Below are 492328 nucleotides of genomic sequence, written 5' to 3' on the forward strand. Positions count from 1 at the left end.
TGCATTTACAACAAAGTTAATAAATAAACAGTTATAATGGCATGTTAAAGATAGAACAGCCTGACCAAGTGAGTGTCTAGACCTTTCCTACACCCAAGATTTCAAAGGCCATTTGTTATTGCCTTGTTAGTTCAGAGCCACAAGACTGAATCTTCGAACGACAAGCTGGTCTAATTTTCCTTGCACTGCTGCCAGTTTTGTTTCATCTAATCTGGGAATCTTAATCAGAGAAGCAGATGCTAACACTAACGGGTAGAATGTCTTGTAAGAAAACATTGATTGCCTGATTGAACCCAAGATGGAAAATATTTGCTTCACTTTTGGTTTTTTAATTTTCCCCTTCCTTTTAAGTTGAACAATAGCGCCCCCTAGTGCTGGCCTGACTGCAGGAACCCCAGTCGGTACTAAAACAAAGGTCTTTTCACCAAGTTTGATAGATAGATAGATAGATAGATAGATACTTTATTCATCCCCATGGGGAAATTCAACTTTTTTCCAATGTCCCATACACTTGTTGTAGCAAAACTAATTACATACAATACTTAACTCAGTAAAAAATATGATATGCATCTAAATCACTATCTCAAAAAGCATTAATAATAGCTTTTAAAAAGTTCTTAAGTCCTGGCGGTTGAATTGTAAAGCCTAATGGCATTGGGGAGTATTGACCTCTTCATCCTGTCTGAGGAGCATTGCATCGATAGTAACCTGTCACTGAAACTGCTTCTCTGTCTCTGGATGGTGCTATGTAGAGGATGTTCAGAGTTATCCATAATTGACCGTAGCCTACTCAGCGCCCTTCGCTCAGCTACCGATGTTAAACTCTCCAGTACTTTGCCCACGACAGAGCCCGCCTTCCTTACCAGCTTATTAAGACGTGAGGCGTCCCTCTTCTTAATGCTTCCTCCCCAACACGCCACCACAAAGAAGAGGGCGCTCTCCACAACTGACCTATAGAACATCTTCAGCATCTCACTACAGACATTGAATGACGCCAACCTTCTTAGGAAGTACAGTCGACTCTGTGCCTTCCTGCACAAGGCATCTGTGTTGGCAGTCCAGTCTAGCTTCTCGTCTAACTGTACTCCCAGATACTTGTAGGTCTTAACCTGCTCCACACATTCTCCATTAATGATCACTGGCTCCATATGAGGCCTAGATCTCCTAAAGTCCACCACCATCTCCTTGGTCTTGGTGATATTGAGACGCAGGTAGTTTGAGTTGCACCATATCACAAAGTCCTGTATCAGTTTCCTATACTCCTCCTCCTGTCCATTCCTGACACACCCCACTATGGCCGTGTCATCAGCGAACTTCTGCACATGGCAGGACTCCGAGTTATATTGGAAGTCTGATGTGTACAGGGTGAACAGGACCGGAGAGAGTACGGTTCCCTGCGGCGCCCCTGTGCTGCTGACCACCGTTTCAGACCTACAGTCTCCCAACCGCACATACTGAGGTCTACCTGTCAAGTAGTCCACCATCCAATCCACCATGTGAGAGTCTACTCCCATCTCCGTTAGTTTGTGCCTTAAGATCTTGGGCTGGATGGTGTTAAAGGCACTAGAGAAGTCAAGGAATGTAATCCTCACTGGATACAATGGCCTCTTGCAAACCGGTGTCATGCCAGTGAAAATGCTGTTGACATGATGATTTGTAAAATTGGAGTGGTTACCCCTTTTTGCTTCCTTAATGAGGTACACAAAATTATGAGGGGTATAGCGTGAATGGAAGCAGGCTTTTTCCCCTCAGGATGTGTGTGACTAGAACTCGAGGTCCCAGGCTTAGGGTGAAAGGTGAAATAATGAGAACCTGAGGAGGAGCTTTTTCACTCAGAGAGTGGTGCAAGTGTGGAACAATCTGGGACAGTGCAAGAGGTAAATTTCGACTCAGTTGTAACTTCTAAGAGGATTTCGATAGGTGCGTGGAAAAGGGAAGTTTGGTGAGCTATGGTCCAGGTGAAGGTGGATGAGACCAGGCAGAAAAACAGGTTAGTACGGGCTGAAAGGACTGTTTCTACAATGTAGTGCTCCATGACTCTCTGACTCCTTTATTCTAATCAGATTGTAAAGCAGAGGAGATTTTAATCTCCTGTCCAATTTGAACAAAAAGAGAAAGGAGTAGATCATGTGGTCTCTCGAGCCAGTTCCATTTTCCAACAAGTTTGTGATTCATCCTGGTCCTCTAACCTACTTTCCTGCTTAATCCTATAGGCCGTAATCCTCAGTGTGCAGAAACATAATGGTATTTTCTATCTTGTCAGGCTATAACTTAATTGGATTTATAGAATATTTTGAATAGTTTTACTTCACATAAATGTTGCATCATGGATATGGGAAAAATGAAAACAATTTTGTTAACAATATCAAATTGCAGTGGATTTCTGATTAATTGGGCCACCAGTTAACCAGTGTATCCACTTCTTTGGGAGAATGCTTAAAGAACAAAAATCTTAAGGAGAAAATAGCCAGGATTCCCTTTGTTTACTGGGCACTACGCTGCCTAAATGGGACAGGAGAATGTTGCTGAAAGTTTCTAACTAGCATCTTGTGTGGCCATTAGACATTACACTGTGCTTAGAGCAGACAGTTTTTAAATAGTGTTAGTTGGGTGTGTTTGTGTTCAAAAGCAGTGATTTATGTCACTGATAGTTGGTGAGTAAGTAATTCAGAACTGTTCAGCTCGCTGTGGTTTCAAGCATTCAGGCTTGGAGGTGCCTGAAATGTCACTACTTCAGCAAGTTAGGAACTACAAAAAATTTGAAGGTGTCGACAATTATCTTGAATGTTTCAATAAAAGTGAAGGTTTGAAAGACGCAGTCGTTGAAAACATTGCATGAAGACAGTCCATTATCTGCACTAGGTGTCTGTGCTGATTTTGTTCATTTGTAATCAATCAAAAGAACCCGGCAGAGTATACCAGTTGAATTCCTCTGTTGATGACTATTAGGAAAGAATACAATCTTATAGTACTAATTTGTTCTAATGGTTATGTTTAGTATTTCATTTAAATATATAATTTGTTACTCGGATAAAATCAGTTTGTCTTTTTTGTACTTTTTCAACTATTTCCATGAAACTTCGGCTAATTGGGCCAAAATGTGGTGGTCTTGCTGTGTTCCAATAACCTAAGTCCACTATATCTTAGAAACACAAATGACCAACTATACTGTGACACTTCAGTGACAACATTAGAATAGATTCATCATCATACATCATTTCAGAATCTTTGATGAACATCTCTTTATGGGTATATCTCTATATGGACACATAATCAGGTTATTATTGTCACAGTGAAAAACTTAGTTATGCACGCCATCCATACAGATCATATCATAAGTACATCAAAGTGGTACAGGGGAAGAGCTTAGCAGAATGCAGGATACTGCTACAGAGAAAGTGCAATGCAGGCAGACGATACGGTGCAAGGCCATGACTACGTAGTCTGTGAGCTCAAGAGGTCTATACATTAGTTTTATAACAGTGGAATGGAAGTCGTCTTTCATGCATGTGCCTATCTAAGAGTTGCTCAAATTTCTCAAATATATCTGCATCTACCAGCAGTACTTTCCCCAGTGTAGTTCAACCTTTGTAGGTGTTTTGGTTGTGACTTACTTTTCATGATCCTCTCTCAGGCCTAGCTGCACAAATGCCTATGATGAATCAAGTTTGTAAAAGACTTGGATTCCGCTAACAATGCACACAGCAAGGAACAGTCTGATCTTGCAGTCTTTTCACAGATCTTACTGTTTTATCCGCCACTTCAAATGCCACTAATGTTCTCTAATCATCATGAGTTACTTTACTTAAAACTCCATTTCTTTCCAACCTTTCAAGCTGTTGGGTCTTCAAGGAATAAGGAACTGCTATGGGCTACAATAAAATGGTTCAACAGCAGGTTTAATTTGTTTTTTTGTCCAGTATTTCCCTTACAGGTGCCTTAGAAGATGTTGTCCAACAGTGTCCCCAACTGTAACTTTTGGTGAATATATATCAAAGCTGAATATGTCCTTCCCAAAGGATTTCAATTCTGTAAGCCAAGCCATTTGAGATAATCTACCACAATCATTGGTGACTCCACTCACTAGCTACTCTATGGAACCATACACTGCATCTCACCAAAATCTTGAAATATTTTTGAAAAATTCCTAAGACAGACCTGCTCCTTAATATCTGAATGACTTATTAGGGGTAGGTATCCTCTCCAAAATGGAATATTCTACAGCTGTCTCATTTTACATCCCTCGTCACTGGTGTCAACCCTGACAGCTGAACTTCACTCAGTGCTGCTGCCTCATTCCATGTTTGTTTGAAGCATTGATCGGCAGCAGTCATAAATAATTAACAGATCCTCTCTGCTTGACTCCAGGCAGGCTGTTCTATCTGTGCCAACGTTGCATTAGAAACAGTGTGTTTATCTGCAGCCTTGTGTTTAAATTTACAGATTCTTTCTTTTTGCTTGCACAGTCCTTGAATATATCTTCCATATACGTGTAAAAAACAAACTACGCAAGTTGTCTTTTGACTGCAGGTTACCATTACGTTGCAGTTGGTGAAGCACAGAATTCTTCGGCAAATTATAGCGGCAGCCCCCTTGAAATTACAACCCTATAGGTTGCCTCGGAGAAGTTTAAAAATACCAAAGGTGCATTGCCTTGACAGGTCTTTCAATGTAACAATATAGTCACTCACAGTTTCTCCGTCTCTGATATGTGTGTGCTCATTTTATAGCTCTCAAGTGCCTGTGAGTTGAAAAATTCACTTTAGCAGACAACTTTGGCTTTCTCGTCATTGAACAACATGTTTTCGAGACAATTCGGTGGAACATCTTCCTTTCCCTGCCTCACTGAAGCATTCAGCGCCTGTCTTCTCAGTACTTCCTGGTTGTATGCACTTGGGCTGCCAACGAAGCCCGCCCGTGCTTGAGCCGCCAACGAAGCCCGCCCGGGCTTGAGCCATCCTTTTCCTTCCTTTCCCATTCGTAGTTCTCAAGCCTCCTGTGTCTCCACATGGCCCACTATGAGACCGACCAACGTGTATTGTTCCGCTTTGAAATCAACAAGTGGATTTTTCAGACACTCCTGCTGAATGAAGGGTAATTGAACACCTCTTTCTCTGGTGGCAAGGTCATCGGCAACTTTCTGTGGGCTGCAGAAAACTGTTCCAAAATTCCTCTTAAACAGACCTCTTTGAAATTACCTTTGCTGCAATCCGCAGCATGCAACTTTCCTCTAAACAGTGAACATTTAAATCACCTCAACGATCTTCAGCTCTTACGATCGACTGAAGAACTCATCTGCCCCATCATTGAAATGTTTCCCACAACCAATGATCTCATCTCAAGAACTCTTTATCTCTTTATCTCATGTTCATATTATTTGTTGCTGTTTATTTACATTTGCAAAGTTTGTTGTCTTCTGCACTGTTGTCGATCTTTCATTGATCCTGTTATAGTTACTATTATGAGTATGCCCACAGGAAAAAGAATCACAGGATTGTATATAGTGATCTCTCTCTCTCTCTCTCTCTCTCTCTCTCTCTCTCTCTCTATATATATATATATATGTCTGTCTGTCTGTGTGTGTGTGTGTGTGTGTGTGTGTGAGTGTCTGTGTGTGTGTGTGTCTGTGTGTGTGTCTGTGTGTGTGTGTGTGTGTGTCTGTGTCTGTGTCTGTGTCTGTGTCTGTGTCTGTGTCTGTGTGTGTGTGTGTGTGTGTGTGTGTGTGTGTGTGTGTGTGTGTGTGTGTGTGTGTGTGTGTGTGTGTGTGTGTGTGTGTGTATATATCTAGGAGGTGCAATTTTCCCAAAGCTGCTGATACTTATCAGAGGTGGATGCTTCCCTTGTTGTGAACTGTTCATGCATTTTGGAGTTGACTGTGGATTATTCTGCATTGCACCACAGTCCTAGTTGCAGACTTGAAACTGATTAAACTCAAAACCCTCCTTTTTTAAAAGAATAATGAATTTCATCGAAGTCTAAAATATAGTTTGCATATTCTCTTTACAACACTTCATAAGTAAATTCTTAGAGCGTGCATTTTTTGGGTTACTTTAACAGAAATTGAAACAGCAAACTGCCATTAATTTGTATTTGTTTGATGGTCATGACCAGCATCACTGACTGCACTGCCAACTCCTACACAAACTACACTGCAATGCTGTGGTCAAATCAACACGTACAGACAAGCTGGACGAACTCTGCAGCATCCGCGGAAACGTCCTGACGAAGGGTCTCGGCCTGAAACGTTGACTGCTCGTTTCAACGGATGCTGCCCAACCTGCTGAGTTCATCCGGCTTGTCTGTATGTGTTGATCTTACACAGTGTTATTGCATGCTTCTGTAGCAAAGCAACTACAGAATTGAATTTGACATTTTCATGAAATAGAAAGGTACTTTGGGAAGGCGGGGGTGGTACTGTAGTGACCACTCAAGCTCAAGCACCAGCGGCTCACAACGTGCAGTATTTCAATGGTTTGAATGAGGGAATGAAACATAACATTTCTAAGTTTACCAGTGTGGTGCAACCTGTGGTGTGTAAGTTTATTGTCCTTCAACCACACATATGTATGCAGCTAAAGGAAACGTGGTTTCTCTGGGGCCAAGGTGCAAAACGCAGTATGCATGATCACACACAACACGTAGAGTACGATCCAGCACGTAGAGTCACAAAATAACATTAGCACGAGTCCCTGCGCGGCACGGCCTGCAGATTGACGCGTTGACGTAGAGTGTGAGGTGCATGTTTATGTTAATGTATAATGTCACAGACACCAAGATGAAAAGTGACCAGTACAGGATGAGAGTGTGACTGTCTGTGAGTTGGGGTGTTGGGTAGGTGGCAGAGTGGCACCGGGGTGTAAAGAGGTCTAACAGCCTGGGGATGAAGCTGTTACCCAGCCCAACTGTTCTGGTCCTTATGCTACGGTACCTACTGCCTGATGGCAGGTCAAAGAGTTTGTGAGAAGAATTTTGGGAGGGGTCTTTGACAATTCTAGAGGCACTGCATATGAAGCACTTTTGATTTATGTCCTGAATGGGGGGGTGGAAGGGGAGAGAGATCCCAGTGATGCTTTTGGCAGTCCTCATTATCCATTGCAGGGACGTGCATTGGAATTCCCACGCCAGACATTGATAGAATATGGTGAAACGGGGGTAGGGGTGGGGTTGCCATGCTCCTCAGGAAACGGAGGCGCTGCTGTGCTGAAGAGGTGGAGTTGAGGGGCCAGGTGACACCGTCAGTAAGATGCACAGCCCAAAACCTGGCACTCCTGTCTCCCCGTGGAGAATCGATCAGCCTGCGCCTTCCTGAAGTCCGCGATCATCGTGTCCACGTTGAGACTCGGGGCGTTGTGCTTACACAAATCCGCAAGCTGCTCCATCTCCTCCCTGTATGTGGGTTCATCATTCCTTCTGATGAGGCCAACCCCTGGTGAGTCGCCAGTGAACTTAATGATGTGAGCAGGACTCAGAGACTTCACGTTGATTTAAACAAATTAAGGGAGTTGCAAATACATGGCAGATGCAGATAAACGAGGGGTAATTCTTGTTCGTTTCTTACAAAATGGAAAGGTAGAACATTATTTATATAGTGATACACTCAGCGGCCACTTCATTGGGTGAAGCTATACACCTGCTCATTAACGCGAATATCTAACCACGTGGCCATAACTCAATGAATGAAGACCTGCAGGCATGGTCAAGAGGTTGAGTTGCAAACATCTGAATGGGGAAGAAGTGTGAACAAAGTGACTTTGAAGGTGGAATAATTGTTGGTGCCAGATGGGGTGGTTTGAGTATCTCAGAACGTGCTGATCTCCTGGCATTTTCACACAGAACAGTCTCGAGAGCTTACAGAAATTGGTGCGAGAAACAAAAAAGAACACCCACTGAGTGGCAGTTAATGAGAGAGATCAGAGGAGGACGGCCAGACTGGTTCAAGCTGCCAGGAAGGTGACTGTATCTCGGGTAACCACGTTACAACAGTGGTATGCTGAAGAGCATCTCTGAATGCACAACACATGGAAGAGGATGGTCAGAAAACCGTGAACGGGCACTTATTGGTACAGGAGGTATCTAGTAAAGTGGTCCCTGGGTGTTGATTGTGTTGTGTTGCTGATCAATGTAATAAGGATGTCATTGTACACCAGTCTCTGAAAGCAATCATTCAGCTGCTGTAAGCACTTAAAACACAACGATACGTTGGTCTTCATTGACAAAATGCTAAAAAAGGTTTTGTCTACAGGAGCAAGGATATTGCCTGTTATAGAAGGCCTTGGTGAGACCACATTGTTGCAGCTTGGGCCTGTTACCTGAGGAAAATAATATGCTTGCCCTAAAGGGAGTATTGTAAAGGTTTGCCAAGTTGACTGCTGGGATGGGAGGAAAGCCATTTTATTCTCCCAGAACTAGGGAGTCAAATTCAAGAGGGCGCAGGTTTAAAATGAACCAGACCTGAGGTAACATTTTTACACTGAGGATGGTGAATGAGCTGCCAGAGAAGGCTAACACTGTTGCACATTTCAAAGCCATTTGGATCAGTGCTTACATAAGAAAGGAGTGTCTAGTTCCTTCTATCTACTTATTGAATGGAATAGGCTCTTCCAGCCCTTCGAGGCGTGCCTCCCAGCAACCCCCCAACTTAACCCTCAACTACTCACGGGACGATTTGCAATGACCTAACCTACTAACCAGTAAGTCTTTGGATTGTGGGAGAAAATCAGAGAACATGGGGAAATCCCAAACACTTCATGGGGAGGACGTACAGATGACTTCAGAACTAAATATAGGAATAACGTAAACAAATGGGATTTGTGTAGACAGGCAACGCCTTCAGCATGGACAAGGTGGGCAGTAAGGGCAAATTCTGTGCTGTACCTTTCTATGCTTCTATGATCATTTCATAATTTATGGAGCTGAGTAATATGTTACTGGTCACATTAGCGCGAGCGAAGTGTACTGCAATTAAAATTTTCAAAGCCGAATACTTAAATTATTTGCAAGCTAAATGTTATTCTTTGATTGGAGCGTTTCAATGCTTTCCACAGAGTCTGAAAGTAAGATACACATGACTTGTTGACAACTGTTTATTTATTGCTAATTACAAACGCTCATGATGAAGCTTGGTTTTTAGTCGTGGTAAACTGTGAAAAAAATATAAACAAACCCAGAACCGACATTCTGGGTTGAGCACATCTGGTTCTGCATTCACTTCATTTTCTTGCATAACCTGGTTAACTCTTTGGATTCAAACATTCACGTCTTTTCCCCTTTCTATGTTCCAATTCATACAAACAGGTTCATGGTGAAAAAAACAACCATTGGTCTGCAAGGCACTGGGATAACGACATCATTTCAATTACTATCTCGAGGTCTGGGGTATCAATATCAAAAGAATATCTCCATAACTTGCCTTTGAAAATGAAAGGGACAACGCCAAAGGATTCTGGAGATGTGCTTCTATTATTTTAACACTGCTGATGCCTGGACTCCACTCACGCTCCTTTAAGGAAACCTGGAACCACGATGGTACTGCCAAATACATCACAGTGATGGGCTTATGACTGGCGGCTTGTATGGGCATTGATTAATACTACTGGAGATGTAACTACACCAGTGTAACAAGCCTGTCCTACTTTCCTGCATACTTCTCTCTCTCTCTTTCCGACTAGCTCCGTTTCTGCATTCGTCTTTGGCATGACAATGCCTCGAATATTATACTCTATTTTTTTTAAATAGCAGCTCCCTGAAAATTGGTCCTCTTTGGTCAGTTTCGCTTTCAGCAATCTTAACACCTATACGATGAACACAGACACTCTCTTCTCCCTCCATGTTAGTAACAGATGTAGCTCTGAGTTAATCTCATCTATTACCAAGCAAATCTCCTTGCATAGCATCACCAAATAGTTACAAGAAGCAATCAAATTTAATATTAAAAATATATATATATAAAGGAATTTTACACTGGTACAGAAGTTCAAAAACACTCAACCTTGATGCCTTAATTTTCTGTTTCCTGATTTATAGGCAACATCTTTGTGTTCCATAAGAAATGTCAAATGTGCTTAACATTTTCTCTTGACCTCATTATTTCAAAAAGAACAACAGTGTTACTCCATAAATTCCCTGAAGCCAGAAAGACTAAAGCTTCCAGCACTCCACAGACCACAGAACGATTCTATGTGTATGAAGGATGCAGGACAATTTGCATCTTTACGCAATCCAAACAAATTTTACAAGTTCTACCATTTAACAGAAATCAATGATATAGCAATAAAAAATCTAATGAATGTGCATCATTTGATTACAAGTTATGATTCTGAACTGAGAATGCTTTCCATTTGATATGTTTATAGATGCAAAACATCAACATTGCTAAATAAAAGTCACACAGTTATAGGAACATAACAATTATCAGCTATAATCTTAAATACAAAATTGAGATTTAAAGAGTATATTGGGCAATTATGTAAATTTAAACTTCCTAACTCCTGTTAAATATCTTCTGTTTGACTAGGAACTGATAGAGGGAAACAGTTTCTCGGTGACATAAAAAAAGATTAATGCCTTCTCATCAGAAAGTGCAGTGTAATTTGCAGATTAGTTTTAATGACAGGCCTTCAATCCTGTGCTTATTTACAATTACTGGCCATGGTTCAAGCTCCTGATAAGCAGTGAAGTGATTATCAGGAGCTATAATGTAATTTAATTTCTCTTATAGACAACTCCATGCGGGATGACAACAGATCCAAGTGTTTACTTAGGGAAATGGCGCAGCAAAGATAGCCAACGGTCAGAACCTCCATACCAAAGGATCTACTGTGGTATAATTTCATTATGAAATCAAGAACATCAGCAACCAAAGTTTAATCAGAGACTGAAACTTCAGAACTGATAAATGAGTGGGAGAACTTATCAAAATGCCCTTTAAAACAGCTTATTTGAGTCATGTGTCAGCACCAAGCACAAGGTGAAGGAGGGAAGTACTTCATGGGCAGGTTGCCGTCATGCAGCAGGGGCCCTGCAGGCTTTCCCAGTCTCCACAATGGATTCACAGAGCCCAGATATTCCTGCTAGAACCCTTAGGTTCTAATATCCATATTGACAAGCTGAGCTGTTGGTGTGTGGCAGGACTGGAACGTGGACTAGGAAGTCCTGATTTTAGTGGCCGAGCTCCAGCAGTAACTTCAGCTAAGGGTATAAGAGATTCCTTTGCCGCCACATTGTGGGCTCTGTTCTCAGCACATTAATCTGAATAGAGACTGTGAAACTACTGAGAAGAAAGTCAAGAATAAAACAAGTTATATTTTCTATTAAATTATTTTGTAGTTTAAATAGTGTTTAATGATTCAGAAGTGTTAAACTGTTCTTATTTGTTCTTTCTATTATACTTTCTTTAAACTATGAACTTTACTCTCCACTGCATACATCCAGCGGAAGTTCATGGCTGGAGTTTGTTCTGACTCATATACGTGACCAGATACATCACCTCGGGTTCCAACACAAAGCTGGGCCTTGCAGGTTAGCTTCAGCTCTATCTGGGCCAACGAGTTCGAAAACCTTGAGGTTCACCTCTTTACAGGCAGCCATAAAACAAAGAAACCCAATAGAACCTATTCAAAAAGGAAAACCATCAAACCCCTTTGATGCTAAAGAAAAACCATTCGAACTGTTAAAAAAATGAGCAAATAACATTCAGAACTAAACTTCACGTAAGTGAGCTCACAGCCACAAAGCTAGTCACAGCCAAACCAGGAGTCCATTAGTTGCAGGCCGCAGCCTCAGCTCAGTGCAGAAATGAGTAAACCTTGGCGAGCAGAGAGCTGAACACTTGCCTGTCCGTCACCTCTGACCCCAAAACCCTGCTCTTTTCAATCTGGCCCGGCGCTTACATCGGCCAGACCTCAACTCGTTCCTCTCTCTCAGACCCGGGTCCTGCCACTTCGATTTGCTCTCGGGCCTGGACCCCACTGCCTTGATTCTGCCTTTACCCAACCTTTCCAATCTGGGCTGACACTTAAATCAGTCAAACGTCAGCTTGTCCCTCACTTTCAGGCCTGAGCCCCACCCCTTTGACTCTGCTGTGTCAAATCAGCTCCACGTCCGCTCCAGCACTGGCCATTCACACGCGCGTTCCTCGCTCTCGGGACCGGGCCGCACTGCCTCGATTCGGCCCATACACACCCACGCCGCAACAGTCCTGCACCTTCCAGGCTTCAGTTCACACTACAAAACCGTCAAAAGCTCAACTCCAAAAGGGAAGTGACAGGCTATTGATTGCAATGATTGTTTTCCAGAAAAAGTGTGATTATAAAATAGATGGTAGTTTTGTTGTTGCCAGTAGGTTGTCACCTACGCCATCTTAAACCATTCTCAGGGCAGATGGCACAGTTGGGTAAATCAAAGCCAATTTCTAAAACTGCAGCTAAATGTTGATGCTAAGTATTGGATGGGGGAGGAAGAAAGCAATACTGATGTAAGCAAGGACATCTCCAATGGGTTGCTTTAGTTGGTGTTCACACAATTATAATGTAACTGCAACTCATGTAGATTGAGTATTTTATGTTGCTTCCAAGAAGTCTTGGAGCCTCAGAAGCTGCCTTCTTGCTCAAAGAAAGAAGATTTCCTGAGGACGGCCAACATTTTGCATGAATCACTATTTATAGAAGATGACGACAGTTCATTGTTTGAACAGATTTGAATTAACTTCTGCTGCCATCCCTCCATTCATATCTACACAAACAGAAGGTACACTGCTGGTCATTTAGTTGCCTTGTAACTGTACCTACAGCACCAAATGTCATTGGAAGTTTTGACTTATCTGGGAAAATATCAACAATTTCAGAGAATAATATTCATTGCAAAGCCTGAACACTTGAAAGTTTTACCTATTGGAGTTCAGTAAGCTATCCAAAATGGCTGACTTACGTTTTACAGTATGGTCGTTAAAAATGATTGGATAGCGGAATATCTGTAATGCATATCAGCCAGTACTGTGAGGGCACAAGAGGCAAACAACACATGCATTTCTTAATATTTATTTACTATATCATTGCCTTATTTGAGGTTTATGGCCCAAAACTGCTGACCTGCAGCAATAAAATGGCGTGCATATACTTCATGTACAAATAGAAAATCTTATCTTTTTGGTATATCTGCCCTAGGAAATGGAAGTGCACACATTCCCAGACGTTTGAAGACGATGTCAATATGCTGATCTCTGAAGCACTATCATCAGTTCCTCTTTGACTGGTCTTCCAAATATGCTAACAAGTATCTTCTTGCTCTTCTTCCAAACCCGAGGTAAGAAAATCCAACAATTTTCCTTGCAGTACTTTCAAATTTGGAATCTGTAGATAAAATGATAAAGAACTCATGATGCAAAGTCAATTTTAGATGTGGAAATTGCTGATTTGAATCCCAGCTTTAAAGTACTAATTTTCTAAACAATTGATAATTTGAATTAATTTATATTCGCTATAAATTAATTCAGGTGAAATTGACCTGACGTTAGCAGTCTTAAGTAAAATTGCCATGAAACAATTTCTTTTAATATTACAACATTTCATCGGCAGTGAATGGCTTATGCCTGTGTGGAGATTTTATATAAAAGATTTATTATTAAACCTTATCGTTAATAAGTTTAGATATCAGCTGAACTGTATATGCAGTATCAAAGAACAGGTAAACTTGATCATGAAGCACACTTCCACATTTTAGCTTTCTACCTCCTATGTCTGGTTATAAAAACAAAATATAAAAAATTAATGGCAACATGATCTATTGATCAAGTGTAGCGGGGAGGTTCGTTAAACCTTTTGAGTTCGTGCATCACCTTTTGTAGCAAATAATATAAGTGACAAGGAAAGAGATGATTGTATTGACACTTTCTCGACTCAATTAGAATGGCAACAATACACCTTTAATTAGTTATATGCTGCTTTAACCATACTCGTTACCAAGGCAACTTTCTTCTTTGTGAATTCACTTGCCACTGTTTTAAGTCCTAATTCTCATTACCACTTCAATTTTCTTTCTCAGTTGATGTTCCAGTTAATCTCCACTTCCTTCCTGTTGCAACTCAACATCAGTGGTAAACCTTCACCTCATTATTGCCAACCTACCTACTTATGACCAATGCGCAGTGCTTATGGAGACGGTATCGTGCCAAGGGCACCTTGCGTCATGTTTCATGATGTCGCAGCCACTCCCATTGCAGGTGAGTAAGAACAGACCGGGCACTTCAGAACTGAGCGTCCGTGAGCTGCTGTGGAGCGGCAGGTGAGATATCACCAAACATAGCAAGCTCCTGGGCTGCTGTATCTCTCATCCAACCATTATCATCAAACCCTGGTTCAATGGAGAGCGCTGGAGGAGATGCCAAGAACACTCTCCAGAAATACCAAAGGGTGAGGGGGAGACTACCTGGTGAGGCCGTAACTTAGGACCCCGAGTCTGCTTAGATGCGATGAAACTGTGCCACAAGCACTGGATCACATCAATGCCCTACATATCTGCCATGACTACGCATCTAGAGTGATGGACAAACCAGCAGCAAGTCGGTCTCCATCATTGCTTCTCGCGACTGTAGGGCTCCGAATGAGGTAAACACAAGGCTAGAGAGTTCACAGCAGTGTTTAGTCAGAAGTGTTGAGTGAATGACCCGACTCTGCTTCCTCCTGAGACCCCCGATCAACAGAGACCAGTCTTCAACCAACTCAATCCACCCCTTATGAAAAGTGGAATCAGCTGAGAGAATGGTAAAGGGTGCTGCACTATGCAAAAGTATAGATCTAATACAAAACCAGACACCCTTTTAGCCAAACACGAGGAAATCTGCAGATGCTGGAAATTCAAGCAACACACACAAAATGCTGGTGGAACACAGCAGGCCAGGCAGCATCTATAGGGAGAAGCGCTGGGCATCAGGATGAAGGACGAAGGGTCTCGGCCCGAAACGTTGACAGCGCTTCTCCCTATAGATGCTGCCTGGCCTATTGTGTTCCACCAGCATTTTGTGTGTGTTGCTACCCTTTTAGCCAACCCATTCTAGTACAATAGTAAAATTGTGCCTACCATACGTGGTGAAAAATTGCCTGGGTATGTCGTGTTCTCAAAAAATCAAGGCAAACTTTATCCGGTGAATTACTACCCAGTCAGTGTATTCCCAAACACCGGAAAAGGAATGGAAAGTGCTGGTGGTGATGATGCCAAGTAAGCTTTACATTTACTCTTCATCAATGACCACTTCATTGCAGAGCTTGTCAAAGACTAACCAGAGTGGCTGTCCTTGATGTCAAGGCAGTAGGTGATCAACTGCGGAACTAAGGAACACCGCAAAACCTGAAGTCAATGGACATCAAGAGGAATGATTCCAATGGCCGGAATCACACCGTGCACAAAGGAAGATAGTCGGGGTTGCTGAAAGTCAATCATCTCAGTCCCACAACATTACTGCAGCAGCTTTTCATGACACTGTCCTTGCTCAACCATTTTCAGCTGCCTTACTAATCTCCTTACCTCCATCATAACATCAGACGTGGGGATATTTGGGAAGCTGCAATGTTACAATTCTAGAGCAAATTAAACTGTTCATGCTACACGCAGAAAGGCCTCAGCAACATTCAGGCATAAGATGATAAGTGTCACATGACAGTGCCAGGAAACGGCCTTCTTCAACTAAAGGGTCATGTCCCAGAAATCTCTCAAATGGACAAGCCACGTAAATAGTAACACACACAATATCCTGGAGGAACTCAGCAGGTCAGACAACACCTATGGAAAAGAGTAAACAGTCGATGAATCAGGCCGAGACCCTTCTTCAGCCACATAAATACCTCGGCTACAAGAAGGGGCGAGTGCCTGAGTATCCAAAGACAAGGGACTCACATTCTGAAGGGCCAAAACTTTTCCACTACCTACAAATCATATCGGAGACACGTTAAAGTTCACATTTGCCAAATGACCACAGCTCCACAACACTACAGAAACTCCACACCATCAAGCAAAGTATTTGGTTTGCATATCACTCACCAGTTAAACATTCATTTCACCCATGACTGGGCATTACGGCTACAGCTTGCACCATCCACAAAATGCGTAATGGTTTCCTATGTTACTCAGACGGTTTCTCCCATATACTCAAATCTCTGTCACTAGAAAGGACAAACCTTTCAAATACGTGGGAGTATCACCATCTACAGGTTCCCCTCCAAGTTATACATCATATAGACTTGGTAAATCTGTCACTTTCCCTGCTCAGCAATGCATTGGGATTGCCTTCAACAGAAAGGCTGCAACGATGGACAATAATGCTGGCCTTGCCAATTGTGCTCTCTTTTCAAACAATCAATAGACACAAATTCACCCGCCCTTGACAATCACCTGTCATGAACTCCAGGCAACACAAACTCAATATTCCCCCCAAATATATTTCAAGATCTTTGTCTTCTTACTTACCTCTCAAAGTGTTCAAACAAAAGAACTCTGCACACACCTTCAAACAGCTGAACCTCTGATTCCTCTGTCCCACCGCTATTACTTAATTATTCATTCACCATCATGTTATTGTGCTTTCTTTTTTTTAAAAAAACTCAAAATTCTGTGATCGTGCTGTAAAACTCCCACTCAAACTTCTTCTTAACCATCTACGGCCATCACCTTTCTAAAAGCCTTGAAGTAACCACTGGTGATTCATTTTGTCTCACCCAGTATTTCTGACACATCACATAGTTTTGATTGAACAAACAATAATCTAAACCCTGCAAAACTCCTGCTCCTATAAATGCGTTGCTTAATATTAGGCACTGAAGTTTGCCCTAAAACAATACAATCTTCAGCCAACTTTTGCAGAGTAGGTTTAGCAGGCAAAAGTAAAAGCTTGAAGACTTGGGGTCAGCCAACAGTGTAAAATTAGTTTTAATCATCACTTTGCTTTCTCGTAAACTCTTACCTTCCTTACAGTGATAAAGCAGGAAAGCCAACCCAGCTGCAACACTAAAGCAAGCCAGAAAAAAAGCAGGACCTGAAAGAAAATGAACACAGTTCATTCTGGATTCTAAAAGCCAATCGTAAAGTAAGCTCAAGAGAGCAACTACGAATTCTGAAGTCCAAAGCTCACATTAAGTTCATGCAGGATGAGCAATAAACTCAACTTGACAGTGACACCTGCGTCCTGTGAATGGATGACAAAAACAAACACCCTTCCTTTATATTAAAAAGTTGCAGTTAGCCGAACCAAATCAAGTTTTTCACATACTTAAAGAATATATTTAGGTTCAAGAGCAATCGTTCTCTCCCACCTAGGACTAGTAAGGACTGGACAAGCGGGATTCGCCTGACTTTTGTGCAAAGTTTACTTAATTGGAAAGAGGCAAATGTGTCAAAGGATTTAAACTCTTAAAAAAAAAACTAGATTGTGACCCTAACAACAAATATACAGCTGTTGTTAATTAATATTCTGCTTCAAAAATTCACAGGGGCCCTTTCATTCTTTCCATTTCATAATAGAATACCGGTTAGAGTGAACTTTTGTAAAGAATTTTAAGTGAATCAAATCAAACATATTACAAGTCATTATCTAAAGAATATATCAACAACCATCAAACCACGCATAAAGCATTAACTATTTACAGCAGAGCGAAATCTCAATATAACACTGAAATGAGGGGACATAAATAACATTGGTGATGTTATCCACCCAAGTTATGGAAAATTACCAGTTACGTATTATCTATGCTGGGGACCAGATAATACCTGTAACATACCTAAACTAACGAGGCACATTACTATTGAAATTGTACTTAACCTGCAATGTTTTAATACAATTCTCATTGCTAAATATAATTCAAGTAAAGATTTTAAAGATTAGCATTATTTGTCCCATGTACATCAAAATATACAGTGAAATGTGTAGCTTTGCATCAAATCAAATCAGCAGGGATTGTAGCCACACACAAAATGCTGGTGGAACGCAGCAGGCCAGGCAGCATCTATAGGGAGAAGTACAGTCGACGTTTTGGGCCGAGACCCTTCGTCAGGACTAACTGAAAGAAAAGATAATAAGAGATTTGAAAGTAGTGGTGGGAGGGGGAAATCCAAAATGATAGGAAAAGACAGGAGGGGGAGGGGTGAAGCTAAGAGCTGGAAAGTTGATTGGCAAAAGGGATACACAGCTGGAGAAGGGAAAGGATCATGGAACAGGAGGTCGGGAGAAAGAAAGGGGGAGGGGAGCACCAGAGGGAGATGGAGAACAGGCAGAGTGATGGGCAGAGAGAGAATAAAAAAGGAGGGGGGAAGGGGGAAAGAAATAAATAAGGAATGGGGTAAGAAGGGGAGGAGGGGCATTAACAGAAGTTAGAGAAATCAATGTTCATGCCATCAGGTTGGAGGCTACCCAGCTGGTATATAAGGTGTTGTTCCTCCAACCTGAGTGTGGATTCATCTTGACAGTAGAGGAGGCCATGGATAGACATATCAGAATGGGAATGGGGCGTGGAATTGAAATGCATGGCCACTGGGAGATCCTGCTTTCTCTAGCGGACCGAGCGTAGGTGTTCAGGGAAACGGTCTCCCAGTCTGTGTCGGGTTTCACCAATATATAAAAGGCCACACCGGGAGCACCGGACGCAGTATACCACACCAGCCGACTCACAGGTGAAGTGTCGCCTCACCTGGAAGGACTGTCTGGGGCCCTGAATGGTGGTGAGGGAGGAAGTGTAAGGGCAGGTGTAGCACTTGTTCCGCTTACAAGGATAAGGGCCAGGAGGGAGATCGGTGGGAAGGGACGGAGGGGACGAATGGACAAGGGAGTCGCGTAGGGAGCGATCCCTGCGGAAAGCAGGAAAGGGGGGGGAGGGAAAGATGTGCTTGGTGGTGGGATCCCGTTGGAGGGGATTGTGCTGGGCAGCCTGCATGTGTCACCATGCTTCTGGCACTAACATAGCATGTCCACAACTCACTGACCTAACCATACGTCTGTGGAATGGGGGAGGAAATTGGAGCACACAGACGAAACCCATGTGATCGCTGGGAGAGGCTACAACTGCCTTACAGGCAGCAGCGGAATTGAACCCCTGACTGTTGATCACCGGCTGGCACCGTAAAACAATGCGCTAACTGCTACAGCACTGCGCCTCACAAGGAGTCGTCAAAATGCAATGAGATGGCTGAGTTTTTTCTATGCTTGAAGGATGTGGACGTGACTGGCCAGGTCAGCATTTATTGTCAATTTCTCGCCATCTCTTCCCCCACCCTCACTGATCAACCAATCCGTTTCAAAAGCCGTGGAGGTAGCCATGTTGATGTGTCTGAGTCACTTCTAGATGAGTTTGGGGAAGGACAGCAAATACTCTTTCTTTATGGATAGGGTTTAACATGTCGTGATAACCTTAACCAACACTAGGTTTTTATTCCAGATTTAATCCATTATTTAAATATAAACTTCCCAGGTGTCAGAATGGTAAAACTCTTGTCTCCAGATCAATAGCTCTGACCTCAGGTTATCAGCCCTATAACTTAACCCGTTATGTACATACCCAATGCCAAGAGAAAAACTGACAAATTCTGTCAAAATTCTGAAGCTTTGTTGGTGGTATCTTTTCCTTCAGCAATGGCTATCATAAATTGGTGTTAAATTGTTTATTAAGTAGACCATGGTTCAATGAGAATTAGTACCACATAATTTCACTTGGCATCTAATCAACTGACAGCTCAGAAAGAAAACAGAACTTCAATTGTTGCACCAATGTTAATACTAACATAATAGCAGAGTAAAATCAAATTTCAAAAGGTAAAGGAATAAACTTAATGAATTTATATTGCTTTAAATTGTTAAGTTCATAAATAATGGCTTGCGAACTTCTCCTGTTGCATTTCTGCTTATAATTTGACAATTACATACAATAAACAAGTTCACAACATATTCTGATCTAAATAAACTGCTCAATTAAGTTAGAAGAAATTGTATTCTGAAAGTACATTACCCCTGTCATTGAGTATGTACTTCTCTCTGTGGTAGATATCAATGTCCATTCCCACTGAATCTGTCATTTCTGTGAAAGTAATGCAGTTAGTGGTTAGTTTCATAATTCTGCATTGTATAAACCAGCACAACAATCCTGTCAGAGCAGGTTAAGGCCTTACTTCTATTAACGGCTGTTCCAAAACCCATTATGGTCAGGCCCTGAAAGACTTCAAAGGGCATGGTCATCGTAACGAAATTATTTGCCAAACTTGTCTTGCGAAGGGGAGAAACTGGCTGAGTGTTATTTCAACAATGGTGAAGTTGTGCATATGTGGAATGAGAATAAGGCCAATTTTCCACTTATCGTTTGGATTGTCACCTGGCCAAGTAATTGTGTACTCTTTATGGAGTTTGACAATTTTTTTCCATTGCATTTTCCAATGCCTTCCCCAATATTCAGAGAAAATCACTGGGGGTGGCATTGCAGAGTGATTAAGCCAAAATGAATCTTGTCCAAGTTAAGTTTATCACATAAAGTTTACACAAGTGGTGAGTTACCAGAAAATCATTGTAGCTTTTTTTAAATCAGTATCAACTTTGATGTGGCACATTTTGTTTCCGTTCATATAAATATTGACTTATACAGTTAACTCATGGTAACTATTAGAATTTGCATGAAGTCCAGTATTATAAGTAAAAAGACAGTTTACTTAATAATTTTAATAAAATTGAAACTTACTGCTTAGATATTTGCTTGGAAGCTTTTTGTAAATCTGAGGATCATTTATCTCCAATGCATTGTAAAATTCCTTACAGGCTTTGTTACTCTTGCTCTGCAGATGAACGAGGAGTTCGGATATTCGAATGCATGCGGGAGTATTTAGACTCCTGAACTTTTGGAACAAAATGCAAGATTCAGTATGAGGATCACTGGAGGAGAAAACAAAACAGTAGCAGTTTCGGTTCTCACTTTAGCAAAAGGATTGCTGCCTAAAGAAAACACCTTCAGCCCAAAATTTACGCCTGCACTCAATATTGTAGCGAAGTAGTGATGTGCATTCGTAGCAGCAAGCATTGTCTTTTGGATGTGCCAAAAAACAGCTTTCCTGCTCATATGGAAATAGTTCACAAACTAACTCCCTGTGCTTTAAGTTGTGCATTCCCTCAGTGGACAGCATGCCCCAGGCTTAAACAGTGAGCCAGACATGTTGGGACTTTCTGCAGAGGATGAGATCATTTAGGTGAATATGTATTTGGCAAGTAAGCCAGGAAAAAAAACGGGCCAGTCAGCCTAACAATAATAGACCAGTGAGCCAAGCTTTTTCAAGTATGTAAAAAAATAAAAGAGAGATGAGAGTGGATATAGGACCGCTAGAAAATGAGGCCGGAGAAATAATAACAGGGAACGAGGAGATGGCAGATGGACTAAATGAGTATTTTGCATCAGTCTTCACTGTAGAAGACTCTAGCAGTGTGCCAGATGTTGAAGGGTGTGAGAGGAAAAGCGAGTGCAGTTACTATTACAAGGGAGAAGGTGCTCAAAAAGCTGAAAGACCTAAAGGTACATAAGTCACCTAGATCAGAAGAATGGTACCCTAGGGTTCTGAAAGAGGTAGCGGTAGAGATTGTAGAGGCATTAGTAATGATCTTTCAAAAATCATTAGACTCTAGCATGGTGCCAGAGGACTGGACAATTGAAAATGTCACTCCACTCTTTAAGAAAGGAGGAAGGCAGCAGAAAGGAAATTTAGCATGACCTCAGTGGCTGGGAAGATGTTGAAGTCAATTGTCAAGGCAGTACAAAGACAGCATGGTTTTCTTTTTTTTTAATTCAATTTTTAGATAATTACATAGAGTGAATAGAATGATAGAATATGATATCAGCCCTCCCCCTCCCCTTAACCCTTCCCCCCCTTAACATCCCTATCTAAAAAAAAGAATAAAAAAGAAAGAAAGAAAGACTGCCTGGATATCGGAAGATCCCCACATGCTCCGTGGAATTCAAAATAGCTTTAATATATGTATTTATTTCTTTCCCCAGATGACCAATAACTTTAACTTTGGAGCACCTATATATTTAATCCTATCTTTTGTAAGGACGCCAAATTCTCAGAAATATGTCATATTTATTTCTTAAATTATAAGTAATTTTTTCCAAGTGGAATGCAGCTAAAATTTTCATTATTCCAAAGATACATACTTAAATATGAATCCGATTTCCAAATAACTGCAATAGCATTTTTGGCTACTGCCAATGCGATTTTTATAAATTCTTTCTGATATTTGTTCAATTTAGGTTTCGGTTTTACCCCTTCAATATCACCTAGTAAAAATAATATTGGGTTATGTGGAAGTTGCGTTCCAATAAAGCTCTTAAATTTATCCAAAAAGGTTGAATTTTAAAACAAGACCAAGTAGAATGTAAAAAAGTACCAATTTCTTGATTACATCGAAAACATTGATCAGATAAATTTGGGTTTAATCTATTTATTTTTTGTGGTGTAATATATAGTTGATGTAAAAATTGTATTGTACTAATCTAAGTCGAACATTTATTGTATTTGTCATACTGTCAAGACATAGTCTTGACCAACTTGTTTCATCAATTTTAATATTCAAATCAGTTTCCCATTTTTGTCTTGACTTATAAATTCCTTGTTTAAGTGTCTGTTTTTGAATCAAATTATACAGACAAGAAGTAAATTTTTTAATTTTTCCTTTTTGAATTAAATTTTCTATTTCATTAGGTTTTGGCATTAACATTGTTTGACCCAGTTTATCTCTTAAATAAGCCCTTAATTGAAAGTAACAGAAGAGAGTGTTATTTGATATTTTATATTTATTCTTTAATTGATCAAATGACATCAATATACCTCCTTCCAAACAATCTCCCAGCATAGTTTCCTTAAGGGAAAATCTTGCCTGATCAACCTGTTGGAATTCTTTGAGGAGTTTAGATGAAGGGGATGCAGTGGATGTTGTATATTTGAGCTTTCAAAAGGTCTTTGACAAGGTGCCACACATGAGGCTGCTTACCAAGTTAACAGCCCATGGTATTATAGGAAAGTTACAGGCATCACTTAGAGATTTGGCTGTTTGGTAGGAGACAGCGTGTGGGAATAAACGTATCCTATTCTGGTTGGCTGCCAGTGACTAGTGGTGTTCCGCAGGGGTCAATGTTGGGACTACTTCTTTTTATGCTGTATAACAATGACTTAGATGATGGAATAGATGGCTTTGTTGCCAAGTTTGCAGACGATACAAAGACTGGTGGAGGGGCAGGTAGTGTTGAGGAAACAGGAGACAGATTAGGAGAATGGGCAAGAGAGTGGCAAATGAAGTACAATGTTGGAAAATGCACTGTCATGCACTTTGGTAGTAGAAATAAGTGTTCAGATTATTTTCTAAATGGAGAGAAAATCCAAAAATCTGAGATGCAAAGGGATTTAGGAGTCCTTGTGCAGAACACCCTGAAGGTTAACTTGCAGGTTGAGTAGGTGGTGAGGAAGGCAAATGAAATGTTAGCATTCATTTCAAAAGGTCTAGAATACAAGAGCAGGGATGTGATGCTGGGGCTTCATAAAGCACAACACCTTGACTGATGTGAACAGTTCTGGGCTCCTCATCAAAGAAGAAATGATCTGGCATTGGATAGGATTCAGAGGAGATTCACAAGGATGATCCTCGGAATTAAAGGGTTATCACAGGAGGAATGTTTGATGGCTCTGGGTCTGTACTCACTGGAATTTAGAAGGTTGAGGGGAGATCTCATTGAAACCTTTCAAATGCTGAAAGGCCTGGACAGAGTAGAAGTGGAAAGGATGTTTCCCTTGGTGGGAGAGCCTAGGACAAGAGGGCACAGCCTCAGGATAGAGGGGCGTCCATTTAAAACGGATGTAGAGAAATTTCTTTAGCAAGAGGGTGGTGAATTTGTTACCTCAGGCAGCTGTGGAGGCCAGGTTGTTGGGTGTAGTTAAGGCAGAGGTCGATAGGTTCTTGATTGAACACAGAATCGAGGGTATGGGGAGAAGGCCAGGGAGTGGGGCTGAGTGGGGGGGAAAAATCAGGCATGATTGAATGGCACAGCAGATTCAATGGGTCAAGTGGTCTAATTGTGCTCCTATGTCTTCCGGTCTTATGGGCATCAGTAGTAAATAAATTATTGGGAGATAGTCTAAGGGGCAGAAAGTATAAGTATTTGGATAGACGGGGCCTGATTATGGATGGACAACAAAGCTTTGTGCATGGTAAGTCATGCCTAACCAACCTTATCGAGTTTTTCAAGGAGTCAAGTTGGTGAAGGAAAAGTAGTGGACTTTGTCAGGCCTTTAATAAAGTTCAGCATAGGAGGCTGTTCCAGAAGGTTTAGTTACTTGGCATTCAGAATAAAGTAATGAATTAGATTCAACATTGGCTTAGTGGGAGAAGCCAGTGAATAGTAGTAGATCATTGCCCCTCTGGAGACCTGTGACTGGTGATGTGCCGCAGGTGCTGGTGCTGGGCCTGGGCCTGTTGATCTTTTCATCTATATTACGGTAAACTGAATCAGCAAATTTGTGGATTGAGGGTGTGGTGGACAGCAAGGAAGGAAGGCTATCAAAGCTTGCAGAGGAGTCTGGACCGCCTGGAAAAATCAGCTGAACATGGCAGACAGTGATGAGGTATCGCACTTTGGGAGGACAAACCAAAGTAGGACTTACATGCCGAATGATAGGGTACTTAGGACTGTGGTAGAACAAGGGAAATCTGGGAAGATAGATCTTGAATTCCTCAAAAGTGGTGTCACAGGTCGATAGGTTAAAAGGAGACCTTTTGGTACATTGGCCTTCATGTATCAGAGGACTGGCTACAGGAGGTGGGATGTCATGTTGAAATCATATAAGATGTTCCTGAGGCCAAATTTGCAGTATTGTGTGCAGTTCTGATCACTTACTACAGGAAAGATAGCAATAAGATTGAAAGAGTACAGAGAAAATGTACGATAATGTTGCTCGGTCTTGAGGACCTGACTTAAAGGGAAAGGTCAAGTATGTTAGGATTATATTCCCCGGAATGTAGGAAAATGAAGGGGAGATTTGTTAGAGGTATACAAAATTATGAAGGATATAGTTAGGGTAAATGCAAGCAGTCTTTTTTCCACTAATGTTGGGTAAGACGAGAACTAACGGTCATAAGTTAAAGGTGAAAGATGAAAGGGGAATCTGAGGGGGAATTTCCTCACTCAGCGGGTGGTGTGAGAGTAGAACAAGCTGCCAGTTGAAGTGGTTGATGCGGGTTTGATTGCAATTCTCAAGAGAAGGTTGGATAAGCATATGGAGGGCAGAATAGAAAATCGGTACAGACTAGATGGGCCGAAGGACTTGTATCTGCGCTGTAGTGCACTATGACTATGACCACAGGAAATGACCAGCTCTATACTTACGTCTGAACAAGACCACTGTTGGAACCTGCCTGAAATATCATACAAGGAACTTCAGGGCAAAAATGAAAAGTTAATTCTAGCCATGAAAGATTAAATATAAATGCAACTCTTTCATTTCAAATATTAGCATTGGCCTATTATTTAGATGAGTAAATTGAAACTGAAGTCTTGTTCACATTCTTGTGACTGTCATTGATGATCACAGTGTCACCCCAGAGGAAACCAGAAAGTGATCACCTGTCACTCTCCAATTAATTTCTTGGCCAGATGTTTACTGAGGGATTTTCAAGAACAAGGCTGACATTTAAAAACAAACATAATGAATTAAGTAATCAGAAATAAACTCTACATGGGGGATCATAGAGATCAAAAGCTTTCAAAGCAAAAAATTGTATTCACAGGAATTTTATCAAACAAAATATGATAACATACCATATTACAGCTTTTAGGAGAATTTTATAAGAGAAAATAGTAGTTGGAGAGGTTGAAAGTCTTGGGAGGAAGTTCTTGAATTATATGGCCTATATAAAGTTCAAAATTCAAAGTTCATTTATTATCAAAGTATGTATACATTGTACAACCTTGAGATCCGTCTTCAAATGAGCAGATAAGAAACAAAGAAACCCAAAAGAACCCATTTTTAAAAAGACAGTTGAACACCCAATGTGCAGAGAGAGAAAAAAGCAAACCATGCAAACAATAAACGCAAATAGCGTTCTGAACTGACGTTCACAAAGAGAGCCCGAGAAAAGTGGAAAAGTGAAAAAGTGGAGGCTAAAATTAGAGGAATGCAGAGATGTGAGGCACGTATTGGGGCAGGTTACAGAAAGAGAGAGAAAGGAGAAACTAAAATATAAGGAATTTTTTAAGCAAGATATCGTTTAGTTGAAGCTACAGTAGATCAGCAAGTACACATAGATGGTTGAAATAAGGCAGATTAAAACACCGACAGAGAATTTACAATGACACTGTTCATAGAAAATAAAAAGACCAAGGCAGGAGTGTTGGAACAGTGAAGAAGCGTTAGAGCAATGGATGAGGGCTTCGAAGGTAACATGACGGTAAAGTCAATAGACAGTTTAAGCAATGGTGCCAAAGCTTTACTCAACAGGGTTTGAATCAGGCTTCAGACAGATATCAGAAAGAGGGAGTCACCTTGTATGGACAGACATTGCGCAGCACGTCAGCAAGATGTGTGTGTGTTTATTTCTTTACCTTGTTATTGTTTGCACGATTTGTTCTTTCATTTTTATACATTGGGTGTTTGACAGTCTTTGCAGTGCGGGTTTTTTTTTTAAATGGGTTCTATTGTGTTTCTTTGGTTTGTGACTGTTACGAACGTGCCGCAACTCTGAGGGGCCGAAGGGTACAAAGTCGGCCCCCTCCTTTTTGAGAGTCGCAAGATCGCTATTAATTCGGGTCTGGGACCCAGGAAATGAGAGAGAATCCACAAGGTTTGGAATGTGTCCTGGCCTCAGCGAAACAAAGCCACTGATAACGGCCATTGTCTCTTGGAGACGGAATTGTGTATTGAGTACTGTACTATTCATTGAAGCCCCTCAGGGGACGACCAGAGTGGGCTGGTTGAGGGATTGCATCATCCCAACCTGATTGACATCTGAGACCCCGTGAGTAAGGATAAAAGAGGGTCTGGGGAACAACCCCTTCAGACGCACCAGGAGAAACGCTAGAAATCCCATGACAGCGTTTAATAGCGACAGCCGGTGGGGGCTCGTGTGCGTCCTTCCCTTGCCTGGGATGGGTGGGCTTACAACAGAAGAACGGCTTAGCTAAAGGAAAGGCCACAAGTGAACGGCCACACCAACGAGACTCCGACGGATCGAAATCATAAAAGGAAAAGCAGGCAAGTTTTTCTCCAAATCGCTCTCTCTCTCTCCAACCATTGCAAACCCAGTGGTCCCCAAAGGCTGCAGCCTGCATGAACTGAGTGAACTTTATATTTCCATCGGACAATACATTATCCCCTAGACAACGATAGAGCTTATTTCTTATTGATTATTATTATACCTGCACTTTTAGATTTAGTATTGACGACGTATATTATCTGTATATTTGCATTGATAGTATTTGTGTGTATTTTTACTAATAAATACTGTTAAAAATAGTACCATCAGACTTCAACGGACCTCTCTATCTTTGCTGGTAAGTGACCCAGTTACGGGGTTCGTAACAGTGACTGCCTGCGAGGAGATGAATCTCAAGCTTGTATAAAGTAGATACTTTGACGATAAATATTCTTTGAACTTTGAAGATACCTGAGGAAACTGGTGCTGTGTTAGAGAATGACTCTGAACTAAGCAGGATGTAAATGGAAAACAGGAAGAAATTGAAAATACTTCCTGTGGGACCCCCTGAGGCAATAATGCAGTAAAGGGAAGAAAAATCATTAGAGATGATTCTTTGGCTATGAATGATTGCAACATATTTTATAAATCATGAATAATGCTTTTAATGACTACGAATCAGTACCAAGTGGATACGGTCTCAATGATAACCCTGAGGAATAAAAGGGACAGTTGAACTCTATAATTCCTCCACTTAAGCTTATTAGAATGAGTATTATTTTTAAAATTTCACTGCTAGGAGTTAATGATACATAAACTAACAACAATTAAAAGAGAATTAGGTACAAAGCTAAGATTTGCACAGTAGCATAGTGTGATAGCATGGTAGTGTAGTGCTTTACAGTACCAGCAACACAGAATCAACTCCTGGCGCTGCCTGTGAGGAGTCTGTACATTCTCCCTGTGACCCTATGTCCACGTGGGTTTCCTCTGGGAGCTCTGGTTTCCTGCCATGGTCCAAACATGTACCAGTTCGTATGTTAAATTGTCATTGTAAAGTGTCCCACGATTAGACTAGGGATTGAAAAATTGAATAAAAAATTGGCTTAAAGGAAGAAAGCAGAGGGTAGTTATGGAGGTCGGTGACTAGTGGAGTGCCACAGGGATCTGTCCTGGGACCCCTGCTATTTGTGATTGTTATAAATGACCTGGATGTAGAGGCAGAAGGACGGGTGAGTAAGTTTGCCGATGACACGAAGACTGGAGGAGTTGTGGACAGAGCTGTAGGTTGTTGAAGGTTACAAGAGGATATAGACAAGATGCAGAGTTGGGCAGAAAAATGGAAGATGGAGTTCAATCCGGACAAGTGTGAGGTGATGCATTTTGGAAGGACAAACCAGAAGACAGAGTACAGGATTAATGGTCAGTTACCTAAGAGTGTGGATGAACAAAGGGACCTTGGGGTTCAAATCCATACATCCCTCAAAGTTGCTGCACAGGTTGATAGGGTAGTTAAGAAGGCCTATGGGATGTTAGGCTTCATTAACAGGGGGATTGAGTTCAAGAGTAGCGAGGTCATGTTGCAACTCTACAAATCTCTGGTGAGACCGCACTTAAGAGTATTGTGTTCAATTCTGGTCACCTCATTATAGGAAGGATGTGGAAGCTATGGAGAGGGTGCAGAGGAGATTTACCAGGATGTTGCCTGGTTTGGAGAACAAGTCATATGAAGCAAGGTTAGCAGAGCTGGGACTTTTCTCTTTGGAACGTAGAAGAATGAGAGGGGACTTGATAGAGGTCTACAAGATTATGAGAGGCATAGATAGGGTGGATAGTCAGTACCTGTTTCCCAGGGCACCAATAGCAAACACCAGAGGGCATATGTACAAAATTAAGGGAGGGAAGTTTAGGGGAGACATCAGGGGTAAGTTTTTTTACACAGAGGGTTGTGAGTGCCTGGAATGACTTGCCAGGGATGGTGATGGAGGCTAAAACATTAGGGGTATTTAAGAGCCTCTTGGACAGGCACATGGATGAAAGAAAAATGGAGGGTTATGGGGTAGTGTGGGTTGAGTACTTTTTTTAAGGATTATATGGGTCAGCACAACATGGAGGGCTGAAGGGCCTGTACTGTGCTGTAGTGTTCTATGGTTCTATGAATTGGGGGATTGCTGGGCAGTGCAACATGAAGGGCCAGAAGGGCCTATTCCTCACTGTATCTCAATCAATCAATCAATCAATAAAATTCTGGTGGACATACAGAGTAGCCAATGTAAGTATATCTTGCAGGTGATATTAGCTAGAGTGTAACACTCTGTGCTACCATTGCTGATGCTTCCCCCTTCATATGCCATCACCCTCACCTCTGTGCTGTTTTAAAGATACTGAAAGACATGAAAACAGACTGATTCACCATAACTCTTTCCTCCTTGTATTGCTGTCCCAAACACATGAGAATCATGGAAAAGTAAGGACTGAACATCTTTGCAAACCTGTGCATACCTGCCATGCCTACAATTGCACTGTCAAAGAAAATTACCAAAATCACAGTAGGCAGTTATTCATAAGACAACAAAATCGTTCATAAATCTGGAAGTTCTAGCACATGGTGAGTTTAAAGGGCAGTTTTCTTACCATTTCAGCCTCAGTATTATTCAGAATTTGTGGATAGATTCTGAACAGGTGAAGAACAATTCTGTCCAGCAGCTTCTCGCTCAGCGTACCCTCACTTGTTAGAAACTCTTTATCTTTGTCCAACCGGCTACAGTAGTCTATAAAATACCACAACCTCGGCATTTAGCTGCACAACATCAGTGAACAAATAGAGTCAAGTTTATCACGTTGTCGATAAATAGTTCAGAGTTTAGATACCGGCAGTTGGAAGGCAAGAGCAGGATGTTTAGTGGCAAATGTGACATAACTTCAGTGTTCTGCATACCAGTGTGACCTGTGGTAGATCACTATCTAAACTGTCACCATCTCAGTGTTAACCCTTTAGTCCAGATGGACAAAATGAATGGAAACAACTCAGGATAACCTAGTTTACAATAAAACAGGAGCTTCTAGAAAGTGAAAACCAACCTGTATCACATTTAAAGCCAAGTATAGAAGAGAAAAAAAAACAAAAACAGGGGCAAACATGTATTGACATTTGACTATATTAAAACTACAACTTCTAGTGATTTTGAAATCATCCCAAGTTATCATCCCAGTCCCAATGAAGGGTCTCAGCTCGAAATGTCGACTGTTTACTCTTCTCTATAGATGCTGCCTGGCCTGCTGAGTTCCTCCGGCATTTTGTGTGTGTTGCTTTGGATTTTCTCATGTTCCAGGCTGTCTTTGCCCACCGGTCCATGTACACTCATTTCCGGAAGGTTGTATAGTTTTTAGGTACATTGACCAACAAGCACAGTTAGAATCCCCGGATGCTGCCTGACCTGCTGAGTTCCTGCGGCATTTTCGTGTGTGGCAAAACCAATGGCTGAATGTTGACTGATGAGGAAAGCCGCTACATTCTTCGTGATTTACTTGGTTGGCACCGACAGCTGATGTCTGAAGGTGGTTGAAACACAGAAGCAAGACAGCAGTGATCTAGGTTTCATTTCGAGGGCTTCAGGGAGCTTCACTCGGCTGGTTGCTCATCTAACCTCAGGTGGTTTTCAGTTATCCACCATACCCTGAGTGAGAATTCCTGTCGTACCATTTAACAGAGTGAAACCTCAAAACAAGTAGAGGTGCATTTTGTATCCACACTGTCTTCCAAAGGATTTGCTTTCACAGTTTCATTTAACTGATCCCTTAGGTCCAAATATAAATGGTATTCATTTCACCATTCTGAACTCAAGTGTTCTTTCTACAGACAAATAAATTTATCCCAGGACCCATGCGGAATTACAGCAAGGTGACCTCAGAAAAACTAAATGCAAATAACTCACTCTGAATTGCAGAACTGCAAAGACGATTTATATATTAAAAAAAAACAACCTAAGAAAGAGGAGCAGGAGTATGCATCTAGCCCCTTAAGGTCATTCTGCCTTTCATCAAGATCACAGCTAATTTACTACTTCAAATACCATTTTCCCACCCTATTCCTAAATCGCACAGTTCTTTTAATGTCTGAAAAGTATTGATCTCTGCTCTGAATGCATTAATGAGCCTTCAATCTCTCATGCAGAGAGAACTGTACAGATTTATTAGGCTTTGAGTGAAGAAATTCATTTGCTCCTTCAATGTCCTACCCTTTCTTTTAGGCAGTGACCCCACCCTCCTTAGTCATTGAACTTCCTCCTCATGTCTACTCTTTTCCCTCATTAGAAAGATGCAGGAATTGTCCTGCAAGCTAGATCAATTGTATTTAGCTAATACACAGAGGTCCAAAATGCTCTTTAATCGGTGAAAGATAATGCCCGCTATCTGTAGCTAGGCAATATCTGCTATGCTTGTGAAAGCCCATGTGGAAATGGCTGTGTCTGCAGAAGGTAGGCTTGTCTAGCTGCATTAGGCAACATTGTAAGTAGAGAGTAGCACATTCCACTGTTATTCAGATCTCTTTTTTTTAATTAATTTTTCAATATTCAGTTCCTGCTGGCCAGCGTTCATTACTCATCCTTAATAACTCCTGAGAAGATGATGGAGACTGTTTCTCTGAGCAGCTGCAGCTTTGCTTGTGTTGATGGGTAAGATTTTAGACCCACTGACCATTACTAGCCAGGGAATAGAGAGTTCGTGGGAAGGATGAATAACAGAAAGACATGGCTAAGCCCCATTTCCTCCAGGAGTTCCACAACTTTGCCCTAGGGTCTAGAGGCTGGCGTGCCTCAATGACCCTGAGAGCTATGTTGGCTGGAATCGGGGCCTTGTGCTTCCACTCTTGGTAGGGCCACCCTTGCCAAGCAGGTCAAAGGGTAGAGGTCAGTGATCCACCAGTCTTCCAGGTTCGGGGATTCAGCTCAGGGCTAACAACCCTGACCGGTCAGAAAAAAAAACAGTTGTGGAAACAGCAATGAAAAATCTTATGTCTGCGTGCGACAGTATTCCTGAGCCTCCACCTGTGATTTGCATGACCGACAGTAGTGAAAACCGAGAAGCCCTGAACACTGCCAAATGGCCAAAGGCAGCAATGGAGGACCGTCACTGCTACCCTAAATGCCAGCAGCGTTTCAGGCAGTGACTAACTCTGGCTAAGCTCACCTTCTGCCGACACAGACACTTTCACAAGAACACTGATTAGCTGGAGATGGTGGGCACTATCCATACTCTTTCATGCCTTAAAGACCCTATATGACCACTGTGTCTTAGCTAAACACAATTGATCTAGTTTCCGGAACAATTCCTGCATTTCTCTGATAAGTTTTTTTTGGAAAATATCACAATTTTCCATAAAAAGGGTCACGAGTTAAAAATCAAATGCAGCTATAAGTTGCATAAAGTTCAGTTGTTCTCTTACTTGCTCAGAAATTTAAGCAGTCTATGCTTACCTGTACTACAACCACCACAATGCTCAGGTGTGGACTATTAAGGGGTAGGTTACATTCATGCCACACAAACCCTACGCATTGACCAACTCTGACAAGAGAGAAACCAACTATCTACCCATACCATTAAAGGCGTCACCGAGACCCCACCATTAACATCCTGGTCATCACCACCGACCAGAAACTCAGCTGGATCTGTCAGGTAAATATTGTTGCAACAAAGACCGGGGCGGGGGGGGGGGGGGGGGGGAGGCAGAGTAGCCTACAGCGATTTGCTCACCTCCTGACAGCCCAAAACCTTGCCACGTGTAATAAAAATAAAGTTAGCATCATGTGTTACACTCCACCTGCCTGGACCTCCACAATACTTAGAAAACTAGATGGCATCCTGACCAACATCCCAGCCACCATTTTATACATTAATTCCATCTCTGGTGCAACGTGTATCATCTACTCAAAGTCCTGCAGTTAGTCACAAGGGCTACTCCAACACCACCTCCCAACCCATGAAGCCCACCACCGAAAGGAATATGGAAGAAGGTGCACGCCAACACTGACACCTGTAGGTGCCCCTCCGAGTCTCCGGCCATTCTAACCTGGAAATACATCACTTTTCCCTCACTGCAAGAGGGCCTAATTCCGACAAGCAAGACTGCAGCGGTTCAGGGCAACAGTCTTCTCAGGGGCAATCAGGGATAAGTATTGAATGCTAAAAAGTTAATGTAAAAAAAGAGATCTGAATAACAACAAATCTCATACTAGAACAACTTACTTGCTACTAAGAGTGGAAAGTGTTACTCTCTACTTAGTAGTAGGCAGCCATCGATACCTGGGCATCATGGGTTTGCGCCTCTGGTGGACTGTGTCCTCTCCAAGGCACAAGGCTGGGCGGAAAGATTTGAAGAACCGGCTGTTGCCCACGCAGCGGGTTCCCCCTGATGTAGTCCCAGGGAAAGGCAAGCGCCGATACAGCTATACAGCTTGGCACCAGTGTCGTCACAGAGGTTGCCAGAGTGAAGTTGTAAACAACATCAAACTGCCTTAGGGACCCCGGCTCCAGATTTCTTCCTCGGGGTTTACTCCCGAAGCCTTTCCCATGGGTGGGTATGGTTGCAAGGCAGCGGAGGTTTAAAATCAGCGTTTTCCTTCTCCGAGGCGGGCTGCCGTCCAAGGCTGATGAGCCCCACCTGCCCGAAGCAACTGGTTTTGAGGCACCAGTGGTCTGCCTTTGCCCCTTGTTGGCAGGAACAGTTCCGCCGGGCCTAGTAGCTAAGCCACACGTTGAGGCCACAAGTTGGACTTGGTTGTCAGAGGCTGTTCAAGATGCATACTATTTGGAGTACTTTATAGGTAGTGGGGGCTTATCCTCTCTACTTACGGTGTTGTTTAATACAGTGAGCAGCAAAATTGTAAAAAAAAAATCACATTAGACAACCCTGGGCAAAATAAATTTAAATCAACAAGGCAGGGCTGGAGGAATGTATTCATTGAAAGCAATGCTTTGGAGTTAGAGGATGTACGGGCTCAGCTTTCCTCTCCTGACTGGAACTGTGTCGTGTCCAGGAAGCTAAGGTCTGAACTGGAATCTGTTTTTACGCCCAAAATATACGGCCAAAGGAAATCCATGTCTTATGCTCACCCATGACAAACGGCTGTTTGTGCAGAAGTTTCTCACTAAAGGTAAAATCAGGTACACTCCTCCAAACACTGCTCTCATAAAAGAACCTGGAATCATGGAGCTATAATAAATGGTGTATTGTGGCTCACTGCTGTACACAGATTACCTTTTTTTTGTTGATCAATTTAAAATCCAGTGGAATAGTTTTCAGCCAATTTGTAAATTTGTACTTCGGATCAAACAATCAGGTTGAAAGCTACTCCAAAAATGGATAGGACTGCAGCAAAGAATGGTGAGTTCCAATTAAAGTAAATACAACAGATTAAATTGCAAGCTCTCAATTTAGCTCCTATAAATCCCCATTTATTTATATATCATTAGTGTTGGCCAGAAGCTTGCAACTTAATTGCAAAATCTGTACAGGGGGAAAAGTACATGTATGTAGGATCCATTTTAAATAATCCTCAATACTCAAAGATAACTGCAGCCTGTTCTCATTGCACCTGTGTGTTACCTAGCTTGTTTATAAAATGCACAAAAACATTTTAAAAACAGACCAATAAGGTCATTTGTTTTATCCGTTGCATTGGCAACAGGCAGACAAGTGCTATCACACCTACACAGCTCTGATTCCAAGATGCCTACCAAGCTGAGGGACATGGGCATCGAGTTAGTATTCCAACAGAGGAAAAAGTGGCCAAAAAGATTTACTGCTATGGTGATATATCGCTGATTCTGCAAGCCCTTCCTATGTCTTTCTTAGTGTTTTCTCCCAACACTCTCTCCCCTTATCTCTACATTTCTCAATATATCCCTTCCTTGGCCTCTCCCTCAATGAGGAGCAGTTTGAGTATCAGGTTTAAGTTATATTTAGAACACGAGCTTAACAAGGTATCAAAGTGTATGTTTCGGATATTCTTCAACTGGGTGAGACTCAATTAAAAACCCAATACATTTAATTTCTCTTTACACTTCCTCCCCTACTTAACTTCCCCGGCTACCTTCCACTTTACATGTCAAACTGTAGCTGAGCATATTCAGCAAGGGTTTGCAGTTCAGCTCATGATCTTCAACAGACCCCAGGCCCCTGCTATTGGTCAATTGACACAGTTCTCATTCCCATGTTAAATGCTTCAGCCTTCTGTAATCTCTTAAGGACCCTTCTTCCATGCAACTTTGACTGCCCCATTGCTCCCATGCAGTGCCGCATGAATGTGCAGGATGATTCAGCTATGGACATCACATATTTCCTGAGCAACAAGGCCATTGGAAAGCTGGCAGTGTGAGAGATAATGTTCTCAGATTTATGCTCTGTGGAGCAGCAGACATCCTCTGGAAGCATGCTTCAGTAATTCTGGTAGTGTGTTGGGAGGACAGATCACTGTACTGTTGTGAGACCCCTGATGTCCGTTTGTACACTGTAATCCTCAGCCATCACATCAAAAGTCCAAACTTCCACTGCAATACCCAAGAGATCAGCTGGTTGCTCTCTGTGCTCAAGGATATGATCAGTACTTTAAATCTGCCAGAGTTTTGAGTGACATGCAAGCATTGATTACCTCTCCAAATTGTTGGAAAAGGGAACCCAGCTTGGTCGTTCCGTTTCCCGCATCTCTTTGACCATCAAGCACTGCTCGAGTCCGTAATGACATTAAGGGACACTTCCATCAATGGCATGATGACATTAAGGGGCACTTCCATCAATGGCATGATGACGTTAAGGGACACTTCCATCAATGGTATGATGACGTTAAGGGACACTTCCATCAATGGCATGATGACGTTAAGGGACACTTCCATCAATGGCATGATGACGTTAAGGGAAGACCACTAGTTACTGGCAGCCAACCATTAACTTCCATGCATCTTCAGAGGTCTATTCCAACAAATGGCATTGTAACATTTTTGGAATTGGAAAAAGTGGCAATAAGGAATGCCTCACATAGTCTGGTTCAGCAGATTCCACTATCATTTCTCTCAGGTGTTTTTTAATCTGTTAATTTGAACTCAGACTGCTCCCTACTTCCATTTACCATCCAACGTGTAACAGGTTCTACTTGATCTGGGTACCCTCCAATCTGCTAGTATGAATATCGATTTCTCCATCCAGTGCACAAATCTCCCCCTCTCTATTCCACACTCTGACCTTTTACTTCTCTCCTGCCTAATATTTCCCCCGGGTCCCCTCCTCCTCCTCCTCTTCCTCCTGCAGTCCACTCCCCTCTCTGGTTCTTTCTTGTCCAGCACTTGATCTTTCTGATCCACGTGACTTCACCTATCACCTTCAAACCTCTTCAACCCCCCCTACACCTTTTTATTCTGGCATCTCTCCCCCCCCCTTCCTACTCAGTTCAGAAGAAGGGTCTTTTCCATAGACGCTGCCTGACCTGCTGAGTCTCTCCAGCATTTTGTGTGTGTTGCTTTGCTTTTCCAGCCTGTGCAGACTTTCTAGTGTTTGTAAAAGATTTTATATGCAGTTTAAATTATTGCTTCCTCCCTTTCCACAGATGCTACCTGAGTGTTTTTTTTTGCATCTTCTGTTATTATTTCAAATTATTGCTAAATGGGTTGAAACCAATTTCTGGTGAAAAACTGATTGGTACTCCTAGCCCAATGTGTGGAAATGGCAACGCTGCAGGAGCATAAATTACTCTCTTTACAAGTTCTCCACACTAGTTTACAACCGCAATGCTTTCCTCCTTGCCTTTGTACACATTACTGAAACTACCAATTAGTTGTCTAAGGAATGAATTAATTTTACGTGGAGGGTCAGCAATCTCCAGCTGCTTTTGTCTCCGTTCACATGCCCACTCACGTTACACGATTGTTCGGAAATGTTCCTTAACGTCATTATGCGGTTGGGATGTCTACACGATTCGGCTCTCCGCCAGTTGCCGTTTGTTTGCCGGTGTGGCTTGAGAGCGTGTGTGGAACTGGGTGGGGCGGACTATTAGCCTTTGCAGTACGCCAGAAGTTTAGTCTGAAGCCCGAGCCAGCTGCTCTGAGGTTTAACGCAAAGGAAACAGTAGACTAGTGTTGCAACTCGAGCGGTAATGACGGGGCTGTCCGGTGTCAAGGTTAAACGGGACGCTGGGGGCGAAAGCGCGGAAGAGTCAGCGACGGGCGGGGTTGGAATTGGGAAGTAAGGATGGGGAACGAGCAGTAGTGTTGAAGGTGGTGGGGTCGAGCCACCTCAACCACCCTCCTCCTCGCCTCCCTCATGTCCTTGCCCTTCCTTCGCCCCTCTCCCGGCAGTCCGCGAGAAAGAAGCGAGGCGCAGCGGGGGGAAGAGTCGCTCGCTGTTCGTGACTGTAACGTGTGAGACGGTCACTCGAGGGGAGGGCAAGCTCCAGCCTTCACCGGAGACCGGGAGACCGGGTGCCCGGGGCCAGCACTGACCTGCCATGGCGCTGCTTGCTCGGCCGCTCCCGACTTCCGCGTTTCCTTTGCTCTTGGCGAGGAGCAGCCCCGCCTCACGGTGTCGGCTTACAGCCTCGGCAAGCAAACACGACCCTGCCCGACGGCCATGGATCGCAGCGGGCAGACTCCCGTGTGCGAGTGGGGAGATCAGATTTCCAAAAAAAACACAAAAACTTGTTTAAAAACTGGTGGATGAGTGTGTCACAGGGAAGAGAGAATGTGCGTTGTATTTGAAGTACTGAACCACTAGAGGCCGACCTGGTGGAAAAACGTTTTCTATGCGGGCCTCCAACAGTTATTCTCTGATCCCAGGGATCAGGCCACTTAGACCACAAACCAAGCCGTGCAAAAGGACAAAAACAAGGGCGATGTCATATCATTTCTTCCACTTGCTTGGTCCTATAGCGCGTACCTTGCAACTAGTACACGATATAAATTCTTAAGGTGTATGTCAGCCAGATGTTTTGGAAGCTTTCTGATCTTAATGTCGTTAGGCGGGCCTCTGAAAGGGGCTACTTTACAATAAAAGTTGTTTTGTTATAATAAGCGGAATAAAGTCACAAAAAATGTTTAATTCACGAGTTTTCTGCAGTCTTTGTTTACTCCCCAGGACAATAGGAAAAGAACCAAAGTTCAGTTTCCTTAATTTGAAACCACTCTCTATTTGTCCCCAAGTAGTGAACATAAAGCTCTTTTTATATGTTGCCCCTTAAAAAAGTAAATTGTACCTTCACACTTCAGCAGTGGTTAGTGATTTAGACTTTGGAGTCATTCTGTTGGTTTCTGGGTTAAAATCCAACTCCAGCTGTTGCAGGTTTATTGGTCCTACAAGATCTAATTGTTCATTGTTTTCAGATGTTTTAAATGTCTCTTTGGATTATCTTTACCCGCACTGATGAAATAAAACTAATCTGTAACTAAGCTGTTAACAATTCTTAGAATTCAAAATAAACTTCTTCATTCTTCTCAAGTTTTGACAAAGATTTACCTCGGGCTTTGTTTTTGAAGAAATGGGCAGCTGGCCTGCCTGTCATGTTGGAGAGGGAATGGTTATACATCATGATTTTCTGCTGCAACTGAGGTATGTCAGATGTAGGAGGATGTATTACACTGAAGGCAGTGAGGCTTTCTTAAATTTGATTTCATGATGTTCAATGTCTAAAGATATGATCCACATCAATGCTGAAGTGTGGCAGAAAAAGATCACAGTATCTCAAAGGTGCTGATGCATTTAACGTGAATATTCCTTTACGGACTTTGTAAATTGCAGAGTTCTCTTTTGGGCACCCCAGAAGCTCAGCTACAAGAACAATGTCATTATTAGCTTCGTTGCTCTAACAAATTCATTAGAACCAAATAGCCATCTGTTGTAGTGCTTTAAGGTTAACACAGAGTTCATGGAATTCATTCCTCAGTGCTGCAGTAAAATCAACTTACAACTTCTGGTAATCTCTCCCTGCTCCCTCTTCTCCTTTTCTATTCCCCATTCTGGTTACCCTCTTACCTGCCCATGACGTCCCTCTGGTTCCTCTCTTCCTTCCCTTTCTTCCAAGGTCCACTCTCCTCCCCATCAGATTTGTTCTTCATCCCTTCATCCTCCTATCCCACCTTAGCTTCATTCCCCCCACTTCCCTGCACACCCGTTTCTCCCCTCATCTGGTCTGACCTATCACTTGCCAGCTTGCACTCCTTCCCTCACTTCCTCCTTATTTTGGCTTCTGCCCCCTTCCTTTTCAGACAGCCCAAAAAGTCAATTGTTTATTGCCCTCCACAGATGCTGCCTGATTTGTTGAGCTCACCCAGTATTTTGTGTCTATTGTTGAGTAAAATTAATTCTTATGTCCAATTTTGTTTTCCTTTAGTTAGGTTCACTACTTCCTTTAAAGCCCCAAAAGAATTAGCCAAGGTGGGTAATAGAGCCAGGTGTCTATCATTTGGTATCAAGACTTTGGTGCAGACACCTCTGATTCAGTAACTTGGCAGGATCAGCGTTCCTTGCACATCATTAAGAATGGGCTTTAGCCAAATTATGTACAGGTGGTTCCTCTCATCACTATGTGAAGAGTGTAGCACGTCTGCCGTGTAGCAATCCTTGCTGAACCTAAAAAGGAGTTTCATCCTGAGCCTTAAATATCTTGAATACTGCCAACTCATTTGAAAGCCAAACTTCTTTAATGGTTCAAGGTTGTTTGGAATGATTTCTGACATTTGCACACGTTCTTCTCTGTGCATCATTGATGTAGAACCGTACTTGTTGACTTGTGGACAAACGCAAGTGAAGAGAATAGCATACACAGCACAACAGAACCACATATGGTGACTCACACAATTCCTTCAATGCCTTGACAGTCCATTGCTTCTTCTAGTCATTACTGATGCATGACCTGTCCCTGCGCGCAGCAAATGCTGAAGCTTCATTCCTGATTTTTCAAGAATGGCGATAAGAGCTTTTTTGCCTGCCTCTAGCATAGGCAGATTCTGTTTTTGTGAGGTCAAGGAAAGTCAGAATCAGGTTCATTATCACTGACTTACATGTTGTGAAAATTGTTTTGGGGCAGCTGTGTAGTGCAAAGATATAAAATTACTGTAAATTACAAATATAAATAAAGTGTGTAAATGTAGGTATAGTAAGGTAGTGTTCATGGGTTTCACAAACCATTCAGGAATGTAATGATGGAGGGGAAGAAGCTGTTTCTGAACCAATGAGTGTGAGTCTCTGGATCCTGAACCTCCTCCCTGATGCTGGTAGTGAGAAGAGGGCATGCTAGTAGCGATGCATCCCAGCTTCTTGAGACATGGCCCACTGAAGGGGTCTTTGGTGGTGGGGAGGGCTGCGTATGTAAAAGTTGGCTGAGTTTATAATCCTCTGAAGCCTCTGCAATCCGGTGCATTGGTGCCTCCATACGACCAGGCTGTGATGCAACCAGCCGTGCATTTTTAGGAATGTGTAGGAATCTTCAGTGACATGCTGAATCTGTTCAAACTCCTAAAGAAGAGGAGATGCTGGCACGCTGCCTTAATGCTTGCACCAAAGTGTTGGGTCCAGGAGTCATCCTTCAAGATTTTGCTGCCCACTCTTTCCACTGCTGACCCTTAATGAGGACTGGTGTATGCTCTCCCGATTTTCTCCTCTGGAAGTCCACAACCTTTCCCTACTCTTGCTAACAATGAGTGCAATATTGTTGCGTCATCTCTCAAACAGCTGATCTATCTCACTCCTGTAAGCCTCCTTCTCACCATCTCAGATTCTACCAACAAGAGTGGAGTTATCGGTAAATTTATAGATGGCATTTGAGCCACACAGACATAAATGTAGATAAGAGTAGAACAATGGGCTAAGCACACACTCTTAAGGTGCAGCTGTGTTGGTAGGCAGTGAAGAGGAGATGCTAATACCATTTGTGGTCTCCCAGTAAAGAAGTCAAGGTTTCATTTGTGGAGGCAGATACACTGGTCAGGTTTTGAAACCTGGTGGTTAGTACTGAGGGGGTGATTGTGCTGAATGCAGAACTGTAATCAATTAACTCTGCCATGGATGGTCCCAAGTATGGCTACATAAGGAAGGGGTTTGGGCTTGGGGCTGGCAAACCCATCCGGTAAAAACCCAGAGCTGCAGACAACAAAAGCTCTAAAGTCTCCATCCCTGGGAGAGGAGACATCTTCGAAGATGGGCGACATCTGGGTACACTTGAAGGACTGGCCCAGGACAGGGGACTTTGGTAGGCAACTGCTGGCAGCCTATGCCCCAGTAAAAAAAAAAAAATAAGGTTATGGGGTAAGAAATAGATATATGTTCTCTAAAGCAAACATGCCTGTATAGACCTGTTGTAGCAGCAGGCAAACTGCTTCAGGAACAAGATGATATGATGCTCGGGCAGGAATTAATTCTAGCCAAAACACTTCAATATAATATGTTTGGGTGCTACTGGGTGATAGTCATTGAGGCAGCTCATTGGTTTATTATTACACTGTTACATATACAGTGAAAAACATGTCTTGCATACTGTTCATACTGATCAAATCATTACAGGTCATATTGAGCTACAATAACAATGCAGATTAAAGTGTCAACATTGCCAAAAATGCAGTGCATGTAAACAATAAAGTGCTGGAGAAAATTCTTAGGGATAGGATATATGATCATCTGGAAACCTGTACCCTAATTAGTGAGAGACAGCATGGCTTTGTGCGTGGCAGGTCATGTCTTACCAACTGGATTCAGTTTTTTGACAAAGTGACGAGAGAGAATGATGAGGGTAGGGCAGTGGAAATTTTAGTTAGGTGTTTGACAATGTTCCTCATGGGAGCTTAATCCAGAAGATTAAGATGTATGGGGTCCGCGGCGAATTTGCTCTTGGTTCGGAACTGGCTTGCACGTAGAAAACGGGGAATAGTGGCTGAAGGGACTTATTCAAGCTGGAGGTCTGGGGTGTTCTACAGGGATCTCTGCTGGGACTGCTGTTGTTTGAGGTTTATATAAATGATCTGGATGAAAATAGGTGGGTTAATAAGTTTGTGGATGATACAAATATTGGTAGAGTTGTGGAGAATGCAGGGGACTGGAAGACTGGCTGAGCGACAAGACCTGCATCGCGTGGTGAAGGCAGCCCAGTGAATTGTCAGGATGGAGATCCCAGGACTGGACACCATCTACTCCAGTAGACTCAGGAGGAAAGCAATCAGCATAACCAGAGACACCACACACCCCGGCCACTCCATTTGACACGCTTCCATTCAGCAAAAAATTCAGGACAATAAAAACAGGAACAAATAGACTGAGGAACAGCTTCTACCCCAGAGCTGTGGCCTCCATCACACCACTCCCACAGAACAATGACTGAAACTGTGAGCACACACAAGGACTCAAATACTTGCACTAATGGCACTTTGTGCATTACTGTGACATTCTGGTGCTGCTGTAACTTATTTTATGCTACTTATCTATTTAATACCATTTTTCTATTACTGTCTTGTTTTTATCTACCGCTTTGTTTGATTGCCTGAGAGGAAGCCAAACAGAGTTTCATTGTACCTATGTACAATGACAATAAAGATCATTCCATTCCATTCCATTCAATTCAATACAGCACAATATAGATCAGTTGCAAATACGGGCAGAGAAATGGCAGATGGAGGTTAACCCAGGTGTTGCACCTCGGTAGAGCAAATGAATGAAGACAGAACACTACTAAGGGCAAGATCCTTATAAGTGTTGCTGAACAGAGAGATCTTGGGATCCATGTTCATAGCTTCTTGATAGTGGCTTCACAGGTCGATAGGGTCATTAAGAAGGCTTATGGAATGAATGCTTTAATTTTTCGAGGCATGGAGTTCAAAAGTTGAGAGTTTATGCTGCAACTCTATAAAATTCTGGTTAGGCCACATCTGGAGTATTGTATACAATCCTATTTGCCCCACTATAGGAGGAATGTTGAGGCTTTGGAGAGGGTGCAGAAGTGGTTTACCAGGACGCTGCCTGGTTTAGAGGGCGTGTGCTATCATGAGAGGCTGGATAAATGGGTTGGTTTCTTTGTGGAGGCTGAGGGGAGATCTGATAGAGATTTACAAGATTATGAGAGGCATAGATAGAGTAAACAAGGAGTATCTTTTCCTCAGGGTAGGTTTAAAGGGGATGTGAAGGGTAAGGTTTTTACTCAGAGAGCGGTTGGTGCCTGGCATGGTGGTAGAGGCAAATACATTAGAGGCTTTTAAGAAACGTTTAGATAGTCACATGAATGTGAGGAAGATAGAGAGATATGAATTGGTTTTTATGGGGGGGGGGGGGTTGATTTACTTTCTAGCTGGTTCAGCATAACATTGCAGGCCAAAGGACCTGTTGCTGTGCTGTACTGTTCTATGTTAAGATCTTAACAAGGTAGATTGTAAGAGGCGATGGCAACATACCAAATTTCTTTAGCCTGCTGAGGAAGTTGAAGGCAGAACTGTAGCCAATAAACAATCATCTGACAATGCTGTCATTACTATCCAAATGCTCCATTGATGACCATAGGACCAGGGAGATGGTGGCTTCCATTGACCCGTTTCAGCAGTAGGCGAATGGTAGTGGGTCGAGGTTGCCTAGAAAGGTAGAGTTGAAGCATGCCTTGATCACCATCTTAAAGCACTTCATGATGGTAGATATTAGAGCCACTGGACGGTAGTCATTAAGGCCCATTATCTTGTTTTTCTTGGGTACTGGGATGATATTGGTCTTTTTAAAGCAGGATAGAACCACATCCAGCACCAGGGAGAGGTTAGAAATGTCTGCACACACACCTGTCAGCTGATCATTACCTTTTTGAACCTCAGATTGCAGCAGAGAATTTGAAGATATCCTAGAACACTTCAGCAAGTTCATTCAAGGTCCCGGGCAGGTACACTATCGGGGCCTGCTGCCGTGAAAGGATTCACCTTCTTGAAGGAGGATCTGACATCATCAATCAAGCTCTTCCGTTTGTTGAAGAAACAATAAGCAAGTTGTTTTAACATAGTTTTATCGATATGGATTCATCAAGAAGCAAACTTTTTAGTTAAGTTGGTACACAGATTTTGAAGGGAGCAACGGGCAACACACCAGTTATGATCTCAGGGCACTTTATGAGACTTAATTTGAACCTCATGCGACTTTACACAGACTTCACCCAGCTGGTTAGTAGTGAAAGGGGCAGATTTCCACTATAAGTTTGTCATTGTAGAAATCTTTGGACATGTATTTTGATGCCACTGTACTTTTATAAATCACTAGATTTGTGGCTATTTATGCCTCACTTTAATATTCCTGATTTTTCCCAATACCATTGCAATGTAGGCAACGTAGGAAAGCGGCCAGTGAGTGAGTGGGCCAGTGAAGGAGTGGAGATTTGAGGCTTTGACTCGAGAGATTCTGGCAGTTTTGGCAGTTGGACTGTGCAATCAAGTCAATCAAGATTTGAATAGCTCAGACTCAGCAGAACGCAGCTGATTGGGCAATCAAGGTCAGGTGACCAAGCAGTTTGAAAAGCTCAAACAAATAAATAGAGGATTACCTCAAGCAGAGCAGCCTGTGGAAAGCGGCCAGTGAGTGAGTGGACCAGTGAAGGAGTGGAGATTTGAGGCTTTGACTCGAGAGGCTTCGACAAGAAGAGGCTGAGGACGAGCTTCACTCCAAGTGAGGTGAGGCCGGGTAAGTTCCTTTCAAAGGAGAAAGTTTCAAAAGTTGAACAAATGTATTGGGTAGGTCATGGCAGCTGAGATCGGCCCTGTGGTTTGTTCATCCTGCAGCATGTGGGAAATCGAGGATACTTCCAGTGTCCCTGATGACTATGTGTGCAGGAAGTGTGTCCAACTGCAGCTTCTGGCAGACTGCATTGAGCGTCTGGAGCTGCGATTGGATTCATACTGGAGCATCCGCGATGCTAAGAAAGTCATGAATAGCACGTTCAGTGAGTTGGCCGCACCGCAGGTAAAGGCTGCACAGGCAGAAAGGGAAGGGGTGGCCACTAGACAGTGTATCAGTAGGCAGGTAGTGCAGGAGTCCCCTGAGGTTATCTCCCTCCTAAACAGATATACTGTTTTGGATACTGTTGGGGGAGATGTCTCATCAGGGGAAGGCAGCAGCAGCCGAGTTCATTGCACCATGGGTGGCTCTGCGGCACAGGAGGGAAGGAAAAGGAGTAGGAGAGCTATAGTGATAGGGGATTCGATTGTAAGGGGAATAGATAGGCGTTTCTGCGGCTGCAAACGAGACTCCAGGATGGTATGTTGCCTCCCTGGTGCAAGGGTCAAGGATGTCTCTGAGCGGCCGCAGGACATTCTGGAATGGGAGGGTGAACAGCCAGTGGTCGTGGTGGACATAGGTACCAACGATATAGGTAAAAAACGGGATGAGGTCCTACAAGGTGAATTTAGGGAGTTAGGAGATAAACTAAAAAGTAGGACCACAAAAGTAATAATCTCTGGATTACTACCAGTGCCACGTGCTAGTCAGAGTAGAAATAGGATATTTCAGTTGAATACGTGGCTTGAAAAATAGTGCAAGGGGGAGGGATTCAAATTTCTGGGGCATTGGAACCAGTTCTGGGGGAGGTGGGACTGGTATAAACAGGACAGACTGCACCTGGGCTGGACTGGAACCAATGTCCTAGGGGGAGCGTTTGCTACTGCTGTTCAGGAGGCTTTAAACTAATGTGGCAGGGGGATGGGAACAAGTGCAGAGAGACAGAGGGGTGTAAAATGAGGGTAGAAGCAAAAAGTAGTAAGGTGAAAAGTAAAAGTGGCAGGCAGGCAAATCCAGGGCAAAAAGCAAAAAGAGCCACTTTTCAACATAATTGTATAAGGGCTAAGAGTGTTGTAAAAGCAAGCCTGAAGGCTTTGTGTGTCAATGCGAGGAGCATTCGTAACAAGTTGGATGAATTGAATGTGCAGATAGTTATTAATGAATATGATATAGTTGGGACCACAGAGACATGGCTCCAGGGTGACCAAGGATGGGAGCTCAACATCCAGGGATATTCAATATTCAGGAGGGATAGACGGGAAAGAAAGGGAGGTGGGGTAGCATTGCTGGTTAGAGAGGAGATTAACACAATAGAAAGGAAGGACATTAGCCTGGAGGATGTGGAATCGATATGAGTAGAGCAGCATAACACTAAGGGGCAGAAAACGCTGGTGGGAGTTGTGTACAGGCCACCTAACAGTAGTAGTGAGGTTGGGGATGGCATTAAACAGGAAATTAGAAATGCGTGCAATAAAGGAACAGTAGTTATAATGGGTGACTTCAATCTACATATAGATTGGGTGAACCAAATTGGTAAGGGTGCTGAGGAATTTCTTGGAATGTATGCGGGATGGTTTTCTGAACCAATATGTCGAGGAACCAACTAGAGAGCAGGCCATTCTAGATTGGGTATTGAGCAATGAGGAAGGGTTAGTTAGCAATCTTGTCGTGCGAGGCCCCTTGGGTAAGAGTGACCATAATATGGTGGAATTCTTCATTAAGATGGAGAGTGACATAGTTAATTCAGAAACAAAGGTTCTGAACTTAAAGAAGGGTAACTTTGAAGGTATGAGATGTGAATTAGCTAAGATAGACTGGCAAATGATACTTAAAGGGTTGACAGTGGATATGCAATGGCAAGCATTTAAAGATCGCGTGGATGAACTACAACAATTGTTCATCCCATTTTGGCAAAAGAATAAACCAGGGAAGGTAGTGCACCCGTGGCTGACAAGGGAAATTAGGGATAGTATCAAGTCCAAAGAAGAAACATATAAATTAGCAAAAAAAAGCGGCACACCTGAGGACTGGGAGAAATTCAGAGACCAGCAGAGGAGGACAAAGGGCTTAATTAGGAAAAGGAAAAAAGATTATGAGAGAAAGCTGGCAGGGAACATAAAAACTGACTGTAAAAGCTTTTATAGATACGTGAAAAGAAAAAGATTGGTCAAGACAAATGTAGGTCCTTTACAGTCAGAAACAGGTGAATTGATCATAGGGAACAAACATATGGCAGACCAATTGAATAACTACTTTGGTTCTGTCTTCACTAAGGAGGACATAAATAATCTTCCTGAAATAGTAAGGGACCGAGGGTCTAGTGAGATGGAGGAACTGAGGGAAATACATGTTAGTAGGGAAGTGGTGTTAGGTAAATTGAAGGGATTAAAGGCAGATAAATCCCCAGGGCCAGATGGTCTGCATCCCAGAGTGCTTAAGGAAGTAGCCCAAGAAATAGTGGTTGCATTAGTGATAATTTTTCAAAACTCCTTAGATTCTGGATTAGTTCCTGAGGATTGGAGGGTGGCTAATGTAACCCCACTTTTTAAAAAAGGAGGGAGAGAGAAACCAGGGAATTATAGACCGGTTAGTCTGACATCGGTGTTGGGGAAAATGCTAGAGTCGGTTATCAAAGATGTGATAACAGCACATTTGGAAAGAGGTGGAATCATCGGACAAAGTCAGCATGGATTTGTGAAAGGAAAATCATGTCTGACGAATCTTATAGAATTTTTTGAAGATGTAACTAGTAGAGTGGATAGGGGAGAGCCAGTGGATGTGGTATATTTAGATTTTTTTCAAAAGGCTTTTGACAAGGTCCCACACAGGAGATTAGTGTGCAAACTTAAAGCACACGGCATTGGGGTATGGTATTGATGTGGATAGAGAATTGGTTGGCAGACAGGAAGCAAAGAGTGGGAGTAAACGAGACCTTTTCAGAATGGCAGGCAGTGACTAGTGGGGTACCGCAAGGCTCAGTGCTGGGACCCCAGTTGTTTACAAAATATATTAATGATTTAGACGAGGGAATTAAATGCAGCATCTCCAAGTTTGCGGATGACACAAAGCTGGGCGGCAGTGTTAGCTGTGAGGAGGATGCTAAGAGGATGCAGGGCGACTTGGTTAGGTGAGTGGGCAAATTCATGGCAGATGCAATTTAATGTGGATAAATGTGAGGTTATCCACTTTGGTTGCAAGAACAGGAAAACAGATTATTATCTGAACGGTGGCCGATTAGGAAAAGGGGAGATGCAACGAGACCTGGGTGTCATTGTACACCAGTCATTGAAGGTGGGCATGCAGGTACAGCAGGCGGTGAAAAAGGCAAATGGTATGTTGGCATTCATAGCAAAAGGATTTGAGTACAGGAGCAGGGAGGTTCTACTGCAGTTGTACAAGGCCTTGGTGAGACCGCACCCAGTATATTGTGTGCAGTTTTGGTCCCCTAATCTGAGGAAAGACATTCTTGCCATAGAGGGAGTACAGAGAAGGTTCACCAGATTGATTCCTGGGATGGCAGGACTTTCATATGAAGAAAGACTGGATCGACTAGGCTTATACTCACTGGAATTTAGAAGATTGAGGGGGGATCTTATTGAAACGTATAAAATTATAAAGGTATTGGACAGGCTAGATGCAGGAAGATTGTTTCCGATGTTGGGGAAGTCCAGAATGAGGGGTCACAGTTTAAGGATAAAGGGGAAGCCTTTTAGGACTGAGATGAGGAGAAACTTCTTCACACAGAGAATGGTGAATCTGTAGAATTCTCTGCCACAGGAAACAGTTGAGGCCGGTTCATTGGCTATATTTAAGAGGAAGTTAGATATGGCCCTTGTGGCTAAAGGGATCAGGGGGTATGGAGAGAAAGCAGGTACAGGGTTCTGAGTTGGATGATCAGCCATGATCATACTGAATGGTGGTGCAGGCTCGAAGGACCGAATGGCCTACTCCTGCACCTATTTTCTACATCATTAAACTCAAATTTATCTGATCAATGTTTTCGATGTAATCAAGAAATTGGTACTTTTTTACACTCTACTTGGTCTTGTTTTAAAATTCAACCTTTTTGGACAAATTGACAAGAGAATTCCTGCAGAATGCAGAGAGTAGGGGGTGGGGTAAAGATGTTTCTGGTGATAGGATCCCATTGTAGATGGTGAAAGTTGTGGAGAATGATGTATTGGATGCAGAGGGTCATGGGGTGGCAGGTAAGGACAAGAGGAACTCTATCCATGTTAAGATGGTGGGAAGTTGGGTGACTGTGGATGACCAGGAAATGGGAGAGACGTGGGTGAGGGCAGCGTCAAAGTTGGAGGAAGGAGACCCTGTCCTTTGAAGGAGGGAACGTCCTCGCAGCATTTTGTGTGTCTTGCTTTGGATTTTCATCATCTGGAGCTTCTTTTGTGTTAGTGGTGTTTCTAAATTGTTGACTGTTGGTCTTCAGGCTCCGATACCTCCTGCCCATTGACCATAAGGAGAAGAGGAAATGAGGCCTCAATTTTCAATTTGCACTGTGTAAACTCTCGTAAAAAGCGAAGTGATTATGATGAGACAATCTGTTTATTGGTGCAATTGTCTGAAGATAAATAATAGTCAGTGCATCAGGAATAACTCTTCTGCTGTTCTCCAAAATAATGCCTTGGGAACGCCATGTCACAGCTGTACAAACCTGGTCAGACTGCTCTACGCAGTCCTGTTGCCACACTACAGGAAAGATGTGATTAAATGTAGAGGGGGTGTGGAAAAGATTCATACGTTAAGAAGGCTTGGTTAGTATGAGGCTGAAACAAAGATGGCTGAGAGATGGCCTTATGGAGGTTTATAAAATCATGTGGGGTATAGATAATGTAGGTAGTCTTTTTTTTTCACACCAGAACGGTTTAAAACTAGAGGGTGAAGGTTTAAGGTGAGAAAAGAGATTTAAAGTGAATCTGAGTGGCACATCTTTCACACAGCCAGAAGGCATGATGGGGGAAGTACTTAACAATGTTCAAAAGACAGCTGGACAGCTGCATGGAAAGAAAATGATTAGAGGAATATGTGCCAAACACAAGCAAATAGGGTTAGCAGAGACAGATATCTAGGACAGCATGGAAAAGACGGGCTGACAGGCCAGCCTCCTTAACCAATGAATCTTTAATGTCTTACTGAGAGAGAGACAAGGATTTGATTTAACATCCCATCTGAAAGCACACAGTACTGTGAAGGCATGTCAGCAGGGATTACAAACTCAAGACTCTAGACAGGATTATAATGATGAACTCATAGGAACAGCCCAGGAGTCTCTAGCTGAACATTATCTGTGGTTAACTAAATCCAGCTGTTAACAGTATGTCTTCATCTGAGGTTCTGATGCTATTTAACTTCTTGGTAGGATTTTGTCGCGTAAGCAAAAATTTTAAGGGATCCAGTGATATTTTTTTTCCATATTTTTGAGCTTAGTTCAATACACTGACTGTTGGTTTATATCCTAATATCAATTCATGTACTGTAGTTTCAATTAAGTCAGTGTTCATTGGCAAGAATTCCCCTTTCAGCATGAGGCCCTTGCTGTCACTGAAAATTGGGGGCAGCTATAATGACATACTGTTGGTCATAGGATTGCAATGTCAGCTTTTAGAATGACACAGAGCATAAACATGTGACATTAATCCACAGGAACAATCAATGGTTCAGTGGCTCCATTTAATATCAGAGTATGTATACAGTATACAAGCTGAAATTCTTACTCTCCACAGACATCCTCAAAACAGAAGAAAATAGCCAAAGAATGAATGGCAGAAAAAAATGTAAGGACACCAAAGCCCCTGCCCCCAACCACACACAAGCAGCATCAACCCTCTCCCATTTATTCTGATCCAGACCACTTGCAGGCAGCCCAGTCCTTGTGTTTTTGTGTGTCGGTAAGTCTCTTAACTTTGTTTCCACTTTGGGGGAATGGTTTCTTGGCAGCAACTCGTCCATGAAGACTACCTCTGACAAGACTTTAAAGGACTGTAGAGGGTTGTACTTGGGTTCCAGTGGTTTAAGTGAGTTCAGAGCTAATAGCAGTGCTGGACTTCTTCCAATTCAGAACGGATGTCAGTTTGATGTACTGTATCTCTCATCTGCTGTACTCGGTTTCCAAGGCTGACCTCTGTGATTCTGGTCTTCGACCTTACCTGTTTCTTTGTGTGCCTTCGGAAGAGCTTGAACAGCACATCTCTTGTTTGCCACGAAATTTCTGCTTGGTGGAGACCTTGCTGTTGCAGGGTAACCATCTGGTGTCTTGTCACTCTTGCCATGATGTAAGAATTGATGATTTGAAAGTTAAGATGTCACATCTCCCACACCCTTACCTTTTAGTTTAGTTCTCCTTTGCCCTGTCTCATTCCTTTCACACCCTTTTCTGTTTCAGTTAATCAATTTAGTTCATTCAACTCACTATGTTATCGATCATTGACATCTTGTTTGTTACTTCGTTTAATCATGCACTGGGCTATATACCTACAGAACAATGAAATCATGTTTTTATATGAAAAGTGGTCTGGTACTTAATATGTTACTTTCCTTAATGAAATACAAAAAAAAAGTTCTCTGGAAAAATAACTATTTTTGGAAAATGAACTTTCGGAAATCTAAAATTTGCTTTTGTCTACTAACAACTGCAAAAGATAAAAATAAACATCTAAAAGAAAATTTATATAAAAATATCTAGGGTGACTAAGAATTTTGTACATACATAGGTGGAATGAAATAAGCATGCTAAAAACTAACTTTGATCAGTTATGTGGAAAATAGGTGCTGCATGATCTAATTTCTATGCCAGTGTCCTTAAAGTATGAAGCTGTGATTTTCAAAGTAAAACAAGATAAATGTGCAATAAAATAAGGGAAGTTGAATGTCAGGAATTGTTGATCATATCTATTATATTTTTACAGGAAATAGGCCAATAAATCCCCCAAAAGTTCTATGTCAAATAATATACACCTATGATTTCGATCCTTCTCTTAATGATTTTGAAGAATCCTGCATGGTCACAGAGGAAGAGTGAAATGAAATTAAAGCATCAGGGGAAGAAGGAGATAAGCAGAAAGTTAGAGCATAAATTTCAGAGACACAAGTTCGTTAAAGCATCTAGTATAATCACAACTGACATATTGCATTCCATTATCTATGTCATATTTTAGCAAGGCTCATGGGAGATATTATTCGGACAATTAAAGATTATTAAGGGAATAGATAATTTGAACACCAATGCAATGTATAATATCAGCAGGGCCTGGAGTTAAGAATTCAAACTAGGTCATAGGAGCTGTACTCACTGGTTTAGATTTAACCGAAATAGATAGTATATGAAAGCGATTATAATCATTTAAAGGTTATAAGAGAATTAGATCAGTTTTGAGGAAGTGGCCAGTTGGAGTTTATTAACTCCCTTTCAAAATAATCTTTTGTGGTTTCCTTTGCTTACCCAACACGAAGAATTTACAGACGTTGGTTAAATGGCCACTGTCAACTAGTTTCACGATGAAGCATGGTTTTGCCAGAAGTGAGGTCAGCTCACTCCAGCAGCTGGGGGGTGAGGGGTGGGGGTCGACCTGCCAGGTAGAGGAATAACATCCTCAGCAGGAATTCAGGAAGGAGAGAAGCAAAACAGGAAGTGAAAGTCAGAAAAAAAATAGGCAGAGGAAACACTGGCAAAGATCAGTAGTGGTCATAATGTAAGGAAGTGTTTAAAGGATTAAAAAGTGCAGACGTTAAAGGTAATTAAATGCACATAGCAACAAGGTAAATGATTTATTAGGACAAATGATCTGGAAAACAGATATGAACTAATTGCCATTTCAGAAAATGTGTGCATGGTGACCAAACCTGGGAGCTGTATGTTCAAGGGTATTCTACATTTAAGAGGAAGGCAAAAAGGAAAAGGGGAAGGGATGGAGTAGCACTATTAGTAACGGATGAAATCATCATAAGTCAGCAATGATTTGCCACAGCACATCTCACTGTCATGGCTTGCATCCATAGAAAGGTAGGGGTGGCCTCCATGGTCATCCGTGACTAATGGTGGGCCTCAATCCATAATGCACACTTAGAGTCAGTTTGGGGGAAGCTAATAAAAACAAACAGTGGAAGACATTTGTGGAATTTTTTTACTGGCCACCAGATAGTGGCTATAATATTGGGCATTGCATTAACCAGGAAATTATTTCATTCAACAAAATTCATACAGTGGTCATGGGGAATTTAAACTATTAAATATTGGACAGATTAAATTAGCTGTATTTATGTTGATTTTAAATTTGTGGAATATATACAAGACGGTTTTCTGGTTCAATATGTTGCAGAAATATCTAAGGAAAATGTTGGTCAATAAGAAAGAGTTCATTAAAATGTTTGTTGTAAAGGGACTTTTAGGAGTGTTCAAACATTGTACACTAGAATCTTACATTAAGATTGGAAGTGAAACAACTGGAAACAAAAGTCTTAAAAGTTAAACAAAGGAAACTGCTGAGACATAAAGGATAAGTTGGCTGTAGATCATGGTGAAACAATTTGAAGAGGTTTGATGAAAATACAAGAGACTGGTATTGATAGAAGGCTGGAAAGAGTTAGGAGTCCAGATGAAGGATCTCGACCCAGAACATTGACAGTCCATGTCCCTCTATAGATGCTGTCTGACCTGGTGACTTCCTCCTGCCTATAGTTCTTTATACTTAAAAGGTGTGATGCTTGACAATCAATGGTGAGCATTTCATGAAATAATATATAATTTCTTAAAAAGATAGACCCCTTTAATGCACAAAACCTGACAGTGAAAGTAATTTGTCAGTGGCTGAAAGGACAAAGTGAAGGAAGAGGTTTATGTAGCTGACAGAAATAGCTGTAGGATTTTTTCCATAGATGCTGCCTGGCCTGCTGAGTTCCTCCAGTATTTTGTATGCGTTGCATTAAAAGGTCTTTCTCAAGTTTGTAGGCAATGATGGGAGAGATAGCAAAGGAAATGGTACTTAGCCTCAGCATTTCACAATACAAGTCAACATATTTCTAAGTTTGCTGAAGATACAAAATTAGGTGGGATTGTGCACAGAGAAGATGTAAAAGCTTCAAGAGGACATATGCATAAAAAATGTAGGTCATCCAGTGCACAGAGCAGAAAACCAGAGTATTTTGTAAAAACTCAATGTTCCAAGAGATCTAGGTGTTCACATACTGTACCTGCCACAGAAAACTTAAACATGAGGGCAATAAATATTTAATTAGGTGGATCATATTTTGACCTTTATTTTGAAAACAATTCAGGAGCAAAGTTGTGTTGTTGAGAATGTTCCTGAATTTTTTGAATTACAATCAGGTTTATAATCACTGACATAAGTCATGAAATATCAAACCAGAGAAAATCTGCAGATGCTGGAGACTAAAGCGACACACAGAATGCTGGAGAAACTCAGCAGGCCAGGTAGCATCTGTGGAAAAGAGTAAACAGTCGATGTTTCAGCCTGCTGAATTCCTCCAGCATTTTGTGTTTGTTGTCATGAAATAAGTTGATATGTGGTAACAGTACCGTGCAAGATATAACTGGGTTTTTATGACAATCCAGTAGTTTCATGGTTACTGCCAGTGGAAACCTAATTTCAAAATTAATGATTTGACTTCAAATTCTTTATCTCCCATTGTTGGCTTCAAAATCCTATCCATCGGCCTATAATCCTGAACTATTTCTAGACCAAAAATAACTACCAAACTATCATATACTGTAGCTCTAATGTTCTTCCTAGAAGTGCTTCGCAATATTTTTTCCAAGACTTCAAGTTTATCTCGGAAAAGATAATCTGACAGGTTCTCCCCTCTGCTCCAGTATAGTCATATTTTCCTAGCTGTGAGTTATTTCCTGTCTTTGGGCAGCTTTGAAAATATCATATTTGACAGCAGTGGAGCTGGAGCAGTGAGGGTTCCTACAGAGAATCTACAAAATTACTTGTGGGAAGAAAGCGCGGTATCTATTGGCAACCCTGCATCAGCCAAGATTTCGGATTAGGTTATAGTGGGATATACAGTATGATTCACAGGCAACAGAAAAGTCAATTCCTCAGAATAGAACGTGTTTAAAAAGTAATGGTAGAAGAAGCAATAGCAATGTCTTACAATAAAATACGGGCAGTAATTCTAGAAATACGAACTAGGTAAAAATGTTGCAGATAAATTCACACACAAGTTATACACGGTCATTTATAGCAATGTGGTTACCAAGGTTGACGAGTGTGGAAATTACCCAATCACATCCAATCTAATTGGCTGTAACACCGTTGAAGCTAAATAAATTGACAATTCTAATAAGCCACCACAAATACATTGAATTTCTGCATCTTCCCTTTTTTTAAAATATGCAAAGAAACAGACTTGAGACTAAAATAGCATATCTGTCAACAACGGGGGGGGGCGGGGAATGGAGGCATGGTAGCATAATGGTTAGCACGACGCTTTACAGTACCAGCAACCCAGGTTCAATTCCCGCCACTGCCTGTAAGGAGTTTGTACATTCTCCCCATGACCACAGGGGCTTCCTCCAGATGCTCAGGTTTCCTCCCACAGACCAAAGAATTACCAGTTGGTAGGTTAATTGGTCATTGTAAATTGTCCCGTGATTAGGCTAGGACTAAATGGGGGTTGCTGGATGATGTGGTTCAAAGGACCGGAAGGGCCTATCCCACACTGTATCTCAATAAATAAGTAAATAAGTACTTACTTTAAACATTAATTCCCAATTTTTTTTGAAGGTGTGTATATTAAAACTCATTATTAGATGTTTTACATTAATATTCATCTGAAACAAGATAGTCACTCAGTAATTTTTCTTACAGAGACACGAAACACTTATTTTCCTGGTTCAGGGTAACTGTTCTCAGCTTTAGTCAAAGTCACAGAATTCACTACATTTCTATTCTGCTCACTTTGCAAGTATGTCAGACATTCTACAACAAGGTGTGTTTGCACTTTCCCAAATGGTGAATCGCTCTGTTCCATTACATCATTCACTGCAGGATCTAGCAAATTCAAAAATAAATCCTTTGGAGTAAACCTTCAGTGCTGCTAACTCTTCTCTCATAGATTCAGTGGGGATATTTTATCCTCTTTATCATTTTACAGAGAAAAATAACACGCACTGTCAGAGAATTGATCCATTATTAATGGTGAAATTCACTTCTGATTAGGGATGCTATTGGACAACGCAAAATGGCCAAGATCTATCTAGCTATTCATAATATTGGAGGATCTGCTCATTATGAAAAGGGGTATATTATTTTAGAACTTTTATTTTTGACAAGAACAGGCTATTCGCACCAACAAAGCTTGCCCAGTTCTTATTCATATGGTGTGTTGAAATAACTATCGGGTTTACTCTAAAAGGCAAAAGACGAGAGATTGAATTAATTTCATGAATCACAGAAGATCTGCTTTTACTCGGTATTCCCGTTCCTTCTCACATTCCAATCGTGTGTGGTGAGAGTTTGTGAGCTGTGGCACTGGAAGTGAGGCAACACTCGCAGACCGCCCAGCATGATCAAATTTGATTAGATCTGGTTCGACACAGATGACACATTTCACTGCATGTTTTGATGTTTCGATGTACCTGTGGCAAATAACACTAATCTTTTCGCCCTAGGAAGCCACAAGAGTGGCAACAGTACTATCAGTTTGAGAAAGTATGTTAACATTACTGACTACATTGTCCAGGAATGGAACTGCCTTGCATAGTGTATTCTTTTATATATAATTTTTAAATCATGAATAAAGTTTATTTTGTTAAAAAACCTATCAATGTCTACTAATAGGAGTGCTTTCTCAGTAATTTCCAGGGTTAGCTAAGTAAGGCAGTAGCTGCTAAACCAGACTCATCTCTGCCTCATAAAGTTCAAAGTTCAAGATACATTCTTTATCAAAGTACAATAATCAGCCTTGAGACTGTGGTGAACTAGATATACCTGTCTGACTGCTCCTGTGGCTCCTCCCACAGACCCCTGCTGACTGCTCCTGTGGCTCCTCCCACAGACCCCTGCTGACTGCTCCTGTGGCTCCTCCCACAGACCCCCACTGACTGCTCCTGTGGCTCCTCCCACAGACCCCTGTATAAAGGCGACTGTGGTCTGCTGCTCTCCCTCATTTTCCCAGGATGTAGTGTTGTTCTTCAGTCAATAAAAGCCGATATCTCACTTCCTAAGTCTCAGCGTGAGTTATTGATGGTGCATCAGAGACTTATCTTCTTTCATGCAGCCACAAGGCAAAGAAACACAACAGAACACATTTTTAAAAACACGCTCACTGCAAAGGGCATCAAACACCCAGTGTGTGAATAAAAAGACCAAATTAGCCCAACAATGAAAAAGTCAACAAATAACACTCAGAAAATGAACCACAGCCATACCTGCATTCTCGAGAGTCTAGTTCGCTGAATCTCCCTGGATACCACAAAAACACCAGGTCGTACAGACAGTTCAAAAGCACAACTCCCAATGGAATATTCCAGGGTCATGATTGGCCCTGGACGAGGAAAAATTGGAACAGTGCCCGTATGTTCACAATCAGTTATAGCAAAAACAAAATCAAATAATATAAAAATCAAAAGCCATAACACATTAGCAGCATTCCTCTTTTACTACCTTATCTGGAGGATAATGTCACTATGTCATCTGTGTGCCTACAGTCCGACTGCTGGAAGGCTGCTCCCTGAGTCCATACCTTTGACCTTAACAGACCAGTAAAATGTCCTCCTCCAGGTGGGTCAGGGTAAGATTGCCAATCATGGCCGAAAGGAAGGGGAATTCTGGGACAGCTGGCTGTGAAGTGTGTGGGATCAGAGACTGAGCTGTTCCACCGTCATACCCTGCATCATTTACCTCTGGTAAAAGTTAATGACATTGTCACTCATTTTGTTTTGCTGTTAAAATATTATACTCCAGATTCATATTGTGAAACATTCAGCTTCAACAGTGGTATTAAAATGATAAACTCAGACTCCATTTTACATCTTATTAATTGTCACTTTATGTCATAACTACGGACTCTGCTGCAGAGTCTTTGCACCCGTGTAGACAGGCTGCGCCACAGATTCAACAATCATGCTCATGTGTATACACGTTCCAGCTAATGATGGTTCTGTTATGGTTGTACTTAACTTTTTTCTTTTCATTCTTGTCTTGTCGAGACTTGACCAAAAGCACAGCAACATTTATGCTCCCTGCTTACCCTCATCCTTGTCTGGGAAAGAAGACCACCATTTTGATTAACGTTGCCAAGGAGTAGTGTTTATTTAGTATTAGTTATTGCTTCCAGCTGCGGTGTTGATGTTAACTTTCCGTTTGAGAGTTTTAGTCAATGGCCCTGTTGGTCTAGCGTTTATTGTTCTTTTTCTTTTAAGTTCTGCAACAGTTCTGATTAAATTCTGTGAATTGTTGACTCGTTTCAGTGCCTCTCTCTCCGCACTTGGACCTTATCCGAACATTTTTACACTTTTGTCAAAAGTTACGCAGGTAAAACAGTCAGTCTGTTTTACACCCATGTTAAAGATGAAGGATTCCCCAAATATCTTATGTGTGAACATGGCAAACAAAACCTATTTAGACTTTAGACTGATTGATTGTTAGCATTGATCAGTTGTGTGTAGTCGGAGATCTAGAACATGAAGAATGGGTGTAAGTGGAGTTACAAATCTCATTTAAAGACAAGATTCCTTGTGGCTCTCTCTGTTTGCATTCATTCTTTAAGATAGTCAAACACAGATTAAAGCTTGATCTGGTGAGAATAACCTTTTCCACTTGGAAAATTGTGGTCCAGCTCATACGTTCTCTAGTCAAACCACAATCACTTTTTGGTTTCAAAATTCATTTGTGGCCTTTAAACTAAAGTTTCCCTTAACAACTAATCTCTTGCCTTTTGCATTTGTCTTCATAAATTTTGCTACCCCGATGAAAGGTTAGCTCTTATGTCCAGCTCTTACTTGGATCCCAAATTGCAACAGCCTTTGATATGTAAGTCCCATGATAAATAAAAGTTTCATATTGCTGTTTGCAACTTGGATCTTCTTTATATCTGCATAATATATCAACTAATCAAATTGACTGAAATAGTTCAATTGACATTGGCTCACTCGAATTAGAGCCAGTGTACATAATTATATGTCAGTCATAATTTATGGTTTGATAATCACAAACCAATCTAATTACACGTCTGTGCTCGAAGTTCCATTTAGAAAATTCCTTGCTCTTTATTTTTACTCATTGGTAGTGTGTGTAAGCTGCTGACAAGGTGAGAATTTATTGTCCCCTCGAGAAGGGGATGGTGAATTGCCTTCTTGAGCCATTGCAGTCCATCTGGTGAAGGTACTCCCACAGATAGAGTGTTCTAGGATTTAGACCCAGGAAAATTGAAAGAGTCACAGTTTATTTCTGAATCAGGATTTTGTGTGATTAGGCCCTTCTACTTACGAGGGAGTTCACTGAAATTGTGATTATTACTGTTTACATCCCACCGCCGCCCCTATCCTAATGCTGGGGAAACACTGCAGGAGCTCTACAGTGCCATCTGCAACCTCGAAGCCTCTCACCCCGATATTGTCTTCATTACTGCTGGTGACTTCAATCTCGCTAACTTAACAACAGTCCTGCCAAAGTTCTACCAGCATGGCAACTTCACAACCAGAGGAAATAATTATATTAGACCTGGTTTATATTGAAGTTCATGGAGCCTACACCTTGAGGACTCAGACCACATATCAATTTTGCCGATCCCTGCATACGAGTTGAACCAGTTTACAAAGAGATCAGGATCTGGTTTGAAGGTACCACCTCAGTGCTGTGGGACTGTTCTGAAAGCACGGACTGGGGCATATTCAGGGAGGCAGCTACCTCCAATCATCACATCAACAATGATGAATATGCAGGACCAGTGACTGGCTACATAGGAAAATGCATTGAGGACGTTACCATGATTAAACACCACACTGCCAGGGTAAACTAGAAAGCATGGCTGACTATAAAGGTTCATGCACTATTTAGAGATCAGACACTGTCCTCAGATGGTGGGACGGGACATCTCCACGTTCAGCAAGATCCATGCTCTCCCGTGCCATCCGGAAGACAAAATGTGAGTTCGCACAGGAGATCCACAGCCACCTTTGTGGTGTGGTGGACACATGGCACGCGCAGCAGGGAACACAAACCATAACCAATTACAAGTCCACCCTACACACCAGTGACAGTGATGCCTCTCTAACTGACAGGCTGAGTGCTTTGCATGCACGTTTTAACCAGTTGAAGGATGTGACACCGAGGAAGGCCCCCTCTCTTCAGAGGGTAGGGCACCGTCACTGGCTACAGCCGAGGAGAGGAGGACCCCAGGCAGAGTAAGTTCACGCAAAGCTGGGACAACATACCCGGTCAGGTACTAAGCGACAGTGTGGCCCAGCCAACAGAGGTCTTCCTGGACATCTTTAATACCTCTCTGAAACACCCCTCTCTGTAACCGGACCTTGGACTTCTTGACGGAAAGACCTCAATCAGTCGGAGTTGGCAGCAACATCTCAAGCGCCGTCACGCTGAGGACTGGGCTGTGTGCTCAGCCTGCTTCCGTCCACACTGCTGGCTCAGGGCTGCAGTCCCAGATCCAGCTCAAACCACATCATCGTTCACTCATGATACAACAGTAATTGGCCTCATCGGCAACCAGGATGAATCGGCATACGGAGAGGAGGTGGAGAGGCTTGTCAAATGGTGGGAGAATACATGATGGACAAGACAAAAGGGATGATTGTGGACTTCAGGAAGGCACAGGTTGACCACTCTCCATTGCTCGTCAACAGCCCTGCCATGGAGAGGGTGAAGAGTACAAAGTTCCTTGGAGAGCACATACACAATCTATAGGACCCACAACACCTCCTCCCTACTCAGGCACAGAAGTGTCTACACTTTCTGAGGAGATTGAGGTATGCAAAGCTCCCTGCCCCCATTCTAACAGGAGCACCATCCTGTCCGGCCGCATCATTGTGAGGTATGGAAACCGCTCGGCATTGAACCACAATTCCCCTCAGAGGACAGTAAAAGCTGCTTAAAGGGTCATCGAGGTCTCCCTCCTTCCTATTTGTGATATTTACTGGGGGAGTTGCAGTTGAAGACCGTGATATATTGCTGAGGATTCCTATCACCCATCCCACAGTCTCTTTGACCCACCGCCATCAGGAAGAAGGTAGAGGAGCATCAGGACTAGGACTGTCAGACTGAGTAACAGCTTCTTCCCTCAGGCTGGAGACTAATAAACACCCTGCCACCACCAAGGTCTCGTTGCTAGGATAGAGAGCTCTTCACTGCTCCCACTGTTTACCTGTGCTGCGCTTTACCTCATGCATTTTGAATTATATTTTATGAACTTATGCACAGCATAATAATTTGGTTTATGTGCTGTGTGTGATACGTGTTGTGTGGGTTGCCCACGGTCAGGAGGAACGTTGTTTCATTTGCTTGTCAGATGACAATAAGCTTGAACTTGACTATATTCTTTCTTTCTAACTACAATGACAAAAGCAAGGATGAAGGCATAAAATAATTTGCAACCTCGGATGAGAAATTTAGATTCGAGATGCTCATAGATTGGGAGTCAATATAGATCATAGACCCCAGGGTGATGGGTGAATGTGATTTTCTGCGAGCTGAGATGCAGTCAGAGAAGTCTTGACTGAATTCAGTTTTATGGGGGCTGCAGTAGGTGACTCAGAAACAGTGAAGTAGTTACATCCAAGTGCACTAAAGGTACTGATGAGGCTTTCAGCAGTAGGTAAGTTGATACATGGCTGGAGGTGAAAGTAGGCAGCTTGTGATTAAGCAGATATGGGCGTGGGTCGTTCAGCCCAGTGCCAGAAGTAGGATGGCTGGGGAAGAGAGAGTTATTACGCCCATGACTTGAGCAGACAGCAAGTGTCTGAGGAAGCAATTGTGGTGGGAAAGTGGGTGGAAGAGTTGGTGAAAAATGAGCTAGAGGCATGATTGTAACGCAGTGGGGACTGGTTCTAAATTGAAGGCCAAGACTGGAAATCGGGGGGCAAGAGTATCTGGGAAACAGTGTTGCCTGATCTGCTGAATCCATCCAGCATGTTGCTCAAGATTTCCAGCATCTCTAGTATCACAGAGACATAGGCACAGATGCCAGGTTGAAAACTACTGTAATTACAGAAGCTTTTGACAAACCTTATTGAATTTTTTGAAGTAGTTACGAGGAATGTTGACGAGGGTAAGGCAGTGGATGTAGTCTATATGGACTTCAGCAAGGCCTTTGACAAAGTTCCACATGGAAGGTTAGTTAAGAAGGTTCAGTCGTTAGGTATTAATGCTGGAGTAATAAAATGGATTCAACAGTGGCTAGATGGGAGATGCCAGAGAGTAGTGGTGGATAATTGTTTATCGGGATGGAGGCCGGTGACTAGCGGGGTGCCTCAGGGATCTGTTTTGGGCCCAATGTTGTTTGTAATATACATAAATGATCTGGATGATGGGGTGGTAAATTGGATTAGTAAGTATGCTGATGATACTAAGGTAGGAGGTGTTGTGGATAATGAGGTGGGTTTTCAAAGCTTGCAGGGAGATTTATGCCGGTTAGAAGAATGGGCTGAACGTTGGCAGATGGAGTTTAATGCTGAGAAGTGTGAGGTTCTACATTTTGGCAGGAATAATCCAAATAGAACATACAGGGTAAATGGTAGGGCATTGAGGAATGCAGTGGAACAGAGAGATCTAGGAATAACAGTGCATAGTTCCCTGAAGGTGGAGTCTCATGTAGATAGGGTGGTGAAGAAGGCTTTTGGAACGCTGGCCTTTATAAATCAGAGCATTGAGTACAGAAGTTGGGATGTAATGTTAAAATTGTACAAGGCATTGGTAAGGCCAAATTTGGAATATTGTGTACAGTTCTGGTCACCGAATTATAGGAAAGATATCAATAAATTAGAGAGAGTGCAGAGACGATTTACTAGGATGTTACCTGGGTTTCAGCACTTAAGTTACAGAGAAAGGTTGAACAAGTTAGGTCTCTATTCATTGGAGCGTAGAAGGTTGAGGGGGGATTTGATCGAGGTATTTAAAATGTTGAGAGGGATAGATAGAGTTGACGTGAATAGGCTGTTTCCATTGAGAGTAGGGGAGATTCAAACGAGAGGACATGATTTGAGAGTTAGGGGGCAAAAGTTTAAGGGAAACACGAGGGGGTATTTCTTTACTCAGAGAGTGATAGCTGTGTGGAATGAGCTTCCTGTAGAAGTAGTAGAGGCCAGTTCAGTTGTGTCATTTAAGGTAAAATTGGATAGGTATATGGATAGGAAAGGAGTGGAGGGTTATGGGCTGAGTGCGGGTAGGTGGGACTAGGTGAGATTAAGAGTTCGGCACGGACTAGGAGGGCCGGAATGGCCTGTTTCCGTGCTGTGATTGTTATATGGTTATATGGTTATATGGTTTTCAATTCAGGCAGTCCACGCCTTATTACTCATTTCCTTAAATCTCCACAGAAAAATGTTACAACTGTGTTTATAAAATTTATGTAAATTCTGGTTTTATTTACAGTGTTATTGTTTAAGGCAAGGGACAAGATCATTAGCACAAATTGTCTTCGTTCTCTCAATCATCAGTCTTACAGCTTTATGTTGTTGTTAGCAATTAATCAGAACATCTATATTCTAAGACTTGCTGTATGTAAGAAATTGCAGTTTGTAGATGACAGGATACGCTTTAAAGAAATTTATTTGCTTGAAGCAGATTAAGGAACCTTATTTCGCATTTCACCACTCACAGGATTCCTTACCAACGCTCTTAACGAGAAATCACTTAATTAAGTCACAACAGCTCAAGAACTTCACAAAATGAAATCAAGTTCTTATGTGTGGAGCCTACACTCTACAACAGGACCATTTTGCAAGTATGTCCAAATGTTTCTTTACTGCTATTTGGTTGGTTTTTTAGCATCACCAGAATCAAAGAATCGATTCTTGGGATATTAAGTTAATAAGGACTCTTTCAGTGATTGTGTTAGACTATGGATTTTCTAGTTCAAGTAAAGCAGGACTCTGTTTTTCCCCAAACATGAGGAAATCTGCAGATGCTGGAAATTCAAGCAACACACACAAAATGCTGGTGGGACACAGCAAGCCAGGCAGCATCTATAGGAAGAAGCACTGTCGGCGTTTCAGGCCGAGACCCTTCGTCAGGACCCTTCATCGACAGTGCTTCTCCCTATAGATGCTGCCTGGCCTGCTGCGTTCCACCAGCATTTTGTGTGTGTTGCTCTGTTTTTCCCAGTGTAGAATGCCCTCTGGTTTCAAAACATCCACCATTGTTCCTGTACCTAAAAAGACTAAAGTGACATGTTTGAACAACCGGCGTCCTGACACACTCACCTCAATAATAAGCAAATGCTCTGAGAGGCTGGTCAAGGACTACATCTGCAGCTTGCTACCACCCACATTGGACCCCTACAATTCACCTACCGACACAACCGATTGACAGATGATGCAATAGCCACAGTTCTTCTCATCGTCCTTGTACACCTGGAGAAGAGGGATGCTTATATGAGAATGCTGTTCTTGGACTACAGTTCAACACCATAATTCCCTCTGGGCTCGACAAGAAGCTCAGAGACCTCACCCTTCACCCTGCCTTGTGCAGCTAGATCCTGGAACTTTCTACAGGGGCACAATTGAGGGCATCCTGACTGGCTGCACCACTGCCTGGTATGGGAACTGTACCTCCCTCAATCGTAGGACTCTGCAGAGAGTGGTACAGCCCAGCGCATCTGTAGATGTGAACTTCCCACTATTCAGGACATTTACAAAGGTAGGTGTGTAAAAAGGGCCCGTAGGATCATTGAGGATCCGAGTCACCCCAACCACAAACCGTTCCAGCTGTTACCATCCAGGCAATGGTATCGCAGCCAGGACCAACAGGCTCTGGGACAGCTTCTTCCACCAGGCCATTAGACTGATTAATTCACATCAGTACAATTGTATTTTTATATTATATTGACTGTATAAAGGTTCAAAGGTTGAAGTTAATGTCAGAGAAATGTATATAATATACATCCTGAAATGCTTTTTCTTCGCAAACATCCACAAAAACAGGTAAGTGCCCCAAGAATCAATGACAGTTAAACGTGAGAACCCCAAAGTCTCCACAGTTCCCCGCCCCATGCATAAGTGGCAGCAAGCAGTGATCCCCCGTCTCCCACCAGCAAAAAAAACCGCATTGGTACGATCACCGAGCCCAAGCGTGTGCTAAGCAATAGTAAAGACACAGACCAAAGTTACCCCAAAGGCTTCGCATTTCCTCCAACATTCAACAAACCACAGGTTCTCTCTCTCCCTGGCAATGGAGAGGGAAGTGTCCCCCATTTTCACAGCGAGTGGGAGACATAAACCCGCTGGTTTACAAAGTTAAAAGTCCGTTCTGTCACTTTTTTCAAGCTCTGTGTCCGAAGATCGCGAAGACCTTGGGTCTTCGGGCCCACAGTGAAAGACTTTCCAGCCTCCCTGATGACACACAAATCTCCTGCCGTGATACCAACCCTCGATCCACCTGTCTCCAGAGCCCTGAGATCTCAGGCTTCTGAACACGATCGAGGCTCTCCAAACCCTTGACATGTCGAATAGCGGCCAGTCGCGGAACCCCGAAGACGGGTCCCATTCCCGCAAAGAACTGAAGCCTGCATGTAACTCCAGGTCAGGGTCTTCAAAAGAACCCTGAAAGGGAAAAATAAAGATATTAAAGGTAGAAATAGAGCTGTCTCCAAAGATGCAAGCAAAAGAGAGGCACCATTATCCCTGCTAAGTTCCTGTCCTGTTGTCATACTATTTATTATAGTCTGTCCCGAGCCTTATAGGCTCATCAGGCCTGTGCTTATGCTGGTTTCTGGGGTGTGAAGCGACTGAGAGTACGAGGCTCCCCCCCCCCCCACCCCCGGATAGGACACCAGTCTATCGTGAGGTTAACCCCCAGCATTTTGCTGGTACCCATTTTCAGCTGGGTGGACTGGAGCAATGTGTGCTTAAGTGCCTTGCTCAAGGACAAACACGCTGCCTCAGCTGGGGCTCGAACTCACAACCTTCAGATCACTAATCCAACGCCTTAACCACTTGGCCACGCACCACACTATTTATTATAAATTACTATAAATTGCATATTGCACATTTAGATGGAGATGTAATGTAAAGATTTTTACTCCTCATTTATATGAAGGATGTAAGAAATAAAGTCAATTCAATTCAATTCAATTCTTGGTATGGCACTGTTGAGCAAGATGACCAACTCCAAGTAATAACTTCACGAACACACCACTCAGGCGACCACTACTCCAGGTTGGTAATGATACGCAGACTGTTCTAATCTTGAAATGCTATGGTTAAATCCAGACCAGATCATGTGCGAACATTGAGTTTTAGGAGTTCAGAATGCTTTCTTTCATTCTGACAAATTACCTAGTGATATCCAACTAATATTTAGTTCTCCCTAAATATTATACGACGTAACTTTCTATTTTAAGATTGTGCTCTTTAAATCTATGGAGTGTCAGAATTAGAATCAGGTTAATTATCACTCGCATATGTTGTAAAATTTGTTGTTTTATATAGTGCAATACTTAAAATATGCTATAAGTTATATTAAAAATTAAATTAGTACAAAAGAGAGCAAAAAAATAGTGAAGTGGTTTCATAGTTTATCCATTCAGAAATCTGATGGCAGAGGGGAGAAAGTTATTCCTTAAACATTGAGTGAGTGTCTTCAGGCTCCTGTACCTCCTCTCTCTGATAGGAATAAAGAGAAGAGGGCATGTTCTGGGAGGTGGAGGTCCTTAATGATGGATGCCACCTTTTTGGGGCATTGCTGTTTGAATGTGTCTTCAGTCGTGGGGAGGCTGGTGTCCATGATGAAGCTGTCTGAGTTTACAACTTCCTGCAGCTTTTCCTAATCCTGTGCAGTGGCCCCTCCAGACCAGATAGCAAGGCAACCAGTTCGAATGCTCTCCACAGCACATCTGTGGAAATTTGATAGAGTCTTTGGTGACATTCATTGTCAATTCTGGTTCAGATTATTTGAATTAGAAGCAACGTTCTCTCTAATTACTTCTACAGCTGCTTGGGCCAACCATTGCTCTGAGCAGGAAATATTTTACACAGACTGGAAAACTGCACAGCACTTTAAATTAACATCATATGAAAGAACCTTCCAGCTGCACGGGAGCAACTCAGTTACTGTGTGGCGTGCACCCACGCAGCTTGGAGGGAACAGCGATTAGAAACTTGTGGCCGAGTGTCACACTTAAAGCAAAAAAAAACCCAATGTAGCCAGTGTAATGTTATATTCAGGGAGTTCTGCACTGTTGAAGGGGCAAACTTTCAGATGAGATGTCAAACAAAAAGCATCTCTGCTCCCTTAGATATACAAAAGATTCAATGACATTATTCTGAAGGAAAATAATCCAATCCATCTGCTTTGTAAGTCAGCCGTACCGAGATATCATCATCATTACGTGCCATGTCTATGACGTGGGTGATCATGGTCCTTGACCATAATCGTTCTTGGCATTTTTTTCTACAGAAGTGGTTTGTCATTGCTGCCTTCTGGGCAGTGTCTTTACAAGATGGTCATTATCAATACTCTTCAGAGATAGTCTTCCTGGTGTTAGCGGTGGCATAACCAGGACTAGTGACATGCACCGCCTATTCCCATGGCTTTACATGACACTGATCAGAGGCAGAAGCAGCTGCTACACCTTGCCCAAGGACGATCTGCAGGCTAGCAGGGGGAAGGAGCACCTTACACCTCCTTTGGTAGAGACGTATCTGCACCCCACCACTCAACAGAGAGATAGTGTGATGAAAAATACAAAAAAAACAGGAGCTTTCCTATGTCTGGGTGTGCCTCCCTCAACATTACTGAAACTGATGGTCTTAGTGTTGTCCACAGGAGTTTGACACACAAAGATCAGTTCCTGACTATAAAATCATTCGAGCAAGTGGAATAATAATACCAGGTTGAAACAGAAGCATTCTGAGTTGATCATTACACTATCCTGGTAAAGAATAGTGTTCATTCAGTTTCCTCGTAAACCACTTGAAAACTCGTCCTAATTATTCTTGTAAAAACAATGAGCAATCACAATTTAATCCAAATTAGGTTTCAGCTATTAGTGGGCAAATAGCCTGCTCAGTGTTGTACTGCTTGAATTTATTAAAATCGCAGAAATGAAAATGGAAATAACATTAATCACTTCTGCGAAAGTACAAAATAGTGCTCACGGGAACTGACTTTTCAAATAAATAGTAACTGTAAATTTGCTCCCACAGTGCAAGGCCATTTTCTTGACCAGGACCCAATTATCAAAGTATGGTCTGTTTCTGGGGAAAGCTGTAGAATTGACTCATTATAAAAGAATCACTCACGTTTGCAACTGTACCATTTGAATCAAGCCAATGCTTCCTTGCTCCTCCTTCCTGTCACTAATTTATGCCAATTTTCTATTATACGGGACATCGTATTAACCATTGGCTGCTTGTTCATTTTACTTGTTTCCTCTCTAATATTTCTAGATCATTAAAATATATTTATTATTTATTGAGATGCAACGAAGAATAGAGCCTTCCCTGCACTGTCCCCCAATTCCCCCGATTTAACCCTGGCCTAATCATGGGACAATTTACAATGACCAATTCACCTACTAGATGGAAACAAAAGAAAATCTGCAGATGCTGGAAATCCAAGCAACACACACAAAATGCAGGAGGAACTCAGCAGGCCAGGCAGCATCTATGAAAAAGGACACAGTCAATATTTCGGGCAGAGACCTACAAACTGGTACACTTTTAGACTGCAGGATAGGACTGGAGCGCCCAGAGAAAACTTATGCGATCACAGGGAGAACATACAAACTCTTTACAGGAAGCGGTGGGAATTGAACCCAGGTCTCCTGTACCGTAAAGCATTGTGCTAACCTCTACACTATCACACCACCCTATGTTTGGTAGTGTTGAAGAGTCGGGTGAATCCACCTATGATTTTAATTGAACGGGAAAGAAGCAAGTGAGCGTGGTCAATCAAAAATGGCAACTTGCCTTGCCTCAGTTTTTTTTTAAATTGTGCACATGGAATATCCCAAAATTAAAAAAACATTTCTTGTTTTTTGCTCCCAGCCACCTACAAATCAATGTCTTTAGACAAGAAATGATCCATCCTGCAAGTTTGTGTCAATCATGGCCCAGAACCCCTTGGATTTCATATGGCAATTTGGCATTTGAGCAGAGCCCTCGGTACTCATGGCCAGTTCAAGTTCAAAGTAAATTTATTACCATTACCACAGTACATATATACCACACTCTGCAATGGCTGCAAAAGGAGGAGGGCTGGGCATGGGCCTAGCAACCCCACCTGTAAAAACCCAGAACTAGGGAAACATCAACAGAAGCCCCAAAGACTGTTTTGGGAGAGGAATGATTTTCGATGGCCTTGAAAGACTGAAAGATCGGCCCAGAACAGAAACTCCGGCGAGCTGCCTATGCCCCAGTAGCGGTGATGGGCTGAAGGCGGCAGCATATATGTCACCATATACAACCCTGAGGTTCATTTTCTTTCAGGCATTCACAGTAAATACAAAGAAACACAATAAAATCAATGAAAGGCCGCACCCGACAAGACAGAGAAACAGCCAATGTGCAAAAGTAGACAAACAGTGCAAGTACAAAAAAAAAATTAATAAATGAATAAGCAATAAATATAGAGAACATGAGAAGAAAAATCCTTGAAAATAAGTCCATCGATGATGGGAACACTTCAGTAATGCAGTGCGTGACATTTAGTGACGGTAGCCCCTCTGGTTGCCAAACAATTGGTTCAGGACCTAGTGGTGTGGGTCCTGAGGCTCCTGTACCTTATTGTCCTGGGTGGTGATGATGTACACTGTTTTCCTGTGACAGAGCTCTATATCGACGTGTTCAATGGTAGGGAGGGCTTTACCCGTGAAGGACTGGGCTGTATCCACTACTTTTTGTAGGATTTTCCATTCAAGAGCATTAGGACTTCCATATCAGGCTGTGATGCAGCCAGTCAATATATCTTCTTCAGCACACATCCATAGAAGTTCGCCAAAGTATCCAATGTTACGCCGAATCTTCACACACTTCTAAGGAAGTAGAGGCGCTACCATGCTTTCTTTATAATTGTATTTACTAGCTGGACCCAGTAGAGATCCTCTGAAGTTTCTGACCCTCTCCACCTCTGATCCCCTGATGAGGACTGACTCATGGACCTGCAGCTCCGCCTCCTGTAGTCAATAACTAGCTTGTTGCTCTTACTGACATTGAGCGAGAGGTTGTTGTTGTGGCACCACTCAGTCAGATCTTCAATCCCTCTCCTACGTGCTGATTTGTCACCGCATTTGAACCGGCCAGTGACAGTGGTGTCATCAGCAAGCCTGAATATCGCATTGGAGCTGTGCTTAGCCACAGTGCAAAGCGAGTAGAGCAGGAGGCTAAGCACACGGCCTTGAGGTGAACCTGCGCTGGTGGTGACAGTGGAGGAAACGATGTCGCCAATCGAAAATGACTTGCTTAGGCAAGTGAGGAAGTCAAGTTGCACAAGGAGGTTTTCAGGCCTACGTCTGAAACCTATTCATTAGTTTTGGGGGCTATGATAATATTGAATGTCAAGTTGTAGTCAATGAAGAACATCCTGCTGTACGCATGTTCACTCTCCATATGTTGCAGGGTTGAGTGAAAAGGCATCTGCTATGGACCTGTTGTGACAGTAGGCAAACTGAAGTGGATCCAAGTGGTTCCTCAGGCAGGAGCTGATATGTTTCATCACCAATCTCCCAAGACATTTCCTCACAGTGGATGTGAGTGCCACTGGATGATAGTCGTTGAGCTAGGTTAACACGTTCTTCTTGGGCACCAGTATAATTGAAGCCTCCTTGAAGTAGCTGGTGACAACAACATGTGTGCACTGAATAATTTCTTCAATAAAAACAGTATAAATAAGCCAGTTCTAAAATCTGCGGACAAATCGTCACAAACTCCACGTTGGCTCACACTGTCTGCATCGTCCTTAGGTCGCATCTGGAATTTCCAGTTGGCGGACCATTTCCCTCCATGCCGCTCTGTCCTGACACTTGTCCACAGCATCCCTAGTCTTGTCCCGCTTGGTCCAATCCTTGATGTTATCCAGCCATGTTGTTCTTTGCCTTCCTCTTCCTTCCTTTCCCTCCACCTTTGCACATAGCAAGTCCGACAAGATGTTATCTCTTCACGTAACGTGTTCACAAGAAGCAACTTTTAACTTCATGATCTTCTCCAGCAGTATCCGTGGTCTAGCAACTTCAGACAAAACCCTCTCATTTGAAACTTTCTCTACGCAGCTGATCTTCAACATTTGTCGATAGCACCACATTTCAAAAGCATTAACTCATTTCAGGTCATCCTTCTTCAGGGTCCATGTTTCTGATCCGTACCTCAGCACTGACCGTACGTAGCACTCGAGGAAGCGGGTTCTACTTTGGATGTCTACCTTCTGATTGCATAGTAGATCTTTTAGCTTCATGAACTGGGGCTTAGCCATACCTTTTCTCCTTCTGATCTGCATCAGCAAACGGAAAAAGAAGTGTGATTGTGTACAATCGTGAAATATACTTAACGTGCCAATGAGGTAGAGGGTTACAATCTTTTGTGCACAGTTTAAATTCCTTTGTGTGCTAGTAGCAAAAGATGTTCTTTAGGGGGAACATTGGACACAACATCCTGGACCAAAGTGCCTCTCCTGTGATCTAATAATCTTTGCATTATGTCCTATGTTAACAGCAATTTGACGTTTAAGTTTGAATGTCAGGTTTGATATGCTCAACAGTTTTTAAGCTTGATTCCAGTTCACACACAGATCTTCCACATTAGTCAGCAACTCTTGCAGGTTAAGTTCTTTAATAAAACAATGCACTCAGCAGCAGCCTCACCTTTTTCTGCTTCCTTGCTTCAAACTAATAGATTTCAGTTCTTCCAGTAGCATCAGCTCAAAGTGTTCCTCCAATCTTGCACATCACTTTAAGCAAGGCATCCTTTCTCTTGCATGGTACAAAAATATCTTTCAGCATACTAGGAAATATAAGATTCAAGATAGTTTAATGTCATTCCCAGCACACCAAGTGTAAAGGAGAAGGAAATAATTGTTATTCCAGATCCAACAAAAAAAATGCACAATAAGATAAAAAAAAACACAATAAATATTAATATTTCAGGGAGCTTATATCTCTAGATTCATCATATGTCCATAAAGTGACACTATTCTGACAGGAAATGATAGAATAGTAGTGGAGCAACACACACAAAATGCTAGAGGAACTCAGCAGGCCAGGCAGCATCTACGGACATCATCTACAGTCGACGTTTCAGGCCAAAACCCTTCGGCAGGACTGCATTTTGCGTGTGTTGCTTGGATTTCCAGCATCTGCAGATTTTCTCTTGTAAGTAGTAGTGGATGGGGTGCTTTAGTGGGTGGAGGTGCTTATCAATCTTACTGCTCGGTGAAAGTAATGGCTTTTGAGTCTGGTGGTCCTGGCATGGATGTTACGTAGCTTCCTCTCTAACAGGAGTGGGGACAAACAGTCATCGAGTAGGATCCCTTTATAATGTTACTGGCTCTTTTCTGTCACCTTTCTGTAGGTACGTTCTTGATGGTGGGTAGGCTAGTGCCAGTGACGCATCGGATAGTTTTGAAGCCTGTCTTAGAGACTTCCTGTCTGCCACAATGCAGCTTCTGTACCGTGCAGTCATGTGTTTTTTGAAGGATGCTGTCTACCGCGCATCTGGTAGAATGATGCAAGTATAAATGAACGTAGTCCAGATCTCTTCAGCCTCCTCAGAAAGTAGAGGTGTTTCTGAGCTTTCCTGACTGTGTACAATGTGTGAGAGATTGTGTGTGATGTGCACTCCCAGGAGTTAACAACTGCTCGCATTTTCCACTGCTGTGTTGCTGATGTAAAGATGGGTGTGAATTCTTCTGAAGTTGATAACCATCTCCTTTATCTTGTTGACATTGAAAAAGAAGAAAGCCTTTAACTCCAAGTGGAGTAATCGGGACACTGTCATGATGGTGCTTTTTCTTATTTTTACAAGGCCAAGTTGCTAGCTCGACACTCAACCCGGCACGAATGGAAAGCGTGCAAGGGGGCCGGCTGGATTCGAACTCAGGACCTTCGCTCCGAAGTCCGGCACCAATGCCACTGCGCCACCAGCCGGCTTGTTGACATTGAGGAAGAGGTTGTTTGCCTGGCACTGGCCCTCGAGCTCCTGCACCTCCTCTCTGTAGGCAGCCGTGTTGTTGTTTGAGATGAGCCCCACTCCTGACTCTGCGGATGCTAGAAATCTAGAGCAACACGCAATACGCTGGAGGAACTCAGCGGGTCTTCAGCAACTATGAAGGAAAATGAACAGACAACATTTCATACTGAGACCCTTCATCAGGACAGAGGTCATCCTACTCTGCTGGTTATAGTTGTCAGCAACTTTGCTTTTTAATGCTCATCTAATCACATTTTCTGGGCACTCACAGTAAATTTACTGTTCAGTTACAGTAAATATCCATTCATTCCAACTTAATAATAAACATATTGGCTCCTCCTGGCGAGCTACAGCAGTTGTATTGTTCCAGCCTATTCAACAATGATACAGCTAAGTTAGTTCCAGAGGTAGTTCAGTAATGAGTTAACACAGCTGCCCATGTCACTCTCCTGCTGTGTTATACAGGCTCATCCGTACGTGAAAAAAAAATTGAAAAGTCAGTTCTTGTTCTATGAATTTACCATATTATTGTCAACAAAAATGTCAAGAGAGACTAGCATCTTTGTTGGCAATGTGTAATGACTTCAAAAATGCACTCAGGCACCTATGGGGCTTAGACACAAGACCTTCAGCCCAATGAGATTGCCCCAACCACTGAGCACCTGTTTACACCAATGCTATCCTGATTCATTTAATTCTCCCCACATTCCCATCAACACTCTCCAGATTGAACCACTTATCTAAACACTGGGGGTAGGGGGGTGGTTCTTTTTTTTTAAACAAACTCTGTGTGGAGTTTGCATATTTTCCCTGTGGCAACAGGAAATTGTTAAATTGGCTTATTATTGTCACATGCACCAAGGTACAGTGAAAACCTTCATTTTGAATGACTTCCATATGTCCTCATATCAGTACGAAGCAGCACAAAGGGAAGAGTAACAGAATGCAGAATAAAGTGTTACAGTTACAGAGGAAGTGCAGTGCAGGGAGGCAATTAGGTGCAAGGCAAGAGAAGGTAGATTGTGATGTGAAGAGTCCAACTTATCGAGCAAGAGATCTGTTCAATAGTGGTATAACAGAAGCTGTCCTAGAGCCTGGTGGTATGTGCTTTCAAGCTTTTAATAAATCATTGTGATCTATTACTGGATCACTACCCAAACCATTTACTTTCTAAGGCACTAAGCCATGCGTCTCAGCTATGTGTTTCGCATGAGACACGGCTAGAATGGTCGTGTAGTGGGTAGTGCTCGTCGCTCTCACTTTCAGCTTCGACCGCTAGCTAGCAATCTCATGATTAGAAGAACTGAATGTGCAAGTCTCTCCTTCCAGCACACAGCCTCTCCAACGGCAAACCTCATGTCGTGCCTCCTCACTGGCGACACTCAGAAACTGAACTCCCTTCCGACTCGGGCTGAACTACAGAGGACGGGGAGGAGGGCGGGTCCCTGCACACGCAGCACGCAGGCCCATCGGTGTGTGGACACGCCCTGGTGCTCGTGAACTAGACCCCCACTATGGGTAAATAGCCCCACTGCCTTGTGGGCAGCCTCAGGAGTGACAAAGGCTACAGTGCCAAAAAATACACATTGTCCTTTGAAACGGACGGATGGCATCATCATCAAGGCATGGGGGGAGGGAAACAGACTAACACGGCAGATTGAACTTTGAGGCAGCATGAGCAATCAAGTGTTAGGTTTACCTAATACATTATATTGACAAAAGTTTAGCTGCCTACTGAAGTTAAAGTCAAGCTAGTGCCAAACCAAACAGCTGCATTTGACGAGAGAGAATACCACCACTGTAAAATCCACTCAGCTTCACTGAACAATAGCAATAAATTAGAAAGCTGGCTCGCGTTTTAAGACTCGACGTCTCTACAGCAATATACTGGCAGCGACGGAGAGGAGACCAGCTGGCTATAATAAGACACAATGGGTCCACTCAAGGACATCTCCAACTGCACCCAAGGCCTGAGCAGTGGGCAGAAGTGTCAGCCGTTTCTGTAGTGAAAGTAACAGAAACATGGAATAATAGTGAGACGTGCCCACTGGATCACTGGATGCAGGGGAGGGTCTGACATGGGGCAGCTGTGAAGCACCAATCACGTGCTTCAGTGCTCTTGGGTCGGCTTAGAGACGATAAATAAAACGTTGCAGGTGGGTGAGATTACCTCAAAGGAATGTACAAAAATGGATGCCTTCGATGCCACCGTTGAAAGAGGCCTCAGCTGGGGCTGTGTAGAAGCTCTTCTCTCCAGCGTACTTGGTAAGTAAAACATATTGCTGGGACCTTGTCAGTCAGTGTTGCATCTAATCACTTCAATCTGCACAACAGTTGTTCTCACAGAGTGACTGACTGTGAGGCTGTCACGTTGTTAAAAAGCAGATGATCCTGAGCCACACAATTCTGCCCGGCAATCAGGATGAAAACATGAACTCTCACACTGACACACAGAGACCAGCATGCCCCACATTTAGAGATGCTTTCCATTCAGGAAGTCAGGGCAATCCTCGCAGTTTCCCCCCCAAGCAGGATCTTTAGCATCTCCAGAGCCAAGCAACTAGAATTGGAATTGGATTATGATAGTCACATGACCGAGGTACAGTGACAGGCTTGTCTTGTATACTTTCATAGGTGGAGACCAAATCATTGCACAGTTAATCGGGGTAGGTAGAGCAAGGTAAATCAGGAGGTCAGGAGAAAGCAACACACACACAGAGTGCTGGAGGAACTCAGCAGGTCAGGCAGCATCTATGGAGGGGAATAAACAGTCAATGTTTCAGCCCAAGACCGTTCCTCGGGCCTGGAAAGGAAGCTGTCAGAAGCAAGAATAAGTGAGTGGGGTGGGGGAGGAAGAGAACAGACCAGCAGGTGATAGGTGAGACCAGATGAAGGAGAAACTTGTGGATGAGGAAGGAGGGTTGGGTACGAAGTGTAAGCTGCGGACTCTACAATTCCTATTCAAGAACATACCGATCCTTTGTTCCAGACTGTTCAACTTCTTTTCCCAATCCATCTTATTTCATGCTGTTTTACCCCTGGGCTGGGCCATCATTGCTGCACTGTGAATTGAATTGACTTCATTTCTTACATCGCTCACACACATGAGGAGTAAAAATCTTTATATTACGTCTCTGTCTAAATGTGCAATGTGCAATTTATAGTAATTTGTAATAAATAGTCTGTACAACAGGACAGTCAATATAACAGAAATACAGTTGTATCAGAGTGAATCAATCAGTCTGATGGCCTGGTGGAAGAAGCTGTCCCAGAGCCTGTTGATCCTGGCTTTTATGCTGTGATACCATTTCCCGGATGGTAGCAGCTGGAACAGTTTGTGGTTGGGGTGACTCAGATCCCCAGTGATCTTACAGGCCCTTTTTACACACCTGTCTCTGTAAATGGCCTGAATAGTGGGAAGTTCACATCTACAGATGTGCTGGGCTGTCCGCACCACTCTGTTGAGTCCTGTAGTTGTGGGGAATTATGTTCCCATACCAGGCAGTGATGCAGCCAGTCAGGATGCTCTCAATTGTGCCCCTGTAGAAAGTTATTAAGAGCTGGGGGCCTATGCCAAACATTTTCCAACCGTCTGAGGGGAAAGAGGCGCTGTTGTGCCTTTTTACCGTACAGACCTCATGAGATCCTCGGTAATGTTTATGCCGAGGAATCTAAAGCTGTTCACCCTCTCAACCCCAGATCCATTGATGTCAATAGGGGTTAGCCTGTTCCATTCCTCCTGCAGTCCACAACCAGCTGCTTTGTTTTTGCGACATTGAGGGAGAGGTTGTTCTCTTGACACCACTGTGTCAGGGTGATGACTTCCATTCTGTAAGCTGTCTCATTATTATTTGAAATAAGGCCAGTCAATGTAGTATCCTCTGCAAATGCAATTAGCAGATTGAATCTGTGGGTGGTGACAAGGTCATGGGTGTACAGAGAGTAAATGAGGGGGCTTAGGATACAGCCCTGAGGGGTTCCTGTGTCGAGGGGCAGAGGTGAGGGAGTTCACTCTTACCACCTGCCGGCAATCTGACAGGAAGTCCAGGATCCCGCTACACAAGACAGGGTCAAGGCCAAGGTCAAAGCTTCTTGTCAAGCCTGGAGGGAATTATGGTGTTGAATGCTGAACTGTAGTCCAAAAACAGTATTCTCACTTAAGCATCATATTGTCTTACTTGCTATTGTCTTCCTTGTGTTCACCTTAACCTTGAGTAGCCTCTCTCTTCCAGGAATCCATCCACCTTCTATACGATCAAGAGGTTTTCAAACATGGTCACTTTTTGAATTTCATCACATCATTCCGGAGCTAATGTCCAGGGCAACCATCAGTGTGAGAAATAGCTCCGGAATGATGTGATGAAATTCATGATGCTTAAGTGAGAATACTGTTTTTGGACTACATTTTGACTTAGAGACATTAGAGGAGAATTAGGCCATTCGGTCCATTGAGTCTGGTGCCATGGCAGTGTAGTGGTAAGCGCTACACAGTTACAGCTCGGGATGCCAGAGTTCAATCCTGGCACCCTCTGTAAGTGGATTTTCTTTAGGTCCTTCAGTTTCCTCCCATAGTCCGACGACATACTGGGTAGGTTAATTGGGTCATTGTAAAGTTGTCCCATGATGAGGTTAGGGTTAAATCAGGGGTTACTGGGCAGCGCAGCTCGAAGGACCAGAAGGTCGTACGCCGTATCTCCAAAGAAATAAACATAAATAAATGTTCTGCCAGTCCATCGTGACCGATCCATCATCTCTGGTAACATGACTGCAGCAATTATGATACACTGGGGATTGTTCAGCACCCAAATTAGAAGCTAACCACTGGTTAAGGAATGAAAAAGTCTTCTCCATAATTTTCCAGTGGGGCCTTATATGTCGAAAACCAGCGATACAAAGTTGCGCACAATTCAGCATTAAATTTCCAATCGTTATCCAGAAAGTTAACAAATTACATTGGTGTGAAAAGTGAGGGGGAAAAATAAAGTCAAATACATTTCTAAATTGAGATTAAGGTGTATTAAGAGAGCAGAATACAATGTTATGTGAAGAAATGTAGCAAGTCCCTATTAATTTTACTTCTAAACAAACAGTGTCAATTTGCAAGGGTACAAACTTATCCTTTTCCAAGCTCTTAATGCATTGTTAGTCTCTGACTGTATGACAGATCACAAGGGGATATATTTCCATAACCACATAATATATTGCAGGCATGTTTAAACAGTTCCCTTATTATTTACAAATTAGTTAGGTTTATGCATATACTTAACATTTTATATAATCAATTGATTTAGTTCATGATTGCAATTGTCTGATTAGATTATCAAAACAGCAAACAATAAGTCATCAATGAAAATGAGTCATTTCTGCATATGCCGGTCCCTTATAAATATTCAAGATATTGAAATTTGGTGGAATGTTATGCTCCAGCATTCACTTAACCCAAGGTCACTGAATGTTAATCTGTGTATGTCAGTGCTGTTTGAATCATGCAGCTTCCAATGTTTTTCAGTGCACTTCCACTTCTGTTTTCAACCAGACCTTCAACGGAAAGTTCTCTACAATTCTAAACCCACTGTTAATCATGACTTCTTGACATGGTAATGTCAAGTTGTATCTGCACTTGAAAGTTACAGAGGCCTAAATATTTAATAACCGCTGAATATGGGCACAATGTTGCAAGATCACAAAAACTTCTTCCACTTTCCTTCACCCAGAGCAGCAGGTGGGTGGGTGGGGGGGGGGGGGTGGAATAGTTATTTGCTTGCATGTCCTTACGGAAACCTCCCTGTGAAAATCCTGCCCGGAGCACTGGGCTGCAGCCCAGGAGAGTCCCTATAGCTGATTCTGGAAAAACACTCTTCTTTATGGGCCTTTTCCTCAAATCCTGTAGATAGAGAGCCATGCTAGAGAAATTCCAGGCAGTTTCTACAGTAGGGTACAAGGCTTTCATATGACTTTCATATAAAGAAAGACTGGATCAACAAGGCTTATACTCACTGGAATTTAGAAGATTGAGGGGTATCTTATTGAAACGTATAAAATTCTAAAGGGATTGGACAGGCTAGATGCAGGAAGATTGTTTCCAATGTTGGGGAAGTCCAGAATGAGGGGTCACAGTTTAAGGATAAAGGGGAAGCCTTTTAGGACCGAGATGAGGAAAAACTTCTTCACACAGAGAGTGGTGAATCTGTGGAATTCTCTGCCACAGGAAACAGTTGAGGCCAGTTCAGTGGCTATATTTAAGAGGAAGTTAGATATGGCCCTTGCTAAGGGGATCGGGGGTATGGAGAGAAAGCAGGTACAGGGTTCTGAGTTGGATGATCAGCCATGATCATACTGAATGGTGGTGCAGGCTCAAAGGGCCGAATGGCCTACTCCTGCACCTATTTTCTCTGTTTCTAAGGTCAGCACAATATTGTGGGCTAAAGGACCTGTAATGTGCTGTGGATTTCCATGACTTTGGACGAAGGCAGTTAAGTGCCAGAACTCACAATAGAGACGGCCGTGCTGAAGTGGACTGCAGCCAAAACTGCTTCCGTCCCTCAATATGTCGCTGATGTGCTGCCGTATCACGCAGTTATGATTCTTTCATTCTCCAATCATCCACATTTTCTGCATTTGATGTATTCAAAAAAAAGTTCCATCACAGTCAGTGAACTCAGTGATGGCCACTCCAGTGGGATATCCGTGCAGAAGAAAATTGCACAGTGACATCTGATGCCTTGACGTTGGAGTGCATTCCTGACAGCCTTGAGCACCATGCATAAGAAGTGCCCGCTACAATTTTGGCCTGAGGTCTTTAAACCAGAAAATAGCCTTTCATGTTCGATCAATTGGATGTCCCATCCTTCCTGTAATACAACAATTTCAACCAATCCTGAATTAGAACCAAATCACCATGGTAACATTTCCAATGATTCACTCATTATGCCATCCAGAATGATTCAAGTATCAAGCATTTACTTTACAGAAAAGGGGTTTGGGGATTTGTTTAAAGTTTGTTGAATGTGGAAGATTAGGTCAAGATTTAGATTTAGGTCAAAGGTTAGATTTACTAGAATGTCACCTGGGTTTCAGCACCCAAGTTACAGAGAAAGGTTGAACAAGTTAGGTCTTTATTCTTTGGAGCGTAGAAGGTTGAGGGGGGACTTGATAGAGGTATTTAAAATTATGAGGGAGATAGATAGAGTTGATGTGGATAGGCTTTTTCCATTGAGAGTAGGGGAGATTCAAACAAGAGGACATGAGTTGAGAGTTAAGGGGCAAAAGTTTAGGGGTAACCTGAGGGGGAACTTCTTTACTCAGAGAGTGGTAGCTGTGTGGAACGAGCTTCCAGTAGAAGTGGTAGAGGCAGGTTCGATTTTGTTATTTTTTTTAAAAAATTGGATAGGTATATAGACAGGAAAGGAATGGAGTGTTATGGGCTGAGTGCAGGTCGGTGGGATTAGGTGAGAGTAGGCATTTGGCACAGACTAGAAAGGCCGAGATGGCCTGTTCCCGTGCTGGAATTGTTTATATAAGAAAGTTTTTATAACCATATGATTCTGGACTTTTTAAAAACAGGGGTACAATGCACAAGAACACTGAAATCATAAGGAAACATAATAAAACCGTTTCATTCCCACATGTACAATTCTGGGTGTCAGACTTTGGGAGAGATATGAAGGCTTTGGAGAGGATGCAGACCAGATTTATCTACATTAATCTAGGCACACGTGATGGTTGGACTGTGAAAACTCAGACCGTTCTCTTTCAAATAGAGCAGGTTGCAGGAGACAAAGAGACACAAAGTAAACAAAAGTGACCATGGGCAATAAATGAAACTGCTGGAGGACCTCGGTGAAGTTGTGGGTGTTGAGATCCTGCATCAGGACTGAGAGAGTCGAGGGAAGATAGCTAGCGTAAAGTGGGAGAGGGAATAGTGGGACGGGTGATAGGGTAAATGATTTTTTTATTTAATCAATCGGGATACAGCACAGAATAGGCCCTTCCGACTTAACCCTAGCCTAATCATGGGCTAATTAACTTACCAACAGTAGGTCTTTGGAATGTAGAAACCGGAGCACCTGGAGGAAACACAAGTGGTCATGTGGAAAACGTACAAACTTCTTACAGGCAGCGACAGGAATTGAACCCAGGTCTCCAGTACTGTAAAGCGATGTGCTAACCACTACACTACCAAGCCGCCCTGTAGATGAGGAGGAGGATGCTGGGCAGATGGAGACTGGGGTGAAGGGGGGGAAAAGGGGGTACAGATGAAACAGAGGCAGAATGACAAGTGAAAATGCACAAGGGGTTTTTTTTTAAACTGGCAAATTGGAGCAAGTGGTGGGGGGGGTGGGGAGTAGAGTTGAGGGGTAAGAGGCTGCACAGTGATAAAAAGAACCAGATAAGGGAGGGATGATGGGCAGAGGGAGCCAGGGTGAGGGAGAGGGAAAGGGATAGTTAAGACACTGATGCAAGAGGATAATAGATGAAAGCATACAAGGATAACTTTAAATGGGCAGTTCAGGTCAAGTGGGAGTATAGAGTGGAAAGGTAAGATAGAGACAAAGACAGCAAGATGATCAGAGGAACCAGATGATGGACAGATAGAACCATTGGGGGAGGGGTTATAAGGATGGTAGGCCAAGGGAGAAGAAACACAGCTGTTTACATGTGTGGCTAATGGGCAAACGTAATGGGAAAGGTGAGTAAACGGAGAGGAAAGCCAGCTGGGCCAGGAGTTGGGAAGGAACTCTGGGATAAAGGTGAGCTGAAACTGGAAAATTCACCACCCATACCATTGGAATGTGGGTCACGTAAGTGAAATATGAGGTGCTACTCTAACTTCTGTTTGACATCACTATGATAGTGAAGAACTGTGTGGGAAGAAGGGGAAATGAACTGACATTCAACCAGAAGCTGAAGATAACAATAGTCTGGAAGGTATTTCCTGAGACAGGTACAGCGGTTCAATTGTATTACTTAAAAATAGGTGGATAGCTATCTGTAAGAATCTGCAGCTCCAGCAAGGACAGGCACTGAGAGTAGCTGGATTGCTCTTACATAGATGGACAATCCATTCCTATAATCATCCTGTAATTCTATTTCCTCTCAAATTACACAGAGCCCAAATATCAGAATAGTGGACTCCCTTTGAATAAGCTGATGTTCAGTACATCAACTCTTATAATTGTTGCAGGACCCTGTTTTACATAAGGTTAATGTATTTCATCGCAAGCTAAGTACCTGAAGATTTTCAGAGAGTTGCGACTCTGCTGAATTTATTTAACCATTGTATATTAAATTGTGCTTTTGCACCAGTTTAACCTTTCCAGTCATACTCATCACTTACCAAAACTATTGTCAATGTGCTTTGAAAAAATGAAGTTTAGTCTCAGAGGCTGTTAGTATACATTGTATGTTTAAATAATTCTATTGTACTTATTTGGAAGAAATAACATGTTTATATGTTTTCAACAATACCCTTTGGCAAAAAAAAGTTTTCAAATTCTGATGATATTATTGCAAGAACTAGAGCACAGGAGGTGGTCTAATTTAATTAATTTAAGGGACGACAGAATCAGTAGGAGGAAATTTATCTAAAACTGTCTGTATAAACAAATGCCTGAATCACCATAATAATTGACAAATCCAAACAGACCTCTGTGGGTTAGTTATTATTAGTTAATTTCAGCCTGCTATAATTATTAATATGGGACCTTTCCCCTCACAATGTATTAGCATAATCAATGAAAAATTTAGCCTGGTCCAGATAAGATTTTTGCAATCTGCCTAATTTTAGGGTCAACTTATATTCTTACATACCTCTAACCAAACATTCTGATGGTTGTTGGTCTGACAGTGCCCACAAAAAAAACAGAACAAATCCAAGCAAATCTATTTTTAATCATTAGAAATACAATGGAAAGTACCACCACTATTAAACAGCATTTAATCGTCTTATTGATGGTGAGATTGATTATTGGACCATTTGATTCTGGACTTCATCACAGCATCTGTTCAAGACCGGACCAGAGACCTGTATTCCAGGGATGAGGTGAGTGATTACCCTTGGTATTAGGGAGTTAGTCAGTGGATATCATAGTCCATCAGCTGAAATCAAACATCAAAGAAAGCTTGTGGTTGTTGGAATTCAATCATCCCAGTCACAGAACACTGCTGCAGGATTTGCCAAGGGCTGTATTCCAGGGATAACTATACACAACAGTGTCATCAGTGTCCATTCATCCACCTCAAAGTCTGAAATGGGAATAGTGCACTGTGGTCAATTCCAAATGCAGCTCCTCAGTAAAGCAGTCCATGCCCACAACCATCTGGCAGTGACAAGGGCAAGACATGAATCACCTTTCCTTTTCTATGACCTAATCCCCCATTCTGAATGGTCATGATGTTGACAGCGGGGAAACTGGTGAAGTTAAAGCAGCAGCAAAAAAAAAAAAAACACAGGTAAGATGTAGGAAGTGAGATGAAATACTCTCCACTTGTCTAGATGACTGCATCTCCAACAACAGCCAAATTTGACACCATCCATTACTTTTTATTAGCACAGCTATTATCGCACCCCACACTGGAGAAGTACATCTCCAGAAGGACTATGTCAGTTTGAGGGACTACATTTACTCAAACAACCACTTGCTTGGGGGCAAATTGAAATGGGCAATAAATGCTGGCGGTCGATCGCGTCATCCCAGAGAAAAAAACAAGGACAGAAGAAGAAAAAAAACAACTTCATATCTGAGCTCAGTTGAAATTAAAAGCATTGTTTTATATCGTTTGAAAAGATCAATAGATGTTTCCCAACTTAAAACTGGATGCCTTGCTTTAGTCCTTCTCATTCCTCAGGATTACACTGAGACAAGCTGTACATTACACTGGCGCAGCTTGCAAAGGAATAATAAATTACCTCATTATTCATTCTCAAAATATTTACAGAATTTTAATCTTGTGCATCTGTAAATTGAGTATATTAATGGAAGGCTTAGGTGCAATTTCATTATTCACATTTTATGTATTTTGCAATTGATATTCAGGAAGTGATGTGAAACAAGTTGGTGCAATCTAGCCAAACATCTTATTTATAACACCCCAGCATTTTAAATCTTTTTGCTCTACTGAATTGAGGCAACTTTGAAAATACAAGAAAATCCTCTCCCCTATTAGATACTCCTCTGTCACTTAAAAATAATGAACCCCTGGTTAGATGTTGTTACAGCTCCTCGCAGTTTATTCATTCACAGCCAGCCCTGGCTTGTTTATTTGAACACATGAAAGATTAAAATTATTCATCATTTGCAAAATATCTGAACAGATTTTTAAAAATATAGCTATGCCTTGAAAGATATTACAGCGTTGCTATCTTACTTGGAGGACACTGAAGTGATTTAAAAGGATCCTGTCTCACATTAATTTCAAACAGGTGACCCTTATGGATATTTTGTATTCTGTTCAGCAACAATGTGCTGGACAGCTGCAAGGTGACGGACATTAATCAATCTATGATCATTTACCTTTGAGTGTGAAAATCAGTGGTGCAAATGTGAAGTCAATACGGGTATTAGGGAAAGTGTGCAACCTCCACCAAAATAGCTCTGCTACCCACGACAAAACTAAATTTGGTTCAAGGTGTCGGTCTAATTGGAGATGTTTTGCACACTTACCCTACAGAATGTCATTGGAGTGTACAGAGATTGATTTTCCATCAGACTTGCTATCTTTTATTTCTATGTCCAATGTGATGTGAGGCATTAATAAATAAATCCATCCTGACATCTATAATAGAATCTAATCTTTGTATGTTACTACATTTACTTGTGCATTTTGGCCTGTGGGTTTGGTCATTCGTAAGAAGATTATTCACCTGAAGAAAGCACTGGGAATCGGCACAGGTAGGCAAGAAGAAGATTAACACTCACTGCAGCTCTCCCTTGGGACCCCTGGCAGAGTCTCTCCAAGACTTTCTGCAATTTCTAACAATATCTTTATCCCCATGTTTTTTTTTCCTGTATTTTCAATGCTATCTGGAGAAGACGAATGTCAGAGTTGTCAAAGCATGCATGTGCAATACAAAAAAAAAAATGAACCTTTGAATAAAATCCTGTCTAAACAGTTTAAGGAAAATGGAGGTTAACAATCAATAAAACTAGCGTCAGGGAAAAAGTTAATATTAAAATGGATAGTCCATTGATACAAGACTCAAAAGAAGAAATTACGGTTCAGAGACTAATAATATTTTGATATGCAATCCAGAGAGTATTAAAAAGTGAAACTGAAGCTGCCTAATGAACAGGAACAAACATTCATCCTCAAAATCAAGGCATAATCTAAATACTTCTACTTTTGACAGATTCAATCAGATTGCTTTTACACACAAAATTAGGCTTTCTAAAGCAAGGATCTTTCTTTGTTCACAGATATAAAGAGTAGGCGACTTGGCAATAAAGTGTAGGACTACTGCCTACACAAGGATTATTTTTGGTGATGGAACATATAAATGGAACGAGTGACAGAAGATGAAGAAGTGATCTAGCTGTCTTTGAAATACAAACAACATAGGTCAGAAGCTCATATGAAGGTCAAGTAAATTGGCCGGGCACCAAACCACAAGGCAAACATCAGGAGATGCAAGGTAGAATTAGTAACAAGAGAACAGTGATGGGCAAGATTGGTCTCATTAATGTTAATCTGGAGGAACTTGAAGATCATCCAAGACCAACAGATGGGAGAGAAAATTACCTCACGTCTGTGGATGTTGTCACCAAGAGGAACGTGCAGATTGGAGACAAAGCAGACGAGGTCAAAGGCACATCTTTGCAACACTCCTAAAGAACACAACTGGTACTGAATATTGTTTCAATAAAGTTTAATCAGGCTTCAGGCAGGTTCAACAATCCAGCCTAGCAATCAAGCTTCCACAAAGTCTGTACAGATCATTCCAGAAGTTATTGAAATCCCGTGGGCAAAGTGAAAAGTCATTCTGATACCTTGACAGGTGCTGAACATGTACAAGTTTGATCCCGTAGAGCTCCTTTCAAATTGCGACTTGTAGGTAACCTTGTACACTAGTTTATTGCCCACAGTTAACCCAGTGAGAATTGAACTATATCACCAAACTGCATCCATCAATAGGATTAAATTACCTGCTTTCACTTCAATATTTATCTCAACTATAGAGTGGCTGGCTCAATAAATCTTGAGGTGAAAAGCAGTGATATATGTGACTCTAGGAATAGGTACATCTTGAAATTGCCACCATAATAATGGCTGGAAATATTATTTCAGATACCTGCTTCTGCAAAAATGGCAACAAAAGTGAAAAGTTATCATTCTGCTTTTAAATTTGACGTGCAGCCTTTAGGGCAGGCACACCTGCTTTTCAGCCGCAGTGGGATATACTGCAACTTAGGTGCTTCACATACTGCACTCAAACAACTGAATAATTAATGCCAGAGCAATGTTTTGTCCTTTTTCATTGATTAAATCATTGAAATGGAAGGTTACCAAGAGTAAACACTTGCTTTAATATAAACGCTTTGTCAGTAAAACTTTTAATAAAACCCACAAGTCTTCAGTCCTGCAAATTGTAAGGCACATGTCATTCCCAAGCTGCTTATTTCCTGCAGTGATTTTGCTAAGTCAAGTACTATTCCAGCAGATGCAATGGCTCCAGTGTCAAGTGTGATGTGTCGGGATATAGTGTTCGGATTTGTCTCGAGATTGATGATACTCAGGTGTTTGGACAATGTGCTCATCAGTCACAGAATCTAATAAAATCCGAGAATCGGCAGATCTGGAAACCTCTACGTTCCATGGATGAAAAATTACTTGTGTTGCACTTTCACTGCAATTCAGTATGACTTCCAAATCCTTTGTCAGCTTCTTCTGGCACCTGCATTCAAGAAAACTGAAATTAGTCATGCTCAGAGCAATCGCAATTATCAAACTATCCAAGAAGTGGAATTATAATCGCTTGTGGAGAGCTGAAGCTGAAAGAGCATAGTGTGGAATTCCACCGTTCCACCGTGGGAGACCAGAACAGCCCAAACCAACTTATCTTCGCCCCTCAAACACACAAATGTGCTTTCCTTCAGGTCCCAGAAGACACTGATCAGGAATCCTGCCAGATATTTGTCATTTTTAGTCCAGTGGCACTTAAAAACATTTGCAGGGTCACAAATATTCTCTGTCTAAAGGAATCTAACCAGGAGCACAGATCGAAGTGCGAGTTATACAGTCCAGTTTTGTGGCACTTATTACCTGGTTGCTATTAAACAAGACTTTCTAGGCTCACTCAGATAAAATGTTTACAATTCAAAACATTAACATTATTATTCTCCAGACTACTTCACTATTTCTTCACCATCTGTTGGAATTTGTTTAAGTTTAATGACAGATTTTTCACTCTCATAGTTTTTTTGCAATTTAATTTAGACAGGACTTTGCGACGCTGTCAGGGTGAGAGAACACACAGTTACCATTAGCACTTATGGCTCCTTCACAGATTCAGATTTATCATCTTAATAGTAGGCAGGAAGTCTTTAATTGGAATCACCTGTCCAATATCTGAGCTAAGGGATGATGCAGAAACAGGTGTAGATTATTGTAGAAAGTTACATCCAGTATCAAATCATTTATGTTAAAATGATTTGATAATGAACAGTAAAAAATATTCAGTACAAATGCACCTACAAGGGAAAAATGCTATCTTAGATCATGCCCTGTGCAATGAGATGGGTAATATTAATGGTCTTGGATCATTGTGGGAAGAGTGATGATAGTATGACTACATTTCTTATTCAAATGGTGGGTGCACTGGTTTGATCGAAAAACCAATGTATTATGCCTAAGGAAGGGAGGCAACAACGGGATGAGGGAGGAGCTGGCTAGCATAGACTGGGAACACAAACTATATTATTGGACAGTTGAGTAACAGTGGAAGACTTTCAAAGATTCTGCATGGTGCTCTACAACAGTATGGTCCAGTTAAAAGCAAGGACAATAAGCTTGGATAACTTAAGGAAATAAAAGTCATCAAATTTAAAAGTTCATGCATACAAAGCCACTAAGAATAGTGGGAAATTGGGAGATTGGGAAAACTTTAAAAAGCAAAGAACCATTAAGCAAGGAATAAGGGAAAATAGATTATGAAAATAAACCAGCACAAAATATAAAAACAAATAAAGGTTTTGATGATTATATAAAGCAGAAAAGGGTGACTAACATGAATCTAAGTCCCTTGGCAGATGAGAAGGAAGAATTAATATTGAGTAAAGTGGAAACAGCTGAGGCCTTGAACAACTATTTTATGTTTTTCTTTGCTATGGTGGACATGTCTAACGTGCAAGGGAAATGCTATGGGAGGTGAGGACCTTGATACAATCGCTCAAAGAGGTAACAATGAGAAACTAGTTGCCTAAAAGACAAGTCCTCTGGTCCTGATGGAATGTATCCCAGGGTACTGAAAGAAGTACCAGAAGTTAAAGCAGATGCCTTTGTGATAATTTACCAAAATTCTCTGGACTCCACGCAGGTTTGGGCAGATTGGAAGGCAGTGACTGTCACGTTACTGTTTGCAAAAGGGTGTAGGCAAAAGGTGGGTAAATATAAGCCAATTACCTTAACACCCAGAGTCAGAAAACAAAGAGGCTATCATTAGGGAAAAAATAATAAGACATCTAGATAGAAGGAATTCCATCAGGCAGACACACCATGGATTCGTAAAGGGCAGGTCCTGTTGAACAGACTTCAAAGTTCTTTATGGGTATAATAAGCAGAGTGGAGAATGGGGAACTGGTGGATGTTGTAGACTTGGATTTCCAGAAGGCATTAATGGGGTGCCACATAAAGGATTTATCCATGAGGATGCATGGAATTGGGAGTACTATATTAGCATGGATACAAGATTGGTTGACCAATAGAAGGCAGAGTTGGGATAAATGGCTGTCTCTTTGGCTGGCAATCAATGGCTAGCAGAATACTGCAGGAGTTGGCATTAGGTTGTAATTGTCATAATACATGTGTCACTAATCTGTTAAATTGAATGGGAAAGCAAGTTACACAGAGGATTGTACAATAGGTTAAGTGAGTCGGCAAGTTTCTTGCAGATGGAGTACAAAGTTGGCCACTTTTAAAGGAAAAATAGAAGACCAGATTATTATTTATTTATGTGAAAGATTGCAGAATGTTGCTATGCTGAGGGAGTTGGAAGTGCTCATGAATGAATCACAAAGATTGGTTTGCAAGTGCAACAGGTTATAAAGAAGGCAAATGCAATGTTGGCCCTCATTGTTAGAGGATTTGAATTTACGAGCAGAGAGGTCATGCTACAACTGTACAGGGTACTGCTGAGGTCACATCTGGAGTACTACATGCATGTCTGTGTGCAGTTCTGGTCTCCCCACTTGAGGAAAGACATACTGGCCCTGGAGGCGATGCAGAGGAGGTTCACCGAGTAGATTCCTGAAATGAAGGGGTTAGCCCATGAGGAAAGGTTGAGTCAACTGAGACTATAGTCACTGGAATTCAGAAATGAGAGTGAGAGGGGATCATGTAGAAAGAAATAAAATTATGAAAGGGATAGAGGCAGGAAAGTTGTTGTTATTGGTAGTGAGACTAGAACTGAGGGACACTGCCTCATGATTTGGGGGAATAAATTTAGGACAGATGAGGAGAAACTGCTTTTCCCCCAGACAGCAGTGGATCTGTGGAATTCTCTGCCCATGGAATCAGTTGAGGCTACCTCATTAAATATATTTAAGATACAGATGCAGATATTTGCACAGCAGGGAAATTAAGGTTTTATGTAGAAAAGGCAGGTATGTGAAGCTGAGATCATTGCCATTTCAGCCATGATCTTATTGAATGTCAGAGCAAGCTTGACGGGCCAGTTGGCCTACCACTAGTTCCATTTCATATCACCTTATGTACTTAATACTTTAAGAACCTCAAAGTCAAGGCCAAGAGGTTTCCTCTCCTCTGACCAAAAGTATTAATGTGTCTAAGGAAATAGATATCCTGTGGTTCTTACTTGGCTAAGTGTCATTATCATCACTGCCCTATCTGTTAGTGTTACCGGATTTAAATACATAACAGATATTATCAACCAAATAAGAATTCTGGGGTTTTATATTTTTTTTTAAAAACAGAATGAAAGGAAGCAAAATCTATTTTTCTAAAGTATATGGTCATTCATTCATTCATTGGATTCAGTTGATTTAGTCCTGAAAAAAATGCTGATTGTTTCCTATCCAAGGACAATGGCAAACAGAAGCCCAAGTAGAAGACCTTCAGCAAGCACATTCTCTACATCTGTTAGAAATAGCCTGCTGAGAGCAATTTTAAACCTAATTATGCTTCCATCAAGTGGGAATCCATTAAATGATTCAGAAAAGACAAAATTGCTTAATTTTCCTCAGAGTATTTCTTGTAAATATCACATTTTCACAAAATATTCTGTTTAACAGCTGATAAGACCAGCCAAGTCAAACAAGCTACCATACTCAGACAGCATACTTCACACTTTAATATTGCTTAATCTTCTTTTAGCCCTGATAAGCCAAAAGAAATCTAAGAAATCATTAAACATTGGAGGTATACATCTTTTTTATCCAATGTACTTATCTGTTTGAAGCACTATAAATGACATTGCAGTGGAAATTTAGTTTCAAAGTGTCTCAAGCTTTTCTGTATCATTTTCAAAAGGAATAGTTCAAAACCTGTCAAAAATTCTGACAAGGTTTGAATTATTCCCGTTGACGTTGTTGGGCGATATGGTAGTGAAGCAGTTGGCATAACACTTATAATGCCAGTGAACTGGGTTCAATTCCCACCGCAGTTTGTAGGTCCTTCCTGTGATTGAATGGGTTACCTCCCATGTTCCAAGGATAGAGTGCTAGTTGTTCACATGGGTGGAAGTGGGTTGTATGCGCTCGTTGGACCAGAAGGGCCTGATACCACTGGGGTATCTCTAAACAGGGGAGGGACAGGCTCAGTGGAATTGCTGTGACTGAGGAGGCATTTTTAAAACTTTTAATACAAGAGCCTGCTAAGGAATTTAGCAGCATATCATCTAAAGCAGGAGTTCCCAACCTGGGGTCCACCTCTGCTTAATGGTATTGGTCCACGGCATAAAAAAAAGACTGGGAACCCCTAATCTAAAGGATATTGAGGAGGTACAATTTTAATGATGGAGGAGGGGGGAGATCCAACCTTCAGTGACACAGGATGCTAAATTACACAAGGAAGCCACCTCTAGATGAAAATCGTGTCACTCAGTATACACAACTAACCTGAATGAGGTGCTGCCACCTTTACTGCTCTTAAATACAAAACACTGGGCATCTGAAGGCTCACTCCAGGTTTTCCAGGAGAAATCTGGGTGTTCTGGGCTAGGCCACAGCTTCAGTTTGCACAGCTGGTAAGACTGGTGGGTTGGGGGGGGGGGGGAGAAACAGGAAAGCAACGAAGGGCAGCAGACAGTGGATCTTCAAGAGAGTTATCAGAAGACATCCAGAGAGTGAGAAGAGACCAAGGTGGAGGCAGAGGCTAACAGAATTAAGAGGAGTGGAGGTGAGTGTTGGGGGTGGGAAGGGAGGCAGTTGGAGCACAGGGGAGCTTCAAGAAGATCGGTGTGGTTGACAGAAGGAATTTTCAGGATGTGAATGTGAATAAAATCATGGATCCATGTGTCCCAAGTGTGTACAGAAAAGCCTGATCTTCAATTTGAACCACTGTCATGGACAAAAAGATGGCTGTGCTGTCAATCTGATAGCTCATGTTCATGAGAAGAACTTGTGCTGAGGTATCCTCCACTACTAGGAAATGGGCTGCAGCAAGTCCACACAAAGGGACTTGTAATACCATTTCCCCCAACATACTCACCAGAAGAGCCTAACACAGACTGCTGACAGTGCACTTTGTTGTCACATGTCACAACCAGAAAGGTCACTGAAAAGGAGCAAAAATTGATTCACTTTCCCTTCCCACTAGATCAATTATCTCAGCACAAACATGGGATTTTCAAACTGTTTTCACACTGGACAATGTCTTAACTTTGAGGAATGGACCCATTCCCTGCTTTTATTGAAATATAAAGAAAAGGTTTATAATCCTTAATGCACTGCAACCATTAAGAGTTGCTTAATTATAGTAAATTCAGAATATTTTACCTGTAGAATCCTTTGTTCTCTCCAATTTCTTCAATTAATATGTTGTTCTGGAGTTTATTGTTGTTATTGTTTCTGCCTTTATACCCATGGTAAAAGATTCTTGGATCTTCCATTGCATTACATTCAATTTGATACCATGTTTGTGGTTCTCTGGGGAAAGTATATAGCATTTATAAGAAATATAACAGGACATGTAGGTCATAAGACAATCAAGCAGAGTCAACAGTCTTATGTAAAGGAAATGTTACGTTGCAACTTTATAAAACTAGTTAGACCACATATGAAGTATTACATACATTTCTGGTTGCCTCACTCTAGGAAGGATGTTGAGGCTTTGGAAAGGGTGCAGAAGAGGTTTACCAGGATGCTGCCTGGTTTAGAGGGCATGTGCCATCATGAGAGGCTGGACCAACTTGGTTGCTTCCTTTGGAGTGGTGGAGGCTGATGAGAGATCTGACAGAGGCTTATAAAATTATGAGAGGCGTGGATAGAGTAGACAGGGAATATCTCTTCTCCCCCCAGAGTAGAAGTGTCTACTACCACACAGCATGCATTGAGGATGAGAGGGGGTAGGTTCAAAGGGGATGTAAAGGACAAGTTCTTTTTACTCAGAGGGGTGGTAGAGGCAAATACATGAGAGGCTTTTAAGAGAGTTTCGATAGGCACATTGATGTGAGGAAGATGGAGGGATACGGACATTGTGTAGGTAGGAGAGAACAAGTTTTTGGGGGCAATCATTTTCTTTTTAGCTGGTTCAGCACAACATTGTGGGCTGAAGGAACTGTTCCTGTGCTATACTGTTAGGTTCTAAATAGTGTTTGATAAATTTGATGGATCTGAGGATATATCAAAATGGGGGTGAATAAAAGGAACAAATATATGTGACATATTTGGATTTCCAGAAGGCAGTTGATAAGGTTCTACACATGTTAAAAAATATACTGCATGAGTGGTCAATATATTTATAGATAACTAACAGAAAAAAAAGAAATAAATTGGAGATCAATTGGGTCATTTCAGTTCCGGCAATCAGTAACTACTGCTGTTCCACAGGATCATTTCTGGGCCCTCCATAATAAATCTATACTAATTATGTGGATGAAGAGATTGAATATACTGTAACCAAATTTATTAATAATACAAAAATATGTAGATTATCAAGTTGCATGGAGACTCAAAACAGCCTGCAAGGGGATGGATATATAGTTTAACTGAATGTGCAAGAAATTGGAGATAAAGCACAATGTGGGAAAATGTGAGGTTATGCACTTAGATGGGAAAAAAAATTAATTATTTAATCAGAGTGCAAGTACTAGGGTTGTGGTACAGAGGAATCATGAAGTCCTAGCACATAAAACAAAAATATTAGCATCCAGGTACACCAGATAATTAGGAAGTTTGATGCGTGTTGGATTTTAATGTAAAAGTGTGTGTAAAAAAAAGGAAAATCTTAATGCAACTTTACAATCAAAAATATTAGTTCCCTGTAACTTAAAGGAAAAAAGGTAACCATTAATACATTTTACCCATTTATGAACAAGAGTGCATCAAAAGTTAATCCCAGACCGAGTCCCAAGAGGCAAGGCATGACATAGTAAAGAAGGTTATGCTGGTTACAAGCCACCATGGGTTATTATTAAAGGGAATGTTTCAGTGGTTGTCGTTTAAGACAGAGAAATTATTCCTTCTCTCAGAGAGTAACTGAGTTCATTCAAGGCAGTGACTGACAAACATTTAAACCGTAAGGGAGTTAAGGCTTATGGGAAAGGAGTGGGAAAATGTTGTTGAGGCGAAGACTAGATCAGACATGATCCCCTGGACAATGGACCAGACTTGAGAGGGTGACAGGTCTTAGTAAGCCATAGTAAATTTAGTCACATGATTTCCAAAAAGCAAAAATCATACCTTCAAAGCAACACACACAAAATGCATACCTTCATCCTATTTAGCATAAAAGTTTTGACCTTCCCCATTTGACTCCTAGTAGACAGGGATCATTAATATATAGGACAGGGAAAATTGAGCCTTTGGTACTTTCCTGTTTGTCATTTTTGTAGATAAATATTTTCCCCCAACTTTAGAAAGCTTTTCTCCTCCACCAACACACAATTTCCTGTGATAGAGAACTCAGGAAGTCAATGTCTACTGATGTGCAACCACACACTATAAAGTTTGCAAGCAGCTTCCGGCCCCATGCATTTTTCACTCCCTCCATATTTTCCTGCAAGACACCATCTGAAGCTTTTACGGAGACACACGAGACTGCAAATGCTGTAATCTGAGAGGAAAACTCGTTGGAGGATGTGAAGTTCTATCTCTTCCTAACACACTTCAGGGCATTCACTCTGCAGAAGTTGTCAATATGAGCACAAGTCAGTGTACTGTGCCATTTGATTCTAAGTAAGGATAGGCTTAATTTTAAAAAAAAAATCCAAAACCAAGAACAGTTTAATAAGCACGGCATTAGAAGACGCAGCGATGTTGTAAGTACATGCGAGGGTGGGGCAGGGATGTGATGGCAACAGTCTTAATTAGAAGGATAAATTTGGGGAAAGGTCCTGCTGGCTCGAACAAGATATTGAACCTTGACTAATATACCAACATTTGAACAGAATCATACTTGGCTACAAGACCTCCAACTGTAGACAGGCCCATTAATTAAATGTGCCCACTTATTCACTAGCTAGGAGAAAGAAAATAATTTAAAAACATCCTTGGAACACCATTGCTCAAGGTCTCCCTTACCTCTGTCGCTTCCTTCGTTCCTTCTTCTTCACACATTTAATAAGGCAATTGGTTAAAAAAGCCATGCTCATCAATAGAATCACAGCTGTGCTGATAATGGAAGCTATCACAGCCACTTTAAACCCAAGGTCTCCAAATCTTGAATCAACTGAAATAAAACAGCAACATTTCTGCAATTACAATTCAACAATTTGCTTTTTAAAAACATAGGAACTGATGCATTGTTTAATAATAATATATAGAATATAAATTCTGTGTTCAATATTCTGGAGGAAAAATGATTGGAATATGAAAATTCTAGCATTATATAGACAGAGAGGAAGAGTGGCAGGCAATTATATAGAAATTCAGTGAGTTAATAATTGTAGCAAACAGGTTTAAACCATGGAGATGCTGGGAACCATTTTAGCCAGAGGGTGATGAATTTGTGGAATTTATTATCACAGGCAGCTGTGGAGGCCAGGTTATTGGGTGTGTTTAAGGCAGAGATCGATAGGTTCTTGATTGGACATGGCATCAGAGGTTACAGGGAGAAGGCTGGAGAATGGAGCTGTTGTGGGGGGGTGGGTTGGGAAGGGGAGTCAGCCATGTTTGAATGATGGAGTCAACTCAATGGGCAGAATGGCCTAAATTTCCTATGTCTTATGATCCTGTGCTGATAAACCAATGAGACATTCACAAAGCAGTCTTGTAGTCAAATTCCCATGTCAAAGTGCATAAACATTTCAGAAGTGAAATCCCAACCCAAACCCAATTTTAAAAATATTTCATGGAGATGGAATAACAAAACTGTAAATTAAAGTGTATTTTGAAAAGAGTTAAATTAAATACTGCAAAAAAAGGGGGGAAAAATGAAAAGGACATTACAATGGCACTTTATTCTCCAGTGTTTCAATATCAAGCAATTTCTATCTTGTTTTTTCTCCCCCCACAGCAAGGAAGCTGTATTTATCACAAGTTAAATACAAGATTACAGTACAAAACATCCTAAAACTGGCGCTCTGACATTTGCATCCATCTAATTCATATCATGTCCAAATGATTTACATAACTTTTCCACCCAATGTGTTGTCCATTGCACAGTTAATTACAATAAAATCAAATCTACAATGTTTGCTCGAACAGAAGGATTTAACCGATTGCCCTTGGTAATTAATTTTGATGAAAAATACAGAACTAAGAAGCCCTTTCAAACTAATACTTGAAAGTAGGTACGCCTGCCTCCTCTATAATAAAGCTGTTGCTGAATCGACCAGAGCAAGAGACAACGTAGCATGCATAATCCATTATTTTCAGCAACACAGAAAACAAGAGGGCTATTGAAGTAACGGCATGCTGCGAGCTCTTCAGAAACAAGTGCCTGGTGATTTTTTTTTTTAAAAGCAACAGAGATAGAAAGACAGCTCAGGACAATCAGATTGCACAGACAGAGAGCTCAGGCAAGATGGAAAGTGCTGATGGAATTGAGTTATAAAGGATCTAGTGCTTGCCCAGCGTATCTGAAAAATAAACTTTTCCTTGGGCTTCCAGCCGGGTACAGATGTCAATTTTAACCGATGCTTCGATGACAAACTCCATCACCTTCATCAGGGATCCCAGCTGGAAGCCCAAGAAGAGTTTGTTCAGAACTGATGTTAAATGAGAAACCAGGATAAAACAGTTGAGCTGAATGGCATCTCACTTGCTCAGTAAATTCTATGTAAAATATCTCTGGCTGGTATTACCAAGTGACATCTTAAGTTACAACATTGTATTAAGAAAGAAACAGAAGTTATGCTGTCAACCTCTGAGAACAAAGTATTCTGATTGTAAAAACCAACTGCATTTGAATTGTACTAAACACTGGTAAGGAAATAGAGAGACTTGGGGACGATAGGAAAATGGAACCAAGCTAGAAATCACACAATTTTATTGAATGTCACAGCAGGCTCAAAAGATGGTGCAACCTACTCCCGTTTCTTATAAGGGAGTGTGACCTGGCTTTTTACAACTTCAGACTCTGAGTTTTCACTCTTATATCAAAGCATGAAGTGAAATTTGTCATTTGCATTAACAACACCCAATTATATGCTGGGGCCAGCCTGCAAGTGTGGCCACACACGCTGAAACCAATATAGCAAGCCCACTGTGTTCCGCAGAACAACACTAGCAGCAACAAAACAAGTCCCTTTCACCACACCCAGACAGGCACTGATGCACCAGCAATAACTCACTCTGAGACGTAAGAAGCGAGGTATCGGCTTTTATTGACTGGAAGAATGAACAACACTACATCCTGGAGAATGAGGCCGGGCATCAGGCCTCAATCGCCTTTATACAGGGGTCTGTGGGAGGAGCCACAGGAGCAGTCCAGACAGGTATATGTAGTTCACCCCAGGCCTCTAACCGCAGGATAGGCTCACTCCGGGGCTTCAGCTTTTGTGCCCAGATTCTCAGACACACATCAGGCATCCAACTTTGGATTTCACCCCAGGATGCCGATGAAGCTATGAAAAGTTTAGCACAGAAAAGAGTCCTTCAGCCATCACATCAATTCAACCTTGTTGCTCTTCCACACTAATCCATTTGTTCACATTTGGTCTGAACCATTCTGTGCTTTGCCTATCCATGTGCCTTTCTTAATATTGTGGAGACTGTGCTGACTACTGCTGGTAGGGAGTCGAGATCCACTCACTGATAAAGTGAGGAAAATAAATGTTTTCCAATGATGCCATAGGTCTACCAGCAGAATCACACAACGTACACTTTAACAGTACTAAGTTAGTTTCAAAACACCAATAAGGGCTGGATTTAGACATCAGACACACCATGATCATACTGGCATTTGACTACAATTTATTCTTATGGAGTGTTTGGGATTATCCAACTTTGATTAAGGTAGAACCAAGGTATTTTTCATTTGGAACTTTTTCCTTCCGTCAGTATTTCCAATCAAGATTCCAGACATCTTTCCCTCATGTTGCTTAGTGGGGGAAACACTGCACCAGACACCACCCTTGATATACAGGCGTCAGTAGAAATGCTTACAAATCGCAAATATCTACGTACTAAAGCTATCAGAACATAAACTGCAATTACATTTCAGAAGCTCAGTTAGACAATTATGTTTAATCACCTGCACCATTGCATTCAGTGATGATGAAATGATGTACTCATGCAGTCAGAGCTGAATAGGACAAAAATGCATCCATCCAACCATTTTTCCCTTCCACACAAATCCCATTGCTCACATTAGGGTCTTTGCCTATTCAAGTGCCTGTCCAAAGCTTCCAGAATACAGTGATCATTTTCAATTCTACCACCACTTCTGGCAAGTTCCCAACATCAACCACTCACTGTGTAAAAAAAAAAAAAAAAATTTAAAACTCCCTTCAAATCCCCATTAAAATTCCTTCCTCTCACCTTAACCTTGTGCCATTTTATCCTTGAAAACACTGCCAGGGCAAAATAAAAGGTTCCATCTGCCCTTTCTTGCTTCTTATACTCACTAGCCTGCCCACCAGGGAAGACAAGCAGATTCCCCATTACTGAACTCATCCAATCGAGGCAATATCCTAGTGAACGTCCAGTGACCAGAGTTCCCAACCCTTTTTTTTAAAAAAAACGCCATGGACCAATACCGTGAAGCAAGGGGTCCACGGACCCCAGGTTGGGAACCGCTGGTCTACATGCTCCAGCTCAACCACATGGTGGCCAGAACTGCATACAATTCCACAAGTATGCTCCAATCAGTGTTGCGTTAAGTTGCAACATAACAGCCCAACTTTTAGATTATGTGCCCAACCCAGGCATACGTCTTCACTACCCTGTTCAGTGTGCTGCCTGCCACCCTCAGTGAGCAATGGTGAACCACAAGGTCTCTCTGTTCAACATTCCTACCATTAACTGTATATGCCCTACCCTTTGACCTCCCAAAATGCATCAACTTGCACTTGTCAAAAATAAATTCCATCTCCCAATGCTCCAATTTTCTATCTGATCTATATTACATAGCTCCTTCACTGTCAACAACACTGCCCATTTTTGTCTCATCCACAAGTTTTCTAATCATTCCTCCTACATTCATATCAATATCGTTAATGTACATCACAAACAAGGATTATAGCACCAAATGCTGTGGTACACCTTTGATCACAGACTCCAATGAGAAAAGCAACTTCTACTACCACCAAGCCAATTTTGGATCCAATTAACCAGCTCACCTACAGATCCCACGTGCTTTAGACCAGCCTACCACATGGATTCCTGTTAAATGTCTTACAGGAGTCTACATAGATGGCATCTACTACCCTTTCTCCATCAATCCACTTAATTACTTCCTCATAAAATTAAATAAAATCAGTGATGCATCTTTCAAACTTGATTACGGACCGAATACATTCTAATTCTATGGAGACTAGCACACAAATGTTCCAGTGATGGTAACAGCCCAGGCTGTTCATAAACTGCAATGAACCCCCAACCCTATGAAAAGAAGATATAATCACTTTAATTAGCAATAAATAGAACTGCAATTCTTAACATTCGCAATCTTGGTTCCATCCATTCTGGTTTACACTTTCTTTGAGAATTGCATACCATGTCTCTTTGACAGGTAATTTTTGGAGAAAGCTTGAAACCTGTATGCTCTCTATACAAACACAGATTCCTTGCTTGAGCACCAAGTATGCCAGAGTGACGTAACAGCAAAGCATCACGTTTGTGACTCAGAGAGATTGGAGTAAACAAAGTAATGTCGCAAAAGAGCTGATAATAAAAAAAATTACATAAATAGCTAACAAAAATATTTTGGGAAATCAGAAGTTGTTCCAAAGAATTATTGTCCATGGTCTAAGGCACGACAGGGTTTTGTGGAGAGACACTCCACTGACAATACCATGGTTCTCTGTAGATTGTACAATAGATATTTGTTTAACACCCCATTCTACTGAAGGAGATTTGTATGGTACTAACAAAAGTATTTTCACTGCCTTTTAGGATTGTTTGAATTAAAACCTAGAAAGTGATCTTGCAAGCTTTGTAAACTGAATCAATTCAGTAATTTTTCCGCTGTTTTGCTCATGCTAAGTGCGCAGGGACCAGCAAGTGGGGAGGCTTTGGCTCGTCAGCCTTTGGTGAGAAGAGGCTTGAGCAAGGTCCATTCCTGGTAAGTTCCTTCCTCATTCTACATCTGTAGTTAGAGCAGTAGGACTGTGTTGTGTTCCTTTGTGTGAGACGAGGGAATTCTGGGAGACATCCAGCCTCCTGGGTAACCACATCTGCAGCTCCTTGGAGAACGCATTAAGGAACTGAAGCTGCAGCTCAATGACTTTCAGCTGATATGGGGAACTGAGATGAGAGATAGGAGGTACAGGGAGGTGGTTGCCAGAGGCGGGTAAATGGGGGACTGTCATGAGAGGGAAGAGAAATAGGCTGCCAGTACAGAGTACATCTATGATCATTCCCCCCAATAATAAATACACTGTTTTGGATACTGTTGAGGGGGATGACCTACCGGGGGGGGGGGGGGCGGTCAGCCACAACTACCGAGTCTCTGGGACTGAGTCCGGTGCAGTGACTCAGAAGTTGTGGGGTGGAGGGGGGGAGGGGGGAGAGGAGGAGAGGACTGCAGTAGTGATAGGAGATTCCATAGTTAGAGGAGTAAACACGAGATTCTAAGATTTTATGGACACAATAGAGCAGGGGTTCCCATCCTTGAGTCCAAGGACCCCTCGGTTAATGACAAGGGTCCATGGCTTTAAAAAAGGATGGGAACCCTTGCGATTAGAGACACCCAGATGATATGTTGCCTCACAGGTGCCAGAGTCAGGAACGGTTCTAATCAGGTCTATGATATTCTAAAGGAGAAGGGTGAGCACCTGGAAGTCTTGGAACATATTGGCACCAATGAAATAGGTAGGAAAAGCAAGGAGGTCCTGAAACTGTGAATTTAGGGAGTCGGGTAGAAAGCTGAAAAGCAGGACCTCCAGGGTAGCAATCCCTGGATTGCTGACTGTGCTATTTGACAGTGAGGGCAAGGATAGGATGATTTGGCCGATGAATGCAAGGCCCAGAAGCTGCTGCATGGGACAGGGTTTCAGATTTATGGATCATAGGGAACTCTTCTGGGGAAGTGATCCCAAGGAACAGCCTGTACAAAAGGGATCAGTTACACCTGAACCTGACAGGGAGCAATATCCTTGTGGGCAGAATTGCTGAAGTTGTTGGGGAGGTTTGAAACTAATTTGGCAGGTGGATGGAAACCGGATAGGGCTGTTGGTTTACTATTGAGGCAGTGTGTAGTGAGATTGTGAGAAAGGACACGCAGCTCACAGGGCGAAACTGCAGTCAGTGGGATGAGTCGCAGTGTAAAAGGGGGGACAAAAATCAAAAAGGGTGTTGGATACAGGACTGAAGGTGTTATATTTGAATGCGCACAGTAAATGGAATTGGGTAGATGATCTTGTGGTGAAGTTAGAGATCGGTAGGTATGGCATCGTGGGAGTCAGAGTCGTGGCTGAAAGAAGATTACAATTGGGAGATTAACATCCAAGAATACATCTTGTATCAGAAGAATAGGTAGGTGGGCATTCCGTTGGAATGAAATGAAATCAAATTCTTAGAAGGAGGTGACATAGGATCAGAAGATGTAGAATTCATATGGGTAGTTAAGAAACAACAAAGGTGAAAATGTCCTGATGGGACTTTATGTACAGGCCTCCAAACAGTAGCTTGGATTTGGGCTGCAAACTACGATGGGAGTCAGAAAACAAATGTCAAAGGGGCAATGTTTCGATGGTCATGGGGGATTTCAATTATGCAGGTAGATTGGGAAAATCTGGATGGTGCTAGAGGCAAAGAGTGGGAATAAAGGGGGGGGCTTTTCTGATTGGCTACTGGTGAGAAGTGGTGTTCCGCAAGGGTCAGTGTTGATGCCATTTCTTTTTATGTTGTATGTCAATGACTTGAATGATGGAATTGATAGCTTTCTGGCCAAGTCTGCTGACGATATGAAGATAGGTGGAGGGGCAGGTAGTGTTGAGGAAGTAGGGAGGCTGCGGGACTTGGACAAATTTGGAGAAAGAGCAAAGTGGTAAATAGAGTACAGTCTTGGAAAGTGTATGGTCACGCACTTTGGTGGAAGGATTAAAGGAGCAAGCTACTTTCTAAATACAGAGAAAATTCAAAACTCTGAGGTGCAAAGTGAGTTGGGAATCCTCATGCAGGTTTCCCTTAAGGTTAATTTGCAGGCTGTGTCAGTGGTGTGGAAGATAAATGCGATATTAGCATACATTTCAAGAGGACTGCGATATAAATGGAAGGATGTGATGCTGAGGCTTTATAAAGCACTGGTGAAGCCTGCCTTGGAGTATCAAGAGTAGTTTTGGGCCACTTGTTTAAGAAAGGATGTGCTGACATTGGAGAGAGAGTTAAGAGGAGATTCATGAGAATGATTTCAGGAATGAAAATGCTTATTGTATGAAGAGCAATTAATGGCTCTGGCTCCTTACTTGCTGAAATTTAGAACAACGGGGGGGGGGGGGGGGGAATCTCATTGAACCCTATCAAATGTTGAAAAGACTAGATAAAGTACATGCTTCCTATGGGGGAGTTGGGGATTTTAAGACCAGAGGACACAGCTTCAGAATAGAGGAATATCTATTTAGAATGGAGACAAAGAGGAATTTCTTTAGCCAGAGGGTGGTGAATCTGTGGAATTCATTGCCACAGACGGCTGTGCAGGACAAGTCATTTGGTGTATTTAAGGGAGAGGTTGAAAAGTTCCTATTTAGACAGAGTGAAAGTTTATGGAGAGAAGACAGGAGAATGGGGTTAAGAGGGAAATGGATCAGTCATGATGAAATGGTGGAGTAAATTCAATGGGCTGAATGGTCTAAATTCCACTCCTACGTCTTATATCCTTTATACCGTGTTATTTTTCCTTGTGACTCGATTATCTCTGGTCCTTTCCTATTACTCTGCAAGGGGCCTGAAGGATCATTCGTTTTTAGTTCCGTTACACCAACATGCAAAGACATTAACCTTTGTAATTCTACTAATTTTTAGTTCTTATTTTAGATGTGTACTTATACCACTTTGTAGATATGGTCAATGATAGCAAGGGCTTTACCTGTGATGGACTGGTGTGTTTCCACCACCCATTCCTGGGCATTGACGTTTCCATACCAGGAAGGCAGCCAGTCGGGGTACTGTGCATCTATAGAAGTCCGTCAAGGTCTGAATGGGGAAGTGTTCTGTGGCCAGCACTTCTTCATAATCTTTATGAGGAAGTGCTTTTTTTTTTTCTAAATTTCTTCTTTCATCAGTAAGAGGACACATGCCCTTTGCTCCAGCTCCTCTCTCTCCTCAACCACCCCAGCAAAAGAGCAAGTTCAACACCACATCCTAGAGATACGAGAATCGGGTACATTATCAGTGACATGCTTTGAAAATTGTTGCATTGTGCGGAGATCCAAACCAGTCAGGATGCTTTCCACCACACATCTGTAGGTGATTGCTTGCGTTTAGTGACATAGCAAAAATGTCCTCAAACCCCTAAAGAAATACAGCTGCGGGCAAGCTTTCTTAATGATTGCATCAGTATGTTGGGCCCCAAATAGATCCTCGGAGATGTTGACGCATAGAAACTTGCAGCTACTCACCCTTTCACTGCCGAGTCCTTGTTGAGGACTGCAGTGTGCTCCCCTTCCTGAAGTTCATCATCAATTCCTTGGTCTTACTGACACTGAGTGCAAGCTATGTACCAACTTGCATTTTCAAGTCTTCTTATGACTATTCTGATTTTACATAACAAGCACAGCAGAATCAGATTTACTATCAGTGACACATTGTGAAATTTGTTTTTGTGCAGGCAGTAGAGTACAAGATATAAATAAATCACTGTAAGTTACAATAACAAATAAATAGAGTAAAATAGGACATCTCCATGATTTCTTGGGATGGAGAAACAAAGAATGGGACTGGAAATTGATTTATCTAGTTTTCCTTCCCTGGTGAAAGTGTAATTTATGCATAGCAACCCCTCTTTCATAGTCTGGCTAAGAGTAGACACAAGTCAACCTTCATACAATAAAGTGGAGCACAACCCTGAACCCTTTGGCTGCAACTAATAACTGTATCCTTAAACTTTCTGTATTCCTTATTCCTAAAATTTCCTCTCCTTGACACCATTACCCCACTCACACCAAGGACGCAAGACCTCCTTTCTCCCTCTAAAAGATCTCCTACCCTCATTATCAACCTCTATACTCTAACCCAATCCTTATCAACTTATCTTGCTTTCTCCAACTTCAAAGCAAATTGTGTTTTTTTTTAAAATATATGCTCCATTCTTCATTTTCCAATCTCATCACAAACCCTACAATTCTACCCCTGTTGCACACTTTCCATTTATCCTAGGAGGGCCATCATCCTGAAGATACCTCTCATCTGAGCGCATTATCTCTAAGATTTTGAATCATACATGGCAATTGGGTACAGGGTGGAGATACATCTCTACCAAAGGAGGTGTAAGGAACTTCTTCCTTCCACTAGCCTGCAGATCACCTTTGGGCAAGGTGTAGCCACTGCTACACCCCCCAATCAGGGTGGCGTGAAACCATGGGAGCAGGTGGCGGATGGACGAATGAGCAGCCAGTGCATATCGCAAGTCCTGGTTATGCGTCCACTGACGCCAGGCAGACAGTCTCTGAAGAGTATTGATAATGGTTGGGGTCACCCATCTTGTAAAGACACTGCCCAGAAAAAGGCATCGGCAAACCACTTCAGCAGAAAAATTTGCCAAAGGACAATCAGGGTCAAGACCATGATCGCCTATGTCATACAACATGGCTCATAATGAATACATGAAGACTTGCAAATCAGATTTAAAACAAATGCCACTTGATTCATAGTACAGCAATAGTTTGTAGATGTTCCTGAGTCATAAACACCCTGTAGATTCTGACCTGGTTCCCTTCCTAAACACAGATGGCCACCGTCACCCAAATCAAGGAGCATCAATACAAACAATGCTTGAAAACCAAATACAGGAAATAATAATAGGCCAAAATTCTGCTTGGCCTATTGCATCAAAATCCTCAAGAGACAGCCGTCTCACAGACTGCCCCAAAGAGAACATGCAGTCGATGAATCTGTACAAATTGAAATACTTGATTCATGAACCTGCCTGTCCACTTTTGTTTGCAAGGATCATCAGACATATTCCATGTGTCCACAAGACAGAGGGACAGAATTAGGCTATTTGTCCCAGTGAGTCTGCTCCGCCATTTGGCCATGGCTGATTTACTTTCTCGCTCAACTCCGTTCTCCTGCCTTCTTTGGCACCGTTACTAGTAACTAAGGCCCCACAGGGGATTGTACTGGCTCCCTTCCTGTTTACCCTGTATATCTCGGACTTTACATACAACACTAAATAATGTCATCTGCAGAAACTCTCTGATGACTCAGCAATAGTTGGGTGTATAAAGGGAGGACAGGAGGATGAATACAGGGCCCTGGTGGAGGACTTGTCAAATGGTGCAAGCCGAATCATCTGCAGCTCAACATCAGTGAGACAAAGGAGATGGTGATAGACTTTAGGAAGACTAAACCTGCACTGCTCCCTGTTAGTACTGATGGTGAGGACATGGATGTGGAGAGGACCTACAAGTACTGGGGGCTGCACTTGGATGACAGGCTTGAGTGGAGCACCAACAGAGGCTATGTACAAGAAGGGCCAGAGTTGCCTCTACTTACTAAGGAGACTGAGGTCCTTTAGAGACTCCTTCACATGTTCTACCAGTCTGTTGTTGCCAGTACAATCTTCTATGAGTTGTGCTGAAGCAAAGACATCAACATGGGTGAGCCCAACAGGTTCAATAAACTGATTAGAAAGGCTGGCTCTGTTATAGGAGACAAACCGGACACACTGGAAGCTGTGGTAGAACCATAGGACCCTACAGAAAATTCTGGACAATGTTCTCACCCTCTGTATGCCACCTTGGCTGAACAGAGGAGCACTTTTAGTAATAGACTAAGACAACTGTGCTGCTCCAAAGAGCGCTAAATGAGGTCATTCTTACCCTCGGCCATCAGGCTCTATAATGAGTCAACCTATAGCCGGGGAAGTGATGAACCTCTCCTGTTAGACTGTTTGAAGTAACTTTTTTTTTATTCTTTCTTACTTCTCTTCCAATATTTTATATCTGTACACTTGTAATGCTAATGTGACACTGTAATTTCCTTTGGGATCAATAAAGTATCTATCCATCTATCTAACCTCTGATTTAAATATACCCAGTGACTAGGGCTCCACAAGCATCTGTGACAATGATTTCCAGATTCACCACCTTCTGGTGAAAGAAATTCCTTCTCATCCCTGTACTAAACGCACAAATGCCCTTGTCTACTGAAGCTGTACTCTCTGGTCCCAACTCTCCCACACTATTGGAAACACCTTCTCCATCTCCGCTCTACCTAGACCTTTCAATTTTCGAAAGGTTTCAGTGAGATCCCCAACTCACTTTTCTAAACTCCAGCAAGTAGAGACCCAGAGGCATCAATCGCTGTTCATATGTTAACCATTTCATTCCCAGGACCACCCAAATCTTCTCCAGCACAAGCTTTCTTAGATATGAGATCTAAAACTGTTCACAATACTCCAAATGCAGTTTAACCAATGCCTTATAAAATCTCATCATTACATCCTTGTTTTTATGTTCTGGCCCTCTTGAAATGAATGCCATCATTCCATTTGCTTTCCTCGTCACCAAATCAACCTGCAGTGTGACAGTATATATAATCCACTAGAGCCACATGTTATCTGGGACAGCCAAGTGATCAAATCATTCTAGAAGACAATTCAAGCCTAAGACTATGGATGTAGCCTGCACAATCTCCATCCAACCAGAAACAGCCCTTAAATGAAGGAATTCAGTGAATTTGGGTTCACTGTGCAAGATGGCAATATCTATTATTTTGGGGGAAAAGTTTGCCTTCTAACTTGTAACCTCGATGTGGCATCTCCTTGTCCTTCCTAATTTATTATCATGAGTTGTCAATTGAAATACAAACATTTCTTCCTAAATCTGTCTCTCCAATGTGTAGAGCCCCAAATCTCTTAGAAAGGGGAGCCAGCACCTATTCTTGAGAAGCAGCAATGTGAAATCTGATCTTAACTTAGAATCAAATATAATCATGACATCCTACAGATATCCATGTTGAATTAAATGGATTAAATTCTATTAATAGTGAAGACTTCAATTTTATGAAATGTACCCATGTAATCATTGAAACATGTTTAGTTTCATTTCAGCTTTGATTATGCATTCAGCTTTCATCAACTATATGCCTTTTGATCATTCTGATCATCATGTTCTCAGATTTTGGAAGGATTGTTTGAGAGATCATACTGAAGCAAACTAACAAAGCTATAATATTTGAATATAATGATTTCTAACTTTTGCCCTTCAGATGAGTTCATAGGTTCCATATAACCCACCTTGTTGTGCAACTGGATCCTCGGTTTCCTCAGTTACAGACCCCAATCAGTTCAGATCGGCAACTACATCTCTTTCACAACCTCCATCAGTGCTGGTGCACCTCAAACCTGTGTGCTTAGTCCCCTGCTCTGCTCGCTTTACACTGTGACTACGTGGCCAAGCACAGCTCCAATTTGCTAAACACACCACCGTAGGAGGCAGAATCCTGTATGAGGAATCAGCATACAGGAGGGAGACTGAAAATCTGGTTGAGTGGTGCCACAACAACAACCTCTTACTCAAACAGGAAAATCTGTGGATATTGGAAATCCAAGGCAACACACTAAAATAATGCTAGAGGAACTCAGCAAGTCAGGCAGCATCTGTGGAAAGGAATAAAGAGTCAACGTTTTGGGCTGAGACCCTTCATCAAGCGTGATAAAATATCTTGGCATGAAACAGCGACTGGTTATTTCTTTCCATAGGTGCTGCCTGACCTGCTGAATTCCTCCAGCATTGTGTGTGTAACCTCTTACTCAATGTCAGCAAGACCAAGGAGGTGATTACTGACTTCAGGGGGACACACCAGAGGTCCATGATCTAGTCTCATCGGGGGATCAGAGATGGAAAGAATCAGCAACTTTAAATTCTTCGGTCTTATTATTTCAGAGGACCTGTCCTGGATCCAGCATGCAAGTGCAATTACGAAGAAAGCACGGCCGTGCCTCTACTTCCTTAGGAGTTTGCAAAGATTCAGCATGACATCTAAAACATTAACAAACTTTTATAGATGTGTATAGATGTCTGGTATGGAAACACCAATGCCCTTGAACGGAAAACCTTACAAAAACAAGTGGATATGACCCAGTCCATCATGGGTAAAACCCTCCCCACCATTGAGCACAAATACATGAAAGGCTGTCACAGGAAACAGCATACATTATCACGGACCCACAGATCCCAGGACATGTTTTCGGCACAGCCATCAGGAAGGTGATACTTGAGCCTCAGAACTGACACCACCAGGTTCAGGAACAGTTATTACCCTTCAGTCATCAACCTCTTGAACCAAACGGGATAACTGCACTCAACTTCACTTACCCCATCAATGAAATGTTCCCACTACCAATGGACTCACTGTCAAGAACTCTTCATCTCATGTTCTCAATATTTGTTGCTTATTTATTTATTATGATTTCATTCTTTTTGTATTTGTAGAGTTGGTTGTCTTCTGCATTCTGGTTGAAGCCCCAAGTTGGGCGGTCTGTCATTGATTCTTCTTTTGTTATTATTCTATAGATTTATTGAGTATGCCTACAAGAAAACCTCAGTGTTGGTTATGGTGACATTTACTTTGAACTTTGAGGGGTTTTCTAGCTGTGCTTTAAGTGGCCTTGATTTAATAAGAAATGGCACACCACAAAATGTGTACTACTCAGTCAGATTGCCAGAATTTCCATAATGTTTCAGGAAACCAATAAGACCACTAGGAGCAGAATTCAGCCGTTTGGCCCACCAAGTCTGCTCTGCAATTTTTATCACTGCTGATCCATTTCCCGCTCACATCGTTCTCCTGTCTTGTCCACGTGACCTACTGGAGCATTTCTGTAAAATCGGGTCTCTGATACAGAACACCAACACAGGATAAATTCAGCACTTGCGAAGCAGGAGTCACCGCAAATCCACGACAGAACTGTAGAATTAGTTCCAAGATCCACTAGCCCCTAAAGACCCATGTTTCTCTCAACATCTCAATTGCTCTGTTAATTTTCTGGGGATATGCTTTTAACATTTACCTCAGTCTCTTTACAAAACATCTGCCCTGCTCCAAAAGGCATTCACAATATAGTCTGCAACCAAATAGAACCAAGAGGCATTAAACAGTTAAGGGATGAAAACAATTATCACAGAAACATGCGCCATCAAGGCTACAGGCAAGAAGTTGTTCGGACAACAAGACACACTGTAACTCCCTATCTGACAACCAAATGCTAGTTTTTTGATGTGCGAAATATCACAGTTGAGGGGAGTGTGAATTGTCACTCCGTAGGCCAGAATTTTACAGTTAATTGGAGTTAATCGCACATCCATATCAATCTACCGACAATTCGATTTATTAACACGACAGGAAGAGTCATTCATGTCAACTCACCTGAGTACTGACACCAGTATGAAAGGCAGACTTACGGCAGTGTTAAGAGTACCAAAAGAAAATGAAAATCACTCACTACAGCGATTTGTCACTAAAACTTACACCAGTGACCAAAGAGTAAGCACTTACTCATCTATACTTTATTAACATCAATTCAGGAACATTGCCAACACCAATGAACACAAGCCAAAATATTGGCTCCACATGTCGATAAAGGTTGAACTATATAGGACCCTTCCAACTAATTAATCTCTCCATGTTCTATCAATCTCAATGTTTAATGGGATAATCAGCCAATTAGCTGAAGCAACTAACTCCAAGTGTTGAGATAATGCCAATATTATCAATATTTTTGTTATACCACCCTTGAATCCCTGAACATGTTGTTCATTAGTTCTTCCTTTCAAACTTATAAACACCAAGTAGAATTGTTACTAGAATACCATGCTTTCTTATGGGGGTCAACAACTAATTTAATCAGAAACCACTTGATTACCATCACACAGAACAACAGTATCAAGTAATCCTTTTATCTAATATTCTCAATAACTGTATTCTCTTTGCAGAAATGGTTGGCAGAGCTCTCTGCGAATACATAATTGCAAAAGTGATTCCCATTGACATCAAATAAAGACAAAAAAAACCCAGCAACACTTTAGGGCATTTTCTATTTTTCCTAAATGTTTTAACGAAGACTTCTGAAACCTATTCTGGAATTAAAACAAGTTTGAGAGAAATTAGGAAAGGCAATTGGATTTTTGAAATTTGAATTATCTTTGACTGTTCCAAAGGGGTCATACAAAATTAACCAAATGATGTTTTGCTTCATTATGAATGATTCCATTAAAGAATACCAAAATGGAAAATAGCAATTCTGCCAGAACATATCTATCTGAAACATCAATCTTAAACTAACGTTTCATAGCAAATACCAAGTTGCAGAAACTGCAAGATCAGTATTTTTCCTGCTCAATACCCTAAACTGATATGAATTATAAACATTTACAATAACAAGTTCTACATCCTCTTTCTTTGATTATGGAGTTATTTAGCCCCTTAAAAGCAAGATTGATTTACACAAGGGAACCACCTGTTTGGCAAAAAAAATGCAAGAAGTACTGCAAGAAAAAGTAGTGAAGATATTGGCAAAACTTGCAAAATTGTAGCATGAAACAAACAAAACATGAACCACAGTACGAATAAATTCATATACTATCGTGAAATAACTGAAAAAAGTTCTTAAGCGAAAATATAACTGGTACAATTAATTCTTGCGATTACGACTCTAAAGAGGAACTAGGCATTTATCCAGCTTGTACCAAGACCCGCAAGTTTCGGTCCTGTCGGGAGGGGGCGCTCCGGTGGCCTCTGGCCGATTCGTAGAACTGGGCGAGAAACTGATGGTTGAATATATATCCACCGAATCATCTATTAACTGGTGCTCACCAGTACCAGGGATCACCCGTCTGTTGTTAAAATCAATTCAAATACACCAAACAACAGTGGATCTATTGTCCTTTAATTCACGCACAACGCTTTTTAATAACTTCTCCCCATAAATTAACATTTTTCCAAAGTTACACTTGCAGATTTAACTCAATGCATGCATTCTTCTACGGTCAAACATGACCTTAAAAATTCTCTTAAACGGAAAATGTTTAAGTGGAGTAAAGATTGGTCCACCGCCCTTGGACCAGAGCTGCGTGGCTTGAATCGTTTCAGTTGAGGACAAGGGGTATTATCTCTGCGTTGGCTGTGCACTGGAATGTTTAAGTAAACGAGTTTTTGTCCCGGATCACACTGTGCAGATGCACCGGCTGTAAGTATTTGCAATGGCGTCCAGGAAGAGGACATGCCTTTAAAACTGCAGTACCATCAGCAAATGTTACTGTGCGCCTGCATTCAAACAATTCAGAAACGCAAACTACCTCCCCCGCTCACCTTTGTGATTCTGCACGATGTTCTCATCTTCAGAGAATACACTAATCCCCGAATTATTAACGAGCGATTCAGTCGTCGTTTGCATTTCCAGGGTTTGGAAAAAGATAATTGCCTCAGGTAGCCCTGGCTTTAGTTGCAGGACCACTTTTCTCGGCGGAGAGCCGTATCGGTTCTCTCCCAAAGTCGGGTTTCTCTCGGCGCTTCGCCCGCACGGTGTTGTGGAGGAAATAAGAAGTCCCGCCGCGCTCACTCTGCCCGGTATCACAGGGAGATGTTCGGCCCCAAGCAATCCATTTAAGCCTTTCCCCCCAAATCCGAGACGACCGAAGCCTTACATCTGTTATGAGCAATCCAGAAAGTTGCGTGCCTGCCGTTATACCAGAAACATTTGTGGCGAGTATCACTTCCTTCCTCGTCGGTCTCGCTCGCCAGTTCTCGGCCTATGACAACTATGGTTTCAGTATGAAGCTGTACTTTCACGGATATCTCAGTCTCGGTTAGGATTTATAAAAATATCGTTCAGCAACGGGGATAAAGGATGCTTCCCATTCAGCCCTTAAGTTATACCAGCGCAGCCTAAAACCGGACCGTGACGAGCCGTGCGAGTACTGCCTTTACAAATATTAAGGTGTCGGGGGGGGGGGCGGGGTTAGGATTTTCAGGCTTTCCGACTTTTGAAGTCAATCTGGGAGTTTTCAGAAACAAGAGAGAATCTGCGGATGTTGGAAGTCCAAGGAACACGCACACAGAATGCTGGAGGAGCTCGGAGTTTTCACGCATCCGCCCGTAACGCGGCGGAGTAAAATAGCCGGCACGCAGGTGAGATCCTGTGAGCGGGAGCCGCTGGGTGATCTTTCACGATAGTCATTTACGTGTGGGACTCTTCTTACTTTAAGGAGAAACTGAGTAAAATTGAAGTCCTGCCGAGGTTACTGCAGTAGTACACGTGGTACACATGAAAGTGGATTTCATTCACCCCTCTCTCCTAGTACACAGGTTGCGTGACGACTGTATTGACCTTTTTTCGGACACATTATATTTGGACCGAAAATTTACCAATTTTTTGTGCCCTTTCCTGCAAGTTGTTCTCAGCTGTGAAGCAGTGACGTTCCTTTACCAGATACGTGTTTGCTTCGGTTATGATGGTTTAACTTGGCGCCTGTCTCGCAATACAGACAACACGAGTAACTTTTCCTTGGAAACGTGTATGGGAGTATGGAGTTAATGTGGATGTTTTAACACTGGTCAACCGATTAGTACATAGAACAGGCCAATCTGCCTATGATATTTCACTGATATTGATGCCAATTTATACTAAATGTCCACCTCCATATTTATGTCTAAAAGCCTCTTAAACTCCACCAAACTGTTTAGTTTCACTACTCCCTGGGTAACCCAATTCTGGTACCTACCATGTAACTCGAAATAAGCATAAATACTCCAAAGACAGCACAAATAACTCTATTTTTGTATTCTCATGAGTGCATGTGTGATAATCATGTGGATAGTGGGTTGTCCAGTGGGAGCAACATCCTTCATCAGAGATCCCCACTGCTAATCCTTGCTGCCATCAGGTACCTCCAGGTTCAAGAACAGTTGCAGTACTACCCCTCAGCCACCAGACTCTTGAATGAAGGCAACTCAACTTGCCTTCCCGATTATTGATATGTCCCCACAGCCAAGGATCTCACTTTCAAAGGACTCTCGTTATCTCATTTTTTATATCGCTATTTATTTATATTTGCATTTGCACAGTTTGTTGTCTTCTGCACTCTGGTTGATCTTTCAGTGATCCTGTTATAGTTACTATTGTACAGATTTACTACAGGAAAATGAGTCTCAGGGTTGTATGTGGTGACATGTATGTGCTTTGATAATAAAACTAACTTTGAACAAGTGACAGTTGCCTCTACAGCTCGACACAGCCAGAAAACAGATATAGAGCAGCGTTTAGCTTTCCATCAGCATACAGTGGTATTGGCAGCACACAATGTTAGCACGGGGCAATGGAGAGCTTTTGTTAACTGCAAAAGGTATCATTAAATCAACACCAGCCCAGAAGAATTGTGCAGTCCGGCAACAGGTCCCCGGGCAGCTGTCATCTGCAGAAGATGGACATCCTCCTTCCATTCTACATTGGCAGGGGATGACAAGGGCTTCTCTCTGCTACCTTCCGGTCAAAGCCCAATGACAGCTGAACAGCCATGAGGAAAGTAATCAAACTTCTAAATAAAGCAAAGATGTTGATGTACCTAGGGTTGCCCTGCAATGTACAGTGTATCAGAGTCTCCCAAATAATTGCTCCGTCTTCCACAGAGAGGAAAGTCACTCTGGTTGTCTCAAGCATTTTACTTAAGGGTCCCCAAACTCGCCATGACTCTGAACCTTTCCAGTGCCTATCATTTCCAGTGCTTCCTGTCCCACCAGTGTAAGAGCTGTAATGAGCTTGGTAACACGTACAAGGCAGAACCCTTAATCTGGGGAATTTCCAAAATTTGCAACTTTTGAAAGTTGGAGAATGCAACTTCCTTTTAAAAACTGTACACAACCCTCACAGCAAAAGGAGGGAGATTGGAAATCATGCTGAGCATGACCACAACGGCAACCTCTCACTCAATGTCAGCAAGACAAGGGGGCTGATTATTGACTTCGGGATGAGGAAACTGGAAGTCCATGAGCCAGTCCTCATCAGCTGATCAAAGCTGCAGAGGGTTTCAGCAACATTAAATTCATTGGCATTATAATTTCAGAGGATTTGTCCTGGGCTCAGCACATAAATGCATTTGTTGAATGCCTACAGCAGCTTGTGCTTGAGCCTACTAGGGGAAAGGAAATCTTAGATTGGGTGTTGTGTAATGACCCAACTCTTATTAGAGAGCTTAACGTAAAGGAACCCTTAGGAGGCAGCGATCATTATATGATTGAACTCACTGCAGTTTGAGAGGGAGAAGCTGAAGTATTACAGTGGAATAAAAGGAATTACAGAGGCATGAGAGAGGAGCTTGCCCAGGTGGATTGGAGGAGGATATTGGCAGAGATGACGGTAGAACAAAAGTGGCTGAAGTTTCTGGGAATAGTTCACAAGGTTCAGGATAAATATGTCCCACAAAAGAAGTTCTCCAACCGCAGGGGTAGGCAACTGTGGCTGAGAAGTGAAAGGAAGTTAAGGACTGCATAAAAGCCAAAGAAAAGGGATATAATGTAGCCAAAGTGAGTGGGAAGTCGGATGATTGGGAAGCTTTTAAAATCCGACAAAAGGCATCTAAAAAAAAGTTATAAGAAGGGAAAAGATGAAATATGAGGGCAAACTAGCCAATAATATAAAGCAGGATACTAAAAGTATTTTTTTCAGTTATCTAAAGAATAAAAGGGAGGAGAGAGTTGATTTTGGACCACTGGAAAATGATGCCGTTGTGGTAGTAATGGGGGACAAAGAAATAGCAGATGAACTTAATAAGTACCTTGCTTCAGTCTTTACTGTGGAAGACACTAGCTGTAGCTGTATGCCAGAGATTCGTGAGTGTCAGAGAGCAGGAGTGAGTGCCATTGCTATTACAAAGGAAAAAAGTGCTAGGTAAACTGAAAGGTCTTAATGTGGATAGATCACCTGGACCAGATGGACTACATCCCAGAGTCATGAGAGAGGTTGCTGAAGACATAACGGATGCATTAGTCGTGACTTTTCAAGAATCAGTTGATTCAGGCATGATTTTGGAGGACTGGAAAATTGCAAATGACACTCCACTCTTTAAGAAGTGAGGAAGGCAAAAGAGGAAGTTATAGGCCAGTTAGCCTAACCTCGGTGACTGGGAAAGTGTTCGAGTCCATTGTGAATGTTGAGGTTTCAGGGTACTTGGAGACCACTGATAAAATATGGCAAAGTCAGCATGGTTTCTGTAAAGAGAAATCTTGCCTGACAAATCTGTTGGAATTCTTTGAAGAAGTTACAAGCATGGTGGACAAAGGAGAGGTAGTGAATGTCATTTACTTAGATTTTCAGAAGGCCTTTGATAAGGTGCCTCATATGCGGCTGCTTAACAAGATAAAATCTTATGTTCTTACAGGAAATATACTGGCATAGATAGAGGAATGGCTGACAGGCAGGAGGCAGCGAGTGGGAATAAAGGAAGCCTTTTCTGGTAGGCTGCCAGTGACTAGTGAGGTTCCTCAGGGGTTAGTATTGGGACCACTACTTTTCACATTGTCAATAATTTAGATAGTGGAATTGATGGCTTTGTGGCAAACTTTACAGATGATAAGAAGATAGGTGATTGCCACAGGACTTAGACAAATTGGAAGAATGGACAAAAAGTGGCAGATGGAATACTGTACAGTGATGGGAAATGTATGATAATGCATCTTGGTAAAAGGAACAGTAGTGTAGACTATTATCTAAAGGGGAGAAAATTCAAACATCGGAAGTACAAAGGGACTTTCGAGTCTTCGCGCAAGACTCCCAGAGAGTTAATTCACAGGCTGAGTCTGTGGTAAAGAAGGCAAATGCAATGTTCGCATTTATTTTAAGGGGAATAGATTATAAAAACAATGAGATAATGCACTAGTCTTTATAGATAGATAGATAGATACTTTATTCATCCCCATGGGGAAATTCAACTTTTTTTCCAATGTCCCATACACTTGTTGTAGCAAAACTAATTACATACAATACTTAACTCAGTAAAAAAAAATATGATATGCATCTGATGCTAGTCAGATCGCACTTGGAGTATCGTCGACAGTTTTGGGCCCCTTATCTCAGAAAGGATGTATTATTATTATTGAAGAGAGTCTAGAGGAGGATCACGAGGGAAATTCAGGGAATGAAGTGGTTAACATATGAGGAGCGTTTGGCATCTCTGGGTCTGTACTCACTGGAATTTAGAAGAGTGCATGGGGATCTCATTGAAACCTCCCAAATGTTGAAAGGACTAGATACGGATGTGTGACGATCTTTCCTCCAGTTGGGGGGCAGGAGGGGATGGTGGTATCCAGAAGTCGAGGGCACAGCTTCAATATTGAGGAGCAACCTTTTAGAACAGAAGTAAGGAGGAACTTTTTTAGCCGAAGATTGGTTAATCTGTGGAATGTTCTGCCACAGATTGCGGTAGAGGCCAAGTCCATGTGTATATTTAAAATGGAGGTTGAAAGATTCCTGATTGGTCAGGGCATCAAGGCATATGGTGAGATGGCAGGTGTATGGGGTTGAATGGGTTTCCAGATCAGCCATGATGAAATGGCGGAATGGACTCGATGGGCTGAATAGCCTAATTCTGCTCCAATGTCGTCTTCTCTCATGGTCTTTTGTACACTGTCTGCTTTGTTGGTACGGTCTATCACTGAGTCTATTATAGTTCTTAGATTTTCTAAATGTCAAGTCAAGTCAAGACACTTTTTATTGTCACTTCGACCATAACTGCTGGTACAGTACACAGTAAAAGCAAGGTGTTTTTCAGAACCATGGTGCTACATGAAACAATACAAAAACTACACTGAACTACGTAAAACAACACAAAAACTACACTAGACTGCAGACCTACCCAGGACTGCATAAAGTGCACAAAACAGTGCAGGCATTACAATAAATAATAAACAAGACAATAGGCACAGTAGAGGGCAGTAAGTTGCTGTCAGTCCAGACTCTGGGTATTGAGGAGTCTGATAGCCTGGGGGAAGAAACCGTTAGAAAGTCTGGTCGTGAGAGTCCGAATGCTTCGGTGCCTTTTCCCAGACAGCAGGAGGGAGAAGAGATTGTATGAGGGGTGCATGGGGTCCTTCATAATGCTGTTTGCTTTGCGGATGCAGCATGTGGTGTAAATGTCTATAATAGCAGGAAGAGAGACCCCGATGATCTTCTCAGCTGACCTCACTATCCACTGCAGGGTCTTGCGATCCGAGATGGTGCCATTTCCGAACCAGGCAGTGATGCAGCTGCTCAGGATGCTCTCAATACAACTTCAAGAAAACTCATCTCAGGGTTGTATATGGTGACATATACGTACTTTGATAATAAGTTTTCTTTGATCTGTGAGCAATTTGAGGGGTGCTTCTGATGTGGTTTGCTGGCTGATGTATTAATTATAGAGGTTCTGTCATTAAGTGAGTCTGGTCCCCCTGTAGATTATAGCATTCAAATCCCCTTTTCACCTCAGACCTCACATGTTTCCACTTCCCTTAAAGAAATCATCTCCTTATCTTGCCAGACTATTCCCTTTTCTAATCAGCGCTCTTGCTTTTGTGTTAACGACCACCAACTGCTCTCCCCACCTGTTCAATTTATGCCTCATTTAAGGTACCACTTTCAAGGCATTCGCACACACTTAACTCATTTACACAATCAATACTTGTATCTGGCAATGCCATTCATTTACTTAGCAAGTGAACACACAGATTGAGAAAGGCATTTTGACCTTTTCTCAGGAATTCCATTCCTTTGTGTCATTTAATTCTCAACTCTCCCAATCCAAAAGTAGGTCATTAAATTCTACAATATGTTTCTCATTCATTTCCATGATATATTTTTAATTCCATGATTATATTCTCTCTTATAATAAACTCTGCATAGATCAAGTTGTTTGTTAATATCTGCTCGATGGAAGTCATGTTTGCTGAAGAGATAAGAGGAACAGCTGGAGAGGATATTCATAATACCAGGGAGAATATTCCTTCTCTGCCTTCGACCTACTGGTTTATTCTCAGTCCACACCTTACCCACCATCCCATGTGCTTATCAAAACCTTTCTTACATTCCACCCACACTACATTCATCACTTTGTGAGAGACTGGAGAAAGAATTGTGCAGAAGATTTTGCTTCGTTGTCAGCGACTGGAAGGTGGCTTCATTGTTGTTTAAGAAAGGTGACGAGCTGAGAAACTACAGACGAGTCCGCCTGACATCGGCAGGAAAGAAGTTACTGGAGGGAATTCTGAGTGACAGGATCTATCAGCATCTGGAGACACGAAATCTGATTGGGAGTCAGCGTGGCTTTGTGCATGGAACGTCGCGTTGATGAGCCAATGTTTCTTTTCAGCTTTAATACCACCGGCATATATTGTGGAATTTGCTATGCAGCTGCAGAGCATTGCAATACCTAATACTAAAAACTGTAAATTACAGTAAGAAGTGTAGATATATTTAAAGTTGAAGTAACTAAGTTGTGCATGAAAGGGGAAAAAAGAAAATGTAGTGAGCTAGTGTTCATGAGTGGTGTTTTTTTTTGAAGAGGTCGCCTGAAGGGTATATAAGGGTAGGGTAGTTGATGTTGTCTACTTGGACTTTAACAAAGCCTTCGATAAAATTGCACGTGATAAGATGGTCCAGGAGGATAGGTCCCATTAAATCCAGGGAGAACTGCTTGGTGGATTCAAAATTGCTCTGAGGTAGGACGCAGAGGGCGGTGGCTGAATGTAATTTCTCAGAATGGAGTCCCTGACTAGAGGCGTGCTGCAGGGGTCAATTCTGGCTCCCTGTTTATTCAACATTTATGTCAATGACACAAAGCATAATCAGTAAATTTGCAGATGACAAAAAAAACTTGGAGGAATCAGAACCAGGTTTAATATATCACTGGTTTATGATGTGAAATCTGTTGTTATGCAGTAACATTACATTTCAAATCATAATAATAAAATGTAAGTTACAGTAAATATATATATAATTAAATAAGTAGTGCAAGAAAGAGTTGTTGATAGTTAAGAAGGTTATCACTGATTACAAGCGAATCTTGTTCGGTTAGGGGAGTGGGCTGAGGGGTAAATGGATTTCAATGAGGTTAAGTGTAAGGTGATGCATTTTGGAAAGTGAAGCCACCGTGGGACTTGTGCTATGAATGCTAGGGCACTGGAGATTGTTCTGGCACAGAGGGGGCTAGGAATACAAGTACATTGCTCAGTCAAAGTGGGGTCACAGGTAGACAAGGTGGTAAGGAGTGCGCTTACCACCTGGCCTTCATCAGCCAGGGCATTGAGAATCAGAGTGAGACATTATGTTGCAGTTCCACACGTTGTTGGTGAGGCCGCTCTGGGAGTAATGAGTGCAGTTTTTGTCGCCCTGTTGTAGAAAAGATAAGGTTAAACTGAAAAGAGTGCAGTAAGGGTTTACGAGGATCTTGCCAAGACTATAGGGCTTGAATTATTGTGGCCTCACTAACCTGATTGAGATTTTCACTGAAGTGACAAGACAAGCTGATAAAGTTAGAGTGATGGATGTGGTGTCAAGGACTTTATAAGCCGTTTGACAAGGTTCTCTGTGGAAAGCTTGTCCAGAAAGTCATAGGGCATAGGATCCATGGAAACAATTAGCTTTTGTTGTACTGCAGATCATGGTCTTTCTTGGACCATTTCTTGGACTATCACCTCCTCAAATCTAATCAACAAGTTCAAAGACCTAGGCTTCAATACCTCCTCATGCAGCTGGATCTTCGATTTCCTCACTTGCAGACCTCAGTCAGTTGGGATTGGCAATAACATCTCCTCCTCAATCACCAACTGCACAGGTGCACCACAAGACTGTGTGCTTAGCCCCCAGTTCTACTCGCTTTATACTTATGACTGTGAGGCTAAGCGCAGCTCCAATGCCATATTTAAGATTTTGAACCTTGATGATCAATACTGAGTGAGAGGTGTTTGAGACCCCCATGACAAAGAAGCTGGGAGTATTACACAATTGAGTGAAAATGCTTGTAGGGAAAATTGACCCGTCAGTATTCCCTGTCCTATTGACAGGCATCCTCTTTACTGGGCCCGTGGGACATGATGCCCAGAAGTGCCCTGGAGTGCCACAATAAAATGATAACATCTTCTCCTGCCCCAAACTTGTTGCTCCTGAGGTAGGTGCATGTGTCACACCTGTATAGGCTCTCCTGTGGGCTGCATCCTAGGTGATGAGGATGAAGACAAATGGTGATCTAAAGAGAAGCAGTGGTGAGGGATCTCTCACTCCACATCGTCTCAGTTGCAAGCGTGCAAAACATTACTGCATAGTCCTCATTGTCCCTTTCTTGGCACAGGTCCAGGAGTTGTTGGGCTGCCTCCTGATCAAACACTCTCTTGAACTCAACCATGAATTGTGCTGCAGGGGAACCTTGTCCTTGTAGAGCGTTGAACAGGCTGAATGGGGGTCCATCTAGGAGTTTCACTATGTTAGCCAGTTTACACACATCATCAACGAACTGATCTCACTGGGCTTGGAAAGTTAGGTCACGCTGGGCAATAAAGTACCTGCAGCCATTGGGGTCACTAGAGTATCTGCTGGGTGGACGAATACTTGATTCTGATCCGGAAACTGCCAGGGGAATCGGGGCATTAGAGGCTAAGACTGATGAGAGCATTAAGGGGGAGGATGTGGGAGAAACTGGTATTCGTACTGTCCTGGCTGAAGGCTGCTGAACCATGGCAGTGAGAGCAGTAATTGCTGCCACTCGATTCTAGCTGTCTGCTGTCAGTTATTGAACCATCACTTCCAGTGCTGACACCTGTTCTCCCTGCTTGGACTGAGTTTCTCACTCTAAAAGCAATTGTCACACTGATCGAGCCATTTCTTCCAACCTAGATTCCACTGACTTCAACTTCTCCATCTGACCAATGAACTTCGGTTTGGACTGGGCTTGCCACTCTGTGAGTAGTTGTCGCACTGCATGGGCCACTTCTGCCAGCCCAGCCTCCATTGACTTTAGCTTCTCTCCTACCTGACCAATGAAATTCAGGGCTGAAGTCAGCTGTTCTCTCTCCGCTGAGTCCATTTTAGTAGTCGAGTCGTGCTGACGTGTTCAGTGATGGCCCAAGTGCAGGGAGAGTAACACAACAGCAGAATGAGCAGTTCACTGTGTGTTAATAAGAATGTCACAGAACAAAAGGAAAAATAATAACCACTAGGCCAACAGGGCCACAGATTAAACTCTCAAGCTAAAATCTAACACTGTCACTGTGGCTCAGAAGCAGTAACTTAATACAAAACTAATACTGCTGCTTTGCAGTGTCAATCTAAATTGTAATCTTCTTTCCCGGAACGTGGACTAAGGAAAGCAGGGAGCATTGCCATCACTGTGCTTTGGTCAAGACTTGACAAGACAAACAAAAGGAAGGGAGTTAAATACAACCACAATGAAACACTAGTTGGCTGGAATGTGCATACTCGTGAGTGTCATTGCCAACCCCGTTTAGCTGCCCCCCTGTGAGAGTGTCCGTGGTTGTGACACTGAGGGGGTAATGGTTTTGAATGCCAAGGTGTGACGTATGTTTTGCTGTGGTCTAGTTTCTCCAAAGCAGAGTGGAAAGCCAGTGAAATTGCCTTCGCTATAGATCTGTTACACTTGTGTACTATGACCCAGCTGATGAAGGCAAGTACCCAGTTTGCCTTCTTATATTACCTTATAGGGCAGTACTGCTGCCTTTAGGGTAAGTACTGTTTCTCGGTACTTTCTTGTGTTCATCCATTGTTTACATCCTAGCTTTAATAATCCTTCCAAAATGCATACCTTTTAAGATTAAGTTCTGTATATCATTGACCTTTTGCCTCCTATTACAAAGCCAATTTCAGAATCAATTTAGCAATTTGCCCTGCATTCCACCTTTCAGACCATGTGGGACCTTGTCAAAGATCCAATCCATGTGGACAACATGTGTCACGATGTGCACAGGCAATATCGGAACCCAGGTGCGGAGCAAAGACGGACTCCGATGAGAATTTATTCATAATAAATCCAAAAGAACAGCGGTGGCTCATGGGAAACGATGTTCCCAAAACTAGGACCCCGCAATTAGCACTTATTGGGCACTCGCTTAAATAATACAAATAATACATGGAATCCCTGAGCCTGTTAAAATAAACTTAAACGAAAAGCAGCAGGAGGCCACATCACAAAGAGCAAGTCCATTGAGAAAAACACAAGGAACACTGAACGATTAAATACTCTGATTAAACAACAATTAACCAATTCAGGTGCTCTTGGAACCCAATTCTCTCTGACACCCCGAACAGGCCCGAAGAGCTCATTACAACCTGACCCACAAAAACCCTCATTAACAGACTTAGTTCCCTTTTTAAAAAAAAATCAGTCACACCTGAATTTGTTCAGATTTCGCATTAGGAAAGCTCAATCAAGTTTACGCAGGATCTCTCTACTGGACAGGGCTTACCCTTCTGTAGCAACCATTCCTCACTAACGTACATCTCATCCGGGCCCTATCCCACTGCTATATTAGTTTAACCTTTTCTCAACATGACTAGCAACCCACATCCTCCACCTGCAATATACCAGGACCTCTATTAATTCAGGTGTAATCCATACTATTTGTATAAATCGCACCGCTTTGAAAAATGGTCTCGGTGATCCAGAAATCTCTCCACCATCTCTTCATTTATCTGACCTATTCCCATGCTCACTAGCACATGGCACGGGTAATAATCCAGACAGTACAAATTTATAGCTACTACTTTTTAAAATGTGATATACTGTATGTTCCTCATTTCAATTTGCAGGACCTCATCCCCTTGTTTACCTAAGTCGTTGTATCAATACCAATCAACACCTCTACCTTTCCCATTTGGAATGTAACGCTAACATACCATCATGGAGTTACATCTATGACTAGTGAAGCACCTGTCTGTTTCCTCCAGTGTCAAACATCCCTGGTGAAAAGCTATTAACGTAGATGCAATCCTAATACGTGAACTGCGCATTGACAGGGTAGTAAAATAAGTTCAAGATCAGCTGTAAGATATATCATTCACAGATAGCCAGTAGTAACATCTTTAATCTCTTTGTCCTTCTCCTCAAGGAATACCAAGGAAATATGTCCCGTTGTCTCTAACACTGAGTCTGCCTCTGTGATGCAGAAGGGACGAGGGGAGAAGAACCAAGCTGTAGTGAAAGTGGATTTGTTATTTAGGGAAATGGCAAGGAGGCTTTGGGGCAAGAACGAGATTCCCAGATGGTATGTTGCCTCCTGGGTTCCAGGCTCCAGGACATCTCAGATGGAGTCCTCAGCAATCTTAAGTAGGAAGGTGCACAGCCAGAGGTCATAGTCCATGTAGGTACCAGTGACATGGGTAGGACGAGTGATGAGGTTCTGCAGAGGGAGTTCAAGGAGTTAGATGCTAAATTAAAAGGCAGGAGGACCTCTAGGGTTGTGATCTCAGGACTGCTGCCCATGTCCTGTGCTAGTGAGGCCAGAAATGGGAAGATTATACAGTTTAACACGTTGCTAAGGAGTTGGTGTAGGAGGGAGGGCATCAGATCTTTGGATTATTGGGCTCTCTTCCAGAGAAGGTGGGACCTGTACAGGAGAGATGGTTTGCACCTGACCCGGAGGGGACTAATACCCTAGCGGGAAGGTTTGCTTGTGCTGCATGGGGGGGTGCAGGGTGATGGTTAAACTAGAGTTGTAGAGGGACTGGAACTAGAGTGCCAGAGCAGATAATGGAGAGGTTGTGGAGACAGATGTGTTAAGACCTCAGACTAAGTCAGGAATCAAAAGGTTCAACATGGTGTGACTGATGTCCTGAACTGCATATATTTCAATGCAAGAGGTATCACTAGATAGCTTGATCTGCTATTAGCCAATGAGACAGGGCAGGTGACAGAGTTTGTGGAAGGGAACACTTCGCATATTGTGATCACAGTGCCATTAGTTTCAAAGAAAATATGGAAAAAGATAGGTCTGATCTGTGAGTCGAGATTCTAAATTGGAGAAAGGCCAGTTTTGATGGTATCAGAGAGGATCTGGTAAGTGTGGAATGGGACAGGCTGTTTTCTGGCAAAGGTGTACTTGGAAAGTGGGAGGCCTTCAGAAGTGAAATTTTGAGAATAAAAGGTAATGATAACAGGTTTAGGGAACCTTGGTTTTCAGGAGATATTGAGGCACTGGTTAAGAAAGGCAGGTATAGGCAAGTGGGAACAAATGAGGCGCTTATGGAGTAAAGAAATGCAAGAAAACTTGAGGAAGAAATCAGGAGGGCTAAAAGAAGGCATGAAGTTGCTCCAGCAGACAAGGAGAAGGGAAGTCCTGAGGGATTCTGCAGATATGTTAAGAGCAAAAGGATTGCAAGGGACAAAATCGATCCTCTATAAGATCAGAATGGTTATCTATGCGTGGAGCCAAAAGAGATGGGGGAGATCTTAAATGAATTTTTTTTTTTGCATCTGTATTTCCTCAGGAGTCAGACACAGAGTCTATAGAAGTGAGGCAAAGCAGCAGCGAGATCACAGACCCTATACAGATTCCAGAGGAGGAGGCAAATTAGGGTGGATAAATCTCAGGCCTGACAAGATGTTCCCTCAGACCTTGTGGGAGGCAAATGCAGAAATTGCAGGGGCATTAGCAGAAATATTTAAATCATTCTTCACGGAAGGTGAGGTACTGGAGGATTGGAGGATAGCTAATGTTGTTCCGTCGTTTAGGAAAGTCTCTAAAAACCAAACTAGGAACCAGTGAGCCTGACATCGGTAGTGGAAGAATACTGTAAGGGACTGGATATACTGTGTAAGTATTTGGGCTGATTAAGGATAGTCAGTGTGGTTGGTAGGTCATGTATAACCAATCTTATAGAGCTTTTGGAGGAAGTGACCAGGAGAGAGTTGATGAAGGCAAGGCAGTGGGTGTTGTCTGTGTGGACTTTAGCAAAGCACTTGACAAGGTCTCACATGGAAGCTTGGTCAAGAAGGTTCAGTCGCTCAGCACTCAAGATGAGGTAGTAAATTGGATTTAGACTAGGGAGTGGTAGTAGAGCAATCCAGTCACAAACAAGAGAAAATCTGCAAGTGATGGAAATCCGAGCGACACACACAAAATGCTAGAGGAACTCAGCGACCCGGACAGCATCTAGGAGAAGAGTACGGTCAACGTTTCAGTCCAAAACCCTTCGGCAGGACTGGTGAAAAAAGCTAGGGGAGTAGATAGAAAAGGTGGGGGAGGGGAGAGAGAAACACAAGATGGCAGGTGAAACCTGGAAGGGGAAGTAAAGAGCCGAGAATTTGTTTGGTGAAAGAGACAGAAGGCCATGGAAGAAAGAAAAAAGGGGAGGAGCACCAGAGGGAGGTGATCGGCGGGCAAGGAGATGAGATGAGAGAGGGAAAAGAGGGGGGTTGGGAGCATTACTAGAACTTCAAGAAATCAATGTTCATGTTGTCAGGTTGAAGGCTACCTAAATGGCGTATAAGGTGCTGTTCCTCCAACCTCAGTCTGGCCTCATCACAACAGAGGAGGAGGCCATGGATGGGCATATCAGAATGGGAATAGGAAGTGGAATTAAAATGGGTGGCCTCTGGGAGATCCCGCTTGTTCTGGCAGACAGAACGTAGGTGCTCGACGAAGCGGTCTCCCAATCTACGTCAGGTCTCCTGTATGATATACGGGAGGCCATGCCAGGAGCACCAAACACAGTAGATGACCCCAACAGATTCGCAGGTGAAGTGTCGCCTCACCTCGAAGGACTGTCTAGGACCCTGAGTGGTAGTGAGGGGGGAGGTGTAGGGGCAGGTGTAGCACTTGTTCTGCTAGTAGTAGTACCTCTAGTGGTAGGAGAGGTTGCCTTTCTGACCGGAGGCCTGTGACTAGTGAAGTGCCACAGGGATCGGTGCTGGTCCATCGTCGTTTGTCATCTATATCAATTATCTGGATGATAACGTGGTCAACTGGATCAACAAATTAGTTCATGGCACTGAGACTGGAGTGTAGCAGGCAGTGAGGAAGACTATCAGAGCTTGCAATGTGATCTGGACCAGCTGGAAAAATTGGCTGAAAAATGGCAGACAGAATTTAGTGCAGACAAGTGCGAGGTGTTCCACTTTGGGAGGACAAACCACAATAGGATTTACACGGTGAGTGGCAGGGCATTGAGGACTGTTGTAGAACAAAGGAATACAGATCTATAACTCATTGAAAGTGATGTCACAAGAAGACAGGGTTGTAAAGAAAGCTTTTGGCACATTGGCGTTTAAAAATGAGTCCAGGAGATGGGATGAGATGTTGAAGTTGTATAGGATGTTGGCGAGGCCTAATTGGAAGTATTATGTACAGGTTTTGGTCACCTGCCTACAGGAAAGATGTAAATAAGGTTGAAAGAGTACGAAGAAAATTTACAAAAGTGTTGCCGTGTCTGGAGGACCTGAGTTATAAGGAAAGATTGAATAGGTTGGGACTTTAGTCCTTGGAACGTGGAAGACTGAGAAGAGATTTGAGAGAGATATACAAAATTACGAGGGGTATAAATAAGGTATATGCAAGCAGGCTTTTTCCACTGAGGTTGGGTGGGACTACATTTGGTGATCATGGGTTAGGGTGAAAGGTGAAAAATGTAAGGTAAACGTGAGAGGAAACTTCTTCACTCAGAGAGTTGTGAGGGTGTGGAACAAGATGCCAGCACAAGTGATGCATGCAAGCTCAACGTTTGGATAGGTGCATGGATGGTAGCGGAATGGAAGGCAGGTCGATGGGAGTAGGCTCTTTAAATACTTTGGCAAAGACTAGATGGGCCAAAGGACCAGTTTCTGGCCTGTGCTTTCCTATGACTCTAAGTGCTGTGTATATATTGAAGGCATATAGGCAACAAATATATTGAATAATATACTTGTTGTAATTTGATGTAAAATCCAAGAGCAATACTCAAAACCCTAACAACCTAAAACAATATAAGTAATTGAATTAAAGTTATGGAAAAAAATTTTAAAAGTTAAATTCTTGAAAGGCATTGTTCCAGATAGTCTACTTTGGGTTCTTAAAGCTAAAGGAAGCCTGTTATCTCAGTTGATTGTGACTGTCAAAAAGGAATCCCAAATGTATGTCCATCTTCACAATGCATCAAGAAATGGTTGCACATTGCCTTTAACGTTCGTAGAACTCATTTTCCCAGCATTTTTTATTGCCTGGAATTCTATTCCTTAGACATTAATTTCAAATAATGATTGAATACTTAAAACCAATAAAGAAGCTCTTAACTGCTGGTAACTAACAGAATGATCACAGGGACAGAATAAATGATTTACTGAACTAATAGCTCCATGAAAATGGAGAAAAGAATTTTTAGACCTTTGTCATACATATTAATTGCCCATAGTATCTTTTCAGAGTCCAAGCTATTAATCATGTCATAAAATTGAACAATTTCTGTTCATTACTGGTTTAAAAGAGTCCCTATTACTCCTGTACTATTTTGATGACTGAGTGAATATTTACAAGAGAAAAAAATGTGCACACTTTGCAAAATAAATATAAGGGGTGACTTAAGGCAATTTAAAGGCAGAGTATTCAACTGAACTATATAGTCACCTGTGGGAAACTCGTTCCTAACTGATTTTTTTTAGCACTTGCTAATTTTATTCTGAATCCTCAGGACAATTAGGCAACTAACATTATTTTTTTCATGTTTTTCCTCAAAAATTATTTTCTTAAAATGTTATGTTCTCAAAACATTCATACAATTTTCTTTGAATGCTCTCCAGACCATTAAAGTCTTCTTGACAACAAGATGCTCAAAATCTCATACAGCATCCCAAATATAGACTGACCAATGACTTTCCCATGTTAGATAATGTTTTAACTTTTGGTTAATTCCCTCAGCATCTATTCTACTGCACTAATTAATTAACCTCATAGGCAGCAACTTCAGACAAATTGAATTCTTGATCCAAAAAAAGTACGTACATTAGCAATTTTCTCTTTGTGTATTTTAAGCCACTATGGTGTTATATGCTCTATACTTCTCTTCCATTTTATTCTTCAAAAAAATAGCTACAACAAGAAACTACATTACATGAAACTGTGCTGCCTTAAATTTACTTTAATTTTTGGGAAAATAAACTGTAACAAGAAATGACAGTTACATAGAACATAGAACATAGAATAGTACAGCACATTACAGGCTCTTCGGCCCACAAGGTTGTGCCAACCCTCAATCCCTGCCTCCCATATAACCCCCCACCTTAAATTCCTCCATATACCTGTCTAGTAGTCTCTTAAATTTCACTAGTGTATCTGCTTCCACCACTGACTCAAGCAGTGCATTCCATGCACCAACCACACTCTGAGTGAAAAACCTTCCTCTAATATCCCCCTTGAACTTCCCTCCCCTTACCTTAAAGCCATGTCCTCTTGTACTGAGCAGTGGTGCCCTGGGGAAGAGGCGCTGGCTGTCCACTCTGTCTATTCCTCTTAATATCTTGTACACCTCTATCATGCCACCTGCCACCTATCGATAGTAGGTGGACCAACTGGCGCTCTGGTGCAGTCGGAACAATCTGGAGCTGAACACGCTCAAGACAAAAGAGATGATAGTGGATTTCAGGAGACATCCCCCCGTTATGTCTCCCCTCACAGTCCTCAGCAGCCCTGTGTCCACCGTGGAGAACTTCAGGTTCCTGGGAACCACCATCTCTCAGGATCCGAAGTGGGAGCAGAACATCAGCTCCATCCTGAAGAAGGCCCAGCAGCGGATGTATTTCCTGTGGCTCTTGAGGAAATACGGTCTGCCTCAGGAATTGCTGCTGCAGTTCTACACTGCAGTCATTGAGTCTGTCCTGTGTACCTCCATCATTGTGTGGTTTGGAGCCGCCACCAAGCAGGATAGAACCAGACTACAGCGCACAGTGAGGACTGCGGAGCGCATCATTGGAGCCTCCCTGCCCTCTATTGTGGACCTGTACTCTTCCAGGTTGAAGAAGAGGGCGGGGAACATCATAAAGGACTCCTCCCATCCTGCGCACGGACTGTTTGATCTGCTTCCGTCTGGTAGGTGCTTCAGATCCCTCCAGACTAAGACTAATAGGCACTGGAGAAGTTTTTTCCCTACTGCGGTCACTTTGCTGAACAGTTAACTGCCGGTTAACTGTCGGCTAACTATTATTTGGATTGCACTACCTGCATGTATAATCTATATTTTCATTTATATTTATCATTATTATTGTTATGAGCAGAGAGACAACATCTGCTGGAAGTAAATTCCTTGTATGTGCATAGGTACTTGGCGATTAAAGTCTGATTCTGATTCTGATGTCTCCTCTCATCCTCCTTCTCTCCAAAGAGTAAAGCCCCAGCTCCCTTAATCTCTGATCATAATGCATACTCTCTAAACCAGGCAGCATCCTGGTAAATCTCCTCTGTACCCTTTCCAATGCTTCCACATCCTTCCTATAGTGAGGTGACCAGAACTGGACACAGTACTCCAAGTGTGGCCTAACTAGAGTTTTATAGAGCTGCATCATTACATCGCGTCTCTTAAACTCTATCCCTCGACTTATGAAAGCTACACCCCATAAGCTTTCTTAACTACCCTATCTACCTGTGAGGCAACTTTCAGGGATCTGTGGACATGTACCCCCAGATCTCTCTGCTCCTCCACACTACCAAGTATCCTGCCATTTACTTTGTACTCTGCCTTGGAGTTTGTCCTTCCAAAGTGTACCACCTCACACTTCTCTGGGTTGAACTCCATCTGCCACTTCTCAGTCCACTTTTGCATCCTATCAATGTCTCTCTGCAATCTTTGACAATCCTCTACACCATCTACAGCATCACCGACCTTTGTGCGTCTGCAAACTTGCCAACCCACCCTTCTACCCCCACATCTAGGTTGTTAATAAAAATCACAAAAAGTAGAGGTCCCAGAACCGATCCTTGTGGGACACCACTAGTCACAACCCTCCAATCCGAATGTACTCCCTCCACCACGATCCTCTGCCTTCTTCAGGCAAGCCAATTCTGAATCCACCTGGCCAAACTTCCCTGGATCCCATGCCTTCTGACTTTCTGAATAAGCCTACCGTGTGGAACCTTGTCAAATGCCTTACTAAAATCCATGTAGATCACATCCACTGCACTACCCTTATCTATATGCCTGGTCACCTTCTCAAAGAACTCTTATCAGGCTTGTTAGACACGATCTGCCCTTCACAAAGCCATGCTGACTGTCCCTGATCAGACCATGATTCTCTAAATGCCCATAGATCCTATCTCTAAGAATCTTTTCCAACAGCTTTCCCACCACAGACGTAAGGCTTATTGGTCTGTAATTACCTGGACTATCCCTACTACCTTTTTTGAACAAGGGGACAACATTCGCCTCCCTTCAATCCTCCGGTACCATTCACGTGGACAACGAGGACATGAAGATCCTAGCCAGAGGATTACATTGCTCAATATGAATTTATGTTCATAATCAATGGCTTGTAGTGATAATTATTGCTAAAAATCGTATAATAAACAGCACTTGGTATATTGCCTAAATAAATAAATGCAAACCTGTTTACATTCGCAAAGTATTGATGACCTTTGTATTACAGCTACATTGAATTGTCAAAGTGGTAACAAGCACAGCAAATCAGTGGACAAATGATGATCAAAAGAAGAAAAGGTATTCACAAGTCAGCAATCTCTCTTCCACAGTGCAAGTTATGGCTTCTTAAGTCAAATTCCACAGAACCATTTGCGAGGTTGAAGCAACGCCATCATTTTCTGATAGAGGAAACATTCATCAGAGGGTGTGACCCAACTAGGAAATTTATAATTAAATTTTAAGTCACATATCACTTGGGATCTTCTTCGTGTACTCTGACGCAAATTGAAAGTATTCTGTTTTGTGTTGTAGCAGTGCAAACAGAGGCCAGTAAAGAAATCTGTCGGCAAAGTGCCCACTGAAGCCATACCTATGGAAACAATCAATCTTTCAAAGATGTTGTTCAATATTTATGTAATTATTCAGCTTGTTTCTACTCTGTTCACAGTAGCTGCTTCTGCTGAGTTGCAACACAGTGCTTCAAGTTAATGTTGCTGCCGGAAGCTGCCAATCTCAAGCAGAATGTCTTATGATGTCTCTGTCACCTCGATAGGTGTAGTTCTTCCCACTCTGTTGGTTCCGAAAAACAAGTATTTCCCTCAGAAGCAAAAAAAATATGTTATTGCTACAAAATTAAACTTGTTGAATGATCCTGATCCAATTCAATACAATTGCTTTACCAAAAAATAATTTCTTTCCTAGAACCTGTAACAACTAAAGTAATTTAAATTTCATTTGACTTTCTTTTTACTCTGTGAGGGACTAACAGAATAAATGAGTGAAGCCTGGCAAAAGGCTAACAGAACAATATCTTTTGTTAGTGTTTGTCTCTGTGTTGAATGGAGCCTTCTGAGAATGAAACCTTGGAATGTGAAGTTGCTGAGCGGCTGTGCCAGGATTTGTTGAACGAGAAACCCAGCTTCAAAGCTTTAATTCCTATGTAACACAACAGGCTTGGTCTTATACCCAATATCTAACATCTAAGATGTGACACTTCGAGTGTAGATCATGCTTTCTACTTCCAAGAAAAAAAAGTTAAAAATAGTTGTTCCTATATTCAAATCAGATAAGTGGAAGTAAGAAGCATTTTATTATTTCAATTAAGGCAGATGAGATTCAGAAAAAAATGAAACATCTAACATAGAACAGCGTGCACAGGAACAGACCTCTCATCTCAGAATGTCTGTGCTAACCATGATGCCATTTATCTGCATAAGGTCCATGCCACTCTAGTCCCTAGCTGTTCCTATATTCACAGAAATATTTCTTAAATATTGTTTTTGTATCTGCTTCCATCAGCTCTCTTGGCAGCATGTCGCAGGCGCTTGCCACTCTCCTTTTAACTTTTTCTCTCTTACTTCATTGCAAGGTATACAAAAATTTTTGTTTCTGGCACACCATTAGCATACCTGGCATCTCACGAAGCTCCTTCATTTTCACAGTTGGTATTAAACACACCCAGTGCAGATATTTGGGGCTATCAGGTGTCCACGATCTTAGTAACTGTTACTCAGTCTTCTGGGACCACAAATTGACTATAACAAGAGAAGTCTCAAACTCTTAATGTTCTGAATATTTTTAAGAAGATACTAAAAATGTCACATGTTACCTGATCAAAGCCATGATTTTTTTTCCCACTTTTTCTCTTTCAGCACCAGATTAGAAAATATAATTCACTGTCCAGATTCTCTTCTTTATCGATCCTTCCTGTTTTTCTAGCATATTCATGTCTCGGGAAATAAATCATGCGCCCTGTTCCCCAATCCTCTCTTCCTGTCACTGGACTATTATCAGCTTGGGTTTCTAACAGATCTGTGAGAGAACATACTTTTGAGCTAACTAATAACAAACACAGTTTCAAAGACTTCGCTGTCACAAAATCTGGACCGGTAATTTTGTTTTAAAATCATGAAAAATAAATAAAATCGAATAGTTCTATTATCAGCTGAGGGACACAGTACAGACATATAAAAAGCTAAAGATTATGGAACCGACATTCTGCTGTCGAAAGGCCCATATTTAAAACCTCAATGAGATCTTTCTGCAGGTGTTGACTGATTTACTGAAAAATTCTAGCATTTAAGGTTTTTGTTTCCAATTTCCTGTATTTGTTAGGGTTTGCTTCTTTTCCTGCAGATATCTGTTCTGGATTTCCTGTTGTTCATGTTTTGGAATGATAAGGAAAACATTTTCCGTGATGTTATTTGATCTATCATTGGGAGCGGACCATGATATCGAGTAATAACAGGATTCTGTCAAAATTCTGAGTGACGGGTAAATATTGAGAAGGTACTCTCAATGGTGATAGACAAGCACACAAATATAACAACAATATCTATTTATACAGTGCCTTACATGGAAAAATGTGTTTCAAAAGAGACTTACAAGAAGTGTTAGTAGTGAAATAGCTTCCCAAAGGTGGAAAGAGATACAAAACCAGGGAGATTTCCACACCCTAAGGCTATGGCAAACGAAACAACAGCTGCAGATACAAGAATTTGTTTGTTCAAGATAAAGCAACAAAATGAGAGGTTGATGCACCATCAATAACTCACGCTGAGACGTAGGAAGCGAGGTATCGGCTTTTATTGACTGGAAGAATGAACAACACTACATCCTGGGGAATGAGGCAGGGCAACAGGCCACAGTCGCCTTTATACAGGGGTCTGTGGGAGGAGCCACAGGAGCAGCCCAGACAGGTATATCTAGTTCACCACAGAGGTATACAGCTAAATTAGAGGATTGCAGAGACAGAGGAGATCCCAGAGCTGGGCAGAATTGAGGGAATTTATTGAAGAATCAGAAGTTTAAAGTCGAAGCATTACTTCACCTGGAGCCGAGTTAATTGGTAAGGAGAGTGACAAAGAAATCTAGCAATTCATTATATAGAGCATCAACAAGATTACCTTGAACGTTTCATCTGATGTTTATGGGCATCCATTTCTCAGAAGTGTATTGAAGCTATCAAAGAAAGTTAGCAAGGAATTTTGCTTTGCAGAGCAGGAAACCAAGACCATCACTATACGCGCTAACGGGAAACCATGGATGACCGCGGAGGTGCGTGTGCTGCTGAGGACACATGACTCAGCCTTCAGAGCAAGTGACAAGGCAGCGGGGGCCAAACTTTCTTGGGCCATCAGAGAGGCAAAGCGTGCACACGCCCAGCGAATCCACAGCCACTTCCAGGACAGTGGCGACACGCAGCGCATGTGGAAGGGCATACAGGAAATCACCAACTACAGGACAATATCACCTGCCTGTGCTGGTGATGCCTCCCTCCCAGATGCGTTGAACAACTTCTATGCTCGTTTTGAGGTGGAAAATGACGTGGTGGCGAGGAAGACCACTCCTCCTCCCAATGACCAGGTGCTGTGTCTCACCGTGGCTGATGTGAGGAAAACTCTATGCAAGGTCAACCCATGGAAGGCTGCTGGACCAGACAATACTCCTGGCAGAGTGCTCAGAGGGTGTGCAGACCAGCTGGCAGATGTTCTTACTGACATCTTCAACATCTCCCTGAGCTGCGCCGTCATTCCAATGTGCTTCAAGGCCGCCACCATCGTCCCCGTGCCGAAGAAGTCATCGGTGTCCTGCCTCAACAACTACAGTCCTGTTACACTCACATCCATCATCATGAAGTGTTTCAAGAGGCTCGTCATGAGGCATATCAAGACCCTGCTGCCCCCTTCACTGGACCCCCTGCAGTTTGCGTACCGTCCCAACCACTCAACAGACGACGCCATTGCCACCACCCTCCACCTGGCCCTCACCCACCTGAACAAAAAAAGACACGTACATTCGAATGCTGTTCATAGACTTCAGCATAGCATTCAACACAATCATCCCTCAGATACTGATTGGAAAGCTGAAACTGCTTGGCCTGAACACCTCCCTTTGCAAATGGATCCTAGACTTCCTGACTGGGAGACTTCAGTCAGTCCGGATCAGGAGCAGCATCTCCAACACCATCACACTGAGCATGGGGGCCCCCCAGGGCAGTGTGCTCAGTCCACTGCTGTTCACTCTGCTGACCCACGACTGTGCTGCAACACACAGCTCGAATCATATCATCAAGTTCGCCGATGACACGACCATGGTGGGTCTCATCAGCAAGAACGACGAGTCAGCATACAGAGAGGAGGTGCAGTGGCTAACGGACTGGTGCAGAGCCAACAACCTGTATCTGAATGTGAACAAAACAAAAGAGATGGTTGTTGACTTCAGGAGAGCATGGAGTGACCACTCTCCGCTGAACATTGATGGCTCCTCCATTGAGATCATTAAGAGGACCAAATTTCTTGGTGTTCACTTGGCGGAGAATCTCGCCTGGTCCCTCGACACCAGCTCCATAGCCAAGAAAGCCCAGCAGCATCTCTACTTTCTGCGAAGGTTGAGAAAAGTCCATCTCCCACCCCCCCCCCCAATCCTCATCACATTCTACAGGGGTTGTACTGAGAGCATCCTGAGCAGCTGCATCACCGCCTGGTTCGGAAATTGCACCATCTCAGACCACAAGACCCTGCAGCGGATAGTGAGGTTAGCTGAGAAGGTCACTGGGGTCTCTCTTCCCGCCATTACAGACATTTACACCACACGCTGCATCCACAAATCGAACAGCATTATGAAGGACCCCACACACCCCTCACACAAACTCTTCTCCCCCCTGCCGTCTGGCAAAAGGTACCTAAGCATTCAGGCTCTCATGACCAGACTGTGTAACAGTTTCTTCCCCAAAACCATCAGACTCCTCAATACCCAGAGTCTAGACTGACATCTACATCATTTATTATTTTATTGAAATTTGTCCTCTACTGTGCCTATTATCTTGTTTATTATTTATTTTTGTACTGCCCTGCACTGTTTTGTGCAGTTTATGTAGTCCTGTGTAGGTCTGTAATCTAGTGTAGTTTTTGTTCTGTTTTTTTTTCCTGTTTTTGTGTTGTTTTACTTAGTCTAGTGTAGTTTTGTGTTGTTTCATGTAGCACCATGATCCTGGAGGAACGTCGTTTCATTTTTACTGTGTACTGTACCAGCAGTTTATGGTTGAAATGACAATAAAAAGCAACTTGACTTGACTTGACCTGCAGTGATAAGTTGTTAGATAGATTCCTTAAATGAGCTGATAAAACTGCACAATTTTTTTCAAAAGGTTGCTTCCTCAGAATTTTTTTTTGTTTATGATAGACTGCTTGAAGATGAACACAAATATAATTTCAGAATACTTGTATCATGTAGGAATTTGGAGTAACAACAAATTAACTTGTATTGTTTAATTGCAAATGGTGCTGATGCTTTGCAATAGTTCAACTAAGTTAAAAATATTTTGTTAATGATTTTCATTTGTACTCAGTGTCTGAGGCTTCTCGCTGAAGTGTCCAACAATAATTCACCAGCATTGATGGATTCCAGTTGCCCTGGTATCTTTTCTCCATGACTGCAATGTCCTGGTGAAACCTTTCACCGTGCTCGTCACTAACCGCACCAAGATTTGCAGGGAAGAAGTCTAACTGGGAATGCAGAAAATGAATCTTTAGTGACATTCTGCATTTCATGGTATTATATGCCTGAAGCATGCTTTCGACCAGCTGCATGTAGTTTGGTGCACTGTAGATGCCGAGAAAAATTCCAACAACTTCCTTGACTGCCTTCCATGTGATTTTCTCCGGTCCCACTAGAGATTCTTCAAATTGCCTGTCATTGATGACCTGTTTGATTTGTGGACCAACAAAAATGCTTTCCTTAATCTTGGCATCAGTTATTCTGGGAAATATCTGTCTCAAATATCAAAATCCTTCATAGAAATTTTTGTGCCTGGTGATAGCAAGTTCCATCCGTACAGTCCTGAACCCAATAATTATTACTAAAACCTGTCCTGCTATGCAGCAGCCGCACTGCCTAAGCACGCCCAAGCATGCCTGGACAAGATAGGAAACTTTCCAGCTTGCAATGCAGGCAACATTTAATTGACTTGAATTATGAATTGAAATAATAAACATAAGTTTATTAAAAAAATGATGTGTGATAGGGAAATTTCATGGTGATTTTCATGATCAGTAGCCCAAAATTCATAAGATACACCTAACGGTACTCAGGAAGCAAAATTGGTGTTATATGAAGCCTGTGGCCATTTAATTTTCCACGTTGTTACTGTTAATGGAATTCAATCACCAGTATGATTTACAAGCTACTGTGAGTAAAATATAGTCCTTTATATGTTATGAAAAGTTATGTTCATAATTCGCATTTATTCTAATGACTTAATCCTGTGTAAATCATGAATAAAGAGACAATACAGGAAAGTGGTGACAATATGATATTTACAATATCTCTCCTTTGAAGAGGGCACCATTTTTAAAAAATTCTCATAGGAACAGAACCAGAATCAGGTTTATTATCATTTGTCTTGCATGACATGAATTTGTTGTTTTGTGGCAGCAGTACAAGATAAAGACAAAAAATGACTATAAATTACAAAATAAGTATGTTGTTCCCACAAAAAATTGAATAATGAGGTGGTATTCCTGTGTTCATAGAGCATTTGGAAAACTAATGGCAGAAGAGGAGAAGCTGTGTCTGAGTGAGGGCCTTCGTCCTCCTGTACTATGTCCCTGATGGTAGTAATGTGACGAGGCATGGCCCAGATGGTAGTAATGTGATGAGGCATGGCCCAGATGGTAAGGGTCCTTAATGATGGGTGCTGCCTTCCTGAGGCATCGCGTCTTGAAGATGTCTTCAATGGAGGGAGGATGGTGCGTGCGGTGGAACTGGCAGAGTCTACAATCCTTTGCCGCCTCTTGCAACCCTGAGCAGTGGGGGAACAATACCAGGCTACAATGCAACAGTCAGAATACTCTCTACTGTATATCCTTCCAAGTTTGCAAGAGTCTTTGGCAACATGCCCTGTCTCCCCAAACTCTTAATGAAATATAGCCACTGGCGTGCCTTCTTCATGATCGCTTCAACGTGTAGAGCCCAGGATCGATCCTCTGAGATGTTGATGCCCGAGAACTTGAAGCTGCTTCCTCTGTCCACTGCTGACCCATCTGCGAGAACTAGACTATGTTCTCTCACCCATCCCTTCCTGAAGTCCACAATCAGTTACTTGGTCTTGCGACACTGCTCAACAGCCAGTCTATCTCACTTCTGCATGCCTCCTTGTTGCCATCTGAGATTTTCCCATCAACAGTGGTGTCCTTCGCAAATTTAGAGATGGCTGAGTTGCGCTTAGCCACACTGCTATGAGGGTAGGGAGAATGGTACAGTGAGGTAAGCTCACATCCTTGAGGTGCACCCCTGTTGGTTATCAGTGAGGAGGTGAAGTATTACCAAACTGGCTGTGGTCTTGTGATGAGGAAGTTGAGGATCCAGTTGCAGAGGGAGGTACAGAGGCCCGGGTTTAGTACTGAGGGGAAGATGGCTTTCAATGCTGAGCTGCAATCAATAAATAACAGTCTAATAAATGTTTTGTCTTTGGTTAAGAGTTCCAAAACAGAGTGGAAAGTCAATGAGACTCTAGAATTATTGTGGTGGTAAGTGAATTGCAATGGGTTCAGGTCCTTGCTCAGGCAGGAGTTAATTTTAGCCATGACCAATATCTGGAATTATTTCATCACAATAGATGTGAGTGCCACTGGGCTATAGTCGTTGAGGCAGCTCTCCCTGCTCTTCTTGGGCACTGGTATGATTGCTGCCCTCTGGAAGCAGGTAGGAACTTCCGACTGCAGCAGTGAGAGATTGAAGATGTCCTTGAACACTCCAGCCAGTTGGTTGGCACAGGTTTTCAGTGCCCGGCCAGGTACACCTTCAGGGCCTGACACCCTCCAGGGGTTCACCCTCTTGGAGGATGTTCTGAGATCGGCCTCCGAGACAGAGGTCACATGGTCACTGGATTCTGTGGAGATTCACATAGGCGTCGTGTTGTGCTTCTTTTCAAATTGTGCATGAAAGGCTTTCAGCTCATCAGAAACTGAAGCATCACCGTCTTTTGTACTGGAATGCAATGCAATACAATGCCATGCAGTGGAATAGTTTGGACAAATGGAAAATCAATATCATCAAAATCTCCTTACCTCCAAAAATAGGCCATAGTCATTTTAACTGTGCACATAGCTAAATGACCTACTGTATGTATTCGTCAAATCAGGTAGATTTGTTCTTTAACTACATTCAGCTTAGAAGCCTTATGCCATGTGGGACCCAGCAGGATGTCGACAGGAGAGGAAACAAGAACAGCACTGGTACATCCTTTTCAACAGACTGGCTGACGTGAGTGGATTTGGATCTAAGACACCACTCCACGGCAATCTCATGCCACTTTGATCCATGTGTCATTGCAGGACAGCTCGCTGCCCTGTTCCCTTCTCCCTTTTCCTCCCAGGTGCAGTTTACCAGGAATGCAGTTTGTCTTCACTCCTTTAGACAGAGAAACCGGAACAATGCCTGCTCTCCGCCACGACCAGAATGAGAGGTGCTCGTGAGTGATCGCACCCAGCCTGCAAGCAGGACCACTCTACTGGGTATGTTGTGTGACGAACGGACGCAGAGGCTGCGCTTCATCAGGCAAACGTCTGTTGATGCTCTCAGCTGGTTGCATCAAGAGCTGAGTCGTGGGGCATCACCTTCTCTTTTAAATTCAAAGTACGTTCATTATCAAAGTATGCATAAATTATACAACCTTGAGATTTGTCTGCTTACAGGCAGCCGCAAAGCATAAAACCCGAAAGAACCCAATTAAAAAAGAGATCCAAACCCAATGCCCAAAGAAAGAAGGCAAAAAACACAAATCATGCAAACAATAAAAGCAAGCAACAGCATTCTGAACCAAGCTGAGTCCATAGACCCGAATCCTGGAGCAGGCTGACTAGGTGTGGTGAACTACATATACCTGTCTGGACACGCCCCCTGCTGACTGCTCCTGTGGCCCCTCCCACTGACCGTGGCTCCTCCCACAGACCCCGGTATAAAGGCGATTGAGGCCTGAGCCCGGCCCTCAGTCTCCAGGATGTAGTATGGTGGTCAACTACTGCTTGTTCTTTCTTCCAGTCAACAAAAGCCGATATCTCGCCTTCACGTCTCAGAGAGAGTTATTGATGGTGCATCACTAGGTTAGCCTCGGTCTCAGTCAAATCACCAAGAAGCTCACAGGCATGAAGCACAAAGCAGCCAGAGCCTCAGTACAGAGGAGAGGGGAGTAAAATGTGGTGGAGCAGAGCCAACTCGAACCTCACCTCCGATCCTGACACTGCTTTGGGCCTGGCGTTTAAATAGTTCAAGCTGCAGCTCATTCCCCGCACCCAGACCCGGGCCCCACCGCAGCAGTACGATTGGGCTGCTTCCGGCCTGTACTCCACCTTTCCAAATCGGCATGGCACTTAGGTGGATCAAACCTCGCTCCCGGTTTAGGGGGCCGGGCTCCTGAACAACTCCGCTCCAACTTTCCTCCACTCCGCTCACCCCAACTTCGACTCCAAAGTTCCATCTTCTCCACTTCTCTCCAACTCCTCCTGGAACAAGGCTTCACCTTGCTGTGACTCTGCCTCGCTCCTGCACGCCTCGACCCTCGGATCAGCTTTGGCTTTGCTCGCCCCTTCATTGTTTGCAGTGGTTGTTCACCACAATTTTCCATGCAGAAAGTATGAATAATTTAGTCAAATTTCTTGCTTTGAAAACCACCAGTAAGCCGTCGCCCATGTTCAGTAGCACCACCTTAGGTGGCCCCTCAAGAGTGACAACAACTGGGTTCCACTCCAGTTTGGTAGGATCAGAAATATTTGATGAAGCAACTGTGGGACCGGCAGATTCTGCCACAGTTACTTGATGTGACAGATTGGTGGGTCACAGCAATCTGCTGCTTACAGCATTGACAGTAACTGTGCCAAGTACCTCCCTGAATGCTTGTTCTCCATTTTTATGCGGTCGTGCACCAGTTATTTCTATGAATTGGTCAGTCTGTTGCAAACTTTTAGAAACGTTTGAGGAAGTCCTTGAAATGTTTCTTCTGCAGGAACAGAGCTCAGATTAGAGCCTGCCATCGGATATTTTGTCAGTATGTCCCGCTGGTGCTGCTTTAGCAATGAACAGACTCACTGCTAGGTACGCTGGCCTGCGAGGACTGACATTAGTTTGCCTACTGATGGAGGCGTTTTGCAGAAGCATCATTTGCAGTACTTCTCTAGTTCTTGACAAGTCTGCTGTAGGTTATCCATGTCTATGAATCAAAAGGGCGGAGGACAGCAGGCCAGCTCTCTGAACCATGAGATTGCTGCCGAGGCACCGTTCGGCTAAAGACAATATTGCAGGTGAAGGTGCATTTTCCAGCAATGAACTGCCCTGCCTGAGAAGCAGCTCCTGAGATAATGGACATTGATTCTACGTTGAAGAACATCAAGGAAGAGTTGAAGCAAGCAAATTCTGCTGAGGGTCCTTCCTGTTTTCTGGGTCAGGGTTTGCAGAGCTTCTAGAACAGTAGCTTTTGGACTCTAAACAGCAGTGCTGCTGCCTGAAGTGATTATTTGCCACGGACAGCAAATTAAATGGTACTTCAGGAATTTGACAGCAAATTCTGAACTATTTAACATCACATCCTTGAGCAGGAAGGAGATGAATTTAACCACATTCTGTAGATAATAGGGTGGATCAAAGCAAACTTGTTTTTAAATCAGCAAATAAGCTTGCAATATTTTAACATTGGACTCACATTATGATATTGAGAACAACGTTTTTTCATCCAGCTGGGTGATAGAATGGGAACCTGTGCACTTTCAGCGTTCGAAATGCAGCAGAGGCCTATTGGAAGTGGGAGTCAACGAGGGTATACTCCTTCTTAGTTGATTTTACTGACAAGGGAGGCAGAGGAGGAAACTGCTATCATGGAAGGAACCACATTGGAGCTTTGTACATATAGTGCCTATTAAAAGTATTCACCCCCCCCCCCCCCCCCAAGAAGGTTTCATGTTTTACAACATTGAATCAGAGTGTATCTAATTTGGCTTTTTTTTTTATGCTGATCAACAGGAAAAGACTCTTCTTGAGTCAAAGTGAAAACGGATCTCTACAAAGTGATCTAAATTAATTATAAATATAAAACACAAAATAATTGATGGCATAAGTATTCACTCCCTTTAAGTCAGTATTTAGCAGATGCACCTTTGGCAGCAATTACAGCCTTGAGTCTGTGTGGATACGTCTCAATCGGCTTTTCACAACAGGACACTGCAATTTTTCTCCCCATTCTTCTTTACAAAACTGAGCAAGCTCTGTCAGATTGTATGGGGATCATGACTGAACAGCCCTCTTCAAGTCTGGCCACACATTCTCAATTCAATTGAGGTCTGGACTCCGACTTAGTTACTCCAAGACATTAAGTTTGCGTTGTTTTTAAGCTATTCCTGTGTAGCTTTGGCCTCATGCTTGAGGTCATCGTCTTACTGAGAAAAAAAAGTCTTCCCAAGTCACAGTTCTCTTGCAGACTGCATCAGGTTTTCCTCCAGGAATTCCCTGTATCTTACTGCATTCATTTTCCCTTTACAAGCCTTCCATATTCTTTCAATTTCTTGATGATTAACTTAACTGTACTCCAAGGGATATTCAAAGACTTGGAAGTTTTCTTGTATCCATCTCCTGGCTTGTGCTTTTCAATAACTTTTTCGTAAAGTTACTTAGAGTCTTCTTTAATCTTTGTGGTGTAGTTTTTACCGGGATACACCATAATTCCCTCCAAGCTCGACAAGAAGCTCAGAGACCTTGGCCTTCACCCTGCCTTGTGTAGCTGGATCCTTACCAGCAGGTGGTAAGAGTGCAAAAGTAACATTCTTAAGCAAAAGTCAGGCATGCGTATATCAATAGGATGCCTAAGACTTATGCACAGTACTGTGGTAATGTTATGCATCTCACTAATACTGCTGCCACAAAAACGAAACAAATCTCATGACGTATGTGAGTGATTCTGATCTGAGTTTCCATTGAAGACTGAGAGTGGGAAGCGGGCAGAGGGAGGGAAATCGTTGGTGGGAAGAGGGGGAGGGAGAGAGTGGGAAGCACCAGAGAGATATTCTGTAATGAAAAATAAACCTGTTGTTTGGAATTAAATGACCTTGCCTGGCGCCTCAGGGCTGGGTGTGTCTGCCCCCGGGCTACCGCCTGCCCCTGGCACTTCTTCTCTGCCACCTGTCCCACACTCCTCCCGTGGCATCTCATTCTCACTATTCCCAAAACCCTTTGCTCCTGCCAGATTTGTAAATTTACTCTCTGCTCCGTGTTGGCAAATACAGTACTATGCAAAAGTCTTAGGCACCCTAGTTACATATATGAAGTGTAAGATGTAAAGAGAACTTGAGGGACAAGTTTTACAAATAAAGGGTTGTGGGTATTTGGAGCAAGCTGCTAGAAGTATTTACAGATATGATACAATTACCATGCTCAGAAATCATTTGAACAGGTTCATAGACAGGAACGGTATAGAGTAATACGGGTCAAGAACAGGCAGATGGGATTAGTTCCGGAAGGCACTTTGGCCAGCACAGCCGAGTTGGACTGTCGGGCCTGTTTCAATGTGTAAAACTCTGTCTGTATAGAACAGTGATACACATTCAAAGGATCAACTGGCCAACTCCTGTTCTAATTGTTCAGTTTCTGTGAGCTATATGGACCTGTTTTTGTGGTCAGGATTAGTGATACATTTTGAAGACTAGAAAAACTTGACCCAATTTAAGGGAATTTCTTTGGTGATTAATTTGTTTTACAGTCCTTTCTATAATACTTCAGTATAACCCCCAGCCCTCCAAATCATTTACTGTATAATGACATGATTTTATATAAAAATCTTTTTTTTAACCTTGTTCTTGCTTTTCACAAAGGAAGTAAGATTTTACAACATTGTAATGGAGACAATACTTCAAAGAATCTCCATAGTTTGCAGTGTCTTGAGGTGCGAACAATACTAGTAAATATGAGGCATTAAAGCCTTTACATCTTTTGGTGAAAGCACAGAGTGAGATTAATTTTTTAAAAAAATTTAGGAGTGTTTACCGTATAAGTAGACAGTAAGAGAGTCTCTTACCACTTATAGCCAAATTGTGGAAAAGTGTGCATATCAGCACAAAAAACAAACGAGGATTTTTAAAAAATATAAGTTAAATGAATTTCCTTGTATGAATAGAATGATATACATATATAATTATATTATAAAAATCAATGTGGCTGGCTGCTTTACTCCTCCAATTTGAGGTAAAAGACTGCAACTTAAACACACATGCAAACACACCTCATAATGTCAAATATCTTTTCATAATAATAAAAAAACGACTTAGGTTTAGTTAAATCCTGACTTGTAACCTGAGACTAAGTAAATGGAACCATGCGAGTGAATACAATTGACTTTGAAAATTCATTTCCAAGCTTGGATTAAATTGATGGTTCACACATTCCCTTCTTTATTGATTTTCCTGGAGAGGATTGCTGGTGTTTGCTTATGTGTTTGAATGTTTCCTTCTGATGAAATTCAAATGAGGTTACTATTCTACCTGCTAGCACAGTGGTTTCATATGCCACCTGTGGTGAGCAATATGATCATAGGAAGTTCTAGCTGCTGATAATTAGTTATTGCACTGGTGGAATTATATGCTTAGATGCTGTATCCTTGGTATCAGGAATTGGGGACTATAATTAAAAAAATACCCTCCAGCCAGCTGATATCTGCCAGAAAATGTACTTCAGTTCAAGTTGCAAGATCGTTTATTTTCATTCTTCAGTTCGTTTCTTCGCTCATTCATTTGTTATGTGTGGTGTTGTATGACATAGGAGATTGTGGTGAACTAGATATACCGGTACTTGTCTGGGCTGCTCCTGTGGCTCCTCCCACTGACCCCTGTATAAAGGCGACTGTGACCTGTTGTCCTGCCTCATTCTCCAGGATGTAGTGTTGTTCATTCTTCCAGTCAATAAAAGCCGATACCTCGCTTCCTACGTCTCAGCGTGAGTTATTGATGGTGCATCAGAGATCATGGCCTTTCCATACTCATGATTGCTCTAGGCAAATTTTTTTTACAGAGCTGGTTTGCCATTGCTGCCTTCTGGGCCGTGTCTTTACAAGACGGGCGACCCCAGCCATTATCGATACTCTTCAGAGATTGTCTGCCCGGCGTCAGTGGTCGCATAAGCCGGGCTTGTGATGTGCACCAGTTGCTCATGACTTCATGTGACCCTGATTGAGGGGCTAAGTAGGTGCTACACCTTGCCCAAGAGTGAGCCATAGGCTAGTGGAGGGAAGGAGCACCTTACACCTCCTTTGGTAGAGACGCATCTGCGCCCCGCCGCCCCTTCAGTACGCGAGCGTAAAAGAAAATGAAATGATTGTGACTCTGGATTTAGATGCAGTGTTTAAAAAAAACACAATAAGCATAAAGAACACAAAAAATGCACAATAAACATAAATATATAAGCAATCTTATAAAACACAGTGTACAAGTAGCTATTATTTATATAGACTGATTGTATGTGCATAAAGGGACGCGAGGGGACATGTTTGTAGTGGTGGTGGGGTGGGAGGGTGTGTGATGGGTGGAGCTGTTGATCAGTTGCTGCTTAGGAGAAGTAACCGGTTTTTGGGTCTAGTGGTCCTGGTCTGGATGTTGTGAAGCCTCTTCCTTGATAGAAGTGGGACAACTTTTTGATTAAACAAAATAAACTTTATTCATAATAAAAAAGAATATTTTCAGGAATAAGCTGTCCAAAGCCTTTTCACTCTTTACATTCATAGTCAACGCTTTCCGTACTGTTCTACACACACCAATAGCACTGCTGCTGTACGTGTGGCACTCTGTGGTGTACACTGTTACACTAATAATTGAGGGGCTTCCTTCCTCAACCGAAAGCCTCCATCTCCAGTAGCATAGGAACCCTAGGCTGTGGTCCTTCCCCACCGAGCCCTTGCGGTGGCTGCACCAAGTTTCAGTTTGTTCCTCAGCACGTACTCCTGAAGCTGGAACGTCCCAGTGGACAGCATTCCTCCACGGATGTCTCGATGTGCTGCAGGCCAACAAGCCTCGGGCAGACTAAAGAACACCTTTCACCAAGTTGATGATCTGCCGGCAGCACTTGAAGTCCATCTCCGTGTGTGTGCCCCCGGGAACAGCCTGTGGATCAGAGAGACCACTGTCACGCAGCTGCTCGGGATGAGCCGGGACACAGGCCCCTTCATCTTTCTCTACACCCTCCTTTCTCGACAACAGTCCGCAAAGAGGTGAGCTGCTGTCTCTTTCCCACTACAGCCATCATGTCGGCAGTAGGTTGTGCAGATGATGCTCCAAGCGTGCGGGAAGGAACTGACTCGGAGGGTGCCTTGCTTCGACAGCCAAGCAAGGCCTTGGTGCCTGTTGATGAGGCCTGGCAGTGAGGCATTCTGCCAGATGGCCTGGGCCCTCTGCTCAGAAACCCACCCCACTGTGTCTATCAAGTCCTTCTCCTGCAATGTTCCAATGTGGAATATGGTCAAAGGTGTTGGACCAGAAGAACTTTACAACAAAGAACAGTACCGTGGCCATGTACAGCAGACTGGGACATTATATGGCAGTGGGGCCAGACCCATCCTTCGCAACACCGGAGACAGATAGAAACTCGGCACCTAGCGGTAATCGGTGCCCACATATTTAGATTCCACACACAGGCCGATGCAGCCACACACAAAGGTGGTCATCAGGGTGAGGGCAACATTGGGTATGTTTTTGCCCCTGTTGTCCAGGGACTCGTGCATTGTGACCTATCTTTCATACTCCATCTTGGATCTCCACATGTACCTGAAGACTACACGTGTGATTCTCAAGCTGGAGGAGTTGGGCCACTCTTGCGCCCAGTACAGCAGCCCTGAGAGCACCTCATAACTGATGACCAGGTTCTTCCCAGTTATTGATAGGGAGCTCCCACCCCACAGTCCCAGTTTCTGTTTCACCTTCCCAATGCACATCAGCCAATTCTTGTTGCTCGCCCTGGCCCCTCAGAACCAGATCCCCAGCTCCTTCACGTAATCAGACCTTATGGAGACTGGATCGGTCGGGCCGGTTTCTGAAGAGCAAGGCCTCGCTCTTCGTGCAGTTAACCCTGGTTAACTGGTCCTAGGTGCTGATCAATCTGCAAACTGACCTCATATCCGAGCAGAAGACAGTGACGTTGTCCATGTACAGAGAGGTTTTCATTAGGGTCCCTCCGCTGCCTGGCAGTGTGAACCCTTTTACGCTCTTGTTATTCCTGATGGCTCTATACAGCATTCAAACAGCACGGGGAGAGTGGGCAACCCTGCCTGACTCCAGGCTTGGCATTTCCCACCCATTCAGTTGGACCTCACAAGAGATGTCTGTGCAGTGCAGATGGATCCAATCTCTGATTTCCACTCCAAAGCCCATTTTGGAGAAAATGTCCATCACATACAAGCATGTTATCCTGTCAAAGGCTTTCTCCTGATCCAATTGACCAAGCAGGCATCGACCAACTCTTTCCTCCTGTCAAACAGTCTGTAAGCAGGGAGGATGGGGTCCTTCATGACTTTGTTGGCCTTTCTCTGCCACCTTTCTGTATATATGTCCTCGATGGTGTGTAGGCTGGTGCAAGTCATGCGCTGGGCAGTTGTAGGGCCCTCCTATCTGTCACATGTTAAATGAGAGATTAACTTCCCTTTGGAATCTAACAAATAAAATCTGCTGATAGAAAATTCAAACTTCATTGGCTGCCAAAAATCTAAAACTCTGCCAGGAAGCACCTGTGGAGAAAGAAACAAGATGTTAGCGTTTCAGGTCAGTGTCCTTAGTTCAGAATTGGGAAAGATTCGGGCTTCTGAAAGCATAGAAGCAGGGGAAAGGGGGAAGAAGGAATGAAAGGTAAAGGTTTCTTATAGGAAGGATGCAAGACCAATATGGGAAATATCAAGATAAAGAAAGAAATTAGGAACAACACTGGGGAACTGAAAATGGTGAGATCAGAATAGACCATAAAAGCTGCTGTCTGAACAAGTAGGGTTGCTAAACATTGCATCAAAAGGACAGGCAGAGGGTGTGGTAAAAGTGAAATCAAATCCTTCGAAAGAGGTGACATCAGATCAGAAGGTGTAGAACCGATGTGGGTAGAGCTAAGCAACTGCAAGGGTAAAAAGACCTTGATGGGAGTTATATACAGACCTCTGAATAGGAGCCAAGATGTAGACTGTTGTTAAGTTTGAAAGGTTGTAAACTGCACAGCCAAAAGGTTTAGTGCTGTTGCCCCTGCTTCCACTGAGCTATGCTGCTGTAGAGTTTGCTAATACTCACCCAATAACTGGATAAGAATTGAACCCCAGACCTGTTGGATTTTTAAAAATGTATCCGTTCATGAGATGTGGACGTTGCCAGCAATGCCCACATTTATTGTTCCTCCTTAATTTCCCCTGAGATGGCAATTAAGAGCCAACCACAGCAATGTGTCTGGAACCACTTTTGGGCTAGACCAGGAAGCATGGTAGATACCCTGTGTTCAAGACACTAGTGAATCAAGTGGGTTTTTACAATGATCTGGTCACTTCTTGATAATCACTACCAAGGAAATTTTAAAAATTCAGTTACTTAATTACATGAATTTTAACTTCATGTAATAGGCGTTGAGCCTATAGTAGAGCTCAGACGGTTTCTGCATCAGTCGTCAAGAATTCTCAACGCTTGTCCAGTAACTTAATAGTTACTCAATCATATTCCAAATAATTCCACAAAACTTCCTTCAAGGTATCCAGTTCTGTCTGTTGCTTTGCTGCTGTTTGTAAATTAAAGGCATTTTTGACAAACTGTGACAGAATATATTAAGTAAATTACATTACCGTGGCGACAGATACTGCTATAATTGTCAGATCCATCCAAAATTTCAAGAATTTTGCACCAGATTTTCAAATTCAAAACAGACCTACGAGGGGTGATTGATAAGTTCGTGGCCTAAGGTAGAAGGAGTCTGTTCTAGAAAACCTAGCACGTTTATTTTTCAACATAATTCCCTCCTACATTTACACACTTAGTCCAGCGGTCGTGGAGCATATGAATCTTGGACCTCCAGAAAGAGGGGTGATTGAGAAGTTTGTGACTTAAAGTAGAAGGAGATGAGTTATACAGCTCTCGTTACATACACATGCAGGTCAACTCCTTGAGTGATTATGCAGAAAGTTTGAAGTTAATAACTCAGCTCCTTCTACCTTAGGCTATGAACTTATCAATCACCCCTCGTAAAAACATCCCATAGATTTCAGGTTATCTCTGCTGTGTATTTAATATTTCAGTAATATTGTAAATCTATTGTTTGATTAAGCATTATTGTTCATTTAAATAATTCATTATGGGTTATATGTAAAAGTAAGTGAATTCCATACATCATCATGTCACCATGTCATATATGCATGCCTAACTTAAAGTAAAAACAAGTGATTCCCGGTTCTGTTTTTTTTATTTCAATTAGTTTTACATTTTGGAGTTACAAGACATAACAGTGGCAACAAGGTATTTTTTAAAACAAACCCATGACAACTACCTACCTGTTGAAACACAGCGAGACATTCAAGTTAAAAATGTGTCCCTTCGGAAGGGAGAGAGAGAAACAGTCGTTAAAAAAGGCAGAAAAGGGACAAATTCATGGGTTCATAAACCATGAGTACCTGATGATAATGATCATAAATACAAAAAAAAAGAAATGGCTGACTACACTGGAAAGATGGATGTGTTTGATAGCACAAGAGATAACTGGAATACATATACTGAGTGTATTGAGCAGCATTTTAAAGCTAATGAGAAACAGGTGTCAGTTTTGCTGAATGCATCAGGTTTAAAAGCATACAGCTTGCTTAAATGTTTCACTGCTCTAACCAAACTAGCTAAAATTAGTTTTGCTGATAATGTGAGCAACACTTAGAACCAAAACTATTGGTGATTCAAACAAGAAGCCACAACGGGCTTGTATGTGGTAACAACAGGAGGGCCAGCAATATAGCGGCTGTAAGTGGCTGAGACATCTACAACTTAATTGGAGATCCATCCGCCATTTGAATGCCACATCCCCTGCAATAGAGTCAACTGGAAGTGAATTAAGAAAGGTACTGCATTATACCACACCAGTGGTCAAGGGTGGCATTGGAAAACTCAAAATCAGAATCGGAATCAGGTTTATTATTACTGGCATGTGACGTGAAATTTGTTAACTTAGCAACAGCAGTTCAATGCAATACCTAATATAGAAGAGACAAAAATAAATAAAATTAAAATAATAATAATAAATAAACAACAAAGCTAATTACAGTATACGTATATTGAATAGATTTTAAAATATGCAAAAAACAGAAATACTGTATATTTAAAAAAGTGAGGTAGTGTTCAAGGATTCAATGTCCATTTAGGAATCGGATGGCAGAGGGGAAGAAGCTGTTCCTGAATCGCTGAGTGTGTGCCTTCAGTCTTATGTACCTGACGTTACCTGATGTACCTAATGGTAACAGTGAGAGAAGGGCATGCCCTGGGTGCTGGAGGTTCTTAATACTGGACGCTGCCTTTCTGAGTCTCCGCTCCCTGAAGATGTCCTGGGTACTTTGTAGGCTAGTACCCAAGATGGAGCTGACTAGATTTACAACCTTCTGCAACTTCTTTCAGTCCTGTCCAGTAGCCCCCCGCCCCATACCAGACAGTGATGCAGCCTCTCAGAATGCCCTTCACGGTACAACTATAGAAGTTTTTGAGTGTATTTGTTGACATGCCAAATCCCTTCAAACTCCTAATGAAGTATAGCCGCGCTCTTACCTTCTTTATAACTACATCAATATGTTGGGACCAGGTTAGATCCTCAGAGATTTTGACACCCAGAACTTGAAACTGCTCACTCTCTCCACTTAGTGATCTTGTAGTTAGGGATCCTCTTGGAAAGAGTGATCATAGTATGATTGAACTTCTCATACAAATGGAGGGTGAAATAGTTCAATCTAAAACCAGTGTATTATGCCTAAACAATGAAGACTACAATGGGATGAGGGAGGATTTGGCTAGTGCAGATGCAGAACACAGGTTATATGGTGGGACAGTTGAGGAACAGTGGAAGACTTTTGAAGAGATTTTTCACAGTGCTCAACAGAAGTATATTCCAGTTAAAAGCAAGGACAGTAAGGGTGGGGAGAGCCAGCCTTGGATAACCAAGGAAATTAAGAAGAAGGCATCAAACTGAATGCAATGCTCGTACATACAAAGTCACCAAGAGTAGTGGAAACTGGAAGACTGAGAAAACTTTAAAAAGCAACAAAGAACCACTAAGTGAGCAATAAAGAAAGGGAAGATAGATTATGAAAATAAACTAGTCCAAAATATAATAAAAGTTTTAATAATTATACAAAGCAGAAAAGTGTGGCTAAGGTGAATGTACGTCCCTTGGAGGTCAAGAAGGGGGAAATGATATTGGGTAATGAGGAAATGGCCAAGGATTTGAAAGACTATTTTGTGTCGGGCTTCATGGTGGAGGACATGTCTAAAATGCAAAAGTGAGTTATTATGGATGTGATGGGAACTGAGGACCTCAATTCAATAGCTATCACTAAAGTGGTAGTGCTGAGAAAACGTGTGGGCCTGAAGATAGCTAAGAGTCCTGGTCCTGATGGAATGCATCCCAGGGTACTGAAAGAAATGACAGAAGTTATAGTAGAGGCTTTGGTGATGATCTACCAAAATTCCCTGGACTCTGGGCAGATTGGAAGACGGCGAATATCACACCACTGTTCAAAAAAGGATGCAGGCAAAAGGCAGGTAACTATAGGCCAGTTAGTTCAACATCTGTAGTTGGGAAAATGCTTGAAGCTATCATTAACGAAGAAATAGCAAGGCATCTGGAAAGAAATGGTTCCACCAGGCAGAAGCAGCATGGATTCAGGAAAGGCTGGTCCTGTTTGACAAGCTTACTGCAGCTCTTTGAGGATATAACAAGCGCAGTGGAGAGAGGGGAACAGATGGACGCTATTTATTTGGATTTCCAGAAGGTGTTTAATAAGTTGCCACATAAAAGACTTATCCATAAGGATGCATAGAGTTGGGGGTGATGTATTAGCATGGATAGAGGATTGGTTAACTAATAGAAAGCAGAGAGTTGGGATACACGGGTGTTTCTCTGGTTGGCAATCAGTGGTGAGTGGTGTGCCGCAGGGGTTGGTGCTGGGCCCACACCTGTACAAGATAAACAGTAATGATCTGGAAGAGGGGACTGAGTGTAGTGTATCTAAGTTTTCTGATGACACTAAATTGAGTGGAGATACAGAGAGTTTGCAGAGAGGTATAATTCATTAAATATTTATCTCTTTTCAACCATTCTTGAGGTATATATCCAAAATATAGGGTCTTACTTTCTAAGAGTATTTCACATTTAAAGATGTCTTGTAGGGCATTGTGTATCCCACTCCAATAGTCTTTGATAACGGGGCATTCCCAGAAAATACGATAATGGTTTGCATTTTGATTTCCACAATTTTTCCAGCAAACAGGGAGGTTACTATCATAATGGGATTTCTGAGAGGGTGTAATAATCTTATCAAGTTTTTCCATCTGAACTCCCTCCATTTCTGTGAACTGGTACACTTCCATTGATACCTCCATATTATTGTCCATTCTTCCTCAGATGTAATTATCCCTCTTTCCTTCTCCCATTTTGTTTTAATGTATGAAGTCAAACGTGTTTTAAGATTTGACAAACCCTTACACACGGTTGAAATAATTCTACTACCGTTATCAGAATGATATGCTTTTCTAAATAGCTCTATCAAACATGTACTTGCCTTGGTTACATGTTTAACCATCTTATTAACATACTGTCGCATCTGTAAGTTCCAATAAAAGTCTTGTTTTTCTAATAAATGTTTCTCTTTAAGCATTTCAAAACTGAACAGTGTTCCTTCTTTCATTATATTGCAAAGAACTGTTATTCCTTTAGCTGTCTGGTCCTTAAATCTAGCATCCAGTTTATTTGGCATAAAATCCGAGTCATATGCACACCATTTAAGAATTGCAATATCTCCCTCTATTTTATATTCTTTTATAATAGTTTTCCATATTTTAAGAGTCAATTTCACCCATGGGTTATCCATAGTATTTATGTACCTTTGTAGGTTGTTATCAGCCAAAATTGCCTGTATGGGGATGGGAAGTACCCACTCCTCAATGTTTTTCCATTGAGCGTCATATGATGGGTTGCACCAACATATCACAGCTCTCAACTGTGCTGCAAAATAATAATCTCTAAGAGAAGGTAGGCCCCATCCCCCTTTTCCTTGGCTAACTGCAAAGTTTAGAGACGAACTCTAGGCCTTTTACCTTGCCATATATATCTTGATAACATTTTGTTCCATTCATTGAATTGATTTTGATTAATCTCTATTGGTTGGGCCTGAAAGAGATATAATAGTCTGGGCAATATTTTCATTTTAATAGATTCAATCCTTGAACTGAGACTGAAAAAGGAATTAGATCCCATCTTGTTATATCTTCCTTAATTTTTTTATATATAGGCTCATAATTGTATTCTGATAATTTTGCCAAATCTTTTGGCATAATAATGCCCAAATATCTGAAAGACTCTGAGTACCATGCCCAGGGGTATCTACTTTAAATTTCTCTTGGTGGGCTATAGTTATATGAAAGTAATTGGGTTTTATCTATGTTGATCTTGTATCCTGATAATTGACCATATTGTTCAAAGAATTGCATCAATTTAGGTATGTTGGTTGCCCTAGATAGATTAAAATGTCATCCGTGTAACAGGCCAATTTATGCTCTGTCCCTTTAATAGTAATTCCCCTGATATCTTCATTTTGTCTGATGTATTGAGGATAGTGATTAGGCTCCACTATATCTTGCCTTTTTGCTTGTAATGACATGCAAAGACAAATAACAGAGGGAAGCACCACACACAAAATGCTGGTGGAACGCAGCAGGCCAGGCAGTATCTATAGGAATAAGTACAGTCGACGTTTCGGGCCGAGACCCTTCGTCAGGACTGACTGAAAGAAGAGATAGTAAGAGATTTGAAAATGGGGGGGAGGGGAGGATCCGAAATGATAGGAGAAGACAAGAGGGGGAGGGAAGAAGCTAAGAGCTGGAAAGTTGATTGACAAAAGGGATACAGAGCTGGAGAAGGGAGAGGATCATGGGACGGGAGGCCTAGGGAGAAAGAAGGGGGAGGGGAGCACCAGAGAGAGATGGAGAACAGGCAAGGAGTGATTGTGAGAGGGACAGAGAAAGAAAAAAAATGAGAAAAAGAAAAAAGGGGATAATAAATAAATAAATAAGGGATGGGGTAAGAAGGGGAGGAGGCATTAACAGAAGTTAGAGAAATCAATGTTCATGCCTTCAGGTTGGAGGCTACCCAGACAGAATATAAGGTGTTGTTCCGCCAACCTGAGTTTGGATTCATTTTGACAGTAGAGGAGGCCATGGATAGACATATCAGAATGGGAATGGGACGTGGAATTAAAATGTGTGGCCACTGGGAGATCCTGCTTTTTCTGGCGGACCGAGCGTAGGTGTTCAGCGAAACGGTCTCCCAGTCTGCGTCGGGTCTCACCGATATATAAAAGGCCACACCGGGAGCACCAGACGCAGTATACCACACCAGCCGACTCACAGGTGAAGTGTCGCCTCACCTGGAAGGACTGTCTGGGGCCCTGAATGGTGGTGAGGGAGGAAGTGTAAGGGCAGGTGTAGCACTTGTTCCACTTACAAGGATAAATGCCGAGGAGGGAGAACAGTGGGAAGGGAGGGAAGGGATGGGAGGGATGAATGGACAAGGGAGTCACGTAGAGAGCGATCCCTGCGGAAAGCAGAAAAGGGGAGGTAGGGAACGATGTGCTTGGTGGTGGGATCCTGTTGGAGGTGGCGGAAGTTACGGAGAATTATATGTTGGACCTGGAGGCTGGTGGGGTGGTAGGTGAGGACAAGGGGAACCCTATCCCGAGTGGGGTGGCGGGAGGATGGGGTGAGAGCAGATGTGCGTGAAATGGAAGAGATGCGTTTGAGAGCAGAGTTGATGGTGGAAGAAGGGAAGCCCCATTGTTTAAAAAAGGAAAACATCTCCTTCGTCCTGGAATGAAAAGCCTCATCCTCTGAGCAGATGCAGCGGAGATGGAGGAATTGCAAGAAGGGGATGGCATTTTTGCAAGAGACAGGGTGGGAAGAGGAATAGTCCAGGTAGCTGTAAGAGTCCATAGGCTTATAGTAGACATTAGTAGATAAGCCGTCTCCAAAGATAGAGACAGAAAGATCAGGAAAGGGGAGGGAGGTGTTGGAAATGGATCAGGTAAGTTTGAGGGCAGGGTGGAAGTTGGAGGCAAAGTTAATGAAGTCAACGAGCTCAGCATGCGTGCAGGAAGCAGCGCCAATGCAGTTGTCGTTGTAGCGAAGGAAAAGTGGGGTTGGATACTTGTATAGGCTTGGAACATGGGGTGTTCCACATAGCCAACAAAAAGGCCCATGGCTACACCTTTAGTTTGGAGGAAGTGGGAGGAGCCAAAGGAGAAATTATTAAGAGTAAGGACTAATTCCGCTAGACGGAGGAGAGTGGTGGTAAAGGGGAACTAGTTAGGTCTAGAATCCAAAAAGAAGCAGAGAGCTTTGAGACCTTTCGGTGGGGGATGGAGGTATATAGGGACTGAACATCCATGGTGAAAATAAGGTGGTGGGGGCCAGGGAACTTAAAATCATTGAAAAAATTCAAAGCGTGGGAAGTGTCACGAACATAGGTGGGAAGAGATTGAACAAGGGGGGATAAGACAGTGTCGAGGTATGCAGAAATGAGTTCGGTGGAGCAAGAGCAAGCAGAGACAATGGGTCTACCTGGACAGGCAGGTTTGTGGATCTTGGGTAGGAGGTAGAAACGTGAAGTGCGGGGTGTGAGAACTAAAGGGTTGATGGCAGTAGATGGGAGATCCCCAGAGCTGATAAGGTTGGTGATGGTGTGGGAGACAATGGCCTGGTGCTCCTTAGTAGGGTCATGATCTAGGGGTAAATAAGAAGAGGTATCAGCGAGTTGTCACTGTGCCTCGGCAAGGTAGAGGTCAGTACGCCAGACTACACCAGCTCCCCCCTTATCAGCGGGTTCTATAGTGAGGTTGGGATTGGTGCGGAGGGATTGAGGTTGGAATTGGAACAAGGTGTGGTGAAGTCGAGACGGTTGATGTCCCATCGGCAATTAGCAATAAAGAGATCCAGAGCAGGCAGAAGACCAGATCGGGGTGTCCATGAAGAGGAGGAGGGTTGAAGCCGGGAGAAGGGGTCATCGGTGGGGGTAGGAGAGTCCTTGTCAAAGAAGTAAGCTCGGGGACGGAGCCGGCGGAAGAAAAGTTCAGCGTCATGGCGCACGCAGAACTCGCTGAGGTGTGGGCGAAGGGAAACAAAGGTAAGGGCCTACTGAGAACAGAGCACTCTGCCTCAGAGAGTTGAAGGTCGGAGGGGATGGTAAAGAACCGGCACGGATGAGAGATGGGATCAGAGGGGGGAGGGAGGCTGGTAGTGTCAGTGGAGAGGGAAGGGTTGGGGTGAGAGGAAGATGGAGCCTCTGTGGGCCCAGGAGCTGACGGTGGGATCTGAGGGAGAGGGGATTGCAGAGTGGTGATGGGGAAAGGGGAGACGGGAGTCACAATAGCAGCACGTGAAGACCCACCCTAGAGTTCAAGGCTGGAGTCGCAGTTGGAGGCTGTGCAATTGCTTTGAAGGTGTAATTTAGCAACAGGAACTGAAGGCAGTGGCTGATGCAACAGGGTAGAAAATCTTACCACACAAAGGTCTTAGTGAGACACATCATTGCCATCCCTTTAAGGAAAAGAAGTAATAATCCCATGTAATCATCAAACATCAAACAAGAGAAAATCTTCAGTTGCTGGAAATCTGAGCAACACACGCAAAATACAGGAGGAACTCAGCAGGCCAGGCAGCATCTATAGAAAAAGTACAGTTGACGTGTCGGCCCAAAACATCAACTGTACTTTTTTCCATAGATGCTGCCTGGCCTACTGAGTTCCTCCAGCATTTTATGTGTGTTAATCACCAAACGTGACATTTTGCAATTAACTATTTACATTTTTGAGGCTTCTTCAACCAGGATCGCATGAGTTGAATTCAAAGGTGAAGTATCTAGCCACTGAACTAATTCATATCAACCAAACTGAAAGTCGAGCCAGCATAGGCCTGTATCTTGGCCTCAATCTTTGGCAAACCATTTCCTGTTAGTGGTTATATGCAAAGAATTCTTTGTCTTTCATCTACATTTAAATCCTCTGCCAGGCAGTTTACGGCAATCAACACTATTCTAGTATATTCACATTTGACATCATCATTTGTCATGACCCAGGGGTTAGAGTTGTCAAAACTTGAAGGTCTCCAGCAAAGTTTCAGCAGCAAACTTCATGGTAACAATAGTTAATTTTAATAAAAACAGACATTTTCTGAAGCATACTCCTGTTGTCAGCACATGACTTCATTCAATCTGTAACAACAGTAGCTGTGGACTTGAACTTATCTGGTCTGATGAGAATGGATTTCAGTCATAGAATCTTTGTTCACCAAGAACAAGCCAGTTATTCATTGATTTTTTTTCTGCTTTCGTGGATACAACTGGATTTTTGGAAATAAAATGGACATAATTTATAAAGAATCGGTTGCTAAACATCATTGTTAATAATACAGTGCTCGATAAATGGAACTCTATGTCTAACTATGACAAAGTCTGCTTATTACTTGGAATATTGCCTTCAGTTAAACTTTAACCAATGGAGAAGATTAAAGGAGAAGAAAACTGTAATAGAAAGGGAAGCAAAGAGGCACTTGTCTCACTGTACATGAAGAAACTGAGTTTATAATGATCTGTGAGCTCCTTTCTGTGTGCCACATATTGTCCTTACAAGAGTTCTATCTGCCATTTGGAATCAAGGCAGTATTTTGATTGAGGTTCAGTATTCAATATTCGAATGAACAGTTTTTTGATTATATGAGTAATATTTTTATAAACCACTTTAAAAGTATAAACAATAGGCAGTATAAAGTTTAATGCTGAATTTATAAATAAGACCACAATTTATCTTTAATAACTTCTGATAGCATTGTTTTGTCAAATGTGAGTGGGTGTGATTAATTTTCCATTGCCTAAAGCCTGCACAACTAATCTTCTGCAGTGTTGCAGTGTAGTTTCACACTCTTCACCACAATAATTCGATGTCTCACTTCAGTCTTACCCGTCACAGTTTTTGTTCAGTTTGCATTTAAAATTATGTAAATATTGATGATAATCAAATAGATAATATTATGCATAAAGTGATAAGTACATGTAATGTATCTGCATTTTAATCTGTTGGTAATAAGTGATAAATGATTTTTTAAAAACAAGGAACTATTTTAAATTCAAAACATCATTCTCATCTGTCTTTCTACAGAGATAACATCAGTTTAAGAAATGATATGTATTTTAATGTTATTAGTATTCACAGACTATAATGTACACATATTGAAAAACTATGTAACTATAAATAAAGTTTTGTCACGTAATGAAAGTACTAACTTCTGTAAGGTGTCTGAATGACTTTCTTTTTGTTTATTCTCTCTGCTGTTCATTTTCTTTAGGCTCACTTTGTCTAAACGAATGACTGTCCACAGATTGTGCCCTTCAAAGATGAGTTTTCTCATCAGCCCAGCAAGTTGAACAAATGGTAGGAAGAAGCACACTAAACAGTTAACAAAATGGCAAAGATACTAAACTTGGTAATTTATAAAAAATAATTGACTTAGTTTTAGAGACCTCTTTATTATGGGTTGGCCCATGATGCAGCAGCTAATGTCAGTCATGAGGTATTGTAAATGTCACAATCCCAATCAATTATTGTGGGTGAGAAAATTGGTTCCTAAATGCGCTCAATCTGCAGAAGTCATGTTATTATCACTTCTGATACCAGACTCCCAAGTTTGGCCAGACTCAAGCTGACTGAGGAAAAAGTTCAAAGATGTGATTATGTGCATGCAACATCCCTCATGATTGCAGGGGATCCCTCAAAGCGCAGAAGGAACACTCAGGATGGCGTTGAGGACATCAATTCCATACATCATAAGCACTTAAAGGGTCATTATAAATAGAGAAGGAGTGGATCTCCTCACAAGTTACCCATCTGCCTTCCTCCTCTCACATGGTATGGTGAGGAACTTTTGGCAGAGAACAGTGGTGGTGAATGGTGGTGATCCTGGTGGACAACAGTGGTAGTCTTACTGGTGAACAGTGGTGGTTCTGGAGGAGATAAGTTATGGTTGGTGGTGAATGGTGGTGGTCCTAGTGGACAACAGTGGTGGTCTTAGTGGTGAATGGTGGTGGTCCTGGTGGAGAATGGTGGTGGTCCTGGTGGACAACAGTGGTGGTCTTGGTGGAGAATGGTGGTGGTCCTGGTGGACAACAGTGGTGGTCTTGGTGGAGAATGGTGGTGGTCCTGGTGGACAACAGTGGTGGTCTTAGTGGTGAACGGTGGTGGTCCTGGTGGAGAACAGTGGTGGTCCTGGTGGAGAATGGTGGTGGTCCTGGTGGAGAACAGTGGTGGTCTTGGTGGAGAATGGTGGTGGTCCTGGTGGACAACAGTGGTGGTCTTAGTGGTGAACGGTGGTGGTCCTGGTGGAGAACAGTGGTGGTCTTAGTGGTGAACGGTGGTGGTCCTGGTGGAGAACAGTGGTGGTCTTAGTGGTGAACGGTGGTGGTCCTGGTGGAGAATGGTGGTGGTCCTGGTGGTGAACAGTGGTTTCCGAGGTGGTGAACAGTGGTGGTTCTGGTGGTGATGAATGATGGTGGTCCTTTTTCTTCGGCCCTCTGCCTCTTCCACCTATCACCTCCTAGCTTCTCACATCATTCATGCCCCTCCCCACTATCCACCTATCTTCCTGTCTCACTTGGACTCACCTATTTTCTGTCATCATGCACTCCCCCTCCCCCTGGCAGAGGAGACACGACACGGGAGAATTGCGGAAGCTACCTGAGAAACCACTAGTGGAGTTTAAGACCACCATGAGGGTGGAGGCCACGGACCGATTAATTTTGATCCGTGATTACCAGTGCGGGTAAGAGCTTGCCTGTGGGGTCTGCTGGTGGTGAACCCGTGCCGTGGGTTAGTAGACCATTCCCTAGAAGGGGCTCTGTCCGTCTGTGTCTGTGTGGGGTTCACACAAAGTGACTCTAAAGACTTCGGAAGCAAGAATAACTAAAGCTGCCAACGTAAACATCAACTCAATTAACTCTCTCTCTCTCTCCATCAATTCAACTCAACGCAACACAAAGTGAACTGAACTGCTTAAACTTGTGGAGTGGAGTGGAGTGGAGTGGAGTGGAGTGGAGAGGAGTGGAGAGGAGAGAAGAGGAGTGGAGTGGAGAGGAGTGGAGTGGAGTGGAGAGGAGTGGAGTGGAGTGGAGAGGAGAGGAGAGAAGAGTGTTGTCACAGAATGTTTTAAATGAGATATGAAGTCTCAAAAAAACCTAATGGAACAATTTTGAAGAAAGAACAATAGAGTTCTCTGGCATCCTGTCCAATACGTATAAACAACATAATTAGAAGCAGCTCTGTGGTGACTATTTCATTACTGTTTGAGGGAATGGACTTTCTGCCATAACGTCTTCCATATATCAGTGAGTACACTTCAAAACAATCTTGACTGGGTGCACATCTTAGTCATCAAGGCCTTGGGCACTGTATACTCCAGATCTGTTCCTTCCCTGTTTGTTTTCCAGGAAAGTTTTAAAGATGCATGAACATACTATACTAAATTTAGCTTTGAGATTTACTTCTTAATGTTCATGGGTCTGAAAAACACTTCAGGAAACATTAAATATTCTTTTATGTTCACACAGCTACATTAACCGTGTTATTAAGTAAAATACAGAGTATAATCAAATCAATTTACACCTTTCAGAAAACAATATATTTAGCTCAACAACATACCATTTGTGACTGATTATTGGAGTACTCTCTGCTTAGTTCATACATACCAATATCCATTTCAATTGTTTGACAGGGTGAGCGATTTCCTCCTGGCAATGATAGCTACGATCAGAAGGTGACTTCAGTTATTTCTGATGACAATAATGTAAATGTGCGCCTACATCCTATCACCTAATTGCAAGTAACTGGAGAAGCAGCATACTATAACAAGCCAGCCACTCTGTAAGTGCCTGAGCTGTCAACTCATGATTATTATGTCCACCGAGAGTATAATCAGTGTTTTATTTTAACTAGAGGTCATTTTGTCAAGGAAGCGTATTTATAAACTCACCGGCCGAAGGTACATTGAGATCATGACCACTGACATAATAATGAACAACCACAGCAATTCCAAAGTGAAAAGTTATTTTCCACGGATAAGTGGATTCTGTAAATCAAAAACAGGCTAAATCTAGAATTACCAACTGAAAACATAAAAGGAGAATTGAAGTACTTCTGCCCTGATTCGAATCAGTCATGATATGTATGAGGGAATTTGACAAGTACACAATGCAGACGAGAAGTATTTTAAAATAGTGGGCGAAAGCAGGACAGGTAATTGAGTGGAGAAGTCAAAGAAACATCTGGCACAGGGACAGACAGGGGCATTAGAGGCTAAATGATCTTCTTCTGTGCAGTGATCTGCAATCTGTCATTTCACAACATGATGGGTAAACTTCCTGACTTTACTGCTCCAAAGCAGCAATTGACCAGCACAGCTACTCGATTATCTTGCAACTTGTGTGAGGTCATATTAGGCGCTTCTCCCAGGAAGGGTCTGGGTTAGACTGACATATATTTTGTGTTACCAGGGGTGAATCAAAATAACCACAGAAGGTTCGTATTTATAAAACTGCAAAGTTTAAGTACTTTCAAGAAGAGGATGGAATTATAATCATAGTTATAGATTGGTTTAACACAGGCAGTGATCATTTGGACTGTTGTGGTTGTGCCAGCTTTTGAAAAGAGCAATTCAATTAGTTGCACCCTGTGTTCTCTCTATAGAGTTGTGCAAACTTCCCCTCTTCAATTATTTATCCATTTTCCCACTTAAAAGTTATATCAAATCTCCTTCCACATTTTCCAATGTGAAACTTTTCTCTGCTTTGGCTCCTTTACCATTTGGTTCAGGAATTTACGTATCCCTTCAAAGCAAGCAGTTTCTGCTTTAATTTTATCAAAGTACTTCATAACTCTGAGCACTTCAGTAACACCTCCTTTAATCTTCAATGCTGGAAGAAGAACAGTCACCTCTTCTATAGTCTTTCCATGTATTCATTCCTTGTCCGTCTCCATTAATCTCCTCCCCACTTTCTCCGAAGCCCGACAGTATCAAGAATTGACTGCAGTGCTCAAGTTGGAGCCCGATTAACATTTTACAGGGATGGGGCATAACTAACTTTCTTGAGAAATTTACATCAGGGGGTCCCAACTTGGGATCCCCAGACCCCTTGGTTAATAGTAGTGATCCATGGCATAAACTTTGAGGTTATCTCCTTTACCCAAGTCCAGGACATTAATATTTGAAGTTACTTGCAAGTGAAACATGGTCAAGCTGCTGTTGCGTAATACTAAGTTCATTCTTCTGTTGTGTCAGGAAGGATGCCAACGACACGGTGATTCTCAAGTTTCATGCAAACTGATAACTTGTGCACATTGCTGGACCTACACTTTCCTGATAGATTTTCCTACTTGCAATCAAAGTCAAAAAAATTGCAAGCATCAGCTGCAGGGCTTCTCTATAAATAAACTAGAGATGCACTGATAATGTTCATGTCCTAGTTTTATCCTACCTCATATACTCTTTTACAAGTCTCTGGTGATTCCTTGTTTTTAGTTTGAAAGTGACAGAACATTAATGCACCTTTCAAGCAGACTAAATTTCTCTGACTAAACTAGATAATTGTCTGGTTAAAATCAGCGTAATTCAGTTCTTTACATAATGCAGCATACAAGAGGCCACATGTCCATCATTGAAGTGATATAAGACCATTTGTCTGTGAGATCTTGCCTAATCCTGAGTTCAATTTTCCTGCCTGATCTCCACATTTCTTGTTTCCTTAGCCTTGAATATAATTAACAAGCCCAAAGAATTCCATAAATACCAACCCTTTAATTTAAGTAATTTCCATTCTAATTGATCGATGCATAATCAGGAGACTATAACCTCTTATTTTAGACTTCCTAGCCTTGTGGATCCATATATTTCATTCACAAGGCTGGAGAGTCAAACAAGAGCGCTATACAAGGAGTTTATAACAAGGGGTTATTGTCTCATTGACCAGATTTGAACTGGAAGACATCAAAGATCCTTTGTTAAACCTCTGATGAATAGTTTCACAACTGAAAAGTTAATTCTGCTTCTCTTTCCACAGATGCTGCCTGACCTGCCAAATGTTTCCAGCATTATTGTTTTATCTGAGGTTTCCAGCATTCATAATTTTTAAAAGAAAATTGATTCCCTTGAGCCTTCTCTTTATCAAACATCATAACCACAAGAGATTCTACAGATGCTTGAAACCCATAAAATATGGGAGGAACCCCACAGTTCAGGTAGCATCCATGGAGAGGTATGAACAGTTGACATTTCAAGATAAGATCCTTCTCCAGGACTTTATCAAATATCTTTTGAAATTCAAAATATTTATTTTAGCTGTTTACGATTATGTACCCTGCTAGGTGTTCTGCAAGTGCCACTTCAATTAGTCAAATAAAGTTCTGGCATTAATAGATTCCAGGATATTTAAATCTAACGGGGTGGAAATCATTATTTGATTTTCCCCTGCTTTTCATATCCACAGAGCATTCCAGAATGTATGGAATTTTGGAGGATCTATGTTATCACTGTTGCTACCTCCCTCCTAATCTGTAAACTCTGTGGGACTTGCATGCTTTCAGCTCTGTTAAATAAATTAAGTAATTCTTAAACACTACAGGAGATTTTCCAGAAAAGAATCTGCACAAATCTCAATTTCTTGGAAAGGCTTGACCAATCAAAGGAAATGTTTTTAGTTTACTTAACTTTTTTAATATATTTTTATTTGATTTTTTTAAGATAATTACATAGAGTGAATAGTATAATAGAATAGTAGAGTATAATTATCAGCCATCCCCCCTCCCCTTAACCCTTCCCCCCTTAATATCTGGAAAAAAAAAGAAAAAGAAAGAAGAAAGAAAGAAAGATTGCCTGGATAAGTTTACTAAACTTTTAACTTATTTGTTTACTTTACAGTAACAGGCCAAACGAGCCTGCGCCACCCAATTACACCCATGTAACCTGCTAACCCGCACATCTTTGGAAAGTGGGAGGAAAGCTTCACAGCCATGAGGAGAAAATACAAAGTCCTTACACAGAACGTTGGGTATTGAATCCCGGTTGCTGGTGCCATAAAGTGATGCACTAAATGTTTCGCTACCATACCTACCCCACCCCACCTAACGCCGGCCTGTGCCACTGACACAAGTGAATGGAAGTTGGTGGGATTCCATGGTGGTAAAATGAAGAGGTTGACTGCTCTGTACATTAACATTCGTGTCTCGGACAGGGAAGGAAGTGATCACAAGAGACTGCAGTTGCTGGAACCTGGAGGAACAATCAATCTGCTGGAAGAACTCGGTAGCTGAGCAGCATCTGTGAGGAGATGGGAATTCTCAACACTTTGGATTGAAACCCTGCACTAAAATTAAAAGTGGAGAGGTGGGGGGGGGGGATAGTCAGTATAAAGAAGTGACGAGGTTTGGAGGTGTGGAGAGACCGAGGAGTGGCAGAAGTGATTAGTGAGCTGAGGTTTAGTGGACTAGTGAAGAATGATAGGCAGATTGTGCCAGTTAGGGGAGGGTAAGAGGTGAATTTGGGAGGTAGAGACATCTAGATGGATGGAGGTAGCAAATTAAAGAGGCAGGAGCCAGGTGGGGGAGGGGAGAGTGAGGGTGGTGCCATCTGATGCAGACTGGCAAGTGGGGGCTGGAGTCTACTAAGTGAGAAATGTTGTCATGGAAACCAGGAGAGAGGTAAAGGACAGATGGAACTGGCACAGGTGGAGAGGGCTGGGGTGTGGATAGTAAGTTGATGGAACCAGAAGGGGCAGAGAGATGAAAAAGGGTGACCTATCCCTTACTCCTCCCATCACCCACTTTCATCTCCTGCTCTGATGAAGGAAGGAGCTGGAGAGAAATTCTAGCTTAACAACCCTTCTTCCTATCAATTTAACCATAGTTCAACAGATTTCAGTCAATAATTCAGCCAACACTGTATAAATGACAGAGGTAAGGTTACTGGATTGGTTAATTGTATGCTTCCCTTCCTAGACCACAAGCTAGGTTCAAATGCAAACAACAATAGTTCCTTCCTTTAGCTTTTGGGCCCTTCTGCATTTAGCGTTCCTCATTTTTTTCAGCTGTTGCCATGGTTCCACTAAGGCACCTGTGTAAATGGTCTGGGGAGAACAATGATCAGCTTCCTCTTGTGGGCAATAGAAACCAAGATAATTAGAGATACCCAAATAACCCCAAACAAAGTTAAATCCAAATTAACAAACGCACAATTCTGGAGGAATTTAGCAGGTCAGGCAGCATCTATGAAAAAGAGTAAACAGTCGACCCTTCTTCAGGGTCTCAACCCTTCATCAGGACGGGTTGAAGAAGTTGCTGGTTGCTGAATAGTGTCATTTTCAAACAGGGATTAAAGAAAGAGGTAATTAATTCAAGGACCTTTCCCCTCTGTGCGTTTTCTGCTAGCAAATAGAAACAAATTTTATTTATCAGGTTCTTTATCAGAGGAAGTAACAGAAAGCAGCTATTGTGCTTATTTGAAACCAGTCACGGTAAGAGGAAAACAAATTATCTTGAATCTCAATTGACATTTCACTATCTTGAAATCATGGTCTCTAGCAGTGTTATGAGATGCCTCCAACATGAACGTATAATTCAGAGAGAACCAGACCTGACTGAAATTGCTGTTTCATGATGTTGTGGGGAAGTATACGCCAACTTTGAAAATTTCAAACAGGCTCTAAACTGAAAAGAAATAATAAAGAATATATTTACGCAATGGGACCTCCTGCGTCTGCCGCTGTGATAGCATCACCAAATTTAAACATAGGGGATAATTAAAAAGGCTCAGGTGTGGCTGTGTCTCTCCTCATCAAGTATTTGCAATTGAAAACACTGGTGGTGGGGGGGGGGGGGGTTAATACCTCATTAACAATCTGTTACAATGTTAGCGAACAATGAAGTTTCCTCCATCTTTGTTGTGCCCAGACATCAAAAAATACCACCGTTGGGTTTGCAGGAAGATGGTGCTATCAGAAGTGTGATTTTTGGATTATAAAGCAGTTTCAGGGTAGATCTGGGCAAACCCTAGGCTGAACTGTACTACATTCTGTGAGTTTACCAGGGTAAATTCTGTCCAAGATCATCTAGAGTTAAACAGTGAGTAATAATTGAGAAGTAATCAAGTTGCTTGCGAGGGAGTTGTAGACGGATTACTCAGCAAGCCAGGCAGCATTTATAGAAAAGAGTAAACAGTCACCATTTTGGGTCCAGACCCTTCATCAGGACTGAAATATCCTGGCCCGAAATGTCAAGGGTTTACTCTTTTCTATAAATGCTGCCTGGCTTGCTGAGTTCCTCCAGCATTTTGTGTGTGTTCCCTGGATTTCTAGCATCTGCAAATATTCTGTAGAATACTTTAGTCATTATAATATGCAGCAGTTAACGCATATCTTCTATCATTTCATATAATATTTTATTTGTAGTGTTTGTATGGTGTTTGATAAATACAATTTTTGGCAGAAAGTTGAGTATTGTTCTTGTCTAATCGGCTTGATTAGTTATAGCTCCATCCATAAGGGCTGAAGTTGGATTCAGGGGATAAATTTCGGAAAGTACTCCCGAGAGTTTTGTGGTGCAAGCCAAAAACATTGCTAGTTTCTTTTCAGCTACGTCGTTACAAAATTACTTCATGCATTTTAACATTCAAGGGCTTGATAAAACTAGTCCTTTATTTTGAACAGTAAGTAAATGTTTCCAAGTAGTATGTTTGAGATTTTTAAAAGTAGCAGAGCAATGGGATTATCCACTATATAAATCATGTTAACAAGAATCAGAATGGTGTAGTGAAGCTGTTCCTCCAGCCCCAGCAAAGACCTGGACGCATTGCAGTTTGCCGATCGCCACAATAGGTCAATGGTGGATGCAATCTCAATGGCTCTTCACATGGCTTTAGAACACCTGGACAACATAAACACCTATGGCAGGATGCTGTTCATTGACTATAGCTCAGCATTTAATACCATCATTCCCACAATCCTGATGATGAAGTTTTACAGAACCTGGACCTCTGTATCTCCCTCTGCACCTAACCGGAAGCCCACAATCTGTGCGGATTGGTGATAATGTTTCCTCCTCGCTGACAATCAACACTGGTGCACCTCAGGGGTGTGTGCTTAGCCCACTGCTCTACTCTCTCTATACCCATGACTGTGTGGCTAGGCATAGCTCAAATACCATCTATAAATTTGCTGATGATACAACCATTGTTGGTAGACTCTCAGATAGAGATGAGAGGGTGTACAGGAGTGAGATATGCCAACAAGTGGAGTGGTGTCGCAGCAACAACCTTCCACTGAACGTTAGTAAGACGAAAGAGCTGATTGTGGACTTCAGGAAAGGAAAGACGAAGGAATGCATACCAATCCTCATAGAGGGATCAGAAGTGGAGAGAGTGAGCAGTTTCAAGTTCCTGGGTGTCAAGATCTCTGAGGATCTAACCTGGTCCCAGCATATCGATGCAGTTATAAAGAAGACAAGACAGTGACTATACTTCATTAGGAGTTTGAAGAGATTTGGTATGTCAACAAATACACTCAAAAACTTCTAGATGTACCGTGGAGAGCATTCTGACAGGCTGGATCACTGTCTGGTAGGGAGGGGCTCCTGCACAGGACCAAAAGAAGCTGCAGAGGGTTGTAAATCTAGTCAGCTCCATCTTGGGTACTAGCCTACAAAGTACCCAGGACATCTTCAGGGAGCGGTGTCTCAGAAAGGCAGCGTCCATTATTAAAAACCTCCATCACCCAGGGTATGCCCTTTTCTCACTGTTACCCATCAGGTAGGAGATACAGAAGCCTGAAGGCACACACTCAGCGATTCAGGAACAGCTTCTTCCCCTATGATATCCGATTCCTAAATGGACATTGAACCCATGAACACTACCTCATTTTTTTAACATATATTTCTGTTTTTTGCACAATATTTAATCTATTCAATATACATATACAGTAAGTGATTTACTTATTATTATTATTTCTTCTTCTTCTTCATTACGTATTGTATTGAACTAACGTTAAATTAAAAAATTTCACAACACATGCTGGTGATAATAAACCTGATGCTGGTTCTGATTCAGATTTTGATTCTTGATAGAGAATGAGAATCAGGTTTAATATCACTGGTATATGTTGTGAAATTTGTTCTTTTGTGGCAGCAGTACATTGCAATACATAATAGTAGAAAAACTGTAAATAAAACTATAAATTAAAATAAGAAACATATATTTTTAATTAAATAGGTAATGCAAAAAGACAGCAAAAAATACTAAGGTGTAAGTGAACAACCCTCCTGATGAAGGGTTTTGGCCTGAAACGTCGTTATTACCTCCTCCCATAGATGCTGTCTGGCCTGCTGAGTTCTGCCAGCATTTTGTGTTTTTTCTAAGGTGGAAGTGTTGCTTCAAAACCTTGTCTCGTGGCCTAGGGTAGATCGATAGGCCAAAGTACAGCTTTCGTAGCACGTTGTAGAGTGAAAGCTACTGTCAAAAGGATCGAAAGTGACTTAATTATTTTTTTATTTAAACGCATCAAGGAATTAGGGTCTGTGGTGCACTGTAGGGATAGGAGTGAGAGACACTTCCAGATGTAGTGGTACATAGAGAAGCTAGATCAATATCAGAAATGTAAGAACTTGCAGGATAAAAAGACAGAGTTGATGGCTCTGTGGCCAGGTTTGTGGACCGTACGAAGATGAGGGGAGTGGTAGGTGGTGTGAGGAAGCAGGGAGCCAACAGAAGGGTTTAAAACAGATTAGGAGAAAGGGCAAAGAAGTGGCAGATTGAATACAGTGCGGGGAAGTGTATGGTCATGCACTTTGGTAGAAGGAATAAAGGCGTGGACTATTTTCTAGACTATGGGAGATTCAGTGGGTGGGACTAGGTTGATTGATCTCATGTGGATTCAATTTATCAAACGGCTTCTGTCCCGCTGAAATCATTCTGCCATCCTTTGAAATTAAGTATATAATTAAGCTAAATATCAATGAGGGTTTCCCCTTTTGCACATTATAAATATTGATTAATAAAAATTGAGGTGACTGGTACACAAAACAGCTGTTGCCCCATATTTTGACAAGCTTATTATCATAATTTTAGACTTAACTTGTTGTAAACATTACTATTGTTCAAAGGTGCAGCTAAAGCACGTAAGAATTCTGATATCTGTTGTTTTCCTTTTTACGGTGTTTTGCTACCATAAAACAACAACACTCACAGGGTGATAACAACAATAATTCTGATTCTGAATTGTTTAAATGATTAAAGGAAGCAGCGAGAAATTTCCGAGCATTTGTTGATTTATTAATTTTTGACTGAGGCATCGCTGGCAATGGTGGTATTTATTGGCCATCTCAAATAGTTGCTGAGAAAACAGAGGTGAGCTATCTTCTTGAAACACCACTGTCCTTTTGCTAGGGCTTGGGTCAATACGTACAGTACTCAGCAAGCTCATGAGACTTTTGCACGGTACTGTATTTGACAACATGGAGCAGAGGGCATGTTTGTAGCTCTTGGGGAAACAAAGGGTGTTGGGAATGGCGGAGGTGGAGTACAGTGTGGGACAGGTGGCAGAGAAGGGAGTGCCAGGGCTGGGGGTTGGCATGGGTGCAAACACACCCAGCCAAGACACACCAGGCAAGGTAACTTTTATTTCAAATAATTTGGTTCATTGATCATTACAGAATGTCTCTCTGGTGCTTTCCACTCCCTCCCTTCCCCCTTTCCCTACCATGATTCCCCCGACACCCCCCCCACCCCCACCCCGCTCTCTGTCCGCAACAGAAACCCATATCAGGATCAGGTTTATCATCTTTCACATCTGTCATGATTGTTTTTGCGGCAGCAGTATAGTACATAAAATTACTATGGTCCTGTGTAAAAATTTTCATTTCAACTATTATTGGAAACTTGAGTCTAGATTTTATGCAGCTACAAGCTTCTTGGTTATAAAAATATTTCAAGTTGTACTTGAATTTAATTTTCTCTAAATTTGTTTCTTTTACTTTAGGAAAACATAATTTGATTGGACTTCCCAAAAGGTCACACAGAATCCTGCAACCCTGCATTATAGGTGGAGGCCTTTTGGCCCTTACAGCTATGCTAGCTCTTTGAAAGACCTATCAAATTGTTGCACAAGTTGCTTTTTCTCAAGCAAATGCAATTTTCTTCCAATAACTGTTCATCAGAGATAGAATACTCCAAGCAGAATGACTTTCAAAGACTAAAATGCACATAGACTGATTTGATTTTAATAAAAGGCATCTTAAAAATTATTTTCTGATACAATTGACTTTTTTCATGTACCATAAACAAAAGTAGCAAAACTTCTTAAATTTCAGCTCACTTTGATGTAGAAACTATTAGTAAATGTCATGATATTACACACAACTGGACTGCTAGTACTTAATAGATATCAGAATACATAAGTGTTCTGACATTATATACAATATAAATCAAAAATCACTAATAATTAATCAGATTGTTTACCACATCTGTTTGATGTGCCAAGCAGTTCAGTTTTGTCATATTTATAATGTATAATAGGGAAAGATTAACAAACCACCTCATACCCAGACAGTATAATTTTAAATGTTTATTTCCATATTCAGTGATGCAGTCCACAAGCTTTTTTTTTCCAAAACTTATAATTTGCAGGAAAGTAATGAGACTAGAGGAAATAACAGTGTGAGTACGTTAAACAACCATAAAACTAAGTTTAAATCATAAATAAGAGCAAAATTAGGCCATTTGGACCATTGAGTCTGTTCCAACATTCAATCATGGTTGATTTATTTTCCCTCTCAAAATCATTCTCTTCATAACCTTTGACACCCTCACCAATCAAGACCTGCTTTTAAATCTCTGCTTTAAGTATTGTTTGTGTCTTGACTTTTTAACCTCTAAATTGAAGTAAACAAAACTTCACGTTAGTGACAGCATTGATACTTTATTCAGAACTAGCAAGACATAACACTTTACAATTTTCAGCCAAGGTTAAGGTCTTTAGGTTAGAATACGATAGGGTCCTGGACAGGTATATGGAGCTCAGAAAAATAGAGGGCTATGGGTAACCCTAGGTAATTTCTATAGTAAGGACATGTTCGGCACAGCTTTGTGGGCCGAAGGGCCTGTATTGGGCTATAGGTTTTCTATGTCTATGTTAAATGTGCACAATGTGCATTTAATTATTCATTATGCCCTAGGTAGATGAAACATTCTCTATAGTCCTGCCCCAGCAGCATCACATTGATCTATCTGTCATGCCTGCTCCCTCTGAAAATTCTTCCCTTTCTCTGGCAATATCTGCCTAGTTACAGAGTATCCACAGGCCTGAGAGAGAACTTATTTAAAATTTGACTGAGAAAGTTTATCTCTCATCTTTGTCCCCTGCTAGAGATTTTATTTTTAACAGGGGAGATTATTGGTGAAGCAAAGGAAATAGGGGGTGGTGGAGGAAACTGCGTTACCGTGTACCATAGTAGTTGAAGGTAAACCTAAAGAGCCAGTCGATATTTCATGAGCTGCCAACATTTACTTGAGCTTATGGAACAATGGTTGGCCCAAACCAAACCCCTCAAATTTGCATAGTCCAATTTTAGTGAAGTCAGTGACCCCAGCAGGCCATACACATGACCTTGATTCTCACCACTGATCATTGTCAGGTCACATTCTGTACAAGATTCACCATAGTCCTGAGAGAGGTGCTTGAGATTGAAATTACTCGCTGGAATTCCATGAAGCTGGGTCCCATGACAGCTGCTGCTGTAACTCCATTTAAGCTTCTGATTAAAACAGGCCCAATTCTAAACCCGGTAGCCTCACTACACAGGCAGGTCTATTGAGATGGGGAGCATAATCATTGTTCAAAAGTTACAGGCTCATCCATAGAAAAATGCCTCTATTAATTAAAAATAAACTAGAGCGAATAAAATGTGAATTTGGAGACATCCCAGGCATCTCAAAGATGCCTGATCGTATTTCTCAACAAAAAAAAAATTGACTGAAGGGACAAAGTGTCAGCACATATAGCACAGTAGAGTACCAGATCACAGCCCAGTGGAACGCACTGGATGTCTACATTCTTTCCATTTTGATTTATTTTTTATTTATTGAGATACAATGCCTGGTAATCCCTCCTGGCCCTTTGAGCTACACTCGGCAACCCCCAATTTAATCCAAGCCTGATCACGGGACAATTTACCCAACTGGTATGTCTTTGGACTGTTGGACACGGTCACAGTGAGAAAGCACAAACGTACAGACAACAGTGGGAATTGAACCCAGGTTGCTGGTGCCGTAAAGCACTGTGTTAACCACCATGCCACTGGGCCAGCCCACACGTTCTACTACGGGTTCCAACTGATCACCTTCAGCAATCGGTGAGGCCTTCCTAAAGATCTTATATGAGTTTATTTTTCATCTTCGTCTCCTGTTGGGGATTCTATTTTGTGATTGGGGAGATAGATGTTGAAGCAAAGGAAATGGGGGAGGGGTAGAGGAAGAAACTATGTTAGTGTGTACCATTGCAGTGTAAGATAAACCTTTCTTCAATGCAATAAATATGGCAGTGATCTGCCAACATTCAGTTGATCTGCAGACAGTGACTCGGCACGATGAATGCATGGAGATTAATCCAAGTTGTTGAAGACCATCCTTGTGCAGTCGCAGGTTTTCAGTTTCATCCAAAGTTCACCATTTGCTGAGATGGCACAGCTGTAGCACTCCAGAGGCAATCTGTTCGACCCTGAGATGTCTCCTGATCACAGGATGAACAGCAACAAAACCCTGAACCAGTTTGGGAAAGGCTCTTCCCCCTGTGATAATTATCATCGACCTGGACAAATGTCAATTTGTCATTTGAACATCTGTAAATCCCCATCCAAGTACCACACTGTTCTTATTAGGATACACGTTGAATCCCTCTCCCCTACACCCCCCCCCCCGCCCCAAACAACGTGAAGGGAATGTTCCGAGCAGAGGAGCTACATTAGTTCACAAAAGGCCCCTTGCTAGTTTTTTGGAACACTCTAGCATCTTGGAAAGAATAATGAATGCAGCATATTGACACTACTCTCGAGGCAGAGAATAATTCAATACAAGTTTCACACATTACCTTTCTGGGGCAAATAAGATTCATACAGGAATTCAAACTAACTGCAGAATCCTATCAGATTTCTTTGATAATAGTCATGACCACAGGAATGAAAGAACAAATAGAATATTGGTACTCTTAAGTGAAGCTCGAATATGAGGAAATCTTAGTACCTTCCAGTCTGGAGCGTCACTTAAACCATTCACAGGCTGAGTCACACTGGCTTTGGTGTTGCAAATGGAACTGCTGGCATTAAGCCATTTGGATGATCTTATGCAGATACAGCCTTGCTGGGAATCCTCAGTGCAGGCTCAGAGACTCCAAACGTTTCAACGGCAATTCACAGCTACAAAATGCAACTTCAAATTATTTTTCTTTGCTTTCAAGTTCCCAATGTGTACTTCAGTTTCTAGTTTTTAGATGTCTCTGAATGAGAGACATTCAAAATTTATTAAAGGATTTTCAGCTTTAACAGACACAGACTTCCCCCCCCCCCCCCCCCCAACACCAGATGAAACTTCTGTTAACAACATTCTAGGAGCAGGGACTCTGCTGTCTGTCACATGAAGCCTATGTGCGGTCTTCTCCTTGATCTTATTTTATCTTTTTAGCATTACAGTGCTGCCCTTCCAGCCCTGCTGCCCCAGCAATCCCTAACAAACCTGATTAACCCGAATCTAATTACAGTGACCAATTAACTTACCCAGTACATCTCTGGACTGTGGGAGGAAACTGGAGCACACGGAGAAAACCCATGCAATTCCTCAGGGAGGACTTAGAGAGACTCCTTACGGGACGGCACCAGAACTGAACTCCAAACTCTGGAATGCCCCGAGCTGTAGCGGCACACTAACCACTGCGCTATCATGTTGCCTGACTCTGGGGTGGCGAGGGCCGATGAGTATAACCCTCCACATCTGGACCAAGTGAATGCACACAAAAAGTGAAACTTAAAATGCGGACTCCAACGTAATAGTCAGTAAGTGCATATTAGTGGTTCTGCTGTTGTAACCCGTCCACTTCAAGGTTTGACATGTTGTGTGTTCAGAGATGCTCTTCTGCACACCGCTATTGTGATACATGATTATTTGAGTTACTGTTGCCTTCTTATCAGCTTGAATCGGTCTAGTCATTCTCCTCTGTTCTTTCTCGTTTGCCGTATGTTTTTGCTCACAGAACTGCCACTAACTGGATGCTTTTTCTTCTTTGCACCATTCTCTGTAAACTCTAGAAGACTGTTGTATGTGGAAATCCCAGATCAGTAGTTTCTGTGATACTCAAGCCACCCCGTCTGGCACCAACAATCATTCCATGGTCAAAGTCACTTAGATCACGTTTCTCCCCTCCTCTGATATTTGGTCTGAGGAACAACTGAATCTCTTGACCATGCTGGTGTGCTTTTATGCATTGAGTTGCTGCCACTTGATTGGCTGATTAGATATTTGCATTAATGAGCAGGTATACCTAATAAAGTGGCCACTGAATATGGAAGTGAAAGTCAGTTACTTTTCCACGTGTGAGAAAGAATTTTATGGTTTTTATATTTAGTTTTGGGGAATATCTTTGAAACTGCAGATAGTTACTGGTTGACTTAAAAATGGGATGATTTTTCTCACTTCCGTTACATTGATTTCTTTAACTTCCATTAATGCCCCCTCCCCTTCTTACCCCATCCCTTATTTATTTCCCCTTTTTTTTCTCTCTGTCCCTCTCACAATCACTCCTTGCCTGCTCTCCATCTTCCTCTGGTTCTCCCCTCCTCCTTTCTTTCTCCCCAGGCCTCCCGTCCCATGATCCTTTCCTTTCTCCAGCTCCCTATCCCTTTTGCCAATTAACTTTTGAGCTCTTGGCTTCATCCCTTCCCCTCCTGCCTTCTCCTATCATTTCGGGTCTCCCCGTCCCCCTTTCAAATCTCTTACTACCTCTTCTTTCAGTTAGTCCTGACGAAGGGTCTCGGCCCGAAACGTCAACTGTACTTCTTCCTATAGATGCTGCCTGGCCTGCTGCGTTCCACCAGCATTTTGTGTGTGTTGCACTATCCAAATGCCTATTCTGAATTAGTACTCCTGTTTTCAAGATATTCACTGAAACAGCTGGGTAATAATTATTCCTCTTCAAACTGGTCTTGGGATAGCATAAACTGAAACATTAGTATTTATAAAATCATAGAAGTAATGCAGAATTATGTGTTCATCACAGATAATGATAAGGGGTTTTGAGGAACTAACCTAGGTAAAGGTACACATTTGACTGCATGCTATTCATCATGGTTTGGAGGCTTGTGTGCCTCAATGGCCCAGAGAGTTACTTTGGCTGCAGTCAAGGCATTATGCTTTGGCTTTTGGGTAGGGTCACCCATACCAAACAGGTCAAAGAGTAGAGGCCAGATTAAGTGTTGTCTACCATCCCCCAGGCTCGGGGCTAGCAACCCTGAACGGCAGAACAAAATTGTCACAGAAACCACAATAAAAAATCCTTCTACAGCTGAGTGCAACGGTATTCCTGAATCTCCACCTGGAACTTGCAGGAGGCATCTACTGATGCAGGAAGCCCTGAACACCACTGGAAATGGAGGACCTTCATGCTGCCCTAAACGTCAGCCTGTAACGGGCAGTAACACAACCACCAAGCACCATTTTTAAAATTAATCTTACCCTCTACCATTATATCCTCCCCAAATTCCCTTCCACACACTACCTCTGATCAACACACAGTGATGGGAGGGAATCAAAAGAGGCAATTTAAAGAAACTACCATTACTCACATTTTATGGTGGAGATGTATGTGCAGGAATAAAGAATTGTGCATGCATCACAGAAAATGATAAGGAATTTCATGGAACAAATTTAGGCAAGTGTAGCACTGTAAGTAAGCAGGTTTTCCCATTAGATATCCTCACAAACAAGTACAAAATAATGCTGCCACATTTGATATTGTAAGCAGTTTTTAAATAGTTACTCCTGCATTATTAATAACATGTCAGTGACATTTCCTGAGAAGCAGGGATAAAAACAAAAATCTGCTGCATTACATTTGACAGAAAAGAGTTGACTGCTCTGTCAGTTTTGTTATCATCAGAAATTTAATTAGCCAAGACTAGAAAGCAGAATTCCATAGGTGTTTGAGTATCTGTGTGCCTCTGTGCAGAGGCAGCACTAATGAGATCAGTAGCTTTATTATCATGTTCACCTGCCAGAGTCTCTTACGCTGAATCACTTGGTGCAGAACTAATCAACCTTTAGTTTTCAGATTCAAGGGACAGGAGTTTGGGGGATGGCCCTTTTAAGCTGATATCTGATCAATCATGAAATCAGCCAATCAAATTCTTGAACTGATTAGATTGTAAGACACTAGATATATGAATTACTCTGTTTGGGCTCTCATTGTTCAAATTTATCTGCATACTTTTTTCACTAAGCCTCAAACCATTCAAACAGAATAATTTTCTTTATTAATGTACTGATTTGGCAAATTCACTCAATTCAGAAACTTGCATGAAGTAGACAGGATAAACATGGGGCAAACAAAGATGCAGAAGGGACTTTATGAAAATGTCATCAGTGTGATTTTTCTGAACAGCACAAAAATAGTCATAGAGTCATAAAGTACAGCACTGAAACAGGCCATTCAGCCCATCTAGTCCCTGCTGGAACCATTTAAACTCCCCCACTTCAAACAACCATAGCCCTCCGTATCCATGTACCGATCCAAACTTCTCTCAAACGTTGAAATTGAGCTTTCAAGAACCACTTGAGCAGGCAGTTTATTCCACACACTCACAACACTCTGAAGAAGTTTTCCCTCATGTTCCCCTTAAACTTCTCACCTTTCACCTTTAACCCAGGACCTCTCATTGCAGTCCCACCCAACCTCAGTGGAAAAAGCCTGCTTGCATTTATCCTATCTACACCCCTCATAATTTTCTATACCTCTATCAAGTATCTTCTCTGTTATAAAGAACACACAGTCCTAATCTATTCAATCTTTCCAAATAACTCAGGTCCTCCAGATCCAGAAACATCCTTGTAAATTTTCTCTGTCCTCTTTCAACCTTCTTTACATCTTTCCTGTAGGTAGGTGACCAAAACTGCACACAATACTTCAAATTAGACCTCACAAACAACTTCAACATAACATCCCATCCACTGCACTCAATACATTGATTTATTAAGGCCAATGTGCCAAAAGCTTTTTTTTATGAACCTATCTACCTGTGACACCACTTTCAACGAATAATAGACCTGTATTCCCAGATCCCTTTGTTCCACCACACTTCTCAGTGCCCTACTGTTCACAAAATAAGACCTACCCTGATTGGTCCTACCAAAGTGCAAAATCTCACACTTGTCTGCATTAAATTCCACCTGCCCCTTTTCAGCCCATTTATCCAGCTGATGCAGATCCCTCTGCAAGCCATGATAGCCTTCCTCGTTGTCGTCTACACCCCCAATCTTGGTGTCATCCGCAAATTTGCTGATTCATTAAGCAACATTATCATCCAGATGTTTGACATAGATGACAAACAACAAAGGACTCAGCACTGATCCCTGCGTCACACTAGTTACAGGCCTCCAGTCAGAGTTGCAACCACAAATTACACGGCAGATTCTGTGGTCAAATCAACATGTACTAACAAGCTGGATGAACTCAGCAGGTCGGGCATCCGTTGAAACGAGCAGTCAACGTTTCGAGCCGAGACCCTTCATCAGGACTGAAGAAAGAGGGGGCAAGGGCCCTATAAAGAAGGTAGGGGGGAGACTACCCAGATGGTATATGAGGTGTTGCTCCTCCAGCCTGAGTTTGGCCTCATCTTGGCAGTAGAGGAGGCCATGTATGGACATATCCAAATGGGAATGTGAAGCAGAGTTGAAGAGGGTGGCAACCAGGAGATCCTGACTGTTGTGGCAGACGGAGCGGAGGTGCTCGATAAAGCGGTCCCCCAATCTGCATCGGGTCTCGCCGATGTAGAAGAGGCCGCACTGGGAGCACCGGATGCAATAGATTACCCCAACAGACTCACAAGTGAAGTGTTGCCTCACCTGGAAGGACTGTTTGGGGCCCTGAATGGTGGTAAGAGAGGAGGTGTAGGGACAGGTGTAGCACTTACGCTTGCAGGGATAAGTACCAGGTGGGAGATCTGTGGGGAGGGACATGTGGACCAGGCAGTTGCGGAGGGAACGATCTCTGCGAAAAGCAGAGAGGGGTAGAGAAGGAAAGATGTGCTTAGTGGTGGGGTCCTGTTGAAATTGCGGAGGATAATATGCTGGATCCGGAGGCTGGTGGGGTGGTAGGTGAGGACAAGGGGAACACAGTCCCTGTTGTGGTGACGGGGAGATGGGGTGAGGGCCGAAGTGTGGGAAATGGAGGAGATGCGGGTGAGAGCATCACTGATGATGGCAGAAGGGAAACCATGATTCTTAAAGAAAGAGGACATTTGAGATGTCCTGGAACAGAAAGCCAACTCTCTATCACCACGTTCTGGCTTCTCCCACAAAGCTGATGTCTAATCCAATTAACTAGCTCATCCTGAATGCTGAGTGACTTGACCAGCCTCCCATGCGGGACCTTGTCAAATATCTTACAGAAGTCCATGCAGACAACGTAATGGCAGACATTATGATATATAGTTCGAAATCCTCTAAAAAAATATATGGTATAGCTTCACTGCATTTATCTTATCAAGTTCCCCAGAAACTCTATACACTTGAACTTCTTTAAATTAGCCATTGCTTGAACAGAGACTACATGTGGACTTTGGATAATTTTCACTTAATGCTGAAATACTGTAGTCCAACATCTGTACACTGGCAATCAAATTTAGCTTGCCCAACCGTGCAATAAATGGTGAAAATCCAGAACGTTTATTTAAAAGCACATCACATAAATAAGTGAAACAGACATACAGATTATAGGTTAAGGTTCCTTCAGCATAGGAGATATATGAAACAAATTTGCAAGTTGTACAGCATTTTCTTGGAGATTTTGTTAACAGTACGGAACATGAGAAATAAATCACTTAGCATTTTTACCTAAGAAAAAATAATTACATCACCAAATGCCAAAAGGGACAGAGCACTGTATTTAAAGAATTGAGTACAAACAGTTGATAGACCATGAGTGGCCAGCCACAGGCATTCACATTTTAATTTAACATACATTTAACTAATGAATTACTATACATCTTGCACAAGGGGCACGGCAAGTACTGGTGTTCAAGCACATTTACACAGAAACCGTACTGCACTGGACTGGAATGGCATCAATAAAGTAATTAATTTGTAAATTATTACATGTTTTCCAGGATGTGTTTAGGCTTTTCAGTAGCATAATTGTCATAGATGTCAAAGACCAAAAACACTAATAACATTGAAATCTGATACAGATGTATGTAGATTGATCTGAACTTTTAAGTATCAATTTCAAATGAAAGTGCCCTCATTGCTTATTTAATGTACGGCATTTAGAGGTCACACCACAGAAAGTTACCAAATACAATCTTGGTTTCATCTGCTGCTAACCTTGCTGCCAGTTTTTTTATTCTACTAAGTTGCTTGAATCTTCTTCAACTTCACCCTTGGCAGCTTTTGAGATGATGTCAATCCATTTTTTCTGAATTTCTTCATCATCTGCACTAAAATAAAAGATCTGCTGGGATTGCCTGAGCTTGAAAGCATGCCTCTTATCAATCATATCAGCAGGATTTGGCTGTTCGATTTCATAGCCTGGCAGTGGAATGGTGCGCGCATGTTTTCCATCCTATAAAGCAAACACCCCAGTGTTAGTATAGAATATAAAGAAACCAACATCTTTACAATTAAGCATCATATTGCATTGTTGCAGTCCATCAGATCTGAAGTTTGGGAATGGGAGTGATAGGGCTAAGGATGGGGTAATTGGGATACAACCATGTAGTGAGATTGTGAAGAAGGACAAGCAGATGATTGGGCCAAATTGCAGTCAATGGGATGAGTTTAAGTGTAACATGGGGCAAAGTCAAAAAGGGTGACGCATACAGGACTGAAGGTGTTATATTTGAATGCATGCAGTATATGGAGTAAGGTAGATAATTTTGTAGCACAGTTAGAGATTGGCAGGTATGACATTGTGGCTGAAAGAAGATCATAGTTGGGAGCTTAACGTCCAAGGATACACCTTGTATCAAAAGAACAGGCAGGTAGCTAGGCAGAGAGGGTGGGTGGCTCTGTTGGTAAAAGTGAAATTATATCCTTAGAGAGGAAACACAGGATTGGAAGATGTATAATCCTTTTGGGTAGAGTTAAGAATATACAAAGGTAAAAAGACCCTGATGGGAGTTACATACATGCCTCTGAACAGTAGCCAGGACATGGATTATAAATTACAATGGGACATAGAAAAGGCACACAATAAGGGCAATGTTGCAATAGTCATGGGGAATTTAAAAATGCAGATAGATTGGGAAAATCAGGTTGGTGCTGGACCACAAGAGAGGGAATTTCTAGAATACCTATGAGATTGCTTTTTAGAGCAGCTTGTAGTTGAGCCACTGGGGAAAAGAAATTCTGGATTTGGGTATTGTGTAATGAATCAATCAGATCTAACTAGGGAGCTTAAGGTAAAGGAACCCTTTGGAAGCAGTGATCAACATATGATAGAATTCAGTTTGAGTGGGAGAAACTAAAGTTAGATATATCAGTATTATAGTGGAGTAAAAGAAATTACAGAGGCATGAGAGATGAGCTAGCCAAAGTTGATTGGAATTTGGAGTTTCTGGTGGCAATTCGGATGTCACAGGATAAATAGATGCATCCCAGAGATGAAGAAGTATTCTAAAGGGAGGTTGAGGGCAACCTTGGCTGACAAAGGAAGTCAAAGAAGACATAAAAGCAAAAGAGAGGGCATATAATAGAGCAAAAATTAGTAGGAAGCTAGAGTATCGGGAAACTTTTAAAAAACCATCAGAAGGCAACTAAAAAAAAGTAAAGAGAGAAAAGTGAGAGTGGATACTGGACCGCTGGAAAATGGCACTGGAGAGAGGTAGTAATGGGAAACAAAGAAATGGCCAACGAACTTAAGAAGGATTTTGTATCAGTTTTCATTGTGGAAGACATTAGCAGAATCCCAGAAATCTGACAGAGTCAGGGGGAAAAAGTGAGTGTAGTTGCTATTACTCAGGAGAAGGTGCCTGGGGAGCTGTAAGGTCTAAAGATAGATAAGTCACCTGCACCAGCTGGACTATGCCCCAGAGTTCTGAGAGTGGTACCTGAAGAGATTGTTCAGGCATCAGTAATTACCTTTCAAGAATCACTCAATTCTTGAATAGTTCTGGAAGACTAGAAAATTGCAAAAGTCACTCTGCTCTAAGAAGGGAGGGAGGCAGAAGAAAGGAAATTATAGGCCAATTATTCTAACTTCAGTGGATGGGAAGATGTTGGAGTACATTATTAAGGATGAGGTTTCAGGATACTTGGAGGCATATCATAAAGCAGGCCAAAGTCAGTATGGCTTCCTTAAGGGGATATCTTGCCTGACTAATCTGTTAGAATTCCTTGATGAAATAATAGGCAGGATAGACCAAGGAGAGTCAGAGGATGTTGTTTATTTTGATTTTCAGAAGGCCTTTGACAATGTGCCACACTTGAGGAGGCTTAACAAAATAAGAGCCCATTGTACTAGCAAGTATAGGAGATTGGCTGGCTGGCAGGAGGCAAAGAGTGTGAATAAAGAGAATCTTTTCAGGTTGGTTGCTGGTGACTAGTGGGGTTCCACAGGGTTTGGTATTGGGACCACTCCTTTTTACATTATATGTCAACAATTTGGATGACGGAATTGATAGCTTTGTGCCCAAGTTTGCAGATGATACAATGATAGGTAGAATGGCAGGTAGTGTTGAGGAAGCAGGAGGTCTGCAGAAGGATTTGAGAGATTGGGAGAATGGGCAAACAAGTGGCAGATGGAACAAAATGTAGGGAAGCGTATGGTCACGCATTTTGATAGAAGGAATAAAGGCGTAGACCATTTTCTAAATGGGGAGAAAAATTCAAAAACCAGAGGTGTAATGGGACTTGGGAATTCTTGTGCAAGATTCCCTAAAGGTTAACTTGCAGGTTGAGCCAGTGGTAAGGAAGGCTAATACAATGTTAGTGTTCATTTTGAGAGAACTAGAATATAAAAGCATGGATGTGACTCTGAGGCTTTATAAGGCATTGGTCAGACCGCACCTGGTGTTGTGAGTGGTTTTGGGCCCCTTATCTAACAAATGATGTTCTGACATTGGAAAGGGTCCAGAGGCACACAAGAATTATTGAAAGGCCTGGATATGGTGGGTGAGTCTAGGACCAGAGGCACAGCCTCAGAATAGAGGGATGTACATTTAGAATGGAGATGAAGAGGAATTTCTTCAGCCAGTGGGTAGTGAATCCAGAGATATCATTGCCACAGATGGCTGTGCAGGTAATGCCAATGGGCATATTTAAAAGTGGCGGTTGATAGGTCCTTGATTAGTCAGGGCATCAAAAGTTACAGCAAGAAGGCTATGAATGGCATTGAGAGGGAGAATAAATCAGCCATGAAGGAATGGCAGAGCAAACTCAATGAGCCAAATAGCCTAATTCTGTTCCTTTGTCTTAAGTTTGTTTCAGTCTTTCAGCCAGAAAAAAATCAAATTGGATGTGTAAATAATCAAAGCCTCTCATGTATAAGACATACATTTAATTTAACATCTAGGCATGTAATGCTAAAACTATTTTCTGAATTTAAATTCTCAACTATAGTCAGAAATAGAAATTTTCCAATAAAGCTGAGTCATTTATTTCAAAGATTAGTGATTCACTTGAACAATTTAAAATCACTAAATCAGTAGAATTACTGAAAATGGCAGAATTCTACTTCAATTCAACTGAAAAATATTTTAATATTTTGCAGGAAACAATGGAGTTTTTGGTCATCTTCATTTGCTTATGATTGGTCAAGCTGTTTCACCAGAGGTTTCAAATGTGATTGAATACAGCAACTTTGAGATCTGCCCAACATTTATTGCTCAAAAACTTAAATGTCCAATATATAATACAACTGATTTCACATGTAAGTAAACTTGACAGATATAATATTTTTTCAAGTCTGTACAAACCTCAAGTTTATTGTAATTTCAATCATACACATGTATACAGCCAAATGAAAGAACGTTGTAGTGGATTAAGATGCACAACACAGTACATATAACTCACACACAACACACAAAGTAATATTACCACAAATAAATTAACAAATAATAATGTGCATTTACAGCACAAGTTATAAAGTAAACAGTATTACACTAAATTCATTGATGGTGAGATGTAGGCGATGGCAGGGTGTTCAGTAGTCTCATGGCCTGGGAGAAGAGGCTGTTTCCCATCCTAACAGTCTTTGCCATAATGCTACGGTACATTGTGCCTGATGGTTGGGGTCAAAGAGATTTTTGGATGGATGGGAGGGATCACTGACAATGTTAAATGCTTTGTGTACGCACTGCTCCTTGGTAATTCTGATTGGTGGATGATAGACCGCAATGTTCCCACGACAGTCCTTGTAATTCTTCATGCCAAGTTTAGGTTTTACATAAACAAGTATTGAAATTTGCAATCTGAAAATGAGGGGCTATGTACTCTAATTTGTAATGACTAGTGTGCCCAGAGACTACAACATGTAGAAGAAGAAACCCCTTAACTCTGAGTGGAGTTATCGGGACACCGTCGTGACGACTTTTTTTTTTTAGCAGGCTTTCTTATTTATACGAGGCCGAGTTGCTAGCTCGACGCTCAACCCGGCACGGATGGAGAGCGTGCAAGGGGGCCGGCTGGATTCGAACTCGGGAGCCCTCGCTCCGAAGACCGGCACTGATGCCACTGCGCCACCAGCCGGCAACTACAACATGTACGCACTGAATAATTTCTTCAATAAAAACAGTATGATTAAAGCCAGTTCTAAAATCTGCAGACAAAACATCATAAATTCCGTCCGCATCAGACATTGGAAAAGGAAATATGATTGCGTACGATCGTGATAAATACTCAATATTCCAACGAGGTAGAGGGCAACAACCTTTTGTGCGCAGTTTAAGTTCCTTTGTGCGTTAGTAGCAAAAGATGAGTGCGTGCACACCTTAGAGGGAACACTGATGAAGAGACATTTCATTCCATTCCATTCCAGCAATGAATGCTCAAGTCTGCTTCTTTAGGCACTGTGGGCATCATCTTCCTCACTTTGTTAATAATTATATGAATTGCTGCAACTTCTGTCACAAGAAGCATTGGGGAAAACCTAGACTAGATGCAGCTAATCACTCTATGCAATGCTCCAAGGTTATTACACCAGTAACTTTTAAACCACTTCACACAGGATCCAGTTTTCTGCTTCATACACGCTGAAGTTGGCATTTTGATGCATTCTGCTATATTCAATGGGCAACATTGTAATTTACCATTATAGTTAAAGTTACCTCTGTATAATTATAGCTCTTGTATCTATGAGAAATTGATTTTTTTTTTGCTAAATATACCATTTTATTTTCAGTACCAATCATGGAAACAGCGATATAACTAAAGATTCAATTCTTGATACCATTGCCTTAAAAACACATTAGTGGGAGGAATTAAAGTATACCATGGCATTCATTGAGGGGTTTTGCCAACATTCAATTCTCAGCCATCACCAATAGAACTGATCTGTCACTTATCTTGTCCGCTCTCTATGGGACCCTGGTATGTTTAAATTGGGTAGCACATAGGGCATTCGAGCACAGTACAGGCCACAATGTTCTACCAACCTTTGACCTACCCTAAGGTCAATCTAACCATCCCCTCCTACATAACCCTCCATTTTTCTTTCATCCATATTCCCATCTAAGAGCTTCTTTTTTTTTATTTTTTTTTATTAGTTTTTCAAAACATTTTACAAAATTTAAAAACCCCAAATCCCAATGAGGAGCATTAATACAGTGCAAGATTAAGCATACAATAACAATATGCTACAAAGGAAGAGAATTTAACAAAAAAGCACCTAAAATTAAAGACAAGTGAGCTTAGTGTCCTCCCCAAGCCCCACAACACAAGAAAAAAACAACAAACACTCCAGACCAACCACCACACAGTATAAAGAGTATAAGTCCGGACAGTCAAACTCCCAGACTGTGAATACACTTAGCAACAGAGGATAATAATGCCTACTACCAGAAAAAAAAAAGGGAGCTGAAAGCAAGGGACCGAAAAGAAGAAGAAAAAAAGAAAAAAAAAAACCCTAGTCAAGAGGATAAGAGCTTCTTAAATGTGCCCATTGTATTTGCCTCTATTACTACCCCTGGCAGAGTGTTCCTAAATATTAGGGTAACGTTTTTGTCTACAGGAAGCGACTGCAAGTTTAGAAATAATTGGTGTACATTCTGATGACATGAAAAGTGCTATTGCAAAATATAAATTATTAAACATGGTTTCTGCATACAGTCCAGCTTTATTCCCTTTACTTGGTACATTTAGAAATGAGACCATGAACTTCAACTATTTATATTGGCAAATGTTTATTCCTAATTTCTATTCATCTGGTTATGCACGCAAGCTTTCCAGTTATTTTTTCCAGAGCCAATACACTCAACCCAAAAGAATTTGGTCACCAGCATTTATTTTTATATAAACTCCAATCCAATTCTACAGACTACAAAAATGAATCATAATTTCAGAATTAAAAGAAAACTCTCTATCAGTAAGCTCAGGGAGAAAACAAGCACATTTAGACTATAGGGGAGAGTACTTTAAATGAATTCTGCTCCTTCAGCAAATGGGTTTTCATAATTTTCAAAATCATTTTGGCTTTAGACGTAATATGGACCAAAATAACATAGTACCCCTATTTTTAATTTCTGATTCCAGCATCACCATATGATAGATTACTGACATTATAAAAATAAACTTCCCCAATACGTTGCAATAGTTTTACAGAATCTACTGAGAACATCAGTGAATATTTTTGATACACTTGATCACCAGGCATTATTGTGTGAATGCAGCAAACCTGCACCAGAATCCTGGAGGCTTAAGTGTATCGTTGCAAGCCGAACATCTAATGCCAAACAAAGTCAGCACTAAATATGTTAAGACCTCCAAAGTCAAGAAAGGATTTTACATCCATGTACTGAATGCGGATTGACCCTCCAACGGTAAATGCAGCCTATTAGATCAACTATTAAGCTGTGGTCCATCAGTTGGGACTGGTCTTTCTGAAGCATTATAATTATTCCCTATTGGTCAGAAGGGGATTGCTGGAAACGACCTACAATTCTACAGTGGGAGAGAAATTGGCAGAATTGGATTAGCCACTTGATACAGACCACACATTTATTTCAAAAGAAAAAAGTCTCCCTTGGGTCATACAGCCACAGGTAAAGCATTGCTCTGAGTTTTCCAACATGCTCATATCCCAATCATTATTCAAAAAAGGCAGAAAATTCTTCTATTGCCCCCATGTCCTTCCCTCTTTATCATGTTTCTAGTGTGCAATTGTCCGACTACTGATGGTCCTTCCGGTGTTTGCTCAGTGCTGAACCTTGGATGCCTGGGGCAGAGACCCAGAGACTGAAGTGACTGACCAGCGTATTGAGGCTCCAGACTGAAGTTTGAAAATTTTGTATCACAACATCACTCAGAGTCAGAGCATGAAAAAATACACTAGTGAAGTTTAAGAGACTACTAGACAGGTATATGGAGGAAATTAAGGTGGGGGTTTATATGGGAGGCAGGGTTTGAGGGTCGGCACAACATTGTGGGCCGAAGGGCCTGTAATGTGCTGTACTATTCTATTCTATTCTAAAAGTCCCTTTGGCTTATTGAGCCCCCATCAGCACCAGAACACCCACTTACACTATCTCTATTCCTCCGATATTCCCATCTTGCTTCCCCCAGATTCCACAACTTTTTATGCATCAGGGGCAGCTTTGCTGACCAATTAACCTACCAACCCAGATGCCTTTGGGATACGGATGGGAGCCAGAACACACAGAAGAAATTCCCCAAAGACAGTAGCAGAGGTCAGGCTCGACCCCAGGCCATAGGAGCTGTAGTAGCCCCTAATTCACACTTGCCTATGATGATTGCTCAGCAAGAATTTGCCATGCAAAGGCAGGGAGGAAAGGTTAAACAAACACTGACAGACTTCAAAACTGTGACTCATAACCAGACATGTCACAGAAATAACATTGGAAAAGGCTAAATACTCATCAATAGGTCACTGATGCGAAATATTAACTGTTTCTTTTCTCACAGATACTGCCTGACCAGCAGAGTACTTCCATCTTATTTATTTTTCAGTTTTCCATCTTCAATAGACTTTTTTTTTGTGAATACTCAATCTTTCTCACAAAGTGCATCAGCCTTGTCAACCAGAAATTTTAAAACAGATCAGAATAAGTGAGGGGCAATGAAGTCAAATAAAATATAGCAGAAGATGAAAGAACAAAATATAAGACAGGAATGTGTGAAGATGTCTGGCAGCTGTTAATCTGAAACACTCAACTGAAATGTAGTGCGTCTTCCGCAGGCAAAGTCGTCTTTATGGGCCAGTGCACTCCTGACTTCTGTACCTGCACACTGTGGTGCAGGAGTCACAGGTACCAGCTCATCAGGAGGGCAGGTACCAGCTCATCAGGAGGGCAGGTACCAGCTCATCAGGAGGGCAGGAACCAGCTCATCAGGTCTCCTGCTTTGCTCTGGGTCCAGTGGTTGAGTACATTCCTATTGAGCTGAGGGGCTGGGTTTCTTCATGATTCCTTGACACTAGTCATGCACGGCAATCTTTAATTTGAACTGGAATTTGGTTGGAAGGTTAACTGGATTGCTATTTTAATTCACTTCAATATTTCAATTAATTTCTCAGATAAGTACATTTCAAATAAATTCTTAATTGTTTTCAAATTTGGAATCTAAAAATTAAATAAGAAATACGTGTTTTTAAATGTCCCTGATCACTGGTTGCATTTGGAAACTGCTGGAAAAGCCACTGGGTGCCTGGTGACACGGCCTCAGCCTTTGCCTGAGGTCGAGATGCACTGTACAAGATGGCTGCCAAAGTAAAGCCCCCTTGCCCTGGACCTGTGGGACTGAAAAACGTTCTTGTGGACATGGGGTTCATGCATGGGTATCTGATGGACAGACTGGTGCCCATACATATTATCTTTAAGCACAGTCTAGTCCGCTAATTACGTTTCTCTCTCCACATGTGCATAGAAACGTAGAAAGCCTACAGCACAATACAGGCCCTTCGGCCCACAAAAGTTGTGCCGAGCATGTCCCTACCCTAGAAATTACTAGGCTTATCCATAGCCCTCTATTTTTCTAAGCTCCACGTACCTATCCAGGAGTCTCTTAAAAGAACCTATCATATCCACCTCCACCACCGTTGCCAGCAGCCCATTCCACGCACTCACCACTCTCTGAGTAAAAAAATTTACCCCCGACATCTCCTCTGTACCTACTCCCCAACACCTTAAACATGTGTCCGCTTCTGGCAACCATTTCAGCCCTGGGAAAAAGCCTTTGACTATCCACATGATCAATGCCTCTCATCATCTTATACACCTCTAACTTTGATTTTTTTAAATTATTTAGTAAAGGGCGTAACACCCCAGGTTTTTTTTTTAACCCAAATGGAACACACCCAATTAATTCGTAAAAAAAAAACAGGAAACTAACCAATTCTTTTAAAAAAAAACTGGCTTGACTACAAGCTAACAACTGTAGAACAGAAGTCGCTGTAACCTTAGAGAATTAGCAGGGAAGGGGAAATGACTGAGGATGGGATGGGCTGTTTGTGCATAAAGGAAGCAAAATGAAGATAAAAATGTCTTTTCCATCTCAAGCCAGCTTGCTTGCTTCAGTCAGAGTCTCTTTTATGAGGTAGCTGCGGAGCTTGATTAAATTCTGCATTCAGTTTGAAGCTTATGAAAAACTGTAGTGGATGAACATGTGAAACCCATTCTTACCTGATTGCCAATGTACAAATATAATACCATGGGATCGCTTCTGGGGATAGCTACCCACGCCTTGTGCCAGGGTTTTCCCTTTTCCATGAAACTCAAGTTGCTACAGAAAAGACTATTGTCACTTGTCAGGGAGCTCGGTCTCTGGTGGAAGAAGATTAAATGTGTAAATGATCATGCCATACACAAAACGAAAAGAGTCCTCATTCATTATCTTTCCAAGGGTAACACTGGGCCACACATGAGGTGCAAAGTAGCAAAAATGTAACAGTCACGTATCCAAGTGGCAGTGAGTCTAAGCAAGCTTTCCTTTCCTCCCACAGATACTGCTCGACCCAATGTGCTCCTCCTGTACATTGTTCATTGCTCCAGATTCCAGTATCTGCAAGTGCTTATGAACCCCTAAGCTGGTTCTCACTGGTGCAAGCTTGGAACCAACCATTTCCTATCTCAAATCGCCTTGCTTGCTGCAGTTAAGGTCAGAGTCACTTTCATGAGGCAGCTGAGCTTGACCCAATTTTGTTTTCAATTTACCGAAGCTAAAACTGCTATAGATGAATAGTTGAAACACATTTTCATCCTCTGTGCAAATACAATAATGTGGGACTGCTTTGAGGAATGTCTACCCACACCTAGTAGAGGGGTTGGGAAGCTTCCCCATCTCCCGCTCTCACCTACTATCTTGTACTTCTTTTTCTCCTTCCCCCAACTTCTTACGCTGACTTCTCATTTTCCTTTCCAGTCCTGATGAAGGGTCTCGGCCCAAAACGTCAACTGTTTACCCTTTTCCATAGATGCTGCCTGGCCTGCTGAGTTCCTCCAGCATTTTGTGTGTGGTGCTCGGATTGCCAGTGCCTGCAGATTTTCTCGTGTTTAGGAAGAGTCAATGGCAGCTGTCAGGTCATGAGGCACTGGCACATGATCAGCACAGAAACCATGCCAGATAAAATAAGAAACCATTAGGTTTAGTCTCAGCATGCAACATTGCTGGAAGTAGTGCTGTAAAACGGTTTTTATTTCAGATGGGATCCCTTTCAGACATATCAGTCAAATTCTCCATGACAAAGAAAAGCTGACAGATAAGATACAAGTCTCTCAGTGAAATAATTCTCACTCTTATACAAAAACTTCTGCTCTTCGGTAGCATTTTATAATGAACCCGAGTTTAAATGCAAATGTACCCATTAAACTTTTCTCTGTTTATACCAGGCCAGCAATTTATTTTGGGTACAAAGCACAAATAATATAGAACCAATGTAAGAAAATAATGCATATCTACAGTATCTGGGATTCAAACATTTGCCTGGGATTGCAGTGTACAATTATATTCCCCAGTGTCATTTGATTGAAAGTTACTGTGCTCCATAGTAAAATGTGATAACAATTTTTGTATCGTCTCACTTAAGAAATCTGCGATAACCAGAATTACCAACATCTCATCCCCACCACACCCCATTGCTAGAATCCGATGGGTATCGTCTACCCACTGCTGCCCCTCATTTCCGCCCTCCTGACTTACCCCAATAGGGCTTAGATCTAATGTAGGCTCCTGCTATAGCATTGACCCAACTTGGCTTGTGACCTCCAGCTATCACAACCCTCCTTACCCCCACCCAACAGAGTTCTGGCCTGCACTGTTTCAAACTTGAGCAGATCCTCCCAGGTTTCGATAATCAACCCAACTTTTGGATGAACTAGAATCATTGTGCACTACGTAATTTCATTCTGAGGAAATAATCAATCATGGATTATACATTTGAAAAATAATAACACATATCTAATCCCAGCAGAGCCATTGCATCCGGAAATATTATGGATGCTACACATCACCAGGAAAGCAATTGACTTAACAGCCAATAAATAATAAGCCAATAATAAATAATAATAAGCCAATAAATTTAACCAACATCTAAAATCAGAAATAGTTATTATGCCCTGCTGAGTAGTCAGGTATCACTAGTGGCTTAGTTGTAACATGCTCAGTTCTGACTCCGTGAGTTTCAGGTTGCATTCCAGAGACTCATTTACAGACACCTAGACTGACATTTAAGTATTTGTCACCTAAAGCACTCGAAAACTTCTACAGTAGTTATAAAGAAGGCAAGACAGCGGCTATATTAGGAATTTGAAGAGATTTGTCATTTCAACAAATACACTATGAAACTTCTATAGTTGTACCGTGGAGAGCATTCTGACAGGCTGCATCACTGTCTGGTATGGGAGGGGGGTGGGGGGGCGCTACTGCACAGGACTGAAAGAAGCTGCAGAAGGTTGTAAATCTAGTCAGCTCCATCTTGGGCACTAGCCTACAAAGTACCCAGGACATCTTCAGGGAGCGGAGTCTCAGAAAGGCAGCGTCCATTATTAAGGACCTCCGGCACCCAGGGCATGCCCTTTTCTCACTGTTACCCTCAGATAGGAGATATGGAAGCCTGAAGGAACACACTCAGCGATTCAGGAACAGCTTTTTCCCCTCTGCCATCCGATTCCTAAATAGACATTGAATCCTTGGACACTACCTCACTTTCTTTAAAAATATACAGTATTTCTGTTTTTGTATGTTTTTAAAAAATCTATTCAATATACATAATTTACTTGTTTATTTATGATCATTATTTTTATTATTTTTTTCTCTGCTAGATTATGTATTGCATTGAACTGCTGCTGCTAAGTTAACAAATTCTACGTCATATGCCGGTGATAATAAACCTGATTCTGATTCTGAGATGATCCGTGGAGAGCACTCTGACAGGCTGTCTAGAAATAAGGGATGGGGGCTACTGCACAGGATTGTAAAAAGCTACTGAAAGTTGTTAAGTCAGCTCCATCATGGATACTAGCCTCCACAGTAACCTAGACATCTTCAGGGAGGGGTGCCTCAGAAAGGTGGAATCCATCATTAGGACCCCCCTCACCCAGACATGCCCCCTTCTCATTGTTACTGTCAGGAAGGAGGTACAGAAGCCTGAAGGCACACACTCAACGATTCAGCAACAACTTCTTCCCCTCTGCCATTCAGTTCCTAAATGGACATTGAACCCACTTTTTTATTATTTCTGTTTTTGCACTATTTTAAATTTAACTATATAATATACATATATACTTAGTGTAATTAATTTATTTTCCCATATTTATCATGTGTTGCATTGTACTGCTGCTGCTAAGTTAAACAAATTTCACGACATAGCTGGTGAAATTAAACTTGATTCTAATTCTGATTCTGATGTGCAGCACTGAATAGGTGTTGTACATTTGGAGGTGCTGTCAAGTGGATATTAAGCAGTGGTCCTGACGAATCCAATGATACTACTTTGAGGAACTGGCCAATTTTTATCCCTCAGCCGCCAGTACTCAGTAAGTTATCAAGGTCAATCTCACCTTGATGGATACAAGACATCTCCCAATGGTGCCGAAACACAATAAGAGAACTTAATTCACTGTAAAGTCCATTAGGACATTACAAAGATTTATGATGGGCTCTGTGTAAAAGCCAGTCTTTCCTTTGTAGTTACTTCAGCTCTGTGTAAAAGCCAGTCTTTCCTTTGTAGTTACTTCAGCTCTGTGTAAAAGCCAGTCTTTCCTTTGTAGTTTCTTTGTAATTGTTATGAAATGCAAATCGCCATACAAGAGAACTCGCAAATACTGAGGAACTATTTTTGGAATTTTTTTCCTTAATTTCAACACTCCATCTCAGAATTAGCCTGCCAGAAATAGATTCTGGATTTACAGTTGTTAGCCGATGCTTTTGATGTTGAGTTCAGACCTCCACCTGAACTGAATAGCAATTTGTGTTCAGTTTCACTCACCTCCATGGTTACTTTTTTCTTCTGATCTGTTACATTCTCAGGTGCCGGGTTTGGAGAAAGTGTCGCGGATGGCACAGCAAAGCATTCCTTACACACACGGTTGTGCCGACTATTGTCTGCAAGTGGCTTGAATTCTGAACATTTACCACAGATAATCTAAACAAAAGATGCATCATTGAAATAGATCACTAACACAAAAAAACTCTCCTTATTACACAGAACAGAACAGTAAGGAGCATGCCTTTCAGCCCACAATGTATTGCTGAACTAATTAGGCTAGCAATGAAAAACTTCACGAAACGAGTCCCTTCTGTCTACACCAGGGGTTCCCAATCTGAGGACTGGTCTGTACAAATCTATATCACTTCATTCTTGGCACATTCACATGCCTATATGGGAGTCACTATTGTATTTGCCTCCACTACCACCCCAACCCCGCATTCTAGTCATCCATCACTGTGAGTACAAAACACTTGCCTGCACATCTTTGAACTTTGTCTTTCTCTTCTTAACTGCATGACATTTTTACCCTTGGGAAAAGATACTAGCTGTCTATGCATCTCACTCACATTTCCCCTCAGCCATCAATGCTCCAGACAGAACACACCAGGTTTAACCAACCTTTCCTTACCCTCTAATCCAGGCAGCATTCCGATAAACCCAAAATACACCATCTCACTTGTCAGGATTAAATGTCATCTGCCATTTCTCCACCCATGTTTTCCTACTGATTACCTATCCCTTGACAACGTTCCTCAGTGGCCATAACTCACCGACTTCTGTGAAATCTGCAAACTTAACAGTCCACCTACATTTTCATCTAAATATTTAACAATTATCACAAAAAAAGGTCCCAGTCTGGGTCCTTGTGGAACACCACTATTCACAGATCAACTGTCAGAAAAACAGACCTTTACTTCTACCTGTGACTTCTATGGCTCAATTTTGGATCCAACCCACTAACTCACTCTGGTTCCTGTTTGACTTCCCCAACACACAAAGCCATGCTGACTGTCTCTAATATGTTCATGCTTTTCCAAACGTTTGTAATTTCTGTCCCCATATTTTAAGAAAAAGTCAACATGTTCTGTAAGTTACCATAACAACAGTTAAGCAAAAAAGATGTGGTAAGGGACTAAAGTGTTACATGCACACAAGATGCTGAAGGAACTCAGCAGGTCAGGCAGCATCTATGGAGAGGAATAACGATTCGATGTACGGGGCCAAGACCTTCATCAGAACTCTCCAAAGCTGCTGCCTGATCTGCTGAGTTCCTTCAGCACTTCGTGTGTGTTTCTCTGGATTTCGAGCACCTGCAGAATCTCTAATGTTTATGACTAAACTGACATGTCAAGTCAATTCAAAAGGAGTGTTTACAAATCTTAAAAACAAAATTACCGGAATGGGTCTTTGGTCAATTTAATCTCTGAATTTCTCCCTTTAGTACTTACTGCATTGCATTGTTTACAGTGATGACGGCGTTTAGTAATCGAATTAAATGTTTCACTACAGCTTTTGCAGGATTGCTTTTCCTTGTCACGTTTTGTTTTTGAAGCTCTTTTGAAGTTTGCATCCACCTGGTAGGAGAGAATTGGTTGAGATGCATTATGCACAATTAATACAACTATCATAAGGGAGCTACATAACACTGTGAACAAATGCTCTTTGGCTCTTCAGTATTGGATTTATTGGCTTGATACTGCCCCCATTTTGGAATAGCATTTTAAGCATTATGCTATATAATAAAACAATCTGGATTTCTCATATTTAAACTTAAATGTTGTCAAATGAAGTATCCAATGACACAGGCCATTCCAGAGTACATTTAGAAGATCATTCCTTCAAACATATCAAGGCGGATCGATCGGGCATTGTCCTTCCTTTTTGATTCTATGTTGACACTTGTTCATAATTGCACTTGTACAATCAATTCAGTTATTGTAACTGGTTTTTAAGTAGGACCAAAATGACTAGTATTTTTTCCAGCTGCGTAGCGATATTATCTGAGTTGACGTGACAATTTTTATATACCCACCACATGCTCCTCTTTCACTTAACCTCGCAAAATGCAGTATTTTACTTGACAGGATGAAGTGCCACCTGCCATTTCTCCACCCAAATTACCTACAGATCTATAGTATATCTTGTTGTATCCCAGGCCAACCTTCCTCATTATCCACAACTGCATTAATTTTTGTGTTAACTGCAAACTTAGACCATCATTGAGGGCACCTTCAAAAGGCAATGCCTCAAGAAGGTGGCATCCATGATGAAGAACCCCCATCTTCTGGGACATACCCTCTTTTCATTACTACCATCAGCAAGGAGGTACAAGAGCCTGGAGGTGCACATTCAACATTTTAGAACAGCTTTTCCCTTTCTCCGTCAGGTTTATGACCAGTCCATGAACCCATGAACACTACTTGACTATTCTTCTTTTGCACTATTTATTTATTCTATTTTTTACTGTAACCTATGTAACCAGGTGACTGTCGAATCTTACTCAGTATCTTTAAAGGGTACTTAGACTTTCATCCAGGTAATGCTAGAATAGTTGTCTGTGCCTTTAAGTGGAGGTGGTGACGTCATTACACATGTGCAGGATAGCGGGGAGACCATTTTGCTTCCAGCTGCCAAAGCTGGTTGGAATCAAGTTCCCCCAGAGGTACTGGGCTGGGTGAGGAAAGGTGAGCACTAATTTACAATATCCATGTGAATTTGTTTATGCTTGTTGGCGACTCGAGAATATCGATAATTTGACATGTTTTACACGTGGATGCTTTAGATTTTCACGAGTAAAGAACTTGACACTGCATAGCGTGGCTTGCAAAGTTCCTCACCGGCCAAGTAGGTCAGTCTTCCTGTAATTTAACTACCAGGCAGTATCTTGTAAAAGTTGTGCCGAAGTGTATCTTTTGTCTAACTTTATTGTATCATGACTGATTGTGCATGTAACCGCTTAACGTGAATGTTCAGTCTCCGTTCGGGGGTTCAGCATGTGTGTACTAAAAAGTAGTAGACATCTTAGATGAGATGTATTTGCTTACATTTTTCGCTGCTATATATAAGGTACAGGGTTGGAGGGATTCTAATGTTGTTTGTATTGTGTTCCTTCAGAATTGCCACTACCGTATTAGTTTTGTGCGGTTTTCTTTGTATTTTTATACTGCATATGCAATTGGTCGAGACACAAGTGTGTGGATCGAAGGTTAAATGGAGATTGCAACAGCAGAACCTGATTGTAAAGTCGTTCGTTTTGTTTTAAGACCCTCTTTCTGGCACTTAAACATCTAAAACAGATAAAGGAATTAAAACCCGAAAAAGTAGTTGTTGTCCTGAGTGTGAACTGTTCCCCAGGCTACAACACTTACAGTAATTTTTTATGTCTTGTAATGTACAGCTGCTACAAAGCAACACATTTCATGACATATGTCAGTGATGATAAACCAGATTCTGATTCAATACCAGATTACTCTTATTGTTCATTTTCCACTCCACCTATACGATGACTGTTTAAACTTCAGAATTATCCTCACAATGCCAATCGGAGAACAAGATAAATACTCTTTGAATATAATTGGCTTATTAAATAATGAACAATTTTAAAATTTAATATACAAGTCTGAATAGTTCCAAATACATCAACATTGACTCTGTTTAAAAGTAAATAAGATCCTTTTAAATCTAAGGTCAGAAGTTGAATTTTAAAGTAAGTCATATTTCAATGTTTTAAAATCATAAGTTTGTTTATTCAAGCGCTTATTTGAGGAAATTCTAATGTACGCAGAATGCTAGGTAAAAGACTATTTCTAAACATTTGCACATTTTTCTTAGATGGGTGCACTATATCAGAATCACCATCAGAAGCATCTGACAGAAGATCACCGGGTTTTCCTGATGGTTATCGCCCTACATGAGATTGTCTAGAAATGTAGTCAGCATCCAAGGGTCCTGCATACATTGGAACTTCCCCAAATAACAATTCATGCTTTTATAATTTGACTGACTTTTTTCTCAAGCATCAACATCTGACCTTGACTTTAAAGAACATTTATATACTGTACATTTTAAACAACTTCAGAGATGTATATGGATACATGCTTTGATAATAAATTTATAAATTTATAATTTATAATAAACTTCTGAACCAAAACTTCAATTTGATTTCAATTGAAAATACTTACATTGAACAGGCATATCAGTGCACTGCAGAAAAAGCAAACAACTAAATTTTCCTTCACCAATTTCAAAAACAACCCCATTAGAGTGGACACAACTTCTAGCTTCTATTTATACAGTACATTTCTGGCTTTGCAACATTCTAAAATATTCACCAAGTGCCTTGATAAAATCACAAAATATCTGCATCCAACCATGTTAACATAAATATTTCAACAGCATTTTACATAATTAATATAAAAGCACTTATACATTCAAGCTAAAAGGAGGAAATCTATTTTAGTCTTGAAACTAAGCAGCAGTCCTCTCTTTTACATTAGCCTGTCTGATATTTTCCAATGTGTAGTTATTTTACTTGATGTAAAATCCAAGGCAGTCCTTAGACATTGGTTTGGCCCAGAAGTCATCACAGTTTAGTCCAGTGCTTCTTCACTCAATTTTTTTTTGTTTCCAACCCAAAGAGGAAAGAACAAATAATAAATCTATGTTCTAGAGTATTATATTTATTTACAGGATATATTTAATGTGGTCTATAAAATCCATCTGCAGTAAATGTTACATCAGCCAAACTGGGAGAAAACTATCCACAAGGTTCCATGAGCATCAACTGGCTGAAAAGTGACATGACCAACTTTCCCTAGGCTCTACCCATGAAGATCGAGAGGGGCACAAATTTGACTGGGCATAAGTAAAAGCCATGGCTCAAGCAAACACACTTCATGCAAGAGAATTCCTAGAAGCATGGTTTTCGTGAACAGTTCTGTAAACAGACATGTAGGTAGACCTCAATCTTATTTATGAGCCGATGGGGGCAAAATTCCAGTCCACAATGCACAAAGTTCACCAGGCAACCAATCAGCGACAGGATTTACTCCCCACATTCTCTCCCAAGATTTTCTCCCCACTTTACAATTGTGATGAGCATTATGATGGTCAGTATGGCCATTATGATGACCAGTCAGCTGATTGCTAAGTATATAAAGGCCAAGCATTCAGAGGACACACAATTAACAGTGCACTGATGATGTCTGCTCATATGGTGATGATACATTTACCAAGATCAGAGAACAATTCAACCCAACCTAAATTTGATTATATACTAATTATTTTTCATTTGATTAATAACACCAAGTGGAATGGTAATTAGCCAGATAGATCAACTAAATGCTCAAACAAGTCTCCAAAAACTGAGTGAGATGCCAGCATTCGTCATGTTGACACAACTATTGGTTAGAATTTTTAAAGCATGTTCTCACAGAATGGTGGATTCCACGTTAACTGTATTCTTCTACAGGAAAATGGACAAACGCTTGAAGGAGAAAGATATTCAGAGATTTGAGAAAGAGCAGGTAAGTTGTACTAATTTAGAAGGAGGCAGCACTTTATGGACTAAATAATTTACTTTCCACTACTCGATGATCTCCAAAAACAACAATCAATGTTTTAGTTATTCCAGACTGAATTAATCCTATTTTCACCCTGGCCAAGCACTGTGGTAAACTATGTATACCTGTCTGGACATGCCCCTCTGCTGACTGCTCCTGTGGCTCCTCGCAGAAAAATAGGATGGTCGTGGACTATAGCCAGACCATCAATGGGTTCACGCAGCTTGACGCGTACCCCCTACCCTACATCGCGAATATGGTCAATCAGATAGCTCAGTACAAGGTGTACTCGACCATAGACCTAAAATCCGCTTACCATCAGCTCCCCATCCAGCCAGAGGACCGCCCCTACACCGCCTTCGAGGCTGGCGGCAGGCTTTATCACTTCCTGCGTGTCCCCTTCTGTGTCACAAATGGTGTCTCTGTCTTCCAGAGGGAAATGGACCGGATGGTGGACCAGTGCCAACTGAAGGCCACATTTACATATCTGGATAACATCACCATCTGCAGTCACAACTGGCAGGATCACGACACCAACCTCCAACAATTTTTCCAAGCGGCCAAAGCTCTTAACCTTACCTATAACAGGGACAAGTGTGTATTCGGAACCACCTGACTTGCTATTCTTGGGTATGTCGTGGAGAACGGAGTCATTGGCCCTGACCCCGACCGTATGCACCCCTGTTGGAACTCCCTCTTCCCAACACCCTCAGAGCCCTCAAACGGTGCCTGGGCTTCTTTTCCTATTACGCCCAATGGGTCCCTCACTACGCAGACAAGGCCCGCCCCCTGGTCAAGTCCACCGCATTTCCCCTCTCAGCCGAGGCCCGCGTGGCCTTCAGCCGCATTAAAGGGAACATTGCCAAAGCAGCAATGCATGCGGTGGATGAGACCATTCCCTTCCAAGTAGAGAGTGACGCCTCCAACTTTGCGCTGGCTGCTACCCTCGATCAGGCAGGAAGGCCAGTAGCATTCTTCTCTCGTACCCTTCAAGGCCCTGAAATTCAGCACTCTGCGGTGGAGAAAGAAGCCCAGGCCACAGTGGAAGCTATTAGGCACTGGAGGCACTATCTCGCCGGCAAAAGATTCACCTTGCTGACCGACCAGCGCTCAGTTGTGTTCATGTTCAGCAACCAACAGAGGGGCAAAATCAAAAATGATAAAATTTTGAGGTGGAGAATCAAACTCTTCACCTACAACTATGATATCCTGTATGGGCCTGGAAGGCTCAATGAACCCCCTGATGCCCTATCCCGGGGAACATGTGCCAGCACGCAGATCGACCGGCTATACGCTCTCCATGCAGATCTTTGCCACCTGGGGGTCACCCGACTTTACCATTTTGTGAAAGCCCTGAACCTGCCTTACTCCCTTGAGGAAATCAGGACGATGACCAGGGACTGTCAAGTCTGCGCTGAGTGCAAACCACACTTCTACTGTCCTGAAAAGGCACAACTTATCAAGGCCACCCGCCACTTTGAGCAACTGAGTGTCGACTTTAAGGGCCCCCTTCCCTCCACCGACCGCAATGTGTACTTTCTTAACATAATCGATGAGTACTCGCAGTTCCCCTTTGCCATCCCCTGCCCCAACACCACTGCCATATCCGTCATAAAAGCCCTGCGCCAGCTCTTCACTCTGTTCGGATATCCCTGCTATATCCACAGTGACAGAGGGTCCTCGTTTATGAGTGACGAGCTGCGCCAGTACCTGCTGGCTAGGGGTATTGCTACTAGTAGGACCACGAGCTATAATCCCCGGGGGAAATGGACAGGTGGAGAGGGAGAATGCCACAGTGTGGAAGGCCACACTCTTAGCCCTTAGATCAAAGGGACTGTCGGTCTCTCGATGGCAGGAGGTCCTCCCCAAGGCACTCCACTCTATCCGCTCTCTGTTATGTACGTCCACCAATGCCACCCCTCATGAGCGCCTATTTTCTTTTCCTAGGAAGTCTGCCACTGGGACCACCCTACCAGCTTGGCTGACATCCCCAGGGCCAGTGCTTCTCCGGAAACATGTGAGGAGTAATAAATACTCCCCGATGGTCGAGAGGGTTCACCTACTTCATGCGAACCCCCAGTATGCCTACGTGGTCTTACCTGATGGGCGAGAGGACACGGTCTCCATCCGTGACCTGGCGCCCGCAGGAGCACCAGACCCCTACCCTGAACACTCCATGGTGACTATAAACCTCGTACCCACCAATGTATATATCCACGAGACACTGCACACACCAAGCCCTACACAGACTCCTCACGACACTCCCATACCGGGCACCACGCACACGCATGAGGGGTTACTGACGCCTAACGGGCTGGCACCTCAAGTCAGGCCGGAGCCAGCACAACCACCGTCACCGGTGCAATCACCACCGGTGCTATGTAGACCACAGTGACAGATTCGACCGCCTGATAGTATTAACCTGTAAATGTCAGAAACTTTGCCCTGTGGGGACTCTCTTTTAAAACAAAGGAGGGGTGAATGTGGTAAACTATGTATACCTGTCTGGACACACCCCTCTGCTGACTGCTCCTGTGGCTCCTCCCACAGACCCCTGTATATAGGTGATTGGGGCACTGCTCCTCCTTCAGTCTTCAACATGGTCGTGTTCCCTTTTACCCTGTTAATAAAAGCCTATCGTTCACTTCCAGTCTCCGAGAGTAATTGATGGTGCATCAAGCACCCAACTTCCAACCTTCATGAACTTGGTCCCTCTCCACTACCGTGCACCAGCAACTCCAATATAAAGTCCTCATCTTTATATTCAAAGCCCTTCATGAGCTTACTCACATCATTTCTGCAGACCTGCAGCTCCTAGACTTCCGTGATCTTCCCATGTATCCCTGAATTCCTTTGTGTTCACCATTTGAGAGGCATGGCTTGAATCATTCAATTCTTAAATCCCTCATAAGGTTTCCATCTTTCCACCTCTTTAAGACTGTTCTGTAAGTATATCCCCTAGAACAAGCATTTAGTTACCTGGCTTTATATTCCCACTTTCATTAAACTTTTATTATTGAACTCCTGTGAAGTACATAGCTTTCCTTCATTCGTGGCACTGTATGAAAGTTTTGGTATTATGGATTCTGTGTGCTAGGATGAATTGTGGCACTATTGAATGAAGATCAGCATAGAAGTTCCAAATTAACTTAGGAACCAGGTGCTTATTGAATACGAAGCAAAGGAAGGTTACTGCCACGCAGCTTGAATTTGAGATCAGGGATGGTGGGAAGTTGAGTTGCAATGGGGGCTGATGAGAAAGTTAAGCACACCTGGCCATTTACATTCAGCCAGACTTTCAGCTGGGTAAAAGAGGGATCTGCAGCTCATACTGTTGGCTGAAGTTCACATTCTGCTGCTCATTCTACAATTAGTTCTGCAATACAACCACACCCTGAACTGTGCATACACTGCTGTTTCCTGTTCTATGTTTCAAGTTGATTTATAACATTAACAACTTCTGGCATGAATTTAAGTGAACTGATTTTTCAAAATGATAACAAAATGTTTGTGTTATGATCGACAAGCCAGCCATTCATCCAAACCTCTAATCTATTTCAACAACTTCTCACAAATAAGATTTGTAAATCTGATAATTTTAAGTAGAAATAATGTTCTGCACTGATTGGATCGATTTGGAAATTTCATTGGCCTTATCTTTTGCTGAAATACAGCTACTGTTACTGTAATATAGTTTCTTCCTGCATCAAATTCAGAATGTTGCACCTTGGCAATATTGTAATTTGGTGCTATATAAGGGATTCCACAAGAATTTAGTGGTTATTAAAGAAAATATAAAAATGTAGAGCAAACTATTAGCTGGTGCTCACATTCCATAGAAAGTTAACATCAGAAAGTGGAAAATGAGATGACTGTGAACATATATACACATGCTCCAACATTCAGCAAGGAGCTGTAAAATTTCTTTCATCCTCTCTGAACATATGCCCTTCCTTTAATGTACACTAGGGAAATGCACAAGAAATATAGATGTATCTTTCTGCGTTCAATAGGCTGATGGGTGAAAACAGAAGTTGAACAGAAGAAGAGATAAGTAAGAATCAAATGAACACCACCAGCTTTGAAGTATCAAACAAAAGAACAAGCAGCATCTATCATAACAGGAAACAACGACAGCACATGAATGCATGGAGACATTTATTTATAGATCATGTGAACTCACAGGGCTTTGAGGTTGTTGGATTTGAGCACTGTACATCTGAACAAAAATATAGAATTCAATGTGAGAATTTAACTGATTCTGATGAAATTTAAACTTATACATTCTAAACATTCTTCACCATTTTAAACTTATCCTGAAGTTGGATACAGATCAGAACATACCTACATCAGAATGAGAAGCAGTTGGAGGCAACATGGCAACATAACACTTTAAAGTACTCCAGAATTCAATAAAATTATGACCCAAATGTCACCTCAACTCTGCATTCATGCCTACACCCAGTGGCCTTTCACCCTTTTGCTTCTATCTATCTTTGAATCCAAGTGAATATCTATCTTTGAATCCAAATGCCTTATAAATATTCAAGAACTCTGTTTCTTTAGCTCTGTATATCTGGGCTCCAAAGACTCCTCAGAGAAAGAATTTATCTGTATTATAGAAGTTACCTCCTTACTCTTAAAACAGTGTCTCAAAGTTCTAGATTTTCCAGTAAGAGGAAACATCATCTCATATCCACCTGGTTAACACTCCTTAGATCTTAACATAGAAACATAGAAAATAGGTGCAGGAGTAGGCCATTCAGCCCTTTGAGCCTGCACCGCCATTCAGTATGATCATGGCTGATCATCCAACTCAGAACCCTGTACCTGCTTTCTCTCCATACCCCCTGATCCCTTTAGCCACAAGGGCCATATTTAACTTCCTCTTAAATATAGCCAATGAACCGGCCTCAACTGTTTCCTGTGGCAAAGAATTCCACAGATTCACCACTCTCTGTGTGAAGAAATTTTTCCTCATCTCGGTCCTAAAAGGCTTCCCCTTTGTCCTTAAACTGTGACCCCTCATTCTGGACTTCCCCAACATCGGAAACAATCTTCCTGCATCTAGCCTGTCCAATCTCTTTAGAATTTTATACATTTCAATAAGATCCCCCCTCAGTCTTCTAAATTCCAGTGAGTATAAGCCTAGTCGATCCAGTCTTTCTTCATATGAAAGTCCTGCCATCCCAGGAATCAATCTGGTGAACCTTCTCTGTACTCCTTCTATAGCAAGAATGCTTTTCCTCAGATTAGGGGACCAAAACTGTACACAATATTCTAGGTGTGGTCTCACCAATGCCTTGTACAACTGCAGTACTCCCTGCTCCTGTACTCAAATCCTTTTGCTATGAATGCCAACATACCATTTGCCTTCTTTACCGCCTGCTGTACCTGCATGCCCGCCTTCAATGACTGGTGTACAATGACACCCAGGTCTCGTTGCATCTCCCCTTTTCCTAATCGGCCACCGTTCAGATAATAATCTGTTTTCCTGTTCTTGCAACCAAAGTGGATAACCTCACATTTATCCACATTAAATTGCATCTGCCATGAATTTGCCCACTCACCAAACCTATCCAAGTCACCCTGCATCCTCTTAGCATCCTCCTCACAGCTAACACCGCCGCCCAGCTTTGTGTCATCCGCAAACTTGGGGATGCTGCATTTAATTCCCTCGTCTAAATCATTAATATATATTGTAAACAACTGGGGTCCCAGCACTGAGCCTTGCGGTACCCCACTAGTCACCGCCTGCCATTCTGAAAAGGTCCCGCTTACTCCCACTCTTTGCTTCCTGTCTGCCAACCAATTCTCTGTCCACATCAATACCATACCCCCAATACCGTGTGCTTTAAGTTTGCACACTAATCTCCTGTGTGAGACCTTGTCAAAAGCCTTCTGAAAATCTAAATATACCACATCCACTGGCTCTCCCCATCCACTATACTAGTTACATCTTCAAAAAATTCTATAAGATTCGTCAGACATGATTTTCCTTTCACAAATCCATGCTGACTTTGTCTGATGATTTCACCTCTTTCCAAATGTGCTGTTATCACATCTTTGATAACCGACTCTAGCATTTTCCCCACCACCGATGTCAGACTAACCAGTCTATAATTCCCCGGATTCTCTCTCCCTCCTTTTTTAAAAAGTGGGGTTACATTAGCCACCCTCCAATCCTCAGGAACTAATCCAGAATCTAAGGAGTTTTGAAAAATTATCACTAATGTATCCACTATTTCTTGGGCTACTTCCTTAAGCACTCTGGGATGCAGGCCATCTGGCCCTGGGGATTTATCTGCCTTTAATCCCTTCAATTTACCTAACACCACTTCCCTACTAACATGTATTTCCCTCAGTTCCTCCATCTCACTAGACCCTCGGTCCCTTACTATTTCTGGAAGATTATTTATGTCCTCCTTAGTGAAGACAGAACCAAAGTAGTTATTCAATTGGTCTGCCATGTCTTTGTTCCCTATGATCAATTCACCTGTTTCTGACTGTAAAGGACCTACATTTGTCTTGACCAATCTTTTTCTTTTCATGTATCTATAAAAGCTTTTACAGTCAGTTTTTATGTTCCCTGCCAGCTTTCTCTCATAATCTTTTTTCCCTTTCCTAATTAAGCCCTTTGTCCTCCTCTGCTGGTCTCTGAATTTCTCCCAGTCCTCAGGTGTGCCGCTTTTTTTTGCTAATTTATATGTTTCTTCTTTGGACTTGATACTATCCCTAATTTCCCTTGTCAGCCACGGGTGCACTACCTTCCCTGGTTTATTCTTTTGCCAAACTGGGATGAACAATTGTTGTAGTTCATCCATGCAATCTTTAAATGCTTGCCATTGCATATCCACCGTCAACCCTTTAAGTATCATTTGCCAGTCTATCTTAGCTAATTCACGTCTCATACCTTCAAAGTTACCCTTCTTTAAGTTCAGAACCTTTGTTTCCAAATTAACTATGTCACTCTCCATCTTAATGAAGAATTCCACCATATTATGGTCACTCTTACCCAAGGGGCCTCGCATGACAAGATTGCTAACTAACCCTTCCTCATTGCTCAATACCCAATCTAGAATGGCCTGCTCTCTAGTTGGTTCCTCGACATGTTGGTTCAGAAAACCATCCCGCATACATTCCAAGAAATTCTCTTACTCAGCACCCTTACCAATTTGGTTCACCCAATCTATATGTAGATTGAAGTCACCCATTATAACTACTGTTCCTTTATTGCACTCATTTCTAATTTCCTGTTTAATGCCATCCCCAACCTCACTACTACTGTTAGGTGGCCTGTACACAACTCCCACCAGCGTTTTCTGCCCCTTAGTGTTATGCAGTTCTACCCATATCGATTCCACATCCTCCAGGCTAATGTCCTTCCTTCCTATTGCGTTAATCTCCTCTCTAACCAGCAGTGCTACCCCACCTCCCTTTCTTTCCTGTCTATCCCTCCTGAATATTGAATATCCCTGGATGTTGAGCTCCCATCCTTGGTCACCCTGGAGCCATGTCTCTGTGATCCCAACTATATCATATTCATTAATAACTATCTGCACATTCAATTCATCCACCTTGTTATGAATGCTCCTCGCATTTACACACAAAGCCTTCAGGCTTGTTTTTACAACACTCTTAGCCCTTATACAATTGTTGAAAAGTGGCTCTTTTTGCTTTTTGCCCTGGATTTGCCTGCCTGTCACTTTTACTTTTCACCTTACTACTTTTTGCTTCTTCCCTCATTTTACACCCCTCTGTCTCTCTGCACTTGTCCCCATCCCCCTGCCACATTAGTTTAAAGCCTCCTGAACAACAGTAGCAAACGCTCCCCCTAGGACATTGGTTCCATTCCAGCCCAGGTGCAGACCGTCCTGTTTATACCGGTCCCGCCTCCCCCAGAACTGGTTCCAATGCCCCAGAAATTTGAATCCCTCCCCCTTGCACCATTTTTCAAGCCACGTATTCATCTGAAATATCCTCCTATTTCTACTCTGACTAGCACGTGGCACTGGTAGTAATCCAGAGATTATTACCTTTGTGGTCCTACTTTTTAGTTTATCTCCTAACACCCTAAATTCACCTTGTAGGACCTCATCCTGTTTTTTACCTATATCGTTGGTACCTATGTGCACTACGACCACTGGCTGTTCACCCTCCCATTCCAGAATGTCCTGCAGCCGCTCAGAGACATCCTTGACCCTTGCACCAGGGAGGCAACATACCATCCTGGAGTCTCTTTTGCGGCCGCAGAAACGCCTATCTATTCCCCTTACAATCAAATCCCCTAACACTATAGCTCTCCCACTCCTTTTCCTTCCCTCCTGTGCTGCAGAGCCACCCATGGTGCAATGAACTCGGCTGCTGCTGCCTTCCCCTGATGAGACATCTCCCCCAACAGTATCCAAAACAGTATATCTGTTTAGGAGGGAGATGACCTCAGGCGACTCCTGCACTACCTGCCTATTGCTACGCTGTCTAGTGGCCACCCCTTCCCTTTCTGCCTGTGTAGCCTTTACCTGCGGTGTGGCCAACTCACTGAACGTGCTATTCATGACTTTCTTAGCATTGCGAATGCTCCAGTATGAATCCAATCGCAGCTCCAGATGCTCAATGCGGTCTGCCAGAAGCTGCAGTTGGACACACTTCCTGCACACATAGTCGTCAGGGACACTGGAAGTATCCCTGATTTCCCACATGCTGCAAGATGAACAAACCACGGGGCCGATCTCAGCTGCCATGACCTACCCAATACTTGCCTCAACTTTTGAAACTTTCTCCTTTGAAAGGAACTTACCCGGCCTCACCTCACTTGGAGTGAAGCTCGTCCTCAGCCTCTTCTCGTCAAAGCCTCAAATCTCCACTCCTTTACTGGCCGCTTTCCACAGGCCGCTCCACTTGAGCTATCCCTCTGTTTATTTGTTTAAAGTTTTAATCTTCTAAGTTTTAATCAAATCCTCTCCCACTAAAACTCCTGTAGATAAAAGCCTTGCATGTCTAACCTCCAGTTAGCCTGGTAAACCTCTCTGAACTTGTGCATTAAAATTCTCCCTTAATTAAAGAGACACAAGCCACTCCAGATTGGATTTCACAATTACTTTATGGCACAACCTTCCAACTTTTAAATTTCCAAGAACTGAAAGAATAATGTTGCTAGATTTCCTAAACACCTGTTGTTTCTGCTTGGTTGCTTCCTTTTAGAATCACACACTAGAATGCCCAGATCACTTTGCATGCCAGGGATTTGTTATTCACTCTCCATTTAGATAACAGTCTGCTTTTTATCACAAAAATTATTCCAGGGTTGAACAGCTTGTCATATGAAGAGCATTTGATCCCTCTGGGCCTGTATTCACTGGAATTCAAAAGAATAAGGGTTGACCTAATTGAAACCTATTGAATGGTGAAAGGCCTCGATAGAGTGAATGTGGAGAGGATGTTTCCTATGGTGGGAGAGTCCAGGACTAGAGGACACAGCCTCAGAATAAAGGGGTGTCCTTTTAGAACTGAGATGAGGAATTTCTTTAGCCAGAGCGTTGAATCTGTGGAATTCATTGCCACAGGCAGCTCTGGAGGCCACGTCTTTACGCATATTGAAGGCAAAGGTTGACAGATTCTTGATTGGTCTGGGGATGACGGGATACAGGAAGAAGGCAGGAGATTGGGTCCGAGAGGAAATGGATCCGCCGTGATGAAATAGAGGAGCAGACTCAATGGGCCAAATGGCCTCATTCTGCTCCTATATTTTATTTGTTAATTGTCAATTTTGGCAGGGAAAATCCCACATTTTTCCACGTTATACTCCATGTGCCAGATCTTTACCCTGTCACTTTGAGGGCCTCCGTAGCCTTCATGCCTTACTTTCCAGCCTACCTTTAGCTCACCACAAAATTTATCAATCGTAACTATGGTGCTTTCATCTAAATCATTTATATAGACATTGTCAACAGCTCAGCAGCACCAGACCCTGTGCTACAACAATAGTTACATTATGTCAACCAGAATTAGACCTACTTCTGCCTACTCCTGCTTGTTAGCCAGCTAGCTTTGGATCAAATCTAATAAATTACTAAATGCAGCATGAGATCTTACTGGGCATAACAATCTGTGATGCAGCATCATATCAAATGCCTTCTGGAGAGTTAAGTACGGTGCATACATTGGAACCACTTTCATACACAGTGCTTGTTACTTCCTCAAAGAATTTCAAAGTATTGGTCAAACATCATGGCTTTCACAGGAGCATCACTGTAGTGTAGTGGTTAGTACACCGTTTTACAGCGCTAACCGCTGTCGGTAATGAGTTTGCACATTTTCCCCATGTGTGTTTCCTCTGGTTGCTCTGGTTTCCTCCCGCATCCCAAAGACATACTGATTGGTAGGTTAATTGGTCATTGTAGATTGCCCCATGATTAGGCTAGGGTTAAATCGGGGGGCGGGGGGGTTGCTGGTCAGCGCGGCTGGAGGGGCTGCAAGGGCCTAATCTCGGATGTATCACAATTAATCAATCAATCAATAAATAAATAAATAAATAAATAATCACAATGACTTTGGACTTTACAAAGTGCCCTGTTATAACGAGCTAATAACATTTTACTTATAAAAGAAGTTAAACTGACCGGACTGTAATTTTCATCTTTCTGTCATCCTTGCTTTTTAAAACAAAGTTTGCTATTTTGCAATTGAATGAAATCTTCCTCATATCTAGGGAACTTTGGAAAATTTACGAAATAATATCAGCAATCTCACTAAGATGAATATTATAAGGATCTGGGGACAATTCAGCCCATTGTTGCAATAATTTGCTTATTATTACTTCCCTGGTGATCACCCTTCTCTCCCCCTTCCAATTCCCAATTTTTAATTATTGCTAAGATGTTTACATTCTCTCCAGCGAAACCCAATGCAAAATACCAATGTACCAACTCCTTGGTTTTCTATTTTAATTCCTAAATTCACTTTCCATGAGCCAATGTGCACTTTGTGAACTCTTTATTACTTTGATTGTATTTCAATTTCACAAGCAATATAATTCATTCAAACTGCTGTTATCAATTGAAGTGCAAATAATTATCATCTTAAATTTACCATGCTATACGCAAAATGAAATAGTGTCACACACTAAATTTAGAATTTTGAGAATTTATTTATCTATGGGATGTGGGCATCGCCAGCTAAACCAGCATTTATTGCCCATCTCTAGTTGCCCTTGAGAAGGTGGTGATGAGCTGCCTTCTTGAACCGCTGCAGTCCCTGAGGTGTAGGTACACCCACAGTGCTGTTAGGGAGGGAGTTCCATGATTTTGACCCAGTGACAATAAAGGAACGGCGATATGTTTCCAAGTCACTGCAGTGAGTGACTTGGAGGGGGATCTCCAATTGGTGGCATTCTCACGTATCTGCTGTTCCCGTCCTTCTAGATGGTAGTGGTCGTGGGTCTGGAAGGTGCTGCCTTAGGAACTTCGGTGTGTTGTTGCAGTGCATCTTGTAGATAGTACACACTGCTGCAACTGTTCTTCAATTGTGGAGGGATTGGATGCTTGTGGAAAGTGTACCAGTCAAGTGGGCTGCCTTGTACTGGATGGTGTCAAACTTCTTCAGTGTTGATGGAGCTGCACTCATCCAGGCGAGTGGCAAATATTCCATTACACTCCTGACCTGAGCCATGTAGATGGTGGGCAGGCTTTGGGGAGTCAGGGGGTGAATTACATGCCGCAGGATTCCTAGCCTTTGACCTGCTCTGGTAGACACGGTGTTTATATGGGTAGACCAGTTCAGTTTCCTGTCAATGGTTGATAGTAGGGGATTCAGTGATGGTGATGCCACTGAATGTCAAGGGACGATGGTTACAGCCTCTCTTGGAGATGGTCATTGCCTGGCACTTGTGGGCTTGAATGCTACTTCTCAGCCTAAGCCTGGATATTGTCCAGGTCCTGCTGCATTTGGGTATGAACTGCTTCACTGCCTGAAGAGTCATGAATGGACCAGAACATTGTGCAGTCATCTGAAAATGACAGAAGGAAGGTCATTGATGAAGCAGCTGAAGATGGTTGGTCCCAGGACACTTCCCTGAGGAACTCCTGTAGTGATATCCTGAGGATGAGATGATTGGCATCCAGCCACCACAACCATCTTCCTTTGTGCCTGTCTGATTCCAACCAGTGGAAGGGTTTCCCCCTAATTCCTATTGACTCCATTTTAGCTAGGGCACCTTGATGCCACACTTGGTCAAATGCTGTCTTTTGTAGTAATTTTGTAGATTTGTAAACAACTGTTGCCACTGAGAAACTGAGTTTCAGAGAAAGATTGAATAGGATAGGACTTTATTCCCTGGAGCATAGAAGAATGAGGAGATTTGGTAGAGGTGTATAAAATTATGATGGGTATAGATAGAGTGAATGCAAGCAGTCTTTTTCCACTGAGGCTAGGGGAGAAAAAAACCAGAAGACATGGGTTAAGGGTGAAGGGGGAAAAGTTTAAAGGAAACATGGGGGGGGGGGTTTCTTCACACAGAGAGTGGTGGGAGTGTGGAATGAGCTGCCAGATGAAGTTGTAAATGCGAGCTCACTTTTAACATTTAAGAAAAACTTGGGCAGGTACATGGATGAGAGGTGTTTGGACGGATATGGTCCAGGTGCAGGTCAGTGGGACTAGGCAGAAAAATGGTTCGGCACAGCCAAGAAGGGCCAAAAGGCCTGTTTCTGTGCTGTAATGTTCTATGGTTCTAAGTTAAACCTGCAGAAGATGGTTTCTGGGTACAGAACTTTCACCTTTACATTTTCAGATGGTCTAGAGAATACTGCGCTTATTGCAAAATAACACAACTATATCAATCCCAGACTGTTTAAAAATGCTTTAAAAGTCTGTTTGTAATTTAGGTAACAGATATGTAATTCTCTGGCCATAAACCGAATGGCCCAGACATCAGTCCTTGACAAAGAACTGGCCTTAATCATTCACTTCACTTAGAATGCCCTCAGAGTTTTAAGTGAGTAGTTGAGTAGATTTTCCTGTCTGTCTGAATTCCAAACTGAATCTGCGAGCAGGTAACCAATGATGTTCAACCAATCCAACTGAAGACCGACAGCAAAGTTAAAATATAGTAAATTTATATTGTTATTTAAATCACTAAACCCGGAGTCAAATAAGGTTGAATAACAACAGGACATTAAAGGAAAGAGGAAAAAAAGGAAAAATGCAAACAGTTATACCTCATTGGGAGCACAGTGGTGTTGTAGCATTATAACAATATGAGTAAATAGGTTGCTAATTGGTAAAAGTTGTAAAGACATTTTAAAAAAAAACACTTCCTTTTACATGCTGCCACAAACTAAGCTACAATCGATATGTGCCTGTCATTTATTTAATATATCAAGGTACACGTCAAATTATTTACAAAGGATAGCAGTAGAACACAGATGTAGACTTAAAAATGGGCTTTGTAGCTGAGCTGAGCAAAATGGTTTATTTTCAATTAAAACCATAACCATTGTAAGAAGAGAACTAAACAGGAAACCCTCTTGCTCTATCTTACTGCTTGTTGCCAGAATTGAAACTTACCATTACGCTTCCATCTGTCTGCCCAAATAACTGGCCTAAAATCAGCCACAGGTTGTATACGTGCTGTACAAAACTCACGTGACTGAGTATTGCTATCATTACGGTAACTGCTGTTTCTTTGTGCACCAACCATCTATACTATTCTGCAGCTGTTGAAGTCTTCAGAGGTGGGATGAAGTAACAGAACTTGTGCACTTTTTATTGGTGAATGACCTTATACACATTTATTCACTGATGCCCTGCAAAGAAGAGGTCTTAAAAACCAACTGCACAGATTTTGGCATTAAAATGCATCTGCAATCTACAAACCCCATTTCCAGAAAAGTTGGGATATTTTCCAAAATGCAATAAAAACAAAAATCTGTGATATGTTAATTCACGTGAACCTTTATTTAAATGACAAAAGTACAAAGAAAAGATTTTCAATAGTTTTACTGACCAACTTAATTGTATTTTGTAAATATACACAAATTTAGAATTTGATGGCTGCAACACACTCAACAAAAGTTGGGACAGAGTTAAAATAAGATTGAAAAGTGCACAGAATATTCAAGTAACACCGGTTTGGAAGACTCCACATTAAGCAGGCTAATTGGTAGCAGGTGAGGTATCATGACTGGGTATAAAAGTAGTGTCCATCAAAGGCTCAGTCTTTGCAAGCAAGGATGGGTCGTGGCTCACCCCTTTGTGCCAAAATTTGTGAGAGAATTGTTAGTCAGTTCAAAAGGAACACTTCCCAATGCAAGATTGCAGAGAATTTAGGTCTTTCAACATCTACAGTACATAATATTGTGAAAAGATTCAGAGAATTCAGAGACATCTCAGTGCGTAAAGGGCAAGGTCGGAAACCACTGTTGAATGCGCGTGATCTTCAAGCCCACAGGCGGCACTGCCTAAGAAACTGTCATGCTACTGTGACAACTATAGCCACCTGGGCTCGGGAGTACTTTGGAAAACCATTGTCAGTTAACACAGTCCGTCGCTGCATCCAGGAATGCAACTTGAAACTGTATTACGCAAGGAGGAAGCCATATATCAACTCTATGCAGAAACGCCGGCGAGTTCTCTGGGCCTGAGCTCATCTCAGATGGACCGAAAGACTGTGGAACCGTGTGCTATGGTCAGATGAGTCCACATTTCAGCTAGTTTTTGGAAAAAACAGGTGTCGAGTTCTCCGTGCCAAAGATAAAAACAACCATCCTGATTGTTATGAGCGAAAGGTGCAAAAGCCAGCATCTGTGATGGTATGGGGGTGCATCAGTGCCCACGACATGGGTGAGTTGCATGTATGTGAAGGTACCATTGACTCTGAGGCATGTATTAGGATTTCAGAGAGACATATGTTGCCATCAAGGTGACGTCTCTTCCTGGGACGTCCATGCTTATTTCAGCAGGACAATGCCAGACCACATTCTGCACGGGCTACAACAGCGTGGCTTTGTAGACACAGAGTGCGTGTGCTTGACTGGCCTGCTGCCAGTCCAGATCTATCTCCTATTGAAAATGTATGGCGCATCATGAAGAGGAGAATCAGACAACGGAGACCACGGACTGTTGAGCAGCTGAAATCTTATATCAAGCAAGAATGGCCAAAATTTCCAATTGCAAATCTACTACAATTAGTATCCTCAGTTCCAAAATGATTAAAAAGTGTTATTAAAAGGAAAGGTGATGTAACACAATGGTAAACATGCCTCTGTCCCAACTTTTGTTGAGTGTATTGCAGCCATCAAATTCTAAATTTGTGTATATTTACAAAATACAATTAAGTTGGTCAGTAAAACTATTGAAAATCTTTTCTTTGTACTTTTGTCAGTTAAATAAAGGTTCACGTGAATTAACATATCACAGATTTTTGTTTTTATTGCATTTTGGAAAATATCCCAACTCTTCTGGAAATGGGGTTTGTACATGATTACATCTCAAGTGGCTTTATTAAAATAAATAAGTAAATCACTAAGTCCAAAACAGCACAACCAGGCTCTCTCTTTTAGCACTGATCTTTTTCAGGAACAATAGCTGAATTTTCCATTTAACCAGCTCCTCCTCGTAGCTCTGACTTCAAGCAGTATTCCTTAAGAGTTACAGCCCAATAAAGTACTTTGCCTGCTCCTGAGTAGCACAAACACGGATTGTGTGCATGCGATGCTGATGGGGCAGGAAGTGACATATTCTTTCTTGGGTTGGGGGAAAGATACAAACCCAAGCAGGATTCTGAATAAAAGTGCAACTATGGAACAGTTTGCTCGTGCAAAGGGCGCTCATGGAAGGAGGTTGCCAGCAATGCAGTTGTCTGCATTAGAACGAGCATGAATGCCTGCACTTTTGGGAGCCCTGTACTGAAGAAAAATATATCCTTCAAGTGGGAGACGTCAGGTCTCCTCTCTGCTGAAAGTTTTTCCACAATCTGCTGCTTTATGAAAGTCAAAAGACTTGCGTCAGCGTATCTCTACAAAGCGAGAGAGAGAGGAGAGAGAGAGAGAGAGGGGGAGGGGGGGGGGGGGAGAGGGAGAGGGAGAGGGAGAGGGAGAGGGAGAGGGAGAGGGAGAGGGAGAGGGAGAGGGAGAGGGAGAGGGAGAGGGAGAGGGAGAGAGAGAGAGAGAGAGAGAGAGAGAGAGAGAGAGAGAGAGAGAGAGAGAGAGAGAGAGAGAGAGAGAGAGAGAGAGAGAGAGAGAGAGAGAGAGAGAGAGAGAGAATGAGAATGATTTTTGCTTTGGAAGTAGGGTTGAAAGTTATGTTTGTTTGATAAACCTGTTTTATATGTTTTGGTTTGGAAGGGAGTTAAATACCAAATGTTCAGTGTGGTTAAATGTTTGTTTTTCAGAGAAAAGATGAAACTTTGAAATCTACATTCTAAGCTAGAGTTTGGCTTTAATGTAATTGGCTTTCAGCAAGACATTGTTTCTATTTTACTCAAATATGCTTTCTTGTAAAAAGAACACAGTAAATACTTATATTTTATTGATCCACAGATGTCAACGTGTTGATAAATTCACACTGAAACTATGATGAAGCAGGACTTTGTGCAACTTAATGTCATCACATGGATGCGTCAGAACAAGAACTGCCGACATAACAGCTGAAGAAAACTTGTGACAAATTTATCAATGTTCCTGACATATTCAAAAACGATGAAAGTGAATGAATTTATTTAATTAACAGACAAAACACTTATTTTGAATACATTGGTTTCTTATTCTTTTTAATTATGTAAATTACCAAGTACCGGTACTTAGTCATCCATTGCAGCAGATTCTTACCAGTAAAATGAATAGGTTTGCTGTTCCTGTGCCTGGTTCAACCTGGCACAAGTTGAGCATGTAAATTCCCCAGCAAACACACTGGGAACTGTAGCAGATACTCTGCTACTAGGAAAGAGTAAGATATGGAGAGAAAAGGAACAGAGACTGAGAAAATGGACTGAGAATTAATCTGCAGATGCTGTCTAAGTAGCTGTTGCTTGTCGAAAGTTCAGAAATGGTTTTCCGAAGTACTCCCGAGCCCAGGTGGCTATAATTGTCACAGTAGCATGACAGTTTCTTAGGCAGTGCCGCCTGAGGGCTTGAAGATCACGCGCACTCAACAGTGGTTTCCGACCTTGCCCTTTACGCACTGAGATGTCTCTGAATTCTCTGAATCTTTTCACAATATTATGTACTGTAGATGTTGAAAGACCTAAATTCTCTGCAATCTTGCACTGGGAAGTGTTCCTTTTGAACTGACTAACAATTCTCTCATGAATTTTGGCACAAAGGCGTGAGCCACGACCCATCCTTGCTTGGAAAGACTGAGCCTTTGATTGACGCTACTTTTATACCCATTCATGATATCTCACCTGCTACCAATTAGCCTGCTTAATGTGGAGTCTTCCAAACCGGTGTTACTTGAATATTCTGTGCACTTTTCAATCTTATTTTAACTCTGTCCCAACTTTTGTTGAGTGTGTTGCAGCCATCAAATTCTAAATTTGTGTATATTTACAGAATACAATTAAGTTGGTCAGTAAAACTATTGAAATTCTTTTCTTTGTACTTTTGTCATTTAAATAAAGGTTCACGTGAATTAACATATCACAGATTTTTGTTTTTATTGCATTTTGGAAAATATCCCAACTTTTCTGGAAATGGGGTTTGTACATAGGATAGGGTCTGTCCTTAAACAGAAATAATGGTCTCCATTAATGAAAACTATTCTAAATACAAGAGATATACAGTGGATTCCAGTTAATTGGGCTAAAGTGAGGAAAAGTACAAGAAAAATTATTGCTGACCACAGCTACCATGGCAATCACCAATTTTCCAAATTGCTATTAGGAGACGCTACAAGTCCATCACCACCAGGACTACACACCATCTCCAAAGTTTCTTTCCTGTAGCTATCCAGCTTCTCAACAAAACTCACTCAGGTGTAATATTCTCAAGGCTGATTTATACTTGTGTGTCTCATCGACACCATAGGTACCGTGTACCCTATGCCATACTTACGCCTTAGGGTGACGTGCACCTCTCCAGAAAAGTAACTCACGCGTCGCGGCGACGCAGACCACAACAACTGTGATTGGCCCACTTCGTAGCACTGCATTTCTGGTTGCTTCTTCTCTGCCATGTCTGTACACCGATGGGAAACAAATGAACCAAATCTTCAAATCTACCTGCCAACATGCGAAAATGTTTGAAATGCACTTCCTCGTCCATGTCTCTCATGAAGAAATTCAACACAGTGGCATAGAAACCCCACCACCAACTAGCGTTCTGGTGCACACCAACACATGCTCGCTACGGCGTAGCGCAACGCAGAAGTGAAAACCGGGGCGACGTACGCACAAGTATAAATCAGCCTTAACTGTCCCTGTCCAATATCTATTCAGTGGTCTCTCCTGCTCTCTGTGTTCTGTTGATAATTATGGAGTCTGTTCATATGTTGACATCTGTTTAAGTCTGATTCTTGACATTTATGCATGTAAATGTTCTGCTAATTGTTGACAGCTCACAGTTTGTAAATTGTTGGTTGCTATTGTGCTGTTTGTTCTGATATTGTCCAGTGTGTTATGCTTGGTATGTTTCACACACTGGCAATACAGTGGTTTTGATCAGTTACTCGGGATATAAGAACATAAGAAATGGGAGCAGGAGTAGGCCATCCAGCCCATTGAGCCTGCCTCGCCATTCAATAAGATCACGGCTGATCTGTCCGTAAGCTCAGCTCCATCTACCTGCCTTTACCCCAGAACCCTTAATTCCCTTACTTTATAAAAACCTATCTAACTGTAACTTAAATTTATCTAGTGAAGAAGCCTCAACTGCTTCCCTGGGCAGAGAATTACACAGATTCAACACTCTCTGAGAAAAACAGTTTCTCTTCATCTCTGTCCTAAATCTTATTTGGGAAAAATCTCTAAGAACAAAAACTAATCATGAAAATAGCTGGGGTTCCATTTGTTCATTTGGGACACGATGCCACTTAACTGGGACAGGAGAATGTTGCTGAACTGTTTCTAACTAGCATCAATCTTACTTACGCACTTGTATGGCTGTTGGGACAATATACCGTGCTTAAAGTGAAGTTTTTAAATAGAGCCAGTTATGTGTATCTGCGTTCAAACCAACAAGTGACTTTTGTCAAAATAATTTTTGTTGGTGAGAAATACGCAGTAAGACAATTCAGAACTATTTTGCACACTACGGTTTCAAGCATTCAGGCTTGGAGAACCCAGAAAGAGCTGGGAGTGAAAATGAAAGGATTTCACTACTTCAACAAGTTAGGTACTATGAAGGATTTGAAGGTATCGACAACCATTTATGTTACAATGAAAATGAAGATTTGGAGGATGCAAATTTGAAAGCATTGTATGAAGGGAGTCCATTATCTGCACTAGATGTCTGTGCTGAAGAGGTCAGCAGGTGACGCTCATGGAGTGAGCATTGTTTCAGATTCGCTCCATAACCTTTACTTTTTTTAACCTATGATCACCCTTATTTAACTTACTTTTACCTACACCAGAAGATTCTTGCTACTTTTTTGGACTTATCTTTAAGAGTTTATTGTGAATTTTTGAAGAAATGAATACAGAAATGGCTCTTAGATCTAAAGGGCGAGAACCTGGGAAAGATCCTAACGGGAACGGGAAGAAGAAAAAGACCGATCCTAAGCGCACTGAGTTGACTTATGAAATATTATTGGAGGTTTTAAATGAAAAATTTGAAGAACAACGACAAATTTTCAAACAAGATATAAAGGCTTTTCAAGATTATATGGATAAGACGGATTCAGTAGTTAACCAGCAGCAAGTTCTAATCGCAACTTTGCAAGAGGACACTCGGAAGCGAGACTTGATAATTGAAAAACTGGAGCAGAAATTATTTTCAACGATTAAACAGGTGGAAACTCTTAAAGCCAAGAGTGTTGACTTTGAGAATCAGTCCAGAAGACAGAACTTAATGCATTCTTGGTCTCCCGGAAGGTATTGAACAAGGGGACCCCTCGAAGTACTTTGCTCAACTTTTAAAGGATGCGTTCCCTTTTGTATTCCCAGACAGTCCTCCGTTACTTGATCGCGCTCACAGAATTATGCATCGAATACCAAGTGCTTCAGCTAAACCACTGGTTGTAACTGTCCGATTTCATTATGTGCATGATAAAGAGCAACTTATTCGTGTGGCTCGGCGTGTAGGGATGGTCAAATTTCAAGAATTCAATTTTCGATTAGTGGAAGATTTTAGTCCAGAAGTAATGAAGGCAAGGCTTCTTTTTAAACCTCTGATGTCCGAATGTTATGAGAAAAATCTAAAATCTGCGCTCTTATACCCTGCGAAGCTCAGGATATCGCCTCCCAATGCACCTCGGCGTGTTTTCTTTTCTACATCTGAAGCGAGAAGCTTTTTGAATGAGAACTTCCCTACTGCTATGGATTCTCATCTCTAATAAATGAGTAATTTTGATCGTTGCAAGATGGTTTTTGTTTCCAAAACCAGATTTTGTTTCTGGCTATTGGTGTAGGTTTACTCTATATTTTATACTCTAATTAAAGTTTTTTTTCGACATACTAATCTTTTTATTTTACTTACTTCAACCACTGTACTTTATCTTTGGTCATTATTATTAATCCTTCGAAGGTGATTTTTTTTTACTAAGATGGCAGTTTCTTCTCTAAAATATTTTTGGCTTTTTTTTGATTTCGCCATTTTTTTTTTCTCTCGTCTTCTTCCTATAATGCATTTCTTATCACAGTTTAATTTTTTTTTTTGGTTTGTTTGGGTTTTAACCTGATTTATAAGTTACTAGTGATTATATTCTTTTTGCTTTTTTTACTACCAATTATATTAAGAAGTTTGGTTTTAGTATAGTGATTATTTCTTTAGAGTTTGGGTGGATCTTTTTTATCCTTTATATACAGAGTTGTCTTCTGCTGATATGGGGGTAGATTTAGTTTCATTTCTCCTTTTTCCCAGCCTTTTCCTGGCTGGGGAAATCTTTTCTCCTCTTGGGTGGGGGGGGGTGGGGTTTTTTCCCTAAATTTTATGTTCTTTACACCAGTTTTTTTTAGTTTCTTCATGTTGTCACTTCCGGGTCCACCCCTTATTTTTGTTCCTCTTCCGGGTGCATGAGTTCATAATTTGGTTAACCCTTTATATACCAAAGGGTTGATTTCAGAAATATGGCTCAGACCATTAATTTTGTCTCTTGGAATACTAATGGCTTAAACCATCCGATTAAACGGAAAAAGATTTTCAAAGTATTCCAAGGACTTAATGCTCATATTATTTTTGTACAAGAAACTCATGTGGGGAAAGAGGATAATTATCGCTTTTTTAGGTTTTGGAGGGATCAACAGTACCATTCAAATTCGAATGCTAAAGTAAAGGGAGTTACAATTTTTATTGACTCCTCTATTGCATTTGTCCAACACAATATCTTTTCGGATCCGAATGGTAGATTTTTGTTAATTACTGGCTTACTTTTTAACAAAAAGGTTGCTATGGTTAATGTTTATGCTCCAAATGTGAATTGTCCCAATTTTTTAAAGTCCTTATTTACTTCTCTACCTAATCTAAATGAATATAAGTTAATAATGGGTGGTGACTTTAATTGTTGTTTAAATCCTTTGTTGGACAATCTATATCTACTCAGACTTTACCTAATAAGTCGGCCACTTATATTAACTCTTTTTTGACTGATAATGGAATTTTTGATATTTGGAGATTTCGGCATTCTGAGGACAGAGTTTTCATTTTTCTCACATGTTTATCATTCCTACTTGAGAATTGATTATTTTTTTATTGACTCTTGTTTTATTCCATCAGTAATTGGTTGTAATTATGATATTATAGCCATCTCTGACCATGCTCCATTAAAACTTTCTATTAAATTTACAGATACAGCTTCTAGTGCTAGACAATGGCGATTTGATTCTACCTTACTGCAAGATCCAGATTTTATTAAATTTATGAAGGAACAGATCGATTTCTTCTTTTCAACTAATTCCATGGATGATATTTCTTGCGGAACACTTTGGGACACTTTTAAAGCATATATACGTGGACAGATTATCTCCTACTCTGTTGGTCTGAGAAAACGCATTAAGAAGGAAACTCTTTTATTGGTTGATAAAAATTAAAGAGATTGACAAGAAATATTCGACTACTCCTAGTAAGGAGCTTTACAAACAAAGGGTTGAACTTCAAACAGAACATAGTTTATTACTTACATCTTCGATTAAAAATCAATTAATGAAAACCAGATCTGATTTTTATATATATAGTGATAAATCGGGTAAACTGTTAGCTAGTCAATTGAAGAATGCTTTGGTTAAACGTCAAATTACTAAGATTCGTCAGCAGAATGGGGATCTGACAGTTAACCATGATGAGATAAACAAATCATTTCAAGATTTTTATACCTCCCTGTATCATTCTGAATTCCCTCAGGATCATAATACCATGTGTGATTTTCTTGGGAAATTGAATTTTCCAAAATTATCATCAGATGATCTTTCAATATTAGAAACTCCTATTATGGATGCAGAAATTAAAGGGGTTATTTGCTCTATGAATTCTGGGAAAGCACCAGGTCCAGATGGGTATACAGTAGAATTTTTAAAATGTTTTTCCGCTACTCTTTCTCCTTGGTTATGCAGGGTTTTTGAAGAAGCAATTAGATTGGGTAATCTGCCACAATCTTTTTATAGAGCTTCCATTTCTTTAATATTGAAGAAAGATAAAGACCCTACTGACTGTGCATCCTATAGACCAATATCTTTATTGAATGTAGATTCCAAGATCTTTTCCAAGTTACTGGCATCCAGGCTGGAGAAGGTATTACCCCAAATTATTTCGGAAGATCAAACTGGTTTTATTAGAAATCGCTATTCTTTTTTCAATGTTAGGAGATTATTGAATATTGTTTATACTCCTTCACATAGCACTTCAGAATGTGTCATTTCACTAGATGCAGAGAAAGCATTTGATAGAGTTGAATGGCCATACTTATTTACTGTGCTTGAGAAGTTTAATTTTAGTCCGACATTCATTTCCTGGATTAACCTGATATATCATACTCCAGTAGCCTCGGTGCTTACTAACAATCAAAGATCTCCCTTTTTTCGTTTATTTTGGGGTACTAGACAAGGCTGTCCTCTTAGTCCATTATTATTTGATATTGCTTTAGAATCCTTGGCAATTGCTATCAGAGAATCACAGAACATTTTTGGCATTAATCGTGGGACGGATATACATAAGCTATCATTATATGCAGATGATTTATTATTATTTATTTCTGATCCTGAGAAATCCATTCCTGCAGTTATATCATTGTTGGCTCAATTTAGTAATTTTTCTGGGTATAAATTAAATCTTAATAAGAGTGAATTGTTTCCTTTAAATAGACAGGTTCCAATTTATGGAAATTTACCTTTTAAATTAGTTAATGACTCTTTTATTTACTTAGGGATTAAAATCACAAAAAACTATAAGGACTTATTTAAGGTTAAATTTTTACCCCTAATCGATCAGATTAAATGTTTGTTTACTAAATGGTCACCAGTATCTTTATCTCTGATAGGTCGGATTAATGCTATTAAGATGGTTATTTTACCCAAGTTTTTATATATATTTCAAGCGGTACCAATTTTTATTCCGAAATCTTTTTTTGCTAATGTTGATTCAAAAATTTCCTCATATGTATGGCAGAATAAAAATCCTAGATTAGGTGAAAAATATTTACAGAAGGCAAGGAAGGAAGGTGGATTGGCATTGCCTAATTTTAGATTTTATTATTGGGCAGTTAATATCCGATTTTTGATATGTTGGTTAAAGGATTGGGATATATCTTTTAGCCCTCATTGGGTGAACCTGGAAATTAAATCTGTACAAGGATTTTCATTGGGTTCTATTTTAGGGACTTCTCTTCCCTTTGCTCTTTCTAAATTGCTGAAACAAATTGACAATCCGATAGTTAAACATACTTTACGTATATGGTTTCAATTTCGGAAATTTTTTGGGTTGACTCAGTTTGTTTTAAATATTCCTATTGTATCCAATTGCTTTTTTTTATCCTTCTATTATAGACCAAGCTTATTCAGCTTGGAAGACTAAAGGATTACTACGATTTTCCGATTTATTTTTGGATAATTGTTTTATGTCTTTTGAACAATTATCTAATAAATATAATTTGCCTAGATTTCATTTTTTTAGATATTTACAGATTAGGAATTTCTTAAATACTGTACTTCCTACTTTTCCAAATTTTGTGTCTTCAGGTATTTTGGAGAATTTGTTTGAACTAAATCCTTCTCAGAAAGGGCTAATATCAAAACTTTACAATATAATTATGAAGATACGTTCAGAGCCCTTCTATAAGATTAAAAATGATTGGGAAAGAGAACTTAACCTTACTATCCCTATTGAGAATTGGGATAAAATTCGTCAATTAGTTAATACATCATCTATATGTGCTAAACATTCATTAATACAGTTTAAGGTTGTGCATAGGGCTCATATGTCCAAGGATAAATTGGCTCATTTTTATTCCTATATAAATCCTATTTGTGACAGATGTCATTCTGAGATAGCGTCTTTAACTCATATGTTCTGGTCGTGTCCGCTTTTGAAAAAATATTGGAAAGACATTTTTGATATTATTTCTACGGTATTGAACATTGATTTACAACCTCATCCTATTACTGCAATTTTTGGTTTACCAATGATGGACTCACTCCATTTATCCTCTTCTGCTTGTCGAATGATTGCATTTCTTACATTAATGGCTAGAAGATCTATTTTGTTGAATTGGAAAGAAATTAATCCTCCTACCATATTTCATTGGTTTTCTCAAACTATGTTATGTCTAAATTTAGAAAAAATTAGAAGTGTTGTATTTGATACTTCTATTAAATTTGAAAAGATATGGAGACCATTATTCAATATTTTCCTATGATGTAATATGACCCTGTTCCAAGCCTATTTGTTTTTCCAATTTCGATTTTATATATGTTGAGAGGATCGGAGTTGACGACACTGATGATTTTGTATTTTTGTGAGATATTATAAACAGCCCTTTTTTTCCCATTTTTTCTTTTCCTCTTTTTTCATTTTTTTTCCTTATTAGTTATTAGATTATTATTTTTTTGCATAATTTTTTTTTCTTTTTCTTTTCTCTGTTTTTTTTTTAATATATACTATGATATACCTAGGTTTGCCTTGTTGATTTGTTACTTGTATCATCCATGATTTGGGAATACTCATTTATACTGTAACCATTGCTTATGTATTCTTTCATGTTCAGTTGAAATGTGTATGTTTGTAATCCCATTATCTATGTATCAATTTTATTTTGTTGATATTAATAATAATAATAAAAAGATTGAAAAAGAAAGATGTCTGTGCTGATTATGTTCATTTACACTCAATCAAAAGAATAAGACAGTGTACACGAGACAAATTCATCTGTCAATAACTAATAGGAATTAATACACAGTTTTATAGCACTGTGGTAGTATTAGTAGTGTTGTAATTTGTTCTGTATTTCATTTAAATACGTACAGGTAGTCCCCGAGTTACAAACAACTCGTACTTACGAACCAAGGAAGGAGAACGCCGTCTGCCATTTTAAGTCAGATCGTGACACCGTTCGCCATTTTAAGTTGTTGTCATTGCTGTTGACACTGTGTTGAGTGTTTAACTTAGTATTTGGCTTAAGTTTTTCTTAGTAAGATTCACCCTGACCCTGACCCCACCCCCCCACCCCGGTCGGACGGTGGCACAGTGATATTAGCGCCGGGCTCGAGAACGGAGGTTCGATCCAGCGACAGTCCGCTCCCATGCCGGGTTGATGTAGATCCAGTGACTCCCGTACCATCCGTGCCGGGTTAATGTCGAGCTCGCAACTCGACCTCGTGAAAAAAAAACACTGCCACCTCCAGTTTAAATACCCATGCGGAATATTGTGGAGGATCAAATACCCAAACCCGGCACAGCCCTCACTTGTCCCATTTAGCCTGTCTCAGTGTGGTGGTCCTTAGGACCTGGCGGACCCCAGGACCCGCTGCCCGCAGTGTTTCTGCTCCGTTGACTGGGTGCGGTGGTCCTTAGGACCCAGTGGACCTCGGGAGCCGGTGCAGCTCGGGACCCGTCACCCACAGTGTTTCTGTTCCATTGACAGGAAGCAATCGCGATTGAAAATAAAGAGGAAATAATAAAGCATTTGGAAAGAGGTGAAACGCCACTGGTCATTGGAAAAGCATTAGGCTACAGTCGGTCAACGATTGGAACAATTTTAAAGGATAACGGATAAAGCGAGAATAATGGAGCATGTGAAACGCCCTGCCCCGATGAAAGCTACAATTATTACTAAGCAACAAAGTGGTTTAATTATTGGAATACATACATTTCTTAAGTGTTTTATATACATAGAAAGGTAAAATATATACTATATACTAAGACAAACGTTTGACGAACTGATGCTAAATAATACCAGATGTACTTGCTCCGATTTACGTACAAATCCGACTTAAAGATGACTTAGGAATGGAACTTGTACATAACCCGGAGACTGCCTGTAATCGTTACACAGTTAAATAGCAGTTTGTCTTTTTTTAAATACATTTTCCATGAAGCTTTGGCTTATTTGAACCAAAATGTCCTGATCTGTCCCAATTAACTGGAATCACTGCATCATCATAGCTTTGTCATCATGTAAGATCAAGACAATGGAAAACTATTGCATAATGCATGAGGGTATGAAGGGAATAAAAACAGAATACTTATATTTAATGTAGTTCAATAGACAAAGTTACACAAGAAATTGTGGAAATACTGGTAATTAATTTACAGTCCTTTTCTAGAGCATTCATCAGTCTCTCTCAACTGAGAACTATAAAAACCTCCAAGCAGATTTTTCCACCATTCTACACAGTATCCACTAGGCACGTAAACTATGGGATGACACAACTGAGACAGATTTCCCTCCCATTTGCAGAAAGTCCCAAATGATAGTCTGACGAAAATCATGAATCATAGCTGTACGCAGCAAATTCAAATGTCAACTCTCCTGCAATTTCAAACCACAAGGTTTTCTCACCTTAATGCTGTGTCATACAGCAACTAATATTAAAGCAGGATGGCTGTAAATATTGCACCGCTGCAAAACCTCATTGAAAGACAGTACAGTAACTGTGGCACTTGTATTAGGAAAGCTTATACTGACCCCCAGAGGAAGAAAATCAAAAGACTTGTCATGCTTCCCTGTAGAAATGTCAACGTCAATTCAAGGTGGAATTTGAACATCTATATCCTTCTACACAACAGTCACTGCACACTACACATCACTTCAGAATCAACTTCTTTTCATTGCCTGTTTAGATATTTCATAACAAGTAGATAAAATGTCATAACTGCCTTTTCATCCTCTAAACAACTTATATCGATAACATGACTCAATATAAACAGCAATGACTAACGTTTTTAAATGACTGTTGCTATCCATGTATTTGTACCTTTTGTAAGTAAAAGTTTAAGGAGCTCAGGAAGCAGAATGAAGAGCACTAATGGTACTTTTGTGAATTTTTGTTTTGTTTTCATTTTTGCTATTCTTTCTACAAACATATGTAATCCTTCTGCAGCTGTAATCAGACCTAATTGTCCACGGAGGTAGATCAACTTTCTTAAAATGTCTTCCAAATAAAGATAATTTTCTTTTCTGCAACAAATCATCTGAGAGGTCTCACCATTAAACAAATTACAAACTAAAATTCCCACAGCTCAAAATATATGAATATAATTACTAGTTCATTAAATAACTAAATATAGAACAAAATATTTTGCAAAAGAACATCCATCTAGAATTTCTATTTCTAATAAAGAATTCAAAAGTATTATTTAAATGTTTTAGTTGAATTATATTTCTGGCAGCCATGTCTACAAGAAATCAACAGATAATTAATTTTATAGAAAGATTTGTTCTGAGAAGCATTTTATACTTAGATTAAATGCAGGAATGCTTACCTTGATATTAACAATAATAATTAGATGCAAAATTCCATAAGTTGTTAAAAATCTTGTGTGGCTCATACACCAGTTTTTTTTATTGGTGCTTTTGTGCAACCTTAATAGACTTAAACATATGAAAACATGAATAGTTGAAAGCACATGGCCAGAATCTCAGGTTGAGACTTGTATCTCAATCTGAGAACCTTTCGTTATTTCTCTGTTCTGCCTTCCATTCTTCACCGTATCACTCCCATTCTTCACTTCCTACACCTCACCACTTTCCCTCCCTTTTTCTCTGAACACTCGCATTTTGCCCTCCCACTTTCTCTTTCCCATTGCTTCCAATCAAATGCCCTCTGCATTTGTTTCTGTGCACTCCTGCAAGGAAGTTCAAACTGTGGCCTGGAGTCATTGCCCAGGTTGCAATGCAAAGCCTCATCACACTGCCTGTCGTTAGAGTACAACAGCAGGGAAAGATCAGAAAGGAAACAAAACCCAAAACATTGATGCACCAATTGGATAACCTCCACCAACATGCGATAAACAAAATTACACATCTGTCAGCATACTTAAATCAGTTTATGACTGTTTCAGTTCCTTATAACTTGGTTAAGAAAATCCTATAATAATAACTATACATTTCCTGTTTACTGGAATAAAATCTCTGTTGTGTTTCTATAAATTTGATGTAAGATTATGGTCTGAATAACTAATGTTCACCTACCATAGTTGGGCTGAAGCAGTCACCTCCTGGATTAGATTCAGCGCAAGTTGCACCTGATACCTACAAGACCAAACATTTTAAGAAACACATTGCAACTGAGAATTGCATTAACAAACCAAATTCATAAAACACTTCAAATACTGAAAATTTCCAAGATACAGAAATATAAACAATGAATAGCGAGCTTCAGATGAAGTCTGGGGGTGTGGTGGGTGGTCTGATGCAGGTTGCTGATCACCATTAATTGCTTTGTGATGCTGCAAACAACTTAAGGCATGTACTTTACCCGGAACTGGTAAAGTCATTTACTAAATGTAGATTGATGTGACTTTCACAATTCTTCACAGCAAGACAAGTTCCCTCTGCATGAAGGAGAAGAATAAACCACATTCTCCTGCCTTCTCCTCATAGCCTTTAACGTCCTTACTAATCAGGGACCTATCAACTTACACTCTAAACATACCCAGTGACTTGGCCATCTGTGGCAATGAATTCCACAGATTTACCACCCTCTGGCTGAAGAAATTTCCTCCACAGATCTATTCTAAAGGGTCATCTTTCTATTCTCAGGCCTCTGGTCCTAGACTATTGGAAACATCCTCTTCATGTTCACTCTATTTAGACCCTTTCAATATTAGGGAGTTTTCAATGAGTTATCGAATGCTCCTCATGCATTAATACTTCCATTTCCGGAATCATTTTTGTAAATCTCCTTTGGATCCTCTCCAATATTAGCACATCCTTTTTTAGATATAGGGCCCAAAACTGCTCACAATACCCCAATGTGGTCTGACCTATGCCTTGTAAAACCTCAGCATTACAACCTCCTTTTTATATTCTAGTCCCCTTGAAAAGAATGCCAATATAGCATTTGCCTTCTTTACTACCAATGCAACCAGCGAGTTAACCTTCAGGGAATCCTGTACTAGGACTCTTAGTTCTTTTGCACCTTCAATTTCTGAATTTGCTCCCAGTTCAGAAATAGTCCACACCTTTACTCCTTCTACCAAAGTGTATGACCATACAATTCCCTACACTGCACTCCAACTGGCACTTCTTTGCCTCCTTCATACATCTTTCATGCATAACTACTTATTTTTAATTGGTATTTATAGGTAATACTGATAATGTTGCAGCAGTTAGAAAGGGTGGCAGGATTTTAAAAGAAAAGTTACTTTAATGAATGGCTAAAAGAGAGATAAAAAGGAATGTTTTCAACACTTAATTATACAGTCGTACACTGCAAACAAAGCATACCTGAAATCCAATCACAAGCAAGAGAGAATCTACAGATGCTGGAAATCCAAGCAACACACACAAAATGGTGGAGGAACTCAGCAGGCCAGGCAGCATCTATGGAAAAGAGTACAGTCAACGTTTCAGACCCTCCTGCTGAAGGGTCGTGGCTCGAAACGTCCGCTGTACTCTGTTCCATAGATGCTGCCTGGCCTGCTGAGCTCCTCCAGCATTTTGTGTGTTACACACCTGAAGTGTTGTATTTAAAGCACACATGATGAAACATACATGAAAAATAACAAAGGGAGAGGATAGGACTAAATAAGGACAAAGGAGGAAATTTCTGCCAAGTGGCAAAGGAATTGGGTTTGGTACCTAACAAATTCACTGAGGACATAGAGGACAGAGATCAGAGTGGAGTACGCTGATCTGTGGCACATTGATCCAAGACATCTTCAAGGAGCGGTGCCTTCAGAAGGCGGCATCCAACTTTCAATATACCCAGCACCCAGGACATGCCCTCTTAGCACTGTTACCATTGGGGTGGAGGTACAGAAGCCTGAGGGCACACTCTCAGTGATTCAGACACAGCTTCTTCCCCTTTACCATCCGATTTCTCAATGGACATTCAACCCATAAACACTGCTTCACTTCTTATTTTATTTTTGTTATTTTGTACTTCACTATTTTTAACTTTAACGTTAACAGACATATATATATACTTAATTATTAAGTATACTTAATATATACTTATACTTAATATAACTCAGTTTTTTTCCTCTGTATTTATTTATCACTATTTCATTGTATTTCATGTCATGTATTTCATGACATAGTCTGGTGATATTAAATCTGATTCTGATATTAAGGAGGTAGTACTGGGTTCCTTGAAGAACATTGAGGTAGACAAGACCCCAAGGTCTTATGTGATCTATCTTAGGTTATCTACTGAGGGACAGCAGATGCTTTCTGGGGCCTTTAACAGAGATCCTCAGGGACAAATCCTCTGAGGCACTGATCGTGTGCATAGACAAGAGGCTTTTCACCAAGGCTGAAATGGCTAACAGGAGGGGGCATAGCTTTAAGGTGCCTGGAAGTAATTCAAGTACAAGGGGGATGTCAGAGGTAAGTTTTTCACACAGTGATGGGTGCGTGGAATGCACTGCCAGCAACAGTGGTAGAGGCGGATACAATAGGGTCTTTTAAGAGACCCTTAGATATGTACACGAAGCTTAGAAAAATAAAGGGCTCTAAGGTAGGGAAATCCTAGGCAGTTTCTAGAGTAGGTTACATCGTTGGCACAACATTGTGGGCCAAAGGGCCTGTAATGTGCTGTGGATTTCTATGTTCTAAAATTTACTCACCTCTAAAAAAAAAAGCATGGAATAATCATGGATAGTCAATATAGCTTTGTGTATCAGGGAAGGTTACGTCTTACAAACCTGAATGAGTTTTTTGATGAGGTGACCCAGATGATTAAGAAGATTTTCAAAAAATTTTTCATATGTGTAGGCCTTAGAGCAAAGGGCTGAAAAGCAGAACATTAAGATGTGACATAGAGGAAAGAGAGTGGAAAACTCTTCCATAATTAAGATGATGAGATACTCTTCCTCTTCCTTCGTTGGGCACTAGCTTTGAGTGGGTTGTAAATGAAGAAAACAGAAAATGACAGAAAATGATGTTGATAGCACAGATAACAAAAATACGAAAGGCAAGGAATAAATTACATTTTGCATCCCAAGTTGCTACTTTTAATTCACATTTAAAAATTTCACACCAAAATATTCGTCCAGTGTTTACATCTCTAGATGTACAGTCTGCACTGGCAAGCCCCACCAGAAATCATGATGATTTCACAAGGTGTTAAATAACCACTACAGTTTCCCAGTCTTGTACTTAGTTTGCACTAACTGCTTGTCATTAATTCAGCTACCTCTTAGGCAACCATATATTGCGGTCTCGAAGAAATGTGGTACTTACAGGGGAATCTGGAGGATTTTCATCATCCCTTGAAAAAGAACTACTGAAAGCCTTATTGAAGGTCTCACTGTTTTGCTTGTGCTTTTCAATTGTAGCATTGATAACCTAATTAAAAAAACACCATGTTTTTATGATACTTAACAACTAATTCCAGCATTGACAGGAAAACAATTCAGTAACAAAATATTTTGCTGGACATTCCATACCTGAAACCAATCTTTGCTTTCTTCCTCAGTCCTGAAATAGTAACGTTTTAGAGAATTCATTATATTGATAATCGTGTCATTTTTGTTTAAACTCTTCCTTTCAATAAAAATTTCAAAAACTTCCTTTCATACATTTTCAATCCACTGCACATTTCCTTTCGACCTGAGCAGAAAGTTCAACCAGAACAATCGTAATGAAAAATTACAACATTCCATATACCTGGCCTGAAGCTCCAGAGACCGCTGCTTTCCGATGATTGTAAATGTATGTGTTACATTCGTTTTCACAACTTCTTGGACCTAAAGAAGAGATTAAATTGCTCTCAACATGCCAACATATGTTCTGTGAAATAATTTATATTTTGTGAACAATTTTATATTACAAACCTGCATTCCAGCAATGTCAATCCTCTCTCTCACACTGAATTTCTGTCCCATCAGTCGAAGCTTTGGCACACAGTAAAGAACCATATTGTTGAACTAAAGATAAAAATATTTGATTTCAAACAGTGTAACCGCTAACTATAAAATAATGCAAATAATATAAAACAATTATGATAGGAAACGTGGTGTTATTTCCACTTAATTAATAAATGATTGACAGGAAATAATAAAAGTTCAATAGATCATTAAAGGAACCTAGGTATCAAGTTATTTATGCAAGTCATAAAAATCCATAATATTACAAAATTATACAACTTGATGAAATTTTACAATTGTGAAGCAGCTTTCCTAGAAAAACTGTTTTGACTTAGTTACCTAAACAATTCTTCCCTCAAACTGAGTATGAGAAATGTCCTTATAAATCATTTTATCTAATTTACTCAATCGATAATAATCATTTACCAGAGTTATGGGGTTCTGGGTTTGTACCCCATTTTAAAGATGAAAAGAGCTTACACATAAATGGAACTTACTTTTATTAGTTTCTTCAAACAGGAGCATGGTATTAAAAACAACAGTGAAGAATGGAGGCTAACAAATTGTATCCCCAAAGTGAAAAATAAAGCCAACTATATTGTTCTATTTAATAGTGACAATGTCTGCATCCTCTTACTCTGCACCATCAGTTAGTTTGTCACAAAACCACAGGACTGTTAAGCAGCAGGGTGAGAGAAATAGCAAAGTGCAGCTTTGACAAATCTGTGGTATGAAATAACATGAACAGTTGTAATTATGGAGCTTCTTAATGAAGGAATGGACCATATCTGCTAAAATGTGGGGAGAAGGATAGATAAATGCTGATACCTTATGAAATTTGACGATGGCTTACCAGAAACAGGTATCGATCTTGAGCTGAACCATTCTTAGCTGACAGCTTTTGAATGTGGCCCTCTTTAATGAGTTCATTAGCTGGATTGACAATATCTGCTTCACCACCAAGCCTCTCATAAACTTCCAGTAGCTTATTCATTTTTTCCTAGAAATAAAAAAAAAGTTTAATATCTTGATGCAACAAGATTCCTGTCATCATAGCTTTTGATCAGACACAATATATTACATTAATTCAATAAATTACAATTGTACAAGGGGCTTTGCTTAATATTTAAATAGGTTCATGAATACTAAATGAGGTGCATGGAAAATGACTTTGTTGTTATTCCACAGATGATTTACACACCTATTATTTTAACAGGCAATAGTTGGTGATGAAATTATTAAAAAAGGATTACAATTCACTGTTACAAAGTGACACAATTAGCTCTCAGTTACTGATGGGTCACTAAAGACAATTTGAAATGATGATTTTTTAAATTTCTGCAAACGACAGCATATGGAATAAAACTTGTAAAGATGAAAAGGGCTTACACAAGTGGACACACAAAATGCTGGTGGAACACAGCAGGCCAGGCAGCATCTATAGGAAGAAGTACAGTCCTGACGAAGGGTCTCGGCCCGAAACATCGACTGTACTTCTTCCTATAGATGCTGCCTGGTCTGCTGTGTTCCACCAGCATTTTGTGCGTGCTGCTTGAATTTCCAGCATCTGCAGATTTTCTTGTTTGTAAATAATCTTATTTTTTCTTTCCCTAATTATTTACCTTTCTGCACCACCTCTGAATATAACCTTACTAAAGTTTTTTTTAAAACAAACCCCCAGATTATTCAGTCTGGGCTGTGAAATTGCCAATTTGTAAGCAATCACACCCACAGCGTCTGGAAGCTCAAAGCTGCAAACGTTATTGGGTGGCACAGTAGTGTAGTGGGCTGCACGGCTTCATGTCAGCTAACGTAACACTATACAGTGCTAGCGATCGGGGTTCAAATCCTGCTTCTGTCCGTGAGAAGTTTGTGCACTCATCCTGCGTTTCCTCCCGCGTTTCAAAGACGCGCAGGTTAGTAAGTTGTGTGCATTCAGTGTTGGTACCAGAAGCTTGGCTACCATCAGTACACCCTCAGATTGTGTTGGCCGTTGACCCACATGACACGATTCACTGTGTTTTTAAGAGGGGGTATTTAAGAGACTCTTGGACAGGCACATGGATGAAAGAAAAACAGAGGGTTACGGGGTAGTGTGGGTTTAGTACAATTTTTTAAGGCATATGCGGATCAGCACAATATCGAGGGTCGAAGGGCCTGTAGTATTCCAGTGTTCTAGATTCTAGCTTTTTGATGTACACGTGACAAGTAAAGCTTATGGAAGCCATGTATTGTGTGTTGCACGTTTATTATGGTAACAGGTCACATTAGTGGGGGTGTGGTAAAAGTGAAGGGAAGAAGTTACGTGTTCCTGCTTATCTTGCAGCAGGTTATAGCTTGGGACCGCGGAAGTCATATCTTTTCTGACTGACGGGATAACGCTTAATAATGCATAATTGAGCGTTTGCTAATAAAGGATCGAATATAGCATTCAACCTTTGGAGCAATCATTGGAGCTGTGGGCATATCATGCAAGTATAACAAGTCCCTATGGTCAAAGACAGGCAGCAACTGCTTTGCTCGATTTTAGATTAGTTTTTGCCGCTACATTTTGTCAGCAAAGATTTCGACAGTTAGACCAAATGGACATCAGCCGTCAGATGTGTCCGAGAAACTGGAAGCACCAGCCTGCAGCAGCTTGTGGCAAGTAACAATCTTTTTTGTTGTTTCACGCTGTGAGTTTGGATTTGAAACACAGTTCTGAAGTGGTCAATGCTGCCATGTCCAATTGGGTTGGATTGGAGTGTTCTGAAGTGTTCGATCCTTGATTCTGTTGAACTGCTGAAGAATTGAAAAGCTGAATTGAAGTTGCATTGTCTTGTCTTATTTGCGCATATAGAATTCAAAATGAGTCAGGCTGGAAGTAGTAATGCTGAAGGCAGAACTAAGAGAAATTAAACTTACGGGGAAAGCTTTGGCGAACCTTTGAAAAGCATTTGAAAGGACTATAATAAAGTGTTAAGAGGATTAAAGATTTAACATCATCAATTAGAAATCTTTGCAGGAAGAGCAAGAGAGTATTTTGGGAGTGCAGTCTTATTTGGATGATTTTAAAGCTCTCCGTGAAGATGCTGTTAGGCTTTCTTTAATGCCTATCTCTGAGCAAGATAAACAGGTTGAAGACTTTGTAAACATTGATCTGCTTATTAGTACAGTCACAGCAGAGGCTGAACAATGGTTGAAACAAAAAGTGCTATGTTGAAGGTCAGCTCCCTGGGGAAATGAAAACATTTACAAACCAGTACAGGCTGTGACTATGTATAAAGGTGACAAGTCACAGGATAACGTACGTGCTGAGGACAGCATATCTAACGTGTGTGCTGCCAGTTCTGACGCTAAGAGATTGACATCCCGTGCATTTGATACCACATCGGTACACACTAAAATGGAGGCTGATTTACACACAAGGCAACAGATATTCAGGGATAAACACGTATTGGAAGAACAGGCAGAACAGCTTCGGAGAGACGAGGGACATCAGGAAGTATAATTTCAGAAAAACCAGCAATAGTTTCAGAGAAATGTGGAAGAAAAGGCAGAGCAACTTCGAAGACAGATGGAGGAGCTGAGGTTGCAGGAAGATATTGCAACCAAGATGAGTTAAAGAGCTACAGGCTGCAATTGCTAAACATGCTCCAGCAGTGCTGTTCTATGGAGATAGTTCCTATGTTGACAAGACACAGAGAAAATCCAGCATACTAAATCTCTGGAGAACTTAAAGTCCATGAGCCAGTAATTTGAACCCCAAGCGTTCACTCTCAGCCTACACCAAGGAGGCACTTTGAACCTATGATATATCCAATAGTAAGAAGTGCTTCTGAGAACATTGGTTTCTGGCATGAAGACACTCGTATTTCAGGTGATAAAGGTCTGAATGTCACACTGGAGGCCATAAGGACATGAAAAGAAATAACAAGTGTACTGATGCAACAACAATGCACTGCATCTCTGCTTCAAAGAGAGATTCAAAACTTTGATGGCGATTCATTTATGAGGGCTTTCAGGAATAGCATTAAAAGTAAGACTGAAGATTTTGGTGACAGTCTCTAATTTCTCGACAGTACACTGGAGGTTACCCTAAAGAGCCTGTCAAAAGTTGCAATCGAGCCAGCCCGGAGGAAGAATATCTGAGGGTCAAAGCTTTTCTACAGGAGCACTTTGGTGAGGATCAGATATTGCTGCGGCCTACAAGGAAAATTCTTGTTCTTGGCAGCATATCAAGTTGGAAGACGTGAAAACTCTTCAAGATTAGTCTTTTTCTTAGACGTTGTTGCAATGCTACGGAAGACGTGCAGGCCATGCATGAGTTGAACATGCCTGTTAATATGAAGGTTGTTGTAAATAAGTTGTCCCCTGAACTTAGAAAAGAATGGCGATTGGCGGTGTATGAACTGCATGAAAGGCACAAACATAAGGTTACTTTCACTGATGTTGTTGACTTCATTGAAAGGCAAGTAAATAATGTCACACACTCAGTGTTTGGGAAAGTATACAAGGGTATATGGCTAGTAGCAAGTAAAGGTGTGAACAAAATTCGTTTTCAAACTAAAGGAAACAGCTTTGCCACAACTGTGGGTGCTGAAAGTGAAGCAAAAACAGAGTCCAGAACTAATGATAAGGTTTGCCTGTTCTGCCAGGGTGAGCATACTTTGGATTTGTACTCTAAGTTGATGAAAAAGGTTTACATTGCCTTCTGATAAGGGAAAAGGTGTCTGCTATGGTTGTTTGTGCAGGGGGCTCATCAACAAGGACGGCAAGAAACGTCTTTCATGCAAGATATGCGGCGGCAAACATGTCAACATCCTTCATATGCACTCTGATGAAAAGAGTGCAGACTCGAAACACGCTGTGAATGAAGCAAACACAGCAGTGAGTAACGCCCTGGTATCTAATGGCCTTAGGGGGGAGATCACCTGAGAGATCATCTGAATGGTCTCACCCAAAACACGTTCATTTGCTGGAAATTAAGTCAGAAATCGAGCTGCTGATAGGGGTGAATGTGCCTCGGGCATTGGAGACATCGCAAGTGATTTGCAGCGTTCGTGTTGGACCCTATGCAGCCAGAACAATGCCGGGTTGGACCGTGGTGGTGGAAGAGATGACGCTTGGCCAGAGCGGACAGTTAATGGGGCTTCAGTTTTCCGTTTGAACGAGCTTTGGCAGCAGCCATTCAGGACAGATTTTCCTGAATGCAGTCAAGAGGGACAACCTGGTGTGACAGGAGAAAATCACAATGCTTAACCAAAGAGAACATTTGTGCAAATGTTGAAATTTCATGTCCCCCGTGTCTTAGTAGCATGCAGTTGTAATTATTATAGTATAATAATTAGGGAGCTGGAAGGTGGGAGCCTCGTATTCTGCATTGTGCATTTACTATGGTACCTGGTCACATTAGTGGGGGTGCGGTTAAAGCGAAGGGGAACAAATTCCGTATTCATGCTTATTTCGTGGCAGTTTGTAGCTTGGGGCCGTCAAGGTCATATCTATGCTGACCGCTGAGATAACGCTCAATTATGCTTAATTGCATATTTGTTAATTGTATGTTTGCAAATTGCTAATGAAGGATGGAATAAATGGGTCGACTTTTGGAGCAGTCACTGGAGCTGTGGGATGTGACGCAAGTATAACAAGTTCATACTGTCTCAGGCAAGTAGCAATTGTTTTGTTTGATTTTGGATTAGTTTCTGCTGCTAATCTTTTGAAGATCTTTGATCTTTAAATTTTCAAATTTACAAGCCATATGACACTGGCATATCAACATACAATTCAACATGGAGTCAAGTGGCAGAACACTTACATGTTAGATTCTTTGGCAACATGTGTGGATCTGCACTTGTTTAAACCAGCCAGATGAACAGTTAGCCTAATCATTTAATGAAGTAACTTTTCTTCCAGCGACAAAGAGAATCACAGTAATTTTTTAAAAATTGACCCTTCTTTAATATTTTAAATGGTTTAAAATATATTAATTGGCTCGTATCTATCTTTTTATATTTTTAATCATTTATTTTATTTTACTTACAGATACAGTGCGGAACAACTCTTCTGGCCCAATGAATTGCACCGCCTAGCAATACATCTATTTAACACTAGCCTAATCATGGGACAATCTATAGTGACAAATTAACCTACTAACCTGTAAGTCTTTGGACTGTGGGAGGAAACTGGAGAACTCAGAGGAAACCCATGTGCTCACTAGGAGGATGTACAAGCTCCCTATAGACAGCACTGGAATTGAACTCTGAACTCTGGAACACCCCAAGCTCTAACAGCGTTACATAAACGACCATGCTGCTTTCATTCATTATGTGCTATCTCGTATGTTGTGGGCAAAAATGGTCTTGACCACAATTGTCCTTGGCAAATTCTACAGAACTGGTTTACCATTGCCTTCTTCTGGGCAGTGTCTTTGCAAGATAGGTGACCCCAGCTATTATCAATAATCTTTGGAGATTGTCTGCCTGGCATCGGTGGTTGTATAACCAGGACTTGTGATGTGAACCAGTTGCTCATACAACCACCCACTACCTGACTCTGATCAGGGGGCTGAGGAGGTGCTACACCTTGCCCGAAGGTGACCTACAGGGTAGCAGAAGGTAGGAGTGCCTTACACTTCCTTTGGTAGAGACGTATCTCCACCCTGCCACGCAAATTTGCTTCTACTTTGATGCCCCCAAATTCTTTTAATTGTTTTTCTAAGTTTGAAGGTACCCGGCATATGAGGGTATACAACACTCTCGGCTGTTTTGATAGCCTTCAAAGTTGGGGGGGGGGCGGGGGGGTTTGTTTTGGCTTTCCTACCAGTACCTGCCACAGAGTGGGAATTAGATCAATTCTTCACAAAAGTCTGTAGCTGGTAGCTTGTTCAGCTGCAAGTAAAGGTAGCTCACCGCTACCAACAAATTCTGGCCTTTAATTCCAATAACTGGCAGATTTAAATGTGTCTCCTGACTTACCTGGAGGGAAATACTGGGAATATAGGGAAAGTTAAGCATGATCAGTGTACATAGGTGCTTAATAAATGGTGTGGACCCAGTCTGCCAAGGGCCTATTGTGCTGGATGAATTATCATTCCAGCCAGCATTACCATATTTGATGTACAAATCAAATGTCTGCATGCAGCCATAGGATGATAAATGGTAAGTAAAGTTCTACATAGAATTAACTACCTTCATCAAGACTCAATCTAAAAGAAGGAAAACAGCAGCCATTGACTTCTGGAGCAGACTGAAGTAGCTCAATAACTTGCTCCTCCTCTTACCTTTTTGGGTATCCTTGATATTTAACAGCATTACAATCACAAAGACCCCACTTGAATATCCAGGAGATCACTATTGACCAAGAATTCAACTGGACCATATATACTAGGCACACAAGTCCACCTCAGAAACTGGGTTACCTGCAGCAAATGGTTCATCTCCTCACCTCCTGTAAGACTCACTGATCACCTTAGAATTCATGGGAAGTTAATCATCCTCAACTGGAGGAGCTTTTTAAGAAACAAACAGCTAAAAATGCACTTCTTATAGATATAAACTATTTTGAAATGCCCTGAACAGATTATCTGTAACTGTGAATCTATAGACAGGCTTGATCTAATCTGGGTTCCCTTTCTTATCCAATAGCCTAACAAAGTAGATTAACTTTGAGGAATCATGGATATTAGTTCATGATCATCACCATTTCTCTCTCCAAATCACTTCTCATAAAAGTGAAATATAAAGGAAAAATACCGGTCAAAAATGAGTTATGTACCACAGGAATCAGGAAATTCATCTGGTTACCAATTAAAAGGTTTTTCAGTAATATTGCCTGTGATTATTCAGAAAGACAGAACTTGTGTCTTTAGGTAATGTGCATAATAAATTTTACAGCCTATGTATATAAAATTTAATTTTAGTTAATATGATTCAAGACAGTTCTTTTCACCTCTGCACAGAAACTATTGTCTGAAATCACTTTTAGACTTCAGGCACTCAAGTTATTATCTTTGTTTGATCAAAGTAGCCAACAGTGTTGAATGGGCAAGTTCCTAAAGGAAGATTGGCTGTCCATTCCAGAGAAAAAGAATAATTTATGACCCTTTGTCAGCCATATTTCATGATTTAACAGTGTTAACTTTGACAGTAATTGTGCTGCGGTGCTAAAAGAAAATATAATCTATGCCAAATAAATGGCTTGCAATCAGGAGGATACAGAAATCATTTCCTGGCCTTGTATCTGGCTGCAGTGAGTCATTAATCTGGAAAGCGGAAGGAAATAAGTTTCCAAAAGTAGTAGTGAGACAGATAAAATGTTGGCTGCTAAAGGTTTGTGCTTTAAATGAGTGGTAAGGGGGCTAATTGTGTTTTTTTTCAATAACTAAACTGACTTTGCCTTGAGAAAGAAAGTGCCTATATTTTTATCACATGAAAATACAATTAAAGAACCAGATCTTTTGGGGGACCCAATAGTTCCAGTTGTATAATTCACTTTCACAATGCTAAAACATTAAAAGCTTGTCGGCAGTTCAGGAAATGCGATGCAAAACCTCCTTTGCTGCTCTGCAGCCAGACAGATTTAGTGTGCTCATTGATCACTGCAGTTAATAGATTCCTGTGGAAGGAGGGAATGGAACTTGGGTAACCAGACAAGGCTGTTCATAAAGAATGGGGAGAACGGAACTGGGTGGTTAATACACGTTGCTTCAAATTGATTTTGATTTTACATATCAAACTGGCAGATGTGATATACTAAACAATAAATTTCAATCAATAAAATTCATGACGAAAGTATAACAAGCATTTATTTTCCACAACATCCATTGCTGATTGAGATGTGAACAGCACATTAAGTGTAGAGCAAAACATTAAATTGCCTTACCATTTTCCTAATTGCCACATTGGAATGGTTAGCTGCAGTAGAAATGAGCTCCAAAGATTCTAAAATTTAAAAAACAAGTTTTAATTTGTCATTAAAAGTCCACAGTATATAAAAACATGCAGTTCATAAAACCACAGATAGAAGCTTTAAACCTATTAATGTATCTAAAATAATTTTAAAGAATTGTTCCCTTCTTGTCACCCAATTCTTCTCCCTGCTTTGTTTAAATCATCAACCCATATGAGAGCACACAAAATGCTGGTGGAACACAGCAGGCTAGGCAGCACCAGCTTTTGTGTGTGCTGTTTTGAATTTCCAGCATCTGCAGATTTCATCGTGTTAACCCATATGAGAATGCTGGTTTAAACCATCCCTGGTATTCTATCCATTCTCATGCACAAACCTAAATCTGGACCACCAGCAGGCTAATTTATTAAGGAAAATTCTAAACCAAGCCACTAGATATTAAGCTAAGTGCTTAGGATAGAAGATCATTAAAGGTCAATAAACACAAAAGAGATAGCAACCATAAATAACATTACAATCAATCATCATCTATATCTTTTTGTACTGTGGCCATTTTTCATTCTCTTTTTGACAATTAACATCTTGCATTCATATTTCCCCTGATGAATTAGGAACAGATATTATTTCCTTCTTAGCAGGACATAATAATTTATTGCACTAATTGCCTTCTTCAATTTTTGCCTGCAAACAGCGATCATTTCAGAACAGAACCCTGTATCATCATCTTGAATTTAAAATTTGCCAAACCTGCAAATATCTAGGAAGGAATGCAGCAGGATCTGAAGAAGCAGTTCAAGAATTACAGAATAATTTAGACAAAATGTAGAGCTGAGAGGATGAGTGGCAAATCAAACACTGGAGAAATGACTTAAGAGAAGCATTTTCAAATTATTAGAATGATGCATTCACAAAATCACATGCATGTATACAAACTGGGTAGAAAAATGATCATATATTTTGTAGAAAATCTAAAAAATAAAGTTCAGACTAATAGGACAAAGGGATATGGTATCCAACCAATGAAATTTGGGCCATTGTCGTACTCTTGTACAGAAGTATTTTTTTTTTATCCACTATGATCAATAATAGGAATGGATTTCAAAATAAAGTATTGGAGGCAAAAGCTATAGATTATTTAGGGACATTGATTGGTTGATGAAGTAAGTGATAACCCAAACAAAATTTCAAGATCAGGGGATCAATGAAGTTCAAGAAAAATAAGAACTAGGTACAAGAGTAAGATTTGAAAAAAAAAAATCCACATTATTTATTACAAACCAAACACATTTTTTTTTTGTTCAGCACATTTCACATGCCACAGTTCCTGAGGAGACACTGGACTGCTCATAATTATGCACTTGGCAAAGTCCAATAAAAAGAAGTTTGGTTTAGGCAGGAGCGACCATTGTGTGAGGGGGCCAGTGTTAAACTGGCGAGTTGAGGCTTTGCCTCATCAAGGCTTAGGAGAGGCGTAGGCCATAGGTAATTTTTTTTTCATTATCTAGTCTTTCTTTCTTTCTTATTGCACAGTTAGAGCAGTGGGGATGCCAGACAGGATAGTGGGATGCTCCTCTTGTAGGATGTGGGAAGGCAGGGCGACCTCCAGTGTTCCTCATGACTACACCTGCAAGAAGTGCATCCAGCTGCAGCTCCTAACAGAACATGTTAAGAAGTTGGAGCTGGAACTGCACGAACTCCAGATCATTTGGGAGGCTGAGGATTTGATTGACAGGATGTATAGGAAGGTTGTGACACCCAAGGTGCAGGACACAGGTAACTGGGTGACTGTCAGGAGAGGGTTAGGGAGTATATCCCTGTGGCTACTCCCCTCAACTACAGGTATACTTCTTTGGATACTGCTGGGAAGGATGAATTAGCAGAAGAAAGCCACAGTGGTCAGGTCTCTGGCACCAAGTCTGGCTCAGCGGCTCGGAGGGAGGGAGAAGAGGCGAGCTGTGGTGATAGGAGATTCGTGGGTTAGGAGAACAGAAAAAGGATCTGTGGAAGAGAACTAGATTCCTGAATGGCTTTTTGCCTCCTGGGTGCCAGGGTCAGGGACATCTCAGATCGAGTCCACAATATTCTTCAGAGGAAGGGTGAACAGCCAGAGGTCGTGGTCCACGCCAGTACCAATGAGCACAAGGGGTGATGAGGTCCTGCCAAGTGAGTTCAGGGAGTTAGGTGCTACATTAAAGGACAGGACCTCCAGGGTTGTAATCTCAGGATTGCTATCCATGCCACATGTTAGTGAGGCCAGAAATAGGAAGATCATACAGTTTAACATGTGGCAAAGGAGATGGTGCAGGACTGAGAGCTTCAGATTTTTGGATCATTGGACACTCTTCCACGGAAGGTGGGACCTATATAGAAGGGGCAGTTTGCATCTGAACTGGAGGGGGGACTAATACCCAAGCGGGAAGGTTTGCTAGTGCTGTAAGGGGGCAGGGGGTGGGGCAGATAATTTAAACTAGAGTTGCAGGGGAATGGGAACCAGAGCACCCGAAGAGATAGTGGAGTGGATGTTGTTAAGCCAACATACAAGTCAAGAATCTAAAAGTTGAGCATGGTGGGACTAATGTTCTGAGCTGCATATGTTTCAATGCAAGGAGTACTGTAGGGAAGGCAGATGAGATTAGACATGGATCAGCACGTGGAATTATGGCATAATAGCCATTAGTGAGATTTGGTTGAAGGAGTGGCGTCTGGCAGCTCAATGTTCCAGCATTCCGTTGTTTTAGACGTGATAGCGCGAGAGGGATTGGGGGGGGGGAGGGGGGTGACATTACTAGTCAGGGAAAATGCTACGGCAATGCTCAGTCAGTTCAGACTGAAGAGTTCATTTAGTGAGGCTTTATCAGTAGAACTAAAGAATAACAAAGGTATAACCACATTAATGGGATTGTAATATAGACCACCCAACAGTCTGCAGGATTTAGAGGTGCAAATTTGTAGAGAGATAGATTTTAACTTTCCACATATTAACTGGCACTCCCATACTGTAAAAAGGTTTGTCAAATTTGTTCAGGAAAGTTTTTTTAAATCAGTACATAGAAGTCCCAATTAGAGATAATGTGATACTAGATCTCCTATTAGGGAATGAAGACAGGGCAGGTGACAGAAGTTTGTGTCAGGAACACTTTGCATCTAGTGATCATAATGCCATTAGTTTCAAGGTAATTATGGAAAAGGATAGATCTGATCCTCAGGTTGAGATTCTAATAAGGAAAAAGGCCAATTTTGATGGTATCCGAAAGGATTTGGCAAGTGTGCAGTGGGACAGGTTCTTTTCTGGCAAAGGTGTAATTGGAAAGTGGGAGGCCTTCATAAGTGAAATTTTGAGAGTACAGAGTTTGTACGTTCCTGTCAGAACAAAAGGCAAGGATAACAGGTTTAGGGAACTTTGGTTTTCAAGAGATATTGAGGCCTCAGTTAATTAAAAGGAGGTGTATAGCAGTTTTAGGCAGGTAAGAACAAACAAGGTGTTTATGGAGTATAAGAAATGCCAAAGAACACTTCTTGTTGCAAAAGAAAACAGGAGGGTTAAAAAAAGCCATGAGATTACTCTACCAGACAAGGTGAAAGAGAAACCCAAGGGCTTCTACAGGTATGTTCAGGGCAAAAGGATAAGCAGGGACAAAATTGGTCCTCTGGAAGATCAGAGTGGTATCTATGTTTGGAGCTGAAAGAGATGAGAGAGATCTTAAATCGATTTTTAGCATCTGTATTTTCTCGGGAGATAGTCACGGTGTGTATAGAAGTAAAGCAAAGCAGCAGCGAGGTCATAGACCCTATACAGATTAGAGAGGAGGAGGTGTTTGCTGTTTTGAGGCAAAGTAGGATGGATAAGTCTCCAGGGCTGAACAATGTGTTCCCTTTGACCCTGTGGAAGGCTGTTGTGGAAAGTACAGGGGCCTAGCAGACATATTTAAAACCCTTAGCCATGGGTGAGGTGCTAGAGGATTGAAATACAGCTAATATTGTTCTGTTATTTAAGAAAGACTATAAAAATAAGCCAGGAAATTATAGGCCAGTGAGCCTAACACCAGTGGTGGGGAAATTGTTGGAAGGTATGCTAAGGGACTAGATATATAAGTATCTGGATACACAGGGACTGATGATTAAGGAAAGTCAACATGGCATATGTGTGGTAGGTCATGTGTAACAAATTTTTTGAGGAAGTTACTAGAAAACTTGATGAAGGCAAGGCAGTGGATGTTGTCTATGTGGACTTTAGCAAGGTCTTTGACATGGTCCCGCCTGGGGGATTAGTCAAGAAGTTTTAGTCATCAGGCATTCAAGGTGAGGTAGTAAATAGGATTAGGCATTGGTTTCATGGAAGAAGCCAGACGGTTGTACTAGATAGTTGCCAATTTGCTGGAGGCCTGTGACTCATGCTGTGTCACAGGGATTGTTGTTTGTCATTTATCATAATGATCTGGATGATAATGTGGTAAACTGGATCAGCAAATTTGCGGATGACACCAAGATTGGGTGTGGTGGACAGCGATGAAGACTATTCAAGCTTGCAACAGGATATGGCCCAGTGGAAAATTGGGCTGAAAACAGCAAATGGAATTTAATACAGACAATTGTGAGGTGTTGCACTTTGGCTAGTCTTACATGGTGAGTGGTAGGGCACTGAGGAGTGCAGTAGAGCAGAGGGATCTGGGAATACAGATCCATATTTTTTTGAAAGTGGTGTCACAGGTAGAGAGGGTTGTAAAGAAAGCTTTTGGCACACTAGCCTTCATAAATCAATGTACTGAGTACAGGAGGAGAATTTATGTTGAAATTTCATAAGACGTTGGTGAGCCCTAATTTAGAGTATTGTGTGCAGTTTTGGTCACCTATCTACAGGAAAGATATAAATAAGAGTGAAAGAGTGCAGAGAAAATTTACAAGCATGTTACCAGGATTTGAGGGCCTTAGTAATAGGAAAGAGTTGAATAGGTTAGGAGTTTTTTCCTGGCAAAAGTAGAAGATTAAGAGCAGATTTGCTAGAGGTATACAAAATTATGAGGGGCCTAGATAGGGTAAATGCAAGTATCTTTTTCTACTGTGGATGGGTGAGACCACAATAGAGGTCATGGGTTAAAGGTGAAAGGTGAAATGGTTAAGGGAAATACGAAGAGGATCTTCTTCACTCAGAAGACAGTGTAGAGTGAGCTGCCAGCACAAGAACATAAGAAATAGGAGCAGGAGTAGGCCATCCAGCCCATCGAGCCTGCCTCGCCATTCAGTAAGATCATGGCTGATCTGTCCATAAACTCAGCTCCATCTACCTGCCTTTTCCCCAGAACCCTTAATTCCCTTACTATGTAAAAATCTATCTAACTGTATCTTAAATATATTTAGTGAGGAAGCCTCAACTGCCTCCCTGGGCAGAGAATTCCACAGATTCTCCACTCTCTGGGAAAAACAGCTTTTCCTCATCTCCGTCCTAAATCTTCTCCCCTGAATCTTGAGGCAATGTCCCAAGTGGTGGATGTGGGTTTGATTTCAACACTCGAGAGAAATTTGGATAGCTACATGAATGGGAGGGGTATGGAATGCTATGGTCTGGGCGTAGGTCAATGGGACTACAGGCAGATTAATGGTTTGGCAAAAGGCCTATTTCTGTACTGTAGTATCCTATGACTCTAAATGCTAAAAGAGAACTTTGTAATTGTATTACACACTACCTGATTGTTACATTACCTAGCCCATATCATCACCTGTCTGTTTCTTAGCCATGCACATATCCAATTTATTATTTAAAATTCCAACCACATCTTTCATCATCTTTCCATACTCCACAGCCTGGCTAAAAGCCTAATGATATAGAACCTCCCTGAGGTGCATGGCTTACAGAAATTCATAACTTAATAATTTATCCAATCTTTTTCATACCTATGCCTGGGGAAGCATTCACTGTTTAGTGTATTAATATCCTCAGATCTTTTCATTTATTCTTCTCTGTAAAATTCTATTCATTCTATAATCATCTTTGTTGGTTTTATCTAAATACATGAGTTTTGCAATTAGTAATTACCAACTACCAGTATTTATTTTTACCAATTTATTGTTCTTAGCACTTGTGAGCTAATTTCTTATTTATATAGAGGTCCCATTATGATTATCAATAAATGAATCAGTAAGAGTTTCATAATCAATCTCTGGGCTATCTAAACAAGTACAACTACCCAATTAAAAATGATAAATTTGGGAATTATGATTCATTTACTATAACCTCTGAAATGCCTGTTGTTTGATGCCATCATTACCAGCCAATAATGTTGTAAGTGTAATTTATTCTTATAGCCACTGATCATGTCCTGGTATGTATGTATGTATGTATTTATTGATTGATTGACATACAGTGTGGAATAGCCTTTCCAGGCCTTCGAGCCACAGTGCCCAGCAACCCCCAATTTAATCCTAGCCTAATCACAGGTCAATTTACAATGACCAATTCACCTACGAACCGGTACATCTTTGGACTGTGGGAGGAAACCAGAACACCTGGAGGAAATGGATGCAGTCACAGGGAGAACGTACAAACTCCTTACAGGCAGTTGAACCTAAGTCACCTGTTCTGCAAGGCATTATGTTAACCACTACACTAATGTGCCGCCCCCAAGTTGTAACACTTTTGTATGCATGATATGTATGTACTTTTGTATGATATCGGATGCCAATGGCCTTATACCTTTTGAATAATACCCAGAAAATATATGTCCTTTTCAAATCTATTGCATTACATGAAGTACTAATATAATTCAGTGCATCTATACAAATTCACCAGAAACCATTTCAATGAGGAAAAATTTAAACAGTAGTTCCTGGAACTGCTTTTGGAATACATCTTATATTGCTTCAAACCTATGCCAAATGTCAGGACTTAAAAATATGTGTGATGATGTGTAAAAGTTTCACTTTCAAAAGGTTTTTTTTTGCTTACTTTCTGCATCTTTCCTATCCAAGGAGTCTTCAGGCAGTTTCTTCAGGTAATCCTTCAGGAGGAGCTCGTAACGGGGAATGCGTTGCACTGGCTCAAGCATGTGGTGCTGCAATGTCAGGTTTCCACACACATCTTGTTTCTGTTAAATTAGTTACACAAATTAACTGACAAAGCATACATAGTTGGATACTTACTTCTAATCCTCTGCTTCAACTGCTGTACTTGCAAGTCCTTGTACGGAATTACTTTGCTTTGACTTCATTTTTCACAGACCACTCAGCGGAGACTTGGTATGCTAACAGTTTGTGATAATCTATTTCACCATGCTGCTAGCTAATATCAGTGAAGAATTTCAGCATAACCATGTGCTCTTCATAGAATGAATCCCATATTATTTTGTTTATATTCAATTAAATTTTTGTGGTCGAGTTTTCTAACATGGTGGTCTTTGAGGAAAACTTTGCTTTCATTTTAAGCAGCTATACAATCATATTATATTTATGACATATGATTAAACATAATTAAAACTCTACAAAGGAGAGGAAAATCACAAAAAAGGAATACATGTTGAAAATCTGGAAAAAAAAAGTGCTGGAAAACCTTAGAAGCTCAGGCAGCATTTGTGGGAAGTTAACATTTCAGCTCAAGTTTCTGATGAAGGGCTGTTAACTTGAAACAATAATTGCTTATTTTCCCATCAATACTTTCTGACCTGCTGGGTTTTGTTCCTGTTATCCTGGTTCCAGCCTTTCTTTGGTTTCTGTTCAGAAGGGGTGAAATTTTCTGAAGTGGGTGCAAGAGCAGAATATCTTTATTTGCTTTGGGACAAGAGTACAACCAGTGATAGGCATTGCACCATCTATTCCATTCCACAAACCAAAAACAAGCTTCTCCTCCAAAACCACAAAATACAGGAATTTATTCTAAGAATGTTCCCTCTTCCTCTTTATTAATGCGAGACAAAAGAATAATTGCTGGAAGGCACAAATGAGATGCTGCTGGCCTAAGGAGGACAAAGGTAAACGACTATCAGTCTGCTAGTTTTTCAGATTTTACAAGCACACGTCATCAAGGAGAATGTATATTAACTTGATCTTCTCACAAGTGCTTCATTAATTCAAGTTAATATTTTTGGATGCATTTCAAAGATTCCAGTCAGTACAATGAATATGAAAACAACTGTGAGATTGCTACAAATTACATGACAAGTAAATGTCTCACTTTATGTTTTAATCTTTCATTATGCCTTAAACTTTCTATAATGGCTCGTGGATTCTTCTTTAGCTTTTGGTCAGTAAAGACCAACTGGATCAATACCTGATGTAGCTTTTATTCAATTTTAATGAATGAAATACGAATTAGTTTGCTTTTCCATGTACTCTGATTTCAACCAATGTTTAAACTGATGTTCACTTAACTTCTCAATTCTTTCTACTAGATTGCTTTTTTTACACAATTTTTCAGTCATAGTCAATTCTTTTGCTGCTTTTTATGTGAGTTTTACTGTAATAAATCAGGACTGCTAATAAAATAATTGGCCTCAGTAGATCCAAAGTACTTTATTCCTTACATCACAATGTCTGGCCCGATTGCAGTAAGTTTCATTTATCTGACAGAGCATAAATGTCAGTTTTGTTCAACAAGACAGATAAACACTACACTTCTGTCATCAGCTCTGAACAAAACTGACAGCTTTTCGTTAAACTTGCGGGCTAAATTTGAATAAACATTTTAATTTCTGTGACAGATACACAGGGCACATTGCTAATAGTGTGTTCTATGTTATTTCAGCTAAGTCTAAGGACTCTTGTTGTCAGAGGTTTACTCAAGATGAACTTCCGAGAAATAAAACTATCAGCCTCATATCAGACTGACTGAAATGATCATATTCTTTCCATATACATGCACAATGAGGAACACATACATGTTCATATGCCTGGATAGAGGGCAACACAGAGGCATCGCAGCACCAGAGTTCCATGTTTAATCCCGACCTCTACCTCTTTGGTCAGGAAAGCACAGCAGCACCTCCACTTCCTGAGGAGGCTGAGGTGAGCGAGGCCCCCTCCCCACGCCCCCAGCCATTCTAACCGATTGTCACAGGAGCATCGTCGAGAGTATTCTGACCAGCTGCAGTCCTGTCTGGTACAGGAATCATAAGGCATCTGACAGCAAGTCCCTACAAAGGATTGCACAGACTGCTGAGAGGTTCACTTCCACCCATCAGAGATATTTATCAGGAACGCTGTGTACACAGGACCCTTAGCATTGCCAATGATCCCTCCTATCCGTCCAACAATCCCTTTGATCCCCTATCTCCAATCAGGCAGGAGGTGCCATAGCATTAGGACAAGAACGGTTAGGATTAGAAACAGCTTCTTCCCCCAGGCCCTAAGACTACTGAACTCCCTGTCACCAGCCAGCTCTCATCATGCATGATGTGCCAGTAGTGTAATACTGTTTACTTTTTAAACTAGTGTCATAAATGCAACTTATTATTTGCAAATTTATTTACGGTAATATTACTTTTGTGTGGTGCACCTTGGTCCAGAGGAAAGTTGCTTCGTTTGGCACTAAGCATGTGTACAGTTGAATGACAATATACTGAAGTTGAATTTGCCCCAAGTTTGAAGGTGTGTGGTAGAATCAGGGATGAGGGGCTGGTGTGGGGGTGATAAAATGGTTGGGATTACTGTATAATTGGTGTAAAAGGGCAGTTGATAGCTAGCACAGATGACAGACCAAAGTAACTGTTTCCATGCTAAGTCCCACAGGCAGACCTCAAGGATGCAAGCTTAGCATACTGCTTTCATCTCTCTATACTCATGACTGGGTGGGTAAGCACAATTCAAATGCCTTCTATAAAACTGCCAATGGCACCACTGTTGGTAGAATCCCAGCTGGCCATGAGGAGGCTTACAGGAGTGAGCTCAATCAGTTGGTTGAGTGGTGTTGCAATAACAACCTCACACTCAACATCAGCAAGACCAATGAAACGACTGTAGATTTCAGGAAGAGGAAGTTGGGAGGACACACACCAGTCTGCATCGAAGATTCAGCAGTGGGAAGGGTGAGAAACTTCAGGGTCCTAAGCAGCAACATCTCAAAGGATCTATGTGAGGCCAACTATCTAGAAGGGACACCCGCAGCTGAAATTCAATAGGAGTTTGTGGAGATTTGGTACGTCACCAAAGACTCTTACAATGGAGAACACGCTAACTGGTTGCATCACAGCCTGGTCTGGAGGCTCCAATGCACAGGGTCACAAGAGACTGCAATGTTGTAGACTCAAGCAGATCCATCACAGGCACAACCCTCTCCACCATCATGGACGTTTTCAAGAGGTGCTGCCTCCAGAAGTTGGCATCCATCTTTAAGGACCTTCAATTCAGGACATGCCCTTTTCCCATTACTACCATCAGGGAAGAGATACAGGAGTCTTAAGAACAGCTTCTTCGCCTCTGCCATCAAATTTCTGAACATCCATGAAGCCATGAACATCACTTCATTGTTCTTTTTTTTGCACTACTTTTTGATTTTTGTAACTTATGTATTTGTATGTCTTTGCTGCTGCGAAACAACGAGTTTCACAAGTGTATTGGAGGGGTCGTGACTGTCATGTGCCCATTACCTGGTCAAAAGGCACACCACCTGCCAATCAAGGTTTAACCCCTTCTCGTCCATCAATGCACACCTAATCATTGGCCACTTTAATTAGCCCTGTACTTGGCCTCAGGCAATTGGTCTTTGTAATCAGTTTAACTCGGCTGGCACCGAGCCATTGGCTTCCCTGTGAATTACCTGGGCTGGACTCATCAGCCCTGCTGCACTATAAAGGGAGCCACGTGTGCTTGAACCGCTCTCTTTTTTGCTGTCTCCGAGGGACAACCCTGCTGTTGGTCAGTTGTGCATTGAATAGGGTTGGGAGTGTGAGTATTGTCCCTAAGCAGAAGAGCCATGTTTGCACAAAGTCAAGGGAGGGGCAGGTATCGTATTGACTTTTCCTTTGGGGGGGTGCGCGCGCATGTACTTTGTTCCCACATGATTTCCCCACATTTGTTATTAATTGTCCACGTGTGTTTTACTGCCGATCCGACTACTATAAATTGTGCGTGTGTTTTGCTCCTGTTGCCATTTCCCCACGTTTGCCTTCCGTAAATAAAATCCTTCACTACCAAGGCTGCGTGTCCAGTGTCCTCATTCGTGAGACCTATCAAATCTGTTTTCCTCACTCACAACAACAAGTCAGTGATAACAAATCAGATTCTGATTCTATAAAATATATAGGTACACTACCATTAAAGTATATGCCTATACCATATGGAAGGAAACTTACTTGAATGTCCTGAATTATAGATTTAAACTGAGATGATCGTTGCATCCAGGAATTCACCAGATCCATTGCACGGTCAAAGTTCTTTACATATTCCCCATACATCTTTAAGAAAGGAGCCAACTTCTGGAGAATATCACCTATCCGAGGGTTTTTATCCCTGTAATAAACAGAGAAACAATACTGTTACAGTTTAAATTTGTTACTAATACATCAAGTTAGTTCTATGTGGGGGCGGAGGGGGGAACAAAATGAATCAAACCATATTTCCACTAACACAATTCTAGTTGTTTTATTTGCTAAATTTCTGCTATGACTATAAATTTGGCACTATGAAGATTCCTCAAGAGACTGAGCAAGAAAACAATTCCTGCATTAAGTTTCTATCACTGGCCACAAGGAGGCAGGCTGGAACATCACCTACAGGCCACATCTTTCTTTCCCTCTCTAAAAGAGCGCTCAGAACCTTTGACAGTTTGACAAGGTCAGAGTAAAAAGCTACATCCAAGCGTCTAAAAGAAAAGAGAAAAACTCCATTTCCAAGTGTCAAACAAAGGCACAGCTATCCCTAGATTATAGATAACATGCTACTAGCCAAAGCAGAAACCTTCTACTCAGTTAAACAATTTTCTTTTCATTTTTAGTGACTGAAATACATGCGTATCTTTCCAACTCTTCAACCTTTAACACTCAATCATCTGCTACGCCACTCACACCTCCCACCTCAGGTCACAGTGTCCAAACTGTGACCCCCTCCCTCTCCAAACTCCAACCATCCCTCACTGGATATGTTAAAATGGTTCTACGTCAGCTGTCTCTCCCCCAGTAATAAAGGACTGGGACAACTCTTTGCTCTCTCCCTTGAACAAGTGGGCAAAAACATGGCAGCAAGTTCTCAACATGGTTCTGGTGGAAGGCACCAGTTTGTATTTCTTCTCCTCCTTGCTGGCACACCTCAATGATGTGTGCCTAGCCCACTGCTTTACTCCCTCTACACTAATAACTGTGTAGCTAGCCACAGCTCAAATGCCATCTGTAAAGTTGCCAGTGAGACCACTTCTGTTGAAAATTCCCAGATGGCAATGGAGTGAAACAAAAAATTTCACAACATACGTCAGTGATAATAAACCTGATTCTGATGATGAAGGAAGGTGTGTCAAAATGCTAAGAAGCTAGGAGTAAGATACAAACTGACGTAAGTAAAACCTACTGAAAGAAACTTCAAAATTAAGTAACAGGATTAAAAAATAGCCAGCAGAATGATAGTCTTCATCTCAAGGAAAACAAAAGGAAGGTGAAGGGAGTTATGCTTTCATTGTACAAAGACTTGTGTCAGACTCCAGCTGGTTTGGATTTGGGGGGATTCCTCAGGAAAGACACACCTCAGAAGCATATAGGTAGATTCAACTGGATAACATCAGATGAGATGAGGTTAGCCTGAATATTCTAGGCTTGCATTTCCTTCCATATAGATACATTATTGAAGAAATGCTGTCATGATTGTGAGAGTTAGCTGGAAAGAAACTAATTTCTCTGCAGCATGGAGCCCAACTTGAAAAAAAGAGCTAACTGTTCAGGAATGATGCCAATGAGAAAAGGGATCTTTTATATTTTGTAACTCCAAAACATTGAACTAATTAAAAGGAAAAGACAGGAGTCTGAAATGTGAGTCTAACTTCATGTTTACTTTAAGTGAGGCATGTGGTAGCGTCATGACTTATGCAATTCATTACATATAAGCAGTAATGCATTATTTAAACAAACAAGCATGCTTAATCCAACAATATATTTACACTATTACTCAAATACTACTGAAATATTAAATACACAAAGTTCCTCCCTGCCTAATTATAAACTCCAACTCAATACAGAATGCATCTCAACTATGTAGATAATACAAATGCTATTAAGACATTCACAGCAGAGTGAATTTTTTAATTGTCCCATTCAGGCTTAAGGATTTAATCACTCGCGGGGGCTTTTTCACTTTTGTGGGATAACGTCTTTCCTGAAAGACTCTGCATGGCAGCAAGGCCACGAAACAACCTCAGGTTTTTGGGCTCCTCTGTGGTGGTTGCAGGAGTTGCCTCTGACACTGCAGAAAGTGGTTCTGACAGCCCTAGACACCTTTCTTCTCTTTTCTTGGCTTTTCTCTCTCTTCGTATCCTGCTCTTTTTCTTTTCGCTTCTTTTGATGATGTGCATCTTGAACTTGAGAAGGTGCATTTAGTTCATTGGTACATTGTGTATTCTGTCTCTCCTCTCAGTTTCCTCATCCACAACATAACCCGATTAATCCTCTGTTTTCATATCTCCATTTACTCCTTTCTTTTTGGCCTTTCATTCACATCCAGCTGGGCTTTGGTCTCTGCATCTACTTTTACAAGCGGCTCTTTGCCTCCACTTGAAGTTTATGAAATAACCTTAATTCACACAAAGTGGATTCTGATAATTTATACACACAAAAGCAGAATCCTAAAGCTCCTTGAGAAGTCTTCCAACTTAAAATCAATTACATTTCTCAAGTAACTGCCTGATTAACATATCAGAAACTTTTTCAAATATGTTACCTACAAAAATTGTTCTAGTCAAACCACTACTTTCATCACGTTCACAATTCCTCTGTGCAGCATGGTCCTTCCTTGGTCCAATATGCTTTCCAACCAAAGGCACAGTGGTTGGCACCAATGCCTGTTTTCCTACTGTTGGACAACAGTTCCTGGTGTGCAACGTGAAGACAGTTGTGGCATCATCCAGTCTTTTCTTAATTCAGCTTCAGTTGATTTTATTGCAGGGGATGTGGCGTGTGAATCATGAAAGAATCTCCAACCAAGCTGTAGTTGTCTCAGCCACTCACGTCCCCACAATGCTGGCCCTCCTGTTTTTACCACATACAAGCCCAATGTGGCTTGTTGGTTGTTGTATTTCACTGTGATAAAAATCATTATCTTTTCTCCAGTATAAATTCTTTTTTTTTAAACTTTTTTTTTATTGTTTTCAAATAGTTACAGAATAAATGTGTATGAAAAAAAAATGTGTTACCCAGCCCCCCTCCCCTTAACCCCTCCCCCCTAACATCCCTATTAAAAAAGTAAGAAAGAAAAAAAAAAGGAATGCCTGGATATTGGAAGATCCCCACATGCTCCATGGAGTACGTAATAACTTTAGTATATAAGTCTTTATTTTTTTATTATATTACTCCAATCTATAATAATACCTAATCCTTCAACTTTCGTGGTATCCTGGGAAATCTTTATAAAAATCTCCACATTGCTATGTGTGTCCCCACCAATCATCCAGGCAAAAAGATAGAAGAAAATTAAAATATAAAGAAAAAAACAAAATACCCCCCTACTAATGTTGTGGAAAAAAAAAACACAACATTACCCCCCTCTGCTGTACGGGTCATGGCAACCACCATGATTACACATGTGAATCCCGCAGTAACCGATCCAAAGCTCCCCAGCCCCCCCGCAACATAAAAAAGTATATGTATAAGAAGAGAAAAAAAAATACTATTCTCATTTAGTATTTCTAAAATTTTGCTTTTCTCTTCTATAATATCCATAAATGTCCATCACTTCTGTTCGTTGGGTCTATCTTCATCTTTAATCTATTATGTTTGGAAGCCTCTATGTGTAATTAGCGAATAGATGGAAGTTCTTGTACAAACTCCTCCGCTTTTCGATAATCGGAAAAAAAAAATTTTCCCTCCTCCAAAAAAATTATCAGTGTTGCTGGGTGACGCATTGTAAATTTATAACCCTTTTCCCATAAGGCTTTTTTCACTGGGTTAAATTCCTTCTTTCTCTTCAACAGATTGTAACTTATATCCGGATAAAAAAGAACTGGTTTCCCTGCTATCATCAGTGGCCCGTTTCTATTTTTGGCACTTTGGGCAGCAGCCTTCAGGATCTTTTCTTTGTCTTGGTGTCGTAAGCATTTTATCAAAATTGATCGTGGGTTTTGATCAGCTCGAGGTCTTGACCTTAAAGATCTGTGAGCCCTTTTGATCTCAATTGGAGTTTCTCTTTCCATTTCGAATTTTTCAGGGATCAATTTTTGAAAAAAATTTATTGGATCTTCTCCCTCTATATCTTCTTTAAGTCCAACAATTTTAATATTATTTCGTCTACTGGAATTTTCAAGCTTATCAATTTTTTCCATAAATTGTTTTCTTTCTGATGTCCAAGCAGTATTTTCCTTTTCCATTTTGTCCATTCTTTAAACCATGTCTTCCGCTGTAGTTTCCAAGTCTGTAATTCTTTTTTCCATTTTTCCTGTCTCTTTGTCATTTTATCAAGCATAATCTCCATATTGGTAATTTTTTTTCTGAGTATTTTTTGATTATTTTTAATTACTTTTAATATGTCTAATTTACGCATTATTTGCCTCAAAGTCTTTTCTATATTTCTAGAAGGACTTTTAATTCCCTCTTCATCTGATCTTTCCGGGAGATCTGACTGTCCCTCCGATTCGCTATCACTTTCAGTTGCAGTGGTAGCTGGGCTTTGTAGTTCTTGTTGCTCCCGTTTGCGCATGCTCCATCCTTCGCGTTTGCGCAGTTCACGATGGCCTTTTCCTTTAGGAATGGCCAATGTTGCCGCAGTCTCCTGTTCCGTATCGCCGGTGGTATAATGTACCTGAGACCGCGGTTCCTCGGTAGACGTGGGCCTTGTTCTTGTTCCAACTTGCATAGTCTTCCCGGTATTAGTTTTCTTCATCTTCCTTCCTTGAGGCATAGCTTGACACAATCCGGAGTCGTTTATAAGTAACTTTTAGAAAGTATTGACTAACTTTTCTTCATTTAAACGTTAATTTATTAACTTTTTACGGGAGAGCTGGGTCCCTGCGTCTCGATCCTACGTCATCACGTGATGTCCCCCCCCCCCCCAGTATAAATTCTTAATTGGATATCTGCAGGCTTCACTTCAGCTTCTTTGAAATGATGTTCAAACTCATTTTGTGGAATGACTAAAACAGCCGAGCCATAGTCCAATGCCAGTTTAACAAATGTGCCATTCATTTCTGGCATAGGCTTGTCCATTGTTAGTTTTCATATTGTAAATCTCAAGGCTAGCCAGTCCTGTGTCATTCTCATCATTATTAGATTTTTCATCAACAGCATGCAGATTAGTGCTCTGTTTGAAACTGCAACTTGACTTTTTATCTTTTTTCTTCCCTGTGTGGTCCATTTATGTCCAACATTCTCTTTGTATGTGACCTACTTTGTTGCATTTTTGCAAGTTTCACCTTTAAACCAGCATTGGTCTGGTTTATGTGAGCCCCTTCCACAGTGGTAACACAAGTTGTTAGGCCAGGCCAGTTTCTGTTTAGAAGTTTCAAGTTTGTTCATGCTCATTTTCATTCCTGACTACAACTCAAGCGAGTGTTTGTCTGCTGTTCCCATTGATGCAGCAATTTCAACTGCTCTTTTAAATGTAAGTTGTGCTTCAGTTAAGTGTCATTTGTGAATGCTTTCTTGTAAGATGCCACAAACTAAACAATCTCTCAGTGCATTATTAAGACCATTACTGAACTGACAATGCTCAGACAATCTCTTTTATTCAGCCACGAACACTGAAATGGACTCCCCTTCCTTTCAATTCTACTTTTTAAACCTAGAGTGCTCTGCAATGAACAATGGTTTTGGTTCTAAGTGTTCCTGCATTACTTTCACAACATCAGCAAAACTCATTTCAGCTGGTTTGGTTGGAGCAGGTAAACTCCTAAGCAAATTGTATGTCTTTAAATCCAATGCACTTAGCATAACTAGTACTTGTTTTTCATTGGCTATTCCATTTAGTTTACAAAGCTGCTCAATTCATTCGGTATACAATATTCCAGTTATCTGTTGTGTCATGGAACGCGTCAATGTTTCTAACACAGCCAGCCATTTTTGCACTTTTCTATGATTATTATCACCTGGTACCCACTGCTCATGAACCCATGAATTCTTCAGTTTTCTGCCTTTTTTAAGCTCGACTGTGTCTTCCCTTCTGAAAAACACAAGCTGTGCTGCTTTTTTTTTAAAACTCGAAAGTCTTGCTGCGCTCATAGAGGCAGGTAGTCATCTCGGGTTTGTTTTAAAAATACCTCGTCACCATTTGTTACGTTCTGTAACTCCAAAACATCAAACTAATTGAAAGAAAAAGACACGAGTCTGAAATATGAGGCTAACTTTGTGTTTACTTTAAGCGAGGTGCGTACATTTCATGTGGTAGTGTCATGATGTATGCAATTAAACTTATTTTTAAATACAACCCATAAAGGACAGAAGTGCTTAATCCAGTAATATATTTACAATATTACCCAAATACTATTAAAATATTAAATACACAACAGGATCTGATTACTTCATATACATCTGCCAAGCCCAGTGAAAATCAAACCAAGCTCAAGGATCGAAATGAACCTGTAGTTCTGTTGCTGGTTGAAATGCTCCTGCTCTGAATTGTCACCATGATCTAGCTACATGCTGTTCCCCACCCCCACAAAGTTGCTCATTGCTTTTAAACTGTGATTACAAAGTATTTTCACAATCTGGGTCATACTGGTGAAAAGCCAGAACATCTACCCCTGCCTCTACTCCATCCTATCTGCCTCCATTAAGCTAAAAATGAAATCCATCAACTGAGAAATTTCCTTTGTAACATCCTTCCAGATTAATTACTGGTTCCACTCCCACTGCAGGCTTTACATTTTCCAGTTAAGGGGCTTTCTGCACTCCTTGTGAAGAAAGGGCAGTATTTTCTGTAGGACCAACTATTAAAAACATGTGGTTTGCCGCAAGCACACTTTTACTGTCACAAGCAGTACAATGCCTTCTCTCCTAGAGGGGTAGTCAAGTGTCTATTAGGATATGTCACTTGTCCAAGAGGCAAGTCCAGCAGCAATGAATTTGAGATTTTCAGGTTACCATTGTTATGAAATGTATTACTGCCCTTGAAATTCAACATGAATGTCATTAGCATTCATAATTATATCTGTCAATGTCAATCACAGTATAACATTATGTTAGTACAGTAAAATTTAAAGACTGCAGTGGATGCATATGACTGACCTTGAAGGTTAGGTCCAACAGGGATCAGGAAAATCATTCTAATGAGAGGAAAGAGAAAGATACACACCACGAGGGAAAGTGCAGCAAAGCAAGACAGAGACAGAGAGACAACGGAAAGTGATGAGTATATAAGAGTCATGCAGGAATAAATACCAAACGAGAGAAAATCTGCAGAACCTGGAAATCTGAGCAACACACACAAAAGGCTGGAGGAACTCAGCAGGCCAAGCTGCATCTATGGAAAAAAGTACAGTCGGTGTTTCAGGGCAAAGCCCTTTGGCAGGACTCAGGAATAAAGAGGTTGTATTGAAAGCAGAAAGATACACAATGAGTAAGAAAGACAATTTCCTTTTCCCTGTAAGGAACATTAGACTAACAAAAAATTCATTCACTGTATCTTCACTAGTAAATAATATTTAAAGTTGACATGTGGAAATATATAGTATTTAATATGAAGTGAAATTAAATGAAATTAATTCCATTTAATAAGAAACCTACTAGATAGTGATATGATTGGAAGTAAGTTAGGATATTTTATATTTGGTGGATTGGGTTCAGATATTTCATACCAGTCCTCTGAAAAAGATCTTAAAAGCCATCTTAATTTTATATATTCCATAATAATTACTGGATAAATAAAGCTGCAGTTGAAAGCTAGTGCTTTCTTTTAAATTTATCAGGGCTCTTTTTCCTGCAATCCCTTTAAATGTTCCTGAACCCTGTTTCCCACAGTCCCTTTACCAGGGCTTTTTTGTCACAGTCCCCTTAAACTCACTGGCAACTCATTCTCACAGTCCCTTTAAACCAGGAGTTCCCAATGCTTTTTATGCCACAGACTCCTGGAACCCCTGCTGTAAACTCTCCAGGCTCTGTTCCCTATGCTCCCTTTCAACTCCACAGATAGACTACACTACTAAGCAACATCTTAAAATAAAGTAATTAAAAGTGTGTTGGAGGTTTGGCACCACATAATTGCTCAGGGCACTGGATTATTGGAGTATTGCTGCAAATATTAAGCTGGTCAGGGTATTACCAATATAAGATAATTAAATAAATATTAATGTGCTGCAATTCCGACGACAGTGAGAAACAATCCAGAAGACGTTCCCTTTTTGATCATCAAAAAGTGCATGATTAAAAGCATCAATCATCAACTTCTAGCAATGCACAATAAACAGGTCATTTTCAAACATCATGGGAAAGTGTTTTTTGCACACCATACTTAAAAGCTTTCATAAGTGTTTGAACTAAAAATGCCTGAAATAATTAATAGTTAAATTCAGTAAACAATTTGATGGAGTATGGAAGAAACAAAGAAACCTGGGGAGTAGTTCTCCTACAGAACTTTAGCAGTGAAAAGCTGCAGATGCTGGAAATTCCAAATAAAATCAGAAATTGCTGGAAATATTCAGCAGGTTAGCCATCACAATTCAAGTTCTTACATCAAGTTGAAACAGTAACTCTATTGTTCTCACCCCAGATGCTGTCTAATCTGCTGAATATCTCCAGCATTTTCTGTTTCCATTACGAAACTTGAAACATCCGGCTGAAATATAAGACCTTGATTGCTGTCTCATAGGAAGGAAAGCACCTCAGACAACATCTCTACACAAGCACACAAGATAGAGATGTTAATCTATATACAGTCTTGGTGTATTGTTCAATAAGAATTTTTTTTTAACATTGATAGTCTGTATATCAGGGCAGTACAAGTTTATATCTAGTTGAAAATTTTCTTTATTAAATTTACTGCCTATATCATTTAATTCCGATATTTAGTAGATGTTGACAAATTCACAGTCTGGGAAAGTGGATTCCACGTAACATATCTCACTTTTCAGTGAGAAAATTTATTGCTTTTTGGTTTGAACTAATAATCAGTCAGTTCAAACCAAAAAGACCAAATTTAGTTCTGTCAACCAAAAAACAGTAAAGTTGCATTTCGATTAATAAGGTAGATCACATGGAATCCACTTCTTCAGATTTTAAATTTGTCAGCATCTAAACATTGAAATGAAATGGTGTAGCTTGAGATCTCTGTGGAGAAATTCTTAGAATGAATTTTAAATTTCAATGCCTTGACTGGCAAGTTATTCAAATATATCATGTACATGGGTCTTCTAATTTTAAAGCAATGATCTAAACACATTGATAATGCTCTTTTAAAAATCTTTCTTTTTTTTTCTTTAGAAAACGTGGATCTTATGGGACAATCAGAAAAGATGTAATTTCAAACACCAGCCATCTGCTAACCCATTCAGGATGTGTAGCCAGCAATCAAGCATTTGAAATGAATTACCAGCAGCACGGTTTTAATGTTTCAACCTTGGCCAGTTCTGGCTTCTCCTTTTCTTTACTTACCATTCTTTTGTAATTCTGGATTTTAATCCTGGCAGAAGAAACTTGTCATGAAAGCAATAGATTGAGGAAATGTTTGAGAAGATTCCAGTAATCACCTCTTGTGGAATACCGGCTTCATTCAGTTTAGTGCAAAACACCTAAGTGAAGAACCATCACAATAGATAAAGATCTGTAAACAAGATTGATGAAAATACTGTTTCATCCAATAAAGCAGGGGGTTTCCAACCTTGCTTAATGGTATTGGTCCATGGCATAAAAATAAGGTTGGGAACCCTTGCAATAAAGGAAGGTTCATAAATTCTGCCTGAAAAATAATCACTATTTCTATTGAGAAACTCAAATACATGACAGGTACTTTTAAAAGCACTGAAGCTAAACTTGTTTTGTAAAAGCTGCTGGATAAAACTTCAGTTTTATATACTCCCTCTGGCATTTTAGGTACCCTGTATACACAGAACAGATAAAAATATTTCTCTGAGCACAGTAACTACCATTCAGCTCCTTTGAGTTTAATGATGACAAATGAAAAAGACGAGATGCCATGCTGATATCAGAACACCGAGTATAATTGGAGATATGAAGCACCACAGAATGAATTTCACAGCCAATTTATAGAGCCCATAGACAAGAGGTTGTATTTATAGACTATGAAACCACTTCTTTCAGATACAGCACTCAGTGGTGTACCAATTATTGTTAATGTTGATAACTTATGAATGCTCGCTTTACAACAATTTTGAATAATAGAACTTTAAATTTAACACAAATTAACTAGAGAAAATTTAATTGTTTACTGCTTTGGAAATGTTTTGATAATGTGTTATTATTTTGATCAATTTAAAATCACCAGAATTTTTAGGTGTTTTTAAGAAGTCAAGTGCATATAAACAAAAGACGCAATGAATGGTATTATATTTGCCTTAAGCAGGAGAATAAATGAAGAAGGGAAAAGGTTCATACATCAACAGACAGCACTGCAGTGTCAGTAATGACGTTATCACCATACAAGTGTTCATTACAGATTAGCATTATTTTCATCTACTGCTCAGCTAAATCACCAAACCATTCATTTTGCAGTTCGAGGTGGCTTATGAAAGTTGACAAGGTGTGTATGTATTATTTCTGTGGCTTCTGCAAAATGCACATTTTGTGTGTAATTGGAATTGACACAGGAATCAAGCATGTGTCTTATTGGTCATGTTAGTTAGTTGCCAAAACGCAAGAGAAGTTTTATGTAATTGAAGACAACAAGCAAGCTGCATCCCTTCAAACAATGTAAATTAAAGAGCTCGTTTCAAAATGGAAATGTTTGATTGCCTGTTCTAAACAGAATAAATCAAGAGTTTTTATTTATTAATATAATATTGCCAGTGCAGAGTACCTCTGTGGCCATTCCCCTAAATAGTATGTATACCGCTCTGGATACTGTTGGGGGTGGTGGGCACATGGACTGACCTACCAGGGAGAAGCCATAGACTCGGGAATCTGGCACTCAGTCTGGCTCTATGATTCATTTCAGAAGGGGGTAAGGGAAGAAGAGGATTGTAATAGTAATACGGAATCCCATCGCTAGGAGAGCAGACAGGAAGTTCTGTGGACATGATAAAGATGCCCGAATGGTATTTTGCCTCCCAGGTGCCATGGTCAGGGTTGTCTCAGATCGGGGCCACAACATTTTAAGGGGTACGGGTATACAGCCAGAAGTTGTGGTACGTGTTGTTACCAGCAACACAGGTACGAAATGGGAGGAGGTTCTGAAGAGAGAAAATAGGGAGTTAGGTAGAAAGCTGAAAATCAAGCCCTCCAGAGTGGTAATCTCGAGATTTGTCTATGCTACGCTCCAGTGAGGGTAAGAATAGGATGATTTGGCAGATGAATGTGTAGCTAATGAACTGGTGCAGGGGGCAGGGTTTCAGATTTCTGCATCACTGCGATCTCTTCTAAGGAAGGTATGACCTGTACAAAAAGGACAGGTTACACCTGCACCTGAGGGGAACGATACCCTCACAGACAGGTTTGTTAGAGCTGTTGGGGAGGGTTTAAACAAATTTGGCAGGGAATTGGGAACCAGAATGATGCCTGAGGTGGGGCAGTTGACGTACAAGTAGATGTGGTGTGTACTGAGACTGTGAGGAAAGACAGGCAGATGATAGGACAAGATTGCAGTCAGTGAGATGAGTCGAAATGTAACAGTGGGGCAAAATCAAAAAGTAATGAATACAGGACCGAAGGTGTTATATTTGAATGTACTCAGTATACGGAATAAGGTCGATGATGATTTGGCGCTATTATAGTTTGGCAGGTATGACTATGTGGGCATCACTTAGTCGTGACTGAAAGAAGATCATAGTTGGGAGTTTAACATCTAATGATACAACTTGTATCAAAAGGACAGGCAGGTAGGCAGAGGGGGGTAGGTGGCTCTGTTGATAAAATATGAAATCAAATCCTTAGAAGAGATGACATAGGATCAGAATACGTAGAATCTTTGTGGGTAGAGCAGGAGGGCAGAAATGAGTATCGTTGCTATTACTAATGAGGATGTGCTTGGGAATATGAAAGGTCTGAAGTTATAGCACTGTGCAAAAGTCTGAGGTGCCCTAGATTTTTTATATGGTTTCATGTGGTATGGTCTTCACAGAGTCCTGATCTTAACATCATCAGCGCTGTCTGGGATTACCTGGAGAGACAGAAGCAAGTGAGACAGCAAAAGTCTGCAGAAGAACTGTGGCAAGTTCTCCAACCTACCAGCCAATTTTCTTATAAAACTGCATGACAATGTACCTAAAATAATTGATGCAGTTTTAACGGCAAAGGGTGGGCACACCAAATATTGATTTGATTTACATTTTTACTGTTCACTGCTCTTTATAGTTTTTTTTTTTGATATCTTGGAAATTTCCATTTCATTATTTTTGAAAGCGTTTTTGCTTTACAGGATTTTTTTTTTTACATGTGCGTAGTACTGTAGATAAATCACCCGGGCAAGATGGATAACACCCCAGTGTTCTGAAAAAGGTAGCTGAAGAGATTGTAAAGACATTATTAATAATCTTTCAGGAATCACTGGATTCTGGAATGGTTCAGAGGACTGGAAAATTCCTAATGTCACTTCACTCTTTAAGAAGGGACTGAGGCAGTAGAGAGGAAATTTTACACCAGTTAGTCTGAGTTCAGTAGTTGGGAAGATGTTGTCACCCATTATTAAGGATGTAGTTTCGGGGTACTTGGAGGCACATGATAAAATAGACCGAAGTCAGCATGGTTTCCTTAAGAGAAGATCTTGCCTGACAAATCTGTTGAAATTCTTTAAAGAAATAATTAGCAGGATAGACAAAGGAGAACCTGTTGATGTTGTGTACTTGAATTTTCAGAAGAGCTTTGACAAGGTGCCATACATGAAGCTGCTTAACAAGTTAAGAGTCTATGGTATTACAGCAAAGATACTAGCATGGATAGAGCAGTGGTTGATTGGCAGAAAGCTAAGAGTGGGAATAAAGGGAGCCTTTTCTGGTTGACTGCTGGTAATAAGTGGTGTTCCATGAGGGTCTGTGTTGGAACTTCTTTTTACGCTGTGTGTCAATGATTTGAATGACGGAATTGATGGCTTTGTGGCCAAGTTTGTGGACGATACAAAGACAGGTGGAAGAGCAGGCATGTTGAGGAAGCAAGGAGCCACCAAAAGCACTTGGACAGTTTGGGAGAATGGGCAAAGAATTGGCAGATTGAATATAGTGCAGGGAAGTATATGTCATGTACTTTGGTAGAAGGAATGAAGGCATAGATAATTTTTCAAATGGTGAGAAACTACAAGAATCAGGGATGCAGGATTAGGGTTAACTTGCAGGTTGAGTCAGTAATGAGAAAGATAAACGCAATGTTAGCATTCATTATGAAATGCTCTGGTTAAGAATATTACCACTGTGCTGTAGGTATTTTATTTTAGCAGTCTGTACTGCTCTCAGCTTGTTTGGGTTTGAGCTGAGATAAGAAGCTTTGTTATTCATCTTAGAAATGTGGTGTCAGCCGACCAGGATGGTAGATTTGGGAGGAGGTTCTCAAGGACGCACGTGGAGAGGTCTTTGTTGGCGGGAGCAGGGAGAAGACGGGAGGGAAGGTCCCTGTAGCTAGGAGATAGGCATTAGGGATTAGGCCTAGGGATACGCTGCTGCGCATAGACTAGATCTATTGGATGGGAGTTCCATTTAGTGACACAAGAAAGCACAAAAAGACGGTAATGTATTTCCAGGTCAAGATGGTGCACTGATGGGGGGGAAGTAATAAATATCGCAACACAGGCTACTTTAAATTGATAAAATAAATTTTCAGATTATTTAGCAGACATAAAGCACTAAATTTAAAGACTGTGATTTGTATACAATTCAGTTCACTATTTTAATTAAAGTTATCTCATTGTTATTATTTTTAAGTTTAGGACTCAGGTCCAAAATAGTTCACTGGTCAACCAGCTGAAAAAAAACCAACATAACAAACTGTAAAATTAGCCTTAATTAAACTTTCATCTCTATCCTTTTTATCTATTTCTATTCCATTGCTCTCTCTCCTTTCCTGGGGCATAACATGGCTTGTTTCAGTCATCTCCTTTTATATGGCAAAGGTTCTATTTTAACAACTCTTTTCCCTTTATGACATTTGGATACAAACTTTTAATAAGTCCCAAGTTCATTTTAGTATGAATCAAAAGGTAACTAAGTGCTTATAAACTTTTTATTACAAGCTGAATCCAGTTAATATTTTCCATTACCTGATCCAGAAGATGAAGCCTTTTCACATAGGCTTCCTCTGTGAGAAGCAGCTCATTTGCAATGTTGTATAATTTCTGTGGCTCTGTGCACTGAGAGACAGAAATAACATAGTTATAATTCTAATTTGAAAATGGTACATTTTGATTAAAGATAAAGAAAATTAATATAGTCAACATCGACCTTGGATAAGAAATAGCTTTCCATGGCTAACTCCTGCTCCTATGTTTGTATGTCCTTATGTTAATCACCTCTAAAAATTATGTCACTTTAAAACTCTCGTTGTGTACAAAATCTTCCATAGACTTGACTCTCTCATCATCGCGTCCTCCTGTCTTATTACCCTCCAATCTCTTCATTCCTTGAACTACTTACTCTTAAAATATCTTCCATTTCCTTAACTCCACTGCTGGTTATCAAATAGTCCAATATCAAATCATTTGATTTCACTCACTACTAAAGCTTAGGCCTATATGGAATAGATATTTTTGGATATGATATTACAAGGTAATTTGCAAAACCATATCTTCCCACATGACTGGAAACAGAACTGAATAGAAACTGTGGAGTTTACCTATGAACCAGGCAAGGGCATGTTGCCAGAGGCTCTGCTGTTAATTTTGAACTTTAAAGCGTCAGTAACAGAGCACATAATAGAAAGTTGCAAACTCGACAATGCAGCTTTAAGAGTTTAATTTAGTACATGGAGAAACATAGAAGGAGAAGAGTGCAAAAATAATGGCCATATAGAAACTCAGACTGCCAATTCTGAAATTACCACGATACTCTCACAGCAGAACCAAAGAAAACTTTTTAGAAAAAGCAGAAAACAACTTGATATGAAGGCAATGCAATACTATAAAAGAAACCACTTCCACAGCAATGAGGAAAACCATATTACTGCTGGGAGCAAGTCAAGCTTGAGTCACGTCCGTGAGCTAAAATCTTCGTCACTGGATATCATCTTCTCCAGCAGGTTGGCAGTGAAAGTGAAATCAGAGCGTGGAAACAGACCATTCAGACCATCCTCTCTATGCTAACCTGTTGGGCACCCATCTATATTAATCCCATCTTCTGGCACTAGGCACAAAGCCTTCCATGCCTCGGTATTCAAGCTTTCACCAAGGCTATGACGACTATTCCCACCCCACATCACTGCCTCACCGAGGGAGGCACTGCAGGATCATGCAGGATCGAGCCAGCTGACTACTTTTACCTGGTTGTAAGGAGTTGCACATTTGTTCCTCACTTAAAACAGAACAGTGGCTCCTGTCACTACACCTCCCTCAGAAGCCCTACAACTCTGCTGCCAGGAAGTGTACACCTGGAATGGACCTTCAGGTTCATCCAGCCCCATCGTTGATGGCACAGCATCAGATCGAACAGCTTGATTCAAAACTCAATGTTGATGTAGTATACAGATTAGATGATTTTTCTGCTAGAAGTGTTTCTGTGGATGTAGTTCATGATTAACGTATTAATTTGGATTAATATTAAACACATACTCTCAGTGGCCCCTTTATTAGGTACCTCTTGAGGGTCTGTTCACAGTCCTATTTTGCATCTGCTTCATGCTATGCATTCAGAGATGTTCTTCTGCACACCACTGTGGCAACTCATGGTTACTTGAGTTACTGTCACCTTGAACCAGTCAGGCCATTCTCCTCTATCCTCTCTAATAAGGTGCTCTCAACCACAGAACTGTGCTCACTGGATATCTTTATCTGTTTTTCACACCATTTTCTGTAAACCTTGAAGACTGTTGTGAGTGAAAATCCCAGATCAGCAGTTTCTGAGATACTCAAATCACCCCATCTGGCACCAACAAACATTCCAGAGTCAAAGTCACTCAGATCACATTTCTTCCTCATTCTGATGTTTGGTCTGAACAACAACCGAACCTCTGCATGCTTTTATGCATTGAGTTGCTGCCACATTTGGCTGATTAGATATTTGCATTAACGAGCAGGTATATCTAATAAAGTGGCCACTGAGTGTATGGTAATTGTGATTAACTGTCAGCCATAATTTCCACATGATGATTCTTTTCAATATGCTCTCTTCTGCAACGTCAAAAATTTGGTTCACACATTGATTACAATATCTTCCACCCCCTCACCCCCTCCAATATCTTGCACTGGGTTCAACAGTCACCACAGAAACCATGCTAGACCCAGACAGAATGACCACGGAAATTGTGGATATGTTAAGTTTGGAAACTTTTTTCCGAATTGAGCAACGAGTGTTGTTTACAGAGGCATGGCATATAGATCATATGAGAAAAGACTGAATTTCATCCAGCGTCAAATGCTCTATAGACAATGTATTCAAACATCCAACTATGCCTTTTAGTATTTAGTTCCATTATATCCAGGGGAACACAATTTCAGAAATGTAAAGTCCAAAATATTGCAGGCTTTCTAATTTAGCACAACCAAGGAGAAATTGTTACTCCACTGAGCCTAGCATTGAGAGGAAGTCCACATAAAAGTGCAGAGTTCAGCTGACAGAGTCATGGTGTTATTTTTTATTAATATGAATGCATCGGTCATGACCTCTTTCTGCTTGCACTTTGCAGTCATCCTTTACTTTGTTTCTTATGCAGTTGACATCCATCCCATAAGGCAGCCATTCAGTGGTCCTCACTCTGGCTAAAACCTACTCTTCCACAGCTGTGCCCTCCTTTTCCATCCTTGCTCAGTCTCACCATCCACCTACACGCATTGCTGCTTCCTGATAACTCATCTCAGCCATGTTTTCGGATCCAGGCTACAGACAGCGGAATCTCATAACTTTTTTTGTGATCTAACAGAATATAGCAAACAGCAAATGTAAGTCTGAATATTTTACTTAATTATGCTGAAAATAAAGAACAGTAGCAGCTCACTTTAAAGGACTATTTTTGGATTAAGTCTTCCATATTAAATAATTCAAAAGATGAGAAATCAAATTGTTATCCAAGGCTTCCCAAAATTTCCCCCTGTATTATATGACTACCAGCTAGACTAGTTTAAAGTTCAAAGTCCATTTATTATCAAAGTAGGTATAAATTATATGAGCTTGATAATTTGTCTCCTTACAGGTAGCCACAAAACAAGAAACCTGAAATAACCCATTTAAAAAAGACCAACAAACACCCAATGTACAGAGAGAGAAAAACAATAAAAACACACAACAGCATTCGGAACTAAAGTGAGTCCATAGACATGAAGCCTGAAGCAGCCAGAGGGCACATTTCACATTTAATAATGATGAGAGACTTTCAAAGTATATTGTGTTACATCCACTGACACTTCGCCAAAGCAAACAGTTCTCAATGAGTCACCCATTTCCTTTAGCTCTCCTCATACAAAGATAGCCCATCCTGGCTCTGTAACTATATCAGCAGAAGTGAACATTTGATTTCAGAGCAACTACAGAATCCTGCTGTACACATGGCTGTCACACATCCAGTGGGCTCCATAACTGTATTTGGAAAATATAACCATTTTAGGCCTACACCCCAGCTTCTGCCATGAACCCCTGCATAGTAGTTCTCTTTGAAAGATTATATAGATCTGTTTCTACAACTCCGATGGCTGGATGTTCCAGATCTTCTTTGTATAGAAAAGAGTCTCATTATCCCCTCACTTTCTTTTGCTATTTTCAAATTATGATATCTGGTTACCAACTCGTGTGTAAGTTTCTCCCTACTTGCGCTCCCTCTCTTACACACAGCTGAATAAGAACAAATGAAAGGTGAGAAATTGGAGAAGGAGGAGGCCACACATCCAGTTATTCAATAAAATCACAGCATCAAATCTGTCCCTCAAATCTGTTCAGTCTCTGCAGTTCTTTCAGCTATTGAATTATAAAGATTCCAGTCCTTAAAAAAATCCTAATTTTCCCCTTAAATGGAAAGTTCTTATTCTGAAATTATGCTGAGATACCCATACATGGGAAAACATCCTTTCAGCATCTATTTCAATAATATTAACTCTCATTCTTTTAAACCTACTCAATATAATACAGCATGTTCATTCCAGGAATCAGCCTAGTGAGTCCATTCTGCACTGCCTCCAATGCCTGCATCTTAATTCTGAAGATAACTACATCAAGTCTATACGCAGTATTCCACGAGCAGTTTCACTATAGAATTGTTTCAAGACTCCCCTTTTGGACCTCCTTACTCTGCTCTAAAGAACAGTCACCGTTTCTCTAACTCATCCACATAAATGAAATCAATGACACGTGTGTGATTTTTAATTGATTGGAATTTGAAATGGTTTGTTATTGGCACATGTACCAAGATACAGTAAAAAGCTTGTCTTGATACAGTCCATGTAGATTATTACACACTCCATTGAGGTAGACCATAAGGAGTAAGATCATAACGAAGTAGATCAAGTAGGTCAAGTGTTTGATTAACCTGTTTTACTTTACATGTCTGAGATATTTCTAAACCTTAACTTAGTTAGATTTCAGAAACTGTTCATAGTATTTCTTTCAAGAAATCCTTCTCCTGCTCTCACACCCCCTTCTGTATTTTACACCCTTTCCATTTTGCTTCTCTCACAGTGTATCATTTCATCATACTTTAACATTGAATTATTTTCATCAAATGTCTCTCCATTCTATTGACCTGATTATAACCTTATGCTACCCTGCATGAATGGGTACTACACTGCAAATGCAAATATATTAGTGTAAAAATTACTGACTTCCTTCAAATAAAGACTCACTTGCAAATAGTGCACACGACTGTCCCAATTTTCAAAAGTCAATTTTTAAAATTGAAAGACATGCTATGAATTAGGCTTCTTGTAAATGCAAACATTTGGATACCTGTGGCTGCTGATGGCATGTCACTTGGCTTGCAGGCTGAGTTATCATCATGGTCCAATGCTGCTTCTCTATCACTTATCTGCCATTTTAAAACCTTGTCTTATCTCATCATCACTATCCCTGCTACCTCTCTGCCTTCCAACTTGCTCTAACCTTCACAACAATTATATTCTGCTTTATTTCCTTCCATTGCACATGAAACATTCCCAACCCTATTGTGGTGAACGTAGCCAAAGAAAGTGGATAAAGTCAATTCAATTCAATTCCAAACAGACTTCAAAATACAATTTCTGTTCTTTTTGGATACTTGCTACAACTGAAAAGTCGTCTTTTAAAATACCAATCTGCCAACAGTTACTCTACCGAAGAAATTCAGCCTGTATATTGTGGTCACAAAGGAACACATCACTGGCAACTGTGCAGAATTATTGAGCAGCAATACTAGATCTCCAAAGCATCTGAAATGGAAGATTATATGATTAGAGTAATTAAAGCCCCCATGATGGAGTCATTGGGTTAAAAACGAATAGTAGAAAGTGCTCAGAGCAAAACGTGCAGCTCGCTTCACCCACTTCAAATTATGTTGTCATGGAAATAATGCAATTCAGAAAGCTCTTTCCATTTCTGAAACTCCCTTCACAATAAAGATGGACTTCATAAAACATTTCTTTATAATGCCCCTTGAGGTTAGCATAATATATCTGTTCCACCTCAGCCTTTGGTTGAGGCAAGGGGGGGGGGGGGACGAGGTGGCGGGCTGTGCAATCCTGTCCACACTATCGGATAGGTAGATAGTGACCTTAAAGAAAAGGTCACATAAGAAATAATAGGAATAGGACATTTTGTCCTACATGCCTCACACTCCCAAATGTCCCTTGGGCACATCTAAAATTCGGGGATGAAACTAAGCTACAGAAACATGAGGATGCTTTACCCTTTTTTCAAGGTTTGGTGGGACAGATTTAGAGGGTGGAGATGGGCTGAAGGTGGAGTGTGTAAATGCAAAATAAATATTCACAGGAAGGTATAGGCAAGCATTTTAATTTTAAACACAAGGCAGCACGGTGTTACAGAACTAATCCACAAAGTGCCCAATGAGAGGCCTCCCCCAAGGACAATGTGGTGCTAGCTCTCCTCCTCATCACAGATAACCCATGACCCCTTCTCCAACAATTCCCCAAAAGGAAATTCACACAGGGAATGACATCAACCTCTGCTCACTGATATGGTAAATGAAAAGATGCTTCATGATGGGAAATGCCCAATCAAAACCTCTAAATGATGCAAAATGACCAGAAAACTGTTGTGTTTGATTTACTTCCATTAAAAATGGCTTCCAATCACATAGCATCAAATACAAACTCCTATGCAACTGAATTTCTTGGCTTAGATATTTGAATTATTTTTCTTAGTCCTTTAAAAATTACTTAAATCTTTCGTTTCTGCCTTCTGTTTTTTGATTTAATACCAATTAACTCAATTTACTTCTAAGTCACTCTTGCTTCTTTCTTGGACTTTACATTTCATTGGTTAAAAAAACCAATTGCTGGTTTTGAGATTCACTTAAATGCCAGCTTCCCCAACTGCCTTTACCACAGAGTTATAAAATTGCATGTTCAGAAACTCATAAGTCCAAATAATTTGAGCTGACAGAAAAAAAGGAGAATAGGACAAATGTGAGAAACTACTTCCCTGCCAATGCTGGGGCAATACCTGTGAGGATATAGAACATTGGTTCAGAAGTGTTGCGATTTTTTTGGACATCTGTAGGCTGGGTTATTTCTCCAATAAACACTTCAGTGTCAGGTTTTGAATGCCAAAAGCAGGATTTCCATGCTAGAAGCTCTGCTTTACAACGCTCAACATGGTACCAACATTCTCCTTAAGGTGGCATCACAGGTAGACAGGATGAAGACGATGAATGCCATTCCGCCTTCATCATTCAGAGCACTGAGTTGGACATTACGCTGAATTTGTTAGTAAAGTTACATACGGAGTACTGTGTGCAGTTTTGGTTAACCTTATATGGGAAATACACCATTAAGCTGGAAAGAGTGCAAAGAATATTTGCAAGAATGTTACCAGGACTCTAGGTCTTAATTCCTTGGTGATTGGGGAGGGGGGTGCCTTATTGAGGTGTATAAAATCATGAGGGACATAGATCAGATGAATGCACTCAGTCATTTTCTCAAGGAATGGGAATGAAAATGAAAAATGAATTGTAGGTTTAAAGCGGGGGCGGGATAAACTTCTTCACAAAGAGGTTAGTGCACGAATGGAACAAAATGCCAGAAGAGGTGGTTCAGGCAACTGCAGTTGGTACAAATACAACATTTAAAAGACACTTGGAGGGGTAAATGGAAAGAAAAAGGTTTAGGGCAGAGGCTCCTAACCTTTTTTTATGCCATGGACCCCTACCATTAACTGAGAGGTCCATGGACCCCAGGTTGGGAACCCCCTGGTTTGTGGGGACCAAACTCCGGCAAATGGAACCAGCTTATGTGGGCATCTTGGTCAGCAGACCAGAAGGAGAACTGAAAGTTTATCAAATTATGAGCGGCATGGGTAGAGTAAATAGCCAGACTGTCTCTCCCAAGGTCTAATACTGCAGAGCATGCTTTTGAAGTGAGAGGGGTGAAGTTCAAAGGAGATGTGCAAGGGAAGTTATTTTAAAACGCAGAGTGATGGGAGCCTGGAATGTGTTGCCAAGGATGGTGATGGAGGTAAACACGACAGAGACTTTTAAAAAGCACATGAAATAGACGGTGGAGCCCCAGCCCTAGGGAAAGGAACAACCCCGAGGTTTGGATAATTTAAGCGCAGGGCCAGACTGAAATGGGTGGGGTGTCGGAATCGTAGGTGAGAGATCTCTCTGCACACTGGGTGTTTGACAGTATTCTTTTGTTTTTAATGGATTCTATTGGGGTACTTTGTGTTGTGGCTGCCTGTAAGGAGACGAATCTCAAGATTGTATGATATTATTTGAAAATAAAATGTACTTTGCTGCTCTCTCCACTTTTCTTGATATTATCATCCAGCAAAGATCGTGTCAAAAGGACATGATTAATATTGCTTTGTGAGGATCACTTCAGACATTGACGGAAGTCAGACAAAATGATCCATACAAAAATTTCCCTTCATGATTACTGTATTCAGCCTCCTTTTTAGCAAATCACTCTGATTACATTATCTTTAAGCCTCCTTGCATGTTTTTTCCCATCTCTTTTCTATGCTAGAAGTTTCTCTCTGATAAATTTTAGAACTTCAGCAAGATGCTATTTTCCTCAGGTTTTTCAGTTGTCATATAGCCTTGTAGCCCACCTTTCAAGCAGATGTTCTTGATTTTTGTATAACTGAGTCTTTAGAAAAAATATTGTGGTTTGGCAGAGTTCACTTTGAGCACCACATCAATGAAATGACATATATTTGTTATTCAAAGAAAAGGTTCCACTGCACACCGGGAGTTTAACACTACTGCAAACCAAGCAAACTTCTGCTAGTTAAGGAAAATAACAAAAATAGTGATCCATCATTTGGATAAGCAGAATGTTTGCCAAAAATATTTTAAAAAAGATGCAAAAGAACTCACTTCAGCAGCAAATATAGCAGCATCACAGTCAGCTGTAACATTCAGAAAGGTATTGCTTAGTTTTGTGGTTTTTAGACAATTTCTTTATTTCCTTTGCTAACAGGATGTCTTGCAGCTACATTATCATGCAAAATGTTTGTATGATGCACACTGATTTTGTTAGAGCTTGTTCAGTTATTTAATTACTGAGGAAACAAATCTATATTCTCCAGATTTTCATATCTCCTATTTTATTTAATGTATTTTCACTAAGTATTCATGCGTCACCAAACTAATGGTGATAGCACTTCTCTGCCTCCGTCCTCTCACTTGAGCTGATAATATAATTGACACCACATCCTCTAACATGTTTGCATGCGACAGACTAGCCCAATTACAAAACACCATTGACATAAATACATTTAGAATTTTTCTGAAGCTTATATTGCCTCACTTTAAAATAAATTCTGCTTTTGTGTTCATAGAATTAAGTTACGATCCAAGGCAAGTGGAGACTAGTGCTGGGATGATGCAATGGAACTTACTTACACAACAAATGGGAAACTGTTTGGTCAGTCTGTATTTGGAGTATTGCAGGCAATTTCAATTATCACATTACTGGAATCTTTGAGGAGGCTGTGTGATGCACCATCAATAACTCTCGGAGATGTGAGAAGAGAGAGCACTATCAGCAGCAAGAGACCATCACACAACATCCTGGAGACTGAGGGAGGAGCAGTGCCTCCAATCGCCTTATACAGGGGTCTGTGGGAGGAGCTACAGGAGCAGTCAGTGGGGGGGGGCGTGTCCAGACAGGTATATGTAGTTCACCACACTGTGGAAAGGTTCACCAGGATGTTACCTGGATTAGAGAGCATTAGCTATAACCAGAGGCAGGAAAAACTGGGATTGTTTTCTCTGGAGTAGGGATGAGGAGGAATGATCAGGGAGATATTCAGATTCTTTGTCCCTGGGTAGAAATGTCATGGGCATCGGAGGCAGGGTGATGAATTTAAATGAGATGTGCAAAGCAATTTTATCTGAATACTCATTCTTATATACAGAAAGTGTTGGGCACCTGGAACGCACTGCCAGGGGAGGTCGTGAAAGCAGATACGCTTGTGAAGGATTAAGACAGACACGTGGACAGGCAGGAAATGGGGTGATATAGATCTTGCAGAAACAAAGGGGATTAGTTTAACTTGACACTCTGATTGGCACTGACATTGTGAGCTGAAGGTCTTGTTCATGTAGTGTACTGTTCTTACGCTCTATGGCAGATCAGGAATGTGAGGTTGCTGCTACCAATGTATTCAACTTCGTAAAAACTTATATTGTTCGTTGTCAATGCAATTAAAATAATCCTGGTTAGAAGAATTCACATCATTGGAACAATTAGAACTCTGGGAGTAGTTGGTGACATATGCAGTCACAGGCTCATTCTCAAGACCAGACCTCTAAACTATTAGCAGAAGCTGAGAAAACTGAAGAAATTTACAATGAAAGAAAAATGCTCAGGTCAAACTTGCACATGCTCAAAATTAGAAAATGACTGCAGATAAATTAAACCATATAAACTATGAAGGCCATAATCATGGGTGATGAATGAGAGCTCCATCAACATTCAAACCAATTCACAAAGAAGATATTGATACACAGACTACACAGGAAATCACATAAGTAAATACAAATTTTTAAACATTTAAAATGAGTTTGTTCAGGTTAGCTTGAGGGATTTAAGATAATTATGAAGTGTGGATAACTTTTTAAAAGATTAAAATATTAGCTTTATTTGTCATACATACATCAGAACATACAACGACATATGTCATTTGCTTCAATGACCAGCCTAGTCCAAAGATGTGCTGGGGGCACACCAGCAAGTGTTGCCATGCTCCAACACCAAAACAGCATGCCCACAGCTTATTATCCCTAACTCGTACAACTTTGGAACGCGGGAGGAAACTGGAACACCCATGCAGTCATGAGTGACAGTGGCGGGAATTGAACTTTGGTCGCTGGCGGTGTAGTAGCATCACACTCACTATGAGGCTATCCTGCTACCGCAGATTCAAACTGATATTTGCATAAAATATCTGAATAGAATTCACACAGATCTACAACTCACATTATGTGCATGAACCAAGAAACGTGAATAGGATTTGATGCACAGACACCATTTTCCAACCCTGGCTGATTTACATGCAAAGATCACTACTTGTTGCTCATAGGACTTTGGAAACCTATCTGTATATTTCACCTTTTTTTTCCCAAATTAAATCAGGCCTATAGCACTGAGAGTGAATCAAATCCAATCTATCGCATTTGAGTGCAAGAACTTGCAATTTAGAAATGCCAAAGGGCACGAAAAAACTGCAAATGTTTGGAGGATAGCAAGCAAAGGAAATTCACAATGCATGCAAAGTGTACATGAGGCTGCACTTGTTGCTATGGATTTATAAAATCATATTGACCTATCAGAGTCCTATAATGACCTACTTATAAAATCAGAGTCCTGATTCTCTGCAAATCAGCTCCATTATGTAGCAATGATGCTCATCATGGAGTCATGTATTTCAAATGAATTCCAAAAGCATGCTAAACCCTAATTTTCATCTCTATTAAGTGCATTTGCTTCACTTTAGCATAATTTTGCCTCTAGATTTTAAACTAGTTTTTTAAACATTTTGTGAAGTTTCCAGTTATCTGCATGGCTTACACAACTTCCTTAATTTCTCAAAATCAAAGTCAAGTTTATTGTCTATGCACAAAAATATGTATGTCCAGGTGCAATGAAAAGCTTAAATTGCAGCAGCAACTCAAGTACACAGCATCGTATCAAAAACACTCACAAGAAAAACACAAGTTAAACATAAACTATACAAAATTTATAAGAAAACACAAGAGAATGAAAGTAAGAAAGTACACAGTGGTCAAGGAGTTCATAGTGCTGTTAAACTATAGTGATTACATTCTTATTGAGAAAAGAACCAATTGTTACTGAGACCAATGTACCTACAAGAACCTCGGTGTTAAAATACAATCCTTTTAATATCAGAGGTGTAATGCCCTGGTTAAGATTTCTACTGCTATGCTGTGGGGAAGTTTATATTAGCAGTTTTCTGTAAAAGCAGTGTGACCTGCTGGTGAGAGTGTTTTGGTTTTGGCTAAAGACAAGGAACCATGTTGTCCAACTTAGGAATATTGCCTCAGCCAATCAGGATTGTGGGATGTGAGAGAAGATTCTAGAAGGCTGTGCGGAAGAATTTTCTGAAGGATATTAGTCTGGTTCGTGGTCTTTTGGGAGATGCGGTGAAGAGAAGATTGGGAGAGATGCCCGTAGGATTTGATCCGATGGGAAGATGCGATTGCAAGGAGTGCTTTGCAAGACAAAGGAGTCCAACATGGGAAGCTCTATCAGTGATTGGTGATGAGAATTCAGCACTGTGGATAACAGTTATACCCAGCTTTTGGAAGAGACAAGCTCCAACAGACATGTGCACATTTAGACTGGCTTAAATGTAATGGGCCCTTTTATTTTGTTTTCTTTTCTTTCTCTTAATAACTGTTTGATAAAGCTGAAATTAGTAAGTACACTTTTTTTATAACTTTATTCGGTGTATGATCCGTTATTTCTTGCCGACCAAGGGCAATATTTACGCAGCATTTGCTTAAATCGAGGTTTCTTTAATTGGAACATCCTAACCTTCCCGTTTGGCTGAACCCCAAATCAAATTAACCCTAGACATATATTGTTTATGAAAGGTAGACTTCTTGCCACTGAGCTAGCTAACGAGCTGAATTTGTTTACAAGCCCGTTGAGAGTGTTACAGAGGTCTTTATGAATTTCTTTAAGTATTATTTAGATGGCAATGAATAAATTCAAACACCTTAAATCAGTTCCAAACCACTTCTGGTTAAGTGTAGAATTTCCACTGAACCACAACTTGAAACCCTACAACAGACTCAGAACCAAATGAAACAGTCACTGAGTTCCTCTTACAGCAAAATGTTTAGGTGGCTGGGTTAGAATGTTTGTGTGGGACAAGGAATAAGTTCCACCCATCTGCTTTGTATTGGAGTTGTGAACCAGCCACACCATGGAGTTGCACAGCAGTTGCACTGGCTTCCCCCTATATCCCAAAGACATGTTCATTATTGGGCTAATTGGCTACTTCAATGGCCGCATCAGGAGAAGAGTGGTAGGTGAATTAAATGGCACATGGCAAAGAATGAACTACAGGCAAATTAACAGGAAAACTGGATTCACGTGGTTGCTTTAAGAATCAACATAATATTGCTGGACCAAAATGGCTATCTTCTACGTAGTAAACATTATAGTTGAACCCTTATCTAAACTGGATGAGATTCTTCATGACAGCTTTGACTCAGCAGACTGGCCAATACTCAAAGACTTAGCTGCTAGTCTACATGAATCAGAGTGATTACTAGTCACCTACCTACAGAAAAGTTATCAATAAGATTGAAAGAGTACAGAGAAAATTTAGAAGGATGTTGTCAGGACTTGAAGACCTGAGTTATTGGGAAAGGTTGAATAGGTTAGGACTTCAACCCCCAGAACGTGGGAAAATGACGGGAGATTTGATAGAGATATACAAACACAAGCAGGCTTTTTCCACTAAGGTTGGGTGAGACTAGAACTAGAGGTCATAGGTTAAGGGTGAAAGCTGAAATACTTAGGGGGAACATTAGGGTGAACTTCTTCATTCAGAGGGTGGTGAGAATGTGGAACGAGTTATGAGCAGAAGTGGTGAATATGGGTTTGATTTCAACATTTCAAAGAAATGTTAAGTTTATGGAGGAGGGGGTTATGGAGGGCTATGGTCCAAGTGCAGGTCGATGGCACTAGACAGAATAATAATCTGTCACAGACTAGATAGATGGACCGAAGGGCCTGTTTCTGTGCCGTAGTGTTTTAAGACTCTGACTATTCCATTGCCACTAATAGCACAGACTTTATCAGCAAGTCTGTTGTTGGCTGTGCACCAGAGAGGACAATCCCGGTCTTACCAAACTGGAAACAATGGATGAACCGGGAAATCCACTCTCTTCTGAAGTTTAGATCTGCAGCAGTCAAATCAGGTGACCCTGACCATTATAAAAATATCAAGATATGACCTCCGTGAGGCTAACAGAGATGCCAAGAGACAGTACTAGTCGAAAATTGAGTCTTAGTCCAGCCATCATCTGTGGCATGACTTACATACTAAAATGGATTACAAAACAAAGTCAGGCAGCATCGCTGACAACAGCACATCCCTTCCCGAAGAGCTTAACACATTCAATGCATGTTTTGAACAGAAAGCAACAGATATGAGACCCACCCTGACAGTTCCCAGTGCATCTAAATCTATAGTCACCGTCATGGATATAAGATCAGTTTTCAGGAGGATGAACCTGTGGAAAGCATTGGGTCTAGATGGTGCCCATGGCTGTGTCCTTAGATCCTGTGTGGATCAGCTGCTAGGGGTATATGCAGACATATACTACCTCCCACTGCTTCAGGTTGTGGCTCTCACCCGTTTAAAGAGAACCACCACCATACTGGTACCCAAGAAATACAAAATAACGTGCCTTAATGACTATCGCTATGGATCATGGCAACAACGTTTCCCTCAATGTGAACAAAAGGTCTGGTCATTGACTTTAGAAAGGGGGGCACTGCATATGCTCCTGTCTATATCAATGATGTTGAAGTTGAGATGGTTGAGAACTTCAAATTCCTCGGTGTGAACATCACCAATAACCTGTCCTGGTCCAGCCATGTTGACGACACAGCCAAGAAAGCCCATCAACCTCAGGATGCTAAAGAACTTCAGCATGTCCCCATCAACTCTTACCAAGTTTTATTGATGCACCACAGGAAGTATTCTTTCTGGATGCAAACTGGCTTGGTATGGCAACTGCTCTGCATGTGACTGCAAGAAACTAAACATCACAGCTCAGCACATTACAGGAACTAGCCTCGCCTCGCCTCCATGGGCTCTCGCTAAACTTTCTGCTGCCTCAGTAAAGCAGCCAGCATAATCAAAGACCTCAGTCATCTGGACATTCTCTCTTCTCCCCTCTCCCAGCAGGCACAGGATACAAAAGCCTGAAGGAACATACCATCTGCCCAAGGAAAAGCTTCTATCCCACTCTTGAACAGACTTCTTATACGATAAGATGGAGTTTTGGCATTACAATCAACCTCATTATGATCTTGCATTTTATCGTTTATCTCACTGAACTCTTACAGTGGCTTTTACACTTTATTCTGCTTTGCTTTTGCTTTACCGTATTCTAGCCCATAGGTGTCAAACACAAGGCCCGCGGGCCATATCCGGCCCGGCGTACAATTATATCCGGCCCACAAGATCATTTTAGATAGATCTATTATTTGAATTATTAATGGCCCGGCGATATGAAGCGCTGATAACACGCAAACTACAGATCCCATAATGCAGTGCAACAGCTGCCGATAGGCTACCCGGGAACATTCCCGCGTCAAGCATCTGTTGCTGTATACAACGCTATTCTGAAGTCAAAGCTGCAGTGTAATGGGACACTAAAGGCAAAGTATGACACTGCAGGGCCCGTACAGTTTATTCGCTCCATTCCTGAAGCAATGCCTCAGCTCCGTCTACATGCGGCTCGAACCTTGTGCATGTTTGGTAGCACATATCTGTGTGAGAAGCTTTTCTCAGTGATGAAGGTTAACAAAACATCACACAGGAGTCGTCTCACTGATGAACACCTGCCGTCCATCCTGAGAATCTCCACAACACAGAACCTTACACCAAACCTAAACGAACTTATTGCCAAGAAAAGATGCCAAGCATCCAGCTCTGACAAAACGGCATAAGAGCAAAGAAAACTGAGTGTTTTGATTTGTTGTTGTTTTAACTTTTGCTGAAAAGCATAAATTTTATTTATATTTTCAGGGTTTTTTTGCAGCATGCTCATATTTCTAACTTGTATAATACTGACAGGAGATATTTTTATGGAGAGCAAAATATTTAAGTTATTTAAAGTTTTAGTTTATTTTTTCTGGAATAATATTCCTGTCTGTTTTTATTCATATTTATGTTCAAAAAATGTTTAGTTTTAGTGTGTTCAATAAATGTTTATCCTGTTCGGCCCACGACCTAAAGTGTGCTTTGAGTTTTGGCCCCATGTGCAATTGAGTTCGACACCTCTGTTCTAGCCCAATGCACTGTGTAATGATTTGATCTGTATAAACAGTATGCAGGGCAAGCTTTTCACTGCATCTTGGTACTTATGACAATAATAAACCAATACTAATACTAAACCTCGATATTAAAGAAAGGCATTGTCCTGAAAACAATCTATTAAGCATTCAGTCTATTTCATATGTGTCATGTTTTATAACTCCAAAACATAAAACTAATTGAAAGCAAAAACATGGAGCTGGGAATGCATGTCTTAGTTTTGACTTTAAGTGAAGCGTGCACGCATGATGGGGTGATGTAGTGGTGTAATGGCGTATGCGGTTCATGTACTTTGTACATATGACAATAATAAATTGGACTTAGTGGTAGTAGGGGACTCCATAGTAAGAGGTATGGAAAGGGATTTCTGTGGCAACAGGCGAGATTTAAGGATGGTGTGTTGCCTCCCTGGTGCTAGGATCCAGGACATCACGGACCGATTGCAGGGTATCCTCAAGGGTGAAGGTGAACAGCCGGAAGTGGTAGTGCATGTCGGCACAAATGACATTGGGGAGAAGAGGAAGGACATTCTGCAGCGGGACTTCAGAGAACTCGGAAGAAGGCTGAAAAGCAGGACTTCCAGGGTGGTTATCTCTGGTTTGCTTCCAGTTCCTCGTGCTGGAGAGGGCAGGAACAGGGAGATAATGGATCTGAATGTGTGGCTGAGGAACTGGTGCAGGAAGCAAGGATTTGCATTCTTGGACCACTGAGATCTGTTTTGGGGTAGGGATGAATTGTACAAAAGGGACGGATTGCACCTTAACAGGCGGGGGACCAGCATTCTGGCAGACAGGTTTACCACTGCAACACGGATGTGTTTAAACTAAGTAGTGGGGGGAGCGGATGAACTGGAAATATAAGGATGGAGTTAAAGGGAAAGTGAAAATAAGGAAAGTTCAAAAGGACAACAGAATCAATGGAGTAGAAAGCTCAAGAAGAGATCATACAGTATGGCCAAGTGAAATAGGAATTGATATGAAAGGAGAGGGGAGTAATGAACTAAAAGTATTATATATGCAAGTGTAAATAAGGTTACTTATAAGCCTTTAGAAATTAATGAAACTTTAAAAAAATTTTATACTGAACTATATCAATCAGAATCACAAAATAAGATTGCTGAGATAGATAAATTTTTATCACAAATAACTCTTCCAAAATTAAATTTGGAAGAACAGAAAGGATTAGATATGCCCTTTACATTAAAAGAGGTTGAAGAAGCTTTAGGATCACTTCAGAGTAATAAATCCCCAGGAGAAGATGGTTTTCCTCCTGAATTTTATAAAAAATTTAAAGATTTATTAATTCCTCCTTTTATGGAATTAATATACCAAGTGGAAAGAATGCATAAACTCCCACAATCTTTTTTAACAGCGATCATAACTGTACTGCCAAAAAAAGATAGAGATCCTTTAAAACCAACATCATATAGGCCTATTTCTTTGTTGAATACAGATTATAAAATAATAGCAAAAATTTTATCTAATAGAATATCTAAATATTTACCAAAATTAATACATATGGACCAAACAGGTTTTATTTAAAACAGACAATCAATGGATAATATAACCCAGTTACTTAGTATAATTCATTTGGCACAAAAAAGAGAGGAAATGAGTGTGGCAGTTGCTTTGGATGCAAAAAAAGCATTTGATAGATTGGAATGGGATTTTTTATTTAAGGTATTGGAAAAATATGAGTTAGGAAAATCTTTTATACAATGGATTAAAACTTTAAATACTAATCCTCAAGCTAAAGTAGTTACAAATGGTCAGATTTCAACACCATTTTGCTTAACGAGGTCAACTAGACAAGGCTGCCCATTATCACCTGCTTTATTTGTATTGGCAGTAGAACCATTAGCTGAATTAATTAGAACAGATTCAGACATTGGGGGTTTTAGAGTCAATCAAGAAGAATATAAGATTAATTTATTTGCTGATGATGTTTTGATTTATTTAACAAACCCATTGCAATCTTTGCAAAGATTATCTTTTAGATTGGAAGAATATGGGAAAATATCAGGGTATAAAGTAAATTGGGATAAAAGTGAAATTTTACCCCTTACCAAAGGAAATTATAATCAATGTCAATTAGTAACTCAATTTCGATGGTCAATAAATGGGATAAAATATTTAGGTATTAGAGTTGATAATGATGTAAAAAACTTATATGAACAAAATTATTTGCTATTATTAAAAAAAATAAAAGAGGATCTTGATAAATGGATAATGTTACCAATAACATTAATAGGTAGAGTTAATACTGTAAAAATGAATGTATTTCCTAGATTGCAATATTTATTTCAAACTTTACCAATACAATTACCTCAGAAGTTTTTTCAAGAACTGAATAAATATGTAAGGAAATTTCTTTGGAAAGGAAAGATGTCAAGAATATCATTGGAAAAATTGACATGTAAATTTGATTTAGGAGGGTTACAACTTCCAAATTTTAAGAATTATTATAAAGCAAATCAACTTAGATTTATTGCGTCTTTTTTTGATGAAGAGAAACCGGCATGGATTAGAATAGAATTAGATAAGATAGGAGAAAACATAACAGAAGATTTTATATATAAATGGGAATCCAAATGGATATGGGAAAAAAAGGATCTCCTATATTAAGACACTTGATTGATTTATGGAATAAGGTAAATATGGACGATGAGATAAAAAAATCTTTATTAGCAAAAAGAACTTTAATTCAAAATAGGCTTATTCCTTTTACAATGGATAATAAACTTTTACATAATTGGTTCCAAAAGGGGATTAAATATATAGGTGATTGTTTTGAAGGAGGTATATTGATGTCATTTGATCAATTAAAAAATAAATATAAAATATCAAATAACACACTTTTCTGTTATTTTCAATTAAAAGCTTATTTACGAGAAAAGCTGGGTCAAACAATGTTGATACCAAAACCTAGTGAAATAGAAATATTAATTCAGAAGGGAAAAATTAAAAAATTTACATCTTGTATGTATAATTTGATTCAAAAACAGACAATTAAATCAGGAATTCATAAATCAAGACAAAACTGGGAATCTGATTTGAATGTTAAAATTGATGGAAAAAACTGGTCAAGATTATGTTCTGATAGTATGAGAAATACAATAAATGTTCGACTTAGATTAATACAATATAATTTTTTACATCAATTATATATAACACCACAAAAAATAAATAGATTAAATTCAAATATGCCTGACCAATGTTTTCAATGTAATCAAGAAATTGGTACTTTTTTACATTCTACTTGGTCTTGTTTTAAAATTCAACCATTTTGGATAAATTTAAGACTTTTATTGGAACAAATTACTGGAGTACAACTCCCACATAGTCCACTATTATTTTTATTAGGAGACATTGAAGGGACAGTACCGAAACTTAAATTGAACAAGTATCAGAAAAAATTTATAAAAATTGCACTGGCAGTAGCCAAAAAAGTTATCGCAGTTACTTGGAAATCTAATTTATATTTAACTATGGATCGTTGGAATAATGAAATACATAGTTGTATTCCACTTGAAAAAATTACGTACAATCTAAGAAATGAATATGATATACTTTTGAAAATTTGGTTCCCATACTTACAACAGATAGGATTAAATACATAGGTCCTTTGAAGATAAAATTATAAAGTAATGGGGGAAAGTAAAAATAAATATTAAAATTATTTTGAACTCCATGGAGCATGTGGGGATCCTCCGATATCCAGGCAATCTTTCTCTTCTTTCCTTTGTTTTTCTTTCTTTAGATAAGAGTTAAGGAGGGGGAGGGTTAAGGGGAGGGGGAGGGTTAATATTATTTTTCTTACTATTTTATATCACATTTATTCTTTGTAATTTCTAAAATTTAATAAATAAATTTTAAAAAATAAAAATAAAAAATAAAAAGTATTATATATGAATGCACGAAGTATAAGGAATAAAGTAGATGAGCTTGAGGCTCAGTTGGAAATTGGCAAGTACGATGTTGTGGGAATAACAGAGACATGGCTTCAAGCGGACAGGGCCTGGGAAATAAATATTCAAGGATATACATCTTATCGAAAGGACAGACTGACTGGCAGAGGGGGTGGGGTGGCTCTGTTGGTGAGGAATGATATTCAGTCCCTTGAGAGGGGGGGACATAGAATTAGGGGATGTAGAGTCATTATGGATAGAACTGAGAAATTCTAAGGGTAGAAAGACCCTATTGGGAGTTATCTACAGGCCTGAAAACAGCAGTCTGGATGTAGGGTGTAAGTTGAATGAAGAGTTAAAATTGGCATGTCGCAAAGGTAATGATACAGTTGTCATGGGGGATTTCAACATGCAGGTAGACTGGGAGAATCAGAATGGTACTGGACCCCAAGAAAGGGAGTTTGTGGAGTGCCTCCGAGATGGATTCTTAGAACACTTGTACTGGAGCCTATCAGGGAGAAGGCAATTCTAGATTTAGTGTTGTGCAATGAACCGGATTTGATCAGGGACCTCGAGGTAAAGGAACCATAGGAGGTAGTGACCATAATATGATATGTTTTAACCTACAATTTGAGAAGGAGAAGGGAAAATCGGATGTGTCAGTATTACAGTTGAACAAAGGGAACTATGGAGCTATAAGGGAGGAGCTGGCCAAAGTTCAATGGAACAACACCCTAGCAGGGAAGACAGTGGAACAACAATGGCAGGTATTTCTGAGAATAATGCAGAAGGTGCAGAATCGGTTCATTCCAAAGAGGAAGAAAGATCCTAAGGGGAGTAAGGGGCGGCCGTGGCTGATGAGGGAAGTAAAGAGCAGTATAAAAATAAAAGAGAAGTATAACATAGCAAAGATGAGCGGGAAACCGCAGGACTGGGAAGCTTTTAAAGAGCAACAGAAGATAACAAAAAAGGCAATATGCCAAGAAAAAATGAGGTACGGAGGTAAACTAGCCAAGAATATAAAGGAGGATAATAAAAACTTCTTTAGGTATGTGAATTGCAAAAAAATAGTTAAGACCAAAATTGGGCCATTGAAGACAGAAATGGATGAATTTATTATGGGGAACAAGGAAATGGCAGACGAGTTGAACAGGTACTTTGGATCTGTCTTCACTAGGGAAGACACTAACAAACTCCCAGATGTAATAGTGGCCAAAGGAACTAGGGTAAAGGATGAACTGAAGGAAATTTATATTAGGCAAGAAACGGTGTTGGATAGACTGTTGAGTCTGAAGGCTGGTAAGTACCCGGGACCTGATGATCTGCATCCCAGGGTACTTAAAGAGGTGGCTCTAGAAATCGTGGACGCATTGGTAATCATTTTCCAATGTTCTATAAATTCAGGAACAGTTCCTGCTGATTGGAGGGTGGCTAATGTTGTCCCACTTTTCAAGAAAGGAGGGAGAGAGAAAACAGGGAATTATAGACCGGTTAGCCTGACGTCAGTGGTGGGAAAGATGCTGGAGTCAATTATAAAAGAGGAAATTACGACACATTTGGATAGCAGTAGAAAGATCAGTCCGAGTCAGCATGGATTTATGAAGGGAAAATCATGTTTGACTAATCTTCTGGAGTTTTTTCAGGATGTAACTATGAAAATGGACAAGGGAGAGCCAGTGGATGTAGTGTACCTGGACTTCCAGAAAGCTTTTGATAAAGTCCCACATAGGAGATTAGTGGGCAAAATTAGGGCACATGGTATTGGGGGCAGAGTACTGACATGGATTGAAAATTGGCTGGCTGACAGGCAACAAAGAGCAGCGATTAACGGGTCCCTTTCGGAATGGCAGGCTGTGACCAGTGGGGTACCGCAAGGTTCGGTGCTGGGACCACAGCCGTTTACAATATACATTAATGATTTAGATGAAGGGATTAAAAGTAATATTAGCAAATTTGCTGATGACACAAAGCTGGGTGGCAGTGTGAAATGTCAGGAGGATGTTATGTGAATGCAGGGTGACTTGGACAGGTTGGGTGAGTGGGAAAATATATGGCAGATGCAGTTTAATGATAGATAGATAGATAGATAGATAGATAGATAGATACTTTATTCATCCCCATGGGGAAATTCAACTTTTTTTCCAATGTCCCATACACTTGTTGTAGCAAAACTAATTACATACAATACTTAACTCAGTAAAAAATATGATATGCATCTAAATCACTATCTCAAAAAGCATTAATAATAGCTTTTAAAAAGTTCTTAAGTCCTGGCGGTTGAATTGTAAAGCCTAATGGCATTGGGGAGTATTGACCTCTTCATCCTGTCTGAGGAGCATTGCATCGATAGTAACCTGTCGCTGAAACTGCTTCTCTGTCTCTGGATGGTGCTATGTAGAGGATGTTCAGAGTTTTCCATAATTGACCGTAGCCTACTCAGCGCCCTTCGCTCAGCTACCGATGTTAAACTCTCCAGTACTTTGCCCACGACAGAGCCCGCCTTCCTTACCAGCTTATTAAGACGTGAGGCGTCCCTCTTCTTAATGCTTCCTCCCCAACACGCCACCACAAAGAAGAGGGTGCTCTCCACAACTGACCTATAGAACATCTTCAGCATCTCACTACAGACATTGAATGACGCCAACCTTCTAAGGAAGTACAGTCGACTCTGTGAGGTTATTCACTTTGGTGGCAAGAACAGGAAGGCAGATTACTATCTAAATGGAGTCAAGTTAGGAAAAGGGGAAGTACAACGAGATCTAGGTGTTCTTGTACATCAGTCAATGAAAGCAAGCATGCAGGTACAGCAGGCAGTGAAGAAAGCTAATGGCATGCTGGCCTTTATAACAAGAGGGATTGAGTATAGGAGTAAAGAGGTCCTTCTGCAGCTGTACAGGGCCCTGGTGAGACCCCACCTGGAGTATTGTGTGCAGTTTTGGTCTCCAAATTTGAGGAAGGACATACTTGCTATTGAGGGAGTGCAGCGGAGGTTCACAAGGTTAATTCCCGGAATGGCGGGACTGTCATATGTTGAAAGATTAGAGCGACTGGGCTTGTATACACTGGAATTTAGAAGGATGAGAGGGGATCTGATTGAAACATATACGATTATTAAGGGATTGGACACACAGGAGACAGGAAGCATGTTCCCACTGATGGGTGAGTCCAGAACTAGAGGCCACAGTTTAAGAATAAGGGGTAGGCCATTTAGAACAGAGATGCAGAAAAACTTTTTCACCCAGAGAGTGGTGGATATGTGGAATGTTCTGCCCCAGAAGGTAGTGGAGGCCAAGTCTCTGGATGCATTCAAGAGAGAGTTAGATAGAGCTCTTATAGATAGCAGGGTCAAGGGATATGGGGAGGGGGCAGGAACGGGGTACTGATTGTGTATGATCATCCATGATCACAGTGAATGGCGGTGCTGGCTAGAAGGGCCAAATGGCCTACTCCTGCACCTACTGTCTATTGTCTAAATGCTTAATCAAATATATTTACAATATTACTGAAATATTAAATACATAACACTCATCTCCGCTTAGCTATAAACTCCAACTCAAAACAGATTGCATCTCAACTTATATATTGTGTAAATTTTAAACTGTTCCATTCAGGTCTAAAGATTTAATCACAGTGGAAGATGTCTTATTCCGGTGGGAAAAAGTTTTTCCTGATGGGGGTGGGTCTGCTTGGCAGGTGAGAGGTGACTGTGAAACAATCTCGGGTTCTGGGGGCTCCTCTGTGGTGGTTGTAGGAGTTATCTGCGGGACTGCAGGAAGAGGTTCTGACAGCCCAGGACACTTTCCTGCTGAATGTGTTGGCATCCCGAACAGGGAAGCTGCTTATCTACTGATCTATCCCAGGCCAACAGGCAGAGCTTCGAGTGAGCACTTTCATTTTGACCATGCCTAGATTACTGATATGTAGCTCCTCAAACACTTCAGTTCTCAGCTTGGATGGTACAGCAACTCTCAATCCCATATAAAGCAACCCCGTCGAGTGCAAGTTCATCGTGGTGCTGGTAATAATGGGAAACCTGGGATTTCTAGCTACTTTGGGTGGCCATATAGACCAGAGACTGTGTGGGGTCTTTTAGAGATTCGCTTTAGATCATCTCTGCCATAAAGGGGAGAATTTGATTTGTATTAGGGAGAATATGTCAAGGAGTGTTCTCTTTTGTAAATTTTTTCAGGTATTTCCTTTTCCAAGGGTAAACAGGACAATCCATCAGTATTTCCATGATTAGTCATCCTCTTGAACTCGATTTTGTAATTGTGACCTCCAAGAAACAGAGCACATCTCTGTATTCATGCTGCTGCTGGGAGGGGGGCTCACTTCTGTGGATTGAAAATGGACACTACTGATTGATGATCAGTAATGAGGGTAAACTCTCTTCCATACATGTACTGGTTGAAAGGTTTTACACCCCAAACCAGACTCAAAGCCTCTCTGTCAATCTGTGTGCAATTTTTCTCAAATCCTAAAAAGGATCTCAACTGTGAGATGTCCTTTGGCCTTGGGGCATCCACTACTGCTTACATTTTCTCAGCACAGTTCTGTAATGCTTGTGCGTCAATGGTACGACCACAGCAAGTGATGCTGGGTTTAAAGAATTCATACTTGCCATGTCAGGCTCTGAGCCCATAATCTTCTAATCTTTTTAACACTGCTTTGGAGATGTTCCTTGTCATCCTTACCAGTAAACAATAATATCATCCAGCCAACACTGAGTACCCGGTCAGCCTTGCAATACTGGGCCATGGGTTTCTACCAAGTGCAGGTGCAGATGCTATACCAAAAGTAAGCCTAATGTAGCAATAAAGCCTTTCATGAGTGTTTATGATGAGAAACACTTTGGACCCAACTTCCATCTCCATCTGTAGGTAGGCCTCGGCCAAGTCCACTTTGCTGAAGTGTTATCCACAAGAAAGGTTTGCAAAGATATCCTCTATCCTGAGCAGAGGGTTTTGATCTACTTTCAGTAAAGGGTTGATGATGACCTTAAAATTATCACAGATCCAGACAGACCCACATACTTTTGGCGACTGGGACAACTGGCATTACCAATGGTCTCCACTCAACCTTGGAAAGAATTATTATGGATGGTATAAAGAACAGGACAGGCTTTACAAAACTTGGTTGTGGCATTTTCATTTAACACTATGGTGCTGTGGCATTACCCAGTAGCTTTTTAAATTCACCTTCAGTTGACCCCATTACAGGGGAGGTGGCATGCAAATGGTGGATGGATCTCCAATCAAATTGTAGTTGTCTCAGCCAATCACATCCCCACAATGCTGGCCTTCCAATTTTTATCAAGCGCATGCCCAATGTGTCTTGCTGGCTGTTGTATTTCACTGTTAGGAATGTCATTCCAACAGGAGTCATTTTTCTCCAGTATAATTTTTTTAGCTGGATATCTTCAGGCTTCAGTTCAGTACCTTTGAAATGCTGTTTAAGCTCACTTTCTGGAATGGCTGAAACAGCTGAGCCAGTGTCTAATTCCATTTAAATTAATTTGCCGTTCACTTCATATGTATGCCATATTGGTTGACTATTGTCAGTTTTCACATTGTAAATCTCAAGGCAACACAGTCTCTAACCAACTTCACATCACATGCTGGTGATAATAAACCTGATTCTGATTCTTGTGTCATTATAATCATTATCAGAATTTTCATCAAAAGCATGAAGATTAGTGCTAATTTTGAAACTGCAGCTTGGATTTTTACTTTTTTCACTTCCCTGTGAGGTCCATTTTGTCTGTCCAACATACTCTTTGTATATGACCCTACTGCAAGTTTCACCTTTAAATCTGCATTGGTCTGGTATATGTGAGCCCCTGCCATAATGGTATCTCAGTTTGTTGGGCCAGGCTGGTTTCTGTTTAGATGCTGCAATTTTGTCACACACTCACTTTCATTCCTAACTGCAATTCAGTTGCATCTTTGCTCTTTCCATTGATGCAAGTATTTCAACTGCTCTTTTAAATGTAAGTTGTGCCTCAGTTAGGAGCCGTTTTTGAATGCCTTCTTGTAAGATTCTACAAACGAAATGATCTCTCAGCCCATCACAGAACTGACAACGCTCAGACAATCTCTTTGAATAAATGACATATGCTGAATTGGACTCCCCTTCCTTTTGATTCCACTCATGAAACCTAAAGGATTCTGCAATCAATTATGGTTTTGGTTCTAAACGTTCCTGCATTACCTTCATAACACTGGCAAAGCTCCTTTCAGCTGGTTTGGTTGGAGCAGTCAAACCTCCAAGCAAACTTTATGCTTTCCCACCCAATGAACTCAGCAAAACTGGTATTAGTTTCTCATTGGCTATTCTATCTGCTTTAAATACTGTTCAATTCACTCAGTATACACATGACAGTTATTTCTTGTGCAATTGAACACACTTATCTTTCTAATGTAGCCAGCCATTTCTGTTCTTTTTTATTTCTGATTATTATCACCTGGTACTCACATTTTTTAAAAGCTTGACCATGTCTTCCCAAAGAAGCACCTGCTGTGTTTTTGTTTACTCAAACATTTCTCGCTGGACATTTTTTTAATACGGGGGAGAAAAAGCATTCTGGGCCTTTTAAAAAAAAACCAGTTATTTTGCTGTGCTCGAATAGGTAGTTTGTCATCTCAGGTTCATTTAAAACTTCCTCTTCACCACTGTAGGTTTTCTAACTCCGAAACGTAAGACTAAGTGAAAGCAAAAACACAGAGCCGGGAATGTGTGTCTTAGTTTTGTTTTTACTTTAAGCGAGGCATGCACGTATGACACAATGGTGTGATGAAGCATGCCAGCCATGCACTACATATGTATAACCATAATGAATTACATAAATAACAAAAATGCCTAATCAAACAATATACTTACAATAATCCTTTAATATTAGTGAAATATTAATTACACAACAATATGAACATAAAGATTGGGAATCCAAATGTGGCAAATGAAATTTTATAAATAAACGAGACATCTTTACCTGGTCAAAAATCCATTTGGCAAATTGTTATCACAAAAGTATAGAGAATAATACCATACCATCCATGGTCTTTAATACTATGGCAATGATTAAATGACCATGAACATACTTCATCAAATGAGACAAGTTCTTCTGTCACTAATAGAGAGACCAGTCTTTCATAGCCCTGTCATGCAGCTTTAAGTTATTTCACTAGACACAGCCAATACAAATGGGCAAACTATTGCATCTTTATTTTTCAAAAGATAAAGATAAAACAAAACCCTATTAACTGCACTACCATGATCTATGCTCTCAGTTTACCTATGAGCATTTTCTCTGTATAATTGGTGACTCAGCTTTTCTTTCAAACTTTGTTCTCTTGCAGCAACAGCTGATTAATAGCGCACTATGGCCCCATTCATTCAGCTGCTAGACCTACCATAAAATGGAGAGTTGAATCAAAAAATTACCATGAGTAATGACTGTGTGCCAAAAACTCTCATCACCAAAGATCCTCGAAACAACCTCTATAGCATTGACCTTACTCAAGCTGTCAATGCTTGAATCATTATGTAGCCTGTATGTTTAAATGAGTTCCCTTGTTTTTAGTCAACCTTCTCGATGAGATACCACATCAACGCCTGAACTTTCAGAGGACTGCATGCAAAAGTTGCTAGCTTGTTGTGGATTACAGGAGTCAATGGAGACAGGCTCGGCCTGATCAACATCAATTGAGAGGGTGAGTAGTTTCAAGTTCCTTGGTATACACATCACCGATGATCTCACCTGGACTCTACACACTGGCTAGTGGCAAAAAAGAGCACAACAGCATCTCTTCCACCTCAGGTGACTGAAGAAGTTCAGCATGGGCCCCCAAATCCTCAAGTCCTTCTACAGGGGCACCATTGCGAGCACAGTGCCTAGCTATAATCACCGCCGGGCACGGGAACTGCATCAACCTTGATTGCTGGGAACTGCAGAGAGTGCTATGGACAGCCCAGCACATCTGTGGATCTGAACTTCCCTCCATTGAGGACATTTTATAGCAGCAGGTGCAGAAAGAAGGCCCACAAGATCATCGGGGACACTAGTGACTCCAACCATGAACTGTTTCAGCTGTTTCCATCTGGCAAACGCGACCACGGCATTAAAGCCAGGACCAAAAAGCTACGGGACAGCTTCTTTCTACGTCATTAGACTTTTAAATTCACTTGTCTGTACATTGCAACTGTGTCATTACGCAAAGATCTTTACTCCCTCACATTGTGGGAAGGATGTAAAATTTTTAATAAATTCTAATTCTAAATTCTCTGCAGTGTAGCTTCAGCTTATCTTTTCAACAAGATAAATAGCAGGGGGATGCTGGAGTCTGGATGAGGTGAAGCTGAGTCAGAATGCACAATAACTTCAGGAATTATCAATTTAACAAGCTTGCTTTGTAATGACATTTAATCAAAGATAACCATACACAACTTCAACCTTTCTTCATTGTTTTAAAGACAACATTTCATTAATTCTGTTATATTATCCTACTGCATTTTGTCAAGTGATAAAATAATTCTTTTCCAACATCCAGCTATTCCAGCTACATGATCCGATTTTTCTTTTTTAACCTTCTCCCATTCTTCCAAAGCTACTTCTTGATGCTGATCATGAAATGTACATTAGAACAGCTGAAAAGATTTGCTTCTGAACTACTGCCACGGCATCACATGCAAAATTGCAACTCAGACCTGTATCTAAACTCTGGGAACACAAGTGCCTACAGATGCTGCAGTCTGGAGCAACAAACAACATGCTGGGGGAACTCAGTGGGTTGTACAGCATCTGTGGAGGGAAATGGGCAATTGATTTTGAGCCGAGACCCTTCATCTGGAGATAGCCAATACAAAAATGGAAAGAGGTGAAGCAAGAGACTGAGTGAGGTGGGGTGACAGGCAGATGGAGGAGGGAAGAGAGGAATCTACTCCTAAACACAAATCAGAGGAACAATTCCTCGTATTCCACCTGGGTTCTCTGTAATCTTGACAACATGAAACAAAATTCGCCAGTTTCATGTGAACTGCTTCCCCTCTGTCCTATTTCTCTCTGCTCTTTATCCACCCACTTCCTCCTACAGATATCCCAGGCTTCCCATAAGAAAATTTCCTTCCCTTCCTCCATCCAAAATCCTTCCACTGGTTCCGCTACCCCCAATGTTCACATCTGCCCAGTCAACCTCCCTTATTTAATTTCATTCTCCACTATCCCTTCTTATGAGATTCGGGAGTGCTTTGTTACTGCCATCGATCACCTCTCAGCTTCTGTCACTATTTCCACTCTTCCCTCCTCTGCCTGTCACCCCCCCCCCCCCCACCTGGATCCACCTATCTATGCTAATCTCTTTTGCTGCCTTTAGGCCTGTAACCTCCATACCTTCTCAATCCAAATACCTGCCCGAAACACCTTTTTAAACATTGTAATTGTATCTGTTTCCATCACCTCCACAGGGAGGCAACTAGTTCCGGATGCTCACCATCTTCTGTTTGGGAAAACTTACTCCTCAGAACTTCTTTAAACTTCTCCTCTCTCATGTTTTAGTTCTGCATTCCCCTGCTCTGAGGAAAAAGATAATAAATCTCTAGGAGGATCCAGATGGGGAGGGGTGATAGGCAGATGGAGGAGAGAAGAGTGGACACTCTTATTGTTTCTCATCTTCCACCTTTGTTTATATTGGTCATCTCCCCTCTCTCTTTGTTCGTGTTTCTTCTGCAATCCATACCTTGTTTCAGTCATCATCTCAACAACTACTTCTGTGAATATAAATCACTTCATAAAAATGCAGCACACACAAAATGCTGGTGGAACACAGCAGGCCAGGCAGCATCTATAGGGAGAAGTGTCCTGACGAAGGGTCTCGGCCCGAAACGTCGACAGCGCTTCTCCCTATAGATGCTGCCTGGCCTGCTGTGTTCGACCAGCATTTTGTGTGTGTTGTTGTTTGAATTTCCAGCATCTGCAGATTTCCTCGTGTTTGCTCATAAAAATGCAGTCTGTTTTGTTTTTGAAACAACACACACAAAATGGTGGAGGAACTTAGGTCAGGTAGCATCTATGGAAATAACAAAACAGTCAACATTTCAGGCCGAGACCCCTCTTCAGGCCATTCTTCATGGATTTTCAGCATCATGGATTTGTTTTCTTAAAATGCTTTCTATTTTCCATGTGTCCCACATATCTGCAACAATTATAAACTAAAAAAACAATGAGAATATTAGAGACAACTGGAACAAGATACTTGGCCATCAGAAGCCTATTTCACATTTAATATCATGGTTGATGTGACTGAATTTTCACTCTGCACTTTCTACCAGTATTGGGTAGATACGATAAAAAGTGTGAATGCATCATTCAGATGACAGAATGGGAAGATGTTTAGCAGCAACCTTCGGCATAAGCAGAACAGGCTTGGAATTTCACCAGCAATGCTTAAATATCCTCACTGCATCCCATAGTTAATCACTTTTCCAACCTGGCAGCAAGACAAAATGTCATCTTGTAACTGATTAAGAAAATTGCATCAAACATGAATCATGCTAAAAACATGCAAACACACCCCTGTAAACAAACATGACAATACTCAGACAGCAAACCACAAGTTAAAGTTGCAGTAACTTCCTTTCGTTACTGCTTTCACTCAGTGGAAGATAAGTAGGTCACCAGCCATTTCAAAATGCTGTCACGACAAAAACAGAACGAGGGATTTTTTTGGATTAATTTTTTAAATATATGACAATTTTCATTTTCCTGTTCTATATAATAGCATAGAAGCAAGTTTCGAAGTCTGACCAAGGGCATTCCCTTTTGTTTTTGTAAGTAAAACAGAGACCTTGACTAACAAGAGACTAGAAATCAAAGTAGCATAGCAAGTGAAGTCAAGAGTTGCCAAGTGCACAAGGACATGTCGGCACAGGGAGCAATGAACTTGAATCCAGAGGAGAACACATTCCCTTGAGCAAACTCTGTCATTTAGGAAGATCATGGCTGATCTCATTCCAAACCCAATTCTAAATTTCATCTTTCTTTATTTTATTTTGTGGTACAACGTGGAGTAGGCTCTTCCTGCCCTTCAAGCTACACCACCACAGCAACCCCCAACAACTCTGATTTATTCATAACCTAATGAGAGGACAAATTACAATGACCAATTAGCCTAACCAGCAGTTCTCTGAACTGTAGGAGGAAACTGAAGCACCCAGGAAAAATCTTATAGGCGGTGCCAGAATTGAACTCTGAACTCCGACCACCTGAGCTGTTATAGCATCGCGCTAACCACTACACTACTGCGGCGGGTATCTTTTCCTGACACCCTTTCCTCCTGCTACAAAGCAAGGATTCATCTACCTCAGCAAAAGTATTCAAAGACTCTGCTTCCACAGCTCTATTTGGAAATGTTCCAAATACTCACGATCCTCGTAGAGAAAAAAAAAATCGCTTTTCCTCCAACGCAGGCAAAGCCCTTCCCAGCACTGAACACATATACATGGAGCATCGCCATGAGAAAGCAGAATTCATCGTCAAAGACCCGTACCATCTAGGCCATGCCCTCTTTTGCAAGACATAAAGAAGTCTTAGGTCCCAGGTTCAGGAACAGAGATTACCCTACAATTGTGAGGCTCCTGAACTGGTGTGTATAACTTCATTCACCACTACTCTGAACTGATTCAGTGACCTACAGACTCACTTTCAAGGACTCTTTACAACTCATATTCTCAGTACTATATTTATTTGCACTGTTGTTCTTCTTCTACACATTGGATCTTTGTCAGTCTTGGTTTATATATAGTTTTTCCTCTGTAAAATTCTATCATCTTCCTTTATTTTCTTGTAACTGCCTACAAGAAAGTGAATCTCAGTGTAGTGTATGGTAAGATAAGATGATGAGAGGCATTGATCACGTGGATAGTCAGAGGTTTTGGAAATAGGTACAGGGGTAAGATTTTTTACACAGAGAGTGGTGAGTGCATGGAATGGGCAGTCAGCAACTGTGGTGGTGGTGGATACAATAGGGTCTTTTAAGAGACTCCTGGATAGGTATATGGAGCTTAGAAAAATAGAGAGCTATGGGTAACCCTAGGTAATTTCTAAAGTAAGTACATGTTCAGCACAGCATTGTGGGCCGAAGGGCCTGTATTGTGCTGTAGGTTTTCTATGTGTCTATGTAACATATATGTACTTTGATGTGCAAATTATATACTTTTATATAGGTTTGCTTAGTATGCCTACAGGAAAATTAATCTGAAGGTCGTATGTACCCTGATGATAAAATTTACTTTGAACTTGGAATTTTACTTTAAATTTTAAACACCCCAACCCACTACCTCCTCATGCAGCCCCCCCCCCCCCCGACATTTTGGATTCTATACGGATTTCCCTTTAAGATGATCTATTTTGTAGTCATGTGACTAACAAGAGGCTCTTGAAAGTTGTTAGTCACATGACTACCAACAGATAAATGTTTAGATTGCTTAGAAAAAAATGGAACATAGAATTCCTCTGATATTATTTCCATCATTCTTAGCTACAGATACAGTTGGAGATCAGAGAAAATGGCAATCATTTGTTATTCCAAATACATTACTTATACTTCATTAAGTTTTCATTTGGATTTTTAGAATTACCTTCCATGTAAAGATTCATGCAAAATTCATGCACAAATCATTTTTAAACGATTTATAAATCTGTAAAAGAAGGCATGGTGAGAGATGCCTTCAAAAAATATTTAGTTTATTTTTATAAACTCCATCTTTGCAAAATTGATGCTTGAGACAAAACTCAAAGTTCTAGGTACGGTATTAAGTATTTTCCAGGAACAACAGTTAATATTAAAAAGGAAATTGTTCCAAAAAATTGAAATGTATATTTTCAGCTTTGATCTACCAATTATGTTTTTTTCAGTTAGCTATACAGTGGATGTTTTTTTTCTTACTGATATATTGAAAAATACCCAATTAGGTTATTTTAAATCCTAACTATATGTAATATCTATAAGAGTGGTTTAAGAACACTGTTGGAAAATGCAATAGAAATAGATCAGAGTATTTTTCATGTATTCTAATAACAAACAGTTGTAATAATTATTGACATTTTCTATTTTGGAACAAGGCACCAAACTGGCACAGCTGGTAATGCCACTGTCTCACAACTCCAGAGACCTGGATCAATCTTGACCTCAAGTGCTGTCTGTGTGATGTTTGTACATTTTCCCAGTGACCCACGGATTTCTTCCCAGGGGTTCAGGTTTCCTTCCACATCCCAAAGATGTGCTGGGAGGGCACATTAGTTGCCCCTGTATGTACGTGAGTGGTAGAGTTTTGGGGAAAATTAATGAGAATATGGGGAGAATAAAATGGGGTTAATGTAGGGTAAGTGTAAACAGGTGCTTGATGATTGGTGTGGACTTGATGATAAATTTACTTTTAATAAAACCTTGAATGGACAACCCCTTACTTTTAAGCAGTAACCCCTTGATTTGAAAAGAAACACAAGTGGAAACATTCTCTTCATATTCGTCGATCAGGACCTAATGTGTTTCAATCAAGTGCCCCCTCCTCTTCCAAACTTGAGCAGACACAAAGCTACTCTATCTGATCTTTACATTTCAAGTATTAAAAGCAAAACACTCTAAATGTTGTATTTATGGAATGAAAATACAGGACTGCAGGACCACTGGAAATAATGTTTGGGTTAAGGTTACACGAGCCACTGCCAGGTGAAGGACACTTCATATGAGCTCAAAAAGGAGTTTATAAATTTTGATTCAAGATTCAACGTACAATTATTATCAAAGTATGTTTAAATTATACAACCTTGAGATCTGTCTGCTCACAGGCAGCCCCAAAGCAAGAAACCCGAAAGAACCCAATTAAAAAGTAATAAAGACCAACACCTAAAGCACAGAGAAAGAGAAAAAATACAAATCATAGAAACAATAGAAGCAAGCAACAGGCATTTCGAAAAAAAATGGAGTCCTTAGATCTGAATCCCCAGAGCAGCCCAAAGCCTCAAGTCTTTGTATTGAGTAACATACAAACTACCACAATAGATTTAAAAAATAAGATGGCATTTACCATGATTTAAGGTGTGTTATGGAGAAAACAAGTTTTTTTGAGCTATTGGCATTAGTCTGGGACAGGAAAGAATTGTACCATCGGTGAGCTTCAGATGAATGGGTAAAACATAGTCACAACAGAACAAGATAATTAAGGTAGATGCAAGGACTTTAAATGAATAAAATAAGAGATTACATTGGGTGAATAGGAAAAGAAAAAAGTTCAACAGAAACTGATAGTTTTAGAAATAGTTCAAAAACAATTAAAATGGAGGAAAGCATAACAAACATGAGGAATAGGCCAACTGGTCCTTGGACTTGGGTCCTACATTCAATAAGATCACGATTTATTTCTCCCTCTGCACCAGTTCTACCTCCCTCAATTACCATAGCATTCACAACTATGTAAGTCTCTGTTTTGAATATGCACAGCATCTGAACATGTAGAGCTCACTTGGGTGGATAAACACTTAGTACCTTATGCATCAAGCAATGTCTTCTCACCTCAGTCTTGGACGAAGAACCTTTAATTTTGTGGCTGAGAGCTCTGGTTCTAGACGCACTAACCAGGTAAAGCATCATCTCTGTATCAAAGCTGTCAAAGCTCTATAAGAAGATTATACTTTCCAAAGAGGTAACCTGTCATTCTTCTAAAGCAGGGGTTCCCTACCTTGTATCCACTAAAGGGGTTGGGAACCCCTGTTGTAAATTCGAGAGTATAGTTCAGCCTGCTCAATCACACCTTATGTGACACACGCACAAGCCAAGGAAATCCTATTGCAAGCACAGTATAACTTTCTTTAACCATAGGAGGTGCAGGATCTGTCCCTCTACTTCATTCCGTATCACCATCCAGGGACCTAAACATCTTTAGTGAATTTCTTAAGATTATTTACTATATAATTCTTCCAAAAAAATCTCAGAAAAGCATCCAAAAGGGCCAAACATTAAATATTGTAAGGAGGGAAGATTATATGATTATTAAAATTCTGGACTTTATTGTGTTTGGCTGCCACGTAATGAATTACACACTGTCCATTGTCAACTGAGTAAATCTGCTGATTGGTGAAACCAAAGAGCAGTGGAGTTGTTCAAAAATCATATAGGAACAATTTTTTTTTTACTTCCAAGAAGTCAGAATCCTATATGTCAAATATATTCAGCTGAAAGCATAATGCAAAAGGAAATATGCAAAACAGAAGAGGCAGCATGGCTCAATGTTGATCATTGTACTTCAGCTGATCTCAGTGAAGGTTAAAGCCTTCAAGTGAAGTGTTAATACACAAGGCCTGAGTGAGATTTTAGTAGAGTACCATGCCACAACTGCTGCCCAGCAAATTATCTAGCCTAAAAATACTCCATGTGCTTGGATGGTGGTTCTTGCCAAAATAACTATTCCAAATAATATTGACCATGGACAGCAGTGTTAGAATACCATAGTCAGGATGAATGAGAAGCAAGAAAGGTCAGTTCACCAGGATCAGTGGTACAGTAGGCATCATATACAAAATGCTTGAAGAACTCAGCAGGCCAGGCAGCATCAATGGAAAAGAGTAAACAGTCGACATTTCAGGCCGAGACCCTTCATCAGGACTGGGGAAAAAAGATGAGAAGTTAGAGCAGGAAGGTGGGGGGAGGGGAGGAAGAAGTACAAGGTGGTAACGGGTGAAATTGGGAGAGGGGGAGGGGTGAAGTAAAGAGATGGGAAGTTGATTGGTGAAACAGGGATGGAGAACGGGGAATCTGACAGGAGAGGGTAGAAGACCATGGAAGAAAGGAAAGGGGGAGGAGCACCAGAGGGAGGTGATGGGCAGGTTAAGGAGATGAGATGAGAGAGGGAGACAGGAACGGGGAATGGTGAAGAGGGGGGATAATTACCAGAAGTTCAAAACATCAATGTTCAGGCCATCAGGTTGGAAGCTACCCAGACAAAATATAAATTGTTTCTCCTCCAACCTGAATGTGGCCTCGTCGCAGCGGTAGAGGACTTGTCTTACAGTAGGCATATTGTGATGTATGTTCAGAATATTTTCTGAATTTCAGGCATAAGATTGTGGGAAAGATGGCCACATTTAACTTTTCAAAGAGAAAAAGAAAGTTGGAGGCAAGTTGGAGTGCAGATCAGCTGGAGTACTTTCAAACCGTGCTGCCTCCTTGTGACCATTATATTCCAATCAGGTACGAAAGTGCTGCAATTTACATACACAATCATACATCTTTGCCTCACCATGACCATATATTGCAACTGGTCATGGTGAACCCCAGCACATCCCTTGTTTGAGCGTTTGAAAAGGTAATTATTTAACAATACTTTATTTTTAAGTAACCTGCATACCTACAATTTTCAGTACCCATTTCCACTTCACTAATCTCCCAGATGATTCCCCTTTCAAACATATTCTCACGCACTCCATAAAGATACTTCTGAAATGCTCCATTTCACACTTGTGACACTAAACTGCCTCCACCAGTTTCTCCAAATTTGCCTTAGAAATCTGGAAAAAATAATAATCAACCCAAAATGTTTTAATGGTTTCCTCTTTTCACAGATGATGTCAGATCTGCTACATATTTTGAGCATTTTCTGTTTGCATATTTCCTCCAGGCCTTTTTTTTTGCTCTTTGTCACTTTCTATGAAACCAAAGATTCTAAGGTTCCTTTAACAGTTATTTCAACTCCTCAAAATAGTCCTGCTCTGTACAAACTTAGTATACCTTTATATTAAGTCATTCCTTATACTTTCAATTGAAATGTATTACTGCACATTCCAAAGTTGTTTACATTTCTGAGTTTTTTTGTTATTTCTGTCACCTTTTATATTATGTCTTCTAAACCCAAATTTGGTTATAATGAACCAAATTTTACCAGTCAGTACCAGTACATATGTGGAACCACTGTGGCAAGTTACTCCATGTGCAAACCACGCAATGAGCCGATTTGACTAGTCTGAAGCATTCCAGACATCAGCAGCAATCCTGAAACAGAAGCCCCACCTCCAATACCACAATATTACCCACCACAGAAGCAATCGTGAAATTCTGGAAAGGGAGCTGGCTCTTCCCTGCTTTGCCAGGTGGGAGTTTTTAAAACTCTTGTTATACAAAGATGTGAAAATTCTTACACATGTGAAATGTGTGATGCTTGTTTTTGGTTTAAGACAATATCACTTTAAGATTCAAGATTGTTTAATGTCACTTCCAGTACACAAGTGTAAAGGAGAACAAAATAATTACTTCGGAACTGATTCAGCACAAAAAGAAAGCACAGTAAGCTAAAGAACATAATAATAAAAAAAACAATAAATATAAAACCATAAGATAGCTTATATATGTAGATTGATTGTATGTACATAAATTGACACTGAGTACAGGAGTGACAGTACATAAGGTGACTCTGGCAGGAAATTATTAAGTAGTGTTGCTTACGGGGTGTGGCAGGATAAGTTAGTGGGTGGAGGTGTTGATCAGCATTTTGGGTTGGGGAAAGTAACTTTTTTGAGTTTGGTAGTCCTGGCATGGATGCTATGTAGCTTCAGTCTTGATGGGAGTGGGACAAACAGTCCATGAGTAGGGTTGGAGCGGAATCTCTCATGATATTGTGGGCCTTTCTCAGGCATCTTTCTGTATATCAGCAAAGATGCATACATCAGGTTGCTTTCCAATGACTACAGTTTGGCATTCAGTACTATCATCCCATCAAAACTAAACAATAAGCTTCAAGTCCTAGGCCTCAATATTTCCTCATGCAACAGGATCCTCGATTTCCTCACTTGCAGACTCTAGTCAGTTCGAATCGGTAACATCTCCTCCACAATCTCCAGCAGCACAGGTGCACCCCAAGGCTGTGTGCTTAGCCCCCTGTTCTACTTGCTTTATAAACATGACTGTGAGGATAAGCACAACTCCAATGCCATATTAAAGTTTGCCAACTACACCACTGTCGTTGGGACAATGTATCAGCATATCGGAGGGAGATTGAAAATGTGGCTGAATGGTGCCAAAACAACAACCTCTCAGTCAATGTCAGCAAGACCAAGGAGATGATTATTGATTTCAGGAGGAGGAAGATGGAGGTCCATGAACCAGCCCTCATCAGGGGATCAGAGGTGGAGAGGGTCCACAACTTTGAATCCTCAGTTAGTATTTCAGAGGATCTGTCCTGGGCCCCCCACGTATGAGCCATTACAAAGACAGCACAGCAGTGCCTCTACTTTCCTAGAAGTTTGTAAAGATTCGACATGTCACCTCCAACTTTGACAAACTTCTATTGATGTGTGTGAAGAGTATATTGACATCAGGCTCTTGAACCAGAGGGGATAACTTCACTCAACTTAACTCACCCAATCAGTGAAATCTTCCCACAACCAATGGACTCACTTTCATGGACTCTTCACCTCGTGTACTCGATATTTATGGCTTATTTATTAATAATCATTATTATTATTTCTTTCTTTTTGTATTTGCAGAGTCTGTTCTTGTTTTTTATTTGCGCATTGTTTGTCTGTCCTGTTGGGTGCAGTTTTTCATTGACTCTATTGTGTTTTTTGTATTTACTGTGATTGCCCGCAAGAAAACAAATCTCAAGGTTGTAAATGGTGACATATATGTGCTTTGATAACAAATTTACATTGAAGTACCCTCGATGGCAGGTAGGCTGGGCAGTTTTGACTACCCATTATAGAGTCTTCCTGTTTGCCACAGTGCAGTTTCCTTACCAAGCAGTGATGTAACTAGTTAGGATGTTATCTACTGTGCATCTGTAGAATGACGTGAGTATACATGTGCATAATCCAGTTCTCGTCAGCCTCTTCAGAAAGCAGACGCATTGGTCAGCTTTCGTGATTGTGTAATAGATGCACTCCTAAAAGTTTGCAACTGCTCGCAATTTCCTCTGCTGTGCCGCCGAGGTAAAGAGAGTGAGTGGTGTAAGTTCCCCTGAAGTCGAGAACCATCTCCTTTGACTTGTTGACAATGAGGAAGAGGTTATTTACCCAGCAGCAGGCCTCAAGCTCTTTCACTTCCCCTATGTAGGTTGTCTCACCGCTGTTTATGATGAGCCCCACCACTGTCGAGTCATTGGCAAACCTGACAATGTGATTACTCTGGTGCTTGGCCGTACAATTAAGGACCTATCATGCAATTAACTACTCTTTGCAGTTGTCACTGCAATGTTTAATGAGAGAAGAAACGCTGTCTAGATTTTATTTTATTTAATAAGGTACCATTGTCGTTAATTTGAATTAACTGATTTCCAGAATCATAGAAGGATATACTGAGACACAAGAGATTCTGCAGATTATTCTGGAAATCCAGAGTAACACACATAAAATCCTGGAGGAACTTAGCAAGTCAGGTAGCATCTATGAAGAGGAATAATCAGTTGATATTATGGACTGAATCCTAGTGAGTGTCTTGGCATGAAACATCAACTGTTTAGATTCTACTCTACCTGCTGAGTTGCTCCAGCATTTTGAACATATATTGAGCCATGGTAACAGAAGTGCTGATTGATAAGATTATGGCATTTAGATGAAGTGCTTAAAACAGAATTCCTTCCATAGATGCTGTCTGGCCTGCTGAGTTCTGCCAGCATTTTGTGTTTTTATTAAAACAGAATTCCATTGCCCAACCATGATATTTTGCAATTGAGATAATACATGGACATGCATGAGGAAGCAGCAAGCTACATGATGGAACATATAAAACTGCTCAAGTCATTGGTCTTCCAGGTTAGAAACTTCCTAATGGTGGACAGAGTGGAAGCAAGAAGGCAACTAAATGAAAAAGTAAAGATATTATTGTACTTCATTGGTCACAGGAGGAAGAGAATTGTGCCCTATGATACAACTCTTCAAGAATGCATTACAGGCATAAAGCAACCCACTTAAAAAGGAAGATGTTGACTTTTCTAACTCACTATACCCTGAAGAAACTATAACTGCAGGCAAAGTCCTTTGATACTTTCTTAATAGAGCTGATTGTTAACAGATAGTAGCAGTTTTACAGATTTGAAAGATTTTTTTCTTCAGTGATTGACTTATTTGTGCAATTTTAAAGCCCAGTCCAAAGAAACTGCTATGTGAGACAGAATCAAGTACACACAGACATGTAAAAGCTGCGGAGTAATCAAAAGCCAAGCTGGAAATGTTGAATGATCATCTGTCACGGTCCGGTCTGTAGACTCCTCATTCCAGTTATTTCCTTTTCCCCGTGTTCCTTTGGGCGCCTTAATTAAGGCACCTGATCTTCATTTCAAACAGGCAGCTTGACTGTTGAAGCTTGACTGGACTGCCAACACAGATGCCTTGTGCAGGAAGGCACAGAGTCGAATGTACTTCCTAAGAAGGTTGGCGTCATTCAATGTCTGCAGTGAGATGCTGAAGATGTTCTATAGGTCAGTTGTGGAGAGCGCCCTCTTCTTTGTGGTGGCGTGTTGGGGAGGAAGCATTAAGAGGAGGGACGCCTCACGTCTTAATAAGCTGGTAAGGAAGGCGGGCTCTGTCGTGGGCAAAGTACTGGAGAGTTTAACATCGGTAGCTGAGCGAAGGGCGCTGAGTAGGCTACGGTCAATTATGGATAACTCTGAACATCCTCTACATAGCACCATCCAGAGACAGAGAAGCAGTTTCAGTGACAGGTTACTATCGATGCAATGCTCCTCAGACAGGATGAAGAGGTCAATACTCCCCAATGCCATTAGGCTTTACAATTCTACCTCCAGGACTTAAGAACTTTTTAAAAGCTATTAATGCTTTTTGAGACGGTGATTTAGATGCATATCATATTTTTTTACTGAGTTAAGTATTGTATGTAATTAGTTTTGCTACAGCAAGTGTATGGGACATTGGAAAAAAAGTTGAATTTCCCCATAGGGATGAATAAAGTATCTATCTATCTATCTATCTATAAAAGGCTTCGGGTTACAGCTACTCAGGGCTGGACTATCAGAAGTTCGTCACTGGTAACCAGTCACCAGAAGCCAGTCATCTCAGCAAGACGGCTATGCTCATCTCGGGGCCGCCAAGAATCGTGGACTCTGGTTGCTTCAGTGCCGTGGCCGCTTAGTGAATTCAGTCGTTTTCGTGTCCAGCTGAGTTGCTGGCTGTTTTGCCGCTACTCCAAGTAAGATACGAATTCTGTCGTTTTCATGGTTGGCTGAGACTGGGTCGAGTCGGGATCCTGCCATGCGCAGTTCCTGGGTTGAGTCGAGAGCCTCCTGTTTGCGGTTTCTGGGTCAAGTCGAGAGCTTGTCGTCCACTGTTCCTGGGTCGAGTTGAGAGCCTGCTGTCCTAGTCCTTCCAGCTGAGTAGGTCTGGCCATTGGCCGCTACTCTGAGTTGGGTATTCTGTCTCCTCATTGTCCTAGTCCTTCCAGCTGGGTAGGTCCAGCCGTTTGGCCGCTACTCCAAGTTAGGTAGTCTATCTCTTCGTTGTCCAAGTCCTTCAAGTCCAGGCTCATGGTCCATGTCCAAGTCTAGGCTCCAAGCTGTGTTCCTGTTCCAGGCTCTGTGTTCCAATTCTAGGCTCTGAGTCAAGTCCGAGTCCAGGCTGAGTCCCAGCTAAGTTCCGAGTCCGAGTCCAAATCCAAGTTCTGAGTCCGAGTCCAGATCTGAGTCCAGAGTCCGAGTCAAGATCCAAGTCCAAGTCAAATGTGAGTCTGAGTCCTAGTCCAGGTTTTAGCGGTTTGTTATCCAACGTTTACGTTCATGTTGACATTTTTGTCCTTGCTCCCCGGCCTTCTTAGTAACTATCAATAAACACTGTTCTGTTTATACTACCTCTGTGTCTGTGTCCTGCACTTGGGTCCATTCGCAACGTCTCCTTGAAACATCATCAGGAGGAAGCACATATAGTGAAGTGCAGAACAAGGAACACACTGCCACAGTTGTTTCCTTGCCTTCCACAATTCTTGTAACACAGAAAGAGAAGTTCATAATTGCAAAGGAACAGCTCCTTGTAATAGTATTTTGAGCTTGGGATCAAATGAATGTTAAGATTTTCATAAGGCACAGAAGTAACATATTGGTGTGGTTAGATACTTGGCTGGCTAGCAGGAAACAGAGATGGCAAGATGGCAAGAATGACGTGCCATTTGAGAAAGGGAATGGGGTATCAGCTTTGTAAAATGTTTAAATATGAAGGTACCAAAAATATGGCTCCTAAATTAGCTGCTGACAAAAAGATGGAGAAGGAGGGGAGATAAGATAGTTACAAAGGGAGATGAACAGCATAAGTAGTCAGACAAAGCTCTAATTTCATTTTGAAAACAAAGAGTTTGCAGAGCTTCAAGTTGCAAAGAGGCCTCGGTGCTTGATAAATGTGTTGCAAAGGGCTAGAAAACTAATGGAATGATTTTGTCTAATGCCAGGGAAAATTGAAGGTAATGTATCCTTTGGTGGGAATATCTAGGACTAGAGGCCACTATTTTAGGACCCGACACCACTGATCACCAACTTAGGACAGTGACAAGGTAAAAATTTCTGGGGGTCATGAATCTTTGGAACCATCTTCTTTAAAGGCTAGAGGAAGAAGATTTCTTAAAGATTTTTATCAGTTAAATCTGCCCTGATCTTAATAAATGGTAGTACAGCCTGGAGAGGCTGAGAGGCCTATTCATGCTCCCAGTCCCTAAGTTTACACGTCTGTAACTTTGCAAAATGTAGATTAGAAAATAATCTTTCTATATGTGCTTGATGAAGAGATTGGGAGACTGTGAAGTGGATGAGACAAGTTACCAGAGAGATAAAGTGAGGTTCAGAGTCCATGGAGTCAAGCAAGATCCAACCTGTGGAAGGGATACCCCCAAGCTATAGCTACACCAATACCATGACGTAAGGTCAGCCAGTGTCAGTTCAACTTGTAATGTCCCCCTGAGCACAGCATTAGATCTTAGGTAGTTCAGTCGAAACCAACACGGCATTGATGTACAATAAGTCCACACTTGGTGCCAGCTGGAGATGTCACCTTATCGTGATGAACCCACAGAATCAAAGGTGAAGAGATGTGGGTTTCATCACATAGGGAGAGAAAGAAGTAGATTAGAAGGGATGGAAGCACATCATGACAGGGCCATGACAGTCACTCTGACAAATCACTCCAGAGAAAGATGTCACAGCAACTGTATCTGCAAGTAAAATGGAAGAGATGGAAACACATCATGACAGGGCCATGGAGGTCACTCTAACACAAACACATCACTACAGCTGCACAACTTTCAGATGAATATGTTGTTGCTTTTCACAGAACCAGGACGCTGGAAGGCAAATACCATCTAGACCTAGATGAAACAAAGCAGCAGTAGTGACTCTTAAGGAGAGACTAAGTCTGACAAACTTCTCCATGAATGTTGAAAAATGAAGCAGCAAGCTGAGAACTGCTTGGATGCAATAGATTTTGCTCGACTGAATAAAATAAAAATGAAGTATGTACAGCAAATCCTTCAGTCTGCCAGAAGCAAAGAATGGGTTCAGGCCCATGGAACTTGATGAGGCCATGACAGAAAGTTGAGACACTTAATGGCATGATCTTGGAAGATATAACTAAAGCCATTCATGTTAAATGTTCTCTTTTGTGAATCAATTGATCTCTCACTCAGAACCACAGCAAAGTCAATGCTCTGATACTTTAATGATAAGCCCCTGACACTATGGGCCAATATTGCAGGGAAAGATTGGGGCAACCATCTTGGAGGAGGAGCAGCTGACAACATACACTAGCAAAACACCGACAGACCTGGAGACATTTAACATGAAAGTAAATTCTGGGATTTTTTTGGCTGTAGAAACGTCATCAATACTTATCTAGGACAACTGCACATCTGATGAGTTTATCACTTAATTTTATTCTGAACACTTCACTGTTGAACTTAACCCTATTTCTTTAGGCCTTTATTTCAATAAAGATTTAAAATATTAGATTCTACTTCTAAATCCAATAAGCTTTGAAAGGTTCTCATTAATGCATCAAAAATTTGCTCATCTTTTATATTAGTATTCTCAAATAGACAACACTTGGGTCTGAAGATTTATTCACTTTCAATTCCATTGTTTCAGCCGTTACTAATTCTTTCTTGCACATAAGTACCTTTAATAGTCTCCCATATTTCCAATAATGTTTAAACTTGACCAGATATCTAATACTGTGTTTTCCTCCCTAACTTCATCATGAATGTAGAATATCCATACTTGCAATTTAATAAAATTAAATTTTAATACTTGCATGACCTTGTTACCTTTATAAATGATCCAAGATTACCCACAGTACATAAAGCTTTTCAATTACTCACAAGATTTATTGTCCTTAGGCACTTAAATCAATCCTAACCACTCATGAATCAAGGCTGCATCATAATGAATTTCATTTTTGCCTTTTGGGGATCATACAGCTGATAACTGACCACAATTAAATATCCTTGCAGATGTTCCTGTTTAATGGAGTACATCATAATAGGTGTTCCTGAGTCAGGGTTAATTCTGCTATTGTCTCCGGTTATGGAGACATGACAGCATGCATTGTTTAAATATAGATTTTAAAAAAGTTTAATTGAGATGCTTTTGGGAAAATATGGCGATCTAGTATATTGTGCTAAATTCAGAAAATGAACATTTAAAACTAAAGCTGATAAAAGAACTGATATAGAGGCCTTTATTTCAATAAAGATTTAAAATCTGATATAGAGGAAAAACTGATATAGAGGTTCCATTTTCTTATTATATAGGCTTGTTCCCAATCCAGGTCCAAGTTAATAGCTTAAGATGTTTTAGGTCACCAATCCTTGGAAATTAATCAATAATTTTAAGTATTATTCTCTTTTCCATTGTAAAGTTGCCAATTATAGTAAATGTGACACCACTTATTACTTTTCATTAATGTGACTGCAGACCAAGTCAGGGTTTGAATATTACCTACCAAACTGCAGACAAACACTATTCAGTACATGTTCAGCAAAACGAACTGCTATACTTGATAAAACTTCTAAAAATAACATCCTACCTTGGCGGTTTCTAATTGCTCGCTCTTTGGCACTTCTGTTGGCTCATTTTCTTCACTGCTGCCATCATCCATATCACTATCATCATCTTCCTGGGTGGAATCAATTTTTTGTTGTATTTCAGGAGCTTCACCAGGTTTTATTTCCATATAATGTTCATTCTCCACAGAACTGACATTTTTTTTCTCTTCCATTGCTTCTTCATTGGGAAAAACTTCACTGTCCCCATTACATGAAGGGCTATCAATCCCACTGTCTCGATTTGGTATTTTAACATTCCCATTTTGTTCCAACATGGATTGTCCCATCTCAGCTACAGCTCTTGCCTCCTGAGTCCTTATGCCGGCACAATCATCATTTTCAACACCACCTTCAGCCAATTCTTTCATTGCAGTCACTTCCTCATTAGAACATTCCACCACTTTCATGCCGACTTCAGTTCCATTGGAATCAATTTCTTCTACTGTAATGTCAGCTGTGCTTGCTGGCTCCAATTCACTGTCAGATGCTGCACATTCAGAGGAGTCCTGAGTCGGTTCCATTTTAAGGGACAATATCAGCTGGTTCCTTTTACTGATTTCTGGACTCAGTTGCCTATAGTGACATATTAACATTTCACATGAATGTAAATAATTTGAACCAGTTTGACTGAAGTTAATACAGAGGCAAAATGGTGAGGCACAAGGAACCTAAATGAAGATAAACTGTATGCAAACAGAATGCTGATATTATACTTAAAAGAGCATGCTCTATAAACACTTCCTGGTCTGGTGAGTATTTTAATCTAATTTAGTAGAATTTCTGTTTTTATGTTTGCAACAGATGCATCAATATTCATGGCCAACAGAAAGTAAGCTGTGAACAGAACAAAAATGTGTTTTGCCAATCAAGTTATTGTCTATTTACCTGGATAATATTTTTTAAGGGATTAATGGATCTCATCTGGAGTATGGATTGAAAAGTAGAAATTTTCAATGGCAGTTACTTCATATATGAAAACAGGCTGGATTCGAGCATGGAGTTAAAATGTGAACATGTAAATTGTTTCATTCTGAAATAATGGACTGGATTGCAAACAGTAAATGCACTACTTAGTAGTAGGTAGACATTGCTGATACATTAAATGTTGAGAATTTTCTCCATTTATGTCAATGGAACCTATTGTTGTAAGCAGAATGCAGTGCACAGCAATGCATATGCAATGTGGTATATTTATATACTGAAAGAATAATATGAGACAAACACAAAAACAATTATAAGTGCATCCCACATGAGAAAATAAAAATACTACTGGAGACCCAACAAAATCTTAATCCTGAACAAATCCTATCTGTTCAGAATTATAAAATAGTATGGGCTTTTGTGGCAGTGGTTCCAGAAGATTTGAAAATTGTTGAAATATATTTCAGCTAAAATGTGTTTCAATTTCAAGAAACAAGAATACTTGTCTTAATTAAAGACTATTTTTTTCCCATTTACACAGCAGAGGTTAATCAGTATAAAGAATTCAATTTTCTGTAATTACTGCAGAAAATTATAAAAAATAAATTATAAGATCTTTCATGATTATGGCAACACATTCACAAGCACTGCTAAACTAAATTTAAAATAATCCTTTAGACGGATAAGCTAAATTGATTTACACACATAGATAAGTTACTTATCAAGAGAACTTAAACAACACAGGTGGTAATGAACTGTAGTTCCATCCTTTGTGAGCTCACCCACAAAAACAAAGCAATTGGGAAAAAAAGTTACCTATAGGCATATTCAAAAAGCATTCTTAACATTCGGAAGAGTAAGACTTAGAAAACAAACAGGCAACAAAATGGTTTACCTGACACTTTCAAATTTCTCAATAAGCGAGGAGACACAGGGCAGAGTTGATGTTTCCTTACTCTCGGTATTTGTTTGGGGGTTCTTGCTTAGCTTTGGATCAGCAGGTAGAGGCCTTGATGGAGCTGGAGGAATTCGCTGGAAGGTTTCTTCTTGACGCAAGTTTTGAAGGTGGACAGGCTTAGGAGGTACTAGTACAAAAACACATACGATCACGTTAATATCAAAGATGCCCATTACTATTCAGCTAAGAGTCCTCTTGTTGAAAGGAGACCTACAAAAAGCTTCATTTGACTTACCGTAAGTTTCTGCTTTATGTTGCAAGGTTCAACATTTTCCAAGAGCAACCTATAGGTTTCTAAATGCATTGCTGGTGAAACAACTTTCAATTGTACTCCATTTTAATCTTTCAAATTGAGACATTTTGTAGTACATCTAACATCAGAAAGCTGGATGTACTTCCTTGTTGCAAGAACAGGAAGCACAGAAAATGATAAAAAAATGTGGTTTTGTAACCGTAAGCAATGGCACGATGGTGCCTAAGGCAACAAAGGGAATTAGTCAAGAAGCTTATTTCATTTTAATACTTATACTCATGGCAGTGGAAGCAAATTTGGGATTTGAACATGCACTTATAAATAGTAACTTAGCAGTTGTAAGATTGTCATTCTGTCTTTATTGTAAATCTACACGTCTGCTCGACACACGTCTACTGTGGGCATGTTGAGCTTCTCCACAGCTTCCTTCCTCTTTCTGGTTCTGAAGCATTTTCTCATAAAAATACCAATTTTAAAAGGTATAACAATTACATGCTGTAAAGTGCCCGTCAATCTTAAATTTGAAAAAATTGCAATGCAAAGACATGCTCGAATTATTTTGTTATTTCAAGTTGCTCATGTATTCTGTAAATTAGTCAGTCTCAATAGTTTTGCACCAACAGTAAATTGTAGCAAGCATGACTGATCTGAAATGATAAAACGGGGCTATGCAACAATTAAAAAGCACAGCACTTTTAGAGGGTACTACACTGTTTATGAAACTACAGAATTTTGAATGTATTACAAGCAATATCAGGCGGCATTATTGAAAGAGAATGTATTATTTATTGTTTGGTGACCCCACTGCACAAATGATAAATTTCAACTCAAAATTTTCTCCTTTCAATCAAAAACATGGATTGTATTCAAAATTAACATCAAAGACCTCAGCAGTTGAAGGAAGTAGTTCATCACTATCTGCTCAAAAATAGTTAGGGATGAGTTATTAATGTTCATCCGCCAGTGACACCCACATCTCTAAAGCAATGTATCAACAAACTGACATACAGACTTGAGGGAGGGTGAAGAGAGAAAATAAGGCAATGTTTGAAAAAATACGTCAAACCAGTGGATAATAACTACTCGATGTCTAAAGTTAAGTAGAAAGACTTTGTGAATGACATGGTTATACTGGATACATCAAGATTTTTCAAGCTTCTCTGCCAATTCATGCTTATAAAAACACCATCAATAGATAAAATAGGCAAAACAGTCTCAATTCCTTATGCAAACACTAGGAAATCTGCAGATGCTGGAAATTCGAGCAATACACACAAAATGCTGGTGGAACACAGCAGGCCAGGCAGCATCTATAGGGAGAAGCACTGTTGGCGTTTCGGGCCAAGACCCTTCGTCAGGACAAAGGGTCTCGGCCCGAAATATCGACAGTGCTTCTTCCTATAGATGCTGCCTGGCCTGCTCAATTCCTTATGTATATTCCAAGTATCATAAGTAAATTATTAATTTTGTAGACCACCTTTGAATTGCATAGTACCATAGCATTTCTGCTTAATACAATATGGTCCAAAACTGGATCCACATGATGTAAATTTTTTTTTAAATATCTAACTTAGGTTTGTATAATGGTTTCTCTACAATACAAACCTTTGTTTTCTGTAAAACCAGTATTACAAAAAAAGCTATTAAACTTCTCCAGAGTTTAGGAGACTTATTTTAACTCAGTCGCTAAAGTTGATGACTGGCAATCCTTTAAGATAGTGATAGGTGTCTAGTTTGGACTCTATACCTGGCCAAGCTCTAAAGAGCCGTGCGGACCAACTGAATGGATATTTATGGACGTAATCAACTTCTCGCTTCTGGGATCTGAGGATCCCACTTGATTCAAAAAGGCAACTATTGTACCAGTGCCCAAGAAGAGGGGAGTGATCTGCCTCAATGATTACCATCTGCAAGTGCTTACATTAACTATAAGGAAGTGCAAAGTGGTTACGAGGAAATCAATTCCTGCCATAAGAACCACCCATATCCTCTTCAATTTGCTTATCACCGCAATAGATCAACAGCAGGTGTAATGCCTCTGGCACTTTGCTCTGGACCATCCTGAAAACAAGAACACATTCATCATAACAACACACACAAAATGCTGGTGGAACACAGCAGGCCAGGCAGCATCTACAGGGAGAAGTGCTGTCGACGTTTCGGGCCGCAGTATTCAATACAATCATCCCGCCCAAAATCATCATCATGCTTCAGGGCCTCTGTACCTCCCTTTACAACTGGATACTCAACTTTCTGTTCAGCAGACATCAGTCAGTGAGGATTGGTAACAACATCCCCTCCTTGTTGACCTTCAACACCTCAAGGATGTGTGCTTAGCCCCCTGTTCTACTCCCTAACCACACGGCTGTGTGGCTAAGTACAGCTCCAACGCCACCTTCAAATTTGCTGATAGCAGAACAGTTTGTCAGACTAATCACAGGTGGCAATGAGTCAGCGTACATGTAAAAGATATGACACCTAATTGAGTGTTGCCATGACAACCACTCGTCACTCAACGTCAGTATGACTAAAGAGCTGATTGTTGACTTCAGGAAGGGGAAGGATGGTGAACAAACACCAGTTTATATTGGTGGATATACAATGGAAAGAGCCAACAACTTTAAATTCCTGGGCGTGAATGTATTGGTGGGCAGCAGTCAGCTTTTGAAGTTGTTCTTTGCTGATGTAGCGTGTGGTTTGAAAACCGCTTGGGCGCTTCTTGGCTCTTTCGCAGTGGGCTGCATCCATGCAACAAGTCATTTGTTGTTGACGCAGCACAAGATTTAAAAAGAGCTGGGTGCTTCTGGATAGTTTGTTTGACAGACTGCAATCAGTGCAGGGCGAACAGAAAGGAAGGAGGTGTAAGCAAAGCAGACATTGCTGGAGTGGCCACTGTGTGAGTGGGGCAGTGTTAGGTTGGTTCAGCTTTGGCTCAACAGTCTTAGGCTTGGGCAAGCATAGGCAGAGGTTCTAAGTAATCCATAACTAGTATATTGAGAATGTGGTATGTTCTTCATGCAAGATGTGGAAATACTGGAAGAACTTCAGTAGTTACCTCCCTGATAACTACATCTGTGCGAAGTGCATCAAGCTGCAACTCCTTAGAGAGTGTGTTAAGGAACTGAAGCCACACCTCAATGACTTTGACTCATACAATAAAATGAGGAGGTGATAGATAGGAACGACAGGAGGTAGTCACCCCTAAATTGTGAGAGGCAGAGAGGCAGGCATTTGACTGACTGTCGGGAGAAGGAAAGGGAATAGTCAGCCAATGCAGAGTACACCTATGGCTATTCTCCTCAATAATGTATACAGTTGTGGGGGGCGGGGGGGGGGGGTAGAAAACCTACCAGCAAGAAAACACAACAACCAGATCTCTGATACTGAGTCTGGCCCTCTGGCTCAGAAGCGAAGTGGGAAGAGGAGAGTAGTGATAGGGAATTCCATAATTAGAGAAGCGGAAAACATCTGTGGATGTGAAAGAGCCATCTAGATGGTATGTTCCCTCCCAGGTGCCACGGTCAGGGATGTCTTGGACTGGGTCAACAGCATGCTAAAGGGGGAAGATGAACAGTCGGAAATTGTAGTACATATTGGTACCAACGACATAGGTAACAAATGGGAGAAGGTCCTGAAGAAGAGAATATAGAGAGTTAGGTAGAAAACTGAAAAGCAGGATCTCCGGGGTAGTAATCTCTGGATTCCTGCTGTGCCACACTCCAGTGAGGTTAAGAAATGGATGACTTGGCAGATGAATGTGCGGGGGCAGTGTTTCTGATTTCAGGATATTTGGGGTCTCTTCTGGGGAAGGTATGACCTGTAAAAAAGGACAGGTTACACCTGTACCCAAGGGGGACAAATACCCTTAGGACAGTTTGCCAAAGCTGTTGAGGAGGGTTTAAACTAATTTGACAGGGGAATGGGAACCAGAATGATAGGGCTGAGGATGGGGCAGTTGGTATTCAAGTAGATGCAGACTGTGAGGAAGGACAGAGCAAATGACAGGGCAAAATTGCAAGATGAGTTAAACCGTAACAAGGGGCCAAAATCAAAAAGGATGATGAATACAGGACTAAAAATGTTATATTTGAATGCGCGCAGTATACAGAATAAGGTAGATGATCTTGAGGTGCAGTTAGAGATTGCAAGTACGATGTTGTGGGCTTCTCTGAGTCATAGCTGTAAGAAGTTGTGAGCTTAAGGAAACACAATGTACCAAACTGAAAGGTAGGTAGATAGAGGGGATGAGGTGACTCACCCAGGACAGGTCATACATTATGTTGACATCCAGGAATTTAAAGCTGCTAACTCTCTCCACCACTAATTCCTCAGTGTAGACTAGAACATGCTTATGATTCTGCCCCTTCCCGAAGTCAACAATCAGCTCTTTAGTTTTACTGACATTGAGTAAGAGGTTGGTTGTGGCATCACTCAACCAGATAATCTATCTCACTGTGGTAACCTGACTCACGACTACCTGTGATTTGTCTAAGAACAGTCGTGTTATCAGCAAATCTGAAGGTGGCATCGGAGCTGTGCTTAACCACACAGTCATGTGTATATGGTGGGGCAGGAGAGCAGGGACCAAGCACACAGCTTGGTGGTCAACGAGGAGGAGATGTTGTTAGCAATGTTCACTCAGTGCGATCTGCTGGCAAGGAAGTCGAGCAGCCAGTTGCAAAGGAAGGTACAGAGGCCCGGATCTTAAAGCTTGTTGACAGGTTTGGATAGGATAATTGTGCTGAATGCTGAGCTGTAGTCAATGAACAGCAGCCTCACTTATGAGTTCCTGTTGTCTAGATGGTCCAGAGCAGAGTGAAGAACCAGAGAAATCACACTTGCTGTTGACCTTGACCTGACGGTAGCCGTTGACACAGATTACCATGCTCACATAGGTGCAACTGATGGTGAGGAGGGATGCGCTTGTGACGCACTGGGCAGAGTTCACTGCTCTTGGAAACTTTTTTTTAAATGTTCTTGTGTTTCTGAATTGCTGTGCCAGACTATAATCCAAAGAGTTAAATACTCCTAACAGTACTTCTATACGAGTTTATTACAGTGTTTGGTGACATGCCGAACCTCCTCAGCCTTCCAGGAGAGTAAAGATGCTGGTGATTGCATCTACTTGCTGGGCCCAGGACAGGTCATCTGACCTAAGACCTTAAGACACAGGAGTAGAATTAAGCCAGTCAGCCTATCGAGTCTGCTCCAACATTCCATCATGTCTGATTTATTATCCCTCTCAATCTCACCCTAACTAATCATTAAACTATCAGTCACTGCTTTAAATATATTCAATGACTGGGCCTCCCAAGCCATTTGTGGCAATGAATTCCACAGATCCACAGATTCTGGATAAAGAAAACTCCTCCTCACCTCTGTTCTAAATGAACGACTTTCAATTCTGAGGCAGTGCCCTCTGGTCCTAAACTCCCCCACTATAGGAAACATCCTCTCCACATCCACTCTATCTGTGCCCTCTGGTCCTAAACTCCCCCACTATAGGAAACATCCTCTCCACATCCACTCTATCTAGGCCTTTCAATATTTGACACCCCCATCTCCCCTCATTTTTCTAAATCTAGTGAATCCAGAGCCATCAAATGAATTTATATGTTAACTTTTGCAGTCCTGGATCATTCTCGCGAACCTCCTCTGGTTCCCCAATGCAGCACATTTTTTCTCGGATAAGGAGCACAAGACTGCTCACAACTCTCCAAGTGCTGTCTGACCAATACCTTATAACGTTTCAGCATTACATCCTTGTTTTTGTATTCCAGACCTCTCGAAATGAAAGCTAACAGTGCATTTGCCTTCCTTATCACTGACTCAACCTGCAAGTTAACCATTAGGGAATCTTGCACGAAGAGTCCAAGTCCCTCAGTACCTCTGACGTTTTGTAGATGTTACAAATAAGTTGGATATCCCACAGAGACAGCACCTTGAACAGAAATGCACTAGATCTGTCTTCTGTGTCAGAAATGACTTAAGATAGTTCCCTATCACGTTTTATTAAACTGCAGCAATATTGCTGAGAAGTATCAAGATTACAATGTATGAATAAAGACGATAAGGCCTTCCTTGTTGTTCTACTGGGTCCTTAGTTCCTATGCATTGAACTACAAATTCACTTAATTACTTAGGATTAAGAACTATATAAGCAAAGATTGAACCTATCAAAAAAGTCTGATCTGTAACAAAACATGAAAATTTCCAACCTTCATCCTTAAGCAATTCTGTATTTTATCTTTTAAAATTTTGTTCCTAATATGAAATAAGCTATATAATTTTATCTTATTTTGGAACAGATGTTGTGTGCAATTCTATCCACCAAATGTTTTTTAATTATTTGCATAATCTTCTGATAGCCGATTAACAGATGTCTTTTTTTAAATCTTCAATTTGTTGTAATAAGTAAGCTAATACTAAAATAAAAACTTTTTTCCCCATTGAGACTTGCCTTGAGGCTTTTGGGCTGTGACTTTCCCAACTGCTGATGAGCCGTTGGTTAACTTTCTTCCTGTTTGCTGAATGCATGGTACAGAGCTGAGATTCTGAAGGTGATCAGAACTGGAATTAGGATTACTTCGGACTTGCAGCTGAGTCCCAGAGTAGCCTGCAACAAATAAATTATACTTTAAAATACAATATTTCCACAAAGAATAAGTAAAACACATGTAGCATGATCATTTGGCACATTGTTTATCTCCCAAGTCCTTTTGGAAAGCATAATTCATTTAATCCTGATCGCCTCTTTCCCAATATGTTGAAAATGCTTTAACACCTAGTATTTATTCACTTAGTTTTGTTAAAGTTATGATTGAATTTATTACCACCACCTTTCAAGTAAGACATTCAGAGGAGGAAAAAGCACTACATCAATGTGTTGGGCTGGGCCCAGCATATTGATGCAATTACAAAGAAGGCATATCAGTGGTTATATTTCATTAGGATTTGAGATTTAGTATGTCAACAATTTTCTACAGATTACTGCACAGGATCAGGAAAGGCTGCAGAGGGTTGCCAACTCCATCATGGGCACCAGCTGCAAAGCAACAAGGGCACCTTTAAATGGCAATGCCTCAAAAAGACCCTAATCACCCAGGATGTGCTCTCGTCTTATTACCACCATCAGGGAGAAAGTACACACTCAACGTGTTATAACAGCTTCTTCCCTTCCACCATCAGATGTCTGAACGGACAACAAACTGACGCATGAACATGATTTACTATTTTTGCACTACTTATTTAATTTAATATGTATACTAGTTTATATACCTTCTATATATTGCACTTTACTGCTGCTGCAAAACAACAATTTTCATGACATTTGTAAGTGATATTAAACCTGATTCTGAAATAAATACATTTGGTTCTTCAGCCACTTCTCCAGCTATCAACATTTTTAATACCATGGATTTTTTCTACTTACCTATTCTTCACGAAGCATACCTTATATATCATCCCTTAGACTTTGTTTTAAAGAGAACCACCTAGCTCCTCAAGCCCTTCCACATGATTGAAGCATTTTTGCCCCTTGGCTCCATACCAACAAATTTTCTAAGTCCTGTCCAAGCCCTTCCACGAGTACAGTGCCCAGAAATCAACAGCAAATGTGTTAGAAGTATTGAATTCAAGTTGCCTTTGCAGTCTATAACCAATATTTTTAAAAGCAAGGAAGACAAGACCTTTCTACATTTGTTCCTACGTATTCAAGGACTCATACCCTACTCACATTCATGCTGGTCTTTCATTTTCCTCTGGGGAGAGAATTTAGACAAGGGATTAGTGTAGCTGAATGCTTAATAGTTAGCACTGATTCAGTGGGCTGAAATGCTGCATAATTCTGTGACTCCATGACAAAATTGGAATTAGTCACCTCTGAGCTGCCTTACAAATCAAGCTTGCCAGGGCTTTATCTGTTTTCCCACCCTGCAGACAAATAAATTGCCTGGGAAAATGAATGCCTCACTCTGGTAATCAGAGCTTTTTCCAAGCTCAGAGTAGAATTCCTTCCTGCTATGAAGACGATATTGTTTGAAAGGCCATTAACTAAGAAACAAGCGAAACTTGAACAAAGAGTAATAAAATAATTATAGGTGACTTTAAATCTTCACAAAGACCGATCAAATCAAAATTTGAAAAGTTGTTTGAAGGAGAAGTTCATTAAAGAGCAGTCAGGACAATTTCCTGAAGCAATAAATAATGGAAGCAATGGCAATTTCAGATCCAATCTTCTCAAATGAGACAGAGTTAATTTGGATTATTACAGTTAGTGATTCTCCATGGAAAAGTACTCACAATGATTGAACTCACAAGTGACACTAGTAAATTACTCATGTCACTTGTGAATTCCATCACTGATGATGCAATTGTGGCTGACAAGAGAAGTCAAAGCCAACATAAAAGCAAAAGAGAGGGCATGTAATGGAGGAAAATTAGAGGGAAGTTAGAGGAGTTGGGAAACTTTTAAAAATCAACAGAAGGCAACTAAAAAAGCAATGGGGGAGGGAATGAAATATGAAGGTAAGCTCGCCAATAATATAAAAGATTTTCCAGATCTATAGAGTAAAAGAGAGGCAAGGGGAGAAACTGGAACACTGGAAAGTGACACTGAAGAGTAGTAATGGAGGACAAGGAAAATGGCGGACAAACTGAATAAGAATTTTGCATCAGTCTTCACTATGGATGACACTAGTAGTATGCCAGTTGTTCGAGAGTGCCAAGGGGCAGAAATGAGTGCAGTTGCCATCATTAGGGAGAAGGCGCCTGGGAAACTGAAAGGTCTGAAGGTAGATAAATCACCTGGACCAGATGGACTATACCCCAGGGTTCTGAACAAGGTAGCAGAAGAGATTGTGGAGGCAGTAGTAATGATCTTTCAGGAATCACTAGATTCTGGAATGATTGTGGAGGACTGGAAAATTACAAATGTTGCCCCACTCTTCAAGAAGGGAGAGAGGCAGAAGAAAGGAAATCATAGGACAGTTAGTCTGACCTCAGTGGCTGGAAAGATGTTGGAGTCAATTGATAAGGATGTGGTTTCGGGGTACTTGGAGGCACATGATAAAATATGCCGCAGTTAGCATTAAATCTTCCCTGACAAATCTGTTAGGATTCTTTGAGGAAATAACAAGCAGGATAGACACAGGAGAATCAGTGGATATTGTGCACTTGGATTTTCAGAAGGCCGTTTACAAGGTGCCGCACATGAGACTGCTTAACAAGATAAGAACCCATGTACTTCAAGAAAGATACTAGCATGCATAGAACATTGGTTGACTGGCAGGAGGGGGTGGGATCAGAATAAAGGGAGTTTTTTCTGATTGGCTGCCCATGACTAGAGGTGTTTAGCAGGGGTTGGTGTTGGGTCAGTTTCTTTTTACATTGTATGGTAATGATTTGGATGATGGAATTCATGATTTTGTGGCCAAGTTTGCAGATGATACAAAGATACGTGGAGGGACAGGTAGTGTTGAGGCAGCAGAGGGACTTAGACAGATTGAGAGAATGGGGAATGAAGTGAGAAATGGAATACAGTGTAGGGAAGTGTATGGTCATGCAAGTTGGTAGAAGGAATAAAGGAATAGATCATTATCTAAGCATGGAGAAAATTCAAAAACCCGAGGATTGGGAGTCCTCATGCAGGATTCCCTAAAAGTTCATTTGCAGGTTGAGTCGGTGGTGAAGAAGGCAAATGCAATGTTACTATTCATTTTAAGAGGACTAAGATATAAAATCAAGGATATAATGCTGAGGCTTTTTTTTAACTTTTTTTTATTGTTTTTAAATAGTTACAGAATAAATGTGTATGAAAAAAGAGTGTTACCCAGCCCCCCTCCCCTTAACCCCTCCCCCCTAACATCCCTATTAAAAAAATAAGAAAGAAAAAAAAAGGGAATGCCTGGATGTTGGAAGATCCCCACATGCTCCACGGAGTTCTCATTTTTTTTAATGTATGTTAAAATTCATTTTCTTTTTACTGGCCCATTAAGCCCATTAACATTAAAACTTAAAAAATTTAGTAGATTAGTCATTATTTTTTTATTATATTACTCCAATCTATAATAATACCTAATCTTTCCACTTTCGTGGTATCCTGAGAAATCTTTATAAAAATCTCCGTGTTGCTATGTGTGTCCCCACCAATCATCCAGGCAAAAAGATAGAAAAAAATTAAAATATAAAGAGAAAAAAAAAACCAAAATACCCCCCTACTAATGTTGTGGAAAAAAAAAACACAACATTACCCCCCTCTGCTGTACGGGTCATGGCAACTGCCATGATTACACACGTGAATCCCGCAGTAACCGATCCACAGCCTCCCAGCCCCCCCGCAACATAAAAAAGTATATGTATAAGAAGAGAAAAAAAAATACTGTTCTCATTTAGTATTTCTAAAATTTTGCTTTTCTCTTCTATAATATCCATAAATGTCCATCACTTCTGTTCCTTGGGTCTATCTTCATCTTTAATCCATTACGTTTGGAAGCCTCTATGTGTAATTAGCGAATAGATGGAAGTTCTTGTACAAACTCCTCCGCTTTTCGATAACCGGAGAAAAAATTTTTTCCCTCCTCCAAAAAAATTATCAGTGTTGCTGGATGACGCATTGTAAATTTATAACCCTTTTCCCATAAGGCTTTTTTCACTGGGTTAAATTCCTTCTTTCTCTTCAACAGGTTGTAACTTATATCCGGATAAAAAAGAACTGGTTTCCCTGCTATCATCAATGGCCCGTTTCTATTTTTGGCACTTTGGGCAGCGGCCTTCAGGATCTTTTCTTTGTCTTGGTGTCGTAAGCATTTTATCAAAATTGATCGTGGGTTTTGATCAGCTCGAGGTCTTGACCTTAAAGATCTATGCGCCCTTTCAATCTCAATTGGAGTTTCTCTTTCCATTTTCAATTTTTCAGGGATCCATTTTTGAAAAAAATTTATTGGATCTTCTCCTTCTATATCTTCTTTAAGTCCAACAATTTTAATATTATTTTGTCTACTGAGATTTTCAAGCTTATCAATTTTTTCCATAAATTGTTTTCTTTCTGATGTCCAAGCCGTATTTTCCTTTTCCATTTTGTCCATTCTTTCAACCATATCTTCCGTTGTAGTTTCCAAGTCCATAATTCTTTTTTCCATTTTTTCCTGTCTCTTTGCCATTTTATCAAGCATAGTCTCCACATTGGTCTTTTTTTTTTCGAGTATTTTTTGATTATTTTTAATTATTTTTAATGTGTCTAATTTACGCATTATTTGCCTCAAAGTCTTTTCTATATTTCTAGAAGGACTTTTGCCTCCTTCTTCAGCTGATCCTTCCGAGAGATTTGACTCTCCCTCCGATTCGCTATCACTTTCAGTTGCAGTGGTAGCTGGGCTTTGTAGTTCTTGTTGCTCCCGTTTGCGCATGCTCCATCCTTCGCGTTTGCGCAGCTCACGGTGGTCTTTTCCTGTGGCCAGTGTTGCCACAATCTCCTGTTCCGTATCGCCGGTGATATAATGTACCTGAGACCGCGGTTCCTCGGTAGACGTGGGCCTTATTCTTGTTCCAACTTGCGTAGTCTTCCTGGTATTAGTTTTCTTCATCTTCCTTCTTTGAGGCATAGCTTGACACAGTCCGGAGTCATTTATAAGTAACTTTTAGAAAGTATTGACTAACTTTTCTTCATTTAAACATTAATTTATTAACTTTTTACGGGAGAGCTGGGTCCCTGCGTCTCGATCCTACGTCATCACGTGATGTCCCCCCCAATGCTGAGGCTTTATAAGGTATGATGGGGCCTGACCTTGGAGTATTGTGAGCAGTTTTGGGTCCCTTATCTATGAAAGGATGTGCCAACATTAGAGAGGGTTCAGAGGAGGTTCACAAGAATGATTCCAGCAATGAAAGGCTTATCAGATGAGGAATGATTAAAGGTCCAGAGCTCACTGGAATTTAGAAGAATGAGGGAAGATTTCATCAAAATCTATCAAATGTTGAAAGGCCCAGATAGAGTGGATGTGGAGAGGATATTTCCTATGGTGGGGGAGTCTAGGACCAGAGTGCACAGCCCCAGAATAGCGGGACATCATTGAGAAAGGAGATGAGGAATTATTTCTTCAGCCAGATGGTGGAATTCAATCTCACAGGCAGCTGTGGAGACCAGGTCATTAGGTGTATTTAAGGCAGAGGTTAATACGTTCTTGATTGGTCAGGGTGTCAAAGTTGCGGGTGAGAAGGTAGTGAATGGGGTTGAGAGGCAAACAGATCAGCCATGATGAAGCAGACTCGATTGGCCAAATAGCCAATTCTGCTCGTGGAGTTGAATTGCAAGCTAGAGGCTCAAGTTAAAATAAAGTCATTTGCAAAGCCACAAAGCCACATGACAACTAAGCAAGTTTAGAAAATTAGAATCACAGAATCATTGAAATATACATCATGGAAACAGGGCAATTGGCCAAATTTGTCCACATCATCCAGCAAACATGTTTCTGTATTAACCCCATAACCGAGCACATGGTCCATGGCTTTCTACGCCTAAGCAATTCAAGCGAGCACCCTGACATTTCTTAAATGCTGTTAGAGACCCAACTTCACCATTTTCTCAGGCAGTATATTCCAAGTAGTTACTACACTGTTGGTTCCGCCATCAAATCCCATCTGAATCTCTTCTCCAATACCCTAAACTCATGTCCTTTAGTTTTAGCTACCACTGATACAGAGAAAACTTGATGCAGTCTACACTTTCAATACCCTTCAATCTTATACACCTTATTCATGTCCCCTCTTAACTTCCTCTGCTCCCCAGGTGAAAGGACAGCTTCTCCAGTCTCTCCTCATAACTGAACTGTTCCATTGAAGTAACATCCTTGTGAACTACTCATCACATCCTTCTCATAACTTAGTGACAAGAAATGCACATCATGCTCCAGCCAAGGCCTGACCAAGGTTTTATAAAGTTGGTGCATAATCTTGTTATTTCTTGACTACCTTGGCTAATGAAGACCAAGTTATGGTACACCTTAACTATGTTATCCACCTGTACTGCCACTTTCAATTGGACTTGCACTCAAATGCCCCTCTGTTCCTCAAGACTGCCTCAGACCTTACCACAAGTGGTGCATGTCTTAGCATCATTAGTGCTCATAAAATGCATCACCTACACTTGTCTACCTTAAAAGATACACCGGAATTCAGAGCAGTTACAGACATAAGGAAGTAAGTGCAGATGGAGCTCAATTCAGCTCAATGAGGTGCTGCATTTTGGAAGGTCAAAGGCAGGACGCTTGACACCATTGCTGTAAGAGTGATCTAGGGGATCCAAGTTCAAACCTCCTTGAAAATGGCAAATGTAGAGAGTGGGATAAAGAAGGTGTATGGCATCCTTCATCTGTTGGGGCATTGAGTACAAGTGTCAGCTGCATAGAACTTTGGCTCAGTCACATTTGCAGAATTGTGTGTGGCTCTAGTCGCCCTAGGACAGGAAGGGTGTGGAGTCTTTGGGGAGGGTGCAGAAAAGCTTCATCAGGATGTTGCCCAGATTGCCTCACCACTAGTCACAGGTATCCAACTACAAAAGCAACGTTCCACCATCACCCACTATCTCCTATTGCCAAGCCAATTTTGGATCCAGTTTGCCAGCTTGTTCTGGATTTCATGACCCTAAACTTGTGAACTAGTCTCCCATGTGAGACCTTGTCAAAGACTTTAATAAAGTCCATGTAAATCACATCTACTGGCTTGTCCTCATTAATATGCTTTTTACCTTTTAGAACCCCAGCAATCTTTTACCTTGCCTCCCACAGCAGCCTGGGATAAATCCCATCAGTCCTGGGATTTACCACACATTTAAGCCTACCAGTGCATCCTCTCACTGAAATCTCCAGTTACAAAGTTGGTTTATTTTTTAACTACCGGTGAAAAGTATTTAACGGTATTTAGGACCTCACTATCTGGCTCACACAGAAAAGTTTATAGGATTTTTCAGATAAATAACAGCAAGCATTTGAAAAAATATTCCATAATTTTTAAATATGCATTTCAACCAGAAATTAAATTGCAAGGGAAACTATTAACTTAAGTTAAAAAAGTATTAGATTAGAAACTCACTTGCCAAGAAACCTTAAAGAATCTCAAAGAATCACTAATAAATAGATAAAAGTCAGAATGTGAGAGTCACCAGCAAGAAATATAAAAGGCTTCTATAAACTTTTATAAATAAGTGTAAGTAGTTGAAATTAATGTGGCTTTCTTCAGGCAAACACAGAGGAAATTATAAGGGAAAGTAAGAAAATGGCTGAGACATCTATCAAATCCTTTGTATCTGTCTTCGATATGTGTTAAAAAAAAGCATATTAGACATACCAGAAATAATCAGAATTGAAGAAATTACCATAAAAGAGAAAGTATTAAGATTCTAAAAGAAGTGACTGCAGAGATTATGAACATTTTACCATTGATCTTCAACAGAAGCCAGAACCCCACCAAACAATACAGTGCAAGACCCCACAGAAATGTTGCCAGACGGGGCACTGCTTGACAGACAGAAGTGGTGCATTCTCAACAGAACAAGTGTGGGAGTTTGCAGGACTGGAGATAATATGGTGAAGTGGAGTTTAAAGACCAGCGAATCCTGTGAGTGTGGCAATAGGGTGCAGAACATTAAACACGTTCTGCGCAACTGCCCACTCTCACCTAATTTAGCTGACACTGACCTGCTCAACATCAACCAAACAACATTAGAGTGGTTGGCTGTCTGGTGTGACAAGCTATGATGATGATTGATCTTCCAAAATCCCCTCGATTTTCCAATTGTCTGTGTGAATTGGAAGGCAGCAACATAAACATAATCTATGTATCAGTTAGCTTGACACAAATTTTTCTGTGTGTAATTATTGCTACACTTTGTAACTTCAAAACATTAAATTAATTCAAGGGAAGACACGGGAGTCAGAAATATGAGCCTAACTTCATGTTTACTTTATGCGAGGCACGATCGTATCACTTGGTAGCGTGATGATGTATACAATCCACATTTTTTTTTACATATAACCTGTAATGAATTAATTTAATGAAGAATGCTTAATCAATCTATCTATATATATACATATATCTATCTATATATATATACACACAAGATTATTCAAATATTACTGAAATATTAGATACACAACAATTATTACTTTGTTTTTGACATGTCCTTGATAAAGACAACAGAGACAAATGGTTTTATGAAAGGGAGTGTTTAATAAATCAAAGATATTTTAGGATATAGAACTGTAGAGCTGCTGCCATAGAGATCTAACAGCCCAAGTTCTAGCTTTCAGAACATGATTCTTTGACCACATGGGCTTCCTCCACACACTCAGCTTTCCTTCCACATCTGAAAGCACCCAGAATGGTAAGATTGGCAGACTAATTGGTCACTGTAAGTTGCCCCTAGTGTGTTTGTGAATGGTGGAATTTGGGGGGCAGTGGGGAAAATAAAATGTGTTAAGGGAGAATTAATATCAATCATAAATGTTTGATGGCTGTTGTGGACTTCATAGGCTGAAAAATGTAGTTCTGTGCTGCATCTACCAGGATACATAAGATGTTGGACGTCTGGGTTTTTAAAAGACATTTGATATGGTTCTGCACCAAAACTAAAGGTCCATTGGAAATGGAATATTATGTGTACCAAAATACAGTGAAAAACTTAATTTTGAAAGATATTTGTGCATAAAATTTCAAAGACTGTTGAGGGAAAACAAGGGGAAATCACTAACAGAATGCAGAATAGCGCCATATTTACAGAGAAAATGCAGTGCAGGTACACAATAAGGTGAAAGGGGCATGATGTGATAGATTGGGAGGTTTAGAGTTCCTCATCAATGAACAAGAGGTCCATTAATCAGTCTTCTAAATTTGGCCTCAAAACTAACGTTGAGCTTGGCGGTGCACATTTTCAAACCTTTGCATCCTTTTCCTGCAGAACAGGGAAGTCAGAGTATCTGGTGAGGAATGGGCTTTTGATTATGCTGGCTGATTTTCTGAGGCAGTGGGAAGTGTAGACGTGCAGAAATGTAGAAGTGTAGGAGTCCTCATAGGGTCATGAGGCTTCAAACAACATTTAGCATGGAGACAGTTAAAGAAGAGAAAACAGGCTAGAAATATAGGTTTTAAGGTTCCCAAGCTGTGACAGAGCAAGCAAGTTTATTTGAATAGCACTTTTCAAACACAAGGCAGCTCAGAGTGTTTTACATAGAACAAGATATAAAAATCAAACACCAAATTTCAGATAATATATAAGAAAATAAAATCACACAATAAGTAGATACGATAAATAAAAGTTACAGTGCAGGAGATTCTAATTAAAAGCTACAGCAAAAATAAAAGTTTTAAGCCTCGATTTAAAAGAGCTTGAAGTTGGGGCAGACTTCAGATCACCAGATATGTGGAGCGTAGTAACTAAAAGCTGCTTCACCATGTTTAGTTTTGACCCTGGGGACGGTAAGCAGACCCGTCCTAGACGACCTGAGAGCTCAGGAAGATTCACATTGCAGCAAGATGTCAGAGATGTATTTCGGTCCTAGACCATTCAGTGCTTTATAAACCAGCAGTAAAATTTTAAAGACAATCCTCTGATGGACGGGAAGCCAGTGTAGCGATCTGAGAACTGGAGTGATATGTTCTACTTTCTTGGTCTTAGTGAGGACCCTGAATGACTTGCAGCTGACTTTTTTTTTTACAGAGACCTCTGAAAACACCATTACAGCCCACCAAAAATAAATTAATGGACAAGCCTTTCTAGATCTTGCCGAGACATAAGCTCTTTAACTCTCGTTATATTTTTAAGATGGTAGTAGGCTGAATTTGTATTTGTCTTAATGTGGCAGTTAAAATTTAAGTTAGAAACATAGAAAACCTACAGCACAATACAGGCCCTTAAGCCCACAAAGTTGTGCTGAACATGACCCTACTCTGAAATGACTAGGCTTACCTATAGCCCTCTATTTTACTAAGCTCCATGTACCTATCTAAAGCCTCTTAAAAGACCCTATCATATCCGCCTCCACCACCGTTGCCGGCAGTCCATTCCACACACTCACAACTCTCTTGAGTAAAAAAACTTACCCCTGACATTTCCTCTGTAACTACTCCCCAGCACATTGAACATGTGTCCTCTTGTGGCAACCATTTCAGCCCAGGAAAAAGCCTCTGACTGTCCACACGATCAATGCCTCTCATCATCTTGTACACCTCTATCAGGTCACCTCTCATGCTCCTTCGCTCCAAAAGGCCGAGTTCACTCAACCTATTCTCATAAGGCATGCTCCCCAATCCAGGCAACATCCTTGTAAATCTCCTCTGCACCCTTTCTTTGGCTTCCACATCCTTCCTACAGTGAGGCGACCAGAACTGAGCACAGTACTCCAAGTGGGGTCTGACCAGGGTCCTATGTAACTGCAACATTACCTCTCAGCTCCGAAATTCAATACCACGACTGATGAAGGCCGATGAAGGCCGATACACCATACGCCTTCTTAACCACAGAGTCAAACTGCCCAGCTGCTTTGAGCATCCTATGGACTCAGACCCCAAGATCCCTCAGATCCTCCACACTGCCAAGAGTCTTACCATTAATACTATATTCTGCCATAATATCTGACCTACCGAAATGAACCACTTCACACTTATCTGGGTTGAACTCCATTTACCACTTCTCAGCCCAGTTTTGCATCCTATCGATGTCCCGCTGTAACCTCTGACAGCCCTCCACACTATCCACAACACCTCCAGTCTTTGTGTCATCAGCAAACTTACTAACCCATCCCTCCACTTCCTCATCCAGGTCATCTATAAAAATCACGAAGAGTAAGGGTCCTAGAACAGATCCGAGGCACACCACTGGTCACCGATCTCCATGCAGAAAATGACCCGTCTACAACCACTCTTTGCCTTCTGTGGGCAAACCAATTCTGGATCCACAAAGCAATGTCCCCTTGGATCCATGCCTCCTTACTTTCTCAATAAGCCAGCCTTGCATGGGGTACCTTAACAAATGCCTTGTTGGAGTCCATCACAACACCAAGGTTCCAGGCTTGGTTTGTGATCTGTAATGACAGAGACTTTAAGTGAACACCGACTTTTAATCGTTCTTTTTGGGCACAAAAACAATATTTCAGTTTTCTCTTTGTTTAACAAGGAAATTAAACAGAGGGAAGCAGAAAAATCTATATTAGATCCTTAGCTGTTTTTCCTCAACATCAATTACCCACAGGAAAGGACAGTGCTGAAACAACTAAATCAGATTTGCAAATTAGCAGTAATGAAGCAAGTAGCAAACAAAAGGATATTAACAGATTGAACAAGTAGGAAACAAATAAGAAACAGAGTACATGTGGGAAAAGTTGAGTCTACTCATTTTGGTAGATGGAATAGATAATGATATGGTGACCTCTGTATCACACTTGGTGCTTGTATACATATAAATATAAATAAATATATATATAAACACACATTCTAAACCCACAACCTTAGATGGTCTCACATTTTCCATTTGGTTACTAATTAACAAATTACTTTTGAAACCAAAATTGATAGTAAAATGTGGTTAGTTACACTACTATTGTATTATGCATCACAACTCCAAATTGACAATTTCAAAAATATTGAAGTTAATGTCTTCTTCAGGATCTATTTATCAACTGAAGTTAATTGAAATTTATCTGTGGAAGTCATTGCCACGGACAGTTGTGGAGGCCAAGTCATTGGGTGTATTTAAAATGGAGGTTGATAGGTTCTTTATTAGTAAGGGTATCAAAGGTTGCAGGGAGCAGGCAGAAGAATGGAGCTGAGTGAGTCATGAATGAATGATGGACGACACTCGATCGGCTGAATGGGCTAATTCTGCTCCTATGTTGTATGGTCTTATGGCCTTCATATAATTGGTAGTGATTACAGAAAATCATGGATGCAATTGAGGATTTGTTGTCAATTAACAGTGAATGCTTGATCATGGATGCCCATTGGGAAACTATCTTGTTAGGATCTTATTGAAAGCTTTAGGTTACAAGTCATGCACAACTTTGTTTATTGTTTTCTTATTTATCAATTCTAGTTGATTGGGTGTCCGTTGCTTTGACTTTAAATGCAGAAGCACATGTGTCTGAAAACTTTAATGGGGGTTTCTAGCAGAAAATGCAAAACCTGCACCTCTGGGACTTGCTGTGCACCCACCCTGGCAGCTGGCAGAGTGGGGTGGGACATTGAGAACGGGTGGTGCTGTGGATCATCTATATTTGCTGAAGCTCTTTTTAAAATATTAATTCATTGTACCAGTCATTTTCTGAATGTGATTCAATTGTAGCTGCTGTCAAAATGGTGGGTCCCAGAACTACCAGTGAAATAAAAGTATGTCAAAATGTTGCAGGAGTACAGGTAGTCCCTGAGTTACGAATGTCCGACTTAAGGACAACTCGTACTTACGAACCGAGGAAGGAGAACGCTGTCTGCCATTTTAAGTCGGATCACGACGCCGTCCGCCATTTTAAGTCGTTGCAGTTGACACTGTGTTGAGTGTTTAACTTTGTATTTGACTTAAATTTTTCTTAGTAAGATTCACCCTGACCCCGCCCGCCTCTCCCCCTCCCCCCCTCGTTCCGGTCGGCTGGTGGCGCAGTGAGATCAGCGCCAGGCTGGAGAACGGAGTTTCCCGAGTTCGATCCAGTGATAGACCGTTCCCGTACCGGGTTGATGTCGATCCAGTGACTCCCGTAGAATCTGTGTTCGGTTGATGTCGAGCTCGCAACTCAACCTCGTCAAAAAAAAAAACACTGCCACCTCCAGCACAGCCCCCACTTGTCCCATTTAGCCTGTCTCAATGCGGTGGTCCTTAGGACCCAGCGGACCTCGGGAGCCGGCAAAGCTCGGGAGCCGCCGCCCACAGTGTTTCTGTTCCATTGACGGGAAGCGATCACGATTGAAAATAAAGTGGAAATAATAAAGCGTTTGGGAAGAAGTGAAATGCCATCGGTCATTGGAAAAGCATTAGGCTACAGTCGGTCAACGATCGGAACAATTTTAAAGGATAATGGATAAAGTGAGAATAATGGAGCATGTGAAAGGCCCTGCCCCAATGAAAGCTACAATTATTATTAAGCAACACAGTGGTTTAATTATTGGAATACATACGTTTCTTAAGTGTTTTATATGCATAGAAAGGTAAAACATATACTATATACTAAGACAAACGTTTGACTGACGCTAAATAATACCGGATGTACTTGTTCCGACTTCCATACAAATCCAACTTAAAGACAGACTCAGGAACGGAACTCGTACGTAACCCGGGGACTGCCTGTACTCCGCAGCTGGAGCAAAAGGGAGCCAGAATTGCAGAAGTATCTCGCAGGCAATGTAATCCTGAGCAACCTGGACAGAAGCAGCACTTTACCCAATATTTCTAAAATCAATCAGTGTATACAGTATATATACCCACATAGTTCACGTGCAGACCTTTGGTCTATACAAGGGGTTCCCAACTATTTTTTATGCTACGGATCTCTACCATTATCCGACGGGTCCATGGTCCGCAGGTTGAACACACTTGGTCTACAGATTTCCCAGGATTTGCACAATCCTGGAGAAGGTAACTGCAAAATATTTCAGCTGTTATGGAGATAACTGGATTATATGCTGCCTCAGAATTTGTAACATTTTCATTCCATGACACAACTAATGTGACACTAATCAAATTCCAATTGTAAATTTAACTCAATGTCAATGGCAGCACAAATACATCCAACAGTGCAGTAGTAACCGTGTTTCCATTACAATGATTATGTAAATAAAATAAAGTATGAGCAAATATTCCACTAAGGTCCATTTTCCCAGATTTATCAGATCTCCTTGTAGCTCAAGAAACAAAAAGAAATCAGACCATCGACTAGAAGTGGTAAAACAAAACTTATCAGATATGTATCCTTCATCAAATGTATGGAGAAGTCATATCCAGTTCTGTTCACTGACAGCCAAGCACTCCCGGCATTTTTTGCCTCCATTTTGTGGTGTCATCATTTGAATATTTCACTTAACAAAAAAAATTAATACTAAGACCGTGCTTTTTATCAACACAATGTACAAATTAAACCTGGGAAGAAGATAGGCTGCTGAGTTCCTCCAGTAATTTGTGTGTGTTGCTAGGATTTCCAGCATCTGCAGGTTTTCTGTTGTTTGTGAAAGAAACCAACTGCCCATTTTACATTCATTACCTCATGTAAGACCTCCTCTGAAACCAATTCGGCAATTTTTAGTCACCTTATTCAGCAATCATTTAGAGCAATATAAAATTTTATATTAAAGGATGTTTTTTTATGTTCTGACAAAATCGTCTCTAAAATTGTGGCACTCAATCATCAAGTGCTTTGAACGGCTGGAAACTCTATTCCTGCCACATTGGACACTCACCAATATGCTTACCGACAGAGCCACTCTAAGACAGGTGCCACAGCACCCAGACCTGCCACACCGAGACTTACGCCAGAATGTTGTTTCTGGATTTTCAGTTCAACACTATTGTCCCACAGACCTTGGTGAACAAGCTCCTGCTCCTCGGTCTAAACACACCACTGTGCAACTGGGTGTCGGACTTCCTAACCAACAGACTCAGACAGTCAGGCTGCACAACCATTCCTCCCTCCCCCCCCATCATCATCAACACAGGTGCCCCCCAGGGCTGTGTGCCGAGCCCATGGCTGTACACTCTGCTCACACATGACTGCATGGCCAAAGGCCCACGTAATCCCACTGTCAAGTTCACCGAGGGTTCAACAGTGCTGGGGCTCATCACCAACAACAATAAGGCGACCGGCAGTGAGGTGGAAGAGCACGAGGGCAGGTGGTGGGCAAATAACTCTTCCTTAATGTCAACAAGACAGAAGGAGATGGTTTTGCCTTCAGAAGAACTTTCACCTCTCACACCCCTCTTTACGTCAGCTTCACAGCAGTGGAAGCTGCAAGCAGTTACAGACTCCTGGGAGAGCACATGTTGCACAACCTCTCATGGTCCCAGGTCACATCATCTACAACCAGGAAAGTTCACCACAACTCTACTTTTTGAGAAGGCAGAAAGGAGCAGGACTATGTGTACACCTATACTCATGTCATTCTACAGATGTGCAGTAGAGAGCATCCTAACAAACTGCATAACTGCCTGGTATGGAAGCTATGGTAGACAGGGAGGGTTCTACAATGGGTAGTCAAAATTGCCCAACGCATCACAGGCAACAGCCTGCCTGCTATCAAGGACATAAATGCAGAGAGGTGCCCGAAAAGAACCAGTAACATCCCACCCACCTGCTCAGGCAGTTTGTTCCACTCCCATCAGGGAGAAGGCTATGAAGCTTCCCACCAAAATCAAAAACAGTTACTTACGCCAAGCAGTAAGGCTGATCTACACCTCCACAACCCCCACCACCACTACTTTATCATTTCCTGTCAGAGTCATCTATGTACAAACACTCATGTGCCTAGAGCCATCTTATGGACATAAAATCAATGCTTAACGCTATCTTATGTATTTCTATTTATTGTGTTTTTCCACTATTATTTTGTTCTTTATCATATTGCGTTTTTTGTGCTATATCAGATCTGAGGTAACAATTATTTTGTTCTTCTTTACGCTAATATACTGGAAATGATTTTAAACAATCTTGAATCTTGAAAAATAAGCTGTTCCAAACACTCACCGATTCAACCAGCATCTTTGGCAAAAGAGAAACAATGTCTGAAACCTACATCCAGAATTAGATACAATTCTTGCCACAAAATCCTGTCCAATTTTCTGCATTTTTACAGTATTTTCTGACACCCAAGGTTAACCCTTACAGTTAATTACTGATTTTAAAAACAAGTTTAACTTCAGAGAAAGGGTCTTTACTGGGGGTACAAAATATACTTGCATTGATAGCAATTGAAATATGTGATGGAACCACTTCCAAAAAATTAGAGAGTATATGCATAATCTGTTTGTAAACTTAATATAATCAATATCATAGTTGCAACTTGCTCATTAGAATGAATAGACCGATCAGAATACAGTATTGACCAGCAACAAGTCTGGCAGACTAGACACTTCTATAAACTGCAAAGAGTATAGAAACCTGGATTCTCACAGTCTAAATTTATAAGCGGTCTGTGACAATGAAACTGCTGCAGTGAACGAACAGCAAATCAGCATACTACAAATTTGTCAAGCTGTTGAAAATAGCAAACACTAGTACATTTTCTGAGAAATAAAAAACACCATGGAAACTAACATCAAAAACACACTTGCATCAAATCATGTTCTTTAAATAAATTTAACATTAAAACGCTCTTCAAATTACGTTTTTTTCACGTAAAGTTAACTTGCTGAACTAAAAGAGGAACAATGCAATTTATAGTTCCTGAAGCTGACGGCAATTTTAAATGGTTGAAATGTTGCTGTACAAGTTAACAGGGAAGGTGCAAATAGATTCTGGAACTTGCAAGGTTGAAACTTACAGAACTAACTGATGCCTAAAGAGCAACATATCCAACATTAAACATGTGGTTAATGCAGTTTCCTGATCCGAAATAAATGCCAATGACAAAACAAACCTGCTAATACAGCTCCCCTGGAGGTAACATAACAAGATTTAAACTTGCTGTAATAAAGTAACTTTATCATATTTATTAGAAACTCAAAGCAACTTAAGTACACAAAGCAGCTTAAGATAACTTAATACTATTTGCTGCTGCAATAAGCAAAATAGGATGCTGAGGTATAGAAGATAGCAGGAGGATGATTAACCTTGAAATAGCTGGACTGAGAAAGGCCTTGAAGGATGAAAGCAATGAAGGAATAATAAATAAGATGAGATAATTAACCTGTGCCATTTGGAATCTACTTATTAAGTAAGAATAGAGAGATATGGCTGTAATATGTCTCCAATATTATAAAAAGACAACTGATGTTCAGAATCAAGATTCATATATAAACAACAACGCCTGAAGAAAATAAATCAAATAACTCCATCAAGTGAAAGAATAAAACCAGAAGAAAGGTGGAAATCTACAAAGAAAAACTCATACAATTGAAAAGATTTGGCAAAGCTTGCATAGTACAGGACATTCCCAAGTTAAAAACACACACATTATGGAAATTCCAACCTTTAAATTACCTTTGTGTGCAGCTGAGAGGTAGAATCTGGGGAATATTAAAGCAAAAATAGTGAGAATGATAAAAAAAAAAGGAATTAATGTAGAATGTCATGTAGTTGAGCGTTCGTCCAGATTCGGTGAAACAAAGAGCTTGTGTTGGTGCTAAATCTCTTAGGAGAATGTGTAAAAAAGATTCACAAACTAATTCACAGAATAAGCGAATTTAATAGGAATTGTTCTTGCTGGTAAGCGTAAAGGGATAGAGCGATCAAATAGTTAATGAATAGTCTTCTTCTTAGGCAGTTCCTTGGGATCAGGGTTGACGTACTGCTACTCTGGTGGCTGATTAAGAAGAAAATCTAGAAATCAGGTCCCTTCCACAGTCAGGTAGGTGGGTCTGCGGCTCAGGGGATTCTGGGGTCAAGGTCTATTTCAAAACTTGAGCATAATAATCCAGACTGACACTGAGGAAGTGTTACAGTGATAGAGGTCCTTCCTTCTGATGAGACCAACATCCAGTCTGCCCTCTCAGGGGAACATAAAACACCACCACCGCTACCACAACCATCTTAAGAGGTGTTCTTACCAATGTTCTCTATCTCACTTAGCAACACCAAAAAGTATTGTGTCAGCTGTTTGTGGGGACATGGGGCATGCAAATTAGATGCTGCATTTCCTATATTACTACACTGACAACTTTTCAAAGTGCCGCAGTGGCTGTAAATTATCTATATTAGTGCACTTTAATTTCCTCACTGGAAACAAAAATCCATTCAGGTAGCAAAAATCAAATTGCATTGAACTGAGATGTGTGTATCATTTTACGGATGCAAAGTATTTATCCAAGTTAATTGCACCAAAACACTAACAAAAACACAAAAAGCTCAATATGTAACTAATTTACCAGACCTGTTAAAGTATGAAGAGTCTAACACTTAAAAGATCCAACTATCAATAATTCATATTAAGCAAATTAACTATGACAACATAAATTAAAATTGAAATAGGAAAATAATTCAGGAGTCAATTTTAAAATAATAATTAATTAAAAGGCTATATTTCCAAGAAATATTTTACACAATTCAGTAAAATTAGAGATAGAACAGTGACTGCAAATGCAGGAAACTGGAGCTAAACAACAGAATATTAGAGGAACTCTGTGGGTCAGGCAGCCTCTGTGGAAGGGATGACTGACATTTTGGATCAAGACCTTATATCAGTGCAATAAAAGGCACATTGTAGGAGAATCATGAAAACACAAAGAGAACTAGGATGCAACAAGAAAGCACAAACATACTGATTACACAGAAATGATTGTTTTGTAATATATAAAGATTAAAACCAGTTGCAAATTCAATTTTTAACAAGAAATTAATGAGGGGTAGGACCACGTTTCAGAAGACTGTAATAAAGTACAGCAAGTCAAGCTGATCAAAAGTGTAGCATTTATTTCAGAGTTCAATCAGAAATATAGTTTGACCAAAAATATTACAAATATTAATCACTCAGAATAGATGCTTGTAAAAGGTATAAATATCAAAAACCTAAAATCATTATAATCATCAATAAATTGCCCACCATTAACTTAGATCAAAAGCCAAACAAAATAAATCCAACTTTGATTATTGCACCATTATTAAAAAATTCACATATTCTGAGGACACAAGCAAATAAAAAGCAGAACATTGTTGAGTAAAAAACTGCATCAAGTACTTTGGAGCACCACTACAGCAGCCATTTCCTCTCCTAGAATTAAGCTGTACTTCCTTATAAATATCTGACAATTTAAAAAATGCCTAACAAAGTGCATTCACAATTTGCAAGTTTAGTGTTTGTGCCAGCTCAAAAATGTTAGGCAGCTCCTTCTTCAGGCTGGAGCACAAGACCCAAGTGCCTGGTCTCAAGATAAGCAACCAGCTATTTAAGCTTCAAGTTCCTTGGTGTCCACGTTTCCGATGATCTCACCTTTCCCCTGAACTCCTCCATCCTGATCAAAAAGGCTCAACGGCGCCTTTATTTCCTGCAGAGCATCAAGAAAGCTCACATCTGTCCCAGGATACTGACGGACTTTTACCGCTGTACCATTGAGAGCATACTCACCAACTGCATCTCAGTGTGGTATGGTAATTGTCCCGTATCGGATCGCAAAGCACTCCAACGGGTGGTGAAAACTGCCCAGCGGATTATTGGCACCCAATTGTCCACCACTGAGAACATCTACCGTAAACGCTGCCTGGGCAGGGCGAAAAGCATTATCAAGGATGCATCTCACCCTAACCATGAACTTTTTACTCTCCTCCCATCCGGTAGGTGCTACAGGAGCCTCCACTCCAGCACCAGCAGGCACAGGAAGAGCTTCTTCCCTGAGGCTGTGACCCTGCTGAACCTCACGTCACAGCGCTAAGCAGTATTGCACCCATATTGTACTGTCTCAGTACTTTTATATCTGTATGCTGTAGCACTTACTTTTTATTTGCAGTTATTTTGTAAATAACACTATTCTTTTGCACTTCTGGTTAGGTGCTAATTACATTTCATTGGCTTTGTATCTGTACTCATCACACTGACAATAAAGTTGAATCTAATCTAATTTAAGGACATGTGGTAGGAATTTCTTCACTAAGGGAGGGAAGGGTTATAAATGGTCTATCGCTGAATATATTCAAGACCAAGATATTGGACAGTAAGGAAATCAAGATATGTTGGGATTGAGTGAAAAGGAGGACATTAGGCACTAAATGAGCCATGCTATTAAGTAGCAGAACTGTGTTACGCAACTACATTCCTAGTACTTCTTCCGTCCTTAATTGCAATGCAAATCAGGTGCAAAGGTCTAAACTGACTCAAAAACAAAGTGCAAAAGTGAATTGGAGGCTCAATGTCTGCAAGTTTGGACCCACGGTCTGGAGATCAAAGGCCCAGAGGCAGATGTCTGCAAGTTTTGAGCCATGGTCTGGAGGTCAAAGGTCCAGGGGCAGCCCATCCTGGAGTTGGAGACGGGAAATGGGTTTGCTTTGTTGTTGCTGCTTGTTAGATGTTGGCTGCATGTTGTTCTGCTGATACTGTGGGCATGCTCTGTTGGCAGCAGTACATCCTCACTTCAAGATGGCGCCAAGCGAAAGCCTCTGTTCAGGCTGTGGTTCAGTCTTTATATTTTTTTAGGTTTGGAGACAGAGAAAGGAGTTAGGAGTCAGGTTAGGATTGAGAGACAGGGATGTGGGGGAGTTAGAGGTCCAGGCCTTAGCTCTATGAAGGCCACCGATGTGGACATGAGATGAAGACCATCCATGGTCAGAAGTCAGACAGACAGAGCAGCGAAGCTGAAGGCCGGTGACCCTCAGATTAGAGAGTCACTGGCTTGTTCCAGGATTGGAGTTCAATGTGGCCAGGAGGCACAAGTGACAATGATCTCCTAGATACATAAGTCAGCAGAGACCCATGAACGAGGTCGAGTGTTTGAGGTCCCATGCATTGATGAGTCTGGTGCATGGTGTCTGGAGTTTGGAGACCTCATCCAGGGTTCTTCTTCATCAGCACTTCCTGGGGTCGATACTGATGATCAAAGGCCAACGGTCAATCAGAAGTTGAGGTTCAACGGCCAGGGCCCTGGCTCTGCAAGTGCACTGGGGAGGTCAAAGGCTCATTGTTCGCTAGTATGAGTGTGATGAAGGCCGAAGATGGACTGTCCTGCGGTTGGAGCACCGTCTGCGGGTGCGTGGCTGGGTGAGAGGAAAAAAATGAGCTTGTTTTGATAGATAGATAGATAGATAGATAGATAGATAGATACTTTATTCATCCCCATGGGGAAATTCAACTTTTTTTTCCAATGTCCCATACACTTGTTGTATCAAAACTAATTACATGCAATACTTAACTCAGTAAAAAATATGATATGCATCTAAATCACTATCTCAAAAAGCATTAATAATAGCTTTTAAAAAGTTCTGAAGTCCTGGCGGTTGAATTGTAAAACCTAATGGCATTGGGGAGTATTGACCTCTTCATCCTGTCTGAGGAGCATTGCATCGATAGTAACCTGTCGCTGAAACTGCTTCTCTGTCTCTGGATGGTGCTATGTAGAGGATGTTCAGAGTTTTCCATAATTGACCGTAGCCTACTCAGCGCCCTTCGCTCAGCTACCGATGCCTTGTTGATGTCGTTCCATTGTTGTTCTTGCTTGTGCTGCTCAGAGAACATGGTGGGCATGCTATGTTGGCACCAGAATGATTGGTGACATTTGCGGGCTGCCCCCAACAAATCTTCAGGTTCTGTCAGTTGTTAACGCAAGAAGCGCATTTCACTGTATGTTTTGGTGCACATGTGATTCACAAATGAATCTCAGTCACTGACATCATTTCTCTTTACTTTCTAGAGAACTCTGCCATTTCATGACCCTGACAAAGTCAACTATGTGCTTTCGGTAAGTCAAATTGATTAAAGGAAGCAGCTTTCCATTCCAAAATGACATTAAGCAAAGATTTTCTTCAGGTAGGAGAAGCTGAACAATGATGAAGAATTAGATAAAATAGAAACACAGAAAACCTACAGGCCCTTAGGCCCACGAAATTATGTCGAACATGTCCCTACCTTAGAAATTACTAGGCTTACCTATAGCCCTCTATTTTACTAAGTTCCATGTATCTATCTAAAAGCCTCTTAAAAGACCCTATCATATCCACCTCCACCACAGTTGCCAGCAGCCCTTTCCACGTACTCACCACTCTTTAAGTAAAAAACTTACCCCTGACATCTCTTCTGTACCTACTCACCAGCACATTGAATCTGTGTCCTCTTGTGGCAACCATTTCAGCCCAGGAAAAAGCCTCTGACTATCCACATGATCAATGCCTCTCATCATCTTGTACACCTCTATCAGGTCACCTCTCACCCTCCTTCGCTCCAAGGAGAAAAGGCCGAGTTCACTCAACCTATTCTGATAAGGCATGCTCCCCAATCCAGGCAACATCCTTGTAAATCTCCTCTGCACCCTTTCTATGGCTTCCACATCCTTCCTGTAGTGAGGTGATCAGAAATGAGTGCAGTACTCCAAGTGGGGTCTGACCAGGGTCCTACATAGCTGCAACATTACATCTTGGCTCCGAAATTCAATTCCACGGTTAATGAAGGCCAATACACCATACACCTTCTTAACCACAGAGTCAACCTGTGCAGCTGCTTTGAGTATCATATGGACTCGGACCCCAAGATCCCTCAGATCCTCCACACTGCCAAGAGTCTTACCATTAATACTATATTCTGCCATCATATTTGACCTACCAAAATGAACCACTTCACATTTATCTGGGTTGAACGCCATCTGCCACTTCTCAGCCCAGTTTTGCATCCTATCAATGTAAGCTCTGACAGCCCTCCACACTATCAATAACACCTCCAACCTTTGTGTCATCAGCAAATTTACTAACCCATTCCTCCACTTCCTCATCCAGGTCATTTATAAAAATCACAAAGAGTAGGGGTCCCAGAACAGATCCCTGAGGCACTCCACTGGTCACCGGCCTCCATGCAGCATAAGACCCGTCTGCAACCACTCTTTGCCTTCTGTGAGCAAGTCAGTTCTGGATCCACAAAGCAATGTTCCCTTGGATCCCATGCCTCCTTACTTTCTCAATAAGCCTTGCATGGGGTACCTTGTCAAATGCCTTGCTGAAATCCATATACACTACATCTACTGCTCTTCCTTCATCAATGTGTTTAGTCACATCCTCAAAAAACTCAATCAGGCTCGTAAGGCACGACCTGCCCTTGACAACGCCATGCTGACTACTCCTAATCATATTATACCTCTCCAAATGTTCAGAAATCCTGCCTTTCAGGATCTTCTCCATCAACTTACCAACCACTGAGGTAAGACTCACTGGTCTATAATTTCCTGGGCTATCTCTACTCCCTTTCTTGAATAAAGGAACAACATCTGCAACCCTCCAATCCTCCGGAACCTCTCCCATCTCCAGTGATAATGCAAAGATCATTGCTAGAGGCTCAGCAATCTCCCCCCTTGCCTCCCACAGTAGCCTGGGGTACATTTTGTCCAGTTCCAGCAACTTATCCAAACTGATGTTTTCCAAAACCTCCAACACATCCTCTTTCTTAATATCTACACGCTCAAGTTTTTCAGTCTGCTGCAAGTCATCACTATAATCACTAACATGACGAAATCTGCAGATGCTGGAAATTCAAGCAACACACACACAAAATGATGGTGAAACGCAGCAGGCCTGGCAGCATCTATATGAAGAAGCACTGTTGATGTTTCAGGCCAAGACCCTTCATCAGGACTAACTGTTCTTTCAGTTAGTCCTGACGAAGTGTCTCGGCCCAAAACAACGACAGTGCTTGTTCCTATAGATGCTGCCTGGCCTGCTGCATTCCACCAGCATTTTGTGTGTGTTACTACAATCACTAAGATCCTTTTCCATAGTGAATTCTGAAGTAAAGTATTCATTAAGTACCTCTGCTATTTCCTCTGGTTCCATACACACTTTCCCACTGTCACACTTGACAGGTCCGAGTCTTATCATGTCTTATCCTCTTGCTCTTCACACACTTGTAGAATGCCTTGGGGTTTTCCTTAATTCTGCCCACCAAGGCCTTTTCATGGCCTCTTCTGGCTCTCCTAATTTCCTTCTTAAGCTCCTTCCTAGTAACTTTATAATCTTCTAGATTTCTAACACTGCATAGCTCTCTGAACCTTTTGTAAGCTTTTCTTTTCTTCTTGACTAGAATTATTACAGCCTTTGTACACCACGGTTCCTGTTCCCTACCATAACTTCCCTGTCTTACTGGAACGTACCTATACAGAACTCTACATAAATATCCCCTGAATATTTGCCACATTTCTTCTATACTTTTCCCTGAGAACATCTGTATCCAATTTAAGCCTCCAATTTCCTGCCTGACAGCCTCATAATTCCCCTTACTCCAATTAAACACTTTTCTAACTTGTCTGTTCTTATCTCTCTCCAATGCTATTCTAAAGGAGATAGAATTATGATCACTATCTTCAAAATGCTCTCCCACTGAGAGATCTGACACCTGTCCAGGTTCATTTCCCAGTACCAAATCAAGTACAGCTTCTCCTCTTGTAGGCTTATCTACAAACTGTGTCAAGAAACCTTCCTGAACACATCTAACAAACTCCACCCCATCTAAATCCCTTGCTCTAGGGAGATGCCAATTGCTATTTTGGAAATTAAAATCTCCCATCATGACAACTCTGTTATTATTACACCCTTCCAGGATCTGTTTCCCTATCAGCTCCTCGATATCCCCATTACTATTGGGCAGCCTATAAAAACACCCAGTAAAGTTATTGACCCCTTCCTGTTCCTAACCTCCACCCACAGAGACTCCTGTAGACAATCCCTCCATGGCGTCCACCTTTTCTGCAGCCGTGACACTATCTCTGATCAACAGTGCTACACCCCCACCTCTTTTGCCTCCCTCCTTGTCCTTTCTGAAACATCTAAAACCCGGCATTTGAAGTAGCTAATCCTGTCCCTAGCCATCCAAGTCTCTGTAATGGCCACCACATCATATCTCCATGTACTGATCCATGCTCTAAGTTCATCCGCTTTGTTCACAACACTCCTTGTATTAAAATAGACACATCTCAAGCCTTTGGTCTGAGCGGGCCCCTTCTCTATCACCTGTCTATTGTCCCTCTCGCACTGTCTGCAAGTTTTCTCTATTTGTGAGCTAACCTCCTCTTCCCAGTCTCTTCAGTTCAGTTCCTACCCCCAACCATTCTAGTTTAAACTCTCCCCAGTGGCCTTAGCAAAACTCCCCACCAGGATACTGGTCCCCCTAGGATTCAAGTGCAACCCAGCCTTTTTGTACAGGTCACACCTGCCCCAAAAGAGGTCCCAATGATCCAGAAATCTGAATCCCTGCCCCCTGCTCCAATCCCTCAGCCATTTACCCTCCACCTCATTCTATTCCTATTCTCACTGTCATGTGGCACAGGCAGTAATCCTGAGATTACTACCTTTGAGGTCCTGCTTCTCAACTTCCTTCCTAACTCCCTGCAGTCTTTTTTCAGGACCTCTTCCCTTTTCCTACCTATGTCATTGGTACCAATATGTATCACGACCTCTGGCTGTTCTCCCTCCCACTGCAGGGTATCTTGGACGTGATCTGAAACATCCTGGACCCTGGCACCTGGGAGGCAAACTACCATCCGAGTTTCTTTCCTGCATCCACAGAATCGCCTGTCTGACCCCCTAACTATAGAGTCCCCTATCACTACTGCCTTCCTCTTCCCTTCCCTACCCTTCTGAGCCTCAGGGCAAAGCTCTGTGCCAAGAGCCATGGCCACTGTTGCTTCCCCCTGAGAATATGAAGAGGGTAAGGGGTACGTGTAGAAGGGGTGGGCGAGGGGTAAGTGTAGCAAACTATGTAGACAGGACCAGGGAGAGGATACGTCATTGGGGAAGTGTAGGAGAACAGGGAAGAGGTAGCTAAATGAAGGTGCCAGACAGCATGTGGCCACCACAAAGAAGAGGAACCTTGCGACCACAAGACAATGTGTTTGGCAAAGTATTTTGAGTTATATACCTATTTCAAGTGTTTTGCTTGCGTCCATACCCATTCCAAGTATTACGCTTGCATCTATGCTTATTCTGAGTATTTCACGTGCTTAGCTATGCAATAGCCAATCAATTGATGGATTTGAATCAGTAACCATATTTGCGAATGTAGTACCCTGCTTTTGGGTATAAGTATTACCTTTGTAAACCGACAAATTGGGAGCTGGCTACCTTAAGCCCGAAGTGCGTGGGGCTGTGAACTCCTCACTGAATAAAAACCGTTTCAGAGGTAATTTCGTGTCTCTGGTGTTTTTCCTCAACTGAGCAGGTTAATAATTTCAGGTTGACAATTTGGGTTGTCCCCCTAACAGTACTCAAGGAGGAGTACTTATTGTCAAGGGGTACAGCCACTCTCTAGTACCTGACTCTTCCCCTTCCCTCTCCTGACTGTGACCCACCTGTCTGTCTCTTGTGGCCCCGGTGAGACCACTTGCCTATAACTCCTCTTTATCACCTCCTCGTTCTCCCTGACTAGGCAAAGGTTATCGAGCTGTATCTCCAGTTCCCTAACTCAGTCCCTCAGGAGCTGCAGCTCGACACACCTGGTATAGATATGGCTGTCCGGGAGGCTGGGAGATTCCAGGACCCCCCATATCTGACACCAAGCACAGAAAACTGGCCTCACACACATACTACCTCCTTTCCTCAAATAACACAGTTAAACCTACCTCACCTCGTCTTGTTACTGCCTAAGCCTGTTGAGCTAAAGCCCTATCACTCTGCCTCCCTCTCACTCTGCTGCCCTCTCCGACACTTAATAAATCATTAATTATGGTTGTGCAGCAGTTATGGAGTAACGCATAGATGGTTGCAAGGATGATAGAACTGATTTTCTGTACCAACACAATCTGATCTGTGAATGGTTGTAATGATGTTTTACTCAGGATTAAACTGATTTTCAGTTTATAGCAGTGGGAAAAAAAACTTGCAATATGCTTTTGAATTTTTAAGTACTTGCTTTGCCACCCTTTGCTGCCTCCAGTTCATTCCTGTCAAGTGTTACTGCATGAAATGCCAAGATAGAGTGTAGGTGAAGATGTCTCCAAGAGTGAGTGAGTCTAGGACCAGAGGGCACAGCCTCTGAATAGGAGGACGCCCCTTTACAACACAGATGAGGAGAATTTTTTTTTATATAGCCAAAGGGTAGTGAATCTGTGGAATTCATTGCCACATACTGCCATGGAGGCCAAGTCATTGCCTGAGGTTGATAGGGTCTGGATTGATAAGGGTGTCAATGGTTACGGGGAGAAGGCAGGAGAATGGGGTCATGAGGGCAAGGAAATCATCCAAGAAGCAAACTGAGCACACCAAATGGCCTAATTCTGCTCCTATGACTTATGGCCTTTGGCCATATTTCGCCTCCTGTATCAAACATACCTATTGTTTACACAACTTATATCTTATTCCAAGGAGTTAAGAAACTCAATTCCTTATGAAAATAGCCATATTCTAACATCCCCTTCCCACACCCTCTTTACTACCACAAAGCAAAAAGGGATGCATGGTCTATGTCTCTTTAATATTAATTTCACCTGTTCCGATGTTTCATCTGCCACACTAGTTCCTCTCTCAGTCGATTACAATTCCATCATGACTGATTCTTGTCACGCAAGCAGTTGGCTTTATCATCCTCTCTCATTTCTGGGTTTTGATATTTTTATTGCATCTCATGATGTAAATTCAGTATCATGATCTAATGAAGGTGTGACTCAGCTTCAGTAGAGTGAACTCAGGATAACTCCACACATTCGTCATTAAGATTGCGCAATGTACTGCTGTGTTTACTGTTCAACCATAGCTTGAACTCGTCAGCGTTCTGTCTGATAACATCTTTCATTTAAAGAACTCTGTTTTTCATGTTGTTAAGAATAAGGAGCCTGTCATGTTTAGCTGATCAAAGACTGCTTTTTGACTTCCCCTAGACTTTGAAATACTGCAGGGCAATGCCCCAAGGGTGTTCCCTGCCTGATCTGCCGAGTTCCTCCAGCACTTTGTGGTTGTTGCTCAAAATTTCCAGCATCTGCAGAATCTCATGTCCCAGAAGAATGTGCCTTTTACCTGCAGTGCAAAACTGCAATACTTGCAAGTAATTGAGAAATGTGCCTAATCCTTGTTTTCCCCACCACAGAATTCTTCCCCAACAACTTCCAAACCATGTGACCTTTCCACCATGCAGTGTACAGCAGCCACATTGCAACAACCAACTCTGATGAAGCCAACCAGCCTCTCGATCATTAGGGAGGAGGTACAGGAGCCTGAAGACCTACTTCTTCCCCTCCACCATCAGATCTCTGAACAGTCCGTGAACCTCTGAACAATACCTCATTATTTTTACAATTTTACTGCACTACGTATTTTTGTAATTTATCCATTTTTGTATCTTTTCACTGTCCTGCTGCCACAAAACAATAAATTTCACATCATTTATCAGTGATCAAAGGTTCAAATGTTAATTTTATTATCAATCACTTATGCAGAATACAACACTGAGATTCATCTTCTCCAGATAACCATAAAATTCAGAAAAACCATAGAACAGCTGAAAGAAAAAACATCTGATTCTAATTCTGAGTCTGATGCAACCCACACACTAAACAGCTGTGTTCCAAACCCTAACCCCACTTCCAGATACGCTCTCCCCCAACCACAGACTAAGCCCAGCCTCAGGAGAAAGGTACAGGGCAGTACAAGTCTTCTTTTCATCAAAGAAAACAGAGTAGCCAGTAAGTTGCAACCGAGACTCATGCTCAAATGTATTGCTGTTCCAATGTTACAACCCTATTTCCGTCACCCAGCAGGGTGATGTGGATTTTCTGCATACATGCATGCCAGGTCTGTCTGCACAGGTTTTAGAGTCAAATCACATCTAGAGAAATGGCAGAGGTGATATGATCACAGTTCCTGGAGTAGCTCCTTTATCAGTAGAATGTAGTTTTGTTTGTCATAATATCCTGGGATTATATTTTCTTGCACATTTCTGGGTTAATAAAAAGGTGAAGCTATACTTGGAAAAGTGTGGATGATCTACAATACATGCAATGTATTCCAAGGAATAGTAAACAAGTCATTAGAGATGGTTGTAATGAATTTCCACAGAATATTCATTCAATGCATATAACAATGCTGCAATACATTTCTTGCAAATACTCAGGACTGTAGCTGAAACATTCGATGCTTTTCATATGCTGATGAACTCCTGTGTCATTTCCAGTATGTTTTACTTCTGAAAATAAAGTCTATATGTACCACACCCATTTTGCTCAATTAAATGTCACACATTCAACAATTTGACTGCTGTACTGAACTGCTTAAAAACTTCCTTAAATTATTAAATTAATGTTGTCTAAATGGAAGGCTTGTTTTGGAACAACACTCCTTTGTGGTTGCCATAGCATTAAACATTAAATGTTTGTTCCCAAGAAAAACTTGTTCACAGTGACCTATTTTAAACAGGGTTTTCTTCCTCAAAGAAAGACTGTAATAACAATTTATACTGTAACTTATCATACACATTTTACATCACAATAAGGTACTCTGAGAGTTGGCCTCTAAAGCAAGACATCATCTTTATCGTTCGGCATAGGTTGCTGTTGAACATGGGAAGAATACAAAATAGAAGAAAATTCCCATCATGATAATAACCAAAGCAATGTGGCTGCTTTTTGTTGGGAGGGGGCCTTTGAGGGAGCTTGTTCTAATTCCAACCATAGTCAAAGTTGCGGAGCAATTGATGACCAAAGAGATATCAGCTCCTGAGCCATAATGGCATCCAACAGATGTCCAGCAATTAATCTTTTGGGATGAGATACCATAAAAAGCATAAGTGAACCCCACAGAATAAAGTCAGTAGAGTATCCTGAACCCCTGAAGTTAATATCAATGTTCTTGAATTTTTAAAAAAATTAGTTTATTTTGTAAAAGCAAAGAGGTTTATCCCAAGGAATGGGAAATGTATGCATCAATAGTAGTACCTTCACCTGCCATATCCACACCAATTTCACTCTGTATACTCAGGTGAGGTCAGCAGTGTGGGGTACCAGGAGTCTTACTCACAGGTAACTGCTGTAATTATGTTACCTAGCAATTTTATTGCAAAATGTTCCACTCTCTACCCCAGGGGTTCCCAACCTGTGCTCCACAGACCCTTCGGTTAATGGTAAGGCTCCATGGCATGATAAAGATTGGGAACCCTTGAACTACACCCATCAAGACTCACAATTCCACTGAAAATAAATGAGATGCCATGCCAGTCCAACATATAGATAGATAGATAGATAGATAGATACTTTATTCATCCCCAAGGGGAAATTCAATGTTCCTCCAGTATGATATCACATAAACACAAGACAGACCAAGACTAACTGACCAAAAAAACCACATAATTATAACATACAGTTACAACAGTGCAAAGCAATACCATAATTTGATAAGAGCAGACAATGGGCACGGTAAAAAAAAAGTCTCAAAGTCCCAGATAGCCCATCATCTCACGCAGATGGCAGAAGGAAGAAACCTCCAACGTGGCAAAACTTCCCGATGCAGCCTCTGGAAGCACCCGAGCACAGCCAACTGTGAGTCCGTCCGAAAACTTCCGACAACTTCGTGCCTCCGACCAGCCCTCCGACACCGAGCACCGAGCACCATCTCTGCCGAGTGCTTCAACCCCGGCTCCGGCCACCAAGCAACAGGCAAAGCCGAGGATTCGGGGCCTTCCTCTCTGGAGATCTCTCCGATCGCTCAGTAGCAGCGTCAGCAGCACAGGCATGTCAGAAGTTTCGCCAGATGTTCCTCCGTGCTTCACACATCCGTCTCAATCAAATCAGGATTGTGCACGGCCCCTACTTACAGATAACGGATATTCCTTACTGGAGTGGCCGCTGCGCCCTGCGTCGTCGCACCGCCATCTTGATATCGTCCTCACCCCTCAGTCAACTATTAGAAATTTTGAAAAGATAGTGGGAAACCAGGACCCAACTATTTTGAGTACAGTCAGCCCTCCATGTCCACGAGCGATTGGTTCTGGGACCCCCTCGCGGATACCAAAAAACGCAGATGCTCAAATCCCTTATTTAACCTGTCTCAGTGCGGTGGTCTTTAGGACCCAGCGGAACCCCGGACTTATTTAACATGTCTCAGTCCGGTGTTCTTTAGGAGCCGGTGCAGCACTGAATCCGCAGTGTTTCTGTTCATGAAAATAATCACGATCACGATTAAAAATAAAGTGCAAGTACTAAAGCGATCGGAAAGAGGAGAAACACTATTGGTCATTGGAAAAGTGTTAGGCTACAGTCGGTCAACGATCGGAACAATTTTAATGCAGCATGTGAAAGGCCCTGCCCCGATGAAAGCTACAATTATTACTAAAGCAATGCAGTGGTATAATTATTGAAATACATACGTTTCTTAAGTGTTTTATTTGCATAGAAAGGTAAAACATATACTACATACAAAGACAAATGTTTAACTAACTGACGCTAAATAATACCAGATGTACCTGTTCCGACATCAAATCTGACTTAAAGACGGACTCAGGAATGGTACTTGTTCATAACCCGGGGACTGCCTGTACTTCTAAATCATCTCTAGATTACTTATAATACCTAATACAACGTAAATGCTATGTAAATAGTTGTTATACTGTATTGTCTAGGGAATAATGATGAGAAAAAGTAGTCTATACATGCTCAAACAGCAAGTGCTGGAAGAGCACTTCCAGGTTTTCCCAATCCGTGGTTGGCTGAATCCGCGGATAAGGAGGGCTGACTGTACCTCTTATTTTTTTCTTCTCCATTTATCTCATTTACTTGGAAAAGACTGACCGAAAAGATGTTAGCCATCATCTTATGTTCTTCATTGTCATTCTTCAAATACAGCCCTGCATAATTCACATTATTAGTCTATTCAATTGCAGGGAACAATCACAGTTCAGTCCCGTTTTGTCTTTGCCATACATGCAATCTTGCCAAGGGGAGAAAACACTTGAACCATTTTGCTTCTTAGCAATGGTGCTGTCAGAATAACACACACAAAATGTAGGAGGAACTCAGTAGTTCAGGCAGTATCAATGAAGAGGAACAGAGTTAACGTTTGGGTCCAAGCCTCTTCAAAACGACTCAGGTACTGTCAATGGTAGTTCTATTGCCACTGTGATACAGATCAGTAGTAAAGTTTCCAACCTAGCTCTCAAACTCAAAATGCTCAATACTTTTCTCAAATACTTAACAATAAAACAACTGAAAAAGACCATCTTGATACAACATAAAGTTTCTAAAACCTTGAGAAATACAATGCATTAGGCACACAGCATAGTCTAACTAGCAGTTGTACATTTCATGGATATAATTGGCAAGTTTAAAATCCTCTGTCTAGAATAAAGGTTGGCTTCAATGAGAAGGAGAAAACCATTGATAAAGCTAATCAAGTTACCAGAGCAGAATATACACAATTGGCAAATTCATTCAGCTAATTTTCTGAGTTTAGACAGATCTTACTACTTGAATTGGATACTTTTCAAGTGTAATCCCCAAATCACTTACTTTCAAATTCATCGCTTGGCTTCCATTAGGTACACATCAAACCCAAACGTTCGGTATGAAGGCAGATGCCCAACTTACAGTACCAAATCTGTATTCCTGCTACTCTCATCTCTTGAGTTTAAAAATGTGAGAGAAAATTCAAAGCCCTGACATGTTGTTTATCATGTTACCATGGTGTATAAACCAAGAATTATCATACCTGCCAAACTTGATATGCCAGAAAGAATCCCAGGCTGTTGAGTCCTAGACATGTCACATTAAAAGGCACAAAACAATTACACCAGCAGCAGTAATGGGCACAAAACCAGTAAAACCACCCAGAGAACAAAATAATGCTAAATTACTCAGACTAAAGAAAAGGAATTGGGGCGTCAGTAGACAAGTAATGTCTCAGGTCATTCAATTTCTGATAAAAGAGCAAAGAACCAGAAAGATTAACCCTGCCAGTACCTTCACAGATGCAGCCTGTCCAGCCAAATGTTTCTAGCATTTGCCTGTTCCTAAATAAGATCGGTTGGGTCACTGAAGGGTAACATCATGCAACAGCTTATACCAAAATATAGAGGAAAAATTGTTTCAACGATTTATACAGGAAAAAACAGTAACTTCACTGCCCAGAAAACATCACCAGTCATGAATTCTGTCAATATAATGAACAAAATGCTTTATAGAAAGATAAAAATATGAGAGTTGTTAATCTTTCAAACAGTTAATAATGATAATACTATGGGCATAAAAGCTGTTCTGCAATTGCAGCTCAATCTTTCAAACCAAATTGTTGCTTTTCTGCTAACAATATCAAGTGAAAAATGGACATTTAGAATTGGTACATTCTCTGAAAAAGAACACACATCGAACAGAAATCACCAAGGCTGGAGTTCTCAAAGCTTTTACTGAAAGAGTGGAATTTCATTTTACTCTAAAATTCTATCAACCAGAACATAACAGGGAAACTTATAAAGATTAGTTCATATTTTTTTGTTTCTGGAGTCTGAAGTGGTAACAGGAGAGCTCTTTTTTGTCCCCTAAGTGCTTGGACCTGAAGAGATTCTATGAGCACTTTAGCACAGGAAATTTCTCAAGTTGCTCAAATGAATAGAACAGGGAGAAAATATGAAAACATTAAATGGTAAATATATCTAGTTTTACAATATCTTACTTTAACATAGTTATGCAACGGTCAAGCTAGAGTTTGCCCTCCTCCAATTACAACTGAAATTCAGTAACTAGACCTACTTTCTCCCTAATCACACAGCAGCTGTTGAAAATATCAAGTGCATCCAAGAAGATTTACCAACTGCAGTAAGGATTCATTGAATGTGATTTTTTTTTTACATGATGGGAGTTAAACAGGTTTAATCAAACTATTGTCATTACTTGTCTTATCCAATGTGGTTAAGAACACTTCCCTGACTCAGTGGCACCATTTCAACACCAGAAAGAGTCAACATGAATCACTTGAAAACTTTGAACCAAGCAAGAGACTGACTTCTTAAAAAGTTTCTCAGTTTCAGGTACCGGTAATTATAACAGCCAGCTATGAGTAAGCCAGGCCTGCTCTTAAAGAATAAATTACTTTAAACAGTCAGAATACAATGAAAGAAACAAAGCCATTCCTGTCTTGTTTCATATTTTGTAAATAAGTGGATTTTAATAAGAACGGGAGAAGAGAAGCAATAACAATATTAGCCTGATGTTCCCAATAAAACTGACACAGATAATACACACGTTTAATGGACTACCAGAATTCACAGAAAATATTGCATTGCAAATAAAAGATGGGAATAGCATTGATTATTGTAGTATATCTAACCCTGCTAACAAGAATAATTAGTGTTGTAGAACTGTCATCCCTTGCCATCTATTATGATGGAACACAGGATGGATAAAATCATTTATAAAGTAAACCTCTGTAGAATGAAGGATGAACAATACTCTCTGCCCATTCTTCAAGGTTGGATGTCAATTCAGCTGGGCTAAAAACCTTCAATAAATTATGGCTATCTCATGCTCACTTGCAGCTTGACGTAGGCAAATGAAAGTTAAATCAGTTTTTAACAATGAATAGACACACATATCGAACTATTGAACAGCAAATTAATTCTCAAAAATATTTCGAGAAAGCGACTAAAGAAAAACTAACAAAGTGCTTGCACACAGAAGGAAGTGACTTACCTGAATCTCCGAGATTAAAAACTGGCCACTGCTAGTTAACAAAAAAGTTGACACAATCATCAGAGTCTGAAAATGTGAAATCATTACTGATCATTCAGTACTATTCTACATATTTACCTAACTTTACTACAGTATTAAATCACTTCAATTTTTGTGAAAGGCAAACTTTCGCAGCACAAAAATACCTCAGTTGTGAGTCTTTCATGGTACATTACAAAGCAAACTGTGCACCGAAATTTGCATGTTGTGGACAGTGGCTATAATAAGCCTTGACTTCACATGTTGCTCACTCTACAAAAAAAGTTTTAAAATACGAGTTTAGATGGAGGTGGACAATTATGAGAACTGATCTTCCCAATAATTCTTGTTGCAAGATCACTCACCACAACTTGGTTTCGCCATTCTGGAACAAAAATCCTTCTATTCCATCGGAGTGGATCATCCCTCAGCACGAATTATGCCCAGTACAGAGTATCGAAACAAAATACCAAGAAGGTCAAATTTGTCAAACTACATGAACAGCAATTGCAACAAACACAGAAAGTAAAATCTAAACATTACAATATCTTCCTCACAGATGTGGGAAAAAACGCGCAGAAAGATCCAACTGAGGCCAATGTTTAGATGCATATAAAGCATTAACCTGATTCAGACACATCTGAATTACAACATACTTGCTCCTTACTCCAATGGAGTTTAGAGCTGCATGAAGATCCTCTATCTCTGTCTGTCCTTGGCCATCGTCTCTACTGTAGCCCAGGTGTGGTTCAGGCTTTTCAGTTTTGCCTCTATGTACAGCACCAAGTTGCTTTTGGTCTCCCATGCTTCCTCTTCCCTTCAGGGGGCTAGTGAAGTGCTGTTTTGATGATGGTGTTGGCCTCTCTTCTCATCACATGGCCAATCCATCTCCAACACTTCCTCATGATAACTGTGGCCTTGTCCTCTTGACGACAGTGAAACAGTAGGGCATGGTTGGAGATCTTCTTATCCGGAAGATATGGAGGATATTCCAGATTCTCGTGGTGTGAAATGATGAAAGCTTGACAAGGTCACTCTCTGTCATGCATCAGCATTCTGACCCACACAAGGGGGTGGACACAACACAGCTCTGGTACAGCTTCACTTTGGTGTGGGCACGGTAACTGGTTGAGCTCCATATGTAGCTCGTTGTTCTGAATATGTTTCTAGCTTTGCTGAGTCCACACAGGATGTCACCCTTGGTCCCACCACCCTGCTGAATGCTGCTGCCCAGGTAGGTGAATCTGCCGGTACTCAGTAAGGTGACGCCATATGCCCTGATGGCAGGAGGAGACTCTACACTGAGGGTCATGGCCTGTCTTTCTCTGGCTAACTCTGAGTCAAACCTGTCCACCAAAGGTACACAGGCACCAGGTTTTCTCTTGTATGTGTTGATGTGTATATGATAGTCATGTGAGGTCATCCGCAAATTCAAGGTTTTCCAAAGTAGAAAACATATCCACCAAATGCCTCTCTGCTCAACTGAATCCTGCCGAAGGGTTTCAGCCCCAAACTTTGGCTCTACTTTTTTCCATAGGACCTGCCTGGCCTGCTGAGTTCCTCCAGCATTGTGTGTGTGTTGCTTGGATTTCCAGCATCTGCAGATTTTCTCTTGTTTCGACTCATCTTTCATTGTTTGCCTCATAACCCAGTCAATTGCCAGGTTAAATAATATCACCAACATTACACTGCCTTGCCCAACTCTAGTCTTGTCTTCCAAGCTCAAGTTGCTGTCACTAACTGTGCAGATGAAGTTGGCATAGAAACTGTGGATGACCTGGACAATTTTGAAGGAATCCTGTATGATCTGAGAATTCACCAGAAGCTCTCCCCGTGGATGCTATCAAAAGCCTTTTCAAAGTCCACAAAATTTATATAGAGTTGTTTCTGCCACTCTGTGCACTGTTCTATGATGTTATGCAGCATGAAGATCTGGCCTACACAGCCTCTGTTCTTCCTGAAGCCAGCTTGCTCAGTCCTCAAAACACACATTGGCAGCATCCATAATCTGTTGGACAATGACTTTGGCAAGATCCTTGCTGGGCCTTGACAAAAGTGTGATGCCATGCCAGTCGTTAGAATCACAGCACTTCTTTCTTGGGGATCCCAGCAATAACTCCCTTTGTCCAGTTGTTGGGTACTTGTCCCTGTTCCCAGTTATAGTAAACAGTGGTTGCATGATGGCTGCCGCAACTCTTGATTCAGCTTTGGACAGTTCGGCATTCAAATTGTCGTGACCTGGATATTTGCTACTGTTTAGTTATTTAATCTCTTCTTTCTTAGGTGGATCTGTGTTGATGTTGAAGTCCTCTGCTGTCTCTTGCAAGTCAGGTTCTTCATCTGGTGATAGTCTATTCAGTAATTTTCCAAAGTACTCTGTCTATCGTGCTTCTTGCTCTTTCTCAGTTGTCTAAAGCAGGCTGGCCTTATCTTTCACAGGACCACTGGTTCTGGCCTGGAATATTTTGCATACAAAATTTCAAATCTTGTATATATTTCCTTGGTCACATCAACTGGCTGCTTCTTCCACCTGCACGGCAAGGTCATTCACGTAGACTCCCGTATCCTTTCTTACAAGTCTCTTCACTTTCCTGTTAGCTTCAGTGCATGCTAGTTGAAGTTTCACCTTAAGTCGTGTTGACTTTGCACCTGGCCCTTTCCCCTTAATTTTCCATCTTTCTTCTAAGGCTGTCCATGTTTCCTACCTATCCATTCTTCATTCTTCTTTCCAGTTTTGTATCCCAGACAAGCCTCACTGTTCTCATTGAAGACCGAGGCAATGTTTTACTTTGTGTCAATCTTGTCTACTAACACCTCTTTGTCAAGGTCTTCGAGTTTGAAAACCTGTTATCAGTTTTTAAGCTGAATGGTGAAGGCAGATCTCACACTGACATCCTTGAGCCTCTTAACATCAAAATGTTGTGCTATTGAGATGCTGTTATGGTTTGGGGACTTATGTGCCTCAATGACCCAGAGAGCTATGCTAGTTGCAGTCAGAGCCTTATGTTTTGGATCTTGGTAAGGTCAACCATGCCAAACAGGTGAAAGCCTAGAGGATAAAGCAAAAGTGGTTCTCAAGTCATCCAGGTTCAGGGGTCCAGCTCAGCGCTCACAACCCTGACTGGTCAAACAAAACTGTTACAGAAACAACAATGAAGAATCCTCCTACATCTGTGCATTCCTGAATCTCCACCCAGAACTTGCATGGCGTGAAAACCGAGAAGGAAGCCCTTAACACCACCAAGACCAAAACTGTTTCTGGAATGTGTGAACCATATATAACCCTATCACGCTAGCACAAATAACTTCTGAAATGCATCATCATAACCTACATATACTAGGCATCAGTGAAAGCAGATGGACAGGGTTTGGCAGACTAAAAGCAGCAACTGGTGAAACAGTTTTATGCTCAAGATGGTCAGCATCATGATGGTGTAGCTGTCATCTTGAAGAAAGGCACTGAGAAGTGCTTGCTGGAGTGGAAACCTATCAACAGTAGGCTGATGAGAGTCAGGTGACAGGGAAGCAAGTGAACATGACTGTGATCCAGTGCTACGATCCAACTAATGATAGTGACATTAAAGAAAGGGACGTCTTCAGCAAACAGATACAATCGGTGGTAGAGTTAACACCAGGCCATTGTCGTCATGGGAGATCTAAATGGCAAAGTGGGAAATAACAAATCACACTTCACCAGGTATGCATGGATGTGGAACAATGAATAACAATGGTGAAAGACTGATGGAATTCTGTGCCATGAAGAATCTGGTCATTGGAGGGAGCCTCTTTCCACACCATGAAATCCACAAACTGACAGGTTGCTCACCCAATGGGTGTGACAAGAATCAGATTGACCATTTGATGTTCAATGGTACATAGGCATCAGTTAGTCTCGCGAGACCATGGATTTGCGACCACGGAAAGTTTCCAGGGTGCAGGCCTGGGCAGGGTTGTACAGGAGACTGGCAGTTGCCCATGCTGCAAGTCTCCCCTCTCCACGCCACCGATGTTGTCCAAGGGAAGCTTGGCACCAGTGTCATTGCAGAGCAACGTGTGGTTAAGTGCCTTGCTCAAGGACACAACACGCTGCCTTGGCTGAGGCTCGAACAAGCGACCTTTAGATCACTAGACACCTTCAGAGGCCTTAACCACTTGGTCACGCGCCAACGCAATGGTACATGGAGGCAATCCTTACAGGTCATAAAGGTAAAGAGAGGAGCAGTGAAGAGAGTGACCACAACCTTGTTGTATAGGTAGCGATGATGAAACTCAAACTGAGAAGCTTGGGACCAGAATGCATGTACAAAGAATGACAACATAAAGCTGTTTTACTAGAAATGCTATGAACTGTCCACTAAACAAAACTGCATAAAACAGCACACAGTACACATACCAGGGGCATTCCAGAACAAGATTATGGAAGAACTCCATGCAGAATACTGCCCATAATTAATATGAAAGCAATAGTGTGATGACTTATTTTATCATTCTGACATAGACAAAGAGCCTAATCAATGAAATGTAAAGTGACCTATAAAACCACCATAGATTATTAGTTTTAATCAGCAGACATTAGATAAGTTAGAAGTAAAACATTGCTGAACAGTGGGGGAAAAGACATTCACCTCCATGGAATGCACAAGGCAGGAATTAAAATCTAACTTCACCATTCAGGATCTTCTGAAAGAAGCATCAAAAAGTGTTCAACAGTTCAGATCATTTCAGCTTGAACAATTTATGAACAACAATGGAATAAAGCATGGTTTTCCTTCACAACACATACAAAATGCTGGAGGAACTCAGTAAGCCAGGCAGCATTTATGGAAAAGAATAAACAACTGACGTTTTGGTCCAAGACCCTGGAAAGTCAGAGTAAGAGGGTGAGGGAAGGGAAGGAAGAAGTACGAGGTGGCAGGTGACAGATGAAACTAGGAGAGGGGAAGTTGGTGAAGTAAAGAGCTGGGAAGTTGATAGTTGAAAGAGATAAGGCCTGGAGAAAGGGGAATCTGATAGGAGAGGACAGAAGACCGTGGAAGAAAGGGAAGGGGGAGGAGCACCAGAGGGAAATGATGGGCAGGTAAGGAGATGAGGTGAGAGAGGGAAACATGAATGGGAAATGGTGAAGCGAGGAGCAATTACCAGATGTTTGAGAAATGTATGTTCATGCCATCAGGTTGTAGGCTACTCAGACAGAATATAAAGTGTTGCTCCTCCATCCTGAGTGTGGTCTCATCATGGCAGTAGAGGAGGCCATGGACTGACATGGCCTCCTTGACTTATGAAACCGTCAAGCTCAGCATAGGTGCAGAAAACAGCACCTTATTTTTTTCCTTCAGTTTTTTAACCAAGTTTCTGGTAAGAAAACATTAAAGGTCAGTTCACATAATAAAGATGCACTGAAGAAGCCATTCAGGGAAGAATGACCAAATAACATTTTGGAACATCATGGTGTAACATTTCTTCTCAGCTACAGTTTAATGTCACACTCCTCCGCTGAATATGCCCTTGTGAAACTGCCAACACACAGGAAACCCTGGACACTGTTGGGTCTTACTCAGCACAAGAATAAAGTACCAGACTACTTCATTCTGGTCGCCTCACTATAGGAAGGATGTGGAAGCATTGGAAAGGGTACAGAGGAGATTTACCAGGATGCTGCCTGGTTTAGAGAGTATGCATTATGATCAGAGATTAAGGGAGCTAGGGCTTTACTCTTTGGAGAGAAGGAGGATGAGAGGAGATATGATAGAGGTATCCAAGATATTAAGAGGAATAGATAGAGTGCGCAACCAGCACCTCTTCCCCAGGGCACCACTGCTCAATACAAGAGGACATGGCTTTAAGGTAAGGGGTGGGAAGTTCAAGGGGGATATTAGAGGAAGGTTTTTTACTCAAGAGAGTGGTTGGGGCATGGAATGCACTGCCTGAGTCAGTGGTGGAGGCAGATACACTAGTGAAATTTAAGAGACTACTAGAGAGGTATATGGAGGAATTTAAGTTGGGGGGGGGGATATATGGGAGGGAGGGTTTAAGGGTCAGCACAACACTGTGGACCAAAGGGCCTGTACTGTACTGTGCTGTACTATTCTATGTTCTATGCTCATTCTTCAGCCCTGGAATAAAATACACACACTTTGAGCTCTGTCTTGTATATACCAGTCTCAATGAACTTCAGAAGTTTAAAAACTCACTTCATATACTTCATAGTCGCAAAATGGCAAAATTATAGTTTGCCATTCAAATGCACTGAAAATTAATTACTGCAAAACAGAGGAAATGGAAACTAGATTGAAATGCCTGCCAACATTTCTTACTTTTCCAAGAGGCTTTAAATAAACTATTTCCTTAATTATACATGTCAATGCCATTATAATAAATAGTGAACCCAATAAATTTCTAAGAGAGATACGTACTGTATCTCCTCAGCAATTACCACTTGACATTATGCAATTTAACCATTTCACATAACTCCACAGAAAAAATGTTAAACTCTTCTGATTACCAATCTCACTCTTCCTGTAATGACTCTTAATTACATGACTGCACATCACAAACCTTGTCCAACTTGTTCCAGGCTCAGCATTTTCTTTCGATCCTCAGTTTGCACATGCCTAACTAAACTGGGAGCCACAAACTGAAGATCGTCTCTGGCAAGATGAGCATATGGATGGGAAGGATCAGCAATACAAATATAAACTAATATAAAATATATTTTAGCACAGAAGCAGCAAATCCGGGGCTGAGATTAGGTGGCAACTGATGGGCAAGCCAGAGGCACAGCCATTAGTGCAGCCAAGAAGAGCAAAGAATTGCTATTTAACAACAGAAACACCATGTCATATCTAACCAAAGTAAAATTTAAAAATTTCACATCTACTTTAAAAGAAGATGAAGTCAGATGGCTCAAATCACCTTTGGATAGGTAGGTACATGAATTGAAGAGGTATGAGGGCTTTGATTCGGGCACATTCCAATGGGACCAGGCAGTTTCAATGACTCGGCACAGACTAGATGGGCCAAATGGCCTGTTTCTATACTATACCTTTCTATGACTATGACTCCTAACAACTTTGCCTGCAAATACTGGAGACGAGCGTAAAATAAATGACTCGTCCATCTCCAGGAAAGTGTGGTAAGGGAGCAAAGCTGCTGATGAAGCAAGGTGGAGCAACAGACTGTTTATTGGCAGCCAGTTGAAGCCCCAGGTTTAATCAGCATTGTGAAAGTGATCTCAAGAGTTTAAGAATCCCCAATTCTTCATATTCAGACCTTAAAAAGTGGAACTTTCAAAGAAGAGTGTTAAAGTAGTTCAGAAAATGTCTCACACGTCTTAAGTGTAATCAGCAATGGGCAATTAATGTCATCCTTAAAACCAATGCCCTCATTTGAAAAATGAAAATACAGGCAGTCCCCGGGTTACATATGAGCTCTGTTCTTGAGTCCGTCTTTATGTCGAATTTGTACATAAGTCGGAACAAGTACATCCGGTATTATTTAGTGTCAGTCAAACATCTGTTTTGGTATATAGTATATATTTTACATTTCTATGCATATAAAACACTTAAAAAACGTATGTATTCCAATAATTAAACCACTGCGTTGCTTAGTAATAATTGTAGCTTTCATCGGGGCAGAGCCTTTCACGTGCTTCATTATTCTCACTTTATCCGTTATCCTTTAAAATTGTTCCAATCATTGACCAACTGTAGCCTAATGCTTTTCCAATGACCGATGACGTTTCACATCTTTCCAAATGCTTTATTATTTCCATTTTATTTTCAATCGCAATCACTTCCCATCAACAGAACAGAAACACTGCAGGTGGCGGGTCTGGAGCTGTGCCGGCTCCCAAGGTCCACTGGGTCCTAAGGACCACCGCTCTGAATTCCCAGGGTCCTAAAGTCCATCGCACTGAGACAGGTTAAATGGGACAAGTGAGGACTGTGCTGGGTTCGGGTATTTGATCCTCCACAATATTCCGCGGTGGCAGTGTTTTTTTTTTACGAGGTCGAGTTGCAAGCTCGACATCAACCCGGCACGGATGGTATGGGAGTCACTGGATCGACATCAACCCGGCACAGGAACGGTCTGTCACTAAATTGAACTCAGGAATCTCCGTTCTCCAGCCTGGCACTGATCTCACTGCGCCACCAGCCGACCGGAACGGGGGGAGGGGGGGGGGGTCAGGGTGAATCTAAGAAAAATTTAAACCAAATACTAAGTTAAACACTCAACGCAGTGTCAATGGCAATGACTTAAAATGGTGAACGGCGTCGCGATCTGACTTAAAATGGCGGACAGCGTTCTCCTTCCTCAGTTTGTAAGTTCGAGTTGTCCATAAGTCGGATGTTTGTAACTCGGGGACTACCTGTATCATAACACAGTAATGTGAAGGGATCACTACCTCTACATTCAACTTTCTAATATACTACATGAAAGCTCCACTGGTTAGGTGGATACACATGACACCTCCATGGATAGCTCTCAATGAACACCTATGACAGTAGTATTCACAAAATTATGGCTAATCTTACATGCTCTCCTACATTTGGACAACTTCTGATTCCCAGCCCCCAAAACCTCATTTTCACTATGGATGCCCAGTCTTTATATTCCCCCATCCACCATCAATAACGTCTAAATGCTCTCCATTTGTATCTACAATGAAGATCCAACTAACTAGATTCCCCCCACCCCCACCCAGCAACACTCTCATCCACCTAGCTAAACTTGTTCATACCACAGACTAGTTTTCTTTATCAGGTTTAGCCACAGACATAAGCATTGGCCCCAGCTATGTTAGTCTCTTTGGTGGCTACATGAAAGAGTCACCATTCCAAACATTCCCTGGTTCCACTCCCCAGCTCTTTCTCTGTTTATATTGATGTCTGTATCAGTTCTGCTTCTGGTACTCATGTAGAATTCAATTTTATCACGTTCACTACAAACTTCCACCCTGCTCTCAAATCCATGTGGTTCTGACACTTCTCTTTCATTTCCAGATCTCACTGTCTCCATCTCAGGAAACAAATTATCCACTGGCATTAGCTGTAAACCTACCGACACCATAGCTACCTCTTCCCACTCTACATTTTGTAAAGGTGTCATTACTTTGTCCCTGTTCTGCCATCTCTGGTATTTCTGCTCTCACGATGAGGCTTTCAGTTCCAAGACATCTGAAATGTCCTCCTTTTTCAGGAATTATGGCTTTCCTTCTGCTGTTGTTGATGAAGCCCAATCTCATATCTACTGTTTCTCACCTTTCAGCTTCCTCTGAGACAGAAGATAGATAGAGTTCTTCTGTTCCTTACATTTTACTCAATGTGCCACCACATCCAGCATATCATCCTTAGGTCATTTCCATCAGCTGCAATGAGATCCCAGTACCAGCCACATCTCTGCCCACTGCCTCCATGACTCCCTGGACCACTCATCCCTCCACACCAATCCCTCCTTTACTCCTTTTCCCGCAGTAGATGTAACATTTGATTTTACATCTTCTCCTTCACCAGCATGCAGGGACCTAAAGAGTCCTTCCAGGTGAGGTAAAGGTTCATTTCCATCTCCTCCAACTTTGGCTACTGCATTCAGAGCTCCCCATCTGACCTCCTCTACCTCAGCAGGACCAAGCATAGACACAGCAAGTATTTTGCAAAATACATACGCTTAGTCTGTAATGGCTGTCCTGATCTCCCAGTCACAGACTACTCCAAGTCCCCTTCTCATACCCACCTTGCCATCTTTGGCTTTCCCTACTGCCAAGATAAAGTCCAATACAAACTGGAGGAGCAACACCTTATATTCCACCTGGGAAGTCTACAACCCCATGGCAGGAATATTGAGTTTTCTCATTTTAGGTAACTCCCCCTTCTTTCTTTCCTCTCTTCCTTACCTCCACTCCAATATTCTGGTGCTCTCATTCCCACCCTACCCCAGCACCCATTTCATCCATCTTCATCCCATTCCTCAAATGGATCCATCCACTCACTGCATCTCCCCACCCCCCCCCCCCCCCCCCCCACCCACCCCAGCTCTGGTTCCAGTCATCCACCTCTCCCCTAATGTTCCCATTTTTACCTCCTTTATCAGAATCCTGCAGTGGTAACACTGTACTTTTCCGACAGGTTGCAATCATTGCAAGAAGTTGTTTGTGGTGAGCAAGCTGTCTCCTTTCTTCATGTCCTAACGTGCTCCACCTGTGTTTTCCTTTTCTTCTCTTGATCTGGCTTCATCTATCATTCACTTGCCACAGTTTTCAAACTTCACCCCCACTCACCTCTCCTACCTGCCTGTCACCCTACACTCCCCTTAGTCCACCAATCACCTCTTAATCCTTTCCTGCCCCTCACTCAACTTTCTTCTCTCTACTGGTCATCTCATCCCTGCACTTTCAGTCCTGATGCAGGGTTGCATCCCGAAACATTGGCTGCCTCTTTTCCCTCAAAGATACTGCTCAATCTACTGTGAATTCCTCCAGTAAATTAATTATTGTTTGTGGGTGAAAAGATAACACTTTTTCATCCAACTTTCATTTCACTTATGTCCTCTAAGAACCAAAAACCTATCAGTCTGTTTTGAATGATGTCGATGTCTGAGCATTCACAACTCACAATCCCAAAGAAAACCAAAGATTCTCCAACTTTTGAGAAGAAATTACTCCCCCCCTTCAGTTCTAAATTAACCACTCGTTATTTAAGATTATAACCTCTAGTTTCAAAGCCAGAAAAAACACCTTCAATGTTTTTACACTGCTAAAAACTCTAAGAACAATGAAATCATTTAAAATTCTTCTAACCTCTAAAGAAGACTTAACCTTCTCAACTTCTCATAATGATAGACCCACCATCCTAAGAACTAGTCTGGTGCATCTTTGCCATACTCCCTCAAAGCAAATGTGTCCTGTTTTAAGGCAAGGGTACCAAATTGGAATAGAATATTCAAGGTGCAGTCTCACCAAAGCCCTTTATGATTTCGGTACTACGTCTCTATCTTTTATTTAAGTACTCGAAGCAATGATGTTCAAAATTAAAAAGTAAAGCCAAAACAGCACATCAGAAGGAAATTAAAATATTAAAAGCTACCAAGGAGAAATTGTTTTCAGTTACAAATACATTAACAGTTAAGTCATAATAGTAAGACAGGTAGGTTACAATACAGGGACATGTTATAATAGCCATTGGATAAGGACTGAAGCAAAGTCAGAGCTGAGGGTAAACATCATTGCCATCAAAGCATTCAGGAGAAGCTGTACCAGAAAGACGAAACATACGAGCATTAATCAAATATTCCCTTTCCATTCCAATCACTGAATTGATTTAGTTAAAATTAAATTTGCTCCTTGTAAAATAATAAATCACATTTTGCAGATTCAATATAACAAAATCACAAACCCCTTCACCATGCCATTGTTTAAAGTATTAATTTACTTTCATTGATACAAATGGTCTAGTTCAGCAAAGATGCCATTTTATATATTTTTTTAAATCACAAATAGTAAGAGTCTGAATGTTTACCATAAATCAAAAACAGGCACCTGGGTCAAATAGAAGATGGTTTATGTGTATTACTCAAGTTTTACTGTGTTACAGGCCAGATTTAAGACAAATGCATATAAGGAAATGTTTTTAATGTTGTGGCCTAGTTCAAGTCAAATAAGAGCAGATGGATGTCAGCAAAAGACTTAAGAGTTTAATAAACTGCCTCACATTTATGCCTGTTTTGTATCAAATCCTGGTTTATCCCATAAAATAAAAGAACTCATTTAAAACATATACAAAGTTCTTCTTTGGCAAAACTGCGAATATATGGCAAAATGTCATAAAACATGTTCCACCTGTGATATTTCTTTCTCACCACTCCCACATCCACTGCAAACCATGAGTTATCATTAGGTAGTTAATTTTCATCATATTTTTGGCTGACATCAGATTGGCTTACAAATGTAAACATAATTTTCTTTCCTAACATAGAGACATCCAGAAAAAATATATCATTCCTTCATCAGGTCCGATAACCAAAACTGATTTGGAATCTACTGCTCTAAATCTAACCTCGGCATTTAACTGAAGGCCATGAACTTTGTAAATCTACACAGCACATTTAATGAACACCTTCATTTTAAGTGAAACAGAGCAAATCCAGGAAGAAGATTTTTAGCTTTGTAGCCCCCTGGTAAGCCTCAGGCTCGCTCAGCTCGCTTCCGTCTGGGGGGAGCAGCCTTCAGCCCCACCAAACATGGTAATCAGCTTGTGTGGATGCTGTGTTATGTCCCCACCTCGCCAAAGAACAGACAGTACACCATATGCGATTAAATGATTACACTTTATAGAGATTACTAGAACTAAGTGATTAATAACAATACAGTATATATGAAGGAAAAGAAAATAAAGAAAAGGCGCCAAACTTATCAAAGTCCAAACTACTTCGTGCACAACCGGTGGAGCTCAATTAACGAAGTCTTCTGGCCACCATTCAATCCCCTCAAACCTCCTCGACTCGTAGCTCAGGACCACCCGAAGTGATCTGTCTTCGTCTCCTCTCCTCACCGAAAATCCTGGCCTCGGACCCCCACTCAGGGTCCGTTCCATCGACCAGTTTACAGCATCATGTCCCCTCTCTCTCACCCCTCGCGCAAACTCCCCAAATGCCCGCCAACACTAGTTTACAGAGCCACAAGAAGGAATAACATTAATCCCAATTGGTTAACAAATGAATACAATTCTCGTTATCGGTAGTTTAAACCCAAACAAGCTGTGAGAGAAAGCACTTATCGTAACAAAGAAGCATTCCTACTTTTAACAAAACAAAGAAACCATTTTGATTAACATACGCAGTAACAAAGAAAAACACTTACACCAAGAAGAAACCCCCTTACAGCTAATAGATCAGAAGGCATGTTAGGTTGATACAAGCAGTGACAATTTGGCAAAATTGAACAAAGTTTATTTAACACGTCTGTACAGGAGCAATGGTGTATGTATTTTGTTAGAGAGCGAGTACTGCACAATGACAAGGGAAAGGACCAGTAGTCCCATCTTCCCTTATTTCCCTGTAATGCCACAGCTTTTTTCTGGTGCCCTCTACCTTCACCCCAATTTATTTATCACTTGCCTACGCCAAAGGTTCATTTTGATTTAGCCAGTTAATTACCTCCACATCTTTGGGATATGGGAGGAAAAGAGTCCAACGACAGAAATCCACATGGCTAATGGGAGAACATGCAAACTCCACACAGACAGCACCAAATATCTGGATCAAATACAGATCGCTGGGACTGCTCAGTGAATTATTGAAATTTTACTGCACCTGCATTAGTTCAATGTCTTGCTGTAATTAATTGTATTCATAATTAACGGAGTTTCCGTTAACCACCTTTACCGCCCCTGTCCATTTGATACATCATTCTAAAACAATTAATACTGGCCAAGGTGATTTCTCCTAATGGCTATACCCAAGTTTATTTTTTATCACTGGACCCACGCTTCTGGGGTTGAGAGAGTGGAACTGTCCCAGTGCAATGGCTTTTCCACTTTAAAAACTCTCCCACACAGGTTTCTTCTCATCATCAGACACAATGGATAACCACCAGTACCTTTTTAAGACCATTAGATACAGGAGCAGAAGGCCATTCAGCCCATTGAGTCTGATCTGCCCTTCAATCATGGGCTGATCCAATTCTTCCAGTCATCCTCACTCCCCTGCCTTCTCCCCATACCCTCTGATGCCCTGGCTAATCAGGAACATATCTACCTCTGCCCTAAATGCTCCAATGACTTGGCCTCCACAGCTGCTCATGGCAACAAATTCCACAGATTTACCACCCTCTGACTGAAGTAATTTCTCCGCATCTCTGTTCTAAATGGACGTCTTTCAATCCTGAAGTCGTGCCCTCTTGTCCTAGACTCCCCTACCATGGGAAGTAACTTTGCCACATCTAATCTGTTCAGGTCTTCTAACATTCAGAATGTTTCTATGAGATCTCCCCTCATTCTGCTGAACTCCAGGGAATACAGCCCAAGAGCTGCCAGACGTTCCTCATACAATAATCTTTTCATTCCTGGAATCATTCCCGTGAATCTTCTCTGAACCCTCTCCAATGTTAGTATATCCTTTCTAAAATAAGGAGCCCAAAACTGCACACAATACTCCAAGTGTGGTCTCACAAGTGCCTTATAGAGCTTCAATATCACATCCCTGCTTTTACACTCTATACCTCTAGAAATGAATACCAACATTGCAGTCGCCTTCTCCACCACTGACTCAACCTGGTGGTTAACCATTAGGGTATCTAGCACGAGGACTCCCAAGTCCCTTTGCATCTCTGCATTTTGAATTCTTTCCCCATCTAAATAATAGTATGCCCATTTATTTCATCCACCAAAGTGCATAACCATACACTTTCCAACATTGTATTTCATTTGCCACTTCTTTGCCCATTCCCCTAAACTATCTAAGTCTCTCTGCAGCTGTTTCCTCAACACTACCTGCTCCTCCACCTATCTTTGTATCATCAGCAAATTTAGCCACAAATCCATTACTCCCATAGTCCAAATCATTGACATACATCTGAAAAAGCAGCAGTCCCAATATCGACCTCTGTGGAACTTCACTGGTAACCGGCAGACAGCCAGAATAGGATCAGTTTATTCCCACTCTCTGTTTTCTGCCGACCAGCCCATGCTCCACCCATGCTAGTAACTTCCCTGTAATTTCACAAGCTGTTATCTTGCTAAGCAACCTCATGTGCAGCACTTTGTCAAAGGCCTTCTGAAAATCCAAGTACACCACGTCTACTGCATCTCCTTTGTCTATACCCTGCTTGTAATTTCCTCAAAGAATTGCAGTAGGTTACACAAAGTACACTGCAGATGCTGTGGTCAAATCAACACATACAAACAAGCTGGATGAACTCAGCAGGTCGGGCAGCATCTGTTGAAACGAGCAGACAACGTTTCGGGCTGAGACCCTTCTTGGTATGAACATCGAATTCTCCAACTTTCAGTAATTCCCTCCCTCTCCCTTCCCCCATCCCACCCTCACTCTGTCTGCTCCTCCAGCCGCCCATCACCTCTCTCATGATTCTGCCCTCTTCCACTACCATTACCGGAATTACTGGAAGTTGGAGAATTCGATGTTCATACCAAGAAGGGTCTCAGCCCAAAACGTTGACTGCTCGTTTCAACAGATGCTGCCTGACCTGCTGAGTTCATCCAGCTTGTTTGTATGTGTTGCAGTAGGTTAGTCAGGCAGGATTTTCCTTTCTGGAAAGTATGCTGGCTTTGGCCTATCTTGTCATGTGCCTCCAGGTACTCCGTAATCTCATCCCTAACAATCGATTCCAACAACTTCCCAACCACTGATGTCAGGCTAACAGGTCTATAGTTTCCTTTCTGCTGCCTCCCACCCTTCTTAAATAGCAGAGTAACATTTGCAATTTTCCAGACAACCGATACAATGCCAGAATCTATCGATTCTTGAAAGATAATTTTTAATGCCTCCACGATTTCTCCAGCTACTTCCTTCAAAACCCGAGGGTGCATTCCATCAAGTCCAGGAGATTTATCCACCCTCAGACCATTAAGCTTTCTGAGCACCTTCTCAGTCGCAATTTTCACTGCTCATACTTCACTTCCCTGACACTCTTGAATGTCCGGTATGCTGCAGAAGTCTTCCATTGTGAAGACTGATGCAAAATGTGCATTCAGTCCCTCTGCCATCTCTGCGTCTAATTTCAGTCTAATTCTAATTTTAGTTAATGGACTATGTCAATAGGTTAATGACCATCACAGTTATTCTAAAATTAAAATGTTGTATAAGTCAATAAACAATAGTCTTCACACCTGTTAAAAATGGTTAACATTTCAATTTATCTTCTGAACTTCTTAGTACAGTACTTAATTTCTCCTCTCACTCTGAGTAAGTGATAAATGCAATCTGCTGTCATTGAGTTTCCACATATTCGACTGAAAACTAAAAACAAAATAAAATGGAGAAGAGATTATTAATACTGCAATAATTGCATATAAACAGATAAACTTATTGTTATATATTGGCCAATAGAGCTAATGCACAGGGAAATCTCACTCACTTAGTTCCAGTCATTTTAATTAAATCTCAAACAGAGGCAGTAATGCCATTTCATTATTTTCCTCTTTAAATTACAAGTATGACTGATGATCTTCAGGTCAAGATCATGGAGTTGCCATAGATACTCTATATCAAACCAGTTTAATATTTGAAATCATAGTGGATAGTACTTTTTTTTATAAAGCTAAGCAGCATTATTGATAAATATTATCCAAATATTACAATAGTGTCAGTGAAGCTCATAAAGAACAGAGATAGAGAACCAGTGGGATAGCAAACAGTTTACAATACGGAGAAAACATTTCTATCTTCTGTTATAAAATATGATCTATTATGTCAAAAACCACATTTTAACCAAACTAGTCGGAGCAATGCGTAGTTGCCATCAATCTGCTATTTTGAAAAAGGGAAATTAACAGATCCTGAAGAAAACTGAAAAATAGTAGTTCTTGAAACTAAAATCTACTCACCAGTTGTATATCCAGAGTCTGCTGATGAAACGGATGTTTATTTAGTCTGGTTAAAACCTAGAGATTTATTTAAGTTGCTGCTCAAGGACAAGTTGTATGGACAGCAATTCCGTACCATTCCTTGCCACAGCACTCCATAGTCCGAATAAAAACAAATACGAGCTCATATCTAGAATTACTTATACTGTTACATTATTAATATACACTAAATAAACAGCAGAATCAAATAAATCAATTGGCTGATCTGGTAATTTCCCCCACATAATGCAATAGTATTTCTAATACAAGTTGCTCATTTTACACATTAAGGCATCCAAACCAAGTGCTATTCATCTACCAGTACTTTGACCTTCTGCACAAAATATGCTTGGCCTCAAAGGTACCACTGTGATCTATAGTCTCATTTTAACTGCAAAAAAATAAGAGTTGCTCTTTCAACGTCAAGGTCATTCACTTCGTTGTTGTAGTTTTATCTGTTCTTTCTATACTTTCTAAATGAGTTCTTTCCAAAGCATTCTTCGTCTTGCCACCTTGCCTTTTATTCAGCTAGCAATTAACTTTTGGCCCTTTATCTCAACTGGCCCTTCTAAGGTACAGGCCTTTATTAAAATAACTAGCTACCACCTTACCTGCAACCAGCTTTTGCTTCAAGATCTTTAAAGAAATCTCCATTGCTCAAGTTCAAATTTACCACTTCCATTCCACCAACACGACTTAGCCACTCTAGCACTGTTCAATCCTATTCAGTGAAGTAGCTGAACTGCTCAACTTCCAACAATACTATTCATCATTTTATTCTTTTCACCTCCAGGTTCGGTCTGCACCATTCTTCTCCCTCCTGGAACAATACCTACCCATTCCAAATAAGGTGTCAATCTCAACAAGTGCTGCATCATAGACTCAGGGCATGTCAGAATCAGAATCAGGTTTATTATCACAGGCATATGTCCTAAAATTTGTTAACTTAGCAGCAGCAGTTCAATGCAATACATGATAATACAGAAAGAAAAAATAAATAAGTAAATCAATTACAGTAAGTATATATATATTAAATAGATTAAAGTAGTGCAAACACAGAAATTATATACATTTTTAAAATGTGAGGTTGTATTCATGGGTTTAATGTCCATTTAGGAATCATACGGCAAAGGGGAAGAAGCTGTTCTTGAATCATTGACTGTGCGCCTTCAAGCTTCTGTACCTCCTTCCTGACAGTAACAATGAGAAAAGGGCATGCCCTGGGTGACGGGGGGTCCTTAACAGTGGATGCTGCCTTCCTGAGGATGTCTTGGGTACTATGGAGGCTAATACCCAAGATGGAACTGACTAATTTTATGACTTTCTGTAGCTTCTGTTGGTCCTATGCAGTAGCAATCCCTCTCCCTATACCCAGACAGTGATGCAGCCTGTCAGAATGCTCTCCACAGAACATCTAGGGAAGTTTTTGAGTGTATTTGTTGGCATACCAAATCTCTTCAAACTCCTAATGAAGTATATAGTCACTGTCTTGCCTTCTTTATAGCTGCATCGATACATTGAGACCAGGTTAGATCCTCAGCGATACTGACACCCATTTTGTAGCAAAATGGATAGTAAAGGTAGCACTCAGACAAAAGAATAAATGTTCAAAGATTGTTATTAAAAAATTGTTCTGGTCACCTACCTACAGGAAAGATATCAACAAAATGTAAAGAGTACAGAGAAAATTTATAATGATGTTGCCGGAACTTGGGTTATAGAAAAAAGTCAAATAGGTTAGGACTTCATTTCCTAGAGCATAGGAGAATGAGGGGAGATCTTATAGAGGTATACAAAATTATAAGGAGTATAGATGGGTAAACATTTTCGGGTTTCTTTCCACTGAGATTAGGTGAGACTAGAACTAGAAGTCAGAGGTTTAAGGTGAAAGATGAAATATTTAAGAGGAACGAGGGGAAACTTCTTCACCCAAAGGGGCGTGTGTCTGTAGAACAAGCAGCCAGCAGAAGTGGTGTATAGGTCCTGGATTGCAACATTTAAGACCTTGGTGAAGCCAAACTTGCAGTGTAGTTCTGGTCACCTACCTTTAGGAAAGATATCAATAAAACTGAAAGAGTACAGAGAAAATTTATAAGGATGTTGCTGGGACTTGAGGACCTGAGTTAGAGGGAAAGGCTGAATGGGTTTAAGACTTTTTTCCTTTCCTGGAGAATCAGAGGAGATTTAATAGCGGCATACAAATTATGAGGGGTATAGATAGGGTAAATGCATGCAGTCTTTTTCCACTGAAGTTGAGTGAGACTAGAACTAGAGGTCGTAGGTTAAGGGTAAAAGTTGAAATAGTTAAGCAGAACTTGTGGAGGAACTTCACTCAGATGGTGGTGCAAGTGTGGAACGATCTGGCTGTGGAAGTAGTGGATGCAGGTTTGAAAGCAACATTTAAGAGAAGTATGGATAAGTAGATGGATGGTAAGAGCATGGAGAGTCATGGTCCAGGTGCAGATCAATGAGACTAGGCAGAATAACAGGTCAGCATGAACTAGATGGGCCAAAGGGCCTATTTCTGTGATGTATGGCTCAGCAGAAAAAAAACGGATTCAAAACCATTAGTAATACAAAAGTTACAGATGACATCAAATTGTAAGAATATAAGAAACAGGAGGAAGAGGCCATATGGCGCCTTGAGTCTGCTCCATGATTCAATTAGATCACTGCTAAGCTGATCTTGGCTTTGACTCCTGTCTGTTCCTAGCACTCCCATATCATCTGAAAATCTGTCTCAGCCTCAAATATTCAGCTTCTGAGATTCAGAACACAAAAGATTCACAACCTCTTAAAAAAAATTATCCTCACCTCCTTTGCCCTGAAACTATCCCCTTCGTTCTTGATTTCACTGCAAGAATAAACATCATCTAGCCTGTCAAGCCCTCTCAAAATTAAATGATCCCTTTTTCTTCTAAATTGCAGTGATTACTAACCCAACCCGCTGAGTTTTATTCATTTCATAATCCTTTCAACTCAAGCAGCAGTCCTGTAAACTCTCCCAGCACTGCATCTAATTCAAATAGATTCTCCTTTAATAAAATTAGAAGTAGTATACAGTACCCCCTGTGCTGGGATCTCAACTACTTACAGTTGATATGAATGGTTTTAGGTGAAGGGGCCTAGGGTATTGTAGCTAATTTTACTTACTACATGATACAAAGATACATAAGAAAATGGGCTGTAGGGAGATAAAAATGCCCTGCAATGGACTTTGGCATTTTCCCAAAGATAAATATTAGTCTATCAACCAGTTTTCAGCTTTCTCATTTCCTTTTGAGAAGGCACATTAGATCTGCAGTTTTCCAAATCAATTAGACCATCTCAGAGCCTATTGCAAATTGAAAGATGATGACTACTGCAAACATTATTTTTGCAGACATTTCTCTTAATATCTTCAGATATAGGTAATCAGGTCCAGGCAACAATTTGCTCGTTATTTTTTTTTCTCTTTTAGCGGCAATGACTGGCTTAATTCCTTTCCAACCCAGCCCTTAATTTCCCCTATGACCTATTCTCCTCCCCACATTGCCAAAACATCCATCACACACCTATCCACTGGAAGCAATTTACAGTGACCAATTCAACCTACCAACCTGCACATCACTGCCTTGTGAGAGGAGACCAGAGCACCCTGAGGAAACACACACAGCCGGTCAAAGGAGAATGTGAACGTTCCAAACAGACAGCACTGGAAGTCAGGACTGAACTCGTGTCACTGGAAATGTGAGGCAGCAGTACTACAAGTGGTGTCAGGATGCCATCTACACATGCCATGAGTGACAGTTGTACTCTTGTTTTGTATGAATGTAATACAACAGTATGGAAAGCTTTAACTATGAATGTAAAGAATGAAAAGCATTGAATTGTTTATTCTTGTAAATAATTCATCATGAATAAAGTTTACATCGTTAATAATAAACTAACGCTGAAGATAAAGAAAGATATCACAGGCAGTCCCCGGGCTACAAATGAGTTCCATTCCTGAGTCTGTCTTTAAGTCGGATTTGTACGCAAGTCGGAACAAGTACATCCGGTATTATTTAGCGTCAGTCAGTCAAACGTTTGTCTTAGTATATAGCATATATTTTACCTTTCTATATATATAAAACACTTAGGAAACATATGTATTCCAATAATTACACCACTGCGTAGCTTAGTAATAATTGTAGCTTTCATCGGGGCAGGGCCTTTCACCAAGCTCCATTATTCTTTAAAACTGTTCCGATCGTTGACCAACTGTAGCCTAACGCTTTTCTAATGACCGATGGCGTTTCACCTCTTACCGATTGCTTTATTATTTCCACTTTATTTTCAATCGCGATCGCTTCCTGTCAATGGAACAGAAACACTGCGGGCGGCGGATCCCGTGCTCCGCTGGGTCCTAAGGACCACCACACTGATTTCCCTAGTCCGAAAGTCCATCGCACTTAGACTGGCTAATTGGGACAATTGGGGGCTGTGCTGGGTTTGGGTATTTGATCCTCCACAATATTCCACGTGGGAATTTAAACTGGAGGCGGCAGTGTTTTTTTTCATGAGGCCGAGTTGTGAGCTCGACATCAACCCAGCACGGATGGTACGGAAGTCACTGGATCGACACCAACCCGGCAGTCTGTCACTGGCTCGAATTCGGGAACCTCTGTGCTCCAGCCTGGCACTGATCTCACTGCGCCACCAGCCGACCAGAACGGGGGGAGGGGGGTGGGGGTCAGGGTGAATCTTGCTAAGAAAAATTTAAGCCAAATACAAAGTTACACACTTAACACAGTGCCAATGGCAAGGACTTAAAATGGCGGACGGCGTTCTCCTTCCTCGGTTCGTAAGTACGAGATGTCCGTAAGTCGGACGTTCGTAACTCAGGGACTACCTGTACTAAACTTCTAAAATGGAGAAATGAACATCAGAATGGTTGGCATTCAATCTGCTACACTTTGCATGGGAAAATTTAAAAAAACCTATAATTGTAAGGTGCAAGAAGTATATAATGATACAGATACTTCAATTATTAGAAGCTAGAATAAAGGTTTTATTTTGTAACTCTAAAATATAAATTTAATTAAAAGCAAAAAACACAGAGGCGGGAATGCAAATCTAACCATATTTACTTTAAGTGATGAGCACAAGTATCACGCGATAATGTAATGACATATGCACTTCACTTATTTTTACATATAACCTATAATGAATTATCTAAATGAACAAGAATGCCTAATCAAATACATTTACAATGTTACTCAAATACTATTGAATTATTAAATACTCAACACTCTTCCCTGCATATCTATAAACTCCATTCAATATAGAATGTCAGCTCAATATAGAATTGCATATGGAATGGATTGAGCAGTGAAGGAAATGGAATAGTCAATGAAAAGCAAGTAACAGTTTTGCTGAGTGCATTGGATTTAAAGACATATGGTTTGCTTAAAAATTTAACAGCTCCAACCAAACCAACCAAAATGAGCTTTGCTAATATTGTAAACATAATGCAGGAACATTTAGAACCAAAACCAGATTACAGAGTGCCTTAGGTTTCATAAGCAGAATCAAAAGAAAGGGGAGTCTCTTTCAGCATTTGTGGCAGAATTGAGAAGATTGTCTGAGCATTGTCAGTTTAGTAATGGATTTAATGATGCACTGGGAGATTGTTTAGTTTGTGGAATCTTACAAGAAAGCATTCAAAAACAGCTCCTAACTGAAGCACAACTCACATTTAAAAGAGCAGTTGAAATCGCTGTGTCAATAGAAACAGCAGACAGAGAGAGAGAGAGACAAAATTGAGTTGAGCTAGGAACGAAAATGAGCATGAACAAAATTGCAATGTCTGAACAGAAGTGCTCTGGCCAAATTGTGTTACTGTTATGGCAGGGGCTCACATACACCAGGCCAATGTAGATTTAAAGCTGAAACTTACAACAAATGCAACAAAGCAGGACACATTCAAAGAGTATGTCGGGCAGACAAATATAAACTGAGTGCAGAGGGAGGAGAAAAAGCTGAAAAGTCCAGTTGCAGTTTCATAAAGAGCACTGATCTGCATGCTGTTGATGAAAAATCTGATAATGATGAGAGTGACACAGGACTGACTAGCCTTTAGATTCACAATATGAAGACTGACAATAGAAAAGCAATATTTATTTATTTATTGAGATTCATCTCAGAATAGGCCCTTCCAGACCTTCGAACCACGCCACCCAACAACCCCTAATTTAATCCTAACCTAATCACAGGATAATTTACCAGGATAACCTACCAACTGGTATGTCTTTGGACAACACCCACACCGTCACAGGGAGAACGTACAAACTCCTTCCAGGCAGCAGCAGGAATTGAACCCAGGTCACTGTCTTTAAAAATGCCAACATGGCTCAAACCTAACTATTCACTGAAATATTCTAGCAAGCACCTTGGGACACTTTTAAGTTATTATTCAGTTATTAAGCTTTATCTCTTTCAAAAAAATCTCAAGAGTAAGACACTAACAGTTCTAAATATGCCTTACATTTAAATAATCTGACTTGCAATTCCCAGATAGCACATCAGAACAGCAATGAAATGAAATAATCTGATGGGCTAATCAGGCTTTCAAGGATATATTGACAAAAAAAACTGTCAGCACACAAAAAGGATCACAGATTCTGATAATGATTAGGTATTTGAAAAAAATCCAAATATTACATTATATTTAGAGCAGTAGCAACTCTGGAAGAAATCATATCTGGTTTTTGAGATCAGCTATGTTGGGTTTTTACACCCAAAATCATTCATCTGGGGATGTAGGGAGATTACGACATTCACTAGCGGGTGAAGAAAGGAGGCTCCCTTGTAATACATTGAAAAGATAGCAGTGGAAAGCATGATAACAATAAATTGAATGCCATCTGTTCTAAAAAGAGTTGGTGAGAAAAGAAGGCTTGGAAAAAGTGTGGAATTGTATAAAACAAAAATATATTTGAGGATCTGTGAGGATAATGCAGGATGGACTGAGCAGGTGAACATCAAAGGAAAAGGGGATTAATTGCAGGTAAACACAATGAAAATCCATAAATAATCTCCGATGGGGCATTTTTATTACACACCAAAGATTAGTAATAGATGCAAAATGAATGGCCAAGATGAAGAAACCATGAACATCAATTGAATTCTGGATCGTTGCCAATAAAAAGTGGTTATTTGACAGTGTAATGGTGAGTCTTTTAATTTACTTCCCAGGGGACTGGGAATCTTTGGAACCCAGAAGCGTTGTGAAGTCCAAGACATTAATTACACTCAAGGCTGACATTGATTATGGAATCTTTGGACAATCAGGTTTATAAAGGACTAGGCAGCAAAGTGGAGTTGAAGATATGCCAGACCAACCATAATCATACAGAATAACAGAATAAGAGAAAGGTAACCCGTGACCTGCTCCTGTATCTTAGATAAATCATTCATGGATGATCCATTACAATAGTGGACAATTCAATTTTCTTTTGCAATTTTGTTTTTTTTTTAACTTCTTAAACTATCGATGTATAATTCAACTATGTGTACAAATATTGCCCTTCTATTTAAATAGATTATTGCACTTGAAAGCAATTGTAAATTAGAGATAAAAAGCAATTTAAATCAAAATTGATTCATCTTTCACCAGTCAAAAGGATTAAAAATTTCCTGGGAAAAATCATAAGTTATGGATGAAGAAAGCAGCAGGAAGTATATTCTGAATTTTTCTTTCCTCAAAGTTCAAAGTAAATTTATTATCAAAGTACATATATGGAATTCACTTTCTTGCAGGTCTTCACAGTAAATACAAAGAAACACAAAAAAATCAATGAAAGACTGTACCCAAAAAAGATGGACAAAACATGCAAAAGACAACAAACTGCAAAGACAAAAAGAAATAATAGTAATAATAAATAAGCAATAAATATCAAGAACATGAGATGAAGAGTCCTTGAAAGTGAGTCCATAGTTTATGGGAACAGGTCAGTGTTGTTAGGGTGGGTGAAGTTGTGGGTCCTGATTGCAGCAGCAAGAAGAGAACATGACCTAGATGGTGGGGTCCTTGATGATGGATGCTGCTTTCCTGCGACAGTGCGCCATGTAGATGTGCTCATTGGTGTTGGACTGGGGTGTGTCCAATCCTTTTGTAGGTTTTTATATTCAAGGGAATTGGTGCTTCCATACCGTGATTGCTGTGATGCAGTTAACATACTTCACCAATGCACATCTATAGAAGTTTGTCAAAGTTTTAGATGACATGCCGAATCTTCACAAACTTTGATGAAAGTAGAGGTACTGCCATGCTTTCTTTGTAACATCACTTACGTGTTGGGCTCAGGACAGATCTTCTGAAATGATAACACAGAGGAATTTAAAGTTGCTGACCCTCTCCACCTCTGGGAAGTAAATTAAAAGACTCACCATCACACTGTCAAATAACCACTTTTTATTGGCAACAATTCCGAATTCAATTGATGTTCATGGTTTCTTCATCTTGGTCATTAATTTTGCATCTATTTTATCAATAATCTTTCCTCCTCCTATAGTCAATAATCAGCTCTTTGGTCTTGCTGTCATTGAGTGAGAGCTTGTTGTTGTGGCACTAATTTTCATCTCCCTCCTATATGCTGATTTGTCACCACCATTGACTCAGCCAACAGTAATGCTGTCATCACACTTAAATATGGCATTGGAGCTGTGCTTAGCCTCACAGTCATAAGTGTAAAATAAGTAAGAGCAAGGGGCTAAGCCCACAGCTTGTGGTACACCTGTGTTAATGGTAATTGTGCAGGAGATGTTGTTGCCAATCTGAACTAAGTGTGTCTGCGACTGAGGAATTCGAGGATTAGTTGTACAAGGAGGTATTGAGGTCTAGGTCTTGGAGCTTGTTGATTAGTTTTGAGGGGGATGATAGTATTGGTTGATGAGCTCTAGTCAATGAAGAGCACCATAATATATGCATCTTCACTGTCCAGATGTTGCATGATTGAGTGAAGAGTGAATGAAATGGCCTGTTGACCTGTTCTGGCATAAGGCAAATAGGAGCTGATCCAAGTCACTCCTCTGACAGGAGTTGATATGCTTAATCACTAACCTCTCAAAGCACTTCATCACAGTGAATGTAAGTGCTTCGAGGCAGGTTACTACGTTCTTCTTAGAAAAAGAACTGGTATAATTGAATCCTGCTTGAAGCATATGGGTATGAAGCAAGAGATTAAAGATATCAAAGAATAGTCCAGCCAGTTGATCAGCACAGGTCTTTAGTACCTGGCCAGGTACCCCATCTGGGCCAGATGCTCTTCATGAGCTCATCGTCCTGAAGAATGCCCTCACGTTGGCTTCAGAGACTGAATTCCCAGGGTTGTTGGGGACTGTGGAAGTTTATGAAGGCGCCTACATATTTTGATGGTCAAAGTGAGCATAAAAGGCAGTGAGTTCATCTGGAGTGAAACCTCGTTGTCACCTATGTCACTTGGTTTCACTTCATAGGAGGTTAGAGCATCCAAGCCCTGCCACAGCTGTCGAGCATTCTTTAGTGCTTCAAGTTTGGTCCAGAACTGCCACGTTGCACGTGAGGTAGCTTTCCTGAGATTGTACCTGGACCTCTTGTATTTTATTTGGTCGCAAGACCTGAACGCCACTGATATGGCCCTCAGCAGATTGCGGATCTCTTGGTTCATCCAGGGCTTCTGGTTGGGGAAGATATAATGATTTTATGGGGACAAACTCGTCTATGACTCTTTTTATAAAGTCTGTGACAACCGTGGTGTATTTGTTCAGATCCTCTGATTAGACTTTAAACACAGCGCAGTCCACTGAGTCGAAGCAATCCCATAGCAACTCCTCTGCCTCCTTTTGACTATCCTTTTGTCCTTATCTCTAGAGTAACGCTCTTCAGCCTTTGCTGCTATGCATGTAGAAAGAGGACAGTCAGATGGTTTGATTTCCTGAAATGTGGTCCAGGGATGGAACAATCCATTGGGTTTTATTAGGAAGTCTTTGGGTCTTACTTTTGATACAGTAATCTGGCCTTAGGTCCTCTGTCTTGTTCTCCAGTGACCATACATTTGCTAACAAGATGCTGGATACAGGAAGTTTTACACCTCTATGTTTTAATTTGGCTAGGAGTTCTCCCCTCCTCTCTGTCTTCCAGCCATGGTGAATACCTTCATCCACTTAGAAGTGCCATACCTGCATTCCTGAGTGTTAAATCTGCTGTCACATTCAGAAAATCGTGAAACCGTTAGGGAATTAGTTAAATTACTCAAAGGGAAATTAAAGGCTGCAGATTGCAGTGAGTGTAGTTCAGAAGACGCATATTTAGAAGTTTTGTAAGCTGCCCGCAATATGTCTCCGTGTTTCACCAGGGCCATGTTGATGTAGTGTGAACCACCAGGAACCAACAGGATCTGCGGATATGTTCTCTTTGACCCTTGCTGCATTGACGTAATGAAAACTCCAGACCCCCAAAAGAAAATCAATCTACAATCATCAACTCTAGAGTAACCTTTTCAGACTCATGAATGTCACACCAAGACATTCATCCAGTGCATGCCTTATACGCCTCTCCCTGTACTCCAAATTCCCCAAATAAGCCCACAAGTGCAAAATCCAGGCCTACTTCTTATGAATTGTCCCGCGAAATTTTCTTGATGCTTTCCAATTCAAAGGACCTACCCCCCTCCCCCCCCAAGCTTACAAAATTATTCTACACAAACACTGGAACACATTCAAATTGCTTCTAAAATATGGAGTGAAATCATCTCAGTACTAACAGATCTATTATACCCTTTCTCACTTACTGTTCAGTGGAATAAAAGAAACAGTCCCCCACAGTTAGAGTTTTACTGAATATTATTCATTAAAATAGAAACTTGTGACTAACCATCTCTTTAAATTAATGCACTTTCCCTTTCTAATCATGCAGACTTTCAGTAAATTATTCTGTAAGCAAAAATTGATACATTCTCTAAGCTCTCTAATATTACACTACTAGGTTTACCTGTGCCCTTACAAAGCATAGTGCATATGAAGCACACCACAGACATCAACTAGTAAAGCATAAGCTCTGAATCATCTGGTCGAAGTGCACAGCAATGCTTCAAATTGAGTTCCAATTCTAGTTTAATCCAGATTTAATCACATTTCATTCTACAAGCTAAATTCTATAGACTGCAATGCTGTGTTGATACAGCAATTAAATTTTAATGCACCCATCTGGTGAGATTATTGTTTAGTGGAATAAAAGAAACCGTCCCGCACAATTAGAGCTTCAGTGAATACTATTCATCAATTAAAATAACAACTTGTGACTAACCACCTCTCCAACTTAATGCACTCTCCCTTTTATAATCATGCAGAACTTCCAGTAAATTAGCTAGTCTGAAAGCAAAATCTGATATTTTCCCATGATACAGAAGCATATCTTGGAAGTTCATTCGATTGATGAGTGAAATCCCTACAGGGCATCTTGTTACATCACAGAACACCATCCAGATTTCAACAAACTTTTCCAAAAGCAACATTCACATCAGATCGTTCATCCTGGACTGAAAGGAGCAACATTTATAAATTCATTATGCAAAGTAATAAAAATGCCAAGTCATACAATACAGAATGTGTTTAAACTAGGCCATTACATTTTCCATGCCTTTTGCAAATGCAAATTATCTTATTTACATGAGAAGCATGACTTCGTGCAAAACAGCTTGATCCATCTATAACTAGCTCTGACAAGATTGCATCAAACCTGATAACTCTCACTCTGTTCACCAAAGCCAGTTGATGAGAATTATGTTTGAACACAAAATGTAATTGCCATTCACCATCCAGCTATTGTTCTCCACTACTAATCCACTGCTCAGACCCACTACCACTGCTCTAATTATCTCTAAATTAAAATGGAAAGAGTTCCTGGGCATTGTCAGCAAGATTACAGTTGGCATTCAATTTTGCCTGCTGCCTCCCCAGACCATTACTTTAGCCCAGCACCTCAAACTATTCATTGCCACTCCTTTACCACTATCCCAAGCCCAAGTATTTTCCTTCATATTGTCAAGGACAATATTTAATGTACAATCCTTGCATGCTTAAGATACCTAGTATAAACAAGACGTAGTTCCCAAAACAGGTCAGCTCGAATCAGTGCTACAGTGCTGAGATCTCAGTTGCTTAAGATACATGATTTGGCAGAAAATATAGGTGAGCTCATAAGCAAGTTTGCAGATGACACAAAGATTGGCAGAGTTCTGGATAGTGAGGAAGTTTGTGAAAGGACTCAGTGGAAAAGAATAAGAGATTAGCTTTATCTGTTACATGTACATTGAAAAATGCAGTGAAATGTCACTTGCATCAACAACCAACACAGTCTAAGGATACCAGCATAGCATGTCCACATCTTATGTTAACCCTAACCCTTATGTCTTTGAAATGTGGGTGGAAACTGGAGTACCCAGAGAAAAACTACATGCTCATGGGGAGAATGTACTGTACGTACATACACCTGACAGACAGCAGCAGGAACTAAACACTTAATCACTGGAGATGTATAACCATTAAGCAAACCAGTATGCTACTGAGCCACTATTATAATATAGAATGTGGTCAGAATAATGACAGATGGGGCTTAACCTGGACAATGGCGAGGTGCTGCACTTTGGGTGGTTAACTTTAAGACGAAAGTATGCAATAAAGGGAAGGACACTTAGCAGCACTGGTGTACGGAGGATTTGGGATACAATTCCATAGTTCCTTAAAAGCAGCATACATGGAGATAGTCTAGTTAAGAATGTGCACAGCCCTTGTCTCGTTGGTCAGCATATTGAGTATAAAATTTAGAGAACTATGTTGCATAAAACTTTGGTCAGATGATATGTGAAGTACGTTGCGTGCAGTTCTGGTTGATGCATTACAGGGAGGATGTGAATGCTTTGGAGAGTGTGCAGAAGAGGCTTACCAGGTTAGAAAGTACGTGCTATATGGAGATATTGGACAAACTTGGATTGTTATCTTTAGTGTTAGAAACAACCTGATAAAAGTATATAAAACTATGAGAAACCATACACCCTGCACCAATTCTTCAGTCATGCATTCATCTGCCAAATCATCCTACTCTTATCCTCAGTGACGTGTGGCACAGGCAGCAACCCAGAAATTGCTACCCTGGAGGTCCTGCTTTTCAACTTTCTACCTTAACTCCCTATATTCTCTCTTCAGGACGTCCTCTCAATTCCTACCTATGTCACTGGTACCAATATGTACCACAAGTTCCGAATGTTCATCCTCGCCCTTTAGAATGCCTTAGACCCATTCCAAGACATCCCTGACCCTGGCACCAGGGAGGCAACATACCATCCGGGCATCTTTATCATGTCTACAGATTCTCTTGTCTGCTCCCCTAACTCCAGAATCCCTTATCACTGCTGCACTTCTCTTCTTCCCCTTTCCCATCTGAGCCACAGAGCCAGACTTAGTGTCAGAGACCTGCTCACTGTGGCTTCTCCCTGGCAGATCATCCCAACAGTATCCAAAGTGGTATGCTTATTATTAAGGGGAATGGCACCAGCTGCCTAATCCCTCTTCCTTTCCTAAAATCACCCCAGTACCTGCTTCCTGCAATTTAGGGGTGACTATCTCCCTGTAGCTCATATCTATTGCCTCCTCATTCTCTTGTACGAGTCTAAAGTCATCGATCTGCACTTCCATTTCCTTAACACAGTCCCCAAGGAGCTGCAGCTCGGTGTACTTCATGTAGATGTAGTTATCAGGGAGACTAGAAGTCTCCCAAAGTTCCCACATCTTACACAAGGAACATGCCACTAACTCAGGACCCATTCTCAGTGCATGAACTACATACTAACAGGAAAAAAAACTTACTAGAAACTTACTTAGAACCTGCTCCTGTTCTCGCCAAGCCTATTGAGCCAAAGCCAGGCCACTCTAATACTGCCCCTCTCCAACAATGGCCACTCTGCTTACACTGTCTATCTTCTATTAGAAATAAAACTCATGCCCGACAAGACTTGCAGCTTTCAAATGGCTCCAAGTGAGTTGGTGGAAGCATATACAAAGGCAAGGTTTAAAAGATATTTAGACAGGCACATAAACAGGTGGAGAATTGAAGGATTTAAACCAAATGCAAGCAGATGAGCTGCTTAAGTTGGCATTGTGGCTAGCTCACGGCCAAGGGTGCATTCCTGTGTTAGACTGTTCTATGTTCTTAGAGCAAAGGTTCCCAACCTGGAGTCCATGCCAATTTAAACTGCACATCTACTTGCACTTGGTTAATGGTAGAAGTCTATGGCATAAAAAATGTTGGGAAACCCTGTCTTAGAGGATTGCAAGATAGTCCAAGGTTAAATAAAAGACAGTAAAATACTGAATACAAAAATAACAGAACAATATTCAGTAAAGAATAGGATTGATTCAAGGATTAAAACAAACAGAAATTAAGGAATGACAAGATTCCTGAAAAATCCATGCCTAATTAGGAATAAGAATAGTCATACTGAATCAAAATATACATGATAATAAACAAAACAATGCAAACATACAGTGATGAAATTCAGTGAGCAATGCTAAGCTCTCAAGCTCTGATGGTACAAATGTAGAACCTAGAAGGAAGTTCAAATAGATGTCGGCTATCACAGCAATTTTGTATCAGGAAGCTGTGCCAGTGCAATGCAAGGTTGCCAATTTAATAGTCAGAAATGAAGGAAGAAGAACTATTGTTCTATAGATAATGTGCCAGAGACCATGATACAGAATTAAATTACTTAAAGACAACACATATAAATTTTAAAAGACTCAAATGTCATTAACAGTGCACAGGGAAAAGCTATAGATAAGGTGCCAGAGACGATAATACAGAATTAAATTACTTAAAGACAATTTACCCATATAAATTTTAAAATGTCATTAACCGTGCATAGGGGATAATAGAATACTTCTAAGGAGCTAATACCCAAAACTCACAGTTGTTGGAGTAGCACCAGAACAAAATTAATATTGTTATTTTTAAACAAAGTCAGAAACAGGGTTATCAGCAGCAATGGTGATAGCTGGAAAAATCATTCTTCTGAGCTAGTTCATGTGCACCAAGACTTCTCCAGAAATTTAATGAATCCATGAAACTGACTGCTGTAGATCACAGGCAAAAATATTTGAACAAGCTATTAATTATTTAGTTTTTCATCACACTCTTGTACTTCAGAACAATCAGCCAAAAAATTTAAAATTTAAAGGAATTTTATGATTGGTATCAACTAAGATGAAGTCAGCTATTATAACATATTCATTTCATCCTTTGATGCTGTTTGATAAAGGGAAGAAATACTACAGCAACAGTAACTCCCTTACTCTTTGGTTAGAACAGTTATAGATTTTCATTTTCAAATTAAATGCATTTATGCTCTGCCACGGTAGTTCATACAGTTTTCAGAGACATGTCCTCATCTGTCAGAACCATCATCAAGTATTCTAAATTCAATACAACTGCATTATGGCTCATAGATCAAGAGGTGGTGTCAGATGGGCAGCAGCTGGCTCTTACTACTGGTTCTGTCCTCCTGCTGGTAAAATAACACCATAGAATAAAATACAATAATTAAATGAGAAGTGTTGAATTGCAAATTCAAGAGCTACATGTGAAAGACTGTTTTACTAAAATAATACAGTATCTTGAATCTCGGGTTCCAACAACTCTAACCTAATACTGTTTACTAATTCTAACTTTGTTATTACATTTAATCATTAAAATAAAGATAATTCATTGATTAAATCTTATTTACTTCAGTCAGGTTAATCTCTCTCTTTTGCTCTGACATTAGCATTGCTTTTATTTTATGGAATGCAACTGACAAGACCATCCACTCAAGAACATCAATGCTCTATTATACCAAGCATACAAAAATTATGAGCTAACAAATAATTTCACTGGAATAGCAGAGTTATTTTTGATGGAATAACAACTTCATTTTTTTTCCATTGTCAAGTCCAGCCAAACAACACCAAAAGATGAGATTTACACTTCAGAGCAGCTGATACCAATTCACAAGCAAATTTTGCCACAAATTCAAAACTCCTAACAGACTTCAATGCATAATTCAAGCCAGCAATTGAATCACAGGTTGTGCAAAGGTGCCATCTTTTAGCCCATTGAACAAATGCCCAGGTCTTGATGTGTTAATTCACAAGAGAGAGAAAGTAAAAATGAAGACTCGGAAAGCAATTGGGTGAGAAATGGTATGCGTCCTTTTTTTTGCTAGGGGTTTGAAATAGAAGGGGCATTGCACAAGGCCTGGTGAGACCTTCACTTACAGCTTGGTCTCCTTACTTAATGATGAATGTAATTGTGTAGGTGTCAGTGCAGTGCTGATTCAATGGATTGCCAAAGGTAACACTCACATCCCCAGAATCAATCCTTTTGGACAAGGTGCTAAAAAGGATTGTTACAGGAGGTGTTAAGAGGCTCTTTCCTCCAGCTACAGTGGTATAATAATCAAGATAACAGAACTGAATGAAAAGAATTTGTGAAGCATCCCATACAACACAGAGGACTCAGTCATATAACCATATAACCATATAACAATCACAGCACGGAAACAGGCCATTCCGGCCCTCCTAGTCTGTGCCGAACTCTTAATCTCACCTAGTCCCACCTACCCGCACTCAGCCCATAACCCTCCACTCCTTTCCTGTCCATATACCTATCCAATTTTACCTTAAATGACACAACTGAACTGGCCTCTACTACTTCTACAGGAAGCTCATTCCACACAGCTATCACTCTCTGAGTAAAGAAATACCCCCTCGTGTTTCCCTTAAACTTTTGTCCCCTAACTCTCAAATCATGTCCTCTCGTTTGAATCTCCCCTGCTCTCAATGGAAACAGCCTATTCACGTCAACTCTATCTATCCCTCTCAACATTTTAAATACCTCGATCAAATCCCCCCCTCAACCTTCTACGCTCCAATGAATAGAGACCTAACTTGTTCAACCTTTCTCTGTAACTTAAGTGCTGAAACCCAGGTAACATCCTAGTAAATCGTCTCTGCACACTCTCTAATTTATTGATATCTTTCATGTGCATGTGCAGAAGTTCGCTGATGACACGGCCATAGTGGGGTGTGTCAGGAATGGACAGGAGGAGGAGTATAGGAAACTGATACAGGACTTTGTGATATGGTGCAACTCAAACTACCTGCGTCTCAATATCACCAAGACCAAGGAGATGGTGGTGGACTTTAGGAGATCTAGGCCCCATATGGAGCCAGTGATCATTAATGGAGAATGTGTGGAGCAGGTTAAGACCTACAAGTATCTGGGAGTACAGTTAGACGAGAAGCTTGACTGGACTGCCAACACAGATGCCTTGTGCAGGAAGGCACAGAGTCGAATGTACTTCCTAAGAAGGTTGGCGTCATTCAATGTCTGTAGTGAGATGCTGAAGATGTTCTATAGGTCAGTTGTGGAGAGCGCCCTCTTCTTTGTGGTGGCGTGTTGGGGAGGAAGCATTAAGAAGAGGGACGCCTCACGTCTTAATAAGCTGGTAAGGAAGGCGGGCTCTGTCGTGGGCAAAGTACTGGAGAGTTTAACATCGGTAGCTGAGCTAAGGGCGCTGAGTAGGCTACGGTCAATTATGGAAAACTCTGAACATCCTCTACATAGCACCATCCAGAGACAGAGAAGCAGTTTCAGCGACAGGTTACTATCGATGCAATGCTCCTCAGACAGGATGAAGAGGTCAATACTCCCCAATGCCATTAGGCTTTACAATTCAACCGCCAGGACTTAAGAACTTTTTAAAAGCTATTATTAATGCTTTTTGAGATAGTGATTTAGATGCATATCATATTTTTTACTGAGTTAAGTATTGTATGTAATTAGTTTTGCTACAACAAGTGTATGGGACATTGGAAAAAAAAGTTGAATTTCCCCATGGGGATGAATAAAGTATCTATCTATCTATCTATAATTCGGTGACCAGAACTGTACACAATATTCCAAATTTGGCCTTACCAATGCCTTGTACAATTTTAACATTACATCCCAACTTCTGTACTCAATGCTCTGATTTATAAAGGCCAGCGTTCCAAAAGCCTTCTTCACCACCCTATTTACATGAGACTCCACCTTCAGGGAACTATGCACTGTTATTCCTAGATCTCTCTGTTCCACTGCATTCCTCAATGCCCTATATACCCTGTATGTTCTATTTGGATTATTCCTGCCAAAATGTAGAACCTCACACTTCTCAGCATTAAACTCCATCTGCCAACGTTCAGCCCATTCTTCTAACCGGCATAAATCTCCCTGCAAGCTTTGAAAACCCACCTCATTATCCACAACACCTCCTACCTTAGTATCATCGGCATACTTACTAATCCAATTTACCACCCCATCATCCAGATCATTTATGTATATTACAAACAACATTGGGCCCAAAACAGATCCCTGAGGCACCCCGCTAGTCACCGGCCTCCATCCCGATAAACAATTATCCACCACTACTCTCTGGCATCTCCCATCTAGCCACTGTTGAATCCATTTTATTACTCCAGCATTAATACCTAACGACTGAACCTTCTTAACTAACCTTCCATGTGGAACTTTGTCAAAGGCCTTGCTGAAGTCCATATAGACTACATCCACTGCCTTACCCTCGTCAACATTCCTCGTAACTACTTCAAAAAATTCAATAAGGTTTGTCAAACATGACCTTCCACGCACAAATCCATGCTGGCTACTCCTAATCAGATCCTGTCTATCCAGATAATTATAAATACTATCTCTAAGAATACTTTCCATTAATTTACCCACCACTGATGTCAAACTGACAGGTCTATAATTGCCAGGCTTACTTCTAGAACCCTTTTTAAACAATGGAACCACATGAGCAATACGCCAATCCTCCGGCACAATCCCCGTTTCTAATGACATCTGAAAGATCTCCGTCAGAGCTCCTGCTATCTCTACACAAACTTCCCTCAAGGTCACTGAACATATATATTTTTTGTACCGCACCAGATTTGGAGTAACAACAATTTCACACTCCTTTACACTTGCGTACGGGAAATGGCATTAAATAGTCTTGAATCTTCTGATATATATTAACAAATTGGATGCAAATATAAGATGTAGGATTAGTAGGTTTGTAGATGCTATTAGAGCTGACTAAAACTACATCAGGATATAATGTGAATCAGATAGAAAGTTGGGCAAAGCATTCACAGAAGGAATTTAATCACACCAAGTACGAGATAATGCATTTTGGAAAGTCACACAGGACATAGGAAGTAAACAATAGGGCACTAAGGAATATTGATGAATGCAAGAACCTTGGGTTTCAAGTTTCTAATTCCTCGAAAATGGCAATACGGATTGTTAGGGTGGTGAAGAAGCCATATCACATGCTTGTCTTCAGAGAATTAGAATATTATGTTGCAAATTTTCAAAACAGTAATAATTGTTAATTGGGTTATTATAGTCATTTAGACCAAAATACAATTAAAGTTTTTTGCTTGCATGATATACAGCCAAATCATTCAATAAACAAGTCAATCTAAGTGGCACAAAGAAGAAAAAACAGACAGAATTTAGAATATGGTGTTACTGTCACCGAGAAAACAGGAGGACAAATAAAATGCAAGGGCCATGACGAGGTAGATTGAGAGATGAAGTGTTCATATTTATTGGCGTACGTCGTCCACTGACAGTCTTACAACAAACAGCAGGGTAGAAAATGGCTTCGAGTCTGGTGGTATATGTTCTCAAGTTCTTGAATCTGCCCAATGGAAGGGGAATTAGAGGACAACCAGGATGAGAAGACTCCTTGATTAATGTTGGCTGTTTTTGCAAGGTAGCGGAAAGTGTAGATAGCTGACGGCTTGCATGATATTCTGGGATACATTCCCAACTTAATGCAATCTCTTGCCGTTTTGGCCAGAGCAATTGCCATATCAAACTCTGATGCATGCCAATAGGATACTTTCTATTGGGATGCATCTGTAAAAATAGTGAGGGGTGATCAGGTACATGCCAAACACAGACCTCTGTCAATAAGGAAAGGGCAAAAGGCATATGAAGATTCAATATCTACAGGTTCCTTTCCATTCTCTTGCCAGCAATGCTCCTATCTCAAAAAGTGGAAACGTTCGGCAAGTCAAGAGAACACAGACCAGCCCCCATTGAAGGATCAGCAGTTTTAAATTCCTGGGCATCAACGTCTCAGAGGATTGTTCTGGGCTCATCACATTAAATCAATCACAAAGAAGGCAGACCAGTAGCTCTACTTTGTTAGGAGCTTGAGGAGATTTAGTATAACATCAAAGACTCTTGCAGATATATATTAATACACAGTGGAGCTCATCCTGACTGGTTGCATCATGGTTGGTACAGAGAATCCAATGCACAGGATCACAAGAGACCACAGAGAGTTGTAGACTCGGCCAGCTCCATCATGGTCACGAACCACCCCAGCATCGAGGCCATCTTCAAGAGGTAGTGCCTCAATAATGTAATAGAGCAGAATTAGACTGATTTATTAACCCTCTCAACTTCATTCTCCTGCCTTCTCCCCATAACCTTTGATGCCCTGACTATCGACCTTCACTTTAAATATACTCAATGACTTGCCTCCACAGCCACTTGTGACAATGAATTCCATGGATTCACTACAATCTAGCTACAGAAATTCCTCTTCATCGCTTTTCTAAATGGATGTCCCTCTTGCCTGAGGCTGTGTTCTCTGGTCCTAGACTCAGCAACTATAAGAAACATCACCCCATATCCACGCTACCAACACTCCCTCTACTAATTTTTACAGCTATGTAAAAAATTCTCTGAGCAGGAAATTTTTACATGGCCTGAAGTCAGCAAGGCACTTTAAATTTTTTTTGTAATATGCATACTATGAATATTTAGAATGAAATCAAAAATCACACACTTTTGATTTTATTTATTAATTGAAGGATATAATGAAATATAGTACAGCAAAGAAAATGTTTCACGTTTTATAAACTTTTTGTAGCTGCATCCAATTCCAGCTGCGTGGCATTTTAGTTATTGCGTGGATGTGCACCCACACAAGTTAGAGGGAACAGTGGTCCTGATCATTCAATAATCAGTAAGTTCCAATAAGATTCCCCCTCATTCTTCTAAACCTCAGTGATTACAGGTCCAGAATCATCAAATGCTCCTCATACATTAACCCTTTCATTCCCAGAAACATTTTCATGAACCTCCTCTGGACCCTCTCCAATACCAGCCTATCTTTTCTTAGATAAGAGGCCCAAACCTACTCACAATACTCTAAATGCAGCTGACCAATGCCTTATAAGGCCTCAGGCATTACATCCTTGCTGTTACATTCTGGTCCTCAAGAAATGAATGCTAATCTTGCACTTACTTTCCTTGCCATCAACTCAAACTGCAAGTTAACCTTTAGGGAATCCTGCACAAGGACTCCCAAGCCCCTTTGCTCTTTAGGAAATAGTCTACAGCTTTATTCCTTCTACCAAAATACATGACCATACACTTCCCTACACTATATTCCATCCTCCTTCCCCATTCTTCCAAACTAAGTCCTTCTGCCCACTCCGTTTCTTCAACATCACTTGCCCCTCTACCTATCTCCGTATTGTCTGCAAACTTGGTCATCCAAATCATTCACATATAACAGAAAAAGGAGCAGCCCCAACACTGACCTCTGTGGAATATAACTAGTCACCAGCAGCCAACCAGAAAAGGCACTGTTTATTCCCACTCTTTGCCTCCTGCCTGTCAGCCAATCTTCTATTCAATCACATCTATTTCCTGGTGCAGATGTTCCAATCTGAGGCAATGCAAAATGCTGGAGAAACTCAGCAGGTCAGGCAACATCTGTGGATGGAAATGAACACCGAACCTGTTGAAGCGCCTCAATGCTGCTGGATCTGCTGAGATCCTCCAGCATTTTGTGTGTTGCTCAAGATTTCAAGTATCTGCAGAGTCTCCTGAACCTCTATGGTTCCAATCTATGAACTCGGACTGCCCATCAAACTAGCAAGCAAGAAAGATAAGTGTATCTCACCGCAGAAATCCACACCAGGCTTACTTCCCTCACAGGAAAATAGCCACTCACAGGAGACCTTGCCCACGCCCAGGATTACGGCTGCACAGGTGGAAGGTCAACTGAGGAAGATCTGTACCAGCAAGGCGGCTGGACCGGATGGAGTTTCCCCACGATTACTGAGGGCCTGTGCGACTGAGCTGGGAGAACCACTACAGCGCATCTTCAACATGAGCCTGGAGCAGAGAAGAGTACCCAGACAGTGGAAAACATCCTGTATTGTCCCGGTACCGAAGAAACCACAACCAAAGGAGTTGAATGACTTCAGACCTGTTGCCTTGACGTCGCACGTTATGAAGACCATGGAGCGGCTGATAATACAGAATCTGAGGCCACAAACCAGGCACGCCCAGGATCCTCTTCAGTTTGCGTATAAGGAGAAGGTGGGAGTGGAGGATGCTATCACGTATTTGCTGCACAAATCACTCTCTCACCTAGAGGGGGTCAGTTGTGCTGTGAGGATTACATTCCTTGACTTCTCTAGTGCCTTTAACACCATCCAGCCCAAGATCTTAAGGCACAAACTAACGGAGATGGGAGTAGACTCTCACATGGTGGATTGGATAGTGGACTACTTGACAGATAGACCTCAGTATGTGCGGTTGGGAGACTGTAGGTCTGACACGGTGGTCAGCAGCACAGGAGCGCCGCAGGGAACCGTACTCTCTCCAGTCCTGTTCACCCTGTACACATCAGACTTCCAATATAACTCGGAGTCCTGCCATGTGCAGAAGTTCGCTGATGACACGGCCATAGTGGGGTGTGTCAGGAATGGACAGGAGGAGGAGTATAGGAAACTGATACAGGACTTTGTGATATGGTGCAACTCAAACTACCTGCGTCTCAATATCACCAAGACCAAGGAGATGGTGGTGGACTTTAGGAGATCTAGGCCTCATATGGAGCCAGTGATCATTAATGGAGAATGTGTGGAGCAGGTTAAGACCTACAAGTATCTGGGAGTACAGTTAGACGAGAAGCTAGACTGGACTGCCAACACAGATGCCTTGTGCAGGAAGGCACAGAGTTGACTGTACTTCCTAAGAAGGTTGGCGTCATTCAATGTCTGTAGTGAGATGCTGAAGATGTTCTATAGGTCAGTTGTGGAGAGCGCCCTCTTCTTTGTGGTGGCGTGTTGGGGAGGAAGCATTAAGAAGAGGGACGCCTCACGTCTTAATAAGCTGGTAAGGAAGGCGGGCTCTGTCGTGGGCAAAGTACTGGAGAGTTTAACATTGGTAGCTGAGCGAAGGGCGCTGAGTAGGCTACGGTCAATTATGGATAACTCTGAACATCCTCTACATAGCACCATCCAGAGACAGAGAAGCAGTTTCAGCGACAGGTTACTATCGATACAATGCTCCTCAGACAGGATGAAGAGGTCAATACTCCCCAATGCCATTAGGCTTTACAATTCTACCGCCAGGACTTAAGAACTTTTTAAAAGCTATTATTAATGCTTTTTGAGATAGTGATTTAGATGCATATCATATTTTTTACTGAGTTAAGTATTGTATGTAATTAGTTTTGCTACAACAAGTGTATGGGACATTGGAAAAAAGTTGAATTTCCCCATGGGGATGAATAAAGTATCTATCTATCTATCTACCTATCTATTTTCCAACTATTGGACTGTCATAGAAGAGCAAAATTAGGATCCAAGTGAAAAAATAAATAAAATTTAGTGGACAGATCCAAATGATTAAAACTAATAAGAGACAGGCCCTCGCCTTGACTATAAAAGAGTTGATGGAATGCTTTGCTGTACAAAACTGTGATTCCTCTGTCTTGAATACTGCAACCTGGGAAATATATATTTGCCTTGGGGGAGGTTTCTACACGGGTTGGACAACAGAGGTTCTCTAGAATGATAGGATTAAACCAAAATCAGTTTACATAGACCAGGCTTGCTCCCTCTTGTATACACAACTTTAAAGTAATTACGATGTGTATGTCCAAACAAACTTATGGTACAATACAGAATTAATTATATCCTCCAGTGAAGGTGATGAGTGTGGGAATAGAATTTGTTCATAAAATCGGAGCAAGGGTAACATCCAAAAAGTACCGATGTACAAGAGATAGTGAAAATCTGGAGCTCTTATTAGTATTAGTTATTAAGGGTTGTCAAATCAAGGTAGATGGGCAGAGACAAGGTACAGATCAGCCAGTAACTAAATGATAGAATAGGCTTAAGGGGCCAAATAGCTTATTCCTGTTCTTATCTTCCAAAAGAAAATGCAATCGGCAACTGTAGAAATAAACAGTGTCCTGGATATGATTTTAGCCTCAAATATTTTATTCATCTTAGCATGGCTGGGTGCTGATCTATCCATTTTCATGGATATTTGATGAATTCGCCTTTAAATGGAAAGCTCTTTGGTTGTTATTTGGTAAGGTCTTTGCACAAAACATTGCCAGTTATCACTGCATTGTTAGAGCACTAATTAGACTAGACTTTGTGCAACTAGTGGGCACCACCTCAACAGGGCCAAGTACACAATCAACGTTTTGGTTGCATTTCTGAAAAACCTGTGCTCCATGGGATCTAAAATTCCAACACACTTTGCCTACATTTGAGCCCTAGCCTTCATCACTCTGAAGAAGAGGAATCAATCTACTTCAGGTACATTTTCATAAGAATTGTTTCGATATATAATAATACCACTTCTGCATATACAAGGTTCTGAATGTGCTGTACATGTAAAGGCACATAGGTTAGAGTTATGAGAGGCTGGAAATCCAAAGCAACACACACAATTCCTCCATCATTTTGTGAGAGTTATTCCTTCATCTTTTATCGTGAGTTAAAGATATTGAAATGGGGAGGTGTTTATGCCACCGTGAAAGAAATAAGATTTTTGTAATCTGAATAAATTAAACAACCCAACTGGTTAAAAAAGAGTGGAGATTGAACAGTGCAAGTCTAGAAAGCCCAGGGGCATAGGGAGTTGTTGTAAATCAAGTTTATAAACTTTAAATTTAGAAGCAGGAGGCAAGAATGTTTAACATTAAAACTTGATATTTTAAATATTCCCAAAGGGTGTGAAAACCTGAAGAAATGAAACAACAGGCATGAGAGAATCTGCAGATGCCGGAAATCCAAAACAACACACACAAAATGCTGGAGGAACTCAGCAGGCCAGGCAGCATCTATGGAAAGGAGTAAATAGTTGACATTTCAAGCCGAGACCCAAAGACTTGTTCTCAAGAAGGGTCTCGGCCTGAAATGTCAACTGTTCACTCTTTTCCTGGCCTGCTGAGTTCCTCCAGCATTTCGTGTGTGTGTGTTGCATTGGAATGAAACAATAGTTAATTTTCTGTGCCAAGGTGTTTGATGGGAAGTAAGTAGCACTTTACACTATTAAATACTTGCAATAACATAATGCTACTCTTCATAGTAAAGTAAATTTAATGAGCAAATGCAGCAAGTGACTCATGAAAAGAGAAAGGAATAAATAAAGCTAATGGTGAAAAAATATAGGTCTACTCTATCAGCGAACTTCACATTTTCACATTTAACTCTGTACATGGTCCTTGCCTGAAACTGCTACACCATCTAACCACAAGTAACACCAAGCGATCTGTCTTGCTGTTATTTTAGCAGCAAATGCCGACTGAACATAAAACGTCTCAGATACACCACAGCATTGCCGAATAAGCAAAAGGGTGGTCCAAGTACATGATAGAATGACCAGTTTTGCTTATATAGAAAAAATAATCAATTATTAACCACAGTCTCAATTTATTTCAGGAAACATTTCAGACTTATTAGTTTAATCAATCGACTATGGCCTGGTTTGTTAGACAAAGTGGGACAAGCACCAAGTAAAATTAAGATCATTTTGTATCAAGAGGCAGCAGATCAGCAAGCTGAATAGATACCGCAGTTTGTTGGATGGAATAAATGTGTAAATTCCTGCCTTTTTAAATAACTTAGATAAGATTATTGGATGCTTACGCTTAAAGTTTTGTGCTTCATCAGCAAGCTGAACTGAAAGTCGGTCCACACTGACTGAAGATTATTTTTAATTTTTATTGTTCAAAAAACTTATTAGTACTATTCCTTACCCAAAGTGAAGCCAGTACAGATAGATCAACCCAGTAAGACAGCAACCTCCTCCATTTTGTGTGCTAAAATGGAGAAATATGTACAAACTGACTCCTTTCATGCCCCCCATTTGAATGCTACAATTATCTTTATAATTTTGAACATTTAAGCTAACTATATCAACAACTACTAGTCTCAAGTAATAATTACCTTGAAGTTTAGGAAGCTTTATTCACGTGATATGTTGAGGTTTCCGAAGGTCAGCCACTATACCAGCAGTACATCAAATGTAAAGCAATGTGTCAAAGCCTATTGCAACTGGCACTCCTGTCGTTATGGTAACAGTATGCTTGAGTACAGAGAGAGTACCAAGATGAGTTCTTCATAAAATAATCAAAATCTAGCAAATCTCATACCTGGTTGATTGTTATATTATTATAATTGCCCTATATAAATCCAACAATTACTGTGGGGATAGCTGCTTTTAGATTATTCATACTCACCTTGCAACAGAGAGGCAGGTTATATTTCTTCAAACGTATTAAGATAACCAAAAATACTTGCTGAGCAAGCAGTTACCTTTGGCAAAGGGAAAAATTCTCAAAGAATCCCTAATTAGCAATGCATCAGACAAATAAGACAAAATCTGCCCATTAGAAATTGAGAATACACATATATTTATAGACACAGAAATGTTGCATGAAATGCAGATAAAATGGCAATCATGAAGACACCATCTTAGAACTAACCCAGTACAGAATCACATTCAGTCCTCTCAAGAGGCAGGTTTTCCACAGGTTTAAGTGCGATACCAGCTACTCACCAGTTTAGCCTAGCCAGCCATCTGCTACTTCGCATCCTAGGCCCTTTTCAGAGCATTGTAGCCCGCAACATAGCACTAGAAAAAGCTGGAGGCCGATAGCAAGCAGTTGATTAATCAAACAATCTGCACAGGCTCTAATAAAGCATGTTGCAAGTTGAGGGTCAGCATCAGGGCTCGCCTGCTTTTCCTGTTCCAGGGCCTCCAAACAATACAATAGTCCAACCAATCCTTGTTCTGCAGCTTTCTTTCAGATCCATTCACAGCTGTAAGCATACATTGAATTCGTAACAATGCCTCCCTCCATGATGAAAAAGGAAAAGTAGTTTTCTGCCTACATAATGCCTTCCAAGTGTTACCATGACAACAAATGACGGCTGCAGGAAGGGGGGCTGCAGTAGGCAAAGAGAGATGTGCAGTAAAAGACAAACAGCACTCCTTGAAATAATAGTTACATGATATTATCACCAGCTTTTATTTAGAAGAGAAAATATTGCCTCGTTTAACCCTGAGCCTTAAAGTTATAAGCTTCTCTACGCTGTGTATGGCACGATGTTAACGGGCTTCATTTCAAATATAGTCACTTTTTAGGAAAACTTTCCACATAAGAATTCCAGTTTTAAAATAAACACTTGCTTTTGGAAATGTTCACAACAGTCAAGCTATTTATATATCTATATTTATGAACCACTTTCTAGAATTCACATTTCTACCAACAGACAGGCAAAAAAATTATTACTATATCATAAAGTTGACTCATCCTGTTCTTAAAGTATATGTTAAAACATTATCTCCCCACTTAATGCCCAGGTTATCATAGGTGTTTAGAAAATGCAAATGTGTGAAATTTATAAAAAAAAAACTTTCCTCATTTCCAACATGTGGGAAGATAAATAGTTGGGATGGGGAGGGGAGAGGACGAAGGGGTGGGTGAAAAGGGAGCGGAAGAGACACTGGGCAAAGGGTGGGAAGGGGAATGGAAAAACATTGGGAAGGAGGGAAAAGAAAGGAGGGAAGGAGGAGGGGAGGGAGGGGAAGGTGAGTGATCAGTATGGGGAAGGAGCACGTGGAGGGAGGGATGAGGATGGGGTATGGGCAGGTAATGAGGCAGATAGGGAAGTGAGAGGGGAGTGAGGGGGATAGGGAAGTGAAAGGATAGGCTGGGAAGGGGAGAGAGGCTAAGTGAGGGAAGTGCAGGGAGAAGCACTGTCGACATTTCGGGCCCAGACCCTTCATCAGGGGGTAATGGGAGGGGAAAAGAACAGGGAGGGGGGAGGTGGTGGAGGGAGTGGGGGAAGAGGGATGAGGAGAGTGAGTGTGAGGGGGAAGAAGGAGAGAGGAAGGAGGGGGTGTCGGGCATAGGATGGCAGAAGAGGGGTCTGGAAAAGGAGGATAGGAGAAGATGGTGGATGGGAGATGGGAGGGTTTAGACCAGGGGTGTCAAACTCATTTTAGGTCACGGGCCGGATTGAGCAAAATGCAGCTTCATGTGGGCCGGATCAGTCGGACACGTGCGAACACAGCTTTCGTTGCCTCCGTTTTTTCAGCCTGCTCTCACGTGTCTCAGTCTCTGCTATAACTACAAAGTGTTTCACTTTACAAATTCTGTTTCTTATGAAGAAGACTGCCGAGCAAGACTGCCGAATAAACACTAAAAACCCTGAAAACCTGGTACCTGAATAAACTCAGCATTAGCCATATCATACGCCATAGGCGCTTCGATTACTGGGGCCAGCTTTAATAGTAATTAGATATTATCTCGCGGGCCAAAGATAATTCCACCGCGGGCCGGATTTGGCCCGCGGGCCTGGAGTTTGACATATATGGTTTAGGGTATGGGAGGGGAGAGGGTTGGGAGATGGGAACCGAGAAAGACGAGCGATGGGGAAGAAGGAGCAGGAAATGGGAGACGAATGAGGTGGGAGATGAAATGGAAGAGGCGAGAGATGAAAGAGGATTGCCCCATTTACTGATACATGGGACAGAAGGATAGGTGGGAGGCGATTGAAGAGGGGTATTGGAGATAGCAGGAGTGAGGAGGAGAGGGAACCAGGTAGGGGAAGAAGGAAAAAGAAAATTGGAAGGGGAGGTGGAAAAGGATCATGTTAGGAAAGGGGGCAAAGAGGAAAGGAGTGAGGAAGGGAGTATGGGAAATTGTGGTTGAAGGGGAGAGGAGAATGGTAAGGAAAGGGGAGAGGGGAAAATGTAATGGAGAAAAGGGAAGGAGAGGAAGATGGAGAGGGAGACGGCAAGCAGGAGGAGGAGAGGATGGGAGCTGGAAGGGGAGGAGAAAGGGGAGAAGGGAAGGGGTGAGTGGAGGGGAACTTGGGAAGAGGAAGTGGAGAAAGTAATTGGGGAGGGGTAAGGAAAGAGGGTTGGATGAGGGAAGGGCGGGGGGTTAAGGGAAGATGTGGGAAGGAGTTCATGGCAGCAAGAGACAGTGTTGAAATATTCAGGGGGAGCAATGAGAGAAAATAGAGTGAGTAATGCAAGGAAGGACAGTAAAGGAAATGTGAGGAAGTACAGGATAGTTGAGGGGTGCAGAAGGGTGGCGTATAGAGTGAGAGAAGTTAAGGGTTGGTGCATGAGGAGAGGGAGGTCTGGTTTAAGGATCAGATAGATTTTTTGGTGGTGAGGAATGCACAGGGGTGAGTTAGGGAGGAAGATGGGAATCACCTTTGCCTTGATTTCCCTGAAGGATAGACCGGATACCATTCTTTAGTGAAAACATTAGATACATTTTCAGTCAAGACCAATAAACCCCAGAGATAACTTCTTAAAGTTTTGCTGATGGTTCCAAGTCAATTTGCAAACAAAGAAGGAAGATCAAACTGTACAATCTAGATAAAATCAATTGTTCGGTAGGAAACTGAATCAATTTGGTGTAGGCATTAAACTCTTTGAAGGTGTGTTATAACTACCCTATATACACACAAGGTATCCTTTTGGAAGTCTACAGATGGTAAATGAGAGCTAAAACATATATAAACAGAAAAACCCAACATGTGAGTACCATAAATCTATCAGCAATAATTGAAACAAATTATTATGTTAAATATTTTCAAATACAGAGCAAGGATTGTACATTGATAAATAGTGTTGCCTATTACTTTTTTATAGCTGCCTGAGCTGCTGAGTGTTTCCAACATTTTGTGCTTTTATTTCAGATTTCCAGCATGCCATTTTTCTTAAATTTACTAAGATATAAATTTATTTTATTTAACTCTAATTAATAAATTATATATTTAACACAGCCTGAATAAATATGTGCGTATATAAGTCTACTCACACCAACAGCTGTCCAAATTCCTCAATCTAGCTGAGACGCATGAATTTTAATTTTAGCCAGCCTAATTTCAGTTTATTCGGTTTCCGCTTGGTAGAATGCCATAAACAGATTTGCAATGCCCTTTGCATCCTTTGCTAGAGATCAAGAGCTCTATTTATGGATTGAAATAATCAATTTATTATATTACGCAAACCAAAACTCAAAGTTCAAAATAAATTTATTATCAAAGTACATGCATGTACATTGTCACCATATACAACCCTGAGATTCATTTTCACTTTGTAAGAGGTTAATAGCATTCAAACCAAAGTGTTGAGCATCCTTCAGTGATTCAAGTTTGGTCCAGAACTCAGTCCTGACGAAGGGTCTCAGCCCGAAACGTCAACTGTGCTTCTTCCTATAGATGCTGCCTGGCTTGCTGTATTCCACCAGCATTTTGTGTGTGTTGCTTGATCCAGAATTGCTACTTTGCACATGAGGTGGCTTTCTGAAGATCATATCTTGACCTTCTGTATTCTACTTGGTCGCCAGACTTGAATACCTCTGATTGGGCCCTCAGTGCATTGCAGATCTCATAGTTCATTCAGGGCTTCTGCTTAGGGAAGACTCTGATTGATTTTGTGGGTACACACTCATCTACAACTATTTTTATAAAGCCCGTGGTAACTGTGATGTAGTCATTCAGATCCTTTGATGAATCCTAAACGTGACCCAGTCCACCGACTCAAAGCAATCCCGTAGCCGCTCCTCCGTCTCCTGCAAATACATCTTTTGTTCTCCTCATCGCTGGGCCATTGCTCTTTAGCTTCCACCTATATGTAAGTAGGAGGACAGCCAAGTGATCAAAATGTGGTCTAATTGTAGTAAAGCAGTGGTCAAGTGAGATGGGACCCTTGGTGCTACAGGTATATGCTGATGATAATTAGGCGGAGATTCCTTCAAACAAGCTGACTGAAGTCGCGGTCTATGATTTGAAATACATCAGGGTGGGCTCTTTCATGATTGGTGATGGCAGCATTCAGTCTCTCAAGTGCTTGATAAACATTGGTTTTTGGTGGTAGATAAACTGTGTCAAGATCACGGAGGAGAACTCTTGCTAAGTAGAACAGCTGGCACTTAATCGTTAGATGATCCAGTTCAGGAGAATAAGAGTGCAACATGACCAAGACTACTGCGCAGAACAAGGTTCCAGTTCAATTAATCCCACATTCTTTCCAATTATAATCATTTTTAAACTTTTATGTTCATAGCAGATTATTAGCGAAATCAATAATGGACACCACTTAAAATTCTAAGACCAACAACTGGCTCTCATCTTTACTCACTCATGTAATTGGCTAGAAACACAAAATGGTTTGCAGCATTTAAACTCAGAACTCAGTGGTCTTATCAATAAATATCATTCAGAGCAGAGCAAATCCTGTATGACAGTACAGCAACAATAAATTTTTTCATGCAGTGGTAGCACCAGGACTCACACTGCAAACACATCATAAATTATTAACTGCAGGGCTTCCTTACTGAGAGGTCACACATTTCTCCACAGACACCATTGGATAAACAAATAAATGCTGAAATTTTAAGCAAAGCACATTTGCTTCCTGATGAATATCATGAAGTTTATTTTCAACATAAATATGCAAAGTAATGAAATGTATGGTTGAAAAAGTATTAGTGCTATGCTTTGTTCCACCTCCTAGAGAATCCAGATAGAAACAATTTACTCACCTTCTTCATGCATTATTGCTGGTGATCACCTTATCATCATTTCAGCATCTTACTCCCTTAGTTGACATATGGAAGAGAAAACTGTCTTTTGTTGCTGGTGATAAATTCCTGTAAGACCATTGGTTGATCACGATGCTCACCCCTATGCATTCAATTCCACTGAAGTCAATACTTCAGAGGGAGATAAGTACAACCTCCACCAGTTATTCTTGCAAACTTTTAATGCAGGCAACTAATGCACTGGGTCCTATAAATACCAACAGACAGATTTGCCACAAGATCTCTTTCATGTAAGTCCTATAAACTTAAAAAAACACGACATTTAAACAAATCTACATTCTGCTTTTAAGCAATTACATTTGGTGCACTGACAAATTTTATAAGAAAGACAGTTGATTAATGCCCATTAAAATGACGAACATCAGAACGCAAAACTCTATCAATTTAAATGTCCTGACCTTAAACAATTTCATTTGGCTTTTCAATTCATTTTAATTCTTCAATTTTCTAAAATCTGGACATCCTTAGATGTCCTTTAGAAGGTGCTGGTAAGCTACATTCTTAAACTGCCCCAGTCCTTGTGAAGGCACTCCCTCAGTGCTACTGGGCTGGTGATTGTTGAATTTAGATCCAGCAACAATGAAGAATCAACAATATATTTTTAAATCAGGATGTTGTACTATTGGAGCAAACATGCAAGTGATGGAGTTCTAATGTGACTACAGCCCTTATGGTTCTTGGTGGGTTTTTGGATTTTAAGATAGGTTAAAAAGGTAACCTCACCAGACTTTGGAGATGTCACACAGTGCAGCTATGGTAACAGGTAGTGGAGGGAGCAGGTCAGCTGGGTAATGGTTGAGGAACCAACTGGGCTGGGCAGTGGTGCAGTGGCATCAGCACTGGACTTCAAGGCAGATTGTCCTGAGTTCAAACCCGGCCGAGTCCCAACCTACGTGGGAGAAAGGCCTGGCAATCTACTTCCATACCTTGCCACGAAAACCCTATGGACAACTACACTACTCATAGGGATGCCATGTGTCAATAACAACTCAATGGCGCTCAGCAACAACAATCAAACAGCTTACTTCGACCTTGATTAGCTTTGAGTTTTTAGAATGTTGAAGTTGCATTCACCCAGGCAAGTGGAGAATATTAGTTCATAAGAACAGCTTTTAATTTAGCAACACGGCCTGAGATCATATACATAATTTACAACAATTAAAGCATTTGTATAGCTGTGTAACTGCTGCAGCCTTACTCCACCTGTGACGTTGTGATGTTTCATCATCTCCCACCAGCTCCACCACTGAGGTCTTGGTTGGATCGCTCTTTGTCTGGACCCTCCCTCTTAAACTTACCACCACGGCTGACCCTACCAGGAACTAAGCAACAGATATCATTGCTCTTGGGACCTCGGGAACTCACAAGCCCCTCCACCACGGTAAGAAGACGATACTCAGAGAAGATTAGCTTGCATTCTATGCCACTGGATCCAGACCATGACCTGTCAAGGACCGTGTGGTGGCTGACTATGCATCAGTCTCCCCGTAATCGACAAGGTCATGCACAGCCATTCTCTAATTCGGGAATCCACCATAACCTCCCAGCGATGAGAAAGTCTGCAGATGTTGGAAATCCAAGCAACATCCACAAAATGCTGAAGGAACTCAGCAGGTCAGGTAGCATCTAGGGAAAAAAGTAGATAGTCGCTACTTCCCTGTCACTTGTAAAAATGCTATCCCCTTCTCTCAGTTTCTCCGTCTCTGCCACATCTGCTCTCATGATGAGGCTTTTCATAGAAATATAGAAAACCTACAGCACAATACAGGCCCTTCGGCCCACCTTAGAAATTACTAGGTTTACCCATAGCTCTCTATTTTTCTAAGCTCCATGTACCTATCCAAAAGTCTCTTAAATGACCCTATCATATCCGCCTCCACTACTGTTGCCAGCAGCCCATTCCACGCACTCACCATTCTCTGAATAAAAAACTTACCCCTGACATCTCCTCTGTACCTACTCCCCAGCACCTTAAACCTGTGTCCTCTTGTGGCAACCATTTCAGCCCTGGGGAAAAAAGCCTCTGACTATCCACACGATCAATGCCTTTCATCATCTTATACACCTCTATCAGGTCACCTCTCATCCTCCGTCGCTCCAAGGAGAAAAGGCCGAGTTCACTCAACCTATTCTCATAAGGAAAGCTCCCCAATCCAGGCAACATCCTTGTAAATCTCCTCTGCACCCTTTCTATGGCTTCCACATCCTTCCTGTAGTGAGGCAACCAGAACTGAGCACCAAGTGGAGTCAGACCAGGGTCCTATATAGCTGCAACATTACCTCTCGGCTCCTAAATTCAGTTCCACGATTGATGAAGGCCAATACACCATACGCCTTCAGTGGAATGATTATTTCCTTCCCTTCCCATCACTTCCCTCTTGTGTCCTCCCCTTCCAGATACGTGGATCCCAGATTGGCTTCTACAGCCTTCTGAGGACTCACCAAAATACAATCTCTTCAGAGAATATCATACTCAACCTGAGTGATCGCACTACTACTATAATTGTATACAATATTTTTTTTGTTTTAAAGCAGATTGATACCAATTCTGAAGGCGTAGTTGTGAACTGATCATTAAAGATGCATGAATTAATGGCATGGAGCATTATGCTAAATTTAAATAGAGTCTTACTGAAAATCCAACAGCAGTTTACATCGTGTCACTTTGAATTTCAATTATGTGAATATGAATTGACATGTAAACCAAATGTCTACTTAGATTTAGAAATTCCTCTCTCTCAATGCATGTAACATCAGTCTATTTCTGTACAAGTGTGGACTAGTGGCTTGCTAACTTAAAAGCACCGTGTAGCACTGTGGTTAGCAAAGGACAGGCCTAGCCTAATGTCTGCAAGTCATAAATCTATATGTCAACTTAAATAAAATTAAATGCTTCCAGAACAGGAAAAAATTACATACTTAGTTTAATTAAACATTTGGATTAAGAACTAGCATCAGTTATGGCAGCTGACCTCAATGGAACTGACTTTTACAACCAGGATTCAACTGCAAAGGTTATTGCACTACAAGTTTAAATCAGTAAGGATGAGCTCTTCAATCTATCTCAGTTATACATTACTCATATCTTGCCTGAAATAACAATATTGCAAGTAGTCTAACCATCAATGTGCAGAGTCCAGCAATATAAACCCACAACATCACTTAACAAAGGTTTCACTGACTTTTTTTTTGTTTGAGCTATTCAATAGGCCCAATATATATATTTTTCTTAATGCTGAAAAGGTTACAAGTTAATCAGACCTTCATTCATAATGCATTACAATAATTTACGGTACTTGTGGAGCTCCCCTGAGGCAAATCATTGCAGCGGCGAATATATTGTTAGGGTAGGGTGCTTCATTCAATAACATCAAGATGCTCTGTTGCTGAAGGGCTTCTTGCTATGCCACAAGGGAATATAAGTCCTTCCTGATTGATGGCTTTGGTGAGATCTGAAAAGGCCATGTTTATTGGTTAAGGCTGCTCCCTGAATTCTTTCAACTGGAGATCACATCCACTCAATTCTGAGCTCTGTCGCAGGGACAGATTACCAGCAGGGCAGAGTGAAAGATTAAAGGATGTGCTCAGAGTCCCCCTGAAAAGAATATGCTACTGCAATAACCCTGGACCATAGATCAAAGCAAGAAGCAGCAGCCAGATGATATAGAATATTTGCGTCAACACACTGTCCGCAGCAGCTTCCAACATAAAGAGCAAGAAGGGTACAACCATCCCAGCAGGTGCTACCTGATTCTACGGAAGAGTCTACAGTTCCTACAGCAACCTCAGCAGTCAACTCATAACCTCACTCTTCTCCCCAAATGCCCAAAGAATCTTGAGCATTTGTCCAGCAAAGACAAATCAAAGTGCTTTTCAACAAGTGAAGTTCACTGGTTGGATATCTTTCCCCAATCAAATTGGCTTAATTTTGCCTTAATTTATTTGTTTTTTACCTCCTACCTTCCTGAGACAACAGTAGTATAGTTAGACGGATATAACAGGCTTCAGGCAGGCACTGGTAATAAAAATGGCTGTAGGGAAATGCTTAGGGAGTGAGGCAAAGAGATAGTCTGGAGCTATGAGATCAGGCAAGACTTTTGGTGAGCAGCTCCTGATGGTATGTAGTAATTTCTCGAGACTGGTGGAATCCAAGGAATTGTGTATATCAAAAGAAGGAACAGGAAAAAGAACAAAACTGAAGGAGAGGTGCAGTGAAGGCTCCTGATATCTTAGGAAATTGTGCTGAAGGCTCCAAAACCCATAGGGAGAACTCTCAAGTCTGCGGCGCTCTGTATTGCCATTATCACAGCAAACTTAGCATGTGACCTCAGACATTAAAAAATTCATTATTGTTTAAATTGGATGATGAAAGGGTTTTTAGAAAGGCAGTGGAGGCCAATTCTCTGGATGCTTTCAAGAGAGAGTTAGATAGAGCTCTTAAAGATAGTGGAGTCAAGGGATATGGGGAGAAGGCAGGAACGGGGTACTGAATGACTATCGCCCTGTAGCGCTGACACCCATAGCCATGAAGTGCTTTGAGAGACTTGTGCTCTCACACATTAATCCCACCTGATCTGGACAAACACCAGTTTGCCTACCAGGCAAACTGCTCTACAGAGGATGGAATCACAACAGCCCTCCATATTGCTCTGACTCACTTAGAGGAACCAAACACTTATGTGAGGATATTATTTGTGGACTTCAGTTCTGCATTTAACACAGTCATCCCCCATAAACTGGTCAGCAATCTGAACACCCTTGGCCTTGGTTCCTCCCTGTGCTCGTGGGTCATGGACTTCCTCACAGACCGACCACAGCAAGTCAGAGTTAGTAATCCCACCTCCACCACCCTCATCTTAAAAACAGGCACCCTGCAGGGCTGTGTGCTGAGCCCTATGCTCTACACACTCTTCACACATGACTGCACCCCCATCTACACCTCCAACTCCATAATTAAATTTGCGGACAATACCACAGTGGTTGGCCTGATCTTGGGCGAGGATGAAACAGCCTACAAGCTCGAGGTAGATCATCTGACGGAGTGGTGTAAGGACAACGAGCTGGTCCTTAACACTTCTAAAACAAAAGAGATGACCATTGACTTCAGGAGATCAAAGGACAGAGTACACACCCCCCTCCATATACATAGAGAGGTAGTGGAAAGTGTGGAACACCTAAAGGTCCTTGGAGTTATGTTGTCAAAGCAGCTGACATGGACCACCAACACCTCGGTGCTTGTAAAAAAAAGGCACAACAAAGACTCCTCTTCCTCAGAAAGCTGAAACAGGCCAAACTCCCACAAAAGCTGTTGCTTAACTTCTACAGAAGCACAATTGAAACCATCCTGACCAACAGTGCCACAGTGTGGTATGCTAGCTGCACAGCCGCTGAGCGACAAGACCTGCATCGCGTGGTGAAGGTGGCCCAGCAAATTGTCAGGATGGAGCTCCCAGGACTGGACACCATCTTTTCCAGCAGACTCAGGAGGAAAGCAATCAGCATAACCAGAGACACCACACACCCCAGCCACTCCCTGTTTGACATGCTTATGTCCAGCAAAAGGTTCAGGACACTAAAAGCCAGAACAAATAGACTGAGGAACAGCTTCTACCCCACAGCTGTGGCCTCCATCACACCACTCCCACAGAACAATGACTGAAACTGTGAGCACACACAAGGACTCAAATACTTGCACTAATGGCACTTTGTGCATTACTGTGACATTCTGGTGCTGCTGTAACTTATTTTATGCTACTTATCTATTTAATACCATTTTTCTATTACTGTCTTGTTTTTATCTACCGCTTTGTTTGATTGCCTGAGAGGAAGCCAAACAGAGTTTCATTGTACCAATGTATAATGACAATAAAGATCATTCAATTCAATTCAATTCTGAATGTGGACGATCAGCCATGATTACAGTGAATGGCGGTGCTGGCTCGAAGGGCCGAAGGGCCTACTCCTGCGCCTATTGTCTATTGTCTGTAAGCATTTTGTCACCATTTCTGTTTAAATTTATGAGCTTTTCCCCAACTGAGCATCCACATTTAATTAATTTTGAGTGTCCTAAAATAATTCATTGGCAATCTTGCCCATTGCTTTTCATATTTCCTTCCCAACTTTAGTCAATGTTGTTATTTACCTTCTCTCTCCGATCTCTATGTCCTTTCTTGAGAATAATTAGCCCTCACCTGCCCAGCTTGGAACATTATCATTAATGGCTTATATCGTTTAAGATCATTTGCAATAGAACCAGAAGCAATCAAACTGGGTTAAGACTGTCTGACATATGGAAACCCCCTATATACGAATCATCTCCCATAACATTATTAAATTCAGAAGTCTAATACATTTATTCATTCCTACAAAAGGCAAAACTTGTATCCTCTCTCTTCACCTCCAGTAATTGGTCTTTTTTTTATCAATGTTATGTGTTTTTAAAGCCATCATTACAATCAGAATCAGGTTTAATATCACCGGCATATGCTGTGAAATTTGTTGCGCAGCAGCAGTACACAACAATAAAAACTATAACAGCAAATATACGTTAAATTAAATAAATAGTGCAAAAAAGTAGGGCAATGTCCATTCAGAAATCAAATGGAAGAGGGGAAGAAACTATTCCTGAATCATTAAGTGTGTGCCTTCAGGCACCTGCATCTCCTTCCTGATGGTAGCAATGAGAAGAGGGCATGTCCTGGGTGATGGGGGTCCTTATTGATGAATACTGCCTTGTTGAGGCATTACTCCCTGAATAGGGTCCTGGATACTGGGGAGGCTAGTGTCCACGATGGAGCTGTCCAAGTTTACAACTCTCTGCAGCTGACTTTGATCCTGCGCAGTGCCACACCTCCCCCACCACCACCAAAGCAAACAGCAATACAGCCAGTTAGCATGATCTCCACAATACTGAATGGTTACCACATTGAGTGATCTTGGTGTATTTTTCAACTTATGAATGAAACCAACTAAAAGTGGAACTCGTTCATAACCTGGGCCCAACCTGTGAAAACTCATGGAATGAGATATGATCTGGATTGCACTACCTTAAACAAATTCAATAACACCTTCAAATGGAAATTGAATATATACAGTACTTCCCAGGAAATAATCTGTTGCACTTTGAATCAAAAACAGGCAGTGGCACTAATTGTTAGTTCTCCTAGCACCCACAAGATAAGTTAAAGTATCACATTGCATGCAACCGTGTGAAGAATGCCTGTTTATAACTTACTCGCATTGTTCCTATGTGACAAGGATTCATGTACAGAACTTACACTAGCTTCCCACGTAAACTCTTTAAGATAATTTTTTCATTTTTTGTTACTGATGATTTGAAAATTGTTTGACTATAAATGTGATGGTTTAAACTTATTAAGCCCAGCCTACTACCGGCAATCCCCCCCACGACAACATTTACCTGGTCAGCACATAAAAGGCCTACCTTGCTGTCCCAAGGCATCTTGAATTCTGAGAAGAAATACTTAAATGTAAAAAATACGTAATGAAAAATTGAAAAGGAATTAACTTTAAGAAAAAGAGTATTTTCTTCCCTTTTACTGATATCCACTTCCTCAGAAATATTAAAAATCAATAAAGCCTGGTCAAATCCAGCCCAGAATCCAAGCCATGGTTCTTTGAGTAAATGCGGCGAAATCTCAGTTGGATAGAGCTCAGTCACTGAGCTCCTGTGGAGTTCTGCAGCAGAATTAACATATAGATGTAGCGCCATCTGTTGTTGAATAATCAGAACAACCAGGCTTATTTTCACCAACATATGTCATGAAATTTGTTGTTTAGCAGCAGTATAGCGCAATACATTTAAAAAAATCACTATAGGTTACATAGGAAATATTTTAAAAATAAGTAATGCAAAAAGAGAGCAAAATAGTAGTGTCACAAACATGAGAAAATTTGCAGATGCTGGAAATCCAAAGCAACACACACAAAAGATGCTGGAGGAACTCAGCAGGCCAGGCAGCATCTGTGGAAAAGAGTACACCGATTCTGACTTCCCCTCACCCTTACTTTCCAGTCCTGGCAAAGGATCTCAGCCCAAAACATCCACTGATTTTTTAATGGTCCATGAACACTACCTCACTATATGTGTGTGTTGCACAGTGAGATAGTGTTCATGGATCATTCAGAAATCTGATAGTAGAGGGGAAGAAGCTGTTCCTAAAACGGTGTGTGTTTGAGAGTGTGTGTCTTCATGCCCCTGTATCCCCTCTCTGATGGTAGTAATGTGAAGAATACATGTCCTGGGTGGTGAGGGTCCTTAATGATGAATACTGCCTCTTGAAGCACTGTCTTTTGAAGGTATCCTTGATAGTGAGGAGGCTAGTGCCCACGACAGATCGGGCTGAGTTTACAGCCCTCTGTAACTTTTTCCTCAATCGCTGCATTGGCACCTCCATACCAGACGGTGATGCAGCCCATCAGAATACTCCCCATAATAAGTCTATAGAAATTTGCTGGTCTTTGGAGACAGTCAATTCTCCTCAAACTCCTAATGAAATATAGCTGCTGGTGTACTTTCTTCATAATTGCATCAATATGTTCAGCCCAGTATAGATCTTCAGGATGTCAGAATCAGAATCAGGTTTATTATCACCAGCATGTGTCGTGAAATTTGTTAACTTAGCAGCAGAAGTTCAATGCAATACATAATAATACAGAAAAGAATAAATAAGTATATATATATATATGTACATTAGTTAGATTAAAAATTGTGCAAAAACAGAAATAATGTCCATTTAGGAATCTTATGGCAGCGGGGAAGAAGCTGTTGCTGAATCGCTGAGTGTGTGCCTTCAGAATTCCTCACCTCCTACAATGAGGAGAGGGCATATACTGGGGGATGGGGGTTCCTTAATAATGGACGCGGCCTTTCTGAGGCGCCGCCCCTTGAAGATGTCTTGGATACTACAAAAGCTAGTTTCCAAGATGGAGCGACTAACTTTACAGCTTTTATTCCTGCCCAGTAGTGTTTCCCCACCCACCCACCACCCCCCACCATACCAGACAGTGATGCAGCCTGTCAGAAAGCTCTCCATGGTATATCTGTTGAAGTTTTCAAGTATTTTAGGTGACTATCAACATCTCTTCAAACTCTTAATGAAATATAGCCACTGTCTTGCCTTCTTTGTAGCTGCATCAATACATTGGGACCTGGTTAGATCCTCAGAGATATTGACACTCATGAACTTGAAACCACTCACTCTCTCCACTTCTGAACCCTCCATGAGGATTGGTTTATGTTCCCTTGTCTTACCCTTCCTGAAGTCCACAATCAGCTCTTTCGATTTACTGATATTGAGTTGCTGCGACACCACTCAGCTTGCTGGTATATCTCGCTCCTGTACGCCCTTTCATCTCCATCTGAGATTCTACCAACAATGGTTGTATCAACAGCAAATTTATAGATGATATTTGAGCTATATCTAGCCACACGGTTATGGGTATAGAAGGAGTAGAGCAGTGGGCTAAGCACACACCGCCAAGGTGCGCCAGTGTTGATCCTCAGCAAGGAGGAGATATTACCACCAATCCACACAAATTGTGGCCTTCCGGTTAAGAAGTCGAGGATCCAATTGCAAAAGGAGGTACAGAGGCCCAAGCTTTGTAGCTTATCATCAGGACTATGGGAATAATGGTATTAAATGCTGAGCTATAGTCAACAAACTGCATCCTGACATATGTTGACATCCAGTAACTTTAAGCTGCTCACCCTTTCTACTGACAGCACCTCGATAAGGATTAGTGTGTGGTCTCCTGACTCCCCTTTCTTGAAGTCGACAATCAATTCCCCAATTAATTCCTATAAGTTGCAGATCTCGTTGTTTCACAACATATGGATAGAAGGCCTGGATTTGCTGCCATTTAAAGGCTTAGAGCCAGGCACACTTTAGCAAAAAAACAGCCTGATATGTACTTGCTTTTCATCTCTGAGTATTTTATTATATAAATTGTTAATTTTGCATCTTTCCAGGGGTATTTACGTAATCAAGTTTTATATTCTGTCCACACATTGATCCCTTTTATTGACCTTTCAAAAACGTGATTCTTTCTTTCCAATTATCCTGTTTTCAGGTGAGGATGAGGTCCAGCTATTCCCCGATGTACAGCTCATTTATGCCTCAATATGGACAATGGTGCTTAATGCTCCTTCCAACTTTAGATCGTCAAGTATTTATGTTCTCAATTATGACTCTCAGTAGCAGATGGATAAGTAGTTCTTTGACAGTTCATCAGTCATGAATGACTTATTTCTCTGGCTTGAGGTGGCTGATAAGGCCCAAGAAGAATCTAAAGACTTTGGTATAAGTGTGCAGAAGGGCTTCGAAAGGCTGAGCAAGTTCACCATTCCATCCAAGAGTTTGCTGGTTCCCACTGAAGATCAAAAGCTTTCCGGGATGCTTCTCCTCTGTTTTGAATAATTGCAGGCCAGTCATTCCTATGAGAAGCTTTGAGTACATCCTTGGAAAATCTTCTCTTGCAGTTACAGACTCCTGTTTTGGGAGTCTCAAATCAGGCTCATGGACACCCATCAGACCAAGTGAAATTCGAATCAGGTTACAGGGGGAGCAGCTGCAAATGTCTTTCACTTATGCTGCCAATGGATTTGTAGGATTGTGCCAAACCAATGTTACTGAAACAAAAAATATGTATTCCCCTATCACTATAACATTTCTGTTCTGATTCCTCATAGCCTTCCTCCCTGCACCTGTGCTCCATTCACATCTGTGTCCTCAACATCTCTTTGGTCTAAAGTGCCTTACTTAACATGACAGTTGTCTTTTCTGCAGTCTAGTTTCAGGGATGGCTTGTGCCAAAGGAAAGAACAGGATTTTTTGTGGTTACCCTAACACTGTCTGGCCTCTCTCCACACTAACAGCCTTTTTTATATCTCTATGATTCATCTACTACTGTGGAATGAATTTTACAATTAATCCTCCCCCTCCCTTTTCTAACTCATGTTGTGTGATTCAACAACTCTGGAGCCACAATGAGTCATAACATCTCCCACAAATGCGGTCATCCAGGAAGTCCCCCTGTCCAGAAATGCCCACATTCTGTATTATTAATAAAAAAATTAAAACAATAAAGTGCTTGTGCTGCACTTCTATAATTGTGTATCTACTGTTTTTGGTCTCAGTAGTTTACAGTAGCGTCTAATTCTAAACCAGTTACTTTTACTACTGTTTAGAAATTACATGTTTCAATTGTAACTTGAACTGTAAGTTGCAAAGCCTTAACAATTACATATGTTACATTTATTGTAGGGCTTATTTCATTAATTTACTTACTTAATGTCAGTAGTTTGCTATTCCCCTAGACTTATAAACGAGGTTACCTAGCCCTTAATTTGTAACATCATTAAAACTAAATTATAGATAGATAATTTTGCACTTGTGTTTTTAGTCCAATCTGCACTGTCTCTTCCTCTCTGCTGGTGCCATAGTTCATGAGAAAAAGAAGTGTATTAGTACGTATTGCACCTTCTGCATTTGCACAGGAATCTGCTGAGGATTCATCTGACAGTTAAAGCTTTAAATATTCTGAAATACAGGTACCGGTACTGATTCTGTTGTTGCCATCTATGGGGCTTTTGTTTCACATGACATGTTATTTCTGTCAAGCATTATCATAAATTTTACTCTCTAAATCACTTCTTTCTTCCAGACTATTCCTTTGCATTCTTTTCTACAGATCTCTTTTGTGTCTAAAATCCAGTCGCATCCATTCTATTTTTGACACACTAGCTGTTTTATGGAATCACAGAAAATCTGCCACACAGAGAAGACCATTGTGGCTGTGACAGTTTTAAAACAAATACCCAGCCAAATCCCATCCCACCCAGTCAAGTCCCATAGTTTATGGATCTTCAAGCAAACATCTAATACTACATAAATGTGATGAGGAAAGTTCCACACTCATACCATCCTCTTAGTGAAAACAATTGTTTCATCGTACCTCGGTTTTTATTAGCCAATTAATTTAAATCTATGCCCTTTCAGTTTTTCAGCACTCTGCCTTGGAAAATAGCCACTTCCTAATGTTATTTTTGAGGTCCTTTTACATGCCCCAATTAAGTCACCATTCAGCTTCCTCTATTCCAAACAAAATATTTCTAACTTAATCTGATGAAAATTCATTGCCTGAAAGGTGATCTCTATATGTCTCCCCACAGATGTTTACTGATCGCTTGAGTACTTCTGTTTTCAGTTCAGCACTGGCATTCTTTACCTTTCAGTTATCCTTGCTTATCCAATCACTCCTCACACCATCCAGTCCACTTTTGTTAAATCACTTCTCAATTTTTCTCACTGAAGTTGCCGACTGACCAGCTGAACACTACCAGCAAGTTCCATTTATGCACCATTCTCTCTAATTTTCCCTCATAACCGAAAAATATCAGTTTTAATTTTTCCGTGAACTCCTCACAACATCGATCAAGCAGGACTGTAGGCATTTTATCTTTACGCCAGGAAGCACCTAGGACCTCCACAAAAGCGTGCGTGAATGCCAAAACACTAAACTTCCTCTGGCATCCACTGGCACAATCCCAACTTTGGAATCTGTTCTGGAATGCAGAAGTGCCAACTTCCAACAGTTTTACAGCATCTACATTAGGAAATCTACTTGCAGAATCTTTGCCAAGTTGGACCTGCAGCACGTTCAGACACTCCGTTCAGTTCAACAAGAGTATGGCTGTGGAGAGACAAGTCTCAAACAAACTAAGAATTTTGGATTCAATTGAACTTACTTGAAGGTATTTCATAAATTATATTCCCTTTGCCCAAACTAAAATCATTCACATGCCTTTCCTGGATGATTTCATACTCAACTTCCAAGTTTTTCCATCATTATATATTTTAAAAACATGTTTTTAAGTCAACGCAGGAGGTTTATCACTCAGTGAACTACTCTTAACACAATAATTTAGATTCATCATTAGTATTTGCCATTTGTGACACATAAAGGGAATAAGAATGATGCAACTAACAATTATGGTTTCCAAATGGTTGGATCAAAGGCAGAAAGCTGCTCGGTTTTGGATTCTTCAGTAGCTGCACAGCTTAAGTAGGACAGAGGGCAAATTTACTTATACTGGAACAGCAGCCAGAACATTGTGCCAAAATATTTCAAATTAATGAAACAAAAAGATAGCAGAATGTAAATACTTACGGACAATTGTTCAAATCTTACCTGGGCGTGAATGTCCATTTCTCGTCAGCACTCTAGCCAGAGGCAATGTACTAATATGCCACAAATAAAATGGAAATAAAATAAAACTTAAAAATAAATGAAACTTATGTTGTTCACGCCATGATAACAAAACAAAATGTTATCAAGTTTCAGTTTAAACAAGTTTGCTTTTCAAGCAAAGTACACAGTTGCCAGTTGAACATAAAACCCCTGCTAGTGAGTCAGAGTTCAATTACTCTCTTAAACCATAAAAGGAATGTTAAGTACAAAGATATAATTTATACCAGATATCTCAACGGTGATTGGTGTATCAGTCACTCCAGGCAAATAAGCCCAACATGATGCAAGATTATCTCATCACACATTGGTTAGTGCCAAGATCAATTGCCACCAACGTAAGTCCAAAGCAACACACACAAAATACTGGAGGAACTCAGCAGGTCAGGCAGCGGTCTATGGAAATGAACAGTCGACATTTCAGGCTGAGACCCTTCTTCAGGACTGGGTTCCTCCAACATTTTGTGTGTGTTGCTCTGGATTTCCAGCATTTGCAGAATCTCTTGTGTTTATAACATAAATCAATCCTTGTCAGAGAGATTTTTGCAGCAGCAGATAAAGTTCAGTCAGCTTCATAGTGAATTATGACTTTTTATTTAAACATCTGAAACTAAGCAATGAAGTTAGCAAGTTGTTTACACTACAAGGACAGCTAAACTGAAAAATTACAAACACTATGATAACTACAAAAATAAAATTAACCAGTAATTGGTTTATCAAATTAAAGCATTGGAACACTATGCTACTTAACTGGCCACTTAACTGATTCGGAATAGTTTCTAACTAGTGTCAGTTGTGTGCACTTGTGTAGGTGTTATAGACACTACACCATGCTTAGAGCAAACAGTTGCATCAGTTGCATGTGCCTATGTTATGTTATTCACATGGGCCAACGGATACCAAATTTAAAAGCAGTGACTTTTGACACTACTTCATGCAGAAAGGTAATAAAGGCAGTCCATTATCTGCACTAGGTGTCTGTGTTGATTTTGTTCATTTACAGTCAGGCAAAAGTACACTGCAGGTACACTGGATGAATTCCATCAGTAACTATTAAAGTAATACAGTTTTGTAGTACTGTAGTAGTATGATAGAGTTTTAATTTTTTCTGTATTTCATTTAAGTGCTTAAATTTTTAATCAGTTAAATGACGGATTTTTAAAACTTTTAAAACTATTTCCATGAAACTTCAGCTAATTGGGGCAGCTGCTTAATGAGTCAAAATGCAGTGGTCCTGCTGTGATCCAATTATCCACTGTGTTTGGAATCCAAAACAGATTCCACATTTTGTTCTAAACAGCACAGCTTACGTTAGAGTGAGCAGATACAAGTAACTAGCTTGTGTGAAGAAGTTTGTATTTCTATTGCAAACTATTGGTGACAAATTCTGTTCTGATTGTTCAGTGCTTCATCATTCTGAAATATTTCAATTTGCAAATTGTTACAGCTGAGTTTAAAAATAGGAATGCATAATTTCTTCAAGCAGTTCATGAAATTATAGGGATTGATTTTTGCTTTTATTATCTGTGTTTGAGTTGTCGATATAACTATCTTGAATGGAACATTTGACAAGGTATCTTACCTGTTCTATGACCAGAACCAATTCTATATATTTACCACTTTCTATACAAATGGTTAATTTCACTTTGCATCTTCCATCATCAAAGCAGGAGTCTCTACCATCTGGTTCCAAAATATATGCCAAATGTAAGCATTCATCATCGAAGAATGCTACTAACCTGCAATTTACATTGTTTCATGGCTTAGCAGAAGGAGAGAGGAAGGACCTACAAGATGCCTTGGGTGTTGTAATATTCCCCATTTTAATATTAAATGAACTGCAGTACAATTGAAAGACGTACTGAAGTTTGCCAATAGTACAATGGTCGACAGAAACTTCAGCAATCTGGATAGGAGCATTACATCCTGAACATATCATTGTAAATTTGGTGCAAAGTGGAAAATTGTGCAAGTGATTTCTTCCATAGGTAAGATTTCTTCCATAGGTTCACCTTCACTGGAACCAATAATGGTGAAACTCCAGAAGCAATGGGAGTTAATTAAAATGACATGAACAGCTGAAGAAAATAGTCAAACAACTAATACAATTCTGACTCAAAGTTCAAAAAGTAAATTTATTATCAGAGTATATCAGCGGATACAATAGGGTCTTTTAAAAGACTCTTGGATAGGTACATGAGCTTAGAAAAATAGAGGACTATGAGTAACCCTAGGCAATTTCTAAAGTAAGTACATGTTTGGCACAGCCTTGTGGGCTGAAGGGCCTGTATTGTGCTATAGGTTTTCTATGTTTCTTTGTTTCTTACATACTTGTCACCTCATACAACCCTGAGATTCTTTACGTACAAACAAGCTGGATGAACTCAGCAGGTCGGGCAGCATCCGTTGAAATGAGCAGTCAATGTTTCAGGCCGAGACCCTTCGTCAGGACTGAAGAAGGAGGGGGCAGGGGCCCTATAAAGAAGGTGGGGGGGAGGGTGGAAGGTGCCAGGTGAAAAACCAATCAGAGGAAAGATCAAGGGGTGGGGGAGGGGAAGAAGGGAGGGGATAGGCCAGAGAGGTGAAGAAGGAATGTAAGGGGAAAGCACTGTGGGTAGTAGAAGGCGGCAGAATCACGAGAGAAGTGTTAGGCAGAGATTCTTTTCTGAGATTCTTTTTCCTGCGGGCATACTCAGCAAACCTATAGAATAGTAACTGTAAGCAGAATCAATGAAAGAGCAAGAACATAGAAGACAACAAATTGTGCAAATGCAAATATAAATAAACAGCAATAAATAATGAGAGCATGAAATAACAAGATAAAGAGTCCTTAAAGTGAGAGCATTGGCTGTGGGAACTTCTCAACAGATGGGTAAAGAAATTATCTCTGCAGATTTGGAACCCTGGACCAGGGGCAGAGCCTGAATATTAGAGCCAGGCCTATCAGCATTGAAGTTTGAAACACATCTGGAAGTAGCAATCTTGTAAGCATTATTTAAATTGTCCACTTTAAATACAAGATGGATGCATTTGTGTTAAGTCAAGGTATTACAGTAAACAAGGAAAAGACGAGTTATCAGAATTGGATCTGCAGGGCTGATGTACAGTAACAGAGCAACCCCAAAGGGCTGTATAGCCCAGTTCTGTTCTGTACCACTAAAGTCTCATTTCTGGATGAGCAGTTATTTAAAACTTGAACTTGATTATGTAACTGTTCCTTCTGCTGTGGAGAACACTGGATGTCACAGTTCAGGGGATTTTAATGTAACATTTAAATCGAGTGAAAAGGTGTTAAATTTGTTTCAATCTTTACCTTATTCATGAAGCTTTAGGACAAAGCAACACAAACCATGCTGCTTTATTAGCTATGCTGTGGAATAATGTTTTTTTCTGCATCACCACAAGAGGCAGCCAAGATTCTGGTTTCATTCACATTAAAATATGGGTCCTCTGTTACAGTGTTTGCTACTGTGGGCTGTGCATGAACAATGCTTATTAAAATTCCTTCAGCATCACTTTTGATATTCCTGTAAACTGACGAGGATGCCCAAATAACTCAGAACACAAAACGAACAGTGCCTCAGGAATTATTCTACAAATACTCTTACCAATTTACAGCATCAGTGATCATCATTCAGCATCTGTTAAGAACAGCTTGTTTAGTTGAACTGTCTATATAATTCATTCCTATTAAAAGTTTGCTACACACAGTATAAAGATACGAAAACAAAATTATGTATACTTATTGTTCATATGTACCCAACTTGTGACAAATAGTGTTTATTGTGCAATCTGTGCTTTGTTTCCTTACTTGACAATATGGCACAAAGTATTTTCATATCACTTATTGTTCCTTTCCACACCTAGTGGCACATCGGGCAGCAACCTTGGCGTTTCTTTAGTATTTTGTCTGTTTTTTGTTTGCTAGCTTGACACTCAACCCATGGATGGAAAGCGTGTGAGGCTCTGGCCGGCTTTGAACCCGGGGCCACTTGCCTCGAAGTCCGGTGTGGATGCCACTACACCACTGGCCGGCTTAGTTCCATACAGCGACTCGAGGATAACCTAACAAACAGTGAGCAAACTCAGTTAATTTTAATCTAAGTGGATTCTTGTGAGGTTGTTGCAAGCTCAGCCAGGCATTACTCACCTTTAAACCAATCCTGACAAGTGAAATCAAGACATCACCTAGTTAAGAAATAAGGGAAAGGTCTGAGGATTTGACTAATTCTTCAGCACATCTATCAAAACTCTTCTTTCCATCTTAATCGCTGCACGAGTGCACAATTTTCGAACCCTAGAGGTAAAAATGCTACAGTTCACAATAAATGCTCAGAAACACCACTGAAGTGCACAAATTTCTTTTACAAGATTTTGAACATTCCACCTAGGTAAGTGTGAATGGATTTCACAAAGTTAATTAACTGCGTGATGTACTTGGAGACATTTTGACATAATATGGCTGATATAACTGTTAATCCAGTTGGAAGCATGAACAAAACCTGACCTCTGCTTTGGGGTTGCATTTGGTTGGTATGCATTGAAGCGTCTGAATTTAGAAGCTTAAACATGATTAAACTTGTAGAAAGACAGAAAAGATTTTTTATGTTTCTCAGCATGTTTTCATTCCCCACTTCATTTTTAAAAGTCAGAGACATGGCACATTTTTGAAAATATGCAACCTTCATTATGTTTGTTTGTTAACTTAGATTTATAACCATATAGAAAATGGTCATGCAGCCAATCAGGTTGTTAGGTTTTGTAACTTCAAAACATTAAACTAATTCAAAGACAGACACAGGAATGCGCAATGATGTGTCTAACTTTGGGCTTACTTTAAGCAAGGTGCACACATATCATGTGGTAACCTGATGACATATACAACTAACATATTTTTACATATAACCCACAATTAATTATTTAAATGAACAAGGATGCTTAATTAAACAATATATGCACAAGATTATTCAAATATTATTGAAATATTAGCTACACTACACAGGTCAATCCCATTAGTCCTATGCCCCCTCTCGTTATCTTCCTGCACCACTACAACCTATACTCTCTCTCTCACACAAGCCCATCAGCTTCCCTGTGACTCTTTTGGCACAAATTTACACAGAGAAGCATTTGAAAAGTATCCAGTTAAGTGGCCAACACATCACTGGGTGTGGGAGGAAACTGGAGCACCCAGAGGAAACCCAGACATTAACAGAACATGCAAACTCCACACAGACAGCACCCAAGGTTCAGATCAAACCCTTGTGCCCAAAGCAGCACAATCTGCTGGATCCATGGTCCTGAAAAACATTGTCTCATTTTTACTGTGTACTGTACCAGCAGTTATGGTCCAAATGACAATAAAAAGTGACTTGACTTGAAGCACTTTTTCTTTTGTAATAGCAATGGCACTCACTCTTGCTCCCTAACACTCAAACCTCTGGCACACTGCTAGTGTCTTCCACAGTGAAGACTGATGCAAAGTACCCATTAAGTTCACCTGCCATTTCTTTATCCACTAGTACTACATCACTAGCATCATTTTCCAATGGTCCAATATTACCTCTCACCTCTCTTTTACTCTTTATACAACTGAAAATACTTTTAGTGCCCTGCTTTATATTATTGGCTAGTTTGCCCTCATATTTCATCTTTTCCCTTCTTATAGCTTTTTTAGTTGCCTTTTGTTGGATTTTAAAATATTCCCAATCATCTAACTTGCTACTCACTTTTGCTACCTTGTATGCCCTTTCCTTGGCTTTTATGCAGTCCTTAACTTCCTTTGTCAACCACGGTTGCCTACCCCTGCCATTTGAGAACTTCTTCCTCTGTGGGACAAATCCATCCTACACCTTGTGAACTATTCCCAGAAACTTCAGCCATCTCTGCTCTGCCGTCATCCCTGTCAGTATCCTCCTCCAATCCACCTGGGCAAGCTCCTCTCTCATGCCTCTGTAAACCAAGGCAACATTTTGAGTTTGTAGGAGGTGGCTAAATTGGAAAGAGCTACCATAAACATGAATCAAGTGGAGGCAATTTGAAATAAATAAAAGCAAAATTAAATTGGTGGCGCAATAACATCAGTACCAGACTCCGGAGCAAAGGTTCCCAAGTTCAAATCCAAGTCGGGTTGAGCGTCGAGCTAGCAACTAGGCCTTGTAAAAACAAGAATAGTTTGCCATGGAAACACTGTCGTGACGGTGCCCCCATAACTCCACTGCCGAGTTAAGGGCTATTCTAGCTATCCATCTAAAATTAAATAAAAAAATGCAAAGGGAGAACTGTAGAGATGGTAAGTATAAAATGAAACGTGAAGTTTAGCAAATGAAGAATAGGCTCACTGGTCAGAGAAATTAAAAAAAGACACGAACACCACTAAAACATGTTCTCTCCAAATGTTTTCAGTCACACATCCACCTACTATTCCCTCATCCTCAAAAACAATATTGGAAGCATCAACCAAAAGCGACTACACTGACGAAGCCCAATGGAACAAATTCACAATACAGCGCCTCGTTTTATAAACGCTCAAGCAATGTTCTTCATCGAATAATTCTGGTCTGCTGCAACTGGCAAAAACATCACAACAATGAACATTATGGCTAGAGCCATAATTCACAACTGCTTGTGCAATACAAACATTCACATAGCTATAACCCAAGCACCTAACCTAATCTATTGGCAACAAAAAGCTTCAAAGCTATTGTCGCAATCAATCAAAAAGCAATCTCAAGTAGAAAGAAGATAATACAATGGAATCAAGAACAAGGAATAAAGAACAATGAAAAAACAATTGCAAGAACAAGGTATTTTCCCATATGGAATATTTCTAAGTTAATTCTCACATACAATTTATAATAATATGAGTACCTACTGTTCCTTGCATTGAAAACAGTGTGGAAACAGAGAATGGAGTGATGGTCAGCCACCTTCACTAAATATCTTTTTCTCAGAAACAGAAATGTATATAAAAGTAACCAGTCAGAAAAAATTCAAGAATATACTCAAAATTAGCTACTGCAAAGCAAGAAAATGTGGTGTTTAAAAGATCACATTTATTCTGAGTTTTTAAACAAATCAAGGAAATTTTAAACTTCAAAGTTTCAAAGCTGAGGCTCAGGCAAAACAGGACTAAGGCTAAAGTTTGAGGGGAGATGTGGGTTCACACAGTCTCTAATTTGTTTGTCCTTTATGCACTTCCTATAAAGACAGTCAACTAACATTTCAGCACATTTTCATTATCTGATTTTTCATCATTTTTGAATCCTGTTTCATATTACTTCTCACCTTTTATAATTGGAAACTGATAGAATTGATCATTTATTTATTTATAATCATTGCTTAAACATCAAGAATTAAATTATTTCTCAGATTTGTACTATAATATGTTACAGATTTATAAGGAAGTTTAGTGCTGATTTGATTAAGTTCAGCTTGGAAAATCACCAGAAGAGGAAATTTTTATAATGTTAACTCATCAACCTCAACATCACATGGGAGAAAGAATATCCTGTTTTGTTTTCTACGTAAGTGTAACAAATATGGAGTCCCAGTCTTCTTAACGAGAAGAATGGTGTGGTGACATCTTTAGGTTTTGGTGGATGCTCTATTGTGGAGATGTATTCATTTACCGACAGGGCTGTGGGTGATTATCCCACTATGCTTCCTCTGGGAGCACCTCTTCAAATACCACAGAAAGCAGGCAGCATTTCATCTTTTCCTCAGTACAACATATCAACCACTACCCAGGCCATTTAGATTCATGCTTAAGAACTTAAAGAAATAGAATGAGTCAGCCATACAGCATTCTGAGCCTACTCTGCCATCTACTGAAATTGTGGCTGTACTTACAAATCAAATTGACTTTCCCATCCACCATACGTCCCCCTCAGTGCCTAAATCCACCCCAGCTAATTCCTGAATGTATCCACAAACCTACATCCAAGAGGATTCCAAAGACCTGTGACTTCAAAGTTGGATCATGATCTCTCCAAAATATTTGTCCCGCTTATCTAACTCACTGAAATGGGTTGCAGGTAGCGAGCCCAAACTGTGATCCTTTTGCTATTCCCCAGTTTCCAGAATGAACCTGAGAACTGCCTCCAAAGAGAATGTTGAATCCAGTTGTTAGGCTCCAGTTATTAGTCTTAACTTTGTCAATTCTACTCAAATTTATCCACAAAGATCAAAGAATCCTCAAAAATGTTTGATGTTTTGGATGATTGAGTAGAGCATGCTGTGTGAGGAAATACACCAAACTTCCACTGTAATACTGGAACAGAGTTAGCAGGTGTTTAAAAAAACTAATGATATATTAATAAAGCATCTTTAAACAAACCAAAATGCCCCAACGTGCTTCACCAGAGTGTAAAAAATATTATAAAAAGAAAATTAGGACAGAAAGGCAGAAATATTCAAGGAGGGAACTCCAGGACCAAGGGCATCAGTAGATTAAGGTATGGCCAGCAGTGGATGAGCAGATGGATTCAATGATGAGCTAGACTTCAGAATAGTAATGGTACGGACTGGATAACCAATGGATAGTGGAAACTGAGGATAATAGGGAGGGACAAAGTCAGGGAGAGAATGTGAAATAAGGGCTGGAATTTTAAGCTCAAATGCTGGTTAATCGGGGAGGTCGATGAACACAGAACTGAGGGATGAGGAAGTCTTGGTGTATTTTAAGACTGGGATACATAAAAAACTAGACAACCTCAAACTTTCAGGGGTTGGAAAAATGGCACCAATCACAAAAACAGTCAAATCCACAAGTAACACAGGCACTTGGTTGGTAATGGAAAAGCTAAAACAGGCAGATATTTGAAATCTAAAATATAAATTAGAAAATGTTGGAAATACTCAGCAGGTCAGGCAGCATCTGTGATGAGAGACGAAGAATTAACATGTCAGTTTAATGACTGTTTATGAGATTGTTACTTTAACACTAGTCGGCCCCTGACAAGTGGCAGTACTTTCCCACAATTATACTGCTCTGCTCTTCTCAGAAAGGAATGTTCTTGTGGAGCTAGAGAAAATAAATGGGAGGCAATTACTTTTTATTTGTCTAACTGGACACAAGCTGCATTAAACTGATGTTTCCCATCATTTCCTTTGCAGTTTTGGGCTAAAAACAAGATTTTACGTTGATACAACAAAATCTGTAGAGGACTCTGTCTCTACACACAAGAGATACCAACAAAGTCTTTTTTTGTTGTTCAGCACCTGTAGAAAAGTTTGATGGGTTTGCCACAAGATTATATACAAAGATTCAAAGTACGTTTATCATCAAAGTATATATGCAGTATACAATCCTGAAATTCCTCTTCCCCACAGACAGTTACTAAACAAAAAAAAACAAAAAAACCACAGAACCCTTTTAAAGGAAAGCATCAAACTCCCCCCAAACAAAAAAAAAGCAAATTACACAAATGGCAATAAAAAGTGCGCAAAAAACACAGAATATAAAACACAAAATAGAAAGAGTTCCGGCAGATTCAGTTCAGCTCAGTGTTCGTTAACCTCAGACCGCCCCGATTCAAAATCGCCCAAAATAGCAACGAGAAAAAGTAACCAGAAACACATCATAACATGAACTACACAGTCCAATCCACAAACAGCGTTGATTAAATCTTGCCCACGACACAGGAATCTGACACCATCCTCCGACAGCATCGAGGAAGACAGCGACCATTCAAATGCAGGGGCCTTCCTTCCAGAGCAGTGAGCCAGAGGGGAGAGAGAGAGAAGGTTACACGCAGAAACCTCCCTCCGGCAGTAACGTATCAATTTTTCTCCGACAGCATGATGAAATGTGGCATTTTCAGGCACAGTCACTGTAAAAGATGATCTCTCACACACACACACACACACACACACACACACACACACACACACACACACACACACACACACACACACACACACACACACACACACACACACACACACACACACACACACACACACACACACCGCCCCCCCCCCCCCCACCCCAGATTCTTCAGGTCATGAAACCCAGTAGATTTACAAGCCAGCTGGCAGTAAGGGGAATGACAACTCATGAAGATGTCAAGGTGAGCTTAAACATTGCTGTAGTTCGTCATACTTCCATTCTCCCCAATGCAATGGCTCTGTACTCACATAGTGAAAACCTGGAGTCTGGTGCCTGGAGTACACGACTTTATGTTTGATCAGAACATGGAGGAGAGAGAAAATCAATGGGCAAAGATGGAAATGAATCAGACATTTGTGTTGGCAAGAGGTAGGGGGTGAAAGGACAAAACGTACATACCGCACTCCTCCAAACATGCCCCCATCGTCCACAACGGAAATGTCAGCCACACACCAATTATTGCATGGTCATAGACACAAGGGATTCTGCAGATGTTGGAAATCCTGAGCAACACATACAAAATGCTGGAGGAACTCAGCAAGTCAGGAAAGATTTATGGAAGGGAATGAACAGCCGATGCTCTGGGACAAGGTCCTTCACTCCAGAAACACTGACTGTTTAATCCCCTCCATCAATACAGCCTGACTTGCTGAGTTTCTTCAGCATCCTGTGTGTGTTACACCCTTTGACTATTCCCTAGCAAATCTGAACACTATTCTTGTTCTTAATATTACTCGCTACTCTTTCCTGAATATGTTCAAATGTTCAACATAACAGTTTCAATAATTAGACACTCAGTGGCCACTTTATTAGGTTCCTCCTGTACCCAATAAAGTGGCTACTGAATATATGTTTGTGGTCTTCTGATTCTGTAGCCCATCTGCTTCAAGGTTCAACACATTGTGCATTCAGAGATGCTGTTCTGCACATGACTGTTGTAATGCATGGTTATTTGAGTTATTGACTATTCTCCACTGACCTCTCTCATTAACAAGGTGTTTTCGCCCAAAGAACTGCCATTCTCTGGGTGTTTTTTTGCAGCATTCTCTGTAAACTCTGGAGTTGTGCATGAAAATCCCAGGGGATCAGCAGTTTCTGAGATACTCAAACCACCACCCCCCCCCCCCATCTGTCAAAAATCACTTAGATCACATTTCATTCCCATTCTGAGGTTTGTACAACAACTGAACCTCTTGACTTTGCTGGTGTGCTTTTAGGCATTGAGTTGTGGCCACGTGATTGGCTGATTAGATATTTGCATTAACGAGCAGGTGTACAGGTGTACCTGAACACTGAGTGCATGTGCACTTGTTTCTCATTTGTATAAGTTATGTGCAATTGTCAATACGTAACCACAAATAATTTGACACAACTACTCCATATTACTTTTACTTTCCATCCTGGCTATTTTTTTAACCATGTCTCCACTCTGAGTCTCCCCAAGTTTATTTTAAAAGAATACATTTAGTTAGTAAGCCAGTTTCAAAGATTTGAGCCATTAAATTCATTTATCCTCTTCTCCTCAATTCAATACCACATTTGCTCTCTTACGTCCAAGTGTTAAATTCAACTTATGCAGTAGTATACAATTACCAAAAGGAAATTATCAGGCAATTTCAAACTGCACCCAAGAGGTAAAAAGAACTGAACAGATTGTAAATGGCAGTTTTACTTCCCATGCCTCTGAAGGGTTGTTAACTTCCTATGCTAAGAATTTATTTCCAGCCAGAAGTAAAGACACTGAAACCTTTCAATGTCATCCAAAAATCTACTCTGCAAGTTTGTCTGAAGCTAGTCAGCCACTACAAATCAGACCAACCAAAGAAAATTCTAAAAGACCAGGAGTCCAGAATGTTAAAAGCAAATCCAAAAATACTATCACTGGGTTCTGCAAGATGCAAACAATGTTTTATTCAAATAACTTCTTAGGACAAGAGCCCGGAGTACTCCAATGAATGGTGCTTTATTCAAAGATGAAGTTAAAAGTCTGATGCATCAACTGTAACTGAAATCTCTGAGACATCAGATATTTGACAGATCACATGGAATATAGATTCAGCTTTCATTTCAAGTTAAAGATATATGAATCAAAGTAAGATAAACAACTGACTAATCTTAAGACAAAGGTCTCATTTTCTAATTTAATAATAAGGGGATAAAAATGGCAGGTAAGTAGATTTTTCAATTTTGCCTCATGTACTGTTTACCCTCTAAGCAAATCACTGAACAGCTTGCATTTTATATAACCGTTTCTTTCTCACAATCAAATTAAACATGCATACATTATGCACATTCCAGTTGTTCTCTACAATTGCACAGTCATAAGTAGATAACCTATTCCCAAGTGACTATTTAGCTTAAGCAAGATAACGTTGAGTATTTACACTACATTTAACAGCCTCAGGATAGATGATGAAAAAAATCATGATGCTTGCCAAAAGCACCAGATAATTTTGAGCTGCATTGGAATTGCCAAGCCCAGAGTCTATCCATGACCTAGTTCATGCACCAGCAACTCGGATGCAGCAAAGTATTAACTCTTGATTTAAAGTTCTAAGTTTAGTATATAAGGATTCTTAGTGAATATCACTAAGCCAGGGAGACTTCCATAGTTGTTTTGCAGAGTGGACGCAGAATATGAAATACTGTACTTAAATTAACTTAATTGTTACACTGCCACTGTACACTTTTCTTTTTTAAATTCAAGATTGCTTGATGTCATTTTCAGCACACAACTCTAAAGGAGAATGAAATAATTGTTACTCCAGATCTGATACATCACAAAAAGAAACACAATATGATAAAGAACATTAAAAGCAAGTATATAAGATAGCTCATATACAGAGTATGTACATAAAGTGATGCTAGACACAGGAGGTAACTGAGAGGAAATGATAAACGCACTGATGGTGGTTAAAAGTGTTGATCAGCCTTACTGCTTGGGGAAGCTAATTGTTTTTGAGTCAGGTGGCCCTGGTGTTGATACTATGTAGCCTCCATCAGCAAGGTGGATGGGATCCTTCATGATGCAACCATCACTCCAAGAAGGAAGAGAGGCAGAAGAAAGGGAATTATGGGCCAGTTAGTCTGACCTCAGTGGTTGGGAAGATGTTGGAGTCAATTGTTAAGGATGTGATTTTGGGGTAATTGGAGGGACATGGCAAAATAGACTGTAGTCAGCATGGTTTCGTCAAGGGAAAATCTTACCTGGAAAATCTATTGGTATTCTTTAAAGAAATAACAAGGAGGATAGAAAAAGGAGAATCAGTTGATGTTGTATACTTGGATTTTCAAAAGGCCTTTGACAAGGTGCCACAAGTTAGTGGCTGCTTAACAAGCTACTAGCCCATGGTATTACAGGGAAGATTCTAGCATGGATAAAGCAGTAGCTGATTGGCAGAAGGCAAAGGGTGGGAATAAAGGGAGCCTTTTCTGGTTGGCTGCCGGTGACTAGTGGTGTTCCACAGCAGTCTGTGTTGGGAACAATTCGTTTTACATTATAGGTCAATGATTTGGATGATAGAATTGATGGCTTTGTTGCAAAGTTTACAGATGACATGAAAATGGGCGAAAGGGCAGGTAGTTTGAAGAAGTGGAGAGGCTACAGAAGGATACAGAGGATATAGATTAGGTGAATGAGCAAAGAAATGGCAGATGGAATACAGTACGGTCAAGCACATTGGTATAAGAAATGAAAGGGTTAACTATTTTCTAAATAGAGAGAAAATACAAAAGGAACTTGGGAGTTCTTGTGCAGGATTCCCTAAAGGTTAATTTACAGGTTGAGTCTGGTGAGGAAGGCAAATGCAATATTAACATTCATTTCAAGAGGACTAGAATATAAAAGCAAGGATGTAATGTTGAGACTTTATAAAGCACTGGTGAGGCCTCACATGAAGAACTCTGAGCAGTTCTGGGCCTGGAGAGGGTTCAAAGGAGGTTCATGAAAACGATTCCAGGAATTTAACAGCTTATCATATGAAGACTGCTTGATGGCTTTGGGACTGTATTGAAATTGAAATATCTTTATTGTCATTGCATAGTGCAATTTGTCATGCACCGATACAGCAAAAATGAGTTTGCAACTCTCGTACTCAATGCTATAAAACAACAAATAAAATAAATAAACAATAAATAAAATCAAGTAACCAGCCAGTACAAGCAATGTCCAGCAGTACAAAAGCGCAACTCAGATGCATGACTGCCATAAAACCAGTATTGAAAGTAGCAGTATAACAAATTTATGGATGATGCTTGATTGATTGGTTCAGAGCAATTATAGCTCTGGGGAAAAAGCTATTTTTCAGGCTGGAAGTGCGGGCATAGAAAATCTTATAACCTCTGCCAGATGGAAGAAGTTCAAACAGATGATTGCATGGGTGTGTATTGTCCTTACAGATGCTTGTAGCTTTCCTTAGGCAACGTGAGCTACAGGTGTCCTCCAGGGCTGGGAGCTGTGTCCCGATGATCTTCTGTGTGCTAGAGACGACCCACTAAAGTGTTTTCCTATCAGCTACTGTACAACTGAGATACCACACAGAGATGCAGTATGTTAAGATGCTCTCTATAGTGCAGCGGTAAAAGGTCACCAGCATCTGTTCAGGTAGACCAGCTTTCTTCAGCGTCCTGAGGAAAAACAAGCGTTGCTGTGCTTTCTTAACTATTGTTGTGGTGTTAATGGACCATATAAGGTCTTCTGAGATGTGTGTTCCCAGAAACCTGAAACTGGACACTCTCTCCACTGTGTCTCCATTAATGTAGACTGGAGCGTACTCGTCATCCCGTGACTTTCCAAAGTTGATAATTAGCTCCTTAGTCTTAGCTGTATTAAGAGACAGGTTGTTCTCTGAGCACCAACTCAATAAGTTCTGTACCTCCGCTCTGTACACTGAGTCATCTCTGTTGGAGATCAACCCGATCACTGTTGTGTCGTCTGCAAATTTGACGATGGTATTGGTGTTAAATGCAGGTACACAGTCATAAGTGAAGCGGTAGTAGAATATGGGACTCAGTGCACAACCTTGTGATGTACCAGTGTTCAGGATAGTAGTGGAGGACAGGTGAGGGCCCAGTCTCACTGCCTGTGAATGCTCTGACAAGAAATTCAGGACCCAGTTGCAGAGTGATGAGCTGAGGCCTAGCTGGTGGAGTTTGGAGATGAGCTTGCTGGGGATGACAGTATTAAAAGCAGAGCTATAATCAACAAACAACATCCTCACATACGTGCCCTATCCCTCCAGATGTGTCAGGACAGTGTGAAGAGCTCATGAGATGGCATCCTCCGCGGACCTGTTTGCTTTATAGGCAAACTGGAGTGAGTCCAATGTAGCAGGGATAGTGACTTTAATGTGGGAGAGGACCAATCTCTCAAAGCACTTCATTATTGTTGGTGTGAGGGCAACCGGACGATAGTCATTCAAATTGCTGATAGTCATTCAAATTTCTGAATTCACTAGAATTCAGAAGAATGAGAGGTGACCTCAATGAAACCTATGAAATGGTGAAAGGCCTTGATAAAGTGGATGTGGAGAGGTTGTTTCCTATGGTGGAAGTGTCTAAGACCAGAGGACACAGCCTCAGAATAGAGGGGTGTCCTTTTAGAACGGAGATGAGGTGGAATTTCTTTAGCCAGAGAGTAGTGAACATGTGGAATTTGTTGCCACAGGCAGCCATGGAGGTCAAGTCTTTATGTACGTTTAAGGCAGCGGTTGATAAATTCTTGATTGGTCAGGGCATGAAGGGATATGGGAGGAAGGCAGGAGATTGGGACTGAGAGGAAAAAATTCGATCAGCCATGATGAAATGGTGGAGCAGACTCAATAGGCCTAATGGTCTAATTCTACTCCTGTATGTTACTTGCCTTTTTTGGGTACCTTTCTGTACATATGTCTTTGATGGCAGGTAGGTTGGTGCCAGTGATGTGTTAGGCAATTCTGACTGCCCGTTGTAGAGCAGTTTCTCTACCAAGCAGCGATGCAGCATTTTAGGATGCTCTCTACTGCACATCAGTAGAATGACATGAGTATTGATGTGTATAGTACAGCTCTCTTCAACCTCCTCAGAAAGTAGAGGCATTGGTGAGCTTTTCTGACTGTGTAGAGTACGTTCTGGGACCATAAGAGGTTGTGCAAGATTTGCACTCAGTGTTTGAAACTGCTCACAGTTGCCCTGCTGTGACGCTGATGTAAAGAGGGTGGTCTGAGTTCTCCTGAAGTTGATAACCATCTCCTTTATCTTGTTGACATTGAGGAGAAGGTCATTTGCTTGTCACCAAGCCTCAAGTTCTTCCACATCCTCTCTGTCGGCCGTCTCATCGTTGTTGATAATGAGCCCCATCACTGTTGCTTCATTGGTGAACTTAACAATGTGATTACTTGGCTGTGGAGTCATGTGTGGGCAGAGTGTACAGCAATGGGCTCAGCACAGAGCCCTGGGGGGCACCTGAGTTAAGAATGAAGGGGAGGGAGGGGCAGTCATGCATCCTAACTATCAGAGGTCTTTTGAAAAGGCAAATCCAAAATTTGTTAAAAAGTTAGCAACATAGATAACTGATAAATGTTAACTTATTCTTTTCCATTCCAATAATGAGTGTTAAAATTCTTAAGGTATCATTATCAATACAAAAAAAGTTATTTATGATGATTCATTATAAGAGTATGGAAAATGGTCAATAAATGATTCTACAAAAATAGGATATCTTCAACCTCAATAATTCCCATCACATCAGCTGCTCCCAGAGACCAACAAAATTATGTTAGAACTCCACAGCACTGCAATCTAGTGGCACTTTAACTGAACAACAATCTGTTCTTTTGGGTTCTGTCAGAACTACGTGTTCCTCACCTAGTTACAGCTTTGGTCCAAACAAGAGCTAAGCTTCAGAAGTGAAGCTTGAGTGACTGCCCAGGACATCAAGACAATGGCTAACTTAGTGCAATGCTGAAATCTTCTGAGAGAAATTCTGGACACTGGTAAAAGGGTGGTCAAGTAACTGGTTCATCAAATAACAAAGTAATTGTCTATGGGCAATGACCTGCAATCAACACAGCTCCAAAAGTCTCTGTAGGCAATCAATAGGTCAAATGATCTTCATCTATGATTTTTGCTCCATGATATGCAGTTAGAATAACACAGTACAAAACATGATATTCGGCACAACTTGTCCAATCTAACCTAGACCCAAATCTCAGAGTTGTAGGGCTGTATGCTGAATATTGTGGCTTCAGCTCAATTTACAATCCTTCAGATGATGTTTTAGCTGGCTTTCTTGTTTTTACGAGGCTGCTCAATGCTCAACCCAGCACGGATGGAAAGCGTGCAAGGGAGCCGGCTGGATTCAAACTCAGGAATCCAGCCGCTCCCTTGGGAATCGCTCCGAAGTCCAGAGCTGATGCCACTATGCCACCAGCCGGCCCCATCAACAAGTACTCCACTATTAATAGTGCATGAAGGAGACGCGTTTGACCACAAGCTGAACTGTATCAGGAATATCGTTGTCATTGCATTGGACCATGAAGTTGTCATCAGCCTGAAGCACAGGACTCTTTCTCCCTCCAGCAATGTTATCTGACATCCTGAGTATTTAATGTTTTCTGTAGCAGATTTCTAGCAAAGTATCTTTGCTTTTTTATTAGTATAAAATTTGCTGCCACCCCTCATCCAGGAATGCCCCATCTTTGCTCTGAAAGGATTTTCATCTTCCTTAATCTTGTTCATCTTTATTGTTTTCTGTTTCCTTTCCTGAATTTGATCATCCATTTGCCAAAATCTCTTTCAGAGCTACATCCTCTTCCTCATCAAAAGTCCCGAGATCCAACTAATTCAATAGGAATTCCAACTGAAATCACATACGTCACTTACCAGATCCATTCATAATTGCAGATATCTCCAAGGTATTTAGTAGTTTTCCCAACACAACACACACTGAATCCTAAGATCCACACCAAAGCCATACATCACCACATGGATTCTCATGACTTCACTGTGCAACAGCACCAACTCAGAATCTCTGTTCCCCAAGTCTGTAGTTCCATTTAATTCACCTTTGCCCAGGGGGTTCCCAAGCTATTTTATGCCATGGGCCTCTACCATTAATTGAGGGGTCTGTGGACCCCAGGTTGGAAGCCCCTGTCTTAGTCAGGGTTCTCTCAAAGATCATAAACTTGAAAAACTCATGGTCACCAACTCCCCATCAAATTTGTCTTCTCTTCCTTTTTCCCAGAAACCATCCTCCCCACTTTGCGGTGATATCATTATCTGAGGATGAAAATCAGAGTCTGGTGCATCACCGTATGCTTCCACTGCAACAATAAGCTTGCTTTCTGTTGAATTTGTTCCACATCCATTTCCTTGACAAGGAAACTACTGCCTCACACAATGAACAGCTTTCTCATTTTCAGCACTCACCATCTGCCTGGGATCCTCTTTCTGCCAATGTAATCATTCTAGATCTTTCCATTGCAAGCTACCAGACTGACTCACCCGTCTCAATTTCTCTCCAACCAAATACTGCATACTCTTACATGCCCTCTTCTGCACCTACAACACAAATGTCAACATTGTACTTGAACTCGTATTTTTATCTATATATTTATTTATTTGTTTGATAGTGTTCAAAAGTTTTAGGCACATACTTATATGTATAGCCAGGGTGGCTAAGACTTTTGCAGAATTCTGTATTTGTCAGTATGGAGCAGAGGTAGCGCTTGTAAATCTGGCAGGTGAAAAGGATGTTGGGGACGGCAAGGGTGGAGTGGGGTGGGAGAGGTGTGGCACATACGAAAGAAAAATGGAAGATCAGGTTATTATTTAAATAGTAAAAGGTTGCAGCATGCTGCTGTGCAGAGGGACTTGGGAGTACTTGTGTGTGGTTTGCAGGCTCACCAGGCTATCAAGAAGGCAAGTGGAATGTTGGCTTTCATTGCTAGAGGGATTGAACTTAAGAGCAGGGAGGTTATGCTGCAGCTGTACTGGTGAGGCCGCACCTGGAGAACTGTGTGTAGTTCTGGTCTCCTTACGTGAGGAAAGATATACTGGCTTTGGAGGCAGTGCAGAGGAGGTTCACCAGTTTGATTCCAGAGATGAGGGGGTTAGACTAGGTTGAGTCGCCTGGGAATGTACTCGCTGGAATTCAGAAGAATGAGAGGAGATCTTATCGAAACATATAAAATTATGAAAGGGATAGATAAGGTAGAGGCAGGAAAGTTGTTTCCACTGGTAGGTGAGACAAGAACTAGGGAACATAGCCTCAAGATTTGGGGGAATAAATTTAGGATGGAGATGAGGAGGAACTGCTTTTCCCAAAGAGTGGTGAATCTGTGGAATACTCTGCCCAATGAAACAGTGTAGGCTACCTCAGTAAATATATTTAAGACAAGGTTGGATAGATTTTTGCACAGCAGGGTTATGGGGAAAAGGCAGGTAGGTGGAGATGAGTCCATGGCCAGGTCAGCCATGATCTCATTGAATGGCGGAGCAGGCTCGACAGGCCAAGTGGCCTACTCCTGCTCCTATTTCTTACGTTTTTATGTTCTTATGTCACAGATGTCATGAAATGTGTTTCAGCAGCAGTACAGTGCAATACATAAAATGACTATAGTATGGTACAAAACTCTCAGACACCCTAACTACATGTGTCTAAAACTACTGTGTGTGACTGTATGTGTGAATGACAGTTGGTTCTGTGTTTTGCACCTTGGCCCTGAAGGAACACTGTTTCATTTGGCTGAACTCATGGATATTCATGTATGGTTGAATGATAATTACACTTGACTTGACAAGGATGATACTATTATAAGACCCTAATGAACATGAAAAAGTACATGCGAAGAAACTCCTTTTGGAACAAGCGGGCAGAGATTCAGAATCAGGGGTTGTCACTTGAAGTACAGTTGGGAAGGAATTCTTCTCTCGAATGGCCATGAACCTTTAAAATTCTATACCCTGAGAGCGTGTGGAAGGTGAATATTTGAGTTTGTGTAAGGTTGAGAAAACAAGAGTTATCTGGGCTGTAAAGGAATTGAAGGCTATGGGAAAGAATGCAGAAGTGGAGCCAAGGCCAGGAACAAATCACTCATGATGCTACTGAGGGCAAAGCAGGCTTGATGGACCATGTGACCGATTCCTGCTCCTATTCTTACGTTGTTAGTGTTTAGTACGCTAACCACACTTGTGAAGGATAAACATTAGGACCAGTGGGGAGATATTTTGGAAGCAGAATGGAGGTGAAGGGAAAATGCCCAAGCATAAATCCTTATGCAAAACAGTAGTGGTCACCAAACTTTTTAAGCTCAAGATCCCCTACCTCAGCCTTAGTGAAAGGCAAGATCGACCCTACTAAATCGGTTAGTCACACGCATGCGCACCGGGCAGAAAAGACCGGAAGTAAAACCCTGCAACCCGGAAGTAGAAATAATGTATGTACACCAGGGGTCACCACCCTTTTTGCACCGCGGACCAGTTTCATATTTACAACATTCTTGTGGACCAACCGACGGGGGGAGTGGTGTTAAACACGACCAGAATACAGCGATACTCGAAGCAGGTTCCTTATGTCCAGTCTATTCCACAATTTAGTTTACGTGGCTCTCAGCACTTGCTTCTGTCCCACTTGCTCACATTTTTTCCACTGAAAAAACTTGGTGGATTTGTCTTTAAGTGCAGGATGCTTGGACTCAAGGTACCGAAGCAGTTTTGAGGGCTTCATTGCCTCATTAGACAGCCTCCCGCCCGTGGCTGGTCATGGGTGGGGTGAGAGGACAAGGTAAAGGCCGGAGGTCCCTGTGCCTGGGTCACAGTCCAGAGAGAGCGACCAACTGAGCGAGCGAGGAGTGCGACAGGGCACCCGCCCCTCCCCCCCGTAGGTAGGTAGGATCTATCGGCCGACAAAAGTTTGGCTCGATGGATGACTTTCAGTAGATCGCAGCGAGTTAGCGGCTCTGCTACTTACAAAATTCTGAGCCCGAATTAAGTCGTCTGCGAATATTTTAGCACCGGGTTCCCCACGAACATTTGGTGTGCTAAACAGGTTTAGAGGCGGCGCCCATTTGTCCGCGCTCCGGACCAGTAGCAACGGCACTTCCCGCTGGCCACATGAGGTGGCCAGTTACCCGAGGCCAACCAGAGATCCCTGGCACTTGGGTATCCCTGCATTTAGGCGACTGATGACCTTGCGTGGGTAATGACTTCGCGTACGTTCAAGTTCAACAGTGGGCATGACAGGGAATGAGGAAAGGTGCAGCTGACTCATATTGTTTCATACCGCCAAATCGTATCATTTCCTCATGGCCCGGTGGTTGGGGACCACTGAAGTACAATGCGTAGTGCATGGTGGGGGAGCTACACACATGCGCACTGGGCAGAAAGAATGGAACTAAAACCCCGCAACCCAGAAACTATCTCTTAACAGTATTTGTGTATTTATTGTTCATTTTTTTCAGGATCTACTGGGAAAGTCTCAAAGATCGACCAGTCGATCGCGATCAACTGGTTGGCAACCACTAAAATACAGATTAGCATTTGACGCTGGGCAAATCTTTACATGTTCTAATATAAATCATTTCGCCAATCATCCCCAGTTTACTGCCAAGGTTGTGCTGAATTAACTACGGACAAATTTTACTTTATTCCCTAGCCCAAGGATGGAAATTAAAACAGCCAGGACATCTCCCAGGGGAACAGGCAAGAGTTGGAGTTGACTCAATGGTAATGTTTTCCATTCTTGAATTGTCTAATGATACTTCCCAACCATGTTCTGAGAACATATAGGCAACAAATTGGACTCGGCTAACATTCACAGGGCCCTAGCCTGGAAAAAATTGATGGACTGGTGAGAGGTGGGAAACACATATACAGGCATTGGAGAAGAATTCTTTAACACTCTTCTTAATGCTTGGTTTAAAATTTGGAAACATAATCTCACTTGCAAATAACAAGATCAGTTTGTAACAGTTCAGTTCAGACAGCACAACCCCACAGTGTCCTTGCAAAACATCACTTCTCAAAAAAGAAAAATATGCAATCATGTGAAAATATAGACCTGTAAGAATGAATATTAATGTGTGGCTGATTCACTGACATGCTCTACAGTTATGATAGGGCATCACCAGGAATGACAAACACTACTTAATTTGTTGTACTCAGAAGGTACCAAACAGCCACTGTGTGGTTAGTTATTGTACAGCTCAGACTACACAAGTCCAACTCATCAGCCAAATTCAGGTTTATTATGACTGTCAGCTTTGGAAGATACACAAAAACACAGCATCAGCTTCCTCATGAAGGCAGCTAAAACAGATTATTTTGGAAATAGCTGGAAGAAATGTCAATGGTAATGAGAATAGAAATGACATATCAAATTCAGCAGAAAATTATTTTTTTTTACCATTACCATGCAAGATTTGTTCAGAACAAATGGAAGCAGAACAGTTGGGTGCTGATTATAAATCTTTCTTAAAAAATCAAATTCAACCACCTGCATTTATTCTATTTTAAATTACTATTGATCAACCCAAATGCCTTGCCCAGCTTTTATAATATGCAGCACAACTTGTAACTAATTTCAATGAAAGCAGCTTATAAGGATCTAGTGTTTTCATGGTATGGATTCCATATAACCATATAATGACATTTTCCAATGTCATTTAGTTCAATAGATTGGCTAGCATCCAATTTTTATAATGTCATCAAAGTGAATAAACAGCCAATCACAATTAAAGAACTCCAGGCACCAAACCAAGAAGATTAAAACTAAAGCTACAATTTTAATACACTTTATTAAATTTTATTTCTGCAGATAATTAAAGAGAGGAACATTCACATGCGGTTGAAAAGCTTTTTTATTTTTAAGTCAAATTAATTTTGAAACATTATGAAAGAATTACAATCCACACACACAAAATAGCTTTTTTATGGGCTGATTCTTGGGGAGTAATTGTGTCTTAATACACCATTAAATACTCACTTAAATTCATGTAACAGAGCATAAGATTTGTAGATTTTTAGAGCATAAATAGCATATAAAAAATCTTAAATTTATGTTAGTTTAATTGTTTTCTGTTGAATCCATAGGAGGATATAGTCATAGAATCATACAGCACAGAATCAGGACCTTCAACCCACTATACACATACGGGCCCATCAAGAGGGCATCTATACTAACCCACTTTTACAAATCTGCTATTTGGCAGCACTTGCTTCATAGCCTACTATGCCTTGGTGTTTCAAGTGTTTGTCCAGTGTCTACATCTTCCACCCTCTGGGTAAAACTAAGACTTTGTCAGATCCCCTCTAAATCTCTTATTCCTTATACTATAAGCCTATGTCCTCTGCCACAGGGAAAAGATTCTTAATACCTACCTTATCTATGTTTTTCATAATTTATATATTTTCAGTCAGGTATCCTTTCAGCAATCTCCGCTCCAAGGAAAACAAATTTACTTAATCGAGTTTCTTCTCATAAATGAAGCACTCCATCCTAGGCAACATTCTGGTGAATCTCCTCTGCACCTTCTCCAGTTCAATCGTGTCCTTTATATGTCCCTCTAGAGTGTGACAATAAATAACTGTTGCGCACAGTATTCCAGCTGTGGCTTAGAAGAGCACAGCTTGTGATAGAGAGTTAACTCACTGACAGCGGCTTGAGGGTTTCCTCGTTACACACTGCACGACTGGAGATTCCAAATTTGCTGTCAGTCTTGCAGTATGTGATAATGACATACAGATGTAGAAGCTAGGCCTGACGCTGAAAAACGTGTACAGTATTTCCAGCACTTTTCTTTCTAATACACTTCTCAGCTACCAGAGTAACTATGTCATTTGTCTTTCATAGAAATACAAAAGGTTTAATAGATTATATTTCACTGATTCTTGGCCATCTTTTATTACACAGGAAAATGAGGTGTACAAATGAAGCTTCATTTTGGAATTACAGAAAAGCTTCTCAGCATTTCTGAACAAAATAGGAATATCAAGATTTTTTTTGAAAGTCTCAATGCAAAACTGTTGTGCTCTGTATTTCCAAATCTACTCATATTTCTACTGTGTTAGTTACAATTATCATTACAAGCTTAATCAGAAGGGATTATTTTATTCAAGGGATCACTGGAACAAAAAAGTATAGTTGTCTCAATTAGTTCAAATCATTTTGTGAAAACTTATTTAACAAAATTTAGTTATTGGGCTTATGGGGACTAAGTGTACGTCAAATTAGTCCCTTGTGATCAAGAAGACTTGTTTCTACTCTGCATTTGTGGTTTCTGAGGACTTTTGAGGCTTATGAGGAACCATATACTCTTTCTCAGACGGGTAAGGTTGTGTCTGAAGGAGCCAGGCAGGTGGGTATTTTGTAAGGTGTTGCACTCTTTCTGCTCCTCATGTTCCCAATACATGGACTCAAGTTTTTAAAACCACCCTGAATGCTCCTTCTGCACTCTGAACAGTCATGGGCTAAAGGTTCCAAAAGTTAGTGGGAATGTTGCATTTGCCCAAGAAGACTTTGAAACTTTGGACCTTATTGAAGCTTTTCTTCTATCCACCTGGTAATACCTTCTCATGCCAGAGCTCAGGATAGTGTGTCTGGTTTGGGAGCCTGGTGTAGGGCATGGAATGATGTGCCTTATTGAAGAGATTCAAATTAGTACCAATGCTGCGGATGTTGGCTCAGGAGAATGATAATTCTTTACTACGATTCCACTGAATCTGGAGGATTATGCACAGATAGCTTTGTTGGTGCTTTTCCAACCCTTAATGTGTCCCACAGTGTCCCACAAAAGTGGAGAACAGGATTAATAGTCTCATAAATTTTGTGGGAAATACGAACATCTTTTTCCTCAAATAACCATAGGTTGTGTTTACATACTAAAGGAGAAGAAATGGATGCTGAGATATGGAACGTGGCCCTCGTTCTCCTGCATCTCACCATGAACCTTTATTGTAAAAGGATGGTAGTTTTGTAGAGGTCTTTTGTCTTTCCATTGTTGACTGTAAGGCCTATTCTTCTTCTGTGAATATGCTGACAATGTTTTGGAGGTCAGCCTTGAACGATGTGCAAACATAGGCATCATCTGCATAGTGCAGCTTGACTACTTTGGTTTGGGTGACCTTGGTTCTCTAGTGTGGTCACATGGCTTTCCCCCTCACACTGAAGATTACTCCACTGCTGTGGAGTGTTCATTGGAGGCAAGGTGCAACATCGTGGTCAAAAAGACTAAGAAAAGTGTCAAAGCAGTGAAACAGGTCTTCACTGAGATTAGATCTGATGTAAACCCATTGGTAAGGATAATGTTGTCCATGCTGTTGTGGAGCAAATATGAAAATAGAGGTGAATTGCTGTGGGCAGGTGAACTTGGGGAGGGTGTTCCATACTCCCTCCCAAATGACGGAGTCAAAGGTTAGTGGTGGAAAAAGCAAGCGTACAATGTTTGGTACTGCTCCCTATACTCAACTGGGTGTTGTTGTACAGTGAAGATCACGTCCACTGTGGCTCTTTGTGGAAGGAATCCACACTGAGATTAGGGACCAGCTCTTCACCCATTGGGAGGAGACAGTTGAGGAGGACCCTAATGTCAGGCCTGCACAAATAGAATCCTCTCAATCTCCACTCAACAAACAGGAGTCACCTGCCACTCGTTTCCCTCTCATCACCTGCAACCTATTTAAACCCAGCTCTTATCCACAGTCCTTGTTCACCCATTGAACCAGCAAGCCTCGACCAGTTGCTCCTAGCCTTCGGTTATCTTGTTGCCTGTTGTGTTTAGTATCTGTTTTCTCTCTTGTTTTGTGGCCTCTTGTAGCTCGTTATTTTGCAATTTATTAGTAAAGCATCATTCACTGCTAAATCATCTCTGCTGCTCTGCTTTTGGGTCAAGCCTCCTCTACATTTCCTGACAGGATGTGTGAACCAGCGGTTGACCTAGCAGAGTTTGCTTGCCTAAAGGAAGTCATCTGTTGACGTGAGCACATGGTTCAGAGTAGCAGGAAACTATTGACCATCTGTTCACTATTCTTAACCAATTCTCTGCCTTGATACTGCAACATAATGCAACTCAACTCGAAGCCCCGGATTCCGGTGCTCAAACGCTTCAAAGGATCCCCATGCTGAAGCCACAATTTCCTGCCCTAGTGCATCTTGCACTTGGAGCTCTAGCCATCTCTGTATTTTATATACCAAGCCAAAACTGCCTTCGTCATCTCTCTGCTCATTGGGTGAGCTCTGACCTGAGTCATCACTAACTTGGAAAATAAGATCTCTATTTGTAACAGATATGAGGATTTCACTATTGAGAGATGCCGGGTTTTTGACCCGGGAAGTGGAAGGGAAGCAGCGGATCAGATACTTCGCCTGCATCAAGGTTCACACTTGGTCCTGGACTACACCATGGAATCTAGGACCCTCATGCCAGAACATGGCTGGATTGAGGAAGCACTGCCGGCCCATTACCATCACTGCCTCTCAGAGCACTTGAAAGATGAGCTGTCTAAGCAGGAGATGCCCACCATCCACAAAATCCTCATCACTCTGGAAATGCAGAGAGAGGTTAGGGAGAGCACCCTTAAACAACCCATTCCAGGAGCATAAGCATCAATGGAGAAACAACTTGTGTGCTTACTGCAGAGTCACCTTCCAATGGGGCCACAGTGATCATCACTGTGGTGGACCAGTTCTCCAAGGCGGCCCACTTCATTGACATCCCCAGACTTCCATCAGTCACTGATACAATGGACATGTAGTTCCCCACCATGGCTTCCCACAAGACAGGCCCACAATTCACTTCCCAATTCTGGCAAGCCTTCTGTGCCCTCCTCTGCACCACAGTGAGTGAGTTTGTCCTCTGGCAATCATTCACAGAAAAACCATCAATTAGAAAGAGCCAATCAGCAAGTGGAGAGGTTTCTGCAATGCTTCACTGCCTCTAAACCTTCCACATGGAAGGAGTATCTGCTCTGGGCCAAGTTTTCCCACAATCTACACACTTACTCTGCCATGGGTATCTCCCCTTTGAAGTGCTTCATGGCTACCAGTTGCTGTCGTTCCCCACAGAGGAGGCAACAGTGGAGGTCCTGTCCACCAGGGCCCTGGTCTGCCGATGCCAGAATGTTTGGAAGTGGGCATGCAGAGCCATCCCAGCTGCCAACCGTGCCTACTGCCACTAGGCTAACTGCTGTTGGCACCCAGACAGACGACTCTGGCCTGGAAGCCTTGCCTGGTTGTCCACCCGAGAACTGTCCCTGCATGCTGACTCCACCAAGCCCTCGTCCCAGTTCATCGGTCCCTTCAAGATTACCCTCCCCATCAATCTAATCACTTACTGTTTCCAGCCACCACTGTCCCTCAGTATCACACCTACTTTCATGTGTCTTGCCTGAAGCCTGTTGTTCATGGACCACTCAACCCACCCGAGCCTTCACCTCCAGAACCTAGGGTAGTGGAAGATGGTCCAGAGTACAGTTTGCCTGTTGATGGATTCACATCGTTGAGGAAAGGATGTGCAGCAGGAGTCCCATCTGCTGCCAAGGCCTTGTTACTTCTTACCTTTCAGAAAGGAACCTTTTCAAGTGCTTAGCAACACAAAATGACAAAACAAAACAAAGACACAACTAGGCTTCCCAACCCCTCAAATCTGCTCTGGAATTCACTATGGTCATGGCTGCTCTGCCCAGGCCTTAATACCTCTCCTGTGCCTGTTCCTCATAGCCCTGAATTTCCACATTTTTCAAAAGCCCTGGCTTGAAGAACCTGCTGTGGGTGATGGTATCAAGGGTGTATCAAGGTCAGATGAAATGTGTCAGATGTTCCTTTCAACAAGTGTTGATTGTGCCCAATGAGTTTTTTAAAAACTGGTTCAGAATGGGTACTACCTTAAAAACTAATCCACTAATTAACTCATCAAAAAGGTTTAGTAACCTTACAAAAACAAAGATAAAATTATTTACGTGGCATTTTTCTGAACTTTGAGGTAAACCAACATACTTTGCCATCTATCAATTAAAATTTAATCACAATTATAACAGAGAGAAACAAATACCAATGAGATAATAACCAGAGGATTTTCTGAAACTGTTGACAGTGAAAGTTTGGCTTGGGCAGGTGAACTCCACTGCTCCACTATGAATAGTACCATGAGATATTTTATGTCCAGTAGAGATGTATGTTCTGATGACCCTTTGTCTGGTATTTTCCCAGTGATGACCTATTTTTAATTAACATTGACTGCTGCCTGGATTCTGATTAAATTAAGTATTACTTAGTGTGAAGCCTCTTCAATTAATTAACTGGCTATCCTGACTTTATTTTCCCAACATTCATCCTCTACTTAATTCATAATCTCCATCATTGTCAACCTTTACCTTGTATTTATTGTATTATTTCTTATTACTTAATATTGGTAGTTGATGAATTTAAAGCAATCTTCATTTAATTCAACAATTCAGTTCCCTTCCCGCTTCTTCTCTGGCCTTTCCATGTAATCAACATCTTTTCTCCTTAAAATGTTATCTTTGTTCCCACCTGTGCAGACCTACCTAATTAGAGTGCACTTATATGATGTTAAGTTAGCTAATGTTCTGACTGAAACACAAACTGAAAAACAATGCTGGGTCCCTAACAAACTACTATGACACATGTGAATGAACTCCTATGAAACTGCATCATTATGGGTCTCTTCAGGCCTAATGACTATGTTGCAAGCAATGAAAATTACCTTCAGGCTACTGACATTCTGAAATTAAATAGTGTTCTTGCAAAATAAAAGCATATGTCATTCATAGATGAGGTTATGTAAAATTTGCAAGGCTCAACATTTCTGTTCTAGGCAAGGAAAATAAGGAAGAGGATTCTTGGGGATAGGATTTATGAGCGATTGGAAAACCATAGCCTAATTAGGGACAGTCAACATGACTTTATATGGGGCACGTCATGTCTTACTAACTTGATTAAGTTTTTCAAGGAGGTGACGAAGGTGACTAATTAAGGTAAAGCTGTGGATGTTGTCTACTTGGATTTTAGTAAAGTGTTTGACAAGGTCTCTCACGGAAGGCTCATCCAGAAGATTAAGATGCAGGGAAAGCATAGTGAATTAGCCATTTGGATTCAGAATTGGGTTGCCCATGGTAAGCAGATGGTGGTGGCCAATGGGACTTATTCAGGCTGAAGGTCTGTGACTAGTGGTCTTCCACTGTGATCCATACTGGGCCTCTGCTGTTTGTGATTTATATAAATGATCTAGATGAAAGCTTAAGTGGGTGAGTTAGTAACTTTGCAAATGATACAGAGATTGGCTGTATTGTGGACAGCTGAAGATTGACAAAGGATACAGCAGGATATAGATTCATTTGCAGATTTGGGCAGAGAAATGGAAGACTGAGTTTAACCCAGCCAAACATTAAGTGTTGCACTTTGGGAGATCACATGTAAAGAGACTGTCAATTCAAGATTCAAGATTGTTTAATGCCATTTCCAGTACACAAGTGTAAAGGAGAACAAAATAATTACTTATCTGGATCTGATACAGCACAAAAAAAACCCACCATAAGACACGGAACACAGCAGTGAAAAAAAAACCACAACAAATATAAATATATAAGATAGATTATATACATTGATTGATTGCATGTTCATAAAGTGACACTAGGTACAAAAGTGTCTATGCATAAGACGACTCTAACAGGAAATGATAAAGTAGTGGTGGTGTGGGCTGTCAAAGTGTGGGTTAGTGGGTGGAGGTGCTGATCAACCTTACTGCTTAGGGAAAGTAACTATTCCAGTGGCCCTGACATGGATGCTACGTAGCTTCCTCCCTGATGGGAGCGGGACAAACAGCCCATCAGCAGGATGGGTGGGATTTTTCATGATGCTACTGGCCTATTTCTGGCAACTTTCTGCAAATACATCCTTGATGGCAGGTAGGCTGGTGCCGGTGATGCATTGGGCAGCTTTGGCTTCCCATTAATGGCAAGGCCCTTAATGGTGTTGACGTGAAGGATCTTGGGGTTCATATCCATACCTCCCCGAACATGACTGCACAGGCTAACAGGGCAGTAAAGAAGGTTTGGCTTGCTTGCCTTTATTAATTGAGTTAACTACTCCTGAACGGAGTTCAAGAGGAGGGAAGTTATGTTGCAGTTTTATAAAACCCTAATTATAGGAAGGATGTCAGAGCCTTGGAGAAGGTACAGAAGAGATTTACCAGGATGTTGCCTGGATTAGGGGACATGTGCTATAAGGAGAGATTAGACAAACTTGGGTTGTTTTCTCTGGAGCAATGGAGGTTGAGGGAAGATCTGATAAAAGTTTATAAGATTATGAAAGGCATAGATTATGAGTAGACAGCCAGTATGTCTTCCCCAGGGTTGAGATGTGAAATACCAGAGACACACCTTTAAGGTGAGAAGGAGTGTGGTGAACTACATATACCTGTCTGGACACACCCCCACTGACTGCTCCTGTGGCTCCTCCCACAGACCCCGGTATAAAGGCGATTGAGGCCTGAGCCCGGACTCTCTGTCTCCAGGATGTAGTATGGTGGTCAACCACCGCTTGTTCTTTCTTCCAGTCAATAAAAGCCGATATCTCGCCTTCACGTCTCAGAGAGAGTTATTGATGGTGCATCAATTTTATTGACTGTAAGTTTTAAAACATGGCAAGCATTTTACGTCCGGAAAGATTGAATTTGGATCCCCAAAACCCTGAAGCAGTTCTTGCCTTTGAACTCTGGCTTGCATGCTTCCAATCATACTTGGAGGAGGTTAGTGCAACTGAACCCGCTGTTATGCACCGAATTCTCCTCTCGAGGGTCACCCCAAAAGTTTACTCACTTATCAGAGGCCTGCCGACCTACGAAGGGGCACTGGACGCCCTCAAAAGACAGTACCTGCGGCCGGTGAACACCGTCTACGCAAGACATCGCTTAGCTACGCGACAGCGGCCTGCAGAATCGAGCGCCAAGTTTCTCCAAGCCCTACAGACACTCGTGCGGACTTGCAACTGCAAAACTCTCACGGCGGAACAGCATGCGGAGCTCTTGGTACGAGACGCCTTTGTTACAGGAATCAGGTCAGTGTATGTGCGCCAGTACCTGCTGGCTAGGGGCATTGCTACTAGTCGGACCACGAGTTATAATCCCCGGGGAAATGGACAGGTGGAGAGGGAGAATGCCACAGTGTGGAAGGCCACACTTTTAGCCCTTAAGTCAAAAGGGTTGCCGGTCTCTCGATGGCAGGAGGTCCTCCCTGAGGCACTCCACTCAATCCGCTCCCTGTTATGTACGTCCACCAATGCCACCCCTCAGGAGCGCCTATTCTCTTTTCCCAGGAAGTCTGCCACTGGGACCACCCTACCAGCTTGGCTGACGTCCCCAGGGCCAGTGCTGCTCCGGAAACATGTGAGGAGTAATAAATACTCCCCACTGGTCGAGAGAGTTCACCTTCTACATGCGAACCCCCAGTATGCCTACGTGGTCTTACCTGATGGGCGGGAGGACACGGTCTCCGTCCGCGACCTGGCGCCCGCAGGAGCAGCAGACCACTACCCCGAACACTCCACGGTAACTATGAACCCTGTACCCGAGGTGACACCGCGCACACCGAGCCCTACACAGACTCCTCACGACACTCCTATACCAGGCGTCTCGTACGCATATATACCAGGCACGCGTGAGGGATCACTGACGCCTAGTGGGCTGACACCTCAAGTCAGGCCAGAACCAGCACAACCACCGTCTCCGGTGCAATCACAGCCGGTGCTACGTAGATCGCAGCGATAGATTCGACCACCTGATAGACTTAACCTGTAAATATACTTGTAAGAAACTTCGCCACATGGGGACTCTCTTTTAAAACAAAGGGGGAGGTGAATGTGGTGAACTACATATACCTGTCTGGACACGCCCCGTGCTGACTGCTCCTGTGGCCCCTCCCACTGACCCCAGTATAAAGGCGATTGAGGCCTGAGCCCGGCCTCTCTGTCTCTAGGATGTAGTATGGTGGTCAATCACTGCTTGTTCCTTCTTCCAGTCAATAAAAGTCGATATCTCACCTTCACGTCTCAGAGAGAGTTATTGATGGTGCATCAGGAAGTTCAAAGGAGATGTGCATGGCAAGTTGTTTTACAGAGAGTGATGGGATGTGCTGCCTGGGGTCATGGTGGGGGCAAATATAACAAAAGCACTTAAGAGACTCTTAGATAAGTACATGAATGTGAGGGAAATGTAAGGATACGGACATTTTGTAGAGAGAACAGATTCGTTTACTTGGACCTCTGATTAATGAGTTCAGCACAACACTGTGGGCCGAAAAGCCTGTTCCTGTGTTGTACTGTTCTATGTTCTAACTAGTACTGGTCACTACATATGGTCTTAACATCTTTTTGCTCAGATTCTAAAATATATTTTCCCAGCACTATTTTCAGTTTTCAGCAAGCAGATGTTTTTAACACCCATCTTTTTTTTAAAAAAACAATACAAAAGTAATAGCAAATTGTTTAGGTTACCAGAAAACAACAGGGAGATATTGTCAGAGGACTTATAATTTATTTCACAATCAAGGAAGTAATTAGTTTGAATAATTTGCTACGCTTAAGGCCACATAACTTCTTTGAAAATTGGATAAGAAGTTGGATCTCTAATTCTATATTTTAGCTTTCATTCCATGTAGGAAATAACCAGAAGTAATATACAACTCAATACAGTCAAACATTACATTTCAGTGCATAAGCCTCTGTACAATGTTATCAAGCATACCCTTAAAAAGAATGTGGATTCCCAAGAGCACCCATCTCCCATGTAAAATAATCTCCATCACATCTGTACAACGCAAGCTATATTCAAGACACTGTAAAAACAAAATACAACTGTCTTTCTTGGTCTAGAGAAAGAGTCATGAAAATGATTTTCCACTGAAACCTGCAAATGTTATAAATAGAATATGCCTGTGCCTTGTCTACTTAATTCAAGAAATATCCTGAGGCAGACCAGAGCTCTCTTTTGAGCATCTATCACATGGCTGGCATGTGATATCTTCTGTAAAAGGACTGTAAGCTGCAAGCACATTGAAAAAAGTTTACATTTAATTTATGAACAATGTTAAATTTGACATAATCTTGAGAGTTAATGTAATCTCTGATCCACAAGATTTTCTATTTTATGGGGCCAATACATAATACTATCTATAAAGAACCCTCCTACATTCTAGCTAAACTACTGTTAGTATGTAATCTTTCTTTTCAGGCAATGAGGAATTATGAGAGGCAATTTTAAGAAATCAAAAATCCAAGCTGCAATCCGATATTTGAATCCCTTATTGTTAAAATTATACAGAATGCATTTGAAATAGCCATGAATTTACGAAGGAACAACTCAGACAAAGATTGTTTTCTTCACAGTTTCTCACTGAATAGAATTCCACATGATGTGTTCATCACGCTTTAATGTTCTGACTTCCTCAGACACGTACAGGTCAAAAGTTGTATTAAATGCAGGAAACAAGTGGACATTTGGGCGAAGTTATAATTTTCAACATCATTTTGTTTTCCACTTTCCTTTTAAGTTTCAATCAATAAGTATATTAGAAATACTACTTTCTCTATAAAGAACTACAAATATAAATAACTACTTTGTTTAAACATAGTTTTTTTTCCAAAAGATATATACATTCAGTTTTACAAAACGGAAAGGTACTTCCTGAAATTATAGTTCTGGCAGACTGTTCTATTGTTAAGGTCCCTGCAGGATTCTACACCACTGTTGCAGCAAAATAAACTACACAAAGTCGACAGCCAAACCACCATTTTCTGTTAATGAAAAGGTTTCAGTGTTTACCTAAACAAGTACTTTCAGTTGCTGTAGATACAAGGTCAGTTACAGAGAGCCTTTAAGCTGATGGTATGCTTGCTCACTTTGTTTTGAAAATACCAACTTAATTAAAATACTGACTCAGAAATGTAAAAATCACATACTTCACAGCTACAGATTAGTTGTCCAGTTCCACCATTCAACATCATTATAGTCAAAATATTAAATACTTGCAATTAATTAAATGAATTTACACAGAGATGTATTGTCTATAGCCCAAACATTTGTTTTTATTCTTAATCAAACTCCAACATTTGACCTCACATAAAATTCATCCACCAATTTTAGTTTTTACTGTTGCAAAGAATTATACATTTCTCTGACATTAAATGTACCTATTGAAACCTACTGAATTATTTGAGTATAACATGGTCGCCTGCAAGAATATATTAGCCTTGGAAGATTCCAGCATAGATCTATCTGTATCTCCTGATTTTAGAACATTACTGGGAATTTGATCAAAAATATGAAAAGGACATGATAGAGTCAGTGAAAGTAAACTTTTTCCACTAATTGCAGAGTTCAGGGCCAGCCAGTCCTTGTAAGAAACCTTTTACAAAGTCTAATATGTTTAGAACACTTGTTCCCGACTACTGATGCTAAATCAATTGCTAGATGTAAACATATGAGAAGTGGACTATGGTTAATAGAAGGTTGTAAGATAGTATAGATGTGGCCATGAATTTACAATCACAGATCAGACAAAATCTCACTGAATGATGGAACTGGCCGAGGAGCTAAGTGACCTATTCCTATTCCTCATCTCCTACCCAATTATGATAAACTCTGATTTGAACACTTTCTGGTTCGCAATCCATCAAAATAATTATAACCCATAGCAACACACAAAGGTCTAATCACCCAGTTACAATGCTCGATTTTGCTGGTACAAATTGCAAGCAATTTGCATGGAAGCCATCTGGTGCAGCTGTATAATAAAAAGTTCCACTTACCATAATTTCTAAACATTTTCCACTGAACCACCCCCACGGCACAGTTTCACCAAGAAGGCAAATTTTAAGGAGCTAAATTTGGGTACATTATACGATAAATTACTAAGAAGAGCTTCCATTTGGAGGACTTCCCATTTAGAGTCTGCATGCAGATTCTGAGAATCTATGTGCAGTTATTGTACAAAAGAACAAACAGGCACATAATTAATCAAATTATATAGTGGTAACCAAGTACTCCAAGTTTATCTGTTCACCATTAAAAACAATCAGAATCATATGAACTTAAGATTCTTCCTTTTAAGTAAGAATACATTGAGGCAAGAAATCTATGCAATGCCACAAAAATCTTTGTGCTTAACCTCTACCACTGAACATACAGCGCCTATAAAATGTATCCCTTGGAAGTTTTCAAGTTTTATTGTTTTACAACATTGAATCACAGTGGATTTAGTTTGGCTTTTTTGACACTGATCAACACTCTTCTGTGTCAAATTGAAAACAGATCTCTACAAAGTGATCTAAATTAATAACAAATATAAAAAAACAAAATAGTTAATTGCACAAGTATTCACCCCATTTAATATTACACACCAAACCATCACTGGTGAAGCCAATTGGTTTTAGAAGTCACATATTAGAAATATTGAGATCACCTGTGTGCAGTCATGAAGTTTCAATTGATTGTTGTAAAAATGGACTTGTATCTGGAAGGTCCAACTGCTGGTAAGTCAGTATCCTGGCAAAAACTACACCATGAAGACAAAAGAACACTCCAAGCAACTCCACAAAAAGTTTATTGAAAAACACAAATCGTGAGATATATATATTCTAAGTCACTCATATATTCTACAGCATAGCTGTAAATCTGCCTAGATCAAGCTATCCTCAAAGAGTGAGCGAGTGACTACGCAAGAAGGGGACTAGTGAGGAAGGCCACCAAGAGACGCATGACAACTCTGGAGAAGTTACAAGCTTCAGTGGTTGAGATGGGAGAGACTGTGCATACAACAACAGTTGCCTGGGTGCTTCACCAGTCGCAGCTTTATGGGAGGGTGACAAAGAGAAACCCACTGTTGAAAAAAACTCACATGAAATCTTGGCTAGAGTTTGCAGGAAGGCAAGTGGGAGACTCTGAAGTCAGCTGGAAAAAGGTTCTATGATCTGATGAAAACAAAATTGAGTTTTTTGGCCATCAGACTAAACACCATGTCTGGCTTACGCACATCGTCAAAAATACACTATCCCACTGTGAAGCATGGTGGTGGCTGCATCATGCTATACGGATGTTTCACTGCAGCAAGCCTTGGGAGGCTCATGAAGGTAGAGGATAAAATGAATGCAGCAAAATACAGGGAAATCCTGGAGGAAAACTTAATGCACTCTGCAAGAAAACTGTGACTTGGAGATTTGTTTTCCAGCAAGACAATGACCCCAGGCTTAAAGCCAAAGCTACACAGGAATGGCTTAAAAACAACAGTTAAATGTCTTGGAGTGGCCAAGTCAGAGTCCTGACCTACAATCCAATTGAGAATTCATGGCTGGATTTGAAAAGGGCTGTTCACTCACGATCCCCATACAATCTGACAGAGTTTGAGCAGTTTTGTAAAGAAGAATGGAGAAAAATTGCAGTGTCCAAATGTGCAAAGCTGATGGAGACTTACCCACACAGACTCAAGTCTATAATTGCTGCCAAAGGTGCATCTACTAAATATTGACTTGAAGGCAGTGAGTAATTATGCAATCAATTATTTTGTGTTCAATAATTGTCATAAATTCAGACCAATTTGTAAACATTTGTTTTCACTTTGACACAAAAGTGTCTTTTTTCTATTGATCAGTGTCAAAAAAAGCCAAATTAAATCCACTGTGATTCAATGTTCTAACACAATAAAACATGAAACTTCCAAGGGGTGTGAATACTTTTTATAGGGACCATAGACTTAGCAGTCATAAAACACGTGACGTGAATTTTAAAAAGTGTTCATTTTTTATTTTGTAAAATGAGACTTCAAAATATGCACTACAAACCTTAATACTTTAATGGCATATCAAAACAAAAAGATTTGGCCACCCCAAGGGTGAATGAGCAACACTTTATATTCCATCTGGGTAGTCTCCAACCTGATGGCATGCATATCAATTTCTCCTTCCAGTAAAAATTGTTTCCCTTCCCCTCCACTCTTCTTCTATTTCCCACTCTGGCCTCTTACCTCTTCTCATCTGCCTTAATTTAGGGTGTGAATGAAGTGCCTATCACTTTTTCCTGGAGTCCCTCTTCTTTCCCTTTCTTCAATGGTCCACTCTCCTCTCCAGATTCCTTCCTCTCCAGCACTTTATTTTTCCTACCCACCTGGCTTCAACCTATCACCTTCTAGCTATCCTCCTTCCCTTCCCCCAACCTTTTGGTTCTGGAATCTTCCCCCTTCCTTTCCAGTCCTGAAGAAGGATCTTGGTCTGAAACGACGACTCTTTATTCATTTCCATGGATGCTGCCTGAGAGGAATATGGGCCAAACACTGGCAAATAGGAATAACATAGCTCTCAAACTTTTGTGGTGTGAGTATTACTTGCCATTTTTCAGCCCATATGGCAATTACTTCATTTGCTGCATTACAAATGACATTGACTATTGTGCGATCCTGAGCAAATATTCCCACTTGGCATCTTCTCAGAAACTTTTCTATTCATGAACTTGTCTTTTAAACATTGTAACTGTATCCACCTCTACAGTTTCCTTAGACAGCTATGTTAATACAAGTGTTAGGCAATGATATCTCTAAAAAGAGAGTGTAACCACCTAACCCTATATTTAGTGACATCACCATCTCCAAGTACCCTAACAATCAACTTACCACTGACCAAAATATTCTCCAGACTGGTCATATAAAATGTTGTGGTCAGAAGACTAAATCAGGGGATAGGTTATCTGCAGCGACCAACTAACTCTTGACACCTCAATCACAGGCAAGTCAGGAGTAAGTTGAAGTTCTCTCCACTTGCTTGGAAGGCTGCAGCTCCTACAACTAAACAATCCTGACAAGTAACCTAGTCAAAGCAGCCACTGATAGGAGAGGAGAGTGGACCATTGGAGAAAGGGAGAGAAGAGGGACTCCAGGAAAAAGTAATAGGCACTTCATTCACACCCTAAATTAGGAGTTCCCAACCTTTTTTATGCTATGGACCCTTACCATTAACCAGGGGGTCCATGGACCCCAGTTTGAGAACTCCTGCCCCAAATATTCATTCCCTCCACCACCAGTGTAAAATCAGTGGAGTGTGCGACCAAGTAGAAAACACACTGCAGTGATACACCGATAGCATCACCCAAACCTACAATCACAACCTCCCAAAACAAACAAGGCAGTAGACACATAGGAAGACCAACAAGTCACACCAATATCTTGACTTGTTAATGCATCACCACTGCTGGATCTAAATCCAATGGATCACGGGAGTACTTCCACAAGGAGCACTGTAGTGACTCAAGAGAGTTGCTCACCATTGCCTGCTTGAAGCCATTTATGGATGGGTATTAAATGCTGGCCTAGCCAATGATAATTTACCCATTTTCCAAGATCTGATGGAAAATAAAAACATTATCAATTTCATTCCAAGGGATTAAAAATCTACAACTCACAAATCTCTGTATGAAGATGTTTGTGATCTTAGTCTGAAATTGATCAGGAATAAATTACTTTTTAAGTATATTTATAGTTTCTTTATTCCAACTTCCATTATCTGCAATTCATGATTAACTATACTACTTGTGATCAAACAGACTGACATTAATTTCTGATTTCAAATTGAACATAACCAGTACATAATTGCTCTGAAGAGCTACATATTGTTTTACATATGAATGGAAATCCATAACCAATGATAAATTATTCCTGACAAATATTTGTAATGGAAACATGAAGAACAACAACTTTTATTGGTAACTTTAATATAGCAGAGGTTACAAGGCTCTTATCAGGATTTTTTGACAAATAAAAGCAGAATCTTAGTCACATAAGGAGAAAATAAGATAAATGGTTAAAAATTTGGTCAAAGGGGTATATTTTGCTGAACATCTTAAAACAGAGCTGAGGGTTTATGAAGAAAATCCCAGAGGCTTGGTTAAAATCGCTGAAGGCACAGCTCTCAATTGCAGAGAACTCAGAATTGTAGATAATCTAAACACCAGAAGACAGAGATCTGAGAGTTTTAGGGCTGGAGGAGATCACAGAGATATAAAGGAGTAGGGTGAGATTTGTAAATAAAGATGAAGCCGCAGTGTTTAGAAGGAGCTCATTCATGGCACACAAGCAGAAACGATGAAAAACGATCACAACATGAAGTAATAGAGACAAAATTCATAGTTACAAAAGCAGCAGAAGTGAGGCTCAATTCCTTAATTTTCAATTCTGATGATTAATGCAAGCAAGATACTTAGAAACATTAAATAATTTCAAGCAGAATTATAATTTACAGATGGAAACACAAGTACTCCTGTGTATATTCCCACCTCTCCTTGTATCATTAGGCTGCAATTATTTACAATTTAGGTAAGGAATTGCACTCAGTAACCTCTGTGGTCCAGAAATTCTTCTGTAGATTAACCGCAAGGCCCATTGCATGTCAATGCACATTCTGTGCCCTAACTCAGCACTGCAGTCAGAGTCTTTCCCCAGGGATGGAAATGTCAAATAATAGAAGGCATCGCTTTGAGGTGAGAGTGCGAAAGTTTAAAGGAGATTTACATGGCATGTTCCTTTCCTTTTGCAGAGAGCAACGGGTGCCTGAAATGCGCTGCCAAGAGTGGCAATGGAAGTAAATGTGACAGCAACGTCATATCTGCCTGTCTGTGTGGGTGGGTGGGAGGAGGGAAAGAAGCTTGTTTTGTTTTGTTGTTGTTGTTATTGTTGTTGGTTAGTGGAGCATTGTGGAGCTTGCTACCTGGTGCCGGAATGTGCGGCAACACTTGTGGGCGGCCCTCAGCATACCCTCAGACTGTGATGGTTTTCAAACACAACCAATGTGTTCCACTGTATGCTTTAATGTCCATGTGGCAAACAAATGAATCTGAACGTTTAAGAGGCATTTAAAACAGACAGGGAACACAGGGACACAGACCACCTACAGGCACATGTACAACTGAAATGAGCATCATGACTGGCACAGACATCATGGGCCACAGGGCACATACAGATGCTTTACTGTTCTATTTTCAACGCAATATTCTCTTACACACAACGTCCAAGATGCCTGGGACATTCAACAAGCAAATAAGAAAAGTTAGGGCACAGGACGTGGTACAGAAGCTATGGCAGAAGTTGAGAATCAGGAATTTGGGGCAAGAAGGTCAAGCTGACACAAACAGCTACTTTTGGAAGCGGGATAAACTTTGCATCGTTATTATTGGAAGAGTTATGTTTCAAATGTAGTGGTAAGATTAGCAGGAGGAAGAGTCCAAAGTGAGGTTAGCCTGCAACCCTGATCCCTGTGGATGACCTGCAACAAGGGGAAACTCTGGGCCGAAGGGCGCTGCCTGCAGTAGGTTCCATGCACCATAATTCAAAGATTGGAGAAAGCCTCACATTCATCACGGAAATTAGTTTCTGCATGCGAAACTAAATTTGCCAGACATGCATTACGATCTGTTGGATACCACTGTATATGTCCAGAACCTACAATGCATCCTGTGCATGGGGAAACTATGTGCAAAAATCCTGATCATCATTACAGTTAGCCTAAGTATCTGATCACACTCACTGGAAAACACTTTGTGCAGCCCACATAACTGTTGTCCAAAAGACAGGATTCCTAGGCCCATTACAATTTTATTTTAAAAAAATCATTTTCAAAATTCCAAAAATCTGCTAAGAAATACCCTCATGAAACCAAACATTATTCTCATTACAAGTTAGGTTATGTTCCTGTAATATCCAGCTCCTTTAAATATTCACAACTGGTAAATTGCAAACTCATGCTAACTAACACAAAGTTAGTGACCATCAAACACCAATGAACAGAGTATTTCACAGGAACTGAATATTTCGCTTTTTGAGGATGGTTGATGGGTGTGTAGTTAGGTGTTGAAAAATGGTGTCAGACCAGCTTCAGAGCATAATAGAAATTTGCACTTAAAAATGTTTCTGATGTGGGGAAGTATCCCACATCCACAATCAAACTGATGCAAACAGGGAAAAAAACGGTAAGGTGGATAAAATAAAAACAGGTGAAGAGAATAAGTTTCAGAAGTCCAGAGCACAGGCCTAGGTAGCCGCAAGCACAGCTGCTCATGGGAGGGTGAATGACAAAGAGGTCAAGATTCAGTGGACTGGTGACAATGGGAGGTGGGAAATGGTGATAGTGGTGAGAGGGAACTGGAAGACTTGAGGAAGATTGAATCAGACAGGTGAGACATGAATGAAAGAATTTTGATATGGAAGTACTGTGGGACAAAACACAGACAGAATCAGTAGAATATTGAAACAGTGTGGGATATGATACCGAGTTGTGCATGTGTCAAATTTAGAGAGGTGCAGCAGGGAAGGCTGGCAAGAAAATCACACCAGATAAGGCATAACAGTCAAAAGAACTATAAATGGAATAATATATTTTTTTCTTCACAAGCAGAGGACATTGTTTCAGTGCATGACTTCAGGATTGAAGGACGTCCTCTTGGAACTGAGATGTGGAGAAATTACTTTAGCCAGAGGGGGGTAAATCTGTGGAATTTGCTGCCATGAGCGGCTGTGAAGGCCAAGTCATTGGGTGCATTTAAGGCAGAGGTAGATAGGTTCTTGATTAACCAGGGCATCAAAGGGTATGGGGTGAAAGCAGGGGAGTGGGGATGACTGGATGAAGTGGAGCAGCCCATGATTGAATGGTGGAGTCGACTCGATGGGCCGAATGGTCTTACAATGAAATCTTATGGTCTTATGCAAGACTGTTGGGGGTCATGGATTGTATCAGGTGTGTGTGATGCAGCCTCCTCTATGTCCTGATCAATGGTCTCAGCCTGAAATGTCAACTGTTCATTCCCCTCCATAGATACTGCCTGACCTGCTGAGTTTCTGCAGCCCTTTTTTTTGTGTTGAACAATGTTTCTAGCATCTGCAGAATCTCTTGCTCTTATCTTGGGGATTTCTGTCCAGACTATTGTGAAAGAGATCTTCACAAGGTCTTTGCACTGGTTAGCCGAAACAAGGATGAAGGTATTAGCAGAAAGTAATTTTGAAAAAAAAAAGATGTCGGGATTAATTTTGCTTCTGAGGATGATTCTGGAGTAGTGGGAAGGTTTAGAAGGAAAAAAGCCTCAGATTGCAGGATGACCATACAGAAGTGCATAAAACCATGAAGGTTTTTTTTTCAGAAAAGGGGGAAACTAAAGGGCAGAGGTTTCATATGAAAAGTGGAAGATTTTCTGGGACCTGAGGGGGCAACATCATCAGGTAGAAGGTGCTGTGTGCATGGAATGAGCTGCTCGCAGAAGCAGTTGAGCTGGGAACAATAACAAAATTTAACAGCCATTTGGATAATTACATGGGGTTTAGAGGGATATGAGCCAAATGTGGACAAATAGGATTAGTTTGGTGGGCACCATAGTCAGCATTGAAGAGTTGCGCCAAAGGGCCCATTTCTATATTTATTACTCTATCACTCACATAGTCTAACCAGACCTGGCAAGGAACAGCCAGATCTATTGTGCAAAAGAAATGCTCAAGTTTACAGCTTTTCTGGGAAAATACTATCTGCTCACAAAACAGCAGACAACCTTTCAATCCCTTCCATAAATGATTTTGCCCCTTCTCTGCCAAGGATCTCATCTCACGCTGTTCTCCATTTGCAGTGGGGCAATAACTCCATCATCACTATTTCTTGCTCATCTATTACCAGGAGCTTAGTGCACTCCTGTTTTCTGTCTCATGCATCATACCATATTCATGCATTCTAGTATTCACTCAGCCTCCCTCTATAACCAAATTCAATCCCGTCTCCTCTAAGAAACATCTGTGTTGAATGGAAAGAAGCCAACCGCCTGAGACCTCTGCCATTGGTCCTCCCCCTTTCATTCTTTCTCCCCTCCTGGATTGTTTCCTTGCATGTCAGCAAAAGAAGATTTCTTCTGATTTAAATGTTCCATATTTTAAAGGATGATACTTGCTCTCCATTGCACACTCAATGGCCGGAAAAGACAGATAGCCAGTGTGCAAGAAGTTTAATATCAATAGGGGAGAGCTAAAGATTAAAGAGAGTAGATAAAATCTCATTCAAGATGGACTGATGGAAGCAAATTACTAAATGTCAAATCCTGAAAATGGAAACTAGATTTAATTATCTTCCCCAAACTAATAAACAGGAGATACTTTAAGTATTATCAGTGTTGCAATTACTAGTCAATTCCCCAGCTGATATTTTTTCTACTTTTATCTGACAACTTTTCCCAAGCTAACTGAAATTTATAATGCCTAAAAACTTCAACAATAAAGCCAAAATTCTGTATATATTCTCCAAAGCTATGATCATCTGTGCCAATCAATATATTTATTAACAAAATAATCAAAATTATCTCTGTCCTAGTCCACCAAATATTCAGAACCACTGTCCAGAACTATCTATCACAACTGTGTAGTTGGTGCTCACAGGACAGGGAAACTGTCATGTGCAATCTGCATGGCCCCTTGGTACAAAAGATAGAAATCCATGCCACATTTTCCTGTGAGAGCTTTTCATCTACAACAGTGGAGGAAATAAAATCACAATGTCCTGGTCACTATCTCAAAATAACAACAGATAAAACAGCTTCACCCTAAAAAAAATAATAATCTGGGAACAGAAACACCAGCATTCAATTTATGCAACTTCTTTTAACATTACAAAAAAGTACTACCTATTAAGAAGTAATCCCAGAGAAAATATAAAATCCCACATAAAGAGAAGATACAAAAGCATAAAAGCGCGTGCCACGAGGTTCAGGGATAACTTCTATTCCACTGTTAACAGACAGTGGGATAGAAGCTCTTGTGCAATAACCTCACAGTCTACCTTGTCATGACCTTGCATCTTACTGTCTGCCTGAACTGCATTTTCTTCATAACTGAAACATTTTGCTCTGTATTTGTTACTGCTTTTCCCCCTGTACTACCTCAATGGACCGATGTGATGAAATGATTTGTATTTCTGGCATGCAAAACAAAGTTTTTCACTGTATGTGACAGTAATAAACCACTTCAGTTTAAACCATCCGAACAGATTTTTTAAAAATTATCTTATGGCAGTACATGTCTGATGGACTTCTGTTTGACAGAGAATTCTTAAATGATCTGTTTCTGTGCTCCTGACGTACTCCAGTGACAAACAAGTAATTGAACACAGTCAGCCGATAATTTTCCAAATATTCATTTCAAAACCAGAAATGGTTCATGACTCAAGAAGTGACGGGTACAAGCCCAAAAGGACATGAGACTTAGTGAGAGGAGGCTGAGGGGTTGAAGCATATGATTTCAGAAGCAGTTGTTTGAATCCAGTTCCTTGAATCTTCTACTTCATTAAGCTTTTTTTAAATTTTCTGCTTCATCCAATATCGTCCACCACCATGCTTCTCTACTCCCAGATCCCAAGACTATGTACGTGATAATGTCCAGTGTTCTCTGGCCCCAGAACCAGATTGTGGTTCCTAATTCCAGTCACCTCCTTCCCCAGTGTTTCCAGCTGCAAAGCTCTCTCTGTGATCCCAGATCCTATTCCAGCATCCTTACAAGATCCATCCCACTGTCCCAGTCATGTGGCCAACCAGTCCCCATAATCGTTATGACACCCAGAGCTGCAGGTATAGTTGCTGCTGGTGGGCAGGAACTCCACAGCATAAAATCATTCAAATCCTTTCATTGCAGCTTCTAGACTTGAAATCAGTTTTATGAAAAGTCCTAAAATAAATAAGCTAAAACTCCAAAGACATCACTATTGTCCTCCCAGGAAGGAAGCTTGTCAAAGTCACCAAGTTATCTCCATACATGATTTCAATTTACCAGTTTACTGAGGTAGCCTAAATTACTGGGATCTCACTGGGGCTTCTAGGGTTCGACAGGACTAACCGAAGCGAAGGGTCTCGGCAAGGAAACGTCGACATCGCTTCTCCCTATAGATGCTGCCCGGCCTGCTGTGTTCCACCAGCATTTTGTGCGTGTTGTTGGTTGAATTTCCAGCATCTGCAGATTTCCTCGTGTTCACCCTCACCTTACAAAGCGAGAGCAAGAGTGGGAGAGGTCAGCGTTCATCGAATGGATGGGAGGGAAATGCGAAGAGCCTCAAGCCAACCTCTTCCTCTTCCCTCCCGAAACCCTCACCAACCGGAATAACTTGTATTTCGGGAATTATTTATGCACAAAACTCTCTCCTGACCGAATATTACAGCAAGTGCTAATCATATCTCACATCTGTAAATGTACACCTTTACGAAAAACAGCGAGTAATTTTGAAACAGTCGCTGATTTTCGGCCAGAAGTATCATGTTAAAAAAAACTTCATTACTTATCTAAAAAAAACATAAAGAGCCCCCCCCCCCAATAACTCAACCGCCCGTTCTTCAAGGCTCGCTTAAATATCGTGTCAATCAAAGTTCAAACTCAATGTACAGAAAGTAAACGGATGCCCAGCAGCTAACTTCTATCCGCCCACAGGTCTTTCATCAAGTGATGCCAGTTTACAGTCAGGGAAGAAGAGCCGGGCACTCCCCCAGATGTGCCGCCAGCTGCCCGGCTTTGCTCTTCAACTCACCGCGTGTGGCTGGCGCGGCTGTCCCCCGCCGCGGCGGGCTGCGGCTCGCCTTCTCCCCGGGCTCCTGCCGGGGCTGGCTCAACGGTGACAGCCTGGAGTTCAACTCGTGCAGAAGTGCCGCTTTCTCTGCTCTGCCCAGCTGCATCCCCCCTGCTTTTCCGCGACCGGGCACACTCCAGTCTGCGGCGGCGGCGGCGGCGGCGGTACCCCCGTTACTCCCGTCCCGGCTTTGCCGACGAGCTCCCGGTCCGGTCCTTGCGCGCGCCGGATTGCTCGCGCGTGCACGGTCCAGCGCGCGCTCTCTCTCTCTCGCCGCTTCCCAGTCTTCCCGGGGAATCAGGAGCTTTTCGCTTAAAGTTCCAACTGCCTCAATATTTTACAGCCAGTGATTTCGCAATGTTGCCGGCATATAAAACCTGCCTCCACTCCCACCCACCCCTATCTCAGTTTTTTTTTAAATCTTTTCCAGGAATAGAGATTAAATTTGTTAGAGCGTCAATTCTGGCGGAGCAGAACATCTGCTTTTTGAAGTACCTCCTTCAGATCACTCCCAGTCCCTACACATTGGAGCTCAATAAAACCAAAAAAAAACAAACATGTTTCTGACGATTCGTTTGAAAAAAAGCACACACACAATTTACTTGTATCTGGAAAAACTGGACATGCGTTATATAGAAAGATTACGGGAAAAAAAACTTGCATTGATGGGAGTACTGAAGGGTTACATGAAAATGACAAAGACATAGATGCATTCACACAGTTCACGGACCACTGCTCCTTCGGTGGAATCCTGACATCAAAAGAAGACACTTTATATCACGATCCTTCACCTTCTTTTTTAAGTGCAATATGTATCATTCCATGCTAGTGCCTAGATGCACCATCCAGTCAGTGGCTGAATTGCATTATTTGGATAAGACACCAAATTCTGAGCATGTGCATGCAGAGGCAATACTGCCCGGAGTAACTTATCCCCAAACCATATGAAGCTCCAAGAAATGTAGCATTGCAGAAATGCGACTAATCTCAAGTTACACTGAACCTCTCAAAGCTGCATAATATTAACAACGGGGAGAGTGAATAATGGGCTCTTGGTATGTGGTGCATGTGTAGGAAATTTATCTTTTCCATTCCATATAACTCACAGATTATAGCAGCAAGCCAAGGCACCGGAGTCTTTTTATCTTTCTGAATGATGGAGCTGTCTGGCTTAAGCTGCTTCCAGATATGCTCTTTTATTTAAAAAAAATAGATGCACGCGTTAACAAGCTTGGTTAGTGTGGACAGCCAGTCCATACCTCTCATTTGCAGAACTGGGTTAACCACGTACTGAGAGTGTTCCGTGCTTGCTTAACACTTACCTCTCTGCTGAAAGATTATATGTTTGAGCCTCATTTGCTGAAAACACATTCTTAGAAGTTCCAGTAGTGCCAAAAAGATGCGCTAGAGTGGCATCGAAGTTTTAGCTGCAACACCAGTGAATCGAAATTCACTGGTAAACAAAAGATTAAGAAGTCAGTCAATAAAATTCCTCAGACAGGATGAAGAGGTCAATACTCCCCAATGCCATTAGGCTTTACAATTCAACCGCCAGGACTTAAGAACTTTTTAAAAGCTATTATTAATGCTTTTTGAGATAGTGATTTAGATGCATATCATATTTTTTTACTGAGTTAAGTATTGTATGTTATTAGTTTTGCTACAACAAGTGTATGGGACATTGGAAAAAAAGTTGAATTTCCCCATGGGGATGAATAAAGTATCTATCTATCTATCTATCTATCAGATCTGGGAATACAGACCCACAATTCCTTGAAAATTGTGTCTTAGGTAGACTGGTCATAAAGAGAACCTTTGGTTGATTGGTCACTATAAATCAGTGCCGAGTCCAGGTTGGGATGTTATGTTATTGTGTAAGACATTGGAAAGGTCTTATTTGGAATATTGCATACAGTTTTGGTCACCTACTTACAGGAAAGAATTCGTAAGATTGAAAGAGTACAGAGAGAATTTACAAAGATGTTCCTGAGACTTGAGGACCTGAGTTACAGGGAAGGGTTGAGTAACTTTGAACATTCTTCCCTGGAGTGTCAGAGAATGAGGGGAGATGTAAAATTATGAGGGGTATAGATAGAATAAATGCAAGCAGGCTTTTTCCACTGAGGTTTGTGACAATCATCGATTAAGGGTGAAAGGCAAAACACTTAAGGGGAACATGAGGGAGAACATTACTCAATGGGCAATGCGAGTGTGGAATGAGCTGCCTGTGGAAGTGGTGCATGCAGATTTGGTTGGAAAATTGAAGGGAAGTACATGGACAGGAGGATTACGGAAGGCTATTGTCCAGATGCCTGTTGATGGGACTAGGCTGAGAAACAGGTTGGCATGGACCAGAAGAGTTAAGACCCTGCTTCAGTACTGTGGTGTTCCATGATCAGCACATTGCTGTGCTTGGCAACCTGATTTGTGCAATTGGGATACTACAGTTATTATGTTACAACAATGACTACACGACAATACAACTTCAATGGATCAGCACCAGAAAGTCTGCAGATGCTGGAAATCCAAAGCAACACACACACAAAAAGCTGGAGGAACTCAACAGGTCAGGCAGCATCTGTGGAAAATGACTATGCAGGCTGAGACCGCTCTTCAGGACTAAGGAAGGGGGAAGATGCCAGAATAAAAAGGTGGGGGAGTGGGAGGAGGCCAGCTGGAAGGTGATTGGTGGAGCTGGTGGGTGGAAAATTAAAGGATCTTATAGGAGAGGAGAGTGGACCACAGGAGAAAGGGAAGCAGTGGTGGGGGATGGGGGGGGAGACCAAGGGGAAAGTAATAGGCAGGTGAGAAGAGGTTAAAAAGTCAGAGTGGTTAACCTTCCTCTTGACTAGGGTTTTTTTTCTTTTTTTTTCTCTTCTTGTCGGTCCCTTGCTTTCAGCTCCCTTTTTTTTCTGGTAGTAGGCATTATTATCCTCTGTTGCTAAGTGTATTCACAGTCTGGGAGTTTGACTGTCCTGACTTATACTCTCTATATTGTGTGGTGGTTGGTCTGGAGTTGTTGTTTTTTTTTCTTGTGTTGTGGGGTTTGGGGAGGACACTAAGCTCACTTGTCTTTAATTTAGGTGCTTGTTTGTTAAATTCTCTTCCTTTGTAGCATATTGTTATTGTATGCTTAATCTTGCACTGTATTAATGCTCCTCATTGGGATTTGGGGTTTTTAATTTTGTAAAATGTTTTGAAAAACTAATAATTTTTTTTTTAAAAAGTCAGAGTGGGGAATCTTCTTTATATATTTATTTATAGATACAGCACGATGTAGGCCCTTCAAGCCAATTACCCCACCAACTGGTATGTCTTTGGACTGTGGGAGGAAACCCACGTGGTCACAGGCAGAACGTACAAACTCCTAACAAACAGCGTGGGAATTGAACCCCGGTCTCCTGTACTGTGAAGCATTGTGCTAACCACTGTGCTACCACGCTGCCCGTTCTTCAACGGATGTGTTCATACAATGTAACACTGTACAGTCTAAGATTTTGCCCAGGTTGTTAAAGTATCATAAATGAAAAATATTAAATTTTAAACTGAGGAAGGTACCCCGAGAACATTGTTTCAGATGGGAAAAGGTTACAAGCTGCTAGAACAAATGTGAGTTTCAGTTTGCATACATGATTGCATAACCTATTAATCTAATCATGCATGATTTTCTATTGCTTTGCAAAGACACAAGTAAATTGCATATTTAGTGCCTAGCAGTATATTTGCTGTGCTTCTGATAACATGTATTGTTCAAATAGTTAAAGATTTATATTATGGTTGTTTAGAGGGGAAAAAAACACTAACCACTACACAGCTTTATTACCTTCTGCTGCACATCTATACAACATTAGATATGAGCCATAAAATACCTTCAACAATTTATTACGAAATAATGACTCGAAGAATGTTATTTCAGACATTGGAATCAAAAATCATCATATAGACTTGTAGTGAATAACCAATGATTTTTGGTGAGGTTTTCCTTTGCAGTCGATCCTGTGTAGGGATAAAATTAGTCAGATGGGATTTAAGTTATCATTTTGGGAATTCAGTACATATAGGATAATACCAATGCTGTCTGTCAATGGAAGAATAGGGACATACAGTATTGAAGAGAATGCAGTCATATTGTACCAGCAACAGCTTTTTTTTTGCAATTATAATAAAAATTACATTTCATCCATGCATTTGTTGAGTATTACAAAAAAAATTCAAATAGACCCTGCAAAGCAAATTTTAAAAAAAATACTTCTAGCTGCAGGAACCTTCGTAAATTTTCGTGACTAACGCATGAAGTAGCTTATCATAATTTATACCACAATTAAATTAATACAGGTGAAAATAATTTTATTAAACACAGTAAATGCATGTACATTTGATCATAGAAATCCAACCATTTTAATTATTTCTCATGAGCAAAATGCTTTGGAGAAGGTTATATTGGTTGAGATGTGAGTTGCTGTGATTATGTACTGTATTATATGGAACTCCAGTCAGAGGCACAAACACAGAGCATCGCCAGTTCACAGAAAAGGACTTTCTTTATGAAGAAATTCACAAGTCATACCCTAATGATATGCATTGTTTGCATTACTTAAATAAGCAAGGAAGGTTGTGGCAGACGGCAGCATGTTCACCCCAGAGACCATGGGCTATCAAAAAGTCAGTCATTAGGGTGTGACAGGCTTCATTCTTCCATTGTTATTCCATAAAAGTAATTTTGCAGCTGACAGGAGATAAAAAAGATTTAGAGAACTTTTAAGTGTGCTTCAAGATCCTATCATAATGATACTCAAAATAGTATTATAGTTAATAACTAGATTTAAGTCATAGAAAATATACCAACTTTAATTCTCATACATAGCTCTGAAGCTAACAAAGGCAGGTTGCACAATTTGTAGGTTTTTTTAGTGTATGGGGGGGAGGTTGATGTTTCTTCTTTGTTTCATGGCTGTCTGCGGGGAAGATGAATCTCAGACTTGTACACTGCATATATACTTTGATAATAAATGTACCTTTGGTAAAGCCATTAAAATGAAGCTGGGACTTTATAAATAGAGGCATACAATTCAAAAAGAAGGGATAATGGTAAGTATTTCAAAATTACCAGTAAATGTCCAGCCTGAACTTTATTTCCAAGTCCACATGCCAAATTACAGCAAAGATGTTGAGGCCTAAAGAAAATGTAAAGAGATTTATCAGAGTAGCACCAGGGATGAGGGACTTAAGTTATGTGGTGGAAATGGAGCAGCTGAGGTCATTGTCCTTCAAACAAAAAAGGCTAAGCAAAGATAGAGACATTACGAGTTCAGAACAGCTTTTGTAGGTGTTAAAAGGAGAAAATCCAGGAGGATCAAAACCAAAGGAAACAGATTTAAGCTAACTAGCAAAATGATTCAAAATGAAAATGTGGAAGATTTTTATTAATGCAACAAATTTTTAAAAGACAGTGCCAGAAGATTAACAACTTCCAAAAGGGAAATTAATTGATATTTGCAGAACTTTAGGAGAAAGGAGAAGGTGGAACAAAAAACTTCCAAAAGCATTATGACTTCCTGTGCTATATGATTTTAAGATTCTTTCTCACCTTGACAGGGCACTTTGATGTTTCTATTGCATAACATGTCACTGTTGCATAATGATTTTGCTTTGCCAGCTTGGGTCTATTCTTTCAGGTTAATGTACTGAACTCACTTGCTCTGGTTCATTTTTATGTCAGAGGAAGATTATGGAAGCTTTAGAGAGGATGCACAGGAGGTTTACCAGGATGCTACCTTGATTAGAGAGCATGTCCTATGAGGAAAGGTTAAGTGATCTAGGGCTTTTCTTTTTGGAGAAAAGGAGGATGAGAGGTGGCTAGATGGAGGTGTATAAGATAAAAAGTGGAGGGCCATCTGGGTGGGAAGATTGATCACAGAAGAGGTTAAAAAGTTGCCACAATGTCATGGGTCCAAAGACCTAAGTTATATTTCATCTCACAAAGAATATTAGTTAAAATAATTTCCAAACTTTCACCGAAACTTCATTGAGGTCTCCAAGATTCATTATTCTTTCCCTTTAGGATCCCTCTGCTTAAACCAAAATCTATTTCTTCTAGCTTATATCACTTGAATGCAACTTGGACATCCTCTGTCACACAGATGAGAATCATTGTGCTTAGGGGAGAGTTTGTGCAGATCCAGCAAGCTCTCATTCATATCCTTCTCAATCAATAGAAGCTCTCCACGTTGCTTCCAGACCTCCAAAGTGCACATTTTTATTTGCATTCTTCACCACACCCATGATTCCAAACCTACCTCTTGCTATTAAAATAAGTGTCCTCATCTGTGCCCACACCCTCCTGCTAGCCATCCACATTGCCCATTCCCCTCCCCCATTGTATATAGCTAAGAAGTTATCGCAAGTGTTAAGTGTAATCAGAAACTGTTAAGGAAGAATCAGGCATTATGATCTTCACAAATTTAAAAATAACACATAAATATGATTTCAGAGATACTATTAGTTGACTAACATCCTCATTTACAATATTTTAATTATATTCTCTAGTTAAATAATCCAAATTTGTTTTTAAATTATAAAACATTATTACAAGCAACAGCTAATTACTTTTTGTGTTGATATGTGATCTATGTTATTATTTTAAGATACATGATTATTTTCCCATTAATTTGCTCTCTTCACTTTATTCTGCCAAGATTGTAGATGATGAAATTAAGCAAGCATTTATGACAAACCATAACTTTGCTCTGTGACAGAAACTGAAAACTGATTGACCTTCTAACTACCGGTACTTGTAGAAGCAGTATAACTCTGAGGCTGTTAACACAGAGCTTGAGACTCTTGACCATCTGTTCTACCTAAATCCATTATAGGAACAAACCACAGGGTCTCCTGGAGGCAAAACAGCTGTTCCCAGAATAAAATCAATTGAACAAGCAAGTTATCAAAAACAGAAAAGAAATAGAAATCAGAAAATAAATTTACAGGCTCTGAGTTTTCTACACTAGCATGCAAGGAAAAAAAATCTATTTAATTATCTGTACACTTTTCCATGTAGTTCTCTCTAACAGCAAATTATTTTCATTTCAAAGTAAATCTCAGTTCTAATTGCTTAAAATTTGTGCTATTGTAAACCGATACAAAAAAACTAGATTACAATGAAATTACATAAGCATTTAAAAATGTAGTTGTAAGTTTTGATGACAATATTTGACAATTACCATGAGGAACAATTCTGCATCACACTTCACAATGGTTCCAATATTTCTGGTGAAGTGCTGGCCAATTAACACCATAGGCAGTTATCAGTGCAGAAATCAAACGGCAAATTCAGCAAAGCAAGAAATAATGATTTGCAGATCTCTAACATCTTAGGCAGTTTATGCCACCCTCCCAGTCCTAAACACAAAAGGCAATCTACCCTCAGCTCTCTTATTAAGAGCTTTCTACACGTTTACATAATGGCACTTCAAACTCACAAAGTTTGGATAGCATGCAAATAGTTTAAATAATCTAAAATTTAATGGAATGACAATCGACCTATCCAGCCCAGAGTGAACAATTTGTTCAATCTTTCTCCTCCATGGCCAATTATTGTTAAAGGATATTTAAGAATGTCAAATTGTTGTTTTTTCCCCTTTGTCTCCCCCCCCCCCTTTAATTCATTGTTTCCTTTCTTCTCTTTTAGTACTTGCTTGACTCCTATTCACCCTTCTCTATAATCACTCTCCAGTTCCTTTTGCAATCTGAATCTCGCTGGTTAAGAATATAGATCGTTGATCTCACCATTAACTAATATGCCAAAACTGTAACTGTACCATTACCATCCTACGTTCAGGATAAGCTGCAGGGTGCACATAAAAAGGGCAACTAATCATGCATTATGTGAAATTCTCACTGCAGCTCGATCAAGAGAGCTGTGTTAAATCAGGTTATTGCCTTTTCACTTTTGTGGACAGCACAATAGCTTCAAATTTCAATGTAATTTCTATCAGAGGCAATAGTTCAGGAACAGAGGTAATATTCCTTACATCTTCGAGCATGAAACTGTGCTTTGTGGAATCTCCAGTATATCAATTTAATTCTACAGCGATGTCCTTAAATGCTCAGTTCTGATTAACCCTTGTTTTATATTTACCCCAAAATTATATTATCAAAATTCAAGATCAATAAACCTTTTCAGTCCCTTTATTGTTTTGTGTGCAGAGGTATGTTCTTGAGGGATACATAATACATAGGGTACCAAATTTAGATTTTATTTGAAGTTGTGGTGTCATTTACTTCATGATCCTCATATGCTCATCATATGACTCAATGGCTCATAAAGTCCCCATTGTAAACAGCACTTTATTCATGACTTAACTTACATCCATAAAATGGCTAGAGATGTTGAATTGCTCTTTGTGTATTCTAAGCAATACAAGATTAAAAAGTCAGTGATCACATCGTGTACTTTTGGGAAATAGAAAACTCCTCTCCATCACAGAGTAATGGGATGCAAATTGAATGAGTTCTGGTCATTATAACACAAGTAGTTAACATTTTGGAAACAACCCACTTTCTAAAAGGTTTCTGATTACACAATAAGTGGTCTTTGTTCCTGTACCTATTGCTGCAAAGTTTAAGATGTTTTTAATGGTTGTGTAGCTCTTTCACATTTTATTTGGGAATGCAGCTAGCAGCTGAAGTAGTGAGGGTTTTTTTAAAATTATTCATTCTTACTATTCCCTTGTTTTCACAATGTGTTAGAAAATGTATCAGTTTACTGTGAGCTTAAACCATGTAATATGGAATGAATATAACTTGTATTGCTATTTTGCTAAGTAAATGATACATTTCAATCAACAGCAGAGAGTACCATCATAAACATATGGGGACTTTTCTCCAACAGAAAGGTTGACCACAACAGAGTCAAGCAAGAGACTGATATAATCATACATTCAGCATCATAATCTTCAACCAATGTTCCAGGCTCCTCCACCACCTTCCCTGGATGTGTCCTCATTAGCAGGATAAATCTATCAAAGTCACGATGTGGAGGAGTGCAGAAAGTAAAGAATGGCCTTGGAGACCTCAACATTTACTTCAGGTCCCATGGATCCTTATACACAGCAAAGAAAGCTCCCTCTGGTTCCAATTGACCACTCTTTAATGAATCGTTACTTCTGTATGTAAACTAAAGAATTGTGCAAAAAAAACCCAGATGTTATTGATCCACAGCTAACATATTAGATTAAAGCTCCACTTTTGTGATACATCCTGGAAGTGTGCTTTTCTTCCAATCCAGCTCCCTGCATTTAGTACTTACAAAGTGGTGTCCTCTGCACTGGAGAAACCAAATGCCTATTGGGTGACCACTTTGCAGACCTCCACAGGGGTGTCCCAGAGTACTCAATTACCTGTCACTTTAATTCTCCATCCTGCTCCTAATCTGTGTGTACCTGCACTGCACTAGAGACCCAATACAAGCTCTAGTATACCTCCTTCCATCTGGGCATATTGCTGCTTTCCGGATGCAATTTTGAATTCAACAATTCCTTAACTTGCTATTTTTTTCCTGTTTGTATAGGCACAGGGAAGTTCTTTTATTGCTGTAGCATCTCAATCTGTAATATTTGTAACATGTTAGTGTTTCTCCTTCCACTAACACTGTCCAATTTGCTGGACGTTTCACGTACTCCTGACCCACACTTCACAGCTTTTGTTACTTTGCTTTCCTTTCTCTCGCCACACAAAAACAGAAATGTTAAGTATTATTTTAAAAATCAGAGTTTGGAAAATGTTGATGCTGAAGAGATCTAGGAAGCTTCTTGTAATTCTCATGAAAGACATTCAGCTGAGAAATAACGATATGAGAATGACGATCCATTCACAGGTGAGGGAGCCGAGAGGATAGTTTCAAATTAAAGGTATACAAAAAGAAAATGGTCAGAGGATTGGAACCTTTTATAAGCCTGTAAAGGATGATTGAAAAACAAATAAGGACAAAGCATACTGAGGAACTGAGGGGGGACGGGAGGAAGACAGAGAAAACAACAAGAAATAAAATGGACAGCAACATCTTTGAAAGGCATACAAAAAATATTGAAAGGTGGCCCCTTAGAAACTGAAATGGCAAAGCAAGGAAATACTTGTGGTTCTGTTTTAATTTAAACTCCAGCTAATCAAATCAATTTAACAGAACCTCTTTCTTAGTCATACATGCCTGCAAGGACCACAACAATTGGTCTTCCCCCTCCCCTTCCAATTCCTCTTGTTAACCCTTACATTGGCCAGGCCGCACAGCCTTTGCTGCATGCAAGGAATACTACCCATTCCCCTTAATTTTAGCATCCACCAGAGCTGTCTACATTTCTGTTGAGTTATGTCACCTCCACTATTTGAATGGTGCTATTATGACACAAGTTTGGGCAGTTTACTTGTCTTCCCTACAGTCTATTCTTGTGCACAGAACTTTGGTCACAGTGGTCTCCACTAGCTTTCTTGACTGTCATTATTTTGGTTATTTAATTACCAAGTTTTATTAAGTTGTTTAATCTGTTTTAATAATTGCTAATTATAATTAAATTCAGATAACAGCCTGGCTTTTAACTTCCAATTTTAATTATGCTTTTTATTTGGAATTGCAATTTAACGCAATCCTCTTTAAGATAATAGGAAAGCATTCTTAGAATACTCTCTCTCCAAATTCCTATGAAATCACTTTGCTTTTAGACCCTGCTTTTCAAATTCTTAAGCTGAATTGCTACCACTAGTACTTTTTAAATAGTTCAACTTTTTAAAAAAAACCAATGCAGCATTCTCTCCTCTTTTACCAAATGTCCATGCTGAGAGCTGAAAATGCAATTGGATGAATCGCACACGCTCATCCATTATACACAAATCAGAGATTAACTGGATACCATGGTGAATCAGCATGCACAGGCGAGATGGATGAATTGGACATTGCATGAGTTGCAGATATTGAATTACCTCAAGCTTACAAAGAATTGAATGAGCGAAACTGCCCAGAGTTTCTTTGGAATAGTTCTGACTAGACCTAATAAGGACATGGTGGAGGGTTTTAGCAACGGAGAAGTCAAGTAATCCATAGAGGATGAAATAGGAGCCAAGATTAAAGTGATGTCAAGCAATGTAACAGAGTAAGAAATAGGCACATATAAATGTGACCTAAAGCTCAACTTGGAATAAAATATGACATCAAGATTGTAGTCTGATCAAGTTTGAAGGCAATTTCCAAGGAGAGGGGGTACAGCAGTTGTAATGTCACAAACATCAATAAATGAATTACTACATTTCAAAATTTAGGTTTTAAAATAGGAAATAAATTATTTTGTATGCTGTGGAATTGCATGTATTCACCTCTCAATCCTGGAGTTTATCATCTGTAGAATTTGGAAGACAGAACCTACCTTTCAACCCAAAAGATGATGTTCATGTTCTGTACAAGCCACTTATTCACTCCCAGATGAAATCTTTCCCCTTTAGCTCAATTGTTCAGATAGAATCTGATAAGGTTAGATGTAAGGCAGTCCACAAAGTACTCTAGTGTGAAGAAGCTGACTGAAATATTCTTTTGTAATATGCATTAACAGTAATCCTTTCAGCTGATTCTTTTTTCTTCTTTGTAAGATTACCAGTTTCCCTTAATTTTAGTACAGAACATAGAATATTAATTTATTTTGAAATTTCCAAATATATATTTTAGGTAAAATATGCCCAAATGAATGCTTAAGCAGTTTGTTTAATCACAGATAAACTGTAGATTTAAAAACAGAAAATTCTAGATATATTTAGAAAAACTGCTGCGGAGACAAAAAGAGTTAAATTCTTTGGCTGGTGACTAGAAAACAGACATGTTTAAACAGTCCTCAAGAAAGGTGAAGTACTTAGTCACTTAAATCATTTGTTAACTTTTAACGCTTGTTTTCCTCTCTAAAGATGCTGTATGGCCTGCTGATTTTTTTTTGTTTTGTTTGCCATTATCTGAAGATTTTTTTCCTCTGTAGGCAGATCCACATTGCTTCATTGCCATCTGCTGGTAATACCTATGAATGTCAAATGACTGGCCTCATTTTGCTCTAAATCACATCACCTTCAATTTGTTATAGAATGACTCATCGTTGTAATGAAACCTGTCAACACAACATGCCTCAGTTCTGGATTCCAACACAATTTAAGTCAGTTATGTTAATGAGCAATCATTTACTTTTACATTTTTAATTACAAACTTGTTAAGCATATTAAAATAGTGAAATTATAGAAGATAGTAGTGTTACTTTGTCTTATTTCAAAGAATGTTTACCATCTTCAACATACTGAAGACTTGCATCCTATGATATTGATTTTGATTCTCTATCAATTTCATCATGATCTACAATAAAATGCCCCATAAGATTGCTGGGAGTTTCACAATACTTTTCAGACATTGTACACAGTAGTACAGGTTATTTAAAGATGAAAAGTTGACTTTTTTAAAAAAAGAACTTCAGATATCACAAAGGTTGAACAAATCAGGACAGTGGTCTTCTTCATGTAATGCAATTAAATTAATAGAAGAGATTGAGAATACAGTTTAAATATACTACATACATGAAGCCTGTATATAAAATTTCATGAACAGAAAACTTAAGGTTTTATCTGGAATTGCTCTCCTCTCATCAATAGCTAACAACAGTTTAAAGAATAATTAGGACACACTTAGTTTTTTTTCCTTATGCAGTGCAAGCTGATTCTATATCTATTTATAGCCAAGAATTATATAAGTAACAAATTACTTAATCCTTTGGTTGGTCAACTATCTAATACTTGTGCATTAGATGTTGTTTGATGGTACTTCTATTAATTTTTAAAAGATCTTAAAAAGAGAGATTATGAAGCTGAAAGATTTGGGGAATTGCAGGGATCAAGTAATAGTTACCCATTGAGGAGCATGAGATGATAAAGAGGCCAGAATTAGAGCTTTAGCTGAAAGAGGAATGAAGATTATCAAAGTACAGAGCAATATGATCAGACAATAGATAAAACACATTAAATGCATTCACATCTACAATGTCTTTTGAAACTTGTACAGGAAATGAAGGGATCTGAAAACCAGAATGAAGAAACACAGCATTACTTAACTGTGAGTCAATGCAGATCAGCAAACAGAGGGACAATTTAGGAAATGAACAGCAGAGCTTTGGATTACCTCATGCTTAACAGAACATAATATTCCAGCCATAAGTTTCTTCATGTAGCTGGTTGTAGAATAATAAAGGCATATAAGGACTTTAGGAAAACTGAACAATGATGGAAGTTTGTTTCGTGTATTGGCTTACAATTTTGGTCAAATGTTCATCCTGGGTCAACAAAGGATCAAGTAAGCAGTTTCCGGGGGAAGGGGATGGAATGAAGGAACCAAGGAATGGAAGAGCATAATGGAAGTTCAAGATACCATGCACCATAAGTCATGGGCATACGAGTGAGGAAAGAAGAATGAGTGGATTCTTCTTTGGCAAGTGAAAAATGAAAGACTACAACCAGCCACCTATCCAACTGGCTGACTAGTAGCATTTATGGAAGTAATGAGTTGAACTATCAAACGCAGAAGACTAGATCTGAAGGGATAGATTATCTTTGTAACGTAACAACACATTTCAAAGGGCAGCTCCTGCAGTACTATGGCAGGAGCAAAAACCTGACTGGAGATAGACCAACTAAGACTGCTGGGAAATGTGACCACATCTTTGGGAGGGTGCAGCACATTCAAGATTAAGAAAGGCCAGTCTGAAATAGGGGGAGAAATAGCCAGTGAGAGGAAGATCTGCTTTTTACCCCTGACAGTCACATTATATGATTAAGTCTTGCTCTTAGAAAGTCAATTTTATGTCATGCACAGGAAGTGAGTTTTTGTTGGAAAGTCAAGCCCTCGTGAAGGCAATGTTCAAACGTGATCTCAACTGCAGCCATCATAAAACCAGTGCTTTTAAACAAGGAATCCCAAGATTTTGACCCAGAAATAATGGAGGAATGGATTTTTTTTATTATTAGTTAGGATGACATGCAATTTGAGGGAGAATGACAATTTGAACTAATGCTTGTTACTCTTACCCATCCAAGTGTAGCGGCTATGGGCTTCCAAGATTTGTATTACAGGCATTTACTTTTGAACTTTTCCCTCAGTTGCTTGCTTTGACCTGAAGTTTTTTTTTAAACTTTAGTTCTTTTTCCAAAGACGTAAGTGACACAGGCAAAGATCAGTTTATTGTCCATTCATTTCACATGGTCACTGTCATTGGACTTGGGTAGCATTCTACAGGAAATTCCAGATGAACATGATGACTGGCTTGAAGAAAGGTAATGGTGTACTAGTTGTCACTTTTTCCATTTAAAATTGAGAGAGATTTGGTGAACTTGTTAAATTACTGCACCAAATACATCCACTTCACTGCCCCTGTAGACTGAAGTCAAGATACCCAGGAAAACATTAAAATTCTAGAAAGAGATGTGGTGACTGCATCTACCTAGGTAATTTTATCAAGTTCTTCGCTAATCGTGTAAATATCATTGTGTAGTTGGAGGGGAGAGTTAGGTGGAAAGGACGTGGAATTTTGTCAAGAATTGAGCCTCAGCATACCTTAAAAGCCATATTATGTGGCTTCTAGTTAATAAGAATCCAAGACGTTAATAATCGAATTCCCCAATGGTTTTGCCACTTAAGATCATACAATAGAGCCCATTTCACACTGGAAATCTCTACAACAAAGGTCAACTAAGAGGTAGGCGCAAGAGGAGCTGCTATGGGATTGCTTCTTGTCAGTGGCCTGGGCTACATTTAAGGACTAATCTGCGGATCTGAATGAATACACCATGGTAGTCACGGACTTTATTAAAGCATTTACAGATGAGTGAATTCCCAAAAACTCATTCACAACCAGAAGCCCTGGATGAACCATATCTGCAATCTGCTGAGGGTCCAATCAGGGGCGTTCAAGTCTGGTGATCAAGGAAGGATCTGTTCGAGACAGTTATTACCCCCTCAGCCATCAGACTCTTGAACCAAAGGGGATAACTTCACTTATCCCATCATTCAAATGTTCCCACAACCTGTGGACTCACTTTCAATGGCTCTTCATCTCATGTTCAATATTTATTGCTTATTTATTATTATATTACTGCTTTTTTTGTATTTGCAGTTTGTTGTCTTTTGCACACTGGTTGAACACCCAGGTTGATGCAATTTTTCATTGATTCCATTATGGTTATTATTCTATTATAGACTTACTGAGTATGCCTGCAAGAAAATGAATCTCAGGGTTGCATATGGTGATAATGTGCTTTGATAATTTACTTCTAAATTTTTGTAAGATACAAATAAATCCAGTCAAAATTTTCCTAACAGCCTATAAAGTGGCATTGCTGCCCAATGTAATAGAGGTCAGTGTTGATATTGAAGGCAACAAGTGGTACACCTTGACCGTTTCTGTTCCTTGGTCTTGATCAAGAGTGCAATGTGATCCTCACTAAAGCAACATTGAGTATGAGGTTATTGGCCAGGATTAATTACCTACTTGATGATACTTATTTCTTACACTATTGTCTGATAACTGGAGGGGACCTTTGAGTAATAAGTAGATTTGTTGGGTTTGGCCCTGCACACACCACCATATTACATGATGCTTAATCTCCCACAGTGATGATAAAATGTGAGAATTAGTAGATGTTAGATAGAGGTGGGCATGTAGTTTTACCCATGGCAAAATATGGTTGATCTATTAAACTGACAGACAAATTATATCAATGACAGCCATCCACATGTAAGAATGCCTACAAAATGTTTGTGTACTGATCAATGGTATAGCTACGTGCATTCTAGACAGCAAAAAGGTCAAAAAGTTTATTTTCCTCTGTTTATTAAGTCATTTGCTGGAGGTTCACCAAAGTTTTAACACTTAAAACAGGTACAACCAGTTTGGATTGGCACCTACCTCTCCATAAGGTCCTTCAAGTTGAGTGGGCAAATGTATGGCAGATGCAGTTTAATGTGGATAAATGTGAGGTTATCCACTTTGGTGGCAAGAACAGGAAGGCAGATTACTATCTAAATGGAGTCAAGTTAGGAAAAGGGGAAGTACAACAAGATCTAGGTGTTCCTGTACATCAGTCAATGAAAGCAAGCATGCAGGTACAGCAGGCAGTGAAGAAAGCTAATGGCATGCTGGCCTTTATAACAAGAGGAATTGAGTATAGGAATAAAGAGGTCCTTCTGCAGCTGTACAGGGCCCTGGTGAGACCCCACCTGGAGTATTGTGTGCAGTTTTGGTCTCCAAATTTGAGGAAGGACATTCTTGCTATTGAGGGAGTGCAGCGGAGGTTCACAAGGTTAATTCCCGGAATGGCGGGACTGTCATATGTTGAAAGATTGGAGCGACTGGGCTTGTATACACTGGAATTTAGAAGGTTGAGAGGGGATCTGATTGAAACATATTATTATTAAGGGATTGGACACGCTGGAGGCAGGAAGCATGTTCCCGCTGATGGGTGAGTCCAGAACTAGAGGCCACAGTTTAAGAATAAGGGGTAGGCCATTTAGAACCGAGATGCAGAAAAACTTTTTCACCCAGAGAGTGGTGGATATGTGGAATGCTCTGCCCCAGAAGGCAGTGGAGGCCAAGTCTCTGGATGCATTCAAGAGAGAGTTAGATAGAGCTCTTATAGATAGCGGGGTCAAGGGATATGGGGAGAGAGCAGGAACGGGGTACTGATTGTGTATGATCAACTATGATCACAGTGAATGGCAGTGCTGGCTAGAAGCACCGAATGGCCTACTCCTGTACCTACTGTCTATTGTCTATTCAGTTCTTTTCAACTGGATTTGCCTTCAACAAATCTTGGTCTCCTCTTAATTACCGGAAAGATTATTTTAAATATGATCATTAATAATAACCCGAATCAATTCTGACTGCAAAGAATACTATCCAACCTACTGATAATTTCCTAAGTATATTACTCTTTCATCAATATCGACATATGAAACACTTCTTAATCCGAAGTGTTGATCATCATTCTCCCTGCCCTTTCTTTCTACCCTTCTCTTTTTAGTCTGATGTACTGGCAAATACTACCTGTTAATGTCTGCTGGCCTGATATTTAAACTTGATTACAGAAGTATTAATTATTTACCATAAGAACCTTAATAGTCATTGAAGACGCCAAATACAGTAACATCCAGATCTTAAGCTTGTATACTTGCCTCAAATTGTTTAGGTTCTTCAGTTGCATTATCACTTTTATAGTGAAATATAGCTAGTGAGTCCTAGCACTGTGTACTCAAGATTTTCTGTCAAAATTTGTGTAATTTGGTCTAAATAATGACAAAGGCTGAGTGGTGTATCCTGCATGTTGTACAGGGCAGCTAAAAGAGGCTACTATGGTTACCCAAACATTTACAGGTAGCAGAGAGTTCAAACATGGAAGTAGCAGTTGGAATATTTACTTAAATGTCATATTAGTGTACAATGTACTGTCACCCCCAGGGTGATCCTCAGCCAGAGAGGTTTAACAGGACCCTGTTGGATATGCTCGGAACACTGGAGATTGGGCAGAAAAATAAGTGGAGTCATCATATTGGACATTTGGTCCACTGTTACAATTGTACTCGCAATGATGCTACAGGGTACTCGCCTTATTATCTGATGTTCGGGCGGGAAGCGAGGTTGCCCATTGACTTGTGTTTTGGGGCTGAGGTGGGTGAATTACCCGGGAAGCCCTATCTAAAGTATGTGTCCGATATGAAGAGGGAGTTACAGAGGGTGTACGAGTTGGCCGAGGCGGCGGCTACCAAACAAAATCAGAGGAATAAGATGAGATATGATCAAAAGGTGAAGTTTGCCCAATTATTGCCGGGCGACCGGATCCTTTTACGGAATTTGGGACTCCCTGGTAAGCACAAGTTGGCAGATCGATGGGCGGCCAGCCCCTATGTAATAGAGAGCCAGATGCCGAATCTACCAGTTTATCGGGTGAAACCTGAAGATGGGAATGGGCCTATCAAGGTACTCCATCGGAATCACCTGCTGCCCCTGGGTCAAGCGGTGTGGGTGGATAAGGAGCCAGAGAGGGAGGCTGTGCCTAGTACAAGGACTCTGCGGGGGCGCGGAACGAGGGAAGAGCCTGCTGCTGAAGAGCCGAGACGGGTCCCTAGCCTGGGAATGGATACTGATTCGGAAGATGACGACTCAGATGAGTGGCCCCGCTCCCATTCGCTGGCGTTTCAGTACCAGAAGAGGAGGCTCCTGGCCCTTCCCCTACTGAGTTGGGCGAGAGGAGGGAAGGTGTTGATGGTCAGATGGAGAGGCAGCCAGCATTGGGCGGAGCGAGGGTGCAACCCGAACATGAGCCAGAGAATTCTCAGGTGAAGGGGGAACCCCGTGAGGGAGGGAGTGAGGATCTGACAGGTAGACCTGGGGTGTCCGAGGCAGAGGGTTCGCAGGTGAAGAGGGAGCCCAGTGAGGCGGAAGGGTCGGCAGAAGGGGTACGGAGATCTCAGAGAAGTAGGCGCCCCCCAGAGCGGTTGACATATGTGGTGCCAGGAGAACCGAGTGTGATTTCTACTGCTCTGGGTAGTTATGTCGCTGCTTTCTACACCTGGGTTGGGTTTTGTGTGTTGCAAGAAGCCTTGGGGAACTCTGGTAATGTCATGAGGGCATGACATTTGCTGGTGGGGGGAGAATGTACAATGTACTGTGTATGTAATCAAAATGGCTTCTTTGGTTTGCCAGAGTAGGAATGCTTTTATGTCTAATAAGTGTTTTTTTCTTGCAGTTGTTTAGCTTTGGACTTGCTGATATGGGGATTGTATTCATTTGTTAACCAATGAGGAATGTTATTTTGTCTTGTGGGGCTGGGAGCTTGGGGGTTTCGCGGTCTTTTCAGGGGAGGCGGGAAGGAGACGCCGAGGACGGTGGACATGCGCTGCACTGCTCGGTCGACCACTGGGGTGGTCCCAGGTGCGAGAACATGGAGGTCGGAGGCAAGCGACGAGGGGTCGAATGGTTCGGTGGTTGAGCTCCAACGGTGTGCACTAAACTGACTGAACTTTGATAAGTTGGCGCCTTTTGCTTTATTTTCTTTTCCTTCATATATATTGTATTGCATAGTACTCTTTCAGTGTTAGTAAAATCTTTAAAGTGTATTCCATAACGGTATCTGGTGTGAGTTTGATATTGTGTGGTACGCGCAGCATAATCTTGATTCTCACAGCACCTGCGTGTACAGGAGGTGGGGTTGGTGAGTGGCTGGATCTCCTTTTCTCATAGACATATACCAGCCTGTTGGGTAAGTGTTACATTAGGTATTAAAGCAAAACAAAGAGGGAAGGATTAAAGAGATAAAGAAAAAGAATCTACTTAATTATTCAATGAGAAAAAAAACTTCATGAATGAATTCACACTTTGCTGGCAAACTGATCTGGCATTGAAGATAAAGGCTTCCAACAAAAAATTTCCACAAAATTAAATGACTGTAATTTTGTTTTGTAGTACATTTAGGCTATTTACACACTAATGGTGAAGAACTTAATTGCAGAATAAAATCAAGCCCATTATTTTTAAACTACACAGCGGGATAGTAAAATTCAATACAAGTCAAATTCACCAGTGTCACTAATAGTATTCTTGTCTCTGACCAGGTAGGGCTCAGGGTATATTTCTAATATAAAATCTGGGTTAGGACTTCTAAATGATCCAGATCATTGGTCATATTGACTATAAAATGCAAAGCAGATGTCACTAAGACAAATTCATAGGCTTCTCTTCCCTCTACCCTCCTCCAAATCCCATCATTTGGCTGGATTCTTGTCCCATAACACTTCTCTTCAACTCTGCCTTTTTAAAAAAAAAACACACCACTAGCATCCTCCTCCATTTGGTTTACCACATTTCCTCTCTACTTCAGTCTCACGTTGCCCTCTTCATTCCATTTTATTTCCATCCAGTGACTGGTTATTTAACTAGATATTGCACACTAAAGCAACCACATCCTTTACATATTGGTCCAATGAACAATCTTTTAAATGTACCCAAGGTGGACGTATTTTTAAAATAAAATTATACACCAATCATCAACAATTTAGCAGATGTGTGATAACCAAAATCATCTGTGTGACAACCAGAGTCACTTTTGTGATAAATCTATGGGTGATTAACAAGAGTCTCCCAGGATCAAAACTTCCTTTGAACTTCAAAGTGAAGCTTTAAACTTCTATGGTTCTGAAAAACAGGCTTGATTCTTATTCTGAAGAACAATTTCATAATCTTCATTCAAATTATTTAATGAATTATTCCAAAAAGCAAGAGAAAACCAATTTATTTTTAATTGAGTAAAAGGAGGAAACAGGATGCGGTCTTTTTGTAATCACATTTATTGACATAGCCAATAGGATTACCTTTACACAGATACTAACCTTGTACAACAAACCTTTCTCCAGGTTTTACATGTTTGCTCGTCCAATGTCAAATATTTCAAAGTTAAATGTATTCAGTTTCACACCTTTTTTTAAAATCTTAATTCAATTATTTAAAAAAACTGTGTAAAGGTCTCTAGGCTGGCACACATGCATATAACATTATGTTTAGGCCAACCTGCCACTAAATGATAATGCACATAAAGAATACAGTACTGTGACACTGCTTCAAATAAATACTCACTTGAAGTACATATTTTAATGTAACTGAGCATACCAATACTGCAAAACAGGTAAAAACCATTCTTCCAGCGAACAGAAAATCTTCCATAATAATGCTAAAATTCATCATTTAAATTGCACTTAATTTAATTTTACTTTTAAATTTAACCTGATTTGTCAAAACCCAGCCTCAACAAACTTTGCCATTTTAATCAAGTGGCTTGCTATGTTGATGCAGCATTTATTTTCTGTTTGCTGAATTTACACAATGATTACATGGCTGTTAAAGAAAGTTATATCTTAATATTTTCTGCCAACAATACCAGTTACTTGCGACCATCACCAAACCAAGCTAAGATGCATGATACAGTCTTCTGTACTGCAATCACAAATATGTTAATACAATTCAAATTGTTCATTAGGAGTCCAAAGTCATTAGATTTGGTTCCCCAAGCATGCCCTGAATTTGCATGAATCTGCATTTCATAAGTATCACTGACAAAAAAGAATTTCATACAATTTATAAAATTAAGACTACTGTGGAAATTCTGTGCAAAAGGGAGGGGTTCTCAGTTGCACTTATTGCTCTATGCTTTCTTTTTAAAATCTGAATAGTTTGCGAAAACATTTTGTAGGAACAAGCACTCGTGAAATTATCAAAGGCACTACTGGCAGAATTAATAAAAACAAGGCATGGAAAAAAAACACCCCACAACAAATAACCTTAGATATTACCTCTAGACGCACCAAGTTTGGCACAATAAACAAAATCAAAATAATGAAACAATTCCAATTTGGAATTTATTTGGCGCATTTGTAGAAAATTCTGTTAAATCAATGATACTTGATTTTGTTTTAATAAACCCAAAAATCTGGCATTAGCTGGTAATATTACTTTATAAAGTTTCCCATTACCATTACCAGAGCAAGTCAAGTTTTTTCCTTGTTACATTGAACTATTCCTAAGAATAATATCCATGAAAACCCCAGAAAACCCCTGGATTTTAGAACATGGCAGTTAACATCAGTAAAAACAAAACAAATTTTAAATGGAGAAAATGCTGAAGAACAAATCCTGGTAGTGTAAAATTTAGTTAGATCACAGGTCAAAAATAAAGTCAATTTTTCTGCAACATGCTGATGCAGAAATCAATCACATCAAAAAGAAAATCACACTACTGTCAGGAGTTTTATCCACAAATCACAGCATTTTCTGCCATTCCAAGAATAAAAGAAATATATATCAAAAGTGCACAGGTATAACATCCGTTAAAAACACTGAATAATTGCAACAAAACATAATACCATAACACCATCTCAAAAATGTGTAATATTCTATAAAGCCTTAGGTTAATTAAATCATTGAAGCTTTCTTCAACACTTGTGAGTTTCTCTTCCTCCAGCAGCAATTTTAGTAATGCATTTGTTCATATTTGCAAATTAAAGACAAAATATGCAGCAAATTAACTGCCCTTATTATTGTTTCCATAGCATTTTGTGCAACAGACTACAGAAACTTTTTAAATAAACTGCACTCTTGGCCAGAAAGTCCTTCTCCAGGGACTATTTTATCTCTGAAAAAGGGAAAATACAAAAAAAAAATTAGCCAAAAAACCTTATTAAAAATAAACACTTGCACAAGGAGCAGCTCATGAAGAATGCATAGCACAAGGTTTGCTAATTATATTAGTCTATTAACGCAAACAGCAAACTGTTAGTGATCGGAGAAAATGGCCATTTTGGGTTACTTCTTAGCATAAAGCATACAGTTGTTTAATACAATATCAGCTGTTTTTAGGAAGCTAACCTCACAAGTATTGAGTGACCTTCATGCAGAGAGATGACATTTCACAGGAACTGCTTTACAGAGCCTTTAGGATTAGAAAGAAACATGCAGATCATTTGCAGACTCCTATAGCAAATACAGCCAGAAGCCAAAGGACAGCCTGCTAACAGAGGTAGGCAATATATTGATTTCACTTGCTGTATCTTAACAGCTGTTAACAGATGCATATACCAAATTTTTAAAGCACACAGACGCATTGCCATATCAGAAAATTATACTTTTAAAATACATTAAATTTTCTGAAGTAATTTCAAAAATCTCTTCAGCAAGTATCAAATTTGGTGACTGTTTACTTTTGCCTTTACTATAGGGAAGCCACTGTATCATTAAAAAGTTTCCTGAAATACCTGAAGCAAATACAGATCTCCTTCAAATACAGCAAAAATGTTTGTTACATTTCCAAATGCTAGCTTTAGACAAAGCTCTAGCATTTATCAATAGTGTAATACAAATAAGTAGATCAAAGGCCTTCAAAGGATTGTGCAGCATAAAAGACAAGCCAAATTGAATTTAACAGAAATGCTTTTATACAAAATTTCAATGGCAAATATAACAAACATCGAGTTTCTTTTAACTCATTAGTCCCAAAATATGTTGCATCACTACTAAATTACATCATTACAAGATCCTGCTTCAAGGTATTTTTATCAAGTTCTTTAACAGACAAATACCACGTATCAACCACAGAGAAGCTAAAAGGACAAAACTAGCCTCATTACTTTGACCATGAAATCATACTCTAGAGCCAACAGCACTATAAATGAACAAGAATTTAAATTTAACACATACAGTATGGTTTTTAAATTGTTTGTAATATATCAGTTACATATGACAAAATATAACTTAAAATTGTGTGTTCTTTTTAACATGCTCAGACAACTAGTACTGCAATACTGCTTCCCAAACAATAGTGATTATAATTATACTTAAGCACAACTGAATAGGATTGAGTTATCAAATACTAATGTTGTATTTAAATAGCAAATTACAGGCAAAAATAAGACAACCCTATATTTAAAAGATACAGAAATGGAATTGAAAATCAAAAATGTGGTCATTTTATGGCAGGTTTGCTTTTTAAAGTGGGAAATGGAGAATTCTTGTTCATCTCCAAGAAAAGTGAGGTGAAAATTTTAACCAAAAAATCTAATTTTAAAGACATTTTACAGATTATGACATTTTCTGGGAATAAATCAGCATTGCCTTCCTTTTGTTATCAAATCTAGCTTTCTGTTTAGTTTCTGAGCAATGTAGTGGATGGTACAACAAAGCTGCCATAATTGGTGAGAAGGCAGGATTAGGAACATTTTACTTGATTGGACAGAAGCTCTGACTTGAGTCACACGAAGACAGGGAATTCATGTTAAAATGTGTTATTTGTATGATTACTGGTGCTTTTTTAAAAAAAAAAAATGGAACTTGGTATATTCTGTCCCTTATGTATATTCTAATTTGTGCTTAATTGAAATAACACCATGTAAAAAGATTGTGTATTTTGCTGAATGTGCACTGAATCCAAAGCACATTATTTTAAAACAAGAATTAACATATGCCCTTCTATATTTGAATTCCCAGCACTTAGAATCATCTTATTATCCTATATTAATATGCATAACTGGGAGTTACACACTGTGTGCTTATTTTAATAATACATAGATAATTACATTACTGAAGTTAACGTGCAAATACTAGTGTTATGAACAATGAAGCAATCCATGATTTTTCTGAATAATGTTATATACAGGAAATATATTAACTAAACCTCTTGGTTGCAATATCATTTTACTCACTAATCTACTCAAATAGTTTCGAGAACAGCATTAGTAAATAGAAAACTCCAAGATCCTAAGCAATTACAAATGTTCTCTCAAAACATTTATAAAACTGCATATCATTTTGGAGGATTTACTTTAGAAAGGGATAAATTTGCATATATCAAATACTGTAAACATGAGCAATATTAAATGGAACCTTTTGTCAAGAAGGTGAAGTGCAAATTAAAGCTGGGCGGGGGGGGGGGGGAGAAAAGCACATTTGTGCTGTACAGACTTCAGACTTATGGTGTTGGAGCAAGCTGAAAGTATGAGCTGATTTCTCAGAGATACCATGCTATAATGAACAGATTTTCAAGATTAAAGCCCTATATCACATGGACGTTAGGCTACATTACTGCAGATATTTCAAATTCACGCAAATTAATAGTCAACAATCCAACACAGATGAACTCACTTCATACTATGAAAATAGGGCAGTAAAGCTGCACTGCACACCAAAGCATTAACATCTATCATTCAAAAGTTGAACCCCAACAATGCACCACTGTCAATCACAGTAGATTTTGTACTTTTCACTGCAATACATCTGGTTATCAACACCTACTCCCTCTTGTTTGACCACACAAGAGTGCACATGACTTACACTGGGATTGTTAGCTCTAGTTTTGGTCCATGATTTGGTTCGGCCACGTTTTGACTGTTCATTATCAAACTCCAAGTCCTCCAGCCGCTGTGTCAGTGCCAGTTTCTGCTGAATGGCCATGCGGAGAAGAGAATTCAGCGTCTTCTTCTCATCTTCAGCAGCAGCAAGTTGACGCTGCATTTCATCAAGCTGATTCACATATTCATCGCATCTGAAATACAAAATTTAAATCTGGCTATTTTCACAAAAATATTAGCAATATTCTTTTACCTACCAACAGTTATACCCTGCCATTCTGGTCTCAAGCTCTACTGTCAATTGATGACAATGAACAACATTCACAGCACACTCCAATGATGAGAATATAACGCAAGCTTGATATAATTAGGAATAATGTGTCATTACATAAATGGCAGAATACATGACCTGTAATTCATTTTGCCTAACATAAATTGACCTGCATAAGGCCAAAACATAAATTCAATATTTATCTTACATATTTCAGCACTACAATCATAAGCAAATACAGCACAATTTTGAATTAAAAAAGAAACCATGATATCCCAGAAACAAGCACAAGAATGTAACAGGCATCTTACAGAAGAAAAAATTGTATCTTGAACCAAGTTATACAGTTATGATAATGTTTTAAGTGGTGTAAACACATAGCAATATGCAAATTCCAGACACCTTGAAAACAGATTGCACTCGACCAAGCATTTACATTCACACCAAATAAAACTAACAGACACGACCAAATACACTGAATTAATGTAGCATTAAGCAGTTATGAAATTGTATTAGAAATAAAACAGTAGAATAGATATTCCAATTCAGAGTGTCACCTGCCTCTGCCTTTTTATACCAGGCAACTTCAAACTCCATTGTTGAACAATGCAAACGAAAATGTGAAATTTCCTTTTCATGCTTATGAGTTATTCTGAATATTGCACATGATCAAATTTGTTAAATGGGCAGCTATTAAGAGAGATTTCAACAATTTTATTAGAATATGCTAAAGGACATTTGCTTTGTAACCCAACTTAGATTTTTGAAACTGAAATTAGTTTTTACTTGATAGATGTACAGTAAATAACTTAAGCACAGAGATCCTTATTTAAATATCCTTCAAATGTTACCCGTAGTACAAAATAAATTAAGAACAATACACAAGATCTGAAAATTAATCTGAACTTACATTTGACTTTTTTTTTAAAAAGCCACTGGTAGATCTAAACTATGACTCACAGAAAGATACTTGGGTCAGTCCTTCATCCTGCTGAATTTGCTTATCCCTCTGGGCTAAACAATGGTAAAACTGGATTCTGTGCCCCGAGACTTTTAAGAATGTAGTCATCACAGGCAACAGCACTATTTAGAGAGATCCCCTCTTGCTGTTGAGAATATGGAGGTAAGCCATCTTCTCAAATTGCTTCAGTCCTTCTAGTGAAGTTGCTCCCAAAATTCTTAGGGTTACCAAAGAAGTGATACACTTTTCCACAAGGATACCTACTTTTGAACTGACAGGCCTGTTCTGAGTCTATCATTTAGCACAAATGCAGTCTCACAACTTAATGGAAAGATGTCCTTAATATGAAAATGAGGCCACCTCCACACAGATGGTATGAAACGCATAGCAATGGTGACACATCATCATTGGATGGATTCACAGGATGCAGTAGGTAGGCTCCTCCATTTGTTTGCTCACTATCAGCCATAGGCACAATCAGGTAGCAACATTCTTTGGGATGCTCTTGAGACAGCTAGTTGTACTAGTCACTATGTTGAATTCATTTTGTTCCCTTTCTACTGCTGTTCTTCTGCTCAACACAGAGGATACTAATTTAACAGGACAGAGGAGCATGGATGGTAATTCAGAAAAATGTTTTCTTCCTCATGTTTAACTTGATGTATGAGACAAGACGTGAACAGTGATTGTGATGGAAGAGACCAACACTGTCTGCAAGATATGATCCTAAGGAGAATAACTACAGCAGCCTTTTGCTTGATTAGTCTTTGTGACAGTCCTCACTATTTACAAGGACATTGGACTAGTGACCGGGTGAGCACGATTTTGCCATGTACAAAATCAGTGCCTAGGTCCAATACTGAATTTCTCTCCAATTTTATCGATTGTCATTTAGTTTTGAGGCAATAAATAAAAATGAAGATGCTGGAAATCTAAAACAAACAAAATGCTGGATGCAACTATCAACTTCAACAGAGCAAATCAACATCTTAGGTGAAGGATCCTGCATCCAAACAATCTTACTGCTGATGTTGCCTGACCTGCAGAGTGCTTCCTGCATCCTAAGTTTTGTTTTCATTCGAATATAGTAGTTATGAACTGAATGACGAGGATCTGGTCACACTGAGGATAGACTAAAGATGATCATTTTTCTTCCATAAAGATCATTTCAGTTTAAAATGGCTATTTTTATTAAATTGAATTATTAAACAAATTTAAATTCCACTGCTACCCTGGTGGGATTTGGACCTACTTATCCAGATCAATAGACTAATCCTCTGGGCTACTAATCTGGTAATACAAGACCCTGTGCTGGGAAGCCAAGGAGGAAAATCTATCAACAGCTCCTAGGAACTCCATTCTTAGGAATATCCAGTAAATTTTTTTAAAAATCAAGGGTTTCAGAAACTTCAATCACCATGCACAGGGTTGTTAATTTCTTCTCTTGTATACTGATTACCTTATGAGAGACAATGCTACCCTACAATGCTGCTATCCAGATGTTCTTGAGCTGACACATTTGGTCCCATTACACAACAAAATCCACTGCACAATTAAAACTTGCTACTTGTTTAAAGAGCTGGCAACCAAATAACAATTCTCATCTCCAATGAACAGCAGGATTTAATGTGAGTAACAGAGAATTAGTTTCTTTCAGGAAATCAGGGTGAAATCACATCTTCAAACCAGAAGAAAATGTTCCCACCCTTTGTGCTCTGACAGGTGCTCCCTCTAAAGTATCGGTGCTATGAATTAAAGTTCTAATTACAGCAAATTAAGAGATACTATCAGGTCTGCATAAACATAAATTAGTATGTATACTCAACACTATCTACTATTTATACTATAATGTTGTAAGAATAAATTTTAGTTTATCAACTAAACTAAATTTCTGCTTCATTTTCGAGCAGAATGTGAAAGAAGTCCCTGCTACAGCAGGGAACATTTTAGCTGTTTCATTATGATGGCAGCTGCTGACATTGAAGCTGGAACCTACAGGCCAAAGGTTCCCAGGGCCAGCTGTCGCTCCCAGGTATGGATATTGCTTATTATACTGATATTTAGGTGGAAAGTGAGAGAATCTGGTTTCAGGCTGAATGTGTTTGGCCTCATTAACAGTCACTCTGAGGCATCTTCTCAATAAGCACAAATTTCAAGGTCGATTATTGAGAAGGAAGCATATCCCAGGATAAACGAACAATTTCATGAAAGAAATGAAGGAAACTGAAAATTTCATATTTTTGACAAAATCTTAGAAAAATAGAAAATGGAATTATTTTGTTTGAAGAGATTGTTAATTTGGCCAAATATTGGTCACAGTGATTATGAATTTTCTGCAAATAACTAAAAGTTCAGAGATAACCTTTCTGAAAAATGTACTCTTTGGACATACAAATTACTTGAGGTGACCTCAGAAGAGGATGAAAAGAGACCGCAAAAATGACTACTTCAGCAATCAGGAAGCCAAAATGGTGATTTTGTTGCACATGGATTCCATAATAAAAACAGCAGAGAGCGCTAGAATATGAAGTTCCACAGCTCCCACACGAAAAGCCAACATGCAGTCACTGTAGCAATTGCAACAGAAGTCTCAAAAGTAAACACCTACATTTATCCTACCTGATGTATCTTTGTAGAGTTTAATAACCTGAAGCATAATAATAAATTATGGTTAGAAGAAAATCTCACTATAGAAGTACAGATTTCAGCAAATAAGGTATTCCTTCAATCCATTTCACCACAGCCAGCTCCACAGTAAAAACCACCAGCTCAAAATTAATTTCCCTACACACTAGACCATATTCCAGTCAGTAAATCAATTGTATCAGTATTCATGGCTGTAGCAAAGATACCAGAAAAAATTGATAAAGGTCAATTCTCCTTTCATCATTGTTTCTTGTTAAAATTATGTTTCCATTATTACTGATTTGTCAGTGTTGATAGGCTTTCAAGTGTTGAGCCATTCAACCCTTCTCAACCTGTAGAAGTCAGGATAGGGTAGTGACAATGTACAAGGAAGGGAAGGAAGAAACAGGAGAAAGAGCAAGATGGTCACAGGGGAGGTACAGATGCAAAGGCCTGTCTTTTTTTGAATAAGGCATCTTTAATTGAAAAGCCTAGGTTTTCACTGTTACAGTGCCTGGTCTCGGAGACAGATGACAGTTACTCCTCAAACCACCCCTCTTTACCTGCATGTTTAATTTCCTCTTCACACTCTTATCTCCATCTCAAAGAGAAAGGATTTTACTTCTGCACTATTTTTTTTAAATGGCATTTCATTGCTGTTGCTTAATTGTTTAATTAAGCTGTAATTAGCCATTTTTAAATGGGATTTTTTTAAAAGTGCAAATTACATTAATGTTGATAATTCTGCTTCATTGCACTTCAAAGTGAATAAACGTTTTAAGATTTCAGTTAAACTAAGAAATTCTGTATTTTTCTCAAGTTTATGCAATGAGCTTTCATTGCTATTAAAATGTCCTTTTGCAGTCAATTTTTTTCAGTTTCAGAAGTACACACTTAAAAGCTCTTGTAAGCTTTGACAGATATGTAATCAAGTAAATCAAGTGGATTCTAATTAATTGAGCCATCAGTTAATTAAGACAGCAGCTTATTTGGGACAACTCTTAGAAACCAAAAACTAATCAAGAAAGTAGCTGGGACACTATGCACTTAATTGGGACAGGAGACTGTTCAGAACTATTTTGCTCACTGTGATTTCAAACATTCAGGCTTGGAGATGCCAGCTAGGAATGAAGATTAAACTATTTTACTGTTTCAAGCTAGAAACTATGAACAATTTGAAGGTATCAACAATAATTTTGAATGTTAGAATGAAAGTGAAGATTTGGAGGATACATTTGTTGTCAGCATTGTACAAAGGCAATCCATTATCTACACGAGGTGCTTGACTCATTTAATTTACAGTCAAAGGAACATGACATGGATGAATTCCTCTGTTGACAAGTATTAGAAACTAATACAATTTTATAATACCTCAGTAGTATTTGTGGTGTTCTAATTTGTCCTGTATTTCATTTAAATATATTTTGTTTATTCAGATTGTCTTTTTTATATACCTTTTTAATTATTTCCATGAAACTTTGACGAATTGGGCCAACCACTTAATTGGACCAAAATATACTAAGTCCTGATGTGTCCCAATTAACCAGAATCCACTGTATATTCAAAACAATGCACAGGAAAAGATACAGCAATATTCATTTAAGTGACAGTGTACCCCTCCCATACTGCTATCAATTTGCATAACACATATTCTGTTCCATTCAGAATAAAGCAATACCTTCTGAATGTTAATGAAATTTCTGACACCAAATGAAATTTCTGACACCAATGAAAGCTATTCATGAAAATAAAAATGGTATAAAATTAATGATATATGAGCAAAGCTATGTTTTTTTAAAAAAGTCAACTGTGAATTCAGAAGCTATTAGTAAGCCTATCACTGTTGTCTATATGAACTACAATCACATGACAAATTAAATTGATAATTTGCTAAAACCAAATCAGAAAAGGCACCCAAACTTGAATGCCAGAAGAAACCTGCAACAAGCAGGTAACAAAATTAAGGGAAATAAAATTAAAAACTGAGCCTTGAACTATTTTGAGTATGCTCAAGCTAGCTAATGAGACTTCAAACAAGGCAGACAAGGTCATTAAAATTCAAAAGTTAAGGCCTGATAAGATCTTACAGACACACATGCTATTGCAACACTCTACAACAATGTTCAGGATCCATTAGCAGCTTTGTCTATAGCACAGAAACTAAGATTTCTTTTTATTGAAGTGCCCTCTTG

General features: G+C 40.8%; 3 protein-coding genes across 6 annotated transcripts in view; all 3 read right to left on the reverse strand.

The window, feature by feature from the left end:
* Nucleotides 1–9069: 9069 nt before the first annotated feature.
* card19 (caspase recruitment domain family, member 19) lies at nt 9070–37996 on the reverse strand. The gene is made up of 6 exons (XM_073072190.1): nt 37679–37996; nt 29822–29958; nt 20700–20853; nt 19980–20048; nt 16949–17020; nt 9070–13346 (listed from the first exon to the last, which is right to left on the reverse strand). Exons 1-6 carry the CDS (start codon nt 37683–37685, stop codon nt 13231–13233), a joined length of 555 nt encoding a protein of 184 aa, XP_072928291.1. The 5' UTR covers nt 37686–37996; the 3' UTR covers nt 9070–13230.
* Nucleotides 37997–179272: 141276 nt separating this feature from the next.
* On the reverse strand, nt 179273–461546 carry LOC140741797 (FYVE, RhoGEF and PH domain-containing protein 3-like). Of its 2 annotated transcripts, XM_073072191.1 has the most exons (19): nt 461295–461546; nt 318939–319094; nt 312163–312352; nt 310328–310919; nt 265748–265837; nt 260983–261119; nt 251563–251719; nt 247227–247365; nt 240260–240318; nt 232251–232397; nt 231365–231457; nt 231198–231277; nt 230978–231008; nt 230772–230876; nt 227556–227615; nt 194679–194804; nt 193228–193383; nt 189425–189565; nt 179273–180195 (listed from the first exon to the last, which is right to left on the reverse strand). In XM_073072191.1, exons 1-19 carry the CDS (start codon nt 461437–461439, stop codon nt 179974–179976), a joined length of 2826 nt encoding a protein of 941 aa, XP_072928292.1. In that variant the 5' UTR covers nt 461440–461546; the 3' UTR covers nt 179273–179973. The 2 variants fall into 2 exon arrangements, with proteins under 2 accessions (XP_072928292.1, XP_072928293.1); XM_073072192.1 differs by lacking the exons at nt 318939–319094; nt 461295–461546 and adding an exon at nt 312461–312638.
* A 20169-nt stretch (nt 461547–481715) lies between these two features.
* The window catches only part of LOC140741798 (protein bicaudal D homolog 2-like), a 58076-nt gene continuing 47463 nt past the window's right edge, over nt 481716–492328 (reverse strand). Inside the window, exons 7-8 of one of the 3 annotated variants that reach the window (XM_073072194.1) lie at nt 486263–486473; nt 481716–483572 (exon numbers count right to left, since the gene is read on the reverse strand). In XM_073072194.1, coding sequence (XP_072928295.1) covers nt 483567–483572; nt 486263–486473 — 217 coding nt within the window. In that variant the 3' untranslated portion in view covers nt 481716–483566. Of the gene's footprint in view, nt 486474–490130; nt 490159–492328 lie in introns of all 3 variants that reach the window. The other 2 variants (XM_073072195.1, XM_073072193.1) reach the window with 2 other exon arrangements.

This window comes from Hemitrygon akajei, chromosome 19 (genome assembly GCF_048418815.1).
Source record: "Hemitrygon akajei chromosome 19, sHemAka1.3, whole genome shotgun sequence".
Lineage (NCBI taxonomy): Eukaryota > Metazoa > Chordata > Chondrichthyes > Myliobatiformes > Dasyatidae > Hemitrygon > Hemitrygon akajei.

What these genes read in the sequence shown, in the direction of transcription:
- card19 (XM_073072190.1), bottom strand. An exon ending in GTACATACTCAATGACAGGG is followed by an intron (nt 17,021 to 19,979) that starts GTAATGTACTTT and finishes ATTTTCTTTCAG; the next exon opens with GTCCTGCTTTTTTTCTGGCT. An exon ending in GCTTTATCACTGTAAGGAAG is followed by an intron (nt 13,347 to 16,948) that starts GTAAGAGTTTAC and finishes TTTTATCTACAG; the next exon opens with ATTCCAAATTTGAAAGTACT.
- LOC140741797 (XM_073072191.1), bottom strand. Translation starts at nt 461,439, where the DNA reads ATGCAGCTGGGCAGAGCAGAGAAAGCGGCACTTCTGCACGAGTTGAAC. An exon ending in AGCAATTAGAAACCGCCAAG is followed by an intron (nt 265,838 to 310,327) that starts GTAGGATGTTAT and finishes TCTGTCTCTCAG; the next exon opens with TGCACAGAGCCACAGAAATT. An exon ending in AGAAAAAAGTAACCATGGAG is followed by an intron (nt 189,566 to 193,227) that starts GTGAGTGAAACT and finishes TTCTTCCACCAG; the next exon opens with AGACCGAGCTCCCTGACAAG.